The sequence below is a fragment of the Falco peregrinus genome, chromosome 7 (genome assembly GCF_023634155.1).
Source record: "Falco peregrinus isolate bFalPer1 chromosome 7, bFalPer1.pri, whole genome shotgun sequence".
Lineage (NCBI taxonomy): Eukaryota > Metazoa > Chordata > Aves > Falconiformes > Falconidae > Falco > Falco peregrinus.
Genome location: NC_073727.1, coordinates 14,090,279 through 14,662,500, shown reverse-complemented (window position 1 = coordinate 14,662,500; position 572,222 = coordinate 14,090,279). Strand labels below are relative to the sequence as shown.

At 43.3% G+C, this 572,222-nt stretch overlaps 15 protein-coding genes and 2 long non-coding RNA genes across 34 annotated transcripts; 7 read left to right on the top strand and 10 right to left on the bottom strand.

Annotated features, from left to right (window-relative positions):
• Positions 1 to 90,219: 90,219 nt before the first annotated feature.
• Positions 90,220 to 184,084, bottom strand: CLIC5 (chloride intracellular channel 5). Of its 3 annotated transcripts, XM_055810697.1 has the most exons (7): positions 183,608 to 184,084; positions 176,666 to 183,171; positions 121,818 to 121,927; positions 121,351 to 121,476; positions 119,906 to 120,012; positions 99,964 to 100,145; positions 90,220 to 97,715 (listed from the first exon to the last, which is right to left on the bottom strand). In XM_055810697.1, exons 2-7 carry the CDS (start codon positions 177,155 to 177,157, stop codon positions 97,548 to 97,550), a joined length of 1,185 nt encoding a protein of 394 aa, XP_055666672.1. In that variant the 5' UTR covers positions 177,158 to 183,171; positions 183,608 to 184,084; the 3' UTR covers positions 90,220 to 97,547. The 3 variants fall into 3 exon arrangements, with proteins under 3 accessions (XP_055666672.1, XP_055666671.1, XP_027645021.1); XM_055810696.1 differs by having other exon boundaries at positions 176,666 to 184,084; XM_027789220.2 differs by lacking the exons at positions 176,666 to 183,171; positions 183,608 to 184,084 and adding an exon at positions 148,868 to 149,215.
• A 2,162-nt stretch (positions 184,085 to 186,246) lies between these two features.
• ENPP4 (ectonucleotide pyrophosphatase/phosphodiesterase 4) lies at positions 186,247 to 194,563 on the top strand. 2 transcript variants are annotated; one of them, XM_027789175.2, is made up of 4 exons: positions 186,247 to 186,835; positions 188,335 to 189,199; positions 190,126 to 190,296; positions 192,689 to 194,563. In XM_027789175.2, the coding sequence occupies exons 2-4, from the start codon at positions 188,377 to 188,379 to the stop codon at positions 193,048 to 193,050; spliced, it is 1,356 nt and encodes a 451-aa protein (XP_027644976.1). In that variant the 5' UTR covers positions 186,247 to 186,835; positions 188,335 to 188,376; the 3' UTR covers positions 193,051 to 194,563. The 2 variants fall into 2 exon arrangements, with proteins under 2 accessions (XP_027644976.1, XP_005239235.1); XM_005239178.4 differs by having other exon boundaries at positions 186,249 to 186,835; positions 192,686 to 194,563.
• A 5,829-nt stretch (positions 194,564 to 200,392) lies between these two features.
• Positions 200,393 to 210,480, bottom strand: ENPP5 (ectonucleotide pyrophosphatase/phosphodiesterase family member 5). 2 transcript variants are annotated; one of them, XM_055810215.1, is made up of 4 exons: positions 210,384 to 210,480; positions 206,406 to 207,275; positions 202,307 to 202,483; positions 200,393 to 200,892 (listed from the first exon to the last, which is right to left on the bottom strand). In XM_055810215.1, exons 2-4 carry the CDS (start codon positions 207,268 to 207,270, stop codon positions 200,522 to 200,524), a joined length of 1,413 nt encoding a protein of 470 aa, XP_055666190.1. In that variant the 5' UTR covers positions 207,271 to 207,275; positions 210,384 to 210,480; the 3' UTR covers positions 200,393 to 200,521. The 2 variants fall into 2 exon arrangements, with proteins under 2 accessions (XP_055666190.1, XP_055666191.1); XM_055810216.1 differs by lacking the exon at positions 210,384 to 210,480 and adding an exon at positions 207,690 to 207,987.
• LOC129784877 (uncharacterized) lies at positions 204,232 to 206,397 on the bottom strand. The gene is made up of 2 exons (XR_008748070.1): positions 205,678 to 206,397; positions 204,232 to 204,588 (listed from the first exon to the last, which is right to left on the bottom strand). It is a non-coding gene; the product is annotated as an uncharacterized LOC129784877 (long non-coding RNA).
• Positions 210,481 to 216,561: 6,081 nt separating the features above from the next.
• Positions 216,562 to 309,072, bottom strand: RCAN2 (regulator of calcineurin 2). 3 transcript variants are annotated; one of them, XM_005239180.4, is made up of 5 exons: positions 308,947 to 309,072; positions 300,367 to 300,593; positions 235,198 to 235,371; positions 231,748 to 231,919; positions 216,562 to 223,766 (listed from the first exon to the last, which is right to left on the bottom strand). In XM_005239180.4, exons 2-5 carry the CDS (start codon positions 300,589 to 300,591, stop codon positions 223,606 to 223,608), a joined length of 732 nt encoding a protein of 243 aa, XP_005239237.3. In that variant the 5' UTR covers positions 300,592 to 300,593; positions 308,947 to 309,072; the 3' UTR covers positions 216,562 to 223,605. The 3 variants fall into 3 exon arrangements, with proteins under 3 accessions (XP_005239237.3, XP_055666592.1, XP_013156063.1); XM_055810617.1 differs by having other exon boundaries at positions 308,906 to 309,047; XM_013300609.3 differs by lacking the exons at positions 300,367 to 300,593; positions 308,947 to 309,072 and adding an exon at positions 260,009 to 260,305.
• A 13,768-nt stretch (positions 309,073 to 322,840) lies between these two features.
• On the bottom strand, positions 322,841 to 350,486 carry LOC101916882 (24-hydroxycholesterol 7-alpha-hydroxylase). 2 transcript variants are annotated; one of them, XM_005239181.3, is made up of 12 exons: positions 350,119 to 350,486; positions 343,074 to 343,209; positions 341,588 to 341,762; positions 339,097 to 339,246; positions 338,135 to 338,228; positions 336,574 to 336,672; positions 334,589 to 334,679; positions 333,430 to 333,563; positions 332,495 to 332,590; positions 329,470 to 329,558; positions 325,727 to 325,814; positions 322,841 to 324,607 (listed from the first exon to the last, which is right to left on the bottom strand). In XM_005239181.3, the coding sequence occupies exons 1-12, from the start codon at positions 350,293 to 350,295 to the stop codon at positions 324,536 to 324,538; spliced, it is 1,401 nt and encodes a 466-aa protein (XP_005239238.1). In that variant the 5' UTR covers positions 350,296 to 350,486; the 3' UTR covers positions 322,841 to 324,535. The 2 variants fall into 2 exon arrangements, with proteins under 2 accessions (XP_005239238.1, XP_027644977.1); XM_027789176.2 differs by lacking the exon at positions 343,074 to 343,209 and having other exon boundaries at positions 350,119 to 350,239.
• A 4,161-nt stretch (positions 350,487 to 354,647) lies between these two features.
• Positions 354,648 to 355,231, bottom strand: LOC114012660 (uncharacterized). Its single transcript, XR_003555275.2, has 2 exons — positions 355,054 to 355,231; positions 354,648 to 354,949 (listed from the first exon to the last, which is right to left on the bottom strand). It is a non-coding gene; the product is annotated as an uncharacterized LOC114012660 (long non-coding RNA).
• SLC25A27 (solute carrier family 25 member 27) lies at positions 354,943 to 366,540 on the top strand. Of its 3 annotated transcripts, none has more exons than XM_005239182.4 (9): positions 354,943 to 355,042; positions 356,537 to 356,728; positions 357,503 to 357,587; positions 359,442 to 359,564; positions 360,322 to 360,434; positions 361,759 to 361,843; positions 362,490 to 362,582; positions 362,924 to 363,026; positions 364,884 to 366,540. In XM_005239182.4, exons 1-9 carry the CDS (start codon positions 354,943 to 354,945, stop codon positions 364,953 to 364,955), a joined length of 966 nt encoding a protein of 321 aa, XP_005239239.1. In that variant the 3' UTR covers positions 364,956 to 366,540. The 3 variants fall into 3 exon arrangements, 2 of the variants coding, with proteins under 2 accessions (XP_005239239.1, XP_027644982.1); XM_027789181.2 differs by having other exon boundaries at positions 360,322 to 360,440; XR_008748084.1 differs by lacking the exon at positions 364,884 to 366,540 and having other exon boundaries at positions 362,471 to 362,582; positions 362,924 to 362,978.
• Positions 366,541 to 367,758: 1,218 nt separating this feature from the next.
• On the top strand, positions 367,759 to 379,484 carry TDRD6 (tudor domain containing 6). 2 transcript variants are annotated; one of them, XM_055809948.1, is made up of 5 exons: positions 367,759 to 374,380; positions 374,844 to 374,962; positions 376,034 to 376,123; positions 376,939 to 376,992; positions 378,610 to 379,484. In XM_055809948.1, exons 1-5 carry the CDS (start codon positions 367,783 to 367,785, stop codon positions 378,721 to 378,723), a joined length of 6,975 nt encoding a protein of 2,324 aa, XP_055665923.1. In that variant the 5' UTR covers positions 367,759 to 367,782; the 3' UTR covers positions 378,724 to 379,484. The 2 variants fall into 2 exon arrangements, with proteins under 2 accessions (XP_055665923.1, XP_013156058.2); XM_013300604.3 differs by having other exon boundaries at positions 376,935 to 376,992.
• Positions 379,379 to 396,907, bottom strand: PLA2G7 (phospholipase A2 group VII). Of its 3 annotated transcripts, none has more exons than XM_055809950.1 (11): positions 396,491 to 396,907; positions 389,358 to 389,482; positions 387,043 to 387,193; positions 385,884 to 385,977; positions 385,269 to 385,337; positions 384,732 to 384,879; positions 382,921 to 383,034; positions 382,549 to 382,640; positions 381,926 to 382,099; positions 381,152 to 381,300; positions 379,379 to 380,810 (listed from the first exon to the last, which is right to left on the bottom strand). In XM_055809950.1, the coding sequence occupies exons 1-11, from the start codon at positions 396,852 to 396,854 to the stop codon at positions 380,707 to 380,709; spliced, it is 1,584 nt and encodes a 527-aa protein (XP_055665925.1). In that variant the 5' UTR covers positions 396,855 to 396,907; the 3' UTR covers positions 379,379 to 380,706. The 3 variants fall into 3 exon arrangements, with proteins under 3 accessions (XP_055665925.1, XP_027644971.2, XP_055665926.1); XM_027789170.2 differs by lacking the exon at positions 396,491 to 396,907 and adding an exon at positions 389,982 to 390,167; XM_055809951.1 differs by lacking the exon at positions 396,491 to 396,907 and adding an exon at positions 389,653 to 389,792.
• On the top strand, positions 390,479 to 391,803 carry IMP3 (IMP U3 small nucleolar ribonucleoprotein 3). Its single transcript, XM_055809953.1, has one exon. It carries the CDS (start codon positions 390,520 to 390,522, stop codon positions 391,075 to 391,077), a length of 558 nt encoding a protein of 185 aa, XP_055665928.1. The 5' UTR covers positions 390,479 to 390,519; the 3' UTR covers positions 391,078 to 391,803.
• ANKRD66 (ankyrin repeat domain 66) lies at positions 392,951 to 407,461 on the top strand. Of its 2 annotated transcripts, none has more exons than XM_055809954.1 (4): positions 392,951 to 393,350; positions 399,031 to 399,276; positions 400,640 to 400,868; positions 407,024 to 407,461. In XM_055809954.1, exons 2-4 carry the CDS (start codon positions 399,138 to 399,140, stop codon positions 407,202 to 407,204), a joined length of 549 nt encoding a protein of 182 aa, XP_055665929.1. In that variant the 5' UTR covers positions 392,951 to 393,350; positions 399,031 to 399,137; the 3' UTR covers positions 407,205 to 407,461. The 2 variants fall into 2 exon arrangements, with proteins under 2 accessions (XP_055665929.1, XP_005239240.1); XM_005239183.3 differs by lacking the exon at positions 392,951 to 393,350 and adding an exon at positions 396,949 to 397,040.
• A 696-nt stretch (positions 407,462 to 408,157) lies between these two features.
• Positions 408,158 to 429,418, top strand: LOC101917590 (meprin A subunit alpha-like). 2 transcript variants are annotated; one of them, XM_027789171.2, is made up of 14 exons: positions 408,158 to 409,781; positions 414,817 to 414,969; positions 416,074 to 416,098; positions 416,210 to 416,263; positions 417,984 to 418,024; positions 418,111 to 418,186; positions 419,015 to 419,132; positions 420,521 to 420,696; positions 420,897 to 421,118; positions 422,015 to 422,161; positions 425,011 to 425,226; positions 425,575 to 426,048; positions 426,211 to 426,384; positions 428,734 to 429,418. In XM_027789171.2, the coding sequence occupies exons 2-14, from the start codon at positions 414,961 to 414,963 to the stop codon at positions 428,775 to 428,777; spliced, it is 1,776 nt and encodes a 591-aa protein (XP_027644972.1). In that variant the 5' UTR covers positions 408,158 to 409,781; positions 414,817 to 414,960; the 3' UTR covers positions 428,778 to 429,418. The 2 variants fall into 2 exon arrangements, with proteins under 2 accessions (XP_027644972.1, XP_055665924.1); XM_055809949.1 differs by lacking the exons at positions 408,158 to 409,781; positions 414,817 to 414,969; positions 416,074 to 416,098; positions 416,210 to 416,263 and adding an exon at positions 416,274 to 416,938.
• On the bottom strand, positions 411,491 to 412,912 carry LOC101917416 (taste receptor type 2 member 9-like). The gene has a single exon (XM_005239184.2). The coding sequence runs from the start codon at positions 412,683 to 412,685 to the stop codon at positions 411,636 to 411,638; it is 1,050 nt and encodes a 349-aa protein (XP_005239241.2). The 5' UTR covers positions 412,686 to 412,912; the 3' UTR covers positions 411,491 to 411,635.
• A 2,074-nt stretch (positions 429,419 to 431,492) lies between the features above and the next one.
• On the top strand, positions 431,493 to 449,322 carry MEP1A (meprin A subunit alpha). Its single transcript, XM_013300610.3, has 14 exons — positions 431,493 to 432,123; positions 432,209 to 432,233; positions 432,320 to 432,373; positions 433,232 to 433,272; positions 433,384 to 433,462; positions 433,772 to 433,889; positions 435,446 to 435,621; positions 438,630 to 438,851; positions 439,842 to 439,991; positions 442,553 to 442,768; positions 443,681 to 444,139; positions 445,307 to 445,480; positions 446,041 to 446,242; positions 446,605 to 449,322. Exons 1-14 carry the CDS (start codon positions 432,055 to 432,057, stop codon positions 446,750 to 446,752), a joined length of 2,133 nt encoding a protein of 710 aa, XP_013156064.2. The 5' UTR covers positions 431,493 to 432,054; the 3' UTR covers positions 446,753 to 449,322.
• Positions 449,323 to 454,541: 5,219 nt separating this feature from the next.
• On the bottom strand, positions 454,542 to 502,108 carry ADGRF5 (adhesion G protein-coupled receptor F5). 3 transcript variants are annotated; one of them, XM_005239187.3, is made up of 22 exons: positions 501,679 to 502,107; positions 484,450 to 484,603; positions 482,991 to 483,120; positions 480,689 to 480,749; positions 479,620 to 479,790; positions 478,120 to 478,299; positions 475,500 to 475,627; positions 474,967 to 475,025; positions 474,165 to 474,307; positions 473,232 to 473,441; positions 471,723 to 471,956; positions 470,280 to 470,444; positions 469,928 to 470,143; positions 469,444 to 469,665; positions 468,056 to 468,208; positions 466,621 to 466,817; positions 465,470 to 465,649; positions 462,679 to 464,049; positions 461,681 to 461,722; positions 461,520 to 461,579; positions 456,633 to 456,717; positions 454,542 to 455,527 (listed from the first exon to the last, which is right to left on the bottom strand). In XM_005239187.3, the coding sequence occupies exons 3-22, from the start codon at positions 483,093 to 483,095 to the stop codon at positions 455,448 to 455,450; spliced, it is 4,062 nt and encodes a 1,353-aa protein (XP_005239244.2). In that variant the 5' UTR covers positions 483,096 to 483,120; positions 484,450 to 484,603; positions 501,679 to 502,107; the 3' UTR covers positions 454,542 to 455,447. The 3 variants fall into 3 exon arrangements, with proteins under 3 accessions (XP_005239244.2, XP_055666806.1, XP_055666807.1); XM_055810831.1 differs by lacking the exon at positions 501,679 to 502,107 and adding an exon at positions 498,560 to 498,695; XM_055810832.1 differs by lacking the exons at positions 454,542 to 455,527; positions 456,633 to 456,717 and adding an exon at positions 456,740 to 458,831 and having other exon boundaries at positions 501,679 to 502,108.
• A 32,949-nt stretch (positions 502,109 to 535,057) lies between these two features.
• TNFRSF21 (TNF receptor superfamily member 21) lies at positions 535,058 to 570,789 on the bottom strand. 2 transcript variants are annotated; one of them, XM_055810533.1, is made up of 7 exons: positions 570,550 to 570,789; positions 564,450 to 565,104; positions 562,204 to 562,689; positions 546,540 to 546,805; positions 539,936 to 539,989; positions 537,374 to 537,593; positions 535,058 to 536,503 (listed from the first exon to the last, which is right to left on the bottom strand). In XM_055810533.1, the coding sequence occupies exons 1-7, from the start codon at positions 570,601 to 570,603 to the stop codon at positions 536,274 to 536,276; spliced, it is 1,965 nt and encodes a 654-aa protein (XP_055666508.1). In that variant the 5' UTR covers positions 570,604 to 570,789; the 3' UTR covers positions 535,058 to 536,273. The 2 variants fall into 2 exon arrangements, with proteins under 2 accessions (XP_055666508.1, XP_005239245.1); XM_005239188.4 differs by lacking the exon at positions 570,550 to 570,789 and adding an exon at positions 565,942 to 565,962.
• Positions 570,790 to 572,222: the final 1,433 nt, after the last annotated feature.

Genomic DNA, 572,222 nt, shown 5'->3' with positions numbered 1-572,222 from the left:
TAAGCATCTACAGAAAGCTGTGAACACGCTAGAGTTTGCAGTTAAGCAGAGTTTAAGTGATTAAAGTATGGAGGGTGGAACTTTGCAGAGTATGGCAAAACTCTCAAACATTTTTTTCAGGGAGTGGGGGATTTGGGAAGGATAGGTTGCCAGAGTCACAGAACTGGCCTTGCTTTGCAAACTCCTTTTTTTCCACTTGTAATTTAAACCTTTGCTGATTCCTTCTCCACTTTGAATTCAATTAAAAGAACATGTGTTTTTGGCTGCAGACAAATTCATGATGTACAGTCAGGGGGGAAGAAAGAGCCATTTAAAAACTATGTAGTCACTTCACCATGGTATCAACTGTTTTGTTCACTGCAACTGGTAAAAATTCTGGCAAAAGGCACAGATCGCTGCAGATGTGAATTCAGAACCGACAGCATGCTTGCAGTCCACATGTATGTAACAGCATGAATCTCTGATTCCTACCAAAACTCTGTGCCATACATACTATGGTACCAGCACTTGCTAATTTTTTTTTACTTCCTCTCCGCCTACCCTTTCTTTTTAATTGCACCACTACAAAAACTGTATCTCATTTTTTCACAATGCCTCTTTATTTGGAGCATCTGCCAATGCGTCAGTAAAGCTCTGTACACCCTGCACAGTCAATGGGAGGGAGTTCCTCAAACCCTGCTGGTGCCAGGGAGAGGTTTCCAACCAGCTCTCACCAGCATCACCCGTGCATGCCAAAAACGAACTGGGAATGTTATCATTGTCATCAAAATCAGAGCAGGGTATCTATTGAGTAAAATGGACCCATTTTTGTACATGATGACCTTTCAGAGCATAAATTTTCTTCATAAATGCAGAGATGGGATTTAGTCCTGTTTTAATCATTGGCTGATGTTGAACTGTATCAACAACTGTATCAACACCGAGAGATCGCAGGGAAATGACACTTTGCATGAAGCCAAATCATCCAGGATGCATCTGGCTTCATTAGTAATCTAAAGTGAGATCATACTGCAAAAGAAATGTGGGGAAGAAGAAGGAACATCATTTTGTGAAAGGGCTTAGTAAAGATTACACTTAATCAAGAAAATACTTCTGTGTGTGATGATGCCCACAAAATACGAAATTATTCCCATGCAAAAGGCATTTGTCAAAATCCTTTAAAAACATCTTTCAGAAATTTGGGCAGCTAGGATTTCAACAAACAGGAAAACAAACTGGTGAGAGCTGCTAGTTACTGTGTTGGATTGGTAAAACAGAGCATCTACTGCCTGCAGCCACAATTCCCCCATGTCTCACAACTTGCAGAGAGCAAAGGGTTGCAGAAGTCGAAACCGTGGCAGGTTTGGGATCTTGCTCTTGTTTTTCTCATTTCTGGTTCTGAACCATGTGCCCGAACAAAACAGACTCAGCACTTCAGAGTGGCTGGCTGCAGCCTAGCCAGTCCAGCTTGTGTAATTTTGCAGGTCACTTTGAAATGTTGGTTGAGCAGTTTATCACAACACAGAAATAATTTGAGCTACGGGGGGGGGGGGGGGGGGGGGAGGGGGGGAGGAGCAAGGGAAGAAAAGTCAGATTTTATAAATGTTGCTCAAATCATCTATAAAGATATCGTCCTTTGATTTCTGTCCCTGGTGATGCTGATGTCAGGGAATAGCCAGGGAGCTGTGAGGATATCCTTTTCCCTGCCTTACATAATGGCCTTGCTTCCAACCCTTTGAAACACATTCACACCCTCGCTGGATCCATCCTTCAGACTACATAAGGAAATACCTCTGAAGGACTGGTGTCTTCCAAATACCTTTAGAGTCCATCTTCCCTTTTTTAGACCAAGAGGATCTAGGAAATTAAAATAACATTTACAAAAGCAGGGTCGTTTGCAGGGCCTGTTTTGCCAGGAGAAGGCATTGCTGTCCTTGTCTCACTGTCAGGGAGATATTAGATGATTTAAGCATCATCCAGTGCAGGGACAGTCTGCTGGAGAGGAGCTGGAGCAAAGACTGAGGTGGGGATGTGGAGGAGAGGGAAAAGGGACCAAAATGAGAGTTTATACCTGTGTTTGTGAGAGGTAGCTTTGTTAGTTCAATTTTGCAAAATGCTTACTTGGTCAAGATTTATGAACAAATGATATCCTAGTAAAAGTCACAGCTGAAGAAATGATCTAGATGCTTCTGTGGGCAGGTCTTTGGATTTATTTCTGAAAGTAACCTCCTCCTCATCTCACCAAAGCAGCTGCATATGACAACAACATCCAGGCTCTCCCTGACGCTGTTTCCCAGGCTGTCCCTCTGCTTTGACCTTAATTCCAGCCTCGCAGTGCCAAGTTACCCTACTCTGCAGAGCTGAAAGTCTCCTAAAATCTCAGAAAAGGCTACCTTCCCTTACCCCAGCCATGCAAAAAAGCCTCAATTCCAGTTTCTGGACAAATTATGATTAAAATATATGTTCAGGGTCTTGGAAGGTACTCTCCACTGTCCCTTTTCCCTGTACACTGTCCATAATGCACATTCGTGGTTGACACCCTCCTTTGGACCATCAGTTCTTTGGGGAAAGGGCTTATTTTTCACTGTTTCTACAAAGTACTTGTAGTACATAGGAGCAACAGAGGTCTTTTAGCATGACATTGGCTCTCAATGACAAATACCTTCCACTGACACCTGCAACCACCTGTGCTCTGGGCATCTGAGCTGTTATCTCTGTTTTAGCTATCTTTTACATCTATTGCCATGTGAACCAACTGAGAATACAGATGGTTTAGGTGAACTGAAATATTAAAACAGGCTTCAAGAAGCCTCGATACAGCAGAGGCATGTGCTTCCAGGGGTATATCATACTGTTTATTTGAATCACAGTTCCACATGAAGAAATCTAGAATAAGATGTCTAGGCACAGAGACAAGGCTGTTTTTAACACTGGGAATTGAGCAAAAAACTTACGGTGAGCTCCAATTGTGTTTACATTGTTACATATTCATGGGTAATCTGCTGATTCCCATAATTTAAAAATATCCATTCAGTCAGAAAAGAAAGGTCTTTTTGCACTATAAAATTTCTTCAGAAGGATTAATGCCCAGATACCAAGCATGCAAATGAGATAACAAGACAGATGTTGATGTGCTTTTGGGGTGTTTGTGTTCTTTTTTTCATCTAACTTTCTGGCAACTAGAGCTGAGCAAATAACTGAGTCGGTACAGCAAGTTGCAGGGTTTTTCCTTGTGCAAGTAATAATCATTTACTGGCAGTGTCTGATACTTTATCTCATGTTTGCTGAAGTGGGTGAAACCAAGAGGACAACTGCTGGAGTTGCTGAGAGAGCTTTGTTAGTGTTCACTCGTGACTCTAGGTATAGGCATCTTGGTCATACCCAGATGACATTGCAGCTTTCCCCTACATAGAACACATGAACTTTATGACGCTAATGTAGGAAATTAATTTTTGATTTGGAAATGCAGAAGGTAGAGTTTGCCCTAGGTTATACTCCTAAGGCATTGTTGATTCTGTAATATTTGTATCAATAAAGCTTGCTTTATCAATACAGCTTGTGGATACAACCTACCAACTAGATAAGGATAACCATGCCAGCACGATGGCAGGGGTAGAGATACATTGACCTTGAAGGTGCCACCTTTCCATAAAAGTTGATGTAAATTGAAGTTGGAAAGTACCTTCCCATTGACTGCAGGATTGCAGGAACCCAATCTACAATCCCTTTCCTGATTGCAAACATCCTTTAGTCTGCATTTACTCTCTTTGGCAGTGATTTGTAATGTGATTATAATGTATATTTACACATACACCCTCCTAGTGCTAGCTGCCTAGCCAAGGTAGCAAACGCTGCTGAAATAATAAAAGCAGTCGATCCACTTCCTGCTTGAAGGTTAATGCTGTGTGATGAGTGAAAAACTTTTAAAAATTGTTTTATTAAGGGAATAAATGTGAACCAGGAGGTGTTTTAATGTCAGTGCTTTCACAAAAAAAAACCCTAGTATGTTTTTTTCATTTTTGCTTTAGAACAAATACCTAGTAAGAGCAATATATTTTTTGTGAAGAACTTCTCACAGGAAGACGGAGAAATAAATCTTCACCTACCAGTGCTCAGGCAGGAGCTGACTGGGACACAAGAAATAAGGATTTTTCATGGAGGTCAATCAGCAAAGATGAAGAGCAAGAGGTAAAGAAGAGGAGGGGAGAGGAGAGGAGAGGAGAGGGGAGGGGAGGGGAGGGGAGGGGAGGGGAGGGGAGGGGAGGGGAGGGGAGGGAAGGGAAGGGAAGGGAAGGGAAGGGAAGGGAAGGGAAGGGAAGGGAAGGGAAGGGAAGGGAAGGGAAGGGAAGGGAAGGGAAGGGAAGGGAAGGGAAGGGAAGGGAAGGGAAGGGAAGGGAAGGGAAGGATTTACGAATTACATGAAGTAACCAATTGCTGTGGGGAGTGGGTGTGTATTTCTGGGACACATGGAGCTTAGAAGCTCATTGTTCCTTGGTTAGCAGAGCTTCATCTTCTCCTTTCATGGTAAGAAGGCATTTGTATTAGTGAGGAAATGGACACCCAGAGCTTTACCAATGTTACTGAGCAGGCAGCAGCTCAAGTTCTTGGCAGGACAGCTTCAGCCCTAAGACCTGGAGTGGAGAGGTCACCAAAACCAACGAGGAGCTGGACTGGCTCAAGAGCAGCAATAGAATTTTTTGCACCCCGGGGTGAATTCTGGACCCATTTGGTGTTGGGAGCCCCTGGCGGTCTTTTGTGTTGCTGCAAGGGCGGATCACTGGTGAGGTGACATGCAGGGACCTTGGTTCAGCTTCCCAATATGCCAAGGACACCACCGTGACAGAGCCAGGTGATATGGGGGTGGTTCTGCAAAAGTAAAGAAATGATCGTTGGGATTTTCAAACTCACCCAAATGAGTTTGACTCATCTTTTCTTCAGCTTTCAGTGGGAATTAGGTAATTAACTCTTCATCAAGAAATGCTTCCCTACCTTTAGAATATGCCCATTGTGTTTTATGGGCTAGAGTCTTGCCATCTAAATTAAGGGATGTATGTGTAATAGCTCTATATCACCCTCAGAAGGCAGCTGAGATCTTGGTGGCCTCCTTGCTGCACTGGCTGCAGGGGATATCTAAGCCAGTTAGACTCATCTGCCATCCAAGATGCAGGTGCAAATCTAGACAGGAAGAACTTAGATGTCCTTTTCTGTAAAATAACATCACTTCCACCTTCCAAAGTAATAACCTACAAGACAAAGTGCTGAGGTCCTGGGGTGATGGAGACTGCAGAAGCACACAAGGGGAAATTGCTGTTTAGGACTGACTTGGCTGAATTCTCTTTTCCTCATCTCCTAAGCTGCCTGGCGTGCCACTGTGTCAGCATTCTCAGCCCTTTTTGACAGGGTCCTCGATGCTTTTTGACACCAAAGGGTTTTCTGTGGCACTTTGCAGAATCCAGCTGCTGAGTTCCTGGCCGCTGTGGGGACAAGGATTATGGATTTAATACACCCGCATGCTTACCCCCGTGTAAATCAGAAGCAACTCCACTGATTTCTTTGGCATCGAGCCAATCCAGCTCCTAATGGAGCTATTCATAAGAATCCCACTAACTTTCCGTGGGGGAGTATGGATACGGCCCTTGCCTTGGGAGGTCGAAGTCAGCCCAGTGGGGTTATCCTGTGAACAGGAGGGAAGAATCAGCCCTCAGGCCTTTCCTTTCTAATTCTGAGCATACTGCCAGTGCTTAACTGTGTTAATAATTAACCCACAAGCCTGGAATTCCCTTCTCAGTCTTCGTGGCAGCCACCACCAAGAAAAAACGGCTGCAAAAATGTAGGAGACCAGAGCTGGCTGCCCATGGGTTTGTCTAAGAGCACACAGTACAATCTGTGGGATCTAAACAAAGGGGGAGGCTAATTTCCTGAAGAAAGCTGCAGGAAATCATCTCCTCAGCACAATTTTTCTGTTTCAGGTGAGAAAAAGGGGAAGTTTTCAAAACAATTGCATGTTTGTGTTTTATACCCTGCACACAAATTAACCTCTTTGAATAGGGTCACTCCGTTGTTATTATTATTATTTTTAGATACATAGTTAAAGCCATGGTTAGCTTTATCCCCTCCTGTGTTATTGTTGTTATACCACATATTAATGTAGTGCTTCTGTAGCTGGGAGAAGTATGGTTGAATTACAGTAACACTCTACAAGCAGGAGGAAAGTGCTGTGGTTTGGCTGGTCCACTACTAGATATACACCAGCACATCTGGACAGGAGATCATGTGACAAGTAGGAAAGCCAGAAACATATCCTGGATACTATAAAAAATGGGTTCTGTTAAATTAAAAAGGCTTTAAATATTGGCTCAGCTGGTTTCTGTATAGCATTTTTAGTAGTTTTGGAATGTGTTGCAAGATTTGTGATCATCAAGAACTTGATTAAATATTGCAAATCCATTGTGTTGCTAGTTTGTTCTCAAGGGCTCCCTGTTTCTTGCCAGTTCTCCTGTACTCTTGTAACACAAGCCATGACTTCTGGTTCTGGATGAGAACGTTGTGTCCTCAGAACAACTTCTGTGCAAAGAAAAAAAAAAAAAAGAAACCAAACATACACAACACGAACAAAAAAGAAAAGAGTCTCTGCTTTTGCATAACATTTTGGACATTTCTAAGGCTATAGAAGGTTTTTAACTGCTGTAGGATGCTAGACATGAATCCCTCTGGTTAAAAGCCAGTCTGTTGACTCATAGAAATTTTAATCCTCAGCCAGACCAGTTGCTAAATTTCACTCATGTCTATTCATGACCTGCTATGAAGTGCTGTTCTGCAAACACAGCTTCGTGGCTGTACATGCCATCCTACTTTCTTGCTGAATGACCTGAATATCCTGGATAGTCTTTGTTTCAGGTCTGGACACAGGTCATGGTCTTCTTCCTTTTTTGCTCATGTAAGCAACAGTCTTACTGGAACAGATTGTGATTCTCCAAGGAGCGATGTACCAGTGATATTAATAAATTATTGCCGTGGCATCACAAAGAAAACTGTTGTAGTATCATGTAAATAAAGGGCTGGAAACAATCTTAAATGATCATTGTGTCCAAATTTGTGCTTTGGTATTAGCTCTTAATCTCTGCAGAGAAACAATGGGAAACACAGGAGCAGACTGCTTGGCTAAAGCATGAGCTCTTGTTAGAAATCAAACAGAAGCAGCATACAGGGAGCGGACACGAGGACAGATTACTAGGGTGAGTATATGAGAAGAGCAGAAACATGTTAGGAATAGTCAGAGAGGCCAAAACACAAAATGGGATTGAAATAGCAATAAACATACACTGTATCAAGAAATCATTCTGTAGATACATCAGCCATAAAAGAACCAAGGAAAGCTGGCCTGTTACCCGAGAGAGGAAGAACCATTGTCAGATGGTGCTGGCAAAGGATACATTTAATACCTTCTCAATAAGTTTTCATTTAAAGGTCTGAGATGATCAACACCATGAACAATTGGTTCCATGATTTATTTATTCTCAGATTAGTTGAGACTGATGAATTCTGCTCTAGAGTGCTGAGAGTGCAGCTCCATATCCCTTGAGTTTGGATGGGGAATGCACTTTCATAAAGGATCTCCTAATCAGCTCCATTTACTACACTCTGGTTTGCTTTCTAGAAAAGCTTAGACTTCACAATGGAACTAAGCAGGAAGAAACACTTTGGGAGTGTTAATTATTAATTTCTAATGGGCATAAAGTCCCTGGGACCAAACTAGAGTTAGTCTGAGGAAAAACCCAAACAAGCAGAATGTGGTCATTGGGACTGGCTGTTTCTGACGACTGATGCACTCCCGTTGCACCACAATGTTTGCACAAACAGACATAGCCTGAAAGAGCAGGGTAAAGCAGTCTTACAAATGTTAGCAATTATCTTTGACAAGCCTTTGGTGTAAAGGTGAAAAACTGAAATTGGAAATAGTGCCTGATATAAAAAGAAGAGAATAGAGAAGCCAAGGAACCACAAGCCAGTCAGCTTACATTTTAGCCCCAGAAGAATTCTGGAATGAGCAAATGAACAAATTATTACACCTGGAAAACACTAAGGACATGAGCAGCAGCCAGTAAGGGTTTGCCAAAAGAACTCCAATTTAGTATTCTTTCAAAACAGGAAAGCAGGTCTTTTTGATTGGGGAAAGCTGAAGTGTTTTGTAATCATTGCTGTTTCACTTGCCATTCTCATAAGCAAGCTAAAGACACAGTTCAGGTAAAATTATCTTAGGTGCAAACCTAATTATTGACCAAATTATTATATCCATTGAGTAGGTAGGAACCTGAAAAAAATCAAAAGATATAACTTATCAAGAGACTTCCACAGAGGTCACTCCAGGCTGTGAAGCGGAGAGCAGATATATTAAATTTGCAGAGGGCACAAGGCTGGAAGACCCAGCAAAAGACTTCTTGAAAGAACTACTGCGACATTGTCCTTGTCTTCTGCTGGGAATGACCAACCCAGAAAACACCTGGGGAGCACATCTCTACTTGCTCCCACCACTCTCACTTCGCACAAATTAGAGATTCAAGGAGTCTTGGTCTTCTCTCTCGGGATGGTGCCCAGAGAAGACATCACAGTTCACAGATGGCTGCCAAGAGAAAGAGCTGTGACTTAAACATCCTGAAACCTTAACTCTATGAGTACTTACATCACAGTGAAGTCCTGGCTTAACAAGCTTACATCATTTTTTTCTGATTCACAGAGAATTCAGCCCTGCTTTCGCTAAATCAACAGCAGAGCTCCTGAGGGCTGTGGATGACCAAGGTGCCAGTCGAACAAGATGAGTACTGGTGATACCCTGTTTTATTTCTTGGTGGTCTTGGTTGAAATGCAATGAGTGGGGCAGGGAAGGACATGCTAAACAGCACATCTGTCAAGAAGTTCCTACACACAGGGTATCCGAGACATACTGTTACACATAGTGTGTACGCTATGGTTACTTTTACAGAAGCTTATGGGAATAATTGAGCTCCACGTATTAGACACCAAGATGATTAATAAGGACCTAAAGGTTCACATGCACATACTTCCATGTTAATGTAGCCCTCATGCTTTATGCATGAACCAGAACACAAAGCTCCAGAAATAGTTCTCTTCAACGTTCTTTCCAATGCTCCCATTTTTTATGCTGTAATAGACAATGATTTATTTGAGATCGGCATAAAATATGTACCAGCTCAATAAACCCCAAAGAGGTTCTCAGACTTTCTTGAGTATCCTCATCAGGCAATAAATCACAGAAGCAATAAAGTATGTTAAATAGCTTAGCCAATCATGAAGTGCAGAGCGATCAAATGACTCATTTAAATACTTGTAGGACATTAACCAAATAAGAGATACTGGAGCCTTTAAATACATACTTCTTTCTCACACTTATACAGTAAGTATGGAGATAGGGCAGTGGAATTCTGGGCCATACATAAAAAATTTATTACAAAAGATCTTTTCCTTATCTTTATAAATGAGAACTGCTACATGCTATATTTGCTTAGCATTTATCTACTTAAAGTACTTCATATTGAACTATAGTATTTGAAAGGTTAAAAACATCTACTACCTTGTCACCATCTTAAAATAGGGGAGTTACAGGACAGAGAGACACGTGTTACATCAATAACAGAACCACCATAAGCAATTTTTAGGGTCTACAGACAAAATTCAGATCCTCAGGAACCTTAGTGTTATTCTAGTGTTAGAAAGACATACATACCCATTAGAAATGTAGATTCTTGCATTTCAGTTACAGGAAGCCAGAATGGAAGCCTGTTTGCAGGTTAAGACACGTAGATCTGGTCAGCTGGATCACTCTGAAGACCTCAGTGACTCTATCAGAGAGATCTCCATCAACTGTACTTGGAGTTTACTTGGAGTTTAACTTGGAGTTTAGAGATCAGCTTGCAGGTAGTCATTGACATTTACCTGTCTTAATCTGAACCTGTATCACATCCTGGCAGACATCTTACCTTCTAGAACATTGTTAGGGTCTTTGGGCTACAAACTGGGTTTATGTAGCCATCTAAGTCATGCATCTCACCAGCTGGGTAATTCCCTCTAATTTACAGCTTTCTCAAGGGAGCCAGTACCAGACCCATAGCTCAGCTGCAGGAGCAATGACTGTGTCCAGAGCTATGGCCTCCTTGTGGCTTTATGGGGACCTTTGAAGGTTGAGTCAGATGAGTGTATGAGAAGGAAATAGGGCTGAAGTGTGGCCTCTCGGGGTGGCTGCTGAGGGTCTAGTGCCATTTTATGTAGTCTGAAATGGGAGTGCAAAGCTGAAACATGCTCTTTTGCTGCAGAAAAGGTCCACAGGATATTCAGACATAGAGCTTTTCACTTTTGCTCTCCCTCAAGTGTATTACTCTCCATGTGAGATATATAATATACTTAAGAAATAATATATAATACAAATATTTCTCATGCATATGTTACATGTGTGTGTTACAGGAAAATAAACCATATATATTCCTGTGTATATATGGGGCCAGAACTGGCAAGCAGGTGTTTCAAGTGCACACACTAACTACCAGACAAGGTCATCTCCCACCTACCTTCCTGCTCCTGGATTCCTGAATTTCCTCCACCTGGGAAGCCAGTTAGCTCATGGCAGACGTGAGTCAGAGAATGAGCTTAACACTGGCACAAATGAGCAGAGGGTTCAGGGCTGTGTGCAAATTCGAGGCATGAGCTAACATGACAGTGTATATGTACTCGGTGAAAGGGATGGCTCAGCAGATATACAGCACTCTGCAAGGGGAGGGGGGGTGGGGAAAAAGGGTCTGGGTTGAAAGCCAAGAAGAGGATTCAAATATGGGGCTTTCCACACTAACCCTGAGTGCACCAACCCAGGAAAAATTATATTAAAGAGGATCCTCCCCCATCATTTCTGTGATAGAGCAATGGTAAACCTTGTGATAAGCAGGTGAAAATAAAGGGATTTTTGCTAGTGTACCCACGCATCGTCCCAGACTGTTCAGCAGAGGTTATTTTGAGTCAGAGGCTACAGCCTGTTTACTAGTGTGCCTGGATTTCTGAACTTCATCTTAAGCCCGTTAACACCTCTGGCTTCTCTACAAATCTGCAATAATTAGTTCCCCCACTTAATTACATTTTTTATTAAAAAGTACTTCTTTTTGATTTAAACCTGCAGACTGATGTTTTCCTATGGTGTTTTCCACTTTCCATCTTCTACAAAATGGAAAGCATTTGTTTCCTGTTTGCTTTTTCCATAACATTCCATTTCTACCTGCCTCTATCATCTGTCTCTTTTCCAGTCTCTCTTTTTGCAGATACTATATTGTATGTACATCTCATTGTCACTGATCACTGCTCTCTTTACCTTTCCTGATCCACCCTTCTTTTTCTATTGAGATGAAGTGACCAGATCTGCACAGTTTTCAAGAAAGGAACCCAAGAGACATGCATGAATAGTGATGTTTCTTCCTTTATAGTTCAGCCTTTGCTAAAAAACTCTGTTTGCTCTTTAGAATGTTGCTATGCTGTTATCTGTGTTCCTGTTTTCCAAGAGCTGCAGTGACTCCAGGATCTCTTTCCTGAGTTGTCAATAGTGCATTTAGAGCCTCTCATTGTTTATGAACACTAAGAGCTAATTTATTTTTTTTTTCCACCAGGTGCCTTACTTCATGTTTGAAAATCATATTTTCAGTTAAGCCTCTTCCTTACATGATAATTTATTTACTTACTTCAGGAGCAGGATGCTTGGTTGGAAGCTCGCCTGAGCAGAGGTAGCCACTCACTGCATGTTTTATGCCATATGACCTTGAATGGGAGTGCTCTGTTGGCAGTGAGAGACCTGTAATACCTCGCTTGAACTAACCACTGTGTTGGAAAACTACCTAATGAGTATGAGGTATGCTGAACTGAGAAGAGCATATGCTGGCACATGGAATGGAAGGGGGTAGTCAAGTGTGAGAGGATGGAGACATGTTGGGGAAGATCACAGAATCATAGAATATCTCACATTGGAAGGGACCCATAAAGATTAGCAGTAGTAGATCTCGAGCACAAATTTAAGTTTCTTTAAAAATGCCCAGGAACGAAGGTGGAGGGATGCCATGTGATGACCCTCTAGTTTGTTCCTTACCTTGTACTCATCCCTGTTGCCCTACAAAACTGTACTTCTTGTTTTTCCTTCCCCACAAAGCAAAATCCCCTGCCCTTTGACAGCCACCCAAAGGCAGTTATGTCCTCACCCTGCATAAATGACCTCTCATCTGAATCCCCCACCTGCCCATCCATTTCAAACTCAAGAGATATGTTCTTTTATAGGATCTGATCAAAATTAAGTAAAGCCATTATTTTCTTGAGCATAAAGGTGGTTGCTATATCCACTAACGTAGAGTTGCCCTTTAACTCTTTTCCCTAGTCCCTTTGACCTCAGTCACTCCCTCCTCAGCTCTGCTGCTGCCCCTGCACTTCTTGGATGGTCTGAAGTTGTGTGCTCTACCTCAAAGCTGTCAGTGTCCCTTTCTCCTCATCCTCATGTCCTGAGGCACTGTGACTGATGAAACTATACCTCTCGCCCTGGATGCCTCTGTAGAAACAAAAACCCCCTTCTGTTCACTGTGATGGTTTGGAAAGCTTGGTCATGCCTGTTCTTACCAAAAATCCTTCCAGAAGAGATAGAGGTAGGAGAAAAAAAGGAATGTGTCTGAAAGTAGGTCTACAGGAGCCTCAGGACCAACCCCTTGGCTGCTGAAGAGGTGTATCACTTGACGGTATCAATGGTAGTGTCTTGCAGTGCAACACAAAGGAACTTGGACTCTTGACTCTGCTCTTCAATACCTCCCAAATTATAGCAGGACTTTGGCCAAACTCCAACTCTGTGTTAAAAGTGGGCTGGCTTAAAGTTAGTAGTGGGTAGCTACCAAGAGTTTCTTGCAGTTGGACTAGATAATTATTGTAGGCCCCTTCTAACAGAACTGTTGTATTCTACTGTATTCTGTTCTGCTTTGTTCTGGTTTGTTCTGTTCTATTCTGGTCTAGTCTAGTCTAGTCTATATGCTTCATGAAAGCAATGAAGGTTTGATCCAAATCCTCTTAAAATCAGTAGTCGCTTCACTACCAATTCCAGTCATGTTGGCAAACCTCAACAGGCAAGGCAGTGTTACTGATTCTTAGCTTGGGGAAAATTTTCTTGGCACTCACCATTCTCGTGTCCTTCCAACTGTCTCTGAAGTTGTTGGCTGAAGATATATTTTCTTCCAGACACAGTTTTCTCTGGGTGTGTATAAGTGTACATGCTTGTGTGTGTAGGGAACAGGGTGAGTTATTGTGGCTTGACTTCTTAGCCAGATTACCAGCTCCATTTGCACAACCATCGTACATGTTTCCACAGGATTATACAATGCACTGGTCATTCCAACTTCAGCTGCAATATTTGGCATGTTGATGGTTGACTCCTCCTCTTCCCCAGCCCTCCCAGAGACTGGCTTCACTCCACTGAAGTCAGTGGAATTGCAATAAAATAAAAACAATGTTGTGGAGCAAAAGAATCAAGCCCATCTGACAATATTTCTTTAACAATCTACTCATTTGGTACAGTTCAGATTCTGGCAACTGGCATCCTATAGATGGACTCACTGCTACCACGGTGTGACAAGATGATATCCACCTCTCTCACATTCTCGGTAACAGTAGTGGGATCTTGATGCCTATCTGGTTTTATTTTTGACCTGATGTATCTAGTTTTGCATGACAACAAGCCCATAGCAGAAGAAAAATGTACAGTCAACCTAACTATTAACTAACCAAATTTCAGATGTACACATGCACACACACAGATACACACAAACATAAAACCCTAACCCAGTTCAAACCACCATGTTGCTGCGACAGATGAGATTCACCACCTACTCAAACCTCTAAGCATGGAAAAGAAGACCACAGAAGAATCCATTCCAAGCTGCGAGAGTGTGGGCTACTGTCTCCTCTCCACGCAGCCCTTGTCTGATGGCAAGAAAATTAATGTAGTAGTATGGAGGGGGTTTAGCTGAGCAAACAACCAGTACTTCAACATGGCTTTGTTGTATTTACCAGTGCCAGGGCAATTTTCAAAAGGACTTCAAAACAGTAGGATGAGCCTGGGGTCGATGTGGCTGATTTCTGGTAGATCATTTTTTTTCCTCTCCCCTTTCCAGGGGAGGAGCTGCAGAGGGAGCCAGCGACAAAGGTCTGTAAGGTTTTCCCAAGAGCATGTAAGAAATGTAGGAAACCATGAAGAATACTATAAATCAGGACCCAAAAGGATGCACTGTCCGCGGCAGCAGCTCTCAACCTTCAACGAGCCATTTTTCGAGCAAGTTTTTGGAATTTTGGTGGGCTCTGACCTGCAGTTTTCACTTCCAAAATAACTTGACTTTTCTAAAGTGGTAATTTCATTTTCATGATAATGCTAAACTCAAGCCACATGTGCTTTAATTTAAAGCAGGACTCAGGCGGTGGACCCTGCCAAGAAACAGTAGAGAAACATGCTTATTCTACTAGTTTGCTTGAGGCATTCAGCATTTTTGAATGCCTAGGCAGAAATATAGTTTTTAAATAAGCCAATCCCAGAGAGAGGGGGGGGAAGAGAGAGCAGAAGAGGGAGGGAGGGGTAGCAGAAGTTGCAGTACATTTTTGCACTAAGCTTTTGTTGCATTGGCTGGTTAAATAAGAACCGATGAACTGGTAACAGAGCAAATACTATTTATTGCCTTCACTGGCTTTTTTTTTTTTTTTTTTTTTTTTTTACAACAAAGGTGTTGTCCAGACCTCTTCTCTTTTTCAGACACAAACTGGCACGTTAGACTTCATCATGGCAAAGGCTATTAGATTGCTTTAAATATACACTTGGTTGCACAGCTCTTTATACTAATTAAATCCCAGGGAGAGATATGTTTACAGTCCTTTTGGCGGTATTTTTAGGATTTTAAACCCTCCTGAGGGGCCCAGGAAAACAACCTTGCCTTTTTGTTTAGTGAGAGGAAAAGAGAGATACAGAAAAGAAGGAGAAAAGAGACAGGAATGAGCAGACAGAGAGAAAGAGATTTCTTTCCCCATCCTCCAGAAAGCCAAAGGACCATGCTTTTGGATTTGGAGATGCTTTGCATCAGATGAGAAGCCAGCTTCTGCCCCCCATTAAAGTATCTTCTGACTGCTTGTATCTGTCATTATAAAATAAAATTTGGCTACAGTTGGCATGCTCAAATGATGCTCAAATGGCATCACTAAGGCAGAAAGGTGTTTTCTTCCTTGTGGAGAAAGTTATAGACCCATGGGTGGCTAAAGTCAAAGGTTGTGGGGTCAAATCTTGACTTTTAGTGACTTCTACTGGACCTGCAGTGGCTTGATGCTTTCCTTTGTCAGGCTGCTCTAATTTTAGGTGTTCACAGAACAGATGTAGATACTTCTCAAGAGGCACCAAAAGTGGCTGCAAAAAAAATTATCATTGATTGCCTACTAGTGCAAACATGTTTAATTTCATTGGCTTCCAGAGATTTACACTGGAGATGCTCTTGACTCATGCCTCTTGGGGTTTTTCTTCACCTAAATGTGCACAGTTAGCAATTACAAGAGTTGGGAACAGTAATAGCCACTTTTTTATTGCACCTGTAAGACCACAGCTGTCCCAGCTGTGTATCTACCCCTATAGTGGCTTGGCACTATATATATGATACAGGACAAATTGTAGCCGGAGACCTGTGTCATTAGATACTGCCCAAATTTGCTCATTTTAAGCAGTCCCATTCTGGTCATGTGCCTGACACTTCCCTTCAGTGACACACATGTTTGAGGCACTCATGCTTTAGTCAGGGTTTCCTCCTCTGCTTCCTTCAGCCCCGTCCACAGACGTCCTCAATGGTTAATCCCTGAGTTTTCTGCTTAGTGCCACAGTCCCAGCCCCCTACCAGTGTCCCCGAACTGGGACCCAGCCATTTCCAGTCACGAAATCCTCTCTGTTTGCCAGCTTCACAGTACAACATCAATTTTCTCGTTCTATAGTGTCAGACCATGCCTGAAGCTGGAAGTGGGATCAGTGTGAAGGATGCAGTGGGGTTCAGGCAAAAACCCTGACACACTCCAGGTGCCTGATGTTGTAATTAAAAAACATCCCCACCCTCACAGGTAAAAATCCAGTGATCCACATTGGTCTGCTCAGGACAAGTTTTTAAAATCCCTTTGAATAATAATAACTCATGTTCTCAACCGAAGTGTGGTTTCTGATCTTAAAGAAAAGAGAGGGTGTTTTAACAAAGAATTTCTAATTTTGAAAGGCTGAGAGTTGCCTTTCAAACAATTCTTCCCTGGCGCTGGAATGGGCAGCCCTAAGACTGGTTGTTTTACGGTGAAATATCTTCAGTAAGAAGTATTTAAAAAAGGAACCACAATGCCTCAAGACAGACATGATTCAATGATTTCCCAAAACAGGGATTTTAAATAAATATTGCATTACATCTTTCTGGTTTTGTTTTGTTTTTGTAAGCCATCAGTAACATACATGTAGCAGCTTCCAGGAAGGATGTGCAGGTAGTGAATTATCCATAAGAAATGACCAGGGGCTGAAAGCTCAAAGCTTCTCTTTCTCTGAATTACCCAGCTGGCAGGCTATAACAAACATACATGCCACCCACACACTGTTTTAAAAGAGCATTATTAAGGTTGCAAATCAATTCTTAACTTAAAAATGAACCTTAAATCATTTCCCTTGTGTGTATGAATTATATAAGTCTCTAATTAAACGAACACCTAGTATATTTTCCACCACCTCATTCAGGATGGATGGTGCTCTCCTAATCCAATATTTTGTTGTCTGCTTATTATCTGAAGTGTGACCCCAGGCCTTATTTACAGTACAAATCTCATTCTGAAGACAGAATTATTAATTTCCTTGTGGCTTCTCCTGTGGGGTTCATCACCACAGGATCTGAGGTCTTCACAAACATTCACTCATCAGTCTTCCCAAAACGGAGGGGAGGGGGTGCTGCCATCCCCATCGGTCCGTCAGAGAAGCAAGGCACAGGGAGACTGATGAAAAGGGAGATCTAGGGGGACACAGTACAAGACACATGACCTGATCTTGCACACTGGGTTTGACTGCAGTAGAGAATGATAGCTGCTTCTGCAAGTTAGAATCTATGGTCTCATCAGATATCTAGATGATGAGAAATGCACAGTTGAGACTTGTGGGAAAAGTTTGGTTTCAGTGACCAAAGATGGGCTTAACAGACACCAGGATAAAAGTGAATCCAATCTAATTTAATCAAGAGACCACTCTTTCTTTTTCTGCAACCTTCATTTTCTATTCTTTTCTTACCTTTTCCATGCTTTGAAAGCAATGAGATAGCAGTGCTGAAGGTAGGTCTCCTCCATTCAGACCATCGGCTCCCAAAGCAGAACCTCGTTGCACTGAACAAGGAGGGGGCAATGTAGGAAGTCACCGAGTCATTACCATCTGCATAAGCACCACTTAAACACAAGAAACCAAACTGAAGTTGCACAAGCCCTCTTAAATTAGATGATTCCTAACCTTTGCATCTTCCTGAAGTTAGCATTTTTTCTTTCATTTCCTAGGTTTTTAAGAAGTCAGCTTGAAAAGGTAAAATTTCCCACAGGAGTTATTGTCCTGGCACCTACATGGGCAGGGCTGTAGCCTCTGTATCACCCTCTCAGACTTCTGCCACTTTAGATAACAGAATAATTGGGCAGAGGGAGGCTTTGGGGAGGTTGCCTAACATCTTAAAACTGTGTGTGAACTGTGGTTTTTCAAAAGCCTGGAACTTTGCCAGTTCTGGGCAGATTCTCACGGGGAATGCTAAAGACTCATCCCATCCATAGCGGCCATCCAGCTGTAAAATTTGAGATTCCCCATTAGAAAGCAAAGGAAATGTCCCCAGACTTTAACATCAAACACTAATTTAGTCTTCTTGGAAATGGCTAACCATTTTACCCTAAATTTCTCTTCTCCAAAAAGGAAAAAAAAAAAAGAAAAAAAGTTAGCAACCAAAATGGCAAGTTCTAGTCCCAACACAGAATCTTGGGAAAGTCACAATGAACTGGAAGTTATAGTGTGTGAATAGTATTATTGTGACAAATGATGTTTATATGTTTTTCTCTCATTTGGAGCCAGGACATAATCTTGGAGATGACATGTCACAAGAAGTTACTTTTTGCCTATGCTTCCTTGCAGTTCGCTTGCAGCAGGTGGATCAGAAAACGCGATCCATTTATCAGGTGGCTTAGCATCTCTGCTTGGCTTTGTAGTGCTTTGGTTAAAACGGTGAGAGGAATATATGCAATGAAAAAGCTCAGATCATTACTACATCTATACCCACTCCCACTCCTGGATGAGACCTTGAGTCAGGCAATTCCTTTACGGTACCCAGATAATTGGCCTAATTTTCAGAGGTATGAAAAGATTACTAACCCCTCATGTTTGACTAACACAACTGGAAAACTGCATGTCTTTGCTGCCCAAGTAGGAACTGAGTTGCTGAACTGGAAAGCTGGTGACTGAATAGGTTTGACCTTGCTCTTGAAGTGTTCAAGGCATTATCTCATCTAAGTTGTACAAAAGCCAGTGAGAAGTGTCAGTACTTTTGGGTGTACAACTTCATGCCTGCAGACTGTACTGTCTCTTGGCCAGATAGCTCTATGGTAGGTCAGGAGTTAATTTATTGTTGATTGTTGCCACTAGGATTCCTTCTAAAGGGGAAATGTCACCCACTGTAGGACACGGAGGAGGGATCAGTCCACGCACACCCAGGTGATGCACCTCCCTGACCCTGTGAGCCACTTGCCAAAATCACCACATCAATGAGACCTGCCCTACACAAAGCAAACAGAACAGGGAGCAGAGGAGTGCCAGGAGGTACTCACAGGTGGAAAAATTGAACTTGTCCCTGTGGGGTCCTATTACTCATCTCTGAACATGGTGTTCAGTCCTGCACAGGCTGGGATGCCAGTGCTGGGTGGCTTCCTCAGCAGCTAGAGGGGTGGCTTCCCCAGCGGGTCCCACCCCGTGTGCAGTGCCAGCATGGGAGTTACATGTGAACAGCTTTTGGGCAGGCAGCTGGACAGCCCCAGGTTGACCATGCTGATATTATTTATATTTTTCTCATATGCCAGCTAATTATTCTTTGAAATAACGCATGGTGTTGGCTGCAGGTTTTGTAACTGGTAATCATGTGGGGTTTGGACAACATTTTTTAATGAAATTGTTCAGTAGTTTTTGACAGAAATGACAATTTGTAACAAAATCCCTTTTTTTTTTGTCCCAGTGAAAAATAAGAATATCTCAAATCCAGATTAAACACATGAATATTCTGAATGTTTTCCCCAAGATACTGTTTGCCAAAGTATTTTGAGCAGTAATGGGGCTTTTTCCCCACATTTTCAAATTGTCAGCAAAACAACAAAAAAATGTATTTTGCCCAGTACTAGCTGGAAGATCATTTAGACAGATGCTCTGTCAACAACATCCATAGAATTTAGCCCCTAGGGTGTTATATCGGTATTTCTCAAGCTCTACTCTATCAGAGATTGCCATATCCTTTGGAAAAACTGTAGGTATACCATTGAATTAATCAGGTTTGCTTGATTTTTGCCCACTGGAACTGGAATAAACAAAAGAAATGCTAATGTCTAAACCAGCACAACTGCATGTCTCTCTGATGAATTAGGAAAGCCAAGAAGTATGTAATTTTTTTAAGCAAGAACAATGGAGAGCTGACATTGCAAAAGGCCTGATAAATGATACTATATTGTTTTCTTTTCAGTGCTTTCCACCGTTGCCCACTTGTTTCAAGCCCAGAAGACCAGCTCCAGAAAAGGAAGTCTTGATTTTAGTGAATGCAATGACTCCCAGTCAAGCCTTATGATTTATTTGTAATATATAATTTTTTATATAGAACTCCTCAATCTGGATGCCATGTTCTGTGAAGAGCCTTACCAGACATGTAAGGCTGTTTGTGAGGGGACTCATTCATGGTAGCAAAAGGCAAACTTGTGCTAGCAGGGGAATATTTAAGTCACCTAGGCATCCAACAATTTGTTTCCCAGACATCTGAATTGGATCTGCCAGGATATGCTCTTGCAACATGATGGAATAAAAAAGGAGACCACTATTTTAATACATGGTTGTAAGCAACCAATAAAATAGTCCATTTTCCCTCCCTCTGAAACACTTGCAAGTTTAGCTCTGTAAAGGTTAAATAATTGGTTTAACCTGATCCCTCTATGACTCTCCTCTACCTTGTGGGAAAACTCCTGTAAGCTTATTGTAAACATAATTATGCTGTGTGGGCTTTTCATTAATCTAGCAAAAAACCACAAGATGACATGCATCAGACTATTTTTTCCCTTTCTGGAACTTGCCTCTACTTGCAGTTGCTGCAAGATGCTTATTTGTGTAGTCTGAGCTTTTTTGCAAATGTACTGTGAACTAAATCTTCTCTGTTTTTTACATTCTGGGAATTAAACAGGAGGTGTCCCAGTGTTAATAATCAGGAGTTTAAGGCAAACTCACTTCTTTAGCCATTACACGACAGACAGAAATCTCTCACCCTCCTGTTCCTGGGCTTTAGTGGCAAGTCAAGCAGCAACATAATATATGAGAATGTGAAATACAAAGACTGCAAGTAGTTTTCAGCAGTGATGCTGGGCCAAGGGACACATTGTACACCGTCCTGGTGGCAATGTAGCCTCCTGAATTACATGCAGTTTGCAAGCCGTCCAGGTGCGGATCCCCTGCCTTGCCTAGGGCAGGCAGCTGCCTTGCTACACTGATGCCTAGAGACCCAAAATTCCTGATATGAGGAGAAGCAAATCAGCTGAAGCCAATTGTGTTGGGCTACCCCAGCACCAGCTGAGCACCCAGATTTATTCTGCCGGGAAGCAATGGGACATCTGGGAGCCATTGGCTTTTCCTCCTCCTAAGGACTTTTGGAGAGTACTTTCTGCTTTCTAAAGTATGCGATAAGTATCTGGTGGCTCTTTGGGGATTTTGGGTCAAGATGTTTGGAAAGGAGTGGCTTATTGTGCTGGGTTTGTGGTGGGTAACGTGGACTTTCAGGGCGTGCTCATTAAATAAAGGTCAAATCCAAGGATATCCCGATTTGCACATATCTGCAGGCTAGTTGAGCTGGCTTCCTCTGCTTTCTCATTCTCCTGGGAGCCACACAGGAGTATCCCAATAGATGAATCTCTCCCATGACCCAGTAGTTGCACATTGTAAGGCCACTGACTAGAGACAGGGGCTGGAAACCGCCTTGCAGTATATGACCTGCTTCCCCTCACTGTCTTAATCTATTAGGAAAAAACACAAGAGAGCGACACTTGGCTTGTTGCCTAAAAGGACATTTAGGGACATGAAAGAATAATATTTGAGAAGTGCTTTAAATAGCCCTGTTACAGATATGGAAATAATGGACGCAGAGTCTTTTTCTCTCCAAAAAGAAGGTGCAGCCAGTGCTTGAACACGCGTTACTGAGTGAATTTGTGAGCAGGGCCTTTCGCAGGTGGCAGACCTGCCCTCACATCAGCTGGGCAATAGCGTGGCTGCAGACGGAGCAGTCCTGATCCAAAAGCAACAAGCGGCCTCGCTGGGAGCAGCCCAGCGCTTTCATCAGGACTTACCGATCTGTTTAGGCACAGCACTGCACTAACAAAGCTACTCCGCTTTCAAATCAGACTGCAGATACGTCTGCAGAGGCCAGTGCAGAAAGTCCCACAGCTGGTGCTCCTGGGGTGGGAGCAGGGACAGTAGCCCCCTTGTTAGCAGCACCCAACGTGATGCATAATCCAGGTCAGCTGCTGGGGTAACAGTAGCACAGCTGCTACTTCCAGCCCTGCATAACTGAGGTCTAGCTGAAAAGCAGAAAATACTTTTAAAAAAAAAAATTAAAAAAATTCTTTTTAGCCCTACATTTGAGAGCCAAAGGTTGGGCTGCAGTTGGTATTGAAACATCAGTATCATCATCTTTAGACCAATATAGAGACATATAGCAGGCTTCCAGTCTGCTTACACTGTGACAGTCAGGGTGGGTGGTTTGGGGGGCAGGAGGCAAGGAAACACTGTGCTTCAGGAGCTCCTCCTGCAAATCAAGCTGTTTGGGTCTCCTATCAAAATCCTAAAGCCAGATGACTCTATGGTCCAGAGGTGGTAAGGGAGAATTACAGAACCTACAAATCAGCACAAGAAGAAAAATTGCTGTTGCGGATTTTTTTTGGAAGAAATCTTGCCAAAGCAAACTAAAGCCTTTTTTTCTGGCACAGCAACAGACCTTTTGGATAAGGGAGAAGCATAAATGTTTTATCTTATCTCTAATAAGGTTTTGATACCGTTTTAAGCAGCATTCTTCGGAAAAAGTCAAAGTGATAATACACGGGAGAAAAAAAAACGCTGAGAAAACAATGGTTGCCAATACTATACTCTCTACCAGAACATATGTCATGAACATGGTTTTGTAGTAGTCTTCTGTGGTAATAGTCAGTGCCCTCATGAATGAACTGGTGATGCAGGAGAGAGAAAGCTCATTAAATACACAGATCATGAATTATTCAGGCACCCAAAAGTGAATTCTGAAAGTATATTCAGGGACCAGAGTAGAATTACACTAATTTTCACAAAATAAAGAAATGGCTCATAAAAAATAGGATGCTATTTGACAAGGACAATAGGTAACATTAATAAAACATGTGATGTAATCCTTCTTCTCTACTTAGTTTAACTGAATTTAAATGGGATTATGGTGTTCAGTTCGAGAAATACATGGTCCAGTAGCAGAAGACACACAAAAGTTCGACAAGAATGGTAGGAAGTCTAGAAAACACGACCTGCAAATTGAAGGAATTATGATTATTTAGTCTCTTCTTTAAAGAAGATTGCAGGGAGATGTGATACTGGTCTTCAGATATGTGAAATTAGCAGTAAAGAGGAAGGGAGTAAACTACCCTCACGTCTAGTGGAGGTAGAAAAAAGAAGTAACAGGTTTAAATTGCAAAAGAAAGATTTAGGATAGCCTGTGGCGAAAAATGTAAACATAAATGTAATTAAGTACTGAGATGGATTGCTTTGCAAGGCTGTGGAATCTCCAGCACAGGAGGTGTTTAAGAACAGGTAAAACAAGCATTTGTTGGGAACAATATAGCTATCACTTACCTGAGGTTGGTTTCCCACAACAGATTAGATGACCTTTCAAGGCTCCTTCCATCCTTTTCTTCTTCAACAATTTTGAGTGGGGGAAAGGGTGTAGCATGTTACTTAGAGCATTATAACTATGGAGCAGAGCTGTAATAACATCCTTATTTCTATTACTAATGTGTGACTTCGATTAAAATACTCTGCTTTCCACAATAATCTTCCTTAACTTTTAATTGCTAGTACCCTGAGTTACTGTATTGTTCTTCTGTTTGATTCAATGCTTTCTTATGCTGGCACTCAGTTATGTTGTTCCTTATTCTTGGGACAGTGAGACATCAGGCAGGGTATAAAATAACATGAGGAGGATAGCCGAAGGTGATCCTTATTCCTTTAAAATCCCCACTATCCTAAGTAATAATTTTATATGAAGACTAAGGACTTCTGTTACTTCTTTCTACTCGAAGATAGTTTTTCCATTTAAAAATTCCAGCTGAAGAATAATGGGTTTAGCTTTAACACCTTGATAATACTGTTCATGTCTTAGGCTACACCGCTTAGTTCTTCAGTGTCTCTTCTTGAAAATGAAACTTAGCAGTATTACAATAGAAAATATCGTAATATTTTATTGTACTATAGCAACAAAGTCAATATAATAAATATAAAGACAGAAGATGCAGGCCACAAGCCAGGACAAAGCCATGGTCTGTCTGTAGGCACAGTACCCTAGTTTGCTGGGGTTTTTTTGTAGACCTTGGCAGAAGTACAGAATGCAAAAGGCTATCTATTTTTATAATATTAAACAGGACACGACTTTAGTACTGGATTTATTTATTTGTCTGTTTGTTTATCTATTTGCACACACCCCTTATCTTACCATCAGTATCTAACCACGTTCCTTGGATGAACAGAATACGGTCCTTCTCCATGTGATCTGGAGTTCACAGCATAAATGACATTCCTCTTTTCTTGAGGACTGATTGCATACTTGAGTGACTGATTACTGTGCAAACAAAAAGAGATGTCATAGAAAATCCTGCTCTGAACAGTTATGGAGAGTGACTCCAAGCAGCAGAGCATATGCCAAACATATTGCTATGCAGACCTTTTCCGTGGTTTCTTTTCATTTTGGATGCAGTGCTGGTAGATTATGCTTAGCATTTATTTTGAAACTAATTAAGTTTGACTGTTTATTATGTATCTAAAAAGGCAAATGTCTAATTTCCACTTTTAAATATTCCTATATCATTTTTTCCTTAGTAGATTGCTAGTGAAAGCATTTTAACTAGAAAGACTATGACACATCACCTCAAAAAACAAAGGCTAGGGCGATTTTTTTCCCCAAATTTGCAGATATTTTTTTTCCAAACACTGTTTTGGATTGAAAAGAGTCATCTCTGGGACACATATCACAAGACAGAAGGATAAACCAAAATCTTCCTTGGCTGTTCTCAGAGCGTGTTGCAGGAATCCCCTATATCTTTTAGGACAGAGCAGAAAACCCTGAAACAACATTACAGAGGAAATAAATCCTTCAGAATGTACCGACCCAAAATGAACCTCACCTAGAGTAACTCCTTAGATCATAGAGATGATCAGCCTCAATTTTTTATAACCACTGCTTTGATGGCCCTGGTTTTGCCTTAGGTATTAGCTGTAGGTACTGCTGTTTTTTTGAGCATTCTTTTAAGTCAGCATAGGTATTTTCCGCTGACTATTGGGCACTAGATCAGGCCCTGTAAGAACAGATACAACTTTGTAAGAGTTTATTAAACTGATGCACATGCATTCAGACCATCTCCCCTGACTCTAAGGCCTGCAAAGGTAAGATATGTGGGTAGTTGGGTTAGGCTCCCTAAATGCAGTCAACGGATGATGTCTCTTTTACTGTTGATATAGGGAGCACTGATCTTGTTGATATAGTAGAGCATCTGTAGTAGATGTAGATCTGTAGAGCTCTGTAGAGCATCTCACTTAGGTGGGATGAACCTACCTATGTGACACCTGTTCAGCTGAAACCTCAACTAGAAGCTGAGAGACATAGTTTATTGCAGTGATCACTATGTACACTACTGTCTCTCTGAAGCAGACATAGATGAATGTTCTGGAGGAACCTGAAGTTGCTCTGTAATGCTTTTACTAGTCATGCAATATTTTATCATAGAAATAAATCTTTCCTAAGTGCTGATTCCCTTTAAGATGTGGCAGGCCCTGTGATTTATTAATATTTACTATTTTGATTAGTTTAATACTTTAACAGATACAAGGAGGATTGCGAAGCGGACTGACATCCAACAACAGTCAGAGATGAAAGATGCTGTAATTTAAAATAAGAAATATCATCTCAGACCCACTGCCTTTAGCTTCTGTATTTCCTCTCAAGGCTTATCCTTTTCTGAAACCTTTGCCGTAAATTAAAGACCTTGTCTACCAACTGTATGAAGGGAAAGATGATTTTGAGAGCTATCCTCCACTGCAAAACATACAGAAATGGTGTATTCAAGTCGGATACAAGGTTGTGTAGGACCAGGACCATGAGCTAGGTGCTTTAGGCCTGCAATAGCTCAGTGCTAATCCCGTCATCTCTATAACACTTTGAATATTTTTTGCTAGAGAAGCAGCCAGTTGTTTGGGGTTTTGGGTTTTTTTAATGTAAATGCTTAAAAAAGTAACTGTCATTTATAATACTGACCTAGCACAGTTTTCTGGTTAATGAAAAAAAAGTCCTGTCTTCCTCTAACATATTGATTGCTCTCAAGAGTAAAACTGTTGAATACTCCCTTATCATCAGCAGTGAAGTCATCTAAATTTTGCTTAAGGATGCTCACACTGTTTGCCCCCAGCTCCTTTGAACCAAAATCCTTCCTGGCTATTTATTTTTTCCCTAAAACAATGCCTCCTTCAATTCTTATGCTGACATCATCTGAGGAATTCAGGATGTGCTTAGAAAAATCGATGGATTAATCTTCACAATGACCCTAAAAACCAGAGAATTATTATATTTCTGACTTGGTAGAGTGGGGAATTGAGATACAGCAAAAAAAATGTTTTTACCCAAAAGACAGATACATACAGTCTTAGCAACACAAAGCCTTAGCAAACAGAATCATGATTGTTTTCTGGACTTCAAGATTCCTGTTCTAGCACTAATGCAACGCTTTCCCTACCCTATGTAATATTTTCCCTTTTCCTTCAAACACCTATCCTTGGAAATCCTGCTTAGTGTAAATGTATTATAATCCTTAGTTTCAATATTTCATTCAAGTCATCCCATAAATAGACACTTTCAAGAGTAAATAATTCCATTTTGAGTCAACCCCTTTTGCATGTGAGTCATTCTTCCCCTGTATCATATTTACAATCAGATGCCTTGTGCTTTCCAGCTTTTCCATACTTGCCTCAGTAATTATTTAGGAATCGGTATCTATTTTCTATATAATAGTGAAAGAAAAGCTTCCAAATATTCTCAAAAGCTTTCTTGCATTTTCATCACAGCCAGTTCAATGGCAAATCTGATTCTTATTCATATAGGATAAGTATGTCAAGTTTCTAATCCCCCTACAGTGTTTACTGCGTATCTATGTTATTTATTCAGTTTATCCCGTGTTTCCATTGTCTTCAAAAAGCCCTAATTCAGGCAGGGATAGAGCTGAAATTTTGGAACAGATTTTCATTGGCATAAATGGTGGTGAGGTGCCTAGCCCTTAGGCAGTTTGCATGGGTAAGTAATATAGCTGTTCAAAGCCTTTTGGGAATGTGAAAACCTCTTCCCAATGGCCAGTGCAGCAAAACAACCTACTTCACATTTTCTTGGAGAAAGTGTTTCTGGGTGAGATGGCAGTGCAAAAAAAAGTGTGTGCTGTAAACTCACACCTGAGTTTACTCCACAGCAGCTGCCCTGTGTAGACAAGCCTCTAAAATGGAGATTGGAGTTCAAAATTAAGTTCTTGCCATCCTGTTGGCAAAGTCTGAGGATCAATATGATGTTTGCAGCGTCTATGTGAAATAGCACAGCATGGTCCTTGGAATATTTTGTGAAACCGTTGCCCCATGTCATGTCTGTGTCCAGCTTTCTGTTTTGCTTTGTTTTTAAAACCAAGGAAGAGAATCCACTTAAAGCTTGGCATTTTGGAAAAAGCATAAGAAGGGGTGATCAAATTCAGTGGAGTAACAGGATCCTTTTCCTGCAACCTGATCATTTATATGGGATCTTGACAGTTAGAAGGAAAATTATTTTCTCTTTTCTTTTAAGCCTGTCTCTGGTCTCAGACTCACTGAAGCTTTGAATGCTTCAGGCAGGCAAACGATGTCAGGGTCTATTCCAGGAGCACCCTGCAGTGACAGAAAGGACACTTGGCACACTTGTGTCTCCTTCCCCATCAACGTTAACAGATTATCCTCAGTTCAGGTTGGCCTGTTGGCTTAGCCCCACAAGGTCCCCTTCCCCATTGTCACCTGTGGGCAGGAAGGGCTGGCTGTGGAAGTCAAAGCCAAACAATTCTTCCATGCCATTTGCCAGGGCCTTTTGGGAAAAAAAAAATGAAAGAATCCCCCAAGTATGCCTGAATTAAGAACAGCAGGGTTCAGTATTTGGTGCTCATTTGGAGGGAGTGGAAAGTGAAACAGGATAGCAGAGGCAAATAGGCAAAAATTGCCTTTGGCATGAGGGTTTTCTCAGATAATGAAATCTAGTTCAGCAGAAGAGTGGGCAGAGGGAACTGGTCTTAGCTCACGCCTGAGGTTAATTTATGGTGTTGTGGTGTTCATACATCAGAGTCCATTTGACAACAGTCTATGTCTTTCTGCGCCTCAGTTGTAACTACACAGTGCCATGTAAACCTGAAGGTCTAAGCAAGGTTATAATGGTCCAGTTGGGTGTTACTAGAGCTTGTTGCTGGTATGTTAAGTGTTTGGTACCTGCAGCTCATACCTGGAGTTGATGCCACCTTAATTCAGGTGGGACAAGCACAATGTAGGCTGAATAAAGGAGTCACTCCTTGCCCCACTGCCAAGCAGAGGTTATGTCAAGAATCTGACTGATCAGTGAGGATTTTGGTTGATCCATTTTCCACAAGTATCTTTTCCATCAGCAAATCCTGCTCTTCAGAAATGGATTGTCCCTTTTGACGACAGATAGGTGAGGGCAACTTATGTCTGTCCAGTGCTCACAGCTACTGCTTGAATGGTACAAAAGCTGTGTTGAAATCCGTTCTCTGCCCAGTTCATATCCAGGATTTGAACCTGTGCTTTACTATTCCTCCAGCAAGTTTCAGAACTGCTTGCATTTTTTGCGAAGTAGCAACTTTGAGATTTTTTTCACAGAAGAATTTTACCTGCCTCATTCAAGTTGCAAGGCCCAGGGTGCCCTGCTGTCAAAATACTTGTGTGGAAGTTAGTTCTACGACCCAACAGCTACTTACATGGCCAGCTAGGAAGCAAAAAAAAAAAAAAAACCAAGAAAAAACCCCCCAAAAAAACAAAACCAAACAAACTCCTTTAGCAAAAAAGAAAAGATAGAAGGATTTCATAAAAATGACCCAACGAACTGTATGAAATCCGGGTAGGTTCTAGTCACTTCTTCAAGCTCTGGAGGAGAGCTGAAATCTGCAGATGAAACACTAGCATGACAGCTGGGATCACCCCACAGATGGAGCACATAGGTGCAATGTATGGATCTCATCAAAGACAGATGCAATCGGGAGCCTCTTTAGTTTGTGTTTCATTCATGCCTTGCCAGTTCTGCTCACTTTCATGATAAAATTCCTTCTTGCTGCAATTTCAAGGAAATGAGGAGAAAACACGCAAAATACTTTGGAAAATTTCACTAAGGCTTTCAGAGCAATTTTCTGTTAAGGAGTCAGTGTTTTGTCTCTAAGGGGGATTTGCAGTGTTTCAACCAATACTAAATAGGAAACTAAACCAACCTGTCACTGTAAGTAAAATGTTGACTCATGTTGACATTTGAGCCCAAACTTGTAACAGGCCTTGGGAAGAACAGCTAAGATCTCTTGCATCTGCTTCCTATCTGGAGGTAGAGGATATTAACATTTGCTTTACTTTTGACTAAGGAAAAAAAGATTAATTAACACCATAAAGATGAGCTTGAATTAAAAATAACAAGTCTCTTCATATTTAGAGTGTCTCTCACAGAGAGGTAAACTCACTGGAAAACTGTCAATATTTCCATAGAATCACAATGCTCATTCTTAAAACTTTTATTAATCTCATTCATAAAAAATCAAAGTAGTCATGGTGTTAAGAGTGTTGAAATGGGGAAATGCTATGGATTCTGCTCCAGTAATATTCACTGTTTTCAACAGTTAAAATAACAACACCCAAATTCATGGGCAAATCTGACAGGGAGAAAATTTTCCTGGCCCTATAACTGATGATGCAGATGACTGTAACTTCTGATAGCTGCAGATGACACAAGTCAGCTATGTGGAGAAGGTGACCTAGTAATATTAAATACTAAAATATACATGACAGGTGACAAGCTGGTCACTCTTCCATAAAATGTAAAGCATCTTTCCAGGTAAGACTTGCAGCCTTGTAGGAAAACATCCCTTTAAAAGATCTGGCAGGAGTGGGGTGGGGGGGGTGGGGGTGGGGGATGGGGAAGGAAACAAAAAAGGCCAGCCAGATCTTGAAGGTTAGGAAATAACAGCAGATTTTCTAAATCCTGGAATACGTGACCATGCAATGGTAACAAACTGTCAGTCTCTGAGCCTTAGTTTCCCAAACTCTGTTGGAGGTGACTCAGACAGAGACTCATTTCCAAAGCTTTCAGCTGAGATGTTTTATTTAATGGGGTTTGTTCTGTGGGAACTGATTAAGACCAATGATATGATAAGGTCTGCCATTTAATTTGGAAATGGTTTGACTTAATAAATTTGAGCTCAGCCACTGCCAAGTGTTATCAGAGAGTGAAATTGATGTATTAAAAAAATCTCACCAAACCTTATGTTATGGAAATGGGTGGCAGGATCTGGCTGGATTGGAGTCTGATGGACCTAATGTGAGAGTCGCACTGTAAGGTTTAGTGGTTGGCATTATGCAGAGTCAGTCTAGGTGATCTGAAAGGTGCCTTCTGGCCCCAGAAGATATTAAACTGAAGGATGTTTTGATCTCTTTTCTGAGTGTTTTGTTTAAAATGGCATTTCTTGTGCCTGCTTTCACACTGTAAGTGCAAGGTATTCACTTGCACTTATATTAGTGAGCTTTTAGCTGCTCTAATCAAGATCCTGCAAATGTTGTCTTTGGGAATGGGGCTAAATATATTCATAAGCTTTTGCAGGAGCAGGCATTAATCAGAGCAACCCTTTTTAAAAGGACTGTATTTAATTAAATTAATTATGTTTCTTTGTATTTAATTAATTCCATGCTTCAGGGTTTCCACTGGATGCCTAGAGAGGCCAGGAAGATTTTTTTTCCCACCTTTGATGAATAACTTGGCTGCTGATTTTTGGTGTTTATTTTTCCCCTATTTTTCTCAGATTCATCAGAGATTGGCGGCAGTCTGACATGGGACATGAGGTCAGGTGCATTGTTGCTTCCCTCTTGATTACTTTTTGCTCCTGTCTCAGGTTTAAACCACTCATCAGTTACAGGGTCAGGAAAATTGTCTCCATATCAGATTTGCAATAATTGTGTGCATTGGCTAGATTCCTTGGACATTTTCACCTAGCCAGTGTCCTGCAATTGAAGGTGACCAAACCACTGGCACAACTTGAGTCTCTCCTGGGCTCATCCTGTGCAATACTGTGGTTTTGAGGTTGTTTTGCTTTCTTGAGCTATAGATCCGATATTTTTTGCTGCGTGTTGAGGAAGGTAGTCAATGATGTTTGGATCTGAGCATAGAAAAAGCCTTTAGGAGACCCCCCAGGCTTAGCATGTTACATCTTTACTCACAGGGGAGAAGGTTAGGTTATCCAGGTGATGCCCTCCAGTTTGACATCCTTGAGATGGCTCAGCATGGAGTCAGAGCTTGAAATTACTTTATGCTTGTAATTCTTGGGCAACATGCACGCAAGAAAAGGCAAACTACACAAATGACAACTAGCCAAAAATTTTAAGGAGATTCTATTGCAAGCCTCAGTAAAGATAGATGATATATTTATGCAATTATAGGCTCCCATTACAGCTTATAACAGCCGCCACCGTGTCGAAGGCTTTAGCACTGATGCGTGGTGCAGAGCTCTGCCTGGCTGCCATGCTGCCAAGGGAGAGCTCAGGGCAAAGCCCAGCTCCAGGGCCAGGCTGGAACCAGGGCTGGAGGGTGGGACCTCCTCAAGGCTGGCATGAAAACAAGCTGGAGACCAATGCTTTTCCTCTCGCCAGGTGACGAGGCTGCAGTTAAGTGCCCAGCTTGGGAAAAAACCTTGTGAAGATAATTGGGATAACAGGGTACCCGGGAACGGATAGGGATTTGTGGTGATCATGATCTATTAGGAGCATGACAAACTACTTCATTCAGAAGGTACCAAAAATCCAGTTTTGCAGTTGATCTGATATACAGATCACAAAACATGACTTTACTTTTTTTAAAATAAAACATGGTTTTGGCCAGAGGGTTTAAGTGTGGGTTTTCTACTTTGGTCCTTCGATGTGCACCAACACAGGGACTGATTCTTCAGAAAAAGTCATCTTAAGACCACCTCAGGCATGAAGAACACAGGGACAGGATTACAGAAATGCCTTCAAACCTTTCCAGGTCTGTACAGACAAGGCTTGATTTAGACTGGGGCAACTGAGACTAGAGCCAGTGCCCTTAGGCTGAGTAGCATATGCTTACTAGAGCCTCAGGGGCCAGGTCTGTGCTCTGACTGTCTGGGTGAGAGGCATAAGGAGAGAGTAGTATAGCTCCTCAGTGGTCCATCTTTCTGGGTGGAAATCATTATTTTAGCAGGCAGATCTTGCTTTGAGATGGTCTCAGGACCAGGGTTACTAACTCTTCCTTCTCAAAATTCTCCTGCCTTCAGGTAGCAAGACCCACAGAACGCTCCCTGGTTTAGCTCACAAATTGGGTTGGAATTGCCAGCGTGGTGATGAAGCTAAACATGGAGTGTTATATTATGGATCCTGAAATCAAAGGCTGTGTCCCCTTTCTGCCAAAAAGACTGATCTAGGGAGGAAGGAAAACAGTTTCTGTCAATGCACCATGTCAGGTGTGACTTGCTGCAGTGCAGGGCTTTGTTGTTCTTAGGGTTCCCCACCCAAAACAGGCTCCAGGATGAAGATCAAAACAGAAAAAACTTCTCTGGCTCAAGTGGATTGTCTGCAGAAAGGGTAAGGACAAAGATTTCTCAATGCCTGGGCTGAATTAGATAATTAAATTCCCCAGGAATTAATAAACACCACAGAACTCACCGTCTCCTGCTGAAATGCAAGGGCTGCCTCCTCCAACACGGAACAATCACTAAGCACTTAAAAATATTCCTTGGGAAAGCAAAATCCCCTATTGCACACACTTGTCTCCCGGGGAAAGCATGAGAAAGAACAGACAGCAGATGACAAATGCCAGTCACATCTCTCAATGGGCTACTGGGAGGCGGTCACACGGTATGGTGGGGAGCCCAACATGTGAACATACGAACATACCAGGATAGAATCTCTCAGCCCATCACCAGACAAACTTCATACCAAAGCCAGGAGGGGATTTTGCCTCAGTAACACAATGCCTCTTACTCACAGCCTCAGCATTTGTTGCTTCAAAACTGTAGCAGTTTTTTTGTTCGGTTGTTGCATTTAACTTTTTCCAGTAAGTTTTAGAGGAACAAGAACCCAAGAAATTCCTTCTTTTTAACAATGCTGTCTCCTTTTTTAGATTTGCAGCTGAGGAAGGGTGTGTTCGAGGAAGAGATTGCCAGTTTCTTAGGAAAGCTTTTATTTAATAATAATAAAAAAAAAATTAAAAAAACCAAACAACAAAAAAAATAAAACCCATTAAAAACCCACCAGAAAAAAAAAAAAACACAAGAAAAGAGTCCAACACAACAAATCAGAAACTGAACAGTAATGTCAGTCAAACCAAAGAAAGGATCATCAGATTCTTAAGTAAAAGCTACAGATAGAATAAGCCAGACGCCAAACTGATTTTATTATGCCTCCACTTTAGCATAAATAGGCAACTGTCAAAATACAGCATCTTGTCATTTGACAAAGTGAAATTCGACTAAATTGAATCAAGTTGAACAGAGAGACGACTGTAGACAGACTCTCCCTCCCCTTCTGACATTGTGGGCCTGCTTGGCAGAGCGCTCAGGTTTCAAATGAAAGAAATGTGTTGGAATAGAGCAAGTGATGAAAAAAAAGGCTTTACCAGGAACTTCATTAATTAAAACCCAAGAGGCTGACGAGCCTTGAGCTAATATCTTACAGTGTTGGGGTGAGGGGTATATATTACTCAGAGCTACAAGCCAGGTTTATCACCCACCCTTATTATCAGGACTGGTGGAAGTTTCTTCTGTGATTTAAATATTCGCAGTTGGAAAAGAGGAGAGGAGAGGAGAGGAGAGGAGAGGAGAGGAGAGGAGAGGAGAGGAGAGGAGAGGAGAGGAGAGGAGAGGAGAGGAAACTGAGCACGTCATGCTTCTGCTAGGCTTAGTGCAGTGTGCAACTCTCATATTTTATAAAAATCCAGGCTATCAATTTTAGGGTGTTTTCCAGGTGCCCATCACCAGAGTACCTCTCCAAGCACCTACAGCAGATGAGCCCCAGACTGGCTTCACAGCAGTTTTCATAGACTTGGTGACTTCTGGGGGTTTTGAGTTTTTCTTAGCTTTCTACAAGCAAATTTGACTTGAGGCTGGCCAAGAAGGTAGGCAGAAGGGGACCGCCCAGGGGGGGTTGAGCACCTTGCTTGCAAGAGTAGAAAAGATGGTAAATAAGGAGTACAGCATTTTCTGAAGATCAGATGTAACATCTTCTGTAAAACCTATAAAACAGATTTTAACTTTAGGGGTTTAGAACTCTTCTACCTGCCTTAATGCTGTATGATATTTTCATCTCAGGATCCTGTGTTCATTTGTCTTTCTCTGAAGGTTTGACTGAAGTTTTTTTCCACACCATGTACTTCCTTCAAGCTGAATTTCTCTTGAAGTGCCATCAAAATGCTTCAGCCCTTTGTAAGTACAGAGCCCAGAAAAAATATTTGCTTCTGTCATACAAGACAGGAAGAGAGTAAGTTTAGGGGAGTTAAGATTGTATGAGGAGCTAGAGGTTTGGTGAAAAAGAAAACCAGAGTAATTAAGATTGGAGCTCTAGGGTAAAATGGCCCAGATTTACCCTGATGGAGGCTGAAAACAAGGAGACAGAAAAGGCACTGGTGGAAAGTCAAATTCCTGGGCATTATGTAGCTGCATTAGCCAGGTGACATGTCTCCTTCTGTAACCTTCATCACAATTTCAGCATATGGTGATACTGATATTTTTTTGTGATAATGAAGCAGGGACACCCATCTTTTCAAATCAGGGTGTGTTTATTTGTTTCAGTGAATGCCTATCCTGTACACTGACAGAGGCAATGATCCAAAAGGAGGAAATACCAAGTCTGATTTGGAAATACGAAATGGAGTTGTTTTCCTGAGGACAATGGAAAGGAGAGGGCAGGAATTAGGGTTACCACCTAGCTCACTGTGCACTCTTGCAACAAAGCAAATGAAAGAATCAATAGACCTTGCTATGAATCTCCCATTTCCCTGAGCATCTGTGAGATTAACATGAGCTAGAGAAAGAAGAAAAAGATTAAAAATTGCAATATTGAAAAGGCGATTATAAAAGAAACTGGGGGGGTGGGGGGTGTTGGTTGGTTTTTTGTGTTTTTTTGGGTTTTTTTTCCCCCCTTTGGCTTTAAATTAAGGTATTTCACACATAGGAAGGAGTATATTTTCAAATGAATCCCTCAACATCTGGAAATTTCAACTTTTCATCATGGACTAGACAGACCTTCCTTCCTTTCCTTCTGCTGGTCAGTCTCAGCCAAAAGCCAGCGTCCAACATCCATGCTCAATAAAGTATATGGAATAAAACATTACACATGCTATGCTACCAAACAACTGGTAGTAATCAGACTATTGAAATCAAGGGAGGAAAAAAAAGAAAAAAAGAAAAGTTTGTCCCATTTGCCAAAGCAACAGGAAAATGTACCCAAGGCTATTGTAAAAAGAAAAAGAAAAAAATGCAATGAGAAAAATTTATTTCGCTAAACAGAAATTTCTTACTAATATCAACTCTCTTCTGGTCAGAGGAAAGAGCCAGATGTCTCAGTCAGGCTAACAGCACTTTTGCAGACATACTTATCTCATAGTCTTTCACCTTCAGCAGTATGGCAGTTCAAAAAGCCTCAATGCAAGTGGACTGGCCATCAGATGTCTCCAAGTAACTTCTCCATCCATTAGTTCAGGCCATGTGCAGGTTTGCATCCAAATATAAATACCAGCCTATAAGCTATGACTATCTCTATTTAAAACTTTCCTTTGCAGCAGAAAGCAAAATGGATATATATTTTTTCATTATTAGAAACCAGATAAGTCTCCAGTTCTGTCTGACAAGTGAAGTGAATGGCTTCTGCATGGGATTAGGTCAACAAAACTCTCACTGAGTCAGTCCCCCTTTTTTCACAGACCTGTCACACGAAGATTAACTTTATGCCTCAAATTTAATACACGATAATGCAAAAATGCTTCCCCCTAGGATCAAAGGTCTGACCTAGGATCAGAGTCAGGCACTCTCTTCTTGACTCAGAAAAGGAGCTACTTCACATCGACTCCCAAGAACACACTGTTAGATAAGGGCAAACTTGAAATATGAGTAGGAATGTTGAAATCAGGAAGGCAATTTTACACAAGTATTGGTAAGACCAATGCTGGAATATTTCATACATACATTCCTGGTGCCTCCATGTTAAAAGAAATTATTGAAAATTAGAAGGCAAATCTCAAATTAGTGGAAATGTCTTTCAATGAGAAACTCTCAGTCAAAATTGGTCAGTTCGTGGAGTTTATCAGGAAGATAATTAAGCAGTGATGCAATTAGAGTCTGTGAAAATGTTCTCAAGGAGGAAAGACCCCGGCATAAAACTGGTCTCTAATCAGAGAGAAGGATAATGACAGTGGAAGCCCTAGAAATTACAAATAGAAATATGACAATGGAAGCGATTAATCTTCCAGACAACAAGGAAAGCAATGAAATATTCACCTGTGGAACTTTTCAAGGGTCTATAAAAATGCCAAAGGTACATTTTAGCCAATACGGAATTATGGTTTTATCAAACAAAAATTATTGGAGAGTATAGCCAGGTTAGTGTGGATAATCTGACAGGTGCCCCACCATATTAAATGTCATTTTATTGCCTTTCTGGCCTTAAATTCACTGTCTCAATTAAGCTACTATGATGTGACCATTCCAGCCTTGAGCATCTATGAAGCCACTGATCAAATCTTTGCACAATGAGCACATGGTTGCAATGTTTTGGCACAGCAGAGGATTATGGTGTTAATGTTGGGAATGAGTTGCATAGATCTAGTTTAAAAGTCGATGCAAGCTATGTATAGCTTGTGTACGTGATGCCCTAAATGAGCTGAAAGAGGTTTAAACTGCTCTGTTAATGCTGTCAGCCTGTGCAGATCTTCTTTCCTAACTGAAACATGCAGAGCAAACTGCTATTTATCAGCATAAAAGCACTGCCAAGGGAGAAATGAAGATCTTCCCAGTCTCTCACATGGAGCCTTTGAATTAGGCTGTCTTCGTAGAAGTAATATTAAGCAATCTGAGGAGACCGCCTTACAGTCGTTCCCAGGCTTCTTGGTGGAGTAGCTGGCAGAAAAGATGGGCGGGAAACAGCAGAGAAAGGTGAAAGATAAAAGGGAAAGTCTGAAGTGAAATGTTCCCCTTATTTAGCTGACTAAAGTTCACCATCTGTGTAGAGCTGTGCTGAGAGCCAAGGAATTTGCATGTTACAGTGAACCGTTTATGAAACAGACAAATATGTATATAAATACATTACACTAAGTTTTCTTGTAGCTGGGGTTATTTTACCAGTAAAAGACCCTAATTACACTAATGCTCATAACTTTACATAAATCACTTGCCATAAGGAATCAACAGATTCCTAAAAATTCTCAAGATTTCATAGACAGTTTTTCAGGATTACATGTAACATACTCCTCAGTGTTTACTTGAAGCTTTCATTTCACTTCCAAAATGGAGCTGGTTATTTTTTTCCTTCCAAATATTCCCATCATCATTTTTAGTGGTCTGATTTTTAACAAATTTTTTATTAGACCATACAATGTATATTAGTACAGCCCAGGAAGAATATCACAGATTTAAACTTTCCACTTTATTATATGAAGTGACCTCTTTAATCAAGCCAAACTTTTCTAAACATAAAAAGAACAAAATCCTCTGGAGTGCCAGGGCATATTGACACTCCGGGGGTCTTAATGGAGAAACTCGCTTTTCAGCTTAATTTATATGTGTGAAAGGGTTGGATTTGCAGCTCTGGAGACAAGAAGCTGGAGGCTCAGCTGTTGTAATCTAGTAGATATTTGCACAAGATGAAGATCTGGACCCATCTGGTCACTTAACAGCAGCGTGTATAGGTAGAGAGAGAAACAAGAGTAGTTGCCTGGAGCTAACTTGCTCATGTGCCTTCTTTTGTACAGCCTGTATGGCTGTTAAATTATTTTGCACCCTGAACACCCACTCCAATCCTCAGCTAAACTTTCTGCATTTCTTTAAGGAGATGTTCATTTGATGTTAGTGAACTCAGAAGATCTTCTACCTCCTCCCTGAAAATCAAGCTCAGGTTTTGGTAAATAAATCATATGGAGAGGTCTGCCCTGGTCTGGCACTTTCAGGATTTTCACAAATGACTTGCATGATGGACAGTATACATGTAAACGTCTCAGTAACATGGGAGGGGCTGCATGCCTGCTGGAAAAGTGGAATGGAATCAGGATGAGCTGAACAAAGTGCAGAAATGGTCTGAAAAAACAGAGTGTAATCTAATAACAGCACATGCAGAAGTCCAGATTGAAGTAGGAATAATCAGCGACACAAACACAAGATGAGGATGACCAGTAGTTTTGCTGAAAAGGGTCAAGGCATTACAAGGGATCAGAAACGGAGTGAATGTATGCCAACACTGTCATACATTGGGGAAAAAAGGCAAATATGACAAAGAGCAGGGTAGTCCACAAAACCATCAAGCACCCCTCCTGCCGTCTTCAGTACCAGTATGCCCCCAGCTGAGATACAGCATCCAGTTCTGGAACCTCTTTTTAAGGAAGCTGGCACAGGTTTGTGTCCATCCAGCATGGGTTTATGAAAGGCAGGTCCTGCTTGATTAACCTGATCTTCAAAGACAAGATGATCTGCCTAGTGGATGAGGGAAAGGCTGTGGCTGTTGTCTACCTGGACATTAGTAAAGCCTTTGACACTGTCTTCCACAGCATTGTCCTGGAGAGACTGGCTGCTCATGGCTTCGGTGGGTGTACTCTGTGCTGGGTTTAAAGCTGGCTGGATGGCCGAGCACAAAGAGAGGTGGTGGATGGAGCTACATCCAGCTGGCAGCAAGTCACAAGTGGTGTTCCTTAGGGCTCAGCGCTGGGAACCATTCTGTTTAATGTCTTAAAGCATCAGGACAATAGGAAATGGCCTCAGGTTGTGCCAGGGGAGGTTTAGATTGGATGTTAGGAAAAAAGTCTTCACTGCAAGGGTTGTCAAGCACTGGACAGGGCTGCCCAGGGAGGTGGTGGGGATCGCCATCCCTGGAAGTGTTTAAAAAACACATAGGTGTGGTGCTTAGGGACATGGTTTAATGGTGGACTTGGCAGTGCTGGGTTAACAGCTGGACTTTATGGTCTTAAATATCTTTTTGAACCTAAATGATTATATGATTCTATGATTCTAAGAGTATACACTGGCCAGGGACAAGCCAGAAAACAGCAGTGAAACTCACACAAGGGTGGGAGAAAGGCTAGACAACCTGGTGTGGGAAAAAAAATGAAAGAAAAATTTTTAAGAAGACAATAAACTGGCAATCGTTCCTGAAGGTATATTCTATATATTCCTGTTTGCATGCAGAGCCCATGAAACATGTTCGCTTTCTTACTTTCGCAAACACACATGAATACATTTCCTTCTGCACCCTGTCAGTGCTGACTCCCAGACATCTGTGAAAAGTCTGGGTCTCTGCACTTGGACTCCTCCAAATCTGGGCTCGACCTCCTCATCTCAAACCTGTAGACAGCTCCAAACCTGTCAGCCAGCAGATCAGGGCTCTCCACAGCCAGCTGCCTTACAGCTTCTGGATGAGGAGTTGGCTGGTCACTGACTGCTGTGTACAAAATAATCTGGGTTTAGGCATCAACATGTAGATGATTTCTTCCCTCTGTGGAGCAGTGTCTTTCCAGCTAAATTACAAAAGGTTTTATTTGCCTTTAACTAAGACAGCAGGAAAGCAGTCAGCTATGAGCTATATGTGCAGGTCCATTGCCTATTTAGCTCCAGGAAATGGCAACTGCTCATCTTTTGGGCCATAAAGTTAACTATAAGAAAACATACACTTTCCTAAAAGTGGCTGTGTTTCAGCAGGGCTGAAATAACATCTGCTTGAATACACAAAAGCACAGGTACTGGGATCCGGGCTCTGCCACAGGTGTATTGTTTGAACTAGAACAGCCATTGATACTCGTTGGCTATGAGTCGTATCTGTGATTTACAGAATTTCTATGCACCATGCAGGGTAGAACAGGTGGATGTTGCAGGACCATGTGCACTTCCATTGCATCACTGACTGTTATACTAAGTTAAGGCATTAATGATAAAATAAACTTAAAAAAATGCATTTTCATAGGAGAATATTTGATGTAGCAAAAAGCCTCTGAAGCCTCAGTCAGATCTCTAACAAAGCAGGAATGTCATAGGCTGTAAAAGTATTTGATTGAGGCATCATTAAAAACACAAAAACACACACACACACAAAGGAATGCATGCTTCATATAAATAAGACTGGAGCAAACAGAAATTCTATTCTGACAATATTCATGCATGTACGGACTTAATCTACAGATGAAATGTTGGGGGTTTTTTGCTTATGTTCTGTTTATTTGTTACTAATCCAAAATATTTTAGCAAAAAAACCCCAAACATTGCTTGGGATTTTCTCCAATGTCTTTTAGACAAGAAAGTCTTCTTAGAGTTTTCAAAGAAAATGATGTGCATTATCAGCTATGAGTATTCGTAGCTGCATCCATTGGGCAAAAAAGCTTGGTTTAAAGCAGCGAGTGTACAAACATATCGTGTGAACAGATACTCCAAACTGGGTAAATTGTGGATATGCCCATCTAAAACCCCGGCCATGACTGACCAGTGTGTTCAGAATTATTTGCAAAAATTATTTTATAAGTAACCATGAATATGGAATAAATTCAAGGCAATCATGGAATCCAAAAAATGAGATAGAACTTATTGATCACATTTTTTTTGTGAATTATTAGCCTGCAGTCTGCACATAGCACATACATCTTATAAACTAATTTGCCTAGAAAAGAAGTCTTAGGTTAGACTTGAACTAAAGTGAATCTTCCAGTTGTTCAAACTGATTATAACTCCTTGAAGACAATTGAAGTCTCTGTTTATTTTTTCAGGTATACTCAGTTACTACTGAATGAAAGAGCTGTGACTCCAAGTGTCATGTATGTGTGTCCATTTAACGGTCAGATTACTGACATACCAGTCCCCTTAGTCTTTAGACAGTATCTTCAATGGAATATTTCCCTTTGAGGTGAATGAATATTAGATCAGACCTTCAGTTTATTGTGGTCATGATCAATACATGCAATGCAGCCAAACCCAAAGGCATCATTTTTGAAAATATGTTGAATGAATCACCTGAGGACATTGCAAAAACTGAATAAAGCTGAAATTTGGAGAAGAAAATACATTGCCTTGTCTCAAATGTATCAAGAATATTCATCAATCCACTTTACGGGTAGATGTGTACATCTACACACACACACGCATACACACAGACAGAAGCATGCACACACACATCTACAGGCATATAAATAGTTTTATGGCAGGTGCCTCCAAATGGCAGTGTTCCCACAGAATCTCCAGTTCTGTTTCTTGGCACGCAAGCAGATTTTTCTGCCATGTAAAGACATGCTGCTATGCTGTTATGAGTTTTAATTTTGTGGCTAATTGTTGACAGAAGATCATGACATCTCAGGGCACCAAGTCAACCCCGAGACTGCAAGGGAAGGTGAAGAGCCTAGACCCACTTAGGAGATCTTAATAACTTATTGAATCTGAACTTTTGTCGACTCCGGCCTTTGTTCTTTCCCTGCATCCATGCTTGGAGCTGTTTTCCATGTTGAGACATCCTCGGAGCCAAAAACCAGCATGAAAGGAAGGATTGCTCTGCCCATCCCTGTAATCCCCTTCCTACAAGAGAGGTGCAGACATCTAAATAAAGCAAATTGCATTTTCTATGTCACCAGACTCCTGATCCATCATGCTGCTTAATCAAAATGTGTGTTTACATGCCTCAAGTGAGCTATTGATGGCGGAATACGTGAAAGAGCAGGATGGATTGCAATGTCCGTGTGGTTTCTAAGAAAGCAATGGTCTTCTGAACTAGCAAAAGAAGGCATTCAGATTAAAACACCACAGCTCTTCCTGATTCAATGCCTTGGAGAAGTAAGAGCAGCTCTGGCACATACCCCTGTTATTGTGTGCCAGCTATGAGAGAAGCCACACTGAGAAGCCTGAGGCCATACACCATAAGCAACAAAAAAAAAAAAAGAAGTCCACCGCAGTAATTGCCTCTTGTTAGTGCAGCTCAAACCCACAGACTGCAAAAGGTTAAGCTTTTGGTATAAAAGCTAAATAGAGTTTGTCATGTTGGTCCCTCATAAATACAGTACTCTACTGTTCAGTTTGTTTAAATCCTCCTCTTGCCAGTGCCTGGGCCTTTTGCAGATGTCTGAACATGGGAGAAGCTTTCTGGTGACAAAGTCATTTTGAGACTAGCCAGTTATTTTGCTTTGGGGTGGTTTTTGTTTTGATTTGATTTGTTTTGTTGTTTCTTTTTTTTTTTTTTTTTTTAATTCTTATTCTGCTCACTGAAATCAGCCTTCTGAGTTTGACATGCAGAAACACATGCACACATACGGTCACAAAGCAACATCATGGCCACCAGCCAAGAAACAGGTCAGGTCCTCAGGACATGAGCCAGTGGGCTTTGTGTGTGACTGCACTTGTCTACAAGATGGGCACGTTCACCATGGGAGACCACCTGGAAGTGCCACAACAGGGCTCTAGGCGCCCACTGGAGCTGCCACAGGGAAGCTGCAAACCCCGGATTGCCTGGGCTTTGACACAAAAGCAGATTTCCCAAGCTTTGCTCATACCTTCTCAAAAGTTGTTATGCACAACTAACCTGGGGAAGCCAGCACCACTAGATAAAATTGGAACCAAGGTTATACCAATATTCAAAATATGGATGCTGAAGCAGATCCAGAAGTACCTCAGCTTGCATAAAAATATATGCATAGGGAAAGCAGCACTGAATTTACATTCTTAACAGGCAAATTTCTGTGGGCTACACTCATTAACAAATTTCCTTAAAAGGCAGGGAAACAGTTAACCCAGGCTACAGCTCCCTGCAGAAGCTGTGCATAAAAATGTAGAAATGTTGTTTTCTTTCTCTGTATCAGCTTGTGTCCCAATGAACTGCTATAAATTATTCTGCAATACAGATTCTGAGTAGTACAGTTAAGCTCATCTCAGATAAGAAAGGTTTGTTGTTTGCAAAGATGTCATGGTTTTACCCACAGTAATAACGTATCCCTAGACACAGGAATCTTAGCCTGCTCGTGTGAATCCTCGTGACTTGCTACAGTGGGAAAATATCAGAGTTAAAGATGGGTCAGTAGATGTTGACTTAGTGATCAGCAATGCAGTCTCCTGAACTAACCTCTGGAAACCATTGAATCAGACTCAGAAGTGAAACAAAAGTTCAGCTTAAGCTGTTTCAGCACAACCTACACCATGCTGTTAAGGTTGTACAGACAGCAGAAAAGCATTTCATAGCTATTTCTGTAATTAAAAGGTATTTTCATTTCATAGACTTCAAACAGATTCCATTTCCCAATGACAACTTTTGTGAAGTGCTTCATTTAAACACTTATCGGTATGACAATCAAGATACAAAAACAACTTGGGAGCGAATGAGATCTTTAAAAGCAATTATTTTGCTAATGGTTAAGACAAGAAATTCCCTAATCATTTTAATTAAAAGTACATTGTAAAAAGTCAAATAAAACTAATAATATTGGCAATTGTCCACCCACAAAAATGTTTCACACAATTTGCCCTTCTTTAAAGTAAGTAATTTAAAGAAATTTGTTCACTTGCTCTATTCTTTTGCTTGAAGCTATTAAACATTCAGTTACACTGATCTGAGATTGCGATCGTGTCTTGTGTGATGAAAGAATATGTGTTAGATTAGATTTACTCTGACTGTGGAGCCTGGATCACAATTGCTTCCTATTCACTTCAGAATGAATTTGAAATAATTTCATTAAAAATCCTTTTATGGACCTCAACCCTAATTCAAGTTTCATTTATAGGGCTTTTTACAAAGGCATATTTTCACGTCTATGTGCTGTCCTGACATCCCTTGTCAGATTCATGTCTCACCACCTCTCCCGCTCTACCAACCGGCTAGCCATTGGACTTGGCTTTGCCAGGCATGGCCCGTACCGTCTCTACACCTCTGTTGCTGATCTCTGCTTTGGTGGTGGGTTCTGCCCCTACTGTCTCACTCCTGTCCTTCCCTTTTGTGTCCCCTCCCCCTTGTCAGGTCTGCCTTTCCTCCCACATATCGGGTTTACCTCCAGCTATTTCTCACCCCTGTTGGGTGCAGACACTCTTGTGGCTTATTCCTTTGTTACCCATTACATCTTTCCGTAACTTTTCTGACCTTCCAGCTAAATATTTTTTAAGCTATTTCTAGACAACTCTACATCCTAATATTACTAAACCCTTCAGCGCAGTTTTCACCTGCCTCACTTTTGCCTCACTGTCATCCCTTTTATCTCCTTTTCTTTTTAAACTTCCTCCAAGTCAGATCTCACCAGTGCTTTCAAAGGTGCAACATAACCTTACTCATTTCTTTGGTGGCATTTCTCTTACTCCCTGTCTATCTCACACCACTTTTCTTCCTTCCTCCTGATATAAACAGCACATCTGTGTTCCTCCTCTACTTTGGTTGCCCTACCCCACATGAAGTCTTTGAAGATCTTGTCTCTCGTTCTTCTGATTTTTTTCACTTTTTTTGTTTTTTCCTTTTTACTGTGTTTTCCTCTTCCATACCTCTCCTTAAAATATTGTTCTCCCATTGCAACTCCAGAGCTATTGGTCGGGATTTGGGGTGCCAGCACACATTGACTACTGATTGTCACACTGAGTAGCGGTAGTCTCCTTCTCTTGCCATTGCTGTCCAGAGCCATCTGTGGTTTCTTGCCTCGCGCCTATTCCTGCAGTACAAGATTTTGTTACCCACACTTGGAGAGTCACCAGGACCTGCTGAGTCACCAGGAGGGCCCATGTGTAAGCCATTAGCCCTCAGCAAATACAATGTAAGACAGCTTAGGTGGTAACTTTATTAACACAGGGTCTGTATTTATACAGCTCCTTGTTGGGGACCTGACCCTAGAGTTCAGGTCTCCCAGGGGCTAAAATACTATGACTAATAATAATACTAATCCCAAGAATATCAGGAAGGGAATGTTTTTGATTACAATACAGATGCTGATGTTTGAACACAGGGTTTCAAAATCTGCTTGCATTGTAATTTAAAAGAAATGGTTGTGCTGTGGAAGGCCCTTTGACCTGTCTATACTTGCTCCCAAAGTGATGTGAAATTCATCCCCTGCAGAAAGGCAGTGCAATGAGCCAATTAGACCCCCAAGACCCACAAAGGGTGAGTTATGCCCAAAGAGTGCCTACATGTTATGAAAGTACATTGCTGAAAAAAAGTACCCTGACTCTGTAACAGTCTCTTTGAACACAATATAAATGCTACTGTGGACCACAGGGGTTAATCCATTACAACAAGGCAATTAGATTTAGTGACTGTTTGTAAGATAAAAGCAGCGAGTCATAATCAATCCTGAGAACCCAGACATGATAAATTTCTATAATTTCCTCTTACTTCATAGATCTGAGCATGACAAAGCGAGTTAGGGTGGAGTGGTTACAGTCCCATGTCAGAAATGCAAGAGGAATTTTATTTTTATTAAACAAGTTACATGCAAAAAAGGAGTCTCTCTTGCTCTTTTTCTAGCAACCCCATTCCAGATGGTGATACATTTAGCCCTCAAACATCTTGTAGATGCCTCTTGCTAAGCTTTGAATGTCAGCTTCTGGAGGGAGATGGGAACAAAGGGGTTTTTTTCCTGATTCTGTTGCAGCCAGGAGACTTCAAGCTTATGGTCTCATTCCCCATCCTCTGGCTAAATCCTGCCCAGGATAGTTACCCTCTACTTACGGCTTGTTTCACCCACTGTGGCTAGCAGGAAACCATGTGTTCGTTCTTGTCTAGAGGTGGTACGTAGCGTTACGCACAGCCAGATGCTTCCCAAGGCACTTTTCAGTAGTGGACCAAATGATTTCTGCTGCAGAGCATGGCAGGTCTCCCAGTCATTAACCACTGGGCTGTCCACAGAGCCAAAACCCCAGGCTGGTACAAAAGACCCACTAAAAGGAAAACCACTGCAGTAGTTTTAACTATGCACACGTTCGTCCACCCCGCAGCACAAGCACAAGCCTTCAAACCTGGCTGGAGAAGGATCCTGGCCCTCTGACAATGTCCTCCAGCAACCTGTGTCTTGGCATGAATTAGAGGAGGTTGGATGCCTGCTTGGGGTAACTCAACTGATCTCACTGCACTGCGATATGCCTACAAAGGAAAAGAACTTTTTCTCATAAGGGGTGAGAACCAAAGGCAATGCCGTTGAAATGCTGATCTCTGTGCAGAGTCACTGCTCAGACTTTTCCAGGAGACTTGAGATAGAGAAACAGCAATGCAAGTGCAATGTACTGCCACCCCACGCAGCATGGCTCTTCTCAGTGTGTCCTAGCTGGAGCCTGGTGGCAGCTGGGGGGCTGATTCGATCATGGGTAGTAGGACTTATCTCACTTAACTTTGGCTCTCCAAAAATCAGTAACCTAACCTAGGTAAGTCATTGAGATTACCTCTGCACTCAGGAGGAAAAGATCAGGGAGGGATTAGGATCAGGAGTAAAGAGATTAGCAAGGGCTAAAATATCCCTAAAGAGGGGGAATTAAGGTCTTCTGAAGGAGCTAACCATACAGAGAAACTAAATAATTTGTTTAGACAAGCAGCTTAGCTTTCAAAGAGCTAAAGTTAAATGAGATAAATACAACCTTTTAAATCTGTTCCAAGCTCGAGGCAAAAAAAACCTTCAGGTACCTGAAATTCTTCGATATATCCATCAGCTAATTAGACTTCTGCTCCCCATTTTCCCTTTTTCCAAGAGAAAGGCCCATGTTAAGCAGGGTGGGCAGCACCCAGGCGTTGTGCTGGCCCTTTGTAGAGATGTAAGGGCCACATAAGTATTCTCAGGAAGATAAACTATCCCCAGTGGGACAGCCCTGCTTTTTACTCAGAGAGTATTGGCAAGTTGTCTTCTCCAGTGAGCCCGCAGCTCGGCATCGCAGGAGTAGAGCGCCAACCAAAGAGGTGACACAACTCTAAGAGTAAATGAGCTGTACCTGCCACCTCTCCCACCCACCCATGGCACCCAGCAATGTGCGACTGCTGGCGGCCTTTGGGTCAGGGGAACTGGGCTTGGGCCACCTCACTGACTGTGCTGTTATTCAGAGCCTTCAGTGACACATAAGCCCCTGTTTGACAACTGGCCTGCATGTCTGTGGCGATGTGACCAGCTAACTGCAGTTCAAGCATACCTCTTCTGTGTGCAGCTTATTAGGGCTTCCAGCATTTTTTCTTATTAATATAAGAATATGTGAGGAGGAAGAACATGGTAGCAATTAAGTACCGCCATGAATTTTATGAACAGTTTGCTGGAAACCACATTAATGACTTCATCAAGGTTAAGTGCACACGTCAGCCCAGCAATATTTACTTTTAAAGATAAATTTAGTGCTCAGGAAAGATGCCCAGCTGTCAGCTCTGAGGACCAAAGCCCTCTCCTAGCCGCAGAAAAGATATACTGAAAGCAGTAGTGGGATATACCTCAGCGCATTGCCACGCACATGTGGGCCTCCAGCCTGTTCCAACAGGGTCACCTCTAGACTGGCAGAAGAATTCAGTATTACATCCTTTGCTGCTCATTTGTATTTAGAAGAAGTTCCTGTTTACGCCAGCAGTAATGGTACCTTTAGTGCTACAGTAACCAGAGCCTGGATTCTCTTCCAAACTGCAGCTGAAGAAATCAAATTCCAGCTCTCCGAGGGTCAGCATCATTTCAAGGGATCTCTTCGCCTAGCAGGAACTAGAGGCTCTGAGCTGCCTCTGAAGTTAATCTTTGTTGTCTTTTCACTATTTTTTTCTGCTACAGACCTTCATGCCTTTTTTCCAGGCTGCCCCTTGAGCTTGGAAGAAGTTTCTCAGAAATATCTGTAAATATACCCTGTTTTCCCTACTTTGATTCTCTCCTTAACCATCTCCTTTGCCCGTGTCTAAAGACAATCAACTTGAAAAAAAGAGCCTTAACCCAGTCCCTATCATACTGACCAGCAGTGTCTTGGTGGCTTTTACTCCAGGGCTTTCTGTTGGCTTATTCTCATCCAGCTGGTTGTTCATGGTCAGCTCTATCCCGCTGGATGATTTATTCTAGCTCCAGACACCAGACGCCTCCCACTGCATTGATACACCTAAGAGGTGGACAGTCTTAGACTACTCTGATGAATAGTTGACTTTTGAATATAGGAAAGTTAATTTTTTTAGACTGTTGGCTTTTTAATGGAATAAGCTACTTTGAACGCAGTTTATGCAGGAGCACAGTGAGATCCAGGTCTCCTGCAACAGCAACAACAAATACTTCAGACAACCCCAACCACAAAATTCATATCCAATTCAGGATTCAAACACTCATAAATTTTGTTCTTGGTTATGAAATTCAGCTCAGATTCTCATTACAAATGATTTCTAAGGCCAGTGTCACAACTGGACCCAGGCCATTCTCTGCTAGGAACTGAATCCCTGCACATAGAAAACTGGAAAATTCTCAAGTGAAAAAAAAATAATACTGCAAAGAAATGTTAATAGACAACCCTTTCAGCAAAAGGCTGTTACCTGGGTACTGCATTCATAGTACACAGGCTGCTTCACCCTGTGTTTTCACACTCCAAATCCAATGTCAGCGAATTTTATCACATGCTGGTTTTGCATAGGTACTATTTTATGGGAAGATATTTTAGATAAAAAGAAAAACCAAGTTTTTCTATTTCCTCCCCATCATAGTATAAAAAGAAAAAGAATAAAGAAAATTAAAATGAAGCTTTTTCAAACATATGAGAAGAAAGATCTTTTTAACATACTGGATAGTGAGCCTGTGAAATTCATTACTTTTAGATAAGATTACCAAATATATCTAAGGACCTAAATCAAATCATTGATTTGAAAGCAACTTTATGTATGAGCAGAGCAGGTTTTTAGTTTTTGGAACAAAGACCATAATTTCATTTCTCTATGAACTTTTATGGGTTTTAATGAAGTTAAGCAAATGAGGAAATCATTCATAAGATAAATCCAAGTAATTCTGTTCTCTCCAACAGATTTGCAAAATCACAGAACTGCTGGGTCTGGAAGACATCTCTGGAGATCACCTAATCCAAGCCCCTGCTCCGAGCAGGGTTACCTACAGTGGTTTGCCCAGGACTGTGTTCAGTTGGGGTTTGAATACATCCAGGGATGGAGACTCCACAACCTCCCTGGAAACCTGTTCCAGTGTCTGACCACTCACCCAGTGAAAAAAATTCTTCTTACATTTAAGTGGAATTTGTTTTATTTCAGTTTGTGCCTGCTGCCTTTTCTTCTTTTACTGGGCTCCACTGGGATGAGCCTGGCTCTGTCTTCTTTCCCCTGCCCCCTCCTATACACAGTGACAAGGTCCACCTGAGCCTTCTCTTCCTCAGGCTGAGCAATCCCAGGTCTCTCAGTCACTCCTCCTGTGATAGATGCTGTGGTGTGTTGATGCCCAGCACTGGAACACAGCAGTCTGAGTGTGTCCTCAGCAGTGCAGAGAGGGAGGATCATCTCCCCCAGCCTGCTGCCAATGCTCTTCCTAACACAGCCCAGTGGCTGTTGAATGCAAAGGGGCATTTCTGCCTCATATTCAACATGGTGTCCACCAGGACCCCAGATCTGCAAAGCTGCTTTCCACCCAGGTGGCCCCCAGCCTGTGCTCTTGCATGGGGCTGGTCCTACCCAGGGGCAGAACTTGGCATTTCTTTTTGCTGAACTTCATGATGTTGCTGTTGGCCCATTTCTCCAGCTTGTTGAAGTCCTTCTAAATAGCAGCACATCCATCTGGTCTATCAGCCACTCCTCTGGGCTTTGCTTCATCTGCAGACTTGCTGAGGGTCCACTCTGGTCCGTCAGCCTGATCATTAATGAAGATGTTAAACACTTTTGGCCCCAGTACAAACCCCTGGTGCAAACCACTAGTGACTGGGCTCCAGCTGCATTTCATGCCACTTACCACAACGCTTTAAGCCTGACATATTACACATAGATTATATAGATTATTCTTTTCTCACCTAGATTCTGTATCACATGATTCTGCAAACACTTTTTATATATTTTTATACTTTGTAATACTTATATATATAAAACATATGCAAGTATGTGGCTGGTTTTAAAACTGCTCTTGTGTGCAAGCCTGTACAGGATCAGAACTTTAAAAATAACCTATTTGGATCCAAACAAGAAATATGCATCTGACCTCAAAATGCTGGGCACCTCACAAACATAGCTGAGAATTATATATGTCAGGAAACTTAAAGGGAGAAAGATTAGAAATGGAAACTATGAATATTTAAATGTCTCCTTGGGTTTTTCTAATGTAAATTTCACTGAGGCCAATCTCTTCAGTCCATGTTTTTTTTAAACATTTCCATACCTCTCAAAGTATCTAAGGTATGTTAATGGCCAGCTTTTATGCAACACGAGCAAAACTATACCGTTTCAAGTCATCAGAGTTCTTGTTTTGCAAAAATGTCACCTTCCCAAGGTTTTGCACTTATTTTTTGTGGAGAAATAAGGTCTTTTCCTGCATCTTTTCTGAATTAAAAAAGGAAGGGCAAAGGTGGACGATGAAACCTACTGTGAAACATAGTTATATATGAGGAACCATGCATGTAATGCGTATTTTCGTAACAGTCCCAGCAGCAGCCGAACTTCCACTTCAGAAGAGCTAGCCTTTCACATTTCTTTTTTTCTAGGGGGGGGGGGGAGGGAAGATTTCCAGCACTTCTGTGCTTAGTTTAGTTTCCATATCATGCTTTTGCTGGAAATGTCCTCTTTCCATACAGTACCTCTGAGTCATGGCTCGATGGGAATGCTGACTATAATCTCCTCTTGACATTAAGATGTTGCCAAGCGACTAAAGGATATTTCAAGCAGTGGAATTCATGTTCTGCCACATGTTTGGGCTGACAACCAGTTAAACCTTGCTAGAGAAATATTTTTCTATGCTGTTAGTTTTTATACCAAACAAGGTCTATAGTAACTGGATGCCCCGATTGAGCAAAACTGTTTACAAGAAATAAATCACTCCTAGCATTAAGAAAACACCAGGCCCATGACTCGCAAGCACAGCATCATTCAGATCTTTATTTCTCATAAACCTAACCCCCAAACATGTGTATTCTCATACACAGTGACTTGCACTTTGAGCTGTGTTCAGTGCATTTTCATAACCCTTTATTATCATGCTTAACTAATCTTGTAGCCATATTTATCTGCAAATGCATAAGACACCATTTCATTGCTCAAAAAGGGGAAAAAAATAATGCAGCTGAAGACCTGACACAAGGTAGGCATTTGATTTGCTTAATACCAAACCTTAATTCTAATGCAACACTACCAGCGATGCATGAGGACCAAAATTTGGACCTGAGCATGGTGTGGCTTGTGCAAGACACTGGTGTGCCTAAGTTTCAGGTCCTCTTTCTACCGACCTGCAGCGGATGCGAGCTATTACAACTTCTAGCTTGGTTTTCTGGTCTGGAGGTTTCTGAGATGCACCGTGACGTGCCAGGTAAGCAGGACACGTCTACCACTTGCGAGGTTGTCAGACCTCAGTGCTGCAGATGAGCTTCATCCAAGTGGAGGAGTGCAATTCCCTGGTGACTTGGACCTTGGGTTTTCAGACTGATTTCAGACCAGAAGGTGGTTGTTCCTTTCCGTTTATGGAGCAGCACCCTCTGTTTTGCAAGCCGCAGAAGGCAGCTGCCAAAAGCAGAGAGCACCGAGAAAACCACTTGGAAGAAAAAAGCAAACGGAGCTCAGCACCTTGCTTGCTTCCCTCTCCGTCACAGCAAGATGCAAGCAGAGTGCTGAACCAGAACTGGAAGTCAACCTCAAAGCCACAAGACGACATCCCTGCCAGTGTCCATCCATCTGACAGTGACTGGATACAACCGTAAGGCCATCTAGATCCCTCTACCTTGCAATGCAAGGTCAGACCCTACTAGAGAGGCTACAGAGACTGATACTGCTTGGAACAGGATTTTTTCCAAGCTGCAGGTTTCTCATCTCATCTCAGATAAAGTTGATATTCAACCCTTTGCATGATGCGTGTAGTTGTTAGTTCCTCTTTTATAACGTAAGGGAAAGAGTGCTTGCATTTTAATGTCTGTAATCTCATCTCTCCAGGCAGTTATCTTTTAGCACCAGAGCCTGCTTCTTCCTCTCTTTCTGTACAACACGTAGCATAAGAAGACCTTGATTTTTGACTCAGACTTCTCATTTCCTCACCATGGAAAAGAAAAAAAAAACAAGTTATTTTGAGACTTTTAAGTTCCCACGCTACAGAACCACACAATTTTTTTTCTTATATAGGTAGTAAAATGATACCAAAAAAAGATAGCTACTGTTCAAACATAAAGTGTTTTACTTAGATTTTGTATGTTACATGGTTCACTCTTTTATGTGCGTTGCACCTGTTTTGACAGATTTTGTCAAATATCTTAGTGGTTCTCAGCCCATTTTACTAAGCCTGTGGATACCCACTGAAATCAGCAAAAACATTTTTTCATAGCTTTTAATAGAAATAGTTATAAAAAATCTCACTTCTGTGGACAAATTAATAAAAACATTTGTCAGCCGATCTCAAAAGTGTGTGTGCAGAAATTTTTGTTACTATAAGGGAAGGTGATTGACTAGATTTTAGTACTTCTGGTTCTAAAAGCACGGTTTACAACCACATGAGAGACTATTTTCTGTATCATTTTCAGTTACTTAATTAATTTTAAACTATTTGCTAGTTCTCCCATCCTGGAAATGGCTCTTTAAAGACATTCATTACCAGAGAGGCCAAAAGGATCCTGCTCAGAACAGGAACATTTGCAAAAAGAAATTAAATGGGGTCAGGCCCCTTTCTCTAGTCCTAAGGGCAAACAGCACAGCATAGATAATGTCCATGTCTTCTTCTCCCTCTTTCCTAAAACGCCCAATGTGTCATTGTCTGCACTGCTTGCCAGGAACGCTATGCAGTAGCCATCCAGGATGGACCAGGCAAGTCCTTATCAGTGTCCACCAAAAGCCTGCAGGGGAGGATTTCTGATCATACAATACTATGCCTGACGGGGTGGAATTCAAATCAGCCCCATGGTACTAATGACCTTCTTTTCTCATCTTAATAATATTTTTATGGACAGAATTTTAAGGAAGAATTGCTCCATCATACTTCCATCAAGCTGTACTTATCTTTTAAAAAAAAATAAATAATGACCAACATGATCTAATATTTGCAGAAACGTACACCTGACACAGCCTGAGTTTGAATGCAGAGGTTTAGCAGGGGTTAGTTTTCCAGCTTTTGGAGAGTTCTTCTTTCTATTACTGAGTAAAATATAGTCCTAGAGAGATAATCTGGAAAGACTCCTATTTTATACTTTGGCTATGGACAATCCCATGTCCGTCCCTGCACACACCCAGAACATTTCACTTTTGAGCCAATTAATGGAAGCAAAGGTGACTATTGCTGTCCCAGGCTCACTCACATAAACACAGGAGCTGAGCTCCCTGTGTGTCCTGGTGCCGGCTGGGATAGAGTTAACTTTCTCCCCAGTAGCTGGCCCAGCGCTGTGTTTTGGACTGAGCATGAGAACCACGCTGATAACACAGGGATGGCTCAGTTGTTGTTCAGTCGTGCTCACCCTAAGCCAAGGGCTTTCCAGTTCCCCACGCTCTGCCAGCGAGGGGGGGCACAAGGAGCCGGGAGGGAGCAGAGCCAGGACAGCTGCCCCGAGCTGGCCAAAGGGATATTCCATAGACAGACCGTCACGGTCAGTATATAAACTGGGGGAGCTGGGCGGGAGGGGCTGATCGCTGCTCGGGGACTGGATGGGCATCGCTCAGCGGATGATGGGCAACTGTATTGGTACCACCTGTCTGGGTTTTTTTTTTCCTTTGGGTTTTATCCCTCTCTCCTTCTCTCTTGTTTTCATTACAATTGTTGTCATTATTATTGTATTTTACTTCAGTTATTAAACTGCTCTTCTCTCAACCTATGAGTTTTACTTTTTTCCTGATTCTTCTCCTCATCCCGCTGGGTGTCAGGAGATACTCACTTGCCCACTGGGGTTAAACCATGACACTGTGTGGGTGCAGGTTTCAGCTCAGTGGGCAGATTTCCAGGATCTGTGATGAGTGCAGCAGGTAGATCTCTTGAGACTCATGATGGGAAATTCTACAGATATCAAGTGCTTTAAGATGTCTTTGAAGTCTCAGCTGTGAATAATCACAACATTTCCACAAAATTGACGTAAATCCTATGGTGATTATACTTTGTTCACCTTAACTGTGGAGCCAGGGGTATAAAGCTGTAGCATCAAGTGGCAAGTGTGCTCCTGAAATTGGATAGCCCACACTGTAATTTGTAAAACTGGAGCGCGTGTTTGGCCATTGGATAAAATTGGAATAGCCTAACTTTGTGTCATCAGTCCTAATAATATTAATAACACTTTTTTCCTAAATGGTCATTTTTGTCAATAATCCTCCAAGTATTTTACAAAGCTGACAAGTATAATTAACTCTAGTTTACAGGATAATAATTCGAGGCACAGAAAAGTGACATTTCTGGTATTAGGACTCACGCTCCAAATTTTGCATGCACTGCACACCAGACTGCTTTCCTGGTGATGTTAAATCCACATTTTGGACCAGCAGTTTCTGAATTCACATCTTTTTCTACCCCGGTGCCCTTTCAATATTGTATGTGAGATATCAGTCTATAAAGGACTTAGGCTGGTTACTAAAAGCCCCATTTTGTTGTTATTGGAATATTGTTTTACTTCCAAAGCCCTGTAAGAAAAGAAAGCAGGTGAAAAGGAAGCAGGACAGCTTTTTGAATGCAGCAATATCACTTGTGAGGTCAATTTGCCTTTTCTAAACTGCCTGTTCTTTTCTAAACCCTTGTTCTTTAGAGATCGTGAAATAGGAAAACAGAACACATTGGCATAACCCCCTTCGACAGATAAACCAACAAAAGCAATTAGCAGGTATGAAACACTCAACCAGCTCTGCTCTTCCTCTAAGCTCAAGTGTCACCTTCACCCTTAAGTAAGCAGGAACAGAGCCAGGCACACTGGTTTTAAAGGTTCAAACACTTCCTTGTCCCCTGTCCAACAAAGAAGACAGATGTCCACAATATTTCCAAAGCAAATTATAATGGAGCCAACCACAAGAATGTCCTGCCATTTCACAGTGGCTTGTACAAAGCTGGTCTCGCTGTTTTCCCAGTGGAGCGAAGCAGAAGAGTTGTAGCGTGCTGCGCTTCAACCTCAGCCCTGTCAGCCCTTTCCAGCCTCAGGAATCTCAGGGTAATTTATGACCTTTCCTCTGTGGCCATCTAGGTAATGAGCACTGTACCGGAGGGGACTTGCTAAAGGGTGAGCACCACGCACTTTGGATCACCCTCCATCATGGATTCACAGATCTCTTGGCCCACTTGGTGCCGAGTCTGCGGGTGGACATGTCATCTGCGTGGCATTGCTCCATCTTTGGAGCACACCACTGGAAATCCAGGACACCGCTTTTTGTTCTTACTTCCTGACAGCTTGCTTTTCCCTAGAGTTTTTCAAGACCTTTCTCTTGGCTTTGTTAAAAGCTGTTTCCAGTTAAACATCCCATTTTTAGCAATACCCTTCATTGCACAGCTGTTGGGGGCAAGAGCCACGGAAGGTCTCAGATGCTTAACTTGCCCTTGCCATCCCTCTAAGCTCCTGTGAAATCCAGATCCCTGTGTTACGTCCCACCTAATCTTGGAGATGCCTCCAAGGCACCACCAGCTGTATCCCCCACATTGGCCCCAAATCCTGGCTAAATAATGCTGCTAAATAGCAAACAGCCTAACCTGTACTGCATCCCTAAATCCTTCCAATCCTCTTTGTAGTGTGCACCTGTATCTGCCCAGGAATACACTCACCAGTGGGGAGGAGAGGTGGTTAAGGAAACCTTAGCCCTCCTCCTCTAACACCACTTGGTGTAGCACACACCCTCTGTGACAGCGCTGGGAAGAAGCTGGCAGGAGCCTTCACCTGTAGAAGAACTGCATGAGCCCTTAGCTCTACTCTGCTATTCAGTGACACTGTCCTATAGCATATATGTGCTTTCATATCGTGGTCTACAGTAAGGGAAGCCTGTACGTCCTCCCACTATGACACTCTTTTTATAGCTCTTCATAACTTCGTAAATTTAAACATTTGGGCTGAAATTTTATAAATGTGGTTCACCTGTTTCCAAAACAGAGCCCAAGAAAAAAAAAAAAAAAAAGCATTGTTTTACGGTATAAAATACAACAAAACCCAAATAGGTGTTTCATTAAAAAATTCTACTATCCCTCTTCTCTGGAGCAGAGATTTGGAATTCAGCAAGGGGCTTACCCTACTGTCAGAGACATGCCTTTTCCTGCAAAAACCTTCTCTGGTGAAATTATCCTATGAAATGAGCCTTTGGGAACTCTGAGGTCGCACACACTCCACAGAGACTTTTTTTCCAAGCTTAACAGCTTTGGAGTTTCCTCCAGCCCTGAGCCAAATATGAGTTTCCAGATAATTTGCTGCTCTTGGCTGTGTAAGGGGTGCCGGTAATGCTGGGGGAGCTGGGGACGCCTCTCGTGTGCTCCCATTGCTCCTCCTGCTGGAGTCGAGCAGCATGAGGGATGCTGTTGGGGAGGGTGATGGGTACCCCTGCTGTTGAGTGGGGAGATGGGCATCAGCAGAGCAAGGGAAAAGACAGACCCTCAGACACAGGTTTTGACCCGGTCACTGTTGCTGCCTGTTAAGGCTTTCCCCACAATTACCGGACTTAGTGATGTATATAGTTTTAAAATGAAAAATGAAATTTCTGGGCAAGTTTTACATGCTGTCAGCTGGAAGAAAAGAAGTAATTCTAATTACCAGGAAAGCTATAAGCACAAGTGTTCACAGCACCAAGAGCAAGAATCACAGCAAGAAGGCAGACGGAGCCTCTTACACCACCCTTGTATCTCCCTGTAGCCCCCTGCTCCATTTTCCTACATCCTCACATGAGACAGGGCACTGCCATATGGCAGACCCTGGGTCTCTACTCTTCTCATTCACCCCCAGGACTACGGATACCAAGCACTGGATGAAATGAAGATTGTTTGGAAGAGGCAGGATGTGATCATTTCAATTGAAACATTATCATGGACCTTCTACACATGGAAAGAAAACTGAGGTTGCAAAGGCTACCCAGCCTGTGGCTTTTCCTAATTTCTTGCTTGCCTTTCTGGCCTCAAGCTCTTGAGGCACAGCGGGATGTGTGCATGCATATGTATGAAATATAGTTCTTTCCCCAGCTAATTTGTGTCTAGGTTAACACAGACATCAGGCTGTCTAGTGTGAAAGCACATGATATACTAGGTAAAAATGCAGTCAGAAACTGCCATTGTGCTATGAGTTGCAAAGCTGAAAGATACCACAAATAGGATAACAAGGAGAGTTTCACAAATTCAGTTGCTCAATGACCTAATGCAGCTTTTTCAAAGCCTCAGTGGTGGATTCCTGTCTCTGGGCTCTCTTGTGGTCAAGGAAGTGTGAGGAGCCACAAATGACAGCATGTTCTTGGCAGCGGCATGCTGGCTTTGCAAGTCTTGTAGGACTCTGGTACTTCAGGACCTTAGGTTTTCATTCACTGCAGAAGTAAAAAAGGCATGTGCCTAATTTTTTTATTATTATTTTTATTTTTTTTTCCCATCTCCTGCACTTCATGCACATCCTCTGGTTTGTATGTGTGTGAGCTTGAGAGTGAAAGAGGAAATGGATGGATTCATCTATTTCACACCACTTTTCAGTAATGTTATTAGATGGAAAATGAAGGGGGGAAAAAAACCAAGCAATATAAAAACATATTTAGAAACAGAGACAGCAGGCACAACTGAAACTAGCTGTCTGTGAGATGGTATCAGAGTTGACATGGACATTTGAAATTTCTCAGCGAATATGGAAGGGAACACAATCATTAGTTGTAGTTGAGGCAGAGGGTGGTAGGCAGCTGGATATTTGCTTTGAATTTCACTAGAGTGGTTTTCTAAGTAAGTATCTCTCACCGCAAGAAGTACTCAATGTCTGAAGCCCTTTCTAATTGTAAAGACAAAAGCTTTTATTTTGGGCACTGTGTGAGAAAGACTTGCCTGTTGAGATCCTTGGTGAGAGAAGGTGTTCCGAAATTGCTCCTGGTAAATGGGAGAGGACTAAACCACCGTTTCCTCACCACAAGAACAGCTCTTCACTGTGCTGTTGGTGGCTGCTCTTTGAGATACTGAGGAGAACAAGCTCCTCCAGAGCTGGAGAATACCAGAGCCTCCTCTACAGCTGGCTCAAACCAAGAAAACCAAGTTAAAAAAAAAAAATACTCAAAGTAAAAAGTGAAAATCCTATTCCTTTAACCATGTGTTCGAAGACAGTAACACATAACTGAACTTAAAACTTCCATTGGGAGACAGAGGGATCCAAAACTCTACTTTGGCTCAGAATTTTTATGGGCTTAGATATACAAGGTGTACACAAAGAAGAAGGGAAGATAAATAAGAAGTAATGAGCTTAACATTCAGTGAGAACAACTCAGGTTTGAGAAGAGACAAACTTTTTAAAGCTAAGGCAACATATTGCTTGGGAATTCGAGTTTTTCATCATGGGTTGTTTTTTAGAATAGGCAAATGTGTCAAGAACAACACGGATGACTTTCAGATTTGTCTTCAATGTCTTCCTGAAGTCTTTTCCAGACTTACATTCCTCTTATTCTGAGATGTCACATGCACACATGTAAAACTACACCAGAAAGACATTAGAAAGATTACAAAGCAGGCTTCAGAATGTTCATAAATCTAGACTTTACACTTCTGTGTGTAATTTTCCCATCTTTAGCCCCTTGTGCATACACGACAAGACAGCCAGCAGTGCTGTTGGTGCCTTCCTGCCACTTTCAGTAGTAGCAGTACCCTGCAGCTGGTTTGTACCTGGATATTTCACTCCTAAGACTTTTTTATGTCCTTTACTAATATTCTTCAGATGGACTTACAAGGAGGGACTCATCTTGTCCTGAATATCTATATTTTGGCCACAGACATTCTGCTGTGACAAGCAGGCCTGCTTAGACATCCCAAAATCACCTGTCCCACCAGTGTGTCCAACACAGAGAACTATGAGGAGGACTTCAGATTTGGGGACGCTGCTGTGGGATACAGCCTGAGCTGTTCTACACAGAACCACAAATTTACACCCAAAATCTAGTTTGGGTAACAGCAGTGGGAATCTCCAAGCTGTCTGTCTTTGATAATACGTGAGCATCAGAAATTCAGATCCACATTGGGAAAGGAGGAACTAGAGTAGCATGGTGTACAGACATGGGGGCTGAACATCAGGTCTCTTTCTACTCCAGACCTAAGTGATGATCAAAGTGTAAACTGACCTTTGCAATGCATTGTCAATGACCAGTCTGCTTCTGCTACCAAAAAAATTAATGTGTCCATCAGTCTCAGGCTTGTTTTGCTAGCTTTTATGGTGGGATGGGTTTAAGATCAGTTTTGGAGTAGACACCAATGTAATCATGTTTCACCTCCTTGCTGCTACTGGTAAGACTAGAGATGTTTGAACGGTACAGACTGAAGAGATGTGATGGACCTTTTGCTGAGGTGGTCTTTGATTTGGGTCTCCTTCTCTAGAGCTTGGACAAAGACTATCAGTTCTACCATGAATGTGATTGCCTTGTAACAGGTTAAGAAGACCGCATATGTCCATGACTTGTATGTGTAAGCACACAGCTTTGCTTGATTGTAACAAACATGTCCTCCAAAATAGATTAATTGCTTTTTCTAGCAAGAGAGGAATGAATGAGATTCCAAAAAACTCTGCTTAGTTTGCTGGACAAAATCTTTGAAAGATTTAATCATAGATGAGTATTGTTTCAGCCAATAAAGGTGCTATAGCAATTCTGGTATCTCCCGATAAGTTTTCTAAATTTGTATGGGTGTGAAGGTTGTATCTATGGTTTCACAACCAGCTAGAATGTGCAATGCCTCAGAGGAACCACTTTGTCAAAGGGATGACTGCTTAGATGATTGGTTATAATCCGAGTCAATACTTCCCCAGATACAGAGATGAAGAAGACACTACAATAATTGTAAAAATTTTATGATCTCAAAATTGGTGGTTTAACTCCCTTTCCACAGCTATTAGCTCCTTTTTGCAGCTTCATTTTTACACTCAGCTCTGCTTCATTTGATGCAAACTTAATAGGCAACTCTTCCCTTTCTTTTTCTGCTCCTCTTTGCTACATGTGCATTAATAGAGACAGGAGCCTCGAGGAAAAAAAAAAAAAAAAAAAGTATGTGATGAGATAACTAAAGACTATCATAATTTCCAATGCCAGAAGGCTATGTTTTGAAGTTGATTGACATCCTTAATTCTGGCATTTATCAGCTTTTAAGTGCTTGATTCTACAACTATACAATGTTCTTTCAGGTTATTTGGATTATTTATTTATTTTTAAATGTAATATCCTAGGTCTCCGAAAAACCCCACTACCCCTTCCACCTCCATGGTTCATCAGGTGCCATCATGCTGACGTTAACCTGGGTCAGGGGAAGGACTGGACTCTATTAATGTAGACCATGGACCAACTACAATTAAAGCTAAAAGAGAAAGCAGCAGTGGGAGTAAACTGTCATCTACTAGAGCTAGGTAGAGGTGAGAAAACTTCACCAGTAATTTTCACAGACTTTTACTGACTTCAAAGGAATAATGAGCAATAGAAATCCTGGTAGTCATCCAGACTTCATTGGGCACAAAACCAGGGCTCATTCCCACTTCCTTTCCTCTCTGACTTCTCCCAGTCTCTTCCCTACTTCTGAACACTTTGCCTAATCCCAGCCTTCCCCACTAGACAGTCTCAAATACAGCTGCTCAGCACAGAGCAGAAAAATAGCTGGTGTCAAATTATGCATGTGGGCATTTAATGATTCTTTAGATAGATGGACTGAAGAGCAGCAAGACAGATTAGAAGCTTCTAAATAGGTGGACTAGCACAAGCAGAGATATGCTTTTCTTTGACATGCTAAATATTTGTTAAGAGATTTCATATCCTCACTGTGTTCAAAAGCAGCATTAAAAATATTTAGTGACATGTTATACTAAATTTACAAAATCTAGAGTCAGCACTTGTTCATACATATTAAAGCCCCATATAAACATGGGCACATTTGGCTCCATAGTACAGATGTTACTGACTTTTTTTCTGTAGATGTTTTCTTTTTGGTCACTTATGTGGTGGAGAAGATGATTTTCAAGAAGCACAGTAAGTAAATTCAGTAAGACCCAAGGAAGTGGGTATTGTCATCTGTTAACTACCATGTTGAGCTTTGATGTTAGGAGAAGCCACAGCACTCACCACATCACCATGGTCAATTTTTGAGTGGTAAAGTCTTCCTCCAGATGTCATTATGTCAACCACTGTAATAATGTGCTCTTTCTCTAGCTTTGAAGGGTTTTTTCCGATCAGCATCTAGGATTTTATCGGAAGAGTCATGGACCTTAGGGGAACAACTGCCAAAATCTCATTGTGAAATCCTGCAGGATCAGATTACTGTGGTGGAGAGAGGGTGAGAGTCCGAGACAACTTTAGATAAATCTGTCTAACTCAGTTTATTTGATACAGGTTGTCTGATTGCACAAAGCCCTATTTCCCTGTCAATAAGAAAATATTGCTGCTTAATAGCAAGACAATTACATGGCTGTATTCCACTCAGCAGAATGGACCTTGTAGCAAAATCTCTTTGTTTCCTCAAGATAGTAATTTTCTACACATATGAAGCTACAGAGTAAAAAAATCTTTGTAAGAATGATGCTTTATGAATGACTAAATGTTCACCAACTATTTACGATTCAGATATCATGTACTGACAAGACATCATGGCTTGTACTGTAATGCTTTTAATCCTTTATTTCTTTAACCTCTTTATCCTTTGAGTAACTCCTTTTCTGTGGAAAGAAAGACTTTTGCAGGTCCGTTATGGTTGTGAAATGAGAATTAGCCCACTTGGATATTCCTTGTGTCAATTAAAATATGGTCCAGAGATAGCCGAAACACCTGTGTAGCATCCATTAGTATATCAACATTACAGTGGGTCAAACAAGACCATGAGGTGACCAGAAAGTGAGTTTACGTATCCTGTACCCAGCTCCAGTGTCTCAACCACACCACCATCTTTCTCCCTTTATCCCTACCTCTCAAACATTGCATACCAAAATCCATAAAAGCTCAGGAGAACTCCAGAAGTAAGATCAAAACTGATATGCAAGTTTTCAAGGCAGAAAAGTGAGATGCCACAGACAGGTAACCAGATAGCTAAGACTAGTATGATTTCAATTTATGGCAACATTAAAAGGAATGCAAAAATTTGATTCAATAAATAAAAAAATTAGAAACATGGTGTAATTGGGGCCACTCAGTAAGTTCAGATTGACCTGATTCTTTTTTGAAACAACACATTTGGTCTATAATAAAATCTCCTGAGTTATATGGGGTATATAGGCTTTTGTAAGGTCAATTGACTGTGCCATCATTCTCCTTCAACCTTAAGCATTGCACAGGCTCAACAGCACATACACGAAATGACTTAAGAAATTATTAGCCAATAGGTCTCAGAAATAGGAATGTCAACAGGAAATTACTTCTGAATATGGTGCATCCACTGGGCTCCTACAGGGATTGGTATGATGTGTCATGTCACTCAGTGCTTTGATCACTGTTCTGAAAACAAGTATAAAAATTGCTGCTCATAACATTTTCAGATTACACAGTTTTCCAGGTGACTAATTAATAAATGAAGACGGTGGCCCAGTACCAAGTGATTTGGATTATTCAGTAACCTCATCCCAGTCAAACAAAAGTTGGTTTAGCAGATACAGATATAAGTATAGCTCTAGAAATAAGTCGTGCAGGCTGCACATGAGATCTTCAGACCAGCAACAGATGTTTTTCTAGAAAATATGAGTAGTTGCGTTAAAATTATGCTTTGGCCCAGCAAGATGTGACCTGGGACAGGGGTTCTGAAGTAAACTGTAGCAGTCTGTTATGTACAGTGGGCCAGACCACATCATTTTAAAGTTTTCAGTTTTAGACCACAAGGACCAAGTTCACCTGACCACAAGTATACACTGAAAATATAGACCTCTGCATAGAAATAGTCACCCTCTTCATAGTCACAGAATCATGGAATGGTTTGGGTTGGAAGGGATCTTCAAAGATCATCCAGACAAAATCCCTGCCATGGGCTGGGGCATCTTCCACTAGATTAGATTGCTCAAAGCTCCATCCAGCCTGGTCTTGAACACTTCCAGGGTTGGGGCATCCATAACTTCTCTGGACAACCTATTCCAGTGTCTCACCACCCTCATCATGAAAAAATTCTTCCTTATGCCCAATCTAAAGTTTAAAACCATTGACCCTTATCCTGTCACTACAGCCACTGGTAAAAAGTCTTTCTCCACCTTTCTTGTAAGCCCTCTTTATACACTGAAAGGCCACAGGAAAGTCTCCCTAGAGCCTTCCCTCGTCCCAGCTGAACAACTCCAATTCTCAATAGTCAGTAAGGAGAGATGTACTTTAAAGTCATGATACCTTTTTCCAAACACTGATAACAAAAATAAGCTAGGTGAAACAATCCCATTTCTTCCTTTGTTTTTAGGAGATGCCTGGGTGACTATCCTTGATGTAGATATCCTCACTGTAGCTTTCTAAAGTTATACAAGATGAATCCCACCTCCAGTGACAAAAAAGGAAACAAATTCCCTTGAAGTCAGGAGACATGAACATTTCTCATACTAAATGACACCTTCAGAACAGCATGTATCAGGAATGACTCAAATCACCGTTAAAGAATCTTAAATTCAACTGATGACTTATTTTGGAAGATAGCTTGCACAATTATGAAAGGGCCCAGTTTTCAGAAACAGTTTGCTCTGGTTTCACAGTGCACTGTCTGAATCACAGACTATGTACCCCTCAGGTGAGGTTTATCTGATCAGTAGCCACCTTCAAAGTCTCCTAGCACATTTATGTCCTGATATTGCAGATTGAATGAAGCTGTGTCTTCATGGTGTTAATGCCATTAGTTTTCTATTAAGATCCATTCTTCAAAGGGAATTTCAACACTAACCTTAATGTGTCCTGATTGGTGGAGACTTCAGAGTGCCTTTATCACAAGCTCAACCACATCTGTCCTTCAAGCAAGCCTACTGACATTTCCAATGATGAAGAAGGGAGAATGGCAGGCCTGCTCACCCCTACGTGTCTGGCTTGCCTCCCTGATGTGACATCATTGCTCATGCCCTACTCCAACATAATCGAGCAGGTCAGTGGTTATTCCAAGCTTCACCCATTCCAGATTCCACCCTTAACCCTCCAAAATGAGTCTTTTATAGTTAAATGATTCACTTATTAGGTAAAATAAACATGAAAATAATGTCAAATTAAAATAAAGCAAAGTAGCATGAAGTTAAATTCAGACTGACACTGAGCAAACAGTCTGGCTGGAATCATTATACCCTTTTGGAAACAGGCATGGATATTGGAGCATGGATCCAATTAGTTTCAGCTGGGAGGACCCTTCCTGTTCCTGGCTCCCTGAGCTTAAATCTTACAGTTCAGATGTTAATTTGGAGTTAGGGACAACTCTCCTGCAGTTACCATCTACATGAACACAAGAAACCTGCAAACCGTGATCTGAGGCCAAGACAACAAAAGAAAAGTATTGACAAGTATGTAATTTATCATTTGCAAAGATCTTTGAGACCTTGGTCATGTAAATGTTCAACAGGCCTTGGCTCCTGTGAAAGCTTGGAGAGAGACCCAAACCCAAGCCAGGTTCACCAAGTCCAAACACTAGTCTTCACATCTGGAGATGACAGGCCAAGATACACAGAAGAAAAACAAGTAAAAAGGGATGTGAAAGGGCTGCTCTGCAACTGTTTAAGAGAAGTGCTAGATGACTCTTTCAGACTTGCTAATTAATTAATTGGGCTCCAGAAGTGATTTAAATACATTACCAGACCACTACTACAACCACTCGTTGGCTTTCCTGCTGTCTCTTACCTCAGTCCAGCAGATACAAAACGATATGCAAAGCGGTATGGAAGAGCAAGTAAGCAGTATGGAGTAAGCTTTTGGCTATAGGCAACTTTCTGCCTTTCAGACACCAGCTCCCTTGTTGAAGTTGTAGGGAAAACACAAACCTACAGAGTTAACTTGGTGATGCCACTGGAGGATCCACTTGCACACGGGGCCCGTCACTGCACACAGCTACTATGGGTGCCACCCAAATACAAACCCCAGAAGTAGAGGGAAGTACATTTGCCAGCTAAGATGGTCTGGAGAGTGCTGTGACACAGCTTAGCTGCAACAAGGTCTTTTACCACCTCATACCAGCATGTTCTTCATGCTAGTCCCTCTGCTGCCATCTCCTCATCCAGGGAATGTGTTGTCTCTGTTTCTCCTCTTGCTTCTTCCTCTCTCCGTGTCTTCCTCAGCTGCTCTCTCTTCACTGGCTCTCACCCACTTAACAGAACCAGCCACAGCTGCACCTTATCTACATCAGCCAACCCACCACCCCTGAAGCCAACCCACAGTTGTGTATTATCAATGCTAATTAACTCAGCTTCATTCCACTACAAAGCTGGAGCTCAGTGAGGAGAAGGCCTCTTTCAGGCTCACTCGGCAGAACAATTCTTAGCAGTGCTTGTAGACTTCAAACCACTATTGAAACCATATCCAGGGCATATATAATACAAGGTATGTCCCTACTTGTTTGCAAACATACCACCACCCTGAGAACTGGCAGTGCTCCTCAGCTGTATCACAGTGGGTGACATTTTAATATCCTCACCTGACTGAATTTGGGAACATCTCAGTAGTTACCTGTCAAGAGGTAGCCATGAGCACCACAGGTCACATTTGTGCAGTTCTTGATTTTGCATGCAGTAAGAATCAAGTAGAATGTCAGAATGTTATTTCAAATACTTGGCTCTTTATTTATATTTTTTGGTGAAAATATGGACATTAAATACTTTTTCTTTCAATTTCTTTGAAAAATATTAAAGCAAATGGAGTCATAGTATTTTTACTCGTACACCCATACTGTTTTTCTGAATTCTGTGTATTCAGTGGCAAGATGTTGTCAGCTTGTTCTCTCTGCTACACCTTAAATCATCAGTACACGTAAGAGTATTATATGTACGTTTAAATTCCCTCGCAGCCCAATGAAGGTCATACATGTATTTTTAATTATCAAACTGTTGACTTTGAAAATTGGGCAACAGTGATTTTTTTTTAAAAAAATAATCAAAGTTGATATCACCGTCTCTGCCAAGTGGAGTGATCCAATCAAAACTTGGCATAATCAAGTTGTATGAATTCTTCCAAGGGTTCATTACAATCTTTAAAACAATCCTTTGTCCAAAAGGCTGATACAGTATCAGTCTTTACTCCAAGGAAGCATTAATAGAATAGGTAAGTGAAAAGAAAAGGCAAAAGTAAAAAGCTCTTATTAAAAATCATGCAGATTGGGCAAGGAATGTCTTACCTTTGTTTTTGTTATACTTGCTTCTCAAATATGACAGCCCATGTTGTCTACTTTTGCATGTCATTTGTGTAGGTTGAATATTCTCTGGGCAGGGGCATCAGCTTTTCTGCAGAACGCTTTGCAACCTGGCACTGTGTCACAGGGCTATGACCACACAAACAAAAGCCACATCTACATTATTCCTGAGAAAATACAACTAGCAAGATGGCCTCTCTGTAGAATTTCTCCCTTGCTGCCCCAGGGAAGCTGAAGATCTCTGCCAGCTCCAGGCCAGAACCACAAGCACAAATGAAAAAAAGGTGGGAGTTATCCTTGGCTGGGGAGAACTTCTGCAGGCTCCACTGCTATGAGGGAAAGGCATCCTTGGTGCCAGCCCCCCCCCCCCCCCCCCCACTTCCAACATGCCTTTCTGCAAGACCAGCCACCTTCCCAGTGTCCCCTTTGGTGGCATCTTGGCTCTGTGGTTAATATGGGCACTGCTGCTGACAGAAGTGAGCCCCAGCCAATCCACACACCCCAAGCAGAGCCAGCAGCCTGGGTCTTACCCCAGAACACTAATGGCCACTTGCAGCTTCCTTGATTTCTCCAAGACACACTTCTTCTGCCCCACCAGCCTGTCATGGTGGTCAGACCCTGGCACAATCCACTGCGATCCCCATCCTCTCTCCACAGCCTCCAAGGACCAAAACACTCCATATCACAAAGGCATTGTAACAACATAGTGACCCTGTTCCTGCCAAAAAAAAAAAAACCAATGGCAAGTGCCCACCTACATACTAAAAGAAAAGTTTTTGTGGGTTTGTGCACATAAACACCTTGTTTACTTCACTAGGAAAGAGAGATGGCCTGAGTGAACTGCAGGCCCCAGAGCCGCTGCTGTTGATGACTTGAGCCAGAGCATTACACTCAAGACTGTCCTCTGAGCCCAGTTTGATCTATTCATATCTTTGAAAACAGAAAGCAAGGCACAGGATTAGAGTCCACTGTGCTTTAGGACATCTCTGCCCCATTCACTGTCCCTGTTACCTGAATGGAACCTGCAGATCTTGACCTCTTGAAATTTCATGGGGGTAATTACCTGTTCTCCTGCATGATCCATTTCTTCCAGCTAAGGAAGTTTACAAGCACAGCTGGGAATAATGACCAATGTGTGGGCCAAGGTGAGACAGTACAATCATTAATCATTATTTCTCCTTGTGGAACTACAAATCTTGCTGTGATTCTCTTATTTTTACCCTTACAAAATAAAAGAGAGGCTGCAAAGAGCACTCAGCTTTCCCTAGTACATAAGAGCATTTAGGGTTTATAAACTGATGAGCTCAGGGAACTGGTGCAGTAATGCATATAAAGTATCATAGGGTAGGAGTAGTTAGCATAGAGCTGGCTCCCAAACCCATCTCTCAACAGCTTTCAGGCAACCCTTTGGACACAGCTGGTGTGAAGTGTAACTAATAAATCCTTGGAGAAATGTTGAAAAACTAAGAGAAAATATTTATTAACTGCAAGCCTAATTCCACCATTTTATTAGGTTTCAGAGGAGAAATCTAGGAATATTGTATGGTGCAGAAGATTCAGCATCTCAGCGCAAGATTAAAATCCTACCCAAAAGAGGTTTTTAAACAGAAGGTATTTAGCGAGGAAACGACTGATGATTGAAGGGATTGCCTTCAATGATGGATGGTCTAAGGACATTCACCCTAGGAGCTGATGGTGGAGGCTGTAGTCTGGCTCCTATCAACCTAGATGTACATGTTTATATAAGCAAACCAATATCATCTACAGGATCCCTCTCTTCCATTTGTATCTCACAACAGAGCAACTTCAGAGTCAGCTTCATTTTGTTCAGAACAAATATTGCCAGTCACTATTTTATACAATGCAGCATTTAATCTATATATACTGGGAATGCTGCATAATTAAACACCTAAGGCCTATTTTCAGTGTCGAGATTTTGCAAGCTGGTTGAGCAGACACCACGGAAGTAGATGGCAATGCTCTCATCAACCTTACAGAAATCAGAGAAAGACTATTAAGAAATGGAAACACCACCTTGAAGACACCCATGAGGAAAAAATTCCTCATCTTGATCCCAGTAATGCATTTCCATAGCTTGCCCTGGTGCAAGGCAAGAGGCTGTACCTCCTGATGTCTGCTTTGCAACGTGAGATCATGGCCACTCTGGCTCCTTCAACGTTAGAAACAGGGCAGCCCCAGCGCAGTGGCTACTGTTTTGTATATTAAATTGTTGGGGAGGCGGTATCAATAAACAGCTGCACAGGCAAATTAGTACTGTTTACTGTCAAATTAACAAGGAAAGTGATACTTTCTGCTCTTTGTTTATAACTCGGCGCAGTTGGCCCTGGCACCAGAAAGTCTAAATGAGAACAGACAGCTCCCGATGGTAGATGCTCTCCTAGATCAAACAGAAGGCAAATTTTGTTTGTCTTATAAAATAAACAGTATCTTTTCAGGTTCATGTGCTCAGAATAACAGCTATTCAGTTGCACCAGCTGTTTTTTATTTCACTGCTAATTGTATGTCTCATTCCTCAACTGACTTGCAGGTCATTGTTTGCTTGCTGATGTTCTCTCAGGGAAAGGGAACAGGAGTCCAGTGCACATGTGTGTGCCTGAGATAGAAGACCAGGGAGATGTTTAAATTCATGGGTGAAAGTTGTGTACATTTGTAGGCTTCTGTTGTACTGAGCTTTAGAAGATAGGCCCTGGCCTTTCAACACGCTCCCTGAGCTTTGCCCTTAGAGGGATGTTAGGAAAGGGATGCCAAGCGCTTGCAACAGTTACAATACTGTGCCTACACTGAGGGGGTTTTACCCTCCAAAATGCCTCAGAAATCTACAAATAGTCTTAAGAAATCTTCTGGCTTCTTCAGTCAAAATACAAATTCTGAACAGGCCTGAATCACTGCTTTTATTAAAATGCCTACTTTAATAAGGACAACTTAATTTATCCCAGCTGAGCCTCATTTTTAGGTGTGGTCTAGGCTGCTTGCATCAGGAAAATGTTATCTATGCACACTGTGCTTCTTACCGTTCACTCACTCTTCTAGCTTTTCTTCTTTCACCTCTCCATTCATTAAAATTTCCCTTATAATCACCGATTTCCTAAAATCCCATGCACTCAGACAGAAATACAGAAAGGCTGTCACTGCACAACAAAATAAAAAAACCCAAACAACTGGTCACAAACTGTGCATGAGCTTTACTTATGATGATTTCCCCAAAATTTTACACAATTTGCATTATTGCCACTTCAAGACAATGTTTTCAAGACACTTAATGTTGGTGTGTCTTTTTGCTTGAATCCAATAATAATTTTACCTTGTATTTACAAGAGTGTAATTAGGAGAGCTGTGTGGAGAACTTTCTAGACCTATACTTCTTATCAGAGAAAGTAAAAACTGGAGAAAGTAAATGCACAGACTATCATAGTTCACTGTTTGCACCCTTTGTTAAATGCTCAGAAACTATGTGAATGAGGGTGTCATAAATACTTGGATGCATTAAAACCAAAAGTCAGCTCTTCTCCATCTCTAGTTAAAAGGCTTTTGTGGTGATATCATGTTAATAAGAACTTTGAAATGTTACAAATAAGTAGCTATGATGTCTAAAGAATGTGTTTGAGGTCATTCTAAATCATCCATCTCCAGAAAAAAAATTCACTGCAGGCAACTTTTGCAGGTTACATAAAGTTTGGTGGACAGTCATAACAGTGAGAGTTGGTCATTTCTCCAGAGTGACTTGGTCGCTTACAGATCAGTATTACACTTGGGAGCCTACACATAAATGGTTTATTTATAAGTTAGCCATGAAGGGTGGGACCAATCATGCCCAAAGTGTTTTCAGGACATATTTACATGTGTGCTGGGCATCCAGACCCCTGTTTTAGTCACTGGGGAATTAATCCCAACACTCAGTGGGGTTCATCTTTCTGTAGACACCTACATCTGGCCATAAGATCTTTGCCCACACTTCCACTAACTGTACCAATAAGATTTTAACTATAATGGGAGTCAAGACAGCTAGGTCACAGGTAGATGTATACATCTATAAACACCTGAAGTTATGAATTAGGGTGGCACCTAAGTTACTTGTCTAGGTTCCCTGTATAAATGGAGAGCTCCTCCTTACTCCACCCTAAGAGACAACAGTAAAATAACGGGTGGGATGTCATACTACATTAACTTCTAAGGAACCCTAGATGAGTGATTTAAGCTATCTACACAGCTCTAGAGGACTGAAATTCAAGGGGGTGGGGGCATGAGGGGGGAAAAGAAAAAGAAAGAGAGGCAGGGAAGAAAGAGAAAAAGAAGGAAAGAAGAAAGAGTGATTTCTCTTTTTTGTTAGAAAACGGCATCGTATATTGAGAAATTATACAGTCATTTTACTGACATTTTTAAAGAACATTTTAAATCTTAGCTAGCTATAAGGCAAGATATCAAATCAGGATCCTACCAACTGATATTTTTGCTGTGCTTTTGTCTGGATGTTTAATGATATACTTCTGATCCAAAAGCCTCTGTAACACTCTTCCTTCAGTACGACACTTCACAAATGGCCACACTTCAGACATTAGTGAAGCTATTTCTGAAAAAATCTGGACGTTTGCAGGCTGAGGAAAATGACATCAGAATAACACACCAGCAAAAGGTGCCCAAGTAAAATACAACATAGTTCTGCTAAACCCTAAACACAGTGGCTACTTTATTTAATAACATTTTTGTTGTGTGATGCCAACTAATGCAGGGCAACTTTAAAGCCAAAGAGGGTAAAGTAAATCATATTTCACAGATCTGTGCCAGACACTTTCAAAAGGCAACTAGGAATGTAGCAAAAGTGATCAAAGGCAAAAAAGCCTGCCAGGCTTTATTTACTCTCTACTTTCTGTCTGTTGGGGATTGACATTTTTTATATTTTTATTTCTCTTTTAAAACAATAGTTTAGACAAATGTGTCTAGACTGATGGTAGAGCAAATGTGACATTAATTATGGATTCCTACACAGTGGCTCAGTGTATGTTGGCAGTTGCCAGTTCCCAGGGAAACAAAAATTGCCAGTCTGCCAAACTGGAAATAGCTGCTCATCTTACCATGGTCACGTCTCTGAGCGTGACTCGTATCAGATGCTTCAGAATAGGTTGCTGGCACATTGAAGTGGACAACTGTAGAGCTGCTGCATTTCCAGTGAAAGGTGTTAATGGCTAGGAGCCTACAAGGAGATTTGCTTTCGCAGTTCTGCAGAAGATACTTCAGATCTGGTCACATGCCAGGTGAAAGCTAATTTGGCTTGAAGAAAGTTTTCTGCAACTGTGATGAGGCTGTTTCTGCACCCTAGCCTAGCCTGTTTAGCTGCCACCCCAGGCCTGATTTGCTCAGGCTTGTGCATACAACAGTGAGTACTCAGAAAATAGGCAATATGGCAGATCCCTTACAACAGTGTTAAAACATCTTCTTTGCTGGAAACATCTTCCATCCTGGGAAGACTTCTGTGTTATTGTGGTTCCATTACATCGATGGCTCCAAATAAATTTGTTATCAGCTAAGAAACTAACACCTTTCCCATCCCAGTTGCTTCCAGTTGATGGCTCTGAAATTCCAGCAAAAATTTGCAATTCTAAAGTGAAATCCTTGTGTTTTGCACTGTTGAATATCATCTCGTTTCTGCTTTTTTTTACCCTCAAAACATCAGTTCTCCCTGCACAATACTCCAGTCCTTCTCTTTGTGTCATCAGCAAATCTCAGCAGCCTTGTGCTAAAGTGGCTGATGACCATATTAAACATGCTCATTCTTAAGAAATGGTTAATGACATAGTTCTTGAAAAAAATCTTCTAGTCACCTCCTTCTAGCCAAATATGGAATTCCCTTCATCACATGGATTTTTGCTTGCTATAGGGTTGATTCCTTACACATCTTCCAGCTTATTGGTATTTGATCACTGATGGGCTACCATATATTCCGATGCCTTGTGGGGCTTTTGGAGGGCAGAGCAAGATATAAATACGGTATTTATATATATAAATATAAACATACAATAACAGGGCAATGCCGCAGTATAGAACACACTGCTGACCATACCCGTCTCCATTTATACATGAAAGTCTGTATTGTACTAGTGTCCTAGACTAGGTTGTCAGCTGCTTGCACTAGTTTATAGGTAATGACTTTAGCAAGAAAAGTACTTTTTAATATTAGGGCCCATGGCTGAACCTAAAAAAAAAAAAAAAAGGTAGGCAAATGGTTTTGTTTTTTATAGACTCAGCAGTGTAATTTTTAGAACTTGCCAGTGACACAACCCGTTATTGGTTTGTCCATATTAAAAACTTCCTGGCTTTATTTTTAATTAAAAATAGCTCTGACTGGCAGAAGTGCTGAAGGCTGTAACCTTATGGTTATCCACAAAACTAGAACAACAAGGGCAACAGGACAACCTCCCCTCACCCTGCCTCTTCACGCTGCCTCTGTTCTCCCAGAGGGTCTAACTCTTCCCACTTAGTCTAGGGCTGTTTTGCTGAGTCTGACACCAAAACTGTGGAGCTGAATTTCCTGTAGGGATGCCAGGGACAAAACCAGAGTCAATGCATAGCCACAAAAAAAAAAAAATCCCTTAAAACTTAACACTCAGAAAAATGACTCAAACCATCTGAGGAAGCCAATTCTTACAGATAACTACTCTCTGCAGCATTCAGGCTAGGGTGAAAGAGGTGGGTGAAAACTCCTGCCCTGTTATTAAAAAAGCAATTTCCCTGAATTCTCCCTGAACTGAATTCTCCATTGCCTTGAGTGATCTGCCAGTGAAAGTGCGGCAGTCAGCTCCGCTGGTGCCAGAACCACAGGCGTTAGGCACTGCTAGAGCATCGCACACTCTCTCTGGAGGCAACGCACCATTGGAAAGTTTGTTTCCCACTTTTTTGAGGGGTGTGACTATGGAGCCACGGCAAGTAAAGGGGGTGGGGATGGACCGTATGCTTCTCTGCTGCTCCTGATCCTTCAAGGATCTGGGCCAAACTGTTATGGTATATATATAGAAGTCTTTAATGCTCCATTTAATGACCAAGAGGCAACCAGCCTGTTTGCAGGTAGTGTGGCTATGTCCTCCTGAGATGAATGAATGACTCAGGCATGTTTTGACTGTTTTCACTGGTGTAAGCAGGCAAGGCAAGTAGAAAGAACTGGAAAACCAGGGGTCCAACAGACACACCACTGGGAATGCCAGCTCCTTTGGTCTGTGTCACCTCCACCTTGGCCTCCACCAAACAGCTAGTGTTCCATGAACTTTCTGCCTCCTCAGCTCTATCACTGCTGGTGCTGCTGGTGTTTGCAAGATGCCAGACTGTGAGTAGAAGGGCAGAGTAGTAACCCCCTAACAGAGGAGCAGGGTGGGCAGCTGGGAACTATTGTGCCTGGACCCGTCACTGCCAATTCCACCAGCACTGTTCGTTGAAGTCCTGCCTCCCTGTGCTGCCCTCTTTTTCATGTGGTTTGTCTTTCAAGGCAGAACATGTTTATTCAAATCAACTCCCTGATACCAGGAGGGTGAAAAAAATATCTCTTTTAACTCAGACCTTGCTAATGGTATGTTTTCTTTCTACAAGAAGAAAGAAGACCTTGAAAGAACTGCTCCCAGCAAAAAATGTACCCTGAAGAGAATTTTTTACAGCTACAACACACAGAGGAAACTGGAAAACCCTTGAAATTATACATCAGGAAGGGGTTTCTAAAGGGCAATTCAAATTGAGGGTTTATTTTACACAAAGCAGTCCAACAAGCATTGCCATACCTGCCAAAGTAAGTGACTACATGTGGGAACAGCAGCAGGAGCAGAGATGGGGGGGAGATGAGGTAGCATATGGGGCCGGGGCATTTGTTCCCAGTATGAACATCAATTAATGATTCTTGTTTTCCTCAAAACATATGGAGAAAATCAAGATGTACAACCTTCCTTTGCAGGGTCCGTGGTGCAAGGTCACTAAGTTAATTAAGAGTATTTATTTCATAAAAAACAGGCAAACATGGCTGGTGCGGTAGGAACTATCAACATGGGTAGAATAAGATCAGTGTGTAAGATGACCAATTGACAGTGAAAGATTCTGAATGACATTTTGGGTTTCCTAAGCCACCAATTCCCTAAGGTTTTTCTCCATGTTTGGACTAGCTGACACCTTTGGCATTGTCCACATTTCAAATTTTTAAAAACTTTCTAGAAGAATATTAATTTTCCATTAAAACTTGGACAAAGAAAAATACCTCTTTTTCAACTGAATCCATAAGTGACAAAAGAACATGAATTGTGGAAACAAATTAACTGCTTTGCTGTTCCCACCATGCCCAGGTGTGCTGGTTTACTTAAACTTGTTTAGCTTCTGCCGGTAGTCAAACCCTTAACACCAGTCCAAAACAGGAGACCAGTGACTTTTGACCTACTTCCATTTAAAAGATGTATGTTTAAACACAGTCTAAATTTAAGTAGGTGGTATTATCCCATGAGTAACTCATTAGTGAAGAAGCTGGAGATATACTCTAGATATTCGGTATTCTAGTACTTGTCAATGTCTCTCTATGCCTCAGTTTTCCTTACCCTTAAAAGAACATTAATATATCCTGAAGTATTATTGATATGAGGTAGTACAGTAAAACTAACCAGTCCTGTTTATTTAGGAAATTCTAAACTAGAAGTTTATATATACAATATTAGTAAAAATGCAGGTAAGTCTAAATTTAGTTTTCAAGAACGCCCCAAAACACTAAAGCCCTGAAAAATCGTTGACTGGGAATTGCTCAAAAGGGAATTAAAGAAAACTGTTTTCTTCTTCTTCCTTTGACGTTTAACCATATTTTCAGCCTTTTAAAATTTTATAGTATTTTTCCTGTTATTGTTCATTCCTTTTTTTTTTGTGTTGAGTAATGCCTATGTGTTGGGTTGAGTTGTTTTGTCTTGTTTTGTTTTTCCCTTTCTAGTATTTTTTGTTGAATTGGTCAATTCTCATGGGAAGTGTTGATCTTTCCCTGTCCTCATTGTGATAAGAAATGGCTATAAGACCACTGAAACAGGCATTTTTCCTATTTTTTTTTTTCATAATTGGACATTTGGAACAAAAAAATCCCTTAAAATAAATAGGATGCAACCTCAGGATAGGGTTTTTTTGTATTGTACTAAAATTTGATTTCTTCATGTGGGCTGGTCTGAGGCTGTTGCAATGAATTATATGTTCCCAGCATCCAAAGATTTTGAACACTTACTGTTAAATGCCAGGAGTTACTATGAATAGTAAGCTTTTGACTACTCCCTGCCCCATAAATGACTTTTTCTGATACAGAATGGGCTCACGCTTGGCTTGGGCAACACACCTGGCAAGACTGCAAGTTCATGCAATACATGTGTTCCCCATGAAAACTCAGGCCAAAATGCCAAAGAGAAAGGGGAGATGGGAACACTTTATAGGCTGTGAGAGGAAAGAGAACACAACAAAATGAACTTGCTGAATGGGGAGTCCTAGGTGAGGAAGATACGTAAGCCCGTGTGTGGGATCTCACTGGCATCAATGGGATATTCACAGCCCAAGTTCAAGTCCCACTGAGACCCTTGGAGATCCTCCCCATTCCCTTCTGTGGTGCTGGATTCCTGGTCCCTCTCCTTCTGCCCCAGCTTTGCAGCTTCACTGGCCCTTTGCTGAGCTAATTCAGCTCACTGAAGTGACAGAAGTTGTATCCAACAAAATGAAGTGTGGAAGTGCACCATTCCCTGCCGTTGTACAGAGGTGACTCAGCTCACACAGGGGCCGGACACACAGCAGAGCCAGCCCAGTGGAGGTGCAGGGCTGCAGAACCCTGGTGCTCAGCTGTCTCATGAGTTCCCACCCCAACACCTCGAGAAAGCTGCATCTAGATGCTTATAATGGATATATATCTAAATATTTTACTTTATTTTGAACATAAACACCCAGAATGCATCTATACTAGTACATCAAACATGGGAGCAACTCTGCTGGATGTCCGTGTCCACACTGTTAGACTCTCCCAAAAGTGGGCAGCTGCATCAGAACTGGGAACGGTTGCCCTTCTCTGCTAGCTCCCAGTTTGCAACTGGGCCCTGCTGGGATCAAGCCAGAAGCATGCTGGGGAAAATTCAGGCAATTTAATAGCAGTGAACAACCAAGGGGCAAGGGACTGTACCTGAAAGTGCTCCTTGGCACTGTTTAAACTGTCACCATAGGTGAAGACACGGTGTCTCTGGTAAAAAAAAAAAAAAAAGAACAAACCAAAAAAACCTCCAAACCACCCGATAGCAGCAGCAGCAACATCAAGACATAGATCAACCAAAGTACTCAAAACGACTATTAATCTCCCAAGGCACTACATCCTCTATTCAAATTTTGCTTTCAGAGCCCCTCCTAACAAGATGCCTTGAGTCAACCAGGTATTTACTTACTTATCTATTCTTAATTTATGCCAGGGTTGAGTAACCAGGCTTTCATTGATTTCCTTCCTTTCCTGAGAGTTTTGTTCCTTCCTCCCGCCTCCTATTCTCTGCCTCAGATGGTGACCCTATCATATAAAGGTTTCCCAAACACTTCCAGCACATGGATCTCCAGGCATCACTTCTCCAGAACAGGGCTCAGGACTCATTTTTAATGCATATTCAGGGGGTAGAGGAAAGGGAGAGGAGGGGAAACATACAGAGTGAATTTATTTCTTTTTTTGCACTCGAGCAAATCCAGATTAATTCCAGTTGTGCTGATGAAAGAGAAATCTGTCTCTGTGCTGGCCAGCAGGGATCTTGTAGGCTACAGAAAATTCCTCTCCTTGGTTGTAAACCAATACAACCTTACGGCGCACAGGGCTCTCTCTTCACAGGCCTCGTCTGGCTCAGCCCCGGTTTGCAGAGATGTCAGTAAGAGCTTTTCTCCTGACTCCAGTGGGGGATGTCTACAGCTCCCGCCTGGTTTGCTTCCGACCCATCACATTTTGCTGGCAGCTACCTTTACTGTTGGAGGGACAAATGTGTTCTCGTTTACATATCTCCTAATTGCTGAGTTAGGGCACTGCAATGAGAGGAAACTTTCTGGGGCTGGAGCAGAATTTTTCCCTTTCAGTGGGGTGTTTCAGTGAATGTAACCACAGAAAATCTTGGGGGTTGGTTAGAGCAGCGGCTGATTCCCCAGTCCAGCGAAGCGTGCATGCCCAGTGCTTCAGTTCAGGCCACCCATAGCCCCATCCATCTCCACATAAGATTATTCTCTCTGGACTTCACCCATCATAAAGCTAAATGCTTAGTCTGGGATGGTCCTCTGGAAAAGAAGGTGGTTCCTCCCACCGTTAGAGATGCGTCTGCAACCAGCAAGGTAAAGAGCTTTGTGCAGCTGGTCATCTCACATTACTGATGGCAAAGCCACCTTGGTCTGAGGTAGCCAGCATTAGGTGACAAGCCCACCCCAAGGGTTTGGTGTGAGCCCCTGGCTTAGGAGGGTCACAGCAAGGCGGACAGGGATCTGCAGGGGCAGCAAGCAGCCCTTACCGATACAGCAGCTCGTGAAGATAAATTAAAATCTGTTCCCTCCACCTCTGCATCACCATCAATTAATTGATCCTCATGGTTCAGAGTAGTATAAATACATAAGCAGACCTGTGATTCACAGCAGCCAGGTTTCCAAGAGGGTTTTACGCCTTTGTGAGTGAAGCTTTTTGCAGAGCAGGGTACCAGTGTCCCAGTGGGAGACACCCAGTGCTGTTGCCTGAATTAATCAGAAAACCTGGCCCAGCCTGTAGGCACCAAATGGGAAGAAATCCAGCTCCTGGCTCTTTAGAAAACCTGGCTCCTTGCATTTCAGTTTCTTGTTTATGTCCTCCATAGCTGTCACTATTGCAGTCCTACAAGGAGTCAGAACCAATTCAGTGCTAGAAAATAGTAAATAAAGAAGCTTAGAGAATTGCAAAGAGAGCACCAGCAGGCCTGATTTCCACAGCTCATCTTCCCAGGCACTGCAGACACAGCATGAATTTGTAGCTCTCTGGGGCCCAACACTTGCTGTTCACAGAGGTGGTGCAACCACCTGTTCCGCCCAACCACTGCACAAGTGTAACCTACAGGTCCAGGAGGTTTCTGCTACAAACTGCAGTCACTCCTGGTTTGTACAGCTCCAGGCTGTCCTCCTGTAAGAAGCCACAAAACTCCTCCAATGCCCTGATGCAATGATGCCAAATGCCAGGAAGAGGCTGACCGCTGGGTACCACCACCAGGACAGGGAGCAGCCAGAGAGGCAGCTGCAGAAAACCAGCTTGAACTCAGGTGAGGTTGGACACATGAGGTCAGATGTCTGGTCTGAACCAGGACGTGGTTTCTTTCTGCCTAGAGAGCATGTGGGCATGTACTGCATTTGAATGACCAAGCAGATGCTTAAAATAAGGAGAAAACACTTCGAAAATGTCATCTCCTCCACTGCCTTAGGTGCCCACAACTATGTCTGCACAAATATATCAAGGGTATCAGGAATTTTATAATGATACTCCCTCACCCATGGTTCCAGTTGAAACCACTGTAATAACCAAAATGTACAGAGCACATCACTGGCACCAGAGGCTATAATTTTCTCTGAGCAGAAATATTACCAAAAAAAAAAAAAAAAAGAAAAAAAAAAGGGAAAAGGCAGGATATCATCCAATTTAGGAATAAATCTATGCAGATCTTTCCTTTCATTAAACTTCTCAACTGTTATTAAAGGAAAGTCAGTAGCCAAACATTCTTTGATGATGACATTGAATCATTTGATGATAGAGTGTTTTGGGAAAGGCCACAGATGCAGATCACTGGTAAAAACCTTGAGTCCCAGGAAGACTAATCCTTCAAATGTCACAACACTTTCCCTTTTGCAGGGGACACTTATAACCCTCTTTTTCAAGTGAGCTCTATATTTTCTCTTAAATACTTTGGGTTTGCAGCTATGAAGAAAATAATATGCAATGCCTTTTCTTCTGAAGCTGCAGAAGGTTTTGACTGATGGAAAAGAGAAAGCAAGTACCACGGCAAGAAATCTTGGTGCTGCAGAATATGAAACATGCAATGCTCAAGCACACTGGAAGCAAAGGTTTTATTTTCTTATTTCCCTGCTTAAGACATTTCATAAAACTAGAAGGAAAACATGGGCTACATAGTAAACAATTAATCGCTGCATAACTCCTCGTTATTCCAAATTCTATTGGCTATGTATCTTTATGTTTCAGATATACCTAATGATTTATTTTTCACTAGTTTTTAGCGCATGGCTGTGGACACTTGAAAGAAGAACTGACTTCTAAAGGTGCTGCTCAGTGCTATTCAGAGGATGGAGCTATCTGAAGGTGCTTCTCCTGCTGTGTCATCCTCATCCAGTGACATTGACTTTCTCCCTTATCTTGGCTTATTTTTTTACCAATCACTCTTTCTTTGAACTCGGTGGAAATATAGCCCGTTTTGGTGCACTGAAAGGAACAATTCCTTTTGAGCTTCCGTCTTACTTAAAAATGTAATTTCATTTCCAAATATTGACTTCAGATGAGATATTTAACTTTGGTATTCTGGTTAGTAAGTGAAGATTAATTATTATTCTGGACATTTGAGTTTGTGTCCAAACCAGGAATTTTATGTGGAAAATTTTGATAAGATCACTTTTTTTAATGAGAATTTCCTTTTGGCTGAAAAAAGGTATTTTAGTCTGGCATTAAATCTCAGAAGAGCCCCTAACTGAGGAATCACAGAAGATCTATGAGCTGTGCATTTGCATTTTCCTAAACCAATGATAGAAACGAGCCGTGCCCCTGGCATCCCAAGTCACCAGTGCAGCAAGAGGCTCCTGGCCAGGTCCCTACAGGTGGTGACCCACCCTGGCGGCTCTCAGGGTGGTCCTGGGAGACATCAGGATTTCACTGGCCTCACTACGGAGGGATAAAGGCAAGAGAGGAACGGATTTATGATGTCCCTTCCTTTGGCTGTGTGCAGGTTTTGGCTCGGTACAGTTAATTTTCTTCGTAGTAGCTGGTATGGGGCTGTGTTTTGGATAGAACAGTGTTGATATCACATGGATGTTTTAGTTTTTGCTGAGCAGGGATGACACCCACCCAGGGCCTTTTCTTCTACTCACCCCACCCCACCAGCGAGCGGGCTGGGGGGAACAAGCTGTTGGGAGGGGACACAGCTGGGACAGCTGACCCCAACCAACCCAAGGGATATTCCAAACTGTATAACGTCACGCTCAGCAATAACAGCTGGAGGAAGAAGAATAAGGAAGGAGGGGATGTCCGGAGTGATGGCGTTTATCTTCTCAAGTCACCATTACACGGGATGGAGCCCTGCTGTCCTGGGGATGGCTGAGCACCTGCCTGCCCATGGGAAGTGGTGAATCAATTCCTTGGTTTGCTCTGCCTGCATGTGCAGCTTTTGCTTTACCTATTAAACTGTCTTTAACTCATCCCCTGAGTTTTCTCACTTTTACCCTCCCGATCCTCTCCCCCATCCCGCTGTGGGGGGAGTGAGCAGCTGTGTGGGGCTGAGCTGCTGGCTGGGGTTAAACCACCACAGGCTGCTATAGTGGTGGTTGCACTGAGGAGATAAGGGTTTGATGGTCAGTATTATTTATCAGTTGCATTATTTAGCCCCAGTGCTGAGCATAGTGGACCTCAGACCTCTACATGAGATGGGAGGTCAAGAGTTAGTTAACATGGGGCATGGCACAGATAAGCGTGGCAAACAGAACAGGGAGGAAGAAAAGGCAATGAGGTTGTCATGGTTGTTCAGTGTCTGGTGTCCTACAAGGACCCAGAAATAAGTAAAGACAGGGACAGCTGGGGACTCAGAGAGGAGCTTTTCAGAGCATGGCCTGGCTATACTTTTCTGTAGAACCAGCAGATGTCAAAAAGGCCCTAAGGTAACACCATTCCTTCTTGGCTCTTGTTTTCTCTCCATAATCCACTGCCTCTAGGTTTCTCCTGCAACTCACCACCTGCAACTCCTTTTCCTCTCCACTTTCTTTCCATGGAGGAGAAAACCCTCCTGCAAACTCCTCTATTTATGCCAGGAATGGGAAGGCACCGATGATCCCATGCTTAATACATTAATGTCCAGGAGATCAGGGCTGAAACCTGGCCATTTGAGTGATGAGTGAAGATCTTTATCCCATTTGGATTGCAAATTTGTGAGACTAGCACAGTCACTTCAAGAATTTACTACATCATTAACATAGTGTGTCATATATTTTCACTATTATATTGCTACATTACTATAATACTGGCTGTGTGGAAAACCTCTTTCAAAGCCTGCTGTGCCAAACGATGCTGGTGTTACCCATTGACTATTAGTCACTATCCATTACACTTCCCTGTAATTTTTCCAGAGGAGGGGATTAACCAAGTGTTCTGCCATCACCCCCTGACAGAGCCAGGCAGGCTTGTGCGCAGCCATCCTTGCTGCTCATTCAAACTACTGCGGATAAACACTATCATTGACTTAAGGTGTGCTCAGGCAACCTCTTGCCCATGGACAGAGTTGTGGAGGTTGTAGCAAACACCTGGGACAAGGACATTTTCCAGCAGCTCAGGAGTTTGCTTGGCAAACCACCATCCATGGTGTTAGTTACAACACCTAGGTGACATGTAGGTAAAACAAGTCTGATGTCTTGGGCAAAGAAAGGAGGATGTACATAGGATTTCAGCCCTCTGCACTGCCTGAGGTGGTTGGTGCCACCATGGTCCCACTCGGCCACTGTGGCTTGTGGCTGTGTGGCTACTGGGAGGTGCGGTCAATTTAAATCAGGTTGTGTCTCTCCCCAAAAAGCAAAGAGTAAAAGCACATTCAAATGTGATCTGTTGAATGGCAGCAAACAGAACAAAACTACCCAGACAGCTGCTTTTCCCAAGCATTCCCTTTCCAACAGGCAGCTGGAACTGATAAAGCTGTAATTGCCCCTTCCACTTCAGAGAGCACCGTGGGGAGGGGTGCACAGAAAGCAGCCTCTGTTCTACCTGGTGAGCACAAGAGTCTCATGCAAAGCAGACCTTTGAGAGGAACTGGTGCAAGGATGTAAAGAAAATATTTTTCTTTTTTCTTTCTTTTTTCTTTTTTCTTTTTTCTTTTTTTTTTTTTTACATCAGCAAACATCGCATCACCTAAATCTCTTGGTTCCTCTGCATCTTGCCAGTCCTGGTCCTGCTGATCATGCCTGTAGGATCCTGGTGCAGGGGGAGAAGCAGAGCTTGATGTTGCTCTTCCATGCATGGCACAGATGCTCAGCAGCCGGTGGTTTGGCTGCCAGAGGAGCACCAGAATCAGGCTGCTCTTGTAGGAAACAATGGCATTGTTGCCACTGGAATAAACATCCTGGTGGTCCATTTGTGTTTATCTGGTATTTCCATTCTCTGCTGATTAACCCAGCCAAGCGAGGTCTTCATGTGGTAATTACAGCACAGCTCATTTGTGTGTGTTTTACAATGGTGTTGATATAATCCCACTAGAGCACCCCAAGCATGTGCAAGGAGTTCCCACCAGAAATCTAAATAACACCCCAGTGCTGCTGACAGCTTAATAACATGACAAAGTTCAGTCTCGCTGGATGTCAGGGACAGGAATGCAGCTCAGGCTGCTCTGACCTGGAGCTTTCAAAATACCGTACAGTTGAGGCTGAGTGTTTGACAAATAACCTTTTCTTTGCCTGCTCAAATCCATCAGACCTTACCAGGTGCCATGGAGAGGCCACATGCCACTGTTAAAATGTTAAATTGAGTGGCACGGCCATCGAAAGCTCTGGGGAGGGACATTTATCTTTATTATTATTGTTATTAATAATGCAGATATTGCTGCGCGTTGCATTCCAAGGTATTTTTGCAGCACTAAATCATCCAAACGCCCATCGACGGCCCTGATAAATCACACAATAAACCAAAATTCAATACAGCTGTCAGCCCAGACCCCAAGCAAAATCTCAGTAAGCATAATTATAAAGTTCAGGCGGGGACTGAGCCTGTTTGCGCGGGGACGAGCAGCAGCATGGCACTGCCACTGCAGGCACTCACGAAAGGCTGCCTCAGCCCTCTCCTCCCACTCCTGCATATCTCAGTGCAGCCACAAGCAGTGGGATGAGGATGGCTGCTCATGACACCATTTCTCATTGTTTTCCTCTTTCTGCTTTTTCCACACTGTTTCTTTACTTCCGGTTTATTTGAAGCTGTTTCTCTCCATTTGTATTTGTACTTTTCCTTTTGCTCCGCTCTTTTCCTCCTGTTCTCTCCCCCATCACTTGCCTTCTATCTCACCACCCCTGTCTTGCTCTTTCCCTCTTCTTCCCCTCCCGATCCCCCCATCAAAGCAAGGAAACCATAACCCAAAGGAAGAACAAGAATTGAACCTGTGCCAACGCAATGGGCCAAGAGGCTACATATGGAACCAGCAAATCACAGAGCCATGAAGGATGTTAGTGATTTAAAGTTATGTATATTGAAGTCTGGATCTTAAAATGAATCCATAATGGTGGAGGTAACTAATGGAGAGACTTAACTGACAGCAAGCAGAGTTTTTTCTTTAAGATTGTTATGTTCCCACGAACTCCTCTTTCCTGGTCCCCACCCTTCCCCTGCTCCCCTTTCTGATTAGTTCAACACCCATGTTGACAATGAAAAGCTAAAGCTGCTGCTTTATGAATAAAGATTTTAGCCCGTACACCATAAATATGAGTGCTACTCTGGCTGGATGCAGAGCAAGGCATCCAACCGGCCCTGACAGCCGTGGGGTCTCCCTGGGGAACTGTGCCCGGTGGCGGGGGGGTGTGAATTTTCCCATCCCGATGGGCATGGCAGCACGACTATCACTGTGATGTGATAAATGACCTCCCTACGACTTGGGCTTCAGCGAAGACATGGTGCAAAAGCCAGCTGGTCCCCTGTGGCAGCTCTAATACCAACTGCTCCGATTTTCTGTGATCGTTACAGATACCCAGAATTACCATGCTGCTCGGAGAGAAGGTTGCCACCAATACGTGTAGACATACACATGTATAAATCGATGCACCTACGTGTGTATGCAAGCATATGCACATGTACACAAAATGTTACACAAAGTAAAACTACACTAAAACATTGCTATACTTGCCAAGTCCAACACCCTAAACTTAGGAAAACCCAAATACTGCTCATGTGATGCGAATTTGCTGCTTCTTATATACAAGCATTATAGTGGCCCTGGGACTTGAAGCGACAGCTGAGGTGCAGGAGCTCTGAGCAATCCCAGCTGCACCTGAAAGCAGTGGGATCGTAACCCAGGTGGCTGCCTTTACTACTTAGTGTCTATACACACAGATACACACACCATATACATATATATGTATGTACATATACATGTATGCATGTGTGTCTAGACTGTGAGATCCCTCTTGGCTCAGGCCACCTAGTGCCCTCCCAAGCTAATCTGTCCCCAGCATCATTTGGAAGTTCACTCGTCCAGGGCCTGTTTCTAATAAGCAATTTGCAGGTATCTGTGCAGTTGGGGAAGGTAAAGCCAGTATGGACAGGAACCGTTTTGTGCCAGTTTGTCCCAGAGACTGGAAGTGTTCCCAGCACACGGAGTTTATTGGTACAGCAGTACCCCAAAATTGCTGTGCAGAGCAACATACTGTAAAAAATCATGTCTTAAATAGGTGAAACCGAGCATCCCAAGTGAAGAGAAAGCTCACATCCAAAGTTCTCAGCCTTGGTTCCCAGGCTGTGAAACATCCCCCTGTCCCCCTCAGGGATACATGAAGTAGTCTAATGCATGTTTGTGAGGCAGTTACAAACAACGCTGCTGTAGAAAGCGCATGATACCATGACTTTTAAAGAGCTTCCTAGCAGGCTGAGTAATAAGGAATAAAGAAGGCCCAGCACCACACATTGCTGAGAAAAGAAATTGCATCACTTGTTCAGGGCACCAAATGGGGAGGGACCTGTGCAGGATGGTACATGACCTGATAAAAGCTGGTACCACAGCCCCTCTGCACAAGGAGTGAGTATTACATGGGTGACCTGAACTCCAGCAGGTTCTTAAAAGCCCTTCCCTTGGCACTGATAATGTCCTTTAATGTTGTTCTAACAAAGGACTGAGGGAAGGGGGACTTCTTGCAATGAGTTTTTTCTCACACTTTTCAACAAATATACTTCCATCCAGCTTTTGCCAAAACCTGTGGCTTTCAATGCAAGGGAACTAGAAGAAATCCCTCCTATTATCTCTGCCCTAGAAATCAGGAGTATAAGAGTTACTTAAGCACTAAAGAAAACACCTTTTCTTTCTGTTTTTGGCAATTTAGGCTTTCCAGACTGCTGCACCTTCTTCCCTATGGCACGAAATTCCCCTTCGCATTCCGCAATGCTGATTTAAGGAAAAACTTAAACATATTAAAGCCCCTGGAGTGTAGACACAACACAGGAGAAAGAAGGGCTGTGTTTCCCTCTAGCTGCTGAACAATGGGGTGAATGGGAGACTGGCCACCAGCCACCGGCACGGCCGCCTTCAGCCCTGGGATGATGGTGCTGGAGGAGCCAGTTGTGGTCCTGCTGCGGAGTGACTAAACTGTGGGTTTTTCCTTTTCCTGCAGGCCTCACCAGAGAAAGGCTAGATAATGTTAGCGGTGGCTGAATATTGGCCAGATTATGGGGCATGTGGGTATAGCCTATATTTATTTATTTTAAGTATATATTTGTTTGATGTTTTGCAAGCATCTGCTTAAGATTTCTGTGCTTATCTAAGGGGAGGAAAGAGCCCATTCTTCCCAAAGCCAATTCAGTGCAAGAAAATGTCATAACACTGCTGGGCCCCTTCGTTTCATCCTTCGCCAGAGGGACTCCATAGTTCCCCTGCTACTTCTTGGAAAGCCAAGAGCAGTGGCTGGCAATTAAAGGCATCTGCTGGGCTCGTGAAAGAGACATGCACGGGATATGAAGGATGGATGACACCTGAAATGTCTAAACTCTTGCCTGGCGCAGACGGGGCTGATTGCAGCGTGTCTTGCAGGATGTGTAGAGTGTTACAGCAGGTATTGAGATAAAAAAAAAAAGAAAAACCAAACTAAACCCTCATTCACAAAGCTTCCCCCCACCCCATCCCTGAAGGACGAGGTGCCAGCAGCTCTGTGGAGCCCGCTAAGGACTCTATTTTTCACATGGCATGCAGGGAGAGACAGCAGTACAAATCCCCATCAGATAGAGCGATTAGCTGGGTAGAAGCAATCCTTCAGAGACCAAATGACCAAAAAAATGACCAGCAGCATAAAGACATGGCTATGGAAAGGGGAAAGCTTTGGCTTGTTGAGAGCAGATGCATAAATAATGATAAAATAAAGACAGGAAAAATGATGAATGATCCATGTTGTTTCTCACCCCATTTTTCATCATTCACATCTGCAATCACAATTGCTCATGCACAGAAACTTCTTTTTTTACACAGTGTCTAATGCATATGATGCACTCACTACCATAAAATATCACCCAGACCAGTGTCTGGAGAGCCTGAGACCAGTGTCAGATTTGTTTGTACAATTAGAGGAGCCAGACCTATAGGTAACTATTTCTAATGCAATAAACACTGAAAAAACACCACCAGTGTGGAACATTTTGTGTCTGTGGTCAGTATGTTAAACCCCAGGGGATGGGGCTCCCAGCACCACCCTTTGAAGGCTTCAGTACCAGCCACTCTCAGAGGTGGTGATGAGGATGGATGGCACAGTCTCATGAGTGTGGTTCTGGCAATGCAGTGACACGATGGAGCTGTGCAAGGTGTGGGGTTCTACTAGAAAATGCATGGCAGTGGCCCCAGTCAGCCCCAGCAGCGCTGGCTGTGGTCAGCCCACATGCAGCTGAGTGACCAAACAGCCAAGCTGTGCTTCCATTCAGGACTGGTTACAAATTAGGTGAAAAAGGGACTGCATTGCCTTACTTACTCATTGTTTGATGTGCCTGATGGTGGGTTTTGCAGATACCCTCGTTTTCCTCCATGCTGCCACAATGAGAGAGAAAGGGAAAGGCCTCATCTGCTGTGAAGGTGCACCTGGGGGCTTGCACATGGAGAGCTTAGCACAAAAGCAATCAGACAAGGCCCTGGAGTTCTACAGTTCTGGAGAACTGAAAAGCTATTTTGGCAGTAGTTAAAGCAGAAACATTAGGTTGTCACTTACCACTTTGGGTTTGAAGATTTTGAAACAAATTCTCATTTTTATATGATACATCACATCAAAAGAGATGTGGCATGTGCCACCCAGCCCTACCTCTGCTGTGTCTACCCTCTTGCAGCAGAAGCAGTATAAGAAATAAGGTGAGTGGAAACCTACATGTCCCTGGAAGAGAGTCCCTCTTGACCTGACAGTTGCACCCGAACTTTCATGTTTAACAACATTAACAGATCAGCTCTTCATGAAGTTATCATATTCGTATTTGAACCCCATATTCATTTTGATCTGGTAAAGGCCTCCAAAGCTTAATGATACACTGTGTAAAAAGGCACTTCTGTTTGCCTTAAACTTGCTGCTTAATTATTTCATTTGGAATACGTAACTTGTGATATGAGAAATATTGGATAATTGTTTCTCATTTCAGTCCATCCATCATTTTTTAGACCATACTTATAAGCCCACAAGTTCTCATATTCCGTGTGCTGTGCTTGGACACTGCCCTGGAGAGTGCTCTCTGGTCCAGGCCAACACAGTACCACCAGCTGCACTAGCTATATGGCACCAGCATCTGGGGGACAGTGCATGAGTTATACCCTGGCCATGTTTCTTCTTCTAACACAGATGTAGCTTACTTGTCCTTGCTGCCTTTCCCTTTACTTCTATTAAACCAGTTTTTAGATCCAGTGAAGAGTATACCTGTATTCAAGCTGTGAGCACATGTTTTTTCTTGCAGCCAAGGGAACGTTGCCTGTTTACAAAAAACAATTAACAAATTAAACAAAACTTCAGGAATAACCCAATGAGAAAATAAACCACTTTTATTCAAATTAACAGGTGTTAATCACTCTTGGAATATAAGATTATAACCAGCTACAATTTAGGAAGGTGGATTTCTTCATTTAACACATACTCATTTGAAGGATACAAAAGAAATGTTTGCTTATTTATCCAGAAGCTTAAAATGAAACAATGAGCAGATACTTTTTTGCTTTTAAAAATTAAACTTAACTGTTTCTTCAATAATAAAATATACTACTTATTATACAAAAAGGACATTCATTTTATTCTCAGTTGACAGAGTACAGCTGCACAATCATAATATTAAAGGTGAACTGCAATGACATTTTAATTATATTATTCCTATTATTACATGTTACGAGGGTTAGAGCAGCACACAAACGCTCCCATCAGGCTTCTGTTGTGTTAGGAGCTGCACATACAGAGAAGAAATTATATAGTTCCTACCCCAAAAGGTTACAGTCTAATCTAAAATTACCCATTAACAACAGATTCAGCTGAAAATCACAAGTATGGGAAGGGATTTATCCCGTCTTGCTTTCCTATCTGATAGAGACCCCTAGATACACAGTTACTTTTCATGGTCAACCACTATAAAATAGCTGTTCACAAATAAGTGACTTTTCTTGGAAGCTTACCAGGTCTGAGTTTAAAGGTCATTCCTGCCTTCTCCTTGAGTTCCTGATTTTGCTCTTACCAATCCCAACAGTCATTAGGTATTTCTGCGATGACATTTTGGAGGAGAAAATCCAGGCCTTCACTTGGGTCTGGGCCAGTACTTAAAAATTTGAGTGTCGTTTCAAATGAGGGTTTTTTTTCCCGTACAATGGCCTGAAGAGGTACCGTGCCTGATCATCATGTCATTGTTCCCATCCCAAATTTTGCTTTTTAATGTCATTGCAATGTTTAAGCAGTCGTGGATCAGCTTAGGGCCACTCAGGTCTCTGTACAGGTTGCTTTCACACTGAAGATGGGAAACTTGTCCATATACCTCGTTCTTGCTATCTTCTCTCAGTGGAAGGACAGTAGCATGTACAGTGGACTCCCCTTCCTCTCTTTCAGCCTCAGACCCCCCTCAAAGTAACCAGGACTGTGCCCCAAATGAGTCAGGATTTGAAAATCAGTGGGGTTTGAGGAAAAAAAAACATTCCCGTTCACCCCTAAATCTCATTGTGCAACTTGGCTTTGATCTTCAGGCTTTAGAACTGAAAACAGTCAGACAACAAAAATAAATCTATTGATCGCTAGATCATAAATTTCTAAGCAATACAGAGGAGGACCCTTCAATTAAAAGAAAAAAAAAAAAGAAAAGGGGGGGGGGGCGGGGCGGGGGGGGGCGGGGCAGGGCGGGGTGTTTACCATCATATCTCTGAGGATTTGCACAGATGAGGACCCATTCTCCAGAAACCAAACCAAGCAGCTATTAGGAATTTTTTCACAGCTTCTGAAAATGCAGTCACGTGCACAAGCAGTCCATTTTGCACTAAGAAAGAGGGTTGCGTTGGGGCTTGGGGGTTTTCACCCCAGTTTCTTATGGTTAATAATGCCCAGTAACTTCCAGCACTAAACAACACAATCCACTCCTGGTTGATTTGAAACACGAGGCTTAGACACAAAATGGCATTGGAAACAAGAAGTGAGGCGGTGTTGCAGCTCAGCACACTTAAGGGAACATTTTAAAGCCATTTAGCAGGAGTTTATTGCTTCAGCACAGGAGTCTTTGAGCATTCAAGCACGACAGGGTGTGCATTGTTGTGCCAGAATTGCCCTCCTTGGGTGCGTGTGGTGTGCGGCAAGGGGCCAAAGGCTGTGTTTAAACGCACCCGCACGAGAAATGTGATTTAGGCAGAACAAAGCACAGTCCTGTTGTGCCTCCCCATGATTATAAAATAGATCTGTGTCATTATAAATAGAAAATGACTAGTGACAAAGATGCTGCTTTGACTTCCTTCTGAGGCCAAGCTCTTACGCTGCGGTTCCTGATGTCAGACCAATTTAGTGGCTGCGCTGCAGGCAAATGTGTCTGGTTCAGGGTTAGCTAGTCCACATCTCATGATGGCTTAATCTCATTTTGTAACAGCAGGGAATTCACTGTGGTCCTTCACGAGCAATGCTATCCATTCACCCAAGGATGGTCCTGGATGCCTTCCGAAATGCGCTGTGCCCACTGCAAGACTCAGATTGCTAAACAGCAAATTACCCTGTCCTTCAAAGAGAGTGCCAAACTATCTGGATCTGTGAAGCTGGGATCCTGCTTCTACACAGCTAAATGGTGTGGTTTCTGTTTATTCCAGCGGGAACAAAATCAAACACACAGAAATAATAGTGCTGTTTCAAGAGTGTAAGTTTTCCTCTTTGTGCCACCTTTCATCCCAACACACTTCACAGCATTATTCAATTAAATAATGCAGTTAAACAAAGTGAATATGCATATAGTTTCAATATTGTACAATAAGTAATTAAAAAAAAAGAAACCAATGGAAATTAGAACTGAATCCTAAGTCCTTATTGCAATATCTGGAGTATTCCATTCATTTAGTCCTAAGCGTGCTCCTTAAAACAAACTGTAATCTTTCTGCTTAAATTATTTAATCAGAATCACACTTCTATATATATTTTATACCACAGTTTATTCCCAAAGCTGAGGATAACCACTCATTTCCTGAAAGCTCTTAAAAACTTCCTTAATGAAAAAGTAGAGAAATCTGCTGTTTGCAAATTCTATTTACTTATTGCTTACTTCCAAACTAAAGTAGTTCTTTTAATGAAAGGGGCGGGGGGGGGGGGGGGGGGGGGAGTGGAAAAAAAAAAAGATTAATGTGGTGCCCGTAGCCATTTCCCAAATTCTTCAGAGTTTATAGACCTAGGGAGACAGGGAAAGAGCAACTTCTCAGCAGTGCAGCAGAATAGGCTGAAACGACCCTGTGAAACCCAAATGATTCTGGGAATTAAAGGATGTTCACTCCTGTTATGGTTCTACACTGCAAACTGCTTTTAGGGCTCCCAGTAGAACCCATTAGCAATATCCAAGCCTTTCTGTTTTAATTTAATTTAATTTAATTTCCACCAACAAATTCCACCCTGTGGTGAGAATTGACAGTATCGTGTTGAGAACCATTAAAGCATATTTGGATTGGTTTTAGTCCATCTATATATATATTAAAAAAAAAAAAAAATTCCCCACCCTTCTTAGTTTTCTTTAGACAAGTCACTTCATAATAAAAGCAAGGCAGACACAATGGATGCATCGTTATACTGTGGGGATACCACCATGGGGAGTGTGGCTGGAGATACAGCAGAACATGCCTTGGCATTACACTGCCAGCATGGCCTGGTCCCAGCTCCACTCTGAACCTCCCTGTGATAAACCGGAATGGAGCCTGACAGCACTGGTGGTGTCCCTCCAGTTACCACATGGCTGGTGTCCTTCTGCAAGAAGACCCTACATAACACTAATGCTTTCTTTTCTCCTTGAGTGTTTTCGGTTCTCTAAGGACATCTTCACACTTGACATCTTCATGCTCATGTAGCCTTGGGCTCTACTGGGAATTCCTATTGGGAATTCCCCCACTGGGAATTCTGCCACCAGATTTCAAAGGGAAGAGAATACTAATGCTCTTCATTAATATAGGCTTTTCTATCATGACTTTTAGGCCCCTCTCCAGGCAAGCAGGCAAGCACATGTTTAACATTAAACACATGAGTAGTCTCTATTCACGTGCTGCAAGCTAGAAATGCTCATTAGTGCTGGATCATGGCCCCAGCTGAGCTGCTAACACACTTAGCTAGAGAGCCAGGCTGGAGAAAATTTGGCACCGGGACCTTTCATCATGGTTGCACCATCGCTGGCTGGGCAGCTTCAGCGTTTCCCACCCGAGGACTGCCACTCCAAGGGGTGATGGCTCGTCCATTTGCAGCAGAGGCACGACCTGCTGCAGGGTGACAACATCATCACTGGGAGCTGGTTAGCTGATGAACACAAAATACACCACATTCAAGTGCATCCTCTGGAGCATTTTCAGCTTTAGCATCTCTCCAATGAACGGTGAAAGGGGAATGATTTGGGGCAAATGGGGAATGTGACTGCTGCGGTCTCTGAGACACGGCTGACTCCCATCACGCTGCACGGGGAGTGCCTGAGGGGTTACATGGGGCTCTTCAGACCTTCATGTCACACCTAAAACATGGACTGATCAAGCTTTGAAAACCAGCACTGGATGGGGTTTCTGTGCTTTCCTATGGCTGGAGAGTTGCCTGGGGCATGGGGCAAGGAAACAAAATGGATCAATGCTTTCTGCTGTCCCTGCCTATGAGCCAGAAGGAGAGAAAAGGGAGCAGGACCCCTCTCCTCCGCCCAGCACTGAGTCAGCGGGCTGTCACAGTTCAGTGCCAATACAAACCGGCAGATCCCTGCTGATCAAAGGAATTGGAAATTTTGTCATCCAGCAGGAATATCTCTATGAATCCTGGGGAAATTCCTAGGCAAAGCTGCCTTAAACATGGTGGCTTGTTCAGTTCTGTGCTGAAAATCACAGTCCAGACTAAACAGTCTATCACTCTTGGTTAAAGTATCCCAGATGAAAAGACACATTTTAAAAAAATGTTTTTAATACTGTTTTTTCCAAAAAAATCATTAACTCCATCAACTTCTCAACAAGTATAAGCCTCACAGCTTTCCTGCCTCCTCTGGAATGACTAGGGCATTGCAGACATCAAAATTAATGAAGAGATGAAAGATTCAGCAGAAAGGCAAAATCTTCCTGGAAAAATATTTCTTAATATCAAAAGAAATTCAAGAATAATGGGCATATCTAGCAGAATAATAAACAAATGAAAACTTCCTGATGTTTAAAAGAATACACATGAAGGAGGACACAAGACTTTGGGGTTATTTTTTTCTTTAAAATACCAATTCATTTTGAAAAGTGAATGCTTCCACGTGCTTCTGGGGCTTTACATAAGTGAGATTTCCACTGCCTAGTTTTGCAATGCTTTAAACTCAGTTAATTAGCCAAACTCAGTCAATGCAGAAAGGGGGCTTCATCCCACAAGGCAGATGGGTTATACTAACCCACAGTTCCTCATGTGTCCATCCACGAGCACCCTGCTACTTAGCACTGAGGAAAAGGCAGCACGGTTATGGCCAACTTGGGAGTTGAATCTGAGCAGGGATGAGAGAGGAGGAAAGGTGGCTATGGGTTAAAATAAAATAAATACATATTCAGAATAAATGCTACATGTAATTCAGCTGAACTTTCTTGTAGGAAAGAAACATTTCTAGTTTCTTTGTGATATAGACTGTCATTCCTCGCTGTCAGTGGTTTCTCAGCTGATGAAAACACAGGAGTAACCTGTAGCTCTATATTCCACGCTAGATCTGACAAAGCAATAGCATTATCTGATTCTTTTTACTGGAAAAAACATTTTTGTCAGAAGTCCTCATTTAAACGGTCTTGAAACAAATACTTCTTTAGTCTTACCTGTACAGCAAGATGACCATGGCAATTCAAATAGTCTAACAGAGAATAAGGGTTACTAGTCTATGGGATTCTCCAGCACTCCCATACCACTGCTAATAGAAGAAAAATCAATATTACTTCCAATATGAATGGAGTGTTGGACTGACTGAATAGGGGGCTTTGAAATAAATATCTAAGAAATGTTTGGATGAAATGGACATCTTTACAGACATTTGGTCTGCATTTCTGAAATGTAGATGATTAAATCCACATTGTTGGCTTCTTCCCCCCCGTGCTATGTCTTTCTTTACATCTTGCAAAAAATTTATGAACAAAGTTATTGTAAATCTGCAATGTCTGTCTTGTCACTTAGATTCTTTTCAGAAATGCTGCCTTGCCAATGTAGATATACAATCCTGTATGATTAATATTTATTACTTATAATTCTAAATACAATGGAAGGTCACCAAAAATACCCTGCCTTAAAGGAGTCTGGAGCCCTTTAAAATCTCACTGGTGACGGATCCCGAGTCTTGAGAACTGAGCTCAAAATCTCAGCAAAACACTTTTCTATGTAGGATTTCCAGTATTTCCTGCTTCTGACGATGGCTAAAGCCAAAAAGCACAAAGGTGAGCGAAAGTTACAGATCTGAGAACATGAGCTTGGATTTCAAACCCAAACAAAGGTCAGGAAATGCCTGAACCTGTCCATAATCTTGGATCTTGGATGAGCCTATAATAGAGTCATGAGTGAAAATGCAAAGATAGGATGCAGAGTGAGACTTGAATTCAGACAGAACAGGCACGGTAGCTGAAAGCTGTTTCATTTTCCTCATACTCTTTCTCATATCCATAAACACATTTTATTAAGATTTTTTTTGGGTGGTATTGCTAGAATAATGAAGATATTTACGATTTTTTTTATTAATTAAAAGGGTAGCTTAGGGGTTTTTAGATTTTATAATGAAATCCTAAAAAGATTTTAAGAACATGCAAATCATCTTAGAAAAAGCTCATTGAGCTAACAGCTCATTTTCTTTTTGGTATCAGCTTAACCATTTTTAAACATATTTTTTAAAAAGGAGATGCGATTTGATGTCATAGAGATTAACTGATTTTGATTTGGCCCTCTACTAGCAAAACTAAAGAAAGACGTATTAGAACATTTCAGAACCACAGGATTCAGCAAACTGGTGAAGATTCAGAGATGGAAATCAGGTCAGATCCTGAGCTGGTTAAATTACCCTGCCTGAGATCTGCTGGATGTTGGGACAATCTTCTTTAAGGAGCTAAATACAATAAGCACAGAGCACGATTCTGAATCTGCCTCTGCATCTTTATTCAAAGATTCACTGCAACTGTGATTAAGCAAAAGCCACTAACTGAAGTACAAACCTGGAAAAAGACAACTGAGAAAAATGCTGATCTTGTTGATTGTCATACTCCTAGCTAAATCATACTGAAAAAAATTCCCAGTGAACATTATCAGATAGAAGACTTTTCACTAGAAACTAATTTACTAAGTATTGCTAGTAACACTTCTCTAAGCAGACAAAGCCATCTTGACCGGTGTGCTGAGTGAAAACACAAAACCAGAAAGAAAGACTAAAAGGACCAAGTAAATTTAAATAAATAAATAAATAATTGCCATAATCAAAGAGAAAAAAAAATCACAAATAATTCCAATCTCATGAAGAAATGCTTTTAACAAGCCACATGTGCTTGTGCAGACACTTCTAATCTCATTAGATTTTTCTGGCTGCTATTAGTGTCCTCTGAGCCAGTTGATTTCTCAGCAATATTTTAAAGAGTGCAAGCCTTTGCCCTCCAGTCTAGCCATTGTTAAAATAGCCCATTCTAGGAGAAGACTTGGGAGTTCATGGATTTTCTTCCAAGATTTTGAAAGTTCAGAACAAATTGACCATTGCATGCAAAACAATAGTCAACCACAAACTATCTTCACAGTCAATGAGCAACATTCTGCTCCCAGCTGGGCTAGTGTGAAAAGTAGAATAATCCCACCAAAGCAACAGGATGGCTTCAGACTGTCATCAGCATCACACGGCAGAGGCTGGCTTTCAGTGCTGTCTCCAGTCCTCCAGCTCTCTGGCTGCAAACAAGCCTCCTGCAAAGTTCCCCTTGGTCACAGCTCACCAGCTTGGGGTTCCCCTCAAATCAGTGCAGCTCTAGAAGCTCTGATCAGAAGGGAAACCACATCAGGTTACAGCTCAGCTTTATCTTTGAAAACAACAATAAATCCCCCAAAAAAACTGAAAATCATGTTTCATGCAAAAGAAATGTCATTCTGAATTTGCTAAACTAATGTGCAAATAATCACTAGTATAAAGGAGATTGTGTCAGGAAGACGCTACAGATGATAGAACAAAATAATCACTTTTAGAAAACAATCCTAATTCAGAATTGTGTAACCTGGACCGGTAAACCCCCGATGAGAGGGACTAAGGCATCATGCATCGATTTCTTCTAGCATACTTGCTGAATTTCTGGCTGGAAATGTGCATCTCTCTGTTTTAGCCTGCCCTCTTTGAGGCTTTCAGAACAAACTTCTCCTGGGGTGAGATGATGAGTTCTTGAAAGTGACCCATCTGGAGCCCAACGCGAAGAAAGCGCTTCCCCTGCCTGGAATTTGAGTGCAATGACAGCTTTCTCCTGCCTATCCAAGTTTCCCAAGATAGCAATTATAAAGGAACTGGCAACCATACAGTCAAGACGACAATATCCTACGCGGTTTGGTTAGCTGTGCCAATTCTCTCTATAGTCGCTGCAGTCAATATGCTGCCCCCGTTATTGCTGTGTCTGTGTGTCTCTACCAAATAGCAGATCCACTGGACATTTTGGCACAAGCCCCACTCTTCCAAGGGCTGCCTGCTCAATCGCTCATTCACTCTCTTTTGCTTTAGACATTCGGATCCAACAACATCATGCAAATTTTATGCAAAGTAGCATCTGCAAGTCTGACATATTCGCTCAGGCTTCCCCCTTTTGCGCCAAGTTAAAAATAAATAGCCTATAAACTCTCAGGCCTGCTAAGATAGAATGTGCATTTAGAGAGTTTTTTTTAAAATACAACCGCTAAGAACATTTCTCCTTTAGGGTCAAACTCCTTCCCCTCCTCCTATTTTGTTCCTGCCTCAAGATTATCAACAGCACTGGGGGGAAAAGCATCTTTGAAATAACCTACAGAAGAACAAGTTCTATGTGTTCCCAACTCTCTTACTTAAAATTTCAGCTAATATCTTATTTATAAAACTCCAAAGAATACAGGTGGTGATATACCCCCAACATGAAACAAGAAACTAGTAAAGTAGATTAATTTCCAATACTGATTGCAAATAATACTAGTTGAGACAGATTTTAGGTTCAGATTTCAAAGGGTCTCCACACAAACACCCCACTAGAGCTGCCTTCTCTGTTCTCCAGGGAGAAGCAAGTGTGTCCCTGACCAATACACTTGAACAGGTGAAATCATAGGGATGCCAACCAGATATCATAATGATAAAGTATATCTTAAGGCAACAAGGAGAAGAGTCTATAAAAGGGGATACTGAGCCATCGCTGAGGTCAGTTAGGACTTGCTGAGCCGCTTGGCCACATCTGCATAGGCTTGCTCAATTTCTTTGTCCGCTGCACAGGTGTTGATGAATTCATCCCTGGCGTATGCATTCTTCAGGTACCGCCACAGCCCCGTCATCTCTGTCGGGAACTCAAAGTTGCGGTATTTCTTTGCAACAATCTAAACCAAAGATAAAAGAGAGAAAAAAAGCACCTTGCTAGTGATATATCTCCCAATTCCCTTTTAGAAAGCTTCTTCTTACACTTTCTTGTCATATAATTAATAGCAAAGGAAATAAATGTTTGGAGACTTGGGACTTAAAATAAAAAAAGCCTGAAAAACGACTGTTGGTTGACCCCTGTCTTGTAAGGACGCTCTAAATCAATGACCTGGCTGCTGTCACCAGATTATGACTTTTATGGTACCTGACGTTCATTAATTTTACGGTATTGTTTTTTGGTGTTTTTTACCAGTCTTAAGTACATCACTTAACACTGAGACAGCACAGAAGAAAGAGCTGATCAGCTGAATCATAAAAAGGAAGACAGATTTAAGAGAAAGCCATTAGTCACAATTACATGTAACATATTTTCATATTCCTTTTTAACATTGTATTATATTTTATATATACTGTATTTCTATTTTTAATATATGTAATATATTTTGCCTGGCCAATGGTATCAGAGGATGTAACCACCTACAGCTGTTGGAAGGCTGTATCTGTTCATGAAAAATTCAGGGTGGTATGGGTACTGTGACTGAGAAACCAAGATGATTTAGCAGACATTAGAAACAGGAGTATTAGGACAAACTGGGGAGAAAATGTTTACTTCAAAACTTGTTAAGACTAGGAAATTGTCTATCAAGGGAAATTTTTGATTTCTAAAAACACTCAGGCCCTTATTCAGGAAAATAGTTAAGTACGTACTTAATTTTAAGCACCTGTACGGTCCCATTGAAGTCAGTGGGACTAATCTGTGCTTAAAGCTAGTTGGTTGGTTAAGTAGCTTGCTGGATTGGGCTATTTCAGTTTTCCTGTAAGAATATACCATATATAATAATCCTGTGGTGACAGAATGAACTAGCTGATAGGAAGGGATGGATTAGCTGACTTAATGAGTGCTTCCAATCTCTAATTTTTCTGACAGTATAAAATTGTTCTTGGGCATAAATTACATACATATGTGCCACAGAGTTCCCCTTTATTTTTAAAGCACATGGTAGAGCTGTTTTCCGTCTCAGATTTCTTAGGACAGTCATGTTCTCAGAAATGACTGTGATTTGTTTTTATTACCAGGATCCACTTGGTATATGCAAGTCCAAATTCTGTCCTAAACTGCATTTAATTAAGCGTTCTTGCCTTCAATGATGTTTCACGCACACATGGGGAAGATAAAACCTGCTGGGCAACTTAAGTCAAGATTTTCACGATTTCCAGCACACATCTTCCATCAAATGAAAAAATAATTTACCCTTTTCTTCCATCTGTAAAATCCTTTTCAGGCAATATCCTATGGCTATACTTGTCTCAGAAAGATTTTAATTCTCTTTTGACATCTTTCATTTCATCCCAAGGAGACAGGAACCAATAAGAGGCTAGACACTCATTTTGCATTTTCTGACTGCAATGTCACCAATGAAGACGAGCCAAAGAAAGAGCTAAACCTGTGAGGATATTATCACATTTCTTATCTTGTGACTTATGCACTTTTTAAAAAACTTTGGGTTTTTTTTTTTTCTTTTTTGCCTGTGTGCAGTCAGCTCCCAGGCTCTGTTTATGTTTTGGCTCATGGAGCCAAAATAGATGCATGACTTGGCATTAATTCCTAGCTTTCTTGCTTGCCAAGGTCTGCCAGGTACTTGCTTTATTCTAAAGAAACATGTCATCTGATAAATTAAATAAATACAGCATTTAGAAGTCAAGATGATGTACACCATTTGCACTATACCAGCGTATTGCACTGTACATCTTAAATCCTGGACCTTGGCAGTGACTTTGATTTGTTAGCTTGTCTGTGTGAAATACCAGCTGCAACAAATATTCCCCCAAAAGATGGACTGCTTCTCTTAAGTTACAAATGGGTGGGGACTGACTAAAGTTTTGACATCTCTCTTAAGAATAATGGGAACTAATTAATAGGAAAGTCTGCTGTTACTTGCAGCAGGGTAAAAATAAAGACAAGATAACTAGATCTCAATATTGTCTTTGTCAGTAATTCGTGATGGGACAGTTTCCCCATGTACTAAATACAAAGATGCTTAAGTTAACCTATAGGAAATATTGAGGAGCAAAAGTGTGTTTCAAACTGCTCTTCTAGGACTTAATACACCTCTGCTGAAATACACATCGGCTTCAGGAGTTGGCTGTTGGAGGAGGGCACCTCATTGTCAGATAAGGCTTCTTGGACCATCACATGGTATCTTTTACCTTGACAACATGGAGTTTCGGCAGAAGGTTACAGTCAGCAAGAGTCAGGTCATCTCCATCCAGAAACTTGCGTTTAGACAATTTCTCCTCTTCGGTGCTGTCTGCATCAATCTCCTCTGGCAGAGGGGTTCTCAGATAGTCATCCAGCTTCTTCAGAGCCTTCACCAAACCTCTTTCAAGGGCTTTGCCAAAAAGCAATTAATAAGTGATTAGGGCAGAGTAAGAATTATTTAGAAAGACTCATTGTCAATGGCTATGGTAGTATCTACAAAAAAAACAAGAACCATTTATTGGTTGTTACAATGTGCTCCAATGCCTACACAATCTGATGACCAGCAAGGTCTGCTGGAGGGTAAAGCTCATCCTGCAGTGGAAAAAAAGGGGCACAGGAAACGGTTGTGCCATCTCTTCTCCTGACTAGCACACACAAAAAACAAAAAACAAACCCAAAACTAAAATAAAACAAACAAAAAAACCCCCTCCACACCCCAAAATAACAAACAAACAAACAAACAACAAAAAAGCAGTGAAAGAGATCATGGAAGGAAAGAACAGCTTGTCAGTATGATACACCAATAAACCACATATGCCCTAGGATATTCTTCTAGGCTGTTGACGCCACCACCCAGTAAACTAGAGCCCTATATGCCACTACTTTATTTATGTAAGCAGCTAGGTAGGACTGTAAAGAAGCAGAATTTTCCAGCATTACTTCAGTTACAAGAAGTTTAGTTTTACTGTTTTTAAACCCCTTCCAGAGTAATTAAAGGCAATAGCAGTAATTCCAAAGATGCTAACCAGAGCTTTACAGAGCTGGAAGACACACTACAATTGAAATGAAGGTAATATAACAATAATAAAATACAATGCTACACAAAAGAGATGAGATATTCAGCCACTGCTAAGATCACACACACTTCAGGTTCAAGTTAGGTGCAAGTTCTCTTTTTGGTACGTCTCAAACAGGGTGTCACAATGGAGAGGAGGCTTTGAACCTCTCCAGTTACTAAAGCCCATGCCCCACACTGCTACTGGCTACAAGTAATTCCAGCCTTTAAAAGCCACTTAGACGTAATATACAGCAGAGTGCAATTTTTTTTTTTTTACTTTTAAAATATCAACCTAGGCACAGAATTTGTGTTTTTACGCTTTACAGGCAGGATAATAGAAAAACTTGCTTGCAATAATGCACTTACAGAAAGCTGAATGACTGTAACGCAGGTTTGCATGCTATTGAAACTGCAAATGCTCTGGGGCAAGAAGGGCCCTTTGCATCTCCGTTTGAAGGGTGACAAGCACGATGGGGTCCTGGCCCCCGACAAGTGCCCTAAAATGCTAAAGTAATATAAACAAGAAACAGCAAGAATTTACAATGTGAAAAAATAACAACATGACTCACGGGCTTAGGGCCAGAATTTCAGCTGGTGAAAATTACCTGCAGTGATTTATACCTGCTGCAGATCTGGCCTGGAGTCAGCATTTAAGGCCTAATCCTGTAAAATCTTATATCTCTGAGCAACTTACTGCTGTTTCACGTAGGGGAAACTACGCAATGCGTCAAATTAATCAGGTAGCATAGTGCTACAAGGCCTGTGGAGATAAATATATTTATGGAGCGCAACGCAAGCTTCAAAGGGCTGCAGCGACCGCCCTGCATAGAGCAGCTTGCTGGTGCAGGTAGCCACACCGGCCCTGCTGTCAGCTGCCCCTGTGCTTTTGGCACGGAGGGAAAGGCGGCCCGCACAGGGCCACTGAGAGAGCAGGAGCTGAATGCCACAGAACATGGTTCCTCTGCTGCCCTAACATCCATTAAACCTTGTGCCAGTGGTGGAAGTCAGATTAAGCTGCCTGATGTCTTGCTCTCACTGAAGCCTCTTGGCCAAGCACCAGGGAACCATACCAGCTCTTTTGTGGCTGGCTCTTAGACACAGTGGCAAATCCTGGCTTAATTGATTGACTGGAGAAATGACTGCTATCCAACTGAAAACACCCCAACAAACATAGAAGGGAGGGAAAGAATTTCATTTCTGAAAGCAGAACATCTAAAGCGACTGAAGTGCTGCCATCCATAAAACAAAAGTGTTGCCATCCCTTATTTAATCGATTCAAATTGAATTTTGACACTGACATTCTGCTGTCAGATGCTGGCAGTGGTGTCTTTAATTGTCTGCAGCTGTGCTCTGCCGCACAACTTCTACTGAAGGGTAATAACTGCATAGCGTGTAATATACCCCCATGTGGCAACGCTCAAAAGATTTAGCAATCTCTTTTTAGTCTGACCCGTAACACCTGTTGAATAGATAGTTCTCCTTCTCTTGGTCAGCCTCAGACTATGTCCTCTTACAATGCATTCATTTAGAGACAATGGAATCCAATTATTGCGATTTAATTGATTTTGCTCATCCAGATTTTAGAGTACTGGCTTAATGCTGAGCATTTTCCAGTACCCCCTTCACCCAGTAGGATCGTTGGTTCTTCGAGTCATCTGTGCAATCCTTCCAGTATCAGTAGTACATTAGATGCTTTGTGCTAGCCCATGGCGTCAGTTACATGTGTATACAAAGACAGAAGTGGCAGGTGAGATGTGTTTATATATCTTTTCTGGAACTTATTAGAGTTGGGATTATTTTTTTGCTCTTACTGATATATCAAAGTGCGTCATGGCTGTCTCAAAAACAATGCCTGGAGTGAAGCCTATTTGTGACAGTGGGAAAAACATCTATCTGAATTCATACTTGGCGCTTGCATATGGCAGCTTAAGGCCAGAAATAATTGTATGTTCAGGGTTCAACACATCTGTGACCTAATTCACAGGCTCTGCTGGAAGCCACAGGATCCTGACATCTCACAGTGAAATCATCACATGGTCAGGACCATTTCATATCCTGATAGCCAAGAACTGGACCACTACTTGTGGAACCAATGACCCCCTCAAATCAATCAAAATTTTTCTGATACTAGTAAATCTCTCAGAACAGCCATGAAAATAGAAGAGTAGTGAACAAGGGAGAACTGCCTTTCTTCCAGCTGAATAGCGGCAGAATTTTGGAAAACTAAGAGCATTAAAATCCTACAATTGCCAATTCAAATGGAGCTGAGGTGCACAGGATCAGATTTTCAAAGCCTGTTGATGGTTTTCAAGTCACTCTTTGAAATCTATATGCAAATCTCCATGTTGCAAATCCTACTTTCTAGGTGCCCTGACACATTCAGATTTATCTATATAATTTGAAGTCTTATGTTCCTTGAGAGAAATCAATTGCTCAGGGAAATCCCCACTCAAAGTAGGAGGATGCACAAAAGAATCTCAAAAATATTGAAGAAAGAGGCTTCTAAGCACCACATCTCAGAGACAGACAATGTCTAGTGCTGGCATGGGTGGGAGAACCCACCTTATGTTTGCATTCAACAGTGACCCTCCAGAAGACAGAGGTATCAAAAGCAGGTCAGTTTTCTTCTTTCTTGCAAAAAAAATTGGGAGAAGTACTGGGATTTTACCAGTGGTATAGGGAAAGCATTTTCTTGGAAAGTGGACAACTGAGTTTCAAATGCCTTTTCAACATGATATCAGCCCACAGCTGCCAGATGAGACCCCACCAGCAGAGTACCAGGTAATTTGTACAGCTCTCGTGTTGACCTGTTTCACTTTCCATAAATGACTCAACATTCAGTAAATCATGACTGAAGGCTGACACCACAGGTAAAAGTCAGAAAAACAAACTTGTTTTCCCTCTTGTCTGGTTGATATTTAAGCATTATGTGAAAGGTGAAAAAATGTGAACATAGACCAAGAAATAACCTCCTCAGAATATCCTACAGATCTGAAGATTTTGAGACTCTTGCTGAGGAAAGAGATGTCTGGGTTCATATTACTGAGCAAACTCAGCAGAAGAAAGATTTAATTTAATCCTCCCATACCTTGGCTATTTTGTGAAAATCTGGATGACTCTAAACATTGCCTCCACTGAGAACACAGGGGACAGCAGGTACGCACCAGGGCAGGGGTATTGTGAGTACCAGTCACAGTGCTAGACTGAATTGCAGACATTTTAAAAGATGTGACTAAGTAAAAAGTGACTAATTCCCCACTTGTGAGCATACTACCCACAATGAATTTCTGAAGTGGCTAAGCAGCTAATTCCCTTGGCAACTTAACCAATGGAAACATCATTAAATAACTAAATAGGTTTGCTGATAACAGCTGAGGCTTCACTGCAAGTCAATGGGTGGGATTAATCTTCCTTAAAGGGAATAAATTAAATGAGTCGGTTTGAATTAAACACCCTGAGCTTCCTCTGTAGTCAGTGGAGTTTTCTCCTCTACACTTGCTTTAGGTGACCCCTAAATCAGCTGTGTGGAGAACTTTTCCTGAAGTTTCTCATCTCAGCCTTGCATTGTCTTGGTAATACCAGGGTGGAGGATTCAATATTACAACGCCAAGTGGAACTATGCCTGGGAATGTGGCTCTGTGCTGCTTTTGAAATTTCTACCTCCAATTGCTTCCCCACCCTGCAGACTTTCATTATGAACTTAGAGATCCTAAATGTGACCAGCTCCGCAAGAGGAGGCCTGTCATCAGTTTAACTGTGCAACAGCTGCAATGTCTGAACCCCTGGAAGCCATCTTTCCAGACAGTGAAATCATCGAGCACAAAGGTACTAACATCATATTGCCTCCACAGTGATTTATTTAACATAACTTCCAATTCCAAGAACTTCTACCGGTGTATATACAAAATCGATCGTGGAACCATCTCTCTCACCCTTCACTATTTCATTCTGAGCTACTTATGCAGCCAAAGACAGCCTACAGCAATCATAGCCCTGCCATGTCATTCCACCAATAGTAAACAACAATATTAATAAAAAAAACCCTCACGAGCTCTTTGTGATTTTCCTTCTGCCTTAAAAACTATGCTTTTATACAACTTTACTTAGGAATCCTGAGTTAGAAGCCAGAAAAATAGCACTTTCCAACCTCAAAGCAACCACAGAACACTTAATGAATGTATTACCATCTGTCAAATGCACAGGGTGAGGTTCAATTTAGCTGATGATACCTAATTCACAATGACGCTCTGTTTTCAGCAAAAGGTTACTTGATGTTGAACAATGAGATTAACAAATCCTGACATGCACAGAAATACAAATAATGTAACAAAAGTTAATAATTGGCAAAGTTGCGCTCTTGGTTACACCGACATAAAAGAGGAGTAACTCCACATTGTCAACAAGCTATTCCATATTTGCTCCAGTTCAACCAAGAACAGTCCTTGGCTCTGTTACTCAACTCTTCAAGCTAAAACTTCCTTAAACTATTAGCCTGTGCAACTATTTCCAGGGGACAAAGAGAAATCCTTGTGTCTTGAAGTACTTATACCACAACTGAACAAAACATTGGAAAATGTAATGCATGGAGCAATCCTGCAAGTCAAGGGGAGGGCCAGATGACAAAGATTCATTACTAGGTACTCAGGGTGAAATTCTGGCCATACCAAAGACCATGGAAGTTTTGCTGTTAGGATTTCTCCAGCAGCTTTTAAAGCCAAAAGGGACTATTATAATCAGTTAATCTGACCTCCTAAATAGTGCTGGCCATAAAACTTCCAGCGTCATCGGTCGTTTCCATCTCTGTTTTCTGTGGGTCAAATAAGGCTGAAGCAAAATGGAAAGTAACTAGAAAGTAGTAAAAGAAAAATGGTTTGGAAAAAGTAAAACTGATTCAGGCTGCCCACACCCACAGCATTTGCAGAGGTCAGACAAGGACTCTTCTTCCCCTTCCTTGAACTCCAAATATTTCCTTCCTTGTTTAATGCTGGGACGAGGAGAAATAGCAAAGCAGACAAAGCACATAAATGCCAATCTCTGTGGCCTGAAGGAGCCACTGGAAGGTAAATCATTCCATCCTAAAATAGTAGCCTAGGAAAAGCTGAATTACCACCAGAGGAGCCTCTCTCTCTCCCTCTCTCTCTCTGTCCTTTGAGAACAGGCAGACTGGCTACCTAAATTTAAAATAGCTAAAATTAGGTGAGATGACTCCTATTTTATGTGTCTGAGTAGGGCCATTTGCAGGATGAGGATTTTACTTGATAGTTATTATGGGAAGAGAAGCAAAGCACAGAGGGCACAATAAGAGCAACAAGAACAATTGATTCTTTGGCCAAATTGAACATAAAAACTATTTGATTTATGTTAAAAGAAAGTAAAACTAGTTCAATTTTTCAAACAAGATTAAAGCAAAGTAACATAAGATTTCCAAACATACATGAAAACAAAAAAGTGCCATGTTTTAGGATGGTTGGTTAAGTAAGTCGTGCCTATATGTTCTGTCATTTTCACATCACTTTTGAAATATTGGTAATCCTCAAAACTACTACATCATTTCCAAATTAAAAAGAGAATAACCTTTTGCTCCAAAAAGTTTCAGAGAAAATACTTTTACTTTTCAAAACAAGTCATTATTCACCAAATTCAACACACATTTGCCAATTATTGAGGTTACTCACACCACCCATGGCATTTCTTGTCAAATAAACATTTTGTCACAAAGTATTTTCTCCAAACCAAAGTAAAATATATATGGCCTTCTTCATAAGTGAATACCACTCAAAGCACAGTGACAACAAGGCTTCAAAGTCATTGACGCCCAGCAACATAATGACTTTTGTAGCCATACGCTGAAACCACCTGAGACTGACCTCGGCAGAACTGCAAGTTTCTTAATTGTCAAGCCCAGGCAAGTTCAACAAACAATGATCCATGTACAAAAATGAACAATGATTCCTGCTGCTACCTTGGATCATTGATTGATGCTTTTCCTTTTTACTGCTTTCTTACACTGCCCTCCAATAAGATTTATCCTGTAACACATGCAAATGAACTTGGTGAAATATGCAATGAGGGAAGAAGGGGAACAGTACATAAATATTCACAGTCTCACGCAAACAATCTGAGATTTATTTTTCCTTTAAAAAAACAAATCACCTTTCCTGATCACTTCCAGATTCAGAGAGTTTGATATTATATGAGACCCAATACTGTTTTCTTGCAGGAGAGGGAAACCAGCTAAGAAACAGCAATTTAAGGTAAGAAAATAGTATCTTTTTACTAGTCTGACAGTCTGATTAAAGACCAAGGATTCATATTTTCATTCTCTTTTTTCTCCATCCTGCTCATTTTTTTCAGGCAGGCTCAAAAGAGTATTGTAACTTTAATCTGTATAGATTAATCCTTCTCACATGGAGGAGCTGTGACTTCAATATGCAGAACCACTGTATTACATATTGAACAGTTTATCTTCCCCACACCCCCCCTTATTTCAATATAACCCCTGATGATTTGAGTGCTGCCTTGATTTCTTCTGTTTAGCCATTTACCATTCAGGTATCTTGTCTAAGCCGGTTATGTAGGTTCCCTCTCTGCTCAGAGGTACTAAGCATCTCCAGAGGACAATTCCTTCCAACTGCCTGAGACACCCGATTTAAGCTGGTGTGACTCACCCCACACATGCCCTTCTCACTGCATGGATTATAGACAAAGCCTAAAGGACTAGCTCAGACTAGACACCTAACTTTCAGGGAGGTGAAGTTAGGCGAGATGAATCCTACTCTTTGAATATAATTTCACAGTTCACCTAAGTGATGTAGGATAACACCTCCCATTTTTTTTTAATTACTTAACTATTAGGGCTCACTCCCCAAAGGGCAAGTACATCACCCATTTGAGCATTGCAACACCCTTTCCAGGCATGTTTCTGCCTTGTAAAATTCCCAGCTCTGAGCAGTTCTATATTGAGAGGCAAATGAGTGGGCAGTCACTATGAGAGTCATTGGAAATGCAGAGGAGAAGGATGGAGGTTGTATGCTCCCATGCATTCAAGGCATTTAGATGCCTAACTCTGGGCCAAAGGGAGTTTCTGGAGTGAGTCACCTGTCCTATTAAAGATCTTCCACTCCAGATAAATAATTCAATATCCACTGGAACAGAGACTTGTGCATGTTCCCACAATAAAGGTAAATACCCATACAATCATGCTGAAAAGTTGTGATCTGCCTGTTTCTACTCACTTAATGAATCAGAAATTGCCTAGCTGGGTACACAGGAGAGAAATGGACTAGTGTCTCTTATTCCTCAACTCTACTTTCCTGTTAGGGGGTTCTTTCAGGGGACAGGGGTTCATATTCATCCTCCAGATCAGTCAGAGCTGGGACTTGAAAGGGGATATTTTACTTCTGGTCAGTGTTCAGGTGAGAATACACCGGGAGTGGAATAAGTCACACCAACACAGATGCACATGTGCAAAGACACACACAACTTTGGCCATAAGCTGCCTTTGAGACATGGTCTAAACCAGGTATAAATAGGTACGTATTTTCCATATATGTTGGCGCATATGTTCTGCATATGTCCAGCGAGACAAATGGAGGTGCTAAATCCTGGGAGCACTACATCCAGGAGTCAGAGGAACATGGAGCTGAAATACACCTGTTAGATACCCACAGCAACCTTAGGAACCCAGACACATCAAAAATCTCTTGATTTACTTACAGATAAGATCCACCTTGCCTAACTCCAGCCATCCAGGCGTTAGGTCATTAGTCCAACCTAGTTGTCCAAGTCTCCTTTACAGATAGCAATGACAGACAAGCTCCTCTAAAGGGAGTTCTCCCAGCTTTAGATCCGTATTTTAAGACAAACCAAACTGCCTTTCAGAAATGTCCCTCTCCAGTGATAACAAAAGAAGCTAGGATTATTGAATGACTAATGTATAAATTTGAGGCAGACTTAGCTGAGATGATCCTTCCTTTATCATGCCTCTTTCCCTCCCTCCCCTCCTCACCCTATCTACAAACCCTTGATGATGCGGATTGATTGATTAGAGCCTCATCCCAAACAGCTTGGGGTATTTTGACAGACCTGTCTCAAAAAGTCCACAGAAGGGATTCCCCAGGTACTCTTTCCCAAGACAGAACACAACGATCCAAGGATTAAGTGGTTACCTGGATTTAAGAGGCCTGAATCTCTTCTTCTCAAGTTTTTCTACATGACCTTATAAAAATTATTTAAATTCTCTGCCTTCCAACTTCCTATATACAAAATAAGGATAATAGTGCTCTTCAGCCACAAACTTTACATTGGTAAAAGCAGTAATGAGCCAGCCATGGACTTAGGTTTCAGGTTAGAGGGGGATAAACAGTAAATGTAACAAAAAGAAGAGGCATCTTCCTATTTTTGTGATACCATCTGTCCTACTCCCAAATTAAACCCAGTGAAACAGGTGAGTGGATAATGTCATTAAAAAGAAAATTAAACACATATTTTTCAACCATCTAGAAAGTTTCTTTTGACTTGTTTCTACTTTTACTCTGAAAACTGAGGTTTCTTCCTTCCCTTTTCATGTTTGGTTTCACAGTGGAGGCAAGAAATAAATGTAATACTTGTAACGTTATCACGAAGAATGCAATTGGAGCACCTTCAAATGCTATTTTTTAAGAAGAAAACCCAGGTGCTCAAATGACACAAAAAGAAGGGTTCATTTCCAAATCTCTTAGGAGTCCACGTGACCCTGAGGGCAGGAAGCAAGTGAATGTAAAACTACTGGCCTACAAGTGCCCCAGGAAGAACAGTGCCTAACTAGCATTTCACAAATCATCGTTACTCTGTAGCAGCACGTAAGTGACAAGCATCATTTCTAAAGCACGTCCCCGAGGGTCTAATCCTGACCTCTGCAACGCTAGGCTTATGCAGGTGTCCCTAAACCAACTGCAGACAAGCAGCAGATGATTTGCATCAGAAACCTGAAAAAAAACACCAATCCCACCATCAAGCCCTTCAGGTTATAAACCCACATATTTAGATGTTATGAGTATGATCACTCTGGTATCTTGATTTTTAAGATGCTGTGTATTTACTCAGAATGTAAAGTTTTGTTTAACTACCAAAGAGCAACAAGATGATTCTGAGACTAATGAAGAAAAACTAACTACATGTTTCTGTATTAAAATAAGAGTGAAGTTAAGCTTCTGGTAGAGTGCAACTGGCCTTAGCTACAGTGCTGTGGGGACCCCTTGTGTTCTAATATTTAAGCAAAGATTGTTCCTCTACAGGCTGCTGGCACTTGCGTCTTTAATGTCGATTTCTTTCAAAGCCAGGCATACAGAGGAATAAAGTCAGCTTTTGTTTACACCAGGATAATCCTGACTGCATCCCACTGCTTTCAACTTACGTTATTTAACTTCAGCAGTGGTGAAGTCACATGAGAAGGAAACAGCAATGCCTACCTAGCAGCACCTGAGGATGAAGTTTTAAAGTTTATTGAGTTCTAAAATCCCTGAGTTCACTGAGCAAATCTCAGTCTCAAACTGTTTTATTTTATTGTTTCCAGTATTTTCTGCCCTTTGTCTTCAAAAATTGTTACTGAGACAAAAAAAGAAAATGAGACGATGAGATTTACAAATGACTCACATCTTAATTCTTTTCCATTGTTTCTCTGCTTTTGAGATTTTTTTGTTTCAAGCCCCATGAAATGACTTAGGGTTCATCGTGATAATTCCTCAGCTTAACCTCTCTGAAAGGAGCAGAAGCAAAAAGAGTTATAATTATGTCTGGATGTACAAAAATTTTTTCAAGTACTAGTAGGGAGATCATATTCCCTCTGTTGCAACTGTACTGTTGCAAAAAGTATTAAGAACATTTTCCCCCATTCTGGTGTGCCCAGTTAAAAAAGGCATTGGAAATTCCAGCAAGAGGTCAAAGAGGAACAATAATACGGTGCTCAAGGACTGGAAAACAAGCCCTAAAATAGCAGGTTTGAAGACTATTTATTCAGCTTATCAGAGAGAAGGCTGAGAGGCCAATGTGCACGGATGCTCACCTGTGGACAAAACATCTAGGAAGTGTGAGGGAACTCTTCAGCTTTGCTGACAAAGGTGTGAAATGGTCTAATGGCTGGAAATCGGACAAATTCAGTTTCCACGTTGCTAAAGCAATGAACTCTTTAAGGAACAAACAAGGAGAGAGGGGAGGTGATCTTACTTCTTGGGGTGTTTATAATGAGACTAAGAAAAGGCAGGCTTTAATCCAGAAATGGCAGCAATAGGAGAAATTGGGATGGAGGAGGATAGAGTTGCATGGGCAGGTCATGGCACTTTAAAATCCATCAACTGTACCACCATCAATGCCACAGAGAATTCACTACTCAACATTAAGACAATGACTGTAATTAAATCTCATGCCTCAAGACTTAAGATCACTGTAGCTTTTCTCCCAGTATGCAATTAAATCAGAAGTGTTATGGGGCTTAACCACGGTCACTCTCTGCTATAGATGGGAATGGTGGTACCAATGCCTTGGAGGGGTGCAAGATGCTGAGTACATGCCTTCCTCACATGTTTAGAGTTATCCTGATTCCAGGTTAAGGCCCACGAAATATTTGGTTTTCAGCTTTGACTGACTGAATCACCAGGGATTTACTTTTCCCGACAGCGCAAAATATGGACCAGCTATTGCCATCAGCTAGGCATTTCTTATCCAGTAAATTCCCCCCTCAGAGGGGCATTGTGCTCCAAAGACACTTCAGTTTCTTCTAGTCTCTGCCTCTCATGGAAAACAACTTCTGTGCTAAATGATGAAATACTATGTTTGCTCAATGGGCAAAACTGGCTGGGATGTGATTTGCAGATCATAGTAAATAATCCAAAGATCCTTCTAGCCTCAAACTCCATGAAATTCTGATAATTTTTTTCTGCAATCAGAAGAATCAGGATATTTAGACAAGATTTATGTCTCCAGTTCCCATTTAGTCACCTTATTCCCAGCACTGTTTTCAAGCTAAAGGTCAACTATTTAGGACCTGATCTAATAAAGAAAATTAGCAACACTGATTTTCATTTATGTCTCATTCTTCTCTTCCCTGTTATTTTATGACGAACATTTGCATGCATAAAACAAAAAGTCTGTTTTGGGAAAAACAGATTCCAGGCCAATCCTTCTCCCTTTGAAGTCATCAACAGTTTTGCAAGCTGACTTCCAGGAGACAGTCACTGAGCTCTCTATCATGTGATCGCTTGCTCTACAATTGCTAAATATAAACCTGTGAACAATCCTCTCAGGCCAATAAGACCAGTTGGGTGCTCAAATCTGGACATTTGCTTATATAAGATTTGGACACTTTACTGAGTAATGCCGTAACTTCATCTGTGTCCTTGCTGTGGGGAACGTATTTAAGATGCACCAAGTATATCGCAGCGAGGGCAGTTACCCACCAGGGCAAAACTGTAGAGCAATGAAGTTAAAACTCAATTCTAAATAATAATGTAATTTAGGCCTCCCATTCCAGCAGCGAGGCGCTTAATTCCTCCCAGGACTGCTGCTGCCAGATTGCTCTAATCCACTTCCAGCTGTGCTACTGCTCCTGTGTGCAAGCATGGGAGCTCGGCTGGGAAACAGAACAAAGCATCCCAGTAAAGCCAGCAGCACTTGGAGGAATATTCAAACACACGGGGGAAATAATTCCCTTTAAAAGAAAAGCGTCTGCCAACTACTGTTCCCATTGCAAGTATTTTAGTCTAGGCCTGGCCTGTGCATATAGGCCCTGATTCAGCAAAGGCTTGAGAACATGACTTAATTTGAGCACATCATTAACCTCATTGACTTCAGTACATATTGTCAACTGTTCTTTAGGGCTTTGCATATTCTGTGTCTTGAACTTATACAAATAGATACATTCTTTCATTTTTTCTCTACCTGCCTATGGTATGTTATGGCTTCAAAGCTACTTCAGCACAGATGTGTCAGAAATGTCTACTAGTACATTAATTGTAAATATTTACTGTTCCTAGAATGGTTGCATCTAAGACTGCTCATCAGGCATACCGAGTCCCTGCCTTGGCGGGCTTGCAGTCTGATCGCATCTGGACTTACATGGAGTTTTAGTTTTAGTTTTGTATTGTTTTCAAATAGTATTTTCCACATTTCCAGCCGGAAATTTTCATACCTTAATTAGCAAGGTCTTAGAAGAAGGGAAAAACCTAAATGACAGGAAAGTACAGAAACATTCCCAATAATGTACATATTTTTGAGATTAAGATAATGGTTTGTTATCATTTTAGAAAACTGAAAACCTTTTCCTTCCAATGGCATAAAATTTCAGTTCTTAGTTTTGGCAGGTCAATAGATATTGGTCCTTAAGGCTGTCACTGGTATCAGACAGAATATTGATGGTTCTGGGCCTCCAGCCAGCATGATTTTGAGGAGGACTTTCAGAAAGCAAACTTATTTTGAAAACTGCTGTTTCTGAGTATTTTGGAGTCAGTCTTTGATTACTGGGCCGAAAGCAGATAAAGCAATTTAGGACAGATGATAAATGCAACTTACAGCACTACTTAACAAGTTAGCACACAGCTATCACCACTGTTTTAGTGGTCTTTGTATGTGTGTTTTTATAAAGAGACAGAGTGGAGAACAGTTTTATTAACATATCATGAGTGAGTTATATGGGTCATCCCAAATGAATGGCAATAAAAGCTTTATATCACACTCACCAACATGTATTTGGTACTTTATGTGCCACAAATGTTGCAGAAAAGCTATTTTACATATGTTTTAAAGACTGGGTATTTTTTATATTAGGGCTGGTTTTGTAAAGCTGCCAGGCACTTTAGCTACTGCGAGCCCAACAGTATTCAGCTCAGAGGGAGCCATAAAAACTTGCTTAAAATGTTCTGAAATAGCTTTTTTTGTGCTTCAAAATGCCTAAGTTAAATATCTGTCATCCTGATGTGCTCTACCACAAAGCGAGGTCTTTTCTTTAAAACAATTTTAAAAGCTATTTCTAGTTCTTCCTGGTTGCATGACAGAGAAAACTTAATATCATCACAGCACAGGACAAGCTGTGGCTCATGCTGGGCCTTGGACAGGTGTGGGGGTTTGTCGTGGAAAAGGGAAATTCTGCAACTAAAAAGGAAGAAGGAAAAATTTTAATGGCAAGTTTATACAGACATCATACACATACATATATATATTTATACCTTTATATATATATATATATTTTATATATATATATATATATATATATATCACCTTGAAATCTCTACAAAAAGCATAAAGCATTAATTGGTCCTGAATTGGAGCCTGATCCAAGATCCCTGTCACAGGAAACTCCCCATTGATACAAGGGCGTTCAAACAGCTTTTCAAACGCACCCTGTTAAAGTCAAGAGGAGCTTTGCCAGGAACTTTGCTGAGCACAGGGTGAAGCCTTCAGGCACAGAATAAGCCAGAAGGATCAAAGACTCAGGACAAGCTGCATCACGTTACAGTTATAAACTGACCACTTTGGATGTGAGAAGCCAGGCTGGGAAGAGGCGAGGGGACTGCCACCCCTTCCCCACCAAGCACAGAGATATGCTCTGGGGAAAGATATTTTGCTCTCCTCCACTGACCTGCTGCTGGAGACCAGAGCAGACCATGCTTGTCAGGATGACACAGGATGACCCACAGCATTGCAAAGCTCCTGCCTCAGCTACATGCATCAGGTCAAGTGCCATGAGGGGTTTGCACCACAGAGCTGTTATTACTGTAAATATTCTGCATAGCTTTTTGGAGTGAACTGGTTTTCTGTTTATCTAAGGAGGCACGTGATGGCTTCTAGAAAGAATCAGAGCACACTGTTCAGCCTGTGCATGTACCTATACTATGGGTCTGACTCTCAGCAGGAGTAACTGCACAGCATCAGACTGATGTAGGCCTATTTATTCCAGCCCTATATGTGTGTGCACATATCTACTGTATACGCACATACACAGCACACGAAGAAAGACATTTTCCACCTCATGCACTTAACCACGAAGTGTGATGTAGCTACTGAAAGAGGTGAACGGTATTTAATCACATGTAAGTTAATGATTTAAATGTGCTTTTATTTTTGGCCTCTTGATGTAAATCCAAACCAGACAAGTGGAGTTCTCTGGTCAGACGGCTGGAAATTCCTCTGCATGAAATCATGTTGGTGGTCTCCCAGCTCAGTGCCTTCTGAAGAGCAGTACAGTGAAATATCCTTCCGTACCACTAATGAATGCGCCCACCCACACTGGACCTGGTGCCCCCTAAGAACTCAATTCAAGAACAACTTTTTAAACTCATAAATGAAATCAAAGGGCTCATTCTATGAGCCAAAGAACTTACAATTTTAGGCAGGACAGTTAATGGGTGCTTACTATAGGTTGTCCCCTTGGTTTGCAGTACACAGGCTCACAAGAAAAAACAAGCAGGATACCAAATATGTACACAGCATTCCAATTAATTAAATTTCATCCTCCTCCAATGAATATATAAATTGTTGCTACCCTGGTTACTGTGCAGAGCTTAAGTGACTGGCTCAGCATCAACCAAAGGAACCAATGTAAGCACAGAAGACCTTGGTTTGCTTTCCTGTGCTCAGACAGGATCTCCTTCTAGGTATTAAACAATCACTAACCAACCCCAAAACTCTCAAATTGGCCATGAAACCTTGAGCCAGAGCATCGAGGAGATAATGTATAAGACTACTGCCACTAAACTCTCCCAAGGACTCCTGTTCTGTGAATGAGCACTTGTCATTTTAAATCCAAGTGGCAAAGCTTGGTGGCAGCGGCCAGAGAACTGAATAACCCAGTTGTGCTATTGAAGTGAGGCACAGATCTAATTCCACAATGAGATGATTCCTTCAGAGAGGCCTGTTATAAAATTATCAAGTGACACAGGGGGTGGAAGGAATCAAGCCCGTTGTAATTGAACTGACTTGAAATAATAAACGCACACACTTTCTTTAAACACAGCTTGCCACATCCTGAGAATCTGGAATCAATTCCTTCCCTTTCAAGAAGCTTAAAAGTGGTGGGACTTTGATATGGCATGGGTGTGTTTGCTTCTGGGCTTACAGCCCTCGCCAGCCCGTTCCAAACCTTTCAACGTTTTTATATCATAAGACAGAAAAGTTAGGAAAACAAAGATGGAAAAAAAGAATCAGAAATTCAGGGAACTATTAAATCAGGGCAGCCTAGCTGCCAAATACCTTTGGTAAGTAAATGAATCATGATCAATAACATATTGCCATACAGACTTACAGCAGAAGGTTATCACCTGCTTCTGTGCCAGGCATAAAACATAACGGTGTGTGGCTAATGAAATACTGCACGAATACAGAAAAAAAAAGTACTATTTTTCTCTGTAACGTTAAAGCATTTTACTTCAAAGTAATTTTAATTCATCCAGAAAAAACATGATTTTTTTCCATGAAAACTTTGTCAAAATTGATAGGTTACTACGAAACACTTCTCTTTTGATGTTGTGGCCTTTGTTAAGAGGAAACTGTCTTGATAGAAGGAAACCTATTTTGTTAAGGGGATGTTTCAGCCCTGATTGTAAAGCTGCTTGCTTTATGCATTCACATATTTGCCAGCAGAGGGTATCACAATCTTACAGACAGACGTATGTATCATTTTGTCTATTCATTTACATGCAAGAATTCAGACACACATTAAACCAAGAAATCACAAATTTTGTTTTCTTCAGTAATTTCCCCACTATCAGAAAAAAAAAAAAAAAACCCAAACCCAACCCAAAACATTTTGCTCAGTGCCATCTCACCACCTCTCAGGATGGGGAACACCACAAGGACATAGCCAAATGATGTCATCAGTTGAAGTCTGAAATCATTGCATGACCCTGGCTGTAAACCCTCCTGGGAGGAACACCAGCTTGGGCTTATCTTTGGTGTGCATTAGGTTCTCATTAATTTTCACATCCAGTATCCTCATACTGCATAAATCTCATTAACTATTCCAACCACTTTACACCACTTTTCCACAAAGATGTAATAGCCACAGGCTGTAGTGTGAGCTCACGTTGCTTAGACCTCATGGTCTCTGTTAAATCAGTATGCTATGAAGAATGACCATATATAATTACACCGAACCCACACTTCTCATAGCTAGAGATAGGCTGATGCTACAAATTCACAACCTGATAGCCCATGAATTAATGAATTCGCCTCCCTGACTCCCAAGTTAAGAGAACATAATTTAAACAACCTAATGGTTGGAGCTTTAGCTTACTTGGCATCCAGCATTCCCCTATTCCCAACTAAAATAAATTAAGATTTTTTAATATATACATAATGGTCTGGGTTATCCATTCTATTTTTTATTTATTAACAAGTCTTTTTCTATTTATGTATTTTGATCATATGCAACTGATGTCCAGTCACTGGTGTGGCTTTCCAGATTAACCCAAGCACTTGAGTCAGCTGCAGCTAGAAGACAGTATAAAGGATGACTGTAAGACATGTATTATCTTTATCTGAGAGCTGGGGTGTACACTAACTGATTAAGATAACCACAAGCAGCAATCTCTGTTCTTTTTGGATCTCACCTATTCATGATATTCATGACAATATCAATATTCTCACATATTCATATGGAGACAGGGAAGTGGACACTCTCCTAAGTAATTTTATGTTTACAAAATGCTTTTTATTATTAGAGAACTATATGCAACTACTACTGCTGTTATATAGGAAAGATAATGCACCAGAACTGCTGCAAAATGACATGCATCAAATCAGGGCTACAGCCCCAGATCCCTTTTTGATTGGTGTTGCAATTTTTAAAAATACCTATCAAAAAGAAATAGGTTCATTAGGAAATATGTATACAGTGGTGTTGTCCTTTCTTTTTTGCACTTAGTCTTTTCACTGCTCAAGAAATCTAACCCAACTACCTTTTAATTAACTCATTATCTGCTATCCAAAGCAGCCTTCAGAATAACTGCTCTATGTTCAGATGAACCAGATAGGAAAGTGGGTAAAATGTCCCTGGGATAAAGGAAAAGCTATTCTTTCTTGGCCCCTGAAAACTGAAAGACAATTATTCTGCTGAAAATGAGGTCTGCTTCCCACATGGCCCAAGTCTGTGCTGACAGTCCCAAGGACTCCAAGGTCCTCAGGTACTTTGTTGCTAGAAAAAACATGTATGTACTACTTATACTCTGCACATTTCTGCCTTATTCTCCTTGCACTGCAGCACTCCAGCTGTAAAAAAATAAGCTAAAAACTTTTCTCTACTTCAAAGAGGAAAGCTGTGTATCGGTATGTTCAGCGATTGCAATGTGTCTGGATACCACAAGGGCACAAACCACCTAACAAAATAGAGTGAAGACGTTTGCAGGGAACAAAGATTGTTGCTCTCCTGCAGCTTAACAGCAATTTTCTCTATAACCTTGCTGTGCTAAATTGCCATTGGGATGCATTTTTCTCTTATTTTCAAGAGTACGTAAACCAAGTTTGTTAGGCAGAGCTAGGGAAAGCTCCCATTAATCACAATGCAGCTATTAAAAATGTGGAGACCTGATCATGAAGATTTTGCAGGGTTAGATTCCTTATTATCACAGTAGGGGACATCTGACCTGGAATTCCAGTTCTGCCTATGGCCAGATACAGACACCTCTAGGACAGCCATTAATTACTGGGTTGAGCTGCCAGCCCTTACGAGTCCAGGGATTTGCATATTGCAGAGTCACCGAGAAACGGTGTGTTGGGATTATGCATGTGGACAGATACCTGTAGCTGGTTTAGAATGCATGGAGCAGCACAGCTGAGTTTAAGATTTACCGTTGCAGAGCAGACCATAAAAATTCCTTGTAAATGGCCAATATATTTTATTTTCACTATAACATCTATTTAGTCTAACTCTTAAGTTACCTTCCTTTTACAACTTCCTACAGAGTTTAGCTGAGCACCCCATTAGCACTAGACAAAAAAATAACTTTTTAGCATCCCTGAGAAGCAAAGCACTATAATTATTTCCTTCTGTTAACAACACAACAGTATTAAGGAGCAGATTGTTATCTGACGTAAATCATCATTTACCCATTTTCATCTCATGGGTAAGCCCCAGGCAATGAAATAATCACACAGATGAGCTCTGTGGCCAAGCTGAAACATGAAAAATATCTAGTCTTCTCTGAACGATATGATAGGAGCTCATGGTGTTTAACATGCCTTAGGTCTCTGTCTGTGAAACTAGTAATAAAAGGTAAGATGTACATTAGCGAGTGACTGCAAATATTCCATTAGATCATCTCAAGGGATATGGCAATATAAATCCATTAGCTTTTACGGAGCAACAGGAGCTTAGACTAGCTGAAGTCTTGCTGCTCAGAAAGGACAGAAATATGGAGAAGGGAAGCAATTTCACTAAGACAGAGTAAGATGCGTGTAAATATGCATGGCATCCAGCTTCAGGGTTGAAGGGAGTTGTTTCTTTGGACATACAAACAGGTGAGGGGAAGTCTGGAACTTACAGAGTGCAATTACATTTCTTAAAGCCTCATCTTTCATTTAATTATATTTAATGTCTTGATATAACTCCATTTACATGAGGAAATTAGCTGTAACAGCACAACATAATCATGAGATAAGTGGGCCAGGAGTCTGATGGCCACATCTAACACATTATGAAGGGTCATGACATGAGGTGCTCTCACCCAGCCATTCACTGCTAGATTTTTAGTACTAGCACAGTTCTGGGTCCAGTCAACACACACCCTTCTAAGCAGTGCACGGGCAGGGTAGAGGAGGTGGCACAGGCCACCAGCCACTTCCAGTAATCACTATGGGATCCTGCTCTGGTGATGAAGCTGGGCTGTATGGACAGGAGCCACGTCATGGCAGTTGGTAAAGGGGCTGCCTAACACTCTGTGGCCTGTTTTATTTATTTGTGTAGATGTAGTTAATTCAGCTATGGACATGTGAATTGAGTCCACTGAACCAACCATCTCCAGCTGATCAGCAGCAGTACTTGGTGTCGTATGAACAGAGTTTACAAAAAAATGAATGGGAGAATGGCAAAATTCCTCCACTCCAAAGCACAAAAACTCCCTGGCACTTTTGGTAATGATCCTACTCACCAGCATTATCCTGCTGCTTGGTATTTTTGATGTATGCAGAAAATTTGGAAAAGATATCAATTCCAGCAGTGTTTGATTCCCGGTGCTTAGCTGCCAGTTTGGGGTACCTGAAAAGGGAGACACAGTGTGGAGAGTAACATCTTGTTACCAGAAAGGTAGTGATGATTACAAACATAATTTACAAGAAGAAAGAAAAAAGCCCTGTACAAGGAACTGCAATTAACACTTGACAACAGCCTGGCAAGTCCCTCTTAATAATATCTGTGTCTGTCAAGGCGGGCGTTTGGATAGTTACACAGGGATGGCTTCATGACAAAGGTAATTGCACTGGTGCTTTATGTTGCCATGATACAAGATACTGTGGCCTTAAATCAGAAGGAAGCATAAATTTCTAGAAAGGTGCAGGGGAGTTTGGCAGTCAGCTCCCTCTATTATGAATGGCAGTTGTGTCTAATTCCCTGCGCTGAAAATGTACTCCAGGATATAATAGCAAGGCATGTTAGTATTACCCAGGTGAAGAAACACAAAGTTTTCAGTCTCTGAATTGTTTTTTATAGACATCTGGTGCAAAGGAATATATCAATTTGAAAGACCAACACAAACTAACAGCTCCTACTGACTTCAGTGGTCTTGGACCAGAGTATAGAAAATTTAAATATCTGCTCTCTTGCCTCAAGACTAGCCTATAGCTGCTGATTCGCTTGGAGGTAAAACACTCCATATGGAATCAAGCCAATTTTCATTGATTCATAGATTGTAAGGTCCAAATCACAAGCCAACGATTTTTTTCCCCCATTATCCTTGTATTAAGTCCAAAATGTTTGACTAACTAAGGCATATCTGGTAAATCTAAAACCTTCCTTGGTAGCTTGTTCCAGTGGTTAATCATTCATACAAAAAAAAAAATCTGTGCCTTATTTCTAATCTGAATTAGTTTGATTATAACTTCCAGTCATGGGCTCTTTTCATTTCTTGACTAGAATAATGAGCACTTTTCCGCCTCCAGAGCCTCTCATACTCTGTAATCAGCCCCCTTCCAGCCTTTCTAATACACCGTACAGCTCAGAAACCTCCAGGTTTTCACTGTAAAATGCTTTTCCTGGCACAGATATTTTGTGTGGCAATTCATGGCACCTATTCCAAGTTATTTTTAGCTTCATAAAATGTGGACACCAGACCCCTACAACATTTTTCTAGTATTGGTCTCCTTAATTCTGCATACAAGGGCATCCTGAAATGTGTACAGAGAAAACATTCTGCAGTCATTAGTCATACAAGTACCCTTCACACATGGAAGTCATCTCACTGAAGCCAGCAAGTTTCATAAATAAATATTACTCCTGTAAGTAAAGATTGTAGGAGGGAGTGCTTTTTAGGAACTCCTCTTAGGACATCTTTCATTCCTAGGAAATGGAATATTGACTGAAAAAATCCCAGGTTCTTACTTTGGAGGTGCAAGAGTCTCTTCCAAGAATTCCTCAATCTTGTTAACATCTGTCTTGACTTCTCCATTAAAAGTCAAGAAAGGTGGGTGGGCCCCAGGAGCCAGATTGTGTAGGTCAGCTGGCTTTCTGCAGAGAGAGAAAAAGTCATGAAATCACTGATCTTTATGTTCAGGTGGTTGCACAGATATTTATAGTTCCTACAAAATCAGTTTGCCCTTCTTTTTTTTCCTGTAGTTTGCGGTTAGAAGACTTTGAAACTACCCCAAGCACCCTGTTTAATATAAAAACATTCCACAAGTGAAAAAAAAAAAAAAACAAAACACAACCCCAAACCTGAATCCCAACTATTTTGTTGTGCACCGCAGACTCTCTAGGCTAGATACAAATCTGATTGAACTTGGTGGGGCCTTTCTATAGGGAAAACACTGGATCAGATAACTCTTTTAAATTAAACTGACAATTTTTACCTTTTCAGGTCAACAGTGGTGACGTTGAACACAACTCCTTTAAGCCACAGGATCATGAAGAGACGCTGGGAGAATGGGCAGTTTCCAATGCTTTCTCCATCTATACCAGCCTGAGGGATGGAAAGAGAGGAAAAATAGATTTCAGACTTGTTAGTCACTTACCTCCCTCAAGATGGAAAATTGGATGTTGAAAGAAAAATAACCCATTTAAAAATAACTGTCAGTGCCTGTTATTTAATACAGTTTATCATCAACACAAGAATGGAGTTACTCCAGGATTCAGCCTTCATCAGCAGCTTGAGAAAGCAAGCCGGTGCCTCTCTGGAGGGCAGCTCTGTGTAAAAGAGATGTGTCCCTTGCAGATGGCAAGCAACATCCAGGAGACTGTGTATCCTTTCAACTGCTCTCATCCTTCTGGCACTGCCTGCTTTGTGGACAGACTAGAAAACTCAGGACAGGTTTCTTACTCTATTTAAGTCTGTGGACTGCAGCTGTTGTCAGCTCGACATCTGCTTCAGTGCAAAATGTGGGCTTTCAGATCTAGATTTAAACCCAAGCACCCTGGGCACTCACTCTTTCTTGTTCACATCCAGTAAAGCAACAGCCTCAGACACAAACAAGCAGATCCAGGCAGAAATCTCCATCTGAATCCTTCCGAGATTCAAGGCAGGTTTCAGCCATCATGTTCAGTCTGTTCCTATCTCTAGTACCTAATGAGTTGCCTACAAACCACTACAAAACAATAAAAAACTGCTAATGTTAGCATTGAGGAAACAGCTTATTTTTTCCTCTAAAAATTTATGGTCCTTAGCCATGCAAATTCTGACTTTGAGCCATGCAGGGATACAAATAACACTAGCTAAACTGAGCCAAAGCTGTGTCCAAGGACAACATCCTTCTACAATAATTATGCTTGTGGCCAAAGCTTTCGGGACGATAATGGTTTTGATAGATTTCCATTTTAATTTGTGGTGCCATTGTGTTTAAAAGATTCTTATAATCCTGGTGAAGCAACCAACCTTCCGCTGTTGACCCACATGGGTTGCATAACTGTATTTTATGCACACAGTGTGTGTCCAAGAACGGCTGATGAAAGAGCTAAGCAAATAATTTGCCCTTTTCCTTTGGAGAAAATACTATATTACTCTGTTTGCTCTCATAAATTTTATCTTATTAATATTCAAGCTGTGAGGTAGCATTTCTCTGTCTTAAAGAAGGAATCACTTCTAATTATTGCAGTTCTGTGAAACATTCACAGCACAACTAGAAACATTTTGAGATGTGTCCAGTTGCTACAAATTCAGGCCTTGTGCATGAAATGCTTATCTGAAAGATTTTCTGGTAAGCGTCGGGAACCTTTCTTATGTCTTGAACACAGCTTTTGATGATTCTGGATTTAAAAACAAATGCTAGATTTCCATCCACCAAAATATGGAAAGATTGTAGATTCAAGGCTTGGAGGCAACTCGTTCTAAAGTTTAGGGCTATATAATTTTTTTTTTCTCTGGGTTCAGATTTTGTTTCAAACACTCAGACTCTAGAGGTGCTTGGATATGGGAGTACAGTTTGGCTGCACTTTTACCTGAAATTACGGATCTGCAATATGCCTGGCACATGGCATATAAAGAACCAGCAAACAATGTGAATAAAAGCGTGGCATGACATGAGGATGAGCAAAAGAAGATGCATTTCCTCATCTGCCTGAGGTGTGAGTAGCCTAGTTCTGCAAAATTTTATTAATTAACTAGTTAGCTCTGTTCTGCAAATTTGATGGCAAAATAAAGACAATGTTACCATGGGAATACCAGGCACCACTGTATTGCATACAATAATTACTGTAAAGTCACATTTGTTGATTTGGCTTTGGGTTGTTAAACCATTGCCAAGAACTTTTAACTTCTTACCCTTCATGAAAAGAGGCAAATGCTATAGGAGAAAACAGCGATACGATGCCAGATTTACCCTTGGCTTTTTCACCATCTCAATCATAATCACACCCTTCATAATGGAGTTGGCTAACGCAGTCTATGAACAATATATTACAAACCTAAAATTTGAAGAAAAACAGATTGATGACTGAATTAGAGGGCAAAAGACTGTAAACAGAAGGGTTGACTCTCATCTTACCTTCTCTGGATTTACTTTGGCTCATAAATTCACTGATTCTGATTCATTCTTCACCTGACTCCCTACAAAGTGAGTGTAAAACCCTGCTTTGCCAAGTCCTGCAAATACTTTGGGAGGGAAGCATCTTGTCTCACAAAAACACACAAAGCTGCAGCCTTCCCACAGGTCTCCATCCTGCATGGAGGCAATCTCCTGCATGTCATCATCACCCGCTTCTTGTGCTGCAAGTAACAACTTCATCTTTTTCAGGAAAAAGACTCATGGAGACCATTGCCCTGCTGCCTCTAATTATATATTTTCATAGAAAGCTCAAGGGCTACACAGATCTGCATCTTTTCACATGTTCTCCAAGGCAATGGTGAAAGACCTTCTCAATAACAGGGAGGACTAAAGTAGGGACAGAGCAGCTGAATGGCAAGGAAGAAAAAGAAGGGATGGGTCATGTGAAGCTAAGGGATGCAGAAGTCACTGGGGACAGAAGATGTGAAGTCTCGGAGAAATAAGATTCACTTGGAGATCAAAAATAAAAATTGTGTAGTCAAACGAGGCCTCCAACAGCCCCAAGTGGTCAAAATATCTTCCCAACACTTCCAAAAGAGTGGGAAACATTAATTGCTAGAGACATACTGGGAATAGACAGAGGAAATTCCAGAAACAAAAGATAAACTAAAGAAAAAGTACCGTATGATCTCTGTTCAGAGCTCCTGGATGTGGAAGCCAGGCTCATGATTTGGGTGGAGTCTGACTCATGGGTTTTGATCTCATGTGACTGGCATAACTGAAAATGCTACCACAAATCACAAGGCAAACTGGTGACAGAGGAGGGAACAGAACCAAAATCTCCCCAGCAACACAATTTATCCATTAAATTCAGTTCTTTTTTTCTGCAGAAATTACAGGCAAGGCTCTATCAGTTTTGTGAATCCATTCTCATTGCTTCTAAAAGCAGTTAGTAATTCAACGTTCAGCACTCTGCAAGAGCAAAACTTTAGTAGGTAATAACTTCAAAGGCTTATCAAAGTGTCTCAAGATCCCTTGTGAAGTCTATTAACTCCCAGGAGGAAGAACACAGACTTCCCAGATTTAGTCACTCTTAGCTTTAAAGAAAAACAACTTGCTTAAAGCACCCCAGTAGTGCCTAAATACAAGTTTATTATGTATCTGTCCAAGGTTAAGGGCTCAGAAATGCAGGAATTAAATAATACCTTCACCAAGATCAAGAACTCAAACCGTGGATGGAAAGAAAAGAATACTTGACAAGCTAGAGAAACACCATTTATCCCTGTTGTTATTCACAAATCAGCACAAAAGCTTTCTCACGTAGGTTCCCTGAAGCACAGCAAAAGTGATCAACCATTTATAAAAGGAGCAAGTTGATGATACATGCACTCTCCCTGCCAGCAACACCAGATATTTCTGATTTAATGGTTTCAGCTAGGGAAAGTGGCTTTGTGGGCACTAGGATCAAGGAAATAGAGTTTTTCAAGTGCTGCGTAAGTCCCAAAGCTGTGAAAGGGAAGGGCTTCAGAACCTCCTTCTCCCTATGGAGAACGACGTCACCTTCCAGGTGAATTTGCTTTTCAAGGCAAATTCCCAGAGTGACTGTGGAACAGTAAAACAGATTAGAGGATTTGCTGAGTAAGGCTCTTCAGCCAATGCTCATCCCACTGAAATTTAAGTGAGATGCCTAAGGGGAGGTCACCTGTGTGGGCATCCAAAAGATGAATCTTTCACTTTGACTAAACCTGATGAGTGTCTGAATTTAGGTGGGATATATGTGGACCCTAGCAATAAAAAAGCCTGGAGTTTGTAGAGGCAGAGTTTCTAGAGAATTATTTCGCTCTAGCTTGGAAACATCACTTTCTGCCCCCTTTGCTTCACACAAGCTTACTTTTATTAGTTTACCTACTAAAAAAATAGGCTTTTCTACTTAATCTCCAGCTGTTAAGGTGCTTCACACCAACTAATGCAAGGTCTTGCCCTGGAACTCAGTATAATCACATCAGGAAAACCCTAACATCATACCAGCTGCTTGTCTCTAACTGAGTAATGGCAAGAATGAACAAGATGTTTTCCTTTATTATTTATAAGTTGCTACCCCTTAAATACTTCAACTATTTTTAATGAAATAATTAAACCTTAAAGATATTTGTGTGCACAAGTGGGGGATGTACCGACACATTACTGAGGAACAAAATTAAGTAGGTTTCAGGAGTGGGGGAGAGAAAAAAAAAAAAAAAAGTCTTGGTGATTTTATGAGCTTGTGCGAAGTATTTTTGTGAAGCAGCGGAACTATCGAGAGCCTCCAATCACTGCACAGCATAGCTGAACGTCGTGAACAGGGAGATCTCCTCAAGTTCAAGGTAATACTTTGCCATAAACAAAATAACTGGAATAAATTTCCTAACTTCTTCCAAAAATACTCCACCTGGTACATGCACAGTGACTGCAATGCATACAGACAACTGTATATTATTTTAACTAACCCTAAGGTGGGAGGCGAGCAAGTTTCATTTCCAGTTATTCCCAAAACATAGCAGCTTTAAAGCAATATACCATCCCTAATAACGACTAAGAATCTAGCTTACAAATGGCAGCACTGGAAGGAGTTGTGTATCAGAAAGCAATGTGTTTTTTTCCAGGAAAATAATATATTTAGGGTTATCTATTCTCCTTCTCCTTTCATTTTTCATTGCATTGAGGCCACCCTGCACAATGGTTCGGTGCTCTCTTAGACTCTGGGGTAAAGTAGGGAGATATTTCTGATGACACTAAAACACATTTCTTTTTCCAAACGATTTTAACAAGTTAGCAAAAGCAGGCAGGCTAATTCACCTCAGTGTTTCCCATTAAGGATTAAGGAGGGATTTGATTTCATCATCCCTACAATCAAAATCTAGACTCACATTACACATGGTTACACCCTCTGTTTTAAAACTGGGAAAGTGCCTGCCTTTTGACACTTACCCTCCTCATGCTCAGAACCCAAAGGAGAAGTGAAAATCCTATTTGAAACACAGAGCAGGCCAGGAAATATCCTATTTATTGTGCCATTTAAAAAAAATATATATCTGTAATTATACCACACACACAATAGCACAAATCTCCATTGTAGGGAAAAATCATTGGCTGCAACATGAGATCAGACATGCCAAGGTATTCCTTTAGTAAGGATCTTTTTTTTTCTTTCCAGTTTCTTGTCTCTTTTCTTTCACAACTTCTCATCCAAATGTAAAAGCCAGTAAGCTGTTTGGAGTGCCACCAACGGAGAGACAAGCTAAGAAGTGTATATTCATAGAGCAGCACTGGTAGGTCTCAAGTAAGAAGTAAATCTTGTAGCACAAGTCCTGTGTATCACAGGACACTCTTGTTGACTGTGGCTCTGGTTCAGGAAAGCGTTTAAGCATGTGCTGAAATACATCCCAATTCAGAGGAAGTATATGCTTAACTTTAAGCATGTTCTTAAGTCCTGATGATTTCAATGGGACTTAAGCACATACTTAAGTACTTTCCTGAATGGAGGCCTATAACAACAGTAATAAATTTGCTGTGCAGCATTTTAACTTCATTGGACTTCTTCCGAGATTTCATTTTGCTAGGAGAAATTCTGAGAAGCAGCCTTCCAAGGGAGGGCAGGATAGAGCAGAAATATATTCCTAAGCACACACACATGGAAATGGAGCATGTGCATATATGTCAAATAAAAATAGAGCATTTGCTAGAAAGACTGTCAGGGTAGTAACAAAACAAAAAGGAAGTGGTGAAATTCTTTAGCCAGCTCCCCAAAAGCCAGCCAAAATGTTGTCCAAGTTTGGCATACATACAGTCGTATATTATAGATGTACATAAGCTTAACTCAGGTCTGCACTGCCAGCCAATTTGAAGAGAGCTGGCTTGTTACATTCTGTTCAAACTGGCTGAGCAGCACGTCAGTGAAACTGAGGATCTCCAGAGAGCTGTTGTTGCACTTCTGAGGTCTCTGCAGTTCTGGAGAAGATGCATTTGTACTCTTGAGACATTCTGAATTTTCAGGAGATGGAATTGCAAGTTGGAGATCCCACAGGTATCAGTAGTTAATACATGACAATTATTTTCTTTAGGTTTGGTAAATCATTATTTTCCAGCTTTTTATATTCACATGAATGGCACCATGGGCAGGAAGGGATCAGTCATACAGGTCAGCTGCTGCCTGGGGATCCTTTCATGATGGCTTAGGATAATCACAGTTAAAGACCAATTGACTCAAGCTGGTCCATGCACCTAGGGCAAAGCAGATTCATCTGCCACATCAGCTGAGGTCCTGATAGCAGCATAGCAGCATGCACAGTGATCAACCTGTACAAATAGGTCTCAGTTTTCCCCAAGAGCTTTGTCAGAGCCACTAGCCACTGCATGTTCTGCATGAAATATGTTTTGCTTTGAAATAAATTTTGCGATGCCTGAGAACTCCAGTCAGTCACGTGCAGTTTGGACTGAGAAAACTACAGACTCGATGCAGGTAAATAGTCTTATCACATGAAAATGACTCATGCTATTCCATCACCTTTTCTGCTTTCTTTAAAGAACTAAAGGCACATGACTTGACCAATATCAACAGAGCAGGAAAGCACAGACTGGTCTGACACCCTAGACTAAGAAATTATTTTGTTCTCATTTATATTTGTAGATCCCCTACTTAATTGCATGTGTCCAACTTAATAAGAAATTGATAGTTCCTACTTCCTTTGATTATCTACTATAATGAAACTTCCCACACCAAAACATACACAGAAATACAAACACGGGGGGGTGTGGGGGTGTGGGTACGCAGGAGTATACATATATATAGATATAGATACATGCAATAAGGCTGGAACCAATGTATTTTTTTTCTAGGAGACCATGATCCAGCATTCTCTGCTGTGAGGAATTTCTGCATACCACATCTGACTTTCACATGGTTATGTACAAAGGAAAAGCCCCCAGAAGAGGAAGAATCATTAAGTAATATCAGCAGTATTGTAGAGACAAACCACATATAGCATGTCCTTATGTTCTTTTAATGTCAGCAAAATACCAGCTAAAGGATGGGTGGTAAATGCTGCCTGACATTTTCAAAGTGGCTAGCACTTTTAGATCCTATGAGACAATTTGAAGGCAGCTGACTTCTCATAAGTATCAACTCTCTACACTTGGAAAATCAGGCCATAAGCCACCCAGAAGGAATAAGCTGTTTTTAAAACTCTTAGTAAGAATTTTCTAGATTTGCTTTGGGAGTATCACTGACTGTGATCTTCCTGAGCAACTAGACAAAAAATTAAATGTTGAAAAACAAATCTCCATTGGAAGAATATTCTTTTGAGGAGCACACTTGGAATTTGACAAATACCTGGTGAAGATGTGCAGTGCTTTGGCTGTACCACCTCGGAAATATGCCCGGAGTCCTGGTCTTTGGCTACCCCTGCAGTCCAGCTGAGGATGGGCAGGGTACTGGGACCATGCAAAGCTGTAAGAGCACAGGGTCCTAATGTGCAGCTTGCACAGGACTCTCAGGGTTCCTGGCTGCCTGGCAGCCCACCCACCAGCCAGAATTTCCTTTCAATGTCACTGACTTATCTCAGTTTCCCTCCTTGCAGAAAACCCACAGCTTCTGTTCAATAACACTGTGAATGTTTCAAAATGTGTTGTTTAGACTTAGAACAATTCAGACCAAAATCATGAAATTCTTCGAAGCCCAAAATTGCCATTCTCATCCCAGCTCTCGTTAGCAGATTATGCAAAAAGTTCACGTGCTTCTGGACACAGTGGATTGGAAACATATATGTGTCTTTCTTGGCTTGATGGCCAAATAGCAATCAACTTTTACACTTCTTCCTGAGCCTTTTCCAACCTAATAAAGTAATTATTTTCCTGTCACTCACCAGTATCACGGCACAGGATCCTCTGTACCCACATTAGCCACTGGATGTAATCACAGAGAACAGCTTTTAAAATCTTTGCTTTTTTGGGGACCTATCAATAATTCACTGTGAGTGAGATGCCACAGGAGCAAGAAAAGAACTCAAGAAATGACAGGTATATAAGCTTAACATATAGAAAGATACTGGAACAAATGATTAAACGGTAAGCTCACAAGTGCGAGTGGAAATGTAAAGTTGATAAGAGAATAGGGACTTATCAGGAACAAATGACATTAAACCAAGCAAATTTTGTTCTCTGACGGAGTACCCAGCACAGCGGGTAGCAAGGAAGCAGCAGGTATCTAGAAGCTGGCTTCCGTAAGGTTTCCAGCACAAGTTCCAGACTGTGTTTTCATAAACAAAGTAGGGAAATAGGACCTGTATGAAATCTCTGCAAAGTACTCGTATGAGTGGTTGAAAAAATACTTATGGAGTAGTAATAATAAAGTTTTCTGTTAGTCTAGAAACACACAACAAATAGAGGTACCGTAAAGGTCTACAACAAGGCGAGTCATATTTAATGTTTCCATTAGCAAAATGGAGGAAGGAATAGACAGAACCTTACAAAATTTCCTGACAGCAACAAACACAGAGAGGTTATTAGTATTTCTCAGGAGAGGAGTAGACTCCAAAATAATGCTGAGAAGTTGGAAAACAGTGTCCAAAAAAACTTAAATGGAATTTAGGAAATTAAAACTCAAGGTATAAAATGTAAGAAGAACAAAATCTGATGTACAAATGCAAGATGAGGAATAGCTGGTGAGGCTGTGAGGATGAAGCAAAGGAGTTTTTACATCAATCACAAACAATATGAAACATCAGCATATGCATCTACAAGCAACAGTAACAAGATAATGTGATGTACAGATGATGTTCTACCACTGCATGACAGTCCTCAAACATATCTAAGACTGTTTTACAAAGAGGATGATGTTCCATTGTTGCTCATGCCCACAGAGGATAGGATTAAGTATTTTGCTTAATCTGCAACAATAAAGCTTTTTTTGGGGAAAAAATCCAGTGTAATTATAGGACTAATGAAACACAAAGCAGGCTATCTAAGGAGGTTGTGTAAGCTGCATTAGCAGAGGTTTTGAAAAAAATCAAAAGGAAAAAAGTTGGTAAAACTGTCTTGATTTATTCCATCCTGCTGCAGAGCAGAGAGGGTGCATAGGATGTTTTTAAAATCCTTTCTAACAGTATATATTAGTGACTCTGACATTAAATTTGTTCTTGCTGTTAGTGTTAGATGCTTGGTGGCACAGACTTTCGCGTTCCTCTGACCTGCACAGGATGAAGTCTGGCCCCAGTGAAGTCAATGGGAATTTTGCCTGTGATTTTGACGCAACCCAAATTTCACTCATAGGTTTAATGGCCAGAAGGGACAATTACAATGTTTTTTCCTGACCTTTTGCATAATACAAACACAGATTTCACTCAGCCTGTAGTCAATATCTTGCGGTGGAACTAGAAGGTATGTTTTGAAAGGTTTTTCGGGATAGACATATGCGAGACATAGAGTGGTAGTAAAATCCCCTCTAGCGGAGTATATTTGCAGTGCAGGGTGAAGTTCCATGGAATTCAACCACAAACATCCAATTTGTAGGATTTTGCTAAAGGTAGCTAACTTGCCCCATCCCTTATATATGTAACTTCTTTCTTTTTTTTTTTTTAATCTACCGGTTGCATTCTGTATGTGGGTTTAAGTGCTAGAAGGAACCTCAGTCACAGGATTTGGGGAGTCAGGCCTCAGTGGTACTCAGTTGGTAAAGATGCTCAATCAACTGCTACTTGGTTATCTTGGCTACAACACTGTATCTCATAGGAAGAGGTGAGGACTTTGAACAAGAAAGCCATAAATCCTTTTTTAAGACAAATAAACTTGTCATGCAACATATTCATACCAGATGGCTGTTCATGCCCTGTATATGCAGAATGCAGCTCCTACATTTTGGAAGCTTATGCCTATAGGGTCATACTCTCGTTTTGGCCTTTTGGTGCCACAGCTATTAATGGATTATAGTCTAATACACTTGATCTAATTCTGTAACAGTCAATATTCCTATAAAATATTCCCACTATTGATGAATAATCCACTGACTTCAGTGAGAGCAGAGTCATGCCTTGGATTCACTAGTTTCTTTCTAATAAGTGATAAAAACCACAAGTGGGTTTATGGGCTCTGGAGAAAGAACCTGGGAAAGAATCTGGTTTAGCTAATCACAAAGCACCATTTCCATTTATAATTGTTTCAAATATTGATGATTCTATATCCTGAGAGCTCATTAGAGATGTAAAATATCATTCCTCCAGGAAAACTGCAGAAAATAAAATGAGAGATAAATCATTGTCAAGAGGTAGCAATGCAAATTATGGTAGAATTATTCCTGCTTCTAGCAGAGATCAGGTGCAAATAAGGAGTCGTTTCTCCAAAGAAAGCTCTATGCAGATCTCCAGTTCCCATTAGAGTACCAGAATCCTGCATACAGTTTTTCTTGTAAGAATTAAATCTGTGCACATCTGGAATCTGAACGTCTGTTAACAATCTCTGAGCCAGGGACAGTAATCTGGTCATATAGTATATTCTGCAAATGTTGATGAATTGCAGCCAAATTTCCATGCCTCTAAGCAACGTATTGAACTAACAGCAGCCAGGTGCTGAAAGTTAATGCTGAACCTGAAATCAGATCCAGGGCTGAATTATTTATTGAAATTCCATGACTTTCATTGCACTATTAGAAGAAAGAGTAACTTGCAGGCACTAGAAATAAAGGTCTGAATGGTGGGGTGTTACTGATAAGGGCATCAGCTGACCCCAGTGTGGGCCATAATCTACCCTTGATGGTCTCATTTGGTATCTTATTTAACATCATAAAACTACTCTTCATCATTGACTTTAAGCAGGATGAAAGAGCAATCAGTAACTCTCAGGAGCTATCCTGCACTGGCCAGGACTTGGTCTTTCTGTCTCCTTTTGCATCTCCGCAGTTGGCAGTGCTGCACAGGGTTTGAGAGAAGCTTCGTCCCGAGATGCGTTGAAAGTTTATGACCTTCAACTGAAAGCATGTCAAGTCGCATTGCAAAGGAGCAGCACATTGCAGGCTCAAACTAGACTTTGGTTTGATGTTTGCATCTCAGTCTGACTTCCCAATGCAACCCACAGTACCTTGAATAAAATAATTATTTGTTACAATATCACCAGCATATGGACCAAGCCTTACTGCCATGAGAATACAAATGTAATATAAACTGTTTTTCTGGTTCCCAGGTACTCACAGAGAAATCATTACAGAGTTTAGTGGATATTGTATCACCTTTATTATTTTCTTACCTGCCACAACTGCTGTTTTGTTCATCTGATCATTTACACAGACATATAGTCAAATTTAGCCATTAAAGGGGTGTTACACTACAAAGTAGTTTTTTCCGATAGCCATCTACAAAGGAGGGGAATGTGACTTTCTCTGAATATTTCATTAAACAAGAAACAGAGCACAAGTTCTGAGTTTGTATATGTAAACACCTGCAATGAAAACAGGAGTCTAAGACATACACACAAACAGCAAGCAAACATTCCTTGTGACTCATCTAAAAGCCGAACAATTTGTGTTTTCAATATCAAATGCTCAAGAAAAAACCCAGTGATGCTATCCAAAAGCTACTGAGAAATTTTGCATAAGTGTGTATAGCAGTAGAAGTGTAATTTGCAAGTATTTTACAGTACTGACTTCTGAAACTAATGTGTGACAAATGTTGTAAATGGAAAAAATTAATTTGATCAGTGAGTAGAGTTTGGATCACGTTTCTTGTCTACTCACTGCCTCAGTGCAGGATGATTTCTTAAATCTCTGTGTCTATACAGTTCAGGTCAGTTTGAAATGCTGCAGTCATGCTGCTTTACAAACTTCCCACACAAAACAGCTTTGGCAATTTTCTTAAAACACATTTTGACTTGATGCTCAGACTGAATTTCTTCTAGTTTCATTTTATCCTGATATCCAGCATAAAGAAAACTTAACTTTAAATGCTATTTATTAACATATTTTTTAGTTTTCTTCCCTTTATACAAAATCTTAAATATGCCATTACAATTTCCCTAGCAACTCTTACTGTCCTCTTGCTTCTGGGATACTTGACCATGCTGTCTATTCCAAATATATTTTTTTTTGTTCTATTCTCATCACTCCTGAGTCCCTCTCTCACTGAGGACCCTCATGCTCCAAGTGGAACACTCTCCAAGAAGACCAGCAGTTCCCCCAGCACAGTCATACAGCAAAACTCTTCACCAGCCTGTTCTTTCCTATCACACCTGTCCCAGAAGCAGTAGTAACCTCCCCAAACCTCTCTTGCTCTCTCTCTTCCCTCCACAAAAAAAAAAAAAAAAAAAATCAATCTTGATTTTTCTCTCATTTTATTTCCCCTGCCTTTCAAACACATACTTTGTTCACTGGCTTCACCAACCAAGTTGGTGACAGAAACACTGGTATCTGCCCCCACCTCCCATCCCTCCCATCCCTTCCCCTGACCATCCACTCTATTTCTGTGACATTGTCACCAAGCTGCCTTACTCAAATTAAACAAATCCCATTTGATATGGTGCAAATGGACCATGGCATGGGAACCATGCCTGGTAAGTCCTTTCATCCATTTATCATTAAGTTCATGAGAAGGCGCCACCTTCTCCTTCTCTGACAACACTCTCCAATCAAACTCTGTAAGTCAAATCTTTATTGTGCTTTTTCATCCAGCTTCATGATCCTGGAGACCTAATCACTGTTTGGCACTCTCACAAACAAGTTCTTTCTCACAGTTTTTCCCCTCTCAGGCTTAACCAAATAAACGCAAAATATTACCTGAATCTTCTTGGTCCTACTGTCTGTTCTACCGGAAAATGTTCACTTAACGGTCACTAAAATTTGTCACTACAGTTTTCATCTGTACACACAGGTTTGGGCTGATAAAGCTGGGTTTTGTGCTGTGGTAGGAGCACACGGCACTTCCTATGCCATGCGCGTGCTTCAGACCTAGACTTTATTCTAGATGGCTTACAGAGATTTCATGCTGTCAATCTACAATCTTTCTAGTCTTCTACGCCACTTCTATATATTTTATATTTATAGTTTTACATTTTATATTTACAGATTCATATTTTATAAAAACTATTTCACATTTTACATTTACAGATCTATTTTATATTTACAGTTTGTCATGCAATCTGTTAAGAGGCATGGTTAATCTGTTTCCCAGCATGGTTAATTAATTACAATACACACCTTACCACCATCTGATGCTCTACTCTTAAGACAGGTAACCTGGCCTAACCATTGTATCTAAAGCAGGGCTGAACCTCACCCTGCTCCATTTAACAAGTTTCTCTGGCAGCATTTTGGTTTACCCTGCGCTCCCGCTCAGAGAAGGTAGTGGTTTCCATTTGCAGGCTGTCAGTGAGCTGTTAGCCTGGCCAACTGCAGAACGCCATTCCAACCCCACACACCAAGCAGCCGCCAAGAAAAGCTTATTGGAACATCCAGGTTAATGAGGTAATTGAGAAACTAGCATTGGGCAAGAGAATTTCTGAAAGTTTTATATACGTTTGTGTACAGCCAGGCCCAATTCACACAAGCACCTGAACAAGCTCTGAAGAATTAGCCATTTTTTCATGTTTACTTATAATTTGCTCTGACATGGAGATTTTTTTCTGTTGTCATGAAACATCAAGCGTACAGGTTGTCCTTGAAAAACAACAAATACAGAAAAATCCTATGAATTCACACTTCCAATGAAGAGCTTAAACATCAGTCAGTACAAAACCCCTCTTTCAGACAGCATGCCACACCATGGTTACTAACTGCACTCTCACAGATCCTGGATATGACTTTAAATAAATGTTAAATAAATATTTAAACACACAAATTTAAACTAATAAGCTATTTAAATAATTTTTAAATAAATTGACAGTAATAATCCTTGGTGCTCGGAGTGGAAGAGATGACTAGGGGCTAATTATGAAAAGCCCTTCTTGCTCATGGGAGCTGCAGCAAGGTGCTGCCACATGTGCAGACATCGCTAGGAGCAGTGGCCAAGGTCAGGGGAAAGAGGCATTTCCTTCTCCTGGAAAAGAAAATTGATGTTTCAAGGTTTGTCTCTTTGTCAGGGGAGTGGGACTGCACTTCCTCTAAGTTCCCCTCTGGGTCCCATCCTTTCCAGGCTCTTCAAGGTTGGACCTGAGCAGCTGTCTACAATCAGCACTTTTAAAAATTATTATTTTTCTTGTAGAATCATCTCTTTCGAAATAAATATCAAACCATCAGGCAGAGATTATTCTCAGCCCAGTAAGAAGATGAAGTGATCCCACAGACACATATTGTAGGGCTGCTGGTTTCAGCATACCAGGATGGGCAGGTAGATACTTCCCAATCTGAAACAAGTCTTGCTGCATGCATGTTCATTTGCCTTTATTACAGACCAAATAGTGAGAAATAAGACTTATGGGGTGTAGGAAAATAGAGCTTAACTGTGGGACTCAGATATATTTGCTTTAAAAAAGAAAACAAAACCAAAAATTCGAAGTTAGAGCACCTCAATATACGGAAGTAAATATTTCCATATAAAGTAAAATGCAGTAAAACAAGGCAAAAATACCATTCCTTATCAGATTGCATGGGTGAGTCAACAGAGAAGAAAAGTAAACTAAAATTATTCAAGTGATACTGGAAGTCTGAAAAAAGCCTTCACAACAAAGGGTTTTGGAGTACTGGATCCCCTTGGCATGCTCTGAGCGTTTAAAAGGACTGGGTACAGAATAACAGCTAACACTGCTAGTCTGAGAGATCCTGTAACCTGCAAGAATATTCATGATTCAACCCCCCTTCATCCAGGAAGAGCATTTTTTAAAATACCATAAATAAAATAAACAAACGAAACAGGTCCTCATTTGCACACTGAATCAGCAGCAATGGCTCATCACAAAACACTGGGCAGTGAAAGAAAATAATTTCCTCCCATGATATGCATTCGTATCTATTTGAAGCTGCCCATTCAGCAGCTAAAAGCAAAAGGAAAGCAGTAACACAACGTGCCTGTTGACCCACACAAATTGAATCACAATCTAGAAAAACACCGTCAACAATAGCGATGATCCATCGGGGCCGGTTTCTCTGATTTCCACTTGTTTCGGACAATACACAGGTACAGGCACGCACCAGCACCCAGAACCACAATAGCTATATGCGGTGGCTGGCAAGGTTCAGGATGTTTATTTGGGTGTCAAAATGTCACAGGGAGGACAAGCTTGGCAATTGATATAAAGAAGCCTCTGCCCAACCATTCAATTCAGTATTTTGTGAGGAGTTAAACCACAACACTTGAGTAGCTTTTAAAGTCATTTAACTATGTAAAGAAAAAAGAAGAGCAATTTTAGCTGGACAAGCTACCAGGCTACACAGATATGAAAATGGATGTTGGTGCAAATGTTTCACAGGACATGAAGCCAAGGCAGAGAAATGTGGCATGACTTAGGCAATAGCAGACAGAAAGGGAATTCTCATATCTCTCAGTTTTACCTCTTCCTTCATCTCAGCCTCTAGGTCTGACCCATACTGACACAGCATTTGGAGCCCTGGCCAAGCCAGCATCTGCGCAGTCTTTGGAGGCCCTTGTGAAGTCTGGCCCTCGCATATCCAGACAAAGACAAACAATCACATATTTAACCACTACCTGAATCAATCACATCCCATTATCACACCCAGGATACCCAGAGACAATTTTAAGACACGCAAGCAGCCTCTGAACATCATTTCTGCTGGCCTGGCTTTGACCAAATTCAACACAGAAATCAAAGATTTTTTCTGTGCTTGAACCAAGCCCTGTTCTGGTTTGCTGAGATATCTTCCATCACAACACCTTCCTGGTTTGTAGGTTTTGTGGCCTGTTTATTGCTGCATTGAGTCTAACTATATGTGTTTCATTACAGCATATCTAGTCTTGATCTGAACCAGAAGAAGAGAGGGCACGACTTCTTTGGTGGTTCATTCCAATGGTTAATCACCTTTACAGTTACTGTTAAGCTTATTTCTAACTCAAGTATATCTGACCTTAACTATTAATATGTCTTGTTATACTTGTTACCGCTATATTAAAAAGCCCCCTACAGATACATTTAATATTGCAGTCATTTAGTCTTTTACTTAAATGAGAAAGACTGCCTTAAAGATGGCAACCTTAAGTATTTTTTAAGCCTTAAAATTATTCTTCTCTACATCTTTTCCAACATCGTAACACACATTAGCTCTGCGTGCATTTAAAATCACCAGCCAAAAGATAATCTAAACCTTGACCCCACACTACTAATAGCAAAGGGGAAAAAAAAAAAAAAAAAGCATAGTTGTGACTAGCATAATTTGTGTATTTATTTTTGGAGAATTTAGTGTGAATTACTAAGCAGGTGTGGTACATGAACACTAAATCAGTCATGCTAAGTGCTGTACAAAAAGCAAAAGCACAAGAGCTATGCCTAAAGGATGGAGCAGGAGCACAGGACCAGAGTGGTACTGTATTTTTTATCTCAGGTACTGGGTTTTGCAAAGAGAACCATGCTCAGAGACATCTGCCGAAGCACGGAGCAGCCTACACAGCCTAGAACTGAGGTCTAGGTACACTTAATAGCTGTCAGCATCTACAAAGGTCATACTTCTCTTATCACCCTGTGTTTTACTACAAAGTATTAAAAAAAAAAAAAAAGCAAACAAAACCCACAACAACAAACAAACCACAACTTCTAAGCATTAAAAACCTATGCTAAACTATCTTTTATGAATTGCAGACACTTGTTGAGCTTAGCTGTTAGAAATTTTTTGAGATGGGAGCATACAACTCCATGGATTGGCTCTTCATACTTTGAACTCCACCGCTAGCCTGCAGCAGCACACACTCTTTGGAGGTGATTAACCCTTTTCCAATCAGTAGAGCACTATACTTACATGTCTTTATTAGCAGCAGAAGTTAGAAGACTTTATATCTACTTTGGCATCTTCATGGTTAACAGAAAGGGAAACTAAAGCCATACATAAATCAAGCAAACTTCCTCTGTGTGTAAACTCCATTCCCAGTATCATGAACAGGTATTAACACCTGAATATTGGTGAATGGTGAACTGAGTCATGATATTTTTCTCTTAGAACAGAGGAAAAAAACAAATGCAAAAGAATCAACAAAAATAGTCAAAAAATGTTTTTTTTACAGCCCAACTTACATAAGGAAGAAAATTACTATTTCCATATTCAATCTTTGCAAGTTTTACATGTGTGAAATTCAAGTTTTACAGAATTTAGAGCAAATGAAAATCATCTTTGGCCTTGAATATTAGCCTTTGAACATTCTTACTACATTTTGTATCAAGCACATACAGGTGAATGCCATGAGCTTCTGTCATCTGCTTTGCACAGAAAATTATTGACTATCAAGAATGAGGATTTAGATGAGCAAACTATCACTATCTGAACAACTCCATCCTTAATATAATGTCAATTATGCCAAGGTAGCTATAGCAGGGATAGGTTTGATGACTCCTGTCCTACAAAGGCATTAATAAGTTATTACAACACAACCCTCCTGAAATACATTTCAGTTAGTGCTTCATCTCAGTTTTATGCAGAGTTGCCAAAAATACATATAAAGGAGCTATTTCAGCATCCTTTGGCAATCAGGTACATGGGAAAAAACTGAAGAAGCATCCAAGCTCCAGATACGCAACACCCCTTAGGCAGAAGTTGAAACAGAGTACCCTGGGGACCAACATAGAAATCATGCGGGATTAGGACGCTGGTATAAATTTCTGAGTCTGAATGCCTGTAAGAACAAGCAGAAAAAACCAGAGAAGGCGAAAAAGAAGGTACTACACAAGATGTCAGAGCCTGAGAAGGAAAAAGGAAGGCAGGGAAGAGTGGATAGGGTGCCAGCAGAAAGTAGCTTTGGCTCACCTGCTGCGAGAGGCAGCTCAAAGTGAGCTCCTCACCGCACCACCGCCAGCTGGGCACAGCACGATGCTAACACGGCTGCACAAATTCTGCGCTACAGCTAGCTCATGTCTAAACACTTATAAAGCACCCAATGGCCTGTTCCTGAGAGCAGACAAATGTCAAACATCCAATTTCCTTTGGTTTGATTTCTTTTATGTTCAGGAAATTGAGATTTTCAATTTACTTTGTCAGGAGACAGTTCTGTATTGGAGACCTGATCCCATCAGAGGATCCCATCTTTTCTATTTTAAGTGGTGCCCAGGATGCTGTGCTGGGATAAGGGTGAAGAACGTACCCTGCTCCCACAGTATGTCCACATCTGCTGCAGAAGGACTGGTATCAGCACTTTATCAAGGTGAGGAGAGCCTCATTAACTTGCCTTGAGTCACTGAAGGAGGCTGAAAAACGAAGAAGGAAAGCCTCCCAAGAACTTGGGCAGAAATCTTGTAACATTACTGAGCTTAACGTGTTGCAAAAATGTGCACGGCAGGACCTTTCCATGGTTTGATTAGAGCAGGACAAAAACCAATAAAAATCAGAGTTTACAGCTGGTAGGAGCTGTTGCTGTTGCTTTGTATTAAGATAAAGTGCTGAAGCACCAATTTGTTCATAGAATGGGAAGTAAAAAAAGTGTCGATTTGGATTTTGACAACACTGGGGCCATTTTAACATGGCAAAACTTTGCTATGCTGCATTACAGAATGATCTCAGATGCTTCGTGTCCCACTCCCTTTTCTGAGCACATCTCCTTTTATGACACTGTAGCTGTGCAATTTCCATGGTACACCAGTCACTGAATCAAAGAGGAATCTGTGTTGTACCACGGAATATCCACTCCAGCCAGTGAACACCACCACTAAAAAAGGATACACATAAAAGAATAAAATAAACACTCTAAAAGGTAAGTTACAAAATTATTATCAAGAGGGACAGAATAATACTCATTTACAAAGGTCATTTAATTTAACAGAGTCAGAGAAAACATCCTATGGACCCATTCTGCATTTATGTGTGAACTTGCAACCAAGTTGTGCAGCAAACAACAATGACATGCTGTAAAGGTAATCAGTTACAGAAAGTTCTACCCTTAGGTATTACTAGATAAAATTACTCGCTTTGGATCTTAAAAACACAGCTGAATATATTTTGAATTACTTTTGTTCCACTGTAATAATTTCCAACTCAGAAGTCTAATATAAAAAATCATGCCAGGAATACATGATGCAGATTAAACTCATCAGACGTATAAAAATGCAAGTTTTTTTTAACTCATAGCTCCAGATGTACATATATATCATTGTTATCGCATCTCGATAACTTTTACTGCATGTCAGCAATACAGAAGAAAGGCAAACAAACGGGAAGCGCAAGGGGCAAGGAGAGAAAAGGAGTAAGGATCTATTCTGGACTTCGTCCACATTAAACTTTACTGTATCAAACAAATCACTTCAAGCTATTTTCAAAGTACCCACTATAGCACTTTAGGTACCTGCTCTGATTTCCTGGTTCACGTAAGGTTTATAGATTTGAAGACAGTATGAAACCAGCGCAAAACCAAATCCTTCCTTATTCCAACTGATTCTCCCTACAACTTTGAGTCAGCTTTTGCCGGGGGGGCTGGGGGCGGGGAGGGGGGAAGTATCCTTGAAACCTTCTGTTATTCAGGTATGAAACTAACACAGAGACTTACAGCCCTTTAACATCTGTCTCACTGTTAAAAAAGAATAATTTGAAAAATCCACCAGAGCTCTTAGCTGCAAAATGGAAATACTAGTGTTTGTGTTACCTTTTTGCAGCATTGCTGGGATTATTTTGCTGGTATCTGCTGGATTTTGAAGAATCATGTGTCATACAAGAACTAAGTAATATTGTTGCTGCAATGATCAATATGTTATCCTAAACAATCCTTCAAACTGCATTTGACATAGCCACATGAACTGATACTAACATTAAACTCTGGAGCACAAGCAGACATACTTCCTACTGGCTCTCTTGGAAAGGATCCCTGTGTATTTTGGGGATGTTATGTCAAATGATCTCTGTGACATTTGCTGTTCTGGAATAGCTGCAGCAGAGCCATATATTGCCAATAAAAGTTTCCTGGGGACACTTACCAAAGCTTCACTGTCATCGCCGAACCATGACACAACAGCCTGTGAGCCTGACGAGATGTGTGCTGCCAGAGATGGAAAAAGAGCAATCTGCAGCTAAACATAGAGCACCCAAAGCGTACCAGTGACCATTTCTGAGTACCAGCAATAATAATTATGAATATCGCCAGTTCTTCATGCTAGAATTGAAACACTGTATTTACAATTTGACTATACAGCTCAGAAAAACTGGACTAAAGGAAGGAGGTAGTAGGCGGAGTTTTAACAAGACCTCAAATATACTTAAGCTGGCCTAACTCTGCTGCACGGAACCTAGTAGTACAAACCTGACTGGCTTTTATGGCCATGGGCTATCACCCATCCTGAAGGTTTCTGAAGTCTTATCCATTCGAATTATGGATCCAATTTATAAAGGCATTTCAAGAAATAGTTACACATATTCAACAAAGCATTTGAATGTGTTTCATTTTAATCAGATGTTTTGATCATAATTAACAGATATATTGATGCCATCAAGTTCAATAAAAAGCTGGTAGTCACAGCCATTTATATGAGGAAAAAAGAACAAACCAGGGAAGATACAGGCGTCATTCACCTTTAGCCACAGACTAACAATTAGATCATGAACTTAGGCAGAAGGAGATATAGTTGAAAATCCCTTCTTAACTTGAGATCCAGTTTCCCAAGCAATCCTGAAAGCATTTCAGACGAGGTTCAAGGTGGCACGGACAGTGATTATATCCCTGCCAAGGCCTTTTATAAATCTGGCCTGCTTAAACTATTCACTGCCTGTCTCAAATATTCCCACCAATGAGGCACTTGTCTTGATGCAAAACAAAATCTGCAAATGTACAGAGAGAAAACAGGCACACAGACGTACGGACTCTGGGTTGTATAACTCTGGCTAAAGCTTCTTTAAAGTATTGTTTTTCTTAATCACAAGGAAAAACAAGTAACTTGTAATTTTAAAACATTTGCTAGGCAGCTACTTGTTAATTTGTTGAATTTTTTTCTTTTAACAGGGTAAGATTAAAGCAGAATTAGATCTTGCCAAGATGGATCTTTTTCCCTTGGCTATTCTTTTTATTATTTTACTGAAAATGCCTAAGAAAAAGACCAGAGAATTAACTATCCGTCCAGGCATCATTCCCCTGATTTAACTGGCTCTGTAGTGGAGTTGCCATTAATTTGTGATTCAAATTTAGGAGGCCTGGCTCTCTTCTTGTGCCCATTTTATATATATACATATTTTTATATATATATATATATGTAAAAATAAATATATGTATATATATGTAAAAATAAAAACTATGAGTTTCAAGCCAGTCACTCCTGAATTGAAAAGATCTAAGCAAGTTAGGAACTGAGGCATAATTACACTGAAATATCTGAGTCCCCCTGCACGGAGCATATGAAATATTTATAGATGTTTAAACAAGCCTAGTAAAACTATCGTCCTCCCAGCATATATTATATGCTGGTGTCTGGACTACTGGTAGATCTTACAAATTTGGCAACCTTAATACCAATGCACAAGGCCAGTACCCTAAAAGAGGAAACTTAGGCTGCTGATTGATTATACACTGCCTCACCAAAATAAGTTTGGAAGAGACGTGAATCGTGGTGCCCATCACCTGCTCAACAGCTCTGAATGGATGAAAAATGCAAGATTCATCACAACCCCCATGCTCACACCACTTCCAAGGTGACAGATGAAGAGGGTCGGAGACTGCACACACTACGTGTCTGCTTTGTAGGGTGGCTATATCTCTCTCGAAACGTGAAAGGCTTGGCCAACCTCATGAGCAAGGATCCAAATAAATGTTATTGTCAGTCTTGGAACACCAGGCAGGTTGAACCACATGTTTCAGTATCATTATTCTTCCTTGTGCTTTTCTCTATTATTTCCTCTTTACCTAGAAAGTTTCAGTGAACATAGGAGTGATATTGTATGGAAGCCAAAAGCTGAGTTCATAATACCCATAATACCCACACTTCTCAAGAAACAGAAATTAACTTTGTACTTTGCAGATCTGATTGCAGTTTCTATTTATCATCAAAATACTTCTTGAGGGAAGTTTTTGAATCAAATAAATTACAAATAAATTACAGTATTGTTATAATGGGTGAAAAGGTTCCCGTCAAGTTCTCCCTTCCAGTTTATAAAGCTGTTACAGGATTTGATAATCCTGAAATTCTGAAAATGAAATCAGTTTTCTTATCAGTGACTTTTACTTTAAAACCACAGAAGCCTTAATAGTAGGGAATGATTGTTTACACCAGGAGTCACATTTTTATTTATACCTTCCTTTAAGACTATGTTACAGCAGTTCACCAAAATCCAAACCAGGGTTAGTTTGAAATCACTTTTCAGCAGAGATAACTTTTTTAAAAAAAATCCAGAAAACGCACAAAAAGAAATCCAAGAATGCCTAAAAAGAAATTTTGCACCTCCCTGGGATAATTTCTGGGATAACTGTGTCCAAAGGAGAGGAGAAGGCAGCTACACCCTCCCAAGAGCAGCAGCTCCTGGGCTTTTGATGGAGCACACTACCTCAGGATGACTTGCTTTGTCCTGGACAGCCAGGCTCTCTCACTGACCAATTCATTCAGGGGTATACATTTGGTGCCAAATCTTGCCATCACTTTTAAACGTACTCCTAAACAGACACCTAAAACTCCCCGAAATGAAACCATCAGAGATGACAAAGGGCTCACAGGTTCCTTGTGTGTCTATTTGCTGTTCCAGGGGACTGCGAGCGTCCCAGGACTAACCTCTTTGTGATAATCCTCTGACAAGAAATGACTGCAAGGGGCTCTACCAATACTTTGATGCTGCTAGTCCTTGAATCTTACCTTGGCTGGTACCATCTCCCTGAGACGGTGCAAATATACCATCATTGTGTTTGGTCTACACAACGCTCAGCTCCCGATGGAAGGAACAGGCTGAGAGCACTGGGTGCCGTTGGGCCTTTAAGTCTTCAGCTGGCAGACAGGAATATGTACAATGTCTGACTCAGCAAGTGTGGAAGCTCAAGGCCTTTGAGGGGTCTCTCTTGCTTCTTATGCCTGCAAGCACCTTCACGTTTTCTCTAGATGGGTGTTGGGTGTGACTGTGGTTAAACGCTTTGTGAAGTAAAACCTTACACCTTTCAAGCAAAAGCTCTTGCACACCTGAGCTGATGAACTTATTCAGAATATTACTCACTCAATACCACAATGACTTGACTCCTTCCAGGAATAACTGCCTGCCAGCTCACCACACATTCTCCTACCACGATGATGGTACTACTGCCTTCTCATTGTCAGAAATAAAGATTAAAGTATATCTTGTTGTACAGTGTTTCTAAAGCAGGACAATTTTTAAAACGAAATGTACTTTGGACCACTTCTGTGGTTTGATTGCTTTGTTTTTCCTGCACATATTCTGAGCAATGTAAATAGACAGTCTTGCCTTTATCATGTTTTGTTTTTCCTTGTATACAACCTATCTCCCTTCAAATTAACATTCTAGATATTACGCATTGCTCTAATTCTGAAATGCAAGGAATATATGTCCAAACACCTGTTTCCACTGCAAAGAAATAAGCCATAAAAGTTCTGTGATCCTCCCATGTGGATTTTAATAGTCTGTATGTAAAAAAAGAGCACCATTTCAGTTTAGTCATTACATTCAAGTACACAGGTGCAAGATTGTCAGGAAAAGCTAAATATACCTTCCATCAGGGTGTCATTTGTACAGAAGCACTTTGCTTCTCCAGCACACAAAGAATTACAATGAACCTGAGTTACAACAAGCTGGGTTAAGCACACAGCAAGCACTGCCTCCTGATGCTCACCTCCCCAAGGCTGCTGCTGCTGCTGCTGCTGCTGCTGCTGCTGCTGCTGCCAGTGTCTCGCGCTACCGCGTATCAAGCCTTTGGCTCTGGCAGCTTCTTCTGATTCCTTGTCAAACAAGTTTAGAGAGGGGATTGCTGCTGGAGAGTTTCAGTGTTCACAAAAGGCCTGCTTACACAAACGGCAGGGCTGATTAAGGTGGCACCACCTCCCCAGCAGACCTCACCGTTCCTCAGCTCTGCCTGTTGTCACACCATCAGTCTGCTTGTGGCCTGCCCCACATTTGGCAGGGAAGCAGTGGTGGTGGGGAGCTACTCTCAATCGAGCATCTGGCAAGAACAAACACTCGTTCACAAAAAAAATATCTCACAGATCCAGGTTAGGGCACTGCTGAAATCAATGGGGATGATAACAAAAAGGTGTGATAACCGCTTAACCTGTCTCTGCCGTAACCGTTCAGCTAGCTGTGTCCTGGTGCTGCCCAGCCTATCTGCTTAGCTCAGGAGATAGCTAACCTGCATTAGGTTACAGCACAGCTCTTTTGTTTACAATTGTCTCCCTACTTGCCTTTCTAAGGCTCCTGCTCTCCTGGTTGTTAAATAGGAAAGGGAAATAGAGCAACTGTGTAACACCCACTTTTTTTAACCCAAGACAGAAACTGCTTTTATTAGAGACTGTATGGTTGGTGAAAAGCAGCCCTTTCTGGTTTATTTGTGTTTGTGGAAGATAAGATTTTCTGCCAGGCCACATCTACTGCCCCACATTTTTCTCACCCATCTCGGCATCTTCTGGCTCTGTGTTCATTTAAGGATGAGGGACAGCTTCCTCAAGAAAAGTATTAGCTCCAACAAAATCAAATGATGAAATGCTTATTGACCCCAACATCAGAACTTGCCTCAAGTGTGGTCCGGTATATTTCGATTTGCCACTTTTTCCAGTATCTCATCCAAAAGTTGCCACCTTTCTGTTCTTTCCAGCCTTCAAACAGACAGAGAAAGTGCTATCTCCTTTGTAGATTCTCTTCTGGATCAGCCTTCCTGTTTATCTTCCCTTATGGATATCCTATTCTTTTAGATTTCATGCTCCAGAAAAGTTTTCACCTGTTCACATTTCTCTTAAATCTCCTATTTTTCAGCTTCTAGGTCATCTCTCATTTGCATGTTCTTCTCTTTTTTATTTTCCAACTTCTGAGCTGTATAATTCCGTACTCTGGCTACATGCTTTAATATACAACTTTTTAGACTTTCAGTTAAATTAATGGCACCATTCCAAAACATCAAGGTCTGCAGTTTTTCAACCTAAATGGAAAGTCTCCAGGAAGATACCAATTAATTCTTTTGCTCCAGTTCTACAAATTATGAGTTTTATGTGAGAGTCTCTATGCAATTCTGTAACATGCATTATGCAGGAAGTCACATTACTAAAAATGTTCTTTCTGGAGTTATAAATCTTTAGGTGATGGCATGGCTGAATTCAATACAGTGCAAATTTTTTCCAGTACCTTATGCATCCAGAACTTCCCACAATGAATCTGGGCAATGACCTTCACTTTTACAGCTGATACAGCCAAAGAACAATACGTATCACAAACATCCATATCAGCCTCTATAAAATAGTGTGGGCACTAAAACAAATCAGTAGCTAAAGGTTTGCGTTGCAGAATACATTTGTGATGACAAAGGGCCAAACAATCTAACAAACACTAACCTATTCCTCCATTAAACTCACTTTGGTAGAAAGAACTTGTGAGAGGCAAGGTATCTGGATGTATGGACCCATGCAGGTCCTTTCTGATACGTGAAGCTCTGCACAAAGGATCTACTGGGCATTTATAAACCAGAAATCCTTGTAAAATCTGCTTGCTAAGGACAAAGACCTCGATGCTGGCTCAGTCAGAAAGGCTGCACCTGAACTGACTGGTTTTGGAAGACACATGAAGTGGCCATGTATACACATCACGGATATGGCTGACATTTCAACTTACAGCCCAAAATATCCATCAGGGAGTACAAAACAATTATATACCTTCAACGTGACAGAAGGGAGGGGCTGGAATTTTCTTTCCCAATCAGTCAGTACTCTGTTTGCAAAGGGTTTGATGTAACTCCCGCATATTAATAATAGTCCTATTGATTTCCAGGGATCATTTAGGCTCGGAGAAACCAAACACCTGCATTTTACATAGGCATAGTGGATTTCAGCCTCGACATATGTAGAGGCTTTGAAACATGCTCTGAACATCAAAAAATCTGGGTCTTCACTAGGACGATTCTGCCTAAAGTTTGCTATTAGTAAAGTTGTATGTGTAATGGGTTTTAAACTGTGCAACTGATTTTAATGGTAAGATTTTCACAGCCCAAGACCAACAGATGTACCCAATTTGAAACATGCTGAAATCCTACCATATAGCAGGTGCACTTATTTTTCTATATTTTCATTAAATCAGTTTACGTTCTCAGTTACCCTTGTATAAAATCAGAAGGAGCTTTGGGCTGAGTAAACAGAGGAAAAACTGATTTAATTTACAATTTTTTAGGGGAAAAAAAAAGTACTGCAGGAAATAATCAGAGGACTGGCAGCTTATCTCACTCCTTTTTGTTTAATGATCCATTAGTGTTTCAGACCTGACAGCCTCTGCCCAGGTACCACATCATGGTACCACTCAGCCCTTCATGCTCGCTTCCCAAAAATGGAGAAGGAAGTCAGGATTCTTGGTGAAAAACCTCAAGTCTAAAGCTTCAAATCTAAAGTTAGGACACAGTACATTGCAGGCAGCAGACTAATAACAGGACAAACTCATGAAGAGAGAAATAACAGTGAAATACAGGAACTCTCTCCCTCCACAACATTACCTAATTGTAATGACACGAAGAAGAAAGCAGTGTGAATGTGTGTGCAAGAGATAGCAGGCTGTCAAAGCACCGCTTCCACTCAGCGCCAGAAAATTAAAGTTTGATTATGCAGTAGAAGCCGAGCTGATTCGAGAGTCACACCAGTGTCCAGTTCACAGTGCAACTTACCTTCACAAAGAGCTCAATTTCAGGGTCCCTTCCTTCCCCATTAGCAGCAACAGAGTCTGTCATTTTCCACCCCCAAGGCTACCAGCTGATCTCCTGCTAGTAAGTGGCAAAAGGAGCTTTCAACTGCACGGTGGGTGGGTTTCCCTTCCAAACAGCTCTGACAAAGCACTTAAAACATCATTTGTAATGATAAAGCTCAAAACCAGCAAAGAAAACAAGTTTGCAGGTTAATAAATAAATAATAACAACAACAAAAAAAAAAAAAGAAAAAAAGGCAGGCAGCAGAGAGAGAAGCAGTCCCTGTTACGGTTTGTGGTTCTTCAGAGCAACAAGTGCTGCTGTGCTCTGGTACAGTATCCTCATCTGTCAGAGCTGCAGTTCTCACTGCCTGCCCAAAATAGCCCAGAGTATAAAAAAAGAGGGTGGGGTTAACTCACAGGGGAGGAGACAAGCTCCTGGTACCTACGGCAGGATCAGTCTCTGAGCAAATAATTCTGCTCTTCCCCTGTTTTCAGCATTTCTGTTCCCTCCCTTATTCTACAGCTGGGAGCACCAGCAACAGGGGAGGAGGGAAGGTCTACAGCAGGCTGGGTTCATTGCTTTCAGGAACAGGGATGTTTTTTCCTTCTTTTCTGAAGGGTGTTTGTCCTGCTTCTAGCTGTTCAAAATCCTAGTAACTGCTAAGAAAGGTAAGGACAAAAGAGCCTAATTTCCTTACCCTGCACATTGGCTGTTGGGTCGGTGCATGAAGTGCAGCAAAGCAGAGCTCTGCCTCTGCGAAAACCCCTGGGTGTGTGGCACGAAGCGGTACAGAAGCCAAAACTGAATACTCTAAGGTGAGAAAAGCACCTGTGGTGCCACCACTCCCAATGGCGTCAGGAGCAGAGGAAGGAGATGGCGCTATGCAGGAGAACAAAGAGCCTCAGGGCCCTGGGAAAATAAAATATTTGGGTGCCCTAACTATCTCTCAGCATATCCCTCAGGGTGCTGGTTGTAGAGGGGAGACAGGAGAGCGATAATATGCTGGGGTCGAGTATGGAAGAAACCTTCTGAGGGCCTCAGCCTGCTATTGACATACTGTTGTCATTTACACTCCCTTCCTTTGCCCTGCATTCCTTGCATGACTCAGAGGTCACCACGCCAGGACCCTAAGCGAGAGGTGGCACACGGAAAGGCCTGACACAGCCAAAAGGCATGGAGAAAGGAAGGCTGACACTGGAGGGGAGAGCAGATGAACGCCAAGGGGTTTGGAGCGACCTCCTCCTCATTGCCATCATTGCCTGGGGGGACTTTGCGCCCTCCTGCCCTTGGGAAGTCCCTTCCTGCGCCTCTGCCCCCTCACCCTCTGCTCCCCTTTCGGGGCGGCCACAGCTCCGGCTCACAGGCTCTCGGCAGCCCGCACTGCCAGGCACGAGCCGTTTTACCTTCCCCTTTTGACAGAGGGAGGCCTTTGGGGTATGATATTGACAGGATCAAACACTTGTCTTTCCTGAAAGTGCTCTTAACTGTGTGCTTTCATGATGATCTCCAGTCCCCTCCCGTGACCCCTAGGCGTTTGACACAGGTCCAGAGCAGCAGCAGCCAACACCTCCGCGTCTTTGGGTAAGCTCTACAGGAATTCCCCACAACAGCTGCTTCATATGCACTCCATGAAGCACTGAAATGGTTAACAAGTAAATCTCATTATCCTCTTGCAACTGTAATTACAACATAATCAACATTATAATTAGCGTAAAAGTGTGGTTGTGGTTTTTAGATCTAATTAGCACTCATTCAAATGACTGGAAGGTTAACTATAAGAAAATTAAGTGTTATTACTCCTTTGATTTCGAATTTTTACATGTAATTTTTGGATTCGGCATATTAATCACCAAACATTTATAGTATAATTATTCTTAGGCCTACCGGCAAACTTCCAAGGACATGGGCTAAGTGTACTTATATGTGGCAGAAAGAATCATTGCATTGTAATTATATATTACAGTTACAAAAGTCTGCCAAAAGCATAAGTGTAGTCATTGTATCTCTAAAATGCATCCCTAAATAATGTGTTATCACCTATAGAATTATAAGCTTTTGGTTTTGCTGAAAATTTGTTTTGCCTTAGCACCTCATGTGACAACATAATTTCCCTTTAATGAGGGCTCCTGGAAACAACGGGAAATGGGTCATCTTGAGTGAGGTTACCTGTAGCCTCATTGAAAACAGTTTTGACATAGGCAAGTGCTTTGAACAATTTATATCACAGGAACATATATATCAGCTCTGGAAGAGAAAATACTGCCAGCTATGAGAACAGTAAGGAGGTAATACCACCAGTGCTAAACCAAAATGTTTAAAGAAAATCAGCATTCAAGACATCGGCACTTACAAGATGTGATGTATGTGACCTATTTAGATGTCTATTTTCAAATGAAAAAACGTGCCCTAGAAGTGACTACTTTTTTCCACTGGCAATAAAAGAAGCCCAGGATAACAAGCTCAGATAAAGACGTTATAATGGTCAGACAAATCCTGCTGTAATTATTAAGTCAAAAGAAATTTGTGGCTTTAGTGCCTAATTTCTATGCACGTGTCCTCTCCAACTTCAGGAGTTGTGCATGCCTTGCTTTTCTGAGAGTTAAACTCTAGACGCAGCGATTTCAGTAGAGACTCAACATGTCAAAACATTTAAATCCTTCCTTCCCAACTGTCTGGGTTTAGTGGTGTATTATAATTAGTTCGCAAGATGATGATTATTGTGCCGAGGCTCAGCACAGCAGAAGGGAAGCTGTGCAATACAGAGAAAGGGAGCTAAGATGCCCTGAAGCCATGTCCATCCCAAACCAGATGCAGGAACTACTGCAGGAATGAGCTGGACCCCATCTGGGTCAAGATGCTCCTGGGCAGCAGTGCCCCTGGAAGGTCCCTTCTCCATCTGCTTTTACCCATGAGGTACCACCTTGCACTCCTTCCCTGCCCCAGGATTCATACAAGGTGCTCACAGGCTACAGAAGCTGAAGTGTGAATACCACACATCTGGTATTCCAGCTGTGCTTTTAGGTATCCACAGAGAGAAAAACCCAGCCCACCCCCCCAAAAAAATGATTTTCAAAAATCTCCCTGTAGAACCCCCAGAAGAGAACATGCAAACCAGAGTCCTTGTTCATATAAATATGTGTTTTTCTAAATAGATTCTGAAAGCTGGATTTAAGATAAATGTTGTAGGAGGCAATATATGCACTACTTCAGGAATCTATTCATGCATTTACTGCTTTGCTGTCATATAAAACTGACTTATCACTTACATCTGGGTGGAAGCTCTTTGACTATAATGGGGTTTATTGCCTACACAGCTCTGCTTTGTGTTATGAAATTAGCTCCTTCTTCAGCCAAATTAAGGGTAAGATACTGATAAATAATTAGTACACTCTCATTTTACTGCAAAGAATGAGTCGCTTAGTTTGGCCTATCATTTTCTCACAAGTCAGAAGTAGCAGAGGCTTTGAGTTACGTACAAGAACCTTAGACACTGAATTATGAACTCTTCATAAGCCAAGTCATTATAGTTTGAGGTTTATGAGATATATAAATGAATATGAGCACGTCATCCCATTAATAAAAGAAGAGGACAGCTTCAGAAAAGGGACTGCCACATCTCCACATAAGACCTCTATTGTAGGTGAACTCTGACGCACTATCAGCTTTCACAAGCCTGATCCAAGCTTCAGTTCCAGCAAAGATTTGTCCCGAGGGGGTGAATCAGAGGCCAAGCATCCAGAATGTAATTCTATCATGGAGTTCTACAGCAGACTGCTAAGTTACCAAGAAGGATCAGGGTATGCAGCCCATCCGTCCCCCGGTGCTCCCTTGGTGCTGCCACCCAGCTCACTCTGTGAGAGCAGGGCACAACAAGCTTTATATGACCCAGGTAACAGTATTCATGTTGGGAATAAACTTCCATTATGGATGAAAAGAAGTAAAATCTTGGTGTGGCTGCAGTAAATGTTATTTGGGGCTATGATTTTACCTGGGATTATTTAACTGCTTAGTTGCCTAATAAAACACAACTAAGCAGCAACCAGGTACTAAACCAGTGTGTTTGAATGGGTTATGAAAATATATCTTCTGGGGACAGTTCTGAACTACTGGTAATTTGCAGCTGCATTTTTTGCATGCTAGTAGCTTCAATAAGCTACTTATTTAACAAGTTCACCAATGCAAGGAATCAACCCACTAATTTTCATTTCCTTTTGAATTACAACGCATCACTATCAAGTTTTGTTTGATCTTCAGAAACATAAAAAGGCATTTGTCTCAGATATTTGGGGTCAGACTGCATGTTTCCCTCCCCAAATGTACAAAACATGCAAGGATGTACAAAGCTCTTCTCATCAGCCTCATGCTGAGGTTGTGTGAGCAGATATTTTTCCTCAACAATGCCTCAGAACATGTTGGTTTGATGGCAGAACTGTGATTTTTTTCCTTCTTAGAAAATGTCTCACACTCAAGTGCATGGAACAAAAGACAAGAAGTGATACAACAGGTATACAACCTGAATGTCCAGAGAAATGGGATGGGATGGCAAAACCTAGGCCAGAAAACTTTGCATTCATTAAGTGGCAAATTTATGACAGCCCACTCTGTATTCAGCCTCCAGACATTATGAATCCAACACAGACATAATATCAAGCTCTCCTTTACCTTATTGTGAAAATGCATTATTTTAGCTCTAAAGGTCTCTGGATGAAACTGAACAGAAGGGCAGATCACTAGAATCAGCTCAGACAGGAGATTTGCAAAGTAAGTTCTAGTCCAAAAGCATGACATTATTTTTATATATAATTATATATAATATATATTATTTTATGTATATTTTATATAGATTTTATATATAATCATGTTTTCACATGGATACAGTATACACATGGATCAAACTTTGCTGTAACATTAATAATCATTAACACCTTCAACAGAAAAACTCACTGCCATTCAGTGTGAAGAGGAATTTCATTATGGATAATTATCTCAGCACTCATGCTGAGACAGTCACAGCTACCCATTCATAAGGAAGTGGCACTTAAAAGGTACAAAATCATCTCCTAATGCTGCATTCAGTAGAGAGGCTTCTAGAGGGCAGTAGTTTATTTATTTTACTATCATTCCAAAACTGTCATTTCAATTAAAAACAAAAGATACTTCCTAACAGGACTGAGACTGCTCTGGAAAGCGGTACTGTAGGGGATACAATAGAGAGCATTACAGATTGTCCCAACCTGTGCGCTATACGGATAACGTAGCTGATGAAAGGAGGAATGTAGATACCCTCAGCCCTTTCTTTTCAAAATAAATTCTCCATAATGTTAAAGCATGATGCAGAAAAGCAACACCAGGTGAGTGTGATGTCCCTGTTACTGTCGACTCACAACTGTCATAGAACTAAAATTACATGACTTTACTTAGAAATCTGCAATGGAGTAAGTAATGCATGCCTTTTGTTTTAACTTACAAGTGTTCTTAGTGCAAGTTCCCATTTAGTTTATTTCTGTTCATTTCTTAGTATGCTTCTTGTCATAAATTAAATCTAAATTAGGACTTAAGCATGTACATGCAAACTAGGATTAAATTCCCCAAGCAACAGGCCAGCGCATAACACGCTACTCCAATCCCAATTTGTGAATTACTATTTACAGGTAGTGTTCAAAATGGCATGTACAACTCCTGTGGATCTCAGGCTAGTTTCAATTCTCCTCAGTAAGTAAGGCCCAAAGAGTGCATGATTGCTGCTGATTTCATTGGATACATTTGTGTTTCACTCTGCTGTTTAGCAAACAATTTGGCTGAAAGCAGAAATTACTTTCTATATTTTGAGGCACATTATTTCTAAAAGATGAAGCCTTCAACAACTCAGTTTGAAATTACTTGTGACTCAGACTAGTTCCCATGGGTTCAGATGCTGGCATCAGTGACATTTAGCTGTGCCACATGAAGCCATGAACTACCTGCGCAGCAGGTCACACGCACAGATCTGCAGAGTGGATTACAGGATCCTCTGTGGTGTACCTACTGTTTGGCTTAAGGACCTCTGGCTTTTGGCTCCCTGATAAACCCATGCTTGTTCAGTGTGAAATAGCAGAGATCAGCATCTTTACATCTCTCTCTAAGGCAGCAAAGTTTAACCTCTGCGTACATCATCAATGGCAGTGCTGTACACCTGGGTTAATGCAGCTGGCTGACCTTGAGCTTTACAGTGAACTGTAGAACTCTTCCACTCTCCTTAGAAAATTGCCCTCATACATTTTTCATTTCACCTTTTGGTACTTCTGTGATAAAGTTTCCACAAAGTTTGCCAGTGAACAAGCTCACTTTCCTTAGCGCATCACCTTGAGCTGTTATTAAATGAATAGTGAGTTGTTTGGGGTTTTTTTCCTTCCTTCTTCAACATAAGAGTTCAACCTCTTCAAGCACCTGATGTTGACTTGGTGATATCTCATTTTAGTTTTTCTTTACTTGATGACCCTTTTCACTGCAGAGTTAATGCAGACAACCAGGATCAATCAAAGTAGTATGGTTAGTTAAGCACAGATGTGAACCTTCTTCTGCAACTACAATTTCACGTTAGTAGATTTTTGCTGGTGATCACCATGCACAGGTTATTAGGATTTCAGAGACCACGTTCCCCACCCTGAAGTGAAAGACGGTGGTGGCACTGCTGAAAGAAGAGCTTAGCTTGAGACTGAAAATAAATCTTAGTGTGAAATGTAGCTCTGATCAGTCTGAAGGTCTTCTTTAGTCTGAGGGTCTTCTTTAAGTTTGTCTGAATTGGGAATACTAGGCAGTCTAACTAGAAAGATGTAAGATTTTTTTCGTCCTAAATGGAAGATTTTCCAAAAAGTTTTCATCTTTTCCTGAAATCACAAAATTTTCACAGAGTATGTAGCAGGTATCACTTCTGTAAGGAAGGTGTGGGCCCTTGGTCACTGGCTGCAATACCTAGAAGCAACCTCATAGATCACTGAAGTGTAAAAGCCCAGAGACATCTTTGCATTCTTGCTGCTCTGACCTTGGAGACAACTATGACACAATTTTGTAAAAAATGGACTTTTCCTGGGAGGCCTACATCAGTTAGAAAAGTGCTAATGAGATATGGAGCCTTTTACTCATTATTAGCAATTTCTACCCATTCCTAGCCAAGCAGCAAGTGAGAGCTGATGCCAGACTAATTAATAAGTACATATAACGGTATCTCATGATGTTGAGTGAAAGCCTAAATACCCTGCGGAGGATGGCACCAATAAGAGACTCTCAGGTTATCTCTTAGCTACACATTAACACAGAAAATTGACTTCCCGAGAGGAAAGGCAAAGAGCTCAGAAGGGTGAAGTTAGGTGCGCTGTAAGGACTGACGCCTCTCAGCTCTGTATCTTGACCAGGTGGAAGCCACTGTGTGGGAGTTTCTACACCTCTGCTCATGCTGGGTCTCCTGACCAGAAAAAGACTTCCATCTGCAGAACTACCAAACCAACATCCTCTGCAATTATCTCATTTGCCATTAGAGATCTCTCAAGTAAAATAATAAATTAAAAGGTAATCAAGCGTTCTTCTGAAAGGGAAAATGGCTAGGCAGCTGTAAGTGACCTTTTCAGAAAATCAAGTACATAAAACCAAAATGGAAGGCAAATTAGCCAAGTCATCTGTCAGTCTTGCAAGATATTATAAACTTTGCAGTGTATTATTATAAAGCAAAAGAAAATTAAAATACTGTAACTAAAATAAAAAGGAATCCACTCATGCAAATTTCATAAATTATGAAGCAAAGCTTCATAAAATCAAAGAGGACAACTCAGAGCAACTGGAATTAGTAGATGAGGGAATAGGTTACTATTAATAGGGCTGATACTGCCACCTATTTTTAAGACTTTCTAATGCTTTCCCTCCTTATACCTTGTCTTCAGTTCAATGTAACTTTTGCCAGACCTTAAAAGGGGAGCTCTTCAACACAGGTGACTACCTTCTTTATTCATCCAAGGCACTTCAGGCACCCAAAGGTTTATCTGGCAATGCAGTCAACCACTGAAGTCACTGTTCTGCCAAGGTCCACAGTTCAAAACAGAGGAAGACAGGCAAAACTCGAAAAGGAACAGAAATGCAAGGAAGTGACCCGATTTCCTCAGGATCAACAGCAAGGCTGAGAATAGACTCCTGAACTCCTCAATGCCAGCTGAGCCAAAACATTGTCAAAGAAAAACACGTTTGTTTTTTCCAAGTGTTCAGAACTCCATCGTCGCAGAGTATGCTCCCCATACAGGTGATTACCTGAGTATATATACGAGTACAACATCACTGTACACAAAACCACAGATATGTTGCAGGCACACTCCCAAAAACATTCCACCAGCCCACCTGTCACACCCTGCTCAGAAAACCTGCTCAGAAAATCTGGCCTTCAGTTTGTGTCTTTTTGTGTGTGTGTGTGGTTTTTATTAAGCAGAGTTTGGTTACTTCCCCCATGAGTCACACAGTCCAGTGCGTGTCTTTACTTGACAAGTTAATTGTTAAGTGGAATTAAGAAGCAGAATGTTCTTTGGTCACATACTTGCAGGGACTTGGAGAACATGGTCTCCTCCCTCGCTGGCAGTTGTGGAGGTAATGCCAGGGCAGCTGTGCTGCTTGCTGGGCTTATATACCAGGGCTATTTTTAGCTGTTATCAGCAGCGGTGTGCAGGGCCAATCAGCGCCCGATGACTGCAAGAAACTCTGCTCTGTCCAAACTTCATTCTCTGCAATCTCACAGGGAGGAGCCATCTGACTGTGAATTTGCTGCTTTAAACTTCTGCTGTTTGTTATATGGGTTCATTAACGCATGGCAAGCTGCCAGCACACCAAAGTACGTGAACAGTTAGGACCACGATGAAGTTACTGATTCAACAGATAAGCACTCTGCCTACATTTGGTGAAAATAAGTAAATTTGAGGCGCCTCATAAGTATGCAATCCTGCAGTATGAGATACATATAAAACAGTCTATGTGGTTTTAACAAAGGTGGTTTTTTTATGTCACCTTGTAACTATGCACTATGTAACTGGAAACCACTTACTGCTGATTATTTACAAATCCATGTGCTCACCAAAGAAAAGGAAGACTGGTGCCTCTTCAAAATAGGCTACATGATGTATAAGAAACTTTTGATACTGGATCTTTGTTCACCATATTCATTTAGTGTCTTTTCACAGAAATATGACCTTGTAGCAACTTTAGGCTTTGAGAAATTGATAGTGGGGTTAAAATGTTCATAGATCTCCAGAGCAACATTAGATGCCCTGGGGTATCCTGCCTCCAGCTGTTGCTTTTCACCAGATCAGACGTCTTACACCTTACAGCAGCTGAATCACTTTCCCAGCTGAGAAAGCTGCTCTTTCTCAGATGGTGCCTGGTCAGATTTATCAGGTGACCAGAGTTCACCATTAGTTGATCTACAACCTCCAAGACTGACCTCCAAGAAATTTAGACTGCATGAATTCCTCAAGACAATCTATGTTGGGTCCTGGGGTGTTTAATTCAAATAGATTGTCTCTGAGGTTTTTGAACTTCCCTTTCTAGCCAAAGTAAGAATTACTTCTTCTCCATATTCAGCTTTTATTCCACCACAGGAACAAAAAACCAAGAAACTGAGACCAACGTTCAAGAAATTTTCTAACAATCATTAAAACAGACTTCATAAATTTTACGCAGATGAATCCCCAAACCCAAACAACCTTCAAACTACATGTACAGACAATGCATCAAAATAACTTGAGTAATATCCTGTCTGTACTGAATCAGAGCAATTCTATTAATTTAAGTATGGCTTACGTTTTCAGCCTACTACATTTTGGCCTACAGTGTGCTACTGCTTAGAAATCTCCCTGAAATCTCATCAAGGCCCACTGAGCAGACAGCATATTAACCATGATCCACAATGAATCACTTGATTAAAAATACTTGCCCTATAGCCCTTCATCATAGTCATGTGAACTGACAAGTTGAGTTCTCTTTAGTCCCCAAAATGACAAACAATGAGACTGAAACATTAGATAATGAAATTAAAATATAGCAACTGGTTTATAGAATCATAGAATCATTTAGGTTGGAAAATACTTTTGAGATCATGAAGTTCAGCCGTTAACCCAGGACTGCGAAGTCACCACTAAGCCATGCCTCTAAGCACCGCTTCTATGCATTTTTTAAACACCTCCAGGGACGGTGATTCCACCACCTCCATGGGCAGCCCGTTGCAGTGCTTGACAACTCTTTCCATGAAGAAATTTTTCCTCATATCCAATCTAAACCTCCCCTGGCATAACTTGAGGCCATTTCTTCTTGTCCTGTCACTTGTTATCTGGGAGAAGAAACCAACCCCCCACCAGCCTACAATCCCCTCTCAGGCAGCTGTAGAGAGCGATAAGGTCCCCCCTGAGCCTCCTCTTCCCCAGGCTGAACCCCCCCAGGTCCCTCAGCCGCTCCTCATCAGCCCTGTGCCCCAGCCCCTGCCCCAGCCCCTGCCCGGCTCTGGACACGCTCCAGCCCCTCCACGTCCCCCTGCAGTGAGGGGCCCAAAGCTGAACACAGGGGTCCAGGGGCGGCCTCACCGGTGCCCAGCGCAGGGGGACGGGCATTGCCCTGCTCCTGATGGCCACACTCTTTCGGATACCAGCCAGGATGCTGATGGCCACCTGGGCCACCTGGGCACACAGCTGGCTCATGCCCAGCTGGCTGCTGACCAGCACCCCCAGGCCCTTTCCCACCAGGCACCTTCCCAGCCCCCTGCCCCCAGCCTGTAGCGCTGCCTGGGGTGGCTGTGACCCAGGGGCAGGACCCGGCACTGAGCCTGGTCGAACCTCATACAGTTGGCCTTGGTCCATCAGTCCAGCCTTCCCAGACCTCCCTCCACAGCCTTCCTACATGCAAGCAGACCAACACCACCACCCCAGCTTGGTGTCCCCTGCAAACTGACTGAGGGTGCACTCAATCCCCTCATCCAGATCATCAATAAAGATATGGAGTCTGAATCAAAGCTGTGTTATGTTCAGGTACATATTACAGATGTATTTCCTAGGGATTTAAATACTCTTGCTTAGCAATTGTCTCAGTGGCTGCAGCATCCTTCTGCCTCAGAATGATTTTATTTTGTCCTTGTTGTGCAGCACTCCTTTCCTTCCCTTGGTAAATAAAGACCCGTAACGATACAATCAAGCAGCAACATTTGTCCTCATGCTGCACATCACACCCTGGCTTGCCAGTGTTCTGCTTCATTCCTCCCAACTGTCCTCCCATCTTCTCCACCGATAGCAAAGACAATAGCAAAATCCCTACTTAAATTGGTATTGAGTTTTACTATAGCAGGTAATATATTACGGAATTTAACAAACCCATAGTGAAAGTCCATAGTTAAAGCATGGGCAATTGAGGTTTAATAATGAGATATATAGGCTGTATTCTATCTAGCGGTCCCAGTGCTGAGCCCTGGGGAACACTGCTTGTGACTGGGCGCCAGCTGCATGTAGCTCCATCCACCACCTCTCTTTCGGCTCAGCCATCCAGCCAGCTTTTAACTCAGCATAGGGTGCACCCACCCGAGCCATGAGCAGCCAGTTTCTCCAGGAGATGCTGTGGGAGACAGTGTCAAAGGCTTTAATAATCTCCAGGTAGACAGCATCCACAGCCTTTCCCTCATCCACTAGGCAGATCATCTTGTCATAGAAGGAGATCAGGTTTGTCAAGCAGGACCTGCCTGTCATAACCCCATGCTGGCTGGGCCTGATCCCCTGGTTGTCCTGTACATGCTGTGTGATGGCGCTCAGGATGAGCTGCTCTATAACCTTCCTTGGCACCAAGGTCAGGCTGACAGGCCTGTAGTTCCCCGGATCCTCCATCTGGCCTTTCTTGTAGACAAGTGTCACATTGGCTAACCTTCAGTCTGCTGGCATCTGCCAGTTTGCCCAGACAGTTGATAGAAGATGGAGAGCGGCTTGGTGAGCTCCTCCGCCAGCTCCTTCAGTACCCTCAGATGAATCCCATCTGGCCCCATAGACTTGTGCACATGGAAGTGGAGCAGCAGGTCACTAACTGTTTCCTCCCAGACAGTGGGGACTTGCTTCTGTTCCTCCTCATCTCTATCTTCCAGCTGTGGGTACCCTGAAGAAAGCTGGTCTTGCTATTAAAGACTGAGGCAAAGAAAGCACTAAGCATCTCAGCCTTTTCCTCATCCTTTGTGGCAACGCTCCCTGCCACACCCAATAAAGGATACAGATTATCCTTGGCCTTCCTTTTGTTTCTAATGATTTGTAAAAACATGTTTTTTACATCCTTTACAGCAGTGGCCAGCCCGAGTTCTGCTGCGCTTTCACCTCTCCGATCCGCACCCTGCACAGCCTCACAACACCCCTGCGGCCCCCCAGAGCTGCCTGCCCCCTCTGCCAGCGGTGGAAACTCTCCCTTTCCCCGAGTTCCAGCCCAAGCTCCCTGCTCAGCCAGGCCTCCTCCTCCCCCACCGCTCATCTTTGCCTTTCGCCGTTCAGAATTCCTCCCTGAGGAACGCCCGGCCTGCCTGGAGCCCGGGCCCTGCAGGGCTGCCTCCCCAGGGGCTCTGTCACCCGGCCCCTGCACAGGCCAGCGCCGGCCCCCTGGCAGCACAAGGCAGCCGTTCTGCTGAGCCCCCTCCTCACTGCTCTGAGAAATGAAAACTCCTGTCATCCGGCGATCGCTGTGCCACAGACGCCCTCCAACCCCCACATCACCCACCAGTCCGTCCCTGTTTGCCCGTGGCAGGCTCCGTGGGGCATCTCCCCTGGCTGGCTCGCTGACCAGCTGGGTCAGGCAGTTATCCTCCGCCTGCTCCGGGAACCTCCTGGAACGTTCCCTCTTCGCCGTGGTGTATTTCCAGCGGCCATCCGGTAGGTTGAAGTCCCCCACAAGAACAAGAGCTAGCAATCATGAGACAAACTAAGTAATTCCTTATAGTTTCATACCTCATGTCTAAATTTATCCATGATTTCCCTATATGATAACATTTTAAATTAGTTCTCTATCTTCATAAAGCAAAGGATGGGCATTTTAGTGTTGTCCATTGAGCTTCCCTGAACTTAAACACTATGACTCTTCTTTAAAGGTTCATCAGCTTATAAAAAAAAGTCCTGCTTTCTATTCTTCCTTTTCTCAAAGCACTGAAGTATTTAAATACAAACATAATTTTATTAATTTAAAATGATTGAGAAAAATGTGAATTAAAGTTCTTATATGCTACAACATTAGGCAGGTGATTTATACATGTTATGGATAAGCATCAGAGCATTCAGCATGCTGCAGTGCTGAGCCCTTGGATATTTTGTTTTTTAAACAACTGGGATATGAGTGTAGCCTTCATTCTTAATAGGCCTTCTTGAAGGCCTGTGGAAAAGCCCATGATATGTACAAGAAAGGTAACCTCCCATGCCTGAATCAGTGTGATATTGAAAAAAAAAAACAACCAAAACCAAAACCTGTTAGAACAATAAGTCTGCTCTATAAAAATCAGGATTCTTGAATTATTTTCTCCAGTGCTTATCTGGAAATTTCCTAGCTAATAGACAAATTATAGATAATGTTAATATTTAATATAAATATTATATAAAAATAAATTTAAATATTAAATAAAATATAAAAATATACATAGAAAAATTAGGAAGGATTTCTAATTACGTTAAAAATAAGAAACTATTTAAATTCTTTCTCCTGGTTTTCCTGTTTAATGAGGACTTCTCAGTATTACACAGACACCTCCCTGACGAGTCACGTGCCATTTCTGGCTAACAGAGACCCTCTCACAACAAGGGGCCACCAAAGTACCAGTATTAGAGACAAGGATGCACTATACTTCTGCAGCAAGTATAGATGCGGGCAAGTATATAAAACCCTTCCACTGGCCAGATTTTTAATCAAATACATTTTAAAATAAATCCAAAACCAGTACAAATAGATGTGAGCAGAGGTCATAAGAGAGATTAAATACCTATCTATTCCGATGCAAAGCTTCCACTCCTTCCATTTGCTTCTCAGCCAGTCCTCAAGCTACAGGGATACAGTGTGGAGCTTCAGATGCCAAGATTTCCCAAAGAGCAGTAACAGACAAGTGAACAGCCTCACCTAAATGTCAGTCACGGATTCAGAGAAGCCCTCTGAAGCTGTTGAACTTCAAATTCACGACCGGTACCTGTGAGCACTCTTAAGGCCAACAGGACCATGGAAATTCTGTCTCACTGGTGCTCTGCAGGCAGACTAGGAGACATTACAATGTTGTTAGAAAAACATTCTTGTTGCTGAAAGGAAAACAGGTGTCAGGATAAGAGAAAAACTGAGTGGAACAATGAAATTAATGAAGCTTTTTCTGACTGACTCTAATATCTATTTATCTCAGGACATTTCACCTCAAATAGAATGATGTACTTAATGAAACAAATGTAGCTATCTTAAACAAGGAAGTTTTTAAAAGAATCTTTTTTGCTGCTTGTTTAGTCTAGCTATAAATGTAGATGCAGCCTGAGACAGGATGTAGCTGTGGAAAAAAGGCACCTTTGTGGAAAGAAGATTTGTGCAGAAGAGGATTACTATGACAAGTAGCAGAAATGGAGACAAAAAGGATTGGCTGGTTAAGCCCAAAAACATCTTGGGATATCTAAGCCTAAACTGATTTTTAAAAGTGCTAAATGAAAGAATGAATGCTGATGGACCATGCTGGCACAAGAACAAGGATGTGTTGCCTGCACATGAAAAAGTGTCAATTGGAAATTAGAGCAAGGTGTCAAATCAGCAGAGCAATGATGTTCTGGAACAGATTTCCAAAATTATAATAATTATTTAACTTATTTTTTAGATAGACCTAGATCAGTTTATGAATTATGTATTATATGATGAGGCTGTCTGTGACGTTAAAGGACTCTATTTCATGTCCCAAAAGGTCACCTCCAGTCCCATGAACTTTTTTCAGATTACCAGGAACCCCCCAAAAATCATCTCAGTGAGTGTACAGATTTTTACCTTCCTGTGCCTCATTTTTTACAGACATACAAGCAGCACAATACTGTTTTTATCTCGGGAGATGTATTCTCAAGTTTTACTTCAGTAACACTTGTAGACTGCTTTGAGGTGACTGCATGGAGGCTGCAACAGAAAATCAATTAACATGTGAATCAAAATCCTGGTTTCAAATACTGCTTGCCTGTACCAAAACCAGAGCTCTGCGCTAACCAATTCACTTCTCATCTATTCCTAATTGTATAATTACAAATTCATGAAGGTCACTGATGTCTTACAACAATATCAGAGATGTAGTAACAGTAAAACGTCAATCATAATTGTATTAGTAATTGATATGAAAAGGATCACCTAGAGATCTAAATAGAAAAATCACACCTGCGGAAAAAAATCAATGACTCATTTTAGAGTAACATGATGCCTCATTTTTTTTTCTTTTTTCCACAGAATGTAATTTCATACAAGTTCGTACCATTTGCCATTAAGCACCTGTAAATATTTAAAAAATTGCCACTGACACAGAAAAATATTCAGGTGTTCCTTTCCAGCCACAATCACAGTGTATGAGAGGACACTGAAAATACTTCTAAATGGACCACTTAATACAGCTGCAGAACAGTGGAAAATAAAGGAAATTTTATTTTCACAATTAAAATCTTAAGCTGTGTTTGAAATGGTACCTAGGAATTCATATCTAGTAAATTCAGCTAGCTTTTGTATTCTACTGTGCTGTCTAAAATAAGAAGTAACTATAAAACAAATACAGTTGAAAGAAACATATACGGGGATTGCTGTTAAAAAAAGGATAAAGGTTGACTGAAGTTAAAGAAAGAGCACTGGTTCTCAGTCTTGGAAAGATAATAAAATGCATCAGTTTATCTAAGTTATACTGTTCAGTGAACAACCAAGCAGTCCAGTCTTGCTGCGTTCATTCACTACTGCATTTCAGTTGTTGCTGAGTGTGGCCACTGAAAGTGGAAAAGGAAAATTAAATAGCTTGAAAAAAAATCAGTCTGAAGTTTGTTTCCAGATGTCCATTACCAGAATTAACTTTCAGTTGAATCTAGCAATACAAGCTTTGTATTTAAGCTGTCACTGGTGGCATTCAGTTTATTCAACTTCAAGTGACCATGCCACTGTGTTCAGTGAAAGTTTATAGCTTGATTCAGTTGCCTAAATCTAGATACCCAGCAGCACTTGAGAGGCCTTGGACAGCTGAGGAAATCTGTAAACATATATGAAAATATGTAAATATAGATGAAATCTATGGGAGACCTGTGACCTTCTGCAGAGGCAGCTGGAGGCCAGGAAGGGAGACTTAAGATGTCTAAAACAGCACCAGATGCCTATGGCTAGAAAACCAAATTATGCCTCTACTTGATACAATGAATAGAGTCTACTGAACAACTAACCTCACCCTGCAGCTGATGCCTACCTACACTTGCCCACGTGAATTAACATCCCACTGCACGGTATCAACTGCAGACGATAGCCTAGACATCCTACAGAGATGTCGCTAATAGCTTGCAGACACAGCTTCAATTGTGTGAGCCAAATCCAACCCTTGGTATCTGAAGAAAACAAAGCACAGCAGAAAAGCGGCTTTCCTCTTGCAGATTACAAAATCATTTACATATATCGTCACCAGTTGCTCTGCAGGGATTATCTATTATTTTTTGTTTGTAAAACATCTGCCACAGTAGAGCTGCTTTTTAGGTACTTCTGCATTAAACAATTAAAAATACTAAAAATCCCTCTATATTGGACAGAAACCATTTAACAGCTGACAGTACTGCTACACAGGTAAGTTTTCAGGGCCAGCAAAGAAGTAATCAATTCACATATCCAAACATTTTCCTCTCCTAAAATGTAGGAGCTGAGATGTTTCAAAAGAAAAGAATAATCCAAGCTGGGATAACAGTCTTCTTTTCAGAACATCAAAGAAGGAGTCACAAAAAGGAAAATACAAGGAAAAGACATAAGTCAATAAATCCTGGTTTAACTTTCTCTCAGTTTGACCTACGTATTTACATTGTACTTGCTATTGCTGCAATCACTGGGCAGTAACAATTTCCTAGACAATACGGGTCCATACTTTGAAGCTGTTGCTATGCTACTGTGCTCTACCAGCCGTGGTCGCTGCCAGAGCCAAAAGCTGAAGGTGGCACGGGAGTGTCAGCTGAAAATTGATTCATGGACCTTTCTGGAGGCAGAAAAGGTGCATGAGCAAGGCACAGACTCAGCAGAGGTCAGAAGAAAGACCTTTTACCCTTTGTATCCAAAAGATTAAGCAAACCGCTATGCCCTGCTGCTAAAGCACACATTCTGTTCATGACTGATAGTTGGGGAACTGGACATTATCTGTAATAGAACGGCCGTTTGCTAATCTTTTCACACATGCACACAGAGTAATTCAGATAAGCATAAATTAAGCTATGAAGAGACCCACAAGACAGCTTTTGTCCTCAGAAATACGGGTGACATAACTACTAGATTTGTATGTTAAAAGATTACCAGTCTCCTACCTGTGATATGGTGCAGGTGGAAGCCATAAACCTGTGTTGTGTCTGGACGGCGTGGTGAGGAGGGGTTACAGGTCTATCTCTGTTTTCTGAGTTAGTAGAGCAAAAGCTCTGGTGATGGTATCCTTCACACCGGATTTATATCAGAGCAGTTGTCTGGCTCTAAACCCATACTGTTACCAGTGATGGGAGATCACAGTCTGATCATATCATGAAGAGAAACCTAACGCCCTTGAAGTCAAATGGCAGGCGCAAACCGTGCCATAGTACTGTATTACAGCTGCTTCCAAACAGGCGGTTTGGAATAAATGCTTGAGACCATTACGGAAGCATTTATTGGGAAAACACCAGGGCTAGAAGATGAACTTTGTAATCTTGAACAAAATGTTAAAGGGTGCATAAATACGTTAAAATACAGCAGATAAAGTGTCCTGAATAGACAGCTGGATAGATGATGAATTAAAGAAGCACTTGCTGTAGTAATTTTTATTTTCACTGCTACATAGACTACCTGTACCAGAAAATCAGAGCTTAAGAAATATATAAATTACCTGAAGAGATATTGGAAACAGTAAAAAAAAAACCACCACCCCCAAAAAAACCAACCAACCAACCAACAACAACAAAGAACAACCACCACAACACACCAAACCACCCAAGCTTTAGAAATGAGGACTCAAGCATGAGGGAAACCTGAGGGAATTTAATTTTTTTAGTCTATGAAAGCAAAGACTGTGGGAAATTTGCTATCTGCCTTCTAACATATAAAGGACCAACCTATTAAAAAGAAAATCAGCATAATTCAGAGCAATAGAATTTTAATAAAGGAAAATAATTAAGCACTGACAGAGACTAATTGGTGTAGAGTGCTGAATCTGCATCACTGAATGTTTTCAAAGCATCATCTGTGGAGGGATAGTCTAGATAAGACTGAGAGCAGGAGGACACATCTTATCACTTGATATTCCAGGCCTGTATTTCTATACTTCATTGTAACTGTAAACTACCTTAATTAGACTATTTGCAGCAAAACCCACCCATTAATTTCATTAAAATTACCAAAAAGGGTATCACGTTAGGATATTGGCTCTCCATTAGTCATTTCTTGCCATGCACATGTTAACTTCAGCATGTTGCATCTTGGTCTGTAAATCTGCCAGAACTGGAAAACTCTGAAAACAGGTTTTGGATCTTTTCCTTGCTGAAGTTACTCAGTTAACACTATTTAAAAGATGGATTATGAATCACTTAACCTTTTCCTAAGCTTATGCGTAAGACCAAAATAATATTTGTTTACTTGCTTATTTACAAATTTAATCCTTATAAAAATATTTCTACAAATATTTTTTAAAGCTAAAATGTCATAAAAAGCCAAATTACTATAATTTTAGGTAGATGTAGAGAGTTACACCTGCCACTGGCTTCAGCCAGAACTTCTTTTATTATCTGCAAACTTAGTGGAGAAGATACGGTTTAACACCAGCCTTATGTGCTGTATTGGAGTCAATTAAAAGACTATCTTTTCTTGCATTGCTAAAAAATATTTGGATAGCCAATTTCTTTTGCAGATATCTACCACATCAAAATTGCAAGCACAGTTGTTTTACTCTGTCGACTATGAGTGTAGTAAGAAATAAGTGGTTGAAAATTTGAAAAATTGATACTCTCATTAATATTGCTATCCACCTCTTTATTTGAAACACCCTGCATGGCTTCCTACCATGAAATGTTCATCTGTGCCAGGTACTCTTTTACTTTTCATCTGCGTCTCACAAAATGTTCAGGGCTGCTCAGCAAAGCATCAGCATAACCACTAACTTGAGACAGGACATCCACATGATTACATTAAGATCTGTTTCTGCTCTTCTCAAATAATACATGCTAAAAACTACCTATGTCCTGTAACTTTCTGTTCTAAACCATTAATACACATTTTTAAAGAGAACTTTCTCAACAGATACAAATATGCTCCACAAAACAGAAAAAACAGCTCAATGATGTCCTGGTTTCAGCTGTGATAGAGTTAATTTTCTTCTCAGTAGCTACTGCAATGCTTGGGGTGTGTGTATATCTCTCACAGGACTGGAGAGATGATGGTGGTTAATTGGGATGTATTGGTGAGAAAGTGTGGTACCTGGCAATGACGTAGATAGTATGGAATAAGGGTTGGATACTGCCCTGGTTTTGGCTAGGCTAATTTTCTTCCTAAGAGCTGGCCCAGCGCTGTGTTTTGGACTGAGCATGAGAACCACGCTGATAACACAGGGATGGCTCAGTTGTTGCTCAGTCGTGCTCACCCTAAGCCAAGGGCTTTCCAGTTCCCCACGCTCTGCCAGCGAGGGGGCACAAGGAGCCGGGAGGGAGCAGAGCCAGGACAGCTGCCCCGAGCTGGCCAAAGGGATATTCCATAGACAGACCGTCACACCCAGTATATAAACTGGGGGAGCTGGGCGGGAGGGGCTGATCGCTGCTCGGGGACTGGATGGCATTGCTCAGCGGGTGGTGAGCAACTGTATTGGTACCACTTGTCCTTCTTGGGTTTTATTCCTCTCTTTCTCTCTCTGTGCCCCCCCCCCCCCCCCTTCATTACAGTTGTTATTTATGCTTTCATTCTTTTGTTTTAATTTCATGGGCTTTATCTTTTTCCAATTCTTTCCCCAATCCCACCCAGGCAGGCAAGAGCAAGCAGCCCTGTGGTACTTGATTGTCAGCTGGGGTTAAACCATTAGAGCCCTTTTTGGCACCCAACGTGGAGCACAGAGGGTTGAGGTAACAACAGATCTGACCAGAGCATGTTAAAACAACTTTGTTATAAGCATTCATTGTAGTGGTGTAATAGTCACGTTGATTTTTTTGCTCTCAGAGTTGTTGTGCTTGTTCTGAGTTAGGTTAAGTCACACCTTGCAGCATGATTTCCCTGTTGTGCTGTTTATCATCTCTGGGTCCTGGGTCAAGGTTATCATTCTGTTGTACTTTGTAATACTGCTTTGTGATTATGACAGGTCGTGAAACTAATCTGGTCTGTGTACTCAGCGCTGGTGTCACCTCAGTACTTCAGGAGCCATCTATTGGGAATTATTAATAATTACACCTTTTAACTTTTCTCAGAGAAGCAACCTAAGGAAGAGACATCTTTCTACATCTTCCCCTTCTCCTCCAGGCTAGTCAAGAGTAGCATTTGAGATTTTTGAAAAATTTTAATACTCTTGGGATACTGAAACCAGCCTGGTCCTATTGCTAGGAGCCAGCACGTAGCTGAAAGTGGTTCATATCTTTTTTAGGGTTAAGCATCTGTGACTACTCCAACCCCTGCAACAGGCACTGTGGCTATTTCAGACCCTGGCAATGGGTGAGGCAGAGGACCAATCCATGCTGGTACCAGCCACCCCTATACAGAAGAAATGGATATGAAAGACAGCTGATTTAGTAAAAGAGGATGAAGCGGGGCCACCACAAGAACAGGAGGAAGAGGCAGAAGAAGCAGTAACCACTCGATCCCTATCCCCGAGTGAGCTGCAGGATATGCACAAATATATCGGCCATCTTCCAATGTGAGCACGTTACCACCTGGCTGCTCTTAAGCTGGGATAACAGGGCTAGGAGACTGGAATTAGAAAGTATGGAAGCCACGCTGCTGGGATCACTTTCTAGGGAAGGGGGCATTGCCAAGGCAATTGGAAAAGGGACACAAGTCCCCAGCCTCTGGAGGTGACTCCTGTCAAGGGTGAAGGAAAGGTATCTCTTCAAGGAAGGCATTACATGTCACCCAGGCAAGCCAACCACCATGGAGAGTGCTGTCCACTACCTGAAGGAATTAGCTGTGCTAGACATGATTTATGATGATCTGAACAACACACAGCCACCCACAGATCCAGATGAAGACAAATGCACATGACCCATGTGGCGGAAATTTCTATGGTGTGCACCACCATCATATGCCAACTCATGGGCAGTAATGAGCTGGAAGGGACAAAGCAGCAGCAACAGTGGATGAAGTGGTTTGCCAACTCTGAGAGTACGAAGACAACACCTCTTCCTCCCTCATCTTGGCTGTGGAGAAACTGGTCCAGCAACTCGACAAGTATAGATCTTACTCCCCATCTTGTACAGACCACATCTCAGCTATTAACAGTAAGTGTCCTTTTGCTCAAGAGAGAGGATAAAGAGGGTGCACACCATGGGGTACAATGTGGTTTTACCTGTGGGACCACGGAGAGGATGTGAGGAAGTGTGATATGCAAAACCTACCCCAACCCTAGAGGCACGGATATGTGAATTGCTGGGGGAAAAGTCTGGGTTATTCCTGCCTCAGGCAAAAAAAAAAAAAAAAAAAAAAGGGAGTGCTTTTGCTCAAGGACCTGGGTGCACTTGGTGAGTAATGCGGGAGGATGGGGAATTTTTATGTGTGCCTCAAGGGGACTTGATTTTGAGTGAGAATAGCCAATGAATTGTATGATGTTAATTGCTGTATAGGACTATATATTATCACTTTGATGGTGGCTGTATACCCATCACTGCACTTGGCGCCTTGTGACACCCGTCTCTGCCACTCCAGATACGGGGACCTGAATCCAACTCCCTTCTGATTCCCACCTTAATGAAGAATGAACTTTGATGAAATCGGAGAAGCACAGCAGTGATGGAATCACAACTGGCTTTAGCAATCCAACACCACACCCCAGCTCTCCTGTCCTGAGTGACCACCGTGACAGATGGAGCCTGAAATAACAAACTAAATGAACTCAACGGACACTTTATAGGGATGGCATAGACTAACATAAAGTAATGATATCTCTCTGTGTGTATGTCCCGCTTTCAGCTGGGATATTTCTTCTTAGGAACAGGTGCGGTGCTGGGGTTTAGATTTGGTGTGAGAACAATGCTGACAGCACACAGACGCTTTTGGCTGTTGCTAGGCGAGCTTTATACTAAGTCAAGGACAACTCAGTTTCTCAGGCCCTGCCAGCGAGAGGGCTGAAGGGGCGCAGGAAACTGGGAGGGGACACAGCCAGGACAGCTGACCCCAAATAGCCAAAGGATATTCCACACCATATGATGTCATGCTGAGCATATAAAGCTGGAGAAAGAAGAAGGAAAGGGGAGAGATTCAGAATGATGGCGTTTGTCTTCCCAAATAACTGTTACACGGGATGGAGCCCTGCTTCTCTGGGGATGGATGAGCACCTGCCTGCCCATGGGAAGTGGGGAATTAATTCCTTGCTTTGCTTTGGCTGGGGTTAAACCACAACAGTGTGTGTATATATGTATGTGTGTGTGTATATATCTCTCACAGGACTGGAGAGATGATGGTGGTTAATTGGGATGTATTGGTGAGAAAGTGTGGTACCTGGCAATGACGTAGATAGTATGGAATAAGGGTTGGATACTGCCCTGGTTTTGGCTAGGCTAATTTTCTTCCTAAGAGCTGGCCCAGCGCTGTGTTTTGGACTGAGCATGAGAACCACGCTGATAACACAGGGATGGCTCAGTTGTTGCTCAGTCGTGCTCACCCTAAGCCAAGGGCTTTCCAGTTCCCCACGCTCTGCCAGCGAGGGGGGGCACAAGGAGCCGGGAGGGAGCAGAGCCAGGACAGCTGCCCTGAGCTGGCCAAAGGGATATTCCATAGCACAGACGGTCACACCCAGTATATAAACTGGGGGAGCTGGGCGGGAGGGGCTGATCGCTGCTCGGGGACTGGCTGGGCATCGCTCAGCGGATGATGGGCAACTGTATTGGGCACCACCTGTTTTTCTTGTGTTTTGTTCCTCTCTCTCCCCTCTTTTCATTACAATTGTTGTTATTATTATTACTATTATTGTTATTCTTCTATTTTACTTCAATTATTAAACTGTTCTCTCAACCCGCGGGTTTTAACTTTTTTCCAATTCTCGCCATCCCACTGGGGCAGGGGGCAAATGAGTGAGCAGCTGCATGGTACTCAGTTGCTGGCTGATGTTAAACCACAACAAATGGGAAGAAGCATGATTTTTGCAATGATACAAGTAATTAATCTCACTAACCTTGTTAAGAACATGGTCCGTCTTTCATAGGAGTTCAGCTCAACTTCACGAGTCAGTAGGAACCTAGCACAGGGTTGTGCCATCAAGTTAGAGCCCTCAGACCTTCCTGACTTGGAAACAGGGAGTGGGAAGCATCTTGCAGAAAAACCAGAAACATCCTTTCTTTCACAGCTACTGCCTTAAAGACATTTTACTAAAAGATGCAATAATCCTAATGGAAACAGCTAAACGTTTAGTTCTGATGTACAGAGAAATTAAAAGCAGTATGTTTCTTAAAACAGCATTCTTAAATATAGGCACTGGTATCCAGTGAAAGGACAAACTGAGATACGGGAAATTCCATTTAAACATAGGAAAACACATTTTTACCATGAGGATAGGACACTGGAACGGCTGCACAGAGAAGTTGCAGATTCTTCATCTTTGGAAATATTCAAAACATGACCAGACATGGCCCGAAGCAACCTGCTCTAGGTGATCCTGCTCTGAGTAAAGGGCTGGACTAGATGATCTCCAGAGGTGCTTTCCAGTATCCTTAAATCTGTAACCCCAGTGCAGTGATCCAACATACATGTTCACGATGCTAAACCACTGTATTAAATTGGTATTGTTTGCAAAATACAAGGTGTTTATTGCTCAGGGTAAAGAATTATTTTCCTTCGTTTGGCAACTCTGCTCCCATGGCACAAATGTGTACAGAGAGGGTATAACCTGTAGCCCATCTCAGGTCATCAATAAACCAGAAGCACAGTAATTTTATTCTGAAAAGAAAATAGAGGGACTATTGTTTAAATAAAAACTAGAGATTCAGGAAAATAAGAAGTTAAATTTTTCAAAGAAACAACCTTCAGAACAAATACACCACTAAACAAGGAACATACAAATGAAAACAACATACAACTGAAAAGGTTTAACTTCTGAGCAACAACTACAATTAGGTCAAGCAGTCCTATGCACTCAGTACATAGCCTGTATGTCAGTCATATTTTTGTTCAAATTTCAAAGGCTTTTGTTTGAAGAAATTACAATGTCATTGAAAGGGCATTAAGCTGGCTGTGACAAGCCTTAACATGCTGGATTTGGACAAACATCTCTATGTTGGTACATGCTATATTCTGCTATTAAAGGTACAGGGAATTCCTTGATGAAAGCCAAGATTTTTTACCTTATGGCACATTCTGAAATAGTCCACTGATGGTGACATAGTTTCCGAGTTACTGATAATCAGTGATAGATGAGTTAATGTTATTTAAACATTGTTTTGGTGTCTAATAACACAGAACGGACTACAGTCTGAAAGTGTGGTCCTAATGCAACAGCACTTAAATATTCTGAAGAAGTTAAATTGCTGTTCTAGCCAGCTAGTCTATAAGTTAGACACCAGTTAATTTTCTCCCTTTCTCTGGTTTTCAGTCAGCAGCAACTTGTCTGACACATTTCCAGCCCCTCACAGAGATTTATTAGTGCTACAAACAAAGGAAGGAACAAATAGTGGTAGAATTGTCATTACCACTATTGTCCCACAGCAAAAGGTCTTGCTGTCACTGTTAATGTCTGCAGAAAAGAGCAAATCCAAAAGATAACCCAATTTCAGAGCAACATTGGCCTCAGGTGGACTACAGACCATAGAAGAAAGGAACCATCTGAATAACCGCCAGTGACACAGCTGAGAGATTTGGTTCCTACGTGCAAGAAGCAATAGCCCTTGAGTATTTCACAATTCCCGTTATAACTCTGTGACCTTCCATTTTATAAGCTGACTTTTGCTATCTAGATAATTAAAGATAGCGAAGCTGGATCTGCACCCCATGGAGTTAGTGCTTTATTACCTTGATACCAGAAAGAAAGAAAAGCAAAAATCCAAAAATGAAATGTCATCAATTTCTCAAGGAATAAACTGCTGTCATAGGAGTTCAGTTCAGTCACCCACACAGAAGTATGCAGTGCCCTACCCATCGGGCCACCAGCTCCTGCTGGAGGAAGACCACAGCATGGATTACCTGAAAGCCTCATGCCTTATCTTCCAGCCAGGTAGGGATGTCCTGGGGCTCAAGGACATCTCAGTTTAGTCAGAGTCCGAAGTTTGTGCTTTTCTCTAGACCAGCTGATAAGCCCCTTTATGGGATACTCAGCTATTCCACACAACAAAAGCAAGAAAAGGGACTTCCTCAATCCTTCTCCACGACAGTTCTTTTCAAAATGCCCCTCTTCCTACTTTTCAGAAATTCAAACTAACTCCGTCATCTCTGCTTGAATGGGATCATCTGCACGCATTTTATTTTTTCATGCACAGAAAGAGGACACCATTATTTTGAAACAAGAGGAATGCAAAAGAATAAGGAATAGAGAGATGAGTTCAAAGCCAAAATGCAACACTCACACTGCTAACACCATGTAGTTGCTAACAAACAAAAGAGACTCAATTGCTGCAACTTTTAAAACATGTATGCAGAACTACAAGCAGAGACATGAACTAGAACCAACACCACAGATATTATTTTGTCCATATAATTAACATATTTTTAGCAACAACCATGATTCAGTCACAGAAATATGACAACTGTCGTTTCAGAGTCATACAGTGTAAGTACTATGAAGATTAAAAAAAAAATGCCCAAGTGCCCTCACACATGGTCTCATAGCCCACTTCTAGAGAAATCAGTAGCAAAAACCCACATGACCCCTCTCCTGAAGGAAGATACTCCCTCTCCTGAACGATACACATCTTTTCACAAGAGTTGCTGCAGTTATATTGCAATTCAAGAGAAATGGCTGTAGTTCCATGGTTTGTCTTATGCAGAATAAGACTAAGTACCATGACAGCCATTTCTTGTTCATTTGGTTGGGGTTTTTATCAGTAATTTAAATTACCTACCTTTATGCAAAAACTATAAAAGCAATCACAAAGGATTGTGACATAGAGAAGGGAGACATGAAGAGGGAATAAAATCAATTTTTCATCTACAGGAAGACATGACACAAAGGAAAACATTTGAATCATAACTTTTTTTAACACTTTCAAAAGAATCTCAAGATTCTCTTAACACTTGATTGAATTACTCTCCTTTATCCTACAAGTAAATGTAGCATAACTTTTTAACTAACTCTGTTTTCCAAGAAATCCAAGATTTACAATGGAAACCAAATGAAATATTAGGAGAGTCCACCAAGCCATTTGATCTCACTTAGCTCATACAAGATAATCAGTATTTCCTATTAGTGCAAAGGTTATAGTGTGTTCTTGCTTAAATAAACTAAATTAACCAAATACAGACATTGCTGAAAACACTTCTCACGATATGTGGTAACAAGATCTCTTATTCCGCTTTCAAAGCACCTGTGGAACCGAGGAACAGATTCTGATAATCTTATTTATGTTGAAAAGTTACAAATTTCTCAAGACTTCTATTGAAATAACAAGAGTATTACACTCATGGTGTATGGTCTTTTTAAGGGAAACAAGAGCGGGAAAATTTATCAGTTATGTAGTTAAAAAGCAGGAACTGTCAGGTCTGTCTTACAGCCTAATAAATATTGAGAATAGTTGAATACAAGAGATTTTATGAAGGGAAGTACAGTGTTTATTTAAGAACACAGGTGTTTATGGTTTAGAAATTCAAGTAAGACTTTACAAGGTCAGAGAAAGTGTGAAAGTCCCCTCAGTAATTTATACCTAACTTGAAATTTATGAAAAGTACATGTTAAAATTGTCACAGAAATACATTAATCTAAACATTGAAAGAAGTAAAAGAAAGACCTCTTTCAGGGATGAGCATTTGTGCAAATTTTGTTGCCATTGTTTAAACTATATATTTAGTTTTCTTCATAGAATTAATAACTTTCACTTTTGAGCTGTCAGGTACTAGATAGATAGTGAAACGCAGGGATAACTGAACTAGCTTAACTAACCAGTTCAGGCAGTAGTAGTCTAGCTGTAACAGCAGGGAGATTTCACAGAATACATGAACTGCAGTAACAATCAGAATACCTTCACCACACTCATACTCCTACTTGAAGTGAAGAAATCCCAGGCATCTCCGTACAACACAAACCTTCTCTTTCTGTGACTTAAGCTGTAAGAGGGAAGTGAATGGACTGGTCCCCTGCAGCACGCAGGCAGCAGAGTTGGGAACAAAGCAGTGGGTATTCGTATTTTACTGATTTGGAGGACACATGCATTGATTTGGCATTTAAAACCAGTGCATTCTTAGAAACACCCAAGCTCTTACCTTTACAAACATGAAAATCTCGCAATCTTGCTGAAAGTTGTCAGTCTCTCCAAAGTTATTGTTAAGAGGGAACTTGCGGGAAGTTAAAGAGTTGGAAGAGGTGTTTGGGCTCCGACGCAACTGGAAATCCAGAGGAAAATGAATGTTGCTCTCAAACATCATGTCCTCTGCATGTTTATCTTCCAGAGTTGGACTCATCAGATCCATCTCCTGGTATGAATGGTCTTCTTCAGCACCATGGTGAGATGAAGAAGAACCATCCTCCCCATCAGCCCCATGCTGAGAGGCCACAGAATTACTACAGCTATCTTCTGAACTCTCTTGACTACTATCCATGCTCTCTGGGATAGTAGTGATGGAACAAGGAGATGCTGGTTCTTCATGGACATGATCATAAAGATTATCCCCTTTGTCTTCCTCAGTGTCTGGAATCTCATAGATACTGGTGGTGTCAACATTCTGATAAACATTGGTAAAGACCTGATCTTCCATGACTGCTGGCCCGTGAGTTTTGCCTGCCTTCTGGTACCTTAAAAGACTACAATTAAAGTGAAATGTTGACAGACAAATGCTCTTCAGGAGGAAGCAGAGTCTGTGGTATGCTTTCTGAATGCTCTGCTGTGAATGGCAGATCTCCAACAATCATTTACTGAGAGCTTTAAATAAACAGCTACACTTCCACTGAAGTAAAAGATAGGGCTGTCTCAATTTTTAACCCCTTTGTTGATCTGACTGCTGGTAACCATATCTTAGGAGCTGTAATCACTTGTTCCTCCAGATACAGTCTGGCCAAATACAGTGAAAAAAAGCTGAAACACTTACCAGTACTAGAATGCTATGGTAAAAAATATATGTATTCTTTCACAGGAAGTCAAAAATGGTTTTACTGGAAATCTTATGTACCTTTTGTGTGAAGATGTAGAAATACAAGATTTACCCACTCACTCATATTTTCAACACACAAAAGCCTAGCTTCAAGGAAAAGCAAGGCAAAATTGCCTCAACAATACAAGCAATCATCTGCAATGTTTCAGTTGTTACTCACACCACCATCAATGAATGATGATCACTTATAAAAAAATACAAAGAAAAGAAAAATATTATAAAATGGTATAGCCACGAGGAAAATGCATCAAACCTGAACTCTTTTCAGTTTTGCCACCGGTTCACTTAGGGACCTTGAACCACTCATTTCACATTTAGTGACTTCATCCTCTCACCTATAAACTAGGGCCAAAAACTGTATAAAGTCTTGTGAGCTGCCCTGGAATCCAGGAAAAGAAAGCACTGAATAAGCATTAACTACTATTATGTTTACTTAATATATCACTTGCTTATAATCACATCTAGTTTATATATCTCCATGTCATAACACACAGGCCCAAGCTGCCAAAGTTGGGTTAATGCCACTTGACTTTAGCAATCTATTTAGCCACCTTGTCTATACGGTTCCTTTTCTCTAAAAAGAGGAGAGACAGACAAAACTCTGAAGCAGATGAATATCTTCAGCTTTAGCACAAAATTAACTGCCCTTTTAAAGACAGATACATATTCTAGAGCATCTGAAAACAACAGAGCTGAAACTCATTAAAGATCAAAATCTACATTTATCAAAGTTATGAGAACGTCAGACCTTAGTGACGAAAGACTTTTTATCTATATATTTACTGCATCTGGATTATGCAGATTACTACAGAATTTCTCAGAATCTAATGATATTTAACCTTTTGGGTTTGAGCCAAAGGAAAAACAAAGGTGTTTTCCTCCTGACCCATCCTTGTAACTTCCTGAGAGGTAACTGCCACAGCCAGGTTGGATTTCTAGAAGAAACACAGAAGAGGGGTTAAAGAGAAAGATTTTAACTCCAGCTACCCACAAACAGAACAAGCAGGGGAACACAGGCTGTTTCACATGGCAGAGTAGCAGGTCCTGCCTGCCTGAGATGTATGATTGTAGTTTATTGTCAGTGTTCTTATATTGAACATTTAAGACTACTAATAAAATTAAATATCAAAACCAAACAAATACTTCAGCTTACTAAACTTGGATTCACCTTCTGAGGCTTCTAGATAACCCCAGCAGTGCCAAAATTACAGCCACAACCAAGTCTAATCACTGTAACAGTGAGGAAAAACACTACAGCACAATTCCAACTCCCTACATGAAACCAGCAATAAAGTACAAAAACGCAGGCAAGTATCAGAGATCAATGAGATCTCTTAGCTCATGATGCATTTCTGGACTGATGCAACTCAAGGACTTAAAGGATAGTAACCTATATCAAGGCCTAATTTCAACTATTATTACCCACAAATTCTTGCCTGGCACAAGTGGTCTATCAGCAAACACAATGGAGTATACCTCCTCTTTACATTTTCTGTATGCAACTCAGCCACAATACTTCACATGGAAATCCTAAATAAGAGATTCTGAAATGTGTGCTGTGTAATCTGTATTGAAAACTTCTAGCATTCAAGACCAGTTGATTCAATATTAGGCTAATCGTAAGACTGATTTAAAATCATGAGCTTAAACTACTAAAGCTCAAGAAAGGGGAAAACCAATGAGCCAACTAGAAACTTTCGTAAGTTTAACATTCTTAAGAATATTTTTTACTTTTAAGAAAACACTTGCATTTCTTCACATTTTGTAGAAATACAAGTGTATTTCTGCCTGTGTCTGTTCAACTTGCTCTGAGCACGGCCTTGATAAGCAACTCCCACCGATGTTCAACCTCTTCTTACAGAGTGCTTGCAAGATCAAATATGCTGGGATCATAAAAATTCCCTCCTTAGTAACTCTGCTGGCAAAAAACTTGAGGAAGAAAAGAACACAGACACACTCATGACACAAAACAAAGAGCAAAGTCCAGTTGCACGGAATTAAATCAAATGACTGATTTTGTTTTTTCCTCCATGAAGAAGACATTAGCAGGATGCAGCACCGCCTGCTGGAGGGTACAAAACAGCACAGGTAAAATAAGGAATAAGAGCATAATGTATGAGTATTATTTAATGTAGTTGATCTGGATTTCATTAGTCAGAAATGTGAGTTACCCAAGTTCTCCCTTCCTCTTCCCCCCCCCCCCCAAAGCAAAGAAAAGTAACATTCAGCTCTGAGATCCAGACTCCACTCTTGCAGTAGTGATAAAGCCCTCGAGTAAATTTGACCGCACTTAATTTCATAGAATCATAAGACTCATTTAGGCTGGAAAAGACCTTTAAGATCATCAAGTCCAAGCACTATAGGGTCATCTGCACTTACGAGCACTCAATGCAAAAACCATCAATGTTCCTGGCCATTCAGGATGCTAATTTTACAAAATTAACTTTTTTTTCTTTGTAAAGCTCAAACATTTCCAAAGCTTTGCAACCTGTAATTCAAGTACATTATCAAAACTACACTGTAGGCTCTGGGAGAAAGACTGTTTATGGTTTATAGACATATTACAACAGAATTGCAATAAAATCGTACCACTTCTTTTTCACTCCTGACTGCACTAAATACCTGGATGAAATCAACAACAAATAAACTTCCTTGCACCATTTCCAGCCTCAACTTTTACCTACATCATTAGCAGCACCTCATCTCTTCACAGTTCATAAACAGTAATGCTTTATTCATTGCCAATCTTGCACTAAACAACATGAGGATAAGACCTTTATGGCATATTCAGATCTTTTGGGAAATCTCTGTGTAGGGCATGCTTCTGTTTTGGCTCTGTGCTCTCTATAAGAATGAGAGACCCAGGTTCCTCTACCCAGTTTTTCCTACAGCCATTAAGACTCACAGGCCTGCATAACAGGAACAGACTGTGAAAACCAGCATTCTTTAGAGGTCCGAGCATCAGCAGATCCCCACAGTTTTTCAAAATAGAAATGATTTTGTGAGAAGGAGCAACAAGGATTGTTCAGTATGGCCCTGTTTTGCTCCAGCCTTTGGGTGGTCCCCTTTGGGCACCCAAGCAGATCACTGGAACCACGCTGCTATGAAGGACATACCTTATGAAGGACAAGAAGTCACACAGGTATGCTGACAATTTTATCTGTATTGTATGTGTGCATACGTAGTTTGTTCATCTTCTGAAACACATGCTTCAGCTCAGTTTCATCTTAACTGTTGACATGCAAAGCCACAGCAGTTTCTGCATTGAATTTAAGACTTAGTAAGGAAAACAAAATTAAGAAGAAAAAAAAAACCACAAAACATTTCAGAAGACTGTGGTTTGGTAGATTTTGATCATCACACCATTTCACACAGGAGTCAGCACATCCTTGAAGCAGACCTGCAGAAATCCCTTTGTTGCTCAGCTAATGCTGACCTGTATTCTGTAGCCTTGAGGGGCTGGATTGTAAATTCAGGGCCGCGCTGTAATAATTGTCATTCACCTTCACCCAGATTTTGCTTTGCTACTGACTACATAAAAGGCATATTTAAAGCCAACATATTAGTAAATTTAACTCCGCATAAGACAGACACTTCTCCACTGGGAACTAGACAAACAATAGAAAATTATTTTGTACAGGACACTCAACTTGCACGTTATCAACAGCTTTTAGTTGTTAAAAATACCGGAAGCAGTTATATGTCAACAGACATTTGAAAACCTGCTTTACCTGCTGCAGGGCTTAAACAATTATTCCTGATTTGGATGTTTCAAAGCCCTTTATTTGTGGTCTTCCAGGTCCTCATACAAAACTGTTTGGTTTGCTCTCCAACTCCATTTGGAAACTCCATTAGAATACCCAAATGCCTAAGAAATATTGACTTTTTGTTCACTAAAGTGCTTCAAGGAAAAGATTTTCATTTGCCTGTAAAATCTGGCATCATTTCACCAGCCTTGTTTACCTCTGAAACTAAGCACCCATAGAAAGCCCGGCAACCTGGCTTCAAGCTTGTTTACAGTAGAGGCTCTAGTAACTGAAATAGAGAAGGCAGAAACACCACACTACCCTGTGTCACCCTGTCATACAGCCTAAGGGATAGCGTTCCACAGCCAGCTTGAGAAACAGCATGGCTGAGAGCCCTGTTTTGTTTATAGCCTCCATATACAACCTATTCTTCAGATTAAATGGGCAATAAAAGCTTAAAGTCTAATACAGTTTAACAGCTGTTAGTCACCCAGCCCTTTTATGGTTTTATGAAAAACCTTGCTATTTTTCTTCATCTCAACGATATAAAGATGCATCAAAACACAGTAAATGACAGGTAAAAAACCTACTCAGCAAAAATGATCACAGAGATTTTTGTCAGATGGACAAAACTGAGGGGGAAAAAATGGAAAAATACAAGAAAATGTTTCTCTTTCAACACGAAGTTATTTTAACTCTAAGTAATGAAAATGCCCTGCTTTTTCTTAAGTACTTAATACAAGTATCTGAACTATTCATATGCAACATCTAGTTTTCATCTGAATAAACAAGGAGTTGCTTCCCCTCCACAACACTGTCAATAGGAGGGTACAGTTTCCCATCTAGAAATTTAAGTGTTTTACTAAACCTAGCCAAACACTGAGAATATTTTGGGTTGCCTACCCTTTACTTCCTGTCATTCACTAAATTCCACTGACACAAACAAATGCATGTAATGGTTTTTGAGCTGCAGTGCTCAGTTATACTACAGCAGTAAATCTGTACAGCTTCTGGCAGGATTTAGTATGGTCTAGTGCTTAGAAGAACTGCAGTCCATACAGATAAACTTGGAGTGAGATACAATGCAGAGATGAAAACAGTGAAAGGCAAACATCTTGGTAGTTCCCAGTTTTACTCCTCTTAATACAAGCATACAGGTAACTCACCCATTTCTTGTAAGCATATGGAACAAAGTGCTGCATTAAATACGTGATACATATTAGCCAGCCCAGTTCAAAGTCCAGAGCTTGCATGGTATGCTGCCTTCATGATGTGTCAAACTGAACACATTATATTAGGCTGGGCTCATGAATAGGTGAAATTTCAAAGCACATGGGTGAGGGTAAACAAGAGATTACTCACACCTTTTAGGACTGAATAGCTGAGTAAGTATGTTGTCAAACTAGGTCAGCAAAAGAGCCTGGATGCTTAAAATTTGTGTCTCTGCATAGAGTTTGTAACAAGGCCTCAATGGTAATTTGATGGAACTGGCTAAAAGACTGCACCTGTTATGCATTCCCCTGACCTCTAATTCACTCTGTGTAATAAATATTTTGAAGGAAATACAATAAAGTAATTCATAAAGGACACTTCCCTTCCCCACATGATCAACTGTCATGCATATTTACAAAGCTGAATTAGTGTAACAAAACCAAACAAAAGGGGAGGGGGGGCCCCAAAAAAACCTTGACATACAACATGTACATAGCTACAAGAAGTCTTATCTAGCTCACCTGGAATTTGTTTTTCCTCTTTTACAATCACTTGCTTTGCTACATTCCATAAATCAAGGTGAATCAGAGGCTTGTCACCTTGCAGCCTATTGTACCATATCTTTAGAGCCACTCTACAGTTGGCATGCGCAGGTAGCACAACCTGCCAAAATCATACATATGTGAAAGCCATTAGGAAGAAACAAACTCAAATCTACACAGCATTTAGAATAAACACACTAGCAGGATACACAGAATGAAATTCAGATCCTCTGCTTAAGCCAAACATGAAGCTATAAGCACGTCTTTCTCCAGTTCTGATGAGGTTTAAAACGGAGCAATGACTCCTGCTCTGTGCTATTAAAGGACAAATTTGCTCTATTTACACAGAGCTGATTTCATTGTTACTCAGCACCAGTAACTTAAAGAGGTTTTGCAGAATTACTAATCCCTTCTCACAATAAAAAGGAAAACCAAGGGAATGTAAAATATTTGCCTTAATTTATGAAACAAATTTATACCAGGACCCAAACCAGACCTCAGCCCTTCATACTACACACTGACTTCCTAAAAGCAGCAGTGGTATTCGGAGTACTTACATTCAACAACACATTCACAATTTTCCTGCACGTGTTTCATCTTTTAGGGTAAACCAGTGCTGTCACAGAGGAGCACAAAAAGGTCATACACAGGAAAACATTACGAACAGACAACTTTCAGAGCTCCATGACCACAAGGGAGCAGGAGTCATGGAGAACTGGGAGATTTTGTAGTCACATCACACTGACAACCACCATTGCCTTGCAAAGGCCACAGCCTGGGGCTGCTGAGACACCTGCAAAGGAGGCACGTTACAGGGGGCATCCTAGGGAAACACAGGACAACACCCAGTAACACACCCTGTCACAGCTTCACCTCGCCTCACCCCATGGCATCCTTCTGCAGCCATGGGCCACGCCAGCAGACCCAGCAAACAGCCCGTACCTGAAGCAAGCTCTGATCCCTTACCAGCAAGCCTCACCATCCCACCTTGGGGACCAACCCACCCGCATCCCAGCCCAGGGGGGCGAACATGTCTCTCGGGGCTAACATGCCTCTCGTAAAAACCCATGCTCCCCTGCAACACACCACATCCTCCTGCTTGAAGCAGCTACCTGTCACAGCTCCCTCAGACCCACTCCCCTCAGCTCCCTACAGCCCTGCTCCTCTCAGTCCTCCACGGCTCCCTACAACTCCCCTCATCTCAGCCTCCCTCATCTCACCTCCCCTCAGCCCCCCCATGGCTCCCTATAGCTCTCCCCATTTCTGCTACCCTCATCTCAGTTTCTTTCAGCCACCCTCACCTCCCCTCAGATTTGCTCCCCTCTATCCCCCATGGCTCCCCACAGCCCCCCCTCAGTTCGGCTCCCCACAGCCCCCCCTCACTTCAGCTCCCCACAGCACCCTCTCACCTCAGCTCACCTCCCCTCAGCTCTGCTCCCCTCGATCCCCATGGCTCCCTCCACCTCAGCCCCCTCGATCCTCCATGGCTCACCTCACCTCAGCTTACCTGCCCTCACCCCAGCTCCCCTCGATCCCCCATGGCTCACCCCAGCGCACCTCCCCTCAGCTCTGCTCGCCTCCATCCCCCCAGGCCCCTCACCCCAGCTCCCCTCGATCCCCCATGGCTCACCCCAGCGCACCTCCCCTCAGCTCTGCTCGCCTCCATCCCCCCAGACCCCTCACCCCAGCTCCCCTTGATCCCCCATGGCTCACCCCAGCGCACCTCCCCTCAGCTCTGCTCGCCTCCATCCCCCCCAGACCCCTCACCCCAGCTCCCCTCGATCCCCCATGGCTCACCCCAGCGCACCTCCCCTCAGCTCTGCTCGCCTCCATCCCCCCAGACCCCTCACCCCAGCTCCCCTCGATCCCCCATGGCTCACCCCAGCGCACCTCCCCTCAGCTCTGCTCGCCTCCATCCCCCCAGACCCCTCACCCCAGCTCCCCTCGATCCCCCATGGCTCACCCCAGCGCACCTCCCCTCAGCTCTGCTCGCCTCCATCCCCCCAGACCCCTCACCCCAGCTCCCCTTGATCCCCCATGGCTCACCCCAGCGCACCTCCCCTCAGCTCTGCTCGCCTCCATCCCCCCCAGACCCCTCACCCCAGCTCCCCTCGATCCCCCATGGCTCACCCCAGCGCACCTCCCCTCAGCTCTGCTCGCCTCCATCCCCCCAGACCCCTCACCCCAGCTCCCCTCGATCCCCCATGGCTCACCCCAGCGCACCTCCCCTCAGCTCTGCTCGCCTCCATCCCCCCAGACCCCTCACCCCAGCTCCCCTCGATCCCCCATGGCTCACCCCAGCGCACCTCCCCTCAGCTCTGCTCGCCTCCATCCCCCCCAGACCCCTCACCCCAGCTCCCCTCGATCCCCCATGGCTCACCCCAGCGCACCTCCCCTCAGCTCTGCTCGCCTCCATCCCCCCAGACCCCTCACCCCAGCTCCCCTCGATCCCCCATGGCTCACCCCAGCGCACCTCCCCTCAGCTCTGCTCGCCTCCATCCCCCCAGACCCCTCACCCCAGCTCCCCTCGATCCCCCATGGCTCACCCCAGCGCACCTCCCCTCAGCTCTGCTCGCCTCCATCCCCCCAGACCCCTCACCCCAGCTCCCCTCGATCCCCCATGGCTCACCCCAGCGCACCTCCCCTCAGCTCTGCTCGCCTCCATCCCCCCAGACCCCTCACCCCAGCTCCCCTTGATCCCCCATGGCTCACCCCAGCGCACCTCCCCTCAGCTCTGCTCGCCTCCATCCCCCCCAGACCCCTCACCCCAGCTCCCCTCGATCCCCCATGGCTCACCCCAGCGCACCTCCCCTCAGCTCTGCTCGCCTCCATCCCCCCAGACCCCTCACCCCAGCTCCCCTCGATCCCCCATGGCTCACCCCAGCGCACCTCCCCTCAGCTCTGCTCGCCTCCATCCCCCCAGACCCCTCACCCCAGCTCCCCTCGATCCCCCATGGCTCACCCCAGCTCACCTCCCCTCAGCTCTGCTCGCCTCCATCCCCCCCAGACCCCTCACCCCAGCTCCCCTCGATCCCCCACAGCTCCCCCGCCCGCCGCGTCTCACAGCGCCACGCCCACTCCACTGAAGCCAATCGGAGCTCCCGCCAGCGGGCCCCCAGCCAATCGCATCCGGCGGAGACCGGGCCCGCTGACGAGCTCCCCCCCGTTCCCGCGCCCCCCCTCCCCCCGCGAGGGCCGCGCCGCCGCCGCCGGCAGTGGCAGTTGGGGCCGCGCGGCCAGCGCGTGCGCAGGCGCGGTGCTGCCCCCGCCGCGGCCGGTCACCTCCGGCGGCACCCGAGCCTTGCCCGGCGCTGGCGGCAGGAGCGGGCCCGGGCCGCGGGCTGGGGGCAGGACCGCGGCGTGGAAGGGGGCGGCGGCGGGCGGGGAGGTCTCCCGCGGCGGGAAGCTGTGAGGAGGCTGCCCTGGCACAGCCCGGGCCGCGCGACACCCCTCTCCGCCGGGCTCGGGCTTCGTACTCCGGCCCCCACCCCACCCCCGTCGTGCGGTGTGTGAGGGGAAAAGAGAAAGGCTCGGCGGGCGGCGTGGAGCTGGTCCCGGCTGTGCCGGGCGAGGCGGCGGGGCTGGCCGCCGCCGGGCCCCCCCGGGCGAGGCCGGTGCCGCGGCGGTGCCTGCCCGCGCTGCCGGGCCCGTCCTGCCCGCCGGGTGAGGGGAGCGGCGCCGCCGCAGCTGTCGCCGGCTCTCGGGCGGGGTAACGCGTTCCTGGCCGGACGGAGCCGCTGGAGACCTGGAAACCTGGCTGGAAGGTGGAGGAGGTTCGAGGGCAGGTAGCTGGAATGCTGGTGGCTCTTGGAGTTGGCCGCGGTAGTGTAAGAGCAGAAACGCTTGAGCATCCTTGGAGTGTTTCGGAGTTTCTGGTGTGGTCTCACGCCTTAGGACTATGAAACACTCGGGTTCTGCTTTTTAAAGCACCTGGCAGCGTGAAACGGGTGATTGTCTGCTTCCCTCGCTCATTTAATTTCTTTTTTCATTCCTCCCCCCTCTGTAAAGGCGCAGTGTGTTACACATCCTTTGTGTCAGGGAATACCTTAATGCTGGTTGGGATAGTCTTTTCTTCTAACGCTTGTATAGACGTTTTAACTTGACTGCAGGGGAAGGGGGGGGGTGATTTCCTATGCTCTTGAGTTCCTTTCACTGCTAAAGCTTTAACTTAACATGAAAGTGACTTATGCTTATAGAATACACTCACAGTTTTTAAAGACTTTGGGGGAAAGGGTTGAGCCAGGCCAGAATGTGTCGCTACAGTTAGGAAGGAAGATTCCTGCTGTTCCTCCTAGAGTCACCCTAGTTTATGCAAGTGAGATAAAGGAGAAATTTGCTGGAGCGAGGTTCTTCCTGAGAAGTAAATACGCTGTCTAACAATATTGCAAAAATTTCTGTGGAACCTGGAGCTTCACTTCCTCTTTCTTCAAGGCTTAAAGAATTCTTCTTTACCTTCCTGAACAAAGTGCTCATCACACATAAGTTTAGGGGGTGGGGGAAAAAACCCACTTACAAATCATGCCTTGCATTTGTAATAGTAATGAATTCCTTGGTGAGAAATACTTGCCTCATAGCTAAGGTTACTAATGCGCCTCTTTTTTTTGTGAGAAAGAAATACAATATGTAAAGAACAGGTTTAAATACTGTTAAGGTAGATGTACAACACTTTAGAAGGAAAACAGAAGTTACTCCTGGCAGTGCCATGTATAGAGTGAGCAATGAGTAAATGGGAACGTTGAAAGGTTCATAAGTCTTCCAGCAACTTAAGAGAGTAGAAACTGTGGAAAAAGAAAGGTGGGATGAAAAAGAAAAATTGTAATTACAGTGGAAAACAAACTTCTGGTCTGAAGAGTGATGTGTAATAAGGATTGAGAGCTGCAGAGGAGTCTTAAATGTGAGGCTGGAATTGTTCAGGTGCTTGTGCTTGAACATGAGGAAAAACTGAGTGTCATGGAATGTAGGATTGTAACAAGATGCACAGAACGATGGAATAATTGCTTAAAAGAAAGAAAACAATTCTTCCTTTCATTTAGTCTGGAATAAAAAAATCTCATTGCTCATTTGTTTTAATGTATGAAAACCTATGACAATATATGAAAAACGATGACAATATATGAGAAGCTTCTGAAGTCGGTAGGGAAATACTGTTGACTTCAGTGGTTGTTTACACCAGTTACTTTGCAGTTAACCTCTCTAAGGAAGATATGTACCTAATGTATAGCTAGTTAAACTGGTTCTAGTCTAATATTTTGTGTTATGTGCCTTATCTCCTCATTTTTTTCAGGTGCATCTGATTACCTGCTGGAAATACTTTGAAGTGTCAACAATGAACTCGATGTTAACATTATTTCTTTCTGGAATAGTTGCCTGTTGTGCTCACTCTACTGGTGATTCGGTAGCCAGGCTACTCCTCGTGTCCTTTGATGGCTTCAGGGCTGATTACCTGGAAACCTATAACCTTCCTCATCTTCAGAAATTCATTGAGGATGGTGTGCTTGTAAAACAGGTTACAAATGCTTTTATCACCAAGACTTTCCCAAACCATTATACCATAGTGACAGGTTTATACGAAGAAAGTCATGGTATTGTGGCTAATGACATGTACGACGTAGATGCCAAGAAAAAGTTCTCACAGTTCAATGATTCAGATCCCTTCTGGTGGAACGGGGCAGTTCCAATTTGGGTAACAAATCAACAGCAGGGAAATGGAGCAAGTGCTGCTGCAATGTGGCCTGGTACCGATGTAAAAATCAACGATACGACCCCTCAGTTCTTTATGAAGTATAACTTTTCAGTAACGTTTGAGGAGAGAGTGGAGCAAATTGTTGCGTGGCTGAACAGCTCTAATCCAGTAGTCAGCTTTGCTACATTATACTGGGAAGAACCTGATGCAAGTGGGCACAAGTATGGACCAGATGACACTGAGAACATGCGCAGAGTATTAGAGGAAGTGGATAATCATATTGGTTTCCTTATTAATAAATTGAAGGCATTGGGTTTGTGGGACAGTATTAATATCATAATAACAAGTGATCATGGAATGGCATCCTGTTCTGCAAAGAAGCTGATTATCCTGGACAGCTGCATTGGTCGCAATAACTATACTCTGATAGACAAGACTCCAGTTGCTGCAGTGCTGCCAAGGGAGAGTATGTTTTGGTTTGTGCTATTTTAAAGTCATACACCAAGAATTAGATCTTGTTCATCTTACTACTAAAAAGTACACACTATCATAGACTGTTCGCATCTTTTGCAAAACCAGTGTAGGTCATATTGCAGAACTTTGACATTATTTAATGAACAAGCTAAATAATGTTTGTTTACAAATTGTTTTGGTAATCAATAGGCCAAGGAGAGTTTCTTGTCAAGTTGCTATGGGTGGCAAAGATGGTCCTGGTCCAGCTTGTTGAGAAGGTAGATAGGCACTTAGTATGCCTACTGGCTTGTTGCTCACTTAGCCTGTATGGTTCTAATTCAAAGTGAGCCTGAAATAAACCTTCGTGTTTATTCAGAATAAACGATGTCATTGTCTAAACTTCCAAGTAAAAATCTAAACCCTACCTTGATCACTTCTGTTCCTGTGAATGAAACTTTACTGTGAAGTCAATTTTTGTGTCGTGGAGCAGTTACTGACAGATATGTCTCTAAATCATGACACTGCTGGTCTCGGTTTCCACAACTGTGGCCAGACTGAAGCAGTTCTAATGAAAAAAGTGATTTATAACGTAACAAAATTTAATACTGGTTTGGATAAAATATTGACTACTTTGGTGTGTGCTTGCTTTATCTTGATTTCTCTGCTTGAATTTTGCCTTGCTCCCCTGCAAGCATAGAGGGTATGTTGAATTGTAGGTCCAAAACCACAGTTGTGAGATGCCTGATTTAAAATGAGAGCAAACAGTAAAATCCACCTCAATATATGTAGTGTTTCATTAGGGACTGGAAAAAATCTTTTCTGTGTGCCTTTTTAAAAAATAATTGTTTTGAAAAAAATGCAGCTTTGGTGATAGATGATTGTGGTAAACATGACATAATTTACAGCTGGTTTACATGCAGGTTTTTTTTTTCTTGGCAGACAAAAGAGATGTGTATAACTTCCTGAAAAGGTGCAGCAGTCACATGAAAGTGTATCTCAAAGAAGAAATTCCAGAGAGATTTCATTATCGTCATAATAAGAGAATTCAACCCATAATTCTGGTGGCAGATGAAGGCTGGACAATTGTACAAAATGAGTCACTTTCAAAATGTAAGTGTGTTTTCCTCATTTGTGCTCTTGGTGATTTGTATTGGTAAACAGTCTAGTTTTCATTCCAGCCATCAGCAGAATGGTCCTCGTTTAGTGAGTGGAGTCCTAGAACTACACATCTTTAGGAACATCTCAGCATTTTCCAGAACATTGTCAGCCTGAGCCTGGAGTGTTTTAACAGAGGAAGAGATGGGCGGGATAATCCATTGGCTAAAACGCTTTGTTGTGTTCAATGTAATAGCCTGAGGAGGAACCCTTTTAAGAGTTATCTCAGGCAAGTTAGCAGTCTGTCTCAAGCTTCCATTAGACTGTTTAACTATTTTTTGTATATAAAATACATACAGGGGAGCATAACTTGAAGACTGCAAGACACAGCATCTAATGTTACTGTACATACTCTAGGAAACAAAAATAAGTGGGAGGAAATACTCAAAATAATAGCAGCACAACGGTAACAGGTGAAAAAGCCAGTGTTCTTCCTGTTAGGGGCAAATAGCACGTTTCAAAGAAAAGAAACAAAATAGGTGTTACTTCACACAGTGCATTGCTAAGCTATGCACTTTCTTCCTACTAGATGCTATAAATGTCAAATTACATATATATATGTATATTGGTGTATATATATATGTACATATACATACATGTATGTATATATATTTCCAGGTGTTTCATATGCAGGGTTTTTTTGTGCAGACAAGAGGCATGTATAATTTAATGAAAAAAATGCAACAGTCAAATGAAAGTATATGTCACAGAAGAAATTAAGAGATAATTTCATTATCATCATCATAAGAGAATGTAACCCGTAATTTTGGTTGCAGGCAAAGGCTGCATGTGTGTGTATATTATATGTGTGTGTATTCAGAAAGTGATTGGACAAATTCTTCAAAGAAAAATCCATTTGTAGAAATTAAATACAAATGTACCAACTTGCAGGAATTTTCTTGAGGAGCCAGCAGCTTGAGGCTGCTTGGTGTATCAGGGCTAACCTTGTTGGCTACTTCCCACGCTCCCTGTGGTGACTGCTGTCAGAGACAGGATGCTGGGTGGTGTAAACTGTTTCACCCAGTCTGGCTGTTCTTACTGTCTACCCTTTGCACATTTAAATTCAAATTTTCTCATTATTTGTATAAAAATACTGGGATTAATTTAAGATATGTTTGTATTTTAATTTCCCCACGGATTTGCTACAATCATCTTCAAACTGACAACACTTAGCATGTGTGTTGTCTAATAGAGGTCTCTTTCTTGCTTACGGTTAGATTCAATTTCATGTACCTAAAACCAGTAACTGTGTATTTATACCTAACAGCATTGTTATAAGTTGAAGTGAATCACTTTTCAAAACAATTTTGGTAGCCAATGCTTCCCAGAAGCAGGCAGGGGAGGTTTTAGCCTAGGTGGCTATTTAATAAGTGTTTCTTGTACTTGTCCTCATGAAGTGGTAGCATAATGATTGGCAAGTGTACCAATACCTACGCTGTTCCTGGCAATGTTAGCACACACCAGCCCTCCTGCTTCAGAGATGAGAGGAAACTTCACTGGAGAGGGGAGCTGTAACAGCTCTGTTCAAAACAAGTAGTAGAAGGTGGGGGGGGGGAAGGTCATCCAGAAAAAGGACTTGCTTTAAAACACACACACAGGATGTGGTGCAGTAGTATCTTTGTGTAACAAACAGAATGGTGGAAAACATTAGAAAGGAATATTGAAAGTATACTGAAGTGGTGAGCATGACCTAATCAATAGGAATCTTGATATTTCACATCAGAAACTTCAAGGAAGCAGCCAAGGAGACAGTTTTCAGGGAGACTTGTTAAACTGTTACTAAGAAATTAACTCAAAACTTAAATACAGTCAGTCAAATACTGGGCCGCATGTGCTATGACAAATTTTTGGCATCTTGGACAGATTTTTCAGGCAGGTTATTAGGAAATTTTACTATGGCTGCTTTTTAGCTTGTTTGTACTCCACCTGGAATATAAACTGGAGTTTAAAATAAATGAACTGGTTCTTAAAAACCTACCGAATGTCCAAGTACCGGTGACCTTGTAGCCACAAACGTTTGCTTGTGTGCCAGTCACAGGCATTGTGATCCTTGAGGAGTGGGAAGGGGAAAACTAGAAATGTTGATGACTGAAAGGAAAAGAGATAATGGGGTGAGGGGAAGCATGGCTGAAGATGGGTATGAGAAAAACTTCTGGGGACTGAGGAAGAGGAAAGGAACTCTGGGTTCCTTCTGTGTTTGGTCCAACAGCTGCTTTTATGTTCTGCATTAGTCTTTGGTTAAAATATATGCCTTCTGGGGGTGGGGGAGGAGAGGGAGTGGAATATTTGCTATTCAAACAGTACAGAAACTGCCATGTTAACCCTTAACTTTGCATTTCTCCAGTAGGTGACCATGGTTATGACAACACTCTCCCAAGCATGCATCCATTCCTGGCTGCTCGCGGGCCTGCTTTTCATCGGGGTTACAAGCAGAGCACAATGAACAACGTTGATATTTACCCCATGATGTGCCACATCCTGGGACTGACACCACAGCCCCACAATGGCACTTTCAGTAACATCAAGTGCTTGCTCACTGACCAGCGGTGCATAAATCTTCCAGAAACTATTGGGATAGTTATTGGGGCTCTTATGATACTGACCACTTTCACCTGCATTATAATAATCTCAAAGAATAGAGTAGCTCCCCCACGGCCATTTTCCCGACTTCAGTTACAATATGATGATGACGATCCTTTAATCGGATAGGGTGTAGGAAGCCTGGTCTCGCTTGCTAAATAGTGATTTCAGGAAAAAGAGCTTGAACTTGCACTGGATGGCATTATTTGATGCACTTTAATGGTATCTGTATACAATACTGTACAGCCAGATCTTGCTAACTTGTGTGTGTGCTACCTGACCAGTAGTCCTGTAAAAAATACTTTTAGAACAAAATGGTGAACATGTGGCTTTCTGCTGGAAGAGATGCTTAACAAATTAAGGATGTTTAGTTTTTCATTCAAGCCTTTGAACACTTTCAAAATGAAATTCCATAGTACGAAGTAGCCAGGATAGACTAAGTGAATTTTAACACTTGTAAATGATAAATGTTTAAATTTCATGTTGACTACTGTTAGTGTTCTTGGACCTGGTTTTTTATGAGAGTTAAAGTTAGTTCTGTTTGGACAGTATGTTCCAAGTTGTTCTTAAATTTGGGGATAGAGGGTGTAGAGAAGATCTAATACTTCTGTTTCCACCCTAAGCCAACAATACAACAAGAAACTGGCCAGAGAGAAAACAGAAGTCAGCGAGGAAAGAATTGGTGCGCATTGCTTCTATTTTGAGCAATAAACTATGCGGTTCAGCAGTTACAACACTGGGCAGATGGCTCTGAAATTTCTAGTTCCACAGTTCCTGTTGGGATGGTACTACTTGCTTATCTCAAGGATGTCAGTTTACTCTGAGAATCCTTGGATTACCCAGTTTCACGGACTGTAGCATTAAAATTAGTGCTACAATTACTGCTTCTAAACCCTGTGAGAAGCTTTTCAGGTGTAAACTCTGCTGAAGGTGGTTTTGTAATAAAGGTGGTTCTGCCCTGTGTACCAGCTGATCATTATCTTTTGAAGGCTGTGATGTGCTAAAAAGCAACAACTGAAAGTTTGGCATGCAATCATCAAGCAAGGCTTCCAAGCTCTTTTTTTAAATGCCGGAAATTTAAAGGGAAAAGTTAATTTCTTTTTTGAGATTAGATCTGTTATCTGTAGTGACTGAGTTGTATAGATGCAAAGCAATGCTGAAGACCAGTGCTAATGGTTTTCTTGAAACTTGTTAATGCTCAAGTCTAGTAACTTGCTGTTAAAGAAACTAACTTGATTTAGAAAGCTTTAGTGGTACCTTGTATTTCAGCAGGAAGGGAATGTGAGGTTCAATTATTAATGCTAACCCAAAAAGAGAAGTGCAGTTACCAAGCCCTTTTTCTGCAAGTTTGATAGTGTTAAGAACTAATAATCTGAAGTGAGAGAGCTGAGGTACCTGGCAGCATGCAATGTGGTTTCTTGTTCACGAGCTCAAATTCAGTGTGATTTGGTATTAGCCCCAGACTGCCTTCTAGTGATCCAACTGAATGCAAGTGTGGACTTTAGAGGGAAGGGTTACCTTTAACTGCCCACTTTAAAAAATACACTTGAGTTTTTAAAATGACATGTAGGAGTTTTACTGATGTGTATCTTCTTCTCTGAGGATTCTATTGTACTGATTAAAAACACAATACAAAACCTAACCTGTTCTGCTTCTTTCTTCCCCCTTTTCAAATTACTAGTTACAACTTACTAATGCTTTACTCTGGATTAATCTGAACTTGAAAGAGACTCAGGCCCCGTGAAAAATCTGTACCGTTACTGACAGTGTACTGGATTTTAGCCTTTATATAATAGAGTGATATCTGGACTGAACACAGAAGTCACTTTCTCATCTTGCTGGAAGATTCAAAGTAATTACATGTAATAAGAGGCCGTATCAATGAGTAACTATGAAGTGAACATTTTGCAGGGTAGAACCCTGGCTTAGAGATGCTGCAAAAGGGAGGATGCTTGAATTCCTACATTGGAGAGAGTAGTTTGTTAGGTTCTTGTAATTTTTCTAGTAAAGGCTACCACCCTCAGAGGGTGGCAGACTTGCTGGGAGGTGCTTTGTATCATCCATACGGAAAGGCTTGACTCAACTGAGATACCTTTATCTCTCTGGCAGACTCTGTAAGACCAAACCATACAGTCCTCTACCTGTGAAGTTGTGGGGTTTTTTTCCTAGATGCTAAAACTGATTAGCACAGAATAATATATGCTCTGTTGTATTCTTCTTGTCATACAGCGTGTGATTGATGTGCTTTCAGTTCCTCCATACGTAACCAGGTGCCAAGGTTTCTGGTAAGTAAAATCTTGGTGGTAATGCAAATGTTGACTGAAGTGCAATGGCAGCACTGTAATCTGATACATGAATATTGTTACAGTTGGGGAAATCTAGGTCTAAATGCATTTCTCCTAGCTCTAGGTAGCACCTTCTGGTAAGAATTGCTACAGGCAACTGAGCTGCTATGAAACCAGAAAGTGAGTGGTAGTACCTAGCAGAAATCCATACTACCCCTGTATTCCTCCTCCTTTTAGCACTGAGACTGAACAGTGCTATTGTGGGAAGGGTTTAAAGAGAAAGTTTCTGTATTAATCAAGAAATGGGATAAACTATATTCCAGTTGCATTGCTAGTCAGTTTTAATTCCAAAGATGCAGTATAGTCTATACAAGTGCTGATTATTCTTTGCTGCTGGTAGGAACGGTTTCAAAGTAGCTCTTGTACATCCAGGATTTCACCCACATCATGTACTGATCAGGAGAATCTACAAAAAAACATCTTTCTGCTTAGACACGTAGTTGATATATTTAAGGATCATTATTTTTTAAAAATGATAGTGCCTTAAACGTGATGAAATATTTCCACTGCCTAATTACAGTTTGTGTAAATTACTGCTTGTGGAAGTTAGCAACTGATTTCCTTTTCAATAGCCAATTCAAACATGAGAAGTTTTCTTCCCCCTTCCTCAAAGCTTTGACAAAGGAGATATCCTACAATAATTTACCATGATATCTAATGACTTCTTAAATACACACAACTCTGCAATGTTCATACAGAGCCTATTAATTTAGGGGAAGTTCTTAACACTTAAACAAGCACTTAAGTTTAGAAGGGAATTAGTGAAATTTGTAACAGTACTTTCCAGCAGTAAAGACTGATGTTTCATTATGTCAGTTGCCTCTGTGAAGGAACTCTCAGTACTGGGTAGAGAAGCCTGCAACCATCCACCCCTCCAGCTTTATACGCATTTCTGTGCATTAGCACCAAGGAAACTGTTCCAGACTTGAGCTGGTTTTAACCAACTATAGGTCCAAACCACTTGTTTCATGGGAAAGTTTAACTTGCTATAAATTGAAAAGAATGTACTGCCTATGAACATCAACATCATGTACACCTCCAAGCACGAGACTACAGGGACAGATGTTTGCTTTAATATGCATGGTACCACCTTTTACTGCAAAAAAACCCCAGTACTAGAGATTTGTTAACTTAATATGATCCAATAGGATTTTATTATGGAAAGGCCATCATCCATTTGCAATACTGTAGATAGTGCTATTGAACTTAACACCATTTTCATGTGCGTGCAACAATTTTTGTAGTCTTAACATCTAATAAATGCTTGCATTACCTTTACTGTAGTACAAACATGCTGTTTCTTGAAAGGTATGTACAGGAGCACAGCTATGGTCAAGCCAGCATCCATGGGCATTATTTAAGCAGGGAAGAAGATTTGAAAATAAGCCTGTTAGATTTGTATTTTACAAAACAGCCTGACTCAATAACTGTATGTTTGTCATTCTTCCCACACACAGCTCAAGATTGTGGTGTTCCATGCTTCTGAAAAGCCACACTGCACAGCCCTTCATTTTATAATAGACATTTTTGCACTTTGTTTGAGACTGCACTCATTGTAAACAGCATTACTGCAGCTCTTTAACAAGACAATCTGGAATTTATTTATTATTTTTTTTAAATAAACTGTATTACCATTGTTGGTAACAGATAGCTATTACCTCCCTATAGAGTAGCAACGTAGGAAACAAGAACTTTAACCTAGAATTCTTAAGTTCTATCACAGTTGCAGTTCTTTTTAATAAAGGCACACACTCTGCAGAGTACGAGCAATATCTGGGATGCACACAAGTTAAGGCCATTCTCTCCCACCTGTCCCCCCACAATTCAGACTTTTCCAGAAGTATTTTTGAATGAAGCAAGCACTCAATGCTTGATTGCACTATAGCAAAGATATATTTCAACTTCAACATTTCCAAACGTAAAGAAACAAAGAAAATGTTTGACATCTCCAAGTATGCTTCACAGGTAAATAATGGAAAACAAAATCATGCAAGCTTCTCAGTTTCCAAGGTTAAGTTACAAGTAGTGTATAGTGTACTCAAATACACTTTCCAATGAACTTGTTCATACATGGTAAAATGTACCATACACAGAAACCAAATCCCACATCCTCCCCAACCAAACAGGTAGTCTGAAGAAGTATCACATCACATCAGAGAAGTTGCTTTTTCTCCCAGTGGTATCATATGTGCTTTCCATTTCATTACGCATACACCCAACAACTTAAAATGGTGTTTCACACTGGCTAGGCAAAAATCCTAACATGGAATCTACCCAAGAGGTACCTATAAAGACACCTAAGCAATAAAGGAAACATGTTGAAACCTAAACTAAAATACCCTAATGCTGACAGATTCCCTTCAGTTTGCTACAAAGTTTCATTTTACCCTCCTCAAAAGAAGGGCCTTACAGTGCAATACAGAACAAAGACATCAAGAAGAATTCTCATGTTCATATTCTGAATCTATTTTGAACAATATTGTTCCCAAACCCTTTGTCAGGGGAAACCTACTGCTCTTTTCTTGCTGCATGTTTGGGCAGGTAAGCCCAAGTCCCAGCATGAACGAACAACACTGACCAACTCTGCCCTCTCCTTAAAATCAAGGGTCACTTCAGCTGATGGAACTACCCCATCGCAATTAAAAAAATGGAAGTTCAATGAACCTCTGAAATGACAATCCAGTTATTTTTACATCTGCCATAAGCACTGCTATGAAATTACTGCAAGAATTTATATTAAAGCAGCATGTTCCAAATGAGAAGTGTGTAACTGAAGTAGCTGCAGATGAGGATTACAGCATCTCCAGTTTTCACTGTTACTCCCTTAACCAAGCCTGTACATCTTTCTTTAAGTACACGCTAAGTTTGTGCTACAATTCTTTTTTAAGTTGCAAACAAGCAAGAAAAGGTGGACTGAACACATCAATTGGCTATCTGTCATCCACTTCTTGGAAGGTAGCTAGGGAAGGGATTAGTAATGATTTAGAGGTTTAAGTTTTCTACTCTGACTTCCCCACTGTCTCTAGAAACTACTGTGTACATCATAAGTGCCTTCGTCTTTCAGCTGGACAAGCCCCTGCAGTATTCAGTTTTACCTGGCATCAGCAAATTAAACTTAAGACATACCCAATGGTCAGCTCCACCAAGAATCAGCTTTACAGCATCAGGCACATCTAACCCAGGCATTTTCCTTCAGCGTTTTCTTAAAATGGCAAAGTAGGAAAACAAGGCAGTACATAGACCAGTAACAGCAGAATTGCAGACATGAGTCATATTAAGTTACACAAAACTTCATATCTATCCCCCAAATTAAGGGGCTGTCCTCCCAAGAGATCTGCTAGTTTTCCTGCCTTCCCAAAGCTACTATCACAGCTAGACTTTCAGCATACACCTTAAATTGGAGTATTTCATTGCCTTACCTCTCAAGCATTCATCGCAGCTAGCTGTGGTCTCTGGAAACTTCCCACAGCTGTTTGCAAGACAGCGTTAATGCTAAGCAAGCATCCCTGCCATCACAGAGGCATCCAACAAGTTACTTCTGACACAATGAACGCCAGACAATTCGTAACAGGGCACTGTAGAGTCATCACTAAGGCAGTGAGCAATAAGCTCACTTCTGAACTCACCTAGATGTCATTCATTAAACCTGCAATTAAGTTCAGCAAAATGAGTATTTCAGTTAGCTAGCTTGCTGCAGCTCCCAGCTGCAGTATTAGACTGTTAGTCAGGCTCTTTGTTTGACAGAGCACATCCAAGGCCAAGATGATCCCATCTTTGCCCTCTGCTGGGTGCTGTGGATAAAGCAATAAATTGCACTTACAGACTCTTAACACCAGACCGAGTAGTTGCGTGAATCCCGAGTTTCTTTCTCCTTCAAGCACTGCACCCAGAAGCAAAGTGCAGAGAAATACTAACTTACACAGGGAGAAGAAAAAAAAAATCAATTTTTTAAACAAGCTGGACAACTGGACAATTCTCACTTCATACCATGTTTTTCAACAGATCTTAGTCAGCAGCTTGTTACCTACTATTTAAGTGAGCTCATAAAAAAATAGCAAGATTGATTGCCTCACACAAAGATTGAGAGTAATACAGTTTTGTTGACTCAGAATTAATAATTTTCCTTGACAGAGACTTTCCTCTGGAAGAAAAAAACTCCAGTGTTACACCTTTTTTCATATTAAAGTGTGCTTTTTCAGATATGGTTTAAGATTTATATGGCTGCTCCTTAAATTGCATGTCTAATCCTACTCATCAAATTCTAAGGTCCATCCAGACATATCAGATAAAATACAAGACAGCAAGCCAAACTCACACTAGAGAAGAATCTCCAGTAACAGATCAGATGCATATGCAGTAACAAGCTTGACAGTACTCTGAAGCCAGCTTGTACATGTATGTTCCTCAACTACATGAGACTCATTTGCATATACAGGTGTTATGTTTGCACATGTCTTTAAACTGCCAGCTGCATGGCTTTCCTAAAAAATTTAGTACAGCATACAGGAAACAATAGAAAAAGTAAAGACCTACATTTACCTAAAATCATACCTAAAAATCATCAAGACCTATATTTACCTAAATAAATTTTTAAAAAATAATCAAGACTTTTAACACTGATTGCAATACCACCTAGATTCATATTTTGGGGCTACAATTAACACAGTACTTCAAACAAATATGCCTAACTCTAAACTTAATTAGCACTGCATGACCTAGATTATTAATGTTATTTTCTGCAGGATTTAATCCACTGTTCTCAGTAACGGTGATCCATGCAAAAGCTTCCTTGGGCAGGGAAGAAAAAAACCCCAAAAAGTCTAGTTGCATTTAGTGACTTGTTAGAATCTAAGAGACTTAAAAAAAAACCTCTCAAAGAAAAAACAAAAAAGGGTGGGGGTGAGAATTAAATTACAATGTAGTAGTCTGAAGTGCACCTCAGTTGATGTTATTTCCCTAAAAGCAGCTCAGAATGAAGTATTTTGAGGTCCATTGTCAATACATATCTAAACACATATACAGCTTCCCAGGTTTACCTAGACTATTTTCAACTCCTGAAATATTAAGTGGTTGTAGGGTAAAAGAGAAACATGCTCTTTGTCTGCATACCTAGTATGTACGTACTCCAGTGTACCAATGGATCTGCATCCGTTTCCTTTTATTCCACGTGTTTGTGCTGATCCACCTCAGAATTTATTTTTTTTTTTGTATAAGCTTCTTTTAAGCATCAAACAGGAAAATAGCACCAAGTGTTATTAATCTTGCAACAGTGGCTGGGCAGCTTCAGTATGTTGCACTTGCATGGTATTCAACTGGGTGAAGATAAAATGCTTAACAAAAACTGCAATAAAAACAATAACAAGAAAGCTGCCCAGAAAGACTCCTAGAATAGTAGCATAGGTGTCTGCTCCAAAGACTACAGGAACTTCTTCAGCAAGTATATCTTTCACAGCATTGAATGAGCCATTGTTTGGCAGTGCGTTAATACCAAGCAGATGACACAATAAGGGGTATATGTCTGTAGCATTCATGACTTCTTTGGTGGCACTCTTTCTGAAAGCAGGCCCAACTGCCAAAAAAATTGGATGCATTTCTGGTAAGATGTTGTCATATCCATGATTACCAACTGAAAATAAAAGATAGATAAAGGTCAATATTCTTAAGCTGCAAAACAAACATTGAACCTTTTCCTAGAACTAGCATAATGCAGAAAGGGAACAGCCATCATTTATTCTTGCAGAGGTTTAGAAGAACCATTTCTATCAACAGCACAAATGCCTCCTATCAAGTACCAAGTCTCACAGCTACAAAGGGAAGATGCCTTAAAAAAAGAATGGAGAACACTATTTAAAAAAAGAAGTGAAAAACAAAAAAAAGCAAGCTCAAATGGCAGTAACAGCACTACCAATGGCATGCTATGCTACACCCAAGTTCCCTTAATTTTCCTCAAGGAAAAAAACCCAACTTTGCAACTGTACCAGATCTCTTATTAAAAAAAAAATAAAAAAAATCCATGTAGATAAAGGCTGTCTCTGACTCCTAGTAGCAGGCACAACTCAAGCTCTCACTGCTTTGTCACTTTGTCCTGTTTTGTGCAATACGTACTCATCAACAAGAAAAAAGATCTCACTAGTGGGTTTCCAGTGGCCCTTCCTTACAGGGGCACTAAAATCTCTGACCAAGTAAAAAAACATGTAGGCACAAAAAGCTGCTCTCATAGCCATCAACAACTGATAAACTTGTTAAATCTTGTAGGCAATGAAGCTCTTCAGCTTCATTACCAGCAGCAAAGTTTAAAAGGTTTTCAATTAAGAAACTTAAGAACTGGCTATATGACACCTGTATTTTTTCCTCCTAGCTAACCAGAAGTTTCAGCTTACTGTGTCCATTCTACCCATAATAAATCTCAAAAGCCCGAGGTAAGGAACTTGAAGGAAAAAACCCAAATGTTTTTTAATGTAAATCAATTAGAATGCATTTTATCCTCCAAGGCAAATGAAAATCACTGGTTTACAGTAACACAATATCCAAAGACTCTTCCTACCAACAGAACAAGGTTCCTCTAAGTGTAGGCATCCACAGAAGCTGAGGACTTCCAGAAAGCATTCTTTTATTTCCAACCCAACCCTTCTCCAGTAAATAAATAGTACATGATAAAACAATGCTATTCATCCTCTACTCAACAAGTTCTGTTACAATGTGGTTTGTTTTTTATCTCTCAGGAAGTGCTTGTCAGTTTGCTAGATCTCACAAGACTTCCAAGTGCGTGGCCACTAGAACATGAATAATCTTATCACAGTAATTTTAATTTTTCGAAACTGTAAGTCCAGGTCTCCCTCCCCTAATAGTAGGGTGCTTCCCTTCCCATCACAAAAATAAAAATATTATAAATTCTACATGCTTAGCTTTAGAGTTTTCCCTCCCTGTCTTGACAAAAAACCAACAAATAACAAAAAAACATTGGTTGAGATTGGGAAAGTACCATGTAAGGCCTCCAACTAAGAAAATACAGCAAAACACTGTAAAGACAGAATACTTACATTGAAAACCGTCAGACTTATTATATACAATTTCCCATCCTTTATCAGCCACTGCTAAGATTGGCTGAATTTTACGGTTATGTTTGTAATGTAATCTATCTGGAATCTGCTCCTTTTTATACACAGTCATGTTGGGATGAGCATTGGCCAAAGTTTCATACACTTCATCCAGTTTGCCTTCAAACAAAGAAACAAAAGATAAAAAACTTAAACATACCAATACGTTTACTGAACTCATCAGTAGTTTAAATACCACCGAAAAAGGACAGAATGCACTTCCCCAGAAGTTAATCAGAGCTGTAAGTGACAACAGCAGAGTACAATGCGCACAGAAGTTCCCATGAAAAATCCTGAGTGTCATTCACAGTAAGATCACAGCTGGCATCAGACTGCATAGCTTATTCCTAAGCAGCAAGTGCTTTGCTGATTATAGAAAATCCCTAATTTCATAGTTATCAGAAAGCTTCTCACAGCAATGAGTTAGAAGACATTCAGTTCACCCTCACGGAAAAGAAACCAGCTCCTCCTGGCTCTATGCAAAGCTTCAAAGCAAGAAGATGGCTCCTAACATGTTCATGAGGTAATGTGTGCATTGGGGCCACATTCTGCCTTTCCTCTAGTTAGCTATGATGACAACTGAAAATATTTATTTTAAAGCAGTTTAATTCTTAGTTGTTTTCCTTTAAAAGGCCAAAGAGAGCAGCCACTTTGTTTCTTGGCATCTCTGAAAACTTATTTTTGAGAGAACCCAACTATTTATTTCTCCTTCTACAAGATGCTCCAATAAACAGCTACATATCTGATCTCATTTGATCATCCCAGCTTTGATCTTCTCCCATTTTGGCTAAACTTGTCACCAGTTTAGACAGAGTAGGTAGTTTGTTGCTACACACCATGTAACATCATAGTATTAGCAATTAATTGCCTAGGGACAAGCACAACTAGTTTGCATTAATCTTTTACGGAAGCCCTCGAGTTGCAGTCCAGATGTCACTAACACATTCAGAGCTGTACAAAGACTGCAGAGGCTTAAGCAGGGAACACATGACAAACATGCGAAGGGACAGGTTGGACTGGCAGATGAAGATGGCACTTTTGGTCTAGAACCATCAGCCAATCTCCATATTCAGGAACAGCTAACCAGTACTCCCTACTCCTTGTATTCTTAAGCGTTTACTCCTTTCCCTTTCCTACTCATCTACTGCATAGTGAACATAAACTCTCAAGAGCTGTATTAACACCATCAAATAAATCCACTTTTTCCATTCTCAATTCTTTATTTCCTTATTTCCAGTTTCTGAGCTTTTCTTTCCAGTAAAAGTCACTGAACAGACAGAAAGCAGTTGGACAACCTGGAACACCAGGACACAGAAAGGAGGAACCAGAACACACAGACAGGAACACAAAAGCAAGTTCAGGAATCTGCATCTGAGCAAGTTCCTTCAACCCTCACCCTCCCCACTCCATTTAAGCACAAATTCCTGTCGAGGGTCATGTAGTGTACTTAACAGACTTCTGGTACATACCAAGTAACTCACTAAGTACTTTGTGCTACACACAATTCAGTCAGACAACTGAGTTTACAGCTAGTCTCTGTAGTCAGTTTCAGTGCTACAAGGTCTGAAGCATCGTGATGAAGATGTCTACACTTCCTTTGTGGCAAACACTGACATTTTTAGCAGACAAGTGGGATTTAAGCACATCCTGTCATTTTGACTTATCATTTCCTGCTCATTCTGCCTTCGTAGCTAGTGGTACATCCTGCAGCGGGTGCTCCTGCGAGCGAGCTCATCTCTGTCTGTCCCAAGAAACGATCGCCTTGATGACTACAAGAACAAGTGCTTCATTTGATCCAAGATACTGCCTGAAGTAAGCCAAGGATAAAATCTGGTCTACCATTAACAGCGTGCATAGCGTCTTGAATGTATCTTGGGGTGGGGTGGGGTGGGGTGGGGTATGAAGTTTGGGAGAAGGTGCCCAATGTCTTTAAAGAAACCATCTCCACTTTCCCTCTCAGTTCCCAAGACCCACTATCAAAATTCTGGAAGAAAACTTGAAATAGAATCATGTATAATGATTCTTATCTCAGAATGGCATTAAAAAAAGATTCATTAAACTTAAACACAATAAAGGTCGAGACGAGACAGCAAAAGTCCAGATATGATAGAGATAGTTACAGCAACAAGAAAAAGGACTTAAGTCTAGCATTTTTAGGACTATTTTAGTAACAAAATTAATTTTGTTATGCCCCTTTTCTATATGGGTAACAGGGAAGAGAAGCCCTGAATACAGCAAACTATGATTTTACATTAAAGTAATTATTTGAATTAATGTATTTATATTAAATGCAAGAAAAAGGCCAGCATCACCAGCGGTGCTACAGGTACCATCTTCATGAACTTATAATTAGTTCCACACACACTAGTACGGTTAAATAACGGCTTTAATCCATCTCTCAGTGAAGAAATATGCAGCGAAACCATTAAAGTAGCAGAAATCACTGCATTTTTAAGCATTCAAAATTTTTCTCAATGTCTCACTGGGTTTTACCGGTCCCTTGGTTTAAGCCAGACAAATGGAACAGCTGTTGAAGAATCAGTCTTACGTACATCAGTATATGTTATTTCACAGCTAAACTGAGAATGAAGCTCATTTTATAATGTTTTTTATATTATATTATATTTATATTATATAAAATACAAAATTTTATAATAACAATTACAGCTGGTAAAATGGAAGGACGGATTTTAGCTGTGCTCAAAACTAATTCTTGTTTATTGGTAGTGTAATAAGTATCTGAACTTCTGAGCAAAATCAAATCCAAGCTGTTTCTGAAATCCATTGAAATACCTTTTTTACTATTCTGTCATCTAATTCCTGCAGAAATACTCTTTCTTTTCAGCATTTAGCAGACAGGAGAATCATCTTATGCATCTTCAAGTTCTCATTTCCTGCATTAGGGATGTTTCAGCACTAAAGTATACTTTTACGACTCCTTTATTTAGTCATGAGAACATCTTGGTCAACCATGCTCGTCTCCATTAGGATGGAGCTTCCAAACTCGACTCTTCTACCACCACTGAGAGAAATATAGTGCCCAGCTATAACCACCTGAGTGGGCTCAGGCAGCAAATGATCTCAGTTTGGACATGCTAACATTTTAGTCCAGAGCATACTTCAAATTAAAAATTACAGGAGACATTTGTTTACACATTTAAAGGTCATTTCAGACTGCAACGTACCCTCCCTGCTGAGGCATTAAATACAGAGTGCTATCCATCAGTGAAGCAAATGTTACAGAAATCTTGAAAAAACACCTTTTCAGAGGCCACCTTAAAACTCAACTTCCAAATTAGGACTCCTACTCACACAAAAAATACTGCTTTCCAGGTTAACACATTTGCACAAAGTAATTATAGCTTCTGATCATCAAAATAAAGAGCAGCACCTCTACATCAATGAAACTAAACATACACCTAACACTTAAGCAACCCTACAACAACTGCAACCAGAGTTCAGATTTTAATTCCAACAGTATTCTTGCCCATCATTATCACAATAAAAGTGGTATGAACAGAACTGGCTAGCTGTTCAGCATGATGGGGAAAAAAAAAAACCCACTGACGTGAAATACAATAGCTGGCAGGTAATCAAATAGCCAACACAGACGTTCTTTTTATCAAAGGGCCCCATCTGGTTTCAGTTTACTGTTTGAGTTAGAAATCTAACCCTTCCACTATGGCTTTAGTATCTTGATGAAAGGCAACGATATGTAACATTCAGCTGTTATCTATCTAGAAAGCCATTCGCCCTCGATAGTGCCGTTAGATTATCTTACTTCTCCTAAGGACTCAAGGATATTTGGCAATATGAGTCAAGAACAGACCAATTTGCTCACTTTTCATTTCAGAAAGTTAAGCCAGGCTCTTGACAGAGTTAGTAAAAAGAACAAAAAACTGATCCTGCAAGTAATCCTTGTACAAGGCTGATGTCCTACTGGCATCAGCGCTGCTGCCAGCACTTCAGGTAAGGAATGAAATCTCTTAAGTTTTAATACTCAGGTATTTCCTTCAAAGAATTTTACTGCTATAGGTCCTACCTTCATTTGGCAAAATAGCTACTGCAGGAGAATGCTCAATGACTTTATAGAGCTCTCTGTTCACATACTGATCAAGCTCAATGAGCCTTTCCGAGGACAACTGCGACATTCCATGATCACTTGTGATTATGACATTTATCACACCCCACAGCTTCGCCTTCTTCAGTTCAGACATAAGATATCCCAATTTTTGGTCAATATCACTAATTATTGGTCCCATAAGTGGGTTTTCTGGGCCCAGAATATGGCCCATCTCATCAGGCTGTTCCCAATAAAGGAGACCAAAGTTTATGGGTTCTTCTGATGTAAACCAGTCAATAAGCCTAGCAACTCTGTCTTCAAAGGAAACTGATTCATTGTAGGGCATGTAATGTGTAGGAAAGACCCCATGTATTTTCACATCTGTTCCAGGCCACATAGCTGCACCGGTTTTATGTCCTTCCCTCTGATTTGTTACCCATATTGGGCTGGCTTCTTCCCAGAACCTGGAGTTATGGGTATCCATTTTGTTCAGAGAGAAAGTTTCATCCAGAATAGGGTCATACATCTCATTAGCAACTATACCGTGGCTTTCTGCATAGAGACCAGTCACCATTGTATAATGATTCGGATATGTTTTTGTTATAAACACATTAGTGACCTGTTTGATATGAACACCATTCTCCATGGCATAATGAAAATTGGGAGTTGAGACTTTATAGATGTAATCCCATCGAAATCCATCAAAAGATACCAGCAACACTCTGGACTGGGCTGGCTGGAGAGACAATGCACTTGGAAGAAGTAGTAAGAAAATTGCCAGGACTTTCCAACAACAGTTCATGGCTATTCTGGAAGGTATTCGTCCCCTCTTCTGAGACAACATGGCATCTGTTGAGCAGAGACAGAAGGTTTGTTTGCATTAACCTATTTGCCAAAGTCATAGCTTCGTTTTAAGAATGAGCAGCTGAAGTTCTCCTTTCACATTTATACAGATTGCCTTACTAACAGTGAGCACTTCAAACAGGAACGAGACCTTTTACCTATCAGTTATATCAATATCCCAATGTCACAGATGGGAAGTGAGACACTACAATTTGTAGAGTGAAACACAGTTCACAAAGCAACTTCTTTATCCAACACCACTGCCCAGCCTCCTCCTTTTTTCTTCCTGCTCCCAATACACTCTTACTCTTGCAATCTGACAAATTTTCAGTATTTTCTGTACTCCAAGTTGTAAGAAACTGTCCTATGAGAAACCTGCTACTTGTTAAGAGTTAAAATGTAAACAGGGGCAGTTCCCACCTCAAGAATAACAAGGTCCACCTCCACCAGGACTTTATAACCCTCATTAAAATTTCTGGAGCATTACTTCTCTTCTGCGCAAGTGTGGCAGAGGCACATCAACGTCATGTGGCAGGGCAGCCAGTGGGAGCAGGAAGTACACGCTGGAAATAGAGGACTCTCCACTTGCACAGCTCCCATCAGGGAGAAAACATCAAGACCGGCTAGAAAACATCACAGATTCTCAGCCCCCACACTTGGTATGGTATTATTAATTGTGCAGAGTATAATTTCTAGTGGAGAAAGCAGCAAATAAGCTTTGAACTTCAGATAGAGCAGCATATCCATTAAAAGATTTTGTTGCTTAAAAGGTATCAGATCATAGAACGGTTTGGGTTGGAAAGGACCTTAAAAATCACCCAGTTCCAGCCCCCCTGCCATGGGAAGGGACACCTTCCACCAGCCCAGGCTGCTCCCAGCCCCGTCCAGCCTGGCCTTGAGCGCTGCCAGGGATGGGGCACCCACAGCTGCTCTGGGCAGCCTGGGCCAGTGTCTCACCACCCTCACAATAAGGAATTTCTTCCTAGTATCTAATCTAAATCTACCCTCCTACAGTTTAGAACCACCCCCCCCCTTGTCCTATCAATACAGGCCCTACCAAAAAGTCTGTCCACAAGATCAAGAGTTAGACAAATAAAGAGCAGGAACACCAGTTTCCCAGCACATTATCACATCATTAACCTGATCATAGCTTCCTTACATAACCAAGCTCTCGCTGATCAACTGATTCTGACAATTACTACCAAAGGTCACTTCTAGCGTGCAGACAGCTTTACAAACAAAAATGTATACAAGTCATACAAGTCAGTGTGTAGATCTTCTAACTAACCACTTCTGTCTCTGCAAGGATTGGAAAGAGGTGATTGGAAGATACAATGGTACAGTTGTGAGCCACTGGAAATGCTCTATCTGTCAGGCAAGCATCACCTGTCATTTCCAGTCAAATAGCACTGCTACCCAAGTGCAAGCAAATGATCTATGCAAGACACAAGAAATGTAACAGAAAACCCATTCACAGACCACATGAGATGGTGCCCTAAACCATTCGCCACTTAAACATTCAGCAGTAATTCCGATCATATGGCTCAAGGACATCGAGTATTCCTAGCTATGACTAGCATTCCTTATCTAGCAGCATGACATAATATGACATGTAAGCTCATATTGTATTGGGTTGTACTCCCCCGCCCCAGTTTCCCTCAGACCTTCGGAAACACTGTCTTGTTCAAAACATAGCTAACTCAAAGTATGCCCGTAAGAACCCTCGCCATGATTTCCCTATTTATAACTGACCTAAAATTTCATGCTAATATTCCCTGCTTCTTGCTCAACAGCATCATTTAACCACAAGACCTGATACTGTACAATCCAATCTTGCATGCTGATTGTACTGATACTCCACACAGTTTCTTTTAGGTTCCAAATTTTCAGCAATCCTCTGGAATAAGTCACTACTGAAATTCATCTGGAAAACAGTGGCTGTGTAACCAATCAATCCATATTAACATCAGAGGACATAAACATCCCAGTTCATATAAAAAGTTATAGCATAACAAGCATCTGAATACCACTGCAATGATGGTATAGGATCTGTCATTTTGGTAGAACATGAGATACCTTCCACGGGAAATGTTCCTACTCCAGTTTCCCAGTTCCTTCAGTTCCCCCCAGTATATCTCTCTCATATGTATTTTTACACTGGAAAACCACATAAGCACTGTTAAATTGCACGCAGTCCAATGGTACACTGGACGCGCATGTCTCCCAAAATTAAAATCCAGGCCTGGAGTCCTGCTAAGAACAAACTGACACTTCAGAGACGTAACTCCCCTTTCAGCAAACAGCACAGAGCCAAAGGCTGACGAACCACTCCATTTCGCCCGATGTGGGGTTTCTTTCAGCTGAAACTGAAGGGAGAAAGGGAGAACACACTGCTGCGTTCATGTGAACCCCATCTGCCAAATTAAGCATAGCCCATGGCTGAGACATGAATTCCCCCTTCTGGGGAGTGACAAGTATAAATGTAAGTCCCCTCAAGTGAAATCTGGTCCTTACTTCTGAATTTTACATAGTTAATGATGTCAATACCACCTACACCTTCAATGGCGTATTTTTAATATATAATGGGTTTTTTCTAAGGACTTCCTGTACCAGTCTCCCCTGGATACAGCCTGAGGACACCTCCCGACCCAGGCCACTCCAGAAGCTCTGCGCCACGAAGCTCGACGCTGGGGCCCTGAAGGGGCCCTGCTGGGCCGAAGGCATCCGACTGTCCCGGGCAGGGAGCTGCCGCGCAGGCGGAGGGACAGGGCCGCGCCCAGGGACCCGTCCAGCAGCACACGGCACGGCACGGGCAGGCCGGCATCCCCCTCCCCGGCAGCCTCCCACCCGGCACCTCACGGGCACCTCCGTGACAGCCCCCTTCACCCTGTCAGGCCAAGGAGGCGAAACTAAACCGGGACTCGGCAAACCCACGCTCCCACGCGCGACGGCGCACCGCTGACACGCCGGACGGCCCCCACCGAGGCCCACTCGGGCCTAACGAGCCCGCCCGCCTCCCACCCCCGGAACCCTCAGCTCAGGCTGCCCCAACTCCCGCCACCCCACCGGCGGGGAGGCTAGGAGCCCGGCCGCGGGGAGCCCGGCCGCCGTTACCTGCCGGCGGAACGGCCGCACCGCCTCGCCTCGCCTCACCGCGCTGCGTGACGCCCGCCCCGCCCCGCCCTGCCGCGCCCCGCCCCGCCGCGCCGTGAGTGGCCAGCGGCGCTGTCAGTCAGCGCCAGGTAACGGTCCGGGCGCCGTGAGGGGGGCGCGCGGCGGCCGTTCCCCCCCGCTGTGAGGAGACGAGTGGTCGGCGAGGGCAGGCGCTGGCCGCACGGGGCTGTCCCGTCGGCGGGCTCCTCACCCGGTTCTCGCACCCGGGCCGAGCTGTTTGTTATTCCTTTATTCTAATTTGCACTAAGTAGAGGGTGAGGTGGCGCCCCCCGCCCCGCCTAGCTCCCCACTGACAAACCCTCCCGCTGCTCACACAGCTCACAACCGAAGGTACCCGCCTTCATTGCTGACAAGTTACCCGATTCCTTCTCAGTGTCCTATTTCTCAAGTCATTCTCTCTTGTTAATTAGTTCCCACGCTCAGTCTCCATTTCTTTTCGGGCCCGGGGGGTTTCTTGAGTCGGTGGTCGCGATCTCCCCCTGCTGCAATTACCGGTCCCCTAATTAGTGCTTCTTGTGGTAAACCTCCAGCTGGTGGTGGTGCTGGTGGAGCGGAGAACCAGCTGGTGCTTAAGGTACAAAAATGCTTGTATCTTGAATTCACCCTTAACAACTCCTTTGCTCTCGTCATCTTCAAGTCAAACTCCTAACAACACATTCACTTTTACTAATTGTTTGACATCATTTCCCCCCTTTGGGGCTACAAGATTTTTCATAGGTCTCACCGCTCATTTCAGCTATTACTGTGGGAATTCCTACAGATGATTGTACAATTAATCTCCTAACTCGAAGCAATACAGATTATAACAATAAAAGTGACTTTTATAATTATAGTCTGAAGTAGATTTGCCAACCATCCAGTAAGGAAGAATTCAAAACGATGTAATATTTTCTTTAGCCATTTTTTTTCCCATCAGATTTCTAAGATCTCCACTAAATTGTGGCTTCCACGGGGTATGTTATTACCAGTCAATCTGTAAAAACATAGGCACCCCCTGTAGTACATCTGCTGTAAAATGGGGTCCATTATCTGAAGAAATCCCTCCTGGTATACCAAATCTAGGTATAATTTCTTTTAATAAAACCTTATCTACTTCTTTAGCCTTGTTGGTAGGACAAGAAAAAGCCTCTAACCAAGCAGAAAAGGTATTTACCAATAAATATTTGTAACAATTGTATCTCGTTAGTCCTGTAGAATCTATTTGCCAGTGTTCTCTGGGTGTTATTCGTCACTTTACGTTCCTTCCTTGTATTTTCTTTCCTATTTTAGGATTATTAGTGCAGCAGACTACCCACTTTTTAACTACTATGCCCACAAATCTTCGCATCCTGGGCCCCCCAAAAATTCTTTTTTGCTAAAAGCAACAAGGTGTCTGCTTTCCCAGGAGTTTCCCACTATTCTTCTTTATTTTTAGTACTGTCCAATTGTTCTGCTAATTGGTGGTCTTCTTTTTTTATACCATTTGGTGGGGACAAACCTATGTGAGGTTTTGGGACTAAACTCCTTCAAAGTTTGGTTCCCTTAACACGGATCTGCTCTTTGGTTTCCTGTTACAATGTTCATATCTCCATTTTGATGTGCCTTACAATGCACTGTTGCAACTTTATTCGGTAGGAGAACTGCTTGTAGCAACTTCGTAATTTCAGTCCCCTATTTCACTGGGGTTCCGTGTGAAGTTGGGAGTTCTCTCTCGTTCCAAATTGCCTTGTGTGCATGGACAACTCCAAAGGCATATTTCGAATCCTTATAAATGTTGACTCTCCTTGACTTAATTTCAAGGGTCGAGTGAGGGTTATTAATTCAGCCTTCTGGGCAGAAGTGTTGCTAAGTCTGCTTTGTCTTCCATCAGTAAACGGTTCCATTTCTGCCTCAGATAATGGCTCATCTCAAAGGTCTGTCCTGCTGGAGTGAACTTGTTCTATAAATGTCAAACAGTTGTGATGTAATTCTCCAGTTTCTGAGGTCAGAAGCAGAGTATCTGGGTTACGGGTAGATGTTTGAGAGAGCATCACATCATCTTGCTTCAACAACATTGCTTGATACTGAGCCAATCCACTTGGAGAAATCCAGTAATGTCCTTTATTTTTGAGGAGAGAGATCACAGCGTGGGGTGCATACACACTAAGGGGTTGGCCCAGAGTCAGATTTGGAGATGCTTTGATCAGAATTACAGTTGCAGGTACTGCTCTCAAACAGACAGGCCACCTTAGTTATTTGGAGAAGTATCCCACCAGTCCCTTCCAGCTTCCTACCTTCTGTGTAAGCACTCTCAGTGCCACTTGTCTTCCATGCACAGGCGACTGAAACAGCTTCCGCAAATTTTGGAGTCCCAATGTGGGGGCTTCCATCAGCTTTCTTTTTATTTCATCAAACGGTTTTTGGCATTCTGGAGTCCATTCTAACACTGTTTCTGGTCATATAAGGTTTGGCTATCAAGCCAAAATTTGGAATCCAGAGCCAACACCATCCAGCCATTCTTAGAAACCCTCACAATTGTTTCTTTGAGGTGGGGACAGCAATTCTGCATATCGCCTCTAACCTGCCAGCACCCAGCTTTCTAGTGGGCTTCCCTTCTTCTGGTTTGGGCCTTCTTTCTAGAAACTCAATATCCTGCTAGGCCTAAAAAGATTCAGTAAGCTTATAGTCACCTCCAAACACTCTTCCTGAGCATCTGTTCCAATCAGTGTATCATCCACATACTGTAACATTGAAATGTTTTCATACTCATGCCACCATCATTCCAATTCTTTTGCCAAAATATTACCAAATATTGTGGGGCTATTCTTGAATCCCTGGGGAAGGACCATCTGGCACAGTTGCATCTTCCATCCTGTGCATCCCATTCAAAAGCAAAGATAAGTTGAGTGTTCATCCACTAGTATGCAAAAGAAAGCATCTTTCAGATCTAGCACTGTAAAACACATATTAGTTTCTGGTATTGAGGTGAGGAAAGTATAGGGATTTAGGACTATTGGGTGGACATTGACTATCCAGGTATTAACTTCTCATAAGTCTTGTACCAATCTATATTCCAAAGATTTAGTTGTTTGGTTTTTTTTACCTGGACTGGAGTGTTAAATTCTGACTGACGCTCTTGTAACAGACCAAATTTCAAGAAAGAGTTTATTAATGGTTCCAATCCTTGTCGGGCCTCTGACTTTACAGGATATTAGTTTTTTTCTTACTGGTTGTACTCCTGGTTTCAGCTCAGTTTTTACTGGATCCATGTTTTTCACTTATCCTGGGATTTCCAATGCCCAACCTAGCTATATGACTGCATCCAAAACTTCATCAGGAGTCTCTTCCTTCATAGGTTTTTCTTCGATGAGCAGGCATATTTGTGCTTTCCATGCATTTTCTGGAGGAACATGCAACTGGACAGAGTCCTCAGAAAAAGTTAATTGTGCATTTCACTTACAAAGCAGATCTTATCTAAGCAGAGGTAAGGGACATTCTGGAACATAGAGAAATTTGTGCATTAATTTCACGTCACCATTCAATAATTCCATTGGCTGTAAAAATGGCCTGCAGATCTCCCTCCCTGTCACACCAACACAATTTATTTTGGTTTTATTTAAAGGTCCCATGCAGCTAGTTACTACAGAATGAGTAGCTCAAGTGTCTATCAAGAAATCTGTTTTATTCCCCAGCTTAACTGGAACCAGATGATCGGCTGGGGAAATAGTAATGGGTGCCTCCGGTCCCCTTCGATCTAAACAATTTTCTGTCATAACTCCTACTGCTCCTTCTGACTCCCTTTTCTGCCCACTTGCAAGTAGTGGACATTCCTTCTGACTGCAATAGGCACATCGTTTGGTTCCAAGAGGCAGGTCACCTCGTCCTTGCTCCTGACCTCATCCTCTCCATCCTCCCCCCCCTCGGATACTCATTCCTCTTCCTCATCCTTGTCCATTAGTTAAACCAGCTAACAACAAGGTTTGAAATTTGGCTTGGCTTTTTTTCTCTTTTTCTTCTAATTCATCTCTGATATACACTTTGTAGGCAATAGACACTAGCTGTGAAATCACCATTCTGCCTGCCCTTTCTGCCTTTTGAAGTGTTTTTCTGATATCTGGTGCAGATTGTCCAATGCAAAGACATTAAATTGCATCCTGCTTCCTTTGTTTTCAGGGTCTAAATCAGTCCACTTACGAGCCACTACACAGAGTCTCTTATAAATAAAAGGCCAAAGATGATTCTTTCTCTCCTTGTTTTACCTCCTATAATTTTCCAGGGTTCTCAGATTTCTCTGCTCCACTCTAAATTCCATACAAGATTACCCTTTGATATGTTTTCAACCAGCCTAACCCCATGATGTTACTCGGGATCCTCTCTGGGGGGAAATTAATTGGGATTTGGGGTTCCCTGTAATACATTCTTGTAAATACGTTCAATTTTACAATTTGAGTTTATCATTTCAATTTAATAATTTCGTATCAACGGTGCTTGTGCAGGTCTAAAGATGGGCAAGTTGTAAGGCAGTCGCTTGCATGTCGTAGATTAAATAGGCAAAAACCAGGGCCCAGGCTGGGGCAGCTGTGCTTTGACCCGACTGTAAAGGCAAGAAGCAAAATTCACCTTCTGGATATCTGCAAGTGCTTCTTCATTAAAAAAAAAAAAACAAACCAAAACCCAACAAACCAAAACACAAACAAACCAAAAAAACCCCAAAACAAACAAGTGATTTTATTCAGGTGTTACTATCTGCCTTTTTTCTCCTTTTGTGTTCTAAAGGCTCCAGATTTTCCATTTTTTACCTGGCAGATGCTTTTTCCCATGTTGTGATGTTCAAGACCCATAGCCACACCCTGGAATGAAGAGGAAAATGAATTTATCCATCCCCATCTCACTAGAAACTGAACTGCAGGATGGGACAAAAATCCGAGCTGGGTTTCCCACCTTTACTAGTTGAGAATCTGTGCTACATGTAGGTCCAAGCCCGTGCCTTATGTACGTACATACATCTATTACCCCACTTTGTGGCAGTGTACAAAAAACATTATACTTTTACTGATGCATAGGAACATGTTACTTATTAATCACTTTATAGCCTAATTTGTCATGTCCTGGCGCAAACAAGCATGACAATGCAAAGAAAACAAAACCAGGGGGTTTGGGGGTTGAGGTGGTTTTTTTTCCATACAGAATGAACCTGCTTTCTTGTTGATGGCAGCCTATGGAGGCTTCACATCTCCAACACAGGACATTATTAGTAAGCAGGTAGAAAAGGGTGTACCTGTAACAGGTGTAACCTGTGTACAGGCAAGGTTCTTGGTAATCCAGGTAAGATTCTGGCTCCCTCCCCTCCTCTGTGTGTAAAGTTACAGCTTGGCTTCATGAACTGGAGATCACTGAGCTGGCCAGGCTCCTGCGGTAAGGGACTCACCCAAGCCTGGGGCAGTGGCAAAGCCTGGTCCTGGTACGTAAATTCTTAAAGCAAGGGTGATACCTTCCCCCCCCTCACCCCAGCTCTACCCAGCTCTAAGAACTGTAGTAGGAGACAAGGTTCTTTTAATTGTTCTCTTAGTATCTTTTTTCCCCCTCCCCTTCATTACTGTTGTGCCGTCACAGGTACAAGACAGACTAGTAGAAAACTGGAAATCTATACTGCTGCTGTGATTGGTAGAAGCTGTTTGTATGTGGCTTTCTACAGAGCAAACTGAGGTTAACCACATCTGTGGCACAAGCTTCATCATCTCATTCCTGACAGCGACCCACACCAGGAGCTGGGGACAAAGGGGTAAAACCCAAACCAAAACAAAAAAACATTATAATATTGCACTTGTGTGTATTGAGACATCTAGTTGCGTGCCCTTCAACAGCAGTGTGCTGCCTCACACCAATAGCTACTGCCATTAAGTAGGAAAAATAGTACTCACATTTACTGCTGGCTCCAATGTTAATTTTGGCTTCTAGTCACTCAGATCCAGAGGTGTGGGGAACTACAGCAGTTACCTGCACACTTCTGCAGTGGCTGGAACTAGTCACTAGAGGGTATAGGTGTATATGGATTTAAGGCACTGATCTAAATAGTTGGAAATTATATTTATCTTGGATACAAAAAATGGCTCAGCTGCTTAACACTGTTATAAAATGAAAACAAAGAATGGACAAGGAGTTTTCTAATTCCACCAAAATGTTTAATACCTTAATAGATTTTCATTGATGTACAGAGCTAATGTGAATATTTGTACAAAATATGTGGTTAAAAATAGTATTGATTTATAATATATACAGATATGTCACATCTGTCAGAAATGCAGACATTTGAATGAAAACATGAGTAATGTTTTTAAATCTACAACAACATACATGAAATATTTCTGCAGCTACCCACAGCAGGACAACTTGCCAAATGGACACTGAAGGATCTGTCAGTCATTACTGATGGCATTTCTTTCAGAAGTTTCTGAACAAGAACTCTGCTCTAAAATGGATTCAAAACATCTACCTTCATTAACCGAATAGCGAGAACACATCTGTGTGACACTAATGTAGACACAACTTTCTCATACTAGATAAATGACCAATTACAGTAATTAGTTAAAACAAGGCTGATTTTCTAGTGTACAATAATAAAGAAGTTTAATTCTTCTTGCTGGATACTCTTACTCAGATGAGTGAGGAAGCCCCTGACTCATGGAGAGCAAACGGGCCCTTCTTAATACAGCTCTCAATTACATGGATTTAAATCCTGAATTCTGTCCTTCAGGTTCTAAGTATCTTCATTTTTCATTAACGGTGAGGCCTGCGCACACTTCACAGCTTCCCCAGCCTTACTCCAGCAAGAATCTCACTAACACATGTCCCCAATTCTAGGCTTTGTAGCTACTGCATCAGTACACAATCCTGTACGAAGATAACTCTTACTGTAGCCCCAGAATCTCTGCGTAGCAACTGAACAAACAGACAACGGAGAGATTAATTAAAGCTGTCTTTTAATGCTTTCTGAGCACTTCTGCAGTGGCAGCATTCGGGGCTCTTGCCTTTCCATCAGAAGTGCTGCTGCTGTTCTACCTCTAGCAGTGCAAGCTTCCCTCCCCTGCAAGCCAAAGCAAACATACTTAACGCTTCAAATGGACATGTGGGAAAGCCTTTACAACACTTCCTCCCTTGTAAATTTACTCCTGTATGCTGCAGTTTGCATGTATTTACAAAAAAAAAAAAAAAAAAGCACAGCTCATGTTAGAAAAAACATCTCCTTTTATGAGAAGCCTAGAATATTTGAAGCTGCTGTACTACCCCCCTGCCCTTCCCCACCCAAAGATGTGCTAAACCACGAAAAGCAGTGTTTGTTTTTGGGTTGGGTTGTTGGGGTTTTTTTTTCCCTAGCTTAACTAGTTATTCAAAAGCATTGTGTGAGGATGAGTATAGATGATGATCTGTCTGGGACTTTAATCCATACCTAGTTTTGCTACCCAAGCAGGATTTCTTAGGCAGAAGGGAATCAAGGAAATGTGAAAGTCTTAAATTCATACTAATATATGAGAGAAAGTCTGAAGTGGCGAAATGTTTAGTGATAAAATGTTTACTACTAAAGAAGGAACAAAAATAAATTTAGTAAAGGTCCTTTAGAGGATGTGATTTGAAATAACTGTAACCCTCATCACGATATCCGCAATAACCTACTTAAATCCCCTCTTCCATAGAAAGCTTGTTCCGGCTCCTCAGCTGCGCGACAGACGCTGCCTTCACTTCAAGCAAGCTGCTCCAATAAGTCTACCTGTAACACCACCAAACCGACTACTGGTTTGATGATCAGGCAGTAAAATAGCAAAGAACCCAACCCTTGTGAGCTGCTGAATCCATTTTAAGAAGTTGAGTGGATCATCAGGGTGCGAGTTGGCAACTACAGACTCCCCTTTGCAACACCCCCTCCTTCAATCACCGTTTCGCTTGCTTTGATTGTGGGACAAAAAAATGGAGGCTGCACAAGGAACAGCAATAGCCCCGGTATTGGTAACAAAGTACAGTGAGCTCCGGCTGTGAGTGATCAAGGTGGGAGCCGTAGAAGCTTCAGGCCCCTCCTGCAGCTGGGAGAAATGCTTTTACATCTCACTAGTCAGCGCCATGCAGGGTCAGGTTGCACATTATCACCTGCTGCACGAAAGCCCAGGATAAAATATTGCCTCTTTGCGTGTCCAAATTGTGTATTGAAGTTACACACGTACAGTCACGTCCTCAACCGAAGACCAGTTTGTGATCCTCTGGGATGTACAGCCCTCTACCATCTGCAACCCAAGCCTCGAAGCTTACTTCCAGGGGTTGTGTCCAGTGCCAAACAAGACAGAAAAGCCACAGTCAGCATGTAGGTAATGCAGCATTTCAGTTGGATCAGGAGGAGAACCTTACTGTAGTTGGGGAAACCTCATTTGTTGCTTAAAAGTGAAGAATAAATCAGGCCTCCTGTAGCACATTTCGCCTCTAAAGTGCTCCGCCAGAAGATGGCTATTACTATTTATAGTCAAAACAGAGGTCAGGGCCTATCTTTTCACAAGGAATCGGCAAGCTCAGAGCTTACGATTCCAACAAGATTTCTTAAGCGGATCTGATTTTCAGAATCATGAACAATCACCTTTTGAGAAACTAAGTATTTCATGCCAGGCACCCAGAAAAAAAAATTAGTAATAATTTTTGCAAATGCAGATCTGAATGATCAAATATAAGAATTTCACAAGACAGTCAGCAAACTCATCTCCTGGTTTCTGATCCTTTGCAAGATCCAGTACAAATTGATGCAGGGGACTACAATTAGTTTCAGTTTTTGTAATAATTAGTATTAACAGACGGTTTTCCCCAGCCTGGATGCCACGTTCCTTACTGAAGCACTCACGCCCGCTGCATTTAGCCATTATTATAACAGCACAGGAAGAACCACACTGGCTCTCGGTGCTTCTGCTCACCAGGGACTGCGCTGTGGGGTTTTTTTTGCATACACCCAGCCAAATCCACAGCAAGCCAGTGCAAGTTCACATGACTCTGAAACTGCAGCAGTTTAAAATGGGGCACGGCACATCTTGCCAAGGAGAGCTATTTTTTCACCTTCATTTCTACTGAAACAGAGGTTGGCCTATGTCACACACTTCAGCATTTTCAGTTCTACCAGTTAAGCAAGCAGTAGTATATACCACGCTAGTCAGTTTATTAATATAGTTTAACTCTTTAAATGTTGCTTTTCAAAATGCCAGTGCAAGCAGAACACAAAAATATTGTTTGCCGTATTTATTTTAAACTAAACTCTGAATTATACAAGTGTAAAAGTGATTAATTAGCCAATAGCTTTTCAATACTTCTATAAAATATGACTAAATAGAATATTTCAAAAATATGTACAATATAATGGAAACGCTAAGGTAACCTGTCACAGTGCTCAGACATACCACTGTAATCAAGTCTTGCAAGATGGTTCAGTCTGTTACTCTCTACAACGAACAGTCTTTCTTTTTGCAGAAAGCTTTTTCGCTGTTGCAGAATGGGAAGGAGGGGTGAAAAAAGACCAAAATAAAACCCACTCACGCCTCCCACCCAATTTAGAATCCAATAAATGTTAAACAATTTATCATTTTTGTAACATAAAGCACTTTACAGTAATTATGCCTGTAGTCTTGTTATGGTTGAGGAAGGGATGCTGTTGCCATGTTTTCTTGCTGAAAACAAAGCATACTTGAGCGTGTATGTATATGTTAGGAAGGGGGGAGTTTGTACTACCTTGTCAATTACAAAAATCAAGGCCACAGAAATTCTTTGTTCTTTTGTTCCAAAAAAGCAGACTCCAAAATGCCCTTTCTCTGTGCATTGTAAAGGTTTTCATGCTCTTAAGTCGGCTTCGGAAATCATTAGAATTTTGTATCAGAAGAGGTCAGAAAGGCCAAGCAGGCAGTGGGCAACAGAAACAGCAACTGTACTCCCCTAATTTCTTTCTGGAATTTCCAGGCAGCAGCAGGAGCAGTGTCTGCCCAAGAGAGGGCCCCAGGGCATTGCTGCCAGCCTCTCCCACAGGCACCTGCTTTGGAAAAGAAATTAAAAGGACATAGTCTATGTCACCGTCCATCAGAAGCTGTAACGTAGCACAGGGACCCCCTTCTTACAGTATTACAACACGAGGGAAGCTACTTGAGTGCTGCAGGCACCCTGTGAGAGGTGCAAGTCAGAGGGACCGAGCTCATAAAGGCTGCACAGAAAAAAATTCCTGCTGAGGTCAGGAGGGGCTGTGCCTGGGAATTACTGAATGAAAGAGGACAGCTACCCTCCCGGATGGTCACCGTTCAGTGAAAGAAGCCTTTCTTCCGTGCCAGGCAAGAACCAGCCTTTAGCAAAATGCCGGGCTCGCGTAAGAGTCACAAGTGCTGTTACTTTTATGACAGGGACATCGCTCCATGACACCTGAAACACATTTCTACGACAAACATTATTTTATCATATAAAGGTGATGGATAAGCTTTGACTATAGTTACAAGAAGTTACGTAGAAGCCTGCTTCTTTGAGTTTTCAGGTTTGTAGTTGCGTTTCTATTTCTGTGCTTTAACCAATGAGCCACGTTCCACTCCCTCCTGGGTAGCACTATGTAGTTGGGTTTTTTAAAAAAAGAGTAGCCATTGAATGGGGCCTGGTTTGAAATCTGTCTGAAAACACACTTTGAGGAAAGAACATTTAAGATCCAATGCTTTAATTTGCAGTATAGTTTTACATAATTTGAGGCCAAAGTCCATAGTTCAGAACCAAGCCTCTCCCAAGTTTGAGTACGTGGATACAAGGACTAGATTCAGCCTCCAACGCTTCTGCATGTAAAAAAGATTCAGAGCATCAACTTTAATTGGAGATGATCTCTGATTGCTTACATCAGTTGAGGATGCAGCCAGTAATTTCTTCCATACAGCATATATCAACAAAAAAACCTTATGTGCTTAAACCTTACTCCCCCTGTTTATACTGGTTGAAACCCCACAGACCTTAGCATTCTGTGTGTTCTCGAAAAAGACAGTGGTGTTACTCCTGAAATACTGTAGGTGGCCTGTGACGGCGATTTTGACAGGAACATCTGGGTATAGTCCTAGGGCAATGAGTGACAATTTATTTATTTAAACCAATTCTAAATGCATCACTGAAAAAAAATAATTGAAGTAAAATCTCTAAGGAGTTACTTTAAGACAACTTTACACAGATACCATGAGGATACTGAAGCCCCATTTTTTTTCAGCCTCTGCTGTATTTGATGTGCTTCTATTAGTGTAACACACACACAACGATGTCCATAATGCAGTAACAAGTATCACGTTATAAATACACGCTAAGTAAAGCACTACATCTCAACAGGAGTATTAGGGGGCAGAGGCAGTCAGAGAATGAACTGTATGAGAACAGTAAGCCCTCATCCTCAGAATGTCCTCACCGTGCATGTCGAGGATGGCATTTCCCATCTTCATCGACAAAGCGCCGTGCTTTTCTTTCTGAAGTACTGCAGAGGCAATGCCCCATCAAGGGGGACCTGACTCTGCTGGAGCTTGTAGCCTCACTGCTAATTAAGGATGGAATGGAACCCTCCCTCAAAAACCTCATCATTAGGTTTTATGACAAAAATCTTGATTACAGAACCTAAGCTGACTTTTCAGATCCTAGAAGGAGCTTCCAAGATGTATTTACTTTTTTAACTTGTAAAGTATCTGCGGGATCTCACTGTGCCATTTTATAGTCACTTTTGGGAGTACAGTTGCAGCTAATTAGCTTAAAAATCCCACTGTGTCTTACACATATGCTCAGTTTTCTGCAGTATTAATTTCAGTGGAACTACTCATGTGCATAAATTAAGCGCATGCTTAAATATATGCAAAATCTGAGCTCAAATGTCTAGAAAATATGTTCTCAAAATGACAAGTATGCATAAAAAAAAAATCATCATGGAAGGTCTGCCAGACAGGGAATCTGGTATCTGTCTGCTGTCAGCCATGATGAAAACACAGAACAATTTTTGTAACCCAGTACACATTGCAAGTGAAAGAAACATGCAGGACAGAGTGAAAAAAGGGGATTCAATTGCATGCAGTCTAATCTCAAGTGTGTAATTATGGTCCTGTTTTCTTTGGCCTAAAAAAAAAAAAAAAAAAAAAAAAAAAAAGAGAGAGAGAGAAAACCAACAAAAGAACACCAACTAACCTCTCCTCACCTCCACAAACCCAAACTGCATACAGCTCAAAAAGGGCCTTAAAGCACAGGAAGTGGGGAGGGAAAAGTTCTGAATATGAGATGTATGAGTAATTACTAACAGTTTCAGGGCTATTCAACACACCACTAGGAAAGGATTCAGCCTGTATCATTACTAGAACTTACAGCTATGAGAGCAATGAATGCCATCTTCAACGAGCAGTCTGTTAGCTTCTCTTTCTCCTCAAATCAGAGCGAAGTACTGCTCATATCTTTATGGAAAATAAAATTACAATCCCTATTGATATTCTGGCTCCCTCCTCCTCAGAGAGAACTGAAAGACGCCAGGCTGTCCTGCGAGCCACTGCCTCCCCCCTCTGCCCCACATCCCCTCCACCATTTAGGACCAGTGTACTCCACAACTGTTGGTGGAAAAGGGTGTTTTTCTGCTGTTCCTAAAAATGTTGCAAAGATAGTATTCCTTACAGAAAATTCCAGGGGGATAAAGGCCACCAAGCTGCTAGTGGATTTACAAACACACATACCTCCTAAAATTAAAACCAGAAAGGAAAAAAAAAAAAGTGGGAAAGACTACGATCTGCTGGGGAACTGAGGAGGTCAGAGGAGCAGGCTGCTTGGTGAAGGGCAGCAGCAAGTATTCTGGGAGTCTGAATATCAAGCCTGGTATCTGCCTAATTGCTCACCCTGAAAGATCTCTCTGGGAGTGATTTTTAAGCTTGCAAATTATAGCTGTGAAAAAAATCCTCAGACTGAAAGCTCCCTTGTTTCTGCAACCTTGTTTTGTCCTTTCCAGAAAAATCTATTAGTTGGTGTGTGATATGGTTACATATACAAAGATCTTTTTCCTAGCCCTTTTATTACATAGGCTTGATTACAGTGAAGGGATTTCAATGAGTTTAATGTCCTGGTACTCAAAAGGCAATGGCTGCCTTTCAACAGAACAAAGCGAACAAAAACCAAGAGCTGTGCTGGAGGAGAGAAGTGCTGCTTCTGCCGGAGAGGCTCAGTTAGATACAGGAGGCGGCAGACCAGGGCGTCGAGTTTGAATGATTTTTGGCTTTGGAGAATTCTTTGGGTCCTCATCTTCTTCCATGTCGCTGTCGCAGACGTGCACTACCACACTGGGAGTCGACTCTGTTCCTGCGTGCAGCTCGTATTTCTCTCCTGGAAGCAGACAAAAACAGATCAAGAGATGATAGCCTGAGTAGCAGCACAGCTCATGGCGCACCTGGAGTGCAGAATACTCCTGCACCTGGACAGCGTAGGCAAGTGTGTGCTGCTCCTAAATACAGGTGAGGGCAAGCATGGCTAGGCTGTATCGGCTGTCACGATAGATTCTGGGTATCCTGCCCCCACGGGGGCAGTGATCATTGGTCTGCAAGGCATAATTAAATACCCTGGCGTCTATAATAGTGTTTTGCACCAGTATTAGTGGCCAACAGCTCTGGAAAAAACACAAAGAGAACACAGAAGATCATGGTTAAGAAGAGGGACTGGAATCCAACCTACCAAACGTTTGGTCTGAAGCCATATCACACCCATTGGGTTGGGGCTGTTTTTCACTTGTCTTTTGTTTGTCTACTTTCAGTCTAGCGTGGCTCCACGCCCAAGTAAAGTCCACTAGATTTTGCAACTTGTCACCTCCAGACAGACATCAACACTTGGTCCACTTGCTCCAAAAATAAAACAATACATATATCTACTCCATATGGATTTTGAGATTCAAAGCTCTTTAGCTGGGGCTGTAACAAATTTTGTCTCTACTGATGAGATTACAAAGTACAGTCTATAGATGCTCGCTAGCAGGCTAAGCGCGTAAAGGGTATATTAGATATTCTATCCATATACATTCCTTATTTAAGTCTCCATCCAGTACTCCTGCGAGGAAGATGAATATGGCTTAGGTGGTTACCCGTAGGAGTCCACAAGTGAACAAAGGAAGATCAGGATCAGACACAGGACTTTCAGCCCTGCATTCAGTCTGTTGGCACTAAATGTGTTTTGGATTGTACGCAGGATGCAAGTAGGCGTTAGCTATTAAATTGCAAGAAATTAATTTAAGACTGTAAAGAAAAAAAGTCCCGACGGTCACATTTCTGACAGGATGACTTGGTCTCTCAGAGGTGACAAACACCCATTTGCAGGACTAAAACTAGAAACTGTTCCTGATAATGTGCTGCCCCACTTCGGACTATGTCATCACTCTCATCTCCAAGACCCGTAAGCCACAGCCAAATTAAAACAGGCTTACAGTGACCACAGGCACACCTGATAGCTTTGATTTACTTTTTTTCATAAGACTGCTCCAGAACCACTGCATATCGCCTGCAAGAGACTCTGAGCTGAGGAAGGCGAGGTCCCAGTATACCCAGCTGACCTGTATTTGTGGTGCAGCAGCCCCTAAACACCTGCATCACAGGCAGAACCCGGCAGTACTAGGGGTCGTACGATGAGAGTGAAATGGCAGTCCCCACCTCAGAGCGCTTGTAGTTTGCTCCTGTCACTAATTGGGATTTTTATTTATTGGTAAGTTTGTGACAGACTAATTTGGGTGAGGAAGGGGTTGCAGGTTTTGTCCTGTGTTAGCACAGGCGGCTCTGGGACTGTGCTCACATGCTATTTGTGCTGACAAATTCTTGGTCCAAATAAGACTGCGTGGCTTGCAACTAGAGGACATGCTGCATTTTTGCCTAAAAAATAGGAGGCAACTAGTGAATAATAGCTCTAAGTCAGGCATCTTGCTGTGAGAAATATTTTACTGCTGTGATACCATTAATGTTGACATTTAACTGCTCTATTTTTGGCAGCCTTTCCTCTGAATCCAAATTGAGCAAAGCATTACAGGTCTTGCTGATAGGCTAAAATATAAAAAGAGAAATAGCTTGGTTGTGCTGCATTGAGAAATTATATGGTTTTTCTTTGCCTCTTTTCCCTGTGGGCTTCAGCTTAATTTCTCAGCTATGGGCTGACGTCAATGCTGCCAACCAGCACTGAAGGCTACATTGGTCACTGTCAGCTACAAGGAGCTCTGCGGTGCTGCACACACACAACGCTGGGCCCTCGCCTCGTACACCAGCACCATGAAGTAAATCTGATTCACCGCCCTCTTAAAAGGTAATAATCCCAGTTCAAATGCCACAGTCTTTTACTGTTCAGATCCTTCCCAGAAGGACTCTTTCTGCTGCAACAGAACAGTGGAAATAAGTACAGACACAAGGGAAAATATTCAGATGCCCCTGGCACAAGTAACTGCAACAGCAATTAGTGTCACTTTGCAAATCAAAATGTGATGCACTCATAAATTAGGTTTTAAAGTCATACAGTTATTTCTGAGCATAAATGAGCTGCAGACTCAGTTCTGTGCTCACTATTATTCATGCCTGCAGAACTGTGGCTCAAACTGCAGAAAACCTTTTTATGGCTGAACTAGGAACAGGACAGCTACGGGACTTTTATACAGCTGCATCTTGTTCCTCAATGTAACCATTGTTTGCAGAAAAATACTGAGGTAATAAATAAAAATAAAAATCCAAAAGATACAGCCCGATTACCCCCTCCCAGCTGCTTTTTTCTATGTTTTTTCTTTCCTCTGAAAAAACACCTCCAGCATTAGAAAAAAATTAGAGCTAAATCCACAGCAGTTAAGTTTTGAGATTCAAAATGTAAACATAACTGCAATTAAGTTTACAAAATGTAGGTTGTCCCACGCTAAGAGTAGCAAGTCGAGTTAGCATGGTTAAGACTCACCAGCTTCTGTAGTTAATATCACTCAAGCCTTTTTCCACTTACCTCATTCAGCTGTCGCTGATGCTGCCTCCTTTTGCACTCTCAGGCCCTACATCGCCCCACTGCTCCTATGTCTCCCACTTGCCTGGAGAACTCTTACAGGTTAAGCCAAAGGATTCTGGGGAGACAGGCCCTTCTCTTGCAGCAGGCTTTGTACTCTCTCTATCCCTTAATAATAAGTTGTTTAAATATTCACGTAAGCTGAGATAACAATAGACATTTACTCAGAAAAGTAGCACAAAATTTATGAAATATGCTTGAACATCTGAACTCTGCTTTCAGGATATAATGCAGGGAAGAATTAAGCACTGGCACCTCCACCATACAGATCTGTCAGAAATGCTCCTAACAAAGCCCTTAAAAACAGCAGTGATGTTCCTCTATTTATCTGCTTCGCATAAGGAAAAAAAAAAAAAAAAGGAATGTGAAGTTTCACCATTCAACAATGGCACTACCTTTTGTGACGACATTAACCACAAGCAAACCCACAGCCTCAGGTAACACAAGAAAGACGACCACAAGAACAGCAAAAAAGCAACTTAGGATATTTCAGAATCAAAAATAACAGCACATGATTTTCCATCTCTGTGAATCAGTACTATGACCTTTCATTGACGGTGTACAGAGCTCTTGTCTAATGAGGCGGTTTTGTCCAGCAAAGAATATGTCCATATATTTAATTAATAACGAAGAAATGGTAATGATACTGTGCAGCTACTTTGTCCCCGATTATGCCTCATGATCAAAGGTTAATGGGTCCAGAGCTGTTCACTCCAGGTTAAATGTGTCATTAGCATCAAAAAAATGCCTTCTACTTACAGTCCCTTTATCCAAATGCTTTACAAATAATACAGTACAAATAACATGTGGTCCTTTGTACAGGTACTTGTTTATGCAGAAAGGGATTCAACCCTTCCCATACACCATACAATACCTCTGCTACATGGTTCTGCCGTACACAAAATGGAGGAGGTGCTCTCTGGAAGCCCATTACGGATGTTGCAGAAGGACATCCTCCTCTCCTGGCCAGCAGAACAAGGCAGAGAGAAAGTCTACACCCAGCAGCTCTCCTGTACCCTGCCCATGGCAAAGGGAGGGAAGGGCAGACACAGCCACAGAACAGAGGGGAGAAGGAGGACAGAAATGGAAAACTGTAACTATCCCACATCTGCTTGTTCTTCCACCCCCTTTTCCTCCTCTCTGGAAGTCACATTTTTAGTATTTCCTTTGAATCAGTGAGAACAAACACTAGGTTTGAAAACACTTGGGTGTAGAAAACTTGCCACGTGAGACATGGTTTGAAATCCCTGTGTGCAGCATTTACTGGGCAGGGTCCTGCTCTTCCCCGTTTTCCCCTTCCCTGCGGAAGTGGTGGAGCAGGGGCAAGAGCTATATATCCCCCTCAAGAAGCCCAGCTAGAGCATGGCAGGAACAGCTACACTATAATTGTGTGGAGACAAAAGTGAAACCCTGACCCAAGCCCTACTCTGACCCCTCACCATTCACAGAGCCAGCAGCCAACTGGCACAGGCTGCTGCAGGCTCTCCTCTGCGTCCCAAGAGCTACCATGTGTAACACTTCAAATGGTGCTTTCATAATGCGAAAAATATATTTTAGACAACCTGGAGCATAGCTTGAGGGCGTTTAGGAGATGCAAAGGCTGCTGGAATGCTGATGAGGGACCGGAAAACCTCAGCGGAGAGGACCAACACTGGTACAAACTGGTCTACATGGGCTATTGGAGGTGGTGCCCAGCCTGTACTGGTTTTCAAACAGTGCCTGAAATTGTGGAGGCCAGCGCTGACTGAGGGGAAAACTGCACCAGGGAGCACACGGAACAGGTTAGTACTCAGGACCCTGACCTATATTGTGTGTGGTATAGTGCAGGTCTCATCGGTGGAGCCTTGATCCGTGAACCAAAGCCATGGGAGAAAGGCAACTTGTTTGAGCAGCCACAGTGTGGGCAGCAGGCAGGAGCTGAGATTGGCAAGGGGAGGCCAGGGTGGCACCCGGGGTCCTGGGGAAAAGCACTCCGGAGTGCAGAGTTAGGAAGTGAGAGAGTACAGGGCAGTCTGTTGTGAAGAAATTGGGGTGACAAGTTTGAAAGAGGCAATGGCAAAAGGAGAGAAGAAATACACAGGTTGGGGAGCAGACAGGGAGAGGGTAGGATTGCTTTTCAGAAAAGAAAGGGTTTATTCTAATGCCAAGAGAACGGTTTGTAAACCACTGCACTAACAAATGGCAGAGCAAATGTAGCTGCCTTTTCTTTGAGAGGAGCAGCTCTTCTGTATACACACAGCCTGGACCTGGAGATTCCACCACCACCACCCCACCCCCTTACAAGTATTTCTCATATAAAATTACTTCCTGAATTATTTCCTGTATTCCTCAGTGGATGAAACTAAAACCTTGTAAGATGTTATGGAAGAGACATCAGGGCCTAGACCAGACAACAGCTTGGTAGGTTGCAAGAGTTCCTGTAGGTGTAGGATAGAGTTAGGTCCAAGTCAGGCCAGGAGGCAAACAGCCAAACTACCACCCTAGTTCAGTGCCATGCCTTTGTATCTTCATCAGTATTTCAAACTACTGGAAGTTCTCTTGACAGTGGAAGCGCCTTTCATCAAAGAGATTAACAATCACACTTCTTTGTTTGCAATATGTTGAAAAAATTGTAGGCTGGTGGTCAGAACCAGGCATAGCCACAGATCCGGCACTGACTGGTCTATAGCGTTCTGTTCATGCCTCATTTAAAGCTCAATTTCTGCAACTGCAGAAAGTAAGAACATACATAAATCAACCCGAAACTTAATTAAATATGCCCTGACCTTCCCTGAGAAGAAAATGCACTATTGAACTCAGTTTAATGTTGAAGGACCAAAAGCCAGCTTCTTTTTGTGCACAGCAAAAACAAACCTTTCCTGATAGACCTCTGAGATGCCAGGCAGTCACTGCTGCAGGCACAAGGCTGCAAAATAAACCCAATACAAAAAATTAACCCAGAAACAAACAAACAAAAAACCAAATCAAAACAAACAAAAAAACCCCCAAACCTGTCCCAAAACTGAGCTTGGAAAAAAGATGGCACACCATAAATCTGTTAACTAGCTTCCTATTCTTATTACTCTGGAGCGAATCTCCCAGCCTTTACACCTTGGGACAGTTTTAGTCTTTACTTTTGTGGCTGTGATGATTATGGCAGTGTAGTGTGAAAGGAGATGACCTGTATTCATGGAATGTGGAAGTAGCGTGCGTCTGTGTCCAAGCGATGTACCTTATGTTCCCAGAGAAGTAGGTCAGTAAAACTCATCTTGTAGTGAGGACATAACAGAAACTGTTTGCTGTTTACACGCTCAAATCAGTTTTGCTGGTCCTCACCACGCTGAAATTACCAAATCACTGTATTTAATACAGCGAAGACACCTCACAAGTTAAAGACGTAGAAGTCAAGTTCTAACGGTCACAGTTCTTTAAACTCACTGTGCCAGTGAGCATTTTTTGATAGCTAATAAGCCACAGTTACATTTTTATTCTGTTTTTTGCTTGACTGAAAAAAAAAAACAAACACCTCGCTAACTTAGCTGAGGCTAACAGTGTTATTTGATGTACAGCAGCATGTTTTACTGATGTGATACTGAGAAATGAATTTTGGTGGGATTTGTTTTTCAATGAAATTCTAAACATAGTAAATGCACAACTGAGAACCGAGAACTGCAACACTATTTTAAAACCACCACTGCAGTTAACTAAAATTGATCTCTCTAACAAGTGCTAAAAATAGAGAGAGCACACAATGACTTTTCATATTGCTCCCTGCAGGCTCCTTAAATACGGGTGAATATGACCTTCACGCAAAGCTGTCCCAGAGTGTGGGACAATGAGTGATAATTCACATTCCACTGCTCTAGAACAGGAATTGATTTATTACCCAGCTAGTTTGGGAATTCATTTACATGCTTCCATTTACAACACTGCTGCATCAAAGGAAAAAAAACAAACAGTTTTTTGTTTTTCTTTTATTCAGCAGTTTAGAAACAACACATCAATTCAGGAAATAACAATAAGCAATATAGTATGAAGTCTTACACCTGACAGTCCTTTTCTATGGGCTTCCCTGCTGAAAGGGAATAAAACACAGGAATTTCTGATGTTCTCCTGATACATATTTTCCCCTTGTGAGAGATCCCATGTGAAAAAGATGTGAGATAAATCTGCAAAACATCTCTTCCTGCACCCCACGCACTTCAGCTCTGGGTTACTCTGGTGCAGTTACACAAAAGCCCCAGTGATGTCTGCAACTGCAAGCTACTCAGAACAAGCAAGAACCATTTTCAGTACAGCTGGGGAGAAAGCATTCTCTCATCCCACAAGAATTTCAAAAATAAACTGATAAATTTTCATGAGCTCACCTCCTCCAATTGTTATTAGATTGGATCTGAAGTGTTTTATTTCAGTATGAAAATAATTTAATAAGTTATTTTTTCTTGTGGTTTATGAATATAAATTAGACTATTTTCTAAATCATACTGCTCAGACCTGAAACTGGAACATTTTCCATTTTGAATATTTTAGAAGAGGATGCTTTAACAGCTTTGAAGGAAAATGATTTGCAAAGATGACTCAATTAAATCAAAAGTAATCCTCTCCTATGAAAAATTTTGGTTTCATCAGATGAGCATTTTCTAAGGGAAAGCACTGTTTTGAAAATCCCTCCTAGCTCCAATTCCTGGCATTAGCTGAAGATGGGAAGACAGAAGAAAGCCTACCTGCATTACCCACCGACATCTATCCTACGGTAACAGAGACTACACCTTACCCCATCCCTTCTGCATACAGTTTCCAACAGAAAGCTGGCAGTTCTAACAGAGCAATCCTGCCAGGATCGGGGAACAGTAGCCCTCTCTCGACAAACTTGTTAATGTGAGAGATTCTCTGCTCTGGTGGAGATACAACAACGCCTAAACATTTGATGAGGTATTTTGCATGTTGGAATGTAGTACCAAGCAGATGCAGTTTAAAGCAAAAAGTCCACAAGTTCATGGACAAACATTTGTCCAGTCCCCACCTAAACCATCAGTTGTCTCATCTAAGCATAAACCCAAGCACAATAAATTGTGTAAGCAAGCTTTGATCTGCTATTCAATCAAACAGCATTCATAAGCTGCAGATAACATATAATTCTGTATGTAAATATGGTTAAACTCATCCTTAACCAAAGAACCAGCTGACATGCATCAACTTAAATCCAAAGCTTTAATGCAACTTACAGGCCTTATGCCAACTTCCTCTGCAGTTATTATCTACGCTGCTATTTCTCCTCTGCTTTTTCTGACACATTTTCACGCAAGGATCACAAGCTTACCTGGTCCTAGCTTAGAAACCGCATAGAGGAGGTCATAGTTGATGACAGGTGTTGCATCATCTATTGGTTGCCACCCTACAGGTGGGGAGGCTGGAGGCGAGATGAGAAACTGTTTTGCAGGCTGTGGTGGTGCCAAATGAAGCTTGTCTCCATCTGTCTCAGAGGTCTGAATCTTTAAAGCATAACAAATATGTTATTTCATATAGGATAGAATCATAGAATGGTTTGGGCTGGAAGGGGCCTTTAAAGGCCACCTAGTCCAACCCCCTTGCAATAAGCAGGGACATCTTCAACCTGATCAGGTTGCCCAGAGCCCTGCCCCACCTGACCTTGAATGTTTCCAGGGATGGGGCACCTACAGTCTCTCTGGGCAACCTGTTCCAGTGTCTCAACACCCTCATCATCAAAAATTTCTGCCTTTTATCTAGCCTGATTTTTCCCTCTTTTAGTTTAAAACCATTACCCCTTGTCCCATCACAGCAGGCCCTTGTACAAAGTTTGTCCTGATCTTTCTTGTAGGCCCCCTCCAGAGTCTAGCAGGCTGCTATAAGGTCTCCCTGGAGCCTTCTCCAGGCTGAAGAACCCCAACTATCTCAGTCTTTCCTCACAGCAGATGTGTTCCAGCCCTCCTGGCCATTTTTGTGGCCCTCCTCAGTACACCCCCATGTCCTTCTTGTACTGAGGACCCCAGAGTTGATGCTGTACTGCAAGCACAGTCTCATCAGGGCAGAATCACCTCACCTGACCTACTGGCCACCCTTCTTGTGATGCAGCCCAGGATACAATTGGCCTTCTGGGCTGTGAGCACACAGTGTCTAGCTTTTCATCCACATAGGATGGGTAAATGGAACAATTACAGAAATCATGCACTTCTAATACCAAACGCTACCCAGGCAGGGCTTCAGCACCCGTCTCAGCAGAGAAGGCCTGGAGATGAATATAATCTCAACCTTACAGATGGTTCCTCTACAGTAAACACACCGTGGGGAGCTGTTACATGAGCAAAGCTACAATGTTTGTGCCTATTGTATATGTTCCCTGAGGATAAATGCAAAGCTTTGGTATCCACAGCTGCTAGGTTCAGAGATTTTCAAGGCTGAAAAAGATTGTTGTGATATACAGGTCTAAACTCCAAAACAAAACCAGACATTAGACAAGAAACCAGTAATTCCTACGCCGAGGCTTTACAAGTAACTTCAGAAAGGTTTCTGAAGATTTACTTTTTTAGCCAAAGTGATAAAGGAATCTACCATGTTCCTTAGTCATTTGTAACTAATTGTTCTCATTTTATTTCCATCTTAAAATATCTAATGTAATTCCTGCTCTTTTCTGCCATATTAAAGAAGCCTCAAAATAAATGAATTGTACTACAGCCATACCTGAGCAAGTTCATAACCAGCTCAAGCCCAGAAACGATAAACTGTATTTGCATGACAGCAAGCCTAAGACAGCATCCTGCTATACCGGAGTGTATTTTACAAAGAGCCAGCTTGAGTCTCTCAACTCCACACTTCCCAGAACTTCTAGTTGTGGAAGTGATTCTTCTGTCTGGCTTAGGCCCATATAAACATACACTGCTCCAGACACTGTGCTGCTTCCACATATTCATTCCCTGGACAAAACTAATAAGCTCTTTTAAAGACTGCATGTACTGGAGAGCACAGTGCAGATACCTAAATGGCTTTGCAGGAAAACAGCTTAGATAAGGAAACTAATCACTATTATGCATGTTTTTCTTGTGTTATCCCAAGTTTTCAATTAACCTCTTGATTATGCAGTGAAATGATTCTCACATCTGCTTAAACAGCAGGTTTTGAAACCTTTCAGAAAGAAAATCAGAGACAGATCTAGGAGATTAATGAAAAAGGAGCTTTGAGGACAAATTTTCCTTTGAAGGTGACAGAGCAGTGGGACAGGCTGCCCAGAGAGGCTGTGGGGTCTCCTTCTCTGGGGACGTTCAGAACCTGCCTGGATGTGAGTCTGTGCAACCTGCTCTAGGTGAATGAGGAGAACGGACTAGATGATATCCAGAGGTCCCTTCCAATCCTAACCATTCTGTGCTGTGATTAAGGCATATAAAATATGATTGAGGCAGATTTTCAACATCTAAATCCAACTGTAAATCTTCTCAACTCATCTAACCTGATAAGCATATTGGTTTTTTTCCACAGTTGTAGTTTCCCATCCTCCTAAGGTTCTGCTTCTGCCTACACACCCAAAACAGCTCCTGTACTGACCAGGCTGTAAAGGCTCAATATTTAAGTGCCTCTTTGATTTGACTGATACATTCAAAAAAGCCTGCCCTTAAGACCTCTGAAGGGCCAGTCTGGCAGCTCAAAGGATGCTTACATTACTTATAAGCACTAGCGAGTATCCCGTAAGCCACATCAGTCAGAGCAATTTATTAAAATACATCCAGAAAAGGCGGTAGTGTGGTTCTCAACCTCCCTCACCTTTCTATATCCTGGCTGGGGCCTCTTACTTACCCAGGCTGTGGGATATCTGGGTTCTCTCTCCCTTGGTCAAGAATCATAGAATCATTTAGATTGGAAAAGACATCTGAGATCATCATGTCCAACCGTTAACCCAGCACTGCCAAGTCCACCACTAAACCATGTCTCTGAGTACCATATCTACATGTTTTTTTGAACACCTTCAGGGATGCCCACCTCCCTGGACAGCCTTTTCCAATGCTTGACCACCCTTTCAGTGAAGAAATTTTCCCTCATATCCAATCTAAACCTCCCCTGGTGCAACTTGAGGCCATTTTGTCTTATCACTAGTTTCCTGGGAGAAGAGACTGACCCCCACCTGCCTACAGTCTCCTTTCAGGTAGCTGTAGAGAGTGACAGGGTCTCCCCTGAGCTTCCTTTTCTCCATGCTAAAACATCGCAGAAGAAAACTAAATCCCCAGCTGACACTTCCAACAGATTGATATAGTCACCTTAATCACCTATGCCCCCAGGCTGGGGGTGTTGTTCTTCCCCTACCTTCTTCCTTTTACTTGAACTTAATAAATTCCTTTTAGAAAATTCACACTAGTATTCAGTACAGGGCTGGGAGGAGGCAGGAGGAAGCCTGACTGTGGTTCAGGGTTGCAGTCACGTAAGTAATTCAGCCCTACTTTTTTATGAACTCATGATACTTTACTGCTTTTCTTCTGGTTAGTTTAGAGAATTACCCACAGAAAATACCCAATGATGTTGTAAATCAGTTCTAACCTATGTAACTTCTGCGTGTTGAATGAGCAACTCTGGTCCTAAGTGGTCCTTTAAATTTACTGCAGACCCACCAGGCAGGTACAGCTCAGGCACAATAACGAGGCCCGAGTAACCTTTTAGCAGACAGACTGTGCATGAGAGAAACTTTTATTACTTTCATTCAGTGTGACTGCATAATATTTCTATAAAAGATATGCACTAACATAGACGTAGATACAGATTTCATTACCTGTGCAAAATACAACTTTAACTTCTTCCCTCTGAACTGTGTTTCATGCAGCTCTATTCTGGCACGGGCAGCTGATTTGGGACTACTAAAATTTATCCGCACACGCCTGAAGCTTTTGAACAGCTGGAATGTCACGCAGTCATCATAGGCACGGAACAAGCCTTCAAATTTTTCCTGAAAATGAAAAAGAAATAATGCTGAATATCAACTTTGTGATCTGTCATACCAGTCTGTGTCAAAGGATAATCTGAAACTTGACAACTGTTTAACTAGGAGGTTTCAGCCTGTGGCCTTTGGGGGTGGGTGCCCATAGACTAAAGGCTCTGTGAAAAGAAATCAAAGAAAGCATTGGTCTTAAAGTGCCGAACGCTGCAAAATGTTTGGGGGAAGGAGTCTTCAAACTGAGAACCCAGCAGCTACTGAACTTCTCATAAAAGCTGAGCAAAACTGCAACAGTGACTTATGAAATGAAGCTGAAAAGGGCACATGACTGAAAATACCAGACAACTGTGGTCTCATCCGTACAAAAGCAAACATTGTGCTGAATTACAATGGAGTCAGCAGACAAAGTCAGGCCCACTGTAACCAAGGGTTACATTCACATCAGCGCTGCAGGGTCATTTGGTGTTGCGCGTTATGTTTTTCTGGATGTTTTGTCCTTTAAATACTTAGTGCAGATACACACTCATTTTCCTTGAGAGTTCCAGTAGCAACAGGGCAAAAATTAGACAACTGAAAACAGTGACTTGTCCCAATGATAAATTTCAGGCTTAAAAATGTTCAGCTGTAGAACCACGTTCAAAGGTACATGACAAAGATCTGGCTCTTTTAACAATGTAAAAGAAAAATCTCAAGTTTACCACATCTATGGACGTGGAGATCAACAGAAATTCAAGGTACATTAGCAGCCTTGGAGGATCAGACTGTCTCTGCAACTTCTTTGTAAACTATGCTCACATACAAGCCTAGTTCCACACCATCAAATAAAACTGAAGTCCTTAAATAATTTCTGACACACTTGCACGGGTCTTTTCATTCACACAAGCACAGATGCATAAAATGTTAAGAGTGAAAGGAAGAAGTTATCATTTAGTCTAGCCTTCGAGTATACTCAGATGTTAGACTGCCATCCAGTGAGTCTCACAAAGCCCTAGCATTTTAACTACTGCAACCAAGACTTGAAGTCTTAAAAGATGTAGAATCGGCCAGAGCAAAGCCAGTTCTTTTAAGAGTTCTTTATCCTGAAAAAGCAATGTTTGAGATGATTTGGCACACCATTTCATATGCTGACAGTTAGTATGTCAGGTGCTTGTATAATTACAATAACCTGACATTTTGTTTTCTGTATCTGCAAGTAAGCACGTTTTCACATGTTTTAAAACACGAATTATTCCTTTCTCATCCAGGAAAACAATTTTTTTTATCCCTTAGAGTGGATAACTGGTAGAGGCTGCAAAGATGAAATAAAAAATGCAATTTGTGTAATCACATCAATACTTCAGTTCTCATATTTTGATCTTACAAGACAAAAACCCCAGAACTACTTAGAAAAATGCATCCTGAAGCACAGTGAAGTTGCATCAGGGAGCACTAATAGCACTGTGAGAGTGCCCACTGTCAGCATGACACAGAGCTAACTCTGAGAACAGACCAGTTTCGTGGCAAGGAGTATGGAACACTAATGCGCATGTACCAGATCTCCTTTCATTCATTGCCAGCTCTGTGGTCTTCTTTCCCATAACTGATACTCGCATCTCTGGCACCCTTTCAAAGGAACAGCCCTGTGGTCTGTTAAGCTTTCATGATTTTTGTTTCATTTCGCCTGACCTCACTCGCCTCTTCCTTTCACCACAGGAGATACTTTAAAGGAATTTAAAAAACAAGAGGAGAGAGATCGCTGGTTTGGTTGAGGGTGAATAAAGGCACACAGTAACAGCATGAAGTTGATAGGTTTGTATAAGCAGGTCTAAGTTATACCACTTAATGTTCAAATTGCCAACATTTCACACCTGAGTTATGTTTTTTAACTGCTTTGCTTACATTTTTGCAAAATTGCATTTTCCTGAGAAGAAGTCTACATCTAGTGGCATTTGTATAAAGGTCAGCCAAAAGCAGCAGCTGTCTCAGTCCTGATCTGCTCAGAATTTTGATGCTACAACCTTCATAATGGCCAGGGAAAGAGGGCTGGGGGAAGACAGAGAAAGGGACAGGGGACCGGTGTACGTGTAAAGCAGGACTTACACAGCATTCAGAAACATGCAATACTGTGTATAATCTAAATAAAAAATAACAGTGACTAATTAAATCTTATGTCTTTATATTACATACATTACCTATTTCAGACTTTTTTTAAAAAAAAGCACCCTGAACTAAACAAACTTAAATACACACACATATAGATGAGAGATATCAAGGTATCTATGTTTTGGTTTTTTTAATATAGATGTATATGAGATGATCAAGGTATTTTAACAGAGGTGACAAACTAAAAATAAGCAGCAAGGTGAATATTTCCTAGTCCCCTGTAGTAGCTCTCAAGTCTCCTCACAAGTCAACAATGAAATCATTCATCATATTAAAAAAAAAATATTTCACTAACCATGGAAGAATCCATGCGTGAACTTGTCTAGACACTAGGAAGTTAAGTATCTATTACAACTGAGTATTTATTAGGACACAGATTCTCCCTGTCTCAACACAGCAGCATTTCCTTGCATCAGCCAGTCCCGTCTGCCTGCCCTCTGTGCACAGCGTGTATGACAGCCCAGAACCGAGATCCTGGTTAAGGCCATCGAGCAAAAGAAGGGAGGGCATTATTTGAAACATGGGTCCAAGAGCAGCGAGCACAAGGAATTTCTGGGCACATTTCTGGACAATACTGAGACACACTCATTAGGCACCGAAGAGAGTAGATGGGAGTATCTCTAAATAAAGCTGATTAAGTACTGGACGCCAAATGCAATACTGGGAGACCACTGAGGCACTACGGACTTTATTCTGCTTACTTTTCAATTTGATACTGTGCAGCTTTAGAGATCCAGCTTTGAATAATACTCCTAAAAATGCCATGGGGAGGAAGGAAATTGAACCCTCTATTTGATAATAATACAGGGCAGTCTATCCACAGTGGGTACACCTCTACTGCACCAAGTGAAACTGCATCTCCCATTAAAAAAATCCATATATCTGAATTTTCTGCATTTTCAGTATATAATAATAATGACCTAAGCAGAGGTCATTAATCATCATCTGCAGTTAACAGCCTTCAGCTGCACCTGGAGCCATCCCAACTCTTCCCAGCTTGATATTAATTCCCAGAAAACACCTTATTAGAAGTCACTGGCAATAGTAAATATCTGCTGAATGTACTTATCTGGATAGAAGTCTTTCAGTGTCATTCCAATCTATATGAAAACGTATCATATATATTTTAAAGACCTAAACAAATTCTCTCCCCTTCAAGTTTTGTGGCTAAATTATTCAAACCTCATAATCTTCTCAATTTAGGACTTCTAAAGTGCTTTTAGGATTCAGTATTTTTAAAACGCTTTTAGAAAGAAAGTCTTTAAACTTCCAGAATACTTTGAAAACTGAAAATAAATAAAGGAACATCTGAAGATAAGCAGCAGTGTTGCTATTCCCAAAAAGTCAAAAGGCAGAAACTAATGAGTTATGCATTTATTTCTGGGATTTTGGCATGTCTTCATGCATCCCAAGTAAGTCTCTGTGAGACCCAATTAACAGTCTGGCAAATGTGAGTAGCCTTCATTTGACCAATACTGCAGAAGTTCTTACTTCTCCCTGGTGGGCTCCGTGCCCTCCCTTCATCTCACTATTCAGCTTTCCCCAGTTCTTTCCTGTTACCTTGTATCATCAGCTCCCATCACCCATCATTCACCACCTGTAGCAGTTTCTACTACAGATTTTTTTTTTTTAATTAACAAAATTAGCACAAAGTAGGAACATACTAATTCAGGCTGCTGATTACTCAAGCTTGATTGTTATAATTTACAACAGCCAATGCAAAGACAAACACAGCACCACCCCCAGAAGAAAAGAGCACTGGAGTAACAGACACAAACTAAAAACCTCAGAATACAAGGGCAAAGCTACGCACACCTGAACTAAAAACTATTTCCACTGTGGAAGCTCACCTGGGAACCAAGATCCTGCAAGTCACATAATAAAAGTGATCAGTGAAATGCAGTGGTAAGGAGTCAAACAAAATACTGGATCTATGTGGAGAAGTGTCTCCAGTAAAGCAAGGAAAGTATTAACGACGTTATATAGAGCACTATTAAACCTCATTAAAAATGCAGGTTTTGTTGCCTGTATCCCACATAATCTATTCCTGTTTGGGTTAATCTAAGATAAAGGCTACAGGGAATGAATAACTTACTGAATAAGAAATAAAAATGCTGGGCTTATTTAGCAAAACAAAGCAAAGCCCGAGAGGAGACGGGACAACCATGAGTAGTTTACCAGACCTGTATAATGACAAAGTACAGTGTACAAAGACTGGAAGACTACATTGGCATAAACCAGGTGTATATAAATAAGTTTAGGCTAGAAGTTAAATAAGGTTTCAAACAAAGTAATGATCCTGAAACAATCTTCCATTTACAGCATCAGTGGCAAATGATATTTTTTTTTTTTAAGACTGAATTTGGTTAGTTCATGACAGGGACTATGACAAAATATGGACACAACAGACACTGTAAAACCCAACTGCCTGAATTAGCAAGTGAATTGGATTCTGACACAGCAAGTTGCTCTGATTTATTTCCAAACATTTCTTTCATGAATAACTCCACTGGTATTGTGTTCATTCAGGACAAAAGCCAAAGCCCAATTCAAATGGAAGTCTTTCCACAGACATCAGCAAGCTTTGGATTAGAGCCCTAGAACTCAGAACACAAATTAGGTTTTATTATTCAGTATGTTTACACTCATTATCAACCTTGTTACACGTTTGATTTAGGAGATAGCTATGATTTAAAACTTCAGTCTAATAATTTTTCCTAGAGTTTAGCAAGCAAATAAAGCAAGCATTTTTCCCCTTTTAACTTCTCTTGTTCATTTATATATAAGATAATCCAAGGACCTAACTGTATACAATAGGGAAACCAAGACATAATTTACAGTTATGAAATAATTTTCCTGAAATTACTTCTGTACTGGGTATAAATTTCCCTGTAAGAAATAAACTCATATCTCAGGGTAGAATGTTTTCTGTTTCCATGTAGCCATGCTGGTTGCAACACTGCACATCCGTCGTGCAGCACAAGAAACATGGAATTTGGTAGAAGATATGGAGACCGTGCACTGAAGTGTTTAATAACAAAAGCATTCTATCAACAGATTAATTCCCCATTTACAGCAAACAGGATGGACGTACTGGTTAATTCGAGGGGGAATAAAGGAGTCATTAATGTGGCACACATTTTAAAAAATATATAATAATACAGAAGCCTAGAAAATATCAGATGGAAGTAATCTCAGGATTGGGGTACATCAATGCCACATGAAGGGTACTGTAGTGACTGAGTCTGGATTAAGGAAGATGGAGACAAGATGAAAGAGCAACAGAAGACCGCAAAGATGATCAGAGAAGTCGTGAGCCTGTCACAGTAACTAAGGTGTGATGTATTTCCTGCTATATCCAAGTATAAGTAAATCACATCACAAATGATGTGAAGGGAAAAGGCTTATCTGAATTAAAATAACCAACAGCTTTGAAACGAAGTCTGCCCATTAGAAGATTTAGGCTCAAACTGAAGGGAGGGTATTTAGCACTAGACACATACAGTTTCAATTTCAATTCAGTTTCAATTGCCATTGGCCCAGAAGCAGCAAAAAGGCAAATTATTTTCATGAAAGGACAGGAAAGGTAGATTACAGGACTGCAGTATGCATTGCTGTAGTTGTGAAAGTAAAAAAAAAAAAAAAAAAAAAGGAAAAGGGACCCTGATTTGTCTTATAAAAACTTTAAACAACTGGGTTCACCTCAAATGCTTTTAACAATTCATGTAATGAACCACAGAAAACAAGCAAGCTGCTCGATGTAACTCACTTGTGAGTCACTGGTCTCCAGGTCATAGCTTTTTTGTTTTACCTTCCTCTGGAGGCAGCTGTAGCCAAGAGTGTGACATCTTCCTACTTCTTCCTTATCAGTGGGACAAGTATTATTTCAGTAAAATCTTCAGACTGAATACTTCAGTCTGAATGTTTGTTTGCAGAAAGCTTCTTCTGTTATCAAAGGGAATCCCTCACCCAGTCCCACAGGTGGGAACAGCAATTAAAAAATGCAACAGAAAAACGTGTCCTTCCACCTTGCATTCATCAGGGTACATTTTAAGATGGTAACATCTCTAAACGTGAGAAGTTTTATAAGGGCAAAAAACCCAGGGAACGCTGGGTATTTTGTCAGGTAACCAGAATTACAAAGCACTCTGCAGTAACTGCCTGGTTACCATACTGTCTAAAAGTGTGTTTCTCACCTTGGAACTCAGTGCAAACTTCTGCTCATCTCTTACTGAAGTTAGAGCACTGAGATAAGGCTGAAAAGAGCTTGGATTTGTTTATTTATATTAAACACAGCACTAATTTGCCTCGTCCAAATTTGCACAATTGTCTCAGTACATGAACAAATCAGCCCAGGTTTGCTACCCCAGTTCACGCTGTTTGTTGTTCTGTGCTTCGCTTTCTGTTGCTTTTGAGGGATGAAGGTCAGTTAAATTGTGAGCCAAAGATGAAATGAAGCAGTATAAGCCAAACTAAATTTTAAGATTGGACTTTGAGAAGAGCAGGTTAAAAAAATGCATTGAATCTTGCTCTCTCCAGTTAAATCAAGACCAATTTGTTTGCACTACTGCAATCCTGTTAATGCTATCAAGGGTGTCCTAATTAAGTTTCACAATGTAAAGAATAACATTTTGTATTCCCAACGAGATGCTAAGTGACCTTGTCGCTCTGCTCTTTGTAGTGAACACAAACACACTGGCCACACAAAGTGTCTGCACTCAGGCCTGGCCCATGGCTCACACTCACATACTGCCACGTTACCCTTACAGACAAGGGCTGTTTTGGAGCCATCTGCATAGAACTTTTAGATCCTGAAGGATTTTGCCTTCATTTTGTCCCAAAATCATTCTGACAGCAGAAATATTTGATATAATCCTTCCTGCTTAGGGACTCAGTGTCTTGTTCCAGAGATGCTGAGAAAGTCTAACAGACATTACACAATATGGTACAGACATTTGTAATTCATCTTCATCGTCTCACAAAAAACTGCAATGGCAAAAATAGGTAGTTAACTGGAAGAAGCTCAATAGTACCACCTCGCACCAGGACTGAGGTAGTAAGAGCCATCCCTCACTACCAGTCCTCCTGCATGAGGACAGTCCACCAAGGCATGATAACACTGCAACAGTACTGAAAGCCTCCTGGTAAACAAAGCGGGACAGACTTGCCTCTTGAAAAATCAACTGAACTAAATAAATCCATGTTCAGCTTCCAACCCATCAGCCCAACAAATCGTACAGAGATAATATCTGCCCCAAAGCTCAATGGAAACGGCATTCACATTTCAGAAGAGCTGACAAATGTCAGGGGCACAGAATTTTGCTGCGTTGCCTTTTCTGTTTTTAACCAGCTCACATCCCTGTTTACCTCAATGTGACGCACATTCCTCCTGCTTAGCTCCACTGATCTGGAAACCAAAGGCTCCTTCAAGATGAAATAAATTGTTCCTGTGGCAATGCCAAGGGGGTGATTTAATATAGTTTGGAGACTTCTCAATTCAATTTCACACCCAACGATTGAGCTAAAAGAAAAAAACACACTTTACATTTCTTCTTTATAGGAAGCACTGTTATTTTACTGTATCACCAGCAACAGCCTTTCTGAGCACTCCATACTTGCAGTATTCCAGGTCCAGATGCTGTATTAGCTCCCTGAAATGTTGGAAGTGCTCTTTCAAACCGGCTGGCCAAGTACACATGATAAGACTTCATCTATTTGCTTCACCCCAGTGCTAAGGAGAGTTCTGTGGAGACACCATTCTTTCTTCTCTGAGAAGCTATTTTTGATTCCTGTGCTGGCTACCATTTTGTGCAACACCACTCAATACTTTCTTTTTGTCCTCTTTTGCATCACATTTGGTAGTGGGGAAAAAAAAAAAAAGGCAAGAACAGATTTGTGGAGGATTTCATGCAATTTCTGTCCTCCAAATAACAGCCTTACATTTTGGCTTGAGAATGATAAAAATAATGCTAATAACAGAGACATGAAGAAAATTGAGTCAGACCATCCTAAAAAAATTGCTTTGTTTATTTTAAATTCAAACAATAACTGAGTAACATACGTAGTAAATTGCAAGAAGCTCAGCTGCATTGGATTTAAGAATGTATGTAGTGCAATACCAGCTACCAATTTTATCTTGTGGCTGCAAGAATTTAAGTCCAACAGTTAATTGGTAGCACAAGGAACAAATTACTATGTATATGCTTAGCCTGTTTCAATAATTTCTAAAGTTCATATTATCTTAATTTAGCAAACAAAACTATTGAAGAAAACCAACCTTAATTAGTTTTTACCAGTACCAGCCCAGAAAGCCAACCATACCCTAGGCCACATCACCAGCAGCATGGCCAGCAGGTCAGGGAGGTGATTCTACCCCTCTACTCTGCTCTCGTGAGACCCCACCTGCAGTGCTGCATCCAGCTCTGGAGCACCCAACACAAAAACAACATGGACCTCCTCTTGGAACGAGTCCAGAGGAGGCCACAAAGATGGTCAGAGGGCTGGAGCCCCTCTGCTGTGGGGACAGGCTGAGAGAGCTGGGGTTGTTCAGCCTGGAGAAGAGAGGGCTCTGGGGAGACCTTGTTGCAGCCTGCCAGTCTCTAGAGGGGGCCTACAGGAAAGCTGCAGAGGGACTTTTTACAAAGGCCTGTAGCAATGAGACAAGGACTAATGCCTTCAAACTGAAAAAGGGTAGTTTCAGACTACACATAAGGATCACATTTTTGATGACAAGTTTGGTAAGACACTGGCCCAGGCTGCCTGGAGCAGCTGTGGGTGCCCCATCCCTGGCAGTGCTGAAGTCCAGGCTGGATGGGGCTGGGGGCAACCTGGCCTAGAGGATAGGGGGGATGGAACTAGATGATCTTTAAGGTCCCTTCCAACCCAACCCATTCTGTGATTCTATCAGGAAGGGTGTTCCCATAGGAACAGACCTCTACAGCAAAACAGTTGGTGCTGAGGATTTTCTGGTAAGATGCCATGGACTGGATGACCATTAGCAATTTGAGCATATTAGGCACACTACTGGAGTTCATCATCTACATAATTTCATCTGAAAGGTATCCAGTTCATGAACCATTCTGTGATGTGAACAAAAAGCACAGTTAATGATGATCAACAATAAAGTTGTCTCATGAGAATCCCCATCTCAGACTAAAAATCTAATGTAGGCACAAGCCAGTATCTCTCCTAAGATTAGTCAGCTGGCACTCCTGGAAAAGCCAAAAAAAGCAAACCCAACACACACCACCACCCTCCCCCACAAAAAAACCCCAACCAAACAAACTGAAGTGCTAGGGACAATAATAAATAAGGCATGTAGTCAAACTTGTGCAGGAAACTAGGGTTTAAGTTATGCATTTATGAGAAGCTGTGTGAAAAGATACTAACTGTATAAATTTAGGGACTGTAAGAAAAGCAACATAAATAACCACCTTCTTATTACACTGTTTTTCATTGATCTTTGACAACTTCAGTTTCATCTCAACCCTTCCGATGTATCCCACACTCCTCTTCTGTGTGGTGACACTGAGGCAAAGACAGACTGGCTTATAGTCACAGTGCCCACTTACGGGCAACCATGGGAGCAGAACCAGTGCTCCCGTAACTCATCCAGAAGCATCTCACTTCTATAGATGTACAAAACCCCCATCAGAGCACCTATAAAGCTCGGCCTCTCAAAAATCTGTTACTGAGCCTGTTGAAGTGTCAAGGGACACCCTCTGTGGCTGTCAGAGATGCAGAATCAGGACCTCACTGAACAGAATGCTACACATGGGAATGAAATATACTAAAGAGAACACTAAGAGCTGAGAAACTTTGTTTTATTTATACTCTTGGAGCTATAATGTTGTAAAACAACCATAAAATGCATACTATTCATTCCCTGTCTCTGTCAATGCAGTTAAACTAGAAAAATAAACAAGAAAAGGCCATGGGACAATTTAAACAAATAAAATGCTTGCCTTGCCCATTGCTGATTTACTATTTTGCCTACAGTGATCAACATTTATAGTATTTCAGCTGTTTCTCATCACAGTCATTCAGAATGCTTTCTCCCTTCCCTCTCCACCATCAACTACAAACTGCACTAACATGACTAAAAATATAATTTCAACTTGTCTGGATTTAGAAAGGACACTGACAATTTTGAAAGTCGCTATTTAAGAGAATGGAATAGAACCTAGTCTCATGCTCCCCCATGAATGTTGTTTAACCGTTGAAAAAGTGTACAAGGGAAAACTGTTGACCCATCAATATACATCCTCAAAAAACTAGTAAAAAAACCTCTGCTGGAATGTAGTTTCAAATACAAAGGAAAACAGTCTACCCAGAGACAAAAATGTACAAATTTTCGCTTGAGGTGTTAACCTTACTTTGCACCTCTGCACTGAAACATAAAACAAACAGCCTCTTCCTATCCTTTCTTGCCTTTCTCCCTGCCACTGCAGCCCGCAATTAGTGGGCAGAATCTGCAGTACTGTGACCTGTCTCACTGTCTGACACTCTGGTTGTACTATTTGAGTGTTTCTTATTCTTGCCAGCCTGTCTCGACCATCTGTCATTCGCTGTCTTACACTTCATTTGCAAATTACTCAAGCAGGTCTGTTGTCTATACATTTGAACAGCTCCTAGCAGCTACAGCCTCTAAGACTAGAGTCTGTAGAATAAAGATACATCAAGGACAGTAATACACCATCTCCAGTTGAGCGACTAAATGGAGTCTGTAGCAAACCTACATAAACTACAGCATTTCAAGCTTAATGGTATATATATAAAAAGTATCTGATATAAACACGTAAGGAAGAGGTAAAAAGAAAACTATGAAAAAATCATCCTTGGGCTGGAAAAGAGCAAAGGCGGACACAGAGGAAACTTTCTGTCTACAAATGTGACCAAGACAAGGATATGGGAAACTCTTTCTAGGATCCACTTCAGACATACTCTGACCTAATACATCCAGCTCTGTGTATGTGATGCAATAGGTGTACACTGGTCACACACCAACACACTAACTGACACAATTCAAACAAATTTTACCTGATGGGCTACGTAAGAATATGAGAGTCCAGGGTCACATGAGAGATGCTTACACCACAGTGCAGCTTTCTGCATTTTTCACTTAGTTAATACAGCAAACTCCTGCACAGCTCGCTACACAATAGATTAGTATAGTTTTCTTAAAATATATTAACTTGTTCTAGTTCCTAATTTCACTCTAAAAATAGAGAGGTGGTCTAAGTGGGGAAAAAATGGACAATGGAAGAAGAAAATAAGGTGAAAAAAATAACCTTAAAACATAGCTCAGAAACTACATCCCTTTTAAATTGTCAGATTCAGAAAAAAATATGTTGAGTTACAGAAATCTCTTAAGTAAAATTATTTCCAGAAAAGGCTTTTACAATTCATGAAAGTCTCCTTCTGTAGCTTATCAGTGAAAATCCATCTTCACCATCAATTCTTTATGTATATTTTCTTTTTAACCTATTTCACGCTTTGTAGTCCTTCCTTCACTAATTGTTTATCAGAAAACGTTTGAGCTTGATGCATTTATTTGACGAAGTAAAAAAAGTCTTTTTTTATTATAACATAGGATATAGACTTTCCTTACAACAGGAATTGTGCTATGAAAAATGGGAAGACACCAGTGCGTGTGTGTGTGTGTGTGTGGTGTGTGTACGTATATATTTATGTATTAAAAAAGGTAACTACAGGTAACAGTCTGTTCCTCCTAACTTTACATGTCAAAGCTTCCATACACTAAAATTACATTTATGTATGCACTGAAAGAGGCAACTATAAAAGACTGCAAGTATATCATTCACCCACATACACTGATTTTGTCCCCTCAGAGGACCCTTAGATGAGCTATAATCTGCTGGGTATAATTGCTCTTAATGCTGTTATCACTCTGAAAAGTTTAGCTGTGGATTCAGTTTTGCAGATCACGGCAGAAAATGGATGGAAAGTATCTGTATAAACAGAGATGATACACTCTTCCCTGCGTGCTGCCTCTGTAGTGTCACTGTAACACTCATTTTAGCATTGTCCTACAAAAAACTGAAGAAACTTTCCAGTTTGATTAAACTTCAGTGAAAAAAAACACGTGCTTGAGATATTTTTACACTTAGAGAGGCTGCCTTCTACCCCATCAGAGGTCACAGCCTGTAGAGGACTCCAGGTTCCCAAGCTGCACAAATGCTGAAGTATCAAAGAAATGCCATACATGGTCCACCTGCCTAATTAAAAAAAAATGCAACAGCATATTTTCATTTCCAATATACATCACAATGCTTAATGAGCCTCTAGAACTTTATAGGGTTATAATACCTAATGAAATCAAGACTTGAGCACACGTCAGAAAATTGGGCTTGTGTAGGCCAAAAGAGAGGTTTTGGGTAGACTTGGTAAGCAGCTTCCCACCACCCAAGAAGGGGTTACTGAGATGACAGACTTAGGCCCTGTATCAGGTACAATAAGGGCTGAAAAAGAAGCAATGGTTTCTGTCTGCCTGAACAGCCTCTAGTACTGTCCACTACCGACAGGATATGGACAAGGGAATTTCAGTCTTACAGTGCTATAATTGTTTTATTAGGCAGATGGAAGAAACCCCAGGGTGAAAAAGCAAATATTCCTGACCAAACTGCTCCCATGTCATTTTTCAACCAACTGGATGATTTCCAGTTGGCACAGATTTTGTTTAGAAATAAGAATTGGAAAGTAGACTAATCCTATCTTACAGCTAAAAACAGCCCTGCTTTCCATCAAAATAATTTTCATTTCCTGATGTGAAAAATGTATCAGTAACAGCATGATATTAAAAGATACTGGACTGGCATTATGAAACTGAAGTCGCTCTTCATAAAAGCTAAGCTTGTATCCAGAGCAATCGGTAAGAAGGCAACAAGCCCAGTGACTGGCAAGCAGAGCGGTAACCAAATGCATATTTTATTCTTTTTATGAACAAGTCTTTTAAAAATAAGTAGGGCATATAAAAATAATTAGTATCCTGCAGAGTCCAGTTTCTTTCCCTGCGGCACTGTTTCACACTGTCTCTGTGTCAAAGAAAAGTACATGCCTTGCGAATACCATTATGGAAGTTTATAATGTATGCATCTGCAGAGCTGGAGACAAATGTGTAGACTCGAGGAGGTCAATGAGATTTTCAAAGTGCTAAAGTTGGGTGCAAAGAGATTCTAAGTGACATGAGCAGAGATGGGACTACCAGTTTTAGGGGAACTAGTCAGTCAAGAATAAAGGGAAGCAACTTGTTCACTACTGAGGTTACATCTTCAAATGTCTGGTCTCCCAGACCACTCAGCCTCATGTACGGAATATCCCTGCATCCAGCTGCAAATCACTACACTGCAGAAGCAGTATCAGCAGTAGCTTTAAGAACTTACACTTTTCAATTTCAATTGAAATTGAAAACTATGTACTTAATCAGTATGGGATAGTAGTATTTAATTAAGAAGGTCAAATTATCAACTAAAAGTGAACAAGGTCATCCTACAGGTCCCTCAACACAGTCCACAGATTCTCTCTAAGGGATACTCAAATCAGAAACACAGTAGATATGGACTTCCCATGTATAAACCTCAAATTTGATAGAAAACATTTAGGGGAGAATAAATCAGCAGTGGTTGAAAGCAAGGCTACCTTCCCATAGATAAGTGGTCTCAAAATAGAGTAGTTCAATATCTACCAATCTGCAGCTACTACCCACCACATACTTCATTTCACACACAACTGCACAGTCCTATTAATTATCGTTTTACTCTACTTACACCATCTACTTACTCCCAAAGTAAACTCTCCTAATGTGAGAGCTTTTCTTTATAAGTCTTAATGTCCATTTGCTCTGCTTCTGTTTCACTATAAAACTATACAAAGTAAAAACTACATAATACAGTTAAAGCTTAAGCAGAAATTCTAGCAAGCATCAAGCAAACAACATTCAAAAATATTCTGTATTGTTTTCTAGGATGCATTGAGTAATCAAGTGTTTGGGGACTGCTACTGTTTGTTAAGGAAATGTTTTTATTCAGCAATACTTTGTGACACCAAGCTCTTTCCCCTACGCCAAGAAATATCATTACCTTGGGAGTTAAAATTGTAGGAAGGTAGCTTAAATCACTAGTTTTTCAAGTCTCAGTCTAGTTATCGACTACAAAAAGCAAGATATAAGGCATCTAAACATCTTTTCTCTTTATTCATTTATTTTAAAAATTCAGATGAAAATCCATCAACTTCCCAAACCTCTAAAACTTTAATACGCCAATAATTTGTTTAACATAAGCAGCATACTTATTATTGCTATGGCCCAGCATTTGGCTTTGCTCCCAGCTGCTGTGATTAATAAGAGGTTTTTTAGTTCAACGATTCTCAGATTATGGTTCAAGGACTAGCAGTTGCCTGCAGAAAGCTGGCTGGTCGCACAGCCCTGGAATTAATCTAATATAATCAGCTGTTTCTAAAGATAAAGGTACTACCTTTCACACTTCAGTAGTTTTCTTCTTAGGATCTGTAAACAAGATAGCAACATGAAATCTCATTTTTAGACAAAAAGATGTGCAACTGCAAAGTCCAGCCAGCCTGAAGAGACCAACGGTGGACCCGTAATAGCAAGCTTATTTAAACTGACCAGTAGCCACAGTGGCACAGAACCCAAACTAATAAACTGCCACTCAACAGAATTAATGTGCTCAAGAACACCACCACAACATCTACAACTCAAGAGCTTTGAGTCAGCTTGGCAACAGAGTCAGAAAGCGCCTGCTTCTTGCAAACCACTATCCAAGCACCAAGCGGGACTAGACTTTTATTCCACACATCCAGGCTCTGGAACAACTTCAAGAAGTGGAATAAGCCCCTCACACCAGTATCTAGCTATAACAAAAGAGGGTAAACACTGTAGCAGCACTATCAGAAGGACTGCTATCCTGGCCTCGCTGCTAAGCTTCTAACGCTCTTGCAGCATTGCCACCTTCTCTCCAGTTGTCTGCATCTGCTATAGAGCACAGCGAAAACTAGCCATGGTAGCCCAGCACCCGTGTACTAAAGAGCGAAAGTGACGTGCCCTGTCTTCTGCACATCCAGAAATTACATACAGGGAATCGTATCATGGGCTGCATCACCAGCAGCATGGCCAGCAGGTCAGGGAGGTGATTCTACCCCTCTACTCTGCTCTCGTGAGACCCCACCTGCAGTGCTGCATCCAGCTCTGGAGCACCCAACACAAAAACAACATGGACCTCCTCTTGGAACGAGTCCAGAGGAGGCCACAAAGATGGTCAGAGGGCTGGAGCCCCTCTGCTGTGGGGACAGGCTGAGAGAGCTGGGGTTGTTCAGCCTGGAGAAGAGAGGGCTCTGGGGAGACCTTGTTGCAGCCTGCCAGTCTCTAGAGGGGGCCTACAGGAAAGCTGCAGAGGGACTTTTTACAAAGGCCTGTAGCAATGAGACAAGGACTAATGCCTTCAAACTGAAAGAGGGCAGATTTTTATTTAGATTAGGCAGACATTCTTTACTGTAAGGGTGCTGAGGCGCTGGCTCAGGCTGCCCAGAGCAGCTGTGGATGCCTCATCCCTGGCAGTGCTGAAGGCCAGGCTGGACGGGGCTGGGGGCAGCCTGGGCTGGGGGGAGGGGTCCCTGCCCATGGCAGGGGGACAGGAACTACACAGTCTTTAAGGTTGCTCCCAGCCCAAACCATTATGTGATCCTACATTTGTTTTAATTACAAAAGCATGATACTGTTACTTATTGCAATTCACTAGAACTTAAGAGATTTGCATCACACAACTGTTTAGACACAAGAATTTGTTTATATAGCTGTGCTTTTGATTTCCCTTCAGGTCTGCTCCTTTGCACTGAATTTCATCCTGTTGCTTAATTAACAGTTGTTCAGAATTTTGACACTGCCCCACCAGCACAGTGCCAGCCACACATGTTAAGGTTTTTCTCTGTTGACTAGTGTCATTGCTCTCAGCCTGGTTCCAGGAAGAAACATGTGAGCTTATCTACTTAAATGCCCTCACGATTTGAGAATGAACCACTTCTGTTTTAGACATTTTTAAAACAACTATACACCCACCTTACAGAAATTGTATTTAAACTGTAGATCACTTATGAAAATTACTTGAACAGTGTGAAAGCTTTGGTCAAAATATCTACCTTCCATATCTCCTTTATCCCACTTACTCAGTTGCCCTGACAAACAAGGCAGGCATATTGATTTGACATGATTTGCCCTAGACAACCCGGCTAATCACTTCCAAAGTACTTACAAACTTATTTCCAAAATTCAAGCTAGATTCAAATATCTGTAATTATCCAGGCCTTTCTCCCCCCCCCCCCCCCCCCCCCCTCCTGTTAAACACAAATGCATTTTCTTTCCATCTCCCATCCTCAGAAGCCTCTCTGTAACCTATGAATTCTCAAAGATAATTTCAAATAGTGGAAAGATTATTTCAACTATATCCTATAGTGTTCTTTGGTAGATTTTATCAGGTCCTGTATGCTTCAACAACTGTCTTACCTCTGTATTTTTAGCAGTTCTTCTCTGCTCTGGCCACTGCTAGGGTTGTTTTTCTCTATTCATTTAGCTGATTATCTGTCAGGCACTTTATGTAACACACATGAAATCAGTCAAACCATAACCCTCCCCACACTGTTTGTTACGTATGCATCTTGCTGTTTAATGGATTTGCACATTGTCTTCCTCTTTTTATGCATCAAAAGACTTTCCTTGTTCTTACTTAAATCCTCTGCTAATTGAAATTCATTTTGTGATTTTGCACATTTGGTTTTCACTTTATATATAAATCCTTAAAACACTGTAAAGCAAAAGGAGTATCTGATCTAGACATAACAGTCTCTTAATGCATGTCCCATCTGTCCTTTGCATCAGGAGAGATAATCTCCATTATGCATTCAAAAGTGCCTCCTTAACTGCTAATTCTCATGTATTTCTTGGTCTCAGATAATCTTCTTAGGAGACACTACTTACCAGCTCTATAAGGTTGCTGAAAATGACTTTTTAAAAAAAAATTTCCTTGTTCATCTGATCTCAGAGTTAATTTCAAAAGCTTACTTCAAAATATCTTTCACCAAAAGTACTTGCCATTATTAACTTCTTCATTAAATTTACCTATGTCCATTTGCTGAAAGAAGTGTGCCCAGAACATTCTCATAATTTGATGTATCACATCTTGCTGTATCACTTACTGTTTGGATACCTTCAACAATTTAGAAATTATTGTGGTTTTTTTTTCTAGTATGACCTACCATACTGGACAAAAACAACAAGGGAAAACACACAATTCCTTCTTGCATTCCAAGAGGATGAAGCAGAAAGGAAGGCAGAGAAGGTAGGAATAATATATATTAAAAGAGAAAAGTTTTTTGAGAGGGTAGGGTTTACAAAATATTGTCTGTCTCACACATGCATCTGTAGCTTTATCTAGTCACATTCAATCATTGAATTCCCTGTAAAACACTTAACAACAAAGAATTTTGAGGAGGGAGTTGAAAGGAGAGCGGCAGAAGCCCAGAGTAAGTTCACAAAGGCATTTTGTTACCTGGAGGTGGAATGGAAGCCTGTGGAAGATGCTTTCAGGAAAGTAGAAAGCTGTCAAGATTAATTTACCTAAGGGTTCAACGATGCTAATACCTGCTTGGTGCAAGCTCTGTCACAAAGTCCTTTTTTTTGATCATTACTGGGTTTTTCCAGCATCTTGTGTCAGCTTCTGCTCTCAATGTCCTTAAATCATTTCACTGCACCATGAGAAGTCAAAGTCATCTGTTCGCAGCTTGATCTTCCATTGAGTATTCTTGTTTTCCTCAGTTCTCCCTCCACCCTAACTTCTCTGCCACTGTCACCCATTCAATCAGAAGGCCTGACACAACCTACCTACCTCCCTGCCCCAGCCTCCACAAGAGTTTTCTCCATTCTTGGTCTTGCACCAAAGCTGCACTTCTGATGGAAAAAAAAAACCGCTCTGTCATCATACTGACTTCCATTCACTGAAATCCTATGCTCTCCTTCCTCATTTCAGACACCTTTTTGAATAACCAACGGCTTTCCTCCTCCCTCAGATTAAAGCCACAGCTCAGAGGACTTCCCCATATGACCTGCTCCTTAGAGAAACTTGCTTCTCTTAAATAAATGTTCCTTTTTGAGGGAGAAAGGCCATTTCTGATGGTGGGTTGTTTTGGAGTTTGATTTTTTTTATCAGCACTAGCAAATAAAATAATAAACCCCTCAAAAAAAAACAAGTAAAAAGGACCCAACCACACCAAACCAACAGCTACAGAGAAATGGTGGTCAAAACAAATTTGCCAGTATGGTTTTAATTATTTAGACAATGAAAAAGTTTGTATTCTTATTGATTTAGTTATTGGTTTTCTCTGAGAAACATGGAAAAATATCCAAAACTGAATGAACCTTGTCATCAGGCAAGAGAATTCAGAGCAAAGGATGATGAAACTTGAGGTTGATAAACTTGGAGTATGACTTGTACAGCAAATGAAACAATCTTATTTCCTCCATAAATGGAGTTTCATTTCTTGAGAGGGTTAGTAGTTCTTTTACCGTGATTTGTTCATCTGCCTGCACATCAGCACATCTGACCTACATGAATAAAAGGACAAATGAGACTTCTGCAAGGTTATTACCATTTCTCTAGCCATGACACGGGTATAACACAGCAGAACTCACACTGCATGATTCAGCTATCTGAATGCCTCCACCTTTTATGGCCAACGTATCAAGATTACTCACTGCAATATATGAAGCAGACAGATACTTTCACAAGTGACAAATTGAGCTGAAGAAATTACTGTGTACAGCTGCCTGCTGATACTGCTCCAAGCACAACAGGTTCATTGTATTTCTCAGCTCAGTGACTATTATTTCAACAGATAGGACGATCTGGTGCTGCAAAACTGGATGTTCTTCCATGCTGCAGTAGATTTATCCTGCTAAATATGAAGCCAACCTGCAAGATAAGCCCCTCTCTCTGTCCAAATGCTTCCAGAATCTCAGGTGGCTTCTGCAAGGTAGCAAAGTTTGGGCTAATTCCAAAATAATTCAAAAAAAAAAAAAAAAAAAAAAAAAAGGCACTAGCAACCAAGCAAAGCTCTTTGCTCTCCAGAAAACGTCTAGGGTTCAAACAGCATTTGAGACCAAACATCTACACAACCTGATTATCAAAGACAAGAATTATTAATTATACTAGATCTGATACATTCCAATCCAGTTTCCTAATCAGAAAACTTATTTCCTGGTTTCTTAGTTCTCCATCTGCAAATGAGAATGCTTGGAACTTCTTCTCTATAACACTACTTTCAAGTTTTTCAGCAATGCCAGGAGTACAGAACAGACACACCGCCATGGAGATGCTGCTGCAGCACCCAGCTCAGCAGAGGCCCATCCAGCTGGTTTCCCATTGCAGTTTGCTGTGCAGGCATCCTGCAAGGGCAGCAGGGCTGTTTAGTCCCCTGTTACAACCAAAGGCTTCTCCTTGATTCAGCACCAACAGAAATTCCAACTGCGGGCAGTTAAATGCATCACAAGAACACTGATGCTGTGAGAAGGTGATCTATGCTGTCCGGAACTAACATGAACAGAGCAGAAATCAATGTTAATTCTAGATGGAAATCACAGGCTGGAGCCAAACTTGATGAATGCATGTGTATTTTAGAAGCATTGTCAATGAGAAAAAAAGGGGAGAAATTTACTATTTGCCCAGAAGATATTAAATACGTAATATCATATAGTGCAGAGGGCAGCTAAGCCGTCATGCTTCAAGGTAGCAGCAATCAAGGCTCACCTGTATGATCTATACCAAAGAAAAGTGTCAAGACTCAACACTAGGAAGTCAATAAATACAGTTACTTCAAGGAGAGTTAGACAGTACAGTCTCAGCAGTCTCCCATGGGAAAAAATTAATTCTGTTGACATTTAGAAGAAGTTGTTTATTGACACGAAGCCATATTAATGGGGGAAATTTTCAAGAAAAGCCCACACGCACAGTCCTGGCACCACTATCAATAGTGGATGGAAAACACAAAATCCAGCAGCAACCGAGGCTTAGCTTGGACAGTTTCTGGATCCTGGCAGCCTGTGTGTTAGTGATGTGTTTGATAAACTGTAATAGTCTTCTTGTTCAGCATCTCTTTGCCATGACTCTAATGTTAGAGCACTTAAACTTTAAACCACAGAACATCTTTGTGGATGCCACTTTTACAAACAGATAATTGAAGCAGAGAGTTTAAAACACAAGAACCTAGTATGATTTCACCCTCTAGAACTCAGAAGTTTAGATATGATGTTAGACTGCTAAATCTCTCAAAGGCAACTACAGGGCAATGACTGATCTCCAAACCATCCATCTCAAACAACCAGTATTAGCAGTGTGTTCACTGGAGCATCTGAACTGAATAATGATTTACAGATTAACAGATCCTGCTCCAATGGGGATTAATCCCCCAAAGCAATACGGTCCAAACAGTGAAACTATTTCTGCTGTTTCCCTTCACTGCCTGGCTCACGTCCATATTGGTTTTCCCTGCATTAAGATAATGGTCCTATCCACATTACTTTACATTACTGTCTTCAGATACAAATTCAATCAGTCTGTACCATTAGTATTTCTTCTCTGTTACAGCACTGCCTCGTTGTCCCAATCATTGCTTGTTGCCTAGCAGAACGGCGCATGTGAGCATAACTGAAGAGAGCACATGAAGAATTAATGATACAGGAATATCTTGCTTAGAGTAAGAAGTATGAGTTTGAATTCTTCCACTATTTCAGTGATGTCTGGAATGTCTCTATTAGAAATAAACAAGATATTCATTAACTAATTGCTTATGTAACGAACATCATTACATAAAATCATCATCTAGAGGCACTGAAACAAGAATTTTTATTATCCAGGTGAACTTCAAAGCAGAACTGTACTTGGTGATTTCTACGGTCGCCTTCTCAACTTTACTAGTTCCTGATATACAGGCACTGTACAGTTAGTAGCGTGTTGATTACCCTCACCCAATTTTGGGGTTATAAGACAATTCAAAGCAGCAGCTGATCAAAATGGAAAGGCCTGTTGGATGGGTTCACGGATGGTAAACCAATGGTGTCAGTGCTGTGGGCCTGCTGCCAGTTTCAGGGCATTCATACAAGCCTCTGTTTATTGAAAGGATGAGCCACTCCAAATGCTGGAACTAAAAAGCTTTGCCTTCAGTACTAAGTAATTGCTCTCCTGTTCCAGAGGCCAAATGGAAAAAGAGTATTTCCGAGCCTGTGTGCCAGATGCTAAGAGCATAATGCCTACAGAATAAGGTCACTTCCATAGGTGAAAAAGCAGCGATAAGCTAAGCAGCTCGCTCCACTTCAAGCCCTGTGCCCAGTACCAGACATTACCTCTCCATGTAAGAATTCCCCAGCATTGAAGGGCCACTGCTCTTGAAAAGCAGCAATTCCAAGGAGTCACCACTGCCACCTGAAGCAAGGGCTCCTGCTCTACAAGCTCATATCGAGCTCTTCCACTGCAGTCTGGCGAACAGGGCAGCTCCTGCCCACCCCCTCTTCAGCCCGCTAGCTGCAGCCAGCCTCCCAGGTGCGCCCACCCCACACACTGCAAGCGGGACAACCATGGCTCCGTCCAGCCAGCACCCTCCTCCAAAGCCTTGCTTCAGTTCTAAACCTAAATCGAAAGAAAGCAAGCTCTGCTGCACACGTATCCTAAAACCCAAACCACAATCCTTGCTGACATTAGAGAACTACTTCTACAGGATTAATAGCTCATCATGGCAAATCTCAACAAGCATCACATGTATCAAAAAATCTTTAATATGTCTGTTCTACCACTGAAGGAACATTCCCTTCACATAGCCAGAAGGTTCCCTACAAAAAAACCCTTTCCCCTATGGCAAAAGCTCTATAGCAGAAGAAAACTGAAAGAACCATAGCCTAGACTTCAGTCTTCAATACTACTTGTGCCTTCCAGTTGACTTGCAGAAGGGCCAGGCAAAGGGGTACTCATGGCAGAACAGAGGAGGAGATGAAGGCAGGATTTCTGTGCTTGATTTTCATAGAATCACAGAATGGTTTGGACTGAAGGAACCTTTAAAGATCACCTAGCTCCATGCCCCTGCCATGAGCAGGGCCTCCTTCCACTAGACCAGGTTGCTCAAAGCCACATCCAGCCTGGCCTTGAACAAGGCCAGGGATGGGGCATCCAAAATTTTCCCTTTTGCTCTTTTACTTCACCTTCCACACCCATCTCTACTCAGAAACAGTCTCCTTCCTTTTTAACCCTAAAGCTTGATGTTCCTGTCATCTGATCAAAGTCAACATAAACATTTTTTTGTTGACTGTGACCACACTGTCTACAAAAGAACCCACCTTGAAGTGAACCCCTTTTGCAGACTAAAAACCATTTTTTATTTTTTTCTTTGCAATTCCTCTGGGAGTGAGCAAAGAACAGTAAGTCTCTCCATCTTTACAATAGCTATTGTAAATATTGTAAATAAGTAGTGCTGAAAGTTTCACAAAGAGGGTGCCTACAATGTAGCCTGCTGTGTAGAGAGAGAATCAGCACAGAGCTGGCTAGGCTGGAGCCCTGGAAGCAGCCTAGCTGCAGCAGTGCTGCGTACAGCCTCCAACAACCCAGTTTGTTGACAACTAAGTGAAAATTAGTCTGCAGTGAGCTGTGTGTCACTGAGAACAGACTGCTTCTAGCATCTAAACCAGACAACTTCAAAGTAGACTCACTGTTTCTAAGCTGCAGTGCAGTCTGCAGTGCAGTCTCCATTGTAAATATACCCAAAGTCTTTGCACTCAACATTTTAATTCAGACATCAGGGAAAAAAAAGGGGGGGGGGGGTGGGGGGAGAAGGCAATTTTAACCAAAGCAAACAAAATACAAAAAGTCAAAGTCACATAAAAGGAATTACAATTCCTGTAATGTCTCTGTAACCCTTCTGGTCTCTTTTAGCCCATGTTCCTGGGCCACGCTTGCCAGACACTGCAGCTTAAAATCCGGCTAATTAAGTCTTACCGAAGTCAATGTAAAGCTCACTGCTAATTTTATGGAAGCCAGAATTCTGCTTTTTCATTGCTACTGTCATATAAATAAGGGTACAAGAAGATCACTATAACTTTAATTGTCTTACGTTGAACATGGACCAGACACTAAAAGACATTTCCAGGTACAAGCTCATAGCAAATATCCTAATTTATGAATAATTAAAGATATGTTCTTGAGTGAAAAAGAAGAAAAATAAGGAATAAGCAGATGAACATTTCACTACTTCAAAGCATTACAGGAAACATGTACCAATGCAGGTGATACTGCTCACCTGAACTATTCCTCTGAATCACTCACTATATAATTTCTAAATACAGTATTAAACTGTTAAGAAAAAGCTTCTTAAATTAAGAAGAACCTCTTGCTGGCAACACAAAAGCACCTGTACAAAGTATACATATCACTTGGTAACAAACTAACAGGGAAATAAAAATCACAATAACCACTTGCAAATGAAAGTGGTTTTATTTCCAGATATTTCTATGGGCTTCAATGTTTGACTCAGAATTAAATAGAACAGAGGTTGAAAATTTGACCTCCAATTTGTAAATCTTTTTTTTTCCTGTTCCATTCCTTCAATGCTAAGAACAATCAGATCAGAAACTGGTGTTGTCTATATCTCTGTCCTTCAAATAAACTGCTGAATATCACTGTATTACGCCTATAAGCTTTCTCAGATGATCTGTGAAAAGCATACTTAACATTCTTCTTTCAAACTTAATTCACAGTGATTTTCTTGCAGTAATATGAGAATAAATTAAAAAGTTAATTGATTTCAACAGTAAACAATTACACACAATGACTTTTCTACAGCAGTTAAGAGACTGAGTCCAGCATATCAAGGCTTAAATTTGAGCATTGTTTTTGAGATATTCATATGATATGCAAGATACACAACTTTTTGTATTGTTATATTGCAGATGCACTAAAATACTTGCTACAACCCTTAATCCTCTTCACAAAAAAATTTATACTTTTATACGTGATTTGGAACTGAAGAAAAGAAACAGCTTCTGTTCAAATGAGTAAGAATATCTGAAGATTATCAACATCAATAAATAACATTTATGGCAAGGCTGGTCTAAAAAGTGACACTGGACTAAAAATATCTCAACAAAATTAACAATGAATGATTTGTTATGAATATGAAACATGTATATGCACAGATGTCAGTTATATAACCCATTTCTTATATCATTAAAGCGTAAACACCAGCCTATTCTTTCAGCTTATCAAAACACAGTAAAAAGCAGGCATATTTCTCTCCCTTAATTAACAGATCTTTTTAACTGCATATATTTTACTATTGCAGCAGAATCTCATCTGCCTCCTTATTCTGAATTGCTACATAGAAATGCCTATTGCTCCCAAAGGCTTTTCTAAGAAGTATCTGTAACAAAAGAATTGAAGGTGCATACCTTAATCTCTTGGTTGGCAAAAATCTCCACATCAACCCCACAGGCAACCAAAGTGGAGACATCACAGTCCATGCTAGGGGCTGGCATCCCCCTGTTTTGTACACAGAGTTAGGCAACCTCTGAGTAACAAATGATTGAAAGAAAAAAAAAATAATCTTCAATTCAGTATTGCAACTGAACAGTCCAAAATTCTGGTTCAATGCTGACAGTAACTGCTAGCTTCCGACACAAGCTCTTTGCACTTAACTGAGTTGCTCCTTGCCTTTCCCTCGTACACCCACCAACTGAGCAGGCACAGCATAGTAACAGCGCTATTTCATCTCTCATGGCAATGACATCACCACAAAGACTGACATAAGCTAAATCTATTTTTTCAGCCCTTTTATCTCTAGGCAGCACAGTGGATCAAATTGAACATGATTATGTGCTAAATCTGAACTCCGACTAAATCAATTCAAGCAGTATTCACTGGCAACTGAGTCATAGCTGTTGTTTCAGCTGAGTGCTTATGTTGGCAAAAAAGATCACCTGACACTGAAAGCTCCACTCCGAGTGTAAATTAACCCAGCGTTTAAAGTCACTAAGCTCAAGGTAATGCTCATTACTTTATTACACTTTAAAATCCACAGCAGAGCAATAATGAAAGAAAAAATCCAAAAACAATTAAAACCTCAGCATTCTGCTTTTAATAGCTCTAAGTCTTCTTTTTTAATAAAGCATGCTATATAACCTCGCACATGAGATTAGAGAATACATAGTCCTATCATCAGGAGTGATCAACATACTGCAGATTTGATCCCAGTACTTAGACATACAAGGTGCACCGTGACACATCTTCAGCAGCATGCCTGCGTGTGATGTGGAAGTCAATACCCCTTCAAAGAACAGAACACACAAATTTGCCTTGAAATGAGGACCTCACACTAGGCAACCTTTATACCATCTGCTTTTAGGGTTACTCCTTCACAAATGCAACGGTAAAGAAACAGACTTAAGTGAAGGTGTTTTACACCTGCTGACTCAGTAGTCTGTTGATTCTTTACAAATTTATTTTTAATGATAGAAATGAAATATCTACAAATTTGGGACTTCTAAAGTTGATCTTTATCTCAGACTTGCACCATTATTTTTCCTCTGATGTTTCATTCTTGTGATCCATAATTTAATTTCAATTGTCATAGGCCTAGAGATGACATTTATGGGTAAATCAGATTAACAGGTAGAATTAAAACATTTAATTATGAATATAAACCTTGCAGAAGCATACAGCTCAATGTCAGAGACTGTTCTGCTTAGCTCTGCTTCGTTGACAGATAATGTAGCTTGTACTACACTCTGTGATGCTGCCCAATTTGCTACTGGCATTTGAACTAGGTTGTCTGAAACTCCCAGACATGTATGCTGACCTGTGGTCAGTGTGGGCTGTGGACTACTATACTCTTAATGAAATTTAATATGAAGACGCCTGGGGAAAATACATCCTTGCACCAAACAGACACCTAATGGCAAAAGCAGCTTCAGACCAGACTCAAACCACCCAGCTTCCCATTTTACTCTCACCAGCACTGCACATTTATTAAGCACAGGGAATTCCAGATTAGCTGATGACAGAAAAATCTCCACAGAGTAATTTGTTCTTTACCCCTGCGAGCTGGCAGTAAGGTTAGATGCTGATACAGAAAAGCTGAATTATCAAACCATTCTTTTCCAAGTTCTATTAAATTATTTGCCCACTTTTTAACTTGTATTTATAGTAGCCCCCTCAGCAGTAATCACAAACTGAGATCCAGAACCAGGACAAAAACTTATCCCAGCACTAAAGATTTTACAAAACAAGACTATACTGCAAGACTATACCGATCAACAGAAATGGATAGGTTAGTACAAAGCAGCAAATGAATCAATATAATTTATTATGATAATCAATCGTTTTGTACACCAGTCAATCACCAACAAGTTTTTTTTCAAAACCTTAAGAAAACACTTTTTAGAAAAGTTAATGTTTTTGTGAATGTTTAGAGGAACTTTTATTCATGCATTTGAATATCACACAGATGTAGTCTCATAGAGAAAAGCCATAAACATGCCTGACTGAAGTTCTAAGCAGGCAGCAATGGAAAAATCATGTCATGAGAAAACTGAGAAGTTTGTAAGTGGTTCTCAAAGAGCTGGAAGGAAACACTGAAAGCAAAGACGAGTCACGTATATCTGAGCCTAATGAAAGTTTTAGCAGTAATGGACCAACAGAACAAAAAAACATAACAAACATTTGAAAAAGGAAAAGATAAAGATTTAAATGATGCTGATCAGTAAGGTCTAGAAAAACATCTGAAGTGAAAGTGATGCCTGGCCTGAATGTGGTTTCATAGCAGTGACAGAAAAAAGGTCTTACGATACAGTGCTACACTGGATAGTTCCATAATTCCTTTCCTTTTTTCATCTTTAAAACTGCCACCTATCAATTCAGTAGCCCATCTCCTTAATCTTCTTACAAAAACTGGTACATGGTGTATGAACTGACCTGTTCCATTTCATGATTATTCTTGCACTTCTACTGTTAATCTACTTTCAAAACAGAAACACTGCAATTTTTTCACTCCATCCGAATAAGGAAACCATACTGGTATCACAATTAGTTTAATTTCTTGTTTCTTCTTGTCTATTCCTAAGCATAACCTATTTTTTTCCCCTTAAAAACCCCTCTAGCTCACTAGGGCATTTTACTGAGCTCTTTACAGAGAAAAACCTATTTGGTTTTGCTTCTCAAAAACAAAGATTACCCAATCTTGGCCAATCTTGTGTTCTGGATTTGTACAGTGCCTGGGATAACCAATCCTAGTCTACAACCCTTTACTCCCATGTGTGGAATGTTTGTTTTTCTATGGTGCTACCATAGCTACAGCTATGTCTCAGTTTAATACACATAAGTAATACCACAGATTTAAGACTGTTCAAGATCAACTGTCATTAGAACAACTTGTGCAAAATCTTAACCCTCCTTTTGCAAGCAAACTATTACTGACTTAGCCTTAGTGAAACTTCTCTGTATGTGGACCTGAGAGTAACATCAGCCACAGTGTAAACAAAAGCAGCAGCTAAATTCAGAAGCAAGTGTGACATTTTTTGCTCACTGGATGAAGCTTGTGCTCATTATTACTAGTAATAGAGGGGTTATTTCTATAGGAGCTCTGCTTGCAGGTGCAAACCAAATTAAGGTGCTGTACAAATCCAGAACAATAAAAAGAAACCCTACATCAATGACCCTTTGATACTTGAATGGAAGACCATAAATAGATTCATATTATCTCTCACTCAAATGTTTTTAATGATGTGCGTCTTTACCAATCTCATTTAGCCTATTACACAAGTCAAAGGTATTTAAAGCAAGCTCCCTTTTATACCTGTTACTAGGAACATACTTCTACAAATGCTACTGTCTTTTAGCAGAATTATAAAAGATAAAAACATTTAACAACCCATAGAAATTTATGTAAGAGATGTGGAAAAAAGCCCAGAAAAACGACAGTTCTTCCAGTTTCTCTCTCTGCAGCAGACGGTAAGAAAGGCCAACCAGATACATTCTTCAGGAGCAAAGTTTGCTCCTTCAAAGAGGTCTTTCATACAGACATTAAAAGAAAGTAGACTACTGAAGACTAAGTTGGGTTCAGCTCAGCCAAAGGAAAAAGAACATGCATAACTATTTCTTTTCTTTTGACAGTGAGCTTCAACTTATGCTAAAGTAAACTGTCCCCAAAAAGAATGGAAGTAACAGATAAATCCAGCCAGAGGAACACACCACCACCACATCAGACCATGGGAATTTGGGTCAAGAATTGGGAACTGAGGGGAGGAGTTATCCCCGTCTCTAAATGCACTGCAGTTTATGCTCTGTATATATGGAAGGGCAAAAGGTTAGCATTTTCAGGACACAGTTCAGAGAGAGATATCTGAGGTTAAGGGAGATGTGACAGCAAATGGGATAAAATACATTATGATTTGCTGCTATAAGCTAGCATCACAGTGCTAGAGGAATTCACGGTTACCTGGAAATAATATTCCCACTCTTAATTCCCCAACCGAATGGCCATCAAATGTTACTCTGTTATTATGCCCCTTTTAACAATGTTGTGAGGATTTTAACTCTTGATACATACGCCCTTCTTAGTACATGAAAAAGCCTGAGACTCCATTAATGTCCATTAGCAAACTTATCCAAAAACAGAGTTAACAGCTGAAACAGGAGTATGTTAAGCAAGAGGAAGCCTATCTGCACCGACTTCCTCTTTCCTAGATTCTAGATTTCCATCAAAAATTCATGAATGTTCAGAGACTATGGAACACAGCAGTATCAAAGATGTAAAATAGAGCAACTAGCTCATTTTTGAATCCCCAAAGGTGATAAATGGATTGTATGTCAAATAAACCATCTTTTAGAAAGAAAATGTAACTGTCATTTACAATAAATAAGGAACAACGAACTATCCAACAGCTGCAAAACCACTGATTTTTCCAGGATGAGTTTGACCCCCAAGTTAAAGTTTCTACATATTCTAAATTGTTAACACCTGTGGCTAAAAAAAAGACTCCAATTCATCCCTTCTTATAACAAATAATCACTCCTATGGTTTGAAAATTTTTAAAGACAGAGAATTTTGGCCAGAGGAAAAAAGAGAGAACAGAGGTTTAATTAAAATTAGAGTAACTCTAAATCAGTACATTCCTCATACATATAGAAACTCTAGAGCTTGGAAAATCCCTAGCTGAACCATGCCTTGGCTGGCCTTGATTTTTGGAGAGGTAACTTTTCTGTATTGTAAGTGGTATTTTGCTTTTTTGTAGGTAATAACTTCCTATCAGTCACACTTACAGACCTCAGAATCTCAGGGTCCAAGTGTCAGAAAATAAAACAGATAATAAACATTATGAAGGATTTCTCCTTCCTTTAATAAGGATAATACCAAGCAACTCAAAGTTCCACATATGATAATGTGAGAATACTTCAGGGGATGAATAAATGACTGTGTCATTTAGCTACATACAAGTTTCAACTCTACGTCAGAATTGTTCAATTACTTTTAACATGGCAGCACTGTTCATAGTCCTTAAGCTTCAAAGTGTGAGGAAGCGGGGTGGTGTGAAGGGGTGGAAATCAGTGCATGTGTTTTCTGTCTACTGGAAATGGTTACAAATCCTTCTCTGTGCCAGATCCACACAAAGTAAGAACTGTTACGGTTCCAGACTACAGAACCCCCTCATAAAACAAACTGACGTGGTTCAGAAGTCAGGATGTCCTTGATTCATTTGGTGAACAGATGGCCACCCATAGAATACATAACACACACATGAATCCCTGATAACAAAAGAGGATCATAACCCTGTAGTGTAAGCTAAATTTATTTGCAGTCTGTCTACATAGTATCACAGATAAATTGCATAGGTTTCAGCTTTAAATTTAAGAGAAATAAACTTAGATCTCCACACCCTGGTATATACATTGCCATTGTAGGCAACAGATTTGGTACTCAGTTTTAGCGCTTCAGCATGGATAGCTAGTGCAATGTCAGATGCCTTAGGGTATCCAGGACATGCACAGGGTTGACAAATGTGATAAAGGACTTCTGGAAGACCCTTCTCTTCTGAACCATCAGCCAAAGGCCCCAAAACATTCTTTAAAATATTTAAATTAGCACTAAGTACCTGCATTTGGGCAACTGAAAGCTTCATATTCAATACACCCAATGGACTCTAGAGTGGGATTTTGCCAACCATTCGCTTCTTGTGTAGTTTAGGATGGTCTGAATTGCTCTCTAACCTCCACTGACTACTAACTAGATTTCCAGCAACTACTGCAAAAACTTAAACATACACTGCATATGCACTGTATGTTTAAGGTGATGTTTAAATTTAAAGTGTTGATCTTGAACTGAATTCTACACATTACCACTGTGCCTCAATTTCTTCAACAGCAAGATAGGAATGGAGATAACTACCTACTGTGTAGATGTATGGCAAGGTCAAGGAGCATATGTAAAACAGATTTCCCAGGCAAATTTCTAATCAGTGGATTTTTATGTTATCTTTACTTTTTATATATATATATAATTTTATAATTTAATTTTATAGAAGTGATAGAATGAGCAAAGACAGCAAAACAGGTGAAGCACATATATTTAGTCTTGCAGTACTTGAAAAAAGATTTAAAGCCAGGTCATGCATGGATTCTGAAGAGACTGCCACACACAAAGGATGCCAGGCCAATGCTCTGAGAGCTGCAAAAACCCCTGAAATCTCAGGCACCTTCTCAGTTCACATTGGGAAGATTGATGAGCTCATAGACTGGCACAGGAGCAAGATGCTGAAGAAATGGATTCAGTTCTTCACTGAACTACCTTTATGACCTCGGTCAAAGAACATGCAAGAACACACATTCAGAGCCCTGTGTTTTATTTGGATTTTAAGTGTAAACTGAGAAGGGCAGGTAGTCTCCATCACTAGACACAATTTAATGCATGATGCTGGTTGGGATAGGCCTACAATAATCCCACCTAAAAATGTGATTTACAGTTATCCATGAACTCTAACAGTTTCAAAATGTATTTTTAAATCATTTCCATTTACCCTTACTTGTCTCAGTCTAACAAGAGTATTTAACATGCCTGTATGTTTTCCTTGTCATTTGAGAAGCTTCACAGCAAAATGCCCTTGAAAGTAGAGGCTGGAATACCAATGCTCACTGTTGTGAGAGACCAACCTTATCTCTGAGCTGCAGCTCTGCACAGGACACACAGGTGAGAGATGTAATGGCTGTGCTGAGAGAAAACAGTGCTTACTGCCAAGCCAGAAAAAGCAGTCCAGTTCAAAGGAAAAAAAAAAAAGTAAACTGTCAAACAGCATACAGTCAGACAGAAAATAATGAAGCAATGAATAACAGATTTCTTATGTAATTGCTATTTTATCCTGATATTATAGGGTGGCTATTTATTTTGCTGCAGCACTTTAAACCAGATAGTCTCTTCTCCTGTTAATCCCCTGATCCAAATGCAGACACACAAAAAAAGTGTTGATACGTACAATTTACCATATAGAAATATCCATTCTTGTCTTCATTACAGACAGAAGATGACACTGTCTTCCATTTTGATAAATTTTCTGCTATTATTCTTTTATGTGTGTGCAAAGGACAGATGGAGATAGATAATATGGGACCAAAAGGTCAGGTATCAAGTTTCTCCAGTGGCTCTAAAGTGAAATGTGACATCTGTTAAGGAAGTTACATGCTCTAGAGGGGAAAAAATTGCAAGTGATAAGAAAAAAAAAAATCTGAGTAATTCTAAAGTATTAGTGAACTTGTAATGTATTTACAAAATGGCTTTATCTCAGTCCTTCCCCACAAGGCTAATTTCATGATTTCACAAACAGAAGAGACCATGATGGCCCATTTAAGAGCCTGTATATTATGTGAAGATATAACAGATCAGATTCAGTTTCTTCCTTTTCCTCTCCCTAAAAACCAGACTTATTTGCCCAACAAGAACTTGAGAAATATTCTTCCAGTGACCCAACCCAGAGATGGACCAGAACCAGTCTTCCATTCTTCTGGTTTACACTCTCAGTCTACTCAATATTTCAGTAGTTTTTATAAAGTGTGATACAGCTCTAAACAGATATTAACAAAAATTAAAAAATTAAAACAGAGCTAGTTCCCATACAGTCACCTCATGCATGAAGTATCAGTACAGTGGTCTCAGAAAATGTTTATTTAATACAGTTCTAAATCATTCAGTCATTCTGTACATTGATTCACTCTAATAAAAGGGCATTTCAATGCATTGTCAATATTAAATTGACAGTAATTAAATAGCAGATACTTTTAAAAATACAAGTGACAGAAAGCTGATCTAATTTCAAAGCAACTTGCCTATATTAAAATAATCAACTTCTTTCTGAAACGTGGAGCTGCAAACAATGAACCCAAATGTACGCTACTATGCAAACCAAGACATTTTCTAGTAGAAGAACATTTCCATACAAAAATCCTAACACATTCTAGTTTTGATAGTCTTCAGGAAAAAAAAAACAACCAAACAACCCTGAAGTATTTCTGAATCGAGTCATCGAGATTCATAAGAAATCTGGTCTGCACCAGATATTCTGGCCAAATCAGAGCTACTACTGAAATACCTAATACAGAGAAAGCCTCTATGTCTACCAGCGCAGATTCTTCCCACTTTCAAACAACGGCACCAGCCATCCTTGCAGTTGAGGCAGCAGTTCTGTATATGCCATGCAAAGTTTATAGTTAGGTGCAAACTGTCAGTTAAGACCTCAGGCACACATGTTCCTCACCACGTTACTCTTAATCATGTAGGAAAGCCTAGACAACAGTGACTTATCAAGAGCTTTTTCCAAAGGCTGGAGAGGGAGAAGCAAAATATTGGCTCCAACTAATCAGAGCAGTTTAGCTGTTACTTTAGCTTTTGGGGTTTGTTTGGTTTACAGGTGTTTTCTTGGGTTTGTTTTATTTAAGTAACTTAATTTTAATCAGGAATCCCTGTAAAAACTTGAAAACACAGAAACAACTGTTTCTATAAAGTTCTGTGAAGTTTCTTGTTTTCTTGGAAACACGACACTTTCCCAGCCTCAGATTTTTATTTATTTTACAGCTTCTTATGGTCTTCTGGTTGCTTTACATCTAGGCAAACCCTGCTTAGGAACTTGTTTGACTTCGGGAATATGCTGGTTCATATTTTGAAGCTTGCAGATGAAATGGCTACATACATTTGGACCTTGGACTGATTCCTGAACTGCACTTACAGTTACACCATTAAACTAAGCCTGCCCAGAATTAAGCTTAGTTTTGAGACCAACTAGCACACAACAGTCCCCATCTGTGTCGGTACTGTTGGTCTTCAGCAGGGAACATCTCAGCTGCTGTGGAGCTCCACCCATGCCCAGGAACTGCTGGGAGAAAACACTACTTACGTGGCACAGCTAGATTTACTAGCCACGTTTACATAGACAAACATGCTTGAACTTACTGTTGTAGATGCTGTTTTTAAGACTTCTTAGTTGCCCCCACTCCCAGTCAGACTTTAACAAAGTTAGCTTGTAGAACCTAATGGAACTGTTCAATCACTATTTTTTTTTAAAAATCTACGTTAAAATGTTCAAATTGCAAAGGTGAAAAAAAATATCACTAGATCTCAGAAAACGCTAAATAAAAATTCCACAAATTCATAACTTCAATCCCAAAGCAACCACCTTTGACTTCTGCATTGAAGACACAAAGATGCAGGCTCATTAAGCTGATGTGGAGTTGCTCTCTACAGAGCAGTTCAGCTGTAATTTTGTCCAAGCTAGATTTAAACATCCAAGTGAAGAGTCTCTCTTTAATAAAAACAGTAGTTAAAATATAAATTTACCTGCTACTCAATTCTTCATTTCTAATCGTGACCACTTGTGCCACAGTTATTATCCGCTCTAAGTTTTGCTTACAACCTTATCACACCTTACTTCACATCATCATCAAGCAATGTGTGCTTACTTATTTTATACTTCTTCACAAATAAGATCTTCAAATTATCTGGGAATATTTATTGATGATTTAACTTTAATCTGCTAATTATTTTTTTAATCTGTTACCAAGAATGCAAGGTAATATTCTCTTCTATCAATTCATTGAATCAATTCACAGAACAGTTATGGATACAGCTTTGATAGAGAATCTATAGCCTTCCTCTACACAGGGAATTGAAGTTTATCACATAGCTATAAATCACTTAATTTTCTCTTTAATCAGTTACATTAAAACAGCGCAAATAAGCTATGAAGAGAAACAGTGTCAGCACTGAAGCAATCAAAAATAAGAAAATTTGAACCATTAAGAGTTAATCCAAGAACCTCACTTTTCATATACTGTACAGGATCCCAGTTTTGGAGGCAGGGGTAAGGGAAGTCTCACTAAAAAAACCTACTCCTCTCCACCCTGTGCCCTTTGATGTAAAACACTCCATACCGACGTTTACCATCAAATATGAATTTGAGATTGTATTAGTTTGGAGGTCACTATTTGTTTCGCAGCTTTCCTCTGTAAAGGAATCTTTTCCCTTGCACCACAAAGCAAGTAGAGCTTACTGTAGAAAGGGGGTTGTTTCTTCACAGCTTAAAAGACAAAAAATACAATTTGTCATTTAATATGCAACTTTAAAATAGTAATAAATTTTAGTCATAAACTGAGCTTTTATAGTCATAATTTCATACTCACCCTTCCATCATCAGATGGACAAGCAAAATTCTATTTCAGTTCACCTGATATATCACCAATTATATTACAATTTCCTCAGGCCACAGAGATAAAATTAGGCTCAAATATTCAACACATAGCAAGAGGCATCTTGGATGTATGACCTGCTCTCAAAGGATCACTTGGAACTACTTTGTTTTATTCCATGGCACTGGTTTTATCAACTTGAACAAGAAGAAATTCATGCTCCAAAACATGCGTAACAGAGAAAGGTCACAACTCTAAATTAGCTCTTAAAAGACTGCTAAAAAGTATTCTAGCTTTGCATTATATCCCATGATAGTAACCATTTTTCATGGAAAGGATATGCTCTGCAGGTAATACAGATTTATTCCCACTCTAAATTCCTAAGTGTATATCACAAGCACGTTTATGTTTCTATGACACAAGGAAGTAATTGAAGACAGTCACAAGCCAAGAAACATTCCTTGAAGATGACTGAATTAGAACTTGAAGAAAAAATAATTTCTTATCTTTTAGATAGAGCAACTGTAGGAGTTATACATTTCCTGTTCCGTCAATGCTCTTTTAGCATCTTAAAATATTATTGTAACATCTGGTTGCCATTTACAAAAAATTTTTACGTACACCAATGAATGCAGCCAAATTTCTGAAGGGACATGTACCAGATCACACGCAGTACGTAGATATTAAAAAGAACAAATTCTCCAGCGAAACAATTCCTATATCAAGCTGCAGATTATTGCAGGGCAGCCTGCCCTGTATTAAGACTGTCCTAAGAGAAGCCCACTGAAGTCTCCAAGACATCACATTCACTGTAATGATAGCCGTAGTATAAAAAAATTGCACATAAAAGATTAAAAGAGCATCTTGCTGACCACTGAAAGAAACCCTCATCGGTTTAGCATCTGGCTATGAGCCAGGATGCACAGTGGTCATGAAACAGGGGCAAGGTACAGTCACAGCCTAACACTGATTCCACCTTAGTAGCAACATAAGCCAACAGGGACTAAAAGGCATTAATTCATAAAGATAAGTGTTCTGACAGCCATAAAAATAGTCCCAACTTGCTGCCTTGTTTTTGTAAATATACAAAAGAGAAGGTGGGTGACAGACAAGAGAGTTTCTATCTTAAGATCCACTTACATTCAAAAGCTACTAAATATCATAGAATCCTAAGTTGGAAAGGACCTCTAAAGGTCATCTAGTCCGATCTCTTGCAATGAGCAGGGATGTCTTCAGCTAGATCAGGCTGCTCAGAGCCCTGCCCCACCTGACCTTGACTGTTTCCAGGGATGGGGCAAATATTTCATGGTATTTTGAGAACACATAGATAACAAAAGCTTTTCTAGAAGGCAGAGTAGTTGCCAAGGACAAAAGCATGCCATAAAGAATCTTCAAGGCATTGACAGGTTTGGAGTTACATGAGTTTTTTTAAATGTCAATTTAAGATCTGGAAAAATTATTTAAATTTTAATGGCCTGCATCTTTTGACTCATCCTCTAATGCCTTTGAACATTCCCTAGTTACAACAATTCCTGTAATACAATTTGCTAAATAAAATCTTCAGTTTATTAAGATAAACACAGCTAATTATTTTTACTGATTTATTACTATACAAATTTCTGGAAGCAAAACATTTATGCAAGCTGAACGTACAAAATCAAAATTAGTTCCTCTGAAGGGATTACAAGTTAAGACCTATTTTAGCGCTACCTGTAGACCAAAAGCTGAGCAAAACCTCAATATTTTTTTATAGCACAATTAAAGGCAGCATAAAAAGAATAAGGAGATAACTTTACCATTTAAAAATCAGTACCCTCAGACAGTGATTTCATAATTCACAGGATATCTGGGGTTTTTTTTAGTTTACATTCCTGACTTAAAATTTTTTTATATGTAATACTGATGGAGAACCCAGCTGTAAAGAATTTGCTTTGAATTGAAGTATTATTTATTTCCATTGGTGAATGGGAAGCTAGAGGTGGTTATTTTCAACATGAATTTATGAACTGTAATAATAACAGAACACTGTAGAAGAACTTAATAAATAGAAGTCATCTGAAGTCCATGTAGTTTTTAATTCAAATGAAAGAACAGAAACAGATCTCTGACAGATTTCAGTTTCGAAAATGGGAGATAAAGAACCAAAACCAAGCTCCTTTCTTTCCACTATCTCAGACCTTCTCCATTTATGATTGTACAAAATCTGCTGCTACCCAGGAAACCACAGAAAATGACTAAATTGGAAAAAGAGACTCCTGGATCCCCTCTATAGCCTGTTTTTGCAGCATAAAGTTTTCTAACCGCTTCATCTTGTCCCTTACATTATTTTTGAGATCTCATTATTTGAGTGCTTTCTTGTTTTAATGTGTTATTTGTAAGTGCTAATAAAAAAAAACCCCAAAACTTTAACCTCACATCAAAGGCAGAGGGTTAGGTCAACCTCAAATTTGATCAGTTCGGGTTGTGTCATCAACATGAAAACCATATGACTGGACAAAAATAAACACAGCTTTCTTAAATATAGGTGGAAGTGCAGGAGGCAAGCAAGCCTATACAACCTTTCGAGATTTTTCAAAGAGGTTTTGAAAGAGATCAGTGCAAGCCATACATTCAAATGCTAAAGAAAGACAGCAAAAGCTTAAAGTTAGTTTCTTTTTGAAGAGAATCTTTAATAGATTTTGTCTAGCATATTTTAATTCAGATAAATAAATGGGGAATCACATATAATAAATCATCTAATACAGTACTGGACAGCAAATTGTTAATGCAGAGAAGACAGGATTGGTATAGGAACTGCTGTGTGTAGAAGAGGACACTACCTTCAGTGCCAACTGAGGAAATACCAGGCTGGGGAGAGGCTATTAATACCACTTCTATTGAAACAGACTATTACAGTAATTTTATGTGGCATAGTAATGACAACCCATGCAACAGGCACTGGCAAAACTGGCAATGGTTTCAAGTCTTCAAAACACAAGAAAATCAAGACTGGGATTACAAGCCACAGACCAGCAGCATGGGTAAGGTAACAAACTAGCATTTAGAAAAAGCCAATGCAATCCCAGGTTTCGGCAGCAGAATACTTCCAGGTAAAGAAAGACAAATTATTATGTTGCTTCGCAACACCTCAGCTCAATACTCAGTACAGTATAAAGAAGAGACAGATAAAAGGCAAAGGTGGCACAGCAAACAAATACACACTTGTCATTCAATAACAAGCTCCAAGATGTCTGTGGGAATGCTAACAGGACAACATGATTGGTGTTGGTGTTGGTGTTGGAAAGAAAAGGACAAGAGTAATTTGAAAGATTTTTAAGTGCAGGAGGGAAGAAAAGCAAAGAAGGTGATAAACCTGAAATGGAACTGTACAATAGTGGTGTGAATACCTAAGAGTGGCAGTGCTAGAGAGAGGAAAAAAGAAGCCTGAGCACACTTTGATTTCATACCACTTTGCATCATCTGATACATTAGAATTATGGTCACAATGATTCATAAGGAAGATGCTTAACAGCAATATTGAATAATGAAACAGCATGGAACAAAGCGTGGGAGTTGTGGAACCCAAGCACGTGGTCAGCTCAGCTCAAGAGATTGCTATGGCTCATACATTCCTTCAGCCACAAAAGCAGGGGGAAAGAATAGTTCTTAGTTGAAGTTTGCTAAGCATAGATAAAATCAAGATTGTCTGGGTCTGTCACCTGGAATCCAGGCAAAGATATTGTGACATATGCAGCATAAAAGAACAAAAAAGACGTCAGAAAAAGAACAGGAGTTTGGTTTCAGTCATTCAAGTTTTTACATTGCCAGCAAAGCACACGTAAGAGTCCATTAAAACAGGCCAGCTGGATTTGAGGAGCCAGGTAAGAACTGGGAAGCTGAATCAACTCCAGCTTCTGTCCTGATGACTGAAGTCAGACAAAAAAAAATAAAAAAGGAATGATCCAAGGCAACATAAAGAGGGTTCCTACCAAAAGGCACAGATCAACAATGGGTTATGTCTTATCAGTAAATTGGGAATACAGTATCAAATCCAAGTCTAACAGGAGCTCATCAATAACTTAAACTAAGAACATATTGGAAGCTATTTTACTTCCACAGAACCTGAATTTAATTTGGGTAAAAGCTTCAAGAAGTGCCAGTGGAAGAAGTGCCAAAACTTGTGCAATAAAATGATCCTAATGACTGCTAAATCAGTGCAAGCAATTGATCATTTTAAATTAACCGGTCTGAAGCGATAAATCTAAGCGTGGGCAAACAGGAACCAGGAGAAGTCTGATACTAGCATACCAACACTCCTGAATCCACCAAGAATATTACACTTCATACAAAGATTTTATAGGAATGCTTTATAAGAACAGTCCTAAGCTGTGCCCTTTCTGTAAGGGGAAAAAGACTGATAAGAGACAGGGATAGCTGCAGCTGGAAGGCAAGCCTGGACAGCATTTAGTCCAGCCCCCTGCTCTGTGCAGGGTTAAACTACAGCAGGTTGTTCAGGGTCATGCCCAGTCAGGGTTTGAGTATTTCTCAATAGTCTCTCTAGACAAGCTCTGCTAGGACTTGATCACCTTGCAATAAAACACTTTTAATATTATAAACTATTTTTTTAATATTTAAATGAAATTCCCCTTTTTCAATTTGTACCCACTGCTTCTTTTCTTTTCACTGAACAACACTGAGAAGAGTTTGGCTTCATGTTCTTCATTCCTCCCCATCAGGTATTTATACACACTGACGAACTCCCCCTGAGCTTTCTCTTTTCCAGGCTGCACTGTCCCAGCTCTCTCAGCCTCTCCTTGTATGATGCTCAGGTCTCTGTATCACCTTCATGGCCCTTTGCTGGAGTCTCTCCAGTGTATGTCTCTCTGGTACTGAGGAGACCAGACCTCTGGTTCGAGAACAAGAACTCCTCACTCAGATGGGAGTGAGCAGAGGGAAAGGATCACCTCCCTCAACCTGCTGCCACCACGCTTCTGAATACTGACCAGAAAGTCCTTGGTCCTCTTTACCACCAGGATGCACTGCTGGCTCATGCTCAGCTTGGTGTTCACGAGGACTTCAGGGCCATTTCTTTCCAGCCAGTCAGTCCCCAGGATAGCCTGATGCATGAAGTTGTTCTCCTCCAGGGACAGGACTTAGCATTTCCCTTTGCTGAACTCCATTAAGCTTCCTGCTGGCCCATTTCTCCAGCCTGTTGAGGTCCCTCTTAATGACAGCACACCCATCTGGTCTTACCAGCCACTCCTCCAGGTTTTCTATTGTCTTCAGACTTGCTGAGGGTGCACTTGCTCCCATCATCCAAGTTATTAATGAAGATGTGTCCTGGTTTCAGCTGGGATAGAGGTACCTTGCTTCTTAGTAACTTGTGCAGTGCTGTGGTTTGGATTTGGTGTGAGAAAAATGCTAACAGCACACAGACACTTTTGACTGTTGCTAGGTGAGGTTTATACCAAGTCCAGGACTTTTCTGTTTCTCAGGCCCTGCCAGTGAGAGGGCTAGAGAAGCGTGGGAAACTGGGAGGGGACACAGCCAGGACACCTGACCTGAACTGGCCAAAGGGATATTCCACACCACTGAGTGTCACGCTGAGTATATAAACTGGGGGAAGAAGAAGGAAGGGGGGGTGTCATTCAGAGTGATAGCGTTTGTCTTCCCAAGTCATGGTTACACATGATGGAGCCCTGCCGTCCTCGGGATGGTTGAGCACCTGCCTGCCGGTGGGAAGCGCTGAATGAATTCCTTGTGTTGCTTTGCTTATGCATGTGGCTTTTGCTTTACCTATTAAACTGTCTTTATCTCAACCCATGAGTTTTCTAATTTTTACTCTTCCAACCCTCTCCCACATCCCACTGTTGGGGAGTAAGCAAGCAGCTGTATAATGCTTAGTCGCCAGCTGGGGTAAAACCACAAGATGCTACACAGCACCAGCTTAAGTAGCAACCCTTGGGGTGCACCACCAATGACCAACCTTCAGCTGGACTTTGCGCTGCTGATTACAACCCTTTTAGCCCAGCAACCGACACACTTCTCGACCCACTTCTCAATCCACTTCACTGTCCACTCATCTAGTACCCACTTCATTAGTTTGTGTATGAGGGTGTTACAGGGGACAGTGTCAAAAGCCTTATTAAAGTTGGGTTAAACAACATCTGCTGCTCTCCCCTCATTTATTGAGCTAGTCACTTCATTGCAGACCACCATCAGGTTGGAGAAGCATGACTTCCCACCTATTTCATATTTTACACAACAATGTAAGGAATGAACCAAACCCCATTTTTAACATTTTCTTCCCCATTAGTTGCCTTTGTTGCCTTTGCTTTTTATTCTGTCTCTCCATGTCTGAAATTCAACTAAGTATACCCTAGTATAGTAACTTATTTGTAGATGGCTATTCAGTAGCTCCACAACAGATATGCACAGATCAGAATATAATCCATAGTAATGGGATATTCACTTGTATACCAAAAATGGGTTTTCCTTCTAAAATGTCTGACAGTTCACATGACTAAGAATCATGTTAATATGGCCCCAAGAATTCTTTATTATCCCGGTTTAAGTCCCCCCAAGCAGGTGAAAAAATCTCAACTTCAATACTCTTCACATAAACAACAGTATTTTATGGGTGTGTCTATATTTGCATTTAGTTCAGATCAGGACTGTGCTTTTGAAGCATGCCTCCTGACAACACCCAGCTACCACACTTTGTTCTATACTGGTGACCAGGCTGAGTGTACAAATCTGATTTCTTTGGACAAAACTGAAAAGGAAGAGGCATTCCAGGAGCATAATGAGTACGCTCAGTCCAGAGGACTTAAACTATATTAAAAAAGTAATCTGAAATACACACATGTACAACTATTTTCCTCTACAGACAGAGTCCCGCTTTGCTATCCCGCTCTCTGAAGACACAGCCAATGAACACCAAGATCTCAGTCCAGAGACAGCTTCATTTAGCAGATTGTCAGTAAGTAAGAATTCAAGCACACAGTACTCAGCCACTATATGGAAAAGAAAAAATTATCAACAATGCAAAAAAGATTAGGTTGGTGCCGGAATGATGCTAACCATTTTCCATCTCTTCAGAGTCATGCAGGAAGGAATGCAAAGAATGAGATCTTCTGATCTGTAGTAACAACAATGCTCGGAAGGGCCAGTAAGCAGTCCAAATAAAAGCATGACCTTAAGAGGCCTGCAACAAACCATGTCCTACCTATGACAGTTTATATGCAAGCAAACTCTACCTTTGCAAACTGGACAACAAAAAGGCTGATACCAGACCTATCTAGTGAATCAGTTTTCTTCAATAGATTTGTCACAGTGTTTTCATGTGAAGATTAAATGCTTTCCAAAGCCATTAGTAACAGAACCATGATACAAAGAAATTACTGAGTTTGCTGAATGGTTTTCACAAGCCAAGGAGCAGGAGAATACTCATGCACATAAAACCACATTACTTTCCACGATACACCAATACAGTGCCCTGTAAGTGTACATCTCATAGGACAGTAGAACAGTCTACATAGGAAAGGACCTCTGGAGGTCACCTAGTGTAACCTCCTGCTGAAGGCAGGGAGAACTTCAGTCAAATCAGATTGCTCAGGGCCTTGTTCAGTGAAGTTCCAAAAACTCATCAAGGATGGAGGTTTCTCCGCCTCCTTCAGCACCTTGATTCAGTGTTTACCCACTGTGAAAACTGTTTTTCCTTATATCCAGTCAGAATCTCCCACATTGCAACTTGTATTTGCTGCCTTCCACCCTTTCATCGTGTACCTGCAAGGAGAGCCTGGCTATCTCTTCTACACTAATTTGATGGCGGAAGACAACAACTAGATCCCCTCCTGAGGCTTGCTCTTCTCTTCCTTAGGCTGGACAAACCCAGCCCACACAGACAGCCTCCCCACATGTTACATGCTCCTTCAGTGCCCCTCTCCAGTATGCCTACATCTTTTTTGTATAGCGGAGCCCAAAATAGGACACACTACTCCAGATGTTGCTTCACAAGTAAACAAAATAAATCACCTCCTTCAACCTGCTGGCTCTGCTCTTGCTGACGTAGCACATTATGCAGTTAGCTGTGACTGAAGACTAAAATTTGAACATTTCAAAACACAGAAGCCTCATAGTGAGAAAATAGGAATGAAACACAGTTGGAAGCAAATTTACCCATCTACTGCATCCTCACAGATAGAAGCGTTACCCTTCAAGTGGCTTTCCACCCGGCAATAAAGTGGCTTCCTGCACTGCGGGAAACTCAACACATTGTCCCCACGCTCCCTGGGAAGTCTCTTTCCCATATCACTGCAGCTTGTTTCTGCTCCCAGTCCTCCCCAGAACGCCATTGCACTGCTTCTTCCCTTAACCTCTCTCCCCTCTCACTTTTCATTCTGGAAGCCTGTTTTTCCTAGCGCTCACTTGCCTCCAAGGAAGAAGTAACACCTCTTTGACTGTTCAGCAGCTCAGGTTTCAGGGTCCAGTAGCTCACAGAAAGCAAACTGAGCTTTCTCTGTAGGCCAGTCCCAGCCATTGAAACAGAAAACAAAGCCACACATCCAATAAGTAACATGCTAATACTAAGCATTCAAATATAATGTAAATATCACCCGTTTCACAAGCACTTTTAAGAGCTCTGAGTAAGACTGCCTTACCAAGATCCTTACACAACAATTTCATTAGTAAGCTTGAGGAAGCATGGGCTGCATGAACAGGATGTTAAAATGGGTTGAAAACTTGCTGAACTGACAGGTTGAAATGTTAATAATCAAGTACTCAACATCCATTTGACAACAAGTAATAAGCAGAATATCATAAGGGTCAGTAGCAGGGTAGATACTGTTCAGTATCTTCCTAAGCACTCTGGACAACAAGACAAATTGCAAATTTGCTGGAAGTGCAAATGATAGTAAAATAAGGGGGAAAGCCTTAAGTTGCAGCTTGGGAGGTCCTGACTGGACATTACAGAAAAGATTCTTCACTTGAAGGGTAATGAAGTATAGATGCCATCTACCCAAAGAGGTTGTGGCGTTTCATGGAAGTTTTCAAAAGCTGATGAAAAAAAAGTCAGAGCTGATCTTATCTAGTGCTGGCAACAGTCCCGACCTTGAGCAAAAGGCAGGACTAGATGGCCTCCAGAGAACTGTTCCAACCAATGTCTATGATTCTGTGAAGATACAATGCAGGAACTGAGGTGCTCAGGGCAGCAACGATAATTTGGGGAACAACCCTGGGGAAAACAAAGCACATATCTGTCCGCTAAGCAGATGCACCAAATAAAATGTTTTGTCGTTCTGCTCAGGTAAATGGATACTTGTAACCACTCTCAAACTCAAAAAAGAGTTTGTTAGCTTCAGGCCTTCTCATTCAGGCTCTTGATTATCATTTGCATGGGTAAAAGCAGGGAGGTCTGCTTGCTCGTAGACTCAGAAATAACTCAAGTAGAAAAGTCAAATTCTCAATATGATAATAACACAATATACTTTGATTTGCCAAGACCTCAGAAAATACTTCCTTCGTCCAGTCTGACAATTCTCTGTTAAGCTGGCTCCTTGACTGCCACTTAAATATCATTGCAAGTGCATTTAAATACCTTACTACATTTCCCCAAACTTTGAACTACAATGTAATTCACCACAGCAGCTTTTACCTCTTTTTACCTAGTTGGCCTATAAGCTCTTCCAGTATTGCCAACAGAAATAAGATGTGTACAGGACTGAATTCCAGTTTGAGCAGATTGTTTTGCAAACAAAACAATAACTTTCACAGTAAAGAGTTGTCTCACTACCTAAAAAATATTCAGTGACAACTACTCTGTGCTGCTCTATACTTGTCCAAGTTTCTTGTACTCAGTTTTAGTTGCCTTGACTGCTCCAGTAACTCGTTTCTTTGAAATCTGGCAAGCAGATTTTCTACTGGTTGTTTAATATTACCTGACTTTTCTGCTAGCCCAAGAAAATCAGTTAGCTTCCATATTATTTTTCTGCAGTATGCATGCACACACACTACATGCACATGTACATGCAACATAAAAAAAGCAGAATAAAAAATCAAACTGGTAGGAAGATTCATTGTCTGCCCTTATGTACTCAAAATATAATAAAAAGTAATCTTTGTACTCAGTTTATGTAAACATATTAAGCTAATTCCTTCTACACAGAGTAAACCCATTTTTAAATACTACCTTAGAGCAGAAAATTTGTAATTAAATGGTCTGGCTTGGATTCATTGAGAAGTCAATGTTGTATAAAGATGAAAAATACCACCAGCATCACTTTAGGTATTACAGAGGGACATGAGTCATGTCTACGCAAAAAAAAAAAAAAAAGTTCCTGGCATCACTAGGGCTTTGTTATTCTTTTTGATTGTATTTATTCCTCTACAGTCTAGTACATTGTCTTAGGCGCTGTATTAACAAGCACCTTTAAGATGCTATGTAAGTTACAGATAAGGAAAGTAAATCATCATGTGAAACAATGCAATAAGTAGTAAATAAAAATAAGACATTAGTTTAGATTTGTAATTTTCTAGCTAATAAATTATGAGGAAGTTTTTCTGTCGGTAAAACTTCTATTTAATGTGCTAAGAGGGCATCAACTCCTAAAAGCTTCATGCAGCAGACTACTGCTACTGGAGGAAAACTGCCATTTAGTATGAATATGGGGTCAAATTTAGCTCCTAGTAGAAAGTGAGAAAAGCAAAAAAAATTCCCCCCAAGTGACTATAATTCATATCACATGAACTGCAACAGACAATGATATCATGAATTTGCATCCTTCTTTAAGAAAATGCAGCCAAGTAAGTAGTGCAGTGTCAAGGGATTAGTGATAATCCCAAATTAATGTTAGTGATAACCCCAAATTAATATTATTTTCTTCCAAGGCCCATGTACGACAAAATGGAGTACATTTACGAAAACAATTTCTCTGCAGAATCTGTAAAGTGAGTATAAACTGCATGCTCATCTAGAGGTCTTATGTCACTCAGCACTTGAGTTAAATGAGCAAGGAAAGGAGGGAATCAAAAATGGCAGAACTTACCATCTTCTGACACATATAGGTAAAATTCAATAACCACATCACTGGTCAAAAAGTTCAGCCCCTCTGTTTGCAGCGCTTGACAAAAACTTTTTTATGTTTAATGCATTTAAAACTACTGACGTATTCAAACATCTCAGGAAGGAATTCTCCTCAGTTAAATATCTATTTATCTTTATGCACGAGATAGCAACTGTATCCATTAGTTACCAATTAGCTCTTCTGAGTATTTCTGTGTATATCTGGAGAATATCCTCCCTCCCCCATAAAGATCAGAATACGGAAGATTTCTACCCACACCCTTAAGCAGTCAAGTGGCGATGACACAAGTAATGTATTCTTAAATTAGAAGATAAGAGATAAAACTAGAGTATTTTATCAAGTTATTTTTAACAACAACAAAAAAAAGGCTCCTTACCAAGGCTGGGTATTGAACAGCACAAGTACTCAACCTACACATTTTGTTCAAAAACATGCTGTAAATTTATTTAAATAATTTACTACTGCATATTTTAGCTGATCCCATTCATCTCAGCCAGGCTGAAACTTTATCCATCTTATGCATTACCTTGCTTTCCAAGTAATCTTATATACCTCAGCGGAGCTTTGCTAAATAAGACAACAAATAAGCATAAACATGGATCAGATTTTAATCATCTTAATGCAATAGTATTTCCCCTCCCCTCTTTAAAAAAAAAAAAAAAATAAAAATCAGGGACTACCTGTAATAGCAAGGCATGTTAAGTGCCTTAACTAATTCTCACTAAACATTTTCAGGATAAATGTCCCTGCTGTAGAAGGTGGGATAATAACTGAGCACTCCAATACACATCTATAGTGTCCCAGTCAGGACAGAAACATAAACCTGTGAACACAATTTGGGTCTGAAGTCCCAAACAAGTCTGCAATCACTCAGCTATGCTTTCTCTCCACAGTTTGGATACCAAACTATCCACTAAGGATTTGCCACTTACTATGTATCTTGCATCATTTCCTTTGTAGGTGGAGGTATAAATACCCTTGTGTCAGCTGGTGCAAAGAACAGAATTTGTACAATCCACAGCTAAACAGGTTGAAGGAGGCAAACACTGACAGGGAATAGATGGGGTTAAGAAAACAAAAAAAAACCCACAATGACACAACCACCAAGAACTAGAAAGGGATATATGAAGGCTATTTTACCTACACAGTCTTGTTTTTTCTTCAAATCATGGTGTGGTTAATTGACACAAGAAAGAGGAATTGTATCTGAATCCAATATTATGAATGGAATTACTAGCATATATCAAGTGGAGAACTTCAGTTACCAGCAAGAAGCAGAATGGTAAAGAAAAAGGTCCCACATTTCCTTTCCAAGCTTTTAAAAAGGTCCTTATCCCCACCTTCTGGTGAGTCTATTGAGACAGACGATAGATTCCAACCATGAAAAGCAAAGCATCCTAAAAGTTAGATAAAAGCTCACATTTACAGTATCAATGCAGATAGCTTCCCTCACAAAAATAAGCTACTACCTTTTTCTTAGACTGCACAGAACCTATGGCTTACATAAGTACATAAAGTAAGCAATAGACTGAAACCACTTTAAACACAGCAGTGTAGTTCACAGGGCAAGAAAGCAAAAGGAATTTAAGTTTCCGATTTCAAGGAGGGGTGGAGGTTTGACTTTTTTCGTTGTAAATAACATGCCCATCCATGACACTTTTCAGAGTACAGGAAGATTATAAAACTAAATCTCCAGGAACAGGATTTGCATTTGTTCCAAGTGGGAGTTTGGGGTTTGGGGTTTTTTTGTTTGGTTTGGTTTGGTTTGTTGGGGTTTTTTTGTGTTTGGGTTTGGTTTTTTTTTTGGGGGGGGGGGGGGGGGGTGTGTTGAGGTTTGGGTTTTTTCTGTAACTCAAGTTTGCACACACTGATTTCCACCATCACTCCCCATGGGCCAGATTCTAAACCCTTCCAACACATTCTAAAGCTCTCTTTCCAGGTATTGTCCCACCTGTTCAAAAGGAATCAGCTACAAAATACCAGCCATTCATCTCTAGTTACAACAAGACCTTTTCTAAGCACTGAAAAACTGTTAACTTCAAAGTTCAACAATGTAACACAGTATTAAATGCTTGTCTAAGAACTCTCACATCTGTAGATTGAGTTTACTGTTATCAGTACATAAGTGAAGCTATTTCATCAAAACTTAGCTAGCCCAGTAGGACACCCGTAAAATCTTGAAAAAATATGAAAGTGGACACACACAAAGAGATGAAACATTGGATATTTAAAAATGCATTAGGATTCTGAGCTCAGCAGACAATTAAGAAGTATTAAAAGCAATTTATTAATGCAAAGCACTGAGAAGCAATTGGTTTCCTGTGGTGCTTATATCAATACTAGCTTTTTGGCAAAGGGCCTTCAGCATCGCAGAGCACTTAAATATCAGTTACATAAAATGTTTCATTCCTACCTTGCACATAATTCCCACTCAGGTTCAGTTCAACTGCAATGTACAAGTTGGCAGTGTTTTAATTCAGAGTTTGAGTGACTTTATAAACTCTGAAATTTTATATAACCATTTCACGTATCTATCAAACATATCACGGTAATGCAAGCTTTTAAAAAACAAATCATCTTACAGAAGTATGTTCTAGTTAAAGTAATTTGAAAATTGAACCTACATCATAAAATGACAGACAGAAAATGCACACAGCAGCAAGCCCTGATCCTATAATCTGCAAGAAGCAAGACTGTGATCCAGAAGAAAGCAAACAGCAAGAGGAAAAAAGCAAAGGTAAAAGAACTGTATGAATTCCCATTTCAGATGTTTTGTCTAATCTTTCTGATAAAGTAGGTAGGCATCTATCTCAGGTATTTAGAAGGAGGTCATGATGAAAATTCACAAGGTTTTTTTTGTTCAGTCAAAATGGGTTTCAGTAGAAAAGTTTTGTTAAGAAAAGAAATCAAATTCTTGGTGGAAAAAATACTAATTTCATTACCATTCAGCCATAGAAGATTCAAATGGAATTTTAAAGGACTGCATGCTCCTTTCAAACTGAAGTCAAAGTAGGGAAACTGGCCTCAAGTTCTGTGAAAGGATCAAAAAAACTGGAAAATTAATCTTGGTGCTTGTCCCCCAAGCACATACCTTCACAGCACTTCTGCATTAGGGGTTCAGTGACCCCATTTATGGGTTAAAGGCTTCCAAATGTTTTGCTTTTGTCCTTACAACAAAGGAAAAAAAACCTCTGGAAGATCAAGTGTTTTGTTAGATGCAAATAAAGCTGGGTAGGAAATACACCAGTCTTGATGGCTCTTGATGGTCTCACTCCAATATTTTCAATTATTATTCTCCTCTGCAGATACTATATTTTCTACTACGGTTTGAAAGATCAGGTAACAGGAAGACAGAATGTTTATAAACCTCTCTAAACTCCCATTTCTGACTTGCCTGTACTTTCAAGTTCAATCCATTACTGCTAGGCACATGTGGACTCAGCCACTAGCAAACCACCTTAGGCACATCACCTCTGGCACTGACGTTCATCAAGACTGAAGACACACTACTTTCCATCAGGATCTGCCTTTTGCATTCTGCTTCCAGCTATGCTGAGTCTCTCTGAAGCACCACTTAATTTACACTAGGGTCTCGTGAAGAAGGTGCACCCAGTCTAAAACACGTTCTTTGTCCCCCACTAGGTGTTTCTAGAACTACTGTCTCCATTTCATATGCAATACTTCCATGAGTTACTAGCCTAAGCCCTGAACATATGTTCAATCATGTGATCCCAAGATATCACAAGAGAAATCTCCACTTAATCCAGCAGGCTTCAACTGGTATCAGGACAATGGAACTGCTTCTACATGATGTAAGTTCAGTGCTGTCAAGGCCCATTCCGAAGTCCTCAGGCCACTGTCAGGGAGTAGTGACAGCAAAGCTGCTCCATGCATGAGGATTAAGTGGAAGCTGAGGGTGACCACAGCACAGGCAGTGCCCTCACAGACCAGGGCAGCATCTGAACAGGGTGGGCTGAACAATGTGCTGGTCATAGCAACCACTGACAACCCTGGCCACAGAAGGTGATGGGAACAGGTCTGGGTCTGTCTAGGGAGTCAGGGAGAAAAAGAGATGGGCCCAGAGCCAGAACTAGAAAAGTTGCAACATAAGTCCAAGGCTACAGTATGTGTCCAAGGACAGGACTTGAGACAGGTAGACCTATGTAATTGTTCAGGCCAGGAATGAAGGCCCCATGCTGAGCTTAAATGGAGTTTCTGGACCAGTAAGAAGGTGAGACTGGTCACAGTAATCAAAGTCTGTTGGTGCAGTTAGGGCCATGACATAAACCCCCATGTTCTGGCCACATTTGTGCTATTAATGATAACTAAGTTATTTCGAGGAAACTCTTAGCTTTACTCTTGGCTTCTGAAATGGCTATTGGGAATGATTGCTGGGACCATGCGACTCCCAAACCATGCCTGGAAGTCGTTAGGGAATGTACTATTTGTCCTCAGCCAAAAGCATGTCATGGACCATTTTAAAAATTCAGTTGAAAAGATCATCATAGTGCTGGAACTCTTGCCAGAATGTTATTTGATTTATAGCAGCAACACGGTTTAAAACTATAGCATCAGAGATTAGACTTCCATGCTTACTAGGACTGAATTTCTTCTCAGTAGATTCAGTTAAGTGACCCAAAGCAATGCATCAATTTAGGTTTTAAAGAAAACTACGACAAGCAAGACAAAACAGAAGTTTCCCCTTAAAACCAATTTAATAAACTGGCTATAAACTACTCTAGGATTTAGCTACACTGTACTCCTTCAGTCTGGACTTTCTTTCAGCTTTGTTACTAAATCACGTATGGCCAATTAATTATACACCTTACCTGGTAGCACTGCTGGTATGTTCGCTGAGGAAAACAATATTGTTTACCAGGCTTGCAAGCAAGCAAGCACAATTAAGACATTATTTCAGTCTCACTTACTAGCTATACACAGGATGCCACAGATAGAATACAACAAGTGGAATGAGGAGAGTTTAGAAATGTAAAAAAATTTGAAAAGATAAAAAGTATATGGCTAGAAGCCAAGTTCAGACAATGAGCAACAATACATTGCAAAAATTAAGATCTAGGTTTGTCATAATCAAAAACACTGCAAAAGAACTCTGACAGTAACAATTACTCTGTAAAACTATTTTGCAGGGCTGGAATAAAACACAAATACATTTAGGGTGAACATTGTTGCTCATATCACACAAAACCAGCAAGGATTAAAAATTTTAATTTGTATCTAATATTCAAGGGGCAGGATATTTATAGCTACATTCCTTAACATAATGTATTTTCCCTTCTTCCCACAGCCTAAGAGCTATGTGGTACATGAAGAAGTCAGCAGATGGCACCCATGGCACTTGATACAACCAGACCACAGACAGCATTGGTTTCTTCTGTATCAGCCAGGACTTTCCCTTATACGGTGTAAATAGTCTAAGTGGGTATAAATTATCTTCATTATCAAGGTGACATGTCGCATGATTATTAGGTGCAAGGAGAGATCAGAAAGAAGTGTAAGTGCTTTTCACTTTCATATTTTTAATCTCAAATTCCACAGCATTGGTGTTTTTACAGTTTTCAGAAGTGAGAATCTCAGTTTCAAATACTCTTTCACCCCACCCTACACACAACTAAGATACGACATCAAGAAAAAAAGAAAAACAAGCTAAACAACTGCCATACAGATGGCAACTCAGGTGTACCACAAAGCTCAAAACCACAGACGGCATTAACAAGAATCTAAAGTTTTCCCTTAAAAAAAAAAATCAGTATCACAGAATACTAACACAACCCATGTTTTACAGGTCTGGCGTTAATAGGAGTCTATATGCTACAAAGATGTGGATAAAAGACAGATGAAGGTCCTTCAAAAGCAAAGTAAGGTAGGGAGGACATTAGGGAGGGCATTAATGCAGATGTAGAAGAAAAAGCAAGGTAGGTACCTAATATTTTAAGGAGACCAGCCCATCCAGAAACTGTATACCATTTATTTGTGGTACAGAAAACACGCAAAATCCTAAAACAGTCACTGTCCTCAAATGACTTTCAGCTTAAGAGTTTTCTGAGAATCCAGTGTCTACCCCCACCCTTCATATATACTACCAGGAAGTAGTTGGTGGTCTGTTTTTCACATGGAATAATTCTCATTCGAAGTGTAGATCTGTGCAAGACCTACTAATGGGGGGGGGGGGCCACAAAAACAATCCAAGAGAGAAGAATGGGCTGGAAAAATACAAAATACGGGATTGTACTGGGAATAAAAGATGCAAGTTTCAGAAAAATCTTTTGTAATGTATCCAATAAAAGTATTGTAAGTTGATAATGCATACATCCATCTCTTTCTGCTTTAAGACTGACAAATATCAGATAAGGATTTAATTCTTAGCCCCGAATTAAATGCATGAAATGCACATACACAGTTTGGATAAACTATTTTAAATGGTTTTTATTGTCACTATACAATGTCAATCTGATTGTACATTTTATATCAGCAGAAAGAATACAGTGCAATAAGGTTTTGAATAGATAATCTGAACTATGCTTCAGTGACAGCACCACAAAAATTTCTCAAAATTTAAACACATACACAGGACATGATGCATTTCCTATATGTAGGTCATTAAACAGCAGGTAGTCTGAAAAGTGTAAGAGTGATAGATTTAAGACAACCAGTAATGAATAAAACAATCTCTTTGGGAAAGACTTATTAAAAGGACAGCACAACACTTGTGATATATTTCTGCTGTTCCTGTTGACAGCAGCAGACTTCAAAGGAATTTGGAACCGTCCATGACCGAAACAGGATCAGCGCCAGCCAGCACAAGCTTATGAAAGGCAGATCCTACTTGATGAACCCAATCTCTTTCAACAACAAGATGACCTGCCTAGTGGATGAGGGAAAGGCTGTGGCTGTTGTCTACCCAGACCTTAGTAAAGCCTGATTCCCACAGTATTGTCCTGGAGAGACTGGCTGCTCATAGCTTAGAACGGGCTTACGCTATGCTGGGTTAAAAGCTGCCTGGTGGGAAAAGGCCTGGGGGTGCTGGTCAACAGCCGGCTGGACATGAACCAGCTGTGTGCCCAGGTGGCCAACAGCATCCTGGCACTGGTGAGGCTGCACCTCAAACACTTGTGTTTAGTTTTGGGCCATTCACTACAAAAGGGACATATAGGTACTGCAGTGTGTCTAGAGACAGGCAACGGAGCTGATGAAGGGTCTGGAGCACAAGTCTGATGAGAAGCAACTGAGGCAACTGGGGTTGTTTAGCCTAGAGAAGAGGACACTCAGCAGAAACATTATCGCTCTCTACAACTACCTGAAAAGGAGGCTGTAGGCAGGTGGGGGTCATCTCTTTTCCCAAGTAACAAGGAACAGGACAAGAGGAAATGGCCTCAAATTGCACCAGGGGTGGTTTGTATTGGATATCAGGAAAAATTTCTTCACAGAAAAGGTCACCAAGCACTGGAACAGGCTGTCCGGGGAGGTGGCAGAATCACCATCCCTGGAGGGATTTAAAAGACTTGTAGATGTAGTATATGGGAACATGGTTTAGTGGTGGACTTGGCAGCGCTGGGTTAATGGTTGGACTTAACGATCTTAAATGTCTTTTCCAACCTAAACGATTCTATGAAAACCTTTAAGTCAGACTATGAGAAGTAGCCACACACATCTATTCAGAGGAACAGGATAACTAGCAGGTAAGAACAGAATGTGTGTAGAGGTTATTCATTTAAATATCTATCATTACATAACCTGAATTTTCTCTTTGCTTGTTAAACACACATTCTTGGGAAAAGCCACCCAAAAGCTTTGCAAAGGCAAGAAGTGAAAGCAACCAACATCAAAAGAAAGTAAACTTGCTAATATGTACTAAAAACATTTGATATTGTATAGTAGCGAGACTCTGCTGTGCTGTGTCAGTGCTGTCAGTCTGTACGTGGCCCTGTCCCAGGAACTGAAAGAAAAGCAAATAAAAATAACTCCAGTTTCCAAACTGGCAGAAGACTGATCTAGATAGCCCTGTGGCTTGATGCAACACAAGCTCAGCCATGTGAAATACCCATTTCCTTCACTTCAACACTGGTGGTATTTCAGCCTTAGTGAACTGACTGTTTTAAGTCTGGGATGCCACAAACTCCAGCTGTTAAACAAACAAACAAACAAAAAACCCTGAAGCTTTTAATAAGTAGTATCTTGAAAGAGAGACAGATAATTAATCAACATGACTTTTTCATGGCTTTTAGAAGTCAGCCCCATGGTGCACACCAGTCTGTTATTGAGGCCTTAAAGCAGGGGCCAACTCCCACTCAGTCAGGGGTTGGTACCTCGTTTCCTCAGCACCTGGTTTCCAGTTTTGTTCTTCCCTTGTAAACCAGACACACACTGGAGAAAAACAGGGATGAAATCGCCAGATTTCTCCCCAATACTAGTTCCAGTAGCACTAAAGGCAAAATTTCTCAGTGATTGCATGCTGCAGCCTTACAATGTCTTTATGCTTTTTAGACTAACTGCAAAACCAATTAAAGACAACACATACTGACCTGAATCTACCCTGCTGCAGTGTAATAGATGCCTTCATTACTCTCTTGCCAGGGATACTGTAATTTCTTTTTCCCAACCTACTCTCATCTTAACTTCCAGTTCATTAGTCTCTATCACATGGAAAAGGTTTCTCTAACCCTCTGAGACATACACTATATTTGCAATGCCTCTGTTTCCATATTAAGTTTCAAAGCTCAGTACAAAAGTCATGTAATCTAAGCAGGGTAAAGTGTCCATAAAATGCAATCAAATTAGAGCAAAAGAACCTACAGTTAAAAGTAATCACATTAAAGCAAGACAATAAAAAGAGTACAAAACATTTCTAAAACCCTTCACGCACTCATACTACACAGGAAACTCAAAAGTTTGAGCAAACTCCCAGCTGACAAAATGGTACAGTTTATCAGCAGATCTGCTGCCTGAGGACTGAATCAGAGAACACAGCCATGGAGAAGTCCTTGCACTACTGCAGCAAATGCTAAAACTTCCATCAACTGTGAAGAAGCATGAATTTATCAGGCACAGACGAAAACATGTTTTCAAATGTACAGAAGCAATCGCTAATTCTTCCCCCTTGATTCAACTCTTGAATATTATCTCCCACCTTATGCTAAAATCTATTGGGGAATTTTTCTTAACCAATGGCACAATCTTAAACCTGCTGTGTCTCTCCCCTCCACTCTGTATGACCTCAAATCACCCTCCAGTATCCCTCATTTTCGAAGAAGACATTCTTTTTCAAGCATTACTTCTTACCCATTTCCATTAAGCATTGATTTACTAACTACATTAAACTCTACGGCAGTGTTCTTAACATTTTGTTCAAAACATTTGAGAAATTCCCTTAAATAACCAGTAATTAAGAGTTGTAAATTTACCATTTTGAATGTGATTAAGCCAGAATGTAGCTTCTGTAAATGCAATGTCTTTATGCATTGGTAATGAAGGCTGACCTTCAGTTAGCAGCCTTTTCCTTGGGCCAGAAAGCTGATATCAGAACTTGTGGATGGATTAGGACCTCTGATGGTATTAAAATAAAGAACAGCTGCTGCCCTAACCACATTAGAATGGCTTTACTGCACTTTTTGATTACCATCAGCTAGAAAAACAGTATTTTTGTTGACTTCAGAATGACAGTTTGCTGGAAGGAGAAGGGCAAAACTGTGTTTGATTATTAGCAGATAATAGTTGATAAGAACTACTTAGTAGAACAAATGAAAGGCTTTTCTATAAACTGCATAAAGGCAGTTTTTCCCTTAGAAAGATGTCGCTCTTGCTTGTGTCAGCAGATACCTGAAGGGTTGACTTCTTGTATTAATATGCACTGTGCCAACCTAAGTTTCAATTAGATGCAAGAAGTTCCTGTAGAAGTCATTGCTGTGGTTTATTCCAAGTGTGACCTGGTGTCTATCTTCTTGGCTTTAATTTGTTTTACAAGAACATGCTACACCTCAGATTGCCAGACAAGAAAAAAAAAAAAAAAATACCCACACAAAACCAGGGAACACTAGTCAACAATAGCAAGTATTGCCAGTTACAATAAATCCAAATCTCTCAAACTTGGTACCTACGTAACAGCATAAAATTACATGGAGACATTGCTGCTGAGTTTTCTCACTTAGCCCAGAAAGCAACAGATCCTACCACTGTCCTGTGAAAAAAAGACTCTGAATTCCACATACATACAGTCAAACTCTCAAATATTTTAAAGCAGGATAATCAGAAGGAAAAAACAACAACAACAACAAAACTTCTCTGCCAGCAGAAGTCATTGGTTGAACTCCACATCCCAGGTAACACTGGCAGGGAGCTCAGAGGACAGGTATACTAGCCTCAGTGTTGCAGGTCAGATCCCGACTTCCTTGAAGATCAAAAGGCATTCAAGTCCAGGAATTTAGTTCAACCTGTTACAGAGGACAGAAAACTGCAAAGTGGAATCTTAATCTTAAATATGTACAGTGTTTAGGGATCTCAGACCTACCCACAGATTATCCTACAATGTCCATTCAGCTAGAAGACTGAGTAATTAACAGAACAACTCTTTATTGACTGACAGGTAAGACCTTGCAATTCCCTCTGGCCCCCAGAGCCTGTTTTCTCATGCCACAACAGAAGGTCCTCATAAACCTTGGCATGGATTTACAAACACCTTTGTTAAAATGTCTTATTATTTAAAACTTTGTGTATTTTAGCAGAACTGATAAGAAAATATTTCTCTACAAAAAAAAAATTGAAATACTTACCCTGAATGGTCCTTTCCCAGGAAAGTTTTCCCACCCACCCTGGTTTCTTGAGATAAGGCGTTCCCTCTAGACTGCAGAGGGGAGCACGACCAGAGAGTCGACACTATAAGAATTTTTCCATAGTTGCTCTTAAGGAGAAAAGTACATTTCCAAATTTAAAAAGCAGACAGTAACTGCTGTCTTGTGTGTTCTGGAAAGAACATTAATCAGTTTATTTTTGTAATTTACAAATAACTAGTATAGTTAGATGCTTTGAAGCACTCCTCCAAATTTCAGCTGCAATGAATACAGGCCTACCTTTAACCCAGTTGGTCTTTTGCCAGGCATGTTCTCCCATCGAAACAAGGGTATTTGTGCTACCAAGCACCCTGTGCATGGATGGGAAAATAACCCCAAGTCCTGCATAAGTTATTAGACAGCATATACATTACAGACAGCGCCGTTTCAGGCTCAGGAATACTTGTTTTTTTCTGGTTGGTTAGTTGAGGGGGTTTTGTTTAAAAAAAAAAAAAAACACACACCCCCAAACATTTTCAGAGCAGGAATTGAATTGAGAAATACACGAAGCCTGGCAATTTCTGGATGACAACGGGATAATCATGGCCAAGGTATACCTTCTACTTGTATGGGAGGAAGCGGGCATATGCAGATTCACCTTGACCATAATGTTACAACTGCAAAATCTCAGTATCCTTCTAAGAAACACAAAGGGCATAAAGCTTATGCATTTTTCCAGAAAGACACTGAAAGGATTCAGCATTTCTACTAACAGCCAGAACAACCTACCTGGGAAGGCAGAAGGAATGCCTAAACCAGACTAGACTAACAACTTACAGTCCCACTAGAAATTCTGCAAATCACCTCAGAAAATAAGTGTCAGACCCTATGTATCTAAATAAATGCAAGTTGTCTTGTTAACAGGAACAAGAACAACCTTAAATAACCTCCTTACAAATATGTATTAAAATTCTGACTATGTAAACCACACCAAGTTTAAATCATTTTCTTCCCCCTAAACCAAAATAAATACCCAACAGATCCCAAAAGCCAGTGAAAATTAACTTTGCTACTGCCCTTTCTCCAGTAAAGCCACAGCACCTTATTGTTACTGTAGTTCTAGTCCTAGGGAGTTCCAGGCACTCAAAATGCTTTATGGATCCCACTGCTATACACGTTTAGATAGCTGATATGATACAGTGTCTGACTTCATGAAGTTTCTGCTTTTGTTATCAGAGCTCCTCAATACTCACAACTGACCTGTAAGTAAAGCATGAAAATTACAGCTATAGAGCATCTCATCCCATGTGCCAATACATAGCTGACTAACAAGGTCTAGCAGCTATATCATAGGAAGTAAACTAAGGCAGGTTTATGAATGAAAAAACATCAACAGCTTTTTTAGGCTGTAGGGAAGACTCATAATAGGGCTGAAAAAGCTGTGATTATTACTCCAGCAGTCAGACAGGATCTTAGATGCAGAGTGAAAGTTCATAGATGTTTTCAGCTGAAATACTGTGTTGCACCGAAATGACTTCACAGCAGAAGTATGTGAAATAAGTTACAGAATAAAATACAGGTGCCATGGAAAATGTATTTTTCAGACTGCACACTTCTCAGAACAAGAACAGCCTCCTATAGCTTTATCTTAATGCTGCCATTATCATACAAAAAAATTCTTGGATGTCTGTAAACCACCACCCAGGGAAGAGTGCAAGATAGGATTCCCAGAGGGCAGCTATGATTCATGAAGTGCTAAAGAAAACTGCTCCTGCAGCCTTTTTTTTTTTGCAAGCTCTCCATATTTTTATTTTATTAGCTGCGTATACAGTGTATAGTAAAGAAAAAGCTCAATTTTCACAGAATGACAAGGAATAACATTCACTCCATTTATAAAGCAGAACAAAACAAAGTAGGTTGAGATTCCACAGCACAAGGCACAGTCTGCTTCAAGTGGCAGTTTCTGATAATGTTATCGTATCAACGGACAACAACCTTAAAAGGTAGAAAAACTGAAAGTAAAACAAAGCAACAGCAAGTGTACCAGGAAGGCACAATGATGCCTGCATTCCTTTCCAGCCTTAGAGCACTGACTTCATCTTTGCTAGGGTGACCTTCCACTGAGTCCATGCTTGAATACTAATATTAGACTAAAAAGAAGTGTGCCACCCTCTAAATATAATGATGACTCAACACCTAGAGGCTTCAGTGATGTAATATGACCAAAGAGGTTCTGACTTCATAATCTACATTTTTAAAAATCTAAAGTCAAAAGGAACAGATCTTCCCCTGCAGAAACAAAGCCTGCCTCTTAGAGCATCTTCTTGATTTAGTCTGTACGAAAAGGGAATCAAAGAAACATTTCACACATGGCAGCAGACACACTGGCTCCACTTTGTTTAGAAGTAGCACTGAACAGACACATTTCAATTACATGCTTCAGAGTCAAAGCATCAGTAGGAAGTTTCAGTTCCAGCATCAACATATAAAAGTTAGAAGACAACACAGCAGACTACTGAACAGTTTGGTGCCTTTTACTGCACCTTCAAAATAAGAACAGCAGCATGAAGATATGCTTTGTTGAGAAAGCTGAATGCAAGTACAAAGGAAAAAAGCCTTCCCAAGTCAGGCCACAGAGTTCTCTTAAAACATCATCATTAGACAAATATTCCAGCACTCACTTGACGTATCTATCCTTATATCTTTTTCAAGGCCCACGCTCAATAATACATCTTGGGGTGGGGGAGTCAAAGGTAGTCTAACCAGGCTGCTGTAGTAAAAGCAAGTAGTCATCCAATATACGCAAATAAAATTGTAATGTGAAAGAATCCCTCATGAAAATATTAACTGTTTTCATAGAAAGTCCTTCCATTAAAGTAGAATTATCTTTTTGACTTGTTAGTTCAGCTTCTTTTCTCCTCCCTTCCCCACCCTGCCTCCATTAAGCTTATAGTTCAGGAAATGCGTTTTTAATCACCTTCATTCCCTAATCTTGCATGCATGGCATTGACGCTCCTCACCAGAAGAATTAGGATACACTTCAACATATGTTCACAGAATCACAGGCTCATGGAGGTTGGAAGGGACCTCTGGAGGTCATCTTGTCCACTCGCCTGCTCAAGCAGGACCACCTAGAGCCAGCCCAGGACCACATCCACACAGCTTTTGAATACCCCCATGGAGGGAAATTGTACCACCTCCCTAGGCAACCTGTGCTCAGTCACTCTCACAGTAAAAAAACTGTTTTCTGTTGTTCAGAGCAAACTTCCTGTGCTTCAGTGTGCCCACAGCCTCCGTTCCTGGCACTGGGCACCACTGAGAAGAGCCTAGCTCTGCCATCTTTGTACCCTGCCTTCAGGTGTTAATACACACTGATAAGATCCCCCCTGAACCTTCTCTTCTTCAGGCTGAACTGTCCCAGCTCTCTCAGCCTTTCTTCGTAAGAGAGATGCTCCAGCCCCTTCCTCATCTTAGTGGTCCTTCACTAGACTCTCCCCAGCAGGTCCATGTCTTCCTTATACTGGCAAGTCCAGAACTGGGCACATGTTTGGTCACTGTAATTTTTCCTGCATAAATAATATTATCTCCTAATGGTTTGAATTACACTGGCAAGAAAAAGCACTTAATGGACTTTGGCTAACATTTCCTAAGTAACTCCACCATAACTAAAATGCTCAGAAAATGATAAATCATTCGTTACCTGAAATACAACTATCAAGTTTAATAGGCGTTCCTTCCAATTTGAACCAAAATAGTGGAAGAAAGAGCATACAGCCTCTAAACAGCTTGAGGAAACACATCATTCCCTCACATAAGCATATTCTAATAGTGAAGTTTTGTGTAAGCATCTCCGGAGGCATTACAACATTAAAAGAAACCATCTTAAGAGACAAAGATGCTTCACTTTGACAGTGGGCTTACCAGTTTCAGCCTGAAGGAAATTACAGAGTCACATTACAAAAAGGATGATTTTACAAAACAGTGAAATATACGTAACAAAAACACAACAAAAGGGTTACTATCTGGAAAGCCTAAGGGCTATGTGTAGCAATTAACATCTAAAACACACATCCATCCTTAGGAGTAGTTAGTTATTCCCCTTGGCTCTCCACCACAACTGCTTTATCAGGAAAGATAAAAGGAGCAGCACCTTCCATTCAGTCACACAGTCAGCCAAAAATAACAATCTCAATTTCACCATATCTTGCTCACTTAAGCAGTGCCATCAGTTTTTCCAAAAGACATGTGGCAAAACCCAGGGTTTAGGGGTAATTTCATTTTAAGCTTCTTTACAATATGACTTCCATGACCTGACCAAGTCAGTGCTGTACACTACAAAAACCAAAACCATCTGCCCCTACCATTAACATGTTATATGCCAAAACAAATTATCAGTCCCTCCAGAGACGGGAACACAGCTGAATGTGATCCCAGCTTTGCAACAGACCTGTTGGATAGCCCACTTCAACTCCTTTGCTCTTCCTTAAAAACTAAAAATCTAAGTATTTTCTAGTCATATTGTAAAGACAGTACAATTTCTTTTTCTGTACAAATGAGGCTGTCCAGGATGGGAGTAGAGATAAGCAAAGCCACCTCCCTTCAGTTGTAGCAAGCTCTTGGTGCATTGAAGCTGCCAAGCCATCCTGTGCAAATTCTTAAATGCCCGTATTATTGACCCAGCTATCTGGGGCACTCTCTTCTCCCAAGTACAAATTTCTTTCTAAAAACACAGGTCTGAAAGGTAGGGAAATATTTTTTGACCAGCCACCCTGTTACCGTAGCAAAATCAGATACACATAGCTAGCACTAATCTATATTCCTCCCTTCTTCTACCACTGCCTAAAAATCAGGCAGTTACTCCCAAGCAGCTTTCTTGAAGCCAGATGGTTCTGGCTTGTCTCCAGGATCCCAGGGCCCACAACTCTTCAGACTCACTGCCCAGGTTGAGACCTTAGGGTGCCATCCAAAGGAAGACTCAAGCCTGGCCCCATACAGTTTCTTTGTCAGTTAAGGACAGAGCCTTCAGCTGCAAGAATTTTTCATCTTCAGAAAATGAAGATCCAAATCTCAGACTCATCATCCCTCTTGACTGGCAACACAGAGCCCTTTCTGAGAGATGCAGTACAGCCAGATGATACTGGTGAAAGGGTGTATCTGATACAGGCCGCAGCAAGAACTGACAAAAGCAAATGGACTTATGCACAGTGCAGGCGTATATGCTGCTAGGTGTTTTCCCAGGGTTGCTGCAAGGAAGTACTCAAGCACAAACTGGAATTTACCCTATATCTGATACAAAGTAGTTAAATGCCTTCAAATTAAAACAAAAATATGTAAGGCATCTGCTTTTAAAAGCTATCTTTAGTGAGTATATTGCTTAGAAATTTGTGTTAGAAGTTTGAATGTGACAATTCAGCCTCTTGGATGCTTCAGGTAACTAACTTTAAAGCTGTCAGCATGAGTTATTTACATTAATACTGTTGCATGCCAGAGCCACTCAGGAGTTTAAATATATGAATATTATTTATGCAGCAAGTTCACACACCAAATCAAAACAACCATTTATAATGAAGGTTTCTCTGGCTTCCTTTACTAGCTAACTTGTAAGTTCCAAGCTACTCATACCTCCAGTTTCCTCCTAAAAGCATAGGTAGGAGTAAAAGTCAAAGATACATTGCAAAAACTTTACTTTCTGCAGAACGAGTAACACAACGCAACTACTGTAGATATAACCATTATTGCAGTATGTTGGTTAAATTACTGCTACATATACATTGGATCAATGTGTAATTTAAGAGATGATTGTTAGCAGCATTTATTAATTGTGATTGTGTGGGATTTTAAAAACTTTAGCTTAGTAAGTTGACAGTATTTTTTATTGAATTCACGTCTGCTCTTATCCTGCATCAACAGTTAACAATAGAAAGGAATTATAGGTATTATATAGGAACTATATAATACTATATAGTATAGTATTTATATATATAAATACTCTATATATAAAGGAACTATAGGTATTAAACATATATGTTCTACAGGAATAATAAAAATATTAATCAGCGCCCTAGGTTCTTGGATTTATTGAGAAATCTGAAGGTAATGCCATCTAGGTAAATACACTCACAGGAATAACTACTTACCTGCAAACAGAGCTGTTCAATCCATGTCATCAACAAAGAGTTTACAGACATGCACACAGAATAGAATACCCACCTCCACAACCCAGCTGCTATTCTTAAAACACATCCTTAAGTCCTGCAAGTCTTTAGGGATTGCTATCCCACATACTTACATAATCATCCATTCCATTTTCTAACTAAGCCATCAGCTAAACACCAGAATACAGCTCTCGAAAGGGAAAGCTCAGGAGCAAGTGGGGACAGAATCTCTGCAGGATGAAAAAAGGATTCTTAGTTCTAGATGGGCTTGTGTTTTCTTCCATTAAAAGTGGACTTTCAGACTTCTTCAACATCAGTGAAGTTCTAACCAGACTGTCACAAAATTCCACAAAATGACACAATATAAATGTAACATGCTTATCAGCAAAAGGCCTTAGACAATTAGAGAATGGGTTGGGTTGGAAGGGACCTTAAAGATCATCTAGTTCCAGCTCCCCTGCCATGGGAAGGGACACCTTCCACTAGACTAGGTTGCCCCCAGCCCTGTCCAACCTGGCCTTCAACACTTCCGTGGATGGGGCATCCACAGCTGCTCTGGGCAGCCTGGGCCAGCGTCTCACTACCCTCACAGTAAAGAATTTATTCCTAATATCTGATCTAAATCTACCCTCTTTTAGTTTAAAACCATATACAAAGAAAACAAAATGGTGCAGTTTTCCAAGATTACAACTTAGTGTAGGATTTTTTTAATTTAAATATGACCACTTTGTTTAGGGCTGTGGTATGAACTTTTATTTTCTTTTAATCTGTATTACTCAAGCATACACACATTTCACAGATTATGGAAGATGAAGATGCCTGAAAAATTAAACCTAAACAATTCCATTTGTGCAACCTCAACAGATACCGCTTTCAGTACGTTTAACAGGTTTAACCTGCATCCTTAGAAGTCTTGTTTTATTTCCTTTTCATCTAGTAAGCTCCCCACTACAGATCCTTTAAGCATGATGGCCAGGTTTGGTCCCAGCAAAACTAGTTTTCTCTGGAAAGCGCATCAGTTAGTTCCAGCCAAACCCCACTTTACCACTGCCAGCTTGTCCAGAGAAGACATTCAAGCAGCCTCAGATGTTCCTTTAACAATTAGCCTAGACTAATGTCATCAGACAAAGCCCCAAGCTATCAGTTTTATATCCCTGACATCTCCATCAGGAAGAATACTAGGCTAAGAAACAAGAACCGAACACTTCTGGCAAAAACAGATTTTTTATTTTAAGAGGATATTGTTTTCAACATTTTGTTTTAGACTAATTACAGAGTTAAAAATATTCTCATGCAGTTCCTCATCTTTGTTCTCACTACCCTTCATTTTAGGTTTTTCCACATACATGCTTTAAGTTATCTGAAATAACTAATTTTGAGACCTTATTGCTCCCTACAACTACCTGAAAGGAGGCTGTAGGCAGGTGGGGGGGGGTCTGTTTCTTCTCCGAATAAGCAACAGGACAAGAGGAAATGGCCTCAAGTTGCACTAGGGGAAGTTTAGATTGGATATTAGGACAAAACATATTCACCGAAAGGGTTGTCAAGCAAGGGCAGTCAAGCCTTGGAACAGGCTGCCCAGGGGGGTGGTTGAGTCACCATCCCTGGAGGTATTTAAAAGATGTGGTGCTTAGGGACATGGTTTAGTGGTGAACTTGGCAGTGCTGAATTAACAGTTAGACTTGATGATCGTAAAGGTCTTTTCCAAACCAAATGATTCTACGAGAAAATACAAGAATGGCAGCCTCCCACAGTGGTACGTTATCAGCAAGCGGCAGGAACTTTCACATGTTTAACTTCGCCAGCTCCATCATGACTGCAACTATGAAGACATGTACCCACATTTTAGTATTCTGCAAATCTAAACAGAAGAAGAAAATTTTTTGTTCACTGTAGTTGACAAAAAGGCTTTTGAGCTCTCGAAACAGACATCATGGCAGTGTTGTCATCACCTTAGAAAGAAGTCATATTTGTAATATGGTTTCTTTGTACATGACAGATTAATCTGTTTCATTGAAACAGCAATAAATACAAACGTAAGGTATATATTTATCTTACATTAAAAATATGGAAAGTGACACTGTACCTTACTGTCCTCATCTTCAAACACAGACTGGTGAACATTACAAGCAAAGAGAGAATTCGGGAGATCATTGAAGTCAATTATTTCATGAAAGTCTTCCTCTGCAAAACATCTCTTTAAATCGTTGTCTCCATTTATAGAGTAGAGTAAGAATTGTCGTCCATCTTCCGAGATGCAGCCATAGTGATCGAGGCCTCGCATTCCAAAGAAGTATGAGTCTCCCCTCATCCCTGGCAGCATGGAAAGACACATACAAAAGTTAATCCAGAAATTTTTAGTTTGGGGGCTTAGTTTGTAGAAAGTACACTTCACACTAATTTAAGGCAACAATTGACCTCTGAAACAGGGCACTACAACTAGTGTCACCGAAGTTCAAACAGGGACTTTGCTTTAAGTTTCATTCATTACCACAGAAAAGACAAAACCAATTCAGCACAAGCTGCATAACACAACCAGAAGCAAGGCATTACTTAAGTAGTATTTTCTTTCAGGGCAAAGAGTATGTTGTATTTGGGTTTAAGAGAGTCATGTTTGTCACTGGGAAGGCAGGCTGGTGCTTCTGAGCTTGCAGTCAGCTTTGACAGAAAGTGTAACACACTGGCTAAGAAGAAAATGAAAATAACTGAAAATTTTACCAGGCATCAACTCAAGGAAAAAAAAAAAAAAAAAAAAAAGACCCTGTTGGAAAGTAATATGAACACAGAATCACTGAAAAACAGCACAGCTACACCACATCACCATTACAAAGAAAAGCCATTTTTTCTACAGTTTAAGGACAGAACATACCCTGGTTTTCCATGCCCATTTGCAATTTCTTTGTTTGCATCTTAATCACATTAGGAAGTAAATAAAAGGTGATGGAAGAGTGGACTCGAGATAATTCTCACCACCTTTTAAGAAAATCCTGCTGATATTGGAGCCTTTACTGCAAATCCATCAGGGCAGACATTTCAAGACAGGTAGAAGCAACAAGCCCATACATCAAACAGTATCCCTACTGTTGATACAACAGTAAACTTCATACCAGCCGACGGGATTAAGTAAAGGTCCAATTAATTATCAGTGTGCTAATTAGTATAAATTCAGGTATTTATCAGTCCTTAGTATTGGTACATTAGACATCAACCTATAACCTCTATAGAGCTCCACTAAGTTAACTAGAAGCTACGCAGATGAGTAATTCCCTTATAGTTTTGTTTCTTTTGGTAACATATGCAATCATTGGCTGCTTTTTCTCCTCATAACATAAGGAGTTAGAAAGTTACATAAACACAGTGTGCTCATCTGTTTCAGATTTGCTCTTGCTCTATTGCATACTTGCTATTCTCTATAAATAGTTGTAAATATTAGCTCAAATACACTATTTAAGACTAGTATCCAAAATTAGACCCTATGGGTTTATTACACTTAATCACAGTAAAGCAAAACTAAATTATAGAGGTATCTTGCCATGCCTGTGCCTTCATATAACCTCATTTCTGCTGCTGGTGTGAAATGACATTTGGCCTATGACAGAACACATCATTCTATAACCTCATGTTATGGAAATGTCAGTAATTGTTGCCGAAGTCTCAGGGCTAACAACAGAAGTTCACAAGAAAACAAGCTAAAGTCATGCTCAAAAGTATCAGTTTTGAATACTGAGTCCATACTTACCACACTTTCAAATCGCGTGATAGAGACAGATTTATTAGCCAGTATTAGAACAACTAAGTTGGAAGGGACCTGCAGAGGTCACCTAGTCCAAATTACACAGGTATCATTCAGAACCTTGTCCAGAGGTAGATGTTCTGCAGCAGTATCACTCACAGTGCATATGATGATCTGTAGAGAGCTGGCAGGTCACAGATCTTAGCTGTCCTCTTTTCCCAGGTACTAAAATATGTTACACAGCTAAAACAAAATAGTTTCCTAGTCCTGTAATCTACGCATGCAATAATTTATGAGTTTGTATATAATTGTAGTAGGAACTCTGTATCACAGCAACATTGATTGCCTCTGGTATTTTGAACCAACTCACTTAAGCCTAGTATTACCATACATTTCAATGTAAACATACCCAGGTAAGTGCTATAAAGAAGTCCTCACAGCAGCCACTACTGCGGAAGAAACTAAAATTCAGAATGTATCACAACTCTAGCAGGCAATATTAATAGGTCATCTACTGCAAATTCAATCACCTCTAAACATGTTTGCCATCGCGTCTAGCCTGTGTCAAGATGAGATTAATTGTTTTTTAGTTTTATGAAAATAAAACTCAAGCCCGGTATGATACAAAATATAATTTAGATGGGAGAGTACACTTTTGCCAGTGAGTATGAAGTATTTCATTCACAAAAGGCAAACTATGTGCAGTCAGTGAAGATTATTTTATAGTCACACTGGGTAAAATCCTTTTTTCCCACCAAGCATTAAGCTGGAAGAGTCCACTCAGCAAACAGAGATGCTTCAAAACCAGCTTTACACAACGGACCCAAAGAGGATAAAGACAAACTGATGTTCAAAAGTTGTAGGAATTTTGATTATGAATTAACACTCAATAAGCATTCTAGTGAGAAGAGTGAAGATTAAATGGAACTAGGAGTAGGGAAATTTTATACCTACCAGAATGTCCTGGGATATAAACAAAACAGGCATCCACTGGCTGAATGGAACTCAGAGACAAAGTAGCACAAGAGAGACAATACAGTATATTGATTTGTTTTCCATACACATTTCTATATTAGCCAATTTCTCAAACTGTACTTTTAGTCCAATACATATGCTTCACTTTCACTGTAAAGTACGACAGTAATGTTAAAGATCATGGCAGCTAACAAGCTTCATGCATCCTGTTCCCCAATGCATAACAAAGCTATTACTGTGTACAGAGAAGTAGAGGATCTCAATACATTGACAGAAGTCAGAAAAGTCTACAGGTTTCTTCACTGAACTGTTTATTGTTTGTTCCTGATGGAACCATATTATAAGGTACTAGATAGGAAAGGAAGCTTTTAAATTAAGAATTAAGCAAAACCACTATGACAAGCAACAGAACAGGACTTTAGGTTACAACCATGCCAAGTTCAGTTTTTTAACCATCTTAGTTGGCAATAAGGAAATGAGCATGCACTATAGCAAGTGATTCCACAATCTCTAGGCTTCAAAGTGCCATCTGAAATTAGAAATTAATAAATACTTTACCATTATGCAGCAGTAGGGCCCTTTAACAAGAAAAGCTTGCTGCTTTTTTCAGTCAGTTCTTGAAGGAGATTTGCTCAGTGGGACTTGGGTATTGGTCAAGTCTTCTTAAGGAAGCCACTGTTTTGTATGCCTTTTGACCACCTCTTCTTAATCTTGTACATAAGGTGTGTAGCCATGCACATGCCTTGTCTACACTTAAGATATACCCAGAATTCTGATCAGTATTCCCTCCACTAGCAAGTAAACTTAAAATATCCTGATTATTAAATCCTCTGCACAATTTAAGATGGGACCTGCACAGTTAAAAACATCCATATGGAATAACTATTTTTTCATAAATTTTACGTGGCAAGTGCCACGTACTGCACCACAATTAAAATAGAAATCTCACCAATAAAGCACAGATATTCCCCAAGAGAAATAAACTGCCCATGAGTCTGAGCTCAACGAGAAATCAGAGGGCATAAATGTACTTGAATCAACAATGTTTGTTAGCACACTTCAAACCCTTGCGCTGTAAGTTCGGACTCTGACCAGACAAACTAGCACTTCTGCCAAAAGATGCAACATAGTCAGTCCATTGTCCACCTCAGGCTTCTCCTTCCAACACCTTTTATAGTGTAGAAAGCACCTCCTGATCCAATTCACGGCACAACCACACAAACTGATTCAATTAAAAGAAAAGACCAGGCCTAATGAAAAAAGTTTGGGTTTAACTCCATTAGGTAGATAACTGACCTGATTCACTTCATTACTGCGTGAATATTTGTAGCAAGAAAAAAAAAAATGAGGGCCAGCTTTGTGAATGGACAGACAACAGCAAAGGTTAGGATTGTACTTTTAGGCAACTAACCTACTTAAAGCATTCATGGAATTATAATCTGAGTTTTCACACCTCTGCATGAACTTCGTAAATTACTGTATCAGAAGTTATCTTCAGACAGTCATGAGCTGAAAATCTTACCTTTTCCTGCATTGTAACGTTACACACACACACACATAAATAAAAAACAAGTAATAAATACATATCCTCTGTTATGTCTGTCAAGCACCTAAGCCCCGGGTGTTTTCTCGGTGGTAGTGTTTTGTCGCTTCTTCTAAGTTTACTTAGCCACTTCCAGGCAGTAGTCTGTCAAAAAACATTCTCTTCCCAATTATTCTACTAATTTAAAACAAAAGAATTTACATTTCAAATCCCTTAAAACAATTAATTCTAAATCCCGTATAATCCATGAACTGGATTGACATAGAAAATAAACCCAATTAAAAGTTATCTTTTACGTAACTACAATACAATCACTGGATCACATTCCCATTTATATTAAAGCTCCTTTCCACAGCTTTTGACAAAATAAATCAACTCCCCACCCCTTATGGTCTCTTTTATATCACCAAAAAACCAAGACAGACATCCACATAACATTAAACTGTAATCATCTTTCTTTTAAAACGTAATGAGTACAAACCGAGTTGGGCATTTGCTTCTCCCTTTCCCCTTTAAGAACCCAGGTTATGTCTGGGTGGGCTTTAAATTATTTTTGAGTTTGGTGTAGGGTTCTGACACTAGACTTTGAAGTCACAAAATACATTACAAAGAATAGAGTACCCTAAGAGTGCAATGCTATTAACCCTTGGAAAACCATAGCAGCCACTGTGTGGACAGTTTAACCAAAAGCTCTGTAGAGATTCCAGGTGGGAGCTAAGTATTCATTCTGTTACCACACTGGTTTTAGACATGGTGCACCTCTAAAATTAGCAGAGACCATCAAGAAAATTATATTCATTGGCAAACAGTAATAGCTTACTGAAGTTTCTATTTGAAAAATTGTTAGCAAAAAGTATTGCTTTTTTACTGAAAAACTGAAAGAGCAAGGATGTGCATCTTGTTAAGAAGTTACACCTCTACAGAGCAGAGTACTTCAGCTGAAATTTTACTGAATGAAGACAACTTGAGCACATGAAGAGCTTGAATGGACCAATGCCTTATATCACCAAGCACAGAGATTTACCCACTGTTTTTATGGAAACTAATGAGGCATTTCCTCGGTGGCTATTTTCCTGTCCTAAGAGTTTTTTTAAAAATAAAAAATAGAATAATAAAAAACCCACAACTCCCTGAGCAACATCAAGTAACAGGCACGTATCCCTTGAAATCGCTAGGAAACTTTACTTTTTTTTATTAAACACTGCTTGCCATGACAAACAACATGACTAAAAATAGAATAAAACAAACAAAATGTTACAAATAGAAGCTTTAAATATAGTCACTGTAAACTAAAAGTATTATTGAGTCTTAACTGCAAACCTGGAAACCATACTCTACAGGAATTAAGAAGATTTTGGGGAAAAAAATACAAAGCAAGAAAATTTGCAGTTGTTTTTTCTAGAAGGGTCCAGAGAAAGTGCAGGGATTCCACCTCTGCTCCCATGGGTAAAAAAACAAAACATCACCAAACAGCATGTTTTACCATAACTCGAAGGACAAGGGGGTTGGGGGGGAAGAACCAAACCCACTGAGTAAGAATTTACTGAAAGAATCAGTTTTTACTTAAAATATTCACTGACTTAATGAAAGCAGTCACCAATTTCTATAGTTATGAATTTTATATTACAAGCTAGAAGGCTAAGGATGCAATCCTGCTGAAATCAACTGGAGCCACACTGAATACTTTGGCAGAAGGCACAACTGTAACAGGGAAGTTCAGATAGTAGTAACCTACTGAAACTTCATTCCATTTTGCAAAATGAACACTGGAGATTAGTATTGTTTCTATATGGTGTTAGTTCTTCGCTATGGAAAGCTCCCATGGACTTAAAGGGAAACATTTTACTTTATTAGAGCAGAACAGGACCTCATGTGACAGGATTAATGAGCCACTGCAGTTTCAAAAGCAATAGAGACTATAGTAACCCCTTCTCTCAACCTTCACCTCTGCATCTCCTACCTGGATAATGACTATTCCCCTTACAGTAATAAGAGTTACTGGTACTGTGAAATCCACTCACATTTTAACTGCAGTTTGGTTAGCCCCACACAAAAACATCATCAATCTCCACTATTCCTCTCAAAGAAGTGGCAGATACGATGATTTATTTTTTTTAATGCTAATTGGTGCAAATCCCAAATGTGCTAATCCTTTCCATTGACATTCTAGCCATATTAAATTTAGCTGAGACTTTGTAACTATTTTTGGAAGCTTTTAACGTCCAAAGGGACTATTCACTTTTATTCATCTGAAGCAGGGCTGGCCAGCTCAAGCTGTTAAAGACCTGCATGTTGCTCAGAAGGCTCAGCCGTGCCTCCCATGCCAGGGATATATCCTATGACCAGTAAAGGACTCAGCCAGCAATGCCTTGCTAAGCAATCTGTATCTCCAGTCCTGGAGAAAATAAGTCAGCAGACACTGGTGCCCAACCCTAAGACTCCAGCCCCATTCCACAATAGGAAGATGACATTTTGAGCAACCAATGCCAGGTGTGAAGATTTTGTATGCTGTTCTTAAAGTCAAGGAGCTGGATGATGATTAAGGTTACTATGGTAACCACAGTGGTTGATTAAAGTAGTCAAAGAACAAAAAACCATCCCCAAACCTAAAGAAACCAGAACAAGCTTTCTGATTACCTTCACTTGGCCTCCATGCTACTCTATTTAAAGCGAGCCAGTTTTATAAGGGGCACGAAGTATTACAACGTCACTGGCCTTCAGCCAGATCCTGTCACCTCACACAGGGGTCAGTGGAACACTCGTTTAATAGCCTTCTAGCCTGTAACATAAAATTCATAACTATACCCCAATTCTTACGAAGACCTACTTTCCTTTTCCCTATTCAGAGGAGAAAAAAAAAAAAGAAAGAAACCCTGTATTTCAGGGCTACATGCAACAGGAGCTGTTCAAGTGTTTAACTCCAAGAAGATACTCAAGACGCCATTATGACTTGGAATAAGATTTCAAACTTCCCTTGAAAAGGATATTCTGCTGCTACACAGAAGTAATTTATAACTTAAAAAACATTAAGGACACCAAAGCAATGACAAACATTTTCAATACAAACAGTAACAAACCAAGCCACTGAATCTGAATACAGACTACAGTATTTGGAAGAAGACAGCCAAACTAGATCACATAGATGACAACTCCTCCTCAGCAATTAAAGAAGAATGGGACACTACCTGCTGTTCAAGAAAGGTACCAGTTAACAAAGGTGATCTACAGGAAAACTTCCTCTATCCTTGTTTACTGTGATGCATTTGTAGTTTTTCAGATTGTTTTATACTCTCACAGTATTCAGACTTCCACCTGTTCAGGAATGATGTGCAACTGTATAATTTAGTTTTACTGCAAGAATAAATGCAGCAGGATTTCTTTACAGTGACTACCTATTTTCATTGAAAGAGTTTTCCTTTTCTACAGGGCAACCATTTTAACTAGGTAAACAAGCAAACCAATTTTTAAGTTCAGAACTTCAAAGCCTAACGCAGAAGCTCATGCAAAGCTTAACCCCTGACGAAACCACATTTACTCTCACTTCTCTCATCATAAACTACATAAACTCTCATTTCTGTTATTTCTTTCAGCTGTATAAACCTACTATACATTTTCCTTTTAGGAAACCAGATTATACTCCAATCTGAAGTAGTAAAGAGACCAAAATATTTTAAAGAGACACAAGAGAATCTAGGAGAGGCCGGGAAAAAAAACAAACCAACAATTTTGCAGAGCTACCTGTTATACCAGCATCACGTAACAGCGGCGTGGGATGCTGCAGCTAACTTTAGAGCGGCCCAAGCAGAGCCTCCCTCAGGGATACGGGCTTCGCTCCGACTCCTGCATGCCAGCCTCGAGTTGTAACGAGGAGCCGGGACAGGGCTGCACGGCTGCAAGCGCCCACCTACTCCGAGCCGACCCCCGGCGGGGCTGTAACTCCCCCCACCTCCCCCCGTCCCGGGGTCGCTCCCTCCTCTCCCCAGGCCCCCCTCCCCCGCAGCAGACGAGCCCCCAGCCCCGCAGGACGAGCCGCCGCGGCGCCCTCCCTCCGCGCGCGCCTGCCCCCCGGCCCACCGGCCATTTCCAGCCACCCGCGCGGCGGGCACCGACCCCCACCGGAGGACGGCCGAACGCTGAGAAGCCCCGGGCTCGCCTCGCAGCCCCCCGCGTCCAAAAAGGCACCGGTGAACGGAGCCCCCGAGGTAAGAGCTGGCCCGGGGAGAGGGCAGGACCGCGGGCGCCGTGGGAAGAGCCGGCGGGGCGGTTACATAACACCGCCACGCCGGGCGCACGGCGCCAGGTCGGCAGGGCAGGGCTGCAACCGGGCGACCCCGCCGGGGACGAAGCCCGTCACGGCAGCGGCCCCGCCCTTACCTCCTGCGGCTGGCTCGTCTTCGCCTCCCCGCCCTCCTCACCTATCGCCGCCGAGCCCCGAGGACCGCGCCGCCAGCTCCTCAGCGAGCACCGCACACCTCTCGCCTGCCCGCGCCGCTGAGGCAAAGGTGGAGGACGAGGCGGGAGGGATGAGGGGACGCCGCAACCCTATCAGCAAACCCCTCCACCCAAACAAGCAGGCGGGATCCACCAATAAAAATGCGTGGATCAAACTGGCCCCGCCTACTCCAGTGCTGGCCCCGCCTCTCGCCTCCCACCGCCCCGCGCCGGGTGTGGGTTACCAGCGCGGGCGGCGGGCGCCGGTGGCCTGCCCGGCTCGTGTGGGGACGGCTGGGCGGGCGAGGGCCTCATGTCGCCCCCGGCACCCGGGGAGCGGTAGGAACCAGGCAGCGGTTTGTGTCCTCGCTACTAGTGCGTGGCAAAGCTTCCGTCCCTCAGGGTGTCGGCCCCCTGCCCCGAGATGGGGAGGGATGGGGTGAGTGAGGTGGGGTGCGGTGCGGTGAGGTGAGGTGGGATGGGGTAGGGAGATATGGGCTGGGTGAAGTCGGGTGGGATGGGATGAGATGGAGAGAGGTGGGGTGGACACCCACACAGTGCCAGCACACCTCGCCAGAGTTTTAGTGGCAAACCACCAACACACACACACACACCATCCCCCGGTGATTCCGTAAGGGGCCGAACTGCCCCTGGGGGATGGAGCTCCCGAGAGCCGTTCCCACCTCTGACCACCGACAAGCAAGAGCTCCCTCTGGAACGGATCCAGTTCTCCATCTGCAGACTAACAGGTGAATAAGGTGTATCGCCCTGTTACAGACAAGGCCAGAATGTGCATTTGTAGGACTCTTGAGGGATGTCATGGTTACCGTGGCAAAAGGCTGATCGTGGTCGTGATTTTCAAAAGAAAAGAAAGCATTCAGATACCTCCAAGGCATGCTGTATTAAAGGAAGGGCTGTTTTCTCTCTTCCAGCTCTATGTCCAAGACTGCTAAGCGTCAGAGGCTAATGCTGCTTTTGCGAAGTCTCTTCGCTTTGGAATGTAATATGGAGGGATTTAATCAATAAGGTGATACAGAAAGGTAAATAGGTTTTTGTAAAGATGGCTTTGAAAATCTATAGAATATAATGAAGAGCTAAAAGACTCCCATATAATTATCAAATACCCTATTAAAAAATCCATGGAAGGAATAATTCTCCATTAGTTAAAAATATATTAACAAACCGTATGCTATTTTTAGCCGCACTTTCCAATAGTAGCAGAAAAAAATGTTATAATTAGATCAATACTGTATCCCACCTCATCTCTGCAAATACCAAAGTCCAATGCATTGTAGATTGTTGTTGTACTTGCAACAGAAGATTTCTTCCTGGTCCCATTAACTAAGGACTGACCTATGCCTTGATGCATATCTGGTTTAGACACCTTCCAGTCTTTCTTCTTTGGTTCTGCTTTTACTTTTTAATACATTGTAGGTAACAGATAGTAGTAACTATTATTTCTTGTTGTTTTATCTTTGTGCCTGAAATACAAATCCCTGACCATGATCTTACTGCTTTAGGCACTGTGCAGAAGTGAAAGCGAGCTATGGAACCAAAGATGTGTCAATATAAGCTAATCAGGCTTTATATCAAACTATATGCTTGTTGTTTTGGTCTTTGTTTTAAATATTAAACCTAGTAGGATATCTTCCTTGGTCTCCATTTACCTGCATTCCCTTTGCATGATGTTGTATTTTAATATTCTGAGTAGGAAGAGCACCCACCGTGCTTTTTCTGTCCTACACGTTATACAATTTTCTTGTGTCTTTTCATCCCCATACCTCCTAACTGTGTCTCATTCATGGTAGCTAGTCTCAAATTTTATTCTTTTTCATATTGGGAAGAATGTTTTCATTGTGATGAAGTTGCCCTAACATATGCATTCCTTGCAGTAAAATGGGAGTCTCTACAGTTATGAAAGCAAGCTAACCCTTGTTCAGGAAAGATCAGGAATGTGTAAGTCAGTACTTTGACTTGTACATGCATCCAGACATTATTGCTAAGATGAAGGGGGAAAAATAACCAAATCCCACCCTTTGCAGTAAAAATGTCTTTCAAATGAGAGAATAATGAGAATGGCACACTTGCAGGGTTTTTAATATTCCCTGTTGTAAGCATTGAAGATTTATATTAGTAAAGGTCACAAAATAATATATATATTTAGGCATGGAAAAGCGGTGCTGCAAAAATAAGAGAGTGAGAGCAACTGAGAGTATGTTCTTCTTGGAGTGGCAGCATTCACCCACCTAGCCTCCGGTGCTATTCGGGCAGCGCAGCCTGAGTAGGCACCCTGTGCTTCCTAAATGCTGTGGGCATCTTCCCACAACCCAAGTAGTTGTAGAGTGCCAAAATCTGGAGGAAGCTGAAATTCTGGAAAGAATACCAAAGGAGATGATAAAACAGCTGCCACTTGCAAGATTTGCAAGCAGTGCTGTAGGCCTGCTCCCACAGAACTGAGGGGGAGTTTTGTTACTGATATCTCAGAGCACAGGCTTAGCCCATCTGATCCAAATCCTGAGCTGCTCATTATCTTCAGTCTGCACCTGCTTCTTATCTACAGATTTAATCTGCAAGCAAAAGCGGCCTCTCAAATGTGCTGAAGCAACCACGGTGAATTTCAATGCAACTAAAGTACCCTAACTAAAATACTCTGGCCTCCTATGTTAGGCTGATTTCTGATCATCAGAATGCAAACACTGACTCAGTCCTGCACCCTTTGCAGGAGCTTTTGTGACAAAGTTTTCTCTTTTCAGAAGAAATGAGTAATGTCTCAAAATCTGTAGATTCTCAAGAAGTGGACACCGCTTCTTTTACATTCCTGTTCACTGGGATAATCCCAAATTCTTTGGCCAGATATGGATTATGATTTCTTGCAAATGGCTGAGCCTGGAGATTAGAGGATAAAGCAAGTAAAATTAATGTTGACTACCTCGGTGTTACCATACTCTTGATTATTTCTGTTACTTTTTTAGAATATAAAACCACAGTTGGATCCATCTAGCACTGTATCTTGTTGCCAGCAGCCAAGACTGGATGCTTAGTAAAACAGCATAAAAATAGACAGGTATTCTCCCTCTATTTACCTTGTAATTTTCCACCAACTAATGAGGTAGGGATTTCTGGAACTCATTATCCAAGCTACTATGCTTAACAGCTACCATGTTCCTGTTCTCTAGGAGTTTGTCTTAACTCATTTTGAACCCATTTGTGGTGTTGCTTTCCACAGTGTGCCATGCCATGATAAGTCTTCACTGTGTAAAAACAATTCCGAGTCTTCCTCACTTGTTTTATTAAGAGTTCCTTTGTTATAGAGGCAGTAGATGAAATTTCTTTTTTGATCTTCTCACCATTATTTTCCAGACTTTAATTGGATTTCCCTTCAAGCTGATGTGGTTTTCTCTATTTCCAGTGTGAAACTTTATCTCCATCTTCTCTATCCTTTCTAATTTTGCTAGAAAGCGCTGCTTTCTTTATAACTTTATTTCTCATAAAATTACTATTGAATTTTGCTGGATCTGGAATAGGCAAGAGCTGTATGGCAGAGGGACTCAGAGGAGCTCTGAGCATATGGGCAATAAAGTCCTATGACTTTGGGGGCCCCCTCATCAGCTAAGGGGGGAACTACTAATTCTTAACATTGTTCCCCTTTGTAATCGCTTCCTAGCCCCACACTACCATTTTCAGAGAGCTTTCTGCTTCAACCTCCAGATCTCCTGCAGCAAAAGTGATACTAGAACCCGTGTCTATGTATGTATAGTAAGGGTTATTTTTTCCCATGTACATTACTTTGCACTTATCAGTCCTGAATTTCATCTGTTATTTTATCACCCAGTCACTCAGTACAGTGAGACAACATTGCCTCGACACCTCTTCACTTCCATCCTGTATGTGTGTAGCAACTGCAAAGCAGCTTAGATGCCATGTATTGCAGATGTTTAAATAAAAATGTGCAAAGCAAAGGCTGTCTTTTTTTGTCTTTTTTTCTTTCTTTTTTTTTTTTTAATCTACAGAGCATTTTGCGCAGTTCTGGGTACAAGAATAATAATTGCACAAATGAAAAATTGCTGCAGAAAAGGAGCTTATCCTTTGCTTGCTGTAGAATTTCAGTGCCTGTAATGCCCTTGGACATGATACTCCATGAGCAGGCTGATCATGGAGCAGGGCTATTTCCTTCTTTGGGGGCTTGGAGATGCAGAGAGGCACATGTTTCAGCTGTACACAGGGATGCTGGTTCTTTCCAAATCTGGTATATGGGGGTCAGGCAAGTGGGGAGAACCTGTCGCACCTCTCTGGGAATGCCTCAGCTGCCAGTCTTGCAGTGGGACAGCCCCTGTGTTTGGCTCTTTTGCTTTCTGGTATATCTCTTTTGTTTCTGAGCATCTTCAGGGTGACAGAGACAGTAGTCTTGTGTTTTTTAAGGCAATGAGAACAGGAACAAAGTGTCTTCACATTTTCCATCCACTTCTGAGAGTGAAAGCTGTCTGAAAAAAAAAAGGTTTTGATTTGACATTCCATATCTAACATAAAGTCCCACAAAATAGAGCTTTATTACCTTACAGCTAACCCTCATTTTTGAAGACAACAAAAATGCTATGTCCCAATTTCTGGTTAGGGAATATTTTTAACCAAGAGGTGTTTTCTTAGCCTAGATGCGTGGTAGATCAAGGGGGAAAGCGGGTTTTGCTGATTTTTAAAACAGTCTCCTTTTCAAGAAAGAAAAAAAAAAGTATTTTGTTCTGTAACAAATAACATCCTTAAAATACAAGTACAGTTCTCTCAAATCTGAAATATTATGGCCAGATTTAAATTCTCCTATTTGAATGAGGATCCTGAAAGACAAGGAAGTTTTCATTTTGTTGAAATACGTGAGGTATTTAAGATTATTGTTTGCACCTATGGGCAGCCTATTTCTTCTCGGCTATCATCCTGATGCAAAATGAAGGCAGTGCTGTGTGAATCCCTGATTGTGAATGTTTCTGCTACCAAAGCTACAAGCATCTCATGTTGTGAAATAGAGGGATGACAAACTGCAGGTGTAAGATGTCAAGGAAACTGATTTCCTTGTTTCTTTACAAGATTGTCTTTTCCTCTTGATGTCCTTTTCCCAGTGATCTTCTTGCCACAGAGTTTTAGACTGTTTGTTTCATGACTGGTTCGCTAAGGTCAAGGCCTGTGCAAGCTACCGTGCAAATTCCAACACAGTCTTGGAGTTATAGTCACAATTAAACAGCATGACTGATAATGGCAGCTGAAATTCCTCAAGAATGAACTGTGGTTTGCTGCCGTGTGTTAACAAGTAGAAGCACTTGGTTTCTAGGATTTATCCAATCAAATTACAGGAAGCTAAAACATCTGGCTTGTCAAAATGATCCTAAGGTTATAGAGGGAATGACAAAGAAGCCAGACAAATAAAATCCAGGAAATGAGCACAGTTTAACCAGAATATAAGTTCAGTCTCTACTGCCTTACCTTTCTGATGAACTGAATTCTTTCTTTTTTTAGACTGAAATTCTCTGGGAAGGAAACTTCAGTATTTGAGGAAGTGCTAAGCATCGTGATGGTATTTAGTAAGTAATTCTTACCACCTCTCCTGCTATTTCTTAGATTTGTGATGAGAATTATTAGAAGTGACTTGCCCATTGTGACCCAAATGGAAATAAAAAAAAAATGCAATGAGCCATAGCTATGTAACCTCAAGCCAAACGCTTCAAACTCATGTACCTAAATATAGACACCTAAATAAATGGCCTGATTTTCAGAAGCACTGTGCAACTCAGAGTTGTAGGTGCTCTGAAAAATCAAGGTGCTTATTTCGGTATCTAAATACAGAGTGAGATGGATATATTATTTAATCTGCTTCAGAATGTAAACAACTAAGAAAACAAAGATATTACAAATACTATTTTTATATGTTCTAAGAAGAAGGCCACAGAGGGTAATTAACTGCAAGACACAATTTACTCCTATATAGCAAATAGCCTTTTCTCTTTAAGTCATAAGGATTTATAAGGAGCTACCTGTGTTGATTTCTTGGAGGTTGTTATTTGTTTAAACACGTTAGCCAATTAGAATATATCCTGAAAATAGTTGCTACAACTAAATGAGTCTCTTTTTGAGTTTCAAAAAAATCCTGGCAAATCTTCAGGTAGGTAATGAAGTGCAAGACTGAACTCCATAGCACTGAAGTAGCTACACCAGTAACTCCCAGTGCAATCCCCTATTGTTTCTGAGTCTTTCACCAGTCCTGGTTGGTATAAACAAAATTGAAGCAACATAAATACTTTGTAACACATTTGCATTTTGATCAACTAAGTGAAAAAAAACCACCTGTTTTGATACCAAAACTGATTTTTGAAAGTGACTTTTTGTGACTGTGGACTTTGTATAATTACTGTTTATTAGTTGTTGAGAAATAGAATTTAGGAGCCCTAGTTCTGAAGCAGTGCTAGATGGGTTTGATAGAGAAGTCCATTGAACTAGATTTCTTTGCCTTTTATTTATCTTTATCCATTATAGAGATTGACACAGAAAGGCTTTAAAAAATGTCAATTAAGGAGTTTTGTTTATATTGAGAGATCATAAAAAAATCATTTGTTTCATTCTCTTAAAGTGTGATCCATAGTTTTAAGGCTTTTTGTGTTTTTCTTTTCCTTCTGAAACCTTCATTCATTATTCTGACACTTTCAGGTGACTTTTGAAGGCATAATTGGAATATCATTGGAAGCAGAGGATTGTGAATGATGAGTTATTAATCAGCATGTGATGCCACATACACATTCAGTTCATAGAAAATAAGCAGCTCAAGCAGGTAAATAGCAACTGAGATCGTATTTTTGTGCCTGAATTGTGCCTAGAAGTAAAAACGTACACACACGGCCTTTTTCAACACTAATACTAAGACATGTTTTGTTTAGACGCATTATGTTAGTGTATGCTTATGTGTATTAGTATTATTTGTATATATTATGGCACCGCTTTTCTAGAAATATTATCAATGATTGACACTTGGCCCCTAGATGGTGCCAGTGCCTACAAACTGCCAGCACTTGTGTGAGGTGAGCACTGGAGATGGCAAAATGGAAATGGTCTTCATGACACAGATATTCTTGGGCAATCATAGCTTCCATGACACAGAATCATTGTGGCAGAGCAACCTCTGAAGAGTGTCTTCCAACACCTGCCAGAGGGAAGTCTCTACCCTTTCCTCCTGCTCCCCCAGCAGTGTGACAGAGCTCCAAAAGACATAGCCAGTCCATCCAGGCATTATGTCCTACCATTATGTCCTATTGGCACTGATCTGCCAGTCTTACCCTTGCAGTGCTGCACTCCACCTTTAAGATGTTCAAATGTTTGGCAGCCTGGATATCTGAAAACCCTGAAGGAAAGGGTAAGCTGGGTTTACAGCTGAGCTGGGAAGGAGGAAAAAAGACACTAGTGATGTTCCCAAGGAGGATGGAACAATAAAAGGAAGTTAAAACGAGAAGGAGAGAAGAAACAGGGCCTCTGCTCTAGATTCTGTCCTTGGGCTGCTCCAATGCAACCTCTGGAAGAAGCTCGCTGTGCTGTGAATTCATTGTGTAACTCTGCAGAAAGAGCCTGTGCTAGAGATGTCCCCTACAGACAACAAGTGCATCAAGACATCCAGTGGCACTGCATGCTCCCAGGTTGTGAGATGCTCAGAATCCAGAAGGTAGGACTCCAGCTCCCATCCTTTGCCCAGCTTCCACCTTCAACCCCTGCACAAAGATGCCAACACTGGTGCGTCTCTGTGTGGAGGGATAAAGGTATCTTGCACAGCTCAGTGCTGTCAGGTGTGGTAGCTCAGGGCAGATGCCTTAGTGATTGCAGCTTTTGCTATATTCTGTCGCTTGGATTTGTCCTGGCTTGTGGGTACGTAGAGAACTCATTACCCAGTTTGTTCCTACAGACCCATATGCCCACACATGCAAACTGTGCCTGCCCACAAAGCCTCTGAACCAGAGTGCAAGGCCAGAGTCTGTAAGAAAAATTTAGCAGGGCTGAATATGTTGATTAAAACCCAAAGGACAGAGCATAACCATCTCCTGCTGATCCAGGCCTTTCTATTATTTTAAGGAACAATCAGATCATTGTGATGAGACTGGCTTCTAACAAAGTGATGCTTGATTTCAGTTCATGTTGCCAGGTTTTCAGATAGTAAAACATTTTTTGCTTTATTTTTTTCAGAAAAAGGAACTTCAAGCCTCAGATTTAATGCCTGAAAATGCCTTTGTAATCATCCTTTTTTTATCTGTGTATTATTCTAGTTCTATAAACAAGCTTTAAAACAGTAAATGATAATACCAAGATTTGGACAGGAGAGTCAAAGGCAGTATCTTGAGCTGTAATTAATTACGTAAAGACTAGAACTTCTGAAGTATCTTACACTGCTTATCTATTCATTTTAACATGGGAATCACACTCTGGCAGCCATGTCATGATACTGGAAAGCATTTGATTTTCTTTTGGTATCATGTAGACAGAAGGACACACTTAGTGGTTTTTTGAGCAATGACAGTTTTCAGAATAAAGGCCAGATAAAAGGCCAATGCCTTGAAATTGCTTCTGGATCTGTGTCAGCAGTAACAAAGACCAACACTAAACCCACTGAAACGTTTGTGCTAAATTCAAAAGTCAAGTCTAGTAACGATTGAGACCTTTGACATGAGAGTGACAGAACCCTATCTTCAGCTTGAAGCATACTTTACTGGTGCAAGACCCCACAGCTAGAGGAGTCTGGAAATAGAGTACTGAAGGACTACATCCATAGAGCCTCACTTGGCTCTTACTTGAGTCAGATGTTCACAGAAATCACTGGTAATTGTTTCTGAGCAATGACCCAGGGAAAAGTGAATGCCCAGTCTTGCCATTCCCTAATTATATGTTGTAAAGAATCCTTGGCTTTAGGCTTCTCTGGCCAGCTGTGATTACCTAATCTGATGTCTGCTTTGTGTAGGGTATTATACCCTCAGGAAAGATGTTTTCTGCCTTTGTAGACTACCTAAAAGTTGCTTTCTGGAAGTGGAGTGCCTGTATAGAGAATTTAGGTCTTCAGACTTCTCTGATTTATGTTTTGCAAATTCCTGAAAAGAAATCAGGTAGCCCTTCCCTCCTTTCTCCACCCCAGGAATACACACACACCCCACAGCAAAAGCTTCTGTTTCACAAAAATGCCATTTGGTTTTCAGGATTATTAATATAGAAATGTAATTTCAGTCCTTGGTAAAACAGTTCCATTTTCTGACCTGCATTTTTACCTCATTTCAGGTGGGAATCTGCTCATTTTCACTTCAGTCAGCTGCAGAAAGGTACAGCACGCTCCAAAGGCCCATCTGTTATTGAACTTTGGTATCCTGAGCCTGTGCTCAAGTCACTTCTGAGCATTCCCTTTCTTAAGCTAACCAGATTGACTCCAAGGCTTCGCAGGCTTAGCAACATTTTCATCAACTTTCTGATTCAGCTCTGATCTCTCTCAAATTTATCAGCAGCCTTTTCGATTCACAGCTAGGGCGGTTACAGTGCTATCAGTAGGAGATGTAGTATCTCCTCTCCAGCACAGTTGTTCCCGTTTTCATATCCAAAATCCACGTTATCCCCTTCAGGTACAGCATCTCACTGGAGCTTGGGCCCAGTTGTTTGCTCATTTGCCATGACTCCTTCCTCACTTGTCCTTTTCAAAGCTGCAAAGATTTAACAGTAATAGTTGCACCGTACTTGTAGGTTAAACTCTTTCAATGCTTGTTGCTCCAATACTCTGCTGGTACTTGGGAAAGATGATGCATCAAATTTCTAACGCAGTGGAAGCAGTCCATAAGTGAAGGAGCCTGATACAGCTTAGGAAAGGTAGAGTGTAGATGTAGCTCCTATCTCACTGGTAGCTGCTAGACAACCTTATAGGTAATGCTTCACCATAGTCCTTGGCTTTATGAAAGGATGTTGTCTTTTTACTTAACAAGAAACTTGTCCATAGCCTTTAAATTCCAAGCTTTACATTAAAACCAAAATATTTCTGAAGAGTCTGAGATACAGCTGTTTCTTCAGCATCTTAAAAAGTGTGAACTAAGAGGCTTAAAATTTTCTGAATTTTTTGACTGTAACTCTACAAGTAATGTGATTTACCAGTTACGCAGATATGACAGTTCCAATTCAGGAAAGCGCACAGCTCATCCGAAGTCTTACAGACATCCATTACTATCAATACACAGGCTTGACTGCTCTGACAGGTATGAGTAATACTTACAACTTTTAATCCATACAGTCTTTGCAGCAGTGGGTAATTATCATTATTACCCCAACGTATAGAAAAGGAAACTGAGTCACCGAGGGATGAAGTGATTTTCCCAAAGAGCACAGTGAGTCAATAGGAGAGCTGGCAATAGAGTGCAGAATTCCCTGCGTTACCCATTGGAGTCCTCGGATAATATCATTTTATGAATGCTTTATCTTTGTGAAGACTTTAGGGCTATAATTATCTTCCCAGGACTCTCATGGAAACAAGATATTTATAACTCCATTAAGCCCTTCCTAGTAATTTTATGATCAAAGTGAAGAAAATAAATAATGCTGTGCCAATCAGTTGCATGTCCAATGTCATTCAGAATGGCTACATGATGAAAGCTTCTCCTTGGTTGTTTCAATTAAACGCTTGCTATCTTTTGAATGCCTTTCTCGTGTCTAATTCCCCTTCCACTGCATACCGCTGGAGAGGAAATATTTTTTGCCATGTGATGAGCCACACATTTAGAATGTACCAAATAACTGGGAAAGATGCTCGCTGCCAATAAAGCCTACTGGTTTATGCTATAAATGTGACCGTGAAAAGAAAATATTTTTCCTAAAAGCCCTTAACGTTTGCCAGTTTCACCTAAAATGAGCAAAGCTCCCTCAGTATTTCCACTAACCCTTGTATATCTTTAAAATTACAACACAGATGCCAAGACTGACTGTAACAACAGGTTAGAGACCAAGGCATTTGGACCCTGGTTCAGCAAAGCACTTCAGCGTGTGCTTAAACTGGAATCCATTCTTATTCTGCAAATCCATTTTAAGTGTTTGCTTAAAGCAAAACACATGCTGAAGTCGAGTTTTGGTTGGCACAGTGCTTAGGCACAGCACAGATCGAGGGCCTTAAGAGTTAATTTCCTTTCAAAAGGAAGTCATTATTTTTAGCTTACCTCTCTGGCTACAGCTGTATCTTTTGAGTCCCCAGATACCTATTTTCAGGAGGTATATGTGCTAAGCTTAAACTTCTGGTTTCTGTGACAATCAGTGGCACAGAAAAGATATCGAATACCATTACTAGTGTAAAGAAAGAGACCACTTGAGATACTTGACTGCTAAGTACAGATGAGAGGGGCCTTCAGTGTTGCTTATTAAAGGGAAGACATAAAAGAAGTTATGATTATTCTGGGAGGTGGCTGCTGATATGACAGCTAATCTTTTCACCATGCTGACTGCAGAAGATTCACTTGCAGTAGGTCAACAATTTTAATTCAAAATGTTTAGATGAGTTTTCTGTCAAATATTTTATTTCCACAGGAAATTTATGATTTCAGGGAAAATGTTTATACTTTCCTCGAAAGTATCTAAAAAAGGTTTGGTTTCTGTGGGTTTTTTACCTGAAACTCCTCTTTAGTATAAAATAAAATATTAAAGGAAATTTGATTTAAAATAGTTTTATTGCTCATTTCACATAACTCTAGATTTCCTCTCATTAAGAAGACTCCTACCATTTGTTTCACTGGCTTAGACATGGGAGTTACTCATCCCAATATAAATGAATACCAACATATAGTCCGGGCTAGCCCAAACCATGGGTTTTGCTCAGATAGATCTGGCCTATGGCATGTCTGGAGGAAGAACAACTGCATTTCTAAGATGTTTTTTGAGGGATGACCACTGCATTCCCTTTAACACGGACGTCATACAGAAGGTAGAAATACAAAGATAGGTCAAAATACATTATTTTTTTTCCTCTATGGGCTTAAAAATCTCCTACTTCATACACCCTTGTGGTAGCGGTGTGAGTAAAACCTCATTCTGACTCCTGCTACTGATATGCAGGAAAGGTTTCTAACAGTAGGGAGAGTCAGATAAGAAGACAAACCCCCTGTGGAAACTCAGCACTGCTGTATTTAAAAGCAAACTGGACAAACACTTGAAGAATAATTTAGATATTGTTAATCCACTCCTGAGGAGGGTATCATAATGACCTCCTAATATCTGTTTAACCCTGTCCCAGTGGGAAAAACTTTTACTCCCCCAGAAGCTTCTGAATTATTTCCAGGTAGAAGACCCCATTTAGCTTTATCACTTGGCCACCACATTGCTTTACTAACCCACCTCTGTTTTTTTCTACCTAGGGAAGTATGGCAAGTGCATGGAGCTGTTATCCACTACAGGGCTGTCGCACAGTGTTGGGATCCCAGAGTCAAGCCCCCTTTTCTTCACCTGCTTGTTTGGTATCTCTCTTGCTATTAAGAACAGGTACTTCTTCCCTGCCAAAAGCCTACACTTTAATAAAAATATGTCCTGCCTTTCAGGACAAATATTTTCATGACTGCTTCTAGACTACTGGGGCATTGCTAAATCTAGTAGCCTGACAGAGACAAGGCTGCCACAGATCCATGTCCCTGGGTCCGGCCTGCAGTGAAGCTGCACATGGATTCCCAGCAGGCACATGCACAAACACGCATGTACAATACAACGTGTGCATGCCCTGAAGGCCCCGCTCGCCAACACAGAAACGCTCAGCACTCACACAAGCAGCACCAATGGCTTTGTCCTGCTCCCCTCTCTGGCAGATCAGGGCGAAGGTCTGAGAGTGCAAAATATATATAGAAATACACATATACATTGCGGATGCTGGTCCTGAATCATTGCTCTCCCCGGTGGCCTCCTGCCCAGAGAAACACACTTGCACACACACATACAAATGGGTCTCAGTCAATCCCCAGATCCCACGGGTTCTGTGGCAGCTAGCCTGAATCCCCGTATCCCTCCAGCAGCCAGCTCCTCCACATACCTCAGCTTGGGAGACACACACTTCACCTACTTGCCAGCTAGACTGGTTGGATTTCTGGTAGTGATCACATGCTGACATAACGCACCCCTACAGTATACGCACCCACATTCCCTCTCAGCTGCTGGCACCACGGACCCATGGTCCCTCCGACCCATGGTCCCACTCCCGTTGCTGCACTCACACCCCCATACCCGTGTGTGCACACACAGAGTCCCTCACCCAGGGAAAGGGTTACAAACAGAGCACAAGGAGAAGACAGGACAAGCTGCATTGATCAGGCACATGGCATAGCCAGACAAGCATGTCACTCAGCAGCCTGTGTACGTGCAACTAACCTTTTATCCCCTTAGCTCTCTCTTTTTCCATGTTTGTTCCTCCCCAACACACGTTGATTCCTCCCATTCCTCACCTTTAGTTCTTCCCCTAAGCATTCTGTAAGGCTTGCATGACCACAAGCTGCCCCTCTCCTGCATCCCACAAGGTGTCCCATACCCCCGGACAGTGTTCCCCTCCTCAGCACAAAAGGTGGGAGCTACTTTTATTGCTGCTGCTGGGTGTCAGCCCTGGACATGGCCAGCCCTGGGAGGTGTTGGGCAGGGCATTGCTCAGGGTCCTCACTTGCTTTTGTTTCTGTGCTCCTCTCTGTGTGGGGAGGAATGTGTTTTTTATCACGTACCCTAACGTTGTCCACAGGCTGTTCTTGTGGGATGAAGAATGTAGCTCTCAGCAGAAACAGGATCACACCAAGTCTGAAAAACTCAGCAATATGCAGAGCTACACCAGAACTGTGACTGTGCTTAGGACAGATTAGAACCCAGTGCAGTGGTGTGTCTGTATGTCTTCACAGGTGGCTTCACATGCCTTTTATTGATTCCAACCAAATTGATGCTGACCTTCAGGTTATACTTTCCTTTATGGACATCTTACTTCAAAGCCAAGTTTCTCATTACAGAATTTTGCTTTTTTGAGTTACCTTTCTTGAGGGAAAAAAAAATCACAACCAAAACACCCCCCCCCCCCCCCCCAAAATCAATTAAACAGAAAAATGAAAAATGCAAGTTGAAAAAAAATTATCTTTGCAAGACTACAGGATACCTGAACAAATATTGTGGACATTACCAAATTTTAAAATTAAAATATACACTTTTGGCTAATAATCATGTGAAAACCAAGAGAATAGTTTTCAGTTATGGAAGAGATACTGGAACAGCAGTTAAGAGTGCCACTCTTGCAGAGTTAACAATTATAAGCTGAATTGGAAGCTGAACAAATAATTTTCCAGCCATATAAATCATTAAAGTTTGTTACATTGATGTATCCCTGACTGAGGTAATCCAACCATGTAATGAAATATACAATGTGTTATTTTCCTCTGGATATCATTCCCATAGGTTTTACAGTTGTTGAAAGTCCATTTGTGGAGGTTTTTTTGCAAATACTTCTAAAATGATGAATAATCTTTACTTAAAAGACTAAAAATACATGCCAGCTATTATCATATATAAGATCTGGCAGCAGTTAAAATGTTGGTATCTGAACTTACCTGACAGCTTCTTCGAACAACTTTTACTAGGTGTTCCTTATAGGATTAAATATTTTTAATTTGTGCAATTTGTTCTTTGTTCTATAAGTAAGTCATGTTAAAGGGAAAGCAAAAATGTTCCAGATATTAGACAACCCATCTAATGAATAGCAGTAGCTTTTCTTGCAGTCACTTCATTAGAAGCCAAACATCACGATCAAACTTTCATTGCATATTCATGCAAGGACTGATTCTGAATCCTCTGGAGCAAGTAAAGCTCAGTAGAAGTCAAGTAAAGCTCAGTAGAAGTTTTAGGTGCTCCAACAGAACAAGAGCCCAGTGTTTCCCATACTTGCAATTTTTCCATTACAAATGCATTTTATTTGCAAAAAGTTGGCACTGATTGTAGGCAGAGCAGGCCAGATGTTCATCTACCTTCACAGGCAGTGATATGTAAGTCACGCTAGTTTATCATGGCTGTGGATCTGATCCGGAGGTCTGTGCTCAGCACTGTCCCGTGATTTGTGCACACCAGCACCGGGGAGCCATATGGAGCTACCAATCTGATTTCTTAGCATGAGGCACCACTTTGGCCTTGGTTCGAGGAGACCCACAGGAAGCAGTGACCTGGCCCAAGGGACCTGCTTTTCCATTGGTTCTAGCTTGACCTCCATGCAGGATTTCCAAACATCGCAGCTTTTTGTCCTGAATGTCTGGTTGGTAAGTTTAGTATATCAGATTTGCAAAGTCTGCGAATAATTGGCCCACAAATTATGACTGCAGCAGGAGAGCTTGATTTTTAAAGCAGGAGGTAGGCAAACAGGTGAGAAGCACAGGTACAGCTACACTGGTATGGCATACCACAATGCAGGGATGTATATAGCATTTACAGTCAAAATTAAACACTGTTAAGGCAGAGAACCTATCTGAAGATGTAGGATAGGGAAGCAGCTCAGTGGTCCATCCATCCAGGGGTGGCTGGCAAAGGAAGGTTAGTGCCAGGCAACTTTTATTCCCGGCATTTGTACTGGACCCAGAACGGTGCCATGGGTTGCTGTGTCCCCACCAAATGTAAAGGGCTCTGCAAAAACAAGAAAATTAGTAGAATCATTTAAGTTAGTTAATGGAATTATCATCATGCTTTAGTATTAAGATACAAACATATTCTTGGAGCTTCAGTCTTAAAAGAACCAAAGCTAAATACCGAGAGTATTTCTTGGCTTTGCTGAAGCCACTGAGTAGGGCCTTCATGGATTACTTTTATTCCACTCTGATAGAGTCTGACAGAGACACATGAAGTCTTAAGAAACTCAAATGATTTTGAATATCTTCGCTAGCATAATAGCCTGTGGGTGCAGACCCAAGTTACAATCCACTCCAGTGAGAGCTGGTGTAGCAACACACCATCAGTCAGGAAGAAACAACCTTCTTCCATATTCTGGGTGGACTTCCTATCACTACTTGAGATCAGCTCCCACGTTCTTCAAGGAGAGGAATTAAATTCTCAGAGCTTCCATCTTCCAGCCTAAAGGGCAATCATACAAAGCCCCTGCCACTCTAAGCTTCTCCCTTTTCTCCTTGGCAGTTTAGCTATAGAGTATGTGTGTCATGTTTAGGTTGTGACAGATAGGTACACTTACTTAGCAACAGTGCATGTTTGGGAGGAAAAATGATTTTTAGAAAGTGGAAAGGAGACAGTGCATACAGAGGAAGAAGTTACTGCTTAGAGTGGAGACTGCACCACTCACCCTTAATGGTAAAACCTTTCTGTTTCATGGTTGCTCCTTCATTCTTACCCTAATCATTTATCTTCCATCACTCGATATGTAGTGGAAGAGCACCGTGAGTGCTGCATCTGATTTCCTGTCTTTAAAGTATTAATCCAGTTCCCTATTCATTGTTTTTATGAACAGCAGAAAGCAGTAATAAAATCTTTTGCAATATTTATGTAATGATAAGACAAAATACTTTTTAGGTGCTTTCTTGTATAGACAGTGCAGTACCACAAACATTGCTGGAGTTACTCTGGCTTTTCTGAGTTAAAACAAAGATGGAATTATTCATTACATGTTTTATCAACACTCCTCTCAAAATTTTGCTTCATTATACATAACCACAGTTGAGCACGGTTGTTCATCTGAGCGTGGTGAATGAAGGATATAAAGATGTGGAATGCTATATAAATGCACAGATCTTTTACCTCCTTTGGTACTGCATCCAAAAGCACAAATTCATATTTGTATAGGAATAGCACAACGAACAACTGGATTTCCATGATAGCAAACCACCTGCAAGAAAAGGGAGGAAAACATCAGCTATCCAGCCTAACAATCACACATGGTTTATCATCAGATAAGAAACGGGGTGTCTTTGACAGATTTTACATTCCATGTTTTAGTTCTGCCTGAAAGTTTATCGTCAGAAGGAAAATATGCTGTAGCTTTGTTCAGCTTCTGCATCACCGAGCAAAGAACACGAACGCAGCAGCTGTCCCTTCTTTCTAGTGAAACATTAGACCAACAGTATCCCTCTGACACCCTATTTTAAAACAGCCCCTTATCATTATGGTTTTTTCCACTGTGTAAACATTTACATTCTTCTAACGCTTGCTGACTTGAAGTAACTTCATAGGAGTGAGAAGACAGTCAAATATAGAAAAGGCTATATGACTAATTGTGCTATATAAAGTTATATAATACAGCTGGGAGTCTGATGACATCAGAGTAGCTGTGACAGCGGGAGTTATTATTTAATGCGTCAGCATTAGAATGCAGTATGAGACCCAAGGGCATGATTTTTTTTTTCTGTAACACTCTCAGAAAGGTCTTTCTTACTCAGTCCGGAGAAGATTTCAAATAACTGCAGGTGAACTCCTCTAGGCTATTATTTTTTAATGTTTATACGTACAAGCGCCTTCTGCATTTAGGGACTAGCATGCACCTACGCCAGGTCATAGGATTAGTCACTTGCAGAGTTAGGCATGGTTTAAATACCTAGTTAAAATTGTGATACTACCTTGCTCTTCTACACAAGTTATTTTCCATTATCTGAAAGAAGCTGGAAAAGTTGGGTAAAGCAACTGTTGGGGAATTCACTGGGAAGAAGGCCACATGACTGCACGTGGTGTCAGCCTGGGTTTGGCCTGGCAGGTGTGAAGAGGAAGCTAATAAGCCCCAGGAGCCCCGCGCTGACTCCTGACTCCTGCAGAGCCATCCAGATCTGCGCACTGAGCCGTCCTGTGCTCCAGAATGGGAGGATGCCTCTTTGTTTTGGTGTAGCATCAGACCCAACTTACCTCTGTGATTTCCCATCGGAACTACCTTGAGATAGAGAGCTTTTGGTGACCTTGGGCTTGGGGGAATGCAGTGCAGGGATATTTCAGTGGAAATCAGCTCAGGTCAGGCAGGATTTACTAGCCCAAATGCCATGCTGGCAGCACCGGACAAAGGTGGGCTCCTTGCAGCCACTGCGCTGTTTGCACAGTGCAGCCCTGGGCCCTGCTGCATGAGCTCCTGCCTCTGAGCCATCCTCACTGGTTTGGCACGGATGTACCATGATGCAACCAAACACCAAAATGCCTCTAGGTTGCCCTGACAGTGGAAATGCTGTGTTTACAGAGGGCTGTCCTCCAAACACACGCAGAGCGGGATGCAGGCTGGCCCACTGACACCTCTGTACCTGCGGCGGTGTTCATCTGTGATCTGTCTGAGCAGCAACGGATATAACCAGCAACTGGGCACAGCACTTCCCACCGTGCCATCTCAGAGTGCTTTTCCCAACAGGCTGCTGCTGTTACTCTCCTCTGCAAATAGAGGTGCTGAGACACAAGGGTGATACACACATGTCCAAGGGTGGCCAGAGGGACAGCCCAGGAGTGAAAGGCAGGACTGCAGACCCCAGTGTGTCCTTCTCGCCCACAGCACATTGTAATGAGCAGAACCCATGAGCTTTCTTGCAGCTTAGTTCCCACCTGTCTTTCATATTCATGACTGAGTCCTAGAGCAGTTTTTCCTGTAAAAACTCTGAGTCGCTAATGCCTTTCTATTTTATTTAGTGACAAGGGGGTTGGACAAAGATGTCCTTTCTGAAATCTTGCCCCCAGTGCACTGCTACGTATTGGAGTTGTGCTGGAACTCAGGAGCCCAGCTGTGGACTGAGGTCCTGCAGTAAATGGAGTCTGAGAAGGAAGTCACGACCGTTGTGCTGAAGGGTTTACAATGCCAGCAAAGGATAGGAGACAACAGACAGAGCTATGCAAGATAAGCACAGTAGCACAGGCAATAGTCACCTGGTTAGACAAAAGTAGCTTCACTACCATCACATTTTTCCTTTAGGTAAAAAAGATCGCACAGAAATGACTTTTGGGAGCTCTTCCCATGTCAGTTTGCAGGAATATTTGACAAATAAGTTATTTTCTAGTTTTCCATTTGATTAAATTAGCTTATAATTTCATGATGAATGTTAGCAATGGAGAAATTAAATGTTTAAGACATTTCCCTTATAAATCCCAGTACTGAATCAAATGAAAATGCATCTTAAACTTGAAATATCATTGTTTCATTCAGTCATACCAAGGAAATCTGCAACCTGGGATCTAGATACATCCCTTGATTTAATTTCCCTTCTTCCAAAACCAGCATATTATTCTTTTAGAATTATTGCTGAAAAGCATAAAGGTGTGTGTTACCATGTGGACTGCCAAAGGGTTTGAAAGGACTTTTTCTCATGTTAGCAAGAAAAAGATTCTCCATCCATTGACTATGTAGAAATGTTATGATATTCTTTCTAACGACAAACTTATTTTAAAGATATTAGCAGAGTCCAGAGAACAGCCTGAACAAAGAAATAGGTCAGTACACATAAACAAGCAGCTTTCAGAAACACTGTTTTGCAGCTTGTGCTGTACCTGCAGATGCCTCTCGTGAGTTCTGCTGTCGCCCTTGCCGGGAATGGGGCTGTGCTCATATTTAGCTCAGGAATATGGCACGAGCCATGGAGGTACAGCAGTGAGTGAGCACTTTGCTCTGGCAAGCCTAAATAGTGAATGCATTTTTATTCATGTTGTTTATGTCTTTAATGCCTTCACAAAGTTTTATCTGACACTCATGTCTGGCCTGCTATAGGGTGCAGATTCAAGAATGCAGATCCTCTGTGACACCCTCTCGATTCCTTGCTCTGCTTGGGACTCTTGAGTTAAATTGACTAGTTTTATGGATTCTTGGTTACTTGCTGCTTAGAGGAGACCAGGTTTTGAAGGCAGAGGACTGAGCATAGAGATGTTTGAACACAGAAATGAGGAGCAGCTGGCTCCCTGGGCCTTGTTCCAGGAAGAGGGACAGCAGAGAAAACAAACAACAGAAGGAATGCAGGAAGCATCGAGACTGGCATTGCTGGAGGAGTGAAGAGAGGCAGGATCTGCAATTTAAGCCCTTCTGAAATCGTGTGGGCCTTAATGCAAAGACAAGAGTCAAACAGAGAGGAGCCAGTTAAGACATTTGAAGATTAGCAAACATGTCGATGACATCATAGAGGATGGAAAAAGTGTCTCAGACCACCAAGAGAAATGTTCTTTAGGTTAGTTTAGAACCAGTTTATGGCAACCTCCACACCTCTGTAAACTGGCATGTTTGTAAGTGCAACAACCCTCCCCAGATGAAAAGATGCCTCAGCAGCAGCAGAGTGAGGCTGATTCCCTCCCTGGGAGATATCCTTTGATATAATAGAGTCAGATTCTACTTTTACATCGTGACTTTACCTGTCTTTTCCAGGAATTAAACCACTTTCAAATCAGTTAAAGAACGTCCAGATAATACTGAACATTAGGGGACTGGCAAAGAGCAAAGCAGTGAAAACACTTTACCTCCAAGTGTAAGAGGAGCCCCATTCAAGAGAGTTGTTCTCTGCAGGGTTTGGGAATAAATAAACCCCAGCTGTTTCACTGACCTTCCTGGACACTGATGCTTCCCTCCTCCAAATGCCACAAAGCTGTCCAAGAAAGCATTCTTCTCTAAATTTGCCTCTTTCCAACGATCCTGTGGGAAGAAACTTTTTTTTTCCAAATCAGCCTTATATAAATAAAGCTTAACTTTATTTCTCCAGGCTAAAAATGACCTTGGACAGCTAATCCTCAATACAAAGTTGCACTGATGCCATTTTTGTGCATTCAACCTGTTGGTGGCAAGAGTCTGAATTCAAAAGGCAGTACCTACTCAGGAAAAGAAATTAGGGTCACATTTGAAACATACTTGGTGCCTCAAAGTGCTAGTGCTAGAGAGGTTTTAAAAATCACCCTGAAAGCATTCTTCCTGTACACACACACACCCTCCTTTTTTCTAAATCCTGGATCTTGAGCTATTGAAATGCCTATAAAAATGTGACCATCTCCTTTTAAGTAGATGCACAGTCAAAGCAAATGTTCAACCAGTACCTTCCCTCAGCCACAAAATTGTATCAGGGCGCACAGATGGCTCGTGCAGATCTTGCTCAGCAGCCATTTCCAAGGTGCTGTGCACAGACAAATGCAAGGTGTATGAGCCGTAACACAGGTGAGACGCAAGGATTGCACAGTCCCATTCTCAGGTGCAAGCCGGTGTGTGAGAAAAAGAACTATTTTCCAACAAAACCAGCCTGTCTGTACCCTGAGGGCTCCTTGCTCCATCCTGAGCTGCTTTAAGAGCAAGGGAACAACACAAGGAATAAAGCAATATGGGCTAAAGTTTGTGTGAGTGACACTGACAGAAGTAAATCTCTTGAATGCTGAGTGACAAACTATACCAGCTTCCAGAAACTCAGTGCAGCTCTACCAAGGCCTTCAACTAAAGCCCTGTCAAGTTTATGGTGGCTACCTGGTCTGATGAAGCTGTCTTAGAGAAGGTGTAATCTTGTGGGTGGTTTGGGTTTTTGTTTGTTTGGTTGGTTGGTTTGGTTGTTTGGGGGTTTTGTTTGGGTTTTTTTTGGGGGGGGCGGTTCAGCTATGGCTGTTTTCTGAAGAGGAAACCTATTAACATCAAAATCCAATAAAAGCAAGAAAAAAATCTCAGCGGTGCTGAAGCAAGGTGATACATTTGGAATGGCAATGCCCTATTCCTCATGGAAGAAATGTGAATTTCTAAAAAACAAACTAGCTTGTTTTTTTAAGAATTATGTAACTAGAGGGTAATGCATCAGGGTTTCTGCTTCGGATTTCAGACAGGCAGGAATTGTTATAAGGGATTTTAAATTGGTGAAGAGTTTGCTAGAAGGGAAATTTTGTTTAAATTACTCCTTAATGCATTTCTATAAAAAAGACAAACTGTTCCATATCAGCTGGTGCTAAAAAGAGCAGTTTACAAGCCTGCCCACGCGGCCACCTGGAGTGTAATAATAATCAAGAAACTCTAGATGAACTACTGAATTAGCAGAGCTAATATCTACAAGAAATCATCTGACTGGAAAGACCAGCGAACCTAGGTAAATACATGGAGATGAGCTATACAAACAAATGAGAGGAAGAGGAAAGCACTTGGAATCTTAGCATCATAGAATTGGTTAGGCTGGAAAAGACCTGTAAGATCATGGAGTCCAACCATTAAACTAACACAGCTGAGTCCACCACTAAACTGTGTCCCCAAGTAGCACATCTACATGTCTTAAATACCTCCAGGGATGGTGACTCAACCACTTCCCTGGGCAGCCTGTTCCAATACTTGACAACCCTTTTGGTGAAGACATTTTCCTAATCTCCAATCTAAACCTCCCCCGACACAACCTGATGAAACAGCCTCTTGTCCTGTCACTTGTTACCTGGGAGAAGAGACCGACCCCACCAGCCTACAATCCCCTCTCAGGCAGCTGTAGGGAGCGGTAAGGTCCCCCCTGAGCCTCCTCTTCCCCAGGCTGAACCCCCCCAGGTCCCTCAGCCGCTCCTCATCAGCCCTGTGCCCCAGCCCCTGCCCCAGCCCCTGCCCGGCTCTGGACACGCTCCAGCCCCTCCACGTCCCCCTGCAGTGAGGGTCCCAAAGCTGAACACAGGGGTCCAGGGGCGGCCTCACCGGTGCCCAGCGCAGGGGGACGGGCACTGCCCTGCTCCTGATGGCCACACTCTTTCGGATACCAGCCAGGATGCTGATGGCCACCTGGGCACACAGCTGGCTCATGCCCAGCCGGCTGCTGACCAGCACCCCCAGGCCCTTTCCCACCAGGCACCTTCCCAGCCCCCTGCCCCCAGCCTGTAGCGCTGCCTGGGGTTGCTGTGACCCAGGGGCAGGACCCGGCACTGAGCCTGGTCGAACCTCGTGCCATTGGCCTCGGCCCATACCCCTCTGCAGAGCCTCCTGCCTTCAAGAAGATTAACACTCCCCCCGCAACTTGGTGTCATCTGCAACCTGACTGAGGGTGCACTCGGTCCCCTCGCCCAGATCATCGATAAAGATATTAAACAGAACTGGCCCCAGTGCTGAGCCCTGGGGAACACCGCCTGTGACCAGCTGCCAGCTGGATGTAGCTCCATCCACCACCTCTCTCTGGGCCCGGCCAGCCAGCCAGCTTTTAACCCAGCGTAAAGTATGCCCATTCCAAGACATGAGCAGCCGGTTTCTCCAGGACAATGCTGTGAGCAATCACGTCAAAAGCTTTACTAACATCCAGGTTGATGACATCCACAGCTTTTCCCTCATCCACTAAGTTGGTGACCTTGTCATAGAAGGAGATCAGGTTAGTCAGGCAAGATGGGTTCAATCAGTGGGATCTTTCCATGATGAGCTTTGAATCAAGATCAAAGTGACATAAAGTATTACCATATTATTTGCAACATATAACTGAACTTTAAAGTCTTGCTTATTCCTACAGGCTCCTCTTTTTGTGCATGTTCTCTGTATATACCACCATCCCCCAAACCAACTTTAAGCCAATTTGTCTATGTGCTTTTGTTGTGAAATGAGTGAAGAGGAGAAAAGACAGCAAAATGCTCACACTAAGAGTGACAACTTACAGGTTTGAACATTTCTGGGTCAGGAAAATATTTTGGATTTCTGTGCAACCAATACGGTGACAACATCAGCATGTCACCTGCAGGGATGGTGAAATTCTGAAAAGGAGAAAAAAACTCTAAGAAAACAGAGAAATCACATATTCAACTCACAGTCTTTCCTTAATACTTCTATTCCATCAGCAGAAGATCCTAACAGAGGACAAGTGAATGTGGTAAAGCCGCTATGGGCATATTACATGTTTGAAGCTGCTTCGTACTGTTGCCACTTTTTTCCCATAAAAAAAAAAAAGTCATAAACAGTGGAGAAGATGGAAAGACTATTTTTGTTCTAATTTGTTTTTTTAGGTATTGAAATAATAGAAACATGATTTCTGTCTTTCCTGCTTCTTGATGTACCATGTGAGCTGGTACTTTTTTCTAAAACTTTTGTTAAACACTTCCTACAGTGCAAACAAATTCATAGAAAGTCTCATATCTCAGTAAACCTTTATGGGACTTTAGTATGAAATAGGCATGAGCGCTGATTCTGTAAGATAGTGTTTTTCTCCCAAACATTTATTAGTCCGACTTCTGAATGCTGGCATTCCATTCTGAGTGGCAGTGAAGAGGATGAATAGAAAAGAAGTTTTATCAGTCACTAAATCGTGGTCCCTTCTACTATACTTGTTGTGTCTGATTACTACTTCATATACCATCAGCACAGTATCTCCAGCTCAATTCGATACAATCTAAAATCAATTCAAAATTAAAAACAAAGACTGAGCAAGAGAAGCAAAACCACTGTTAAATTAGTGATGCTGAATAATTCTGTTAAACAGTTATGTGAGACTGTGCAACACCTCTACTATTTAATTTTATCCAGATCTGTTGGGAGATTCCTTTCTAGACAAATCATACAGCTTCCCTTTGGGGGGAAAAAAACCAACAAACCTCACCTGAATTCTTATTGGGTTTACTACTTTCTTGGTGATTGCACCTGGAGACCTCAGCCGTATGGCTTCCAAAGTGCACCATTTAATAAAAGGCAGCTTCTTAAGGTCCTCTTCAGAGACTTCTAGCTGATCTTTACCTGTTGTGGCATGAGAAAGATGACTGTGTAAAAACTAGACTTCATACCTGTTCTGATACACGCTGACATGTCTTGCTTTGGAACTTTTGACAGAATACCTCAAGACTTCGAGACCTTGCTTACACCCAGAAATTTTCTTTATATTTCAAAGTAAATAAATGGACCAAAACCAGTACAATTTAAGGAAAGTCACTGAAGATAATCTAATAAGTCTGAGGTAGGTGGAGATACAGCATAAACAAAGGTCATCTTTGAAGTTGAGAGTCCCTGGACTTTTTCAATACTTTGGTAGGACATTGCATGGAAATCTCTGGGACTGTAGGCACCAAGACAAGAAGCCATGGCTGAGCTCCTGGGCTGCGTTAACACTAGTGAATGAAACAGGGCCAGGAGAAAGGCTTAAGCACTGGTTTGTGATTTTCCTTATTGGTTAATTATTGACACGTTCCTCGATACGGTTTGACCCATGTCAACTAAGAGTCTTCCATGAAAGTCTGAGCATGGTTCAGGGAACTGCATATGTGAGTGACTGCTCCCAGTAGGCGACTGGTTTTTGAGGGAAAGAGATCAGTCGTGGGAGCATGAATCATGCCAGACAAACTGCCCTCAGATGAGGCAAGAGAGAACAGGTCCTGGCCTGTTTTTCCACAGAATAGCTGTAACTGGTGAACATCACACCGTGAAATGCAGCTGAATTGAGAAACCTTGTCTGACCCTGTCATAGATGCATGGAAAACCCACAAGACTAGTTAATACAAATCTAGGTCTAAATGATAGGTGTGGGACAAAGAGACAAATACATATCGCCCTTTTTCTACCTTCTTTTGCTAACATCAAAAGGGGTTTTGGTTAAAAATATGTCAAGCTCATGCTGGGTAATGAACTCAGAGCTGGACTCTGTGCTATCACTTGTATCCTTAGCAGCAACATTCGTTATTCCTAGCATTGAACCAAGTGTGCCGTGTGCTGGGCCAACACAAATAAATCATTTCTAGGTTCCAGAAGGACAGGACTAGATTTATTACCTGCTTTGCCAAAAACAGAAGCCAGGTCTTCCATGATTTTCTTGTAAATGGAAGGACAAGAGAGTATGAAAACAAGGGTCCAAAATGCAATCTAAATAGAGATGAAAGTACTTTAATTCTGGAATATGGAACAGAATTACAGTATCTTCATAGCAAATCACAGAGGCAGGTGAAAACATTTGCATATTTTTGTGTGCCTGTTGTAGCTGGGGCACACAGTGAGCTGTGCTTCCCGGGTAAATCCACATTTAAGGGCTCAGATCCTGGGAGATTATGTCTAGTCATCTGCTGTGTACTTATCTTCAGCGAACATTATACGGCTTTGGCTTTGAGCTTTGAAACACTGAATCCTTTCTTTAATTTCAAATAACTAGGTGTTAAAATTAATTACTAAATCATTGTGATTAGATTTAGCTGCATGACTGGAAAAAAATAAATACTAAATCCCTACCAATATTAGCAGAAATTATGTTAAATAATTTGCAGGGCATTGTCATAGAGTGACACTAAAATGGACAGGAAAAGTTTTAATTAACAGGAAAACAAGCAGTAGTATATCCCCTTTAGGAATAATTTACTAACTGATTATGCAATGAAGTTGAAAATCAAGAAATCTAGGAAAGGAGAAAATCCTCTTAAGTAGGATGAAACCAGAAGGACTTGCAGCACTGCCAGGAGTCTCCCTCCTCTTGCTGAGCTAGCAGGAGATGCAGCCTGCACACAGATCTGGTCACAGGCCATCTGTGCTGGTGAGGGATGAGAACTCTTACTGTTATTTCCCAAACAGCCCCACGTGGATGCAGCCCTCCTTCTGCAAAACAAATATGGTAGCTTAGTTTTCTTGTACAGCACCTGGACGATGTGGCTTCACTGCATGGGCTGAGGAGGGATAATTGAATTGTTTCAGATAAGAGGGTCTAATGGACTTGTAAAAAATCCCCTTGGAAGGTGAAAGGCCTTCTTTTCATCATTCCAGTCACCAGAACAGTAGTTGTGACTATTCTGAGAAAGCAAAATATCTGTATGTCTATTTACAGCTGAATATTACAGAAGTAAGTAATGATAGGGTTGTGGAAGGAATGTCAGTTATCCTGGTATCAGACAGGAGGCCATGCCTCTCACTCATACCAACACGTGAATCCACAGAAACTTCACTGAAATGGATGAAATTCCTTTAGGGTAAAATGTAGTAATATCCAGTCTTAGTAAAAACCGTAGATCTATCCATTAGGAGTACATATAAAAATAACTCGCTACCATTTTTTTCTAAAGCACATCTGTAACAGACATAACTGTGCTGGAAAGAGCTTAGTAGTCATGGTAAATAAAGGATGTTTTTGCTGCTATGGATTTTTCATCTGAGAAATTCCTATAAATGTCTTTGGTCAGCTTAAGCTATGTTAGATGTATTTGTCTTGTTAGCATGCTTATATCTGTATCATTAGTCCATCAAATCTGTTTCTAATATAGACAAAACTTAAGTGGCAGCAGAATCAAACTTGCTTTTCTTCCCCTAAAGCCACACTGGCATTTGTACAGCAGATCCCCCAAAGCAGAAGAGCCAAATTCACTCAAGGATTTACACACAGATGAAGTTACGCTATACTACGCTTTTGATATTCTTTACAATTGGCAACACCAGGCTATTTAAAATAGTCTCTACTCTATACAGCCACAGTGCTTCAAAACAGAGTTAAATGCTCTTCACAGCTTAAGACTGCGATCTTAATAGCTATTAGACACATGTTCCTGCAATATGATGATAAGGGACATCATAATTTAGGAAAAATACAGGAAGAGCTTTTCTTGTCATTGCTTCTGTGACATTGCAGCCTGGGTATATTTGTAGTGATGCATGTGGGCGTGATAATCCCTTCTTTGGAATACATGCTGTGTGTGTGACCTCTGGTTCAAAGTCTTTTCTTCCAAAATACAGGCTTTTGAATAGGATGGAGAGGAGGTGTTCCTCTAGCTGATGTACTTACAGGGACAGCATTTGCTTGGGAAGCCCAGAGCATTAGGAGACCGTAATTGGGAGCTAGATGTTTTCCTTGCAAGTTATCCAGGAGATGATGCAGTAGTGTCTGTTAGAAAGAAAAGATAATCATGTGTATTTCCAAAAATATATATCAATCTAGTTTAGGGTAGGGCTTACTAGAATTCAAGGATATAACATAGACAAAGAGAGGTAATGTTAATTATGGTTTCTTTGCAGTCACAAAGAGAAGACAGCTGTTAAGAGAAAGTGAGACTCACTCAAAGGCAGGGGGCCAGAAGTCAACGCACCACGTGAATCCCTACTGAACACTTGCACTGCATTTCATTTTCTTACAGTTTTTAGGGGATTTGGTTCCCTCACTCCCCATTGTTGTTTGTACATGGAAGAAAGAAAAATCTCTATTCTTTTTCAGTTCCTGCTCTAATTCTCTACTTCAAAGAACCTGAAAATGGCACTGAACCAGTTGAATGAATGGAAATATTCTCTCTGTTCCTGCCAAAAAGGTGCTTGTTACGAAAAGATGGCCTGATATATCTGCAAACTCCCTAGTTCCAAGTGCTTTGTTAGTGACCTAACCAGTGACTTCAATGGCTTGATATTCTTTGAAGCTATAGCAACTGTGTGATGTTCTGGGATCAGCTTTTGTTTATGGTATTTCCTTAAATACAGGGCAACCATGCGTTCAAGGCAAAGCTTCCTGTCTGCTTTTTAGAGGGGAAAAAACCTGACCTTGAAAAAAAAATGACTACTTCTATTTCCAAATTCCCACCCAATCTAAGGCACTGGGTTCATGCCTCCTAGTTCCTGCACCTTCTTACCTCCCACCATCCCCTCTCCAGCCCTCTCTTTCTTTCCACTATTCTGGTTTATTTTATGAAAGAAATTATCTTGGTATGTAAAGCTTTTAAAGTCTAAACAAAACCTGGTTTGTTTAGTGATCTGTTCTATAAGCATTTGGTAGATCAAAATTCCCAGGCCAGACTGCTGTCGCATTTGTCAGCCGTATAGACAGAATTCCTGCCATAGCTAAGGAGAATAACCAGGGGACAACTTATCACAGCTTTGACACAATCAATATTTAGGGTACTTGGCTTCCAATCCAGTAATCTGCTATTTTCTACTAGTCTGGCTGCTAGAGGATCTACTCACTCTACACCAGGGTTTAAAAATAGTACATGTATGGTTTTGAAATTTCACAGCACTGTGCCCTCAGGGAAACAACTGAAGAGGTCTTTCTCTCACCTCTTTCAACTGCGATACTGGAAGCTTGTGATGGGTCGTAGCTCTAAACCCTTGGCTTAAAGTTCCCTAGAGGAAGATGTCAGTTCTCAGAATTGTAGAAAATAAACTAAACTGAGGAGTAAGAGACTCAAATTTCTGAGTCTGTCCTAATGTAGGTGACAGCAATACTGGACAATTAAGGTATAGCTATAAAAGCTGACATATTTGGCTTATTTCTTCCAGTACTGAAATAATTCCTGCCCTCCGTCACTTCAGTCAGAATATATACAAGGAAGTCATCTTATTTCATAGCCTCAGATGTTTACCTTGGATGTGGTCTCTGAAGGGTTGGTCCTTTCAGCATCTGACACTACTTTCTCAAATAAATTTAGAAGCCATTTTTTGGATTTAGACCAGTTCCTGTAAAGAAAAGCAATCAACAAGAAGTACTTAACTGAGGCAACACAAACAAAATTTCCTTTTCCATGAGAAGGGCTCTTCCGTTTTTTTTCCAAAAGCCCTGGGGCAGCAGTCAGTTGATGAATACTCAAGTGTCAGTCTGACTGACAGTAGTGTTGACTGACATGAGGAACAGCATGTCCAAGACCTTCACCTTGGCCAGACTTCATTTTGCATCCAGGACCTGTGACTGCAGACTCCTAGATTTTCATATCCATTTCACTACAGGTTTTCATTGTGGCTTTGGAGAGATTGGCCTACCATTTAAAAAATGATTCTCCCTAAGAAAATCAAAGCCACAGTTTTAGAGCATACTTAATTCTTTTTGAAGGCTATTTTGAGGTGCTTACAGCACTACCATGGCCCCGAGAGCACGGATAGGCTCTGCATGCGCTTCCTTCCCTTCCTCAGGGTTTAGTTGCCTCTATCCAAGGTCAAGTCTGTGACAGTGCAGCCACATAACCTGGGATCAGTCTGCTGGAAAACAGCTTAGGTGTGCGACGGAGCAGAGAGATGCCCCGTTGGGGATCCCCTCAGCTTGTGACTCACATTTAGGCTCAGGCCTTTTCCTATTTCCCAGTTCTGCTGCTCCCTGACAGCTGGACCCTGCCCATCTGAACAAAGCTGTTTCTGCTTTATGCCAGGAAAATGCATGAGACAAGGTCAGAACTTTTTTGAAGTATCTAGCTGAAAACCTGCCTGACCCAAGGACACACCATCAATAAAGACAGTAGATCACCCTCCGGGGGAAATGTCTCCCATGGCTGATATTCCAGCAAGCATAATGCCTCTAATGGGTACACCACGAGCATCATCTCTGCTCCGTTACCTCAGGAAGCACTCAGGCATCTGAGAAGCGTATTCAAAGTCCTCATCGTACTTCTGAAAATGTTCTTCAAACTCCTTGATTTCACTCTGACTTGTTGGGCAGATGCCTTTTCCAAACAAAGTGTTCACCACTGCTGGATACATGACGTGCCTGCAAGGACAAGATCCCCGTGACTTACAGGCCACAGGGAAGCTGCAGCAGCAGTTTTAGGGCAGAACACAGCACGTTGAATTACCAACAGCAAAACGGTGGGACTCAAGCGTCATGCCAATATGGAGGGACTGGCACAAGGCTCTTATCTCACTCACACCCTTATCACAGATTTTACGCAGAGGCTGGGAGATGCACAGACCTCAGACTAGTTTTCTGCATGTGGCTGAATTTTATCACTTAGCGTTTGGTCACTTGAGGAGAAAGGCTCTGGCACACTGAGGTCCCCTTCTCCTCAGTATCTCTTATTTCAGGTTATCCCACGAGGACCTTGGGGGCATTGCACAAACCCTTCTGCCACCAAACACCCTGGGAAATCCTTCTTCGGGCTACAGCTTTCCTGGACAGAACAATGCTCTTCTGTTTTGTCTTTGTCTCAGCCCTTCCCTGTTTGCGCCTCTGTTGTCCTGCAGACTGAGCTCCTTTCTTAGACCACTTCACCTGTACTCCTGAGCTCTGAGAAACCCTTATGCAGTCTTTGCTGGGTTCCAGTTACTGCTTCTGTACGTTTATTTTGGGCAATAGCTCTTTCACTTTCCTGCTTTTCTACATATCATAAGAAAGCTGGAGCCACCTGCTGGCTTTGTGGATTTAATTTTGAGGCAGCTACATAACAGTTATCCAGAGCATAGCATTCCAATTCTTTTAACCTGCCTTGTTTGGCAAAACTGTAAGAACAGGTCACACACACACCCCCAATTTACTGTGGATGACTTTTATGCATAGTGTAATTTATCATCTAGCATATGACCATTTAAAAAAAGAAATTAAACAAATAACAGCTGACTTGGATGCCATGACAGCCATGGCAGTGGGAAGAACACCCTGTCCCCAGGGCTGCATCAAGGATGCAGAAGGATGGGATGCCCCATGTAGGACTTGTATGCCCACAGCACCACTGACTCATTGCGGACCACGGTCTGTGCTGGTGCCAATACAGCACAGAACACCAGGTCCACTCCTGCCCTCAGAAACTTGAGCCCAGGTGAAAGACCACAGATGGATTCTGATAGGGGAATAACAAGAAAATGTGAGCCAGTATTATCGTACCAGGCAGTGGTGCACCACGCTACTGATTTGATGACTGTCCATTTTTTCCACAAGAAGCAAATGTGACTTTGATCTCAGAAGACAGGTTGGGGAACACCATGGGATGTGGGGGCTGGCACCCCATTATTGAGACCACTGGGATGAGGGCTGGGAGGTTTCAAAGCCCCGTTCTCCAAAGTTTTTCCCCAGTTAATCCAAACTGCAGTAGTTGAAGTGACAGATGCTCAGTGTTTTAGCTGCAGTAAAAAGCTGTATCTTAGTTGCATTATGCAGAAGAAGCGAGCAAAAGACAACCTGTATGTGAGGCATTAGAAACAGGTCCAAGCCAAAGGCAATATTCTACTTGTAGTCCTGACAGATAAGAAATAGACATTGTCCCAGACAATCAGGAAGGAGTTAAAAGCTCTTGTCACGTGAAATTGCTAGTAAAGGTATTTTTTCTGCATGAAGGATGAAGTTCTGGCTGCAAAATCAGTTGCAGAAGTCTTAAGTTTTGGGCTAAGCTTGCCCCAAAACATGCAGGCAAGGTTTTCATCCTGCTGAAGATCAAGCATTTTGTGTGTTCATAAATTCTTTATAAACATGAGGCTTTTATCCCATCTTTTGGGAAACAGGGTTTGCTGGAAGATGCTGTGTTTTCTTTTTATTTCCAAACAGGTAATTCAGATGATCAAGTGTCACAACACTATCCAAACTAGCCGGCTGCAACAAGGCTTTTACCACCCCATACCAGGTTGACTTCAATGAGTAGCTCCCACACCTTGCCCTGGCACAGCCACCCACCCCCCACAAGGTTTCAAAAGTTCATCTACCGTCCGTGCTGTTTCTCCATCCTCTTCAAGCCAGTTCACCTGCTCTTCACCTCTGCTGTGTCTGGATTCTTCCTTTTCTAGGCTCCTTTCCCAGCCAACCTCTCCTCATCCAGGCTCCCTGCTTCTCCCTCTTCCAGGTCTCTCTTAATCCAGAACAACTCTTCATACAGTCCTTCTCGTTCCTACCCCTTAGAGCTATTTCACTACTTAGCAGGAACCAGCCACAGCTGCACATTATCCACATCGGCCAACCCACCACCCCTGAAGCCAGCCCACAGCTGTATGTTATCAATGCTAATTAACCCAGCTTCATTCCTCTATAATTCCTCTACAATCAAGCTCCACCTGCTTTACAGAAACATCTCTGCTTCTGTAGAGGATAGTCATGCATTAGAGACGGGCTTGCAGAGATCCCTTACCTTACCAGGTCATTGAGGTCGCCTGTGCCCCCTGTGCCCAGACGTGCCATGTGCTCATGTAGTTCCTTACACAAAGTGCCCATGAACATGTGCAGATTGGAGGGACCCATTTTTCCTTTCATCATGCTGTAGAGATTACTGTGGTTCTGATAAAATGCTTCTGCCGGGACAGAAACTAAATACAAAAAGAAACAAAAAACATTTTGGAAAGTAGACAAAATAGATTTTCACTGAAGGGTAGAGTGAATTTTTTTACACATAACTTGTGACTCTAATTTGAATGCTTTAACCCTCATTTTCCTAGAGTGAAATTCCCAGAAAGCTTCTGTCTAACCCTGTAAAGATTTTGGTAAGCCCTCTGCTTCTACCAGTCTGTGTAACATCTTCCTGCCTCATGAAGCTTCAGTGCCAGAATCGACAATCCAGAGATTTCCACCCGGCGTCAGTATGGATGTACAGAGGTGTGCACGTGCTCCACAGAACTGACTAAAATGAAAAATAAATTAATTCAAGAAAAAAAAAGTTTGGGTCTTCATGCTATAGTAGTACATCGTCTCAGTCAGACCGTGAGAGGCTGAGAGAGCTGGGACTGTTCCACCTGGAGAAGAGAAGGCTCGGGGGAAACTTATCAGTGTGGGTAAACGTCTGGTGATAAAGGAGATGAGGCCAGGCTCTTCTTAGGGCAGGAGCCAAAAGGCACAAACGGCAACGCCGGAGATTCCATTGAGACATAGGAATGTTTTTATTGTGAGGATGGTCCAATACAGGAACACTTTGCCCAGAGAGGCTGAGGAGTCTCCATTCTTGGAGATACTCAAAATCCAACTGGGCACAGCTCTGAGCAACCTGCTGTCACTGGCATTGCTCCAAGCAGGGGCGTGGACTAGGTGGACTCCATCAGTGCCTTCCAGCCACAGGGATTCTGTGATTTAATCTCTCTGGCAAGTTGCTTCTCTCCCATTCCACAGTCCAAAATCGCCAAACTACTCAAAGAATTCCTATCTGCATAAATTCACATGGATATAGGCACGAGCTGATGGAGCACGCCATTGTGGATGGCACATATACCTCACCCCTTTCTAATGACTGTTGTACTGCAGGGTTACAACTAATTATTGCTACAAGATGGTCTTCAAATTAAGTGATAGGACAACATACTATTGCTCCAAACCTGGTACACAGAGGTGTAGTGTCTAGCCACAGAAAAGGACCTGATCTCAAACTGGCATTCCTTGATAATAAAAGTAGTAACAGTCTCTGGATGAGAAACCTTTGATCCCTTGAGACTGAATCCAAATCACCTTGCAGGCTTATAGTTCTGGATCCCCACGAAGGAATTTAATTTCACCTTCATTTTATAGCATGGTCATGGGTTAAGATAAGTGTTTAAGGCATGTTCAAAAAGGCAATGAGCTTTGGATTGGGGTTTAATGTTCCTGGGTAACTAGATTTGATTCCCATTAAAAAAGAGCTAGGTCTCATTTACCTGTGTTCTCGACAGCTTGTTGTACTGCCTGTTCAAAATTTAAGTCTTTTGATTTAAAAAATGCTTCAGTGCCTTCTTCCTCAGTCACAAAAGTAAACCGTTTTCCCAGAGCAAATATTGTGAATACAGGGCCATGCTGGAACAAACAAAGATTTCACATTACTGCATTGTTAACACGTTTGACAGAAGCCCCAAGAGGACATCAGTGCTGCTGAGGGGTCAGGAGGGAGGACTTGGTCCTTCCTGCTCTCTGTGCACCTTGGTTCAGAGGTACACAAAGATGAGCATGAATCAGACCAAAATCTGTAGACTTACAGACCAGAGGGGAACACCATATGTGCCTGCATGACCTCCTGCAGAGTAAAAGAGATTCCTTTTCTGATAGTAAAATTTTATATTTGAATGACATTACAGTTCAAACAGTACAACCTACCTGGATTTAAAGAACCCGAGTGATGGGTTACCCACTGCCATAGCAAAGTACCTGCATTGTAAAAATTCATAACCCTACTTACTCCAATTAACATTTTTTTAACAAAACCTCCTACTTCTGCATCTGTTTCAGGTGGGTTTTTTTTATGTTGTTCCTCCCACCCCCCCCACCCCTCACAGTTTATAGGTTCTGCTGATACCAATGATTTCTTTCTTGCATGGGTGTTTAAAGATTAATATCAAAATAGCTAACAAGCTTTGAGCAGAAGAGAGAGAGTTTGTTGAGATTTATATTCAGGGAAAGGTTTTGATGCCATAAATCATTCTTTCATTTTCCCTTAATCTATTATCCTAGAGCCCTCTCCAAACTTTCAGCAATAGGGCTTCACTTCTGTATGAAAAGGATCACTGATATTTGTAGGTAAAGTAGCAAACACATATGCACTACCTACTGGCTGTCAGATTTAGGCTTAAAAAAATGAAAATTAGGAAATGAAGCATCTTTGGCTTAGTCAAGGCAATTTCTGCAAAAGCCTTGGAAATCAGAAGCCCGGCATTTACATTTATATGAGCACCACTTTCTTTTGGCAAAGTTACTGTACATATGGAAATGTTCAGGGTTTTCATAAAGTCTCTACACGCATCATGGAACTTGATTTTCTTTTCCAGGTTACACTGCTGACAAGGGTGAGAAGAGTTTTCTGTTATCTGTTTGGAGTACTGAAAAGCCTCGAGCCCACCTTGCGCACATGGTTTATACCACTGACTTCGACCATTTATTTTGTTGCCTGTGACTGCATTGTAAAGCCTGCTTCATCAAAAGCTCTTTGAAGCCAAGGAAAAGATTCCTCATGACATCAATTGAATTTTGATTGTGTCCTTCAGGTGTAAATTATTAAAGAATGACTGTTTAAACTCTCTGGGTGATAATAAATAAAATACTGTTTTAATAATAACTAAATTGCTAAGGTTGCTTTTTTATGGATAACAGCAGGTCCTCATCATCAGGCTGGGTAAAAATCAGTGAATTTGTACCATGTTTGTTTTTAAATTAGATTTGTTTAAGATTTTGAATTAAGATTAAAATGTACTTAAAACCAAGTTCAAAATAAAATTAAACCTGAACCAACAGCAACTGCAATAAAACTTAATTATTCAATTAAGGTCACACTCAATTAAAGATTGGAACACTTTATTTTAGATGATTACATGTGAGCAAGATGCCTAAGCTGCCCTGATAGAGAATAGAGATTGAGTCTGTGCAGTCAGGGGAGCCTAAAAACTGATTCATCTGACCAGCTGCTGCACACCTCTGTGTAAGGTAAGCTGCACTACCCTTAGCCTCACTGACAGGGCTGACTGCATGTCCACTGGCCATCGGGAAAGCTTGGCCATCGTGTTCACCTGTAAACAACTACACAGACAGTTTGGCTTTGAATCTCACCAAACTCCTGCAATCTATTCACGATAATTAAAATTAAACCAATATTTAAAAAAAAAAAAAAAAGGAAATAAAATAAAGCTCCATAACGGACCTCCAGAACAAGCCAGCTTCATTGAACAGCAGTGATGGTGGATATTCAAAGACACATCTTTCTAGAAAGCAGAATTCTGTGTCCAAACAGGAAATTACAAATAAATATTATATTGGATAAATTATTAAATGTAAAATCAAAATACTAAAAAAGGTTTAAGGATTAAACTGCTAATGGCAATCCCTGTTCCAAATAATAAAGACTTTTCCAAACATACCAGATACAGGAAGTCTCCCAGTATGTTGCTGGGCCTGATAAATGCTCAGAGTAAAGAAACCCAGTGGGGAAGCAATCTAAATTAGCAATTACATCAGTTTAAGGCAAATCCCACCCTGGAGTCTTTCACTGCGAGTAACGGACTGAGACCTTGTTTCAAAGGAAGCATTAAGTAGAATAGACTTCAACATGTGGTAGGTAAATCGGTGATAAATATTTCAAAACCCCAGAGGGATTAAAATATGAAGCTGCAGAACTACCTACCGTGGTCTGTGAAATCACCGCCAGCAACAGGAGGATGGGCAGGCAAACACATGGTGCCTTTCTAAAAGGCTCCTGAAGAAGGACCTGGGAAGCCCCAGGCTGAAGAAGAGCCCAATATAGCTTTTAGGAAGACATAAGTGTGTATGGCCTTAAACATATTCCTAATTCATTCCTTAGAAGAAGGAATTAAAAGTCTACTCATGATCTGGACTCATTTAGGAGTCTAAACTATGAGGAAACCTAGAAACATCACAGAAGAAGAAGGCCTAAAAGAATCATATTCTGAAATTACTCTAAGATCTATTATACGAGTCCTAGTCATTAATTTAGAGCTCTCGTCTTGCTAGGAAAGGAGCAGAGAAAGGAGAGCAAACATCTAAACCCATCCTGTGCCCACACCTTCAACTCACTGTGTGTCTCTGACCCTTCCACCTCAGCGGGGTATACTGAGCTAGGAAAGGCAAAGGGATGCACAGCAAGCGTGAACGACAGTTTCAATGAAAGAAGACTAAGTGGACTTAGATCCCAGGAAAGGTGAAAAGAGAATAATTATTCCCAGTTTCTCATAATGTCAAAGGTCACGGGCACCTACTAAAAGGCAGCTCGTTTAAAACCAGACAATACCTTCTTCATATGACTCACAGTTAAATTATGGATTCATTGCTGTGGGATGCTGTGAAGCCAAAATTATACACAGAGTAACAAAAGAGATTGGGTTATCATAGTCAGATCATCTGGATGCAAATTTCAGGCCAGAAAGTTTCTGTATTATTCATGACCAGAAGCTGGGAAGAAAAAGCAGAAGGCAGCATACTCTTATCTGGGTGTGCTCCTCACACCCTGGTACTGAGCATCCACTAATCGCTGCTGTTTGAGACAGACACCTGAATAGACACTTTCCATTTGTCGCAGTATAATTAAGCTGATGTTCTAATGCAATAAAATCAGCTGCTGGAATAAGCTGCCCAGCAGTTCTGCATTTACCATGTTGTGTTATGGGCAGGTACCAGCGAAGCGTAGGCATCACCTGCCAACACTGTGTTCCAGTTTGCTGCTGTCTGAAAGAGTGTTTAAGGACACCTGATGACATACAGAGATACAGAAAGCAAAATAAAAATCCTCTTAGGATTTAGGGCCTATGAAGCTGCTTTCACTCATGAAAGCTCTGTTTTGTCCACAGACTGGGAAACACCGCACAAAACAGCAACGCCACGATGACAGGCAGAGCTGAGCCTATGTGAAAGCAACACTGCAGAGAAATAAAAACTTCAGAAGGATGTTCTCCAAAATCCCAAAGGAAGGAAATCAGGGAAACAGCTGTTTTTCCCAGGGGCGCTGCCAGGCAGGGAGCAACCACTCTTGGCTGAGACAGCTGCAGTTGTTACGACTCACGCTGGGCCGGCTCTCTCCCTTGGCCTGCACATGCACATGGGTTAAATGCCATGTTCTTTATCTCAGGGACTTTAGAATTTTGATCTTCTGTGTGTGAGACCAGGGTTGCAGACCATTAGCGACTCGACTGTGGACGCTGTCTTTGGAAACTCTCCACCAGAAGCCTTGTCCTCTTCTCCATTCCATTTCCCTTCTACCAAACCTCATGCAGGATGCATGTCCCGTGGCACGTAAGCCAGCAAGCCATCCCTCACGCAACCACACACAGAGAATAAGACTGAGAGGCATCTAGCCGAGTCCTGAGATATGGCACCATGTCCTGAACGCAATCAACATGCTGAGAGCGACGTATGGATCCACAGGTCTGTATGAGAGTGCAGAACAATCTCATGGGTTTAACTGAACTTTTCTTGCGAGCTTCATTAGCAAACTGATAAGAAGCATTTGAAATTCCTTATTAACTCTTACCATGTTTGTCAGGCAAAGTGAGGAGCAACATCCTTTGAATCCAGTATTTGACGTTGCATGGTGGCTCTGGTTACCCACCCTGCTCATCCCAGAGCACCTGCAACACTGCTGTAACTAACTAGGGAGCTTTAGGAGGAAGAGGTGGCATCTTTTTTTAGACCAGAGATTAAATATTTCATTAGGGCAGGGGATCTTTCTTTTCTTAGACACACTAATGATACGAGGGGAAAGCCAGACAATTCTTCCCGCCCACATCATCTTCTGTAGGTGGAAAACAGAAGCAGCAAACTTCAGGCAAAGTGCGGGTTGGAAGCAATGGAAGTCGGGTGTGTTGCTCCAGGGGTTGAGAGAAAAAGCAGCAAGGGATATACACAAAAGGGACAATAATAAGAAAGCTAACTCTTTAAGAAAGAAAAATAAATGAGTGTCACTTTGACAGAATGAAGAATTAATCCAGGGGAGGAAATTTCTAACTGTGAAAGTCCTCCCTGAAGGTAATGACCCTACGGAGCTGGAGAGGTTTCACACTGCCTAGAGCCTGTTTCTACACTAACTTTTAAGAGGAGAGCTTGCTCATACTAAGGACATTTACCCCTGTTCTGGCAATATGAAGGAGCTTGGCATTATTGCAGAAGTATTTTGCAACACTTGTAATGCCTGTTAACGACCTCTTTGGCAGCAGCACCTGTTTTATTTGGCTGCACTATGCTACAGTGCCTACTCCTTCAAAAAGGAGCAGGCAGGAGAAGGCTTCTCTCTCCTGGCCTCAGCATGTCGTGCCGGTGTGGGAGGTGGCAAGGGAAAGGGATGTGCCTGGGGTGTTCAAGGACAGGAACGGGAGAACAAGAGAATAGCCCTGCCCAGGGACAGGGAGACTGCTGGACGGTCGTGCCTGTGATGGAGAAGGCCCTCTTGTCCCTGGAGGCACCCAGGGAGGTCGCAAATTACCAGGATGCTGAGTTGCTGGGCCAAGAAAAAAGTCAAAGGAAAGGTCCTATCTGCAAACACACAGTAAAGGGGAGATATTTAAGAAAGCCTTATTTTTCTGCTTTGCTTTTCAATGGGTTTTCTCCCATTGAAAATAGCTCTTTTTCTGGTTTTTGTCCCAACAAAACCTGGGGTTTATAAAGTCCTTCAGGTGTTTCTAGTGTGTTCAGATGTGTCAGCAGCTGCCATAGCACCACCAGCAGCCTAAAGGGTCTCCAGGGAAAAGAGCATCCAAATGAATGGACTGAGAGCCACTGAGTTTGCATTTCTACTTCAGTGCATTCTTTAATATGTAAAAGTTTTGCTCATTCAATCTGTGAACAAACCCCCACAAAGGACTCTTCTGTCAGGTTTGTTTTAAAATTTTGTCTAAGAGAACTTGCTAAAAGCTTCCTGGGGAAAAAGGCAAGTGAAGTAAGCTTAAATCATGGTGCAACATCTGTCCCCCAAAGGGATTGCACTGGAAGGGACAGTTTGGCAGGCTGCTTTAATCTGGTTGCCACAAGGATGTGTTTTCAACAGAACAAGGAGCTTCTCTAACAGCTTTGTATGAGAAGATTGAAATAAACATTATGATTGTTTTTCTTACATGAGGCTTGATCAGTTTATTTAAGAGATTATATGGCATTGTTCCTGAAATAGTAGGAGACTGGACTGGACTGAGTTTTCTTCCAGTCCTACATTTCTGCCCTAAGACAAACATACAAATAACTGATCATGATATGCACAGATGAAAGATACAGGAAAGACACAGTAATAGAAGGTTAAAACTGGCCTGTTCAGCTCAAACAAGCCAAGGAACTCCAGATCATACACGTGAGCTTACTCTGTGGTGCACCCAAGGTGCTTTAATACAAGACTGACAGCTCTTGAGGTTCTTACACCTCATACTTCAGCTGATAATACTTGACCCTCTGCTTTCATTTAACACCACAAGTTTATAAAAACCAAGCCTGCAAAGAGGTACTTACAAATACGGAATCTAATAGTTCAAAATGAGAAAGCAAGTTTTAAACATCTAGTATTATTTTTTTTCAAATTTCAGGATGTTACAGTGTTTTCACTTTTAGTTAGTTTTTGCAAGTAGTGGGCTGTGCAGTCCTTCAGTATCCAACACCTGAGGCTATTGCCTGACGATATTGCAGTAGCAGGTGGTATCATCACTGAATGACAATGGCAAATGGGGCTTTATGTCAGTATTAGCTGCCTAGAAATTAAGCACCTAATCTAAATTACTCATTTAGGTGCTCTCTATCACACAGACATAGAGAAAGGAAGGCATGTCCAGGGGTAAATCTTCACAGCCACCTTTGGTAATTTTTTTAAGATGGAAAAAGTTGCCTGCCAAGCATGCCTGTGTCTCTCTTGAACGCTGAGGGACAACAGCTGGTACTCAAAAATCCCACCTAACTTTAGGCATGCAAATAATTAGTCTTCTGGTCCCGGCACCTGGCACAGGGCTTTCCACATCATCTGAAACCGAGATGAACATTTAGCCCGACTGCAAAAGCAAAAGAGCAGAGGTGCTGGGTCCAAACGGGATGATCACAGCACAGAGATCATGCCTGGATCAGATCCACAGCTTCACAACGCTACTGGTGCAAAGCCGGTCTTTCACCAGCTAAACACTTCTGACGTGACAAAATGTGACAGGAAAGGGGCAAACAGCACAGAAGTTTCTCCTCGCCTTTCCCCTCGCAGGCAGCTACCCTGAGCACACACCCCCCTCGCAGGCACGCCACGGCCATTACCTTGCTTCTAGCTTGCTCTATAAACTCCAGAGGAGCTTTCCCAAACTGAAATGCAGCTCCAAACCAAGGGATCCAGCTCCTGATGCAAGGAGGGGAGTCCGGGTTTCTCAGCTGAAACAAAACAGCCTTGACAATAAGAAGTCCCAGGACTGCTGCCAAGAGGACAGCCAGAGCCATTTTGCCTCTTCACTGCCGGCCGCAGCAGCTGCTCTGCCTGCTGCATCACCCAGCATGGCTGCGCTGGCCAGGGCGCCCGAGTCAATGAACACGGCCTCTTTTGTCACTCTTGCCAGCTGAGCACTGCCATGGAGACAAGATGTCAAAGCACCAAGCAGCCCAGGGGACAAGCCCTTGTTTTGGGAAAGGCAGAGCCAATTCTCCTCTCTACTGGGACGAGGACCAACTCCACCGCTTGCAAAACTTAGATGTTGCTGTGACAAATCCTTGAACTTTGCACCAGTCGCTGGAAGGCTATCCAAGCAGCCAGGGACACAGCCACGGACACTGGCAAAGCACTGCATTGCTTTCTTCAGGTTTATTTGGGTTTTGTTGGTTTGGGGTTGGTTTGTTTGTTTTTGGTGTTTTGGGGTTTTTTTTTTGTTTGTTTGTTTTGGGGTTTTTTTTGCTAATATCAAAGCAGAGAGGCTGTGATTTGGAGATATTTAGCTTTCAGCAAGGCAGATGGCAACAAACTCCTGCAGGCATCACCTGAAGCAGTAAGTCTATTGAAAGGTATCTCTCCCCTGTCTGAGATCATCTCATTAAAGGCTAGATGTGTCCAGTGTCTAAGGAGCAGAGAAAGGCTTCAGAGGCTGAACCTACAATTCAAAACCTGCTGGTGGCCCCTGTAATGTCACTGCAATGCCAGGAAACAAGATTTCAGAGAGGTCAGGTTGGTTTCTTTATATGCGTGGAAGTGGCACACCAAAATTACATACAGAATTCATCAAGTATAAAAAAACGCTAGGAAATACTATCACAGTTTACCCCACCCACCCTCAGCCAGGTTGAAGAAACACAAGACCAGGAGGAGGAGCTGATTGATCAGGTTAGTGTGCTGCTGTTCAAAGGAACCTCAACAGGCCCGAGAAATGGGCAAACAGGGACTTACAGAATCACAGCATACCAGGTTGGAAGGGACCTCAAGGATCATTTGGTCCAACCTTTCTTGGAAAAAAAAATGGCTTCATGAAGTTCAGCAAAAGGAAATGCCAAGTTCTGCCCCTGGGTAGGACCAGCCCCATGCACCAGCACAGGCTGGGGGCCACCTGGGTGGAAAGCAGCTTTGCAGATCTGGGGTCCTGGTGGACACCATGTTGAATATGAGGCAGAAATGCCCCTTTGCATTCAACAGCCACTGGGCTGTTAGGAAAGGGTTGGTAGCAGGCTGGGGGAGGTGATCCTGCCCCTCTGCTCAGTGCTGGAGAGATTCATCCAGAGTGCTGGGTCCAGCTCTAGGCTCCCCAGTGCAAGAGAGACATGGACAGACTGGAGCGAGCCCAGTGAAGTGCCAGGAAGTTCATAAAGGGCCTGGAGCATCTGTCATTTGGGGAGAGGCTGAGAGAGCTGGGACAATTCAGCCTGGAGAAGAGAAGGCTCTGGGGGATCTTATCAGTGTGTATGAACGCCTGAAGGCTGGGTACAAAAAGGATGGAGGCAGGCTCTTCGCAGTGGTGCCCAGTGAAAGGGCAAGAGGCAGTGAGCACAAACAAATACAGAAAATTCTACTTTTTTTTTTTTTTTTTTTTTTTTACTGTGATGGTGGTCAGACACTGGAACAAGTTGCCCAAGGAGGCTGGGGAGTCCTGGGAGACATCCAAAACCCAGCGGGACACAGGCCTGAGAGCCTGTTCTAGGTGACTAGCCAGTCTCTGGTCCCTCCCAACCTCAGCTGTTGTGGTGGGTTTTTTGTGATTTTGTCTCCTTTTGCTATGGCTCTTTGTCCAAATCTTCTCTTCTGCTCACTCCCAGGACCTGATCCTCAGGCCCAGACTCCCTGGTTGAACAAGCCCTGCTCAGCCTTTCCAGCTCTTCATCTGTTTGTCCCATAGACAAGCATCCAGCTGTATATCACATCCTACATTTCTGCCTTTACTCAAATACTACCTTCATGCATGCATTTCCCTTTTAATCAGTCTCAGCCTTTCTGGCTCTGCCCCAAAACTGTATCCCCATGTCATTCCTCCCAAACCCTACTTAGTTCTGTCCCATTCTCTTCATGTCTGTACTCCTAAATCTCACCAGAATAACACCACACTGGTGTCTGAGTAAGAGATAGACCTCAACTGTGCTTGAACTCGTCCTCCTGTATATTTTTGTAATATTTTAATATTTAATATGTTTATTTCCTGGTTTTATTTTATTAATTAAATTCTTTCTTTTCCTACAAAGTGGTAAAGTGATAAAAGAGCTAAATGCCTTGTAATATTGGAGTATATTTTTGTTATACGCACAGCCTGAGTAGTGAGTTTAAAGTATCTATGTATACAGACAAGACAAGCCCTCAGCCCTCTGTGAAGACATTCATTAAAGGCTTTTGTATTTGTTTTGGACATTTTTGTGATTTTTTTTTTGTTTTAGCTTCTGCTTCTGGGGCATGATTTGGTGAAGGACAAGAGACACTGCTGAAAGGCACTAGTGTGTGGAGGATACAACCCATACAATGGCACAGTAGTTACCCACAACTTTTTCTCAGACTAGATCCTAGTCCTGGACAGGTAATAGTTAATGGTCTTTCCGATGTAAACTAACACAGTCACCACCAATGGCAGCAGGTGAGAGGATGGGAGCAGTTTGGCTGCCTTTTTCCAGCAGCACACAGCTCTCCCAGACCCTGCTGCTGTTTCCATCGCATCTGAGGTCCATGCTCCCTCCCCGCACATGCAGCCTTTGATCAAACTGGCGTTGTCTCGCTGAAAACTGAAATAAATAAATAGGAAGCGCCCTCTCTGTTGGAGCTGTCTCCCTCAGGATTTGGGGATATATAAACTCCAGCTGTTTATATATCACACATATGGAGGTGGAGCTCCATAGGCACTGGCCCTTCCCTGCTCCACAAATCACAGAGCTGTCCACACAAGCGTCCATCTCCAGGTCAGGCTCATTGCAAAGATTCTGTAGGAAGAGAAAATTCTTCCTCATGGCCATCACCAAATCAAGCTGGTTTAAAAAAGAACTTATTTCTCCAGACTAAAAATGACCACACAGAGCTGCTCTCTCCATAGGATGCCGCAGTGCCATGGGGTTTATTTTAAGGAGTGACCTAGTTGTTGTTTTCCACCCCTAAAGCATGGTTATAGAAAAGACAGTGTCCACCACAGGTGTACATCTAAGGGAAGAGAGACAACGGACATAACATGCAATGTGGGAAATTCTGACTGAACGGAAGGAAAAAATACTCACAAAGTGGTTAAGAACTGGAGCAGGCTGTGGTCGTGAAATCACCATCCTTGGAGGTTTTCAGGTGACCAAAGATGACCCTGGGCAACCTGAGATAGCTCTGAAGCTATCCCTGCTCTGACCAGAGGATAGTAGCAGCTGACCTCTAGAGGTCCTCTCCAACCTAAATTACAAATTGATGACCTACAGGCTGATACGAAGTGGCACAAGCTGACCAAAGCCTAGAGAACAGTCATGGAGGGAGGCACAAAAGTGCCAACAGCAGATTGCATAAACTGTTTAGAATAAAGTTCTGAACCACTTGTACCCTCAGTGCAGCCAGGCATGTTTGCATTACATTGCACTATGACGTCTTCCCACTTTAATCAGGGTTTTGTCGGTAGTTTGCTTTTAATGCAAAGAAGGATCGAATTTAATATCTTTTACTGGTGACCGACAAGATAAATTAATCTGACTTTAGCTGAGTATTTCACTTGCAATGCTCCCTTGGTGTGAATCGTTGTGACCCGGATTGCACACCAACATGTCAGGCAGTCAGACAGGGGTGTGGGGAGGTGTTCTAGGATATGTTTCTGTGACCTAAAAAACCCTCAGATCCACAGCATGAGGATTAGTGATTAATGGCTAATGATTAACTTAGTGATTCAGCTGAGCCTTAATAATAAATAAAAAGCTTCTCCTGAACAGCACATGCCTTACCCTTTTCTTCATAATGAGAAACTAAATATGCCTATATTAAGAGAAATTAGGACTGGCACACAATTAACAGGGCTTCAGCGTTCAGCCAGGAAAAGCTTTAAACTTTTCACATACAGAGCCTTGGGCAGAGATCGGCTTCTGTCTTCCCAGGTTTGCATGTCCCTTGCTCAAACTGCCCTGCTGCGCCTAATCCCCAGGGGACAGGGATTGCTACAAGCACTCCAGCACTCACACTCCAGCTGTCCTTGCAGGTGTTGCTAACACAGCTTTCCTTAACCCAGACCTGTATCAATCCATCTGTATGGGATGTGCGTGCAGCTGTTTGACACAGGGATGCAGGCTGGGGCTCCCGAGGCACTGCTCTCAATGACAGCATGCCACACGCCTGCTCATATTCTTGAGGTCTGATTAATGATTTATTTTTTTAAAAAAAATGTAGATAATGGGAAAATTTGTGCGTGTGGCTGTACCTGCACTGCTGGTTTCCTGGCAAAAAGTCTTTTCCCAGGAGCCTGTTGCGCAGGAGTCGCTGATGTCCCTGCACAAGGACCCGGCAGCTCTGCAGGAGGCACTGGGGCTGCTACGGTTCGTGGTGCTGGTGCTGGAGAAACGTCACCTTCAGTAATCTGTCTCCTCAAGGACCCAGCACAGAACTGAGTCAAGGGCTGCTTTTTCTCCAGACCCTCGCAGGGTGGCCGGTTAGCCGTGTTTCAGGTTAGAGGCTAGATGTCACCTGCAGAAGAGAAGAGCTTACCTCTTGCAGAGAGATGGCCCCGCGCCAGCAAATTGGCTCTGTCAGCCTGTGCAGCAGCTGTGGCAGAACTAGGTACAACTCACCGTGATTTTCTGAGAGGGAAGGGGGTCAAAATTGACTTATGGGGGGCAGGGGGCACTTCAGGCCCTGGATGCCTCATTCCTCGGTGTTCACTCCGGCTTCTCTGCTCCAGCAAATTCGTTCCACTCTGCGCCGACAGTAATTGAAGCCTTGTGAGTGTGTTAAGCCACCTGACTGTGGCTGGAGGTAGGGCTTTTTCAGCTCAAAATCTTTGCCTCCGAGACCAAAGGGCTGCAGTCCTTAACACAGAGCAGTTGTAACTAATTGAAGATTTGTGCTTGCTGGGTTTCTGGAAGAAGAGTAAAGAGGCAGGGTGATCTGTTTCCTAAGTTAGCAGCAAGGGGCTGACTTCTTCAGGAATTTGCTTTTCATAGTTAATGCAGGTTAATCAAAGAAAAATAGAAGCTGATGTTGCTGGTTACAGTGGAGATATCTGTAAAAATGGAGTATAGTAAACTGCTTGCTGGAATGCAGGAAAGCAGCAGCCTGGCATCTGCGTAGCACTACTTTGTGATCAGTAACTTATTTGGAATATTTCTCAGCATATTCTATATAACTTCTACAAGCTCTTGCAGGCAGATCGGTTGCCCTGCTCTAATGATTTGTAACTTCTCAATCTTTGCTAATCTTTAAACACGAATACCAAACAATGTACAAATAGACTGTAGGTCTGCTGAGGCTTTGAGCAGTGTCTGCATTCCCCTAACACCTCTCAGTCCTGCCCTGGAAGGACCCTGTAGCACATGGTGTTACAGAGGTATCGAACAAAAGACAACCAAGACTCCTGGGCACTCACTGCCTGAGACAGGCTGGGAAAGTCCATCACCCGGTGGCCTGGAAATGAAATTAAGGGCAGCAAATACATACTTGTACTGTTTCAGAAGCAGCCCTGGGAAGCCGAGATCTAGCTGGACCACCTTCCCTGGCCACCAGTTATTTCAAAGAAATAACAGGCTAAACATGATTTTAGTGTCTGCATCAGAAAAGCAGCATGTTTTAGGGTGGTTCGTAGGACAGATGCTCACCTGCATGTGTGTCTGCATTACGATGGCCGCTGTGGGGTTGCTTCTGACTGTAAAGTGTGCTGCCACTATGCTTGGCAGAATTGGAGAGGCCACATGCTCAATAAGAGATTTGACTGATTTTTATTCAGGGGGAGGATTGGATTGGAACAGGATTTTTAATCCTGAGTCTCTTGCAAAGTACGTGTATTGCATGACAAATCTGCAAAAAGAAATAAGAGAAAAAGACTTGGTGTTTGATGGGAATGTATTTTGGTCACTTTTAACAGATTTGGACACGAATCTCCTGTTCTCCATGAATTGCCTGCACCTGCAGTTGGGTATGATCCCTGCTGCCTGCTGGCACTTGCACAGCCCCCTTGGCTGCCTGGCAGGGAGGACTGTGGTGTAGATGTTACCAGCATGGTAGGGCTCCCCACCGCTGCACTCGTATTCATGTTTTCCCCCTTCTCTTTCTCTTCAGTGACATTTCCCCTGGATCTCACAAAAACTCGACTGCAGGTCCAAGGTGAAGCTGCTGTTCATCGCAATGGAGCTGCCACCAGCCAGGCAGCCCCTTACCGCAGCATGCTGCGCACTGCAGCTGGCATTGTGCAAGAAGAGGGCTTACAAAAGCTCTGGCAAGGAGCCACACCAGCCGTCTACCACCACATAGGTGATTATCTGCTTATGATGGGACAAGTTTGGGTCTGGCCTTCTGTGGCCAACAGCCTTTTGGAGTGAACTTGCCATATCTTCTTGTACTTTAAATACATCTGTAAGGACTTCTTCAGCCTACCCTGCAATCCCGCTTCGAAATATATGGGATTCTGGCTCAGCATCATCTCTTCCCTCTCTCGCCCATTCCTTCACAGCCTTATTCTGGCTTCTGGGAAAACAAAATATAATTTCCCTGTTGTCTTTGCAGGGAAGTCTTCAGTGCAAGCAGGCACTCAGTCCTCAGAACAATAAATATATTTTATCTGAGGGAAGTGGGGATGGGCTGGGAAAAAAAGATAAGGTTGCAAGCGCTAGGATGAGGAAATGCATTAGCAGTTTGTCCACAAGTAACAGCTTTCTGTGTTTTATTTGGAAATAGGGTGACAGCAACAAACCTCAAAAGCACTTGTGGGAGGTTTTGTACTTGGCATCAGCTGGAGGGAAGCAATGCAGTCACATCTCCTTAGTGTGCCAGCACAAGCCATACTGCCTCCTGGCAGATGTGCGGCTCATCCAGAGAGATGCTCTCATGCTAAAAAGTTCTGGCTCTAGCATTGCTACCAGGCAGCCCCCTTGCTTTCCCTACTTTGATCATGGATATGAGAGCAGTGACCAGCTGACCCAGGCGAGCTCTGGAGAGTTTTACAACCAATCTCTTGGTCTCTCTATCACAGTGTGAACTCCAGAAATGGCAGATGCAAGAACCGTCTCCTGCTTTTGTTTTCCGCAGTGTACTCTGGCATTCGGATGGTTGCGTATGAACATCTCCGTGACTCCGTGCTTGGCAGGGCTGAGGATGAAAGCTTTCCTTTCTGGTAACGCTGAGTATTTATGCTTTTGCCTGTTTGGAGATTGTCCTTAGTGTAGGAATCCTGCAGCCCTAAAAGCTGCCTTTTCTTCATGGCTCCCCTATCCTAAAGAGGTTAAATATAAAGTAGAGGTTCAAGCACTGATACAGACTCTCTGGTTTTAGTTCCAGGGCAGTGTCTCTTCATTCAGCTGGGAGCAGGACTAAAATATATTGAAATAAGTTTATCAGAGGCTTAACTAGGACCATGATTACTAAGGATACTCTGCTAAAGAGATGGAGAAACATGATAAACCACATCGACAGTAGCAGCTGTCCCGAGCTGTGACTCCGGGTCTGTGCTGTAGTGGCAGCTCTTTGATTTCCGCGTGGGTCAGGGGATGCTGGGCAGTGTAGGTGAGTTGTGGCTCACTGTACAGCTGCGTGTGACAGCTGCTGGAGAAGCCATGAGCGACTGCACACGCCTGACACCAGTGTGAGTAACCGTGACAAATCCTACAGCTGCTGGGGTAATGCAAACCAGAGGTCCAGGTGAGCCAAGCTGGACTTGCAGCTTGCGCCCTGCTCAGCTCCCAGGTCACCCGAGAGCTTGTTTAGCTTCACACGGGGTGAAGATACATTCCCAAAGGTATGAAGGATATCTCAAATATCGCCTGGAGCTGTGCAGAAAAGAAGCGAGGGGATCTGAAATCTGAAATCTCCGATTTTCAGCTGCTGAAGGGATGGAACCTGGTAGGTGTCGCGCAGCAGCAGTATGGTGATGCTCTGCTGTTTTGCTGCTTGTTGTACTGCCTGGGTAAGAAATGACTATGCCACTGGATTACAAGCAAGGGCAATAGGAAGGTTTGCCAGTGCTGGTGGTGTATCTTAGCCCAAGAGATGGGAAGTTCCTGGCTACTGAAGAGGCAGATCATGAAGGAAAAAAACACTCTTTTATTCATGTGTGCATGACAGATGTCAGCCTAAGTTAAATCTGTACATCCTTCCTAAGGAGACAAATGATCCCTATAAAAAGCAAAACCAAAGTCAATGTTTTGCAAGTTTAATTCAGCAACAGTTAAATCTCACTCAGTCCTTTTTTTGACAATGCAAGTGACATACAGTCACAGAATTACCCCTTCACCTGTGGGGAATGAGCAGATTTTTATAGAAGTTTTGCAAAAAAATTGTAATTTCTAATTGTCAAATCCTTATTGTTAAAATGCCAGTCATGTACTTTTATAATCACACACATTATCACATACAATCAAGTATCTTACTCCAAAGCCAGATCTTGGGTTGAAAATGTAACCATTTTTAGGCTAGGTTTTATAAAATATAATACAAAATACTTGTCATGCCTGGTGCTATGGGAAGGGGGACCTGTGGATAATACTGAAATTTCTAGTTCTACTAAAATAAGTAGAAGCAGAAAATTAACACAACTTAACTAGTAGCAACGGGAGAGAAAGAAAAGTTTTATATATCAGCAAGCAGTTTAGAACTTCAGATTGGCATTCAGTTATTACAATATATGAAGCACCATCTCTTACTTGTATACCTTGCCATCCTGCCTTCAAACCTTAAGCAAAGAGTATAATGTAACCCGAAGAGGAAGCAGAGCATCTTGGTGACCTATAATATGATTTTTCCCACTCCGCTAAGTTTTAACCCATTCTTAAAATTGACAGAAGTATTTCTGACCCTCTTAACTACCTGCAGTTGCCACAATTATTACCCTAACACTGGCCATTTAGTATAAGTAATAACTATTTACACTTGTTTCACCTAGGTTGTGCTGCTGAACCCTTCAGCTCGAGCACTGGGATTTGTGAAGACTTCCAGTGTTTTCTGTAGCATGTCTTTTTTCCCTGTTTGGCAGGAAAGCTGTAGTTGGAGGCATGTCTGCAGGTGCCATCGGACAGTTTTTCGCCAGCCCAACTGATCTGGTGAAGGTGCAGATGCAGATGGAGGGGAAAAGGAAGTTGGAAGGAAAGCCGTTACGGTTGGTTCCTCTTGAAGCTGGCATTTTTTCCCTGTTAATGATTACTCTTTGGTCCAGGATGTGGTTGTCTCTGTTTTCTGCCACTTCCTGTCCCCAGCTGCTCTGTGCCCTTTTTGGGGGAAAAGTAGTACCTGGGAGGCATGCAATGGCTCTGGGCACTGGAGAGGGTGGAAAATTCGAGACTTCCTCCTTATTCCATTTATACTCGCCGCCTTCCTTATTCTGTTGTATTGGTCCCAGAAACCAAAAACTCCCACCCATCCTACATGCGCAGCATGTCCACGCTAGTGCTTTGCCGGAGGAAGGGAAGGATGCTTTCTGAAGGGAAGCTGGAAGGAAGGATGGGGGAAACGGCTTGTGCAGGACACGGGTGCAGGGAAGGACTGGGTCACCTGCAGACAGCAGGCCTTGAGAACCTTTCGGGAGATACCTGGACACGCTGCTCTTTGCATCCAAAACTGCTGGCATTGTTTTGTGTCTCATAATTTAGTATTGCAACCCAGCTGTGGGATCAAAGGGTTGTCTGCTAGTGACCAGATTGCTGCTTAGCAGGACAGCTCGTATGTTTGGTAAAATATCACAGCATGGAAGTCAAAGATGGATCCGAAAATGGATCCAACAATGCATCCAGAGGGCCAGATCCTCGCAGGTGTAAATTGCCATTCCTATGTGAGGACCTGGTGCAGCAAAGTGCTGAAATATGCAAAGATTTCTCCATAGCTGGGCTGTCTACCTACTAGTTGCATATTGATTTCAGGTTTCGAGGAGTGCACCATGCATTTATGAAGATCCTGTCTAAAGGAGGAATACGGGGGCTTTGGGCTGGATGGCTGCCCAATGTCCAGAGAGCTGCTCTGGTGAACATGGGAGGTACCTGTAAGAACTTGATCTGCAGCACTTAAGGCCGCATCTAAGCTTTAAGAAGAGTTCACCTCCTCCCCTGGTATTAAGTCTCTTGATTACCTACACTGAGTACCTGTTTGGAGTGCGCTGCAGGTGACTTCTGCCTTGTGCACCGGTGTTTTGGGTCCTGTGGATATCAAGTTGCTTAAAAATAAGTTTGTGCCGGAGCCTAAGAAATGGTGAGCTGGAAGCTGAGAGGGTCCCATGGCCAGCAGAGTAGGGACCTCACCAGCTGCAACCCAGCCCCCCCGCCCTGCCCCTGCACCCCTGCAGGGTATAGCCAGTGAAGGCAGCCAGGTTTCACTAAGATCCAGATCCTCAGGGACGTGTGTGGTGATGAGGCAGGTCTGAGGCCAAGCCATGAAGCTGAGCCAGTGCCAGGGCCGGTGAGGGTCACCAGGGTCAGACAGAGCTCAGAATCACCAGCAGGTCCATGGTGGTAAGACAGGTCCAAGGTTGAGCTAGGGAGAGAGTCCATGGGTCAGTGTCCCATGCTACAACAAGGTGTGATGGAGCTGCAGAGCAGCTGCTGGAGTGCTCAGCTGATCCAGGAAGCCCTCACTCTTTCCACATATAGACAGTTTTCCTCTGTCTCTCCAAAACTGCTAGGGTGTGTTGATGGTCTTTGCTCTCCTTCTTGAGGTTCTGTTTGTAAAGTAAGGAGGGAGATGTCTTTGGGAGTGAAAGACACTGCCCACAGGTTCTCACCATAAATACTCTGTGCTCGGTACATACTATAGCATTGTCTTGGCAATTTTCACTTTTGGACATTGTGTTTTCTTTGGCACGATGGCTACCAATATCTAGGTCATTCAACACAGTGTTACATTAACAGCATGACTAACAAATGTCTTGGAAGGTAGAAAATGAGAGGTGGTGTAAGCTTACACCTTCTAAGCAGCAGTAATGGAATCGCTGGATGGCTGATGTTTGCAGCAGAAGCGGATAGAGGAGGGGGCTATAGCATGCCTGTTAGCTAAGGTACATCTCTCCACACACAATGATAACGTGCAGTCTTATTTTGAAGAATCTTCCATTTGGGCTCCATGTTATCATTTGTAGGGTAAATCAGAGAAGATGGTAGTAGAAAGGAGCATGTACTCACATGTCCAAAGATGGGACTTAGGTGCCCCAACCGTCACCAGAAGCTGGGGGCAGAGTGCTAGCTGTGCCAATGGGAGGAGCTGCCCGGGGAACTTAGGTCTTGCCACACCTCCATCCTATGTAGTGAACACCACACATCCCATTTATTTCTGACAGTACTGGTTTTTTCTAATTATCCTCTTTACAGATCTGACAACTTATGACACAGTGAAACACTTCTTGCTTCTGAACACGTCACTTTCAGACAACAGCGTGACTCACAGTGTTGCCAGGTGTCGTATTCCCTGATAACTCCTTTTCCACTGTGAGGCATTTCCAGCCTCGCTGCCTTGATCTGCCTCTCTGTGCCAGCAGAAGCCCCTTTTCTTTGGGCATGATACTGCTGATGAAATGCACCTTTATCTTTTCTTTTTTATTTTTTTTTTCCTGAGAGAACATCATTTTACAAAAGACACAAGGGAAAGGATGCAACCACTGCTACAAAACTGCCCTTCCTGGAAGTGCCTTGCTGATGCATTTAAGCACCTTTGCTCTCATCTGTGAGAGCACAGGCATTTCCACTTTTCTAGAATTGCTACTATTTTATCTAATCTAGTTTTAATTTTAGCAAACAGTAAGGATGAGAGATACCACCCCTGCAGAACCACCTCTTTTACTCCTTTAAATCATGCAGAAATCTGCTTTGTATAAAGCAATATCATAAATTGCCTGTTGTGGGTCCTTTATCCCTGCCTCAGAACATCTGAGCAAGAGCATCCCAGCAAGCCTTCTCCCAAATCAAGTTTATGTTATGAGGTATCACTCATGATTTTATAGTAACTGTTTTAATGTGCCTTTGTTATTAGAACTGGAATCATGGTGCTTAAATGGCCACAATAAATTTTGGTTTCTTCTTTAAGTATCTGTTGCTGTTGACAGTTGCTGTTCTGGCCTGGTGGCAGCTGTTCTGGGAACTCCTGCTGATGTGGTCAAAACACGGATAATGAACCAGCCGAGGGATAAGCAGGGAAGGTACGGGCACTCCAGAGATCAACTTTTCAGTAGCAAACTGAAACCCTGAGTCTCACTGATTTCACTGGGAGTGAAGTGCTGAGTTTCTAATTTGCTTTTCATCTTTTTGAAGATAATTTTACTGATTTAGTAAATGTCTGCGGGGTATTGCTGTGACAGCCACCTAAGCATACTCAGTTACTGGGGTAGATTTCAGTTCTCATTAGACTCCAGTGAGCTTACAAAAGAGCTCTTGTTTGTATAAATTGATCAGATGCCAAATGTTTTTTTGGGAGGATGGGATTTTTAAAAATTGCATATTAGTAATTCTAACTCTACTTATACTCCTTGCACATTGCTAGAGGTCTGCTGTACAAGTCTTCCATGGACTGCTTGATTCAGACTGTAAAGGGTGAAGGGTTTATGTCTCTATACAAAGGCTTTATACCAACCTGGATGCGAATGGTAAGTGCCTTTTAACTCTCTTTACAAGACATTTGAACAATGTGGCATTAAACTGTAAGGAGTTCTTTCTATGTCAACAGTTTTTCAACACTATTTGGGTGTCTCAATTTAATTGCCACTAGCATAGTTGAATGCAGTGCATGACAGCTGTCTGCATGCAGTATCACTTCCCCCACGTTGCCTCTTGCATATCTCTAATATGGAAAATGCTATCCTGCTTAATTGCTAGTGATTTTCCTTGCTTTTTTTTTACAATTTCAGGATCCCTCCTTTCTCTCTTCCCCAAACCCCTTGTTGTTCCCTTCTTACTCCCAGCCCTGAATTCCCTTGGCATCCCTTGTACTTTAATTCCTCCTTCTCTCCTGATCCCAGAATTGCTTTATTACTCTTCCAACCTGGGCCTCCTACCCCTCTTGTATTCAGGCTGGCAGCTTTCTCCTCCACACTGCTGGGCTGTTAAAGCTACATGTGTACAGTTAAGCTTAGCAGCAGCTGGAGCCTGGGAACTGAAACTTGGCTGTTAATTTGGGCAAGGGACAATTCCCAATAGCTAATTTAGATGTATGACTGTGTCTAGACTCTGCAAGCTGGCTTCAAGGTCTTAACACTGTTTAAATTACCAGATTGAGTGCTATGATCGAAAGCAAAAGCCTCCCTTCTCTAATTTAACTGAGCACAACAGTGGTCAGCAGCCTCTAGTAAGAGCAGTTACAGGAAGGTTCTGCTCAGTCCCCTGAGCCAAAGCATATTCAGTATCGATGGGGTCTTTGCGAGTTTACGGCTCACAATTTCCACAGAGCATATGGCAACTTAGATTTCCTGAAGGCTTGGGAACGTTTAATGGGTGTTTCAGAGGAGCAGAAAAAGGTATTTCATAGGCACAAGGCAGCCTTTTGCCAAACGTTTAACCATTTTTCTAACCCCCCCAAAAAAATTTTTTTAAAAAAAGGCATCTCAACTACATGGGTGCATGTCGGAGCACTCTCCAAACTATCAAGCTGCAACAAGGTCTTTTACCATCTCATACCAGCACACTCTTCATGCCAGTCCCTCTGCTGCCTTCTCCTGGTTTCTCCTCACCTAGAGCATGCTGGGTTTTTGGTTTTTTTTTTCTCTCTTTCTTTCTTTCTTTCTTTCTTTCTTTTCTTTCTCCCTCTCTCTTCCTCTCTCTGCTTCTCCCTCATCTGCTCTCTCTTCATTGGCTCTCAACCACTTAACAGAACCAGCCACAGCTGCACCTTATCTACATCGGCCAACCCACCCCCCTGAAGCCAACCCACAGTTGTATATTATCAATGCTAATTAACCCAGCTTCATTCTACAATTCTTTTTTTAAAAAACATTTCATACCTTATGTTTTTAACAATCATTACAACCTTTTTACAAATAATTTTTTCATACAGTCCTCTATAACTCCTCTACAATTTCCCGTTTTTTTTCTTTTTTCTTTTCCTTTTTAACATTGCATACTTCATGTTTTTACCAACCATCACAAAGTTTTTACAAATAAAATTTTCATACAGTCCTCTATAACTCCTCTAAGGTGCAGGATATAAATGTTATGCAAGAAGAACAAGTAAACTCTGAAAAAAAATTAAAAATAATTTAGCCTGAAGTATCCCCCAACTCTGAAACATTTCAGGTCAAACATTTGTGGGCTGGCAAGCTGGAAAAAAAAAGTTCTAGGTGTCTTGTAAAGGACTGGGTAGCCCTAATCATATGCAACACTATGATTTTTGCATGAGAGATATGAGATCGAGCATAAGAATGTGATTTTTAAGAGGAGATAGTTTAATCTAACGGGTTTATTGGGTCACTTCTGTTTTAAGCCTCTGACTTCAGTGTTTGCTTTCACAGGCTCCTTGGTCACTGGTATTCTGGCTTACATATGAACAAATCAGAAGGATTAGTGGCATTAGTTCTTTTTAAAGTCATGAAGCTACTTCAGTATTCACAAAACAAAGAAGAATGGAAAGCTGAGTTCTCATTCCACAAGGCATCCTGACCCCACAGAAAATAATGCATTTAGGAGACAGGCAGAAGGATCACATGTATAGGTTGCTGCCCCAAATCCAGTCCTTACTGGTTAGGAGTAGCCATGACTTAAGGATACTATTTGCTTGTCAAACTGCTGTATGAAATTTAAGTAATCCACGGGATAAAATTGTCACAATAATACTTGCTGCAGTGAGCATCAGCTTTCTAAAACTGTCAGAAGAAGTTAAAAAAAAAATCTAACAAGCAAGTGGAATATAATACTGTTGGCTTGTTTGATAACAGAGATGGTTCCTATTGTCAAGGACAAGAGGAGGTTGAACAACACAGCACTAAACATCTTCTGTGGCTAAGTAGTCCAGAAAATTATTTACGAATTTTTGTTATTATTACATTTGCACACAGTTCTTCATGGAACTACCTCTTGTTAGCGTGATGCCTCAGCAAACCAAGCCTGTAGTGCTAGGTGCTGAAAAAGATTAAAGCAGTTTACCTGATTTCAAATTTACTATGCACAAAAAGTGCAAGAGTTTGTGTTCCTCTTCATTTCTAGAGATCACCCGACCTCTTCACTCAACTATTTGAGTAACATCCATGAGTGATATGCAGTCCTGTACCCAGGAAATCAAAAGCCTAGTTTGCTCTGCCCCTCTTGAAGGACTCATGATACACATGCTGCTCATAGGACCAAGTTGAACTACCTGTTCCACGAGAGTCCCCGTGCTGATGTGGCAGACCGGGCCACTGAAGTACCACTTTTCCATAGAAATACATGCTGTGCCCAGTTCAAACCTAGATAGAAATGTAACGTTCTTTTCAAAACCACCAAATGTTTGCCTAAGGGTGATTTATTATATTTTTTTAACCTAAAGCTTTCCAGATCTCATAGGGAAGGGGACTACTGCTGTTTGTCACTAGGCTTATCTTCGGCAATCAGGAGGCAAAAATGCAGTATAAAAGCAATCATAACATAGATAGAAAAAAGCTGGCTTTGATTTAGCAGTATCTAGTAAAGACGTGACTGTACATGACAGCTCTCCAAGTAAATGCTCAGGATTTCTTCTAGTCTTTGCAACTAGTATCTTCAATGTGCCAATTTCTGATTAAATACAGTTCGGGTGTTGTCTTGGCTTGCAGTCGTACTTTTTGTTTGTAGTGTAGATGTGTTGTGGCTGCATGCATCTGGGTGTGTGATTCCCTCTTGGAAAAAATTCATCTCACCATTATTAGGGGGTCAGAAGTTTTTGTTCAGAAATACTGGTATCCATCTAGTTGTCAGCCTAAGAAACCAAACTGAGTTCCTTCCCTCTGGCACACCATCACCAGTGATTATAAACCATCAGTCAAAGCTGCTTTTTCAGTTACCTGCTAAGTGGTCCTGCCTGCAATCCGGTTACTCAGATAAACCCGATGATGGATTATGCATAAGTACCTTATCTAGTGAGTTTAAAAAAATTTAAATGCCTTGTAGTGAAAACCTGTTTTAACTCTTAATAAAACTCTTTTTATGAGCATGAAACACTAGAGTGTTGTGTTGATTGCTAGTATTTTGTATTTTTTAAAAAATAATGTGAATAGCAAAACTTGCCACATTAACTCCTTAATGTTTTGTAGTGCCAAATTTTTCAAGCAAGACTGAAGCACTTGGCCTTATTAAGTTAGCAGCTTCGGTTTCCAAAGCCAAGAATTAGCCCTAGGACAGCACTGAGGTTGCTGGGCTAGACCCTCCTGTGGCCTAAGAAAGGCTCCGTGAAGTCCAGGCCTTCCTCGTCCTCACCCCTCCACTTCTGACCATTGTCCCAAAAGGCTGGGAGGCAGCCCCATCCAAATCTCAAAGGTCTGTCTGGGAAAAGTGGGGCAAACCCAGCGAGAAATCGCACCCTTGCAGAGCCCAACAGATGGAAGGGATCCGTGTGCCTGCCAGGGCTGTCTGGAGGCGGCCACCAAACAGGGCACCCTCGGTGGCCGCTGCTCAAGGCCCTGGGCCGTTTCGCTCGCCTGCGGCAGCCCCATCCGTAGGCAGGCCAGCCCCGGCCGCCGCTGTCCCTCTACCCGGCGCCGCAGGCGGCTGAGCCAGCCCCCGCCTGGGGGAGGCAGATGTCTTGTGCCACAAAGGGAGAGGGCGGCCTCCCCCTCAGGCAGGCTTGCGGCAGGCCCCGGCCCGGCCCGGCCCTCAGAGCCCCCGGCAGACGGGCTCCCAGAGCGCGGCGAGAGCGGCCGTGGCTCCCGCGCTCCGCGCCCTGCCCCCCTCGGCGGGCTGCGAGTCTCCTCAGGCACCGCCACACCCCACCCTCACACTGCCGCCACGCGGCTGGCCAATAGTCGCCAAGCCCTGCGCGCACGCCCCGCCTCGCCCTTCCGCTCCAGCCAATGGGAGCTAAGCAGGCTCGGCGGGCTCGCACCTCACCCCGCCCCACCGGCCGCGGCCGCGGGGCGCTCCACCCTGGAGGGGACAGCTCCCGAAGGCTCTGGGCTGAGCCCCGCGGTCCCAGCGTGCCCCGGCGATAACCTCCGAGCAGTCTGCCTGTAGCAGGAGTAGCCCAGTGATTTAGTCCGCTCCGCGCCCTCCTGTGCCCCCTTTCCCACCCCCCGCGGTGATGAAAAATGGACTCGCCCACTTGGGCGGCCGCGTAACGGTACACCCGCGGGTCACGTGGGCGGTGCGTGCTATATGAGGCCGAGAGGGGGGGCAGCGGTGGGCAGTTGCTGAGCATCGTGCGGGGGGTGAGGGCGGGGCGTGAGGGGGTAAGGAGAGGCCGCGATGAGCTCCGGGCCGGGGATGCTCAGCCCCGGCTCCACCGTGTCCCTTCGGGTCTGCACTGTGGGCCTGCGCCCGGAGGTGCCCGTCGTGCGCCTGTGGGGGCTGCCAGCCGAGCGCAGTGCTGAGTATGGCCGCCTCCACCGTGAGCTGCAGGCGGTGGCTGGGCCGCGGCTGGCGGCTGGTGGGGTCGAGCTGCGCGTTGGCGACCTGGGCCTGGTGGAGGTGGTGGGGGTCTGGTACCGCTGCTCTGTGGTGAGTCGCTGCGGCCGCGACTACCGCGTGTTCCTGCTCGATGAGGGCTGCACGATGCCCGCGTCCGCCGATTACCTGGCGAGGGGCCACCGGGAGCTGTTCCAGCTGCGGCCCGCGGTGCTGGGCTGTGTTGTGGCCAACGTGGTGCCCTCAGGAGGCCCCCAGGGGGCGGCCTGCGGGGACATGCCTGTCTCCAGCTGGGCGGTGGAAGCTATGGAGTTCCTCAGCCACCTGCATGGCAAGGAGGTGGCTGGCCTGGTGCAGGAGGTGGTGATGCCGCAGGTCATAGTGCTGGAGCTGCCCCAGCTGGTGAGCCAGATGCAGTGCCTGGGCCTGGCCAGGCAGGTAGCTCCCAGCTGGTTCTGCCAGGTGCTCAGGCACTGTCTGTCTTACAGCAACTTAAGGAGCCAACTTAGGCTGCAGCCTCCGGCACGTTCCCATGTCTTTTCAGTGGTGCCGCAACTTCTCAATGTTTTGCATGTGTATCGGCCTCTGTGGCCTGCCTTGGATTACTTTTACCCGCAGCTTCAGTTAGGTGTGACAGAGCCTGTCCTAGTGACCCATGTTGCTGACCCCCACCACATCTACTGCCAGTTGCAGAGCCTGTCCCAGGAGATCCGTTGCCTTTCTGATACCATGTGCCACATTTATGACCGGTGGGGGCAGGATTTACTACCCAAAGTGGGCTCACCGTGTGCTGCCCGGGGCACAGATGGCCAGTGGTACCGTGCGCTCCTGCTGGAGCTTATGGCTGGGGGGCAGAACCAGCAAGTGGCTCTGGTGATCTTTGTGGACTGTGGCAGGAAGGAGACTGTGACCAGAGCTAACCTGCGCCATTTGCCTGTCGAGTGTTTTCGCATGCCTGTGGTGACCTACGCGTGTGCTCTTCAGGGTATCTCAGATGGGGGCTGTGGCTGGTCCCCATTGCAGATCGATGAGCTGAAAGCATTGGTGCTAGGCAAAGGAGTGAGTGCTCACATTGAAGCCTTTAACTCCATTGAGCATCTCTATTATGTGAATCTGTATGGAGAAAACGGTGTCAACTTGAACAATTTCTTTGGGGTGCGGGCTCACTGCCTAGTCAGCAGCCGTGTGCAGGTCAGCCAGACTGAGGCTCAGGAGCAGCTGGAAGTAGAAGAACCAAAATTGCCACCAGGATCACCTGTTGCTTTAACGCACAGAGATTTGGCCTCTGTTCCTGTAAGTGGTGTGCTTCTGAATTTGGGTGCATTCCATGATGTGCAGGTCTCCCACCTCCGAGACCCCTCAGAGTTCTGGCTGCAGCTCTATGAGCATCGCCAGCTCTTCAGGCAGCTGAGGCAGCACATGTGGAATTTTTACTCCCATGTCAGCAAGGAAGATAGTGCTGGGTGGGACCTACAGCCTGGATCCTTTTGTTGTGCTAGTGGGAAAGAAGGTGTCTTCTATCGAGCAGTGATCACCAAGGTGCTGCACAGTGGGGTGGAAGTACACCTGGTGGACAGGGGCAATACAGAAACTGTAGATCCTTGTGTGGTAAAGGAGCTGCTCCCTCAGTTCAAGGAACTACCTGCTTTAGCTCTCAGGTGTTGTTTGGCAGGTGTCCCCTCTCTGAGAGGGAGCTGGAGTAAAGAATCTGTGTCTGCATTCAGAGAGACTGTACTGAACAAAGGACTAAAGGTTCATTTTTTGAGTGTGCAGGGTGACAAATACATGGTTGAAATTTTTGTCCAGTCACAGTTAGGAGAGAAAAGTGTAAGTAAACTCCTGGCCCAGGGAGGGTACGCTGAATACCAGAGGGGTGAAATACCCAAGACTTGCCAGAAGCCATCTGATAAGGCTGTGAGCCAGGCCTCTTCCCTAGCATCTGCTGGGGAGGAAACGCAAAGAATTGCAGAGAAGAGGCTCAGAGAAGAGTCTGGCCTAAAGAGAAGTGATAGAGCACTTAATCCTTCTATGGCTCCCATAGTCAGGGAGCACCCTGTTGCAGCCGTTCACAGTTCTGAAAGTAGTGAATCTCTTCCTGCTCCTAAGTATGAGGCCAAGGAAAACCTGCCCATCTCTTGGAGACAGAGTGATGTAGAAATGAAGGCAGGTTCCCCTTACGGATGTCATATAGAAGTGGGCAGTACAGTTAATGTTGTTGTGTCATATGTTGAAAATCCTAGTTGTTTTTGGTGTCAGTTTAGAAATTGCCGTGACCTTCAGGTATTAATGGCTGAAATTCAGGAGTATTGTAAAAATCTGTCCCACCCACGTGCTTGGCCAAATTCCGTATGTTTAGCCCAGTACTCGAGGGATAAGAAGTGGTACAGGGCTTCAGTTATTAGTGAAGTTCCTTCTGCAGGAAAAGTCGAAGTCATATATGTTGACTATGGCAACAGAGAGCTGGTCTCTCTAACAGACCTCCGCTTAGCTGATGAACGGTTTCTTAGGTTAGAGGCTCAGGCTTTCAGGTGCAGCCTTTACAACTTAATCCAACCAAATGGTCAGGATCCTTTTGCTTGGGATGAAGAAGCGATTCAGGCTTTTGAGGAGTTTGTTGATACTTCGTTATGGTACTCTGAACTGAAGTGTACAATATTTGCCTTGGCTTCCATAAACAATACAGAGCTGTTTAACATTGTAGATCTAAGGACACCTTTTCAGAGTGCTTGCCAGTTTCTGACAGAGAGAGGTGTGGCCAGAGGCTTATCCCCTCAAAAGCCTCTGGTATCCTCAGTTCAGCTTCACTCTTACTATTATTCTGGGCACAATATAAAAGTTGGGAGTGAGGAAGATGTTTATATTACACATGTTGAGGATCCATGGACATTTTACTGCCAACTTGAAAGGTGTGCAGGTGTCTTAGCACAGCTTGCTGATAACATCAGTTGCCTAAGTAAAACACTGACCAGCTTAGAAACCTTGCAAAAGTCTGGGAGCTTGTGTCTAGCAATGTATACTGACAATCACTGGTACAGGGGAGTAATTATGAAAACCAAACCTAATACAGAAGTCTTCTTTGTGGATTTTGGAAATGCAGAGACAATAGAGAAAGATCATCTGCTTCCTTTACCCAGTGATGCTTGTGATATTGTGCTGTTGCCAGTGCAGGCCATAAAGTGTTCCTTATCTGATATACCTTGTGTTCCCAAAGAAGCTACAACATGGTTTAAACAAGCTGTCCTAGAAAAGCAATTAAAAGCAACGGTAATAGCAAAGGAACCCAATGGTAAACTGTTGATTGAGCTGTTTGATGGTGATACTGTCATCAGTGCAAAACTGAAGGAGGAGTTTGGCTTAGTAAATGATACAGGACTGTGTAGGCAGGTAGAAAATGAAGCATCATGCTTTAGAAATACAGATGTGAATGAGAGGAATGAGACTGCAGAGTCACCTTTAAATGGTAGACCTCTTGAAGGAAACAAATGGAGATCTGATGCCCAGGGAGGAGGGAAGAGTAGCAAAAAGCTCTTCGAAGATGTAAACCTTTTCCAGCCTGCTAAGAAGGGAGATTTGGCAGCTGGATTACTAGAATCTGATGAAATGCTTAGCAGTCAGAAGGATGCTGCTTTAAGTAAAGTGGGGGAGGAGTCTCTGCTCTCTGCCCAGATGGATACACAGTCAAGTATTAAATCTGATGCTGAAGGCGGATGTGTAACACTGACAGATGCATCTGACCTACTGCAACAGAAGATAGTGCCAGCTCTTAAAGTGTTAGTGTATGTGTCTCATGTAAATGATCCGCTGGATTTTTATGTTCAACTAGAAAGTGACGAGGCTCAGCTTAATAGCATTTCAGAAAGCTTAAACAGCAGGACACAAGCAAAGAACACTTGTGGACAACTTTTCCAAGCAGGAGACTTAATCAGTGCTGTTTATTCAGAAGACAGCCTGTTGTATCGAGCTGTAGTAAAAGAGAAGACTTCTGACAATTTGATAAGTATACAATATATTGATTACGGTAATACTTCGGTAATTAATGTTGATGAAGCACACAGACTCCCTGAAGACTTGTCATCTATTCCAGCAATAAGTATTCATTGCTTCCTAGGTGGACTTAAAAACACTGACTGGACAGAGAAAGCAGTGCTTTACTTCACCAAGAGAACAAGCGAAGTTCTGCTAACCTGTGAATTTGTAGAGAAGGTACAGGATAAGTGGGAAGTTATTCTCAGTGACCATCAAGGTCTAATAACAGTGGATTTAGCTGATGAAAATCTTGCAAGTAGGGAAAGATCTTGTTCAATGGAAATACTTGAAAGAAGAGAGAACAGTGGTGTGATAACCGTGTGTGAACCTTCGCCTCCTCAGGCACAAAATGAAATTTCCTGTGTAAGTGATTGTAAATCATTTACCTGGAAGTTTCCAGAGGCAGGTCAGACCATAAAAGTCTATGTCACAGTGGTAAGTGGTCCAGAATACTTTTGGAGTCAGAGTGCTGATACCGAAGATATGCGCTACATAGAGCAGAAAATAGAGGAAGCTGAAAACCTTGGACTAAACTCTTTGAATGACTGTAGATCTTGTCTTAAAAGTGGTGATATTTGTCTAGCAAAATATAGTCAAGATGGACAGTTCTACAGAGCTAAAGTTAGTAGTGTAAAATGTGACAACATAGTTGTTAGGCATGTGGATTATGGAAGTGAGGAAGCTGTTAGCATAGAGGTGGTCAGACAGATTCCATGTGAATTGCTCAAAGTCCCTAATCAAGCATTTGCTTGCTGCCTGTCAGGTTTCAGTTCCTCAGAGGGCTCATGGCTTAGTGAAGCAGAAAAGAAGTTTTATGATATGACCAAAGACCTTTTATTAGAAGTTGAAGTAATAGAAACTCAGGAAGATAAAGCTTCTGAAATCCCTCTGTGTGTTGTCAAGCTGGAAGCTTCTGGTAAGAGTATTAATGAAGAGATGAAGCCTTTCTGGAAGGCTAATAAAGGAACATGTGCCAATGCATTCTCAAACCTTGAGAACTTCTTAAAGGAAAACAGATGTCCAAAGAGTGATATGGGTCTTTTTCTTGAAAGAGAAGCTACTGCTGTTTGTGGATCAGCTCAAGAAGAAAGTGCAAGTGCTTTACTGTGTTCTGAACCTTGCCTGGGTGTAACTTCTGAGTATTTAAACACTGTAGAAGCAAATGGGTCAGTGGGAGCTGTTGAGTGTCTGTCTGGGAAGGCTGGTGATGGGTGTGAAACAGCTGAGAATCAAATCAATTTTGATAGAGGGAGATCTCTGTCTGAAGGAGAGAGTGATAACAACGTGTTACTAGAACCAGTGAGAAGCTGCAGTCTTTGTATTTTGGGGAGTGAAGTGAAAGCTGCGGAACAAGAATTATCCAAAGTACTGTTTCAAGAGGATGCTGAGCTGAAAGCAGAACTGACAGGCAGTGCTTCAGCAGCCAGTCTTTCCCTAGGAAGCAAACAAGAAGAACTGGAAAAACTGCCAGTGCTGCAGGTACAGTGCTCTTCAAGTGATGAAACAGGGACATTAGTAGAACGGGATCGATTACAAATGCACTCTTTGTATGATGATCTGAGAGAGTTCGTACAGGAGCTAGAGATGCTTCCAGTGCAGTCCTCCTCTAGTGTAGAAACTAAGGAAGCTCTGGAAGCAGAATCCCTTGAAATGCAGACAGCTTCGGGCAGCAAAGCAAGAGAGAAGTCATTGGAACAGGCATCGTTTGAGCTGCCAGTTGTGAGTGAGGAGACAGGGGAGTTGGCAGCTCTGAAATTTTCTGAAGTCTTACCATCACTTAATGAGAGGGAGAACTTAATGCCTTCAGTTAGCAGTGGAGAGAAGACAGTAGCGTTGACTCAGTCTGATGTTCAGCTTTCTTTGGGAGAGAAGGTGAAGAAACTGGAATTGAATTTGTCTAGAATCCATAAAGCAGAAGCTATAAAAGAAGACTGGATGGACATAGAGTCTCTTCCCCTAAGGCTGTCTTCTGGTGGTAGATGTGAGAAACAACTGCACCGGAGGCTCGGTGACATACTGTCGATGCTAGGTGCTGCAACTGAGTGGCTGCTGGAACTGGTGCAGCCTGATGAGAAGTCATCTCAGGAGGATGAGGAGTCATCATCATTAGGGTTGCTGGAACACACTGCACTGCAAAGTTCTACAAATCGTGGAAGTCAATCTCCATTTCTTCAAAAAAACATAGTGCGTCAGCAGCCTGTTTGCACCGTAAAATCCTGTGACTGCAAAGTTGAGAAACACAAGGAGTGGCAGAAGAAGAAAGATGACTGTTCTGTGGAAGAATGGCTGAAACAAGGCTTGACTGACTTAATTAAAGAACGTGGAAATGCACGTGTGCAGTCTTCAGACTGTAAGCCTGGGGATGAAGAAGCAGAAGATAAGCAAAATGATATCTCGGCTGAGTGCGGTGCAGGTAGAGTATCTGATTTTAAAGAGTTAGATAATATGTTGTGCACATTCAAACGTGAGAATAGCTTTCTTGTAGAAACTTAACTTTTATTCCCTAATAAGTTACTATATTAATGTTAATATCCGTATGCTATGATGAGTTAAGGATGTCACACTAAGTGTAGTTATCTTGGGGATAATATGACAGTCTAACATAAACTAATCTTACTTTGAGATTTTAATGATTCTATGATTAGAAATTATTTCTGAACTTGAAATGAATATGCAAGACTGTTCAGGATGACAGATTTTAAAATTTCAAAGATTTATTAAATAAAAGTAATTTGGAGAGGGGGCAGGAGAGTATGGGAGCGGGGTTGCGAGGGATGTGAAGTTTTCGGAGGGGTGGTTTTTGTGTTTTGTGGGAATTTTTTTGTGTGGGTCACACCCCCCCCCCCCCCTTCATCGATATGTCATCATTTTTGTAGAACACAATGAGTACGCTCGTCATCTGGAGGGCTTTGCTGTTGGTTCCAAATGTGTGGTGTGGAGCTCTCCAAAATGGTGCAAGGCTGTCATTTTGGAGGGGTCTGAAAAAGGTACCAAGGTAAGCATGGTTTGAATACTCTTTCTGCATTCTTTCAGTGTGGCCCTTCTTTGGGCTTTCTCCAAACTTTGAATATTGTACAGAATTTGTTACAGAATTTCAGATTTAGTATTGCAAAGGCCAATTCTGTAGTACTTGCAAAGAGACAGCAGTGTCTCAAACTGAGTGGATGCTGTATGTCAACACTTGATCTTCCCTTCACATCTTATTCCCCCTGCCTTCACGGGGAAGACTGAAGGGTCTGACTCCCGTTTGAGATGGAACCACACATGTGAGCACCTGTCTAGCCTGCAAGTTAATGCTCTGCTGTGAAGCTGCGTTACTATTAAATGATCATGAGACTGGATGCTGTTTTACTGATGTTTTGAGGAACTGGTGCTAGAACAGTAGAAACTTGGGAAGACACTTAAATTACACTGTAATTAGTAACAAATACACAGCTATTCCTACTTCAGTGAAACGTGTATTGAATTAGTGATTGGTGGGAGTTAAAGATTATAATCTAATGGGCTGCCTTATTCTACTGTTAAGCTATGGGATAAATGAGAAGTTTTCCTCCAGTTTGGGGGGAGTGTGTGTGTGTACACATACGCACAGGCTTTGTACTTTAAGTCATAATTTAAGGTTGCAAGTCCAAAAGATCATTTAATATAAGTAACTTCTTGGCATTCAATCTTTTTGGAAGATTGAATGCCTGAGATCACGGAAGCCAGCTCTTTTGCTAGTAGATTCCTTGGGTATCTAAAGCTCACATCAGCTGTATTTAGATGAGTGTCAGATATGTAGTGATACCCCTATTCATCAGTTTCCTACCAGTTCTGATCTAGTAGGTGTTTTCCAACCTTCCTCTCTCATCATAATTAGATTAGAAGCCCAGGAGAGCCTTGAGCAGATTTGGTAGTGATACTCAGCCTTATTAGAGGCTAACTTGCTCTTCCTTGCAAGACCTAGACTGAAAGCCTTCTCAAAGTACAGTCATCAGCTGGCTTTTCCTACTACTGTGTCTTACTTGCTGAGTGCGTTCTCAGGATCTGCTGCCATACTAGATGGGATTTGGCTCTGTCTGTACAGGTCTTGAATCTCTCCAGTGGCAATGAGGAGATGGTGGATCCTGAGAATGTCTGGAGTGGTATTCCTGACTGGCCTTGCGGATCATCTGAGGTACGGCAGTGTGGTGGTGCACTGGGCAGAACAGTACTATGGTGGGTTTTTTTTTCAGAAAGGGTCCTCTGAGTTTAGTTGTGATTCTTCCTGTGTCACCAAGAGAACAGAAAGGTAAAGTAGCGTTAATCTGTGCATCCATGCCAACTGCTAGAAGCACAGTCTTTTTCTTTAAGACATCATCTTGTCCTTCCTTCTGTAATGGATCTTTATGGAGACTCTAGAAGTTTGTGTTAATCTATTATATAGCTGATATGTAAACTAGTTATATTAACTATTTGTATAGATTTATATAAACTGCCAGCCATTTGGCCTGAGAACTGAATTCAGTCTGGAAACAGATCCATGAAAACAGCTTGAAGGAAGAGACGTTAATGGAAGACTGCTATTAATTGGGAACCATAGAACAATGCCAATATGCAGCTTTTGACAGATCGTGCTAATAGAGCATGTAACTGACTGGTAAATGACAAAATGCTGCTATTACAAGGTCATTAGGAAATGATAGGAAGGTTTTCACCAGTGTTCTTCATTAAGTACCAACAAATGAAAAACTTAGTCTGGAACCTAAAACTCGGGTTGCCAGCCATGATACTGACAATAACAGAAGGAATTTCAAGTTAATTTTTCACGGCAGTTTTGATATCAAAGTGAAAAGTGGGTAGAAGACTTCTGTAGTGGGTTAAAAGGGAGGGGGAAACAGTGGTAAATAGGGGTCCAGCAGTGCTGATGTTCCACTGAGGGGCTTCCTCTATGACTAGACTGTTACATTATAAGTGCCAGCTTCCTAACAGAATCCCCTCTTGTTTAGGCAGTACCCCCTGCAACAGAAAACTTGCAGTCCTTACCAGAGGAGTCCTTACTTGAAGGTAAGATCACCTTAAACCTCCCAAAGAAGGTTGTATACTCAGTGTTTGGATGCTTTCTGAATCTTCTAGAAAATATTTTAGAGAATACAGTTGAAATACTTCTTTTGAGCTTATGTATTTACTCTAATACTGTTCTTGTGATTTTTCATAGTATCATTAGTTTAGGTACTGTCAGTTTAATGGTGAATACATGAAATGAAAGCTGCTACCCTGTCTTGATTAGGAATCAGTTTAGTATTTATTCAACCTAGTGGATTGAGCCTCTTGGGCAAGTTGGGGTGGTACACCTAAGTTACAGGTTTTGGTAGGGTTTTGAGCATTGGCCACTAACATGCAAATCTTGCTCGCATTTCTGAGGCAAGGTAAGGAACTGCTAGGCAGACTCTACTAAACATTGTCGTTTTGAATTTGAATGCCTCGATACCTTACATGGATCTTGCTCCATGAATGTAAACCCATGCTAATACCACCTGAGTTGTTGTAAGGCTAGTCTGTGAACAGTGCACCTACATCTGTATTGTTACTTGACATTTTTGAAGTGTTACTGGTGAACTCCTGTTCTGTGTACCAAAGAAAATAGTATACAGGTTCTTTGTTTCTTTGTGATTATACTATTTTCATAATCTATGGAATCATAGAGTAGTTCTGGTTGAAAGGGACCTTTGGAGGTGCTCAAAGCCGGGTCAACGAGATGAGGTTGCTTAGGGCCTTCCTCCCAGGTCTGGAATCTGTCCAAGGACAGAGATGCCAGAACCTCTCTGGGCAACTTGTTCCAGTGTTTGACCAGTAGTTGCCTGATAAGAGACTGAACTACGCTTAGGTAGAGATGGTGTTTGTGTTTTCACAGATTTAATTGTTAATTGTGTTTTGGCACAACTGTACAGAAAGCTGACTGGTTTATGGGTAACAAATAATGAAGTCTGTCACACTGATCTAGTTACCTGTTAGGCAAAGAAGTACTTAAAAGAATGTGTTCAAAATGTTAAACTAGTGAATCTACAAATCCTTCCTCAATTGTATCACTCAAGTGCAGGATTATTCTTGATCTTGCTGTTTCTGGTTTTGATGATACTTTTACAGTTTTTACCACATCATTATAGGGTGGTTTTTTTCTCCTCTTTGGTTGCTAATTATTATTGTCCAGATTTGTCCACTCTTTGTGTTTCTTAAATACTTTGCATGGTATTAGTTTATGCACCCTCTCAGCAACAGCACAGAAAAGGTGAGCTAACAACATGCAACCATGTGGCACAAAACTGGATCTTGCTGCACACATGGGCTGCTGACTGGAAAGGCAGTTTGAATAGAAAGTACCTGACCCACAGGATGCAAAACCTCCTGCAGTGGCTTATGCTAAACCTGCTGAGGGATGGAGTGGCTTGAACTCCTAACTGAAATCTGGGAGCACTTCTTGCTTCACCTTCTTGGGCAGTACTCTTGTTTCAACTGCGTTGTCTTTGTACGATAACTTTGCCTAAGTGTAGTCTTTTCATACGGTCCAATATGTTTGATGACACTAGTTTGAAGCCTTGTAGAGCTATGCCTTTAAACATGTATAAAAGCATTAACAGCTATAGAAACATTTTGATGGGTCTAATCTATTTTTATTCCCTGTAGAAAAGCAGAGCAGCTGCAGTTCAGCTAATTCTGAAGATCCTTGTGTCTGCCAGCATTTCTGAAACCAAGTTACATGCTCAGAACACAAAGCCAACCAAGCACCATTTGGCTTGAAGTCTTGTATTTGGTGGTGTTAAAATCAATGGAAGGAGGAGCTGGAATAGATCAGTATATGACAGCCCAAGCTTTGTCTTTTGTATATGACTTGTGTTCTTTCCCTATATGTAAGCCCAAATGCTGGATGCATGCTAAGACTCTTTTCTTTGACTGTACTACTGCAGTTAGATGTAGCTATGCACGTTCTGCAGTTACTGGTTCTGTTTTGACCCTAACAGCTCTCAGAGCACCATGAGTTATGGTGAATGCTTTGAAGCATCCCACAGTTGTGTACAAAATAAAACTTGCATTTCTGACATGGCCTTAACCCCACTAATGAGATACCAAGCATTTCCTATAATTATGAAGCAGGTCGAGTAGAATGGTTTTGCTGCTGCATGTGTACAGTGGGGCAAGAACTTCCTTAAAATAGCTCCAACTTACCTTCTATTCTCCTCCTCTGTTGAAAAGGGGTTTCTATTTTGTAGTCCCATTCCATGCTCCTGTATACCATAGTGGCTTCCTCCTCTTCAGGGGCTATGGATTTTTCATACTACCATAAAGACTTAGGAACCAGAGATCTCTGACAAGGTATCTGAAGTGTTAGTGCTTACTCAGTAAGAGGAACACTTACATGTTTATTCCCTTAACAAAGACACATTATACTACATGGTGGTAGGCTGGAGAGAATTTAATGAAATTCTGAAAACATGTCTTAGATGTTGTTGCAATCTCATGTTAAGATCACAGATTATATAAATAGTTAATTACACTGTTAACAGCTTTGCATGTTGTGCTTGCTTCAGTTGCAAAATCAGCTAACCTGATTTTGCAACCAACAGGCTACTGTTAGAAATGATTCCCCTTTTGCAAGGTTTAGTCATTTAGAAGTCTCTCTTCCATGTGGCAGCTTCAAAGAGTTCAGCTCTAAAAATCAGAGCTGCCTTTAGCCAACCACAGTCAACTGTTTCTACAGACAGATACAGACAGCAATGCTAGTACCTGGACAAAGACAAGTGTCTGGAGACTGTTACAACTATGAGAGACAGCAAGATGATCAGGCAGTGCTTACATATGCCTCTCTTATACTTTCACCTATAACAGTATGACAGAGATCAACAAGAGAGGCACTGCTTAGAGCTTTGCCTAAAGGGAATTACAGTTGCTGTAAGAGTGACAGTTTCAGCAGCTTTTGGAATGGAAACACCCTCTGACTATGGCAGTAAACACAGATCTGAAATGTAAGTGGATTAAGTTCATAGGAGAAGTCCTGTGTCTGAACAAACACCTTTTTAGCTCTTACTTTCACTCTTATTTTAAGGACAGTTTTTCTTCCACTGGCACCTCTCTGACTAGAAGGAGCAAAAGCCTCCTCCGCCTCTCAAATGTTGTCAGAGCACAGCTGAAATACTAAACAGTTCAATAACAAAGATTAATTTTTTTCTTACACTGCAAAAAAAAGGCTTGCTGCATGCAAACTGACTTAAAGCTTGGTAAGTAGAACTGTAGTTCAGGGGTCCTCAAACTGTTTAACCAGGGGGACGGCGCACAGATGCAGTGGCAGGCAGTCATCTGCGGCTGCTTGGTTTCCCCCCCTAACCCCTGGTGGGGCAGGGGGGGTTCTGTAAATACCGGGGGCCGTATCCAGCCCGTGGACCGTAGTTTGAGGACCCCTGCTTTAGTTGAATTCCTTGAAGCTTAACCTCTCTGCAAACTTGATTTTCAGTCAAAACCAGAAAGCACGTTTCAATTGCCACAAAGTGATTTCTCCCCAGTTGCCTATAAAGCAGTAGTTACCCTGTTGCAGTATTTCAGATAATCCCATGAACTCATTTGAATGAAAACCTCTCCACATTTTCATGATAACATAACCTAATGCCTTTTCTTTGTTCCACACCCCAAAAGCTGTGTAGGTGGCCAATGCTATCATGTGTCTGAGCCATGTCTGGCCAGCATTAGTGTCCTCAAGTCTGTGACATTCTCAGTACTGCTTTGTAGTCCTTATTCAGGTTCAGCTGGAGATAAGTCAATATTGGTACCAGGAATAACATTGGGTCCTATGCCATCCACAAGAGAATCCCACTTATCGAAATCTTTCTTAAGACCTATAAAATGTGGGAAAGAAAACCCAAGTGTTAGTAAGTTAAGTAATCAGCTACACTGAAAAATTAAATCAACTTGGCAAAGTAGGGGCAGGATGATGTTTTAAGGAGGGAAAAAGGACGCTCCAGGTTTTTACATAGCAGAACAAAACTCCCACGAAGTTCCTCTGAGTTGCTTGGATTACAAAAGTAACCAACAAACCTCTAGAAAAAGTCTGACTTGTTTTTTCCACTCAGACTTTTCTGACACTTTTGATCTTGTTCTAAACCAAATGGATATATAAAAAGCTTCATAGGAATTAAGTATTCATTAACGTCATACTTTGAGGTAAACAGATACTTACTTAAATGTTTCTGCAGAAAGGCTAATGAAGCATGATTGCTTATATCAATAGCTTCATTTGGATCTATTTCTCCTTTTAATTTGAAAAATCTTCCAATTATTTCTCCGCTCACAAAGGTAAAGTCAGGAAAGCTCTGATGTACTGATCCCCTGCAAATAGAAAAATTATCAACAGGGTTTTAAGAATGCAGTTGTCTGGTTAAAAGATGCCACAGGTTGCACAGACTTATTCAAAGACAGTCATGCACCTTATGCTGTCTTCTTTAGCAGAAGAAGATAAAACAGATTACTCTCATGAACATGCACGATTAGCAGTAAATTCTGTCCTAAAGGGCAGTTTTGTGCATGCTTAATGTAAGTCACTATAACTGCAATGGGAAAAAAGAGTAGGCTTGGCAAAACGTTGTCTCTCTGCTCTGAGGTGGATTACAGAGCCATCTGCTCCCCTGTACACGGTTTCACTAGGTGAGGCTTCCAGGTGCGTTTATGCACTATGTAAAGTGTTCAAACACAGATGATGCATGAGGCCCAGAGCAAAATTTGTGCCCCAGGGTAGGAAGGCACACCTTGGAGTATCTTATATTTAGGGTTACGGGCTGCTTTGAGAGAGATCTTTGACTCCACTGTGGGGGACATATTGCTAATTTAAACACGCAGGGAAAACCTGGGCCATGAGGAAGCAGTGACTCTCTGCAGGTACATGTAACTGAACAGCTCCAACAAAGGAGTAAAGACTCCTCTTCAACCACAGAAACGATGCCTCCTGGACACTTACTTGATAGTGATCATTTTCTTGTTTGTGTCATTGGAGCTGAGCTTCTTCATCTTTATGATATTATCAGCCCACTGGAATTTTTCAGAGTTGATAAACAGCAGTGGTTGCTGGACACTGTTTTGGTAAATATCATCACCTACAGGAAGCATCCATGCATCGAGGGCAATGCCACACCTGTCAAAAATAACCGGATATTGTCAGAGAAGCAGAAAGCTTTGTATGGAGGTTCTCAGCATGCTTTGATCTGCAGGAGACACGGGAAAGAGAAACTATGATACTAAACAGGTAAACAGGTTAATGAATCATTTTGTTTCAAAATTATTTCTACTTTGGGAGAAGAGAATGAATCCTTTATTGCACATGTTGGTCTCCAATGCCAGGTACAGCTGGGCACAGGAGCTTCTGCAGCGTCCCACAGTATCATGGTATCATGATACAATATGATACAGCTATTATGTTCCACCACATCCCCACAATTGAAAGCAGCATGACTTAAGAAAACAAGACATGCCAAACAAAACTTTTCTTCAAGAGCTTATTAGTAGTTGGGGGATCTTGGGCAAGGTGCCCTGCTCCAGACCTCTCAAGTGCCAAAAGTCTCCTGCCTTGTTTTACATACTTACCTGAATCTTATTTCTTTGCTGAGACTCTCAATAACTGTAGCACCACCAAAAGAGTGTCCCATCACAGCTATCCTGCTAGTATCAACAGAATCCTGTCAAAAAAAATCCAGGTGCTGTAAGACTTTCTTTCCCAAACTTTTTTTTTTTTTTTTTAAAAGGGAATAATTGTTTGGCAGTAGAACCTAGTGAAGCAGGTAGAGCATCATTTCAGCTCCATTACTATCTATCCAGCTCGGGATAACCTGAGAATATCTTCACAGATCTATGGTGTGATCTTCAGAACAGTTTACAGGAACCAGTTTAGAAATGGAAGAGGGAAACCAGAAGCATTGTTAGGTGTTTAACAAAACACAGTCACCACCTTTCACTCACCTTTAGGCTGTTCCAGTCAAAGTTTGAATGTAGCACATTCATTACTTCCTCTCCTGAATTGATGTTAAGAATGAGATTGAGAGCTTTGATGCACTCCTGTGCTCTTTGCTGCACCTGAGGAGAAAGAGAAGTTGGGGGCAGTGCAGTGGAAGGAATTATCAGACCATCACTAGGCTTGCCAGCCCCTTGGACACAATCACAGAGTCACAGCATGGCCAGGGTTGGAAGGGACCTCTGGAGATCATCTAGTCCAACCCTCTGCTAAAGCAGGTTCCCCTAGAGCAGGCTGCACAGAGTCACGTCCAGGCAGGTTTTGAATGTCTCCAGAGAAGGAGACTCCACAGCCTCTCTGGGCAGCCTGTCCCAGAGCTCTGTCACCCTCAGAGGAAAGAAGTTCTTCCTCATATTCAGGTAGAACTGCCTGTGTTGCAGTCTGTGCCCGTTGGCCCTTGTCCTGTTGCTTGAGACAAGACTCAGTTTGATAATTTTTCCCCCTAAGTGTCTGATACAGTAACAACTATTTTAAAATGCAGAATGGAACTGGAAAACAGCTCTGACAAGGTCTGACCAACAACAAACGGACTTTAGGAGGTCCAAGCAATTGAAGCTCTTGTGTAGAGCCTCTGCACACAGAGGAATTAACCCCTGTAACATGTGCCAGAGGCCTTCAACTCCTTCATCCTGTCACTGCTCAGAGAAGGGGTTGTTAGGATGTGCAAAGGCTTAACACAACCACAAGGAAGGCTGACTCACTGCTCCTCCTCATGCTCACTCTGATGAGCCAGTGTCATTACGTCACTTGCCCCACCTGCACAACAGCCTTGAAACTGTCTTTACAATGGATAAATCCCAATAAGAAACATTTTATACATACACACTATCTTGAAAACTGTAGTAAAGCTATTGCAAATAAAAGGTTCTCATTGTTCAGTGTAAGAAGTGCTTCTGACTTTGATACATCAGTAAAAGCTTCAAAAAGAACCAAAAAAAAATAGCGTCCTTGGGATGTGAAGTGTGTAGGCAGCCAGCAAGATGTCTATGCATCCCTAAATCTCACATAAATCTCAACCTCCCGACTTCTCTGCTAGTCAGATTTGCAGGCAATAGCTTGTGGAGGTTACTTGCAAGCTCAGACAATACGTATTGAGACTTGTAAGTAGGACGTTGTTGGCACACAGGAAATGACACTTGTACTGCTGGCTGTTTGGCCCAGGGAGATCAACACCTCCCTGGCTGAGTTCGCAATAGCTGGAAGAAAACACTCCCTATTTTACAGGTCAAGTCTACGCTTGGAGAAGCTCCTCAGTATGGCCACATCACACCTAGCGTGGATGATGCTTGTAATCAGGAAGCCTGCATTGTTTACATTGCTATAAACCACATCAAAGAGTGTTGGAGATGACGAAGCAAACATCCCCCTTAAAGCAGCCATGATACATCTTGCTGTCCAACAGCACACAAAAGCCAAAGTCTAAAGCCACACGAACATTTGAATTCAACTGTGTGTAACTTAAAGACTGGGCTGGGCAGCAAAAGTGTGAAGACACAGGGAAGAAACAGAAAGTTGAGTGGAATCAGGGGAGAAACAGCTGACTAAGCTCAACAGTGTAACTGCTTGAGAAAGCAGTTTACACTGTGAAGAAAGCTGTTGGCCTTCCCATCTTCAGGGACATGGTACTTGATGCATTTTTACGTATCCCCTGAGTCTTGGCAGAAGACTGCAGACATGGCCAAAGGGAACGAGTCTGCTAGTTAGCCCTACACACACCATTCCTGCCTCTCTTCCTAGAGCGCAGACCTAGCACGAGTACCTGCTTATGGCGCAAACAACGCTCTTCCTCTCCAGTTTTTAGTTTCCTATAGTAGATCCACTCCTTCTCCATGATTGACGTAGACTCTTCCTGTGGTTCAGAAATGGACTTTTTTTTACAATAATACGTTGCTGAAGCAGATTCATCTCTGTAATATCAACAGAAGGTTACTTCTGGGGATGTATTCTGTTTGGTTTGAGATGAAGTCACCAGAAGTTTTAGATTTCACTTATCTCAAGAGATCCAGCTACCGACCAGTGCTGCTGCAATCCTAACGGAGTGTAGATAGACTTTCTAAATAATGCAGTAACTCCACCAAAACTCCCACCTCCTTTATATTCTCCAGGTTCTAACAATAAGAGGGGAAAAATAGCATGCCTGAAGAATGACAAATGATATCTACACTGGGACTTCTTATTCAAGGGTTTACCTAAGCAAATTCCCTTTAGATTAAGTTCTTCTTTAGAATAAATAGCTTTCTATACAACGTGAGAAGGTTTCTTTCCATCAGAACTCAAAAACGTGCAGTATACACACCTGTGCTCCACAGCAGCCACTATAAAGCCCTGAGAAGCCATCTCGATGCAGATAGCAGAATAGATGGTCCTGCAGTCAAAATCATACTCTGGTGAGACATGTGCATGCATAATTATCTCAATTACACTGCCTTTCAAGTGCTGACCACACTATGTATGTGCTAGCCCCCATTCAATAGTTCTTGTGTTTGAATTTGCTAGCCAGTAAGCAGGCTTTTGTATGCCAGGCACCAAAACCTGTTCACAAAACCTTGTCTTACTATCTATTCAGAAGGAAGAATGCCACGGATTTTTAAAAATTAGCACATATGACACTTTGCATCTTCAAAGACCTATCCCGAAACCAACTAGCTGATCTTCACAACATGCTTATGGATTGGTAAATACCTTCACCCCTAAAATACCAAGAGAAAACACAAATAAGTACATCGACCCTGCTTTGATTTACTGCTGTTGATTTCAGTGGAGGCATACTCATACACAGCAGCCTGTTCTTCAAATCTCTTTCAACTCCATGGGGATCTCACCCCCTACAGAAAATCTATTCACAACCATCCTTGGAGACTACTGTCACCATAGATGATGAAAATAGTTTGTCAACAAAGTTCAGAGTTACCGAAAAGCTCCAAGTCCATGGGAAAAAATGAGGAGTGGGTATTTCTCTCCTGGCTTAAAAGCAGCATTTGACTTTGCAGGACAGGTCACTGAACCTAGATAAAGATTGAAGCATATGTCTGTTATAGTTGAATTTGAAATAACTGGAGTCCGAAATAAATTCACTAGTTATTAAGGCAGGAAAGCAAAAACAGTGCGCTGGGCGGCCAGGGAGTCGCAGCTCCATCCAAGCTCGCAAATTCCAACAAGTAACACAGCCCTTTTATTCTCATCTTCAAGGCCGGTTTAAGCAAATGGTTATGCTCTCAGTCCCGTAGCAAGAAGCTGTACATTACATAGACAAAGACAAAGTTGTCATAGTAACATGAGATTATGGTTTAACATTGGCCTTGAGGAGGTCCATCTCCAACCTCATGGTTAACGGTTAACTCTTTTTCTCACCAGACAAAACATTCTCAAATCTGTTACAGCAAGATCATTCCTTTTGTTAAAAACCCCTTTGATTAGCAAATTACCCTTAGTTACTTATGACATGTCATTATTACTGAAATGAGAGAAAGCGTTTGTGCCTGTGGGAGAGATCCCAAGAATCTGGTGACCACTGATTTCAGAGTGGTCATCTAAAGACAAAGGACCAAATCTCATCCTTAAAATACAGAAGACAAACATGGACCTGATTCTGAAAATGCTTTCTACTTGGCCGAAGATATTTTCCTTCTCCTCCTCCCATCCACAGCTGAGCACAATGCCTACATATCTCTTAAACGTTAAGAGAACAGATTTTCAGGAATAGTCAGGCATGCAAGTCTTCTTGGTATTCAGTCCTTAGTATGTATCCGACCTTTGTGTATTTGCACTTTTCCCTGTGGGATTGAAATCCCGACACATAGGTGCAATTTACCCAAGCCCTTCCTAAAGCAAACTGCCCAGACACTCCTATTAACAGCAGTGGGGGACTGCTGGTCTGCCTGAGAACTGGGTCAAATTCAGCACCGAGTCTTACTACACAAACCCATCCCAAACAAACATCCTTTCTGGGGAAAAACTATTTTTAAGTCCTGCAGCAGTAACACACTGCTCACAGAGCAGTGAGGCAGCAACCTGCATACAGAGATGATGCCCTTGCACTTGTCAAGGAATAAAACCATAATCAGTCTTACCAACATAGTACTGGAAAAGCCTTTCTCCTACAACTCGGTACATATTCAGGAAGTCAGACAGTCCCTGATAGTACTCTTTATCTGGAATCCATGGCGCCTCTTCACTATTTGTGGCATCACATGATGGATAATACAGGCGCAAGAAGCTTCCCTGGGATTAGGAGGAGGGAGAGAAAAAAAGATTGATATTTGTTTATATCAATATCAGGCAGATAAAAAGGAAGATAAAAACATTTACGTCAAGGGCTTCAGATGCAAGAATGACAGCTCAAGAGAAATTCCTCTTGAGAGGAAACCTCATGAGAAAATTATTATCCTATACAGGCTCTGATGCCAATCCTGTGTCACTGTCTTTTTGCCCCGGCAATGAATTTAAAGGAGCATTACTGTTGGCATCCAGGTAGATATACATGTCACCTTCTCTAAGTTAGCCTATGGCTAATTCAAAATGCTCCGTTTAGTTAAGTTACTCATTACCAACACCCACTACCTATTTGCTCCATTTCTGCGTCTTGCTGGATCTTTCCTTCTGTCTTCCTCACTATGCCTTCCTTTGGGGAATGGTACGATAATGCAAGGCAATCAGTTTAACAGGGGTGACTGTGTCCCCTTCATCCTTCTAGGGGGGAAAAAAGCACCCTCCTAGAAGTGTATTTTCCCACTAGGTTAGCAAGACAAAACTTAATCCTGAGACTAGTTTCTGGAAGTGTAGTCCAGTGAGGAGATGCAGGTAGAGTCAGGGATATGGTCTCAACGCAGCTATAGTGCTCCTGGCTAAACAAAGCGAGAAGTGGTCGAGAAAGCTCTTGGGCAGCTGCACAGCAGAGAAGTGCAATATATTGTTCTTCCTCCTCCTCAAGATGTTTACAAGTGTGTAGTGCTCCATTTTTCTCAACAGAATTTTGTTAACCTGTGTTTTATCTGCCTCTGTTTCTTGCCACTGGTTTGAATCTTCTTTTACTGTCTGCACTCCGGGTGTTCCAGGAAACCACTGAAGCCTTCCACATTCACATGGACACTCCATACCCCTTGCCAGCATTTTTCCTACGCAGTCAGCAGCAATGTACCAACTGCATACCCTAAAGCACACCTCGCAGTAGATGAACTGTGTGTAATTTGCATTCTTACTTCCTGGTTTGCAAAGGAATTTGCAACACACTATTCAAATTTACGGTCTTGCTCGTTGGAGCAAGCAACTAAAACTTGTTGCTTTTGTTTTAGTAAGTTAAGCCTAGGACCAAAAAGAACATAAGCTTTGTAGTAAAGTCTGGTTTCTTGAACACTGATTTATCAGTTTCACATGCAAGGTGTACCAAAAAGCTTATTTAATGAAGCTTGTTTCAATTTACTCATCAAACTTAAATCAACCTTTGACACAAAGGCCACCAAGGAATAAATCATGAAACCTTCACCCATGCTGGTAATCATATTAATCTGATCTCAGAGTGGTCCTGCTGAACTTCCCCTGGTGACTAACTGCTTACAAGAAAGTGAAAGAGGTTAATTTTCTGTTCCTGAAAGAACTGCAGTTACACAGATTGCCTACGAAAAACACATTGGCTGCGCTTCTTTGTGCTAATACAGAGTAAGCTCAGGAAAGGAAAACATACAAATAATCACTACAAACTGGTCACAAGTTCCGCTATACCTGGCTAGTCTGCAGAGTAAAACCAGTGTAAATGCAGACATATTCCCATAGGAAAATTAAAAAGCAAGGGGATTTGAAATGGAAACCCATAAGCAAGCTCCTCAGCTGACTATTTACTGTCCCTGTCTTCTTATCGTGGCTTCTCTCTGCACTAAGTGCTTGCAGAACTGACCTGTTCTTTCTTGGATAGATAAAATTTCAAGAAAACATCTCATGCAGCTGAAACATCAAATACCCTCATCACCTACCCCTGCCAAATCCAGTTGGGATCTTTGTGATGAGAATGGCTACAGTCACAAAGATTGTGTGTGGAGTGTTCCCAGAAGCCCAACACAGAAGGGACAGGGTGGATGGGAAGAACCCTGTAGGTCCCGGGAGGACACAGTTTCTCTACAGTATCTTGCGTAGGAGAGTCAAGAAGGCAAGGATGTTAGGATGAGGGAGCAAGTAGCCATGGGGAAGGCTTGCAGGTTACGTCCATCTGGTAAATACCCCGTATGCATCCTGCATTGTGACGGAGTGGATAGACAGCTGAAGTGTGTCAGCCATGCAGCATCCCCCCTGCACACAGGCAAGACCTCCAGTCCGACTCATCTGTACAACTACAGCAAGTTGTTTCACTGACATTGTGGCTTAAATTCAAAGGAGGAAGAACCGAGCACTTTACCTCAACTGCATTTTCTGTCATCAGGTCCGTACATCCAACCGAGTGCGGTCCCTTTCCTTCGGGGATCCTGTAAAACTTCTCGGTGCTGCTGCTTCCTGTTTCCATCGGTGCCTTCAGTGATAATCCTGGGGGAAAACACAAAGCAGATCAAGAGACCACCATGCCTGCGTGCCCAGATCACCCACCCTGAAAAAAATCCAGCGCACTGAAGATTTCAGGAGCAGGAAATTCAAGGGTGAAGCTGGTATAAGCTAATGAGAATCAGAAATCTGAAATCCCGAGTCACCAACCTGACCTGCCCAACCTAAGGGGGGATTTCCTTGGAGCAGTGTCCTGAATCCCACTATCAGCCCACACCCTGCCCCAGACAGGAAGGCCTGGACGAGGCGCTTGGCTGGGGATACCGTGGTGGCACTCGGGGGTCACGGTGGCACTCGGGGGGCCGCAGCGCAGAGCGGCAGCAGCCTCGCTCCTTGGGCACCAAGGGGGAAGCGCCAGCCCAAGAGCGGCCAGTTTCAGAGGCCAAGGCAGTGCCCTCCCCGCCGGGCTATGGCCGCGGGTGCTCCTCCTCACGCCAACGGCACAGAGGCAAGATCCCGCAGCTCCTCGGTAAACAGAACCGGCCTTGGCGTCTGGAGGAGCAGGACGGCACGGAGGAAGCCAGCGCTGCTGCCATTTTCCCCTCAGGAGGAGTGACGAGGCTGGGGTCGGTGCCTGGACAGGCGAGGACGGGCTGCCCGCGCAGGAGAGGCTCTGGGGAGGCCCGAGCGCCCCCGGCCCCCGCCTGAGGCGACTCCCCCGGGCTGGGCTCGCCCGGGGCCGGGCGGGGCGCAGGGGCCGGGGCGGGCCGCCGCGATCCCGGCCGGGCCTCAGCGGTGAGCAGCAGCCCCAGCCCCGCTCTCCAGCAGCCGCCGGGGGGGGGGCATCTGCCGGCCTTCTCCCCCCGCCCCACCGCGGCCTAGGGGAGGCCCGAGGCCGTCCCAGCGCCGCGGCAGAAAGCAGCCCGGCGGGCCCGCTGTGCCCCGCTGCCGGGTGCGGCGCCGCCGGGCCGGGCCGGGCCGGGCGAGGCGGCCGGGCCTCCCAGGCCGGGGCAGCGGCGGGGCGGAGCGCGGCCGCCCCTCCCCGGAAAGGGCCGGCGGCGGCGGCGGCAGAGGGCGGCAAGATGGTGCGGAAGCTGAAGTACCACGAGCAGAAGCTGCTGCGGCGGCTGGAGCTGGTGAGCTGGGAGGCGGCGGCGGGGAGCCTGGCCGAGGTGAAGGCGCTGCGGCGCTACCGGCTGGGCCGGCGGGAGGATTACGTGCAGTATAAAGCGCTGGCCCGCAGCGTGCGCGCCTTGGCCCGCCGCCTCCGCGACCTGGGCCCGGCCAGCGCCGCCTTCCGCGCCCGCTGCGCCGCCGCGCTGCTGGAGAAGCTCTACGGGCTGGGGCTGGTGGGCAGCCGGCGGTCGCTGGCCGTCTGCGAGAGCCTCTCGGCCGCCGCCTTCTGCCGCCGCCGCCTGCCCTGCCTGCTGGTCAAGCTGCGGATGGCGCAGAGCCTGCGGCACGCCGTCACCTTCGTGGAGCAGGGCCACGTCCGCGTGGGGCCCGAGGTGGTGACCGACCCCGCGCTCCTCGTCCCCCGCGCCGTGGAGGACTTCATCACCTGGGTGGACGCCTCTCGCCTGCGCCAGAAGGTGCTCGACTACAACCAGGAGCGCGACGACTTCGACCTGGCCGCCTGAGGACGCGCTGCCTGCCCTGCCCCTGCTCTGCCCCTCGGGACACGCCTGGGAATAACCCTCGCCAGGAAGGACCACAGCCGTGCCCCCGCCGATGCTCGCCCCCTCCCCCGGCCGCCGATGCTCGCCCCCTGCAAACGCACCCAAAAGGGGAGCCAGGACGGGCGTATGCGCTCCCTGGGGGGGAGGGCCCTGCGCGCTCCCCGGGACCCTGCTGCTCCGGCCGACAGCCACGCTCATCCACATTGAAAAACTTCCCTCCCGCATCCATCGCTCCGAGAAAACGCCCCGTGGCCTGGCTGTACTGTACTTGCATCCCTGTAAAGCACAAGCGCTTGGAAAGGTCTCTGCCCGATGGCGGGACAGGATGTGGTCGGGTTGAAGTGCTCGGCCGCTAATGATAGCTGCGGGAAGGGGTTTAAGCCTGGCCGTGCGGCTGTTTTAGGATTGAGTTTGGCAGCCTGGGGGCTGCTTTTCGAAGAGGCTGCCCTGCCAACTCCCTGCCTTCAGCTGACGGGCACGCTGTAACCGGAGGAGCTGCTTCTGGAAGGGTTTTCTCATGATGGCAAGGAATGTGTGTATGGGGGGAAGTGCAGGGATTGTTTGTGGTCAGCAGTAAACAAGGAGGGCAAATGCTTCTTTTTCTGGAACTGTAAAAGTTTTGGCCAAACCCAGAATTTTAAAAAGGCCAAAAAAAAAGAAATAAAGCCTACTTTATTTTCATGTGAAGTCATTGATACTCTATCTTTGCGATATGGGGTTGCAGCTGGCAATTGGGCATCATTGGGGGTGCAGGATCTAACTGGGGGAGGCACTGGAGCGAAAGCTCTCCTAACCATAACTGCAAATCTGGGGGGACATTTGCATTTGGCACCTAAGACAAACAAAAATCTGTACCTGAGGGGAGCCTCAGGCCTCCTGGGGCTTTTGGGAACTTTATTCCCCTTTGAAATAAAGAGCAGAAAAGCAGAAATAAAACAGTGGGTTTGTGTTGCTGAAGAAATGTATGTGCTGTTTCTCTAAGAGTTTCTTCTGATTTTTAAATATTTTAGTAAGCTCTGTTTGTCATCGTGCAGAACATTTTTTTAAATGTGATTTCTTTTATGTAACCTTATTTTCTTTTTCCTGTTTGATACCTACAAGGCTATTACTGACTTGGAGTGTTTTTTGCTAAAAATGCTTTCTTTCCCTTACCCAGGGCTACAGAAGGATTTGGCCATAGGTTTAGGAGTGGAGCTGTGACTGCCCGTCCCAAATCCAGAGGGCTGGAGTTCAGTTGCAGCCACTACTCTGCGCCTGGATGCTTCAGCATGGCTTTTTGAGCAGGAAAGGTGTTTAGGTAGGGGGGGGGTAGCAGTATTGAATGATCAGAAATGGTCATCAAAAAGTTATGACTGTTTTTTAGAATGCAAACAAAATGTTAAAATGCCTACTGATCTTACAAGCCAAACATACTGAGCAGAGTGTTAACTTTTAAAGCAACAGTAGATATTAAGAAAAGGACATGAAAGAGGTGTGGCAACCCCTTTGCTTATCTTGTGAACTACTCTTTATACTTGAATTTCATTCAGGAAAACATCACCTGTAACCCCTTAACAGCCTTTTTCTCAGGGCATGCACCTTGATTATGGTAAAAAATACAAATTGAGAAGACATTTCGCACCTGAAGCTGTGACTTTTCTTCACAGCTTTGCAGCTTTCATCTAGAACAATATCATTGTTTCCTTGGAACTTCAGAAAGTGCCTAATTCAGGTGCAGGTAAAAATGGTGCATTTGCTCTGCTTTACTCTTTTGGGGGAGTTTAGGTAACAGCGCAGTGGCAGGGCATTTTACTGCTCAGATGCTAAACTGCTGTTTTGCCCAGCCCTCGAAGGAACAGCAAAAAAGGAAATCTTGAACACCCCAGCCTGTCAGCCTCTGTAGTTTACATCATCAGCCTGTTCTTTTTGTCTTAAATTCACTTTTCAGCATTTATCTGTGAGCCTCCAGTATCTGTAGCAGAAGAGAAATGACCAAAACCCTTAAGGCTGTTAAATTAAGCAGTGAGGACTGATTTCTCTACAGATACTGTGGGATAACAGCATCCATCACCCCTGCTCTCCTCCTGCAGTAATGGAAATCAAAACCCTATGTTATTTTCAAGAAATGCATCAGGCCATGCGTTTATATGCCTGTAGGTGTCGAAGTCTGGAATTCTGCAGTATGGTAGCTGAGACCTGAAACCTGTGTCCTGCTCCTAACATTTTTTAGCAGCTGGAGTCCACATGTGCTTTGGGTAAGAGCTGGGTCTGCTTCAAGTGCGACAAACAGGGTGTCATCTCAGTCTGAAAATGGAAGTTATATCTGGCAGCAGTACGCCCATGTTCTTGCTTGCGAATGCAGTCAGGCAGATGATGACTTCCTTGTGTTTAATAGTTTTTTTGCCTTCAGTTCGTGGGTTTGAGTTTGTTTACCAGAGCTGACGTGCTGTGGCTGCCGCTGGGTGGTTCCTGCAGCAGCTCCGGAGCTGGGGATGGAAAGGGCGCAGGAAGCAGCTCCGGCAGCCTCTCCCAGCACTTGGATAAACATGCAGGCTTTTGTTAAATTCCAAGGCTGGATCCGACGTCAGTATAAATTGGCACTGGCTTCTATTGGTCCGTGCAAGCTGGCACAAGGAGGCAGTCTGGCCTTGCGCTTTTTGGGGCCAGATCCTGCCAACTTGCCTCCAGTGCTCTAGGGGCTTGCAGTAGGAGAGCTTATGCATATGAGAGCAGCAAGAGGGGGTCATGGGTGTCACTCTGCTTCTTCCCAGCATCTTCTGAAGTGGGTTTGCTGTTACTCAGGAGGCTCAGCATCTCTGTGAAGCTAGTGGGAAGTTACTGATGGAAGAGGACAGAGAATGGTGCTGCTGCTGTCAGGGCAAGCTGTCCCTGTGCCTGAACAACCTGATCTCTGCCACCTCCACCGGCATCCATCCCAGTGGTTGGGGGCTGGAGAGCTGCCAGCTTCTCCAGCAGGGGAGGAAGGGACTGCAGTGTGCTCTGGGCAGTGCCAGAGCTGTCAGAGCAAAAGGTGAGCAGTTTCCACACACGAGCTCTTGCTCGGATAGTGGGCAGTGGCAAGGGCTGTTCTACCAGGGCCTGCGGTTTTAATTTCAGGGTTTTTTCCTTTGGTTTGGTTTTTTTCCCCCTTTTTTATTTCCTTTTTTTTCTTCACGCACCGCCCCCCCCCTCCCCCCCCAACCCCCGACCTTGGCTTGTCCTTTACTTGAAGGCTGCCAAGGCTGGGGAGCTGGTCCTGGGGAATGTGGGGGAGCTGAAGGAAAGAGGCCTTCACACTGGTGCCTTTTGTGTGGCAGGGTGTAAATGCCTGACGCTGTCACCAAAATGCAAATGTGTTTTTCTTCCAGTGATCTGAGCCAGTTTGTGGGGTTTTTTCCCAGTAAACGAGCATACTGCACGTTTTAAATGCTGCTTCCATCCTTCATCTTGGTGTGGCTTAGTGCAGAGGTGATGCTGACCTCAGTCTTTTGGTGACAGCACATCACCACGAGCACAGAGGGCACACGAGGCTGGGGAAGGATGGTATGTCCCTCTGCTCAAAATGGGAAATGGAGACTAAGAGAAGCGAAGGTGGAGCTGGGTGATTCCTAGCCTTTTGGATGATGCCTTTGGATCCAGGGCCTCTCAACCATATCTGGGAGGACTTCCACATTCTCATCTCAGTAGCACTTCCCAGGGAGATGTTTCCCAGCAGGTGGAGGTGTCACTGTCCCCTTACTGAGCTTCCAGTCATCTGTTTTAAGTATATCCCCTGCCTGATTTGGCACTGGAGATTGAGACAGAGATCCATTTCTCATCACTGGGCCATGGGATCACCATAGTCCCTACCCCAGATACATTTCAACATCCACTGTGTCTGGTGGAAAGAGCACTCCTAAGTGTTATGACAGCATTTACCTGAGAGCCCCAGTTCTGGTCCCTGTGCTTAAATGTTCTGTTTTAGGCACTGAAGCAATTCTTCTCACCCTTTGCTTTCTGGTTTGGGCCTGAGGCAGGACCTGGTGGTGGAGAACTTGTCTGATGTGTGGTCAGGACATAGGGATGTCGGGTAGAAGCAGCAGGCAGCAGCACTGGAGTCAGCAGGATTGGCATGTGGGTTCAGTCTTCCTGTGGAGGTTCTGGATCCAAGGGCTAAATCCAAGCGTATCTCTTCCAGTAGGAATGTCCCCTCTCACTTCTCTACAAGCACGACTCCACTGCAGAAGGGTCCCTTCCCCTCTAATACTAGCTGATTTTGAGGAGATAAAGTGTTTTACTTCCAGCAGGCAGAAAAAAAGGGAAGGCCAATTGCTCATGACAGCCAGAGACGGAGATTTGAGCATCTCCACTTTCCTCCTGGAGTTGCCCATTAGAGGGTTGTCACAACAGCTTCTCAGCTGCTGTAAATCGTGTCAGCAGGGTTGCTAAGTGCAAGTCCAGACAGCACTGCCACCCTTGGCTCCTGCCCTGAAATGCCACCGGCTGCTGCTCCTGGAGAGGCTTGGATGGTCGTGTCACAGGGTGAAGTACAGGCAGGCTCTCCTGGCCAGTTCATCTGACTTAACGTTGCAGTACACCACTTTTTCACCTCTCTCTGAGTTCATCGGGCTCAAAACACATCGGGGGGAACCTCATCCTAAACCCACCGTCTCTCTCCCCACCACCTCTTAACAGCAGCCAGGGTGTAAGGTCCCGTGCAGGCATTCACCTTGCAGATGCTGGGTTTGGGGGCAATGAAAGCTGTGCTGGCAGAGCACCCAAAACCTCCTGCTCTGTGTCCCTCAGCCTCCCAGAAGAATTTACATCAGGAAGGACCGCTGGAGGTCACCTAGTCCAAGCCTGCTCAAAGCAGGGCACATATGGGGCTGCCTCAGTTCTGCATGTCTCAGTGCTGGACGCCTGAAGCAAAGTTTAATCACCCTCACTGTGAATTTTTTTTTTCCATCTTCCATCTAGCCTGGGTTTCCCCTGCCACAGCCTGGGACTGCTTTTTCCCATGCCCACACTGAGCACACCCGGATCGGGAGGTGGGTTGCTCTTCCCCACGGGAAAACTCAGTTCACCTTTTCCCTGGACGCTGGCTGGCGGTACACACGGAGGGGAAGGGGCACGTCTGCTGTACCCTCCCCTGCAGCTTAGCCAGAGTGAATCCCACCCCTCCGCAGGGACGCGCAGGGAGAAGGGGCTGGAAGGGAGGAGGCGGAGGAGCTTGAGCCCTTGGGAGTTGGAGACAGGCTCTGGGAAGGGCAGGCTGACGCCAGGGAGAGGAGCGATGCCAAGCTGTGCGAGGGGCTGCGCAGAAACTCCCCAGCTCCTTACAATCCCCCTTGCTCCTCCCCGTGCTCTCTCCTCAGACCCTTTTCCCCCTTTTAGCAGCACCCAACGCTCCACGTACCTGGTGTGCAGTGTCCCCGTTGCCCTCCGCTCCAGTCCCACTGGCCAGAGGAGCTGGACGGAGCCTTCGGCCACCCTCGGCCCTCAGGAGCCAGGCGAGAGGCGGCTGCTCCCGCAGGAGGACGTTTCTCTCGCGGGCAGACCGACTGCCGGGTTCTTCCCGAAGGGGAGGGACCAAACTTTGCCTTAGTTTTCAAATGAGACAATCTTTCTGGGAGATATCTTCCCTGGGCCTGCAAAACAAGTTTCCGACATGGAGCCATCCCAAAAAAACATTGCACGCCCCGGAGGACCCCACGGCTGCTTAGATGCTGGGCTGCGCCTTTGTGTGGCAGGGGGGGATTTATATACGGGCTTGTTTGCATGTGGCTGCGAATTTCTGGCTTTTCTCGCGGCGGCTGCTGAGCGTGGTGGCGTGGGGCTGGGTCAGGCACCAGACCCCGGTGAGAAATTCCCTGGCAGGGTTGCGACATCCCGCAGAGGAGCTGCCACGCTTACGGCTGGGCAAGGCGGGGAGACCGCAGCACGGGAGCACTGTGCTTTGGCTCAAGGTCCCTCCATCAAAATCCAAATCTTTTCCTCTGGCCTTATGAGAAAGGGATAACAACCCCGCAAGGAAGCTGATCCCGCTTTTGGGTGCAGCTTCTGGAGCAGCTTAAGGTGGATCAAGCATGGTCCCCCCTGAGGGGGCAGATCTGCACACCCCCTTTACGCAGCCCCCTCAGTAGTGCTGAGTTTAGGGAATTCACCATAAACCCAGAACCGATAGCAAAAGATGAGCTTTCTGAGAGATCAACAGGTTGATCCAGCCGATGAAACAGCCATATGAGCTTCAAGGCCAGCAAAGGGGGGCAGCAGGGGAGGGAGGGAAGGTGAAATTTGGTTTGGCTTAAATTGCTTGTGATGCTGCACCCATGGACTGTCGTCCCCTCGGTGAGCTGGTGAGCTCCTGAGGTGGGATCACTGGCTTCCCTTCCTCTCCCTTTGCATGTGTGTGCGTGGGTATGATGTGAAGCTAGCAGAACACAAAGGTGCTTGAAATGGATGTTTTTAAACTTTGAATTTTGTTGGCGTTTCCTTAGAAAAGAATAAGAAAGTTGTATGAAAAGGTCCCAGATCTATTTCTTTTCTGTACTTTTGTCCAGCACTCATTTTGGTGGATGCATTAAAGTGTAACATTTTCAGGATAGATTTAATGCTGATGAAATGTCTTAGAGGATAATTCTGAAGATCTCTGTTTAATCTAAAGGAACAGGTTCTTCAAGGTTAGTGAGAGGCAATGAGGAGGAGGTGGTGCATGAATGGTTTAAATAACAGAGACATGCCAAAGCCCATGATACTTCTGTGGCCCTCTGAGGAACTCCAACATTTATTATATTTTTTAATGTATTCTGATATTCCCAGATGTGCAGGAGTCAAACTCAGTAGAAGTCATGTGTGGGTCTTTCTCTTGCATCTGGTCTACACAGTCCAACCACCTAAGTCAGGGGACTTGCTGAAGCAGGCGGTGATTCCCTCTGACCTTTGTATCTCATCTTTTTCTTATAAGAAAGCAAGGTAGAGATGGTGGTGTGTTCTTCCAGCCTGGATTTGAGATGTGGTTGGGGTGTTTATGGGAGTTGGGAGCAGGGAAATGGCCCCATCCACCTCTGGCTCCCAGGATGCAGCCCCTAGGGTTGCAAACCTTCCGTCACATCAGCCTCTACAAGCTCCCATGTTGATCCTTTCCAACATGCTGAGCATGGCAATCAGACTCTTTTCAGTCTGTGAAAATTACCCCATGAATTAAATGTAATGCAAAAGTTGGAGCAAATCGTGAAACTTTTCTCGCTTATGAGGGGAGCTGGACTAATTAGATCAAGACTAGCTTCAATATGGCAATACAAAAGTTTTCTCCCCATTGATCTGGCCAGACTGGAGAAAATATTGCAGTGTTTCCATCCTCAGGATGATGGGGTAGCGTAGCGATCCTTGCAAGCTGCTTAAGTTCCCTGCCAGCAAAGCAGCCAGGAAATACCCCCTAGCACAGGTATAATCACTGAAATCCACAGCCTTGCAGGGCCAGAAGATCTGCTTGTGTTTCTTGATGAGGGTCTGTTGTATCGGACTGGAAAGTGCAAAGCACGGCTATAGAGACAAGATTTTTAAGCAGCATGTCATAGCTTGATTATTTGCACCAAAACCCATCAGAAGATGCATGCACGGGCATTTCTTTCATTGCAGTAATATGCTACCGATAATGGATCTGCAGCATTGGCAAGGGAGGAGCCAGTTTCCATAGCGAGCACCAACAGACCCGTGGCAAATGTTTGGCCTGAGCTGGCTGTTTGTTAGCAACATCCTTGAGAAATGCAGTGTGCTTTTGTCTCCGAGTCCTTTATATAAAGGGCTGCACTTTGCTCCAGATTTCCATGACTGCGAACCAAATATCACCATCAGTCCGTGATCACTGGTTTGAAGATAAATGAAAAATATTTTCTCCTCCTCTCATTCCTTTTTCCTTATTTTTGGATAAATTCTGATTTCTCATTTTTAATCCAGGTGCTCCTTGATCTGTTAACATTGCCCTTGAGAGGAGCTGATGCATCAGTGAACACCCACCAAATGACCACTGCTCTTTTACCAGGCACCTCTCCGAAGTGCGCAGCATGACAGAGCTCCACGAAGCTGTGGCTTTGGGGGACTACGACCTGGTGGATGAGATTTTGAGGACAGGGCGCTGCGATCCAAATCACAAGGATGCTGACTGGCACGACAGGACCCCGCTGCACTGGGCTGCTGCCAGAGGTAAGGGTACCCCTGCTCTGTTACCTCTGTGAACTGGCGGCGTAACGGGTGATGCTGAGCGTAATTACATCTTGCTGTGACGGCAATCAGTGCTGGTGATAGTCGCAGCTTCTATCTGTTCATTTTGTCCTTAACGAGCCAAAAAGAGAAAAATAGCAATTTAAATGGGAGCTCTGCTGCCAAAGTAATTTATGGGGTTGCCATCAAAGTGATTTTTTGGCTTTTTTTCCTGTTATGTGAAAACTTACAGTTTACATATGTCCATATAGCACGTCTCCTTGCTCCCCACATTACTTTTCTAAGAGGTGACTTCATACAGTACAGAGGAGTTACTTCTTATCTACACCTGCACAAATGAGCAAGAAAGCCAAGCACGCTGTATTTATACCAAGTATTTATCAAGCCCAAAAGAACAAAACAATTACAGTGTGTTTTACTTTGCCCTCCCTTTATCCCAACTGGTCGAATGAACAACACAGGACCAGAGGTTTTTTGCAGCTCCTGTTTGTTCCTTCACCATCAGAAGTGTCAGTGAAAGCTAAAAAACCTTTTGCAGCCCCCAAAAGAGTTGAAGGCAACAATATATAATGTATAATTGCGCACAGCATAAAATGGGATCTCACATCATGGCATTTGCCTTTGCTCAGAAATCAGGTGTGTGATTTGCTGGTTTACACTTGACACCAGTTTTTACTTTTGCTGGGATGGATTATTACTCATTTGAGCATCAGCAAAGGGAACTGAGCTATCTGAGAAAATAATGATGAGAGACTGGCGTGGCCTGGGTGGCACTGGGAACGATCTGGCTCAGTCAAGGCAGTGTGAAGTAGGGTAGAAAGCCTTTTTTTTTTTTTTTGGCTTCTTTAAGCAATTCCACAAGTTATAAAAATATGAAGGTGAATGAAAACAAGTGATTTCTCTAGCTCCGATCAAGCAGACCTGTGTTTTAGTAAAGCTGTTCACAGGTTTTCCAGTTTTTTAATGTTTAGATTTTATTTTGCATCGAACTAAAAACCAAACTAAAACAATTAAATAGTCAATAGCCAGTTGGTCAATGACTAACTGAGATGTGCTGTTCAGAAATTTGTACAAGGCTTTTTGCCTTTTTGTTGTTTTTGTTGTAAAATGCTTCTGGAAGCAGTCTAGTTTGGGAAAAAAAATTTCTAATGTTTGGGTCTTTTTTTAAAAAAAAAGCATTTTCTAATGAGTATCATTTATTTGATAAATCAAATGGCCAGGTCGTGGGTAAAATCCATTGTTACATGCCTGAGAGAATTATGATCAACTGTGTGTGACCATCTTCTGCATCCTGAAGGTATGGTCTAATGCAGGTGTGTCTTCTCTCCCTGTTTTTCTGCCCAAGGGCAATCGGAGCTGGTCAAGCTCCTCGTGAATCACGGTGCCCGGCATTGCCTGCGGAGTGACGTGGGCTGGACACCGGCTCACTTTGCTGCCGAGTCGGGGAGACTGGGAGTGCTTCGCACCCTTCATTCCCTGCATGCTGCCATGGATGCAGCTGACCTCTTTGGTGACACTCCCAAACGGCTTGCAGAAATCTACGGTCACCAAGACTGCTCCAGGTTCTTGGAAAAGTGAGTAGTGATGGCCAGTCCCACTGTGGCAGCTGGCAGGGCTCCAGCAATGAAAACTAAATTGACTGCTATATAGAGGACCAAAACGAATATGAGCATATTGCTTATCTTTCCACCTAAAGCTTATTAAAGCCATCAAGCATGAGTAGCAGGTAAGAAAATATGGGTCTTTGTTGTGGGAACGCCATTGGGAAGATGTTAATTTATTCCACTACCTTCTATGGTTTGCCTTGGTGTGTTTTCAAAATCTTTATCACTTCATGACATCATTGTTTTTATAAAGATGTTACAGAGTGATTTTTAAGCAATGGAAATGAAAGCAAGAACTAACAAGTATTAAACCCTTAGACTGGTGAATGCTGAATACACAGGTTGAATTATTTAAGAACATCCCTTTAGCAGTTGGTGTTGGTGTATGTATATAGCTTGGCTTTTCCTGTAGTGAAGAACAGAGCCACCCTTTTTTTTTTACGTAATTATTGAAAATCTGATCTGTTAAGAGGATGGCCACATATTAATCACTTCCAAATTTTGGAAGACTCCTTGTTGTTTTAACTGTTTACAGTTATCACTGTGGCACCATATGCAATGGCCAATATGCTTTTAAAGGGTTCCCAGTTACCATCCCTGTTTTTCAGCCACTGATTTGGCTCACAGGTGGTTTCATCCTTGCAAAGCTGTTTCCCTGGAATAGGATGCTGTCCTCCAGAGCTCTGAGCTGTGTTCCATACCTACATCTCTCTAGAGCAGTGGTACAGACCAGCAGAGGTTAACCAGCTTGTTCACTGCAAATCATACTCCCACACGTGCCCTGGCATTTAAATAATGCTGCTTGTGAAACTGGCACACGCCAGACGCAGAGATGCTGAGAGCACCCAAAGGCTTTTCCTCTCCTTGGTTTTTCTGTGAATTTACAGTCCCACCATAGTTCTTAACTAGCATCTTTTTTACCACTGCCACATTCTCAAGACTGCTTTGGCACCATATAAACCATGGCTTTTTTTTATAGATGCGTATCCAACTCAAAATCTCCAGCTTGCCAGTTTGGCACAAGAGCTGCCAATTTCAAAATCATTTTCATGGTGTTCAAAAACAATTTCATGGTGACTGGGCAAATATCTGAGGTAGCCAGTGCCTACCAAATGCCACCTTTCATTAATCCATGTAAACCTTTCTGTAGGTACTGCTGTCCTTTCGCTGTACTTCTACAGCTTGTTGGCTCCTGCTGAAAGGCTCCGTGCCCACTTTTTGTCTTGACAGAGCATCAGTGTCCTTCCGTAGGAAGAGACAGACAAACTGTGCAAAATCCCCCTGTACAGAGCCCAAAAAGCTTTCTAGGACAGCCACAGGTCCCTGTTTCTAAGCTCTGGCTGTTGTGGAGGCTGCTGGGACCTTTGCATTTCACCTGCCCACCCAGTGTCCAGACACCTCACAGCTAAAGCCTCGCTGTAGAGACCCTCGCTATTCACCACCTTCCCTCCACACAGAAGAATCACCTCTTATTACTCTTAGAGCTTCAGTTTAAAGAAATTCAAACAACCAACAGTTGATACCTAAGCTTTAGTAATCTATATATTTTTTTACGACCTAGACCCTGGCTGGGATAAGCTCGGGTTTGCCACCTCTTGGAGAATGGGGCACTTTCTTCCAGGGGAGAGGTTCTCTTTATACTGTTCTCAGTGCTTGGCTTGCTGAGGTTCTGTGTCAGAACAGGTAAATATTGTCTGCCCTAGAGGGTGAAAGTCCTGCAGGCTTGTTCCCCTTGATTAATCATTTATAGCAATTGCTGACCTAGTCAGTGCTGTCACTTTTGCCCTACTCTCACCATTAAGCCCTGCCAGGTCTGTAGCATTTGCCATGCACTTGGCTGTGCACCAGAGCCATGGCACTGAGGTGACAGCGAGAGTGGGGCAATAGCCCGGATGGTGCCAACGGGTGATGCCTGTGGCGGGCAGAGGCGCCTGTGTTGGTGGAAGCGGCTGGGAGGATGACTGACAGGATGATTGACATCCTGGTCTGAACCACCTCGGCAACAGCCTAGGGCCGCTCAAGTAGCTGATGGGGGGTTTTCTGAGGTGAATGACTAATTTAAGGTGGAAAACTTGTCTTTCAGAGCCACGTGCTGGCCTGACTCACCCCGTGGCTTCATGACTCAGCTAGGAGCATTGCCAGGACAACTTAATAACTGGGAAGATGCTTTGAATGCTCATGCCTGGGACATATTACAGGACATGGGAAGCTTGTATGATCACCTCACAGCCATAACACAGCCTGTGGCAGCCAGGAGTTTATCACCAGGGCTCAGGAACCCTTTCTTTAAGCCCAACCACTATATTTACAACCACAGTGGACACCTTTACCTCATGCAACAGTTTCACGTCTTCATGTCAGCAAACTTGGAGTCAACTAGGAGGAATTACTGCCATTTCTAGTATAATCGCGATTACCTTCTGCTCCTTCAGGTGTGCAGAAGGTCCCAGAGGTGATGTCCATGGTCAGGCAGGGCTCCATGGCTCCAATGGGAGCTGGGCAGTACCCATGTGTGCTGCAGACAAAATGAAGTGTGCGTCTGCACATTAATGCTGTGCAGCACGGAGCAGGTCTGCCCGTCACTCACGGTGTCTGTGGTATCGGTATGTAAATATGAGGGATATTCTGTTACAGATCATCACCATCAGTTTTGGGTATTTGCCTGTCATGCAGAAAGAGAGAAAAGGCAATTTTTAAAATAACAGCCTGAGGGGCTGTGCCAAATGCAGGGCTGACATGCATATCTAAAAAGGGCTATGAGCATCCAAATCCTTCCTCTCACCACTCACCGAAGTTTGCATGGACATGCAAAGGATAGGGAACAGCCTTCAAAACACAGCTGCTTCTGAATAACAAACACATCATTTGCATTAGATTTGTTATGCATGAGAAGGGCTTTACCCTGGCACTGTGAGAGCTGCCAAGGATGGTGCCAAGCAGGCACAGAGACCCACGGCCCCTGCCTGCCACCAGCATCTCTGCAGAGTGCCAAGGGCTGAAACTGCACCAAAGGCTCCTGCTATCTAAGCCCAGGGCTTACATATATGTATGTGTATGTGTGTATATATATACATGTGTAAAATTGTACAGAAAGAGGTTTCTTGCCTTTGGTAGCAGATACTTAATAGAATAGAATAGATTAGTTCAGTTGGAAGGGACCTGCAATGATCATCTAGTCCAACTGCCTGACCAGTTCAGGGCAGACCAAAAATTAAAGCATGTTATTGAAGGCATTTTCTAAATGTCTTTTAAACACTAGCAGACATGGGGCATTGACCACCTGTCTCAATGATATGTTTGTGTAGGTGTATGTATATCTGTCTGTCTGTGTGTGTATATATCTACAAATATATATATATATGTATCTCTGTAGTAAACCCATGCTATGCAGCACATCTGTGTGAAACCACTGGCTTTGCTCCATGCTGCCCAAGCTCTCAGCTGGGACAGCATTGCAGTGATGTGATGGAGCTGCTGTATTAGAGAAAAAAGGATTTTTCCTGATATTTGGTGCTATTTTTGACAGAGCGCCACAAATACTCAGTACCTACCGAATCAGACCTCTGCAGTAGGAGGAAAGGGTTTGTCTTCTCTTGGATAAGATTTACACTTAGGAGAGTCTATGTCTGGATCCTGGCAATGTTGCTGTCCAGCGGGGTCTCTGTGAGGAGAGGTTGGGGCTACACTGTGCCAGATACACCGCAGGACACAGCCCAGCCCACCAGTGGCACTGGGGGTGCCTCTGGAAACATGTGTAAGAAAGGGAAGAAGTACTGCCCAGCAGGGAGGAGTGAAGGAAAAAAGTGAGGAACAGCCCTGCAGCTCTAGGGTAAGTGAAGATTCCCCCCCACAGCCCATGGAGAATACCATGGTGATGCAGGTTGTCCCCCCACAGCCCATGGAGGTCCACAGTGGAGCTGGTACCCACCCTGCAGCCTGTGGAGGACCCCATGCCAGAGTAGGTGCGTGTGCCCTGAAGGACTGAGGCCCATGGACAGCACACACTGGAGCAGGCGTATCCTGAAGGACGGCAGCCCATGGGAAGGACCCACGCTGCAGCAGGGGAAGAGCGTGAGCAGGAAGGAGCAGCAGAGACAAAGTGTTATGGACTGGCTGCAAGCCCCATTCCCCATCCCCCTGCGCTGCTTGGGGAGAGCGGGGAGAGGAGCTGGGAATGAACAAGTGAAGTTGAGCCTGGGGAAAAGTGGGGGTGGAGGTATGGTGCTTTAGTTTTGTCTTTGTTCCTCATCATCCTACTCTATTTTCAATAGGCAATAAATTAAATTGATTTTCCCCAAGTCAAGTCTGTTTTGCCTGTGGTGGTCCTTGGTGAGTGATCTCCCTGCCTTTATCTCAACCCACGAGCTCTGTAGTCTTTCTTCCCTCATCTTGTTGAGGACAGGGATTGAGAGAGCGGCTGAGTGGGCGCCTGGCAGCTGGCCAAGGTTCACTCACTACAGTGGCTCCTATTTTTTCAGTGCTTTCTGCTGCTTACTACTGGTGTGAGAAAGAAAAGGTCCTTTTCTTTGGATTTTGCTGTTTTTTTGAAAGGGAACTGGTCCTTCAATGACTTGAAAATTGGTGGTTGGATTAGATGATCTTTAAAGGTCCCTTCCAAGCCAAACCATTCCATGATTCTAGGTTGTATGACTTGGAAGTGAAAGATAGATATACTGGTCTTTTAAAATTCTTTAAAATTCCCTTTAAAAATTCCTCGAATAGCTACAAAATGCAGAAAGTAGCTATCTATTTTTTAGTTTGAGGTTATTTTTTTCCAAAAGACTATGTCTGTGCCAGGCACATGTAAGGACTGTAAAGACAAAATTAACAACACTTCATAGGAAAAATATTTAAGAGCTGTGATTGAAAAAAACATCACTAAAATGATAAAAAGAAATAAAAATTCCACTGCTCAAATGAGCATATTCATTTTGGTCTTGATGAAAGTGGTTTTTAATTTGCTTTGGTTGTTTGCAATGGGAAATGTAATGAAAACCATTGATATTTCAAGGCTATAAGGAACATTGCAGTGAGTTATGTTTATTTTCAGGTTACAAGCTTGTGCAGTGTCCTTCAATGAAGATCTGGGTCTGTGTTCGTTTAACAGAAAAAAGATGTGAATATCACAACCCCCCCCCAAAAAAAAACCCCAAAAAAACCCCAAACCCCACCAAAACCAAAAAAAGAAGACTTGGGTAAATCACAGATGCCAAAAGCAAACTCCATGCTGACTCGGAAATCCCAGGGTCTGGGTGGACGATGGTTCAATGTGTGACATCCAACAGGTTTCACATGCTTGAAATCATAGAGACAGCTTGAAAAGCACAGCTAAAATCCCCAGAACCAGAGGAGAGTTGTCAATGATTTGTATATGGAGATACTAGGCTGGGAAAAATGGTGTCTTCTACAAAAAGTTTTACCATGCAAAATTTGAACCTCTGAAGCACAGCTGTATTTCTATGGTATTGCATAGTTAGAGTTATTATTTTAAAAGAAGAAATGGGGGTGTATTGTCCAGTTTATTTCTGGATTTGAATGCAAACTTTACCAGAATTTCAGGGTTGAATTGGATTTGGATTAGACAATTCATGAGGTTAAAAGTTTGTCTGTAAAGAATAACTATCTACAAATCCTCCCAAATTCCCATTGTCTTCAGATCTGATGTTTTGGCGTTAAGAATTTCTAATATTTATGAATGAGCAGTATAGAAAATAAAAGAAAATGGAAATGTTGCAGTTGCAGCGAGTTACTATATTATGTACGGTTGCATTAAATGTGCTCAAGTCTATTTAAAAGCACACTAATTCATAAGATCCGTCTTTTGAGAGCTTTGCACAGTTAAAATTATGATTCCGATGGTAAAAGTCTGATCTCACCATAGATCTTTACCAGAGGTTTCCCACTTCAGCCCAGCTCTCAGTGAGTACCTGGTCGCTTGGGGTGATGAATGCTGCTCGGTTTGGGATGGACCTCAGTGTTTTCTCATGTATTTATTGCTGGCAACAGTGTTTTGACCATACCAATACAGGATCCCCTGACACTGTAGGTGGGCTGCTCGTGGATGGTGGAGGGGCTGTGCTGTCTGTGCTCAGTATCTGAAGATGCACTCTTGCTTTCTTCCCCAGAGCAGAGGAGGAGAGCAGAAACTATCGCAGGACAGCTGCAATGAAAGGCATCTCCTTAGACCAGAGAGATGAAGACTGGGAACTCAAGAAAGACGAGCTTCTGAGAAACCCACCATGTTCTCGGGAACGCTACACACCCTCTGCTCAAAAGAAAAATCGAAAAAAAAGGGGGAAGCAGTAGTGTGCCCACTGAGATCTTGCAATGCAGAGCAAAGACACTGGCAGACCTCAGGTGCATCTGCAGGGTGAAATATGGATGGACAGGAGAAGCAGATGGCCACCGGGATACATTCTTGTGATGTACCGTAAATGCTGTCATTGATAGGGAGCAGGTAGAAGTGCTTCTGTCTGTCTGTGTGTCTATACATATCAGATCTCAAATATCAGAAAACTGCAGAAGATGTTTAAATATACTAATACTCTAATTCACTGAAGTGTATAAATATACAGAAATAACATCAGCTACCTATATTGTCTGAGAGGGAAATGGTTTTACTCCTAACTGATTCCTGCAGGCGCCTAGGATTGTGGTACTCCTCACTCTGCTGATGTTCATGGTATTTGCTTGTTTGCTTTTGGTCCTGGGTCAACCAGGAGGCTCTGTGGGGGCTTGTAGCCCCTGGTGGTGTTTGGGGTGGGGTACAGTTGCTTCTTCTGGCTGAAGGGGAGATGTTGATGCTGACCTTTTACAGGACACACGGGTCTAACAGCCTGTATCTACCATTCCTGGCCCAGCAAGAGAGAAAACATGCTCCCTGGTTACTGCTTTCAGACACCTGTGGCTGTCAAGACAGAGCACTGCCTTATTTTTAGCAGTGCCCCCAGTGATCTTTATGTCTGTGCTCAGAGGCATGCTCTGGAACTGGACCTGAGACATCCCGCTGTTCATCAGCACAAAATGCAAAAAAACGCAAAAGCTTTTTTAACCGTTTCATTTCTCAATCATAAAAAATTTGATTGACTCAAAGCAGTTTTCCATACCATGCCAGCACTGGGCAGCCACTCATATTGACATCTGACATCTTTTGCGTGTCTGCTTCCCCCCACCTCATGTGCCTGCCTCCCTCCCCCTCTGCTTCCCCTCCACTACCCAAACCTGGTGCTTCTGGAGTGCCTTGGTTACAGGTGTCCTCCACCCAACACTCAGGCATTGCAGTCATAACCAACAGCTCTGTGATACATCTCCCTCTTCCAGCTTTCCAGGGATGAATTCAGCCATCTACACAGAGGTGTCTAATGCCACTGGAGATGCTCTTGAGGACCCAGACTGACCCTGCAGGTCTCCAGTGCTGTACCTCCCAACGCCATGCAGATGTCTTAGATACCCTAGGACTTCTCAAATGAGTGGAGATGCCTATGTTTGGGGAAACAGGTCAAGCTCCTAGCTTTGTCTTTTGCCATTTGCATTTCCCCAGCCGTATGAAACTTCAGCTCCATTCACAGTTGGTCTGGCTGTTGAATTAGTGATGGTGCAAGTGGAGGCATACGTTGGACAGAGTGCCCATCGCTAAACTAAACAGGCCATCTTCTAGTCCTGAGGCCAGCTGCTGGAGCATCTTGTGGTTGAGGAACATTTTCCCCAGGGCTGAGCACATCGTTGCATCTCTCCAGAGAGCAACTGTAGCGTATGGGCTGTGCTGTTCTGTAACCTGCCTCCTCGAGTGCCAGCTGTGCTGTGCATCGTGTCCACAGGGGTTTGACAGAGGTGAGAGAAGGTGTCTTCACCGTGGTTTGCTGGGGCTGCTTTCTTTTGTGTGGCAACATCTGCAAGATGGTTTTGCCTGCTGAGTCTTGCGGTATGTGAGGTTTTGAGGGGCAATGTTGTGTAGGAGGTAGGGAGTACAATGGATCTTCCATGGCCTTTTTGTGAAAGAGATTTGGGACAATCATGTTAAAGGATCAACTTCATGAGCGACAGCAGGAACGAAGGGAGGTGTGGTGGTGCCCGCTCCTTAAAGGCCTTTCAGCAGGGAGGTGTGTCCAGAGGAGATAAGTTTAAGACCTGCCTCCACTGGGACATGGGATGGCACAGAGTGTCTCCTACTGTGCAAGTAGGACTCAAAGGAGTTTGGCATCTGATGTAAAAAGTGCGATTGCAGCTAAAGGCAAACTGTGAAAGGCAATGTGCTCTGAGTGTCTAATTTTGATCAGATGACTCAAACCCTTTCTTTTTAGCAGGACAACATGAATGCGATTTTTTTGCTTTACTGCTGCAGGAAGAGCCAGAAAAGAGTGAAAGCCAATGTTTTGAAAACCCTTTCTTGTTAACCTCTTCCCCTTTCATTTCTGTGTGCACAGAGAGGAAGAGGGAAGGGAGTGCTCCTTGGCCCATGGAAAAGGCAACCTTTAAAACAAAAAGCTTGCCAACTAAGCTGCTTCACTTCCACTTTGACTTTTCAAATTAGCATCCTGGGGATGCTTATGTTCTCTGAGCCTCTGGTTTTATTTCTAGTAGAAAGTACATAGAAACTAGTGACCCTTTCACACTCTTGCCCTACAAGATGACCGCATCTCCTTTGTCTGAGGAAAAGAAGATCTGAGAAGCCTTTTGCTAGTAGGAATACATTAAAGATAGTTCTCAAAAATGCAGCAGAGAGAAAGCTCAGCCACTTCTTCTAGAGTGAATCCATGTCCATCAGAGCTCCTGCTACACCTGAGATGACTCACTGGAGAGCATTTTGGATATATCTGAATTCTGCAGAGCTTCAGGAGGCCTCTGAGATTTGGGCTTCACACCTGTCAAATGCACTGCTTCTGGGTAAGTGTTCTAAAACAAGAGCAGAAGCAAAACCTGCTGAGATGCATGAAAAATGCACTCTTGGCTCTTGGCATGAGGTAAGACATCCCTCTGGGCCTGAGGTGGTGCAAGAAAAGAACCATTCAGGTTCTACTTTGTTCATGCTGGAGCTATTCCGTGTTTAGATCATCTGCTGTTGTGGGTTGACCCTGGCCAGCTGCCAGCCGCCCACCTAGATGCTCCTTCACCCTCACTGCTCAACAGGACAGGGGTGAAAAATAAGATGGAAAAGCTCATGGGTTGAGATAAAGGCAGGGAGATCACTCACCAAGGACCACCACAGGCAAAACAGACTTGACTTGGGGAAAATCAATTTAATTTATTGCCTATTGAAAATAGAGTAGGATGATGAGGAACAAAGACAAAACTTAAGCACCATACCTCCACCCCCACTTTTCCCCAGGCTCAACTTCACTTGTTCATTCCCAGCTCCTCTCCCCGCTCTCCCCAAGCAGCGCAGGGGGATGGGGAATGGGGCTTGCAGCCAGTCCATAACACTTTGTCTCTGCTGCTCCTTCCTGCTCACGCTCTTCCCCTGCTGCAGCGTGGGTCCTTCCCATGGGCTGCCGTCCTTCAGGATACGCCTGCTCCAGTGTGTGCTGTCCATGGGCCTCAGTCCTTCAGGGCACACGCACCTACTCTGGCATGGGGTCCTCCACAGGCTGCAGGGTGGGTACCAGCTCCACTGTGGACCTCCATGGGCTGTGGGGGGACAACCTGCATCACCACAGTCCTATCCACAGGCTGCAGATGAATCCCTGTTCCAGAACCTAGAGCACATCCTCCCCTTCCTTTTCTGACCCTGTTTGTTGCAGGACTGTTCCTCACAATTTCCCTCACTCCTCACTGCTGGGGAGTGTTTTTTCCTTTCCTAAATACATTTTCCCAGAGGAGCCATCTGCATTGCTGATGGGCTGAGCTGTGCTCTGCAGTGGATCCTTTGCAGGCAGCTGGAACTGACTTTCCCTGGCACGGGATAACCTTGACTTTGCTTCACAGAGAGTCCCGTGGGTCCCCAGCTGCCAGCACCTGGCACGAACACCCTGAGCATCCGCCCATGGGTCACTGCAAGTTGAAAGCGTGACTTTATCCCCCACTGCACTTTGCACAAAACTCGCCTTCCTCAGTGTTTACTAAGCCAGAATCTATTGGTAAAAGCAGATCTCGTACAAAAAGAAAAGCAGACCAGGAGAGCAGTCACACAAAGCAGGGGAAGTCATGGTTTTACATGAAGTGGGGCAGAGGGTGGACACCTCATTCTGGCATGGGAAGTGGACTCCCCACCCCACCTGCCCACCCCAAGGCCATTTCTGCATTGCTGTTTACAAGTCAGTCACCACCCCTGGTGAATAATAGTGATCAACATATTCACACATAAGTTATAAATCAATACAAGATAGTGGTACAACTCATAATGTTGCAAAGTACACAGCCACAGCAGAAATAAACATAAACCAAAATAGATATAAACAGGTTGTTTAAGTAAGTAGCTTCAATCAGCAAATGCCAAAGCATTTTTAGAAGGTTTTCAGTATTGTTATTCCCCTTTTGCAGCTAGCCCATGTACCAGGTCTAAATTACTTTGTTACTGACAATAATTTAACACAAAGAATTATCTAAATCAGATTATAATATTTATTTATTTAATGCATAATAATGTAGTTCAAAGCATTATAGTGAAGTTTTCTTAACTTGCTGAAGATAGAACATCTGTATCATCTACACTGTCTGGAGAGTTGCATTAGAGATTAAATTATGTGATTTTTATAACAAAATATCAACATTTTTAATGGGTTCCAGCTTTTATTACAGTTTCTACCTCATACAAACCTTGCACTTCACACAGGGCAGAGTCCTTAGCAGTGCCTTTTCCAGTTTGGGATTGCTGAAAATCAGAACAAGGGAATGAACAGCCGGAAGAGCACAGTGAAATACTAAAATGACAAATGTCACGGGACCTTGCTCCCTTGTGGTGTAAATCATTATCAAGATGAAACATATAAAGTTAATACTGTAAAGGAAGAAGAAAGACATAACATATTTCATTGCTTTGATATGGGCATCCATGCTGAGATTCTTCACTGAGTTTGTCTGCATCTTGCGTTGATGTTTCCAGAGAGAAAAGAGGAGGAGAAGGGCAGAAAAGATTACTACCATGAATGCACTGACAATTCCGAAGCCACCAACAATAAAAACAGGGAAATAATGTTCATCCATTTTGACTTTCAGTTTCCACGTATTTGCTAGGATGGTGGAATTATTGAGGTTTTTACAGGGTGCTGTGTAAGTGATGTTGTAGACGAGGATGCAGAGGAACAGGGATAAAAGCACTGCACCCCACAACAGCCATGGCACAATCCTGTCAATTTTTGCTTTCAGGTAGATGAAGAAGATGTGCCTGAAATTTGCGATTTTTATGCAATAAAAAACACAAAGCCAGGCAGAAACCCACATGTTGGAAGAATGTAAAAAGCTCTGAAGAGCTGAAAGTAGTTCAGGTATGGGGTGAACATAAAATGACCAGGGGTAAATTATTGAAAGAAAGAAATACAGCCATGTGACGCACAAATGCCAAAACCTGGAGCATCCCAGAAACATCACGATTTTCTCATTAGAGCTGAAGATTTTCGTTTTGGCCCAAGAAATACAAAGCACAAAAACAATGAAAACATTTATCCATATGCCAGCAAATGCCTGAAGTGTGATGACGACCAGAACCATGACATCGTGTGAAGTGACATTAAGTTTATCTTGAGAGTAGCAAGCTTCCATCCTCCCAAGGTGGGTAACAGTGCTGTGCTGGAAAAGTAGTTTGTTGCACCAGTGCTTAACGCAGGTTAGCAGCTGCTGTTCCCCTACTGTCATGTATGGAAACAGGAGCTTTATAGAGCTGCTGGTGGTGGTGATTTTGGTGCTGCTTCTATGCAGAGTAGGGCAGGTGCAGGAATGTAAATGTGCTGGGTATTCCCTTACCTGGCATCAGTGTTGCTCTTCAATATTTGAATTTCAGTTCAGAAGAGCTGTGCTGGGCGACACAAACAACGCAGATGTTTTTCTGCAGTGGACAGTGTTGAGATTTAGTGACTGTCCCGTGTTTGATCACTGCCAGGATTCACGGTCTGGGTTCTCCTGTCCCTTTGTTGCCAATGATGCTCACATAGAGGGGTGCGCTTAGCGAAGCACAGTCAGGGGAGTCCCTGTGCTCTATCATCTGAGAGCCCAGGAGCTGCAAAATTCAACCAAGATGCTGGAAACTGGAGTTAATTTGGACCCTCCATGGGCACTGAAGTCCATGTTAGTTTTCCCAATAGTAATGCCTTAATCATAAATGAAGAGCCACATGGTGGAGGAAGGGCACTGAAGGAAAAGCAGGACTTTCTTTTAAATGTTTAAGTTGAAGCATATAGAGGGAAAAGGCAAAAATAAGCATGAGCCTCCATGCCAAGGCTCAAAACTCATCTGCTAGCAACATGAAGAGTTTTAGGGGTGGGACCATGCTGGGCTCCTGACACACTGACATACCCTCAAACCTCCAAATGGCTTCAGATCCTGAAAACTGTGGGTTTTTAACAAGCAGTGTGTTAAGCTCTGTAGGATGTGGACTGCCTATAGACTTTGGGTTTGTACAGGACCTTGCACATCGGACCTTGCAAATCAGAACCTCAGTTACTGACTAGATCTTGGACGGTGTTGTGATGTAATCAGCAAAAATTTAAATCACAGCAAATAGCTGTCTACCTACAAGAAATAAACCAGCAGCATTTTCCCTCTTCAGAGTGATGCACTTGTTTTCTGGGGGACATAAATGCAAGCACTACTCTGAATATTATCACACGTTCCTTTTTGCATTTTCTTTGCTAAGGACCTTGCTATAGCATTAACACATTGAAATGTGTTCAAAGAAGGCCTAGAGTTCATCTCAACAACAAAACATGATGCCTACCACATGATCCCATGCAATCCATTCAGATAGCCCAGTGGCTTTTAATAAAAGTTCTAGTGAGATCTTCACCACCCTTTATTTTTCATATTGCCTAGAAGACATGAATGTCATAGCTTGGTTTGGATGCAGTCATTCAAAAATATTATGGATCATTTAAATCTAGTCATGCTTGACTGAAGTGATGTTAGAGACAGTCACTGCACTTATGGATGGATCTTGTCTATGGATGTTGTCTGGAAGCTCAAAAGAGAATTGCTTAAGGAAAGCAACTTATTCTCTGGGGCTAACAATGCAAGAATTAATGTGAAGTCAGATGATCTCCAGGTCCTTTAGACCTGCAAAAAGTCAGGAAGGAAGTTGTCAAACTGTGATGGAGATCAGACTCCTCGTGTGTGTGTGTGTGAAGAGGAGCCTTATAGGCACTGGACACAACACTGCTGGCCTGCAGGGACTATCAGTAAGAAGCAGCATTTAATGCATACCCATTTCTCTGTATCTTATTTGCTATCAGCTTCATGTCTAGGGAGGGTGGAAGTTTTACAGACTGGGTGGCAAGGAGGCAAATCCATTATTTTTGTTTTGGTCTATGCCCTTGGGTCCAGAAGTCCGGGCTGGCTTGTGCCAGCTGGCCATTAGTGGCTTTTCTTCCCCTGCAAGTTGTGTTTCTGGAGGCTGATCTGGGAATTTCTCTCCCTCTAACCCCCATTCTGCTGCTCCTGTGACATGCAGGCTGGGAACTGACAGATGCTTGTTGGTGAATTCAGTTTGTGTCCTCTCTTCTGGCCTTGATTTCATGGGATGGTTTTATGGGATGGTTTGTGGACACGTCTCTAGGGGAAGGATGCTGATGAGGCATGTCGACTAACTTCTTTGCACTCACTGGTACTTCACTCCCCTCTCCCATCCCCGTAGATGCCCCATGCAGGTAGCAGTACTGGGTGTGCCACCTGTAGAGACCCTGGACTCTCGAGGTGGCCTGTCCTGGCCCCCACCACTGCAGGCTGGTGCAGCTGTCCCCTTCCTGTCCCATAACAACCCTCTCACTTCTTGCAGTGCCCAACACCTGGGGTCTCACCAGGGAGGACGGACTGCCAGCAGGTTGCAAAGCATGGCCAGGGAGCTGCCTACTGAATATCTCCTCTTTCCCATTCTGCAGCCAGGCAAGGACAGTCCTTCCCCCAAGGATGGGGGTGCAACATGAGCCGGGTAAGTGAGCAAAGGGGAGGCAAAGGTAGCAGCAGTGGTGGGAAGGTGGGAGGAGGAGGAGGTGCAGGAAGTGTGTGGGAGCAAGAGAGCTGCAGAAGCGTGCAAAACCCCTTCATGTGGCTGCCAGGAGGAAAATCCCGCTGAGCAGTCAGAGGCAAAGCTCAGCCCTGCTTTTGCCTTCTCACCGAGGAGTCTTTCTCCTGCCCTGCTTCACCCTGGCCCACATGACTTGCCTTCAAAGGGAAAGACTGGGGTGGGATTCCCATGCAAAACACTGGGAGCACATGGCTTCATGGGCACGTGAGTGGGACCAAATGACTTCTTGCTGTACTCCTGCTCTGAGATACAAAGTCTTTGAGATCTCCTGAAGAAACCCAAACCAACATGGTCTGCTGGAACTTGATGGCTGGCTTTCTGTTGATTACAAAAATAATGCTATTTTTAAATCAAAGATGATGCTTTACCCATAGAATCAGAGGAAAACAAAAATTTGTTTGCATCTACCAAGATGTTTTCAGGAATAAAAAAACCCAACCCACCAAGCAAGCCTTCTCTTAAATTGATTTATTCAGCTTGCAAACCACAAGCCTCTTTTTCCAAAAGGTTGTTACTTTCCTACTCATCAGCTTTGGTGGTCTCATGTCAGGATGAGGTCAGGATGGTGCGTAAAACAGAAGAGTGAGATTTTCTCTGAAGAAGTCACAGAAATTTTAAATAGTTTGGTAGCTCCTGATTGCTACAAGGGTTAACATGCTAAGAATAGTTATAAAATGGGGAGGCAGATTGCTTATTGGGTTGGCTTATGGCTATATCTATTAAGATTAAAGTCTGCTCTGCCTTTTAAAGGTCAACTTTTTTGATGGCTTATGCTTATCAGTGCTTCTGAAGCCTATTTACCTGCAGGACACTATATCTAGACTGGCAGGTAGCAGCAGATGATCTTCTGAAATGAATTCCTGGAGGATATGGTGTTTCACAGCACTGGTTTCCTGCTCCTCTGCCTTTACGGTATTCCCAGTTGCTCCTCTATTTTCTTGCTTGGGATCAGGGTGAGATTTCACTTCACTTGTCTGTGATTTTGAAACTGTACTTTCTACGTTTCAGATCCAAAACTCTGTTGAAGACAGAGGTAAGGATGCGATATTTTTGTGTTAACAGAAGCCTATCTGTCATCAAGTGGACAATCATATCAACTCGTGTCATTGAGTCACTAACTTAGGTGTATTACTTCTTTTGATAGTTAATGATGTTGATGGAGGACAGCTTAGAAAGGACATTCCAGAAATAAACTCAGGTAAGTCTGGACACTAAATAAGCAGGCTGTTCGATTATTACAGAGATGTGAGATAGCCTTTGAAGACCACAAGCCTGGCAGATGAGATGGCACCAGAGGGAACTGAAAGCTCCCTCCTATGTGAAAAAAAAATCCCAAATGCATCCTGGATACAGTGAGAATGGCAAGGCACTCAGAAATATGTGAGGTGAACCCCAACTGCTTTTGGAGAGAGGGAAGACCTTCATTTTACAGTCTGGTAGTAGTGAGAGAGGACAGAAAGGCAAGAGCAGGGCACAGGGCAGAAGACAGAAAGATTCATGAAAGGTTGATGTTGGAAAGGAAAAATGGAAAGGCCAGGAAATTTCCACAAGAATAGTTCTGCAGGAAACCGAAGATCTTAATCTTAATCTTGGAAACACACTCAACTGCTGCTGGGGAAGGCTCAGCAACCCCTGGACTGCACCTGCATCCCTCCCCACAGCGCTATTCTGCAACACATGCCCCAGAGGAACCTTGGCAGTGGCTCTAATTCAACTTCTGCTTCATTACTGTGCCTTTATCTTAAGTGAGTTGGTTGGTTTCACATGACTGATGACCAAGATATGAAACTTAAGTACCTTCAGCCCTGCCCCAGAGTTTCAGAGCGTTGCCATGAGAGAGTTTCCGTTTCCTGACATTGTTATCTGCTCTAATGTAAGTTTCCTCTGGTTTTTCTGACAGAACAGAAAATGTGGTGTAGCGTGGAGGTGTTTTGGTGTTTTGGTTTGGGTTTGGGTTTGTTGTTTTTTTTTCTCTCCATATGTATGTGAGGAGAATAAAGTTCTTTGTATAATAAAAGATCTGAAGATGAGCTGTCTATGCCAGGATTGTGCTTAAATGAAAGGGCATTAAATGAAAATGTTACACTAGAGGACAATACAGTGGCTGGGGTTTGGGCTCAGCTTTGCGTGGGGAATCTGGCACCTTAAAAAAATAAGGGGATAAAATGAGAGTCTCAAATGCTGTGTTTTTAAAGCATGGAAGGTTTGGACCAGCTGCTTAAAACACAGGTATCTCGTGCCAGTTCAAATCCATCCCCTCCAAGCACCTCTATAGAAGGGGAAGGAGTCTCCCAAACTTTGTGTCTAGCAGCCCATGTGGATCGTTTGGACATCCTTGTGCATCTCAAGTGGTACCAGACACTTATGTTTAGGCAACTGGATGGACACACAGCTATCCATCTGAGGGGATCGGAGACACATAGCACATAGATTTAATTGCTTCAGCCTGAGCTTGATGCAGGGTGAACCTCTTCCTTCTCTAGAATTCTGGTCTTTCTTCTTTGATGACGTGGTCAATCCCAGATGATTAGCCTAGGTTAGCTAACTAGTTAGGCTATTTAGATGCCTAACTTCTGAATAAATCCATTCCACCCGTACATCAACTTCAATGTTCACAAGTCCAGAGTTGTTTCAGGATACAAGCCTGAGAAAAAGAATAAAATCTCCTCTGGGCAGGTGTTATGAAATTTTTATGGAAATCATAATTCATGCCCAAATCCCCCTTAGCAGCGGATGGAGGACTGGCATGTTATAGTGCGGCAGTGGTTATTTGTTTGCTTGCTTCTGGGCAGTTGCTGTTTAAAGGGAGGTGGGTTCGTTGATGAGACAGCCTGATAGATTGTAAGGTCTTTGAAAAAACACATATTGTAGTGCTTGATATGTTACTCTGGCCTAAATGGTTGTTTATCTCCTTTCAGAAACAGGAATGAAGCTTTTTGAGGGTGATATTATCTTACCGGTATGTGCTGCTGATCTAAACCAACATTAGCAAGAGCGTAGATTGGGCTTAAAATGTTAACACAAGCATGTTGATCTCATTAACAGCTGGAGAGGAATGCTCTGAGAAACAACTCCTACAGATGGAATTTCCCCATCCCCTATATCCTAGCTGACAGCCTGGGTAATAAGACTTTTTATTATGGTAGCACTGTATTATTGCATTAGATATACCCTGGTTTTGCCCAGCTCTCTGGGCTGCTTTTGTTTCATTTGCTATTGAGTTGTGCTGCATTTAAGCCTTTGTGACTGCTGGCCAGCACTTTGTTTGCAATGTAACAGCTCCAGTGACTGGCCAGATGCTGATGAGCAGCCAGTTTAACTGGTTATCTGGCTGAGATCTCTCCATAATGAAGTCAGGAAATGCTAATCTCAAGAACATGCATGTTGATCTACTGCACCCTTTGTGCCTTATCTCTTCTTAACAGTCCCAGCTTAATACAGGCAGAAAGGAAATGCAGATATAAGAAAAATCGTTCAGAGCATTCTCCCTTCTTGTTTTCATTTAAATTTAGACAATATTTTAAGTTGTGAACAAGTTAGGAGTACAAGCTAATAGCAAATCGGTGTTAAAGTCCTATGGATCTCTCCTGTGTTTACTAGCCCTGAGCTCAAAGTTTGCAATACTTGAACTTATATGACAACATGCAATAAAATTACTCAACAAAAACTAAGCAGTGCCATGGATGCCCAAAAGCCTTCTTGGTTGTTTTTTTTTTTTTCAGTACAATCAGCTTATCTAATAAAAGATGTTATTTCTCCATATGGTCCCTGCCAAAGTCAGGGAATTCTGCTAACAGAGCCTCTGGCTCTTTCATCCAGGCAGATACTTTTAATACGTGTTCATATTTTTAATGCATGCTTGTTCATACTTTCTATCTAGAATTATATATATTTATAACATTATAAAAGCAGAACAACTGCAATTGTCATCCTCTGCTCTGTGTTTCAGATCTGAATGCTAAAGGTGTTATCCTGCAGGCGTTTGACATGTTCAGGCTGAAGTCTTGTGTTGATTTCAAGCCCTATGAAGGGGAACAGACTTACCTGAAGTTTGAGAAGCTGGATGGGTAATTTTGTATTAACAATCCAGTTTGTATCACCTTGTTTGATATGATAGTTTTTCCAGCTGAGGAGACATTCATTTTCTTTCTTGCTCGTACAAAGGACATAAACTCCTGAGCCACATTTCTGTCCCACAGCTTGTTTATATTACACTGGAGTAACCAATGGTGTTTTCTGTTTGTGGTGTGCTCTTAATGTAAGAAAAGACTATTTTATTCCCATTTGCATCCTGGTTATTGAAGTGAATCCCCTTCTTGGTGCTCTTTCAGGGAATAAAACTTCCTCCTGGCATTGGTTTGGGCAGGGTATGTCACTGGTGCGTTGGCATTAGCGTGGAGCTTCGTCCTTGCTTTCAGATGCAGGGTTGGTTTTTCCTGACCAAATGTTGAAGCCAACAACCTCTACCATCGTGCAGGTCACCACAGGTTCCTTTGCTCAGCTGGGGAGGAAGTGACTCTTCCAAGCCACAAACCCTATCATCTAAAACAGAAGCCTAAAATAAGTCTGGTGACTCACACGCCAGATGCCTGTTACTGTCCAGGCACCATGAAGGTGCCAGTGAAGATAACTCAGTGGCAGGTGCCAACACTGGCTGATAAAGTTAGGTCATGGGATTTCCCCGCTTGCTGGGAAGGACCATCAGGAAGCTGGTGACACCAGCTAGTGTCTGTATCTAGGAATCTGGTGTAGATCTGCCCTGGGGTGTGGGAAGACAGGTGTGCAGCAATTTTGGGTAGCTTTTTGCTTTTTTTTTTTTTTTTTTTTTTGAGCACACAGTGATGAGTTGTTTCTGAATAGACATGAAAAGTTAGGATTCAAATCAGTATTCAGGATTCAAACCAGGGAAGCTGATACAGCCTGAGTTCACTGGAGGCTGCTCAGTACCTTTGAAAATAGGGCCACTTATTTAGATACTTTGGTAAACATACAAATAAACAACACCCAGTGCAGTGTATGAGGTTATAAGGCACCTGCTCTACTTCCCTGTGCTGCTCATACTCTTCTACTACCCTTGCTATACTGTTTGAGCTGGGGCTGCCCAGCGTTGAAGAGCAATAGCATTTGCCATCACCACCCCCTTCACAAGAACTGCAGCCAGCTGCAGAACATGCATGCACTGCTCGCAGGGAGGGCAAAACGAAATGAGAAGGTCAGTCACATCTTGGGCAGGGACTCATTGCCAGACTGCGGCAGGATGCTGAAGGTACACATTGCTCTGTATTCTGGCACTGCAAACCTATCGCGGCAAGACTGTCAAACTCAGGTGAGAAATTCTAAAAAATATTGATTTTTTGTACTTTCATCTTGATCAGGCAGTTGAATTAACATGTAGATACAAATCATAGACGATATAATGCAAAATAGGTGCAATATCTGAGTCTTTGCCTTACAGGTGCTGGTCTCATGTGGGGGACCTGCAGAGTGGCCAGACAGTGTCTATAGGAGAGAGATGTGACTATAAAGCCATAGTGGAACATGAGGTCCTGCATGCCCTGGGATTTTACCATGAGCAATCCAGGACAGATCGCGATGACTATGTTCAGATATGGTGGGATGAAATTATTGAAGGTATGATGCCGGTCTGAAATGATTGAGATGTAGATGCATGTCTCTGTTTTACAATGCTAAAATGTCTTTGGTTGAGAATGGCTGCTTACATTTTAACAAGTGGACCATCATTTAGTAACAGGTAAAACATTTTTAAAAGATGTTATGTGCTCAGCTTTATTTCTGGTCTTACCTAATCAGTTTTGTATGTTTTTGTCTAGGTTTTGCATATGCCTTTGACAAACACAATGATAGTTTCCTTGATGACCTCAATACCCCATATGATTATGAGTCAGTCCTGCACTATGGACCATATTCTTTCAACATCAATAGCAGCATTCCTTCTATTACAACAAAAATTCCTAAATTTAATGAGATCATTGGGCAGAGGCTGGATTTAAGCAGGATTGACTTACTGAGGCTGAATCGCATGTACAACTGCAGTAAGTTCTTCTTCTCACACATGTATTTGAAAATCCTTGCTCAAGCTTCACTATAACATGGATGGAGTCACATGAGAGGAACAGGAACGCTACACACTTGGGTTCCTCTTGCAGTGCTAAGAGAAACTATATTTTTTACACAGCAGCAAGCTCCATGGTGGCCAGATCCCCATTTCTTTTTTACAGAATACCTTTGAATTGAATCACAGGTCTAACACCTTTAATTCATATGGACTTCCATGATATTACTTGTAATAGTTACCATTTCCTTCATTGATGATGATCATCATGCTGCTGCTGCTGATAAAATCTTCAAGTGACAGTGGTTCGGAATTGGCGTCTCTGAAATTAGAGTATCTCAATTTTTTTTTCTGCCTATGTGATGTTAGGTAAGACAATCGGAGTCAGGGGCACAAATGGGGATAATTGTGCTTTCCGGCTCCACTGGCAGAGCTATGAAGGTAAAAGCTCAACATGCTGTACAGTACTGGCATACTGTGTTAACACACACTTGAATATTTCCCCTAGCTTCAGCAGAACTACTTCTGATTTACTCCCTGAAGAGTGAAATGGGCCACAGAGCCTATCCCAGGCGGGCTTAGAGAAAATGATGGAAGTCTGGAAGGGAAAACTAGCCTGCAGGGGCCAAACTGGTTCCCACAAGGAAGTATTCCGCCGAGAATGGGAGAAGGATAAGATGTTTCTTTCAGGAGGAAACATCATTTATGTGTGGTAATGGAGATGTCGATGTGAAAGCCTTCATAGTCTTCAGTTGCATTAAGAATGTATTTCCTGGTGTTAAATGCTGTATGTAAACATTCTGGGATGGGATTAATGGTGAGAGACTTATTTGATGTCGATGGATGTGGTAAAACATGGTAATCCACTCCTGGCAGCTTCAAGCCTCACCTTCCTGGACCAGTGCTCCTTTGAATTCCTCAGTATCTGTGGGATGGTGCAAAGCAGACAAGACGGTGCTAACTGGGAACACACATTGGGCAGACCAGGAGAAGAAGACCATACTTTGGTGGGAAGCTGTGCAGGTACCAGGTGTAGTTTTAGATGGTCATTAGATTTTACCGTGTTTTTATGTGATGTGAGAATGAAAATATACAGAAGTAAACAAGTCATTAGAAGTACCCTTCTGTTAATGTTAATCACTGCATACCTGATAGTAAACATGACTCTTGAATTTTCAGATAGAAAGGATAACAATTTTAATTTTAAATGTTTAACCCTTCTTTAAATCTTCTCCCTATATTGTATATCTTGTCAAGAAAATGACAGTTCGAGACTTAGGTGTTGTAAATTGCTGGTAGCTCTATTAAAGTGAAGAGAGCTCCACCAGATTGCTACAAGTGACTTTAGTGAAACTCTATAGAATTTCATCGGGTGGAACTCTTCTCCTTTTATGCATGTGACAGGATTTTGAGTAATTTTCTAGTCTTTGTTTAAAGGTGAAAGACGCTTTCCCTTTGTACAGGAGTTCATTTGAGACATCTCCACAGAAGGAGATGCACATAAGCAAATTTGCACATAAGCAAATACTGCAAGACACAAATCTTGTTTATAGACAAATTCTGAGATTGAAACCAATCCGGGATCATCAAAATAGGAAGCTGAGCTTCAGCAATCTGTCATGGAGCAAGAGGAAACCACCCTCAGAAGACTTCTTCGAGGGAGGGGTTGCTGTGTGATGCAGAGCCGTATCAGGAGGGTGTAGCTGCTGGTAATTCAAAGTTTGTTCGAGCTGACCACACAGGGACGCTGAAGGATTATCTGAGAAGCAAACTGGCAGTGATTTCCTCTCCGCCAAGGAGAGTGTTGCATGGGGTCTTTTTGATTGAGGCTTTGGCTCCAACTGCACTGATTTAAACATACATTGAACAAATATTGGGTTCTGCAGTATTTTGATTGCTGCCAGGACACAGAAATTGAGTAAGGTCTCTTGTTTTCAGCGGCAGTGGGGAGAAAATTAAACGCTGGGGAGGAGCATCACGTAGACAGTCCAAAAATCTTCACGCAAAAAAGTCTCTTTTGAAAGTCACAGGCCTGAGCCTGGCTGGTCTGTGTTCAAGTGGCCATCGTTAGGCACATCTGCTTCCCCAAACACAAGTGGTGCTTAGTCACAAAAGCATCTCATGGTGTGGGAGAGGAAAAAATATGCTGACTAGAAAGGAAAGTCATTTCTGTGGAACCTGCTCCCAGGAAGGAGAGAGCAAAAGATGGCTTGTGGCAGTAACAGGTCATGTTTGCTGCCTGATGCTGTGTTTGCCTACAGATTGGAGATCCTGTGTGTGCTGGTTTTGGCTGGGATAGATTTAATTTTCTTCATAGTAGCTAGTAGTCAGTCAGTGAGGAGGAAAGCAGACACATAGCAGGCAGGGCGAGGGGATGCTCCTATTCTCATCACACGCAGGGTTTGGGAGGGCAGATGTGTGCCCGGTGAAAGGCACCGTGCAAAAACCAGCCCTCGAAAGACGCTCTGAGCAGGGAGCAAAATGAACAGGAGGGTTGTTTAGGTCCCACCGTTGGCAATTGCTTGTTTCTAGAGGAACAAGTCCGTTTGGCTGTTGCTTGATGGGCTGTTTGCTCATGGTTTGCAGGGTGTGCAGTTTGCTGACACTGAAGGCTCTGGATGTGTGACAGGGTGTGTGGCTGGGGAGTGACAGCGGCTTCCTGCCTCTTGTGGCTGGTGACAGATCATTAACTGCTCAGCTTCAAGGAGGGGGAAGAAAAATGTATAAAACTTAAGTAGTCAGCCTTCAGAAGTTTCCTGAGGGCAAACAGGTCAGCAGTTACTGGAAAATAAGCAGCTTCAGTGGGTATTTGTAGGGGAACTAGCTGCAGAAGGCCGGTGATGGGAGCACATCCAAACGCAGGCATGAGGCTGGGAAAAAAAAACAAAAACGCATGGAGCTCAAAGCAGCATCAGGTGGCAATTCAGAATCGTCGTTGGCTATACAGTCCCTGCTACTTGCCTCAGTCGGCTTCCAGACAGACAAGAAAAGTGCAAACCCATAGAGGCAGCCACAGGGTATTTGGAAATCCCCAGTGTGATGCAGGTTGAAAATGTCCTTGCTGTCAGGAGAGACCCTTCCTATGGGGGGTGTGTGGTGTGTGTGTACTGAGACTATTAGGTGAAGCTGGTGCACTGGCTCGGTTGCCTTCAAGAAGCTGATTTAAAATTGGAATATACAGAGCGAGGCTGATGCAGACAGAGAGTGCAAGTGTTCAGTCTTTGTAACCAGGAAGATCAAAGATCAAAGACTCTGAGGAGGTATCACTCTGGCCCACAGGTAGAATTGCCGACTAATTAGGAAATAAAGGAAATAGTTATTTCAAACACATTAGCATAAGGTAACGTGAGTTGATACAAAGTAACTGGACTGGGAGTTAATAAATCCTTTACCCATAGAGAATTATGGCAAAAATGTCTTCAGCTGCTTTTATAGGGATGTCTGATCTGTTGATAAAAGGGCATGATTTCTAGGCAAAGCAGAAGACTGAAGACCTTGACCTAACAGGATCCTTCCAATACTTTCCTTCCTGTCTCCAAAAAAATCCCTGCCCAAGTGCATCCACTTAAAATTCATACATGTTGACAGGACTAGCACTGTACGGTTTGTACTTAATTCCTAAAGAATGGAACCAAATATGTACCTTATTTAATCAACTAGTTTGCAAGCCATATTTCAGTGCATTTTCATTTTAATATTAATTTGCAATTTAGGGAGAATTCTTTTCTATTGAAATATTTTTTTTTTCTACTTTGAAAATAACTTCTAGCTTAGGCAAGTGCAAACTGCACTAAAGCTTGTTTAGCACTGGCATTTCATTAGTGAGTGGATCAAAAACTTTTTTTCACACCACTGTGTTTTGTTCTTCCCAGGTAGAGGATATTTCATGCACTTAGATACAAAAACTGGACATGCTGGTCAGTCAGCTCTTCTGGAATCTCGCATCCTTTATCCAAGGAAGAAGGAAAAATGCCTTCAGTTTTTCTACAGGTTAAATGGAAATCCACAGGATAAGCTAGTTATCTGGATTAAGAAAGATGATGGAACTGGAAATGTTAGACAGATGGAAAAGCTGCACACTATTACAGGTAGGTGAAACTGTTTTCATATCTGAACTGCTGGCAAACTTTGATGCTAGACAACACTGGCTTGGTTTATCGTATTAAAGTCTGCTCAAGTGTCTGGTGTAAATCTAACCTTCATTTGCTTCAGTTGAGTAACTCCAGAGTTAGTGCCCGTGAGAAGAGAATTTGGCTCGGAGGTAGTTTCCTTAAGACTGTTCTGGGATTAGCTAGGGTGCAGGGCATTAGGCAATCGCCACATAAACAGATCCTTCACCAAACAAACAGGTCACAGGACACTTGAGGAAGACACAGCTTGATTTGGGATTTTGTCCTGGACTTTTGATTGTCACACATATTTATTTCCCCCTTTAGCTGATGGAGAACATCACTGGAAATTGGCCAGCATTCCCTTTGGTGTCCAAACCAAATTCCGGTATGGGTTTCAGGGCATCAGAGGAGATCCAGCCCAGTCTGCTGGGGGGATAGCCATCGATGACACCAGCCTGACAGAGACGAACTGCCCCACCAATGTCTGGCACATCAGAAACTTCACATCTCTTTTTAACAGTACTTCAAAAGGCGATTATATCATAAGCCCCGTATTTTACAGCTCGGAAGGCTATGCCTTTGCTTTACAGCTGTATCCTCACGGAAGAAATTCATCATCCTACGTGAATTACATGGGGATTACTTTCCATCTCTGCAGTAGTCCAAATGATGGCCTTCTGGAATGGCCGGCCGGGCACAGACAAGTTGTCTTGTCTGTTTTGGATCAAGACCCTGATGTAATCCACAGGATGTCCCTCAGCCTTAGCTTCACTACGGACCCAAACCAGCTAGTATATGGTAAGTCAGAGTGCATGGGGGAGAAATATGGAAGTGCCGAGGTCTGCTCAAGCTGGAGAAAATTGTTGAAAGCCAAGAGACCAGGCTAGGTTTGCTCTGCACGTAACACTACTGGGCTGACTAGATGTAAGCTTTAATTACTTTTATGGTTTTGCACAACAGGCAGAAATGACACCCTGCAGTGGGACAAGCCATCTATCACTGGAAATTTTTCTTCTTTCTGCAACTGCTACATGAGCCCAGGTGTTGGCTGGAATACGTTCCTGACCCACAGGGAGCTGCACTGGAAAAAATTCCTTAAAAATGACAGTCTTTTCATCTTTGCTGATTTTGAAGGTAAAGTATTATATTATCAGAATCCCCTCTGGAACAGAGCAGGTGCGTACTCTTCCATCTGTAAGGAAAGCACTGAAGATGAGGGTGATTAGCAAACATCTAGGGAGTCATCTATTTCAGGAACAAGTTTTTTAAATGCCTAGTGATTTCAGGTACCTGATTTTTGAATACCCAATATGAAACCCTGTCAATGACCTTGATTCTCTGGTTCCTGAAAATCAGATTTTCAGTACAGATTATACTTCCATGTCTTGAAGATCAGTCTACTTAATGATGTCTCCATTTGCCACTACCCCTATATCCCTTCCCACTTAAGAGAATTGTGGTTTGACAATGAAGGTGTTCTTTTCAGACCTTGAAAAACTGGCAGAAGGAGGTTTTGATCCAAAGCTTCTCTCCTGAGGCTGCAATATTTGTCAGGACTGCGTGCAGCCGCTTTGCTCTGCCAAAGGAGGCAGGGAAAGGGAAGAAGGAGGAAAAGAGGTGTCTGGTGCAGAGGGCAGCCTGGCAGGCAGGTACCCACTGAGCAGGCCACTGCCTGTGCAGCCACGTGTCAGATGGCTGTGTCCATCTTACTTCATGTTAGGTGGTCAAAAATGAATGTTATAGACAACATGGTGAGTCATTTGAGAGCAATGGGTACCTCTAGGGAGCAGTTGATCCCATTTCATTATAGTTGTGATGAACTGCTCTTCTGATGTGCTAATCTAGTCACTGGCACATGGGGACAACCTGTTCCTGCATCTTTAAGGTTTCCTTCTTGAAGAATGTCCAGCTTTCCTGGACCCCTTGGCACTTCAGAACTGTCTTCCAAGGGACTCTGTCAACAAGGCTCCTAAATAGGCCAACATTTAGATTGGATATCAGGAAAAATATCTTCACTGGAAGGGTTGTCAAGCATTAGAACAGGCTGTCCAGGGAGGTGGTTGAGTCATCATCACTGGAAGTGAAAAAACATCTATCCCCAAAAAACACATAGATGTGGCGCTTAGAGGCATGGTTCAGTGGTGGACTTGGCAGTCCTGGGTTAACAGTTGGACTTCATGATCTTAAAGGTCTTTTCCAAGCTAAATGATTCAATGATTCTGTGATCTCCACCGACTGCGAGGGAATCCGTCATGGATGACAAATGGTGGGTGAGATGAATCCTATCACCCTTCTGAAGTGAATTTCCTTTGGAAAATGTCAGTGTCTGGAAAGTGGAAACATTTTGTATAAGTAAATAAACATTAAACCAGACTTGACCCAGGTCAGAGCACTTGTCTCAGGTAGGAGAGGATGGTTGAGTGTATGCTGTGATAATCCAAACTCCCTCCGCATGGCTGAGGGATGTGAAAACCAGGCTGTGAACTTTCCTGGCAGGATTTGCCTCTTGCTGTTCATGGGGGGGAAAAAAAAACCCAAAACAACCCAACAATTTTCTTGTTTTCATTCCAACAGAGAATTGAGAAACTTCTGAAAAGACAAGAACTTTTGCAAAATGGGAAAGCCGCTTCTATGAAAGTATAAACAGGAACATGTACTGGTTAATAAAAATGCAGAGCAGTCTACAGTTCTGGCACACAGAGTGGCCCAGTTTTTCCGCAGGTTATGTAGGGCGTTCAGCAACACTTCCAAGTCCCCTTTAGCAATAAGAAAAGCAGCTGAGGCTTCTCTGTGCTTTCCCTGTCAGTGCTTTGTACTGGGAGTAATTCCCTGGGAGAGATTCAGTCCTGCTGTGTCATACGGGAGCCAGTGGTCCCAAAAATGTTTGCAGCTGCTAGGTGAAATTGTGGTTGAGAAATTGAAAGATTTGTTAAGAGACTACATTTAGTCTCCATTACAAATGGGTTCACCTTCATTTCTACATACTAAATCGAATATGGTCACATTTATAAGGTTCCAGCTTCTGCATTTGAATATTCGTTTTGATACCAGGGTGCCTAAAAACTCAGCGGTAGTGTTACATTGCCCTCTGATGAAAGCTGGAGGACCTGACACATGCCTCCCACTTCTCCACAAGCCTTTCCATCCTTCCCCTTCATGTCCCAGTCCTTTTTCAGATCACCTCTGACCCAAGACCTCTACTCTCTCACCCCCGTCTCTCTCCAGCTCAGCAATCCCTGGAGCCCTTTCTGGGGCTGAGAAAGACACAGACTGGAGCGCCGTGCATGCCTGCAGCTCCCTGCTAGTCCAGTTTCCCCTCCCACCTCCTTCGATGAGTACTGCTGCAGCTTCCAGAGATATTTGGATGAATTATTGTTGCTTTATTTCTTGCGCCTGGAATCAGCCTGAAAGTCATCCCGAAATACATATAGAACTGTACCATATACTCAATGTATTAAATTAAGGTTTCTTCTTTTCTTGCAGATCTCACCCCTCTGATTACATCTGAAGTCCCAGTCCATCCTTGAAGTGCCCGGAACTTCTTGACTACAAGTGCAGTCATCTATGACAGATAAAATATATTTCTTCACTTAAGAAACTGTATTCTGTGGTTTCTGTATTTTAAGAATTTGAACTAGGCTTCCCTGTTCATTTTAAGAGACTATATTCCTAGACTTTTCAAAGATTATTTTGGCCCAAGCAATGAAGGGCTTCTCTTAGTTATATCATCTTTTTTCTTCGCATGTTCTGTTCTTTTTGTTTATCTTTGCTGATGGCAATGCTTACTTCCCAGCTCTTGTCTCTGAAATCTCGGTGTCCAGCTTTCCCAAGCCAGAAGCACCGGTGCTTGACGTCCAAGACTTCCAGGACTTCCCTTTACTCCCTATGGCCATTACCACTTCTTCAAGCCCAGCTTTTGATAACAGTCACTCCCAAGTATTCAGCTTGTTATGTCACTGCTAAAAAGAATAGCATGCTTCCTTACCTTCATCTGCATCTGGACCCAATTCAACATTACTGAGAAGTTTTCGTGAAAACAGAATGGGAATTTGTTTGGATCTTATGGTGGGTTGACCCTGACTGGTCACCAGGTGCCTTCCAAGATTCTCTGTTGCTTCCCCTCCATCCACAAGATGGGGAAAAAAATATGATGACAAGCTTGGTAATGAAGATGAGGACAGGGAGATCACTTACCAGTTATTGCCATGGGCTAAATGTCCTTGGTTTAGGGAAATTAATTGAATTTATTGCCTTTCAAACAGACTAGGATAATGAGAAGTGACAACAAATCTGAAAACACCTTCCCCCACCCATCCCTTCTTCCCAGGCTCAGCTCCACTCCTGACATCTCTACCTCCTCCCCGCAAGCAGCACAGGGGGACAAGGTATGGGGGTTGCAGTCAGTTCCTTACGCATTATCTCTGCTGCTCCTTCCTCCTTCCTCTCTTCCCCTACTGCAGCGCGGGGTCCCACTCATGGGAGACAGTCCTTCATGAACTTCTCCAACGTGAGTCCTTCCCACGGGCTGCAGTTCTTTATGAACTGCTCCAGCATGGATCCCTTCCATAGCGGTCCTTCAGGAACAGACTGCTCCAGCATAACCCAGACCCCACAGCGCTGCAGGTCCTGCCAGGACCCTGCTTCAGCGTGGGCTCTCCATGGTTTCAGGACTTCCTTTGGGGCACATGCCCCTGCCCCGGCGTGGGGCCCTGCCGGGCTGCGGGGGGGGAGCTGCCCCCGGGGGCTCCGTGGGCTGGGGGCACAGCCTGCCCCGCCGGGGGCTGCGCTGCGGGCTGGGGGGAGCCGCTGCTGCGGGGCCTGGAGCCCCCCGGCCTCCCCCTGCCCTGGCCTGGGGGCTGCAGGGCTGCGGCTCTCATGTTTTCTCACTCCTTTCTCCAGCTGCTGTTGTGCAGCAATTTTCCCGCTTTCTTAAATACGTTATCACAGAGGTGCTGCTAACGTTGCTGAGAGGCTCAGCTTTGGCCAGTGGTGGGTCTGTCTTAGAACCACCTGAAACAGGCCCTGTCTGACATGGGGGAACTTCTGGCATCTTCTCACGGAAGCCACCCCTGTAGCCCTCCTGCTACCAAACCCTTGCCACGTGAACTGAATATGGGACGCATTTGGGGATGCATACATAGGGCAAGGTGCTAAATGAATATATTAAATGGCATGAGTATAACATGAGATGGCTGCGTGACCATTGTCCTCTGCAAACTCATATCTATGCCTACAGAATTACTTACCCTTAGACATCCTCTTTAGTTCCTTGGATAATTTTTAAGTTAAAGGCACTAAAAATCCCCAAGGGGTTTTCAAACTGCTCTGATTCTGCTTCAGTTTTTTGTTCCTTTCTTACACACACTGCAAATAATGGCCTTTGTGCTGCATTGTGATTCCCTTTGCTCACCTGTGAAAACTGCCTTTACATGATGCACCTTGAGACATACTCTCCTTTACTAGTAGTGTGTCCTGTTCTGCTTAGGTATCATTGTCTTTCAAATTAATAGTCCATAAAAGCAAGTGCTGAAGAAGATCCACATATGCTAGGTGGAAGATCAGTCCTCTGGGGCCCTTCCTCAAGAAAAGAAAAGATTTCTGTACTTATTCCTCTGCAATGTGATCTCATACAAATAGTGTCCTACTTATATCTGTTTGGAGGATCTGTTCCCTAGGTTGAAGGACTGACTGCTTTCTAGGGCAGGGTAGTCACTGGCCATGGGCACATTTCCTACTCAAAACCTACTTTCATTTGAGGCTTCTTCACACTGAAGTCCGGTATGTCCCACCAATACCGCTGGGAAGCAGCGTGTGAGGCACCTCCGCAGCACTCCTCTTCCTACGCCAGACCCTCTGTATTGTGCTGTGTGGGGTGGTGTCTGTGGCACCAGCCTCTTCCTACCTGATTACTGAACAGAGAGGTGGACATACTCACCTTCAGCACTTGTAATTTCAGATGTAAAATAAGGGAGCAGGATTCAGTTGAGTAAGTTTAAAGCACTAAGACACTCCAGGACATTTGCAAGATGATAACAGGTATGATGCAGGGCCCATGGGAGTTCTAGAGCTTTCTGGAGCCTTGGCTCAGTTAGCCCATGTGTCCTCACTGACCCATGTCCCCTGAGGAAGAAGACAGCAAAGTACAGGGCTAGACTTTGACATCTCTGAAACCCACCAGCACAGAAAGGGGCATCAAGCTGGAAGGTCAAGGCTCTACTGATACACATGACTGCCTCTGGAGCCAAAGTGGCATGCTGTGCACTGGGGCATCAGTCCTGGGATGGGCTCAGTTGTGGGAAAACACTGTCGGGGCATTCATAATCATACCTCTTTTATCTCTAATCTTTACAATGTGATGTTAATTATTAATTGAAAACAGTGTTGGGCCAAATTCTAATGTCCCTGCAGTGCTATAAACCCAGAATAATTCTGCTTAAGCTTGTGGCTTTCCTCCCGCGCAGTGGAGATCACAACACTGACAGATAACCAGCGCAGTGGAAGGAGTCAGCAACTTTGGGCTGGGTTGAGATCTTCTGGCACAAAGTCTGGGTGGGTCTTTCACCAGCTGCACTGGGGACATGAAGTTATCGCATTCCTCTCTGCAACATTTCTCCAAAGTGGACTTAGGTAATTGATAACAACAGTGCCATCACGTGCCATTTAGGAGGAAAATCTTGCTGTTATAATAATGTTACACAGGTGGAAAGTTTGAAGCTGGTTGGCTGATCTTTTATGGAAAGGTCAGAGACATGTCTTATATATTGCAAGAGATGAGAGGGACCACATTCTTTTTCCATTGCAAAAATGGGCTCCAGCATCTTCCCACTCTGCTTAGCACTTCTATTACATCATGTTTATGGTACTCCAGTCTCTGTAAGTAGAAAACTGATTTCCACAGGCTCCTCTCATTCCAGAGACATCTCATACCTTATACTGGTTGTATTTTATTCTCTTTCAGGTCACACACCTCTCTAGTGAAGCTGGTAAGTGCTCTGCAACCTGGTTTGAGTTTTGAAGCATTTTCTTCTTCTTACTGTGTGCCACACATAACGTTTTGTCTGTCTTGCAGCAGCAGATGCTGATGCTGGTGAAATAATCAAAGATATTCCACACATAAACTTAGGTGAGTTAACGTCCAAATTCTTATAAGGCCTGAAAAACTGTGAGCAAAATGCTGGGTTTTCAATATTGAAAAAAAGATGTGGGTGGCTAATGGTTAGGTAGTTCATGGTGCAAGAAAAATATGACTGAGCTCTGAATTTGCTTCCTCTGGCTATCACACATGAATCCATCAGAGAGCTGTAACCCTATGTAAACAAGGGATGCAGATGCCTTTAACTTCTGAAGTTTGGGCAAACCCACGATGTTAAGGCAGTAACACACTGTATCACTTGGAAAGGCTCTGGAGTCCCACCATCATTTCCCCCCTATCTCTCTATGATTTTTATAAAGTTTTACAGTGTGGAAAATAGCTTAGATGTTTATTGAGCTTCTGTATAAATGGCAAGGAAATTAAATGGAAAAGACACAACACATGTACTGCCTTCCTCTATTTTTTTTTATTATTATTATTTTCTGTAATGCAAATTTCCATGTATCCTTTGATGGTGCACTGTACATGATTCTCCATGATGCATTACTCAATATAACCATATTCTCTAGAGTACTGTCTCACTGCCTGACTGTTGCCACTGCTTGATTGCAAGCAAGAGGTTATCAAACTAGACAGGGATAATGGTGGCCACCAGATTTCTGCCACCAAAAATGCAGACATTGCTGAGCGGCAAATGTTGAGTAGAAACTACTGTTACTTTTAGGCCTGTCCCTATATTTCAGTGTAAAAAGGCTGGTCCTCCTTTATTTTCTGTAAATGCCCAAGGACATTAACGTTGCATAAATAGGTTCCATATGGTTTTTAAGGTGAAATAAATTTGCTATTTGATATTTCATTTACATTATCTTTCATTAAATTACTTTTCAGCTGCTGGACTGGACCTCTTTCAGGGTGATATCTTGTTGTCTGTAAGTAATTAAAAACTTTATACCTATCACTTGTTCTAATTGTGGGTTTTGGTACAAATCAGCCCATCTCCCTACAGCAGATGTATCACCAGCTGTTCATTCCCTTTTCAGCAAAATCAGCGAAATGCCCTAAGAAATGAGATTTACAGATGGAAGTTCCCCATTCCTTATATTCTGGGTGATAACCTAGGTAATGCAGATACTTCATTCAAATTTTATTTCCAATCCTTATTTGTACTGGAGTCACTGTGATGAAAAATTTGCCTTTTTCAGAACTGTTTCTCTCACATTAAAATTCACTAATAACTAGATGGCTCCTTTATATCAAAACCTTCCTCCTCCCCCCATTTCTTCTACAACTATCGTAAAACAAAACAGAACTTAATCAAATTCAATCATTTCTCCCATGAAGTCCCATGCGTATATGTGTGCATACCTTACCTATCCAGGGTGAATGATCTGCAGTGTTAAAGGTGCTTTCCCGATGTATGTTTTCCAGATCTGAATGCCAAAGGAGTAATTCTCCAAGCGTTTGAAATGTTCCGTCTTAAGTCTTGCGTTGATTTCAAGCCCTATGGAGGGGAGAGAACCTACATATTCTTTACAAAAGAAGATGGGTAAGGGTTATATCAACTTCTGTTTTGCTGTGTAGAAGCAGTGGAGAACTCATTCCATTTGACTTCAGAGGTGTAAAAGTTTAGTCTAAGTTTGTTGTCAGCAGAGAAAAAGAGGCCACTGAGAAAGCAACCCATCTTACCTTCATAAAGGCAAAGCTTGCAAGCAGCTGCCTCCCTCTGCTGACTGCAGGGGATATTTAGACGATGAACTTGGAATGGTCATCTGAGGTTTATTTAGGTGGTTACCCTTCGTTGAGGTGAATCCCAGCATCACTGGGTTTTCATCAGCTGCTTCCCCTTTCCTACCTAGGGTTGTTTTCCATGTCACTGCTGGGTGAAATGACCTCCATGTACATCCTCTTAAGTTATCAAGGATGTGAATAGCCAGAATTTAGGCTCTGAAATCTTTGGAAGACAGGTCAAAAAAAGCTGTGGAAACCCAGTTTATTGTAGTTTTGCTATTGTTTTGATATGGCTCTTCAATGAAAGGTTTTCCTAAATCTGAAAGTGTTTTATACTCGGAGATTCAGGTTTTGGGGAACTGGGAAGATTTATTTTATTTCCTACATCTAAATGTGTTTTGAAAGAACAGAGAAAAGCACAAAAATATTCTCACTTTATCAGCTGTGGATATTTCTTGTTCTCCCAGAACTGCATAAACACCTATAGGCACTGATATTTCTGCCCTCAGCTCTTCCTTGGGTAATGTCCTGTGACACTGCTCTTACAAGACTGCAAGCACGATGTTTTTTGACAAGCTGCTGCTAAAGAGCCTGGAACTGGAAACTCCCTGGCAGCAGCTATTCAAAAGACCATATGCTCAAGCTCTTTGTTTTCAGCACCCACATTAGTGTGTTCCAAGCTCCTTCAACAAACTCAACTGGACGCTGTTTTGTGATGTCCAAATGAATATACGGTCCCAGCAGACTCTCTTTAGCAGTTGCTTCTCACATCACCCTTGTGCTGCCCTTAAAAGTTCCCAATGAATTGGCTGAGAAGCTCCTTCCCTCCTCAACCATGGTTAGCTTCTGCTGAGTCACGGGTGAGGGGCTGGGCCTGCACAGAAAAAGGTAATTTCACATCTATGGCCAATGCCTTGCCTAGCTGCTGTTAACAAGGACAAAATGCTGCTATTCTAAGTCCTCCTAAATGTTTTCTCTAGCCCAAGTGTCTGCAAAAAAGCTCAGCCTGTCTTGATGACTCTTCTGTTTTTATGTATGTGTTATGTTTCTTCGCATGTTTCTTGGCAAAATGGCAGCTGATATAAGGCTAAACTTTGGTGGATCTCAAAAATCAGGGGAGAGCTTGTCTGACAGAGGGTAGGTAAAATGCTGGCCTCATGCAAGTGGCAGTGAATATGTCATTGGGGCTTAGTCTGTTTTCAGAGCAGACTATCTGTAGAGTATCAAGGCATCCGGTCAGCATCTAAGTAATGATTTATGTGACTCCTTTTACATTTAAACCATTTTTAATATTACTTAAAATTCAGTGAGCAGACTGAAAATGTCAATGCAGAGAAGAAAACTACTTAACGGACAGTAAGATCTCTCTCTCAGGTGTTGGTCCCAGGTGGGGGACCTGCAGACTGGGCAGAACCTCTCTATTGGGGCACGGTGTGACTACAGAGCAATTGTGGAACACGAGCTCCTGCATGCTCTGGGGTTTTACCATGAGCAGTCGAGGATGGACCGGGATGACTATGTCACAATCTGGTGGGATGAAATTATTACAGGTAGGTTTGACCTTCAAGTCAGATTTTGTATAGTGCAAATTCATCAGTATCTTATTTTCCCATCTAGATTTTAAGATTTTCTTAAAGATATGATTTTAGAAACAGTGTGCCACACCTGAGACCACTGTAAACCAATCCATAGATGTAGCAGGATTGTGATACATCTTCTCTGGTCAAAGACCAGACACTGTCTAAGGCCAGAAGAGAGAAGCCCAGCTTGGAAGTCAGAGGGCTTTATCTCCCCTTGGCTCCAGGACTGGTCTGCTCTCCGATTTTGAACCAATCAGTTCTCCTCTCTATAAGTCTTTTCTCTCGCTGCATAATGCAAATTGTAAACTTACTGGGATGGTGACCTTTAAGGTGGCTCTTCTTTAATCAAAGGTCTTCTCAAAATCTGAAAGGTTTTTATACACAGAGATTCAGGCTTCCCTGAAACCAGAAAGATTTACTTCGTACATGAAGGACCCTCAAAGTGACTATCAGATGGGACACATAGAATAGGTCTCTGTCCTGCACTTCTGCCCAGTGTGTCTCTGCAGGTTCTTGTCTTCAGGTTTAATATCATCAGATTCAGTGGCTTTATGAGTTTCACCAAAGTCTCTGCAGCCCCTGTGGTCCCTAGGCAGTTTCTCTTGCTGTCTCCTGTGAGGTCTGGTTCTTTACTCCTTAACGATTGCTTATTTGAAAAAGAATGAATGGGAGCCTATAACAAGTTCTGGAAGGCACGCTAGCAAAGACACCAGCCATAACCTCCTGTTCCCAGTAGTGGAGCTTTGCAATGATGGTGATGGTGCCAACGCAGAGAAATTGCTTACGCTTTGTGTGGACAAAGCGATTACTTCAGTCTTCAGGGTTATGCACACAGCATCGTTGCAAATAAGTGAAAAATACATGAAAAATAAATACATGAAGAATAGTCATCAGAAAGCAACAAGGTTTAGGGAATGCTGTGTTCTCTTTTGAATAGATAAGAACTGCTGGTACAAGCAATTTCTGCTGACCTCTAAAAGCAGTATCTGATTATTTTGAATTGCTCCAGGTTGAATGGCTTTGTGCACTACTGCTTGCCTCTACCCTGTAATTTGCAGTGTCTTTTGGGGTGGCTGAACAGCACATGGGATGAGGATTTTGGTTTTGAAAACCATTGTTTTTATTGCTAGGAGCAGCACTAAACCCAATTCACCTTATTACTAACTTGATCTTACCTTGAATCATGGTGATGAAGATGGTGGTGATAGTAGTATCTAGACTGACTTTTGGGCCCCTTTTTTCTGTGCACTGTCACTAGCCATCTCCAAAGCAAGTCTTACAGTATATTATAAAACACTATTGTGAGCTCCATGATATACAGAGGTATGGAAAAGCTCAAAAAACCAGTGCCAGTTCTTCATGCATTCTTTCTTGGCTTTTTTTCCCCTCCAAAATTATCAATTAATCCTCTTAACTTATCTGTGATGTATTCAGTAGCCACAAATCTGTAACACCAGAGAAGTGATACAAATGATGGACTTCAGTGTGACACTGTTCTGAATGAGTCCTGGTGCTGACCTGATGTCACTGCAGTCAATTCCTATATCCTGTAGGTTTCTATCCATATTAAAAAATCACATTTTCCAGTTAGGCAAATTCATTAGGTAGAAAACTTCTGCTGAAGCCATTTGAAAGATGTTTGCCTCTCTAAAGGGAAATAAGGCTGATATGACAATGCTCTGTGTGTGTGTTTGTGAGCATCTGTTCCTGCATTAGTGATCTGCAACCCCAAATTTAATAGCATGGTAGCAGATTTTGCCATAACGCATTTTCATAAACTGCAATGCAGATAGCTGGCTGGTAAAAGAAGAGATCCCCTATTCCCGTTGCTATTGACAGAAAAGCTAATAATCTTACTAGACTTCAGAGAAAACACACAAGACAGCTTAATGCAATTGCCACTTTGCTGTACGGTTTATTTCTTCTAAAAACACCAAGAAGTTACCCTTTACCTGGTCACAATCTTAAAAGCCAGCACCATTACACATACCTGTGTCCTGCCAAGATTTTTTCCCCAGCTATAAAAAGTGATAGCACTTGGTTAGCAAGATTCTCACCCTTTTTGATAAAAGGTGCAATTCAATTATCTGTAAAAAAATCAATCCCAAGCTCTTATACAATCTCAGGCCTTGGACTGAAGACCTTTGTGCCCAGAGTGGACCTGCAGAAGGGAAGGGCAGCCTTTACACAGAGAAGCTGTAATTATCCACCAGTGCAGTTATGTGCTGTTTCTTCTTGGAGAAAGAATGCTAAATATTCTGAAAATATGATTTGTAGTTGGAAATGCTGGCAATCTCTCTTTACTTCCATACTAAATTACATGAAATGGCTCCTTCTCTTTGCCCTAGCAGAAATCTTCATAATGAAAAACTTACTCTAAGGACAAATTATTTCACCAAGAAACCATAAGAAACATGTTTCCAAAAGATATTTCAACATCATAGTTGTATTGGCAATCTAGGGCAAAAAATCTTTGTTTTCTTTTTTTTTTTTCCCCTGGAATTGCTAACATATTCTTTGCTTCAAAGAACAGAACCTGGAGGCACTCCAGGACTGTCATACTTGTCCCCTTAATAAGTGGAGGGCTTTAGGGCTTCTCCTTGTCCGTATATGATCTAATATCCTGGGAAATGTTTGCATCAGTGTTCACAGCCTCTGGAATGGAGTACATTAACCCTTAAATTTAATCCCTCAGTATGCTTACTATTAGACCATCTGATCTGACCTCCTATATATCCCATTCTTTACATCTCATTGATATTTGATTTTGAACTTACTGAAGGCACATGCTGCAATCTAAAGACACTGCTTTGTTGTCCAAATGACTTCATTAAAAAATCTTGCTAGATTTGAATATTTTATTGTAATTTTTTTCATGTGTATCAATTCCGCCTTGGAAAACTGCATCCAAGTGACCATGCCAAAGGCATTTCCTTTACCATTTTCTCTGAAAATTAATTTTTCTGTTCCTTCACCAGGCAAAGAGCACAATTTTCTGAAGTACGATGACAGCTACATCACTGATCTGAACACCCCCTATGATTATGAGTCACTGATGCACTATGAACCTTTTTCATTCAACAAAAATGAAAGCATCCCCACAATCACAGCAAAGATACCAGAATTTGATGATATAATTGGACAACGTCTGGACTTGAGCGCTATTGACCTGGAAAGACTGAATCGCATGTATAACTGCAGTAAGTCATAACTTAACCATGGCCACCTTTCTTTGTTTATACTTAAGCCTGGCTGGCTCACCTCTCTTATGGCTCTAAAACCACGAAAATTCTTCTCAGGTGCTCCTGAGGAGGTATGGGAGAGGACATGTGGTGAAAAGACCCAGATTTTCTATTCCCTCCTCATCCCTCTCTGGCCCTGCTTACTGTCATTACTTTTGTAAAAGTCCAATTAGTCGATGAAAGTCAATCCATTCATATATTTTCTTCATTGTTGCTCCTAGGGGTTCAGACATGAGGTTGTGTTCTGCTGGTGTGTGTGCTTTTGTGAGGTGAATACAACTGTACTCTGTCCTCTTTGACATTTGGTCTGAATTAGATTATTTTGCACCTGAGATTGGCTAAATCTAGAATTTGACACCATCTACTTGGTTGTTAAGCTGATTGAAGATATTATCACCACATATGACTGTTAGCAAGATGTTGTTGTCCCCATGTATCTGTCAACAGAAGCATCAACTTGTAGATAAACTCAGCTAAACCAGCCTAAGGTAACTTGAGTGGACTTTGCTTGAAGTGGAAGGACAATGCTCATGCTCATCAAGCAGATAAGCCATAAGGAACAATAACCTCCAGCTGAGGAGCAGTTAAATACACCACCACCACTGTTCACAAAGTGACTTGTCTCTCTATGGCTTATGAGCAGTAACAAAGGGCCACCATCAGTCCCTGTGGTTCAGCTGCTGCATCAGAGTTTGTCAGCCTTCTGCAAATGTTGTCTTTATGCAGGGAATCCCTCCAGGAATCAAATATTTTTTGATCAAAATATTTGCCTTCTTTTTGATCAAAATCAAAAGTCCTCTTTTGAGTCTTTGGGCTCACATCTTCTGTGAGTTGTCTTCTCTACATGATGTCTATACTAATGAAAAGAACAGCCCCCCCCCAAAAATCAGAGCAGAAATTTTAATGAATACTATATTGGTGGTAACCATGTGTGTGGTTTTTTTCCAGCTTCAACTCACACTTTTTTGGACCAATGTTCTTTCGAGTTTGACAATATCTGTGGCATGATTCAGGGAGCCAGAGATGATCTAGACTGGATCCATCAACAGAGCGGTGCTACAGGGCAGGATGACCACACGCTTTCTGGGCGCTGTAGAGGTAATAACAAAGTCACAGAACACTTTCCTATGGGAAAGAGGTTAGCCGGAGCAATGGTCCCTTGTGCACATCTGTACTGGTCTGTGTTTTTTAAATACAGTGTCTTTAAAACCTTCTCTGAACCTGTCATTGTAGTCAACCATCGAGAAAACCCATCCTTGACTACTCCGAAAACACAGAATTAAATGACTGTATTTAAGATGCTACCCAGCAGACATCTGAGTTGCAGTGTTTCTAGTTAAGCAAAAAGCCCTTTTCATTTTATGTGTCTTGACCCTGCAAGTGTGAGTTTATGGTTGCACTTGTGCTTTCATTAACTTTTTTCAACGTAATGGAATGTTGTCCACAGCAGCAAGATGAAAAGGGACAAAGAACAGTTTCAGCTAAAGGCCTTTAAAATACAACCTGGGAAAGGATTTATGGCAACTTCCAAAGTCTGAGTAAGAGTTTTGTTACCCCATGATAAGAATGAAACAGCACTCACAGCCACTCATAAACGTTGTGTTTGCAAAGCAAATGATAAGCTTGAGGAATGCTGCTTCTGGAGGTAGAAGAAAATTGCAAAGTATGTTATGATAGTTTAGGGATAATTTTTTTTTTCGCATGGTAATTTCACCATTTTTCAAAGGACAAAAACCTCAAAAAAGGGTAGGGTCAACCCTGGTCACAGTTGCAGGGTGCTAGCTTACAGGTGAAAATAAAGATTCAATCCCAACAGGCAGCTCTGAAAAGCAAGGCCCTGGTTTGTCATTATTTAGACATGGCAAACTACTACAGACTCCCAAAAAACTCCCAAAAAGATTTGTGGTAAATCTTACCTAAGTACAGTGTGAAGGGATCCTAGCCTAAAACACATTCACTTGTGCTTTGTTACTCTTTGATAAAGCAAAACTTTGACTTGCTGCACTTGGGAGCAAATTATTACCCTTGTGTGACCCTCCTTCAACCTCTTACTACACTGGTACTTGTCGATCAGGTACAAGAATGCAATATGAGTCTCAGGTCCTGTCCCCGGGTCACAGCAACCCCAGGCAGCGCTCCAGGCTGGGGGCAGGGGGCTGGGAAGGTGCCTGGTGGGGAAGGGCCTGGGGGTGCTGGTCAGCAGCTGGCTGGGCATGAGCCAGCTGTGTGCCCAGGTGGCCCAGGTGGCCATCAGCATCCTGGCTGGTATCCAAAACAGTGTGGCCATCAGGAGCAGGGCAGTGCCTGGCAGGGGCTGGGGCAGGGGCTGGGGCACAGGGCTGATGAGGAGCAGCTGAGGGACCTGGGGGGGGTCAGCCTGGGGAAGAGGAGGCTCAGGGGGGACCTTATCTCTCTCTACAACTATATGAAAGGAGGCTGTGGACAGGTGGGGGTAGGCCTCTTCTCCCAGATAACAAGCAATAGGACAAGAGGAAATGTCCTCAAGTTGTGTCAGGGAAGGTTTACTTTGGATATCAGGAAAGATTTCTTCGCTGAAACAGTTGTCAAGCGCTGGAACAGGCTGCCTGTGGAAGTGGTTAAGTCACCCTCCCTGAAGGTATTTTAAAGACGTGTAGACGTGGCACTTAGGGACATGGTTTAGTGGTGGACTTGGCAGTGCTGTGTCAATGGTTGGACTTGGTGATCTTAAAGGTCTTTCCAATCTAAAAGATTCTGTGATTCTATGATTCTATAACTCAAGAAAACCACTTGACAGCTTCTAGAAGTACATGCTCCTAACCCTCATCTGACTTTTTACATTATTTCCTCTCCTTTTTTTTCCTGTTACAGTTCAATTGTCACTGAAAAATGGTTCATCTGAGTTGTTTGAGGTTATTAAGTAAAACCCAATCTGTCTGAAGCAAGCACTTCACTTACACTTATGCTTTAGCATCTAGTGACTAAGTACAAAATAAATATTGACATTATCTGAAGAGTTAATGGAGAGGGGTAGGTGCCTCTGAGGACCTCCAGAGTGTCTATATGAATTGCATGAGTAAGGAGTGCATCTCCTTTTGGAAACCTTCAAAGAGTCATTGACTCCACCAGGACTTTAGACATTTTTGAAGAACTGGTTCTGCAGTCATCTTGAGTGGGGACAAATTTTAGGTTTTTAACACAGATGGATCATATTTTGCCCAAATAGATTCACGTCTTGGGTTTTTGACTTCTTACTGGCTAAACTGAAGGAGGGAAAGTACAGCCTAACTTTTAGAGAGGAGCTGGCAGCCTGGCTCTGGATTCAAAACCTGCCTCGATGTGACTCTGTGTAACCTGCTCTTGGTGAATCTGCTTTAGCAGAGAGTTGGACTACATGATCTCGGGAGGTCCCTTCCAACATGACCGTTCTGTCATTCTGTGATTCGGTAATACAAAATTGACATAAGCTGCCAGCGATGAGTTCCATATATATGCTAAGCTACTAGTCCTTTCCTTATCCTGGTCTGGCTTGGCTGGTTATCATATACCATTTCTTGTACTATTTATGTAAGTACTACACTTATGCCTGCTAGAAGAGTGGAGTTGAAATGACAAATTGACAGCACGCAGCTAGCAGGAAATCTGGAAAGAGACAGTGACACTCCACACTTCCTTCACAGACGCTGGCTTTTTCATGTACTTCAGCACCAGCTCTGGCAAGGCAGATGAGGTGGCAGTCCTAGAGTCCCGAATCCTTTATCCAAAGAGAACTCAGCAGTGCCTCCAGTTCTTCTATAAGATCACAGGAAGCCTTTCTGACAAGCTGGTCATCTGGCTTAAAGAGGATGACGGCACTGGAAATGTTCGTAAAATGAGGAAAATTCAAACCTTTCAAGGTAATTCTGGAAATGTGAGTTACATATAGAATACTACGGGGGGTGGGGGTGTGGGGGTGGAAAGTTGTCTTACTGAGTCCGTAAATGCAGTGGATTGCCTCAGAAATCAAAAGATTTTCCGGAAGGTACCAGAATATTTTGTAATCTGGCTAAGGATTTTGGTATTATGTGAGGGCATCTATTAGCGGAACTGGAGGCTGTAAGAATGCAATTTAGGTGCTCCACAGCAGAAGTCACAATGTTCCTAATGATACACCCAGTGACTCAGAGGGACCAAACTGTGCTGGAGATCAGTTAACTAGATCTCCACCTGCTGTTATATGATCTAACGGTGAGCTGGTCAGGTGTAAATATTTGTGCTCATCTGCAGTCAGTAAGAATCCCAGCCTGATTTTTATATGGCTGGAAATATAAAACCATATGTCATTTTGGAAATGTGAACTGAGTTCCCACTTTGGCTGATTCTGCTAAACTGGACAAATTCAGCCACTGTGGCACTATGTGTTTATGTTGTCAAAACTCAAGACCTGTGATGACGTGTCTGTATCAAGCTGCAGCAGCTTGCGGGGAAGGGTAAGTCCCTGGAAAAGTGGCAGCAGCCATTAATTCCAACGGGTCACTGACTCCCGTCCACTTGCTGTGTCTCGGCCTTTAGCCTGCTGCCCTTTATACGAGAGACTGTCATCTACTAATGAGTGAAGAGTTCCTAACAGAACGTGTCCAAAGTGTTTAGTTGATAAGGCAATGTTAGTGTATTATAAACACACTACTAACTTAAGTTGTCTGGTATTCAGGCCTCTGGGAGAGGTCTAGTTGTCTAAAAATGCAGCTGGAATGGAGGGCTAGGAATAAGCTGCTTCACAATGTCAGTTCCCATGCTGATGGCAACGTTTTGCTTTCCTTTTACCAAAGCGGATAATGACTCTGACTGGAAAATTGCCCATGTGACCCTCAATGCCCAGAGGAAGTTCCGTTATCTCTTCCAAGGACTAAAGGGTGACCCCAGCTCTTCAGCTGGTGGGATTGCTATCGATGATGTCACGCTGACAGAGACCCCCTGTCCCACAGCTGTGTGGGTCATTCGGAATTTCAGCCAAATCCTCCAAAACGCATCCAGTGATGTTATTCAAAGCCCCCGGTTTTATAGCCCTGAGGGTTACGGTTTTGGTGTGAGTTTGTATCCCCACTCCACGATCAGCGGCTACACTCGCATTGCCTTTCACCTGTGCAGTGGAGAGAACGATGGTGTTCTGGAGTGGCCAGCTCTGAACCGCCAAGCTGTACTCACTGTGCTGGACCAGGACCCTGACGTCTTGAAAAGGATGTCCTCTAGCAAAAGCTTCACCACAAGCAACAATCAATTTATCTCAGGTAAGTGATGACTGCCTGGAGGAATGGTGAAAATGGGAGCCAAAGAATCCAAATCAGAGGACTGGGTGTAGGACTCAGAGCTGGGCAACTTTGGTTGCACTTTCCAGTTTGGGACACTTCCCTGTGTATGACTCAGAATTCCTGTCTGAGAAAGATCTTCTAATGAGAAAAGTGATGCATAGAAGGTCGATGTTACCGTGAACAATCCCTGGGATATCTGAATTTTACTCTAAATAAAGAGCTCTCCTAGGAGTTGGCATTTCTCATTCTACCTGTGGTTTACCTGTTATAATAACTGAGTATCACCACAGGGTGGTGCAATGCCAGCAGGGTGTTGAATTCTTTTATTAAATCAACAATAAGTTAAGTTAGAACTGCATTTTGGAGGCTTGATTAACTTGAACACACATGGTCTGAATGCACAGCGTTCACATTGTAGCTATATTCAAGAAAAAAATAGCTGAAAACATCTGTAACATCAGTCTACAGCATTTGAAGCCTGACTTGCTTGGCAGGGTGTAGACTGCAGATTATGAACTCTTTCACACAGAGACTACCTTTTGACTCCAGGTTTATATAGCATGTAGCACCATAGTTCCACATCCAGCCCTAGGATTTCCCAAGAATGTGTTAATTCAAAGAAATAAGCACTATGGGACAGTACTGAGTTTGGTACAGAATAAAATACTAGAGATGAATGAATCTCCACCCTTCTTCACTTTTTCCAGTGGAAGTTTAGCACACACTTTTTCAGTAAAAGGTTTTAAACCTGAGGTATGAATATGTTTAACAGAAACATAGCGATGAACAAAATCTGCTAAATTCTATAGGTACTTGAAAACTGATGAGGGTGTGTCCTTACGCAGGAATGAGCTCTTAGCTGGTGACAACGAGGAGGTAGCTTGCATTTGGTTAATCCTCAATGAAAGAGGAGTTGTGGAATTTCCATGCCCTTACATAGACTAAGAGTCCCCATGCAGACCATATCTAAGGATCTGCTGGCACCCATAATTTGTCAGTCCTCTGTGATTTGTTTGGGCATTTCAGCTCTGAACTTGATTTTACAGCATAAATCCCCTTTAACCCCGTAATAGAGAAAAAATTCATGTCATATTTCCAGCTGCAAAACTTAGTGGTTCTTATTCAGCACTCATATTCTCATTGCAGGTACTAATGGAACCTTAATATGGGAGAAACCATCAATTGTTGGAAAATTTGATGCCTCATGCAATTGCTATAGAAGTGTCACCTGGGGGTGGACTAACTTCATATCCCACAGCCAGATGAGACGGAGGAGCTTCCTGAAAAATGATGACCTGATTATTTTTGCAGAATTTAATGGTAAAGACCCTCTTCCTGACTCCCCTTACAAAAATAGGTGATTCTTTCTATCTCTTTTTGTACATTCGAGTAACTATCGCCACCTGTCTCCCAGTCATCTTCTCTTCTAACAGGGATCAACTTTTACAAGAGTTGCTATGTCTTAGTTTCAGGTGGGTGATGTTGATTAAAGTGAGTTCAGAGGAATCTAAATGGCAATGAGTTACTGGAAGTTAACTTCTTAGACACTTTTAAGCACCCTAACCAGCAGCTATGTCCATTTCTAAGCACTGAACATACTCAAAGGCCACCCCCCTTGTGTTAATTTTCAAACAGAACAGCCACACTGGGCATAAATTTTCAAAGTACAGAATACCACTGATTTACCTAACCAGTTACAGTAATTTCAGTATTATTTTCTATCTTGTGCTTTAAATATGCAGACCTTGCTGTGGTATGGCAAGAGCTCTGTAAAGAGCAAATAGCCGAGTACCCTCTGGTACACAAAGCATCCTGTGAAACCCTGGTATGAAGAATACTGAAGAATATCTGATGTCTTCTCTCTTTCCTTTTTTTAAAAGATCTAAGTCACCTTGTTAACACTGAAGTTCCTGTTGAACGTGAACAACCCGCCTTCATGGAAGGCCTTATTCTGGAAAGGCAGAAGAGAGCAGCCCAGGATATGGAGCCCGCTCAAGACCTTTATCTGCAAGACCCGTGTGACCCAAACCCTTGCCAGAATGATGGAGTCTGTGTGAATGTGAAAGGAAAAGCAAACTGCAGGTACCATGGACTGCTTCCCTGCTTGCCTTGATTTTCTTCTGAACCAAGTGATGTAGCTAATAAGTATTCAGAGCTACAGACCTCAGAGGTCTAAGCCACTAGGTTTTCAAGGAACAGTAGGAACAAAACACTTGACCACAGTGACCGGTTTCTACTAGCAGGCATAAGGGGAAGAAAAGAAACCCCATTCTGTGGTGCTTCCAGGGTATGTAAATAGCCTCCAAACAAGGTGGGGATGTTGTGACATGAACTCCTCTAATGGGAACTGCCTATCCTGGATAGTGAGTGTTAGGACCTTGAGGTGGGCCTATAGGGCAGAATAAAACTCCTGATCCATGTGAATCTGTACTTTGTTGTCCCAGGTGCCCATCAGGACAAGCCTTCTTCTTTATGGGTGAGAGGTGTCAGTCAAGGCAGGTCCATGGGAACATCCTGGGAATGACAGTTGGTGGAGTTGCTGGAACCATTGTCTTAACCATCGTCCTCATTTCCATGATGGCTAGAAGATAAAGAGCTGCAGGAGGATAAATCTCAGCCTGGTATTTTTCCATAGTTTGTTCATAAGACATTTGCTTTCAGTGAAAAATGATGAATACAACTTGCAGAAGATGAGTCAGCATATGGATGAAATGCTCTATCAACAGCTTGGCAGCGATCTGTTTACTCTGTAGGACTTGGCAGTTAAAGAACATCATGTAGAACTGCTGTCTAATGAAAGTTCATACACTGTGCTTCTTGTGTATTCTTTGAATGTTTCGTTTCTTCATCCAACAAGTGGTAGTGCTGAGAGTCCCTGCATTTTCTCTCAACCATGGTTCTAACTTAGATTAAATGACTGGTGGAACCTCTCAAAACACTGGAAAAAGTCACATAGAAGCACATATATTAAGACTCTTGAAATGTTCCTATAGAAATTACTCAAGAAGTCTGAAGGGTACAAATCCACAGCTATGCAAACTACATCAGTACTCATTTTTAATGGAGCTGTGCTGGTTTACGAAAGCTGATTAGCTATTACATAGAATTCATAGTAAACTACTATTACATATTTTTGGCCATTTCTTTAGCAGGGAAATAATTTCACATTAAAGCTTGTTGTCTTTCTAGAAGGTTTCATGAGATAATGTCTTCAAATACTCAAGTGAAAATATTTTCTCTAGGCGTAATCCAAGCTTTTTTAAACATGTCTAAAACTCCCATGATTTCAGCAGGTTCTGGATGAAATGGGAGCAAAGTATCAGTTATCATAGGGTAGGATCTCTAATGGTTACCACTGAATTCATATCTCTTTGGAAATCATTGTCTCAAAAGTCAAGGAGAGGGGTGGGAGTGCATGAAGATAAAGACTGGGTCTGTGGTACTGGAGTGTGCTGGGTAAGGTATTAACACCCTAGAACTTATTGTGGATGGCAGGAAACAACTGATTTAGTATATCCTAAGATCTCTTCTTTCAAGGACTCAAACTGAACTTAACATCAAACATCAAACTGAACTTAAATTAACCAAATATTGTCTAGATACAAGAAAGAAATATTTTACAATGTAAACAGTCATATACCACACTTGAAACTTTGTTAGCCAGGTTTCCTCCAAAAGCAGTTTCTTCTTGTCTGCATATCAGAACTGCAGGAGTTCAGAATGCAAATGGTAAATAATCACAGAGGGTGAAGCTACCTTTGTATTTATCAGATACCTGTCACAAGGGATGGTGGCCAAGGGAAAATGCACTGTCATAGCAGCAGGTTGCACGCAGGGAGCTGGTTTCCACTTGTTTTTACACTTGGATTCATCCTGGTGCTCACACCAGTCCTGTGAGTAGGGACAAACCGTCCATTTAATTAAGGCATTATCAGCAAGTTAGTACTCTGCCTCTCTTATTCTCTGCATCTGGAATAAAATCAAAACAAACATATCAGCTTGGCCTGCAACATGTCTGAGCATCTGGCTGCACCTCACCACAGGCGAGAGGTGGTTGCAGATCTGATTACCTTCTGCCAGCGGGATTAGGGGACTCCCCCTTGGGTCATGGGGGTCTACCACCCAAGCTGACATGCTCATAAAGTATGCAGGGTTATGGAATGAAAGACAAGAGATCCATAAAGATGAATAAAATTATGGGGTGCAGCTTGTTAATTAATGTGTGAGACAGAAAAAACAAAGACAGAGAGGATCCAGTAAAGCCCCAGTTAAATGCTATCCTGCATATAATTTTGGTGTCCCTAAAGGAAAGGCACACTACAAATCTGCTCCTTCACATCCTGCTGGGTCTGGAGTCTTCTCTGGGCTTGTCAGTGCTGCTGGTGGCTGGGTCCAGGGATTTCTTCTCCCCCCATCAGGAATCTGGTTTTGCCCTGCTCTCATCCATCTTCAGAGTTTGCTGGCAGCAAAATGTGATGGTTGGGAAAGACAACAGGGACTGGCTCTGTTCCCTTTGGATGGTGTAACTTTCAGCCTTTGCACTGGAGGGGGAATGCATCCCAGTTCTCCCTTGGCTAGACCCTAGCCCCACTGGCTCCTCATCTTGAGAGTAACAGTGTTCAGAGCATCTCATCAGTGCAGAAAAAATCCCACCAGCATAGCTGCAGTCACTCTCTTCAGACATTCCAGTATCTGCCTCTTCCCTGGGAAACTGTACACACAGTTCATTTTCCTTGGGACCTGAAAATTTTTAGTGTCAAACTTCTCAACACATGCTGAAAAGGAGAAGCCCAAATAAACATATTCAGAGTCTGCTCACCTCCTTGCCTTGGTTCCCAATCAAAGTGCTTTGGTTTACTATCCACTGGGCTTTGTACTGGGTACACTGGGATGCTCTATTACCTGCAACAAGCACTCCAAATATCTCCTAAACATTGCCAACTTAATTTCGTAGACAGTTTCCAGGATCTTTGCAGTTCAGTGTCTCTGCTTGCTTCTTCATTTCCTAGGAGCCCGCATCTCCAGGATCCAGGATTTCTCTGTACTAGCAAAATCCATGTTGGGCAGTCTCTGATGCTTGCAAATGGACACTTGGTTACTCACTAGCAAAAGAGCAAGGCTATTATGGGCAAGGCATAATGCCGATCAGTGCTGGACAAGGCTCTGAATAGAGCACCTAAATCAACTACAGTTGTTGCTGAGCCAACCGCTTGTTTCACTGATGATGGGGAAAATCATCTCACAAAAACTAGGACAGCCTCAGAAGCGGCATGGTCTTTCCTGTGTTGGCTTCCAGGCTGAGTTAACTGACCCATCTTTGATATAGGGTTGCAGTTCATGTCATTGGCTTCTCCAGCTTCTGAGTCGATCCAGGAAAGCCACATGGGAATGGATGAAAGGTGCCATGGCTACAGGTGACGTGCGATTTTCTAGAGCTCCTGGAATTCAAGTAAGAGCAATCATCATGGGGTAAATTGTTTCCCGAGTGCAAATGCTGCACTCAGCCCATGAAAAGTCCTACGAGCCTAGGAAAAGTTGGCTGCTAAGCACTGTAGTGTTAGATGGTTCCTCTCTCCAGTGTGTCTGCATTATAATTAACTCATGTACTTTGTGTTCGGTCACTATAGGATGTAGCTGACAGCCTCTCTTGGCTCTTAAGCACTGTGTCTAATAAAGGCAGCTTTGCCACAGTCATTGGAGCAGAATATTGAAAGCACAAGTTTCTAAGGCTCTGAAAATCTATATTTAGGTTCCTTAAATAGGCCTGTACTGAAGGTGCCCAGAAATTTTGACTAACTGTAGTTAACTCAAGCCTGAGATCTGGTTTGATGTGTACCTCTGTATACCAGGCCAGTTCCAGGAAGGCCCCCTAACTCTGACCCTTCAGGAGAAGGACTATGATAAGCCTGACTTACCATCATTAATTTCTCTAGAGAAGTGTTTTTTGGAAACTAGATCAGGTTTTTTTATACTTGTGTTGTATGAAGGAAAAAATGTGCTTTGTGTGCAAATACAAATGGTAGCTGGAGGACACGTAGCTTTTTGTTTCCTGTTCAAACTTGCACCAGGACACTCATTTTCTGAAAAGAACTGTGTTTCCAGTTGTCTTTTGCTTAACTTGCACTGCTGGCATGAGAAGTGGGAATTCTGCTGTGGGATGACAAATCCCTTTCTCTCTAACCTCTGCCCACCATTCTTAGTGCCAAACATCATCCTGTGCCCCCAGCCTGTACGGGTGGTGGAGCTGGGTTACAGACCTGCAGCCCTGGCATGGGTTTGGAGCTCTGCTGCCTTGCTTGCTTTACCCACCTATGTTACCTCCCAGCATGGAACTGGAAGAAACAGTAGTCCAAGGTAATGAAGACCAGAGTCCTGGATCATTAAGGAAGGCAGACACCACATCCTCTTAGCTTCTGCAAAATACCCATGTAACCTACAGAAGATGCTTTGAAGCCCCCAGGTGTTGTCAGCATTGCTTGTGTCTCTTGGCTACAGGGAAGAGATGTGAAAGGCACAGCTCAGACTGCCTGAGCAGAGAAGCGAGTGTGTCCCTTAGGAAGAGCTGTCACAGGAGTTATCCTCAAGCAAGGTGCCTGTCCTCTCTTGTGGGTTTGCTAACCAGCAAGAGCATCATTCAGGGGTGTGAAGCTGTCTCCTACATTTATTCAGCCAGGACAGAACAGGATCTGCAGCCCTGGCTCCATGGAGTAAAAGGGTAGAAAAGACTTCCACAGTGATTGCTGGGGCATTTCAGACTCCATCTAAATGACTTGGGTGCTTGCAGACAACCCCACATATCTCTGCCCCCCAACTCCACCACCAGATCTTCTGCTGGTGTAAGAAATGGAGCCTCTTTCTAACCCTTCAGAGCATCACAGCGGGCTGGCTCTGGGTTGGTTGTTCCCTCATCCAAGGCTGGGACTGGAACTGGACATTTTTGCTAACAAGACACCTCATGGCTGGCTGCTGCAGTGTAGAGGAATGAAGCCGGGTTAATTAGCATTGATAATATACAGCTGTGGGCTGGCTTCAGGGGTGGGGGATTGGCCGATGTAGATAAGGTGCAGCTGTGGCTGGTTCTGTTAAGTGGTTGAGAGCCAATGAAGAGAGAGCAGATAAGGGGGAAGAAGAGAGAGGAAGAAGCAAGAGAAGAGAGAGCACATGCCCTGGGTGAGGAGGGACAAGGAGAAGACAGCAGAGGAACTGTATGAAGAGTATGTTGGTATGAGATGGTAAAAAGACCTTGTTGCAGCTTGATAGTTTGGAGAGCGCTGCAACACTACAGAGTCACTGCTACGCAGGGGCTCTCTCCGCAGGGCTGGCTGGCCATGACTGCTGCAGGGAGGGCTGTGGACAGGCTCCCCCTTTGCTACCCTGGCTCACCTGGCCTTGGGAGCAACATAGGCTAAGTGACTTGGGTGACACTTGCAGCAGTGCTTGGACTGCGGGCAACTTCTCCTGGAAGCATCACTTTGAGTGATTGCTCCTGCCAGGCAGCCAGTGGAAACAATCCTGTAAGCTCTCATTTGGCTCGGGTGCTGCTTTATTTACCACCTGAGAAAAGCTGTGGTAGGGGGACTGTCCCCCAGGAAGGGTGCCAGCCTGCAGCACAGAGGATGATGCCATGGCACCTGTGCAACCCACACCCTCTTTTCAAGGGGCTGACAGTTGGGCAGAGATGCCCAGATCACACAATGCTGGGGCACTTCCCTGTTAGAAAGCCAGGGTAAAGCTCAGAACGCTGCCGACAGGCACTCAGCCTGCGGGCAGGGCATGGTGCCTGAGGAAGGTGGTAGGCGAGCGGGGGCTGTTGGTGTGGGTGCAAGGTCCTCCCAGCCCAATGAAACCCCCCCCCCCCCCCCCCCAAAAAATCTGACGTGCTGAGACATGCACTGTTTGTTATTCCGCAATGAGAGTGGAAAAAGGGAGGAGTGATCCAAGAAGTGGCTGTGGGATGATTAGAACTACTTATCCCAAGGAAAACACTAAAAAGAACTTGAGTGTGAGTTAGAAGAAATTATCCTAGATTTTGCATAGATCGCATCGTATGCCTTGCACTGGCTTTCTAAGAGGAAAGTACTAAGAAAATGACATGGTCAGTGTGTGACTCCTGGCCAGCCCCATGTCTGCTCAGTGGTGTTGGATCCTGGTAGCTTTTGAGGACCAAAAGCCTCAGAGAAGTCTCATTGTGAGCCCACAAGTTTGATGGTTGGAAGAGCTTGTTAGAGCTGCCACCAAGGGAGGGATGGGCAGAACATGACCATCCCAGCCCCTGGCAAGCCCCAGCCAGACCTTCATCACCTCTGTGGCTCTGTTCTCCTTGCAGCACATCCAGCTCCCTACCAGCTGATGGCATCAAGGTGGGTGAGAGAGAGGCTACATCAGGTGAAAGTACTGTGTGTATGGGGGAGAGGTTTAGGGAGCTGATGTCGGAGGCAGAGATATGTGAAGACTGGGTGTGTAAGAAAGACCATGGAAACCCTGCTGACTGGAAACAGAAGAGGGTTGGAGGGTACAGGACACAAGCTGGTAAGAAATTAATCTCGTTTCTTCTGCTCATGGGATTAACAAATCCACTCGAGGTCACACGTACCACAGGGTGACATGCAGCTGGACATACCTGACATACACTTGTGGGGCGGGTGAGGGGGCCACAACTATTTACTTTTGCCTAACTTGACCTTTCTAAAGTGCAGCTGTTTCTTGAACATGTTTCCTGGGACAGGGCAAGAAGTAAACAGGCTGGCCAGAGTGCTGAGCTGTGAAAACATCAGAGATCAGAGCATAGCTGGCTTCAGGGTCCAAAGAAAAGGTAACAGAACCTCACACGTGTAAACCCCGGTTCTGGAGCACATGAATGTTCACTGATCACTGTAACGTGGATAAAATGGTCCTGGGCTCTTTGCGCTGTTCTTATTGGAGGTTCCAAAAGTCTTCAAAGAGTAAGGAGTGAAATCTGGGCTCGAAGCACCTGTAAGAGTTGTTCAGCAACTTTTTACAATCCAACATCTCTAAGCAGTGAGTGTGGGAGAAGGCAGGTCTGTGCTTCAGAGTCCTGTACGTCACAATCCCTTCCTTTGCTATTTTTCCTGTGGTGGAATAAATCAGAGGAAGGTGCCAAGGCACCTTCTTTGCCACCCACTGCTAGAAAAGGTAAGGGAGAGATCCCACCCTTTCCAGCAATTAGGTGGACTTGGTAGGTTTGTGTTGCAAAGTGCTTCAACTTAGTGCCTTGCAGTTAAGCAGGGAAAGGTACGTGAGTGTCATGACGTCGGGAAACAAGCCCTGTGACAGCCCTGACTTCAGGGAGCTGGGTGAACGGAGGGATGTGGGTTTTGATCAGGACAAAGGGAAAGATTGGGCCAGCTAATCAAAAAGAGCCAGTTGTCCAAATTGCCAGACTCCTGAGGGGAGCAAGAAGTTAGTGAGCCCACTGGCTGCCTTGCCTGTGCAAAAGACCTGGTTCTTGCTGCTGAGATTGGGTGGGAGGCATATGGTGTGGTTGCTGCCATGTGTTTCCCCTTCCTCCACTGAGCACTCCCACTTTTTCTTCTCTCCCCTTCTATCTTGATCCATATATAAATACAGGTGAAGCTTTGTCCCCAAGTTTTTAAGACTGACCCGGTTGATTTCTTAGCTGCTTCTCTCTCGTGAATTGTCATGGCTTTTGTAACACTGGCAAGGACCTTGCCTTTGAAAGTCCACCCAAAGCTGGCTGTTCAGTGCCCAACAGCTGGGCATCACATCCTGACTTCTCATACTTCTCATTCACATACAGCTGAGACCCGGGTTTAGCTGAACTGGGAGGTGTGGTGAAACCTCAGGGATGACATGCCTGCAAAGGTAAGGTGTGGTAGGGCTGTGCTGTCTACAGGGACTCGTACTTTACAGTTTAGGTAAAGCCTGTTCTATCTCAGTGGGAGTGGATGTTTCTGCAGCAAGTCAATATTGCACAAGCTATTTCCAGAGTGAGTTAGACCAAATGCCTGTCCAAAGGCAAATTCTGGTCAGAATAGTGTGCAAAGGTCTGATTTTCAAACTTCCATTGGCCATGCAGTTCAAATTGATTGTGGGTTTTCAAATATATCTTAATCTCTAACTGTGTTCTAGTATTGTATCCCACCCTGGTTCAGCCCAAAGTTCCAGAAACAGGTTCACCACTGGTAAACACAGAGGCCTGATTCCCCACCTGACAGCAGTGTTTGATATTGGCTTCTAATCTAAACCTTTGTGATTCCATCTATCATATTTTACATGAAGTTTTGTAACATTCCTGTGCGCTATAAAGACTTTGCAGGCTCTCTCATAGCCCTCTGCTTAAGGCCGGAGTCCTGCCTTTGAAGGTGTACAGGTGTGGAAATAACGGATTCCACAAACGTAGTATTAGAGAAATAATTTATATAAAACCTTTCATCCTGCCTGGCACATGGTGGTTTATATTCACTGCAGAATTGACTCACTGAGCCCTTCGAGTGTGATTCTCCTCTGAGAGGAGACCCAAACATACAGACTTTGCACAAGAGTTCCTTGCATACTTAACACTACTATGCATTAAATAAATGCAGTCCCCTCTGTAGCAGACAACCTTCTGTGTCTTACCACATTACATATCAAGGGAAGGACAATTATAGTTAAGGACATAAAGTTTCCTTTTCTTCAAAAAAAGTGCCACATGGAACTTTCAGTACATTCTGTCCGAGAGAAGACCACGCAGGAATCATCACGGTCTTCGTTTTATCTAAGTCAAAAGTGAAGATCTGAAATGGAGCTTCTTAGTTGTGAATCTTTGGTTCCCAAAAGTCCTAAATAGAAAGTGGAGAGCACTATACCCTACGGCCTTTCCAGACTCTAATAGGAGGGCAGGAGAGAAGCTATGAGGTACTTGTGTATCTACACAGGCCTTTGGAATCTTTCAGAGAGTTAATAGGGGAAATATTACAACCACTGGACGAGAGCTGTGTATAGCACGGTAATTCATGGCTCAGTACTGCATAGTGCTAAGCACCCACTTCAAGGCTGAGAATTCTTCACTCCCAATGTCTTTTCCGGCACTTGAAGGCCTTCAAATCCTTGTCATCCCTTCTGGGATTGGCAGCCCCTGTAAAATTCTCAAAGCTTCCCTGCCTTACACATTGACCAGAAATGATTATTCCAGAAGAATGCACCAAGGCACAGTTTGGTCAAAACAAAGCAGTCTGCTTCTTGATGATTCACAGATACTTCTTGTGCGTGTCTTGGAAAAGGCAGAGGTCCTTTCAGAGTTATGTGATTTAGCATTTACAGTGCCTCAGTTAAGCAAAGAATACGCCTTGGAAGTGTTTTCAGAGGAAGAGGTGGATGGCTCTGAAGAAGATACTCTGTATTTTCCTGCAAAACAAAGTATAGTGGTTAGACATAAAGACAGATAGCTTAGGGCATGTTGGCACTGCAAAGTAAGGACAGTTAGACCTGTCTTGATGATCCAGGTGGCTTTGACACTAGCTGAACTAGAGCAATACCAGCAACTACAAAGGTCAATGTGTTTGGTGACAAGATGTCAGCCTGAACTGATGATCGTGCTATAGGGTAGTAGTTTACTCACACAAATAGAGGGATTTAGTGCTCCTCCTTGAGCGTGGGGACACATCTAGAACACACAATCCTGAGAGGAATCCCAGCTCCCTCCCTCTCACGACCACAAGGCTCTAAGCTGAGACCCAGGTGCACAGAGCCCAAGAGCAGAGTGTGGAAGTGAATGCTGATAATACGGGAGTTTCAGGTGGCAGCAGCGTGGGAGGCAGTTGTGGGCAAGTCTCGTTCTTCTGGTGGGAGGCTTCTGTACCTGGCTAGTGTACTCATGTAAACTTACCGTAGCAGATCCAGAAACCTGCTTCTTGTTCCATTGCCTGACTAATAAACAGACTCTTAAAAAGCAAAAGCAGTTGCTTGCCTACATTAAACTCCTTCATATCCCACTTTGACCAAATTTTACTATCTTCTCTAAGCAATGGTTGGATGCAAAGATTAGACATTTAGGAATGAAAATACTCATATTTCAGTAATGCTTCTTGCAAAATAAAGTCATAACTGAAATGGTGATGTCCATAAAATAACAGCCAGAGAACCTTTGAAGAGATACAGCTCTAAGGTGGTGAAGAGTTCATGAACAGTAAGTGAACTGAGGAGCGCTATGTCATTATATCATTAAACTCAAAACAAAGCTCAGTTAGTGGGTTTTATAACTGGTGAAACACGCCACCATCCAATACTTTAGTTTTAGTGTTAGACGATTATGCTGCTAGCATTATGCTACAATTATGAGCAATTACAGTAGCAATACCAATGACTTATTACAGTTCCTTTGTATTAGAAGATTAAATACCATTGATGGATGGATGGATAGACAAATAGATCAATAGACAGACAGACCCTGAGAGTGAGAACACAAGCAAAACCTTGTTTGCTTTGGTAGGAGATGTCTACTGTCACATACCTGTTTTCCCACATAAGTTGTTAAAGGTTCTTGAAAGCGGATAGCTCATAGCAAGCATCGGTGTCACCAGGATCAGGGATGATGACTGTAAGAAAGAAAATCGCTTTTTGTCAAAAGCCTAGAACTGTCTTTGTAGCCACATGGAGGGGGGAAAAAAAGGTTACAATAAAATGGTGTTCAGTGGTACGAGAAGGCAATGCAGTGAGGGACAAGTTAGATGTTGGTGAGGCATCAAGTTGACCCATTTGCATGTTTATGATGGTGATGAAGGAAGATCAACTTTAAAAGAAGCTACAGGACAGAAATAGCCCGTCTCTAATGGTTGGCCAGGAAAGATGGCTTAGGCTCTGGAGTCTGTTGCATTAGGCATCACAGAGTTCTGGTCCCTTATCTGAGGGAGTATGAGGTAGTATTTAGGTAGCCAGAAAAGCTAAGATTTATATGTTTGGGGATGGTCCTTGAAGGCCGATAGCCTGAGATAATCAAAAGCAAATTTGACTTGACACACTAGAGGGCATCAGAACACAGCTCTGCAGTCCAGGCTGCTGCTGAAATGAAGTTTCTTTTTCTCTTCTGGAGTGGTTTGAGAATTTAATGAGATTCCTCCAAAAGATGCTTTTAGAAGTGGTATGGAGAGCACATCTTTTTCTGTTCAGTCCCTCTCCGTTCATTAAGTTGTACTATGGCTGGGGAAATGAGGCAGTTTTTTGCATTGTCACCTACACCATAAGGTGGTAGTGGAAGAAGGTAAAATAATCACATCTAAAAAGTTTGCTCAAAGACTTTGATGTTACTTTATTTAGTCCTTATCAGCAGAACTGCCAAGGAAATATGCCAGTTCCCACTGCCTGGGGTAGCTTCCACAGTGTCAACTAGAGTTGGAAGTGTCTGGCACAGGAGATTTTGTCTGAAAAGCAATTCAGAATTGGGATCCAAGACTTCACAACTTGTTCTCTCCACTTTATTCTGCTGGATGTGTCCATTGTATGATAGCTGTATCGGTTATTCCTGCCTTCCTCCCAGTTTCCTGGAGAAAAGGAGTTTTTCACAAAGTCAGAATAGCACGACATCTAGCAGATATAATTTTCAAGCCAGAAAGAAGGCAAGGTGTTTTAAAAATTTATTAGGAAGTGTTCCCAGACCTGGGTTCCCAGGTGTAATCCTCCTGCTGAAAACACTGGAATGCTTGGAGTACCAGTTTAAAAAATCCAGGTGGACGACTCTAGGGATCCTAAATGAAGAACCATGAAGCAGAAACCACATCTTTACCGTCTCCTTCTGACACAAGATCTGAATGTGACAGATGATTGGGGCACTTAAAACTTACAGCACTGCTCTGCCTGGCTAATTGCAAGCTGCTGCCTCCCGGCTGTCGGCGGGTTGCTGGAGGGGACATGCAGGGAGGTCACTGCTGGGTCCAGTGCTGGTTTAACATCTTCATTAATGTTGTAGATGATGGGAAAAACGCACCCTCAGCAAGTCTGCAGATACTACAAAACTGCAAGGAGTGGCTGATAGATCAGATGAGCCTGCTGTCATACAGAGGGACCTCAACAGGCTGGAGAAGTGGGATGATGGGAGGGATCTTATGAAGTTTGGCAAAGGGAAATGCCAAGTCCTGTCCCAGAGGAGGAACAATCCCACACGGCAGGGCATGCTGGGGGTCATGGGACTGGAACGGAGTAAAGACAGAGCCAGGCTTTGCTCCTTGGTGCCCAGTAAAAGGACAAGAGGCAGTGGGAGTGAGAACAGAGCCAGGCTTTAATTGTTTGTGCCCAGTGAAAGGACAAGAGGTGCTGGGAACAAACAGAAATACAGGAAATCCTGCTTAAGAAACTTTTTCACTGTGAGGGTGGTCAAATGCAGGAAAAGCCTGCACAGACACACTGTGGAGTCTCCATCCTTGGATCTACTCAAAACCCAACTGAACATGCCTCTGAGTTCTAGCTGACCATGCTCTGAGTTGTGGGGGCTGGTACTAGGTGATCTCTGGAGGTATTTTCCAACTTCAGCAATTCTGTGATGTTTGTGGAAGCTGGAGTGATTTGAGCCAGTGCTGCTCCTCTGAGCTGACAGTTCAGCCCCAATGGACTCCTTAATTCTTTTGATGTTATGTGCCCATCGGTCTTAAGCATGCTGGTTTTTAAGTCTGCTTCCCAGTTCTTTAGCAATACCTGTACAGGTTCTTCTGAATAAACCCTGTTTGGACACCAATATAAAATTAAGCTCTATTGACATATCAGAATGATGCTAACATTTCTCACAATTTATATTTTTCCATTCCAAGTGCAGGTGGTTAGATTCTGATGCCTTCAATCCCTTACCCATCCTGGTATGGCTTCTTTGGTAAGGGGTTATAAATGCAGAATTGCAAGCTGAAACAAGCACTTCTGTCTTGAAATACACAGACTTATCCAACCTCATGCAGCCATCCCAGAAACAGGTATTTGATCCCTGTTGGCTGAAAATTTTCTGTATTCTGTGCCTGGGAACGTGGTCCCCCTTGTGCAGAAGCAGAGGTGAGCACCCCTGTGGCATCAGCGAGAAGAGGACAACGACCTACTCTGCAGCTACAACTTGTCTTCGGCCACCACAGTTCCTTGTGAGGTGAATGTCAGCCCATACCCTCAGCTCCTGGCCCTCTCCTAGGGCTGTAACACACGTCCTGGGTCACTGAGGCTCTGAGCCCGCTGTGTGCTTGGCCTCCTGCATTCTGCTTTAGGGCTTTCTCAAGCCTCATTGGAAGACCACGTAGTTCTGAGAGGTTTGCTCCTCTGTTTGAGACACCGTTCCCCCAGCCTCTCCAATGAGTGCTGGTTGCTTAATGCCATAAGCAGATCTGCGCTTGGTTGGATCCCAGGATCCTCCAGCCCAGCTGCTTCTTACTCAGTGTGGGCCACGGCAGAGGCCCTAGGGAAGAGTTTTACAAAAGCGAGGTAAGCTTGTAGCAGCATCCCTGCAGAATGTCCTTTCCACTTGTGGCGGTCAGACGTACAGGGACTCCTGGAGGCAAAGGCAAGACCCTGGTGTTTAACAGCCCTTCACGGCCTGTTCAGCTTCCGCAACATGAAGTAAACTCTAAGGGAACCTGGGAGAGCATCCAACATCCATAACATCCAGGAGCAAGGAGGTCTACATCTCCTTTGCTTGTTTTGGATCTGCCACTCATCAGGGTAAGGTCTGCTCCTTCCTGATCAAACGGGATGGCACACTTGCTCCGTGGCCTTGTAGCAGCACACACCACTTTTACATTCCCCATCAGCTGTCTAGGCTGAAGAGTCCTATGTCATCTAGCAGAGCAGTCCTCCCACCTCTTTGGGACTTGTTCTGCTCTGCGTCCTTCCAACTGGCCTGTATCTTTTTTTGAGCATAATTAAGCTCGGTTGTCCCCATGTCAGCATTTTCCTGTGGCTTAAATAGGTCTGCCTCCCTTTAGGTATTGTGGATGAAAGGTCTATGGTGCCATGAGGTCTGTGGAGGTGAAGGACCTGTGGAGGGAGGAACTAGGAGCTGCTGAAGATTAGAGGGAGTGAAGGGAGTGGATATGTGGCTGGCACAGAACATCTAGCTCCATGGCTACCCGGTAGCTTATAGCAGCTGAGCCATGGTTCACCTCTTTCAAACAGCCACTGAGCTTTTTTTTCCAGAGTCTTAATCTCTGGAGCACAAATTGAAATGGAAGAAATTAAATTTAATCATAAGAAAAAGCTTTTTGTTTGTTTGGTTGGTTTAGTTTTGTTTCTTTGTTTGTTTTTGGTTTTAGTTATGCTGACGGTGGCAAAACACCACAGCTTTTTGTTCAAAGAGTTAGCAGATTTTCCAGCTTTAGAGGTAGTGAAAACCTGATGGGGAAAATGTCCTAAGTTAATTTACCTTGCTTTGAGGAGTGTATTTGGACTAGATCTAAACATGTTCTTTCCAGCCTTAACCGTTTGATGATTCTGTGACCTCTCTGTTCAGCCACAACACTACCTGTGTTTCTGTGCTAATTGTATTCCTCAGCAGCCATTTTCCTCAGGCACTTTACAATCTTTAATTTTTCTTTTAAAGATGGTAGTGGGACTGGTTTCCCCCTTTAAAGCCAATGCCTATCCTCAGCAGAGGCATCTCCAGATGCCCATGCAAGCTGTGCTTCAAGGCAGGGAGGAGTGCAAGAGTTATTGGGTCAGAGAAACTCTGCGGATGGAAGAGTTCCAGGATCTTTCTTAAGGATCCAGTCCCTGTTTGCAACATTATTTCTTTATTTTTTTAGGCACTAAATGTTTTGTGTTAAATGCAGGAATTTGCTGGATATGGGACCCAAGTCTCTCCTCTTCTAGGAGTGTGTCCAGGCCACTTGGTTCCAGAAACATATTTATTTATGTTCTATCTTTTTCTCATTAAAATCTGAGTCTTTGCAACACATAGACACGATTTTAACAGAAGATTCATACTTTTCTGTCCTCAGGATAAATTGAAGGCTAACCTGTCGCCTGTCTCATGCAAGTTGTCTCAACCAAGCTGCAATATCTCCATCTTTTCCTGCTCATAGCTGAAGGGCTTCTTCCCCAGTAAGTTCTCTTTGCATTTCTCTTAGGTTGTGCATAAATAAGGGCCACTGAAATTTTCTGTTTTCTAACATAATGCTTCAGTTACATTTTGTGGGTTATTTCTTGTCAAATTCAGAGCAAATGTCCACTAGTCTCCTTGGTTTTTACCAATTATAGGTGAAATAATGAACTTCGGAAAAGGGGAGATATTCATATCTATGTTGTTAGTGTCTTCAATTTCTCTGACTAGTTCTAATAAATAATTCAGAATATACAGTGCATTTGACTTAAAAGACACTTTGAGAATGTTAGACTATTCAGCAGTAACTAAAATACACTCTTAGGTCAATTTTCTAACCTTTGTTTGCTGTGAACTCCATTTGGACATTGAATTCCTCTTCAGCAGGGCTTCTTGTATCTATTTGTTAAAAAAAATAAAAATCATTCAGTAAATACAGTAATTATGTTCAAATTCAGACAGTATTTTCACATAATACAAGAAATAGTTTGAATCCTTACCTTCTTGTCCCAGAGGGTCCCAAACACCAAAATGAATAATCCCTAGGAGACAGATAATTACATGCAGTTTGATGACACCCACCTTTTAATTGCAGTACCTCATAACTCTCAAACATAGTCCATATTGACTATTTAAACTCTGAACTCTTTGAAAGAGGGCATTTTCCTAACTGTGTTTCACATAACGGAGTGCCGATGTAGTACGAGTTCTTTTAGCCTGGCTTATTCAGACTGTGTGCATATCTGGTCTACAGAAGTGACACAGATAGTTTGCTAGCGCTAAACATTTGGAAGAAGGGACTTTTGTGCATGGAAGATACGCCCTGCCTATGCTCCCCAGGTAAGCTAGCAGGTTCACAGTACGAAAGGCAGTTGAGTTTGGTCTGAAGCACACAATTCTGATGCTATCCTTAAAACACAGTGTAGACATGACTATTGTGTCCTTAAGAAATCCTGTTGTATCGGGATCCTACTGGCCACCTAAATATGTGGTTGTAAAAATCATACTGACTGAAAACTCCCAATAATGTGTATTTTGGTCAGTTCCTCTTTTTATTATTACTACTACTCAGCTGTTCTTGGTGACTTCCATGTTGTTTATACTCCCTTGTTACTTGAACCCACAAGAGCATAGTATGATGCCTCCAGATGCACTGGAAATCAGACCAGGCGTGCTGAAGCTTGGCCACCTGAACATAACAGGGCTATTTTCCTGATCTTCAGGAATGAACCTCTTCCCAAAGCTACTGGCAAATTTGGAAGTTATCTTCATGTCAGCTTTATATATAAGACATATCTGTTAAGGGAGCTGAGAATATGAAATACTGCTGAATTCCTGGAATGGTTTCCCAAAGAGCTCGTTGGGAATAAGGATGTCTAAAGGCAAATCTGAGCTTTCCCAAGTGGTTTTTATTCCCCTCCAAGCACAGCCCTGCAGGAACATCACTACTTGTTAAACAGTCACAGAGGAAACAAACCCATACATATGTGTGACTCACCTGCAAAGCATTGAGCAGAGCAAAGAGGATGTGGAAAGCTTGATGGCTGTTTTTGATGACGGTGGCAAGGCCAAATCCCCAGGTGAGGCCTAACAGTGGTGTCAAGATGGCCACACTTTTGCCAATTTGAAACAAAGAGTTCCTCTCCTGCCTGTTTGACCTATCCCCGATAGTTGGTCTTAGGATTTTTATTATAACAACTGCAGTGATGAACAAATTTGTGGCCACAATGATCAGGGCAGGTATGACGAAGGCCAAGAGAGCTTTGCTCTCCTTCCAGTTGAGCCAGCAGACACCCTTTCTTATGTAATTGTTCCTTGGCAATGTGACAACAAGGGTGATGACTGCAATGAGAAAGGGGCACCCATAGCCCAGACAGAATGCCACTGCTTTCTGGGCGGTCTTACTTGTGTTGTGTAAGATGAAGACCAGTCTGTAGAAAAGAATGAGGCCCAGGCTGAGCATCCAGAAGAAGACACACAGGTAGAATAAATGGATGAAGAAGGTGGCCACAAAACAGATACCTCCGCTCATCCGTTGGTTTTGGTCATTGATGGAGGCAGTGACAACAAACCAAATGTCAGCAATCAGGAGTGATGTAGCTATGTTGAGTATACAGACGTGGCGCATGTAGGAGGTTGTGTTGTTTGTCACATATTTCCAGACTAAGGATTCAATTATAATGCAGGCCACCAAACTCAAGATTGAAATGGCCAGGCCAACGTAGGTAATATAATCTTCAAAGATTGCCTGGGAGTATTTATCAGGTGACATCAGAATGGAGAAGGATGTCAAGTGATTGCAGGAGCAAATGACATAATCTCCTCGCTCTGTGGTTGTGCAGCCACGAGTATCCCAGCCCCCCTTACGTTCGTTGAGTGTGAAGTTCCAAAAGACACACTGGGGCATCTTTAGAGATGTGTTTTTCTTTGCAAAGGTCATATTAATGTCAAACTTCTGGCTTCCGTTGCTGCTCATAATTGTTGTTATCAGTAAACCATTCACATACTCGGACCCATTCTGGGGCAAAATATGTCCAAGCTTTGAGTACACCACACTGACAACAGTTGAATTGTGTGTTAGAGCCCGAATTTCAGTTTCACTAATGAGCACATTAACTGTGAGGTTTTCTGTACTGCTGAAGTTCTTATTATAATCTGTGTTGGTATTTTCTGTGACAACTATACCTTGTAGCTGAAGGGTATTTGCAGAGACAGAAGGAATGGTATTATTAACTGGTTGGAGGCGCAGGGAAAAATTTTCTACTGACTGCAGTAACAAAGAACTGTTGAGTACGCTGTCTTTATTCAGGTCTTCCCAAGCTTCAGTTGCAGAATCAGCAACAACAAAGTCCACTGTGGAGAGAAAATTCTGAAACAGCAAGAACAGAATAATGCTGTTACTGAAATCCCCTACAAATCGTTGTTGTTTCTGGTGGCGATTTTCCTGTGGTCCTAGAACTGACTTTTGAAAAAGCCCAGAATTTTCTTATTTTGCTCAATCTATATGAAACATTCAGTTGTTAACCCTCTGCATTCTCTATTTTCAAGTTAAGGTTTCGAACAGTGGAGCTGTGGGGATTTTTTTTTACATATTACTTAGCCTTTTCTTGTTTTGGTTTCCAGCCTTCTTCCTCTTCTTTTCCAGCCTTTGTACTATCTTTGATATTTCAGATGTTTTGCACTTTTCTGCTCAGAAGACCAGTGGTTTTCCTCTGTACCTCACAATCAAGGTTTCCAAGTATTTCTAAAATGTGTTTTGTTATTCATTTGTTGTAACACCCAATTGATTTTCCTTGCTTGATCCCCTTGATCTTATTCCTATTTTGACCCTTTTTTCTATTCCTGCTTCTACTCATAGAATCACAGAATGGTTTTGATATTTAAAGATCATCTGGTCCAATGCCCTTGCTATAGGCATGGACTTCCAAACTGGTCTTGAACACTTCCAGGGATGGGGCATCCGTAAGTTCTCTGGGCAACCTGTGCCAGTGTCTCACCACCTTCACAGTGAAGAATTTCTTCCTAATATCTAATCTAAACCTAATATCTAATCTAAACCTACCTGCTTTCACTTTTAAACCATTACCTCTAGTCATGTCACTACACATCCTGGTAAAAAGTCTTTCTCTGCCTTTCTATAGGCCCCTGTAAGTACTGAAGAGCCACAACAAGGTCTCCCTGGAGCTTTCTCTTCTCCAGACTGGACAACACCAACCCTGTCAGCCTTTCCTCATAGGAGAGGCGTTCCAGCCCTCTGACCGTTCTTGTGGTCCTCCCTGGGACATGCTCAAGCAGGTTCATGGCTTTCTTGTACTGGGGACCCCAGAGCTGGACGCAGTGCTGCAGGTGGTGTCACACAAGAGCAGAGTAGAAGGGAAGAATCACCTCCCTTGACCTGCTGGCCTTGCTTCTTGTTATGCAGCCCAGGAGATGATTGGCTTTCTGAGCTGGAAGCGCACTTTACTGGCTCATGTCCAATTTTTCATCTACTGTTCCTTGTCCTTTCCTCCTTCTTAGAATGCTAGAGACATTTATGGGTCCCTAGAACATTTCTAGTTGCTAAGCAGACAGCAGCTTCTCTTTCCTGCATAGGCTGCTCACCTTCATAATTTTTATTTTTCATAAACTCTTTTTCCTGTAATTTCATTTTTGCTGTCATTTAATCTCATTCCCTTAACACTTTCCTGTTCCTGACCCTAATTAACTGTGAAGCTTCTTCAGGGAGAATGTCATCCCCTATGACAAAAGGGCCTTGATAAGTGTAGGTAAGACTTAAAATAAAACCTTACGAGAATAGTGAGCATCTTTGCATCTGCTGGGATGGAGGAGACTATATCCAGGATGGTAATGATTGCACCTAGGTCTGCAGGAGAACTTTTTGTTTTGTTTTGCTGCTCTCTTGTCTTTTTATTAAGTTCTGCAAGGTAGTTAGGTAGGTTTGCTTTTGCCTCAGGACTGTTGATCAAGGCCTGCAACAGAAGATAACAGTACATCATGTGTGCAATTTGCCTGGAGTTTGATCCTCCATCATCATAGCTACCCCACGCCAGTAAAGAAAACAGAGTCAGGGTCATTCTAGACATGCCGGAAGTGTTCAGCCCTCTGATCCTCCACGACAGGGTATCCTAACTGCCTGTTGAGAGTGGTCTCTCATCAAGTGCTAACTTGCAGACTGTTCCTGGAAATTTTGGGGGAGAAAATAGTTGGCCTGGGCCCAAACATATAAGGGAACAATCTAGCAAGTTAAAGAAATACGAAATAGAGTAGCTGTCCCTCTGCCTGGGACCTTGCTGTGCCTAATTTACTAAAACAAACATAGTAAGTATTTGCTGAAAGAAAGATAATTGTTCTCATATAACCTCACTGAGAGAAGGGTGGTTCTGGATGGTTTGTAGAAGTGAAGAGCACTATGACAGGATACCTAAGCTGAAAACCGAGGCTCAGCACCTGTCTGTGAGGGGTAGTGACTGAGGGGGCATCCTAAACAGGGCCTGGGTCTAAGGCTGGGCAGTGGCCCGCAGCTGTCCCTACTGCATCGTTGTTAGGTGCTCTGCAGCATACTCTGGGCTTGTGCCAACTGGTGTTCACCGAGGCAATGCCTAGGCATGGATCAGGGAACACTCCAGGCCAGCCAGTTCTCCTGCTGGATGCTGTAAATAAGGTCACCTTTTCTGGGAGAGCACGTTCATGGGTATGGATATTGGCCATGCAGGGCCACATACCCTCTGGGCCAGAGGAGGGGACCTCGCCTCTTTCACTTACTAGCATAGATATAGTCAAACATTCTTCACTTCTTTTAAAAGATAGTTTTAATTAAATATTTGATTTTTAATGCTGCATACATTTTAGATTATATTAAGCAAAGAACCACCCGGCAAAAATTTTTCCTCTCTCCTACCTGCCCCCCTGCCCTAGCCTCTAGAAAAGTCAGAAATATTACCTCAGCACTAGTTAGCAGGTTGTTTATTGCTTCAGACAGGCAGTTATTCCTTTCAAACTTCCAGACTTTGTTGATGCACTTGTAAACTTGATTGCCTCGGGTAAAAATATCTGGATTATCTACATCACAGCATGGCTTTTTTAATGTGGCCCCTTCTTTTCCAATGCCCAAGCTGTTTGAGCAGGAAACTTCCTTGTCTGTATTGAGAAAAAGACACAGAGGCAGAAAACTAAGAAGCAGGGAGATAATTTACCCCTCTCAAACCTGTGATTTCCTGAAGTTCAGAGGTCTTTAAATCAGTTAGGATTTTAGCTTGCTCTCTTCATTAATTCTGACCTTTCAGGGTGTATATGTCTTGCATTCCCAATTTTTTGGAAGCATGAAATTATAAAGGACATTTAATAAAGCCCCTTGGTTTTGAGTACCGAATCAAATCAACAAACCAATACCCAAAGTTTTAAGAATTGTCTATTAGATTACAGGGTGAGACAGCGGTGAAGCTGGATTATATTGACCACTATGTGAACAGTAATTCACACAAAGTTGACTATGCTAAGGGACTCAGTGCTGCTGGAGCACCAACAGGAAATTCATTAAGACCTGGCTAGTGAGGCCTCAACACCTTTTGATGAACAGTGGGTCTTGCTAACTGGCTTTGATTGGGTTAGCCATATCAGTAAGTATCTATTGATTAAAGTAAATAAAGCATCTGCAGATTTGTTGCCTAAAATGGTGAAATCTGGCCAGATACACCAATTTGACAGGTGTCACTACTATGGAAAAACCAAAATTTCTGCATTATGGGGCTTATTTCTTTCCAATTTAGAATAAGAAGCAGGAAGATACAAACTCTGGTCAGAACTAAACATCAAAACTGGATGTAGCAATGCTGAAATCTAATTCTAATTACTACCTGCAGCACTGACGGGTAGCCGGGCTTGCCCAGGTCTCTGCAACACCTCATGGAGGTCACCATTCTTGTGTTTGAAGTGGATATGCTCTCCCACAGGCTGATCTCCTGAGCTAGACTACTTCTTCCTGAGGCACCACAACCTGTTTTCTTTGCTAAACTGTTGGTGCATGCTGGGAGCTGCACGACTGCATTTCAACACAGGAGATGAAGCTCGGTGGTGCAGGCTGCACCAGAAGGAAGTAGGGGCAGAAGATGACTGAACTATAACTGCTAGGGAACATACTGGGGCCACTGTTAAATCCAGTGAAGACAAAACATCTTGTGTATTTTTTTTTTTTTAATTACAGCAAAATAGATATTTTCCTCTGTATTTCAAAGTTTCCCATGAAGAAGGAGACAAAAATTCTTGCTAACAAAACCTGCTCCTGTTAGGTGTCACCAATGATAAATTTGTGGCATCTGATTTAACAAAGATAGTGGGATTTCCTATTTAACAGCCTTAAATAGTAACTTTTTTCTTACCAGGTATCAGCTGCAGTCTTATATTTTCACTGTTGACTGTCTGTTTAATGCTGTTAGTAAACTTGCAATACACCGTGAGCTCTTTCTCCTTGTTGCATTCTGTTTCTGTGTAACTGTACATGTAGCACAACAAATTTCCTTTTCTCTTTTTCCCTGTGTGGAAGGATTAGGACAGATTAGCTAGCAGACAGTAGAAAGCTTCTGCAAAATTTTCATTTCTGTGAGTCCTAGAGGAAAAAAAAAAACAACTTCCATTGCAGAAAAACTTCACTTCTGTATGCTGATCCCCATGTCTTATCCCCCCCCACACGCACCCCTACCCCTTAATGAATCTTCTGGCAGCTGCTGCATGATCATTAACTTTTCAATTACTAGTATATGAGCAAAAACTGCCCAAATCTTCTCTTCCTGTGTAGGAACAAAAATTAACTTTAGAAACCACTTTGGAGAATACTCTTCCTGCTTCTGCTTCTACCATAGGTGTTTCCTTTAGACTAGGATGATTTTTTTTCCCTTCTTATATAGTACTTTTGAACTCAGGATTTGCACAGCACTGCCATTGCTTTTTAGTATGCCAGTACCGGAGGGTCCCTAACTGCAATCTCTTCCAAAAAGACCTTGGCATTTTTCTTAGCAACTGAAGGACCCCTCACTCTCCACCTGCTTTACACTTCAGCCTGTTGGTTTTGCATTCCTACAGGTTTTCTAAGTTAGTTTAGGTGGATCTTCTTTGCTTTTTTTTTTTTTTTTTTTCCAAATTAACTGTTTTGTAAGTCACTTGAAAACTTCCAGTATATAAAAACACATCAGGGAAGCTGCAGAATTGCCTTGAATTTGAAGACGTACAAGTTTAGGCTTTTGTGCTGTTAAAGATATGTTACCTGTATCCTTGAAGAAAATAGAATAGGTTTTTTTTTTAACTGCATTCTTAATCTGTTATTCTACATGTTTCATGACCTAGTAGATCTTCTTAAGTAATGTTTCCTTGCTACTCAGTTCAAAAAAGTCGCAGAGTGGAATTTAAAAGCGAATAAATGGACTTCAGCAATTTTTAATCTGAACAACGGTGAAGATGTTCACTTCTCACTGCCTGGCAAGGCAAACCAAACATTGAATTTAGCTGTTATGTATTTATCACTACAGCAGTGACTTCACTTGCTCTTCTATTAATCTCAGCCATGCTTCCCAAGAATGGCAACCATGTTAAAAAAAGTTAATTTCCTTTTTTTCTCCCCCCCCCCCCCCCCCCCCAGGAGTCCTTCTGTGCTGTCGTAATAGCAGTAAGTATGAATTGTTTACACAGACCTAACTGGAAAAAAAAACCAAACCAGGGACTGGGTTGCGACACGTAGTGCAGCTAATGATTCTGCAAGTTCATTGTTTCTTACCAACTTGAAATTCCTTTTGTTGAACCACGAATGTAACAGTGTAATAATCTTCCATGGTGTTAGCACTTATGCAGCACTGGAGATCTTGTTGCACTTTGCACTGTATAGATGCTTCAATGGGGTCTATCAGGATGTTCTGCTTCAAAGGCAAGGGAATAACCTTGATTGTCACATTGGCAGAACTCTCCAAGTACTTCTGGGAGAATGTGCAGATGTAGGTGCCTGAAAGAAGTGACAGAAAAAACATGCCTCAGTCAACAGAAGTGCTCCTCAGCTTTTGCATGGTCAGGAGTCCTCATACTGAACAAGTACAGTGCTGTTGGCAGCGTCATGTCTTGATGTCCTCCAGTAGTTATAATGTTAACTCTCTTTTTTATTTACTGTGACCAGGCTTCACAGTGATTTGCAGGGCTAGGGATGCTGTAAATGATTTGGTGCAGAAATTTCATTGCCTTTGTAGCCAATGCAAAACATGTTCACTCACCGCTCCAGTCCTGTGTGGCGTTCTTCACTTCGAGCACAGATGTTGCTGGGAATTTTGTATTTTTGATGCATGTATCACAGTCTACTGTTTTCATCTTGCTTCCAGACCAGATTTTCCAACTGATACTTTCATAATTGGTCACATCACTTTCACACGTCAGATTGAATTTATATCCCTCAGAAACTGATGAGATGCTTGAAGATATCGTTACATGGGCTGAGACAACACAAGGTAAATGTCACATTATGGAGAGTCGCTCGTCATAACCATTTGCTTGCGAATGGCACGTGCCACAGAGGCCACCTACGTGCTAGAATTGCTGATGGTCTGTTACATGCCACCTGACCCTTACCTGCCCGGAGGTACGTCACTCTGATGTTTTGACTATGCCAGGCACCGTGTCCGGTGTGCAGCTCACACGTGTATGTCATCACCGTACCTGACTGCTCGGGTGGGCATAGCGATTCATTGATAATGAGCTTGTATTCAGTGCAGTTGCCACTGAAACTGGAGACTCCTGGAAAGAAATAAACATTTCTTGAAGGGCTATGGATGTCCAAAAATACCTGGGCTCTGGAAATCATAAGCAAACACTCTAGCTAAGGAAAACCTTGTGGGTTTGTATGTAACCTGTGACAACATGGCACTTTTAACTCATCATGGCTGAAGTTCATTCACACCTTTTGCTCTGGCAACACCCACAGTGGTTTTCCAAAGGTCTGAAGATGACTTTCAGCACAGTGCTGGGCACCTACCACCAAAACCACTCTGAGAGCAACAACATTGCTTGGATACCTCAGGATAAGCCAAAATGAAGATTATTCTGGTTCAGCCTAACCTCATTATCTGCAGTATTTAGGATGAGTAAGATAAGTAAACCAGGAGTAAGTACTGCAGATTTTAATATCGTATTTTGAAATAAAAATTTGGAGGTACTTGACAGACACTCAACTTTAACTGGCTTAGCTCTAGACCCCATGAAAGCTGTCCCATGCTGCAGCTGAAGGTGCATCTGGCATGAGAGCAGAGCTCCTGGGGAACAGCCTGGCCACAGGGAGTGGAGGGCAAAACAGCTCATTACAGGAGGCCAGGATCACCCCTCTCTCTGCAAGCACTGCTGTACACAGTACCTGTTCTCTGTGGAAATGGCTGTGCACAGGAGCTCTGAAGGTTTTCTCTCATCCTGCTGTCCTGCTTTCTGCTAAATTTCATTTATGAAAAATGGTTGTAAATGTTATTAACAAATGGTTAATCCATACCTATAAAATATTGAGGGAAATAGGCTGTTTATGACTATGGTCCTTAGACATTTGTGAGCCTTTCTGTTGATGTTGTTTTGTTACTCCTTGTAACATGTCTATTTGGTGCTTTACTAACTCTTTTTACTCATAAGTAAAGCCTCATGGGACGCCACTGACTTAACTGGCATGTGATGTATCACAGCTACAGGAGCAGAGGGAAACTGTGCGCTCACTATTTAGCTGTGCTGCAGCTGTTTCAAAGTGTAGCACCTATGTCCCTTGGTAGCCAAGTCTCAGTATGTGGTACACAGAAGCCTTTCATACCCCAAGGGTTATTCTAGAGGTAGTAGGAGAGACTGATGCACTCATCCCTACTCTCAAAACCAGACAATGCAGAAATAAGCTTTCTGGAAAAAGTCGGTGTGATGCTGGTCCAGGTGGCTGTTTCCATCCAGGATGGCACAGTTTTAAGCATCAGTGTCTGCACAGTGCATGGAGACACCCAGAATCCCACTGGCCCCTGCACAAGTGAAAGAATCTTTTGTTAATCTTACCTGTAATGTTGATTGCTCCGTTTACTTTCCAGTCACCAGTAAGTGATGGTAAGTGTCTGTCAATACAACAGGACAGCAGAGGACTGTTCGTCTGCATTTCAGGACTGTTGCATATAACAGTGATGTCGTTAAAGTTTGAAGTGACATTTAGCGGAGAGACTGCTATTGTCTTTGTGGCCTTGTATATTAGCGTGTAAAATGGATCGCTGTTTCTGAAAGTGCACCTATAGGAACCTGTAAAGCATAGGCAATATCTTAGCATTGAGAACATACTTTGCTGTTTTTACCTCTGCATTTGGAGTCAGGAGCTGGGAGCTATTTCCACACCTAGTTTTCACATCTCCTTGCTCTACAGCGGCTCTGCTACTTGCTGATCAAAATGTACCCTGAGGTCACCTGCAGTATGCTTTCTGCAGACTCCTGGTGCCAAATGTATACAGGTTAGGCAGCTTCAGTGTTGATGGGTACTTGAGCAGAGACTAGGTCTCTGGGACTGAAATGCTTAAAGTTTGGCTGAGTTGGTGTTTTGGGGATCTGCATATTGCCTATAGTCCATCTGACAGCAATGTGTCGTAGTAAGAATGTAGACTGGCTGTGCAAAATGGTGAGAGACAGGTACCCAGGGTGGGCTCCCCAAAGGCTGGCACTCTGTAGGCACAGATGCTGCTCAGAAGGTGTTGCCAGAGACAGCAGAGTAGTAATCAGCCACTTTCTCAGGCACTTGGCCCTTGGATGCAGCCAGGCTTCCTTTAAGAAAGTGGCAATCAGAGCTCCAAACTTCCTTCTTACTTTAGGTATGTGGGTTCCCCTTCCCCATGGGGATACCCAAGTGAGTAAACCGCTTATATGGGAGTGGAGGCACCACTGCCATAAGGTCCAGGACATCCTTAGCCCAAAGAAGTTTGGACACACAACTCCTACCTCGCATATGTGTGCCCAAATACCTGGTCACAGGCTACTCTTTTTGAAGTTGAATGTAAAATTCATGATCCAAAGAGAAGAACTGAGGGGGAGCTTGAGTCAAAGCTCTGATAATACATGATAATTACCCTGATAACTCCTCCCAGCAAAAATGCCACCGATTTACCTGTTTCTGATTTTCAAAAAGCCCTAAACATGAACACATGAAAAACTGTAGCTCCAACCTCTGATTAATCAGGTTACGTTTGCAAAGAGGGCAAGGGCCATCAAGGATGAATTCAACCACAACCTCGAGTTACCACACCAAAAGTGTGGGAAGGCTTCACAGCCATGCAGTCACCAGTCTCCTGTCATGTGGCAGTGAAGCCTGGCACTGAGAATACCCAGGGCTGTGTAGTCATTTCAGTCAGCTCACATCTTACTGGCGATGCCTGTCAGTACATAGTTCACCCACCGGAAAATTATGAGGGACAGCGTATTTTTCACATTTACTCTAGAAAAATGCAGTCACAGCATTCCTCTTTGCTTTTTATTGACTTAGCCACACTAGAGATTTACTCCTGCTGTTTTAATGATAGAAAATCATACCAGAATCCTTCCTTGTAATATTGCTAATTTTAAGAATTGACTTCGAGTTTCTTGAAACTTTTCTCTCCGTTGAATACCGGGAGCTGGTTGAGATGATCTGATCAAAGTGATACCAGGTCACGTTCTCAGATGCTGAATTTGCCTCACAAATTAGTCTTACTGTATCTCCTTCAAAAAAGTCTGCAGGGGTCACAGTGAAGATTGTCTGATCTGGGAAGACAAAGAGCAACATTCTGCATTATTGTCATTCAGCTCACGCCTGTATGGTGTCTTTCATCTCCTGGGAAGCCTAGGTGCTTCACAACTAATACGCACCCAGTATCAGTTGCAGGGGACTACCTCTGATTCAAGCTATGCAATTTTCCCTCAACATATTCTTTGTCAGCCAAAGATCCCAGAAGGTTTTCTGCAGAGAGCCAGAAATATTATCCCCACCATTACCTTCTAAGTAGATAAAATGGGAGGAGAAGCAACCAGGTCAAAGTAATCCTCTGAGAAAGACAGACCAGTGCTCAGCGCACAGAGAGTACAGCTTCTCTGAGGCACTTGATCAGGCAACTGCATTGTAGCACATTATCCCACAGCAGCATGGAAAATGTGCCAAGGAAGCCAGGGGGAACCTGTTCTCATGTAAACTGCAAGAGGTTTTTGTTTCAAGATGTGGGAAGTGCTGGCAGCCTGATACGCTAAGAGCTATCTCAGTTCTGGAGGTGAACATCAGGGTAGGATTTTGTATTCTGTGGGAGGTACTGTACGCATGGTCGTCTCATGTAAGTCCTAAGCTTTGGTGGCACAGGATGAAATGAAAAGCCAGAGAAATAAATGGGTTTTGAAGGTCCCATACCAAATAATCAACAGTATAAGGCAGCTACATGGTTCAGGCTAGAAATACTAAGGGGTGAAGGAAAAGTATTGAGAGTGCTTTAAACTTACTAATTATTTCTGTTGTGAAGGTAGCTTCGTCTAGGTGGTACCTTGTATCTAGAAACTGTGGTACAATTTTGTTTGAATTTGCTATCTGTTCGAAGCTTGCTGCTCCTGCTTTTACTTCGTAGTTCACCAAAATGCTTCCAGGCCTAAACAGATACAAGAATAAGAGAAGCACCAGAATTTAATATCCTTGTGTATCAGTGGTTTTCTGTGTTGTGGTGACCCACCTTGCATGGCTAGGAAGGCTTCACAGGGCTCACCTGTGAAAGCTCCTGTTGTGACTCAAGACTTGCTCTGGCATACAAGAAGGTTGTGCTACAGCTCTTCCCAAAGTAAGGACACCTTTATGTGACATCTCCATCTGCTGTTTATTTCTAGTTAACTTCCCTTAGAAAACCTAAAATACAGCTGCATTTAAATATATGTGGACTTAAGTGATGTGTCTTTTGTTGAGATCCAATGTTATATCCAGAGTCAAAGTCCACTAATTCATCTTCCCGATGAGCTAGGAAACGACGTTAGGTTTACTCACATTCTTTTGCCCTTTTGGGTGGTTCCCAAAGAGGAACCAGATAGAGAATTATTATGTTCCTTGGACTTCTGCACAACAGTGAATTTTACCCACAGTCCTATTTCCATGCTAATAGCTGGGCTTTCCTGTACAGCTATTATACTGTTACTCAGTATGTACATACTGGGTGTGGGCTCTAGCCAGAGTGAATGTAGTGTTTGCTGACCGGGGTCTCCTGGAGACCAGACAGAAAGATTTGTGTCTCCCAGGACAAAAATGAAATTGTTTACTTACCTGAAACCAGTTACTGTTGCTGATACAAAGCCTGGTAAACATCTGTAGCTAGCATTAAACTGTAAACAAAGACAGTACATGATGTAAGTTCTCTATGTATTACTCTAGCATGTTTAAACTAGGAAACACTCTGTTCAGCATTGATGTGAGTAAGGGTATGTAGCATTCCTGATGGAACAAGCCTGGTGCTCTCTCCACCATCATGGGATAAATTTGTGTTGACGGTTTCATTCTATGAGTGTTCATGTGGATTTAAGCTGGGACCAATAATGAGATTATTTTTTTTTCATGTTTTTGGTGCAACAGATTCCTAAACACTTCCCTGTCATCCAGTATATCAAAATGAATGGAAATATGGTCATTGGCTTTCAATGGAGATCAGCTTTGTCCCACTTGGTAGCTACCACCGCTGCATACTTCACAGCTCCCCACAGAGACAGTGGCAGTGCACCCTACTTCCCAGACACTTAGGATAAGCACCATATTTCTTAAAGGGCTTTCTACTTTCAGAGATGGAAAACTAAAGTCATTACCGCTTTTTCAAGGTCAGCTTTGTAGTTTTTGTATAATACAGAAGAAGAGTCCCTGAGATCATCACAAAAGTCTCTGTCGAGTCTGACGGACATATTCATTATGATGGGTTCTCCCATACCACATGAGCCTGTAAGGAAAATCATAAAAATAAGTATAAAAATAGTAAAAAACAATGCTTACAAAATGATCTGTTAGTTTTTTCCTCTAACTTAATCACAGAATCTAAGAATCATAGCATGACTTGTGTTGGAAGTGACCTTTAAAGATCATCTGGTCCAATGCCCCTTTTATGGGTATGGACTTCCAATCTGGCCTTGAACACTTCCAGGGATGGGGCATCCATAAGTTCTCTGGGCAACCTGTGCCAGTGTCTCACCACCCTCACAGTGAAGAATTTCTTCCTAATATCTAATCTAAACCTACCTGCTTTCACTTTTAAACCATTACCTCTAGTCATGTCACTACACATCCTGGTAAAAAGTCTTTCTCTGCCTTTCTATAGGCCCCTGTAAGTACTGAAGAGCCACAACAAGGTCTCCCTGGAGCTTTCTCTTCTCCAGACTGGACAACACCAACCCTGTCAGCCTTTCCTCATAGGAGAGGTGTTCCAGCCCTCTGACCGTTCTTGTGGTCCTCCCTGGGACATGCTCAAGCAGGTTCATGGCTTTCTTGCACTGGGGACCCCAGAGCTGGACGCAGTGCTGCAGGTGGTGTCACACAAGAGCAGAGTAGAAGGGAAGAATCACCTCCCTTGACCTGCTGGCCTTGCTTCTTGTTATGCAGCCCAGGAGATGATTGGCTTTCTGAGCTGGAAGCACACTTTGCTAGCTCATGTCCAGTTTTCATCCAGCAGTATCTCCAAGTCCTTCTCTGCAGGGCTGCTCTCAACCCCTTTGTCCTCCAGACTGTATGTATACTGGGTATCGTCCTGAGCCACGTGTAGGACCTTGCACTTAGCCTTGTTGAACTTCATGAGGTTTGCACAGGCTCACTCCTCAAGTGGTCCAGGTCCCTCTGAGTGATATCCCTTCCCTCTAGTGAATGAAGTGCTCAGCTCGGTGTCATCTACAAACTTGCTGAGGGTGCATCCAATCTCACTATGTCATTTATGAAGATATTAAATAGTACAGTTCCTTAAGGACATTACTTGTTACTGGCTTCCACTTTGATGCTGAGTCATTGACTATAACTCCTTGGACGTGGCCATTGAACTAATTTTGTCAAACGCATATGTCTCCAATTCAGCAGCAAGACTGTTGTGGAGGATCGTATCAAAGGCCTTATATAAATATAAGTAGATTACATCTGTAGCTCTTACTTTGTCCACTGATGCAGTCATCCATCCTATAAAACCACTAGATTATTCAGGCATAATTTGCCCTGGGTGAAGACATCCTAATCCTAAATCAAAATCTTATAACTTGCCAAGATTAATCTGTATCATAGGAAAGTTGGGATTCTCCCAGTTTTCTGTATCTATTTTAGATGCCTGCTTCTATTAGATATCTAGACTCCTCCTCCAGTTGATGCAAAGCTGTAGACCCCTTCAAAAGGTGATAGGCAGCTTTCCTACAATGGTTGAATTGCTACATCGCTCCAGTTACAGAGAGTTCAGTAGAATAACTTTGATCAGATACTTAACTTTTGCCTAGTGACAGTCACCCAGGATGAATCTCCACCCATGTTTCACTGAAATGAATGGAAAAATCCTCAGTGACTTTAGGAGGGTAATATTCTGCATGAAGACCCATCAATGGGCACAAAAGAATATAAAATGCTTAGAAAGATACCGGAATTTTCTAAGCTGAGTCCATTTAAGGACATGTCCATGCCATGCAGTGGAGAAGCATTGCACCCAGGGCCCTGGACTTCTAAGGGGTGTTCAAATTCAATATGGAAGTGATACTAACTCTAGCCCTGGAAATAGTATAGCAGTATTGATATAGGGCTGCTCTGTGATTTATCACCTAGCATTGCCTCTAAGCAGATGATTAGAACAGGTATGCTGACAGCACTGGGCTTCTTCCAGCTCTAGGGCTGCCTCTGGGTATCTCTGCATGCTGCTCCATCACAGGTCAGAGGCAGAGCCTCACAGGGGTTTGTCTTGGATTGCACGGACAACAGGTAGTGCTCCACCTCAGTGCTGCCCAGCCTGCGTGTCCAGTCATCACTTAGGTTCCTAAAAACTCATGGGCAACCTTGTCACAAGAGTCATGAAGTAAAACCAAACAAAAGATACATGTTGGGTTTTTTTGCTTCTTCTCTTCTTTTGAGCACTATGGCATACTTGGATCACATTTCTAAGTTTCATTGTTGAAAACCTGATGAGATGAAACTGTCTTTGCTTAGTGGAAGCTAAAGTCCCAAAGAGGCATGTGAGTGGTTCCAAGAGCTGGGGCTCCAGTATGGCACTAAATATCTGCAAGTACTTGGGTCAAGGTGGACCCACATCACAAGGAGAAGAGCCCTAAACCATCTCTACAGTCTTTCCACATTCATAGATAATGTGGTAGCCAGCTCAGCCCTCGTGTGTTCCTTTATCACACCTTTAATGCTATTCTGTCTTCTAACCAGTATATGAGCTGTACAGTGATGAAGTTCAGCTCTGTTTCTCCTTACCTTCCACCTCAGGCTCACAGTAAGGCCCGTAGAAAGGCATTTCCTTCATGTAGCCACAGAGCAGGTCAGGTGCTGGGCTGACAGGAGGACAGGTTATCAAGTCACTGCACACCCCACTTGGCCAGGCATATCCATTTTCACAAGAACAACAGCTACTGTTCTCACCACTGGGCAGACAGACTAGTGTCAGACAGACAGAGAAATACTGTAAGAATGGTAAACAGGGCATAACGTATTGCATGATATATATTTACCCTGCTGTATCTTTATGCCAGTGATCTCAACTAAATGCTGCCCTTCTTGTGAGTTCACTTGAATGACGCAAGCATGATGATCTGATGCCTTGCAAATCTTGCTACACTAATTGTAAATGGCTAACCAGAAATGGGAACCAGCCTGGTAGAAGAATAAGTCTGATCAGTTACTTTCAAGTAATTGAATGGATATGTGAAGCCTAAAAATTGACCTGGCATATTGGCCAAAGTCCTATGATAGTTTTCAGATTGGATATTTCTATATTGCCTGGGCTGAAAGCAAATGTATAGGCTTTTAAAGATTGTAAGAGCATGTAATGGTGATTCAGTGTCCCAGTGGCTAATAAAGGGCTGTGCCATTCTGACTGTAGCCTGACAGACACTGCATGAGGGAAGGTAACATTATCAAAGTGGTTTAGAGACATACATTCTTTCTAATTAAAAAAAAAAACAAAAACAACCTACAAACAAAACCAAAAACAACAAACAAAAAAACACTTCTCTGTAATTTTTTCTGCTCTTAATGTGCCACTGGCAAAGTAAGATATTAACAAAGTGGTTTTCACACATTGCATGTGACCCTGAAGGCCTTTAAAAGATGCATTTGCATGTTTTTTTGAGAACTGATGAATGCTTACTTTCCCTGCTTTATGGACCAGCAATAAGAAGGTACCCAATCTCTTCCTTTACTGTTATAAATGCTTGGTGTGTTTGTATATCTTTTGCTGTAGTAGTTACTTGCATGTGGTGTTGCACAACCCCAAGTCAGGTAATAAAAACCTGTCTGGTGTTTTGCCCTGTAAGGATAGTTTAGTGAGTTATATGGGGAAAAGACCGCATCTCACGCAGCCTGTTTCTGTCAGGGTCAGAGTTCGGCCTCATACAGCAATTTACATTCTGAATGAGAGGTGAGGGAAGTAAACAGTCTGAAAACTCCTGTCACAGCTTCCTGAAACTTGAAAGTAACTCAGACTGCTTGTTAGTCAAACTGGAGCAGAACCCTTTGGTTCAGGCTTCCTCTGGCTTTGTCTCTTCCTTAGGAGAAGAAAAGCATTCAGTGGTGGGATGCAGGTAACAAAATGTGCTGCTGGCTGCTAGAGCTTCAGTCTTGTTGGGTCTTTCAGTAGGCAGCAGGCATGGTTCAGTTTTGCTGACTTCTAAGCATGTTGGATGGTAAAACTGAGAGAGATCAAATACTGGCAAAAAAGCATTGCACCCAGAATATAAAAATAAATAACCAACCTACCTGTTGTAACGTTGATGTTTGAAACTGTCATTTCGACATTTGAAATATTTGTTGGAACTAGAAGATGAAGTTTTTTTAAATACTCTTTGACCTGCTCCAGAAAAGAGGAATCCATAAGGCTTACTTCAATGTCAACAGTGTACTCCACAGGGGGAAGGTCAAAAATAAGCACTGAAAGAGAAATAGCATAAGACTGCAAAGTTGTGTGTGAGGGTAAATCACAAGCTGATGGCTTCCAGTTTGGCATTTGGGCTCCTTGTTGCTATTCAATGGTAGCTTAGTGAGGCGTTCTGCTTAAGAAATCTTATTGCTTCCTACTCAACAGATAGTCTGCATGTGTTTTATCTGCTGTTTCTCTGACAAAAGGCAGATTTCTTTGGTCGCAGAGCAATGGAAAGCTGACATAAATGGCACGATGTATACGGAGAAAAGCTGTCTCATCCCTTCTCTCCTTTAACTCAGCAAATGGATGGGTTATCACCCACAGTCTGAAGCCATACAGGATTATCTTGTGACCCCTGTTCTGCTAAGAGACTCGGGGCTTTTTTCTACACCATGTATTTCTACTTGCATAGAAACTGTGCTTATGTCTGTCATCATATGGATGCCATCCAGAGGGACCTGGACAAGCTCGAGAAGTGGGCCCATGTCACCCCTCCTTCCCCCAACACTGGGGGAAGAAGGAAGGAGAGGACATTCAGAGTGATGGCATTTATCTTCCCCAGTAACTGTTACACGTGATGGAGCCCTGCTCTCCTAGAAATGGATGAACGCCTGCCTGCCTCTGGAAGTAGTGAATGAATTCCTTATTTTCCTTTCCTGATTAAACTGTCTTTATCTCAACCCATGAGTTTTCTCACTTTTACCTTTCTGATTCTGGCCCCCATCCCACTGGGGGAGAGTGAGCGAATGGCTGCGTGGTGCTTAGCTCCAGGCTGGGGTTGAAGCACAACAGCTACCTCCCCACTGATGGTATCAGCTCAGTACCTCAAGAGATGCTGTCCCCAGTAGCAATTTCACCCTTGGCTCACCAAAAACCTGCTCTGTTACCATGCATTTGTGTACGTACTGTTTCGCTTCTGCCTTTGCATCTCTGAGTGGAAGCTTTCCTCTCCTAGTGCACTGTCAATCTGTGGAAAAAAGAGAGCGAAGCTCTGTGAAGAAGCGAAGTGAAGCTTTAGCTGCAGTTGTTGGCATGAAAGAATTAGTGAAGAAAAAGCTGCCATGATAATATTCTTCCCTACACCAAATTCGGCACCCGACCCCTGACACCACCACCCCCCCACCCCACCCCCCATCTTTCTCTTTAAACAGAATATTTATATATTCCAAGCACAAAAATATTAAACACCAGCTAGGGGATGTATTCAGTTTACAGGTGCCTCCTTGCAATTGCCTCAGCTTAGCAGGAATCCTGCGTCTGAGCTGCAAACCTGCTGTGGGGCTGATGCAATGCACTTAGTCCTGGGGCAGCCTTCCAAACAGCTTGGGAAACCTGGCCACTCAGCCTCTGAATCCAGAAAAGGGACTCATATTAGCTTTTGCTTTCCTCTTTTCTCTGAGCTTCCAGCTCTGCAGTGGCAAAGCCAGCCTGAGCAGGAGTAGAAAGGGGATTGAAATGTCTTGGCTCCAGGTCAGCTATTTTGTGGGCCATCAGTAGCATACGGTTGATCAGGGCAGTGGTAGCACAATTTCAGTATGACTGGGTTCATGCAGGGTGCAGCCAAGTGAGATGCAGACCATCCTATTTTTTTTAATCATGCCCTAAAAATACACTGGCACCACAGTTAGCAAGAAAGGCTAAAGAACAAGCCAAGACGCAAGCCGGAAATTTGCAGCTTTGCCAGTTTCTTGATTCCTACTGGAATCTTTATTTACAGAAAGGGTGAATAGCTTGGCAACTCTTAAGTCATCCCTTTATATAAAGGAACCATCTGGTGTGTGATTAGAGCTGGGCTTTGTATCGCAGCTGTGCTGGCAACGAAGATCCCAAGGTGCACTGGCAGCTTAGCACTGCTAGAGGTACTACCTTTCACCTCTGGTGTTAGCTGTGAGAGTTACAAAAAGCCCACGGTGACCCATGTCTTCTTCCCAGTTTGGACTCGGAGGTGGGTTTTTTTCCCAATTATTCTCCCAAACAACTGCAGTGTATTGTTACGTTGTTAAATAGTTCACATATTTCACACCATTAAATAATGACTCATTGGCAGGGTGTACCATGTGCTAAAAAATAAGGTGTTACTCTTTTCACGAAAACATCCAAGTGCTGAGATGGAGGCAGTTTGAAAAAACCAGAGTAAACAAGATACTTGGTCACTACTAGACATCTGCCAAAGGGAAGATGAAGCTGCTGGAACCAGCTGTATCTTGGTTTGCCAAGACAGGAGATGGTGACAGAAACAGCTTAAGGAGTTCCACCTTCCTCATCATGTTCCCTTTCCTTTTGTCAACCTGCTCAAAAAAAGCACATTGTGTTCTACTCTGTCCATCAGAGCTACCGTCCCTGTGGTGCTGGGGGCTGAACATCAATGTTAGAATCCGTTTGGCTTGATAGGGTTCATAACGTGGAAGACAAAAGAAGTGTTTTCTGGTTTAGTAATAATTGTGATGGACCAAGAGTTGGTAGATTTGTAGACTGGTTTTCTTTACCAGTCTATATTAACTTCCATTTGGTCAGCCCCTTTCTTTCTCTGTTCCCCTTTTGCCTTTCTAGTCAGGGACTATGTGTGCAGAAACTGTTAAACAAACCCACACACAGGACAAAGCAGAAAATGGCTTTCCGTAACTCGCACTATTGATGGAGCAAAAAAGGTATGTGGGGGTTATTGAAAAAGTGGGAAACTGAAGTGAAGCCTGGGTCCAAGCACAACTTGAAAACACCAGTGACTCCAAAGTGGCATTTTGGTCACGTGTACTTGTCCTGCTGTCAAGACAGTGCTGATACTCCTGTAACCTACCTGTAGGCACCTCTGTGCCTGAGCTAGTTTGGTTGACATGCCAATCTAGGCAAGATTTATTTGGTTTCTTTCTCTTAGCGGATGGGTGAATCCCATCCAGGAACCATGGCCACATCACTGTTACCTGGGCTTAGCTCCGGCAGCAGCAATTTAAACCCCTTGCAGATTAACACAAGTGAGAAACCATGAGTTTTTCTCCACTACTTCTGGAGAGGCTTTAAGACTGGGAAGCAGGAAGAACCCAGCTCCTGGATTTCTCCATCTCTTTTACACACTGGTGGGGAGACTCTGGGTTCAGTTTCCCCCCCTGATCTTTACTGACTCCCTCTCAGGTTTTGTGGGTGCAGAGGAGAGCTATCGCAGCTACAGGCACAGACCCAGCGAAGACTGGTGGGGCTGGGAGAGGATACTCACCACATATTGGATGAATGGCTCAAAGTTTGAGTCCTGCGATGCTTGACACCATGCTGTGCCCAGCAGAAACAGGCAGTGCAGACCTGCAGTAAGCAGGGACAGCATTTTGCCCAGTGACTTTCTGTACAGCCTGAAAAGAAAACGAAGAAAAATGACCAGGGAATTTTCAGATGACTCACAGTAGGAAATACCAGCACACTCTGCAAAAGCAGTACATTCACTTTTTCAGCACACTCTGCCTGTTTACTCCATCCAAGACAGAGCACAGAACAAGGTCTGTATTTATTCCTCTGCCACTATCACCACACTGTTTCCCTTATCTCTCCTTTTTTTTCCACGTTGTCTGTACCTGCTCAAAATGGAGGGAGAAAGAAATTGCTTGGAAAAAGCAGAGTCCTAAGCAGATTCCTAACAGGGACAAATGAGGTGCTAGAAATTCATCTGCCATGAAAAAAGTTGACTTTGGATCTTCAAATATTCCTCATAGTGATACTTGGCAAATGCAGAGCCAGAATGTGAGGGAATAGTTAGAAACGTTGCTGTACGTGCATGCCTGTCCCGTTGCAGCAGGGAGAGCTCTGCTGCTGGCCATGTCCCACTCTGGAGAGAGCTGTAGTAACGTCGTGGGCTCAGCTAGAGATTTCTGTATGTTTGCTACCCCTTGGCTAACAAAAGAAATAATCAGGAGTGATATCTCCTGGAAAAAAACTGTAATTTTGAGTTTTTATTATACATCTCCATTAATTGCACTGAAGTTAACAAGTAAATAACCTAGAATGCAAGAATACTGACACACCAGAATACAATGTGATGCCTGAAATCAAAACCCAGAAAAAAACCAACCTTCTCCAGCTCATTAATATCAAAACTAACCTACTCATGCAGTAGATCTGACAATGAAACAAAGAGAGAGGCAAAACACGTATGGACCCTTGTAACAGATGCTGACATATTTATGCAACCAGAAAGAATAGAGAAAGGGAGTTGAAGAATACATAAAACATATGCGTTTTTCTAGGAATATGCACTTTCTGAGTATTCCTAACAAAGCACTTCCCAAGCTCCAGAATGAAAAGCTAGTAGACAGCTACAGGAAAAAGCAGAACCCAAGCAGATTGTGAAAATCATTTTAAGGAAGGAAAGCACTGAGAGAAAACTCTTAAGAATAGTACTGAACAGTACCTGAGTGAGCAACATCACCTTGAATAAACTAATAAGCTTTTGCAAAATTACGATCTTTTTGGATTGAAAAGGCTGTTCATACAAACAGGATTTGAGAGTGTGAATCTCTAGGTGAAAGCAGAAAAAGCTGCACCTCCTGAGATGATGATGAACTTTGACAATGACATTGCATATCAGAGCTGGTGCTCCCAAGTAGGCACTGCACTTCACTGTGACTTTTCTGCCCAGAAGAGCTCATGACAGAAAATTATGATATGAACATGATCTGGGGTCTCACCTCGTTAATGTACAAATGACAGCAATGAGCTAACAGCCAAGTAATACACTTGATGTGACCAACACGGGTGTCCAGCTGGGATTTGTCAGGGTTTCTCCTCAAAGGTGGTTCTTCGAGAGGTTTATCTGTGGTGAGACTTCACCTGGATACTGATCTGCTTAAAAGACAAGAGACAGAAGTAGGAAGAAATTATTTGCTTTTCCAACAGAGAGATGTCATCACCAGAGCTCTGCAGGAGCATGCATGTAAGCCTGTGTCTTACCCTCTGTTCTCAAGTGATGTGGAAAAGGCAGTGATTAGTGATACGACACTGTGGAAAACTTTAAATGATTGAGATCAACAAAAGCAAAGTCTGCCTGTGAAGATCTGCATAGGGATCATAAGATATTGAGCGACTGGGTCATGAAATTCGGCACTGCTAAGTGAAAGGTAGAAAGAAATGATCCTGATATTATGTATTCTGTGATGGACTCTGAACCGACTGTCACCACCCAGAAATGGGGTCTGAAGAAAAATCAGCTGAATTCTGAGGTGAAATTAAAAAAGGTAAATTAATTTTAAGATATTCTAGGGTGGCAACAGAGAGAAAAAACCAAACCAAACCAGAAGACAGTGCTATCTAGGCATTTGAGCTGACCCAGTATGGCTACTCTTACGCTTCTATATGGGCATAACCAGAAAGCAAGACATCTCACTGATTCAGAATATCTTGCCACCCCACCCCAAAATCCATTTAAAAAAAAGACCGTTACAGGCCTTTTTAATCCAATGGAAGAATGGCTAGCAGAATTGGGGGTGGGGGGAGCAGGGCGAAGACAGGGAAAAATTTCTTGGGTTTCCTGGGCATGTCCATCAGTATATCCAGCATTCTACAAAATAGACTATCTTGCTATTTTGAAGACATCATCCATTTGTGACAGCCTCAAGAATTCCATGGATCTGGCTGATACCAAGACCAAGACAGATCCAAATGGGTCAAGAGAAAAACATGGACAAGTTGCAAGCTGTGACACAAGTCCTTAAAAGAGTGACACGACAATAATACAAACACTAACAAAACAAGTGTTTCTGATAGCACTGTGTATGCAGCATATGCTCACAGCATATGGTACCATAGCCTAATCTGTACAAAGAAATTGTGTTGCGTTGGTAATGGGTTGATGAAACAGATAATAGAAAGGAAAAAAGGTCATTAAACAAAATTTATGATCAAGTTAAACAGCATCTGCTACAGTTTTGCATGCATCTTTTGCACTGTTCACAAACTTGCATTCATATTCAAATGTTGTGGGTCAGCCTCTATTTTCAAATGCACCCTTTGTGCAACCGTGTAGCTGAGACCAAATACCCTACTAATTGTATACATAAGAAACCATCTAGAGGACCACTCATGTAAATGAGAACCATGCTGCTACTCAGGCTTTGACAGCTAATTAGAAGTCCACAAATCCCAAACCAGTATCTAGAAAGCCAGAAAACTAGCAAACAAATATCAACCTGCAAATGGGGAAAAACGTCAATGTTCTTCTCACGTAATGTGGCTGTTCCCGTCGTTCATTTAATTTCTCATTGAGAAAAGAATTGCTGTAAATTTTTCAGCAAGCAATTTATCAAATATCTATCTACTTCCAGTTGGGAAAACAGAAGATGTGTGGCTATGTGAACACATTCACCATTTTTCATACAAACTGTCTCCTGGGAGGCAATAAGTATCTTTGACTTGTAAAGCCTCAGAGAGCTAAAGAACCAGGTTTGGTACCAAATCTTTTTCTCCACAGCGTTCAGGCTGAAAATTGTTGTTTAAAGGTAACTAAATTGCAGAAGATTCCTAGAGGTAAATAGCAAGGTCTCACTTAAACCCAGGACATCGGTAACCTACATGATCTTCTTTTCAATTTTTCTCTAAGTTTCTCTTGTTCATGAATGTTGCAAAATAATTACACCCTTTCTTGCAAATCCACCCAGCACAATAGCTACCATCACATATGTTCTAGAAAATAAACAAGATACCCAGAGGCATAATATGGTTTACCTTCTCACGTGATTCAAAAGGGATTGCTATCCAGAGGGACCTTGACAGACTCAAGAGGTGGGCCCATGGGAACCTCATGAGGACCAACAAGGACAAGGACAAGGTCCTGCACATGGGTCGGGGCAATCCCAAGCACAAATACAGGCTGGGTGGAGAATGGATTAAGAGCAGCCCTGAGGGGAAGGACTTGGGCGTGTTGGTGGGTGAGAAATTCAACATGACCTAGCAATGTGCGCTGACAGCCAACCCTGCCCTGGGCTGCATCAAAAGATGCATGGCCAGCAGGTAGAGGGAAGTGATTCTCTCCCACGCTCCCCCCAGTTGCAGTACTGCGTCCAGATCTGGGGCCCCCAACAGCAGAAGGACAGGGACTTGTTGGAGCAAGTTCAGAGGAGGCCACGAAGATGGTCAGAGGGCTGGAGCCCCTCTGCTGTGGGGACAGGCTGAGAGAGCTGGGGTTGTTCAGCCTGGAGAAGAGAGGGTTCCAGGGAGACCTTGTTGCAGCCTGCCAGTACCTAGAGGGAGCTGACAAGAAAGCTGCAGAGGGACTTTTTACAAGGGAAGGTAGTGATAGGACAAGGGGAAATGGTTTTTAACTAAAGAAGGGTAGATTTATATTAGATAGAAGGAAGAAATCTTTTGGTGTGAGGGTAGCAAGGCACTGGCCCAGGCTGCCCAGAGCACCTGTGGGTGCCCCATCCCTGGCAGGGCTCAAGGCCAGGCTGGACGGGGCTGGGGGCAGCCTGGGCTGGTGGAAGGTGTCCCTGCCCGTGGCAGGGGGGTTGGAACTAGATGTTCTTTAAGGTCCCTTCCAACCCAAACCATTCTGTGATTCTGTGATCTTCTAATTAGATCCATCTTAAACATCTTATGTTTTCTAGTACAGACCACGCTGCTCTCTCAAAGGGAAACTAAGACACAGGAGCTTGTATAATTAGTTGAACATGTTATTAGTGCCAGGAGAACATGTCACCTCCAGAGCCTGTGCTCAGCTTTCAAGTGTGAGGCTGACCAGAGATACCGCTGCAGAAAACCCAGAAGACGTTTTAAGAGTAGATATTTCCTGATACCATTCATCAGGTAAAACACATTACTTCTCACACACACACAGAGACACACACACACACACACTGATCTAAATCCTTCAGTGTCTTACCTGCAGATTATCAAGTGGAGTAACTTGTTCTGCTGCTGTTACTCACCTGCTTTGTTCTCACAAAAGAAGGTGCTGAGTACTGAAAGCAGTAAAGTCATGTTTTGTAGCTATGGCAGAACATCTGTGGGCTTTGATTTAAATAACAAGGGAGGAAAACCCTAAATTTTTCCCACCTGAGCTGGCAGGATGCTTGCTGTGGGCTGGACCTGGGAGGCACTAGGGAACATGCGTAGATACCCTGGGAGAAGCTGCACAGAGAGGCAGACCTACGGCTCTGATGGCTACTGGGAAAGGTAGAGAAGAGCATGAAATTCCCAGAAACGAGGGGAAACTGATGTGCTCTATGTGTTTCTACCTTGAACGAAAGCTGGAGCAGGGAACCCGCAGCACAAACAGGGGACATCTGTCAAAATAACAGTGGTGACCCTCTCTCTACAGGGTTTGATTACAGCTGGTTTATCAATGGAATTTGTTTCCACAGCATTGTGCATGAGGCAGTGACTCACTGAGCTCGTGCAATACCTGTGGAAAAGTCTGGCATTAAACTCATGTGGTGGGGGATTGTTTTTGGAACTGTGATTAATTCAGGAGGCAGCTCTATGGTAAAAGCTGCTCTTCTTCCCCTGACTGGAAACGGTCCCTGTCGAGATCCTGACTTCTCGTAAGAAGTCCATAGGGAGGCAATAGATTCATGGAGTAGGCAGATGTGCCCCAGGATCTCCACAGCCACTCTGCAGAAACTGAAGACCACATGGGACACACCAGGACATCCCAAAACAGCACAAGTCTCCAAGGTAGACAACTGAGTCAGGCTGTAAATGCCACTCACTGTCACACCACGGAAGTAACACAGACGCAAAAATGTCAATAAAGTGCCTGATAAGAAGTTTCCCACTTCTACACTAATTCCCAAATTAAGGAATTGTGACATTGGGGCTGGTCCAGAAGTTACAACAGGGTCACGTTGCCAGCTGAAATTGGCTGTTTCAGGGGAACAGGAGGGATGGCTGTCATGGCAGCATGGGGATAGTTTGGGTTGCCCTTGCTGTTACCTCTCTAGAGTAGCAAAGGTCATTTTTGTATCACTATCACAGTGAGCTTGGACTAGGTCATCAATCCTCTACCAACTGTCTGTGGTGAGAGTGTTGGTTGCTCCATTCCTAACAGCCCTAAGGCATGTCACCACATTTTGCCTCTTGCTGGGTCTGAGTCACAAAGAGCAAAATACGTGGTTAGCAAAGTTTGCCCTGCAGGCTTTGCAGCTGCCAGAATTTGCTAGGGATGCTCTGTGACTGTAAACTTCTCTTCAATCAGCCATCTTGCGGGTGCATTGTCTTTGGCAGCAACACAGCCTATCCCTGTTCTCTTTTCGGCAAAGCTGGTCACCACTCCCCACAGCATGGTGAGTCAGCCCTCAGCCTGCCATTCTGCAGCAGTTTTAAGGTGATTAAATTGGCATGATTGATGATCTTGTTGCCCTTACAGCCCATCCCCACTATTGCAATGGCACCTGTCTTGTTTATTGCCCACCCAAGCTGGTTCAGGAATCTGAACAAGCAGAAAATCCAGGTTACATCTATAGCACTAAATGCAGCCACCTCTCTCTCTGAAGACAGGTTTTATGGGCTGGCCTTGTGCTGGTGTCTTTCAGACCCCTCTCAGCCAATTTAACTCACTGTCCCTGCAGAAAACTAAACAAAACCCAAGACATCTAACTTGCTTTCATCTGAGTGAGTTTAATTAGCTCAGAGAAGGGCTCAGTGAATGCCAGGTCCAGAGCAAGAAGAGGAGCAGATATATGGCCCCAAGCAGGGAAGGGGGAAGAAACAGAGGTTGGCAGAAAGGAAGAGGAGGGTGAGGAGAAGGAGGTCTTCCTTTCTGCCCTGGCAAGCAGTTCAGCATGAGTCCATGGTCTATCCCTACAGAAAAAGCTTTGTGTTTCCATGCAGTGTTGCTCCTTCGGCTGTCCCCTGGCAAGTTTAAATAAGCAGCAGTGCCAGCACGGAGGGTGAGGTGAAGAGGAGGCTAGGCTTGGCTTAGACTGAGTTAGTTGTGGTGGATCCACACCTTCCACATTGCCAGCCCTGGACTGAAACACAAATCTGATTTAAAACCCCCTCTTTTTTTTTTTTTTTCTGTGGATTTCAACAATTTTAACCAACAGCACTTTGGGATGTAGGAAAGGGAAAGAATGTCAGCAAGGGGAAAGGATTCCTTAAAAGAGGGTTTCTGCTGAAGATACTATATCACCAAACTACAGCCAAAAGGTATGAGAAATCTTGGTTTACTTTCCAGGAGAATATGAAAATTGCACAATGTCAGAGCATTGGGTATGTAATCAGCTTGGTATGTGAGTACAGGGGGATGTCCTGATCATCCTGCTGTTTTTTCCTGTACGCATTCATCATGTACTGTCATCTTACCAGAAACTGTGAACTTCCTGGATTTTAAAGTTTCAGCCCCAGAACATTTTGAGTTTAAACATCTGAGACTGAACTTAAGAGAGCCATCACAGACCCAGGAAAGCAAGCAAAAGGTGTGTTAGAGAATATCTGCTCTGAACAAAGAGCTCTTATCCAAAACAAGGCAGAGCTACTGGAAACATGCCATTATAAAAGCAAGTGAACACATTTCACCTGGTATGAACAAAATAGACCAGGGTAATGTTGCTACATAGGTGCAACCTGAGAGAGACCATTCAAAGCAAACCTAAATGTAGAAACAAGTTAGAAATGAAGTTAACAACATACAGCCCTCTTAACCCATCCATCTTCATTCCAATCCTGGCTGTTACCACTTCAGTCTTGTCTCTAGAGTCTAACCTCAGCAATTTTGTGCAATCAAATCCCATTGTTACTTGTATCACAAACTCAGAAAAAGACGGCAAAACCTCTCAGAAGCTGGAACACTTCAGGTTCTTAAAGCATTTGCTATTCTTAGTATTTCTGAGTCTGAGTTTTGCATGGTCAGCCTCTCGGAGACATGTCCTAGAAATGGAAGTACAAGGTGAATCGCAAGCATAATGGAACTTATAGGCAGATTATTTCAAGATAAAAGGTTTTGGGGTGAATCTGGTGATGCCTGGGGCTTCAATTACTCTCTCTCTCTCACATGACTTCATATAGTCTTGCTCACTTCAATCTTGCAGAAAAGAATCTGGAGGCAGCCCTAGCAAATTGCTACCTAAACCCACTCATCATGATGACGCTGAAAATAAAGCTAGTCTCATTCTGAAGCTTATTAACTAAATTTAGTTTAAGACCTGGAAGGTAACAAAAGTGCTCTACTTGATGCTGTTGATGCCTTGGCTGGAGTGCTGCGTCCAGGTGTTGCTGTATTGGAGAGCATCCAAAGGAGAGCCATGTGAATGCTACAACATGAGCAGAGTACAACCTTGTGAACAGGCTGAAGGTCATTTGGTTTAGCTAGGACAAGATTCATTTAAGGACAAATAACAGTCTGCCACTTGGTAAAGAACACCAGCAATAGCTGGGTGAAGGATGATGTGAAATGACACAATCTAAAGTAAAGATAAATACGTTGGTGATTATGGAAAATGAGTAATTGTAAAGGTTAGAAGCACTGAATCAGGCTACCCAGGGCAACTGCAAAGTTCCCTTCAGTGGAGGTTTTTAAGAACAGGCAATAAATTTGCTGACATGGAAAAGAGCCCTTCATTCTGCCTCCAAGTTAGTTTGTGGCAATGGAGCCCCAGGTAGGTTGTTCTTTGACCTCTCTCTTCTGATTACCTGTTTCTCTACACTGCTTCAATTTCTATGCAATGAAGGAGTTCAAAGAGATTTAGAAGAAACATGCAAGACCACTGATCTGTGCACTCAGACCTGCTATATCTGTCTTAGACAAGTTCAGGAATTCCTTTCTGGACTTCTCCAGCACAGCACTCCCACTGGTTTAAGCACAGAGGAGGTGAACTGTATCTACAGCCTTTACAAGGGTTTCCCCAAAATGGTATTTCCAGAGAAGGGCTCTGCTTCACACCCTTTTCTACATCAAGTCACATTTTCCATCCTCGTTTATGAAGTATATGCTTTTCCTTCTTGACCTATGACTAAATTCCTCTATTCCTCTGTAAGCCTTCCTGTGGATTGGTGATGAACTTTTTACGTACTCAAATAGCCTACATGGAAAACTAAAATAATTTAGTCCCAGCTATCTGAAGATCAGGCTCAAATCATACCATGACCAAGCAGGACTTCCTGCAAGAAGAATATAATTCTGCAAGACTCATGTTTGCAAGGCACAGTAGCTGGAATAGGAAATTCAGCCAGATAATTGAGCACAGAAAATACTACCCAGCCGAATGGCCAAATTATCATATCCTTCAAGCATTCCTAATGCTCTGAGAGCAGCCAACAGAACTTTCCATGAGCATTTCAACTTAGTCTGGACAGTACCAGCCAGCCCTGGAATGTTGCCCTAGCCCTCCTAGAAGAGTTCACAGTTGGACTTACTGCTTGTCAGTGCAGAACAGCAATCCACTTGATCGGTGAGGGTATTCTGGCATGCAAAGCTCACCTCTGCTTACAGCCGTTTCTCTATGTTAGGATAGGAAAAGCCTGCAGAGTAACCTTTCTTAAGAGCAGGTACCTCCATCTTTGGCGGGGAGATGATGCCCATGTAGCTCACGGCTTCTATGGCCTTACCAGTGCCTCGTGGTGCTGAGACACCTGGTTCTACCAGAGCCAGAAGTAGTACATTGTTGGCATACTGTGTAATCCCTTGGTAGCTCATGTCTGGTGGCCAGACTGCTTCTATAGACACTCTCACAGCCCTGTCATTCATTACTTGGGTTCCCTAGGTCAGGTAACCTCATGTCACTCAGCAAGACCTGGCTTATTCCACCTAATCCTTCTGTCCTGACTCCCAGATTTCCATTCTCTTGTCTCTTACAGGCAGAGACATTTGGTATCCTCTGTTAGCCTGCCCAGCCATGTCTTATTTCTGGTCATTGGAACAGCATTCCTCATTTGGTACCAGATTTAATGATAAGATCTCCTGGTTCTGGATGCATCTGAAATAGTGTCCAGGTCCCAGGCTCCCCAGTACAAGAGAGACATAGGCATACTGGAGTGAGTCCAGCAAAGGGCCATGAAGATGATTAAGGAGCTGGAGCATCTGTCATACCAGGAGAGGCTGAGAGACCTGGAATTGCTTAGCCTGGAAAAGGAAAGGCACAGAGGGATCTTGCCCATGCCTATAAATAACTGATGAGGGGAACTAAAGAAGCACCCACCTTGGAGAGCTTCTTTGGTAAGGGGTTATGAATGCAGAATTGCAAGCTGAAACAAGCACTTCTGTCTTGAAATACACAGACTTATCCAACCTCATGCAGCCATCCCAGAAACGGTATTTGATCCCTGTTGGCTGAAAATTTTCTGTATTCTGTGCCTGGGAACGTGGTTCCCCTTGTGCAGAAGCAGAGGTGAGCACCCCTGTGGCATCAGCGAGAAGAGGACAACAACCTACTCTGCAGCTACAACTTGTCTTTGGCCACCACAGTTCCTTGTGAGGTGAATGTCAGCCCATACCCTCAGCTCCTGGCCCTCTCCTAGGGCTGTAACACACGTCCTGGGTCACTGAGGCTCTGAGCCCGCTGTGTGCTTGGCCTCCTGCATTCTGCTTTAGGGCTTTCTCAAGCCTCATTGGAAGACCACGTAGTTCTGAGAGGTTTGCTCCTCTGTTTGAGACACCGTTCCCCCAGCCTCTCCAATGAGTGCTGGTTGCTTAATGCCATAAGCAGATCCGCGCTTGGTTGGATCCCAGGATCCTCCAGCCCAGCTGCTTCTTACTCAGTGTGGGCCACGGCAGAGGCCCTAGGGAAGAGTTTTACAAAAGCGAGGTAAGCTTGTAGCAGCACCCCTGCAGAATGTCCTTTCCACTTGTGGCGGTCAGACGTACAGGGACTCCTGGAGGCAAAGGCAAGACCCTGGTGTTTAACAGCCCTTCACGGCCTGTTCAGCTTCCGCAACATGAAGTAAACTCTAAGGGAACCTGGGAGAGCATCCAACATCCATAACATCCAGGAGCAAGGAGGTCTACATCTCCTTTGCTTGTTTTGGATCTGCCACTCATCAGGGTAAGGTCTGCTCCTTCCTGATCAAATGGGATGGCACACTTGCTCCGTGGCCTTGTAGCAGCACACACCACTTTTACATTCCCCATCAGCTGTCTAGGCTGAAGAGTCCTATGTCATCTAGCAGAGCAGTCCTCCCACCTCTTTGGGACTTGTTCTGCTCTGCGTCCTTCCAACTGGCCTGTATCTTTTTTTGAGCATAATTAAGCTCGGTTGTCCCCATGTCAGCATTTTCCTGTGGCTTAAATAGGTCTGCCTCCCTTTAGGTATTGTGGATGAAAGGTCTATGGTGCCATGAGGTCTGTGGAGGTGAAGGACAGGTGGAGGGAGGAACCAGTAGCTTATAGCAGCTGAGCCCTGGCCCACCCTTTTCAAACAGCCACTGAGCTTTTTTTTTTTTTTCAATCTCCGGGGCTAAAACCTCTTGTTTTCAGTGACTGTCCAGTTTGTTCTTCCTCAGTCACAACAGAAGAGCTTTCCTTTCTGTGCATAAACCATGACCTTTGAGTAGTGCGTAATAAGTTGGATGATCAGACAATGTTTGTTTCAGACATAAAACACACAATGACCTCAAGAAACACACACCCAGGCACAACAATATTTCATGGGAGAGTTGGCTAAAAGGGAATGGGGGGACAGGGGAAGTTGCACTGACCTTAGATAACACATCTGAACGAGAACAAAAATAAAATAAACACAAATTAATCAAGGACTCCAAGCTGAACCGCTTAGTGATAAGGATTCAAATGGCAATAAACAGGCTGTGAGATACTTTCTCTGTGATGCTGGAGGAACTGTGTTATTCCAGCTTTGTGCCTAGCATGGTGCAGGGGGCTGAGCTGAGTGGTATGCTGAAGAGTCTGTATGACCTGAGCGAGGGGTTTGTTTTCAGGGGCAGCGTCGAGGCAATTTTTATCTTTTGTGAGTTAATTGTGTGCAAACAGATGTCATGGCACTCACAAGTGAAAGGCTGAATGGTCCCCATGCCACACGGCACATTAATATGCCAGGCTGAAAATCATGGTAGCTGAAACCAAAGTGAAAAAGACGTTTAAATTAGCACCTTACTGGAAAAAGCAAGCCCTGCCCAATTCTTGCCTTCTTCCTGGCATGCTCAGGTGGTTTTTCTCAACTCCAGCTAAGGGCTCCTGCTTGACCTTTGTGTTGGAATTTTGTAGAAGGAACAAAGGAAAAATAAAAAATAATCAAAAAACCCCCAAACTGCTAAACAATGGGTTCCATTCTGCTATTCCAGCTCTTTGTAGGTAGCTGAGTACTATGTGTTTTGAAAGTCTGTGGAAAAGCACACACCAGCATACATTTGCTCACCTCACTTGGCTGGGATGGGAGAAGGGATGCAGCCATGAACTTTCCTTTCTTCTCCTCATCCTTTCTGGAACATCTGCAGTTATTGGTGGCAGGCCTGTCTCACAGCTAGCAGTAACAAACAAGAGATTTGCAGCTCAGCACTGTGTGAGTACAAGGAAGGTGGAACTCTCCATGTACTCCCGTATCATTATAGTGAAGAGTGAGGTCTAATAACATCCGTTGAAGTGGAATTTCCATGGGCTTCAATGACTTTTGGATTAGGTCCCTAAGTCAGGCCAGCCGCGGGTTACTTCTATAGACTGAAGTACTAGAAAGTCTGATGACTGCATGCTTCCTGCTCGTTTCGTTTTATTAACCTCTTGATTTTTTTCCTGTTATTGCTGCAGGCACAGCTGGCTGTATAGGAAGCTACGGCAAGTTGTGTAGGTGTCAGCCATTTGGAGTTTGTATAATCCCGCTCTGGACAGCAGGAGTTTCCTGCCTGAGGGCCTGGCCTGTCACACCTAGCAACCAAAACGTAGAAGTATAAAATAGCATCCATTTTTTGCACAAAGAATCATATAAATGGAGGGGAATCCCCTAGACTGGTGAAGGCAGGTCTCTGTTGTCCATATCTCATCATTCCCTTCTGCAATGGTCAAGCCTGAGAACAAAAATATTTGTTTCTGTTTTGTTCCACTGATCTCACTTTCAGCCTTACTACTTTTGTACCGGTCTGTTTTCCAGAGCACGGGATAATTCAGAAATGCTAAATAGTCCTAGTATTTAACCTCTTTGAAGACTACACTTGTCTATAATGTTTTCAAAATCATCAGAGCTCTTTCATCTTCATCATTGACATTAGATATGATATCAAGACAAAGTATCATCAACACAGAAGGGACTAGTTTGTTTTACTAATGTTTAGAAGTCTTCAAGGAATATTAAACTTCAGAGAGATGCTTGGCCTTGTTCAAAATAACACCACACTCCAGATTTAGGCCAGGGATGATCCTGCCTTATGAGCACCTGTGGTGCATGTTGGGCTCACATGGCATAAAAACTGCACCAATGCAAACACAACTTGTTCCTGAGGGAGGCTGGCTCATGAGATCTATCATGGAGATGAATTGACAAGTGACATTTCTCAGGCCCCAGGGTGCCTTCAGAGAGCTTAAACAAGCACCTGCCATGAGATGTAGGGCTGAAGTCTATTTCTACGCTGTTTTTCTTAGAGACCTAGTCAACAGTTAGCCGGCTCGCTGTCTCGGCCAGCACCAAGATTCACAGAAATGATTCAAAGAACAGTTTGGGCCAGGGGCTGTTCCCAGTGAGCATCACAGCCTAAGCTGCCTTGTTTTAGAGGGAAAAGGAGAGTTCAAGCATATGGAGGTGAGCTGTGCCCTGACAGATGTCCTCAGGGCTGGGGAACAACTCCAGCCTTTCATGCTGCACTGTTGCTGTTGCATGTGTTTCTCCTAATCTGAGCACAGCATAAGGTAAGATGCACATTTTAAGATCAGGAATATTTTTCAGGTCCTCTGCCCTCGATGGGATGAGGTTGGTGCCTAACTTTCGTGGCATCTCCCATGGCAAATCTTCAGAGGCATTTGTGTTTGTCTCTACTGACTGTAACAGGCAATCTAAGACTCATTTCAGTAGGAATCTCCTCTGCTTCAACACCCTCAAAAGCATCTGCACTTACGTTAGGGACAAGCTGCCAGATAGATTGGGCATTCACTGAGTGATCACATCACTGCTATGATGCTGAAACAGTGCTGGAGCCACCATTGCAGGGCTGTTCAGTAATAAGACACTTAGGAAAAGAGCAAGCAAATTTTGAGATTTGTATTAATAGCACAGAACACCTCCCCTATGAGGACAGGCTGAGAGTTGGGGTTCAGCCTGGAGAAGACTCCGAGGAGACTTTGTTGCAGCCTGCCAGTACCTAGAAGGGGCCGACAAGAAAGCTGCAGAGGGACTTTTTACAAGGGAAGGTAGTGATAGGACAAGGGGAAATGGTTTTAAACTAAAGAAGGGTAGATTTATATTAGATATAAGGAAGAAATCTTTTGGTGTGAGGGTAGCAAGGCACTGGCCCAGGCTGCCCAGAGCAGCTGTGGATGCCCCATCCCTGGCAGTGCTCAAGGCCAGGCTGGACGGGGCTGGGGGCAGCCTGGGCTGGGGGGAGGGGTCCCTGCCCGTGGCAGGGGGTGGGAAGAAGATGGTCTTTAAGGTCCCTTCCAGCCCAAATAATTCTGTGACTCTATGATTCTAACATCTTGCGTGTCCTTACTGAGACAAGGGCCAGTGGTTATGAGCAGCAATTGGACTTTTTAAGCCATGGGCTTGAAACAGGCTGGATAGCAGACAAAGGAAGGAAGTGCCATCAGTCCTGTTTCACAGCCCGAGAGACCTGAGGCATGCACTTGCTCATCCGGGATCTCAGCCATAGGATCGGCGGAGCCAGGCTTTAGGGACCCCATGCAGGAATTTAAAGGTTGTCTCCCTCATAAAGGAAGAGTAAACTAATTTCAGGAGTAAGGGGCATGCTGTGAGCAGCCTGTCGTAAGGCACGTAGGGACAGCTTTGGAATGAAGATGGTTTTTACACACTCAGCCTGATGGTTGTCGAGGGCCAAGCCTGTGGACACAGGAGCAAGCCCAAGCAGGAACTCTAGTAGAGCTTTTCCTCTGTGCACAAACAATTGGGGGAAGCTCTGCTGTTTTGAGGAATTTCCGAGGACAGTAAATTACATACTAGATCACAGCTCTATTATGTTTTTGGGGAAGGCATTTGGAAATGGATGCTTCATATTAAGAAATAAAGGGGGAATATACACAGCTCTGCTAATCGTGAGCATCCTCAAACCCGGCCTGCCATGGCATTTTCTCTCCTGTTGAGGCAGGTTTCAGCAGAGCCTGGGTTGACATCAGCCAGCCATGTAAGCAGACCCTTGTTACCCCTGTGCTTCGGTTCCCTGCTGCCCCACAAGGATGGCGTTAGCTGTCCCTACTTCACAGGGTGTTCAGAGACAACCTGGGCAGGAATAACTCATCAGTGCTCATACTAACAACCTGGTAAAGAGACAGCTGTAGAAATACCTAGAAGGCAAATGAAACACAGCTCTCCTCCCAGCCAGAAGGAAGGTTTTCAGTGCCAGGAGCGGTCAATTTTAGGTGACCTTTGAGTTCTTCCTAAAGCAAATACTACTTTGTGTAAATCAGCTGATTGAGATGACACAAGGGAGTGAAAGGGTTTTTCCTAGGCTGGGAAAAAAACTTCTGTTTATTCAAAAGCGGTCCATTAGAAGGTGTCTAAAAGGTGGGCTAGATACCTTGCTGTGTTGGGTCGACCCTGGTCTGCAGCTGAGCACCTGCACAGCGACTCACTCCCCACCTGACAGCAGGATGGGGTAGAGAATTAGAAGAGGAAAAAGTGAGAAAACTAGTAAGTTTAAATAAATACAGATTAGTAAGTGAAAGAGGAAACAACAAACAAGCAATGTGAAGGCGATCACTCACCACCTCCCACAAGCAGATGGATGCCCAGAAAGTCTCTAAGCAATGGCCACCTTGGAAGATAATCCTGCCCCTGGTTTTTATTTGCTGAACTTGATGTTATATGGTTTGAAATATCCTTCTTGTGAATTTGAGTCAGCTTTCCCAGCTGTAACCCCTCCCACCCTCCAGCCCACGCCCTACAGAGGCAGGGTGGGAAAAAGAGAAAGCCTTGATGCTGCGGCAAGCACTGCTGAGCAATAGCCAAAACACCGATGTGCTATAATCAACCCTGATTTCGCCACAAATCCAAAACACAGCACCTTATGGGCTGTTATGAAGACAGTTAACTCCATCCCAGCCAGACCCAGCACACCCATCTTGTTTGGCTTGCTCAGATGGGAGTTATGATGGAGAGAGGAGGGCTTTGGGGCTGAATTCATTACAGGCTTCCACAGGGATAAACTGAAGTTTGGAGAAAAGAAATGGGCTGGATACAGAGATGGTAGATTAAGGTTACAACATCCGTGTCAGGTCATGGAATGGTTGTCAGAGTGAAACCTCCCTTACTGGCCGTCACCGTAAGCAGACAAGCCTTCAGAACAGACCGCAAATACAGTAAAAAATGCCTTAACAGTCCACAGTGCAGCATTATAACATGCAAATATGGTACTGTAATTACCAGACAACCTGCTACAGTGACTTAGCTGCTCTGCAGGTGCTGCTCTTTCCTGCAAAATACATGGAATGGATCATTCCTCTGTCAGAGAGAAACAAGCCATTGCAAATCACCTTTTGCAAGCTCTTTCCCATGCTCCCTGCTCCTGCACATCCACCTTGTGCCTTCCATCTCCCCTGCATTCCTAATACAACCTCCCCAGCCCACTGTAGGGCCACCATCAGAGCCCCCCAGTGTCTGCCTTCACCTAGCACTGGCTCAGTCCTCGGGCAGGATGCTGCTGAGCACAGATAAGGGGGACAAGCTGCTGCTGGATCAGATTAGCTGATGGATGGTAACTGCCCATAGGCAGGTTGAGCGATGTGTGAGATCATTTGTGAAATAAACTCTGCATCATCACGTAATTACAGTGGATCAGCTCACGAATGGCAATTGGAGCCTCCTTTGAGATCATGGTCCTAAGAAACTGTTCCGTGGAAAACTGGAAATGGTTTTCTGAAAGGAGTTCGGTTTAACGGTAGATTCATCCCATTTGGTCTTAAAAAGTCATGATTCTTACTCAAGGTTGAGATTAATTCCAGCAGCAAATCGTTTCAGTTTCAAGTGTAAGCACCTTTCATTTACCAGGTGCAAATTTGGCCCCAAAACAAACGATGCCTTCATGGATGATACAGTCCACACCCATGCTTGCCCACTGTAAGCCCTTGTTTCTTCTGGCAAACCAAATTGCAGCCATGAACGGTGGCAGCAGCAGGGAGGCTTTCTTGATCAAAATGAATGGGTTAAAAAAGGAACTCTAGTAAAGGCTCCACTGGTCTTTTGTGTTTTAACAATGAGAGGAAGCTCTGCCTAGTTTGAGGAATTTCCCACGTCTCCAATTCAGACTTTGGAAAACTGCTTTATTAAGCCTGTCTGAGAGGTGTTAAAAAAATAAAAATAATCAAGGAGATTAGGATAAAGTTATCTTCCCAGAGCCTACTTATGTTCTGTTTGCTTGTTTTTTAAGCCTGGATCACCAGAGGCAAACTCAGAGGAATCTAGGGAAGTTAAATAATGATGAATGTCAAATACTCCCACTGGATCCCTGCTGAGCTGAGCTGTTACTGAGTTCAGTCAGGTGTCACCACTACACAGATGCTTAAGATGCGCCCCTAAATTTCCTTATGCACCACTTCATTCTGCAATGTTGCTAGACATCACAAGAAAGATGAAGTGACAGAAATAGATGAGGAATTTTCTGGGTGAGAGGAAGGTCTATGGGTTGAGAAATGCCATTTTTACTGTGCAACAGCAAGTGATGGGGCAAGGAGAAATGGAACCTCAGGCTTTCAAATTCCCAACACCCTTTCCCTTGCTATTCCCTTGCCTGTTACAAGCTCATTGCCTCCCATAAAACTGTCACTGAAAGCGAGAGTCACAGCATTCAAACGATGACATCTTTCTTCCCCAAAGCTGGAAGCTCCTTATGGAGGTAGGTGCGCATCACTTCCCCACTGACAGGGAGTGAGCAGCAAGGTTGTACAAGGTCACTACGCAGCTGTGTTTTTTCTGAATCACAATCATTTAAGCAACCAGTCGATACTGGTGCACCAGAGATGTTTGGATGGAGCAGGACTTTTGGGGTTATAGACATCAATGGAGTTGAAAGCATCAGAAAGCACCTGTGCATCCCCCCCTGACATTGAGCACTGCCAACAGCACACCAGCACTCAAACACAGCACCGTAAAACTGTCTTTTATTTAAGCAGCTCAAAGCACAGGTAGAAAATAATGGAAAGATAAGTGTGACACTCAAAGACAGTAAGTACACAGCAGTGTCTCAGCCTGTGGCCATGGATGCCCCAAGTCCCCCTCCCCTGTCAGCAAGCATCACCTAATATGAAACTGAAAGGAGATGCAACAGATTGCTCTTCAAAGAAACAAACCCACCATTTCACGCAGCTGACAACATTACAGTCCCTGTTATCTATATTGCAAATCCCAGCCAGTGTGAGCATAAAACAAAGTGAAAAAAATCCAAATGCTGTTGCAGTTGATCTGATGTTTTTCTGAAACTCTGCAGCATGCCTCAGGAGGTGATAAATGCAGTCCAGACTAGCACAGTATTTCTCTGCACGTCCCTCTTCACCCCGCACTTCCACTCGATTGCTCATAGCCTCTATTAAAACGCACTAGCCAAGTTAACAGACAGCACTTTGTCAGAAGCTTGAATGGTTTAATTCATACCCTGAAAAGCCAAAAGCGTCCTACAGAAAACTGTCAACTAATCACCACAAAAAAAACCATGGGCTGATTGCAGTTCTCCCAGTAGAAATCTGCGGCAGGTTTGCCAGTCATGCAAAACTTGCACTGCAATGTCAGAATCTGGCCCTGCAAATTCCTTTAAGTCAACTTCACCTTCCCCAAATTGTCCAACCACACAAGGAGACCGATGCTACATTTTGCACACGTCTTCCATACCTGTAAGACAACGAGTGCTGGTCGTGACCGAGTTTCTTCCAAACTTGTCCTCCTGTGCTGGGAAGGTAAATTCCCATCCAAGTGTCAACTTCTGCTTTAGTCTCTGCCCTTTGTTTTCCCAGGAGCTGGAGACACACCTGCTTTTCCGTGCAGGCTGTTGGTTGTTGGGTTCGGTGTTTGTTTTTTGTTTTGCTTTTCTTTTTGGAACAAATTAAACAGCCTGCGAGCAGTTCTCAGTCAGCGAGAGAGAGAGCACCTTTTGGCTTGTGGTGATTTAATCAAGCAAAGCCCGTGACCTCCCTTTCCTGCGATCAGTGGGAACCGATCCCTTCTCCACCAGCAACGGGGTGGGGTTGCAGCTAAAAAACACAAGCCTGAAAGCACGGTGCTGGATGGGCAGGGCAGATCTTCCTTCTCCGTTTGTTGTGTCAGAGAACACGGTGATTCCTGCGGGTCCAAAACACGGAGATGACCTCTGGCCAGGAAGGAACCTAGGAAATATTTTCTAAGTGATTTCCTGCCGTGGGGGGGAAAGTGGATGCAAGGGACACATGGGCGGGGGTGCTAACAGCTGCTGGGGAGTGTCATTTCAAGATGAGGGAAACACTTTTTTGGCCATCAGGGCTGTGGAAGTAAAAGAAATTGCTTCTTTTTTGTGTTGGTTTTTTTTTTTTTTGTTAGGGTACACTGTTGTAAGAGCCTCCATTGGCACTATACACAGTGACCTGGGGTGTAAGTTGTGCGAGTGCTTCTCAGACTTTCAGCTATGGTGCCTTTCATGGTAACAGGTGCTGAGATACCTGCAAACGAATATAGGAGAGCCTTTCCACACCGAGCTCATGTTCAGTGGCACCCCAGCAGTGCAGCTGTGGCACAAGGGCTCCTTGTCAAGGTGCAGAAGAAATCAGGTTCATGCATCCAGATGGATGGCTACCTGTGGAATGGGCCCCTAGCTGTGCTGTGCAGGTTCTTCTGCCTCACACTGGGGCCTCCATAGTGGGATTTTCATGCACTAGCCAAAAGACTGCACCCCAGGAAGGTGGGGATGGTTCCCCAAGGCTCAGTCCTGGTTATCCTGATAAACTGAAGGACACCTTCTTGCTTTTGTCTCTCCTGGCTTTATACCATCTCTGATGTTCTTGCAAGATAACACACTACAGCACCATGGCCCAACATCAAGCCACCAGATGGCACAGGGCATGTGCCATCTGTGATGAGTATTGCATTCTGGAGGTATCAGCTTCTTCTTGACTCTGGAAGTAGCTGAGAACAACTGGTCTCCCTCTGTTTCAGGGTCTAAGTGGGGTGTATCTGAACCATCTTTCTAAGGATGTCTTAAGATGAAAAATTGTATACAGGACTCCAGAATCTAGAGATAATAACATCCTTCTTTCTGGACACAAGACAAATTTATTTCAGTAAGCTGGTAACTTCACACAGGATCTTTTTAGTTGATCTGGTTCATGCTATAAAAGCAAGAAGGGACATCTGGACATTTCCCTGCTGAATACACCTCACCCACATGCTCACTGACATAAAAAGAGAGAAAGGAAGAGACAGAGAGGGAGTCCCTGGGCTGTGTACCCCATCTTTACATGCTTTCAATTAGTGAGTGTGATTCATATTTCCTTATATTTAACAGCAGCCTCTATACCTAAGAACAGTCATTTCATTTCAGTGAGCTTTTTAGTTTCGTTTCCTTTTGTGTGGCTAGTGGTGAAGTTTTATACCTATTAAACTAATTCTGCTGGCTGGGATGAGTAAAATATGAAGGTTGGGACATCTAGGAAAGAAAAAATTGCTACGATACTTTAATTAGAGTGACAGAATTATTATTTCTTTAAAGTAGATAATCCAAGTGATAATTTTTTTAATTACATAGGAAGTGCTCATAGTATGTTTATTGCTCAGTCTTGTTTGCCTGATTTTTCTTCCCATTGCAGTTTGCTGGTGGGTTTGGTGGTGGGAGGAGGATGGTTTCCACCCCCACGGTAGTTTCCAAGGTTTCAGAAATGTTCCTGTTCAAGATAAGTTCTTTGAGAGCATCTTCAAGAAAGCCTGGGGCAGATCTTGCTGTCACTTCTGGGAACTGGAGAGAAATAGTTACTCTAGAGAACAGTTAGATAAATACCTAAAACAGTTCAGAAGGAAGTATCTAAATTGGCTCAGACCAGAGATGCTTATTCTCTCTAGTGACTCACGGGAGCCTTGAAGTAGCTCAGGAGCAGGTGTTTACACTGCTGGCATTTCCAGGGAAGTGAGATGAACACAACTCTTTGTGGAAAGACCTTGCTGCAGTCAATGTGTCATTATGTTATGCAAAATGGAATGGCTCTTTGGACTCCAAGATAAGAGCTGACAGGCATGGGTCAGCAACAGCACCATCCAACAACAGTTTGATCTGCCAGAGTGTAGGCTGCTGCTTAGGCTGGACATACAAATTTTGAAGGGAACGAGGAAAGCCTGAACTTTTGGTGTTTGAGCAGGCATGAGTAAATGTAAGCTATGCCAAGGTATGGATTAATCTGTTTTCGAGATTGGGAAACGATCCCAGGACCTCTGAAGAGTCCTATGATCTCTTTTCTTATATCCTGTGCTCTGTCTTTGCATAGTAAAGCTTAATCCGTTCTTACAGCACTGAGCACTGTGGGGCTCTGAAGTTGGTTGGGGCATCTCAGTACAACTATATCCAATATAGACCATTAAATGCCACAGGTCACTACAAGGATGATATAGCAAGTATGTCACAAGCTGTACTGTCATCAAGGAGTGTCATGACCAAGCGAGCTGCAACTCTTCAATGTGCATGGGGACAGTAAAGGGATATTTTGGTTGTCCCGGTGACCCTGGCAGAAAGCGAGGAATTAACCTTTGCTCATACCGGGGACAGCAAATCCTGTGTCGCTTCGCTCTAATGTGCTGAGAAGGAAGGAAGTAATGAAATGTCTCATTATACATCTGGCTTGCACAATATATTTAGAACTGATAGTGGGGCTGAAGGCTGCACGGTTTTGTACCAAAAGAAGCAACATGCTCTGAACTGCCCCACTGCAGCCAGTGGTCAACTGAAACTATCTGTATGAATAAGGTCCCTGAAGATTACATTTTTCCTGAAGTGCCAGGAATTCATTGCAGTGATAGAACGATTAATCTGGGTATTTGGAGTAACGCTGCCATTGCCCAGCTGTATGGGCTTCTTTTACGTTTAAGTGACTTGGGTTTATAATGCGGGGGGGGGGGGGGGGGGGGGGGTAGGTTAATTACCACACTTGTATGAATTTTGTCATAGGAGAATGATGACTACAGTTACGTGTAATTATAATTATATGTTATTTACATTATAATTCCATATACATATAACATATTAAAAAAGCACAAAATGCTAAATGGCTTTTTAATCTTCCAGAGAAAAGCACAGAACAAAGCAAATGTGGGAAAATGAAGCTGAAAAAATCTGAATTAAAAGCAAAGGTCTATATTATTAAAAATATCAGCAATCAACCATATATGCAAACTTCCATGCAATTCATTAATACTTGACACCTTCATATCACAGCTGGGTGCTTTCCTATATGAGTTCTTTCATTTTTCTTCATTATTGGTTTTATTGGCTTAGATAGACGCAACTATCTGACATCCCTAATACAGGACCTGCTCTTCCAGTCTTTAGGCTTGCTGGAGCTCTGTTATTATTAAATTAGGGATCTGGGTGCTTCAGCGGACTGTGGTCTTAACAATGCGTTTTGTCTGGGGTTATATAAAGCTTCATGTGCTAAAATCAGTATTGACGATAGGCAACCAAGAGCCTTCACAATTGATAGGAAATCTCAATGCAGAAACCCAGGCCAGGGTAGGGCCTTCTGCAGAATGATGGAGAACTCATTGAGCTCTTGTGAAAACCAATAAAGGAAGTGGAAAACGCCTGTAACGAGTAGCCTTTGTGTTCATGCGATTGTTGGATTTCCCCTAACAGAAAACATGTAGTAATTCCTCCAGGGATTTTGGAGTCCCTGCTCACAAAGGGCAACCCACCCATCCCTTTCTGAAACTTCAGGCAGCTTCCTTTGGTTTAGCTGGGCCTTGTTGAAAATGGACAGCTCCAGACAATGTCCTGTTTTCCCGTCCTTTCTTCTGACAATGGACAATGAAGGGAATGCTTTTTGATGGTGCATTACCCAACAGAAGTGATCACCTGATGGGTTTGGGTGTGGAGAGCTCTGCAGAGCTGCAGTTTACATGACATGGGGCTTGAGGATTCCGTACAATGCAGTGTGCTGTGAATTTCCCACTCATTATTGTAATTACAAAAGTTGTTAATAGAAGTAATACTAACGACACAGAGGAGCCCAGCAGTCAGGAGGATACCTTTATGTGGAAGGTGTACAGACCCAGAGGTCCTGGTCCCAACAGCAGGACGAATAGCAGCTAAAAAACATGTAGTTGTGACACTTAGGGACATGATTTAGCGGTGGACTTGGCAATGCTGGGTTAACGGTTGGACTTGATGATCTTAAAGGCCTTTTCCAACCTAAACAATTCTAAGATTGCATAAAGATACACAAATGGGACAGGACAGGGACACAGGAATGGCCATGGTCCTGGCATTTCAAAGAGACAAGCTAGGACAATGCTTAGGCTAGACATGTGCAAGAGCAGACAGCAGCCGAAGGAGATGGTAGAATGTTGTCGTCATCCAGGTGGTGCCATCAGCAGTGACATGGCCTGGACCCAGGTGGGGTTGGGGGGAAGGGGTTTTCTCCTGGAGCTGGAATCAAGCAGAACCTGCAGGATTTAGGCAGGGCGTGAATGGGAGCTTTTGAAGAGTTAAAGCTCCAGTAGTGCAGAGACTTCGGCATGGGAGTGACCTCATGCACATGAAGAATCCCACTGGGATTGCTTTCAGGGCCAAGACCTTTCTTTTGAAGTCTGGTCAATGTGGCATGTAGTCCAGTATGGTGGGGAAGTTGATGTGTTAGTTTATGGTCAAAAAAATGGTATTCCTCTAAGGCAAACGGGAGAGGGTAGGGAAAGAGCTCGAGGAGCATTTTGTCTCATCTTGGCCCCATGACAGGCACAAAAGTGGGGAGGAAGACTATATGTATACTGCCTTTTCTTATGTTCTTATGCTCCTTTCACTTACCCTAGTTAGTACTCAATTTATGAGAGAGAGGAAGCTTTACACAGACAGGCATTAGGATAATAAACTTGCCCAAGAAGATATGGATTTAAAATCCTTGCTCTGACAGCAAACATCATATATGATACCACACTACAATACCTTGGGCAGGTCCTCAAAAGTGTTTACCATGCTTATGAAGGTAAAGAAGAAGGGATCTGTTATCTGTGAGAGGCTCCAAGATGAAAGAATGTGGGCTGTGCAACCACTACTAATTCACATTGAACATGTGCTGGCTGAAGTACATGTCAGTGAGTTGCATATATATTTAGTTCATGGATTTGCATAACCTTTCTGGTGAAAAGTCCTTTTGACCCAGTCAGAACATATTTATGCACCATGGTGGTTACTGGTAAAGAGCATTCTGGTCATACAGCTGCTTCCCAGTCATCTTTCTGCCCTAGATGTCCATCAGCTCACCACAAATCCAAAGCGGACATGAGACAGCAGAGGTCTGATCCCTCCATGAGAGCTGTGGAGTCACCACATGGATGACTAGAGGTAATTGAGCCCAAAGAAAGGCAAATACAAAAAGGATTTATGAATTCCAGCTTGCAGAGAGTCCATATACCTATATACAGCCCATTCATTCAGCAAGCCATTTCCTCTTTCGCATAGAAAATAACTAGCCAAAACAGAAACTTCTGGCTATACAGAAACCTTCATATTTGACAAAATTCCTGGTGAAAGGCACTTTGCTTGTGTTAATTCCTTCCCTGACAACTTTTAGATTGACCACACAGTTTCTCTGAAGGACAGAGATACTGTCATCTCTTGTAATCTGATTTTTTTTGTCAGACCAACGACCCCGTTGAGCCAGACAGGAGACCTGTGAGTTGACTGATGGTATTAAGAAGGGAGGGAGAGTACAGAAATGAGTTGGGGGGCACTGTGAAGAGGTCTGTTGGAAATATAGGAGAGAGCTGGGAACAGAGGCATAGAGAGGACACAGAACGACAGCAAGGTCTAGGGCAGGTGTGGTGGCCTGAATATTGTTATGGTGAGTATTACGGGGAATATGGTGGAACTACACAATGTTGCAGCAGGAGGTGCTGGATATGAATCTGGGGAAAGAATTCATTACTTCTGTGGTTCCTAAGACAGCTTTATCTTTTTACAATTCTATGCCAAGCAGGTGGGAGGTTGCTGAAGAGTCCCAAATGTTCCTGCACCCTGAGGACTCTGAAGAAAGCAGCCTAGGGCAGTGTGCTGGGTGTGAGACACAGCCATAAGCCTTGAGCCAGAGCAGTGGGGAAAGGCACTCTGGGTCCAGTGGAGGGGCATTTAAGCAGGCTTTTGTTGGGGTTACTGGAAGGGGAGAGGCAGTTCACCTGAATTCATGCCTAACGGAGACTTCCTTGTTTGCTTATAGCCCTGTGAAATGGGGAAACTCTGCCCTGTGGCAGCGTTAAGGGTGCAGTTTGTTTTCTGGATAGAGTGGAAGGAATCTGGCACAATTTAGTTACTTATGAGGGGAATGCTGACAAATGCCACCACCACCACCACCACCCTGTGAAGAGCATCCCCCTCTTATTCACCACCTGGTAGAATTTTTGCACTATCACATTCTTGTGATGGTTGATTAAACTTCCCCCAAGTGCCTTTGCTTTGTGCCTGATCCACCAGCCCATTAGTGGCTTTTTACTCAGGACAGATGGGCCATAAGGAACCAAATTGTCTTGTAGGTTGGGATCACCAGCAAATATCCCAAATTCTGGATAACATGTTACCCTGAACCTTCAAGTGCTTTCTGTTGGCATGGAATCCTCCAGCACAGCTCCTGGATGACTTTCAATAGCATGTTTCCAAGGACTGACAAATTCCCAGGAAAACAAATGGAAAGACAACTGCTGAGGGACCTAAGACCTGGCTCACAACTGCCTGGGTGGATGCTTAACCCACACAGCAAGGAGAGACCTGGTGCCAGGGAGCAGAAGAAGCTGGCTGCTCTGCATGGCAGGAGCTGAGAGCTGGCAGAGCAGTGCCCTCATTGATGGGCATGGTCCCACAGCACCTGAACAAGGAAAGCAGAGAAGGTCTGGTGACAGTGACTAGGTTCAACCACTGTCCCATCCCCAAATGAGCTCTTAGCAAAGATGCAGGTCCAAGGTGAATCCAGGAGGCCACGTCAGCAAGTCAGTGTTGGGAACAGCAAGGCACAAGGCTGAGCACACAGGGATGCACAACGTGGCTCGGCCAAGGACCAAGGGCAAAACTTAAATGTAGCTCCTGGGTGAAGGCAGGGTTCCCAGTGAAGCGTCTCCCAGCCTGTTCTCACAACTTAGCTGTCATCCCAGCGGTCTGACCCCTGGTTACACAGATGCACCCTTGCAGAGCTGACCTTGGCTAAACGCAAGCAAAACTCAAAGAGAAGAGGAAAGAGCCTGCAAAGCCTGTTGGTGTTCTCAGGGTCATGACGCTTGCCCTTAGACATCTGAATCTGAATTGGGAATTACTGCTGGGAGCATTTCAGTGTGCAAAGATGCAATTGTACTGCAAAACTCAAAGATGCCTAGAGCAAACGTGAAGAAAGAGGCAGCACCTCACTTCTGAGCACCTGCTCCTACCATAATACTTTCCCTCAGTTCGGTGTCCAGGCTTGCCATTACACATAGGGAGGACCTCTTGCCTTGGGGCTCAGATCCAGCTGAAGCAAGAGTGAAATGCTGTAGAACAGGGTGGTATTGGAATACTAAATGTCTTACGCCTTGCTAGATATGGGATTCTTCTCTGAGCATCCTCACTTAGAGGGTTTTCCTTGGGTTAGGGTCCTTGGTTGCGATAATGGCTTCAGTTTGCTTTCTGTGTTGAAAAAGAAAGAAAAAAAAGGAGAAAGGCTAATAGAGAAAGACAGATCTGGGTAGCCAAAACAAATAATTTCTTTGCAAGGAAAACCCCTCAGTGTTAGAGGCCAAAGCAGTAGATGCCAAAGGGGTCAAATGCCAGACACAACCTTGATGTGCAACTCGGCTCCCCAGATATGAGACCAAAGTGTGAGTTTTGTTTGGCCCCTGTGCTCTCTCGTTTGCTAGTGCCAAAAATGCTTCTGTGGTATGCAGTCGTACTGGTCTGATCCCTTAGGCTGAGCTTGCCACCCATGCAGAGCTCATGCAGGTGTTGCTGAGCAACTGCAAATTGAACCTGAAAGGGTCTGGGTGAGATAAGCGTAGTGGCACGGCCTCGTTCACATCTCTTGGACATGCTGAGGCTGCATCGCATTGGTATCGCTGAAGTAAAACAGGTGCGGGTAGAAGGTGCTGTGTCTACTAACAGTTTTTGTTGGAAAGTCCCTGTGTTTCTCCAAGTAGACAACTCCCTAGCCAGAACTGGGCACCTGTAAGGATGTGAGTACTTAACTGCCACATCAGGTGCCAAGTTCGGTGTCCCTTATCAATATCCCTCTTAAATACTCTGAAAGTCCCAGTAAGCCACTGCCTCAGCCTATCGACATCTCTGTCTGCTCAGTACATACTTGCGTAGATCCATGTTCAGCTTTGCAGGTTTGTGAGAGTCCTTTCCCAAGGAGCTCAGCCTGGGCCAGGTCCAGACATCATATAGATAGGAAGGTATTTATGAGGATTACAGGCTGTCCCTAGCCAAGCCAAAGATCTTGGGCTGTGTGTGCATTTTATGATTTCTTCCAGACTTGTTTTCTCCCCATAGCCTTTCAGATCTCACCTCTAGAAATGACTGGAACACCTGTGGGACTGTGGCCCAGTTCTGATCACCTGCAGAACAGAACCAGAGAAAAAACTCTTGCTGGACATCCCAAAACCCCTTCAAGAGAGCAAGGGAAATGTAGGACAGGGCAATATCAAACTATCAAATTAATGCATCCTGAAAATGCTGTTTATGGATTTAAAAGGTTGGTTTGTTTATTAACCAGCACACCTGGCCCTTTTATTACTGCAGCACAAAGGCGGTTCTTTCTTCATGGTTAGCACAAAAATGGAGAATTATCAACAGTGGACTGTGTACATGAAAATAAACCTGGTCTTAGGTTAGGGTGTGCATTCAGCAAGCTCAGCTGACGTGGGGCACGGGTTTGACCTTCTTGCTGGTCCCAGCTGAACAGAGAGGACAGCAAACACTCGGCTTGAATTTCCTCTCACACCAGTTTTGCACCATTATTTTACTAGCACTAGTGTAAATCATCCATTTGCAAGGGTGGATGGAGGGGAGGACCGGACCTGTGGACTGGCAGGTGGAATCCCTTCTCTGGGACTCTTCCTCCTCAAGACCCAGATCACGGAACATGCTGATCCTTATGGAAGGGCTGATCCATCACAGGCTCTCCCCCAGTCCATTTCTTGGAGTGCCCAACCTGCCTGAGGGGCTGGGGAATGGAGGATGAAGATAGCTGAGACCAGAGGTGGTTGAAAGCTGGAATTTCCCTCCAGCTGAAATCACGTACTGTAAAACATATATCCTGCTCTGGGACCTTAAACAAGAAGCTTTAATAGGGTCTCTAAGAGAAGGAATTATAGGGAAAAGTATTTTGAAAGAAACAAAATACCTTCTTTTATTTTTCTGATAAATGATACTGGGATTGAAAGAGAGGCTTATCCATGGGCACTTGAGCACTGGGAGAAAATTGTCCTGGGCCAAGGGGCTGAGAGCCTTCCACCAGGTGCAGAAGTAGTTCTTGTTGCTTGTTGAGTATCCCAGGTGTGCAAGATGTGGTTTCCAGGTATCTAAGATGCCTTGGCTCCCTAGCAGGGGTCTGAGACACCCTAGGACCCTCAGCATGGGAGAGCTCTGCTGGGCAGAGTTTTCCCTGGAGATATCACTGATGGTGGCTAGGGCTCACCAGCAGTGAGAAAGGAGGCTGACTTCTACAACACATACCCCTGTCAGTGTTTCATCCATAGTTTTGAGGAGTCAGACTCATTTCCACAAGGCTTCATTTGCGACAAAATAGCATTTCTCAGTTAAAACAAAAAAACAAAAAAACAAGATGACCCACAAGCTTTCAGCACTGGCTTTTCTCCTTGGTCCCATCCACACACAAGGCTGATCCAGAGCAAACCTTTTACCTTTGCCTGGGTCAGTTGTACATTTCCTGCAATTATTGTTTGCCTGCTATCCTTCCTGTTACGAAAGGGAAGCTGGCAAGATAAATTTTTTGAGACTAGTCTACACTTGAAAGCACTGGCCCTTATCCTAACCCCAGCAAGGAATGCAGAAGGACATGTGCTGTCACCCAGCACACCTTGGAGGGGTCTCCCAGGGGGTGGGACAGTGCTGCTGGCAGCAGGTGAAAGAGATGCAGCATAGGGGGAATTTGTTGAATGGATATGGCATCATCCCCTGTTTTCTCTCCTTTCCCCAGATCCCTTGTGCAGCAGCTGGCTCAGCACGCTGCTGGCTCATCCAAATCCACTGTCCTCATGCTCCCAGCACTGTGAGGCAGAGGACAATACGACATAGCGCTGCTGATACACGTAATGGGCTGCTGGTGAGTAGGCACGACCTTGGGAGCTGCGTGGGTAAGCGTCTCGAGCATGGACTTCATTAAATGCATCCCTCTGGCCCTGTAATTGCATGGGGCTTGTGCTCCTGGCATAGATGGGTGGGCTGTGGTCACTGTGGGACCCCTCTTCACTGATGCTGCCTGTCCCAAAAGTAAAGCATCACTCTTCCTCCCACTAGCCAGCACAGGCAAGAGCTGCTCGCTGCTGGCAGGTTTTAGTCCTGCCAAGGAGTGCACACTGCTACCCACCCACACTTATACATTTATTCACATCCAGCTTCAAGAGGCCATGGGACAACACTGGTCTGTGTACACATGGCCACAATGTCCATTCCCATGGCCAAAAAGCAAGGTCAGATGGGACAGGCACCAGTCTCCAGTGCTTTCTGGGAAGAGCACCTTTTGGCTTCTTCTGATTTAAAGCTTTAAAGTTGGTCAGATGCTCCCTGTGGAGCATAGCCCAGCTTTCACACCGGTTCTGCTTAAAAACACACATTGATCTCACTCAAAACACCAGCAAATCTGACCAGCCGGAGTTGCGTGCTCATGGGGCTGTAGGTTGCAGATCGTCCAGTTCAGACTACAAAGGATGCTCGGAGGATGTCTCTAAGAGGCCTCAGATGAGCAAATGCTGACTGTCTTATCTTAGGTAAACGGGTGATCCTTTCTGATAAGCAGGCATGATAGAGGCAGGAAGGAGAACGTGAGGTATGGTTGTCTACCAGCATTGCTTAGCTGGGTGAGAAGATAAATCTTGTCTTTTTATGTGGCTGGAAGAGCCAGGGAAGCCTTTCATCCAGCCTGCTCATTTTAAAGGGAAGTGCTTCTGAGAATGCAATATTTACCTAGTACTAATCACAGTCTTTGCCAAGTATTGAAAAAGAAAGGTTTTGCTGTAGTTGGCTGGTGATAGCTTGTCTGTCCACTTTTATGTTAGAATTCCTACAGAAATCCTGAGAGTTTTGTACCAGACTCAAAATTTGCCCAGGCAACTCCAGTCAGCCTTTGGGCTCCTTTCTGATTGGGGAAACGAGGACACGGAGCACTAAGCTATCAGCAATATGCAAAGTCTTTGAGGGACGTAGCTCTTCCAAATAGCAGAATCACTGCCCAGTTCTTCCTGGATCCCCTTCCCAAGTTTAAGATAAACTTTTTGCTGGCACAAAGCTCCAGCAGGACTCCATGGCATGCTACAGCCAAGCTGCCCTAGCAGTTTGCCCCTGCTGTAACTGCCTGCCTCCTCCCCTTCCTTCACTCTTGGCAGATGCCCTGATTCAGCTCACTGAGCCAGTGGGAAACCTCATGGATGTTTGCTGGGCTGGTTTGCGGCCAGCATAGCGGTATGAAGCAAAGCAGCTGATGGAGGAACTGGCTGAACACTTGTGGTGCCACAAGGCAAAGGACAAGGAGTGGACACAGCTAAGAGCATGAGGGGAAGAGATGATCAGCTCTGTTCAAGCCCTCATATATCACATAGACGAGAGGAAAAAATGCCAAGTGAACTCACCCATAGAAATTTTCCTGTTTGAGCAGTTTCAGTAGCAAATTTGTATCTTCCTTAATTAAATATTTTATTTAGAAAGGAATTTTGTGCAGTTCTACCAAGAATTCCTTGGTTTATGCAGACAAGCAAGAGGTTTGCACAGACACTTCTCATGTGACCTCAGGCACAGCAGCAATGACTTTCTTCACTTGTAAAGGACAAATCCTTTTAAATCAGTTCATTGCTCCCCTTTGGAACTATGCAATTCCATTTTGCTCCCTGAGCAAATGAAAAAAACACTCTGTGCTGTCCAAAGGACTGCTTTGTACTGCAAATGAATTTCCCTTCAAGGACTCTCTAAATCCCTGTGCACATGAGAAGTATTAAGGGAATTAATGAACATCTTGTTCATGCTAGTCTTCCAGCGGTGCTTGCTCCCTGCTACCCAGAGCTGCTCTGTTTGCCCCATGCTTTTTCCAGACATCAAGCAGCAGCTCCGGCTGGGCCTCATCCTGCTCCATGGCCATAGCTCTTAGGGAGCTGTGGCTGGGTCAGTGCAGCTTTTCTGGTCCCACAGTGAGCAGAAACTGGAGCTTGCCTGGTGCTCTGCAAGTCCATGAGAACCTTTGGGCACAGAGGGACCCCAGGGACAGACAAGGTCCTCGTGGGAGTCACGCAAGCTGGCCTGTGTTTATACAGCATCATACAAAATACAGCAGCACAGCTGCACATGGCCCTTGGTGTTTAGGGAGTGAGGTTCTCATTAATTTTATTAGTGCAGCAGCTTTTTTGCATTCAAGAGCTAAAATTCCCTGTTCTCTCACAGGGAGAGTGAGTTCCCCCGGGCTTTAGGGTAGCCACCAGTTAATAGGATTTAACAGGTACACACCAGAGGTGGGCTCAAATGTGGGAGCTCACTTAGAGACCACTCATCTGGAGTCCCCCCAGCCAGAGACCTGCGAGAAGGAAACCAAACTGGGCACTGCTTCTCCGGTGCATTGGCAAAGGATGAATCAGTTGATTTTACAAACAGTGTTTTTTCAAAGGAAGAAAAGAAAATGATAACAGGAAGATAATAAGTAACACAGGATGCCTAATCACTTCTGCAAAGCTTGATGATAACTTATCTCAGCGTCCCCAGGGAGGCAACTGTGAGATCAAAAGCTCTTGAAGTGAGAAGGTGCATTTCTAGTGCAAGGAACTGTGCAGGTCCCTGAAGCCTCACAGCGTCGCGGTGTGTGGTGGCTGGAGGGCCTGAGCAAGCCGCATGGGAGGGGATGGCAGATGCAACACAGCCAAAATCTGCAGGGTCTGCCCCTAGAGAGAGGTGTGTGGAGAAAGCAACTCCTGTGAGTAGTTACACATCAGTGAGGGGCAATTTTGCTGCTCACTCTGACCCCCCAGCTGGCAGCTGGAGATGGGCTTGGTCCAGCATGTTTGTTCCAGTCTACTTGAAACAATCCTTGGTATTTATGGCTGATTCAGAGCCAAAAGTATGTCCAACATCCAGTCAGCTGGCTTTTCTCTGAGATAAACAAATCAAATCAACCTTTAATTGAATCCCCTTCTGCCGAGACAAACTGGAGCTCAAGCACTGGGATTTCCTTGGATTGTTCCCACTGGTGAAACTTTTGGCCAGTTTTGCTCTTGCGTCTGGCACTTCTTAATGACTTCATATAGAGCTGTATGCAAATTGGCGTAATGAACTGGGGATGCTTTCAGCTGGGCGAGGGCAAGGCAGAGCATCAAGCCATCAGTGCAGTGTGTTCAGGCTCTGACACCAGTCAAAGGTAGCAGGCCAGGCAGCTAGTGCCAGCAGCTACTGTAGATATGGCACTTCGTGGATTAGGCTGCTTTTTCCACCATCCCACCATGCTTAGTCACTCTTGTGTAATGCAAATTGCCCTGTGAAAAAACTTCAGAGCAAGGAGCCCCTGAACCTTGGGAAGCTTCTGCTCCACAGGGAGCTCAGTCCTCCATGTGAGTGCTGTGTGCCTCCATCAGTGGATGGTGGGGAGCAGATAGATGCCCCCAGCAGCCCCCCACACCCATAGGGATATGAACCCCTGGGGTAATGCTGGGCAGCTGGGACAGGGCTATGTCAGCACTGGCCAGAGGCCTTCAAAGGCACCTCCCTAGGTCTGATTTCTCCCCTACCAAAATGGCTGGTGTAGGTTTGCTGCAGGTCTGGAAGTGCTGGCCAGGTTCAATCAAGAGTCCAGGTCCTTAAGCAAATTGAGGTGATGAAGCAGGTTAGGCTGAAAAGTCAGCCTGCAGGTCAAGGTCGGGGTCAGGGTCAAGGTCAGGCTTAGGCACAGCCCAGCGGTCACCAGACAAGTCCCTATGGGTGAGGCAGGTCCAAACGATGGGGAACAGTCCTCAGCTGTGCCATCTCCAGGCTGGCAGCCAAACCACTAAAGGGGATGCACTGAGGATGCTGCCAGTACCTAATTTCCAGGCAGGGGAGATGCGTCCATAGCAGCAGCCCACCATCACCACAGCCAGGCTGAGACCACCCCTCCGTCATCTTCCTCCCAAGCTGGTAGGTTGCTTTGGATGAGAACTCAGGCTCAGAAGAAGCCTTTCGCAGCAATGAGGTGCAGATGCTATGCAGGACGGCAGGTATGGGTAAAATATTCACAAACCAACACTTTTACCCAACTGTGTCGACTCTTGCAGCTCCGGCCTTTCGCAGCAATGAGCCTTCACTCACCACGTACGGCCCTTCCTAAGTCACAAGTCCCACAGAAACCTTGTGCTCTTCCTCCCTCCTTTAAAAGGTGACAAGAAGGAGCAACACGTTCCTTTCTGTGGTGACAAAGGACCACTCGTGGTCACTCGGACTGCCTTGGCTGCTCCCCATCCTGTGGACAGCCTGCCACCTTGTGTTGAAAGCTGAGGACTATCAAGGTGGGTTTGCTCGGGGCACTGAAAATGCCTCAGGCTTCACTTCTTTGGCTTGCATTTAGGACTCCTAAAGCCCAGAAGAAATGGAAAGGAGCTTGAGAAGCTCAGCTCTGTGGGGGATTCAGGGGATGCAACAGAAATAGCCTCAGTGTCCCCAGCCCTGACTTTGGTGGTACAGTTGCTTTTGGGTAGGTCATTGCATGGCATTTCTCTCCCCAAGCAAGGGAGATCATCTCCTGGGTCCACAGCAGCTATTTTGGACTGTCCTGCTACAGTGGAAGATTTTGATCCATTCAGGCTGATGCCATACAGTGGCATTCCCTGCAATTGGACATGACCTTTCTTGCCCTTGAGCCTGGCCCGTAATTTGCAGCACCCATACTAAAAAGCCCATGGAAGCTCCATTGCTTTGCTTCGCTAAAGGCCTCAAGCATCATTGAAGCGCTCATGGGTGCTAGAGACAGAGATATGGGCTCCAGGTACAACGTATGGGACATCAGCGTCCACTGAGTGGTGGCTGGAGGCCAGGCCATATGTTCAGGGCACCTCGCACAGTCCTAAATACCTGTGGGAACCAAGGGCTTCAGGTCCTTACACACCTCAGGGGCTGCATCTCAAACTAGACCCTGCTCATCTTCCACTTGTCTCCTTTTACTTTCTCAGTCTTAACGAGCATAAAGTGTTCATTAGAGAGGATAATGTTTATAGGGTGTAAGATTCTTTCACAGATCATTTTTTCATTTTTCTAAATGCTCCTAAGAGTGTGACAAATTCTTCTCATAAATCCTATTAGTGGTTAATGAACCCAGAGGGAGATGTGCCATCATCTTGCTGAGCTCTGCTGTAGCTTTCTGCAGAGGTACTCTTTTATTTCTCCTATCTTTCATGGTTTCTTTCATATTTTTCTTTTTTTCACCATCAGCCTTTCCACCCTCCTTATGCCATTTTCCTCCCTTCCCTGTTCTTGCTGCAAGCGGCATCATGTGCCACATATACCTCATCCATGGGACTGGCAAACAGCAAACATGAGGTTCAGATCCTATGCAGGACGGCAGGTATGGGTAAAATATTCACAAACCAACTCTTTTACCCAACTGTGTCGACTCTTGCAGCTCCAGCCAAGGGGTGATGGCAGCTGGTTTAGCCATGATGCAGCAGGCAGGGAAGGACTGAGCTGGAAAATGGTGATGGGCCAGAGCCAGCTTAGAAATGGAGAAAAACATCATTTTGTCCTCCTGGTTTTGGACTTCGCTTCCTACACAGACCTGATTCCTCTTATCCTTGCACAGGCAAAGAGCTGCCCAGCTGAGGAAGGCCGGGTTCTGAGTTACTGACTCACAAGCAATGGTTGGCTTCTGAGATACCTATGTGCTTACCCAGCGGGTGGTGACTCCACCAGGCACAACACAGCGCTCAGCACTGGCATGGACAAAGTTTTTTGGGACTAAGTGGAAGTACCATCTGCTTCCTGAAATGTGTTGGATGTCACATGGCATGTCTGTGTCACGGTTGTAACCCACTGGGGTCACAGCGAGATGGTGCAATTCTGCCTCGTGAGCGACTGCAGTCTGAGCAAGGCAAAGTTGTGCTGCTTTTTCTAAGGTGGCCTTCCCTTTCTTTCTCCTATGGCCAGGCCAGCTGAGAATCAGTCTGCAGGATTAGGTCTCCGTGTACACCCAGATAAACCGAAGGAGAGCTCAACAGCAATGGTTTTTCCTTCTCAGCAGCAAGCTGTGGACACAGTCTGGCAGTGTGGCACCCATTGAATTCTGGCTACAGATTGAAGTCTCTTGACAGCTCGGCTGGAGAATGACTTACAGGTTTGTTTACTTGCTGGGGCTCCAACTGATGTTCGGCATAGGCCAAGCTGAGTCAAATTTTCGCGTTTTGCTATATATGGCTCGTGCACATCAGGCATGAGGAAACATGCTAAAGCCGCAGAGACTCAGCCATGTGTGCACTCCTTGGTTTCCTTGTTCCTGCATACCTGTGCCGGCTGAGATGGAAGGTAAGGTGATGGCAGACCCTTTTGTCGGTTCAAGGTTGAACTGCTGACCTGCTTATCCAAGTGTAAGAAGATTAAAACATCTTCTAAAGAAGGTCTGAAATCCTTGCTTTTCCAGTAAACAAGCAAGTAAGTGTTTACTGGCCTGCTGTGAAACCCAGCCAAGAAATTGTGCTGAGTGCTAGCAACACTGAAAAATGACCCCACGTCCTCATAGCAGCAGGTCCTTGAATAAGATGAGGAACAAGTAAAAGGCAACTTTCCAATTACTTTAACATGCATAAAAAATCAGGTTGTGCCTGGTCATGGCTTTGTGGTCTTTCAGTGGAATTGCTATTTGGTGCTGCCTTGCTCTTGCATCTTTATTGCTTATTTAAAATGTGCCTCTGCTTGGACTGGAGTTTTGTAATAGTGGCACTTTGGGCTTCCACATCTATTGCCTCCGAAAACATCACATTAAAACTTGTTCAGCTGTACAAATCCCAGCCCTGCAGACAGAATTCAAAACATCGCTGGCGCCTGCCTGGGTTCCCTGTAAAGCACTGACAAAGCTGACCCCAGATCTGCAGTAATGATCACATCCCCGCGACTGTACCCCTGTCACCACGTGCTATGAAAGCACCCTTCTGGCTTCTGCTCCGGGTCAGTAACATCGGCACACACCAGATCTGCTCCACCACTGAACTGCATTGACCTCCGCTCCTCCACCAAAATGTATTTACCTCTAGCCTAGAGCACAGCATTAAATGACTAAATATTTTACTGCCTACAGGAGCTGGGAATGATACTGCTCTCAGGAGGGGCTGGGCTGCACAGGTATTGTGATAATTAGGTTTAACCGATGTCCTGCTCCCTACTCTAGTGGTACCCAGAACTGCTGGGGGTTATGTGACAAGTGTCTCCTGTCCCAGCTTTGTCCTGCTGTGTGGTGACAGGTGCTCCTCTTTTGCTAGATTTGCTTCATTGTCACTATATAATATCCCTGAAAAGAGGGGGAAAACTCTTTTTTCAGCCCTCGACCACAACCAATAAGATGGCCAGGGAGCCATCCTGTCAAAATTTCCCTCAAACCCCCTAAAATGGGAATCAGAACAGAGCAACTTTCTTCCACCACCTTCCATCTTCTACCCCCACACGCCTTCCCACAGTTCTTGTACTGAGAATCACTGAGAGCGAACCCAACTTAGTAGCACACTTTCTTACACCAAATAGTGGCTTACACACCAAAAGAGTTCCCATGGAGGAGCTACCTGCCACCACCACCTGGCTACAACAGCTGTGAGCTCCCCTGAAGTCTTATGGATGCACATGGTTCCCCACTAGTGTACAGTAGGTAATGGTCTTGGGTTTTTATTGAGGTAGAGGGAGCTGCAAGTGAATTGTGGCTTTTTTCCTTTTGGTTAGAGTTGTAGAAGGCTGTTTCCCAAGTTCAGACCTATCCAAGTGTGGGAAGAGTCACTCTTGGAGGTAAATGGACATATTCTCAAGTCCTGTGTGGAGATCCAGGGAGCTGAGCTCGTGGTTGTGTGTTCAGGTGCTGAGGGATCAAGAAGCATCAAAACTTGTTGAGCTGAGCCCCGCACAGGTTTGCTGGTGTTGGCACCAAGGAACCACGGTGGCTGGTGGTGGCCCTGGACAGCTGATGAGCTATTGGCCCAGAGCAGCCTCTGAATGACTGGGCGACCTGTGGACCCTGTACTGATGGGCAGCAGAGCAGGACCTCGACAAGCTCAGGGATGGGAGGTCAAATCAGCCCTGCAGAGAATCTAAAGGCCAACCCAAACCTAGTCTGTGAGACCAGACAGGTGGCACTGGCTAAAACTTGGCCACTTCTCTGGGTCAAGGACCAAGAATGTGGTCAATCCCATCTAGGTTTTCTTTCTCATCCCTCTCCTGTCTGGACTTTTGTTTTCCCACAATCTCTGGTTTTCCCCTTGTAAAAGGCTTCTGCCTTTCCCTTCAGCAGTCCTGTAGGATGGAGCCGGACCCACGCAGAAGTGTTGAATGTTGCAGAGGTGGAGGCCGGCACCCTGTCAAGGCTGGGCATAAAGCTGGAGAGGGTAACAGTGGGGCACTTGACTGCTTCATGGTATTAAACATCTTCTCTTCCAGCCATACGTGGTGATGTAGACCTGGGACATATTGGTGGGATATGGGAATTTTTTGAGCTCTTGAGGTGCATAGACCACAGGCAGGCAACTCCCGCTCACAGACGAGTGAACAGTAGGTGTAAGAAGCAGTGGGCAAATGCTTCTAAGGCTATGGAAATCTAATCATCCTTGGTGCATCTCACATCTGTTACGTGGTTTGAGGTCTGGAAACAAGATCCACATCCACAAAGGTGTTTAGGAGCATCATTCCTATATAGGATCCTCACCTGTGTCAGCACCCATGGGTGTTTATGCTGCTGGTAGGAGCTAGGACCTACCTATCTTTCACACATCTGGCTTCAAGCTGTCATTTTGGCAGACATAAGGACCTGGCATGGCTGGAAGAGAGCAAACACAAAATACAGGGTGTCCTGTGTAGGAGCATTGGTCGGGAGGGGACGTTCTGCAGCTCTGCCTCCAGCTCACTGGATCACACCACCCACGCCTGGACAATGGCCTTCATTGGGCATGTTCTTGGCATCGTGCCTCCATGCACAGCACTTTTTGTGTTCTTCCTGAGAGTTGTGAGGCTGAGCTGTGTGTTTGCTCGACAGAAGCTGGCAAGAAAAATCCAGAGGAACAGGAGGACCTTAGAGGCTATCAGGGTGACCAGGGAACTGGGACGGAGTCACAGCAGAAAGATATAGGGAAATAAAATCAAATAGATATGTAGATTCTGCTAGACCAAGCCCAGTGCAAACCACAGCTGAGCTGAGGTTTCAGTGTCACCCTTTGTCCCCCAGTATTTTGTGTCAAGGAAAAAAACTACTGTTTTTCTCCCCTGGTTCTAATTGCAAGCAAATGAATGGAGCTGTGTCTGATGAGGATAAACTACAGGAATTTCAAAGGATATCCAAACATTTAATTTTGAAAATTAGAAATGTTATGTGCATTTTAGCCTCCACGTAGTCCTTTATAATGCACAACTTAAGGCAAAGATGGGGGAAGAAAAGAAGGGGAACAAAATAATTGTAAAATGAACCAGATCAGCAGATCTGATCTGGAATTGTCAAGGAAGCATGATTCAACCTGATCTGGACATTTTTCAGTGCTATTGCAGCAAGAATGGGAAGGCCAAGGCTGAGCGCAACATCTCTGGCACCTTCAGTTGATGCCCTTATCTATTTATTTATTTAATTTATTTTAATTTTATTTTTCATTGGATGAAGCACTGAGAAGCCTGCCTTCTCCTAATTTCATATGCCTCATCATCCTTATCCTCCAGGAATCTCTCAAAGACAGAGATCCCTGACCTGCAGGACGCTGCAGGAGCTGTTTCATCTTCCCTGCACCATCAACATCTCTGGGTCCCACCAAGGTTTTCAATGCCATGCAAGAGTTGTCCTTGCCCATGATCAGCTTTTCAAGAGAAGCATTTTGAAGTCCACCAGGTCTTTGCAGGTTTATTCTCATGGGGGCTGCATTTCTGCAAATGTAAGATTTAGCCATTTTTTTTTTTCCCTCTTGCATTTCCTCCTCTAATGCCAGCCTCCAGAGGGCGAAAACCATTCAGAAAGACACTGGCAAGAGCTCCAGCCCTGCTGGAGGTGATCTGCTTTCAAAACCCCAGCGGAAAGACCTGCGATAAGGAATTCCCCCCAGATGGTGAGTTTTCTGGCCCATTTCTGTGATGGCATCTCTGGTCCCCAAGCCTGACCACTGCTGCGGAGGTCAGGGTGATGGGCTGGGTACTGGAAGATGAGCTGACCCAGGGCTTCCTGGAAAGCTTTTGGGATGATGAAATCGGCTCGTGCCTTACGTCAGGTAGGAGGTTTTCAGTGGCTTGCCCTGGGAGCCGGTTCATAAGCCAGAAATCCTGGGTGAGGCAGGAAAGCCCTGATGGTGCTGAAGCAGAAGTTACGCTCCTTGTCAAGAAGGTATACAAGCAGTTTCCTTGCGAAGTGCTAGGAAAGAAGGGGATCTGCCATTTGCCACCTTCAGAGGGGGTAGAAAATCCTACCAGATCAGAGCGTCCTGGTGCTCCAACACTAACCCAGAGGCCAGATTGATGGAGAAATGGGTCCCAGGACAGCCAGTATTAAACCAAGGGCTGGATGCTTTTGGGGACAAGACATAACACTGCCATTTGTCAAAGAGACCCAGTTCCTGGGAAATGCTGAATTTCTTCTCTGAAAAACAGGTCTTTTGCATATGTCTCCAAAGGAACTGGAAAAGTAAGACCTGGTGGGGATATCATACTCATAAACAGAGAGGATATTCCTCGCTCCCAGCTGAAAGAAACGATTTTAAGAGGGTACAGAGGAAAGATGGCATGAGACAGGAGATGGGAAATGGGGCTGAGAGAGGTGACTGAAGGGGAAACAGGACTGCTGGGGGCCTCACTGTATGGAACATTTCAGTGCATATCTACATACTACCAGCTATGCTATTGGTATAATTCAATTCTGTAGTATATTGATGGTGAGATGGGAGGCTAACGGCTTGCCCCTGGGCTACAGGAGGATGCTGCTGTAAGCTGGAGGGACCCAGCACCTCTGCATCCATCCTGGCATCATCACTGAAATAATTTTAGTAATTAAATCATTTACTGCTACATTTCTGTCAGATCTTGTTACACAGCACCTGAGTTATTTTTCCAGTTGAGTGATTGCCTGGTGATGTTTGATTCTGCCATGGTGATGTTAAATATTCTATCCCTGATGAGGTCCCTGGCAACTGCCTCAGAGGGGACTTTGGTCAGGGCTGGCACTTTCTTCTGCAGCAGTAATGCTGTCAGGGTATAATCCTGATGTGGATGCAGTCCTGCCTCATCTGGCATCACAGCTTACCAGGGGCAGAAGGGGAGAATTTTGAAGAAAGGATGCAGGGAAGATGAAACAGCTCCTGCAGCGTCCTGCAGGTCAGGGATCTCTGTCTTTGAGAGATTCCTGGAGGATAAGGATGATGAGGCATATGAAATTAGGAGAAGGCAGGCTGCTCAGTCCTTCATCCAATGAAAAATAAAATTAAAATAAATTAAACAAATAAATAGATAAGGGCATCAACTGAAGGTGCCAGGCTCAAAACAGACAAATCAGCCAGTGTTTAGTACAAAGTCAGGCAAGGAAGCTTTGGGTGGCAAAGGCTGGTCCTGCTCTCCCCAGAGGATCTTGGGTGGTCACAGGAGAGACACCCATGGAGGGTCATGCAGAGCCCCCAGCTGCTGCAGGCTCTCCCCAAGCCACAGACGCTCAGAGGCAGGCGGGTTTGCAGGGGAAATGTCATTACTTGTTATTATGCCTCTCCCAGACATCTGCTTCTGGTGAGTGTCAGCCATACGACCGTGGGTGACTGGCACATGCGGGTGACTGGTACAGCAGTCCTGTCCCGTTCTTATAACCCCTTTGACTGATGCAGAGAAGCTGCAGCAGAGACAGCCCCGGGCTGAGCCTCTGCAGGCTCATCTCAGTCGCACTGTTCACTGTTTCTCACCTTGTTTTTGTAGCACAGGCATGGGTGGCTTGTGCCAGCACAGATGCTGCCCTTATGCCAGTCCAGTTGGAGAAACACCTGGAAACAGATCCCCCGTGTCCATCTGTCTGTGTTATACCAAGCTAAGGAGCCTTCCCTCTGCCTCAGCTGCCTCTTGTAACCAATAAATCCTGATTTGTTTTTTGCACAGTCCAGCATTAACAGAACAGCTGGAACAGCTGTACTGGAATATGCATGGCTTTTACTGGAGAGGAATAAATTATAATGGTACACAGAGGCTTTTTTCTCTTTTTTTCCTCTCCTCTCCTCTCCTCTCCTCTCCTCCCTTCCCCTCCCTTCTCCACTCCTCTCTTCTCCTTTCATGTGTCTCCTTACTGCTCTTGAGGAAAATGAGGTTTCCTCGAGCTTGATGATGGTGGTTCTACGGGGCACTGCAGTGAGGATTATGTTGTATAGGATTTTAATGTGGTAACGTTAGCTTGCCAAATGGTCCAAAACCCAGCAAGCACAGGGAAAGAGCTACTTAGTCTGATCAAAATATGCAATTATTTTTATCTTTATAAAAATGCCTCCTCTGGAAGGAAACAGCTACACATGTAGAGATGGGTGGTGGTAAGATGCTGGCATTTTAGTGCTGAAAATTACACTTCACGCTTTTCAACAGAGCCTTGGGGAACAATGCAAATGAATGATACAGAGGATGGGCACCGCAAGCCTGAATGTCTTGCTCTCACCACTTCCCTCCCTCCCACTGGCACCACCAGCAGGGAGCATCTGGCCTTCCTGCAAATACCACGTGTGATTTATTGCTCTGATATTAAAGACTGGACTATGAGCCCAAACATCACCCTCAGAGCAGCAGGGTATAAACCTGTGCCGCTCACCATGGGACTGCCACCGTGGGGGGGCAGCTCTCAGTGGGCGTCGTGTTGTCACCTTCAGCCTGGAGGTCTGAGGCCAGCTGAGCAGTGCTCACCTCTCGTAGCCTTGTCTAAGAAATGCTAATTGTGCTGTGCTGCTCGAGCCTTGGCTCTATAATTAGCAGTGCTGCATCAGCAGGTGTTGATGCCGCAGTGTTGATCATGCAGCTCATTTTCCAGGAGCTGCTGAGACTCCAGACACACGAGGGGTTATTTCAGGTGACTTGTCCATCAAGCAGTTTCCCCAAGTCCGTCCATCCCCTCTGAGTGAAGGTTTGCTGTATAATGCAAAAGTGCTGGATTTTTACAGTGACTAACCAATTAGTCTGATTGGGAAATGCACATAGATTTTGAAACACGTTTTTGTGGACTTCATATTGAGACTCCAGTGGGACACACTTGAGAAGGGAGCTGGGACCTGGGCTGGGGACCCAGCCCCAGCCCTGGGGCAGCACCAAGTGTGAGGGCATCATCAGAGGCGATTACACCAAAGGAAGGGTTTGCTGCCCTCAAGGGAAGCATTTCCACCCCTTCAAGCACCCAGACTGGAGGGTGGAGTCCCCCATGGCTCTTGTGCATTGGGGCAAGCATGCCAAAAATCAGTGAAGCTGAATGTTCTTTCAAGATGTACCAAATGCTGTATCACTGCCTATTACACAGATACATGTATATTCATTTAAAATCTGGCATGCCATCCTAGTTTGGTTCCTCCAGAGAGGTCTCCAATGGGCTGGTGCACCTGTGGCTTGAGATGTCAGGCCCAAACCAAGACCTGTGTGGCCATCTGTGGCAGCAAAACGCTGCTGGCTTTACTCATCCATGGGGGTCATGTTCAGGAGTGCATCACCTTGAGGGTAGATGCAGGAAAACAGCCTCCCCCAGCCCTTCCCACCACACATCCTTCCAGACTGAGGTCCTCCAGGGATGTGGCTGTAGGACACAGAGCAGGGAACACCTGAGCAAAACAAAGGGGGTGGGAAAGGACACTAAAGACGAGGGGGGACTTTCAGTTTGAGGTGCAGAAAAAACAGGTTACTTTTTTTTCTCCCATCAAAACAGCTTTCTCCACCCCCACACCCACACCCCACGCCCCACCACCCCTCAGCCTGGAATTGCTGAGGTATACTGGGGGCCCACTGAATTTCTTGCATAGCACATGCCCATGCTCGTGAGTTCAAAGATTGCGTCTGCCGGTGACTGCCAGGATTTGGTCCCTGCCAGACCAGCTTTTATTTCCCTGCCAGATCTAGAAGACCTTGTAGATTCATCTCTTTGGCACTTTATCCCACACGCTCATGGCACAACCGAGTAGCTGCAGTTACCAAGCAAGTGTCACCCCCAATTTATGTCACCGTAGGAGGGAGAAGAGCCAGGATTATTACGTGTTTATTATATTAGTGGCCCTATTTCTAGGCTAACAGCAAAACCAAGACATGTTTTGCAGATGATTGTGCGCTTTATCCCAGGCAACAAATCCTGACTCAGCCTGTTACATAAATTATTTATTACAATCACAGAAAGTTAGAGGCAAGGAAGGCTGAATTAGTCCAGACAAGACGGCTGATGGAAGCAAAGTGAAAGCAAAAACAAATGCAGAGCTGCGATGAAGGCTCCTGGTTTCAAAAGGGCAAAGCTCACAAACTGAGCATTGCCGCAGCCCTGCTGGAAATGCCACCGGTGTGAGGACCATTCCCGGCGTGGTTTTGGTGCAGGAGAGTTCACACCCTCCCAAAGGTCTCCTGTTCTCTGCTCAGGGTTGGGGGACAGGGACATCACCTTGCCTATGGGGTGAATTTGGACAGGGGCAATAGGATGAGGGTGCAGGAGGTTGAGAGTTAATGTTTTAGCTGGGGTCACACTGTACTAGCTGGCCCTGGTGCTGTTGTGTTTACTCACTATCTCAGGGATATTAGGAATAAACAAGACTGCAAAGAACTGAAGTAACCACGGCTTCCCAGCAGCGATGGCCCCCCTGGGATGCCCACAACTGGAGGGAGAGGGAAGCAGCCAGGAGCTGAGCTTGTCAAAAAAGAGCTGCAAGGAGGAAGACCCCCCGTGCCACGCAGGAACGTGGAGCACAAGCTGAATACAAGTGCAGCCCCAAAACAGGGGCAGGCACTCAACAAATATTTAACTTCTTAAACTGCCATCCATTGCCGCAAGTCAGGCAAAAGCAGGGAGAAAATCGGGAGGGAAGGTCCAAGAACATCCCTGAGGTTAGTGCCGAGGTGGATGTTATTTCACCTTTCATTAGTGACATGTGCTGGTGGCCTGTGGCTGTCTCCATGCGCTGGATGTACTGAAGATGACCTTGAGGTCCAGAGCAGCAGCAGCAGCAGCACCAGCCCCGGCTGAGGTCCCAATTTCCCACACTGCAGGTGGGCTACACTGAAGGGGGCCTGATGGGGAAGGATGGACTCACTCACCCAAGGAAAAGGGGCTCTGGCTGGTGGTTTCTGCTGGGTTTAGCTGTGGCAGGTGGGGAGATGTCTGCCTCCTCCCCACCTCTGCTGCAGGGGTGAAAACATCTGGAGAGTGAGAGCAGATGCTTGAGGATGGGAATCCCTTAAATGACCAGGCATGAGTCAAAACCCTGAGAAAACCTGACTTAATGAGCTCAGAAGAAGAAAGAGAAGAGAGGGAATGGAATGACAGTCTTCAGATACCTCCAAGAGGGAGCCAAGGGGCAGACAGGGAAGGATAAACATCAGGCAGGGAAAACATTTAATTTAGCTAAAGGACCGTATTGACACTCAAGCAAAACAGGATTATCTGTCCACGGATACATTTAATTAGAGGAAACTTCCCAGCTATTAGTGCAGAAGAAAGTGGGGGGGGGGGGGGGGGGGGGGCGGGGAAGGAAAGCTGTTTTCAAGATTAAATGTCATTTTAAAAAGGGAAATTTTATAACACGGTAACAGCAGGGGTGGGGGAAAGGGTTGATGCCCCATCTTCACGCCTCCTTTAGGCGGTCTGACAGCACGTGGGCTGGTTAGTTTACCTTTACTCTCCAGACTGTTGACTTTTTTGGGTAGCCCCCCTGCCTGATTTTGGCCCAGGCCAACTCACAGGTGCCAGCCAGCTCACAGGGCCCGTCGGGGGGGTGCAGGGCAGGTGGGTGATCCTTCCCTGCAGCAGGGTTCAGAGGTGCCCCCCAGCCTGCAGGTTAAACCCTTGTCTCATCACTGCCAGTCCCTGCTCCTCCGTCCTCGCACTGCAGGAATAAGGGCTAGATGCTGGGGGTGGTGCGGGAGGTACTTTGGAAAGGAAGAAAAGGAGAAAAAAAACCAACACAAAAAGAGGAAAAAACCTCTGCTGTTACTCAGCTGAAACCTTTATTTGCGATGTTGCTTTTCAACAGCTTTAATTCCCTTCCCCCCCTTAAGGGAACTTGATGAAAAGGTTCTCCCCACTCGTGGCCAGCTCTGATTCCCAGGTGTGAATGCCCTGGCCACGTGGAATTGCTTCGCTTGCAAAGACGAGAGCTCTGCTCACCTGTTTGACGCCTTTCTTCCATCGACAGCCATACAGCCATCACCGCCATGCCGTGCCCTCACACGGGGCAGAGGGAAGGAGCATCCCAGCTCTGAGGAGACAAGCCAGGCTGGGGGAACAGGCAGGAGGGAGTGGTTTTCTCTGGGGAAACGGGGACAGAGGATGGAGGACAGGCCCATTGGCTCTGCTCTGGAGCTGGACCTTCCTCCCAGCTGCACATAGAGATGGAGCAAGAGGAAGGCAGATGGTCTAACCAGGGAGCCAGCATGGCCCTAGATTTACTTCCAGGCTGACAACTAGTTTAATGGGTAAATTAATTAATGGAAAGCACGGTTTGCGAACACTACCTCCAACCCTCCCTGTTTGCTGGGACTCAGCACTTCAAAACCCAAATCTTACCCATATGCTCCTCGAGGGAGGCTGGTGCGGGGTCTGATGGGGCAGTTTTCTGAATTTTACCCTGAATTTTTTTCTGATCAGTTTGCTGATGGTGAGTTTCATCCTCCATCCTTTGTTTCTCCACCTGTAAAATGACAATAATGCTGCCAGCCTCGGTTGTGAGGTACCCAGGGTTCTGCTCACGGGGACAGCTGTAGGAAAACTGATTATTCTTATAATAAATTAATAGTATCAGTAAAAGAGAAGAAGCAGTTACCATGAAAAGCACTCATCAGCTCTTCGAAGCACCATGGAAGATCAATAATTTAATCAATCTAATGCTTGCCAAGTATTAGCCTGGAAAGATCTGAGTTGCCAGAAACAGAGTCAGGCAGATTAATGTCCTGCCCACAGTCTTGGTTTTCCACTGAGCCTGACAGGTCCTGGCAAAAGCTCCTGTGCCCAGAAACGTGTTTTGAGATTAGCATGCTTGCAGAGTAACTCATTTTCTTCAGATTAAATTAAAGCAAAGTGAATTTCATCCGCAGTGGGAAGTGAGCAGACAGGTGAATCCACACAGCTTGTCCTGGCACCATGGAGCTGAAGCCCACCACGGGGGTGGAGTGGTGCACCCAAGAACAGCAGATCCTTCAGCTGGTTTGGCCATCCAATTCTCAATTCCCTGTGTTGTGAAATTACTGCTTTGGAAAATGCCTTCCTAAACACACCTCAGACACAGCTGCTCATCTCTTCCTTAATCCCCTTACTGCTTAATTGGAGATTGGGTTTTGGGGTTTTTTGTTGTTTTTTTTTTTTTTTTTTCAGGGCACAAATCTCACGTGACAGTGCTCTACCCAATGTATACAGCCCTGTTGCTGCCCAGAGGACCTAGACAGTGTTGGGGAAAGCCCAAAGCAGTTCTTGGGTCTGGGTTTGACCTTTTACACTATTGGGTGCCCAGCAAAATATGTTCCTGATACTTAGCAGAGTGCTTTGGGTAAAAATCTGTCACACAGTGGAGCCCTTAGAAAGAAACAAGCTCACGGCTGATGTCCAAGCTGGTAGGTAGGTAGGAATCCAGAGGAAGCTGTCTTTGAGGAAGGTGCAAATGCTTCCTGCTGTCTTGTAGTAATATTCAAGGTTCAAACAGTTCTAAATAATTTAAATAAATAAATAGATAGATAGATTGATACATACATACATAAAGCTTCATTACTTTGCACTGTAACTGACAGAACCCTAGATGACTGGGATTGAAACGGACCTCATGGGTCTCCAGCCCTGCTCTGGGGTCAGACCAGGTTGCTTGGGGCTTTATCTGGTCACATCTTCTCTGTTTGACCTGCTCCTCTGTCCTCAGGGTGGAAAAATTTCTCCTTATACCCAAGTAGGAACTCTTTTATTTCAACTTAGGGTCTCCATACAGTTTACTAAAGACCCCAAACTCCTGATGGACAACCTCAACCCCCTCCACACCTGCTACTGAAGAAGAAGGAAAGAAACCAAGACAACATGCCTGATTTTTACAACAGAATAGAAGTCTTTCATCTTTGACACAAGGTATTTCGAGGTTAGGGATGAGATGAGCTGAAGAACGACAACATTTCCAATGATAAAAAGGGCATTTTCCCCCTCCTGGTGCTGAGGCTGGAACCATGGACCTGCAAGGGTAGAAGACTGCCAGAGGAAAACAAGAGGACGCCTGGCCTGGACATTCTTGAGTCACCCTCCTTGGGCTGAGGAGGACCTAAATGTACATCTCCCCCATCCTCCCCTCTGGTTTAATCACCTGCTTTTTAAACAAAAATCCGGGCAGGAGGCGTGCCTGGCTGAGCTCCTCCTGCCTGTGCAGGGCAGCTTATTCCCAATGTTAGGGCTGAAAAGGGTCTGTCCTAGGGCTCTCTCCCACCTCCAACCATTTCCCAGCCATTCCCAGGGTAAGGTCCCCAGGCTGGGGGTGGGGGAGAAAAGTCCGACAGAAAAGTGCTGTAATTTGTGTATTCATGTCTAAACCACCAGCCATGAGTTCATGGGGGTGGGGATGGGGTTAACAAGGCTTCAGTCATGCCTGAATCAAGAGATCTGTTTTCCGCTGATGCTAAAGAAGGAAAAGGAATAAAGGAAAGTTAAAAAGAAATTTTAAAAATGAGAAAGAAAAAATAAAACTCACAGGGTCGCAATGTTTTATGAGCTTTCAAACTTTTCCCTCCCTAAAAATATCAGAGGAAAGACTCGCTTCTGATCTTGAATTAGATCACTGTTACATGCAGCCAAAGCAAATCTGAGAAGCAGTGGGAGGAACATCTCCAACATTGCTCAAGTGACTTTGAAGCCAGATGCTTCAAGAGCAATTTAGGCACCTAAAGAACAGAGACCAGCAGCTGGCCTGGCTGTGACAGCACCTAAACCTGCAGGAAGGCTGCTGCAAGAAACCCCACCAAGTCGCTGCCTGAGCTGCTGGGCAGCATCTTCATCAACTGCTGATCCAATGTTTTTTTGACGCTTCTGGTTCAGTTTTGGGTTCCCCGCCACCCCCCCTCTTTCTGGATTATATTGGTTAAGAAAATGTTTGAGAAAGGGAGGGGAAGCCGAAAGGGAAAATTACATCAGTCCAAAGGAAACCGTAAACCTCATACATGCCCACATGGTGAAGAAGCAGCCATGTCCTAAAGGCTGGTTTGATAAAGACCTCAGGGGATGCCACCACTAGGCATGTACTTGATGAACACATAAATGATGGCTCCTCTTCTTTCTCCTCCATCTTCCCCTTTCCTACCAGTTGCCCTGGAAACTTCCCCATCACAGAGGCAAAGTCCAAGAGAAGAAAATCCAGCTGCAAAGCATTCGTGACTTAAAGCTCATGGCCAAGCCATGCCAGAGGAGGATTTCGGCATGAGCTGTTCTTGTGCCGACCTGCTGCCCTCCCACGCACTGCACAGCTCGGCCCTGATGCCTCGGGGATGGGCACAGATCCCCCAAATAACCCCTGCATCCCACGCCGCATCCTTGGGCGGCATCGTCATCCATCTCCCCGCAGGTTACTCACACAAAGGCTGCACAGAGGATTCCTCCTCCTACACAGAGACTGTGTTGCAATTCACCAACAATTAGCTGAGATAAAAGGAGCCGGAGGGCTGAATAACCTCCCAGAAGATCCCGGGTGCTTTTCCAACCAGGGATGCAAGCAGCCACGCTCGGAGGGTTGCAATTAATTCCGCATTAGGATAAACTTCAATTAGGCTGGGGTAGGAGGAAAGTGCACCAGATGCCTTGTTCTTCTGCAGGGAATGCTTGTAATTCATAGGAAAAAAAACAAGAAGAGAATAAAAAAAATAATAATCCCAAACCTCCATTGCATTGGAGGAATCAAAAGACCCTGGAACAGCAGAGCCATCCAGTCCTGAGGCCGCCAGGCCATGTTGGAGGCATCTCCAAAGGGTTTTGTCCCAGCAGACACTGTGACCTTGCGGGACATGCAGTTTTCATACCTTGTGTCTAAGCCTGCAGCAAGCACGACTGGAGCAGCTGAAGTTTTGCGACCTACATGTGAAATGTCAGTCTCCGCTCTGACGCAAGATGCCCACAGCAGGCAGAAGAGGGGAGCACAGCTGCGCTCTCATTTTGCTTTCTGTCCCTTGGTGGGGGACAGCAGGCAAGGAGCAAACGCCACGACTGAATGAGCGAGGCCAGGCAAGGGGCAAAGCAAATCCATGCATTTCGACCCCCACCTCTTGCCTACAATGCACGCTGAAGTACATTTTCAATGCCTATTAATGATACCTAATATTTACCTAATAAGACAATGCATTTTGCATTTTATGTGTATTATATATATTTCTAAAGGTCTTCATAGTCACAGCTTTACCTTGCTAAACCCATTTAGCCAAAAACTTCACCCATCCGAATCGTGCACCACAACCTGTGTTGCGGCGTGCAAGGTTTGTGCATTGCCCGCGATGCCTCGAAGAAGCCACGTACAAGGACAAGGACGCCTGTCCCTGTGACATTATGCCTTCAGGTCACGAACCCATCCATACTACCTGCCTGGTTGATTTTCTTAAGGCATGAGAGAGCTGGCTTAGAGGAAGGGTGGGGGCATGGGGCTTGTGGCTCCTCACACCTCCCACACTGCCAGGAAACACACTGCCTGTGCGTGTGGCTCAGCTGCTCTCAGATATTTCCCCTGCACACCCCCAGATACATATTTATATATAAATATATATACGTATAAACACATATATATAATACACATAAAACTAAAATAATTTTAAAATATATAAATATAATAATATAGAAAATATTTATGTAGAACATACTTATACATTTGTATGTATAAATTATATATAATAAATAAATATATGGCACACACATACATACAGCAGCAAAGGACTGCTTAGAGGGTGCAGCTTGGAAATAGGAAATGATGGAGCCAGGGACAAAACCAACATCCAGGTGCAATCAAAAGAGGGAACGATGCTGGAAGTGCGTACAGCACAGAGAGAGCCAAGGATTGCCCAAACGCTGGCCTGTCCCATGACCTGCTACCAAGATGAGTTAAACGCATCCCAGCAGCCTGGGCACCCACCAGCACCCACTTTTACAGCTTCCTCATGACCCCTCAGCATCTCCCAGCCAAGGCGCCTCCACAACATGCCTGCTTTGTGGCATTTCTTCAGTGGGCTGCAAGATCCTCTTCCCTGGACTGTTTTTCTGCTTCACCTTCAAAGCCCATCAGAAAACACAAGCGGCTGCTCAGATAGGAAGCGGAGATGCGGGATGGGACTGGTGGTGCCCTGGGTGAGTGGCACAGCGGCTCTCATGCTTACAGCCCATGAGTTTACCTGGGAGAACCTGGACCTTCAGAAAAGGGCAAATTCCCAATTTCCCGGCTGGGCGGACTCCGAGAGCCTGCTAAGGATAATTTAAAGCCGGTGGTTTGTGCTTGCCTTAAGCTATTGATCGAGCCCACAATCGCACACCCTCTCTCCCCTTGTCAATTCTTGCCTGGGCAGACTGACAGCAACCACAACTGCTCCTAACACAGAGATAAAAAAAGACCCCACTTGCCAACAGGGTGGTACTGGGCTCCACCTCAAAATCCTGCTTTTAGCAACCCCTTGTACACCAGGCACACGAGCCACGCTCGCTGTTTCTTCATGACGCTTTGAAGACATGTTGTAGCCACCGAGAGCACAATGCTTTATAGCCAGAGAGTGAAAAAGCCACCCCAGGGCTCCCGATAGAGGCTCTTGCTATTTCACACCCTATTTCATCTCTGCGTTGCAGTTTTAGTCCTGTACCTATCATAGTTCTGTTACAGCAACTTTCAATGCCAGCAATAAGGAAAACGCAGCAGCCTAGTTAACAGAAAACACTCTGGAGCCAAGCATACAAAGTCACAGTACTATACACCAGAAGCATTTGCCCCATTAAGGTTTCCATTCGTAGACAGACTAACAAGGGACGAGTTATTTGGAAGCAGAGATTTTTAAGGACATCGGTAATGTAACAGGGCAACAGAAGCACAGTGACTCCAAGACCTTCACTCAGGAGTGACTCAGCACAGCAGCTGCATTCTGAAAATTAATACTTCAGCCCCCCCCAAATGCCTGTAAAGCTTTTGAGAGCTTGCAAAAACCAACCCTGGAAGCCCCATCAGCCATTCGATCCGCTCACTGCTACAGGGATTGACATGTCCCCCACCCCGGCTCAGTGCAGAGACCTGCCCCACAGGAAAGCATCCCCATGCAGCTGCAGAGAGCTCCAGCAGTGACCGTGGGGACTCAAGGCAGTGTTGTCAACTGAAAGCAATCACATTTTGGCCTTAAAGCAAAGCTGAAGGAGACAACACCTCTCACCACCCCCAAAATCTCCCTCTTCACCCCTTCCACAGGCACCCTGAGCAGCCCCTACTCCAACGCAGTTGTCCCAGGTGTTAAGGAGGTTAACACAGAATCATGTCAAGTAACAAACACCTAGTATTTATTAATAAATTAGTACACTGGAAGGCAATTTTTCAATTCATTCCCCTCTTCCCCCACTCCCACCCCTTCCCATGGGGCAGCACATGCCACCCTCATATTGTTATTTCCTCAAATTGAACGTAGTACAGACTGTTTGTTACGGGAGCATAATAGTTGCAAATATAATCAGACAGACTTCTTACGATGCAGCTTTTTTAACCCCACCCCCCAACCTCTTTTCTTTTAATAAAAAGTGAAGTGTGATTTGAAGAGACTATTAAGACCGGATAAGGTCTTTGGAGAACCTATCGGCCACGTCTGTATAAAAAACAAGAGACACAAGTGTAAAAGCATAGCTTGTTTTTTTTTAAGTCTTACACCACGAGGAGAGCAGGATCACCGGCGGCCACCTTTGGCTCCCCATGATCAGCACCGGCTTCCTTCGGGGCCCTGCCGCTCCCACAAGCGGCAAGGCAAGACAACTCCTTACATTCGACTGAAGGCAAAGGACCTTTTCATTGCCTCAAAGGTTGCTGGGACTGACCCTTTTCTTTGCGGTTAAAGCGCTTCTGCTTTAGCTTATAGGAGCGCGATGCATTGTCCAGGTGAAAACCATACAATAAATAACTGTGCTAGTAAAATCTCAGCAATGATATGAGCTATACAATAGTACATTAAAAAAAAGAAAAGTCAGCTCGGGTGGGAAGCTTAGCTGCATTAAAAGACGGTAACCAGCAATGATTGGGCTTTTTTTTTTTTTTTTTGCACGCGTGTTTTTGCCATTTACCACTCCAAGGCGAAGGGAGGTGGTGGGAGACAGTCACTCCGAGCAACAGCTTTGACAGAAGAAGTGAGTTACAAAGCAATCCCCAATTTGATGTGTTAAATTACATCAGATTTGTGGTCTTCTAGTTAATTAACTGCATTACTTATTTATGCTTTTTTAAAGTGCATCGACTGATCTGATTGGAATGAGAACAAGGAGCAGAGAGGCTTGGGAAGGGGGCAGAGGGTGCAAAGACTTGGACTGAGCGATAGAGTTACGGCAGAGGGGTGCAACGCTGGCAAACTGCCCCCCCTCCAAAAACCAAGGACACCTCAACGAAAATACTGGCCATATATTCTACAACAAAACCTGCCTGCGTATTGTCGGTCTTAACGAGTGCCAAGCTAGCTCTAGCAGATATTCGGAGAGTGCATGGTGACCCAGTGCCTACAGTAAGTCGGGAAGGTGGCTATAGACAGAGTCCAGGAGGGTCTGGCTGGCTTCCTGGCTCTTGACTCCGGCAATCTCAAATAGCCTGTCCAGCTTGTCTTCAGCCTGTGGGATCTCCTCTATCACGTGGAGCTCCTCGGGGTTGAGGATGTGCAGCATGTCATCAAAGATAGGCTGCAGGTCGCAAGGGTCCAAGCGCACCTGGCGCAGGACAGTGTCCTTCTTTTCTGTAGGAGGAAAGGAGAGGGTGGTCAAGAAACCTCCACTAACCAGAGCTCGTTCTCCCTGGAGACCTCACTTGGGGTCCATTCCCTCATGCTGCCTCTGGAGAGGGACCCACCACCAGCAGAACCAAGGGAAAAGGTGGAGGGTGATGGGGAGGGGAGAAGATGGAGAAGCCAGTGTGGCTGAGGCACCTAATCCAGGATCCCACTCGAGCAGATACAGCATTTATAAATGCTGAATGGCCAATACAGGAAAGCGAAGGCAGGAGAGGAGCCAAAAAAGCTGCATTCTGCTCTTTTGAGTTGTTTTCATTGGGTCAGCTTCATTTCTGCACCCAAGTATAAATTCAGTAGATTGACTAAGCTCAGTGTTTCACCTTCATCACAAGTTTAAGAAGATTAAATGCAGTAAATTAAACCCTATTAAAAAAGCAGGGGGGTTGACTAATGGTAGTTTATATCTCCAGTCACACACTGCAGCAAGTGGATCAAGGGTGGAAAAAAATAAAATTCAATCTTGAAATGACATTTTCCTGGTTTTACCTCATGCAATAACGCACAGGCCAACACAACAGCCAAAAGTCAGGAGAAATCCCCACCAGACATCCAGAGATGCTACAACTTCTCTGGCAGCACTTCCAAGAGTTAGAAGCCTTTAAAGGTGTTTTCCCCTCCCAAATCTGTATCATCTTTGCTACAAGGATAACCTGGTGTGGAATGAGGATGCAATAAACGTAGCCTGGCAAGCCAATTTTCCCAGTTATTTACTTTAGTGATACCATGTTGGGCAGCTCTTCCACGTATGCTAACTGCAGGAGACACACTGTGGCATCCCTTTGGTCCTCCCGCTCCCCTCCAGGCTGATTTTGGTACCTTTGGTAATAAAAGAGCCTGTCCGGCTGAGCGCAGAGGAGCCGCTGGAGGTCGAGTCGCACCGCAGGAGGGGCTCTGCTTCATCGACGAAGAAGCATTTCTTCTCTGAAGGAGAGGGCTCCACAGTGAGGACAGCCGCCTCGGGGGGCTTGGGGCTGGGGCTGGGCGCGGGGCTGAGTGGGCTGGGGCTCACTGGCAGCGCCAGTCTGTCAGCTTCCAGCTTTGAGGGGAAGAAAGAGAAGGAAAATTAACTGGGGGCGCCAAGGGGGGATGCTATGCAATGGGCTCGCATGTAAAGCCATCTGCATCCCAGCTTTCAACACACCCCAACCCATCCTTGGCAAGTGGTCCCTGCATTCAGGTGGCCTCCTCCTCCTCCTCCTCGCAGGGAGGCACTGGAGATCACCTGGGGTGGACATTTGGCATGTCAGTGCTCAGCAGACAGGAGGGGTAGGTAACTCAACTTGCACTCTGGGTAGGAGCACCCACAGCACCAGGGTGGTGCATGCAACCACAGCAGAGCATTTTAACTTGGTTTTCCTTCTCACGCTCAGTTTATTAAAGCCCAAAGGACACCACTTGGGGGCAACCAGTGATGATGCCCAAGCAGGTAAGCTCTGCCAAAAAAACTGCTCCACAGCTATGAGTTACAGCTTGGCTCCACACCTCCAAGCAGTGGTGAGGCTACAGGGCAAAAGCTGTGAGAGCCCTCGGGGATCTTCACTGCAGCACACTCCTGTGACCAGCTACACCAGTAACATTTTGAGTTAATGATTTGTTTGCCTCGTCTCACCTTGCTCCCCATTAAAGTGTTGATGAAGAAATCCATCCCACCAGACTCCAACTTCAGGGCCAGGAAGGACAAGCAGGGGCTGGCATTGACCTCAGTGTCACCCAACTGCCTTTGCCTTTTGCTACCCTGATGCAAGCCAAGGGCAAGCGTTTGGCTCCACAGTCCCAAAGACACAGGCAAAGACTAAGCACTACTGGGACATGTCGCGCTGGGAAGCGGCACCATTTGGGTGCTGGTGTGAACCCGCTGCCTAATTTGACTGTGCACTGCATCTTCCTTCTTACATCTCGTTCCTGCACGACAGCAGCCAACATTATCCACCCTCCTCCATCTCTCAGCATTTCCTTGGGGTGCAAATCTCAAGCAGAGTATTTCTGGTTCACATTCCCTGCAGGGACAAGAGGCTTGGGGCAGCATCCCCACATCCCTGGGTTGGCAGCTTGGGCACCTCTGCAGGTCACCAGGTCCCTTAAATATTTAATGGTCCTTAAAGCAACCTGCTTTAACTTCTTTCCAAGCCCCACATCCCTGCACAACCTGCCAGAGAACAAAACTGCAAGCCCTGTCCAGAGGCAACCCACCCTCCTGACATTATTTCACAACCCTGTTTTCTCCTTCTGCAGAGGGAAGACCAGGCTATTCCTCCTAACGTGCTTTTGCCTACTATCCAGGGATTAAAATGCAAAATTTGGATTAAAGGCTGTGGGAAAGGGAGCTGCTGAGCCACCTCCGTGCCGGCATGGATGTGCCTGAGCATTCCTCATCCGTGTCGAGGAATTTGCCACCCACAAATCACATGTCTGCTGAGACGCCCATTAGTTCACATTAAATTAACATTGAAGCCAGCTCCTGGTAGAATAAAAGGGTATTTTTTTCTCCCCCTATTGAAAATAAACAGGGGAGGATTTGTTCTAGCTCAGCACATTACGCAATAGGCATGTTAAAAATAAAAGTCAGCTTTAATTTTTAATTAAAAGAATCTGCCTTCTCCTCTGAAACTCCCTGTCCAGTACGGCTCATCGATGAGGATCAGCCTATTGCCATTAACAGGAAAAAGCAAGGGAAGGACCAGAACAGCAGCTGGCCAATTTCCAAATTGCAACACTCTCCAGCTTCCCCCTTTACAAATAACAAACAGGCTTTAGGGGTTAGTTTTTCCTTGTGCAACTCATCTACTTAATACCCAGCCGCAAACCCACCTCCTGATTTCCAAAAAGTGGCCTGACGGCCAAGGAGCAATTACAGGGAAGTCAAGGGAGCAGCCAGCTGCCCTGGCTCTGCCTTCCCAGCAGAAGGGAAAAACCCTTCCCAGAAGCGAGTCATGTGGAGTTTAATTAAACAGCTGCTAAAGCACACTAGGAAAAATAAAAAAAATCACCCCTGGTTATTTGACTGTAGGCGTCCCGGGAGCCCAAAGCTTTCCAAATAGCTGAATGGTTGCGAGCTTGAGGCAAAGCAAACAGGATGCTCAGATGTGTGTTAATATTTAAACTGCGGGAAGAAAGCAAGTGGGAATGAAGGTTTTGAAAGGCCAGGGAAAGCAAAAGGTTGTTGTGAGGTGAAGCCTGTGGAATAGGTGTAAAAATACACTATTCATAGCCCATGACTCATTTGCTTGAAACCACCTTGCCCATTCCTATTTTTAAGAACAGTGGTGTGCGAGTGAAACCAAACCCTGGCTGGAAAAAAAGAAAACCAAAAAAACCCCCACCAACAACAAAAAGCTCTCTGCAGCCCTTTTGCCTTTCCAGAGCCAACAAATTTCTCACCTTCCCATCATCGTTGCAGGGGTCCTGTGCTTGCCACTGAGGCTGCATTTGCACCTGCACAGACAGACACATAAGAGACTGTTAAGACACATGGTCCAGCATGAAACCCAAAGGCGCCACAGTGGCTTTGATGCATCAGCAGCCTGCAACTGGTCAGCTGTACCAGGCTGCTCTGCCAACTTTTTGGGTTTTTTTACGTTTTTTTTTTTTTTTTGGTTCTTTTTTGAGCACTGCAGCAAAAGGTTTGCAACGCCAAAAAAAAAAAAAATCCTAACAGTTCCTGTGTACTCGCAGACCTTTAGGACACAGCTCAAGCACTGACATGTTCTTGGATCCCGATGCATCTGGGAGGACACGCTAAGCAGCTCAGGGTGTATGAAGGTCCTTCCCAAAAGGATGGGGACAGAACACGACATAGGCTTGGCTTTGTTTTCTTTTCACAGCTGCTCCCAACAGCTCTGTTTGAACTGGTTGGTCCTATTTTCTGCCTTCGTTTTTCTGTACTGCAATAAAAGCTCAACTTGGACAAACAGACACAGCAGCTGCTGTGCTAACGTTAGGAAGGAACAGTCATAAGCATTTAAAAAAACCCACCCTCCCTTGGGCGATGCTTCCCTGTAATTCCTCCTGCAGTAACCAGGCGGGTAGCAGAAGCCAGTGGCAGCTTTGCTGCTGCAGAGGGTGGCTGTGCACCCTCCTGGGAAGTGTGGGGGGATAAATTTAGCACCAAGGCGTCCGTTTCCTGGATTCCCTGCCAAAAGATGACACCCGGCTGACACCAACCCAACTCCCAGGTCTGTTATGCCTCTGTAGGGGATGTGGGAGGAGAAAACCCGGCACATGAAGCAGGGTGGGCTGGGTGGCAGCCCCACGAGGGCAATGCTGCAAATGCAGGGTGGCACCGGCGGAGGATGCTCTCGCTGTGGTCCCCACAGGCATAGGGAGGATCTGCTTAGGATGAGTGGCTTCACGGGGCACATGGGGGGGGGGGGGGGGGGGGGGGGGGGGTGTCCACCTTCGGGGCAGACCCAGCCTTGGAGGTGAAACACTGTTGACCAGGCCATGAGATCTTATTGAGGTGGCAGAGATGCAGCAATGGTGTGCAGATGCTGCAGAGCAGGAGGCAAGCCCTTTGCCAGAATGGGAAGGGCACAAAGGTGCTCAGCACCCTGGGTGTGAAAGCCCAAATGTCCTCCCTGTGTCCTTCACCTCACTGCCCAGGTTTCAGAAGAGCGCCCAACACCACCTCTGCGTGGGAGCCGGCATCCCTCAACACAAGGCAGCCCTGCAGAAGAGCTGCTCAAGTCAAGCCTCACACAACCCAGGACAGGCAATGCCGGGTCTGGGGAGGGTTTAGACACCAAGACACAACCACCCACAGAGGAAGCAGCTCTTCTCCATTGCCTCTAACCATTCATGGGCCAAAGTGCTTCTCCAAGCAGGAGATGGTGTTTCCATGGAGAGCTTCTCGTGGCTTCTCCTTTCTATGGATTTGCCCACCCACTTTTTCAACTCAAACAATGATGAAGAGTTGATGAAGTCGTGATGAAGTCTCCAAACCCAATTTCAGGCTGAGCAAGCTGGTACCAAGTTCAGCTTGTTACGACCGCACCATCTTCTAGTTTCACCCTGCGCTCCCCAAGCCCATCATACTGCACGCACACAGACCCAACCTGGCTACCACAGCACGGAAACGCCAAATATAACTGCACCTACTATAAAGTTCATATTCTTGTGTTTATATTATTTATATTTGTATTACTTCATAAATTACTACATTTTTGTTTCCTGCACATTCTCCAGCCTGGTTCAAACCCGACCTCTGTTTGCCAGAAGTCAACTCATGGTTTAGAGCAAACCTGGAGGAAGTGCCCACTCCAGCAAAACCCCACCAGCCCTGCCCCTTCCCCAGGGCTCTGGCCATGTTATCGTACAGCTTTGTGCCTCAAATAAAACCCAATGCAAGTCCAGAAGGAAAAAACTGTATGCAATTTTGTTTTTTCCTGGCTGCCTGGCCATTTCCCAGCCTTTGGACTAGAGCGCCCCAGCTGGGAAATCCGTCCGGCAGCTTCATCTTTGCTCTGCCGTGTGAGGTTAACGCAGCACAACATTAATTGCTAATTACTGGGTCAAGCCGAGTTTTGCTTTGCCAACAAAGGAAACGAAGAGGATGGACAGCAACTGTCAGGGGCTGGATTTGGGGAACACTGCTCCAGGCTCTTGACCTCCCCCTGCAGGGTTTTGACCTACAAAAGAGGAAGGAGCCAAAATGCGCTGCCACAGCTGCATGCGGGGACACTGTGATCCTCTTCTCCTCTAGCACCCCCCAAAAACCCTACCGCTTAACCTCACAGCAGACCCAGCCCTGACATATCTGCTGATTCACGGGATTATCTGCAGCATGCAATTGGCTGTGGACCTAAATCTCATTGGGCTTGGGGCTGCAGTCTCACCCTCTCCATTTTCAGCATCTCCCTTATTAATTTTTTTTTTTTAAGGTTTGCTGAGGCTGCACTGCTGAACGCCCTGAGCAAGGCTGTTTGCTTCCCCTCCATCCGTTCGCTGAAATATTTCAGCCAAGGCCAGCAGAGCCATAAATAAAGAGATAAGAGCTTAAAGCATTGCTCACAGTAGGACACTTACAGTAGCCAACTAAACCAGCTGTGCCAGCAATGCCTCAGGCCAGCCCGGGTGAACACAGACACCCCTTGGTATTTGAAAAATGCTGTTATGCACCCCCAAAAAAAATCCCATTCCCCAGCACCTGCGTTGCACTTAACTTCTCTGATTTTAACCCCAAAACGGAGAATTGCAATTTGCTGGGATAGCAGTGAAAAACCGCTCCCTTTCTCCCCCTCTGTCCCCTGTTCTTGCTCTTGTCGGCACCACTAATTTGGGGTGTGCCTGCACTCACTAAACAGTGCCCAGGCTCGCGTGCTGCTGCCTGGCAAGCCTGCCTGCAAGGGGAGAGATTTTGCAAACCTCAAGCCTTAGAAGCTTTTGTGGCAGGAGCCAACCTTTAGCAGGAGCCCTGTGAGTTAAATGCACCCCGAAAAACCTTCCCACAGCTGCTGCGCTTGCCATATTTTCTGGATCAGCTGCAAAAAAACCCTAGCAAAGCGATTCAGAGGGCTAATCTCGTTTTAACCTAAATTCATTCAGCGCAATGCAAAACCAGCATAATCTCCCACAGCTAAAAAAGCCGGCGAGTCTTCAGCAGAGGTCTTCTCTATCTTAAGGAAAATGTTCTTGTCACATACCGTAATGCTCCAGAAACTCCCTTTAATTCCCCTGTTCCCACTGGGGGTTGTAAATATTTGGATTTTGGAGCCCAAAAGGCTGCTGAGGGAATGGGGCACAACAGGATAGAGCAGCTTTGCCTCCACAGGTTTCACAGGCTGAAACCAGATGCCCAGATAAAGGATTTGGGACAAGGATGTGATAGTGGGTAAGATGAGATGGTGAAGGGAGGCTGACTGCATTTAGGGTACCAATTTGCTGTCCTAGAGCTGTATCACTGTGTAACACAATTTTTAGTTATGAGTTGGGGGTGTCAGTGCTTTCTTATGACACAGAACTGTGTGGGGAGAGATGGAAAAACCTGCTTTTGCACCCAGGGATGCCGGACAGGGCCAAAGGCGTCATGGACAGCACAGCTACTTGTGCACCCGCCTGGGCTCATCTAGGATACATGTTTTAGAGGCTCCCTGCTGGCTTGGATTGCCCCAAGGGCATCATGCCATTAGCTGTAGGGAGGATGCATGCATTTGCATTGCTTATGAGAGTCCTCACTCCCTCTACAGCACAAAAAGCTCTTTCTATTATTTTTAGTTGGATTTTTTTGTAAGACCTCTTCTGCAGGGCCAGTTGCTGGAGAGGCGCAGCGCGGCACCCACACCTGCCACCAAAAGGGCAACCTGCTCCTCCGCTTCTCTCCAGTTTGGTACAGCGGGAAACTGCCTTGATTTGTCTGCATTTGGAGAGAGTCAAACTCCAATTAGCTCCGATTATAGGCTTTCCAACCGGCAGATTAAAAAAAAACCACCAAAATCAACCTCAATTCCTGCTCCTGGCGTTGAGCAATCAGCTCCCCTGGCCGCTTGCGGGCTGGAGTACTGTGATGTAGCTCAGCGACAGCGCGAGGCTCCAGGAATTTAAGTCTCCCTTGCACAAGCCGCTTCCCACAGCTTCCTGCATCCCTCCCAGAGCTATTCCACCACCGCCCACATCCACAGTGTGGGAGCCAACTCAGGGAGAGGAGGCAGACAGGTTACAGCAGGTAATACCTTGCAGAAACACAGTGTGCTGCCATGCTGAATCTGCACCCTGGGACACTTTCAAGCTTTGACATCCCACATGCAGCTTCAGTGCAGCAACCGGTCCAGGACCTTCAGGGCAGGGGAATGGCCAACACCTAAGGCTGATCACGAGGGATGCTCATCAAAAAAAGTCCAATCAGATGCATGGGGGAAAAGGATGTGCCAGCTCAGGTGAATTTGTTAAACATCAACTCCATTGCTGAAACAAGCCCCATTCCTCATGTGGGCCCACCTGAGCCACCTACTCAAAAGATCAGCGACCCAATTTTACAAATTTCTAGGAAAGCAAATGAAGGTGGTAGGGGACCACCAGGCTCCAGGTGCTGCTGGATGCTGGGGAACACAACACACTTTTAGAAAACAAAGAGAAACATCTTACAGGACACCTAGTCAGAAAGTCCAGAAGACTTGCATACAATTATCCATGAGATTTGTGTTTGCTCATTCTCCAGAATACCTGCTTGCTACATTTTCAGAGTCATGGGCACATGAAAGCCAACAGCTTGTGGTTACTCCATTGTCAAGAGTCCACCACTCCAACAGGTCATAAACCCTGTTCCTGGAGCTACCACCCACATTTTTGTGCTGTTTGAGAAACACTACCTGATCATCTTGGCCAAAGCAGCGCAATGGTCAGGGGCATTAACTACTGCAGAGCCCAAATCCGTTAATTAGGTGTTGCGTGCTGATGAAGAAGCCCGACATTTTATCTGATGTCCTGGCCCAGCACTTTGTTGTAGTATTCAGTCAAAGCAGTAACTAGGAGGACAGAGGTTACTACCTGCTCCAGGAGAGCAAGAGGATGTCATATCTTTCTGCGACACTGCACATACTGGAAACTTTAATTCACATGTGCAAAATGACAATTTTGTCTGCCTCTCCTTTTCCTAACCATAGCTTTGTCCCAGGCTTTTCATTTTTTCCATCTTTGATATTAAAAAAAAAAATAAAAATCTTGGAGCACAGTAGGAAACGAGAAAGCTACATGCTGCTTAATTACCAGGAGCTGGAAAGAAGAAAAGACCCAACTGAATACAAGCAGGAGTAATCTGGGCAGCTGGCAAAGTGAACCTATCCAAAATCTGGTCAGGACGCATGGGGTGATGCTTGGCATGCACCTGACTCAGTGTCTCTCAAAGAAACACGAGCTCAAGACTCTTTGCTGACACAAGGAAAGCTGTGATTTCACACTAGGGTTACAAGGGACCAAGATGTCCAGTTCGCTGAAAAAAGTTACGTGGGATATGGGATGTGGTAAAGGGACCATGGTCCTCCTTATAGGGAGGAAGTTTGGGATGGTCAAAACAGATTTGGGACCCCCCTGCCCTGATAAATGCTCTGCCCCGCACACTCTGCTATACATGAAGACACCCACCAAGTGCCCAGAGAGGTTTTCAGGCACCCATCCATTCCCCTTTGGGTGTGGGTCACTGCTAAGGTCAACAGGGAATGTTTCACAAACTGGTTTGGGGGAAGAGCCCTCCCTCAACTGCCCCCACCTCTATGCATGTCGTCCCATTGGCTTCCAGTTTCAGAAGAAGCCACATCCATCACCTTTACGAACGCTTCCAGAAGACCACTGAATTATGAGAGCCAAAAAACTGAAAGCACACTGACAGGTAAGGCAGGCGTGGCCAAAACAAACTGCAAAGGTCACCAAGGCACCTCCTGATGACTTACACCCAGCCGAGACCCTACCTGCAGGATATTCTGCAGCAATTTGTTTATCCTTCCAAAATATGGGACAGGTTGTTTTAAGGCCAGAGCTGCCAAAGAAGGCAACAACTCTGAAGGACAGCATACATGGGACACCCCATGCCACCAATCACTGCCTCGGAGGAAGCAATCCACTGCTTCATGATAGCAACAATTAGCACTCAAGGACACCTGGTCATTCTCACAAAATCCTGGGCAATTAGTTACAGTATTTAAGAGCAAGTTTAAAGGGGGATGCTTTTTCTTCCGTGTCCCCAACATGAGGGCTCAAGCACCAGGTCTTCCTGGCGATCTTCAAAGACACATGCAAACCATAACATGTGGGACTCAAGAGCCTGTCATAACTTTGACAAGGTTTTGACCAAACTCTGGCAAATTTTCGCTCAAAAGCAACACAAGGCTTAAGTATAAGCCCCCAAGGAGCTTCAGGGGGAGATGGGAGTCCAGCTGGTTGGCTATGAGCCAAGCTCAAGGTCACAGCCATGTCCCACGCACCCACATGCTCACCACAGCCAGACAAGAAGTGCACCACCTCAGACCAGAACATGCAAAGCCCAGCCCATCATTACCGGTGTGGTGTCCTCCATCAGGCCTCGGATCTTCTCCACCACATCATTGCGGCGGTGCTGGCGGAGGGCACTGATGAGCTGGGCCAGGCTGGCCTCAGGCCCACGGATGGTCCAGTGCTGCAAGGCGGCGTAGGCGCGCTCGTGGTCAGCAGCGTAGCCGTTGGAGAAAGCCGCCACCTCACGCTCGCTGGCATTGCACAGGAACTGGTAGATGTCCTTCCACTGGCTCCCCACCTGGGCTGCCACCAGCTTCAGGATGTCAATGCCTGTGGGGCAGAAGAGCTACAGGTGAGGCACTGGGTCTGCAGCCTCTTGGCACTGCAGACCTAGGCTTTACAAAAGCTTCTCCCATCCCCACACAGCCATGTTTTGCTTTTCTTTGGTTGGTCTTTGGAGACTTTATTATAAAGACTTTTCATGAGTCCAGGCTGCAAGGAGCTCTGCAGACAAGCAGAGCTCAATGCAAGGTGCTCAACACCTGCTATGCAAATAAACGGTGATAGATGCATAGGTTACTCCCATCAAAGCATATGCACCCTAAAATCAACCAGGTTAATTTAACCATAAACTTTCCTGCACTTTTTGGCATGGTAAAACCCCTGGTACTCAGCCACCATGCCGCTGCAGGAACAGGCAAGATGGCAAAGCGCTTGCCCATACGCCTGCATTGCAGCCACTGCTTTGAACAGGAGCTGGATTAAGAGATGAGTCACCAAAGCACTTCTATAAAGATTAATGTTTCCACAACAGAGCACCTTCAGCAGCCATGATCACATTTAGAGCCGCTTCCAGGGCAGACCAGTGGGATGACTGAGTTATGGGACAGGAGACCCCCGCACCAGGTAAGCGCTGGGTGAATGGAAGAGCTGATAGGGGATGTGAAGAACAAAAAGGCAAAGTTTCCCCCAGAAAAGCCCTTGAGACATGCTGGTTTAAGACTGTGAGGGTCTTTCCCCTGTAGCTTTGGCGGCAATACAAACAGCATGCTTATCCTTGAGTCTACTAAGAGGTCAGGAGTTAAACCCTCAAATAAAGCCATACCTCCTTCATAACAGCTAATTAACCCTGTCTTAGCAAAGGGTGAGCTACATCTAGTTTCCAACAGCCACATGAAAGGTTGGTGGAAGTGAGCTGCAAACTGAAACTCACTTTTTCCAGCGAGGTAACCACACCTGGGCTGCCTTCGCGAGCCAGCACGCCTCCATTCTACCAGGACTACCAGGAATCTCTCACTCTGCAGGTACAACTGTTGTGTCAGCAAAAAACAGCTGCTTATGGAACAGTATCATAGCCAGGGTCCTCCCTGCTGGCCTAAAATTTAACAATTTCTAATGCGGTTTAGACCAAACCTCCCAACTGCACCTGCAGGTTGCAGCCCTGATATAGCCAAATACATACATAAACTCCACAGCCTGATACCTATCTCCTTTATTATACGCGTATATACACGCAGATATACGTGTATATCTCTATGTATGATGTAGGTATCTTGTATAGGTGTGGATACATACACATATGTATGTGGCGGGCTGGGCCCAGCCGGCCGCCGGCTGCCGCCTCAGCCGGGCCGGGGCAGAAACAGCGACGGGCCGGTGGGGCGGGAGCGGGGCAGGGGGCGATCGCTCCGCAGCTGCTGTCACGGGCAAAACAGGCTCCGCCGGGGGGAATCAGTTTAATTGATTGCCGGTCAGAGCAGAGCAGGGCAGCGAGAAATAAAACCGAAGCTCAAGGCACCGTCCCGGGCCCTCCCCCCGCGGCCCCTCCCCGCTCCCCGGCCGCGGCGCAGGGTCAGTCCCTCACACGGTCCCCGCCGCTCCTGCCCCTCCGGGGGCGGCTCCTCACACCCTGCCCCGGCCCGGGGCCCTGCCGGGCTGCCGTTCCCCACGCCCGGCCCCGCCGTGGGTTCCCCCCGCGGGGCGCAGCCCCTCAGGCCCAGCCGGCCCCGGCGCGGGTCCCCGCGGGGGCACCGGCCCTGCCGCAGCCCGCCCAGCCCGGGCTCCGCTCCCCGCGGGGCCACGGGCCCTGCCCGGAGCTGCTCCAGCGCGGCCCCCGCGGGTCACAGCCTCCCTCGGGCACCCCCTGCCCCGGCTGCGGGGGGGAGCTGCCCCCGGGGGCTCCGTGGGCTGGGGGCACAGCCTGCCCCGCCGGGGGCTGCGCCGCGGGCTGGGGGGGGCCGCTGCTGCGGGGCCTGGAGCCCCCCGGCCTCCCCCTGCCCTGGCCTGGGGGCTGCAGGGCTGCGGCTCCCACATACTCCCGCTCCCCTCCTCCGGCTGCTGTTGCCCAGGTTTTTGCTGGCATTTCCCTCCCTGTTAAATCCGTTACCCCGGAGGCGCTACCACCCTCGCAGACGGGCTCAGCCTTGGCCAGCAGCAGGTCTGTCTTTACGCCGGCACCGGCTCCGGTGAACACAGGGGGAACTTTGGCAGCAACTCACAAATGACACCACTCCTGCAGCCCCCCACTACCCAAACCTTACCACACAAACCCTGTACAATATATACACATCTACAAAATATCTGTACAGCCTGATATAGATTTTGTGTGTGTATATATACGTATTTTAATAACTTTATATAGGATATAAGTATTTTACATATGCATATATACACACATATAAAAAACCCTATACAGCTTCATGCAGGTACTTTTGACCAACCCCCGTCTCACTACTAAAGCAAGCTTATCAAGACCTGCTATATATAGACTTCAGTTTTCACTTCCAAGCTAGATAACGCAGCCATGACCCCGCAGTGCTCAGAGCATCCGCAGCCAGCGCTCAACCTGCTCTGCAGCAGAAACGCCAAAGTACAAACTGCATTTTGCATATCCCTACCCTCCTCCCACCATAACCACCCGACCTCCCTGCCCAGCTGATGTACAGCAACGTATGTGTACCATCACAATGGAGATGTGAGGGTTGGGGTTTCTCCTACCATAAAAGCTCAGCCCACTAGCCCCACGCTGGGGATGCAGCCCCCCCTCCAAACCAACCCAACTACAGGGCTTGGTTTTAACTGTGGAGAGGTTCAGGAGGGAGGTGGGGTGGGGAAATTGCTGCCTTCGTTATTCAGAATAAGCCCAAGACAGAGCCAATGTTCCCCAGCATCAAGGAACAAGAAAAGGCTGCAAATGTGCCATTGAGATTTATGATGGGGTTAATTATCTGAGGCACATAAACAGATGCTATCACCCACCACATTTCAGCGAGGCCTGGTCCTGTTAACTCTACTCCTTACCCAGACAAAAACCCAGTGGTCCTCAGTTCAAGGTGACCACGGGTTGCCTGCAGGCTTCCAGGCAAATCCCAAATTCCTCTCCCTCAATGCTTTTGCCTCTGGGATGGCCATCAGTCCTGCACAGGAAGGACAGGCAGCCTGAATCACACTGGCAACCAAGCCTTGTGCCTTCAGGTATCACACAGCCGTGCCGGTAAGAAGCCCAAAAGCCAACTCAGGTTTGGGGTCTGATCCTTTAAACCAGCAAATTCAAGCGCTTTAGGGACAAAAGCAGCAAAATGCCAGGTTTATGCAGCCAACGCTTAATTTTATCACTCAATCCAAGGAAAGAAGATGAGAATCCCCGAGTACGAGGGCAGAAAAGACTCTGCAAGGCTTGTGCACCAAGGTACGACAGCAATGCAAAGACGGACGAGCAGGTCTGGTACTACCTATTATACCTATGTGTATATATATATATATAAAAACATTTATGCACTGAGATATATCTACATATAGTGCATCAGTTATCTCAGTCCATAAATCTCACAGAGCTTTTTCTCCTCTCGTATTCAGGGTTTCTTATTTTTCCTGGGTTGAGTGATATATATATTTACATATAGATAATGTGGCCCATTTATATCATATATGTACACACACACACATATATATATAAACTGAGCAGAGCTGGGTCCCCCCCGACAGTGCTGCCCTGCAGTGAGACAAACCTCCTGGGTGGGAGGTTTGCCTGCTCCCACACACATCAGTCACACAGAAGCATTAAAACATAATTTTCTGTTTTAAGACCCTTGTGTGGCACTTCTAGTCCTCCCAGGAAAGGAAAAACCTGCTCCCATCTACATATTTAAATGCTGATAAATCCCAGTATTTACAGCTGCTGTACTAGTGAGAAAATTTTTCAGCTGGTTGCAACTTGATTTGCACCAGTTTTACACGGTGGCACCATATTTACACCCTAATGTTCTTGCACAAGATTTATGACAAAGCGCTCAAGCTCCTACTGACATTTTCAAGTTTAGTATATTTAATCTCACTATTCAATAAAGTGGCCCCATAAACATGTTTATATCCCTTGGCAATAATATCCCAGGGCACGAGAACACACCAGGCAGCAGAGGACTTAATGGCGCGTAATAATCTTTGGAGAACAAATGTTCCATTAAAAACGAATTTGGAAATGTCTACCTTAATACTATAAGAACCTTAAACTCATTTTCTTGCAACTATTAAATTCATTAAGCCCCATATGTTCACTACATCCACTACAATATTGGGCAAACAAAACCCCAGAAAGATAAGGAGGAGACACAGACGTGAGCGCAGATTTGGCTCCAGTCATTTAGAAACCCATTGCCCCCTCTGTTCTTGAAAAATAAGATTAAAACCATTACATGACAAGTTGCGGCTGCACGCTGCCAAGTAATACTGCCCAAACCACTTACAGTAACTTAATTCACTTGTTCAAAACTAAAATAAAATGTTAATGCTTATAATAAGCTTACAGTCCTACTATTTCCATATTTCCAGAAGCCCTACAAGTTTCTCTGCAGAGCACTAATAGTGGTGGAATGTCCCATTGGGATGGGAAAATGCCTACCAGGGTTCATGGAGAAAAAAAACCCCAGCTCCACCTTCGGTCCTGGGTCCTCCCCACCCACCAAACCAAATGGACCTTCTCCTACCACATTCACCTGCACGACAAGGCTGGAGATGATGGTCAAAGCCCTCTGGATCCCAGCAAGCCCAAGAGAAATGGCCAAACTCAGCAGGGACATGCTTTAACCCAATCGTTTCATGCTTCCCACGTGAGGCCGGTCGCAGCCACATCTGCACAATGATGAAGCTGCTCTGAGCTTGCAAATACCAGAGAACAGCCCGAGCCCTCCTCCTCCTTTAACACAGGCTACGAGAACAGCCTGGGAGAGCTGGCACCACACTACTGCTAATAGAGGAGGCACCACCACCCTGTCCATCATCATCAGGGACCATCACCATTTATCACCCAGCTTTGCTCGCCTCAGACACTGGAATTAAAGAGGACCCCTTGCTGTGAAACCCTCATGGCTGCATTCAGCAGAGCTGCATGTGCCATGACCATCCCAGAGCAGGCAACAAAAGCATCTGAAGGATCCAGGACATCCACACATATCTTGGGTACCTGGGCAGGTGGCATTTCAGTTGCTATTATCTAAACTTCACAGTTCCCTAAATATTGTGATGGACTACTCCATGTAACCACCTAACATTTGAAGACAGCGATAACCCTGGAGCAATGAAGAACTCCCTTTCAAGCCAGGACAAGATCAACACGGTATGCACGGGCAAGGGTGGATGTACACACGTAGGAACACGGGCACAACCAGGCATGTCTAGAGCCAGAGCAAACAGACAAATGGAGACAAGTCCAAAGATGGACAGGCGCCTGCAGAGCAGCACAAGCAAACAGCACTGCTGAATACACGTCCACCTCATCTACAAAGGTGCTGAGCTAAGGGAGGACCTTCCTGGAAGGCAGGTCTAGTCTACAGACAGCTCACTCTCCTCCAAGCACGTTGCTCACCTGTGCCACAATCTTCCCCATAAACACCATTTCAGTCACTTCCATTTGCTTATGTTCAAGATTTTTCCCACCCATTTCCAGCTCCTTCGAATGCCTCCTGCCTCTTCGCAGTACACAGTTTGGTGTAGACAGAGCAGTCACTCCTTCCACTCATGAATGTCACCAAGGTGGTCATCACACAAGCACATGGGGCTTGCCTGAGCTTTAGTGACTCTCTTGAGCTTGTTCTGGACAAGCCTCACTTGCCTCCCATAGCCCTGTTATTTACAGGTTGGATGTAAACCTAGTTCTTCAGCGTAAGAGGCCAGTGCAGCCTGGGGCCACGACCGGTGGTGCTGGCACGCTTATGTACAGCACCTGCAAGAGACCCTTTCTCTTCCCTGCCGTTACTTTTTCACATCTTCAAGCAAACTGAAGAGGAGTGGAAGAGCTACCCCGCCAGAAGGCTACACCCAAGCACCAGGCAGCAGATACCGTAAAGTCTAACCACAGCCTAGCCACACAGGAGCTTCAGTTCCTTCCTCTCCCCACCCTCTCACAAACAAAAAGCTGTTGTCATTTTCATTTTCAGAGCTCAAGCCAAACATCACTTGGTATTTTCAGAAGAGCGCTCATTGAGAAGCTGCTGCTGTTAAGTGGAAATCTCATGTTCAAGTCTACAGAGCCTTCCCAAGCCATGTGTCCTCCCATCCCAATAATAATGAAGGGATATAGCACAGGGAAAAGGATTAACACAACATCAGTTCAAGTCTTACAGGCTGTCTTACACAGCTGAGAAGCAAAGCCCAGGAGATCTTTCAGGACCTGTGGCACACAGTCTCAGCTAACAAGCAGCTCATCTGCCCAGGGTTCCAGAGCCAGCATCATACATTTTCAGCAAGGCAGGATTTCAGAGAACTTCATGCTACAGCCCTCCATCAGCAGGGATGGGTCCCACCAGTCCATCCACAACACCCGTGGGAACTGACCTCCACCATCCCAATACCAATCTGAGTTGGAGCACCTGGAGCTTCCACCACCTACCTACTGTCATGGGTATCCCAGAGACAAGTAATATTAATTTGTACACTGTATATAGTGACAAATCCTAACTGTGACAGGCTGGCTGGGCATAAACACTTGCACAGACCTTGAGGATGAAGCATCACGGGTGGAAAGCACAGCCCAAGGGCACACAAAAGTCAGACAGGAGAACTATGGAGATGCAGCCCAACCTCCCCTACGTTCAGATAAAAGCTCCAAATCACTGCAAACCCAGCTCTGTTCCTGAGCTCAGCCCACCTACCTCCTCCAAATATCCTACTGACTCATGCAGAACACAGCCACAGCAGCCTATTTTTACCCCTGAGCACACAACCAGAGCCTGCACGTACAAGCGAGCCAGGATGCGGCACATCCAAACTCCAGTTGACACCACACCATGGCTCTGCCAAACCAGGACTCAGAAATCCCAAATCCCCAACACAAGTACCTTTCCAAAAGGTGAAGATTTCACCAATCTCTGCCAAAAAGGGAAGGTTATTGGAAACTCAATTCCTCCCCCCCCTGCAAATATACTTCAGGTCCTAAATGAGGAGGTTTGGAAGGTATGCAAGGTCCTGCACCTGGGTCAGGGCAATCACCAATATCAGCACAGGCTGGGGGATGAAGGGATTGAGAGCAGCCCTGCTGAGGAGGACTTGGTGGTGCTGGTGGATGAGAAATCTAACAAGACCGGCCATGTGCACTTGCAGCCCAGCGAGCCAGCCGTGCCCTGGGCTGCATCACCAGCCACGTGGGCAGCAGGGCGAGGGAGGGGGCTCTGCCCTCTGCCCTGCCCTGGTGAGACCCCCCCTGCAGCGCTGCATCAGCTTTGGAGCCCCCAGCACCAGAAGGACATGGACCTGCTGGAGCAAATCCAGAAGAGGCCATGAAGATGGTCAGAGGGCTGGAGCCCCTCTGCTGTGGGGACAGGCTGAGAGAGCTGGGGTTGTTCAGCCTGCAGAAGAGAGGGTTCCAGGGAGACCTTATAGCAGCCTGTCACTACCTAAAGGGGCTTAAAAGAAAAATGAAAAGAGACATTTTACCAGGGCCTAAAGCAGCAGGACATGGGGGAATGGCTTTAAGCCGAAAAATGGTAGATTTAGATCAGATATTAGGAAGAAATTCTTTACTGTGAGAGTGGTGAGACACTGGCCCAGGCTGCCCAGAGCAGCTGTGGGTGCCCCATCCCTGGCAGTGTTCAAGGCCAGGCTGGACGGGGCTTTGGGCAGCCTGGTCTAGTGGAAGGTGTCCCTCAGCAGGGCTGGATTAGAAGATATTTGAAGGTCCCTTTCAACCCAAACTTTTCCATGATTCTAACAAGAGCCTTTATCCAGACAGGAGGAAAGGACACATTTATGAAGACTTGCTAGTGATTTGCTACTTTTCCCATGGAGGACAGTGCCGGTATCAGACCCTCCCAGAAGCCAGTGATTCACATCCTCTGTGAGTGCTTTTGGGCAACAAACCACTAAATGGTGATGTTTGTTTGTGGTGGGTTTTGCTGCCTTTTTTTTTTTTTTTAACAACAAAGAGAACTCTTGCAGGGCAGGAAACTGACTCCTGACAAACACTTCCCACACACTCTGGAAAATAACTTAACCCAACCAGGCAGTCAAGGAAGGTCTGTGATCAGCCACATGTGGTTTTGAACATGTTTCAGACCTGTGAACTTGAGGGTCAGCATGAGACAAGACCTCCCTTCCCACCACATCCTACGTGGAATCCACATCTATAACAGCACCTTTGGTCCAGCCCTCTTGGGACCCACGCAAGGTCCTGCCCACCACCATGGGATGCTCTCCCTGCCTATCTCCCTATGCTGGCATTGGGGACCTGCAGTTTGAACTTGCTCTTCCTTTGGTTTAAAAGGGAATGGCCAGTGTAAGTATTTTATGTAATTATTAAATTTTAAACAGCTTTCACAGAGTTAATCTTCATTATAACCCTCTCAGACAGCTGGTAACCCTGAGCAAGCACACTGCCCCGGCCAGAGCCATATAAATATCCAGACACCCGCAGATGCCAACCTGAGGATTAAATTCGCCTCCCACATTTTTTCCCCCCTAGACAAAGCCTCAGCAAGCAAAGAAAAAAAAAATATCTGCCTTGTTATTTGAGGAGATGTGTGAGAGCCTTACCAACGTGAGAAATCACAGCCCTCCTGGTACAGAAACCAGTGCTGCATTTTTGGCAAAAAGAAACTAAGTTCGGCATGTTTTTCTACAGGGACAGCCCTCTTCTCTCTCCAGAGCTGCCCTGCCTCCAACACCCGGCACTACACCTTAACAGGCAGGCAACAAATCCTGATCCCTTATTAAATTAGTCCAAGGGCCACCCAGGAATTTTGACCCATGGTTTTTTGGTTTTGTTTTGTTTTTTTTTTAAAGCAGATTTGGGAGCAAATATACTAGCTTCCCAGGACAGCTCCATGCCACCCTGCACATGTTGTGAATAGATGGCTCACATAGCAACATGCATAAAAAGTGATCAAGCAGCTGCCTAACGCAAGCCTGCTAATGCAATAAGGCTGAGGAGCAAGAGATGATAAACCTGCACATGATTAGTTCTCTTTCTCTCAGAGCAGAACAGCAGCCTCCCTTCACCTGTGTTTTCCAAGGCTCCCTTATACCATGAAGCCTTGGTCAGCTCCTGCAAATGCACTTTGGAAACAACATAGTTTCTCAAAAGGTCAAGGATGAGTTTGGGGCAAAGCTGAGAGAAGCTGTGAGTAGTTTGAGGAAGATGGTGTTTCAAACTCATCAGATATCACCCCAATGCTCCCATGGCACAGGTCTGCACTGCAGACAGAGTTGCTTCGTCTCATCCCGAAGCAGAGCATCACGCCTGTGTTGGTGCAAACACAGCCTGAAACACAGAGCTCCCGTGCGGCCAAACAAGCTCCAGTGAGGGAGCAGGCTTGTTTTAAGGCTCAGCAGTACCACAGCATCCATATTCCTTGTGGTGCCCAGTACACGTCTGCCCCTTCCAATTTAACAAGCTACGTTTCTGCCTGGGTCTCACTCTGCAGAAGTGGACAGGCTGACATTAGAGGACCAGCAGATCATTAGGCTGCAGATGCCAGAAGATTGACTGCTTTGAAAAAAAACCCCAACAACCAATCAAAAAACTCCAAGCCAACACCTTCGGCCTCTCCGTTTTGGCAGGTAAACAATCATCAATCCCTCATCTCATGCTCTGCCTGCCAGAGTCGTATTAGGGTTTGCACACAAGCCCAGGGCTGCTCCTCTCCAGGCACAACAGCAATTACCAAATAATGTTAGCCACAATGGGCACACCTGCCCTCCTGAGATGCTGCTGGCCATCTCCACCCTACCTCTGGTCTCGGCACAAAACCTTGAGGCTACCACAGTTTGAGGCTGGTGAAGCTTTTAACTCCATCACTCCTCCCCATGCTCTGCAGACGTGCAGAAGAGACAGAGTCCCCAGGGGTCTGTTTCCACCACAGCCCTTCCATCCTCACCCTGCCTCCCAGTATGATGCTCCTGCCACCAAGCTGTGACCCATTCAGGAGCTGATCAAAGGGAAAACTACAAAACAAAACCACTGCAGTAAGTGGCTTTCATCTCATTTACCCATACCAGCACTAAGGAGGGGTCCCAAAGGAGCATCTGAAGTAGTGCCATCCCTGCAGCTGTTTCCTTACTTAGGGTAGCAGTTGAACAGGGAGTGACACCAGGCTTGAGGAGGAATACCCCCTGCTGGGTTGTTTCAATGCACTTGCTTACCTTCATTAGGTGATGGATCTATAGAAAAGATTATGGTTATCTGTAGGCTTTTTTTAGTCAATGTGCTGTCTCTTTAAAAGAATCATGTAATTTCACTCTGATAAGCATCTTCCAATACTAACCACAAATTAGTACCTTGACTCCATGTGAAGACAAGCCTGCAATGACACTGACATCCTGATGCATACTGCCAGTGTACCAGCACAGTGGCAGGCTCTTCAGCGTACAAGGATGTGGTCCCTCCCTCTTCAACACTCTCAAGAACTTCCCTGGGAGCAGATCAAGCTCAAGCCTAACCCTGGTCCCACAGCAACAGAGCTCCAAGCCAAGGACTATTCCCTACAAATCACCAGCCAAGAAGATCCTGACTCCCAACATGCTGACAACAATTTGGGCATCCCAAAAACTGAGCCACGAAGACGCCCAAATTCTGATGCTCCCCATCTTTCCAGCACCACCCCTCAGCTCCCCACTCTGATCTTGAGCCCTATTCAGTATGCACTCTTCTACCTGCAGTCAAGCCTCAGCTCCATCTCTGCTGCAAAGAGCTTTTGCAGAACAGTTTATTTTTCTGATTATTTAACCAGAGGCTTCCTGGCTTTGCTCTCACCACCCACTGCAATGACGTGCAATTACAGGACTTCAAGAAAAATAAAAGGGAAATGGCATCTCATGCCAGCCCAGTGCTGCCAAGATCTGTTCTTCAATCTTTCAACTAAAAAAAAAAAAAAAAATCCCCAAACTCGCTTCTTAGCATGTCATTTCAAGCAGCTTCTTCTATACACAGGTTTTACCCAAGATCATAGCAATTTACACAGTTATTGCCTTTCATCCTCTGCTACTCAACAGGTAAAAGTCAAAGACAACACTATCAGCAATTATTGCAAGATTATTTCAAGCCCATCTTCATGTTTGGCATAGACTGATGCCAAATTTGGTGTTTCCAAGACATTCAAGAGACAGGCTTTACTTCTCAGTTTTCACTGAAAGGTTTCTGCAAGCTCAATTCCTTGCCTTTGGAAGCAGCTGAAGAAAGGGAACAGGAGACTGTTTAGAAGAAAGCGTTTCCAGTGTGTGGGCTGTTCTTGATCTTCTCCAAGAAAGCAGTCGCACAAGGTTAAAACCACAGAGCACTATCAGCCCAGTACCCATGTCATTCAGGCACCATGCTGATAATTTCTTTCGAAATCTTTGGCAAACTGCTTTTGCCCTTTGGATTCCCATCTGCAGGGCTACAATACAAGAGCCAGCTGAAACAACAAGAGGTCCACTTCTCCAACCACAGTGGCGCGGCTGGTGTTGCTCTGCCTTCCCCATCCCATGTAGATGAGACCTCAGAGCTCTTGGGAGAGGCCCCGTCGTGGGGAGAGATGCAGAGGTAGGCTGGCCGCTAACTCAGGCCGTTAGTCATCACAAGCTCTTCCCAGACCTCTGAACCATTTCATCCAGTGAGAATCACCAGCATTTGCTGTCTCAGCTGGAACACATCCATGTTAAGGACACAGGTTAAGTTTAAACACCGGCCTCCCAAGCTACTATTTTTAGGTTTGGGCTGTTATTTAAGGCGTGTATTATCACTAGAGAGAGCACAGGGCACAAACACCACCTGACGGGGAGACGAGGACAAGTGAAACACCCCAAGACAACTGCTGTTTAGGATCACACGCCCGTGTCAACAATTGAAGCAATTCAATACATCCAGTGCCTTCAGGAACCGGGCAAGAGTTTGAGCCACTGCTTCCACTCAAAAATCCTCCTCTTTTGGGAAGGAGCCTAACCACAGTGAGATGTCTTTGCTCCAGCACCAAGCAGTGCTAGTGCCACCCTGACCACGCTTCACTCTGAACTGCTGGGCTTGAAGCATTCAGCAATAAAATCCAAACCGGCAAAGCCTTGGATGGCCGTCTGGTACCACGGGAGGCTTGAGGGGTGCTGGTGTGAGGGCTCCACAGCTCCTCTGCACAGAGGCTGCGGCGCCTACCTCAGACCCGGTATTCCCTTTCAAAGGTTAAATCTGTTTACCGACAGGATTAGGAGGGAGGAGATGGTAAACTAGGGAACTAGGAGGAGGCAGCAGCGGGGAGACTGTGTGCAACAGCCACATACACAGTCTTTGCCCTGGCAATAAACATGGTCCAATCCCTTGCTGGCATGGACAGCCAACACATAGGTGGGGTGATCATACAGATGTGGGTGCACTGCCAGCACCAGACTCTGGGACTTCACCCCCAGCCCCGAAAGAAGATTTAAACCTAACTGCTTGCCCTCCACACCCCTAGTGCAACCACAAACCAGGCAGGCACCTCAAGATCTAGGGAGCAGCTGTGGTCCTCACATCTATGGAGGCTTTGCTCTGGCAGTTTACCATGGAGGGATCTGCGCTAGCAGCATCAGAGGAGAAAGATTTCCTCTCTGCAACAGCCCGGACCTGTCTGTTCCTGGCTCTATTCACCCCTGTCTGAAATGCTGCTTCAGGAGGAAGCATGATTTGGGTACAAACACTGCTGGAACAGCAGAAAGCTAAGCCACGAGGCTGCAGGTCTGCAGTACATCTTAGCTGTACAGCCAGTTATTAAATAAAAGGTCAGTTCCTCTATGGCACTACATCTTCTCTCATTTCAAGCAAACAGTCTGAAGAGCCAGACATTTCAATAGGAAAACCAAAGGGATTTATACACGACCGCGGAGGAGAACAATTTCCATATCCAACATGACAAAGAACCACCACCAAGAAAGAACTAATGAGCGAGGCTCTTCCAGCTAGCGCAACGTGGTTCAGGCAACACCAGAGCTGCACTAAAAGCAAGACAAAGCATTAATTGGTTTGCGCTCATCTGCCTTCATTACACAAAGTTCAACTGAGGACATTCAGTGGCATGAGGAAAGCCATGAAGCCACCCATGCCAACACAGAACCAGCATGACTATTGCAAGAATGAATGAGAGAAATGTGCAAAACTGCCCAGCCAGGAGCCCAGAGTAATGGGGCAATTTGCCTCCAGACCCAAGAGACTCGATCAGGTGCTGCACCAGTTTATCACCTAAGTGTGGTTTTGCTGTTAGATCCAGCTTAATTCCCAAGACAAGGGGAAAACTTAGCAAGTATCTTGTGAATTTGATGCACTAGCTGATTTCAGCTGTTAAAGGACTACAGAGAAGACGGGAACAACTCATCTTGGGAAGCACAGGATGACCCGTGGATGATGCTGTCCCCTCATCTTGGGAAGCACAGGATGACCCGTGGATGATGCTGTCCCCCAAAGGATGACAAGATCTGGGAGGTGAAGTTATAGGTGTATATGGGTTAACACAGCCTTGTTGCTCACCACATATCACCTTAACTGCACCATTTCTTTAACCTGACTCATGCTTGGTGACCAAACACGTGGCACTGCCCACAAAGGCATCTCCAGAAGGGCCACCTGCAGGGCAGGCATTTTGGCACAGGGTCTGAAACATCAAGTTAAAAACCAGAGTGGCACCTGCTCAAAACAACTCCATCTGCTCTTCACACTCCAGCACTTCTGCCTTGTAGAAACTCAACCCCTGCTCTGAGATGTTTAAAAAAAAAAAACCAAAAACAAACAAACCAAGAAAACCACCAGGAGAGCGTCAGAAATTCATCCAACTGCTAATTAAAGTCTCGAGGAAAACAGTTACTACAAATTAGTAACAACCAGCCGCTTTTGGCCAATGAACCATGGCCAAAGCCATGTAGTATTTCTGGTAGTGTCCACAAATAAGGATGTGTAATAAGGTTCTGCAGCCCTGTTGCAGATCACTCACCACAGTCTCAAGGACCACGCTTCAGGCACCACAGATTTTAGGGACAATGGGGTGCAGGGGTTATTGGCAAGAGTTATCTAAAATGGCAAAAAGCTCAAGAAACTGCACCCCAAGGATGGAAGAGAGTTAAAAAAACCTGGTAAGTAGTGCAAACACAACAGAAGGCACAAAACTAATTCCAACAAGACCTTACTGGTTCTATAAAAGCATTAATGAAGGCAAACAAAGTGTAGATCTATTAATCGGCAGGAGGAAGAAGAGAGTACGTGACAGAAGACGCCTGACTCAAAGCCTTCTTTGCTTTGTACTTAAGCACTCAAGGATGACTTTCATCGAGCACTGATCTCTTAAACCTTCCAATCTTTTTTTCAATCCATTCTTTGTTTGCTTCCCCCCTTGTTAAATGTGCTTTTCTAAAGGTTAACTGTGAGCGGATGTTTAAGGTTGAGCAACCTCAACCCAAAGTAAGGACTTGTCGGTGCGGTTGGCACAGGATGGGGGTGGGGGGGCAAAACTGCCACTGTAGCTTTGTTGAGAAAGAACCACACATCCTACTAGGGAGATCATGGCTGCTTGGTGCTCACATTCATGCTACTGTTGATTAATCATTGATTTTTACAAATTTCAATGTAATGACCACAGTGGGTCATCTTTAAAGTCTTGCAAAAAGCTGACAGCAAGTCATCCACCAAAAGAACAGAAAACGCTACAAAGCGGAGCCTCCAGGAAGCCCTCATGACACTCAGAGCTGTACACGTCCACAATACAGCCTTTAAGGACAACCTTCCTGGTTCCAGCATGGGCGAAGGGCTGGGGACACACGCCAGCAGTTGGGATTTAGGGCTAAGAACCTGAAATTGAGAGGCTGCCAAAAGGCAGGGGATGACTCAGCCTTCCAGAAACAGACAGGATGAGGGGAAAAAGGACAATACGAAAGACAACCAGACCCACGCCTGAGTCACTAAGAAAGTAAAAAATATGAAACAAAAGGGAAGTGGAAAGGGGGAAGGACGATCCTTCTACCAAGGATGGTTGGGAAGATGGAGAGGAGCTAGTGGGGCAAGCAGGTAACATTCCCTCCATTAACCCTTCCTTCAGGAGCCAGGACCCACCATGGGAACAGGAAGGGGGAGAAGCCAAGGATGAACAAACGTCTGAGGAACCAGTACATAGTACATAGGCTTTGTCCTCACTACCAAGACCCAGCAAATCAGAAAAGCAACTGGTCACTGGACATGGGAGTGGCCCCTCCAAAAACCATGTGAGACAGCGGAGAGGACACTGCCCCCATGGCCCCCAGTCGCTACTGCTCACCATGCCCGTTGCAGTAATAGATCCACTTCTCCCTGTTCTGTGTGGGGGTGGTAGACTTTTTCATAATAGCTTTTTCCACAATGGCACTGGGATCTTGTCTGGGTCCCTTCTTCAGAGTCCGTGAGCTCTTTCTGACACTGCAGACAACGATAACCACCAGGACCAGCAGCAGGAAGAGGACAATCATCCATGGCAAGTGTTCATTGATGTCGAAGTGCTGGTGGACATTCTGTGGACCTCGCCGGGGGGGCCTGTATGGGACACTGGACTTCTCACCCCCCACCATCTCCAGCGACGGCTGCTTCTCCAGCGCTTGGCTGGTCTGCTTGTGCCGGTAGCTCTGCGCCTGGCCGGTGGCGAGGGTCCCACCAGCACCGTCCGTCTCGTTGGCTGAGGTTTCATTGTAGTAGTCTGCCGGCTGTGCCATGCTGCTGGACGCGCGTGGTGCTGGAGAGGGGACAAAATCAGGAACTGAAGAGTTCAGACCTGCAGAAAGAGAGGAGAGTTCAGTGTCATAGCACCAGAGACACGATACGGCATCACATCACAGTCTAAGACCTGCCTGAGCATCTGCTTGGCCAGCAGACAGAAACCCAATGCTAGGCTGCGAGAAAGGGAAGAGGTGAAGCTGAGGTTTGGCTCTGGGCACAGATGGGTACAGTTACACGGGTAGGTTCAAGGTAAAATTGACCCTTACTGGTTAAGGCTAGTGGCAGCTCACTGAAAAAAAAATTTGGGAAAAAAAAAAAAAAAGTTACTAAAGGCATGCTGTCAATCTTGTCTGTTCCACGTCCAGTACTTCTCAGAAAACCTACAACTCTGAGGGAGTATTTTGTTCTTTCTTAGGTTTACAAACATTTGGTTTACTCCAATTGTGGAATTTGGGCTAGAAATACACGATAATTTGGAGGCTTAGTACCTCTTTACTGGGCTTTGCTAAGGAAGAACAAACTTTTTTTTAATTAGCACTGCAAGGGGGTGTGGACACATCAACTACAACACAGGCTTCTGAAGAAACAGAAGCAACCAAACTTCCTCCCCTAAGAGCTACTTTCCATCTTTATTGAGTTTTCTTATCAACCAGCAGCTCTCAGGTCCCAGCCAGATGGTTGACCAAACCCTGGTGAGAAGAGGAAGGGTGTTGTGGCAAAAACTAGAGCTTACTTTGGAAACTTGGCTTTTGAAGATCATGTCTCATACCAGTTGAGCCAGAGAGTGGGTGTTACCATCTGTAACCTGATTTTGCCTCCGACTTGGTTATTCAAAACACTCTGACCAGGATACAAACAGGGAAAATGCTTTAACTTTTACCTAATTGTCTACAGTTGATTTCAAAGTTCAGGGAACACCCTCCTGTCCTCTCCCAATGACACACCACCGTCATATCAAGCTTTGAAACCTAACAAAGGAGAAGCACTGCAAGCCTACTGCTGTCAGCAATTCCCTACTATTGCATCTACCAACTCAGGTGTTCAGGCCACCACAAGTTGCATTTTTTTAATTAAAATGCCCCACCTGAGACACTGTAAGGAAGCTGCTTCCCAAAGAGTGCCGAGCACCAGCTCAAATGGGGTCCTACAGCATCACTGCAACCACCACAGCTAAAGCATCTCAATAAAGACTGGGATGATGTACCATTTCCAATTAAGCAAGAGAATAGGGAATTCAACCTGGTTCTCCCCACCAGTGGTAACTAATGGAAATCTTAAAAGACTGAAGAAATAAAACAAGTTATGGGGCAGCCTAGGCTTCTGGAGGGCTATTTTGGCAACAGTTCCCATGCAAGCCGATATGCTGGCACAGTAGAGGGCGAAATGCAGTGAGGAATGCACAGGCATGAAAGCAGTGAATCCATCAGAGGAGTCTGGTGAAGCAAAGCTCCTCTCCCCTCTGGGTTTTCCTGCTGCATCCCAACTCAGGTCTGCCACAACTGCACAAAGACTTGTGCCAGCACAACACACAAGACTGAACGGAAGGCTGGGGAACATGATGTCCTTCCAGCCCAAACAGCAGAAGAGCCAGGAGTCCAATCATGCCTACAGTCCCAGTGAAAATGTCGTTAAATGTGGTTTAACACAAGCGAGGGCAACGGGATGCACTCTGGAGCTGCCTTCTGGCCAAGAAGCAAAAGCACCATCCACGCTTTAGACTAGGCTGGCCTTGAACAGCCCAAAATGAACCCTGACAGAGGCAGGAACTCAACCCCATGACCAGAACCACGTCTGTGTTTCGGTGGTGAACATTACCTTTGGGAAGATGAGCAGTTGGTGGAACTTCATAGGGCTCTTCGCTCGCTTCGGTGCTTGATGAAGTCAAAGACATGTTCGGAAGAGATGCTGGAGAACCACAGACGTTGTCACTCTCCTTCGTCCCTGGCTTGATGACCACCATGTTTTTCCCAAAGCAGTCAGTGTATGTTTTGCACTTCATCACACTAGAAGGCACATCAGAAAAGGTACCACGAGGGCACGGCTTGCACCTAACGTCTTCCGTCTCGGTTCCTTTCTTGCGGACGCCCCAGCCGACCGGGCACACGGTGTAAGGGACGCAGGTATCATTTGTCTGAAACGTACCAGACAGGCAAGTGCACTCGCGGTCAGTCAAGGCAGTACAATGAGTTTTCTCAATCATTGGCAGTTCACAGGGTTTTCTACAAGGGTGGCACCGCTCTATGCCGTTCTCATGCTTAGTAAAAGTCCCATCTGGACAAGGGCTGCACTCTCTTAAGGTACTCTTTGTACAATGTTTAGACACATAGGTTCCTGCGGGACATTTGTCGCAGATCAGCTCTTTGTTGGTGGCACGGTCAAGGTGGCGGTACTTGCCTGGGGAGAGGCTGATGGCATTCTGCTCGGAGGTCAGCTTTGACTGACCATCAGTGGTGCCAAGGAGCATGAGCAGCTGGAAGACAGATGGGAGGGAGGTATTAGTCAACAACAGCATGCAACTGGAGCCTCTCTGCCAGCAGTCCCTTGCAGGATCACAAGGGATGTCCCAGAGCTGTGGGACCACCGAGATGTTTCTACACCCAGGGGAGAGACCTCAGCAAGGTCAGAGTGGAAGAGAACCAGAGCAGGTGGCAGCACGCCCTCCGGACACATCACCAGCTACGATTATAATCCTTAAATTTGACACCATGCTTCTTGGTGAGACTAAGCATCATTTATACTGAAACCCTGCCAGGGCGGTAAATACTGCTAATTGTGTTTCAGCAGTACGTGCTACCTGGTCACCCCAGGAGAATTCAGACCAGCTTTGCATTTCAAGGCTGAGAGGCTCCAGCGCTAGCCAGGCACTTGCCCTGAAGTCAAAAACCACATGCAGGTGGCAGCTCTGACCTGTAAAACTTTCCTCCTCTGTATTTGTTAATCTGCACTTGTTCAAATAGTTACTTTTCTAAACCACGCAAGCCAGGATGAAATCCGGGCTAGCAGCTGTTACCAGACTGCTTCTCACCTCTCTGCCCTTCCATGACTTTTTATGACCCTGTGCAAGCGTAGGGTTTGATGTGACCGCAAGAGATGTTACACTTCGAGCCTCCAACCACACCTGAGCCCACTTTAAACCGGATGCATTAGTAACAGAAGAGAAAACCTGATGCTATTTTTAAGCTCTTTGAGGAGCTCTGCTGAAACTCAGTTCCTCATTGCATCAGATACAGGTAAAAGGTCTCCAGTTTTCAGACGCTGAACTGTACCCAGCTGGGCACGGCTAGATGATGGCTACAAATCTGTTTACCTGTTTCCAACCCCAGGGCTTTAATCCCTAAATGCCTTTGGATCTCGGCTGCTCCATCCCCCAGGAGAAGCTCCAGCTACCAAGCAGGACCTCTGCTCCCTCCAGAAGACCTCTGGGTCCATGGATTTAATGTCAGTTATGCCAACGGAGATAAGACACCAAGAAAAAAGGCGTATCAAAAGAAAGGCTGACACAACCTCATACAGCATGCAAAGCAATACAAAACATTTTCAAACAGCTGCAGGCTGAGTTAGGAGGGAGAGAGAGGAACGAGCCAACGTTACCTTGAATTTCCAAAGGTGCCTTCCTAGACTGAAGGTAAAAAGACCAGAGACCCTAACGCTTTCCAACTGCACAGCCAGGCACACAAATTGCTTGGCTATGTCATACAAGCCCTCGCCTCTTGCTCTGCTACCTATTCTGGGCTACCAGCCAACAAGAATATATTCAGAAGGGGAAAAAAAAAAAGAAAGCCTCCCAACAACATGACTCTGCAGAAGGCACATCGCGGCAGAGCTGCAAGCTGCGCCGCGTCATTTTTGGTGCAGTCTCTTGCTTCTCTTGCTTCTTGGAAACACACAGCACATTTCTGTTTCACCTGCTAAATAATTTACAGCTCGGGATTTGTACAAAACACTTCAATATTCCCCACCCCCCCTGAAGCAGCAATTACAGAGCAGGCAAAAGCAGGCAAGCCCACAGGAGTTGACGAGGATCCTACATGGCCAGGCTAATTACGGCACGTCAAATTAAAAAGCAGGGCTGCCCTGGCAGGCAGCAAAGGCTTACAGGATGAATTTTATTTTTCCCCTCCCCTAAGACATGATTTAACAAAGCGCTTAGCTGGCTATAAGGAAACCTGCCACCACCCTCCCCCCCCCCCCCCCCCCCCCCCCCCCCAGTAATCTTCATGATGCAATCCTGAATTAGCAAACCAGATGCAGCAGGATCCAGCCTCTCGAGGTGGCGTGAGGGGTTATCACCTATGATACTCCTTCCTCCTCCCAGTGCCAGTGCCGAGCAGGACAGGATGTTGGGAGAGGCAGGACAGGCAGAGGCTCTCCTGCCTCTCCGGGGATGAGCTGTGTGTTGCTGTCTGGGATCCTGATTCTCTCCCTCTGCATCAAGCCAGACCTCAAGAAACTCATGGACAACCCTGCTGTAAGCACATGCCACGGATCCTCTCCCGCTCTCCCTTTTCTTCCTGTCTCCAGTATCTTTCCATCACCCATCCGGGCAACTGAAGCCAGTGGGACCTGCGCTACCGTAACAGCACCAGGTCTGGGTTTGGTGTTTCAAACACTATCTCAAGCAAAGCAGCACTGGTGCTTTTGAGTCCCTCCAGATCTTCAGTTGCACATGCACTTCCAAGCTTAGGGACAAGAGCAAGTCTCAGTGGGGGAAGGCTAAGCAGTGCTGAGCATCTGCTATTTATTCAGATTGGCACCCCCGATCCCTAAAAAAAAAGATCAGCTGCTCAGGTTTTGTGGCTGGCACCACTCACATCTCTGAAGGAGAAGGCCAGGAGGAGCTCAACAAAAAGAGGTGTCTGCTGGTTTGGTCCCTCATCCGCAGGACTGCCCAGCAAGCAGCACCCAAACCTAGACCTTTGGGGCTGGATACACCCAGTTTTGGTGACAAAAGCAACAGAATAATGAAGTGAGCTCTGCTTAGCTGCTGGATTTCAGTTCATTACTCCAGTACCAAAGAAAGTGTATAGGGTAAGAAAATAAAACACAGAAAAAAGGAATTGGTGCAAGAAAACACTGAAGAGCAGATCTGGTTCTGAGCAGTTGCAGTGCTACTCACCATACTCGGTGCAGGAGCAGCTCTCGACACTGAAGCCAAAAAAGGTTAAGTGGGACAGGGCGGCCACAATCCCAAAGAGCATCCCCAACTCTGCATCAATGCCCCACGCTGCACAGGCAAAGGCACTTCCCAGCCACCTCCCCCCATTCCAACACGTGGAGATTTTATGGTACAAAATAAATATGGTACAAAAGCAGATCAGGCCGGGAAACACTCATTTTCACTTCTGCACGTCAGGGAAACAGTTCAGACAAGGGGACCTTTGCGCTCAGCTAAAAACAAACCCTTGAGCCAGCAGCACCCTGCAGCTGACGTGAGCATGAGCCACCCTGCCACCACCCAGTTTGATGACTCCATCTCAATGGTCACATCTATGCCATGCCTCCATCATTCTCTTAAGGAGCTGCATGCTGCAGGAGAGACCCGGTGAGCAATGTGCACAGTAAATAGCTTTTAGGAGGCCACAAGCTTCCCGTGCACATGCATGGGGGATGTGACTAGGAATACAGTGGCTCATTTGGGACCCAAACCCACTCAGTGGCCCGGTGAGTCAAAATGCCAGCAGAAAGTTGGTGGATCAACAGGCATTTGTGTCCTGAAACGGGGTGACACCTCAGGACAGTCATAATCTCGGGTTGTGTACAGTGCTGCCCTGCTGCCAGCCCAGTAGAGAAGAGCAGGAGCAGAACGCTGCGAGTGAGCAGGGCCCGACAGTGCTAAATTGATACTCTGGGAGCCGTTTCCATGCAAAACCAGCAGAATTTGGTAGAAATTGCAGCTGGCTCCATGGCAATGCCTTGGCACGGGTCAGGGACGAGCTGTCCAGCCCACCACCCTTCCTGAAGGTCAGCTGCACCCTCCACCGACCAGCACCAGGAAGTTGCTTCCAACATTGAAGGAGAAAAAAAAAAAAATATGAAACAAACTCAAAAAGACAAACAGACTGGTCTGGAAGTTTTATGGTAACTCTGCAGACAGGAGCCCATCTCCTGCCCCGCTCACTGTAAAATGGATCAAGCAGAAAAAAGTTGCCTGTGAGGAGAGTACCAAAGAGTAAAGCAAGTTTCTGCTTCTTGCAACGTGACCAGCTATTGCAGCTGGTATGGGGTTTGTGAAGCCGAGTCTGGGGCTTAGCCAGCTCAGCAGTCCCTTTGCTATGTCTTGAGAGCGAAACACAGGCAGCTGAGTGTGCCAAAACAGCAGCACCAGCACATCTGGTCCCCATGAAGGAAAACCCAGCAGCTATTCCTGCAGTCAGCATGGACCCGAGCTTGCAAGCGTCTGCGGCATCCCCGGTTTTGCTCCAAGCAGATGAAATCCCCCAAGCTCCCAAAAGCCCTGAGTCAAAGCAAGGTGACATCACACCACTTCGAGGTGAGGGCATTGGGGGAGACGGTGGAACCTACCTTGCAGCAGCTGGTGGCTGCCTGAAGCCCCCACCAAGCAAGGGAACGCAAGACCAACACCATCCTTACACAACTGCTACAGAGCCACTATCGCTCAAAAACCAAGCGGGCTGGGCGGCTTTGGGTTTGCTGCAGTAAGAGACCCACCAGCTACTGATTTGAACCTACTTGCATCGGCCTGGAAAAACATTAACTCCTTGTGGGGCCGAAGGGAGTTACCCACAATTTTGAAGATAAGATGTCGGATGAAGAAACCCTGGCTGGTGGCCAAGGGAGCATCCTGCCGGCTCACGAGCAAACGGGAATTCTGCCTTACAGCTCATTTGCTCGTACAATCAGCACACACAGAGGTTAGAATACATGCGTGCAGAAGCAATACGCACCCGCTTGCAGTCCCAGCTTCATTTTGCAAAACTGCTGTTGCATTTCCCTCCACCTTCACATCGCCCTTTCTGCCCCCTCTTCACTCTATACCCACCGTTCCCCACTGACCTCCAGGATCCCAGCTGGAGCTGCATATCTCAAACTCCCCATCAGCATCTCATCTTCCAGATGTGCTGCAGCACTCTCCTCTCCCAGCGGGAAACATGGGAAAACTTGGGAGCACCCAGCCAGCACCGTGCATGCACCCCAGCTGCTCCAGCTCTGTGCAGTTACCCTTCGCCTTCAAAGCTACAAGGCTGTTACCCCGGCTAATGCTCTCCTGGCTTGAGATTGTTGTTGTTTACTCTGATTCCTGTCGAGCCAGCACCAGCTTGCTAAGATCCACCTTGACTTCAAGAGCAAGTGCACTCCTTGGTTACACAACCCAGCCGCAGCAGCTGCTGCGGCGTGTGCCAGACACACCGAATTACCGTCTCTCCCCCCGCCAAAAAGCCGGGATGGTGCCCTGAAGCGCAGGCTGGGAAGGGCCCTACCTGGGAAGGGAAACCTGGAGGTGAACCCACCGGAAAATATTTGTGTTAACTCCGGGCGGCTGCCTGCAATTAGCGGCGCTGAGTTTTTGCTGCCTGCCCAAAGGGTGGCAAGGAAAGCAGCTGGGGGGGACGGAGGGAGGGATGGAGGGGACGGACCACAGCCCGGTGCTGGGCACGGGGCAAGGCACCCCTCAGCCCTCGGGGTGCGGCGCAGCCCTGGACGAAGGCTCCGGGGAGGATGCCGCCCCCAGCCCGCCCGCAGGAAAAGGGGGATGGCGAGGACAGCGCGGGGGCTGCAGCCCCCAGCCGGTGCCCGCCGCCAGGGCGGGGGCGGGCAGCACCGCGGCGGGGGGACAGCGCGACACCCAGATACACGCGGACACCCTCCCTCCCTCCCCCCCGGGGCGGGCGGCAGCCCCGCACTGCACCGCGCCCCGCGGACCCTGCGCGGGCGCTGCCCCCCCGCACACACTCACCGTGAGGAAGCCGGCGGAGGTGGCGGCGCTCCGGCACACCGCGGCGGCCCCCATGGTGGCGGCCGGGGCCGGGGCAGCGGGCGAGGCGCTGCCCGTCCAGCCGCGCTGCCTCAGGCGGCGGGGCGGGGGGCCGGCGGCGGCCGGCGGGGGCAGGCGCCCATGGCGGCGGGCCGGGGCGGGGGGCCGGGCGGGGCGGGGGGGCCCTGCCGCCCGCCGCGCTCCCACCTGCCTGCGGGGCCGCCGGCTGCGCACTGCCGCGGCGGGGCGGCGCGCACGTGGGGCGGCGCGGCGGGGCGGGGCGCGGCGGGGCCGCCCTTTGTGGCGTCACCCGGCCGCGCAAGCCGGCGCGCAAGGGCGCCCCCCTGCGCAGCGCGGCCCCCCCTCCCCGCGCAGCCCAACGCCCCCCCCCCTCCCCCGCGCTGCCCGGTCCCCCCTCCCCCGCACAGCCCGGCAGCTCCGGCGCTGCGGCGCGGCACCGCGTCCCCCCCCATCTGGCTGCGCATCTCTCCGCGCCCGCGCAGCCCCCGCCCGCTTCCTCCATCAGCGCTACCGCGGCGCCCTGTGGCTTCGCGCCGGTGACCCGCCATCCCCGAGGCGTGCGAAGCCCGCGGGGGCTCCACCGCAGCGAGCTGGCAGCCCGGCCATCCCAAAGCCATCCTTGCGCCCAGCACCCACGCGTTGGGCGTGTGGGCAGCGGGGCCCTGCGCGGTGTCACTGCCCGTGCTGCCGGGCCTTCCACCCAGGGGTGACCGTCTCCCGCCCGCCTGGCACCCTAGGGACCGAAGGGAGAAGGAAACGGTTTGGCTCCAGCTGCGCCCCGGGTTGCTTTAGCATCTCCCTCCACCACGCTCCCTATGAACGGAGCTGGAGCGGTTTCTCTTCCCCGCAGGAGTCTGGCTTGGCTGGAGCTCGGCCATCCCAGGGCTGTGAGCATGCAGGAACTGCAGGGCGGTGAGTGTTGCACACCATCAAATTGTGGGGTGGGATCTTCATGTTATTCTTTTTCTTCTCCAACATCAGACTAGATAGAAGGATGAAATTTTTTACGATGAGGGTGGTGAGACACTGGGATGGGTTGCCCAGAGAAGCTGTGTGTGCCCCATCCCTGAAAACATTCAAGGTCAAGTTCCACGGGGCTTTCAGCAACCTGATCTGGTTGAAGATGTCCCTGCCCATGGCAGGGGGTTTGGACTAGATGGCCTTTAAAGGTCCCCTCCAACCCAAACCATTCTATGATTCTATGAATGTGTAGGACATGTAGGATATGTGATGGAGGAATGGACAGGGAGCAGACACCTCCCTCCATGAGCCAGGATTAGCTGGAAGCTGAGGGTGGCCACAGCACAGGCAGTGCCCTCACAGACCACCCTGCAGCATCTGAGGAGGGTGGGCTGAGCAGGGTGCTGGTCACAGTGCCCATTGATGGCCATGGCAAGTGATGGAAACAGGTCCAAGTCTCTCCAGGGAGGCAGGAGGGACAGGAGATGGGGCCAGAGACAGGCCTGGAAAGGCTGAAACGTAAGTCCAAGGCAGGAACAAAGATGAGGCTTCAGGGTGGATCCAAGGTCCGTCTAAGGAGCCCAGGGCCTGCAGGGGTGGGGGAGGCCCTGCTGAGGCTGATCAGGACCTTCAGGGTTTGTAGGTGCACCAAATCAAGGCAGTATGTGATTCCC

Coding starts and splice junctions, on each gene's coding strand:
- ADGRF5 (XM_005239187.3), bottom strand. CDS start 483,095: ATGCTGTCCCTGCTTACTGCAGGTCTGCACTGCCTGTTTCTGCTGGGC. Junction 469,666..469,927: donor CGCCACACAGGACTGGAGCG/GTGAGTGAACAT, acceptor CACTTCTTTCAG/GCACCTACATCTGCACATTC. Junction 465,650..466,620: donor ACCTGCTAACTAGTGCTGAG/GTAATATTTCTG, acceptor CTTCTGTTGCAG/GCCTTGATCAACAGTCCTGA.
- MEP1A (XM_013300610.3), top strand. CDS start 432,055: ATGGGCTCCAGCATCTTCCCACTCTGCTTAGCACTTCTATTACATCAT. Junction 432,124..432,208: donor TTTATGGTACTCCAGTCTCT/GTAAGTAGAAAA, acceptor ATTCTCTTTCAG/GTCACACACCTCTCTAGTGA. Junction 442,769..443,680: donor GAAAATTCAAACCTTTCAAG/GTAATTCTGGAA, acceptor CTTTTACCAAAG/CGGATAATGACTCTGACTGG.
- IMP3 (XM_055809953.1), top strand. CDS start 390,520: ATGGTGCGGAAGCTGAAGTACCACGAGCAGAAGCTGCTGCGGCGGCTG.
- TDRD6 (XM_055809948.1), top strand. CDS start 367,783: ATGAGCTCCGGGCCGGGGATGCTCAGCCCCGGCTCCACCGTGTCCCTT. Junction 374,381..374,843: donor CTCGGCTGAGTGCGGTGCAG/GTAGAGTATCTG, acceptor TCATTTTTGTAG/AACACAATGAGTACGCTCGT. Junction 376,124..376,938: donor GGCCTTGCGGATCATCTGAG/GTACGGCAGTGT, acceptor TTGTTTAGGCAG/TACCCCCTGCAACAGAAAAC.
- CLIC5 (XM_055810696.1), bottom strand. CDS start 177,157: ATGGAAGATCAGGTCTTTACCAATGTTTATCAGAATGTTGACACCACC. Junction 121,928..176,665: donor AGATTTTCATGTTTGTAAAG/GTAAGAGCTTGG, acceptor TCCATCCCTCAG/GCTGGTATAGATGGAGAAAG. Junction 97,716..99,963: donor CGAAACTCCATGTTGTCAAG/GTAAAAGATACC, acceptor TCTTTGGTTTAG/ATTGTTGCAAAGAAATACCG.
- PLA2G7 (XM_055809950.1), bottom strand. CDS start 396,854: ATGCAAACAAGCCCGTATATAAATCCCCCCCTGCCACACAAAGGCGCA. Junction 385,338..385,883: donor CATGGACTTGGAGCTTTTCG/GTAACTCTGAAC, acceptor TTTTGACTGCAG/GACCATCTATTCTGCTATCT. Junction 384,880..385,268: donor GTGGCTGCTGTGGAGCACAG/GTGTGTATACTG, acceptor TTGATATTACAG/AGATGAATCTGCTTCAGCAA.
- LOC101917590 (XM_027789171.2), top strand. Junction 416,264..417,983: donor CATTCCAGAAATAAACTCAG/GTAAGTCTGGAC, acceptor ATCTCCTTTCAG/AAACAGGAATGAAGCTTTTT. Junction 418,187..419,014: donor TATCCTAGCTGACAGCCTGG/GTAATAAGACTT, acceptor TCTGTGTTTCAG/ATCTGAATGCTAAAGGTGTT.
- ENPP5 (XM_055810215.1), bottom strand. CDS start 207,270: ATGTTGTCTCAGAAGAGGGGACGAATACCTTCCAGAATAGCCATGAAC. Junction 202,484..206,405: donor AGCTATTTTGCCAAATGAAG/GTAGGACCTATA, acceptor CTTTGTTTGAAG/GCAAACTGGATGAAGTGTAT. Junction 200,893..202,306: donor TAAGTCTGACGGTTTTCAAT/GTAAGTATTCTG, acceptor TTTTATTTTCAG/TTGGTAATCATGGATATGAC.
- ANKRD66 (XM_055809954.1), top strand. CDS start 399,138: ATGACAGAGCTCCACGAAGCTGTGGCTTTGGGGGACTACGACCTGGTG. Junction 399,277..400,639: donor GCACTGGGCTGCTGCCAGAG/GTAAGGGTACCC, acceptor TTTCTGCCCAAG/GGCAATCGGAGCTGGTCAAG. Junction 400,869..407,023: donor TGCTCCAGGTTCTTGGAAAA/GTGAGTAGTGAT, acceptor TTTCTTCCCCAG/AGCAGAGGAGGAGAGCAGAA.
- ENPP4 (XM_005239178.4), top strand. CDS start 188,377: ATGAACTCGATGTTAACATTATTTCTTTCTGGAATAGTTGCCTGTTGT. Junction 189,200..190,125: donor TGCAGTGCTGCCAAGGGAGA/GTATGTTTTGGT, acceptor TTTTCTTGGCAG/ACAAAAGAGATGTGTATAAC. Junction 190,297..192,685: donor AAATGAGTCACTTTCAAAAT/GTAAGTGTGTTT, acceptor GCATTTCTCCAG/TAGGTGACCATGGTTATGAC.
- SLC25A27 (XM_027789181.2), top strand. CDS start 354,943: ATGTCACCTGCAGAAGAGAAGAGCTTACCTCTTGCAGAGAGATGGCCC. Junction 356,729..357,502: donor AGCCGTCTACCACCACATAG/GTGATTATCTGC, acceptor TGTTTTCCGCAG/TGTACTCTGGCATTCGGATG. Junction 359,565..360,321: donor TTGGAAGGAAAGCCGTTACG/GTTGGTTCCTCT, acceptor TATTGATTTCAG/GTTTCGAGGAGTGCACCATG.
- LOC101917416 (XM_005239184.2), bottom strand. CDS start 412,685: ATGACAGTAGGGGAACAGCAGCTGCTAACCTGCGTTAAGCACTGGTGC.
- RCAN2 (XM_005239180.4), bottom strand. CDS start 300,591: ATGAGGGGAGACTCATACTTCTTTGGAATGCGAGGCCTCGATCACTAT. Junction 231,920..235,197: donor TAAAGTTGTATTTTGCACAG/GTAATGAAATCT, acceptor TATGCTTTAAAG/ATTCAGACCTCTGAGACAGA. Junction 223,767..231,747: donor GGTTTCTAAGCTAGGACCAG/GTAAGCTTGTGA, acceptor GTCTGCTTCCAG/GAGAGAAATACGAGCTGCAC.
- TNFRSF21 (XM_055810533.1), bottom strand. CDS start 570,603: ATGGGGGCCGCCGCGGTGTGCCGGAGCGCCGCCACCTCCGCCGGCTTC. Junction 546,806..562,203: donor CTATTACTGCAACGGGCATG/GTGAGCAGTAGC, acceptor TCTGCCCCACAG/GCATTGACATCCTGAAGCTG. Junction 536,504..537,373: donor AGGCTCTTTTATTACCAAAG/GTACCAAAATCA, acceptor TTCCTCCTACAG/AAAAGAAGGACACTGTCCTG.
- LOC101916882 (XM_005239181.3), bottom strand. CDS start 350,295: ATGGCTCTGGCTGTCCTCTTGGCAGCAGTCCTGGGACTTCTTATTGTC. Junction 341,763..343,073: donor ACAAGCTGTCGAGAACACAG/GTAAATGAGACC, acceptor TTTTGTATTTAG/TTTCTGTCCCGGCAGAAGCA. Junction 333,564..334,588: donor TTCTGTTTTTGGCAAAGCAG/GTAATAAATCTA, acceptor ATGCCACAACAG/GTAAAGATCAGCTAGAAGTC.